The sequence below is a fragment of the Ochotona princeps genome, chromosome 32 (genome assembly GCF_030435755.1).
Source record: "Ochotona princeps isolate mOchPri1 chromosome 32, mOchPri1.hap1, whole genome shotgun sequence".
In the NCBI taxonomy this organism is placed as follows: Eukaryota; Metazoa; Chordata; class Mammalia; order Lagomorpha; family Ochotonidae; genus Ochotona; species Ochotona princeps.
In genome coordinates, this window is record NC_080863.1 from 5,189,238 (window position 1) to 5,713,962 (window position 524,725).

At 45.2% G+C, this 524,725-nt stretch overlaps 2 protein-coding genes and 2 long non-coding RNA genes across 12 annotated transcripts; 3 read left to right on the forward strand and 1 right to left on the reverse strand.

Moving 5' to 3' along the window:
- Positions 1-42,055: 42,055 nt before the first annotated feature.
- On the forward strand, positions 42,056-57,239 carry LOC105942154 (uncharacterized). Its single transcript, XR_009244457.1, has 3 exons — positions 42,056-42,135; positions 42,708-42,804; positions 57,129-57,239. It is a non-coding gene; the product is annotated as an uncharacterized LOC105942154 (long non-coding RNA).
- Positions 57,240-66,455: 9,216 nt separating this feature from the next.
- PSD3 (pleckstrin and Sec7 domain containing 3) lies at positions 66,456-408,485 on the reverse strand. Of its 8 annotated transcripts, XM_058657452.1 has the most exons (16): positions 407,672-408,485; positions 312,049-312,157; positions 283,364-284,447; positions 280,370-280,765; positions 239,443-239,634; positions 239,263-239,343; positions 237,996-238,108; positions 235,784-235,842; positions 226,707-226,796; positions 147,214-147,257; positions 137,019-137,212; positions 116,537-116,607; positions 93,736-93,893; positions 91,922-92,066; positions 82,885-83,028; positions 66,456-66,750 (listed from the first exon to the last, which is right to left on the reverse strand). In XM_058657452.1, exons 1-16 carry the CDS (start codon positions 408,425-408,427, stop codon positions 66,535-66,537), a joined length of 3,852 nt encoding a protein of 1,283 aa, XP_058513435.1. In that variant the 5' UTR covers positions 408,428-408,485; the 3' UTR covers positions 66,456-66,534. The 8 variants fall into 8 exon arrangements, 7 of the variants coding, with proteins under 7 accessions (XP_058513435.1, XP_058513430.1, XP_058513433.1 ...); XM_058657447.1 differs by lacking the exons at positions 280,370-280,765; positions 283,364-284,447; positions 312,049-312,157; positions 407,672-408,485 and adding an exon at positions 270,969-271,257; XM_058657450.1 differs by lacking the exons at positions 280,370-280,765; positions 283,364-284,447; positions 312,049-312,157; positions 407,672-408,485 and adding an exon at positions 256,751-256,769.
- A 78,763-nt stretch (positions 408,486-487,248) lies between these two features.
- LOC131478395 (uncharacterized) lies at positions 487,249-492,213 on the forward strand. 2 transcript variants are annotated; one of them, XR_009244454.1, is made up of 3 exons: positions 487,249-487,541; positions 488,479-488,605; positions 492,151-492,213. It is a non-coding gene; the product is annotated as an uncharacterized LOC131478395 (long non-coding RNA). The 2 variants fall into 2 exon arrangements; XR_009244455.1 differs by having other exon boundaries at positions 492,071-492,187.
- An 18-nt stretch (positions 492,214-492,231) lies between these two features.
- Positions 492,232-519,472, forward strand: SH2D4A (SH2 domain containing 4A). The gene is made up of 9 exons (XM_058657437.1): positions 492,232-492,532; positions 502,865-503,024; positions 504,300-504,462; positions 508,880-508,960; positions 511,849-511,960; positions 514,243-514,432; positions 516,794-516,924; positions 518,589-518,815; positions 519,243-519,472. Exons 1-9 carry the CDS (start codon positions 492,352-492,354, stop codon positions 519,333-519,335), a joined length of 1,338 nt encoding a protein of 445 aa, XP_058513420.1. The 5' UTR covers positions 492,232-492,351; the 3' UTR covers positions 519,336-519,472.
- The last annotated feature ends 5,253 nt before the right edge of the window (positions 519,473-524,725 follow it).

Consider the following 524,725-nt stretch of genomic DNA (forward strand, 5'->3'; position numbering starts at 1 on the left):
TTTCATATTGGAGTGTCTGAGTGCAAGCCTGGTCCTTCTGCCCTGCTCCCATGTCTCTGGTGACATACCCAAAGGCAGCAGGTGATAGAGGTAGTAGGTCCCTGTCACTCACAAAGCTGACCTGCACTGAGGTCCAAGTTCCTGGTGGCAGCCTAGCCCAGCTGTGCTCTGCGCCTCTGAAGAGCGAGCCAGGTGGGAGCGCTGGCTTCTTGCATGTGTCTTTTGTATACATGTGTGTCTGTCTCGCTTCCTCTCATAAAAATAAACAAATGGAAATTCTAAAGTACAAAATAGTTATCAATAATAAAGGTTTCCCATCAGAAGATCCCAGGGTCAAATAACTTCCTTGCTGATATTTTTTTAAAATTTAAGAATTAGTAACAGTTCTTCTAAAATGACACCCAATTTTTTAGGAGAAAGGAGATGGTGAATTCAACACCAACACCCGGATGTCAATATCACACAAGGACACACACACACACACACACACGTTAAAAATAAACAGACAAACAATAAACAAGTGATAGCCTAATATTCCTGAGCAGTACATTTGTAAGGATCCTCAACAAAATATTCCCAAACCAAGTTCAATCATCCAAAAAGAATGCTTTTTGGGGGGTATTTTTGCCATAATCCAGTGATAATCCTTCCAGGGATATAAGAAGGGAACAACGTAGACTTGTCAGCAAACACAAAATGCAGCGTATCAACAGCATTATCAATGTCACACTTGCTCCAGTGGCCCTTAATGCTAGAAATGTGTTCACTGTGTCATATAACTTCAAATGCCTTCACCAAACATGCTATACCCAATGTTTCTCCCCAGTCACAACCTTGGAGCCAGTGCAGAAACCTGGTGTTGGGTGTTCTGTGCCTCACTGCTCTAAAGAGTCTAGTCTGCGTGTCGTACATGTCAGTATGCAGAGGAAGACTTCTGTATAAGCAGTGCCATCAGTCACCCAGTGCTGCAGCAACAAAATCGCCAAAGAAACCTGCGATAGTGATTCCTCTGTTAATTTATTATTTTAAGAGATCATAAAAGCATCCGCATATCAGCAGCAAGAGACCTGCCGTGAATTTGTTTTAGGACCCAAATATATGGCCTTAGTCAAAATCTAAGGAGGCTGCAGCTAATCCGCAAAAACATTTCAGTCCACTTAAAGAGCTCCCATTCCTTAGGGGTGACAAGTCAAATCAGCTGCAAAACTTGCTTGGGTGTGCTTTGCTATTGGCAGAGTCAGGTGCAGACACTGCCCTTCTATCTTTTTTTTAAAGCTCCAACATCGGAGGAGCCAAGGTGTTTGACCAGTCCCAGTGTCTCACTTGGGAAGGAAATTTCAAATTGCACTAAGTCTTAAGAATTTAATATTAGTCAAAAGAAATTGCAGACTTCCATGTTGGAAATGTATTTTCCAAAAATAATAATAGTTATAGTGGTATGTCAATGAGAGTAGTATTTCCAGACCCATAGTGAATCCCAGGGGAAATCTTTTGAGTAGGATCAAGTTGCACCTGAATTATGTCCCATAAGTTGAACTTTTTTTTAAAGAAATGGTTTGTCACATAGGATATTTACTTGAAAAAAAAAAACATTCTGCATTTGAATAAGCAAAATTCTTTCAAGTATGTTTACACGTTGAAGAAACAGAGGGGTTGACACTGTGGAGTAAGAAGTAACATGCCTGTCTGATTCCAGCATCCCAGATAGGACCTCGTTTTAGTCCCAGCTGTTCCACTTTTGATCCAGCTCCCCACTACCTGGGAAAAGCAACAGAAGATGACCCAAGTGAATTAGATTATCTATCTATCTCGCTATCTCTGACCCTCCCTCTCTGTAACTTTGACTTTCAAATAAATAAATCTTGGAAAAGAAATCATAGAGGCCGGTATGGCCTGACAGGTTAAACCTCCACCCATGGCACCTGATTCCTGGTTTTGTCCTGACCCAGCCCCACCCATTGAAGCCACTTGGGAGAGTGAGCCAGCAAATGGAAGCTCTGTCTGAGCACCCTCACCAGGCACTCATCCTCTGTACCTTCACCTAGGATTCCTGGGTTCCAGGACCGTGAACAAATTCATTTCTGTTGTTTGCCACCAAGCCAGTGGTGCTTTGTTAAGGCAGCCTGAGCTACGACAACCCATAGAATCAGTGCTCCTATTTTGCAGATGGGAAGCTGAGCACAAATACTGCATAGTTAAGTCATAAGGCCAGGGTTTGAATCTAAGTCATCCCACCAATTCTAATTCCAGCCCCCACAGTGTGCCGCCATGCATGCTGCAGCGCTACCCAAATGAGCTGGGACATTTCCACAACTCCACTCAAAGCCAAGCAATGCTGTGTGAAAGTGACCCACGGCACCCTACACAATACAACATTGTCTATAAACATGCTGTGGGAAGCACCTATTAACAGGGAGCCACATCCCATCTTTGGCAAAACATGAGGTCCTCGGCCGTAACCATCCTGGCTTTGTTTTCTTGTCACCTTCTCTTTGAGGTGCTTCTACAAGCATCCTCTGAGGCACCCAGGCCTGGTGTTGAACTTAGCTCCCCCTGGTCCTTTCCCCCAGACTGACTATAGACAACTCACAATGCCATTGACCTTTCCAACAATGCTTCTCAATTCAGGAGGACTGCCTCCACGATGACGTTCATAAATGTGGGATGCTCGCTTGGTTGTTACATTCGGAGGAGGGGAGAGAGTGCTACTGATCACCAAAGGGTAGGGACACTTCCAAACATCCCATAATGCCAAAGGTCAACCTCACAATCCAAAATGTTGGTAGTGCCAAGACTGGGAAACTGCTGGGGAAAAAAAAGATGGTACTTGTTAACCGAAACAACGAAGAGCATGTGGAGGAGAGTCTTTTAGGTCCTACATCTTTCTACATCTCTCTAAATGATGCATTGTAGATGAGCATAGCCATGTATATAGATCTCGGTTACACAGTAAGACCCAAGTGCTGTCTAGGTTTATATTTCTTCTGAGTAAATAATTTTTTGAAGAGGGTTCATCTAACTTTACAGAACCCAAAATTCTGGACTGGGTTGGATATTCCTAGTACATGAAGTAAAAAATTTGGTATTTCTTAAAATATCATAGAGCCGTATAATCATTACTTCTATGTCATGTTGTGAAAATATTATCTAATTGCATAGTTATTGGGTACAAAGTGTGTAGAGTTGTGGTGATTATCCAGGTGTTATTTTTTAATTCACTGGATTAAAGAAAACAAATAATATTATTCATCTTCAAGTCTACTGTGAAACTAGCAAGTTGGTATGATCTTAAAGTTTATGCTCTCCAGAAAAGCCTTCACAAGTACTTCAGCTGCAAAACTGTTCCTAGAAATCATTTTTCTATGTTCTGTAGTGAACCATTTATCCCACCGGCACATTCTTCCTGGAACTGTAACAATTGCATAAGGCAGATGAAATTCAAATTTGCAAATCAAGCTTTAGACATTTCTGTTTCCCTACTTTCTGTTGTCACATTTATAACGGAACACCTTTACGGGTCTTGTCTAAAACTCAGTTCTCCATGCGCATGCTCTCGGCCAACTTCTGTTCTTAGTTCAACCTGCCTGCAGTACTCACTCATGATCGGAAATGCCCACGATTGTACTTCTCACCCTTTATCTGTGCGTCAAATCCATCACTGGAGCCTGACCGCTTGGCTTTCACAGGCTGCTCCTGGCATTACTGCTGTGATGGTTCAGCTTAGGTGTCAGTTTGACTGGATGGAGGAATGTCTGGCAACCTAGAAAAGCACTGTTTGGGATGTGCCTGTATTCGTGTTTCCCAACATTAGTATGTGAGTCTGTGGTGAGCCAATGGCCTCTTTGTGCATGCCACTGCTACCTGCCAATCTCCAACAAGTGTCTTCTACTTGTGAAAAAGGAAACCAACCTGCCAAGAACCAGAGGATCGCATCACACAGATCATTCAAAGGAGCATGAAAGGGTGGAATGGAACTGTGAAATCAGGCTGAGGACCGCTAGCCAGCACCAAAGGGCCTTCATGCCTTCCCCGTGCTGTTTCCAATCCCCCAGTCTCGACAGCTGGAAGACCATGCTCCCAAAGCTTTCTTCTCACACAGCGCATGGCACATTCCAGCAGAATTTTAGCACTAGTTCTTTAATCCTCTCCCTTACAGGAGTTCCAAAATCATCTTATGGGAGAATTCAAATATCAGTTAAAATGCCTGCATCCCTGTTGGAGTATTGTAATTAAATTTCCTGTTCCTACTGCAGAATCCTGCTCACCACAAATACAGACCTAGTGGCAGGAGCCTGACAACTTGTCAGTCAAGTACTTGTGTCCCTACCAATGTGGGACACCCGGGTTGAGCTCCCAGCTCCTGGCTTTAGCCTGGTCCAGCCCTGTCCATTTGGAGCATTTATGGAGTGAGTTAGTGCTACAGAAATTTCTCTCTGTCTGCCTTTTGAGCTCTCAAATTTAAAATTGCATCTTATAAAATCATAAAAAATGAGAACTGGAGGCATTTTAATAGCAGAATGTAAATAAACACACATATATGTGTATGTATGTATTTTATGATGTTTTGTGCTTTTCAAATATATCAGCATGTAAAAGGGGATAGATAATAAGAAGGTAACTAGGAGAAGAGCAGGACCAAAGAACCTGACCTTGATTCTGCCCAGCAGCCCCATCCTCCCGTGTACTTCATCTGAGACAATGATACCACACCCAGCGAGACAGACACCAGGATCCTTGGCTTGGCTGTGGATCTTTGGGGCATCATTCTTGTGCTCATTTCTTCCTGAGCATTTCTCAAACGTGTCCCTTCACCACACCTGGCACCCATTAGGCCTTCATTTTTTCTTGCTTGGTCAAATCCAATGATGTCAAGAGGTGGACAAGTAACAATTCACTTTCTGTTGGGCAGATACATAGCAACGAACTCCTTTAAAGCACGGGTTCACACCCACGTGTACTGAGCACCTCGGAGAGTGCCTGGCACAAGGTGCTCAATAAGGAATTTTGTAAGTGAATGGAGACATCATTTCGCCTGAGAAAAAGATGCTTCAATTACCAGAATAATGTGGTGCATTTTGCCAGCAAACATCCGATGTAACAGTCTTTGCTCCATCTAATATACATTCCAACTTAATTCTTTAGCACAGAAATGTGACTGCTTTGCTGTTATCTTCATTCTCGCTTCGACAGGGGTATCCTGCTTTGGTCAGCTTAGACAATTGGTGCAAGGCATTTTTTTAGCCTCTGTTTTGAGCTATTGTTAGTTCTTGCCAGAGATAAGCCAGCCTCTTTCCCAGGCTTGGGCCATCTCTGTCTTATCTCTGTCTGATGAGAATAAAGAAGCATATTTATCCAACTACTTGTGGTCACCAATGGTCTAACCATGAGTGAGTCCACCATTACTGTAAAGCTACCGATTTTGACAGATTAGAGAGAGAAAGTTGGATGCCTACCTTTGAACCAGTGACTGCAGCAACCAAGGAGAGCTGGGTATATGCAGTCTCCCTGTTGTATCAGATAGTGCATTTTCTCAACATATAAACAAGGCTCTGTTGCTCATGTTTTTTTTTAAGATTCATTTGTTTTTATTGCAAAGTCAGGTTTACAGAGAGGAGAGACACAGAGAAAGATATTCCATCTACTGGTTCACTCCCCAAATTGCCACAATTGTTGGAGCCAAGCCAATCTGAAGCCAGGAACCAGGAGTTTCTTCCCAGGTCACCCACATGGGTGCAGGATCCCAAGGCTTTGGGCTGTCCTCTACTGCTTTCCCAGGCCACAGGTATGTGCTGGAAGGGAAGTATAGCAGCCTGGATACAAAGTGGGGCATACAAGGTTAGGACTTTAGCCACTAGGCTACTGCACCAGGTCCAAGGCTCTGTTACTTGTAATCCAAGAGAATCCTGAGAAATTTAACCCTGATTCTCTTATGTTTCCTCAATATCTATCCACATATCTAAAGATCGTTTTTTTTTTTCCTACCTCTGATCAAAAGAAAGCATGCTATTTAAATTTTGTCACAGTGAGCATTTGGAACTTCAAATGCATACCATATAGAGAGAAAAAAGTGAGGCGGGGGAAAGAGGCACATGATATGCCAAAAAGAGAAGACACTGATTGTAAAGTAATTCTCACATGTAAGGACACAGGAAACCAAACCAGTGTGAAAGAAGATCCTGGTTGTTGGGAAAGTTCCTGGAGTTGTTTTCAGTCCACAGTCTTGCCAGATCTCCTAGAAACCTTGGTGCTTTCAAGCAGCCGACCTAAAGTTAGGACAAAGTCTGCACGACCCCGGCTGAGTGAGGGGAACACCAGGATGAAATATCAGTGACTGTCTCATAACATTTGTATCACCTTTTGACCCAGCAGGGTGACTTGTCCATAACTGGGATCCCAGAATCAAGACCAGATTCAATCTCTGAGTTAGACTGACCATCTCTGATCCTGGGAGAGAATTTTATGATGCATAACTGATCAGAACATTTTGCATCCCTTTTGTCTAATTTCCACGTCACAAGGCTATTTCAGCTTCTCTTTGCCTGCCTTTGCCATCCTCCTCCTCCAGTAAAGGAAAATATTTTTATAGGTATGACTCACCCTGACAGATTCATTTAGATAATAGAAGACCTTTCCATTCCACATTTTAAGTGAAGGATAGAAAAAGTGAGGGGGCTCCCTATAGATTTTTATATAGTAACACTTCTTAAATACATTACATCACCAAAGTCATTGCGTAATCAACATTTCATCTCTGATATTCCTTGACTATTTCTCTTCAGAAAGCAATTATTCTAGAACTTAAATGGGGAAAGGCTAGAGAAAGGGAATTAAGGGCTATATGAGAAACAAACTGACATTATTTTAATTTTGAAACCCTCAAATTGCCTGAAAGCTAAACGAGTGACAGGATAGCAGATGTTACTCAGATGGAAGTGAGTGTTGTCCCTGCTGAAACAGGCAGGCAGAACATAGCAAGCCTTGAGTACCGATTCAGGGAGTGGATGCTTCACTTAGTGGATAAATACACACACACACACACACACACACACACACACACACACACACACACACACACACATTGTAGCACCTGGTCTATTTCCCTGCTCCTGCTCCTGCTCCTAACCCCAGATTCCTTATGGTGCAGACCCTGGGAGGCAGCATGGATGGTTTAAATGACTGGGTTCTGCCATCCACGTGGGAGACCTGAGTGTGCTTCTAGCTCACAACTTCAGCCGGATCCAGCCTCATGCACATTCAGGAAGTGAACGAGTGGACAGGGTACCACTCTCAGGTTCTTCTTTTGCTCTCGCCTCCTTTTGACTTCTATCTCTCTGCCTCTCAAATAAATTTATAAACTAACACAACCATTATGGAAAAACCATGTAGAAGTTTCTCAAATAGTACTATATGACTGTCACTCTCATTTCTATGTATGTAACTAAGGGAAATGAAATCAGCATGCTAAAAAGACAGTTATACCCCCAAGTTCATTGTAGCATTATTCGCAGCAGCCAGATTTAGAATCAAATTTACTACGCATCAACAGGATAAAAGATGAAGAAACTATGGTATATATCCACAGTGGAATATTATGCATTCTTTAAAAAATGAATATTAAAGGCAGAGTTACAGTTGAGAATAAGAGAGAGAATTAATTTACTGGCTCATTTACCAGTTGGCTACAATGGACGGAGCTGAGCCTATCTGAAGCCAGGAGCCTGGAGCCTCCATTGGGTCTGCCATGTGGGTGCAGGGGCCCATCCTCTGCTGCTTTCACAGGTGAATTAGCACGGAGCTGGATCAGAAGTGGAACGTCCAGGACATAAAACAGCACCCATATTGGATGCCAGTGCCACTGGCAGCTTAATCCAGGAATGAACTCAGTGCACTACATTGCTCAAACTGCAACCACACCCCAATACCCCACACCCATGAAAAGCCTGGTTGGAAGATGACAGGGCCAATTCTCTTCAGAACAAAGATCAGGAGGAGATGGAATGATCCAGAAACATATAAGGTCCACCTCCCAGGACAATGACTGCCCAGATGCTATTGATCAGCCTTGAGTCTCCAGATTCACCCGGTCAAGCCCTCCTCGTGTCCACCTTGTCTGTGGAGATGGACAAAAAGCCACTGGACCCTCAGGATGCAAGTCCGTAAGGGAGCGACAAGCTGTGATTTATAATTGCTGGAAGTCCATGGAAGGCAAGGACTGGAGCAAAAGAAGGACTAAACCAAGAGACCACAGGGAAGCTGGTGGCTGTGCCGCAGAATAGAAACCCTCCCCACCCACAGAGCAGCCTTCCCTTCAGGGAAACTGCCAAAGAAATGATGCCTATCAAGCCAGACAGGAACCCTCATCAGAGCCAGCCTACCTGGGGAGAGACACATCCTGGAGTCACAGCTTAACTACAAGACTGCCATGAGCTCGCAGCAGCTGGACGGAAGTTAAAAGGTGGCAAAGGGTCACACTGGAAAAGCCTCCTGCTGAATGCTCCTCTTTCCTCCAAACCTAATTCCCTTCCCCTGAAAAGCAGAGTCCCAGAGGTGATCAAAGTTGCTGCTCAGACACATGACCTTGGTGTTTGCATGGGAGACCCCTGCCCTCATCCTTCTGGGATCCGGAAGAAGTCAAGGGCTAGAATGTGGCACCCCCAGCCTTGGTGGCTGCATGAATGCAGTAGTCTGGTGCAGCAGCTTCAGATGGCTGCACAATGGCCAACTGCAGTGACTCCACAGATGGCTGTGCCTCCCGTGACCTTGAGCCTTTCTGGAGCATCGGAAAGCATTGCCCTGAAACCAGCTGTGGACCCAGTTTGCTCCCAGCTCCAAAACCTGGGCTGCCTGTATTGTTTCATCAGTCCCAGGGTCCCTTTCAAGGCCAAAGTCCAACCCTGGGCTCTCTGAAAAGCACAACCTCATCTAGAGAAACTGATAGCAGTAACTCATTTACTGATGAGAGTGTAAATGAACGTAAAGCAGCACAGCCCTTGGGAACTATTCCTTCAGATGTGAGAAATAAGACTCCTTTATCTACTCTTGGTGCATCTCCAAAGGAACTGAAAACAAAATGTTAAGGAGACACCTGCACTCCCATGCTAATGGCAGCATTAGACACAACGGTCAAGGCATAAAATCAAGCTGTGGGGCCCAGTGTGGTAGCCTAGTCCTTGGCTTACATACACCGGGATCCCGTATGGGCCACAGTTAGTGTCTTTACAGCCCCACTTCCCATCCAGCTCCCTGCTTGTGGTGTGGGGAAAGTAGTCAAGGATGGCCCAAAGCCTTGGACTTCTACACCCTCGTGAGAGATCTGGAAGAAGCTCCTGGCTCCTGGCTTTGGACTAGCCCAGCTCTGGCAATTGCAGCCACCTGGGAACTGAATCAGCAGATGGAAGATCTTCCTCTCTGTCTCTCCTCCTTTCTGTATGTCTGACTTCCCAATAAAAATAAGTAAATCATTAAAAAATAAAATAAACCTGGGTATTCATGGACAGTTAAGTGGCCCAAGAAAGTGATGAAATGCTATTCAGTCATTAAAAAAGAATTAAAATGTGTCATTTGTACCAATATGGATAGAATTGGAGGTTACTGGGCTAATTAAAATAAGCCAGGCACAAAAGGACAAATACTATGTGTCCTCCCTCAAATATGGAAGATGAAAGCTGATCTCAAAGAAGCTGAGAGTAGGCTAGAGGTTTCAAGAACATGGGAAGGATGTTGGGGAAGAGAGTTACCTCTCTCACGAGTTACCTCTCTCTCTTACGAAGAAATGGTTGATGTGGGGAGGTGCACCTGGGTAGGAAAATCACTTCCAACTCTCTGTGGCCCTGTAAGAAATGACCAGCAACAACTACATGGACTGTATGGGCTATAGAGAGGATTTTGAATTGTGAACATGAGAATCACATGGGCTGGTGTACCTATGAAATGATGGGTTGCCAATGACCTTATCTGACTGTTAAACACACATGTATATTGAAATGTCATACAGTGCCCCGTTAAACATGTAGAGTTGCTATCAACTAAAAACAAAATAAAAAGGAAAATTACATTGAATACTACTAGAGCTTATGAGTTTTACCTCACCTAATAAAGTATCCAGAAAGTGAGATATCATCAAAGTAAACCAGGAAGTTGGGATATCATCTGAGATCTGCCTCTGGCTTTGTGCTGTGGCCTTGAGTGGAGCATGAGTTTATTATGTCCATAAAAATAAAGCCAATGCCTCGCCTGCACTGTAAAATAAAAGAAAATAATGTATATGAAAGAAGTTTGGGGGATATCAGGTATCTATTGTGAGGTCTACTCTATCAGTCAATGTGGCTAATAACCCGGAAAGCTCCATTCATTTTCAGATTTTTTTTTTTAAATTTTAAAGGCAGAGTTACAGAGAGAGAAAGAGAGAGAAGAAAAGAGAGAAGTACCTTCTGCCTACTGATTCACTCCCCAATTGGCCACGATGGCCAGAGATGGAAGATTTCAAAGCTGGGAGCTTCTACTGGGTCTCCATGTGGTTCCAGGGGGGGTAAGCAGGGATGCCAAGACTTGGATCATCCAGAAGGGATTCCTGTGCTATAGGTAGAAGCTTAGTCTAATAAGCTACAGCCCCAGCCCCCGTTCTTCAGCACTGTCCTGGGAGGGACCAACTCACCTGCTGCCTGCAAGGTGGTGAGGCTGACAGCTAGAGAACCTGAACGCCTGAGCTGAAATCCTCCCTGGCTAGTTAGTTAGCTGCACAACAAGAATTTAAAGCGACTGCAAATTGTGTCGTCTACCTACTGTGATGCAGTCACAGCCAAGCAAAAAGCTCAAAATCAGTAAAACATCTTGTTTGAGAAGTGACTCACGCCTGGGAGAAAAGGAAGGCGCTTACAGACAAGCAAGGGCGTGTTTTGTCTTTAAAGGCGCGAGACGCTCACAAGCAACGCACGGGACCTAGGTTTAGCCATCACTCATGGGAACTGTGGACGCGGCAGGAGTGAGAGCTGCAGCCCGTGAGTAATCGATGCCTTTGGCCTCTGCTTTAAGCCTCATGGGCTTCATAAATCCTCCCAAAATGAGCATCTTGGTGCTTCCTGCGTTTTGCCAATTTATGGTCCTGTTCGCGCATTTTTTTTTTTCTGACAGACTAAGAGGAACCGGGAAGAGTGCCTTTCAAATGTTAGATTTGTGCCTTCTCATCCTAAATACAGTCACGAAGTACAAGCGTTCCGATCATCTAAACGTTCCTCCCACAAGAGAACCAGGTCCAAATCCAAACTTCAGAAAGACGTGAGTGGATTTAAAATGGAAACAATGTGAGACTGCCTGCTTTGCTAACTCGTGTTGTGAAGTTAACTTGGCTTCCAGAAACAGTTTCGGGCTCTGTCATTACTGTTTAAACCTGAGATTCGAAGACGTCCACTTTCAGAAGGAAAAGAATTCATCTTGGATCTCGAGAGGTGAATGTGAACCAGAAGAATGAGAGGCTTCTGCGCTGGCGCTGGTGGGGGAGAGAAGGGTGCTTCCTGTCCCAACCACAGAAGAGACCTGTACAGATATTCACGCAAAGCACCCCCTCCTGCCGTCTGACTGCGGCTTTGTGACTCAGACTGAATTTATTAGTCTGACAAATTGGTTTTTACAGATGCCTTGATCTGAAAACCAAATGTGCTGAGTGACTGCTGGGCTCACAGAGGCCGCACGTCTCGCCGACACACGGGAGACTGCCCTCCACTGTGTCTATTTTTGCAGGTGACACACGGCCTAGAGGGAGCTGCCTGTTCGGGATGCAGTCAGTACAAACACAACCCTTACCAACACGGGGTCTGTTTCAGGAGCTCCCTCGTGGAAGCAGCATGTCCCCGTCTCCTAACCAAAAGCAAGAACCAAGACACATGGCAGCAAGACAGCTGAGAGATAACGGGGTTAGGGCCCAAGGGAGAACCCAGGGCCTGGATTTACGGACCGTGTCGTTCTGTAGCCGTCCTTTCCACTTGCTCGTAAGGTGGGAGAGAAAGTGGAGTGAAGACTCAGGCTCTGAAAGAAGGCACACGTGCAGGATGAAGACTAAAGCTACTAGGCTACCATGCCGGGTCCATAAATGCATTTTTTAAAAAACACAGATTTTCAATCAAGTGTAGCAGAAACAGACAAATGATAAAGGACTCGATCTAGCAAAAGGAAGTAACAACCATAGCACCCGAGTGCATACAGCAAATGCTAGTAGGTCCTGAAGTGAGAGACGGGCTGCAGTACAATCATGGTGGCAGATTGTAACCGTCCAGACACAACATCAGCAAAGGAAAGGCACAGTTCATAGACTTTCCTCTGGAACATTCTCCAGGAAACATCATGTGGTGTGTCAACGTGTAAATCTCAAAAAATGTAAAAGAACAGAAAATGCATCAAGTGTCTTTTCTGACTACATTGCAGTAAAACAAATAAAAATGCAAGTAAGACATGCAATAAAACTAGAAATAAATAACAGAAAGCTTTGGAAACTACACAAAGTCGTAGAAGTTAAATAGCGTACTTCTCAGCAACCAATGAATCAAAGAGGATTCCAAGGGGAAAATTTTTTAAATTATTGAAATGAATGAAAATGGAAGAACAAGATACTCACACCTTTACAGTAAAATAAATACGAAGAAGGAAGTTTATAAAAAATCAATACCTGCATCAAGAAAGTAGGACAATACCAAATAAATAACTTATCAATTATACATCAAAGAACTAGGAAAATGGGAAAAAACCAAACCAAATTATTAGACACCACCAAGGGGACGGCAGTTGCTTAGTGCAAAGTCATAACATTGCCAGCTGTCCCTGTGCCAAGGCCAGCCTGCAGCTGGTAGGCCCAGGCTGCTGAGCAGGAAGTCGCAGCTCGTGCCACTCTGTCCCCAGAGAAAGCATTCCTATCAAAGTAGCAAGAAAGAAGAGACGGAAGAAGTGAAACCCCTTCTTCCTTGACACAGAAGGCTCCGAGCTGGACAAAGGGTTACAGAGCCCAACTCCAAGAACACAAGGTGGGGCCCAAGGATGACGGAATTGGAGCTTAAAGGTGGCACGTTGATCACGGGCAATGCCAGCATCCCCTTAGCCTTCTAATCATTGAACCCCAGTCTTCACATGGACTGCTGGGCTCATGTGTGACACCCAGAGCTGCACATCTCCCCCGCCAGGGTGTTGAGTGTAGCAATGATGCACTATGAAGGTAGCGGCTGTCTGTACCATCTCTCTGCCAAGCTCCCCACCTGTCCTCTGGCTACCCAGCTTATGCTGAATCACTAACGGAGAGTTATTCGTGCAAAGACAATAAGCAGCTGTGCATGTCTCACTGCCAGGGGGCAAGCACACGGTGCAGGTGAACCCTGCCCTGCCGCAGCGAGCGTTACTCAGACATGCTCAACTGAGCGTTCCTTGGGTGACTTCACTCAAGTCCTCAACTCAGCCACGCATCAGCTTCCTGGTACCTGAGCCGGTGCATTTTCACTTTCCTTTAGCTTACCTGAATTGGGACGTGATGCTTTTGTTACTGGCCACAGAAATCTTCCTGTTACAATTTTCTTATTTATTTTTTTAGCCAACAACAGGTATTTTTAAAGCTCTTCAGATGTTTACGATTTTTTGCAGCAATGAAGGGACTCGCCCTCTGAAATGGACAGGTTGTCATCACAGGACGTAGCTCCACATGAGTCGTTACCATCAATGATGGAGTCGCTCAGAAAATACCTACTGAGTGACCCGTATATACTACCTGCTCTGACAAGTGCTGGGTATTGACACATAAGCAAGGCGTGTGCATTCCTTATCTTTCTGGTGCTTATAATGTGGTGGGAGTTGTGAAATGGTGAACAGACAGTAACAGTAACAGGTAAATGTCCTACAGAGAGATTCCTGGGTGCTTGTGATAACAAGAATAGAAGCATACGACCTGGAACTGGGGATGAGGTTGAGCCACACAGATAAAAAATCCCCAGTGATAAGAACATCCAGATTGAGACTGCTTGCTATGTGATCATTTCTCGTCTAAGCTCCTTGTAAACATGAACACAATCCTTAACATCATCCAATGATGTGAACTTATTATTGTACTCACTTTACAGATCAGCCAAGGGGATGGCCTCAGTCACAGAGCTAATAAAGGAATCAAATCATGGCTTGCTTTTAAGATTTATTTTATTATTATTATTGGAGAGTCAGATATACAGAGAGGAGGAGAGACAGAGAGGAAGATCTTCCATCTGCTGATTCAGTTCCCAGGTGGTCACAGTGGCCGGAGCTGAGCCCATCTGGAACCAGGAGCCAGGAGCCTCCTCCAGGTCTCCCACGGGGGTGCAGGGTCCATCCTCTACTGCTTTCGCAGGCCACAGGCAGGGAGCAGGATGGGAAGCGCAGCCACCAGGATTAGAAGCAGCACACATATGGGATTGCAGCGCGTTCAGGGCACAGACTTTAGCCGCTAGACTACCACACCAGGCAAATCATGTTTTAATCTTGGGAAGTCTGAATTCTCAGAGTTCATGCTTGCATTTTTTTTCAGTTTTTAAGGTTATTTATTTATTTATGAGATACATAAAGAGAAGGCCAGGCAAAGAGATCTCAGCAGAAACCCAGTTCTGTGAGCTCACCAACATCCCAGCAGGAAAGTAAAGTAGAGACCAGAGCCAGGAATGAAAACCAGACCCTCCCGTATGGCAGGCAGGCATTTTAACTGGCTTCTTATCAGCTGGGCCCATGCCTGGAATCACGTTCCCATCCTGCCTTCTAGATCTGGGTGAAAGTATTTAAGAATTATTAAAGTTGCAAGAGAAAGCAACATATGCATGACGGCCTGGAGAGGAACAAGAGACACTGACCAAGCAGCTGGGAGGTGGCACAGGACAGCCGTGCAGTCGAGGGATGACAAGGCGGTGAGAGCAGAGGCACAGGTGGATGGCCTTGGGACGGACTTGAGCAGTGTGGACAGAGAGAGGGAAATGTCGTGGCGGTGGTGGCTACCGGACTGTCCACCTCACCCTTCCTCCGGTGCCAGGCAACACAGCATGAACAGTGTCAGTGTCCACTCTGAGGACATCTAGATCCACGCCAGCCCGAGGCAGAGGCCTGTGCAAACAGGCTTCTCTGGGCTCAGGGCACGCCCTCTAGTGCTGAAGCACCACCAGAAAAACCAGCTGCAGAGTTAGCATGTCACCTAGCGTTGAAACAGCGGAAGTGACCACGGACTCGGAGAAAACACGCAGCTGGCGTCGAGTTTGCAAACAGATGCGCACACACACTTACAGTCTGATGACAGAGACTCTAATATGCACACGAAGACATTTCAGTGGGCAGCAGATGACAGTCTAAGCCAACAAGCCGCATCACTTTCAAAGAACTTTGACCTTACCCAGTGGGAAACACACAGTGTAAGACACAAAGAGCCGGATATGCACGTTCTGTTATTACAATACGATGCTTTCAGGAGGCCAAAGCTTCAAGGAAGTGTAGGAAACATTAAACAAGGTATTACAAAACTTAAATAAATGTAATTTTAAAAAGCAGAACTTCCAGAGTTAAAACGTTCAGTTTTTGTTTTATTTTCTTTAAAGATTGCAACAGAAGAGATGAATACAAGAATTTATCAAGCAGAAGAAAGAATCGGTGACTTTGAAGACAGGCTGAGGCAAGGCAAGAAAAAATAATAAAGAGGAAAGATGAAAGCTCTGGAGAACATTATGACAAGGTTGAACCAGCAAACATAAGTTCAGGGCTTCAAGAGCAACTTAAGAATCCCAATTAGGAAACATATTCAAAGGGATAACAAAAAATTTCCCCCACACAGAAATTCACAGATGTCCAAGTTCAGAATGGTCAAATATCAGTAGTCTGATGGACACACAAATCTACTCCAAGACTTGCTATAATCTAGTTCTCAGAAGTTGCAGATGGTCCAAGTATCAAGAACAAAAGAAACAAACATTATCGAAGGGCGTTTGGACCCACCTGACTGCAGAATTTCCTGCATCACTCTAAAGGCCAAGAATGGGGTGAACTGTCCACAGTGCTGAAGAGAAAAACTGCCAACCCCAAAAACACGTCCAGAAAAAGATGCTCACAAGCAAATCTGAGAAAAATCATCACCCTTAGACGATTCACCCAAACCTGCTAAAAAGAGTCTCTAAACAAAGAGAGAGACACCAACCAGTAAGAAGCAAACCTCGTAAGGTGTAAAGCTCCCTGGGAAGATGAACTGTACAAATGTACTCAGAATGTATCTGATAGGGGAAACATTTTGCATAAATCACTTACTCATTGCTGTGAAGACTATAAAACAACTGAAACTAATGCATATGCTAATATGTATTAAAAAATACTAAATATTCAAAATGTGGAGAGGAATGGAGTACAAACATAGTTTTAATTGGTACTTTTCCTGATTTTTTTTATTTTCCTTTCTTTATGAGCAATATTGAGTTGTTATCATTTTGAAAGAGTCCACGGCAGTCAAATCATGTGCTGTGAAAGCTCCGTGGTAACCACAGGCAAAAGTCTGCAATAAACACACACACGATACTAGAAATACTCGCTGACCACGAAGGAAGAGCAAAGCAAGCATGAATTAACCAAATATTAGTGGATTTAAATGGAGAAATTGACTCTAGTACGATAGTAGTAGAGGAGTTTAACACCCCACTAACCTCAATGCACAAATCAATGGAACAGAAGAAAACCAGCAAGGAAATAGCAAACCTCTCCCAGAATATAGAACAAATAGACCGAATTTGTTTCACAGATGCAGATAACATTTTACAGACACAGAATACATTTTTTCGTCACTATATGGTGTCTCTTCCAGGATTGATCTTATTATAGGCCAAACCAAACTTCAGCAATTTTTCTTAAAAAAATAAAATCATATCATACATCTTCTCTGACAATCAAGGCATGAAACTGGAGACCAACAAGCCAAAACACCTCCAGGAGATAGCCAAATACCCGGAGACTGAGCAACCTGCTGCCGAATGAACAATGGGTTATTGAAGAAATCAAAGATGAAATAAAAATCAACTGCTTGAAATGAATGAAGGGATCAATACAACATATCAAAAATTGTGGGACATGATCAAAGCAATGCTAATGGGAAAGTTTATTACAGTTAGTGCCCATGTCAAGAAACTAGAAAGTCATCGGGTAAATAGGCTAACCATATACAGGTTAGAAGCTACAACGTAACAGCAAACCAGTCCCACAGTTAACAGAAAAATAATCAAGATAAGGAGGGAAACAAAGAGGCACAACAAAGAAACTAACCATGTTCCTGGATCAGCAGGCTCACCATCATCCGACTGTCTATATTACCAAAAGTAATATAAAGAGATTCAACAAGATCCCAATCAAAATCCCAACAACATTCTTCTCAGAAATCGAAAAAAATGATACAAAATACATCTGGAAACACAAGAGACCATGAATAGCCAAAGCTTCGCTGAAGAATAAGACCCAAGCTGGAGGAATCACGATTCCAGACCTCAAGACATACTACAGAGCAGTGGTCACCCAAGCAGTGTGTTACTGTTATAGAAACAGAGAAAATCAATAGAACAGAATAGAAATCCTAGAAGGGAGTCCACACATGTCCAGCCAGTTAATCCTTGACAAGACAACTGAAGATAATCCAGGAGAAAACTTGGTCTCTTCAACAAATGCTGTTGGGGTAATTGGGTAGCAGCCTGCGAAAATTAAAAGCAAGACCCCACCTGTGAGCTTATGCAAAAATCAGCTCTAAATGGATCAAGGACCTAAATCTGCACCCAGAAATCATCAGCCATCAAAATATTAGAGAAAAACATAGGAAGCACTCTCTAAGATATAGAAACTGGGAAAGACTTCTTAGAAAAGTCACTAAAAGCACAGGCAGTCAGGGTCCGTCGTGGTAGCCTAGCAGCTGAAGTCCTCACATTGCATGCGCCAGGATCCCATGTGGGCACCAGTTCATGTCCCAACAGCCCCACTTCCCATCCAGCACTCTGCTTGTGGCCTGGGAAAGCAGTAGAGGACGGCCTGAAGTCTTGGGATCCTGTACCCATGTGGGAGACCTGGAAGAGTCTCTGGGCTCCTGACTTTGGATTGGCACAGCTCCAGCCATTGAGGCCACTTGGGGAGTGAATCAACGGATGGAAGATCTTCCTCTGTCTCTCCTCTCTGTATATCTGCCCCTGGAACTGTATCATACATAATATAATTAATCAATCACTTAATTAAAAGAATTAAAATGCATCATGTTGCTGATGGGAGAGTGAACTTGACCAATGAAAAGACTAAGATTCAAGAGGATAATAGTATGCCACATTCCAAGAAACAAAATCACACCCCAACTTTCTGCTCTCAGTCGCCTCTGAACATAGTCATGATTTATTTGCAATACAGTCTGCAAGGCTTTCTTCCTTATTATATCAAGCACACTTAAGGGATTCATGAACTTTAATGAATACGATATTTATCCTTCTACATATCATTCCATTTGACTTTCCCATGTGAAACTAGCAATTTTCTGGAACAAAGAAGGTCCTTGACTGGCATTACTATACAGTGCTCGTAAGCGAAGTTCAGCTTCTCTTCCGTGTCACGGTGCCCTTAAAGTTACTTGGCTCAGTTCTGAGCGCACATTCACCAAGAGTCTTGTGACAGTGGGGTACAAAGCCAAAGAATGACAAGAAATGGAGTCTGGGCCTGAGGAAGGGCTGTGAGTGAAAATTATGTTGACCTGAGCACCCTGACGTCATCCTCAGAAATGTGTCTGATTTCTGTTAAGTGATTTACAAGACAGGGAGGAGGGAGAATTGCCAAAATGGGCACGTTGTCCTTCTGTTCCATTCCAATAGGGATTAGGAAACTTCACATCGTTTTCTAATTAGAGATAATTGCCGTTAACCTAAATCCTTATCCAATTAAAGATAATCGTCCTTAATCTAAAGATTTATTTGTTTTAGTTTATGTCCAAAAATGTAGACAAAATAGCAGAGACAATATGATCAGTCAATAGTTTTCAAAACATTTTCGCTATCTATGTTAATATCCTGTGTAAATACAGATGTAGGGTGATGAAGGTGATATGATTGACTTGGGAGCTGGGGCATCTGGGTTCTGGCCTACTTCTTTCCCCGGTCTGAACTGCACTACTACGACAAACCTATTTTCCTTATGAAGACCAGAGTAGTCTCTTTTCCATGGTTGCAATGAAACGACAGCAGCTGGGTATCTTGCAAAGGCAAGAGGTTTCTTTAGCACACAGCCCTGGATGTTCAGGGTCGGATTCCCCTGCACACACCCACATCACAAGGGGAGCCCATGTAAGGCAAAGAAGGCAAGGCAGGAAAGCAAGACAAGACCGGGTGCCTGGGGAACTGTGCAAATCCCTTCCTAAGAGCTCACCCAAGTCATCCCGCCACTGCACGGAATCTCTTCAAGGCCTCATCTTCACCCAGCATTGCCAGGCTGGTGACCAAGTTTACCCACACTAACCCTTATAAGATAAACCACACCCAAACCAATGCAGGACTTTGCTTGCCTTGGCTCTAGAATGGCTAAATTGCCCTTAATTTTCTGTAATTCATCGTTAATTGGCCTCTCATATAATTTTACCCACATATCAAATGATATTAGATTAAGGACAGTTATGGGCCAGTGCAATGGCTTAGCAAGCTAATCTGCCTGCAACTCCAGCATCCCCTATAGGTGTCCCGGCTGCTTCACGTCTGATCCAGCTCGCTTTTGATGCACCTGGGAAAGCAGCCAAGAATGGTCCATGTGCCTGGGCCCCTGCACTTGCCTTGGGAGACCTTGAGCCCCATCATTGCAGCCATTTTAGGAGTGAACTAGCAGACGGGAGATAACTCTGTCTCTCTCCTCTCTCTTTAAATCTGCCTTTCAAATAAAAATAAATCTTTAGATTAAGGGCATTTACCTTGGGTCTATAAACGTTTGTGTTAGGATTCCAGCTAAGATTCTTCTGTAAGAGGTGGTGTCTAAATCATGTGATGTACAATCTAGTCACAAAATTAAATTAAGATATCTATGTCCAATGATGCCAGAGTTATAAAAAATGTGGGACTGTAGCTTATTCCTGTTTCAGCGTTTATGTTTTGGGCAGATTCCATTTCAAACCCTGCACATTGAGAATCTGTATTTCCATAACTATTTTAGCTTCTTCATAAGGACCGTAACCACTGGCAGGCCTCTTTTGTAACACTTGGAGCAATCTCCCTCTATTTTCCTGGGGGAAGAACTGAATCCGACAAACTTCTCCTAGTGTCCCGTTGGAGACCACGGAATGACCAGGAACCCCTTGTGTACTGCATGCTCTCCCTGCTCACGCTCTCTCCTTACTTCCCTCCCTGTTCTTTTAAAAAAAAAAAAAAAATCTTTCCAGATGAAGCTAGGAACCATCTCCATGGGCTGTTCCTTGGTGGGTTCTTCAGCAGCTACAGCTGCATTGAAACACCTTCGGTGTAAGGAGGGCTGCTTCCACTCAGCTGCACCCAGGATCCTGGGCATATTTTATGAGTTTCCTATATAAAACATAGTAAAAGAAACCTCATAGCCATTGTCAGTCCCTGGCCTGCTTTTGCGGCCCAGTCCAACTCAGAATGTGAGTAGAAAAGAGATGGATGTCTAAACAAGGGCCAGGATGCTACCATGAACACAAGAGATAGGATGCTAGAAGGCCAAGTTCCCAGTAACACTCTTGAATTTTTCACTTTGACCTGTGGTTATAGACAGAATTTACCATTCTCATTAGACCACAAACTCTTAAGTCTATCTTGGTTAAAATTGTGCTCCTAAAGGCCAGTATCAGATTTGGCGCAGTCTTGGGGATGTTCAGCAAATATTTGCTAATGGAACCCCAAAATTACAACACTATATGGAAGAAGTGATGGTCAGAACCCAAGTCTTCCCTCTACTTTGGCATTCTTCTTACCAAACCATATTGTAATTCTGTACTTTCAATTCACCCCACACAGTTTAGGAGAGTTATGGAATATGGTTTCCTTGGAGACTCGAGCTCAACTTCATTATCATTCGAGAAGCAGTATCTTATTAGACTTTCAGGGAGAAAAAGTAAAGAAATGATGGCAGAATGGGTGTGCTCTATTTAGAATATGTTTTGTTTTTAAACTAGCGATTCTTTGCAAGAAATCTAGGAATTCATCCAAGATGTTTAAATGATAGCCTCCTTGAGATTGGAGAATTGGGAAAAGCTCGAAATAAAACGATACTCTTGTGAAGCTGCCCTCTTCCAAAGGAACAAAAGAATGGCTTCTGCCGTGTGGATTTGACAGCCTACCTGGCCTCAAGATCAATGAACTAGGGTTTTTAAACCTCCACCCAGAGAAAATCCCCCAGAAGTTGACTACAGTGATTTCTATGATTGTTCATGACGTCATTATAACAGAATACGTCCATACACAAGGTGCTGACACTGGTTGGAAATTGGGAAAAACCTTCTGTTGGAAATGAAAACCCCTGATTAACTCAGTTACTAAACAAAGTCCAGTGTCGCTGTGTGGGCACTGAGGGGCTGAAGAGCGTGGTTAATTACATTTTCTGCTCTCAAACAACTTGGAGCTTATAGAGAAGGAGGGTGTGTACATGACAAAGGCAATGAACGGTGTGGATCATGGTGAGAGCAAAGCACGCTGTTTGTGCACCAGGGACACCTACAGATAAAACCATTATTGTAAAATGTAAGAGGAAAAGAAGATGGCTGAGGTAGTTGACCAATTTGTTCTGGTTCCTAGTGGCTGAATCTGCCAGTGAGTATTATGAACTTGTCCAGACTGGCCCGCTCCCAGACCTGGCCTACATGTACTCTGGCAGGTATTGTAACCTGGCCTGGTCTGGGTTGCTTCTAGCCTTGATTGCAGCATTTACCTTCAGGAACTGCATTCTTAACAGAGGAGTTTCCCGAGTTCCTCCATCAGGCCTCCTCCCAATGGCAGATATTGTGCACACCAGTGGGGGCTTGGCCCAACTCAACTGTCCTGGTGGAAACAGTGACTTTGTTCAACTGGCCTGCACCCATTCCAGTTCTTACTTTTGGGTGCTACAGCCCAGCCACACCTGGTCTACACCCAGACACAGCTCTCATGTGGTTCAATGAGGGAGATCTAGCCCAGCTCATCCTATACCTACCCTGGCTCTCATGAGCACCAGTGGGCATGGTGCTAGAGTCTAGGCAGTCTGGGACACCCCAGACCCAGTCCACACCTGTGCTGAGGGATGCTACAGTCATGTCCAGCCCAGATCACTGCCTCCATTTCAGCTCTCATGGTCACCAGTGGGAACCACAATCCAGCCCGGGGTAACCTCTAGCTCCCCAATCAAGTGTGTTCCCAGTCACAGATCTTGCACGCTCCAGTGATTGCCCTGACCCAGCTTGGAATAGCCCATCTCTAATCTTTGCCTTTGCCATCAGATGTCGCAGCCTGACATGTTCTGGCCCACCCCCAGTCCCAATTCTCACTGGTGGATGCTGCAACTTGGCCTTGCTCTGTCTGCTTCCATCCCTGACTCATGCATGTCAGTAAGTATGATAGCCTAGCATGGCATGACCCACATTCCAGCCTAGCTTCTGCACCTGCCAGTAGGCTAAGCTTTGCCTGGCACTGCATGCTCTGCCCCTCTCCAGAACCACCCAGACACTTGCCAACAGGTGGAGCTACCTTGCCCGGCCTGATCATTACCCAGGCCTGAACCACATGCTCTCCAGTGGGAGCTATAGCCCACCAGGTGAGTTCCCCAATTTCCCCCACCAGGCCCATTCCAAGACCCAGAACTCACACATGCCAGTAGGTGTTAGACCCTTACCCAGCACAGCCTGACCCCTCCATCCAGGTGTTTTTTGAGCTGGTGGATGTTGCATCCTGCCTGGCTCACACCCTCTTCTTGGGTGTGCCTTAGGCAGCCTGGACCTTCCCAGCATGTTCCTGACCCCAGAATCCATGAGTGTCAGAGGGTTCTGTGCTCATGCCTAGCTCAGCCCATCAGAGTTAAGGTATGCTAAGGGCTGTGCTCCTCGTGCAAATAATAGGCAGTGGAAGCATGCTAAAATGCATTGTCAAGTAATATCTGACACCTTTTATAGGAAAGAACTGATGATGCTATAGATGTGTGCAAGTGTATTTGTTAAATGCGCTTCAGCGCCGAGGAAAACTGGCAGAAGCATGCCAGATTCATCGTGATGGTTTTATTCTTTAAAAAGAAAAAAGTAGAATAACTGGAAGGAAGATAGTTCAAGGTCAATTTCACATGATCCAAATGAACTTCATATTTTATAATCAAAAAATTTCTATGAATTAATTGTGTAATTAAACATCAATTTTTACAAACTGCCCAAAATGTCAAGCCAAGAGCTACAGGTTACTGTAGTCACTCTAGTTGCTACCTATAAGTAAGCGGGGGGGGGGGGGAACAAGGTTCACAGATAACTATTTTTTAATGATGGCAACACTGCAGTATGGTCATATGAAATCTTTATTTTTCTTTAAAATGTTTATGTATTTCTAAGAGAAAAAGGAAGGCGAGAGATTTCATTCACTTTCTTATTTTCCAAATGTCCACCATGATCCCTGGCTGAAGTCAGCGGCGGAAGCTGGGAACTCAGTTCCGGTCTCCCACACGGGAGACAGAGACCCGGTTCCTGGAGTCACTGTCACCACCCGCACCTTGCAGGGTCTGCACCAGCAGCAAGTCAGAAATGGGAGTGGGCCGATTGAAGCTTCATTCAGGAACTCCAAAGTGAGATGCAAGTGTCCTAACCAGAATCTTCTTTTTAAATTTATTTATTTTTATTGGAAAGTCAGATATATAGAAAGGAGGAGAGACAGAGAGGAAGATCTTCCATCTGCTGGCTTACTCTCCAAGTGGCCACAACAGCCAGAGCTGAGCCAATCTGAAGCTAGGAGACAGGAGCGTTATCTGGATCTCCCACGTGGGTGCAGGGTCACAAGGGTTTGGGCCGTCCTCAACTGCTTTCCCAGGCCATAAGCAGGGCGCTGGATGGGAAGTGGAGCAGCTGGGATTAGAACCGGCGCCCATATGGGATCCCGGCATGTGCAAGGCAAGGACTTTAGCCACTAGGCTACCGTGCAGGGCCCCTAACTAGCATTTTAATGGCTAGGACCAACAGCTGTCTCCACGCAGCACTCTTTCAAGGGCTGCAAGAAGTGTGGTCAGAAGGCATTCAACAACCCCCAAGGTCATGGCTGGACCACTCAGGACAACTGCTTTGGGGTGGGGTGGCATTTTCTGTTTTAGCCTGTAAGCCTCATATCTCCCGATGGCGGAGGGGAGATCCAAAGAGGGGAAGGACAGGGCAACACACCAATTGTGTAACCGATCGCCACCAACCTCAAGTCTCAAGATGTTCCTTACCCCACAGTGTGTGTGGATCACAGGCCACGTGATCTGTGAAGTGGACATCCAGGAGTTCGTTGTGGTAGACGTTAAGGTTCAGAGCTGTAACATCTAAAAAGGAGCATGGATATAGGTTTATCAAGAGGATTGCAGCTGGGATAGACAGGGGGCCGTGGACAAGGGCATGGGGCCAAGTCTGTTGTCCTCCCTGTCCTGTGTTGCCATAGCTCCCCACTTTTTTCTTCGGAAATAATCTTCTCCTGTTCTTAAACCAGTTTGGCAAAGGAAACAGACTCCAACCCACAGCCCCAGGTCTTCCCAACTGGAGTTACAGTGAAGAGATTAAGGGGAACCTAAATCAAGTGTGGAACTTTGGGCTGGTGTTGAGAGGAAAGAGGCTCATTTCCCTCAGGTGGCTGGGCTTGCAAGCTGCCATCTCAACCACCAGGTGGTGCAAGAACGCAAAAAGAAGCGGAAGACAGAGGATTGTTGCTGATAATATTATTGAGATTAGCTGTGTCTGAAGTTAGTATTCACCTAGCCTCGTAAGTTACAGAAGTCAACTAGTCCAGGACTACTTTTCATGAATTAATTTAATTTAATTTGGGGTTCTGCAGCTAAGAGAAGAGATGGCTTTGTCAAGATAGCAAGAGTCATTTAAGGGACAAGAACTTGTCCTGCTGGCAATACCCACTCACCAGTTTTGTTCACTCCTGGGAGCCCAAGGTAAAGCTTTCGTTGCAGGTCCAGGCTTAGCTGATCTTGAGTCTAGGCGCCAGTTGATCAGCTTTCGCTTGGAGCGCAGTGGTTACATGAAGGGAAACAGTGACGTCACTCAGCGAAGACAGAAAGGAGAACAGGAAGATGTCCAACAATGGTAAAAGGTTCAAGCAAGGCAAACAGACGCTGAGAAAAATCACTTCACCAGTCGTGGCGAAGAGGGTCTTTGGAAACTTTGAGGGAGTGGGGCTTGGGAGGAGTGAAAGTGTCCAAGAATGGTGGCAATGCCAAAAATAGGGATGACTAAGATGGTGGGGATGGCACCATGGTGGAGCAGGTTAACCCTCTGTCTGTGGCACCTGCATCCCATAAGGGAGCTGGTTTGGATTCCAGCTGCTCCACTGCCCTTTCAGCTCCCTGCCATTGGCCTTGGAAAGTAATGCATGGCCCAGGTACTTGGTCCTCTGTCACCTATGTGGAAGGCCTGGAAGAAGATCTTGGCTCCTGGCTCCTGGTTTCAGATCAACAAAACTCTGCTTATTGGGAGTGAACAGGTGGATGGAACATCTCTCTCTCAAGCTGCATCTTTCATTCTCTCTCTATGACTCTTTCAAATTAGAATCAAATGAGTATTTTAAAAAGAAGATGAGACAAAGACTCAAAGAGAGGTATGAGGAGAAGTGCTTTACTGGAGAGAGGGAGATTTGTGTACATTTCTAGACTGAAGGGCAAAGAAGAGTGGGAGAACTATGGAAACAGGTAGAGCCGGTCTCTATGACGCAAGTCCAGGAAAGGGGCAAGACTCGTCCCCAGACCCGTGTCCCCAAGCCCATGGCAGCAAGAATCCCCTGGAGAGATTGTTAAAAATACACCAGTCCCCATGTGGTTTTTTTTGCCACCCAGTGCTATGGAATCAGGCCGTCGGGCAGGCTGCAACCCAGGCCCTGGCCTGCTATCATGTGCTGCCAGGATGACAAAGTCTTATACAGAGGCTTCGCCTAAATCCATGCCAACGGAGCAGGTGGGGGACATTTAGAAACAAGACTTTGAGATGGTGACACAGATCTCTCAAAAAGAAGCAGACCCAGAAGAGCAAGGCGGCCAGCAGCCCGTGTGGCGCCAGAGGGAAGAACCAGTGGCTTAGAAGAGCCACTAGGTTAAAACCACAGAATCTAAGATGACATACCTGCAGTGTTTTCTGCTGCTCGGGTCTCCTAACGAACAGTGCCGACGAGAAATACGGCTGCTGCAACTGGAAAACAATGTGATAATGGATCGAGTTTGCAAATTTAAAGTTTAAAAGGAAGGAAAATAAAAGTATCAAAACTACCTCAGACAGTGAAACTCACTGAATGTGACGTGAAGCTCAGACAGTTCTCTGAGAATGTGTATTAGTCCTTAAGAGTCTCAATGGCAGTAAATCTTCCTCTGAAGAATCTGTAGTCACTTTATAGTGCAGATTACCAACACCAGTCCCTTCAAAAGCAAAATTCTGGGCTTGTCCAGCAGGATACCCCATTACCTGATAGGAGGTGGGATCAGCAGAGGGGTCACAGAAGGCAAGACTATGACATTGTCTGGCATTTGAGCACCATACTCGGGGCTAGAATGTGTCAGGTATGTGTGGACCAATCCCTGTGCAAACTCTGACTTAGTGCTTGGCAGTAGCTCACTTTGCTCACCGTGCACTGTCGCATTGTGAGTAAGAAGTGGTCTCCTCTGTATCTTCAGCTCCACTCTCCATGATTTCAACATGGAACCCCTTCAAATTACACTGGAAATGTCATAACTGAACAGTTGGAGCATTTTCAAGTTTGTGCCCTTCTACAAGTGGGATGGCATCTCGTGTCATGCTGCTCTGCAGGGCCCGGTATGTGAGTCATTCCTTTGTCCAGCACACCTACTCTGCACCCCCATGTTAGTCACTCAGTAAACACTGTTTTGGTCATTAGAAGGATCATCGCAGCATCGCAGTGTGTTCCAGGAATCCTTACGTAGCAGCCCAACGACATCGCATCCCAGTGCCTGTGTCAGGTGGCTAACTTGAGCTCATCAGGTGGGCACTGTTCTGTCTCACAGCATCTCCAGGAAGAAGACGCATATGGCAAAACAAACATTTTAAAAGAGAGAACAGAGTCATGCAACCTCTATCACAGTATATTGTTGTAACTGTTCAGTTCATGTTGTTACTCTCTTACTGCTTATAAATTAAATTATCTCATAGGTAAATATAAGAAACTACAGCATGGGGAGATTTCTCCGATTTTAGCTTTCAAATGGGGAGATGAGGGGTCTTGAATGTATCCCCTGCGGTGAGACTATGGGGGATCCTTATCCCATGTGCCCCAACTAAAATTCCTGAAGATCTTAGCCTTCTGTAATGTTGATTCTTAGGGGTATCGATTACTGTTTTATTTTCTTTAGGAATAATAAAGTTGCACATTTGTCTCACATTTACTGGACATGTAGTTACTCTCTTCCGTGAAGTTTGTCTCCTGCCTATTTTTTTCCATTAGATTGTCTCCTACTTTTTGCTTTGGAATAAATCTTGAAATACTTTGTACATGAATTCATTGCAAAAATCCTGTCATGCCGTGCCTTGATGTTTCGTTTTCCTCAGGGTGTTGCTTGCTGAAAAGAATGTCAGCATAATAAACGCTGTGCAACGTGCTGGTCTTTTCCTGTAGGCTAAACACTCTGGCTCATGCTGAAGGAAATTTTTGCCCGGCCCCAGGTTAAATTAGATTGTTCCAGAAGAAACTGACGCTGTAAAAAAAAAAATCAAATTACTCATCTTTCTGATTACTGATTCCTTGGCAAGGCATCCTAAGCTGGTGGGTTTAGCCTTAAGCAAATGCCGAAACAGCTGAACTGGTACCACGGCTTAATGTATCAAATAGCACATTAAGCCCAAGGAAGAAATTTCTGTTGAATTTGACATTCAACAATGTGGGTCAAGAAATGAATTTGCTTGTGTTAGGAAAATAGAAAAGACCAAGTAAAAAATAAATTAAAAAAACCCTGTAAGAGGTACTATGTGAGAATTTACTGAGACATGACCCACTGAATCTGAATTTGAGCTAAGGAAGAAAGGAGTCCTTCATGGATCTTTCCCATGGCGTTTGGCTTTCACAGTCAAGTGTGGAACTATGCTATTAAGTCATGGATGTTACCAGTATTTTTTTTTTCCTTCATTGTATTTCTGTCTTCTACAATTGAGGGTATCTTTAACTTCTGATTCCATTTACACATCACATGACAAAGTAATAAATTCCTGGGTCACCACTGATTCTCCTTAAACTCTATAAATTGTCCTATTTTTTTAAGGCACAAAGAATTGCAAAGGTGTCTGATATTACTATTTTTTTCCCTTTGGTAAATTACTATTTTCTGGCTTCCATATTTACAGGATTTTTGACACTGTAATGGAAAAATTGTAGTTACAGTATTACGTATCTGGGGAATTTTTTTTTCACCAGCAACATAGAGTATACTATATAATAAACTATGTTTTCAAAATCTGGGATATGTTCTCCAACTAAGTGTCAAGCCTGAAGAGAAACTGGGAGACAAATGAATTAAGAAATTAAAGTCTGTTTGGACTCAGAGCTGCAACCTCAGGAAACAGATCAGATTTCCAACAGGTTTCAAAGGCAGACCTTGTCATGGAGGTGGCATTGGTTGCTGGTCAAGAGTTGTGACTGCTGGCACAGTAGTTAAAGCCCTCTCCTTCCAAGTGCCAGGATCCCACATGGGCACTGGTACCCTGTACCCCCGTGGGAAACCTGGAAAAAGCTCCTGGCTCTTGACTTCAGACCGGCTCAGTTCTGGCAGTTGCGGCAGCGTGGGGAGTAAACCAGCAAATCGGATCTTTCTGTTTCTCCCTCTCTTAGTGACCGGCTGTGGGGAGGTTTGGACCTGTTGGGCCCTCAGCACAGGCTGGAGGAAGGATTTGTATGTCAAGATCATGTTCGTGGGGGAAGACCTGTGTGAATAAGGGCAGCAGAAATGGAGTTAGAATTGGCACTAGCAATGGTACCAGTCATGAAACAGTTGAGGGATCTGATGGCATTTCCAGCAATCTGTTAAGATTCCTCCCTCAGCAACACTTCTGAGGCAGTTTGATTAAATTCTTATTTTCCCAGGCTATGATAGGGTGGAGGGTGGATGGTTAAAAGGAAAACAAAGGAGCCAGCATTGTGGCACAGTGGGTTAAGCCCATCCCCTGCAACACTAACATCCAAAGTGGATGCCGGTTCTAGTCCCAGCTGCTTCATCTCCTACCCAGCTTCTGGCTAATGTGCCAAGGAAGGTGCTTGGGTCCAGCCACCCACTTGCAGAGCACAGGTGGAGCCTGGAACTCCTGCTTTCCTGTCCCAGTCTGAGCCAAAGTGGCCATTTTGGGGGTCAACCAGTGGAAGGAAGATGTCCATTTCTCCTTCTCTTTATAACTGTGTCTTTTGAATATACAAATAAATCTTTCAAACAATGAAAGAGTAAGTCCCCAGACCCCTTTGTCCAGATGCGGGCTATCTTGTGATTATTTCAGATTATATTTATCATGGACTTCCAAATGGCGTAAGGAGTGGGTGCTGTGACTCAGTCGCTCGGAATGCCTACATTCCATGGGATACAGAGTGTGTGGGATCAAGTCCCAACTCCACTCCTAATCTGCCTCTCTGGGTGGCAGCAAATGACAAACCAAGTACGTAGGTCTCTGCCACCCACATGGGAGGTCCCCATAGTTAGTCACTGGCTCCTGATGGTTCTGGCTCAGCTCCAGTTGTTGTAGGCATTTGATGAATTTTCCAGGGGATAAAGGCTTTCTTTCTCTCTCTCTTCTCCATCTCTCTACGTAACTGACTTTCCCTCTTCCCCTGTCACAGAGAAACAGTGTGAAACACAAGTGGAAGAGCTTGTGACCATTGAAGACTTGAAACAGTTTCTCTGACTTAATCAGTTGGGTTTATAATTGTATTACTACCTTCCAGCAACCCAGAAAGCCAGGGGTGAGCTGTGCAATGGGATACTGGGTCATCGGCACCTGCTACCCATTGATAAACTGCCAGATCAACAAAATATGTGTCTGTTCACTGTGAGGTTCCGAGGGAATTCCCAGGAGAAAGTTACCTTTCTATAAGGATTTTTTTTAACAATTATTTGTTTCAAAGTCAAAACAATGACAGAGAGGGGTAGAAAGCAAATGTTTTATTCACTCCACCAAATGCCTGCCACAGCCAGGGCTTGGCCAGACATAAACCAGGAGCCGGATATTCCATCTGGGTCTCCCATGTGGATGGCAGGAGCTCAGAGCTTTGGTCATCATCTGCTGCCTTGGGAACATTTCCAGGAAGCTGGAGGAGAAACGGAGGCAGAACTGAAACAGACACTTCCAAATAGGATACAGAAGTCCCACCTAATCTACGCGCCATGATGCTGGACCCTCTGGTAGGATTTCACTAACACCATTGCTGGTGGCTCTTTGGCTTCAGAATGCCATGGCTCAGGAGAAAACCAATCCCAATGTATATCAGGAACACACATATCTAACTATAACTCAAAGAGCATTAAATAGATTTTTTTTTTAAATTTTGGTGCCAGGCAGTAAAAGCCACCTGGAAACCAGGTTCTTGACTTCACTGGGAGCAGGGATCCAATACTGAATAGCAGAAGAGCAAACAGCAGCAGGTGTGTTGGACACAGCAGAAGTGTCCAGCCACAGACAGGGTGCTGGCTCAGGGAGGGGGCCCATCTCTGCACTGGGTTTAACACTACAAGTCAGGGAAGGCACATTCTAAGGAACAATTGTGGCTCTCTTGGAAGTAGGTGGTGATTTCCCTTTTTTTACCCCTTTTATTTTTTAAGCTTTGTAGTATAATTTTATGTTATTTTATTCATTGTATTGAAATATAGCATGCACATTAAGATGTCTGTAAGTGTACAGTTAAGTGATATTTTTTGGTCCACTGAGCACTCATAAACAACATCCAAGTTAAAAACAAAATATTACCCGAGAGTCTTTTTATTTTTAACATAGGGAAAGAAAACGTTATTGCCATTTACATGTTATGATTCAGGCAGGTAATATTTATTATAACTAAATGCCACATGATACCACGACCACACGATTTTTATGCTCTCACAAATCTAAAAACAAGTGATCTTGGTGCTTTTGGGTCTGGCTTGTTTCGGTGAATGATCTCGCATTGCATCAATCTTGCTACAAGTATTAGGATTTCGTTTCTTTTTGATGGCTCAGAAACTTCCCAGCGTGTATGTATACCACACTTTCTTTATCCAGTCTTCAGCTGATAAACATCTCGGTTGATTCCATACCTTAGCTGTTGTGTGTTGGGCTGCAGTAAACACTGGAGTCCAGGTAATGCTTTGCTCTGCTGGTTTCACTGCCTTTGGTTAGCTCCCCCACGCGTGGAGTGACGGGACGGTGTGGTGGAGGGGAGTTCTCTGAGGAGTCTGCTTACCACGCCCAGAATGGTTGCATCACCACGCGTGCCTGTAAAAAGGTATTAGGGTATCTTATTTGGCACAACCGCACCACCACCACCACTTGTCTGGTTTTTTTTTCCAATTTTTGGATAATATTTGCTGGTTTTTACCTGCACTTTCCTGATGGCTGGTGATCCTGAACATTTTGTCCTGTTCGCTTAAAAATATGTTTCTATCCTTTATTGGCTTGTTAACTAGGTTGTTTATTTTGCTACTTGAGTTCTTTATGCATTCTGGGTATTGATTCTTGATGCACTGTTCCAAGTATTTTCTCCCATTCTATTGGTTGCTTCTTCCCTTTTATTTTTGCTGTGAGGAAGCACCGAGCTTGTTGTAAACCCATTTGTCTATGTTGCTTTTATTGCCTGTGCCTCTGAGGGCTTACCCAAGAAGCCTTTGCCTAGGTCAATAGCTTGCAGCATTTCCCCTGTGTTTTCCTCCAGATCATTGATCCATTTAAAGCTGATTTTTATAAAGGGTGCAAATGTCTCTACATGGAGATCCAATTGTCTTAACACCATTTGTTGAAGACGCTGTCTTTTCTGCAAAGGATAATTTCCGTTCAGTTGTGAAAACTTGAGCAGTTGGAGGTACATGGGTTAAATTCTGGGACTCCTGTTCTGTCCCATTCATCTGCGTGCCTATTTTTATGCCAGTTTTGCTCCTCTTATGGTCCATGTTTCCTCTCATGAGGGTTGGCAGATGTGTCATTTATCATGCTAATCTATTATAATGAGGGTGTAATGACTTGTAGGTCAGTCTAGGACACGCTTGGCCCCTTAACTGGTATGAACCTGTGCAGGGAAGCTGTGTGTTTCTCCCCAGAGCCAGGAAGAATCAAAGCCTTCTCCTGTAGGTTTTTGATACCAGGCGCTACCCTCAGGTAGTTCAACTGTTCCATCCACCTCCTGTCTCCATGTGACAGGACTTCTCAAATAATTTCAATGTGTTAAATAAACCTATGTGTCGCACCAGCGGATGGCCGGTTTGCCTCCATTAGTTTTCACCAACAGAGTAATGAGCTACAGCTCAGAGAGAGAAAAGTAGGGATAATAAAGCAAAAGTATATTGAAGTGCATCCCAAGGGGGGAACAACCCAGTCAAAGGAGAGTGTGGCACCTTTCTTCTTGGTTTGCAGCCTTTGAGACAGAGGAGAGAGAGGGATCTTCTATCCACTGACTCACTCCCTAATGGCTACAACAGCGAGAGCTGAGCTGGTACAAAGCCAGGAGCCAGGAGCTCCTTCTAGGTCTTTCACACGGGTATAGGGGCCCAAGCATTTGAACCATCTTTGGCTGCTTTCCCAGGATCAAAAATGGAGCTGCCATGGGTACCCTGGGATGCTGGTCCTGAATCTGTCTATTTCTTTCTCTCTTTTCTTCTGTTTTAATGGGAAGCCTATTTAGATAGACTGGAAATCAAAAATTTATGAAAATATATTTGGACATTGGAAGAGCAGGTGTCCAGGTTATGAGACCTGGCAATTTCTTCCCCATTTCTGCCTTTCAAATAACAGTACATTTAATTTTTTTTTTATAAATAAAATAAGGTTTCTTAACCGGACCTGACAAGTGAGACAAATGAAAGTTATCAATTAAGATGGTTCCAAATTGTTTTTACTAATACTAATAGAAAGAAAAATAATAATCGCTACATGCTTTATTTATTTAACAGGTCTGGGAAGTAGACATTTGCATTAGAATTTGAGGTGTAAGGAAACACAATTGTGAACAGTTTTTGCAGTTTGCAGTTTGCTGAAACTCCCACAGCCAGCAAGTCCCAGAGTCCCTGACTCCCACCCCCAGCCCCAGCTCCGAACCCTCGTGTACAAAATGGGGTGTAGAGATTGGCTTTTGTATAAGACTTGCAAATTCTATAAGAACATCAGTTAACATCATGAGCAGGTGGAAAACCACACAGGATGGTGGCAGCCACAGGCCCCAGGGCCTGTATAGTAGCTTCTAGAACACATTGCTCTGCAAATGAAAGCACAAAGACAGACCGCTACCGTCAGGAAACGCTATCAGTCAAACAGATTAAGGCTCAGAAATCATTACTCATGCAGCAGGCTGAGGGTAATCACACATGCCCACGTCCCACCCCAGCACGAGCTTCCAAAATATCTGATCCCAGAAAAGCTGAGCTATCAAATCAATAGATTTACGATCCTGGAAACTACACTTGTCAGAATTGGTAAGCAAGCAAGGAAAGGGGGCAGTGTGATTCCCTAGGAGTCTCCATGACGCTTCCAGAATTCTCATTCATCCTGCCTCTAATCCTAGGCTTCAGGTTCCCAAACCTGACCCCTGTGAGTCTCCCTGGGGGGGGGGGGGCATGGTGGGGGATGTTTTCCTGTTACACCTTCCTCATCACTTTCTTTCCCAGCTGTTTTCTAACTTGCAAAAAGAACAATGCCAGTGGTTATTATTATTTTTTTTTAAGGAAATAATAACCTTTGTTGTTTGTTCAGCATTTGGCAATTAACAGATTTCTTCCACACACATTGCCTGTGGACATGGAAAAATTCCTTTGGACACTACAGAGAACTTGGGACCATGACTTAGACAGGTCATTATATGGCAACAATTGTGTATTTCTGGAAACAAAGACACGTCCGTGACCCTGACACTGTCACTGTTCAGCTGTCGGCCCTTCTTTGCTTACCCTCCCACCCAATAGGTTTCGTTTTCAACAACATCAAATTGGAGAAGACTGAGAGGGTGTCGTTTTAAGATTCCTCCCAGCACAAGGCCTACAAGATCAAAAAGATTAATTTACACCTGACATTTTATTTATTTTTTCCAGAGGACCAACTTTTGTCGAGCTGCACCACAATAATTGGCTCATTTTTGGCATGGAATTATTTCTTAAAGAGAAGCATAAGTCCCGAAAATACACAAAAATAAAGTCCCAAAGGGTCAGATGACCTCAAAGGAGGTTTCTTTTCCCTTTGGATACAAACTTATTGTTTCTACATCCATTCCCAACCTTTAGATGAGCAGAGGCCAAGTTCAGTATGCCAACCAAAAAATAGAATATGTCACAGATGTCAATACCGGGATATCATAAAGTTTTAGAGTGGTGTGGTGGTGAAAAGTATAAATGTTCCTCGCTCATAAAAGCATATGTTGCCACATTCTAAATTCTTGATAATGTTTCTTTAAATCCATCTTTGAAGTCATATCCAGCTGCCTCCCCATCTCTCCCACCACTTACACATGAAAAGCATATGATAGCAACACACTGAACTATTTGCGGCTTCCCAGAAGGTAGCATGTGAAAAATAGGTTCCTTGCTCCAGGTGGTAATTTGGACCAGTAGAATTCCAAGCTATAAATGGCCGGGCTGTGACATCACAGGGGAAGGCTGGTATCCAGGCAACGCGGGCTGGCCATGAGAGTGCCGCCAGTCACAGCAGTACCGGTGTTGGGCCCCAGGTGTCTGGCTGGTGTAGACCCTCCTTCCCATGGGGTGGCTGCCCAGGAAGGGAGTCCGGCCAGTCACAGCCAGCACTGTAATACCTTGCCCTGGCCCGAGTGTGTGGCTCCAAGAACAGCAGCAGCTGAGGTGCCTCCAATCACGTGCTGGGTGGGTTTCCACGGCTTCACCAGCCATGTGCGCTTCCCCAGAGCGAAGAAAGTTCCAGCCCAGAGCTAAAGGAGCTTTAGTACTCTGGTTGGTCGTGTAGCTAGCTGGCTGTACCCAGGTGTGTCTCATGGCAGGTACCGAGCCCTGTTCTCCCTGCTGGGGAGAGGCCCAGGCCGGAAGGAAATGGGGAAAGAGAGGTGGGCGCAGACTGGGGCAGCTGAAGAGCTGGGGCTTACATAAAGCAAGGCTTGCTCCCACTCAAGGTGACAGGTAAGCCAGAGCCCAGCGGCTTGGCGGTCCTCGTCCTCACAGTGACCTCTGACATCCAGGAGCACCTGCTCTGTGCCAGGGCGATTCCAGCCTTTCTCCCATCACCAAGGTCGCACAGGGAATGGTGAGGCTGGACTCCGCCCAGGGGAGCCTACCCTGAGCCTGCTGGGCCCCTCCTGGTGCTGACTCCTCTCAGCGCCCATCACACTGCTGGAGTGGAAGCTGTCAGCTCAGCTTACTACCGAAGGGAGGGTCCAGAGCCTGCTGGGCAAACAAGAGGACTGAATCCAGAAGAGAGCAGGAAAGCCCAGCCTCCTGGGTGGGAGAGGTTCGCACCCAGCATGTTGATGGGAGAAGCCAGCAAGGCTGCTTCGAACAGAGGCAAGCAAATGGTTTCATTGGTTTTCAAAACATGGAATCTTAACAGATGGAAACGTATTCTAGAACCCTGTGACCAAAGAAGCTGCCATGGCCCCCTCTGATCCCTACATACACCTTATAAAGAATTATTAATTGGAGTTGGGGTGAAGTAGCACAGTATTTGGGAGTAGCTCCGGCTTGAGTTCTGGATCCAGCTTCTCATTCCAGCTTCACGTGATTCCCGCTAGGGGGGGCTAACTGAACCTAGTCTAGGCCATTGAATTCCTGCCACCTACCTGGGAGACCTGGACTGAGTTTCTGGCTCTGGACTTTAGCTCTCTTTAGGTCTCAACAACTCAGATGTTTGAGAGTGAATCTGTAGATAAGAGTCTCTCTCTCAAATCAATAAGTATTAATTTCAAATGAATAAATAATGATTTTACCTATTTATGGCATACCAAGGGATGCTATAACTTACTAAGGCAGTGTCTAGTAATTAATGTAGTCATCCAGTTCTCAGTCACCTCCCAAAACTCTGCATGTTTAAAGCCATTCTCATTGGCAACCAATTTCAAACTTCATTGCCAGTTGACACCCAAAGTACACACAGCCCTGGGAGATGGATTAGCAACGAGACTAGTTTTAAATCTGCCAAGATGCTTGAGCCCAGCACCCTGCTAGGACATAGTCCCACTTCTGACTGGCAGTGATGTTTCTGACCACCCACATGTTTAGCACCTGGTTAGTGCCGCTGCTCATGGTGCCTGCACACGTCCACACTCGCTTAGATGGACACACAAGAGCTCACTGTTTGCACAGTAATCATATCTCAAGAAAGTTTAAAAAGTACTAAGTGTCCTTGAGTGAATTAATCATTTTAAGCTTCATTAGCCATCATTGATGACGGCAGAAAAATAATAACGCCTACATCATGGTGCTGTTGGAGAGATTAATTAGGTAATATATGTAGAAGCATTTAGTGTAATACTTTTAGAGATGGCTTTTAATTAGAACTGATGTTGAACTTTGAATGTCATCCTTTGATTTTCTTCCACGGAATGGTTCTAGATAAGATTCCATTGTACCAAGTTTTTGATACCTGCAAGAAACTAAAACTCTGTCACAGATCCCATTCACATTTGTCCTATTCTGATTTTACCGGCAGAAACATGACAAGATGTCCAGTTTGAAGTGGCACCTGGCTGTCACTAAGCACCATGAAGACCTGCAAATACAGGAAATTAAAAGCAACATAGCAACAAGATGATCTGCTTCCAGATTCTGGGAATATAATGTCTACGAACTAATGACAAATCAGAGGCTGGTAAACCTTCCACAGGGTGAGTACCCTAAAATAAAGGTGGGGACACAGTAGAAAGAAAACAGGGTGAGCTGTCTCTCCACAACCTGGGCACTGCATTCACAGGTAGACTGAATGTGGTACCCACTCTTTCACGAGATTCATCTGCATCTTACAGAGACACTGCCACCGAGGGAGGGAAGAAAGGCAGTGGAGAGCTGCCATACCACACCCCAGGAGAGTTGGTCTCTGAACAAAACCCTGAAGGTGAATGGAGAGCCAAGAGTTCAGGAACTCTCCCAGTGCAGCTGCCTGCAAGAGTTGGTCCCTGGGTCAGAACACCAGAGATGCAGAAAGAGGGGCAGGGTGACTGCCCTCAAAAACAGACACCCCAGAGATTTGTTGCACACCAGTGGATTACAACACGGCCTGCAACACTGGCTGTGTCCTCCGGTGGCTCCTCTTCCACCCAGCTCTCTGCTAATGCACCTGCTAGCAGCAGAGCTTGGGTCCTGCACGCGCGTGGGAGAGCCTAAATGGAGTTCCAGCATCTTGACTTTTGCAGTCAGCAAGGAAAGGACCAGTGGGCAGAACAGTTTCTCTCTCGCTCCCCCTCCTTCGTTTCTCTCTCCCCCTCCATTCTGTACTTCTCCCTCTCCCTCTCCTGACTCCTCTTGCCTCTCTCTCTGTAATGCAGCCTTTCCAAATAAATAGAAATGAATATTTTTTTAAAAAGATCTCTGATGTAAAACTACCTTTAGAGATGCCTGTACATATATATTAAAAAGAGGTGAGACACATTTAAATATCCCCAGGTTTCCCAAACATTGCTTTATGCAATGTTTTAAGCGTGTGGTGAATGAATAGTCTTATATAATAAGTTTTTGATTTATTAAAGCTAAAATGCTAAGGATGAAGCATGCCTTCAGGACATGAGTGTATACAGCAGAAAATACCATGAAATATTTAAAACGCAATGGGAGAAACAAACATTTAGTGACCTGTCGACTAAGATGCCCATCCCATGCCCTACCTCGAAATGTCTGGATTCAGTCGTCTGCTCTGGTTCCTGACTTCTTGCCAGTGTACACCCTGGGAGGCAGCGTTGATGGCTCAACTAATTGGGTTTCTGCCACTCCAGTGGGAAGCCCGGTTTGGACCACAGCTCCTGACTGACTTGGCCTAGTGTAGTTATCATGAGCGTATTGGGAATGAGCAAGCAGATAGGAGCACCCCATCTCTCTGTCTTTCAGTATCTCTGCTTCTGAAATTAAAAAAGCGGGGGTTGAGGGGGATGCCGCGGGCATCCGCAGGCTTTCACCCCCAAGTCCTGGCATCCGCAAAGGGCACCAGTTCATATCCTGATTGGTCCACTTTTGATCCCGCTCCCTGTTTGTGGCCTGGGAGAGCGGTGGAAGGTGGTTGAAGCACCTGGGCTCCTGCTCACATGTGGAAGACACAGAAGAAGCTCCGGGCTTCCGCCTTTAGCTTGGCACGGCTTTGACTGTTGAGGCCATTTGGGAGCCAGATCTCTCTTTAAACCTGGCTTTCAAGTGAAAATAAATCTTAAATTTGAATTTAATTCTGTACAAAACTTTATAAGTTCATGCATAGTTTTTCCATAATATACATTTCCCATGAAATTCTGGAAGATGTCTCAAACGCATGAATTTCAAAAAAGATTTTTATAAGATTTATTTACTTGAAAGAGTTACAGACAGATGAAGAGACAGAAAGAAAGAGATCTTCCAGCTGTTAGTTACTCTCCAAATAGCCATGATGGCCAGAGCTGGGCTGGTCCAAAGTTAAGAGCCAAGAGCTTCTTCTGAGTCACCCACACGGGTGCAAAGACCCAAGAAATTGGTCTCTTGCACTACTTTTCCAAGCATAATAGTAGGCAGCTGGATTGAAAATGGAGCAGCTCTGATTCGAACTTGCACCCATGTGAGATGCCAGCACTATACGTGGCAGCCTTACCCACCATGCCACAGCACTGGGCTCAGCTTTCAAAACTGTTGGCGCCAAAATAAGTTAGTGAATCATCAGATGAAAGATCTTGCCCTCTGTCTCTCCTCCTCTCTGTATGTCTGACTTTCCAATGAAAATAAATAAATCTTTAAAAAACGAAAAGAAGGAAAGCAGGTGACGAGAAGACAGTAGCACTCCCACAGCAGGATGCGATTTTCAAAGTGTCTTCATTCTGAAAAGGGTGGATTTTAGTAAATGTGAACTTGATTTTTAAAACCTGCAAACGTCTGACACAGACGGAACGAAGTGACAGAGGGTGACATTGGAGAGTTGGAGCCACGCAGGAGGCAGGAGAGACGGGGCAGCGTCCATCTTTGTCTTGCCCGACGCCAAGGCAGCAGTTGATAGATGACCAACATCTTCCCACCACTCCTCCCTGGCTTGGGCCTCTCTGGACTTTCTGTGTCTCAGCTCCATTGGGAAATAAATCTTTCCTGCTCAGGATGCATCTCTGTAGGAAGGGCCTTTGAAGGCCTGGAAATTCAGGCTTCCACCCACTTTCTCCCCTGCTGAATGTTCCACATTCTTGCCTTTGTGCACTTAGTGAGTTAGGGACTTGCAAAAGCCAGTGTAAAAATGGAATTAAAAGAGAAGTTACAGAGCTGGCACGATACTTCAACTGGCTAACCCTCTACCTTGCAATGTCAACAACCCATAAGGAGACCAGTTCATGTTCTGGCTGTTCTACTTCTGATTTAGCTCACTGCTTCTGCCCTGGAAAGGCAATGGAGGATGGCCCAGAGCCTTGGGAACCTGCACCTCCATTGGGGGACCCTGATGGGGTTTTTGGCTCCTGGTTTCAGATCGGCTCAGCTCTGGCCATTATGGCCATTTGAAGAGTCAACCAGCAGATGTAAGATTTTTCCTTCTGTTCAATCAAAATACATTGATATTTTTAAAAACTTTAAAAGATAAGTTGAGGCAGATCTTTGGTGCAGCTATAAGATGCTACTTGGCCTGTCACATCACATGTCAGGGTCTGGGATCAAGTGCTAGTTTGCCTCTAATCCAGCTGCCACATGATGGCTCAACTTGGACCCTGCTACCCACATGGGAGCCAGATGGGAACTCCAGGCCTCTGGCTGTGGTCTGTCCCAACCCTGGCTGTTACAGGCATTTGAATAATAATGAAAGCTTCTCTCAAATAAATAAAAATGCTCTCTTTGGTGCAAAGAAAAAAAAAACAGTGCGTGCAGTTTTTCCATAATATACCTTTTCCACAGAGTGTAAGTTGGAGGCAGCACTGGGCTGGCTTTCCAGTTTTAGAGAACAATCAATTGACATGGAGAAAAAACAAACAGTTGACTACATGGGAAAGTCCTCTCGCTAAAAGTCCCCACCCAGTTCTGTGCTTGGTCCTTCAGCCACTCAATCTCCTAAATCTACAAATGTCTGGTAAGGCTTAAATGTCCCTCATGCCACAAGCTAAAGGAACAGAGAATGTTTGACGCATTGCAGCCTCTCTTAGTGGTGAGAGAGCACAGATGGGGGCTCCAGTGTTGTCCCCACACCATCCCCTTCAGACAGTAGCAGATGTGACATCCAAAATATTCAATTTTGTACACAACTCAGACCCTGGGAGTCACACAGCATCATCCGTAAACCTCCATCCGGCCGCATTGCTGTTGGTATGTATGGTGTGGGCGTTCAACCTGAGACGCTTAAGACAGCGGCAATTCCCCGTGCGCCCTCACTCCACACCCCCTGCGCTCTGTGCAACAACCAAGCTCATTATTCTCAGCAGGATGATATTAACAAAGCACACCACTGCTAAAATCACAAAGACTCCAAACTCCGGCAGCTGTCAGCTGTCAGGAACCGCAAGCATCTGACACCTGCCCCCTGTTCCTCCAGGGTTTCAGATATTTTAGGAAGAAGGGACCATCCAGGGAGCATTGGTGTCTGTCCATGATCGGCAAGAAAAAGAGCTCTACAAAGTTCCAGGGTTCTAAAAAACTGCCGGGTGACTGGGCAGGCCCCTGGGGAACGTGCTGGAGGACGCCCCTGTCTGTGCAGGCACACGCCCTCTCAGCTCAGCTTCCATAAAACCTGGCTGAGGGCGGGTCTGCCTCCAAGTCTCTGGCCCAGCACTGTGGGCCAGGACTGCCTCTGGGTGTCCTTGCACATCACGGAGGAGACAAAGGGGAAGGAAGGTCACCTCCTGTTCATCTCTAGCCAAGCACTTGTTTCAGCTCCTCTTAGAATTCAAAAGATTCGTAAAAAAAAAAAAAAAAAAGCTCTAATGAAGTTTATGGACATTCTTGGAGTAGCAGTTAAAATGCCCCTAATTCAGAGCAGGGTTCCAGCATGACGTGACTGGCAGTGCTGCCTGCACTCATTGGGAAGTTTCCTGAGAGACTAGGACACAGGAGGGTGGCACCTGTCCTGGCTCTGGTGGATGAACTGAGTAGGAAGGGTTGCTGTCTCACGGGGTGGGGGGTCTGTGATGGCCTGGCCACCACGCAAGCCAAGTCAGGGGGTGGGCCCAGGTGCTGGCTTTGGGATTGGAGGAATTCCAAATGAACTGGAGGTGATGAAAGATCCTGGGGCAGAGGAAGGGCTGAAGCAAGCCAGTGACAGCCCAAGATCAGCTCAGGAAGCCACTGGGAAAGGCCACCTGGGACTCGCCTCCATGAGGGCCTTCCCTGTCCGGATGGTGAAGACACAGTGACTCTGAGAGATCGCCAAGGCAGAAGCCAGGGGACTTGGGAGGCATTAGGGAGCACAAAGGGCAGACAACTTCCATAGGTCTCAAACTGCCTCAGCTTAGAGGGCAGATGACTCAGCAGTAAGAAGGAACAAATGAGAGATACAATAACAAGGATAAAACTCCCACGCCCTTGGGCAGGGGAGAGAGGCCCACCCCTCAAAGCTGCCTAATGTGAGATTCGATTCCTTTCCGGAAAAGGACTTGAGGGACAAGAAACAGGTCCTGAACAAGGGGCCTTGGACCCAGTCAGACCACAAAGAGCACAAGGCAGGTTTGTTTGGGTGTGGCAGGGTATGGGGAGAGAGGGGTTGTTGTGCACCCTGAGTTTGGAACTGGTGATGTGACCATAACCTTGTATTAAAACTCAGATGGCTACGTGCTAGAAAGGGGCATTTTTGCAACCTGAATAGATTTCTATCTTGGATGGCTGGGTGGAAAAATGATGTCATCTGCTGATGCAGACAGGTGGACGCAACTTCTGTTTGGTTGTGTTGCCCGAGAGCTGCAGCTGAACACGTGAGAGCTGGGCACATGGATGGAGCAAAGCTCATGAGTGAGGCCAGGAGCCAAGGCCCCGAGTGGGCTGTGAGCAGCCCTGGGCTCACAGACCTAGACCTAGGAGGGCATGTGTAAGGGGCTAGGCCTCCCCTGCGAGAGATGCTTGCCAGAGTTTGTCTTTCCGATTCATTTCCTGAAAGGCTTCCATCCAATGCCTGTGTATCCTTAAAAGTAATGAGCCTGCATTCAGCTATTAGCATCTTTAAAAGCAAATATCAGGGTGGGTGCTGAGCACAGCTGTGACGAAGCTTGGACGCAGGTCCTGATCTCAACTTCTGATTCCAGCTTCCTGATGCTGTGCACACTGGGAGGACGGCTCAAGGAGATAGGACGCCACAAGACATGTGCAAGACCCGGATGGACTTCCCCGCTCCTGGCACGGGTATGGGCTAACTGTAGATTAAACACTTTGAAAGACAATTGAAAATCCCTGTACAAAGTAAAAACAAATGATCCAGGAGAGTTCATACAGTGAGAAGGAAAAGGCTAATGTAATGCTGACACAGTTAGCAAAGAGGAGCTAAGCTCTTCAACTTCTCGTTATAGTCCCACCTGCACTGCCCAACACCCTCTGGCTAAGCAAGCAGGAGATGGCACACGCCCAGAACCAGCACTGACTGGTGACAGCCCCCATGGCTGCCTGCTGATATACCTGCTTTCATCAGACACTAGGACACTTCCAAGGTTTCCAAACATCAGACGAGGGGAGCAAGACCCCAATCTCTGCCATAGTGAATAGTCAGACCCTGCCCTGACACTAGCCCTTCTGTCTCTAGGTGACAGGAAGTGATGGATCTAACCCTCACTGAGTACCACTGTCTCTTGAGCTTTGCGTGCAAATGAACATCACTCCTCGCTGACCTGGACTTGCATCCCACCCACAAATTCCTTCTTAGGCTGAGAACAAGAACCTGGACCGAGTCCATCCAGGACAGAATAAATTTGGATATTCCTAGGGAAGTTGAGTTAGGATTTGGAGAGGTGCTCTCAGACACAACTGTTGAACCTGTTTCTTCAACGTGTTCACTGTGATGTACAAGAAGACTTTGAATAGTTCATGCAAAGTCAAATTCAAAGAAGGTTGTGTACAAACAACCTTAAAATACGCATTCTCCATGAAATTTGTAAAGGTCCCCCATACATGTGGATTTCAGTTTTGGGTAGTAAAATAGACTTTACTTTTAACTCATCTTTCACCAACTTTTTAAAGTACTCCTGTGTTACTTTTCCATACCTGTGAGAATAGAGCCTCTCAGTGTGGGCGATATGGCACAATGGGTTGAACCAGTATAAGATGTCTGCATCTTGTATAAGGGCACCTTGGACAGAGTATCCCCTTTCAGCTTCCTGCTAATGCCCCCAGAAGGCAGCACGCAATGGCTTAAGCACTGGAGTTTCTGGCTTGCACGTGGCCCAGACCCAGCTCCGTTTCTCTCTAGCCATTTGGGAAGTGAACCAGAAGACGGAAGAACTTGCTGTTTCTCCCTTTTTCCTCCCTCATTTCCTAGTCTGCCTTTCAAAGAAACAAACAGAACTCTTAAAAAAGTATATAAAAGAGAACCACCCCCTTCTCTCACTGGTCCCTCCCCATAGAATATCTGTTGTCTTGTACAGAGACTTCCTTTAACCAGCAGATTGGAAAATTCTGCCAAATATCAAAAGGTGACAGTCAGACTGGTTGACAACCTCAGGAGATTTGTGAGTGACATGAAAACAAGAAGCTTCTAGAACCTGGTGATCCTTCCTGCCACTTCACTCTGTGTGTGTGTGTGTGTGTGTGTGCAGGTTGCCCAGAACCGAGTGCTGATTCTGGATGTCCACCATTTCACAATGCGTATTGTATCTGGATCCCTTTAGAAGCTGTAAGGTGACACCTGTTCTCTGGGGACCACTCAAGGCTCAGGGTGACTGAGAGATTGGCCACATCAGAGGAAAATCAAATTGCCAGGGATACCTTGGCATATCACAGACCAAGGTTCAGCCATGGCTAAACTTTCATGTGCTTTATGCAAGGAAAAATGCAATTTATTTTTTTAAGAGAAAAGGCTGGAGCCAAGTGGGAAAGAAATCAGTGGCCAGGATATGGGTGCTGGGGAAAAGACCAGAGGCTAGGACAAGGCCATAGTCTCACGCCCAGAGAGGGAGAGCTGTCTCCCACCACGGGGGCCCTGACAGGGTTGCACTGGCAACCCTGAACAAGAGGGATGCGTGGGTAGGAGTGTGTTAACTGCTGACGCTCAGGAGCCAACGCTGAGCTCATGAAGGACCCAGTCCTCCCCTTTCCACCTCATTCCTCCCCGTCTCTCCAGCTCATGAAGGACCCAGTCCTCCCCTCTCTGCCTCAGCCCTTCCCATGTGTTACTTAGAAGCACTTTATCCTGGTGACACGCAGCCCTGCGCAGAGCACATCAATCAGACAGCAGCAGCTCTCATTAAGGTCTTGCAGAACTAGAGCGGCATGCTGAAAACTTCAAGATAGGCATGGAGTTTTGTGAGAATGGACTTCATCGGAAGTCAATGCACACTTCTCCAGAAATCACCCAGTGACAGTTGGAGGTTTGCAAAATAGATACTAGACTTCGCGGTCTCGCTATCAATACAGAAGAAAACCGTGTGGCACAGTGGTGCAGAGGGTTAAGCCGCTATCTGCAATGCCAGCAACCCACGTGAACGTCTGATCGTGTCCCCGGCAGCAGCACTTCCCACCCAGCTCCCTGCTGACGCACCTGGTGAACAGAGGCAGGTGGCCCAGGTCCTTCGGTGCTTGCCATCCGCGTGGGAGACCTGGATGGAGGGAGGGCTGGGCTCCTGGCTTTGGCCTGGTCTGGCCTCAGCTGTTGTGGCCATTTGGGGAGTGAATCAGCAAATGGCAAATCTGTTTGTTTCTCATACTCAGTCTGTAACTTTGTTTTCAAATAAGTAAATAAATCACTAAAAGAACAACAACAAGCAGCACAGGTGGGGCAGAGGAGCGGGCAGCCTTGACTGTTGGTCCCAGCCTCCCACGCCAGCTATCTTGAAAGGGAGCACGTGTTTATGTGTGAAGGCACCATCTGCTCTTGCCTTCCCCGCCCCCTCCCTCCCAACCAGAGACCGCTCCACGGTCCACGGTCACCTGCACGGCTGTGGCTCCGAAATCGCTAGGGAGGGAGGGGAGAGTGGGAGAATGGACCTGCCGGGTTGACAGTGTCTGTGTGGAAGCTGCAAGGAGGAAGTTGGGCCCTGGAGGGCCTGGCACGGAGCCCCCTGGAGCCCCAGGCTTAAGGAAGGGAAGCCTGGGCGTGGGAGGAAGCGGGAGAGGCAAGGGGAGGGCTGCAGAAGGGAAGCTGAAGCCGGAGCTCTTCTGGGGTGTAGGTCCTTTGCCAGATTAGAGCCAACCCCTGCTGGCCGCCAGCCGGGAGCTTATTAAAAAGCTGCCACACACGGGCTAGGTTTTCAAGGCTTTCAAATAGGTTCCCAGATGCCACAGCTTAGGACTTCAAGCCGTGGTACAAAGGTGGCTCAAATTGATGGAGGATAAATTCTGTTTCCAAAATACTCGAGTGTTTGAAGGGGGTGGGGAATAGAGCTTTTTATAAGCCCAGCTCTGGAATCAGCTTTTGAAATAAGCCTTTGGAAGGCTGGGTCAGATGAGGAGAGAAGCAGCAGATTCCTCGCGGTTCAGGTTGGCGGAAATCTGTGACAGGGTTCAAAGTCGCAGAGGTGAACTTCGGACACGTATGCTGGCTCACAGGACGAGTGTGCCGGGGGCTGGGGACAGCGCATTCAGTTATGTGTGCATAGAGCGCATGTCAGCACAGCCTCACACACACCCTCACACACAGCCTCACACACACACCCTCACGCACACACCCTCACGCACACACACCCTCACGCACACACCCTCACGCACACACACCCTCACGCACACAGCCTCACGCACACACCCTCACGCACACAGCCTCACGCACACACCCTCACGCACACAGCCTCACACGCACACACCCTCACACACACACCCTCACGCACACACCCTCACGCACACACCCTCACGCACACACCCTCACACACACAGCCTCACACACACACAGCCTCACGCACACAGCCTCACACACACACAGCCTCACGCACACAGCCTCACACACACACACCCTCACGCACACAGCCTCACACACACAGCCTCACACACACACCCTCACGCACACACCCTCACGCACACACACCCTCACACACACAGCCTCACGCACACAGCCTCACGCACACACCCTCACGCACACAGCCTCACACGCACACACCCTCACGCACACAGCCTCACACGCACACACCCTCACGCACACACCCTCACGCACACACCCTCACGCACACAGCCTCACGCACACACCCTCACGCACACAGCCTCACACGCACACACCCTCACACACACACCCTCACGCACACACCCTCACGCACACACCCTCACGCACACACCCTCACACACACAGCCTCACACACACACAGCCTCACGCACACAGCCTCACACACACACAGCCTCACACACACACACCCTCACGCACACAGCCTCACACACACAGCCTCACACACACACCCTCACGCACACACCCTCACGCACACAGCCTCACACGCACACACCCTCATGCACACACCCTCACACACACAGCCTCACACACACACCCTCACGCACACACACCCTCACACACACAGCCTCACGCACACACCCTCACACACATAGCCTCACGCACACAGCCTCACGCACACACCCTCACGCACACAGCCTCACACGCACACACCCTCACACACACACCCTCACACACACACCCTCACACACACACCCTCACGCACACACCCTCACGCACACAGCCTCACACGCACACACCCTCACGCACACACCCTCACGCACACACCCTCACACACACACCCTCACACACACACAGCCTCACGCACACAGCCTCACGCACACACAGCCTCACGCACAGAGCCTCACACACACACACCCTCACACACACAGCCTCACACACACACCCTCACGCACACACACCCTCACACACACAGCCTCACGCACACACCCTCACACACATAGCCTCACGCACACACCCTCACGCACACACCCTCACGCACACAGCCTCACACGCACACACCCTCACACACACACCCTCACACACACACCCTCACACACACACCCTCACGCACACACCCTCACGCACACAGCCTCACACGCACACACCCTCACGCACACACCCTCATGCACACAGCCTCACACGCACACACCCTCATGCACACACCCTCACACACAGAGCCTCACACACACACAGCCTCACACACACACCCTCACACACACACAGCCTCACACATGCACACATTCTGAACAGCTAGCACCTAACTTAACCACACTTGCATCATGCTTATGAGGGGACTTCAAGAGTTCACAGAAAAATGAAATTAAAAGCTAAGTTTTTGTTGCTGGGGAAAAAATCATTCTGAAATTCAGTGATTTTATGTTTTTTTTTTCTGTGAACTTTCTGATATTCTTGCATGTTTTTTATTTAGTGACACCTGGGAATTTTTTAAATTCCCATTGATTTTCCCACTGATCTTTCTTCTACATACTTTTTTTTTTTAGATTTTATTTTCATTGGAAAGGTGGATCCACAGAGAGGAGAGACAGAAAGATCTTCCATCCATTGGTTCACTCCCCAAGTGGCTGCAATGGCTGAAGCTGAGCCAATCTGAAGCCAGGAGCCAGGAGCTTCTTCTGGGTCTCCCATGTGGATGCAGAGTCCCAAGGCACTGGGCCGTCCTCCACTGTTTTCCAGGCCACAGGCAAGGAGCTGGAAGCAGAGCAACCAACCAGGATCAACTGGTGCCTAGACGGGACTCCAGTGCTTGAAGAGGGAGGATTAGCCAAGTGAGCCACTCTGCCCCTCTTCCTCCCTCTCTTCTCATTTATGTGGCTTCCTCCCAGGGCCATGAAAATGGCCTCAGAATGTAGGCAGAAAACATGAAAGGCGCCAAGCCTGGGATCCCAGCCCAGTGCACCATCCTGTGTCTGTTGTCTTGGTGGGATTTTGAAAAACATTTGTTTTCATTCTCAAAAAGGAGTCAGCGTAAGATGTAAACAAGATGATGGGGCCTGTCACAGAAGCAGCCCCTGCTCCCAGCACCAGCCTCCGTCAGGATGAGACTTGGCAGCTGTCCATCAAGAAATAGGATCTTCTCCCTGACCTTGGGTTTGGATTTGACATGCCAGTTCTAACTAAGCCAAGGCCTCAACATAGCTCGTTCTGGGTTCACTGTCTCTCTGTGAACCCTGCTGGGCTGCCCCGTGGACACACATGAGCCAGCCTGCCTTGGGGTTGAGTAAGCTTGTGAAACCTACACGGTGTCAGCCTCTCAGAGCCGACATACACCAGCCAGCTTGCAGACAACCTAGCTGGTGGCTGTTTGCAAATGGCTGAAGGAGATCGGTCAATACCAGAACCCAGCCTGGTAAGCCTCCGGCACATTTCTGATCCTTGAATTGTTCAATAGATGGTTATTATTTTAAACTATTGAGATCCAGGCTACTTGTGCATCAATAGCTAACTGGATCCTATAGCCAACCCAAAAGATTCTATTCAATTCTTCGCCTACAACCCACCCTGCAAATCCCTCAGCTCTGCCGGAGTTACATGACAAGTGAAGAGCAAATACATTTTTCTGAACAGTAACTAAAGTTGCCTCTGTTCGTTTCTGATCGCTGCTCTAGGAAATGACTACAAATGCAGTAGCTTCAAACAGCACATATGTACTTTGTGGTTGCTTTGGAAGACAAGTCTCCCATGGTGGCATTGGCTCATGTAAGGTCCTGGTAGGGCTGGTTCCTTCAGGAACATTGGTAGTCTTTCTGGTGTCGCTGCATTCCCTGGCTTAGGACCCTCTTGTCACCTACTGCCACCTCCACTTCTGTCATCATGTCGCTTCCCTCCTCTCTGAGCTCCTGCCTGCCTCTTGAAATGATTCCATTATCCACACTAGGCCAACCCAGATCATCTGAGCTCATCTTTCCATCTCAAAATCCTAAACCTAGCTACACCTGCAAATTGCCTTTGGCTCTGTAAGAGAATATTCACAGCCCCAGGGATTACAACAAGGAGATCTGCAAGATGTTATCCAGTCTCCCACATCACCTGAGGACTGGAACATGTTGGCCAATTGCTCTCCGAGGCCTGGGGAAGCAGAAAGGTCAAGAGCACTCCCCATTCACAAGTAGAAAGCTGGCCTGAAATGATTTCTGAATGCTCTCCAGTGTGTGCTCTCTCTATCTGTGCCACCACCATTGCTCTGGCATAGGGGTGACGTCAGCCATGGTGGAGGGATGATACTAGAAGCCACATTGCTCATTAGAGGTCAACTTGCCAAAGAACGACTTCGCCATGTCCCCACCCTAAGCGAGTTGCTCTGCCAGGGTATACTGCCTGTCCCAAGGTCTATACCTGAGGCAGTAAGCATTGTTCAGTGGGTGCAACTGGAAAAAAAGTGGAAGTGGAATGGGAGGATTTGGGCCAACTCCAGTCTGGGCATAAGGGTGTTCCAGCAGAAGCCATCAGACCAAATGACCTGTGGTGGAGTCTTCACTTACCATGGCCAAGGGAGCCAGAGAAGGATCATGGTGACAACAGGGAGGGACTGCAAGGAAGGAATCCAGAGAAACAGAGGGAACCTTACAGTGAATAAATAGGAGACGCTGCGTGGTTTGGAGAAGTACATCCTGAAACACCAGCTCAGGCTGAGCGGGAGGCGGAGCCCAGCCCCACCCTCCTGCTGGGCCCCTGCAGGCTCATGTGTCCATCACCGGTCCGACTGCTGGGATGCATCGCTTCTGAAGAAGCATTAATTCTCAGTGGGCAGATGGCAGAATATTAAGACAAGGATTTCCAGCAACGGTCAAGCTGATAGCTTGTCAGAAATTCAATTGGGATGTAAAGCAGGGCTTTTGTGTGTGCTGAGAAGCAGGCATCTAGAGCTTAATTTCAGTTCTCCATGCATCACTGGGGATCCTGAGCCTGTGAGGGAACCAGGGAAATGGGCATTGCTGTGACAGGTCTTGGGGCACCGAGCTCTACAGGGCAAATCTGAAGCAGCAGCAGCCACAGCTCGGAGGGACTGAGCACTGACCGTGGGACGGACTTGTGCTGCCCTAGGGCATTTGCATCTGTAAGTCACGCTGGGCACTATGCTGTCCGGGTGCCTATCCTTAAGGACCTGAGGCAGAGAAACACCCTGGCTCCCAGGAGATAAGAGCGGTAGCCTAAATGGAAACATTCCATGGTTTCTGGAGCCACACAAAGCATGAGGAAGTGCCAGAAACAAAAGGAAACCCCTCGAATCAGTCGCACCCCTCTACCTCACAAAGCAGAATTTGGCCAAGAAGCTACGACTGAGAGAGGACTAGACCAAGAGAGGAAAGCATGTAAATGAAGACACCCAGTAGGGAGCCAAGCAAGCATTTTGCTCCTGCTACTCAAAAAACTCACCCGTTATTGCTGGTGTAGGACGTTCATGACTGCATCTCAGGTCACAGAAAGGGCAGCTGATGTCCGTCCAAAGCCCCTGGAAGATAAAAACACAACATGACAATCAAATACAAATTGTGCATTCCTCACTTGCCTTGAGAGAACGGGGCAGACTCACGTGGCAGCCGGCACCAGCTATCACAGCCTTCCCAGAGCAAAGATTGGGTGACAAGCAAGGCATCCCAAAGTGTTCCAAGCAATTTTGGAATTAAAACAAATTGAAGGTTGTAAAATAAGAGTTGATGAAACTTGGGGGCGGGGATTGAAAACTCATCTCTAAAATTAAGAAGCGCTTACAGGGGTCATGGGGAAATGCTAGTTGAAAATGTAAGGAGTGCTTAGGGGAGGAAGACATATGGCCAGAACAATGAAAATGAAATAAGAAAGAAATACTGGGATTCAATTGTACCACACATACGATTGAAACTATAGAAAATGGCAAAGCAAAGCACTAACATTTAAAGTCAAATCCATGCCGATGTTTTAGAAATAGCAACATATTGAGAGAATCCACTACGTACAAGGAAAAACTGGAGCATGAGAGCCGATCAGCGTAATGTTGAGACTGTTAAGACACAGGGGAACGCCCTTCAGTTCTCAGGATTGAGGGCTGAGCTTCTATGGGTGGGGCAGGAGGTACAGCTGGCTGGCATTCGATTTCCCGACAGCAGAATTCAAAGCTAAACAAAAGTGAAGCAAGATTTTAAAGCACTCGAGAAAACATGAGTCAAGACTTCTAGTTTAGCCAAATTGCCAGGAGGCAGTAAGAAAATGAACAAATCGACAGGGAAAATAATGGATCTTGAGACAGGAGACAGGTCTGAGCCCATAAAATCAGGTGCTGGCGTCAAACCCCATCACATACAGCTTTAGCCGTTTGGCCACATTTCCAACTGCAGCCTCTTAGAAGTGGGCAGCGAGATCAGTGCTTCCAGCAGCTTCTCAGGGACCAAGACCGTTTCCTGGGTTGTACAGGAAGACCCAGGCTTCTGACTCCCAGACCAGCCCTCCAGAGCAAGGCCACCGGATTAGAGAGTATGGCCACTTCCTGCAAAGTCCACAAGACCAGCACTTCTCTATCCCCCTGAGACCAGATCCCAGGCCCATTGCAACAGAAACTGTGCTGGGGGTTAAGCATCAGTCTGTGGGCATTCTCTCTATAAATTCCCTTGTCTGGATCATACTGGAACACTCCTTTGGGTCCCTTTCTGGCTAGCAGGAGTCTATTTCTCAATAAAACGTTCGCTTTAAAGAATTGGCCCTTCTGGAATGCCTGCAGCAAAACTGTCCTTCCAAGACCAGAGCTACGGAAAAAGCTTTGAAAAAGCGAGAACTCACCGTATACAACACTCAGGAGCCCCAGCCAAGCGCTCCGCCCAGACAAGAGCTTCTTCACCTAACCAGGAGATGAACAGGGGCACTGACCAAGGGAGAGGAATATTATGAAACATGTATAGATTCTAACAAAGAAATGACAAAAGCCTAGGAGGAGGCAGTGCAAAGAAGACGTGTAAGGTAAGTTTACTAACTCAGATAACCATGGAGTGAAAAAAAGAACTTAAGGCCAGCAAAATCAGTTAGAATGTGAGAGATTTAAAGTAAGAAAAGGAGAGGGCTGACTTATTTTTCCCATGAAATAATGAGATCAAAACACAACTTTCCAAATGATTCACAAAATACACGGGCCGAATACATTTATCCAGAGAATGAGAGACTCCTTTTTACAAATGTACCCAGCGAGGTTAATGGTCAGAATGCTTAAGGAAATTAATATCACTCCAAAACAAAAAATACATTCAACTGAAGGGGCAGAAGATTCGAAAAGAATCTTCCCCAAAGAAGACACACATGTGGTCAGTAAGCCCATGGAGAGACATATGCTGAACACTGTCCTGAGGAAGACGCAAGCAGGAACTCCAAGGAGATAGGACTTCACATCTCCCAGAATGGCCACGTGCAAGGAGAATGAGAAGATGCAGCGGCAAGCAGACAGAGCACCTGGAAGCCCCACACTTCGTTGGGGGGTACAGACATTGCAGATAACAGTGTGTCAATTGCTTTTAAAGCTAAACATAGAATGACCATATGACCCAGCAATTCCACTTTTAGATCTTGTTGGGGCTTGGAATACAGTTCTCCCCAGCATGGCACTTCAGCGTGTGGAGTCTTTTGAACTGAAGGACATTGGAAGGGCTCTGAAGCAGACTGTCTTCCCGCCCTCCTTTCTCCTGCTGCTTTCCCACCTGCCCCCAAGGCAGGCCAGAAGGACTGCCATTCCTCCTCTCCAGGGTGAGTCAGAGAAACTAGAATCCCTTTGGCTAAAGCTAGCTGTAAAGCCTAGAACCCTTCCTCTTACTTTCCCCTGCCTGGCTGTAGGGAAGCTGCTTATCCAGACACAGGCAGTAAGATCCTATGGAGAGGAGGGAACGCTGCACAGAGAGGCCAAGAACCCAGGCACGTGGGCTCACTGATTTCCCCTCCACCATCTTCCTGTGAGCTCACACCTCTGTGTGCAGTCACACTTCTGCCCTCCTGTTCCATGTTCACTTCATAGGTGCCACATGCCAGACACAGGCACCCACTCTCTTGCCAAGAAAGCCACTTCCTCTCAGATCAGGCACAGGGCATGGATGCCCATTCCAGAGCCAGGAACCTGGAACCTCTTCTGGGTTTCCCATGTGGGTGCAGGTCCAAGGCCTTGGGCTGTCCTTGACTTCCTTCCCAGGGCACAAACAGGGAACTAGATGGGAAGTGGGGCTGCTGGGATTAGAACTGGTGCCCAAAAGGGATCCTGGTGCATTCAAGGTGAGGACTTTAGCTGCTAGGCCACTGTGCCAGGCCCCTGGGTTTGAACTTTGTTCCTTTCCATGGCTGCCGAGCAACAGTGGCCCCACTGCAGGCCTCTCCCCTGGGTGGTTGGCTTCTGCTTTGGTGCTGTTATGAATATCGTTGTTTGCAGCATTCTCTCACATATGTGAGACCCTGTTTGTTTGCAACTATTCTGAGTATACATTACAGGACCAGAGAGGTGTGATACTTTTTGTTGCCCACCCTTCCGATTACCCCAACATCCCATAAGCAAAGATTGGTTCACAAGAGAAAAAGCAAAACATTTTATTTACCCATAGTTTTAACTGATCCAGGTTGAAAATCAAAAGAAAGCTGTATTTCTTGAAAGATTTGTTTTATTTACTTGAAAGGCAGAGTTGAGATAGAACATCAGTCTTCCGTTCACTGGTTCACTCCCCAAATGGCCACTCCAGCTGGAGCTGAGCCACTGCAGAGCCAGGAGCTTCTTCCAGGTCTTCCCACGTGGGTGCAGGGTCCCAAGGCACTTGGGCCATCCTCAGATGCTTCCAGAGAGAGAGAGAGAGATTTGTTTATGATATTCAGGGCTGAACCAAGCTAAAGCCAGGAGCTAAGAACTCGATCTAGGCCTCCCTCCAAAGTGGCAGGGACCCAGCTTACTTCTTTTTAAAGCTCTATTTCACGTGTATTTGAAAGGTAGAGTCAGAGAGAGACATAGGGAAGGACAGATTTTCCATCCTTTGCTTGACTCTCCAAATGGTCACAACGGCCAGAGCTGGGCCAATCTGATTCCAAGAGTCGGGAGCCTCTTCTAGGCCTCCCAGTGCATGCAGGAGTCCCAGGGGTCCAAGCCCTTGGGCCATCCTCCAGGTGCACCAGCTCCTGGCTTCAACCTGGCCCAGCTGCAGCTGTTGTAGGTATTCGGAGAGTAAACCAGCAGTTGGAATGTCTCTGTGTCTGTACTTTGCCTTTACAATTTTTTTTTTTTTTAAATTTAAAGATTTATGTATTTGAAAGGCAGAGCTAGAGAGAAAATCATCCATTTGTTGTTCACTCCCCAAATAGTATAATGGCAAGAGTGGAACAGGTTGCAGTCAGGAGCTCTGAGTTCCATTCTGGTCCCCCAGGTGGGTGCAAGGGCTCAAGCATCCAGGCCATCTTCCACTGCTCCCCCAGGTGCATTAGCAGAGCGCTGGGTGAGAAGTGGAGCAGCCAATTCTTCCACTGGCACCCACACAGCATGCTGGTGCTGCTGGTGCTGTCTTTACCCCTGCACCACAACACTGGCTCTGGCTCTGTCTTTCAAAAATAGATTTTGTAGCAAACAATCCTATGCATGTATTGGGGGAAGCTTTGATACAACTGGGGAGCCCCTAGAGTTGGTAGTTCCTTGGGTCTGGGTACAGTGGAAACATACATTTCTAACAAGCTTTGCTACTTGGAAAGTGCCCTAAAGCTGTGAATGTGCAAAAACTCACCATGAGGTGAAAGTGCAGGCCCTAGCTGTCTTGCTAGGCCTGGCAGAGGGGCCTATGATCCTATTTCCCCCTACAAGGTCCTGGGAAATGTGACAGGTGCCCTCCAGGGGCCTCCAGGTTCCCAGGATGGGTTTTCACTCCTGCCTTCACGCTCAAGTTACAAGCAGGCTCTTCCTCACCTTGCCGTGTTGCGTCACAGCATAAGACAGTCTGCATGGAGCGTGGGCAATGACATCACTCTTTGAGGTGGTTACACGGGGCCACCCTCCTGGTGCATCATCCGCTGCCCACCTCCCACCTGCGGCTCCTGGCCCCCATCTGAACTGCGCTGCTGGCAGCTGAGCTGTCAGGGACCGTCTTGGGGGCACTCACTCTGCCACTCGACTGGTATCTCTTCTCACTCCAGGAACTGACAACCCCTGATGGCTCCAGCACAATTCTCATTTCCCTCCCATTCATTATAATATTTTTTTTAAAAAAAGATTTATTTTTATTTCAAAGGCAGAGTTACAGAGAGAGAAAAAGCGAGGCAGAAAGAGAGAGAGAGAGAGAGAATCTTCCATCTGCTGTGTTCATCCCCCAAATGACCACAATGGCTGGAGCTGGACTGTTAGGAGTTTCTTCGAGATCTTCCACGTGGGTTCGGGGACCTAAGGACACAAGCCATCCTCCACTGCCTTCCCCGGCCATTAGCAGGGAGCTAGATGGGAAGTGGAGCAAGTGGAACTCAATCTGGTGTCCTCTTGGGAGGCTGGCACTGCAAGCGGACGCCACATTGTTGCCCTTCACATAAAATTTAGAACCACTCTTTCCAGGGCAATCATTTGGCCTGGTGATGAAGATGCCCACACCCTACGTTGAAATGCCTAGGTTCAACTCATGGCTCTGGCTCCTGACTCCAGCTGTCATTGCTGGTGTGCGGGAGCACGGATTTGTGGACACACCAGGTGTCAAGCTGTCTCCCTGGGGTTAGCTGTACTGGTGTCAGGGATTGGATTGGATTGATCACACTGACCTCACAGCCCAAGGACCCTGGTCTGTTGGCTGCCACGGAGCTCGCTGGGGGTGAGAGCTGCAGTCTTCCTTCCCAGGTGCTTGCCACTCTGCACAGAGCCATCCTGACCTTGTAGTGTAAGACATGGCACCTTCGTTTATTTCACCTTGTTCATTTGCTCCATCTCCCAACCCGATGAGATTTGTTTCAAATCCTGATTCTGCCACTGAGAATAATCTTTCCTCTCCAGCTTTAGGACAAACCCATTTTTTATGAACTTGTTGTTTGTGGCTTCCATCATGTTATTAACGAAAATATCGAACAGATGGGGTTAAAGGGTGAGCTGTATTGCCGGGTGCCAGCTAAGCTGGGCCATGAGGATGGCGACCTGTAATTAGTGCCACACCAGTGGGCTCTACTCACCACTGTCCTAACAACCAGATCATCTTGCTCCATTTTTGCCGGGACAGATTTCACCAAAGACCACACCAAATCCCTTGCAGAGGCCAGACACCATTGTCCGATGCATTTTTTTTTTCCAGTAACAACTTGGTCTTCCAAAACAGGAAATGAACAGGATCTGATAGGGCTTAGAAACCTCGGTGTGAGGACACATCAGAAACTGACCTCTGGGTGGGCATCTGGCCCAGCAACTGACACCAGGCACACTGGAGGACCTGGGTTTCCCATGCGCCTTTGGTTGCGGACTTGGCTCCACCCAGGCAGAAGCAGGCAGCAGTGGCTCAAGGAATCGGTTTCTCGCCCCCTTATGTGGAAACCTGGCTTGAGTTCTTGGCTCCAGGTTTCACTGACCACTGTGGCCAGTATGAGCATTTGGGGAACTCTTTTCTGCTTGTCTTTTCCCTCTTAAGAGGTGTTTTGATTTTGTTTTTTAAAGTGAAGAGAGAGGGAGAGAAATGGACTCCCTATAATTGCTGCCAGCCTTGTATGCTCACTCCAAAGATGAACGGCAGGCTCCTCTGGCTGCAGCTCCTACAGCTGCCACTTCTGTTTCTATGAGGAAACTTCAGAAGGTGCATAGAAAAGCAGAATTAAAGTAAGTTGACTTTAATGTGGCTTTTGAAGTCCATTTCTTTTCAGAGTATGCATTTCTCATCAGCTTTTTAAGACACAAGCATCTCCAATACATCTCCAATAATCCTTACTACTTACCATTTTGTTTTAATTTTAAAGGGATTTAGTTATTTAAAAGGGACACAGAGAGAGACAGAGAGGGAGACAGACAGGAGAGAAGCAGAGGTCGTCCATCTGATCGAAGCCAGCTGGAGTCCAGGAGCCAGGGGCTTCTTCTGGCTCTCCCACGCAGGTGCAGCGTTCCAAGGCTTTGGGCTGTTCTCGACTGCTTTCCCAGGCCACCGGCAGGGAGCTGGATGGGAAGCGGGACCACCAGGATACAAATTGGTGCCCATATGTGATCCTGGTACATGCAAGATGAAGACCTTAGCCTGTATTTTTCAGTATTAACTACCAGTGTCTCAGCCATCTCTGGAGTGGATCCCATGGCAGCCGCTTAGAGAGTGCCTCAAGGAGATGAGGAATTACTGTGAGCTTCTGACTGTGTCCTGCAAACGCCTTAATTAGACATGTGAGTGCCCTTGGTTTCAGAAATATTAGTTGTGCAACACAGAGACAGGGACCAGAAACGCCAAAATGGCTGAGCAAGGATACTGGGCAGGGAGGGAGGGGCCGGCTTGCTTTGTGTGAGTTTCAGCAGAAAGCAGGTGGTGCCCAAGGGTCTCACTTTAGCATAGGAGGTTGTACCCTCTTAGATTCCACCATTACTTTGTACCATTTCTCTGTCTTCCCCCAGAACCTTGACATTTATTCATTGCCGTGATGGACCCATAAATGTTCACATGATTTCAAATCTGTTGTACCAAAATAAATCTGATTTTCCACAAATTTGAAGTGTCCTCTCTACCAATACATTCATGTAAACGCAAATGCAAAGAAATGAGTCAATGCTAATCATTTAACTTTTCCCATCATTTCAGCCAACTGCCCCACACCGGAGGCTTAGAACCATGTGTAATTGAATGGACAAGAGGCAGATGTTTAACCCAAAGTTTATCAGGAACGTTATGCTGGCGTACAGGGAAGATGGCAGTGGAGAGACAGCTTCCAGACTTGAGCATGGCAGTGTCCTCTCGGCTGCCTCTGCATGGGGTGCTGGGGCTGGCACCTCACTCTGCTTTCTCAGTAGGAGCTACTGCACCTCTTAGCTGCAACATGTACAGGTCGATGGTGCTGCTCACTGCCACCTCCTGGGAGGTGATGTGTGGGTCATACTGGGCTAGGACAGGCAGGTGCACTGGTCGGGGACATTCCTGAAGGTGCCATAAAAAGGGTCTTTTGCAACTAGGGTCTAGGAGCTTCTTGTTCCTGACGAACATGAAGCTGAGTGGAGCAGCTGATGGCTCAGTCTGGCAGCACTGGGGTGGGGACCTCCCCAAGTGTTAACTTTGGAAGCAGAGTCCTGTCCCTGCTGCTGTTCTCACAGCTGCGAGGACCAAATATTTCATCCAGGGGCTTTCAGCTGCCTTTCTATGGTGGGGACAGATGTGGAGCTGCTTTCTTTTAAGGTGTTACTCTAATTGTTTCAGAAAACAAAGAAAAGCAAGCATTCCTTTAAGTGATTCAAATTTGTTGGATTTATTTTCTTCTGGAGTTTGTACATTTACATATACCATATATATTTTTAAATCCTTCACTATTTTGCATGATTTCTATTACATAAAAACCATTTAGATGCAATAAATTTTGCTGTTGTGAAACAGCAAAACACTCCCAACTTATAAAAACACAGGAACAGGTAAAGTCATGAACATTTACACGATAGAGCAATGTACTGTACATATCACAGCTTCTCTACGTATCAGGCGACTGACTTGTCTACAGGTTCAAGTTCAACAACAGTGGAATAGGGGAATATTTATATACAACTATTTGTTAATAAAAATAAAGCAATTGTAAAATGTAAACTTAATTTCCAGAATACTCTTTAAACACTTGAATAGATCCACATAAACCACTGTTCCGCTCGCAAGACAACCACCATCAATGCCTTCGCCATCTTCTAGGAGGTGGTTGACAGTGAGGGGCAGGCTTCCAGGACACGACGCGGTAGCACTTGCTTGCCTAAGAATGCCATTGCCTGCAGCTTGGCCACTTAAAAGGAGTAGCTGCTACTTTGTCACTAATTGTGTTTGCAATTTGCAGGGGACATATGGCACCAGGTCTGCAATGCAACTGAAATGATTGGCAATGAAAACCTTGAGGGTAAAGGAATTTTCCACTCTACCAATGGCTTGGCACCACGGCAGACACACCCCAGGGAATATGTTGCAGGAGTTGAAAGCTTGCTTTACTCAAAAAGACACCAGGGCCACTGTGTTGCACGTGTTAACAATGGGGGTGATTCACTGGGTAGCTTTCTGGTCTGGAAATGGGTCCCTTTAGGTTTTAACCTGAGGTAGAAGAGGATGCCAACTCTCACGGGGGTACTGAGCAGAAGGGCAATGCAGCAAGGTCAATGTGCCTTGCTCCTCCCCACGGAAGTGAAACCGCCTTCACTTCCAGAAATGGGGGTGCCAGGTGAAGTTCACACCCGCTCTTGGCTGGGGCTGGAGACACTGGCTTGTCTCCTGCAAAGGCCTTAATTTCAGTCAGGGAACTTGTGACTTTGTCCCTTGGTCCCCCTCAGTGCCTCAACAGGGTCCAACCGGGGAACAGCTGGGCTCCTAGAGCCATCAGGAGCTGCTCAGTAGGAGCCCAAGTCGGGGAGAAGGCGGAGGGGGGAGCTCCTCTGTGCAGGGGGCACGGGGGCCATTCCCTCAGTGGCCTGGGGCTCAGGGCTCAGAACAGGGAGCCTTAGGCCTGCAGCTGCACAGCCTGCAGACAGTGGGGAAAGGTGGAAGTCCAAGGTGCCCACTGGCAGGACACAACTGGGGAGAGCCCAGCTCTCCTCCCTGCACTGCACCTGCTCCCACGTCCGACCTCACCGTCCACTGCTTGGCACCCTTCTGTGCATCTGCGGCAAGGCCAAGGGCAGCTGCCTCTCCACCTGCACTCCTTTCTCAGGGGAAAGCTGTGCAGAGAACAGAGGCTGTGTCTCCCAGAACATGGTGGACCTGAGAGGGACCTGCTGTTTAGGAACTTTAAGGAGGTCTTCAAGTTGGCAGTGGTCTCAGGAAGGCTGCCCTGTGCTCCCCTTACTCCTTTACTAACAAACGCACAGCATCCCAGGAGAGCTGGCCGTGTCCCCCCTGCCCCCGGAGACTTTCTCCCCCGACCCCCACTCTGGTCCTTAGCTAGAACGGCGTGGCCCTTGTGTCTGAAGGACCTGTGTTTGTATCCTTGCAATATTCACTGGTGCGTGTCTGTATGTGCAGTGTGTGCATACAGGTGAGAGCTGCCACAGGTGGCCCCTGGTCCCCCTGCCCATCCCAGGGAGGGGCAACTGCTCTGGGGACTGCCCTTGGGGTGTGGCCACCCCAGGCAGAAAGCAACCAGCCCATCTGGGTTTCATTTCTCTTGCTCTGATAGCTTTGGAAAAGTACCGTAATGGCATGAGAAATTGACATGCATAAATGTATGCACACTCTGGTGGGGCAGACATGATTAGCCACGTCAAATAGTCACTTGGCTTTAATCGTGACCCCTGTGGTTTTACATCAAAGTACAAACTTTTTATGTGACAAAGGCCCAAAATGAAAGTTTTGGGTACTGCTACTCCTTTTTGCTACGATTTCTGAATCCAATGGCTGCTTTCACAAATCCCAAGGATTCTTAGAAAGGAATATTCTTGCAGAATGAACACCCTGCTGTTCGATAGCACAGCTGGTCCACCACACACTGAGAACCAATTAGGAAATGTGATAGATTTGTAAAAATAGTTTGAGATCATAAACAGAGCTCAAGTGTAACTGCCCCACGCATCGGCCAGGGTTGAAGGTGAGTTCCCGGCCCCAGCGCTCTGCAGTTCTGAGTCACACACACAGACACGAGGGTGGCACCCACCCATTCACTCGGACACACTCAGTCACCGCTTTAGATACACCGAACATGCTGGTTAATAGAAGTTTTAATCTCTAGTTATCTATGTACACTCTATAATATAAGCAGTAAGCTCGAATGCCTAAGGCCGGTGGCACTTCTTTGGGGAGAGGCAGGAGAAAGAGTTCTAAGTATAAAAATATTACATGAAGTCCTAACCTGGTTCTCCAGTCCCTCCGCTGTGACGCTGGCTGACGGTGTGTGCAGCGCTGTGAACCTGGACGCACCACCCGTGCCCGGAGGCCGGGAGCCTCCTCGGTGTCTGTGGTTTTTCTTTAAAGTCATCAGGGTAAGGACGTGGCACCAGGAGAGTGGTTTGCTATACTGTGAGACACATACACACGTAGAGGACACGCCGGGTCCTTGTTTTGCTCTTCGGCTGAATTGTTCCGGGCTAATTACAACAATAAAGAACGTGTGCTTTCCAGCATCACATTTTGTAATAAGCCCCAAGACTGTTAGTTCAACTTGAAGTGCTCTGAATACTAAAGTCGCTAAGACAGAACAAGCCGGGTTTGTGTTTTTCTTTCTTTTTTCTTTTTATATCTCCCAAATTACAATGAGTTACCTCCTTCTTGGTATTGCGCACAGTACATACTTCAATAAATGTGCAAGGTGAGTCCAAGGTCATTCTTTGCCCTGATGATTCTAAGTTCAAAGATGCAATTTTCTGGCGTGAAAATCTTACTAAAAATTTAATCAAAATACCATTTGAATGTTAAGCTTAATAAAACAATACCACTATATAGACTCTCTAACTTTTATACAATCAACCCCATGAAGCTTTTGCTTGCTTTTCATTATCACACTGGTTATTAAGGACAACAATGATTTCACTGTACACGTACCACACAGATGCAAGGTTTACATACTGACACAGGTGCACACAAACTGCTATGCACACACAGACACAACACTGGCAGCTGACAGAAACCCTGACTTTGATGTCTGACCAACAATCTGTAAGAACATTTCCCCACAGCCTGCAATGCAAGACAGAGTGGGAGCCAGAGAGATGGGAGGACGCCTACTGTATACACAACTGCTTGACTTGCAGTATTTCCTTGCCATTGCATTCAAGTCAACTAACTCTCACACAGATTCAAGCAGGTTTCCACTGACATTCTCTCTGTATGCAAGGGGCCAATCGACTGTTATCCTGAACAGAGGGGTGCCTGCGGGACTTTGGACACTGTAGGTCCAAAATGAACAGCTCTGGACTTCAGGCTGCCTCCTAAGGCTGAGAGATGGAAAAGGAACCCGAGAAGCAGCAGCTGCGGCAAGGCACCCCTATGATCTACCATGCCATCATCCCTTGGTGACCTCGGATGCCTTCCGGGTGACTTAAGGTCTAAGGTGTCCCAAGACCAGTGGAGAGCAGCTCAGCGGCCTGGCCAGAAGGCCTTGGAGAGAGGCGGCCCTGCTTCTGTCTTCCTGCTGGAGTCAGCACAGGTGCTGTGGAGCAAGAGTGGATACTTCTGGAACCCAAAGTCTTCTAGATTCTGCTCTGGCAAGGCCTGGGATGCCACGTGGGCTTCTGTTTTACAGTGCCATTCTTACAACTGGAAAAATGCTATTCCTCAATAGAGAAGGGAGGGCCCGCTGCTGAAACTCAGGAAGGTGCTGGGACCTGCCAGTAACTCAACGGAGTCCACGGGAGCTGAATGACAGGGATTCAGACATTCCAAGCTAGGGACCTGCTTCTGGCTTCTGGCAACAGGGCAAGTGCCACAGGAATTCAAATTTCAAGGAAAGGTAGTTAAGCTCCAGAGAGGGTGTGGGTAGAGTGACCATGCAGGGACTTCTTTAAGGTCAATTTGATCCCACAAGTGAATGACCAGGCGAGACAGATGGCGCAGGCCCTGCCTTCCTCAAGGACATCTTCCTGGTACTTTGAAGGCAAGCACAGCAGAATCCTGTTCAAGCCTCACTCTAGTGACAGAGGCCCTTGTTTCTTGCTGCTCCTGCAACTCTTTTCCCCATCTCGGGAGTTCTGAGGTTTTGGCCACAGGGTAAAACATACCCTCACCTGGCCCTGAAACTCTAGCCAGCTTTTCCTCTTTCAGAGCTGACTCCGTGCCCACCACCCTTCCTGCCTCGGACATGCCCCTTGCCTTCTGGGTCAAGGTTACAGCTGGAGAAGGACAGAGGGTCCTGAAAATGAGACAAACAAGGCCATGACTCAAGAAAATGCTGTCCATTCTCTCTACCTGAGAGCAATCAGAGAGGGGCTCCCCTACATAGAAGTATTGCTCCACTTAAACAGAGATAGGTGAAGGATGTGTGTGTGTGTGTGTGTGTGTGTGTTTAAAGTGCATTTGAGAAATGCCTAGACTCTGACAACCAAAGAAAAGACTCTGTCCCGAGCAGAGATCTCTTGCAGGCGAGGTGGGGGCACACCCCACAGCACACACAGATTTTCAACCTGGGTCTCTTCTATGACTGACTTGGCAATGAGACAATGACCAGGGTATTTTGATGACTACTAAGATTTTTTTTGAAACTACAAGTTCATGTTAAATGTATTTATCTGTGTGATGAGAAATAATGGCTTGCCGTGCAGGAAGGAATTCCAGAGTGCCGGGCACTGAGGTAGGGGTGAGGCTCAGGCAGGAGACAGGGAAGGAGTGAAAAGTTCCTGCGAGGGAGGGGGAGGCAGCACACTCCCCTGTCCCGCGAACCGGGCCAGACTGCGGGGAGCCTGTGCCGGGAGAGAGCCGCCACCTCTTCTCATGAGATGGCAGAAACGACCGCAGAAGGAAACACGCCGGGCATGGCCTGGACTCCGTCCGCAGTCCACTTGGGGAGTGCTTTCTTTGGATGATCACCCTCCCAGGGTGCCAGAGAAGAAGTGTTCCCAGCTCATTCCCCACAGACAGACAGCATCGTGCCAGGGCACCCTGGGGTGCCGACTCACCAAGGAACCCTCCTGAGGTTGCTTTCCAAGCTAAAGTGCGTGAGGTGGCATTCTGCAGCTCCAACAGTGCCCTCCTCAGCCAACTCCGAGGAGCACTGGCCTTTCCGGAAGTGCCTGGAGCGGACACTGGTGAGTTCTGGAGCAGGAACACACTCCGGCAATGCTGATGCCAACTCAGTGCTTCAACATGACCCCGCATGGCAGCCACCACTGTAGCAAGGTACCGTTCCGTGTGGACTAGAGACGCTCACTAAACATACACATTCCACATACACAGACACACGCCATGGGCCAACACATTCAAGCCAGTCAGGGTTGTTCATTTTTTCTGCAGTTACTCAAGTTCCTACAGGACATGGTCTAGGTACCCCTCTCTGCTCACCTACTTATTTATGCAGAAAACAAACACACTGATAATTCAGGTTTTGGGCAGAAAGACAACTTGCATGTGGAAACCCTGGATTCATGAAGAAACTAGATAAATGTGTCAGGAACACAGAGTAACTGCCCTGTTTCCTGTTCTGAAACATAAATTGATTCATTGCCTCAATGTAAGAGAGAGAGAGAGGGGTGCAGTTTCCTGAAAGTATGACAGGAGGCAAGCTAGCAACTACAGTTTAAGGGGACGTTAGTCTTCCCTGGGCACTGGAAAACATGGAAGTGGACATGGGCGAAGGAAACAAGCACTGGTCAATCGTCCTACACATCAAGCCAGCACAACATCATCATGATCATCATCTACCACTAGGAACGACCCCAGGGTCACAGCAGGCTTTCCTGAGCTCGCTGTACCCACTCTCTGTTCAGAGCAGCCCAACCTTTGGTCATCGTACCGTCCACTAATACACTGAGTAGAACAAGAGGACATTCCTATGGGAGGAGAAAATATTCACTATGGCTCACTGCTTCTAACTTCGGGGCTTACAGCATTTCAAGATTTGGGAATTGAAGTCTGAAGTCACAGTGGGTTCAACTTTTCCTTCTCTTCCACTTGTAGGAGGAATGCTCTGTTGATCAACTTGAATTTGGAAGGGACTGTCACTTGGCACAAACTGTGACCGTAACACTAACAGATCTATCTGAAGTATTTGTTTGATGAAAGCTCAGTAGTAGCAAAATGACGTGGCTACACAAGAGAAGGAAATCAACGTCGAACCACGGAGCTTCATGTAAGCTGCCAGATTTCCGTTCCCCAGCCCCAATGCAGAGCAATGCTTCCAGATTTGTCGCAAAGAATGAAGATCCCTTGCTTAAACAACCTTAGCTCCTTTTCCCCTCCTTATTTTGTCACATAACTTATGAGAAATGGGGTGGCTCCACTTTTCTGCACGAGTTTGTTGGGAAGGAAGACCCTAATATTCTTACAGCCAGGAGATAACCCGGGCCTAATATATACATACATGTAGAGTAAAAAAGAACCGATCCTGCATGGGAGGGTACCAGCAACAGAGCTGAGTGTGGACTCTTAGTCTACCCCCGTGGGAGTGAGGTAACAAATGGATGCACACCGAACACCTGTCGCCTGCTGCAGTTCCCTAAGGACCCGCTACTGGCACCGCGCCACAAAGAACAAAACCCCTGGGTACCAGCCCTCTGCCTTCGCTGGCAAGGCGACGCCGCTCCTTCTGTCCCCAGCTCAGCTCAAATGGAATCCACGCTCGAAACAAGCCAGCATGGGTTCCTCAGTTCTCCAGCCCTGTGACTCAAGCCTCCCTCCTTGCTCCTGGCAGAGCAGGAATGCCGCAACTGCGCGAGGGTGCACACAGAGCCGCACGCGCCTGGGTTCTCCGGCATCCACAAGCCGTACGTGAGCACCCGCAGTGCTCAGTTCCACCTCTGTGACCGGGCAAGAGTTCACATATAAAGGCTTATATCAACTCTGGCTAGAATTTACTAAACTACCAGGTTTGTCCAGTTAAGTGTTTCACAATGGATGAAGTGTTTTTTTTTTTTTTAACCTTTGAAAAAAATAAAGTAGAACAGCTCGTTTGAGAATACATAAGACAACTGAGCAGAGTGCAAATGAGAGAAAATCGGAGGAGAAGGAATACAGAATTAACTGGGAAATCAAGATCCCCTCCCCCTCACAAAAAGGTGCATTAGTTATCAAGTTCAAAAAAATCGTCAAAGCAAATAAATCAAGAGCAAAGACAACCTGTACAGAAACTAACAAAAATATACAATAGAAAAAGTTACTAATGCACCATTTAGTCACAGACTTTTTTTTTGTAATATATTCATGGATTACCCGAAAGATCTTGAAAAACCCTATGTTGCTCCATGACCAGCACTTCCTGGCCGCAGACGAACTCTAAGTGACTTTCTGCTTAATGGTGGTTGTCTCGGGCCGGTGATCCTTCCTCTCGGACACGTTGCGCTTGACTTTGGCAGTGATTGGCGAGGAATCCGGGTTCAGCGAGGGACTTGAATGCGACTTCTTCAGCGCCGCGGCCTCGCTTTCGTTTTTGCACAGCAGCTCCTTGCCTCCCTCCTTGAGGATGCTCACGTAGATTTCATACCGAGTTTTCTGGGGGCAAAGTCAGAGAAGCACGGCCGTCAGCGCACTGTTCACAGCGGCACAGGGTGACACTACACAACTCAATGTTGCCTTGAGACCGCAACATGCCCGCTCACCCACCAGCCTCACGCACTGCCTGGATGCGCAGGGGCACATGGGAGGCAGCAGCCACAAGAGACTGGCTGATTTACATATTCAGATTAAAAACACGCCAGGTGAGCCTCCCAGTTCTCATTTGTCTGGATTCTGATGGAATTCCAGCAATGGAACTGCGTGCACACCTAGGCCTCACTCACCCACTCACGTCTCCACACTCCTGTGACTGCACGCCTCACACGTGGTGTCTGCGCTCCAGTGCCCTGCACGACAACATCTGCTAGAACCCACTCTGGTTTCTCTGCACTGCTTTTCTCCTGGAGTTGGTCACGTCTCAGACTACTGTGAACAACACAACGTTTGTAGTACCTTCAGATGATTTCTAATGCTTCTGTCACGCAGTGCCATTTCTTCTATCATCCAGTATTTACTGAATACCCGCTCTGTTTTAAGGGGCCCCTTTCAAGGGGCTTTGTTTCAAGAGCGCTCTTTTTCCAAAAAATGTTGAGAACATCAGACATTGTTTTTGTTTCTGAGTCACCATAGAGAACTATTGTGTACACATACTGAAACTTCTAAAAGGATCTCAGATTCTTGATTCCATACATGTCAGTCAAAATAGCTCTTTCACTAAGCTGTCTCAACACACGAAGAGCCTACAGAAGGACCAGAGCGCTCCACTTCCAATCAAAGGAAGTCATGTCTTATACATTGTCACAGCACACAGCCACATTCTATCAGGATTATATATCTTTTAGAGCATTTTCAAGCCACCAGGGCGTTGTCTGTAGCATAGTTTTAAATCAGGAGTTGTATGGTGCATTCTTTTTGAGCTGTCTTGCAACAGTTGAGCCAAGCTGCAGCTAGCTGGCCAGTGAATCTGCTCCAGGCTTGCTCGGTATCCACGTTCAGGTGCTGGCCTTCGACTGCTGCTGCGGACAGGAACTGAGTGCCCAAACCCTGACTGCGAGTCTTCCACAAAACAGCCATGCACAACTGGTGACATTTTATCCTTTATCCCAATCTCACAGAGAAGCCCTGGGATTGGAACCTGCTTAATCTGACCCCAGGACCCATGCTCTAAAGCCACACTTCCTCTCTGGCTGGGAACATGCACAAATGGATGCCTATTTTAGGATCACCTCTGACAAGCACTATTGGTGGGCTAATCAAAAACCACTATGTGATGTCCCTCCCACGACAAAAAAAAATGACAGAGGACCCAAGACCCTCCTGGCCACAGGACTGGACCTATGGTAGAAGCAGTCTACCAAGGAGTTTATGGGAAGGGCAGTTTGCTTTATGATAAGAAGGTTCTAGAACAGAGGTCACCATGCCAGCTTCTCACTCTTATTTCCTCCATGACATGGACATGATTTTAAAGCTGCTGCCCAATGATATAAGCCAGTGGGCAGGAAGACAGGAAATAACATGCTGGGCCTGCAAAAAAGCGAAAGAAAATAAGACCCCAAATGCGTGGGTTGTCGATCACACTGCGAGCCACAGGAAGACCCAGGATTCCCAGCTACTTCCGGAGTTTTGCTAAATGACAGTAATAAGAATCTTGATAGGTTAGACCCTGTTTACCAGATATCATTATCTGTAGCTTAAAAGCCTTATTCATGGGAGACACACTCCAATTTTAATAAAGCAACAAAGTTAAACAAGGCATCTGCAAAATACCATCTGAGAAAGTCACACGAGAGATTAAAAAGGACAGCTGCTAATAAAAAAAAAAAGCCACTTTATGCCTATATGCGCTGTGAAACCTGCAGACCGAACTGGATTATCTCCACAGCACATACTGATCTTAAATCCTATTCATTCTAAGACACTCTTACTTAATCTGCAAGACTAACATGCACATTAAACTGCTCCTTAGCTGGTATTGTGGCATGGCACGCTAAGCGACCACCTCCAGCGCCCGCATCCCAGATGGGTGCTGGTTTGCGTGTGGGCTGCTCCACTGCTCATCTTGTTCCCTGCTGCTGCACCTGGGAAGGCAGAAGACGACATCCCAGGTACACGGACTCCTGCCGTCTATGCGAGAGACCCAGAGGAAGCTCCTGGCTTCCTGGTCATGTGGCCATCTGCGAAAAGAAGCAGGATGCTGAAGATCTCTCCCTGCTTATCTCTTTGTAACTAAAATAATCACACACAAAAAACTCCCACAACAATCCCAATAAGAACAAGGTTTAGTAAAATGACAGATAGGCAGTTTAAAAATAGCCCCAGAAAGCCACCATAAGGCATTCTGTTCGTGCAGCTACAGCATTTTTTTTTTAAACAAGGAAAGGAGCATGAAGGACAAGCCTGTGACTTGAATGACGACAAAAAGAAAAATTGTGACAGGGTCAGTTTTCTACTGGCTTTGAAGAACTAATACCGCTGGGAAAATTCACCTGAAAAGTACGTGATAGAAAAGCATCTCACCCACTCATCCTGTGGCTCCAAGCTGCGAAGTGGCTGCTCCAATGAAATGACATCAGCATGCCAATCCACAAACAAAAGGCAGGGCACAGGGGATGGCACTGCATGAATCACCAGATCCACAGAAAAGACAAAGAGAAAAGGGGCTGGAGGGAGGGAGGGAGAGAATAAGGGTTGCTCTTGTTCAGGGAAGTAAAGGGGGAAAAACCCCTCTAAGTTTAGGAACTTGCGACTGGTTGTGCTCCACTTCCAAGTTCAAAAGGCATACACAGAAACAAGCCACGCCACAAAACCCAGCAAGAGCACTTTGGTTTTCATCATTTTCTGGGTCTACCTTTCACTGGATCCCAATCAGATACGCTTCGTCAAAACAATTTAGGATAACATACTTGGTCAGATAAGCTCTATTTCCTTCAGCTATGTCCTTCCAGCATTACAGACTCACTCAGATGCATAAATCCTTTTTTTTAAACAAGAGTTTGATTTGAAAGGCAGATTTACACACACACACATGGACAGAGAGAGAGAGAGAGAAAGAGAGACCTTCCATCCACTCGCTCATTCCACAAATGGCTGCAATGGCCAGAGCTGAGCTGATCTGAAACCAGAAACCAAGAGATTTTTTCTGGGTGTCCTACATGAATGCAAGGGTCCAAGGCTACTGCTACTCTCCCAGCCCATAAGCAAGGATCTGGGTCAAAAGTAGAGCAACCGAAACCAGAACCAGCACCCACACGGAATGCTGGTGCTTGCAGGCAGAGGATCGGCTTGTTGAGCCACTGTGCTTGCCCCTCCACCACCCCCAAATCACCCTGATACAAAACTTCCTATGCAGAGGTTCCAGGATCTCTGCAGACAGAATTCTCTCCAAGTAAAGAAAAACATTGTGAAGCATACCATGAAAAAAAATACAACGATCATACTTTTACAAGTCCTGTCTTCACTAATGTTTCAGTTTATTCTCTTTTGAGAGTTGCAGAAAGTCCTATTATTTTTTTCCTAAATACATAGCCACATCTTTGGGACAGTGATTTTTCCTTACCATTCAAAGAAGGAGAAGCAGAGCGAGAGAGAGAGCGAGAGAGAGAGCGAGGGAGGGAGAGAGGGAGAGAGGGAGAGAGGGAGAGAGGGAGAGAGAGAGAGAGAGAGAGAGAGAGAGAGAGAAAGAGGCAGAGAGAATGAGGATCTTTCAGCTACTGGTTAATTCCCCGAATGGCCTTGATGGTCAGGACTCAGGAACCTGGAGCTTCCCCCAGGTCTCCCATGTGGGTGCAGGGGCCCAAGGACTGGGATCTTCCTCTACTGCTTTTCCAGGAGCGCTAGCATGGAGGTGGATGGGAAGTGTAGCATCCAGGACTCAAACTGGCACTGGCATGCTGGCATTACGGGTGGCAGCTTTACCTGCTGTAACACTGGCCTCTGTGAATCCCTTTTTAAATGTGTCATACAGCACCTAAGAAGCTGAGAACTTGATGTTCAACATCAGGGAGGGACACACATGGAAACAAGAAAGCCAGCGTCCTTCAGACAACTGATCGGACGTCAGTGTGATTGCACACCCCTGATGGCGACCCTGAGGAGTCAGCAGCCACCTGCTTGTAATTGTCCTAAGTCAGGTAAGCAATGTTTATGCTCCTTCAACAGTCAAGTTTTCTTTTATTTGCAGCCAAAAGTATTTTTAATAAAATGTCAATGTTCAGGTTTGTCTCAACCATAAAAAAAAAAAAAACAACTGAGTTCCACATAGCCCTCCTATCCTGATTTTATTTAGGTAAAAACGATCCATTAATTAACCTTTGATGGGCTATAGCTCCATTAAGGTTTTCTGTAAATAATCAACAAATTATTCTGTATGTTACTTTGCTACAGGCTATCCTGCAGTTACATAATCAATAGGAAATCAATGGTTATTTCATTATTCCCAGTGATAATTCTGTATCTCATGCTTGATCTAAGAACAGGAGCACAGGCTTCTCAGTTCATCCCTAAAGCAACAGGTAGGGTATCTATTGGTCTCCAAGAAGTTCTACGGGAAAGAAAATTTATTGTCGGTAACTTTCTCTATTACAGTACTGAGGCAAAAAGGTAGAGATATTTCTTAAATTACGAAGAAGGAAATTTGACAATAAAAACTTGTCTCGATTCTTCTCTAACATGCCACAATTCTATTTTACCAGTGATTTCTATGCCTGCAGATGATACGAGGGTATTTGTTTTTAAAAAAAAGCCATTTGTAGTTTCACAGCACATGTTTTAAGACCACTTGAATTCAGAATTGCACTGTTCTTCCTGCCTGCACTACTTCCGGTCTGGACCCAGCATAGTCACCCGGAGCCTGGGTTATTGCTACAGCCGCCTGACCGCCCCTGCATCCCTCGCTGCTCTCAACGTGCCCGTTTCTGAAGGGACAGGTCTGCTAGCTCACATCCAGAAAGCCCCAACGGGCCTAGAAAACCGTCCCCCACTGCAGGTGCCTCCTTCTCCAGCCTGAGGAGTTTACACCTTCCCCCTGGGCTCACATATGCTGTGAACCTAACTTGGGGAGACCGTTGGCACTTGTTATTCACACTTCCCTAAAATCTACTTTCCCAGAAACCCTCAGGGAGCTTTTCTTCCTCTCTGTTTTTTCCAGGTCTTTCCTCTGAGGCCTCTGGTCACTGAAATTCAAACCCTAAACCCAACTTTACAGCTTTACTGTCCTTAACACTGACTGTTCTCTTCCCCTTCCCCTGAGGACTAGACGCATCCTCTGATGGCAAGGGCTTTGCAGTTAGTTTATTAATGTGTTCCCAGCACATACTGAATGGCAAATATGAAAAACACAAAATTCCCCATACCTGGAAGAAAACATTTTTAGCCTATATTTCATACATTCAGACCGTGGCACATTCTGGAGAAAGAAAAACAGACAAGGTTGTAGATAGCGGATGCCCGATGAGTCACAAATTTGGGAATCTGCAGGGCCACACCTTTGCCTTTCATGTTCCACCTTTCCAGGGTTTTCTACAAACACACCAAGTCTGACCTGGCCAGTGTCAGAGCTGAGCCACGCCCTCTTAAGTCCTCTTGACCTTGGCTGACAAGACACAGGCCGCGCAAATCCTGCACAGTGCGCTGAGGTAAAGACCGGCTGGCTAAGAGCTGGGGTACGCTCACTCTATCATGAGAAAGGTGGCAGCCACCCCATCTCCGAGGTTCCCCAAACCTGAGCTCCACCCACAGGGCAGCAGTCACAGAGGTAAGTGAGGAATCGGCCCCTGTGTGTGAACTCTGGGCGACCAGGTCTCCTTTGGACGTGAGGGAAGCCTCTCACGTTTCTAGCCAAGAAAAGTCATCAGAAAGACAAAGCTTTGTCTAGGACTGCTTGGATCTGCATTCTGCTCATCCTCCCGTGTAACTGAGCCCTGGATACACACTGCCGTATCAGCACACAGTGTCACCCTCATCAATACTGACCCGGGAGGGACTCTGCTGCTGTCATGAAATCAACAGTCAGCGGAGAGTTCTTATGGCAGAAAAGCGAAGACAGATCTAAGCACTAGATGGTAGATTTAATAACTAGATGGTAGAAAAGGGAAGACAAAACAAAAAGATGTTTAACATCTGTTCATGCTATAAAACAATCATGAGTTAGCACGGCCTCAGGATACAATGAGATGAGGTGCTTACAATGAGTCCATGAGAAGGAGAGTCATGTGGCCAGGTAGCTGCCATTAACCATACCACTAAACAGGAAGAGTGGTCTCATTTATTCTCCTCAATCATCACCCTTTAATCAGTCTTTATTACACAGCCCCTTTTAGCCATGTGACCTTCATTAAGACGGGCAGAGAGATGTGGAGAAAAAACAAGGGGTGCTACCTTTCATTCTGTCATTAAAGACCTGGCCTTGGTCTCTGCAGATTTATTCTCTGGCCATTTCTCCACAAGTTCCTAGCTACTTGCTCAGCTTCCTGCCTCAGGAAATGCCCACCAGCAGAAACAAATCTCTCACAGTCTAACATAACTCACTGCTTGGTATGGAATTCTCACCAAGTTCAAAGGCAGCGGTTACTCTCTGTCAATGAGCCTCTGAGTCCTGCTTCCCTGGATGTGATCCACTAAGTGAGCTCTCTTTCCTTGACTTGATTTCAATTGGTTAATCCTCTCCATTCAAGTGCCAGGATCTCCTATGGGCACTGGTTCATGTCCTGGCTGTTCTTTTTCCCATCCAGTTCCCTGCCCTAAGCCCTAAGCGTAGCCTTAAGCCTTGGCACCCTGAACCCACTTTGGAGAGCTGGAGGAAGATCCTAGCTCCTAGCTTCAGACTGGTTCAGCTCTGGCTGTAGCAGCTACTTTGTAAATGAGCCACAGATGGAAGATCTTTCTCTATGTCTCTCCTATATCTGCTTTTTAATGCAAAAACATAAATGTATTTTTTTTAATCTGCTATTCTCATCCAGAGGCTGAGTTAAGCCTTGTGCTGCTAATTTCCAGCCAGTTGGACCCCACACAAGTTACGGTTCCACACTACACTTATTAAGTTGATGCTCAATTAAATGTACACACACTTCTCAAATTGGTAGAAAGCATTCCCTTTCACTGGCACAAGGTTTGCCAGTGAGGAATGGCCAGCACCGTGTCCAAGGCTGTGTAAGTGCTGCTTGGGTTGCATGCTGAATGCTTGCTGGGGGGAAAAAAGGCTCAACTATCGATATTCTTTGAGAAGGAGTTTAATCACATCCTCAGGTAAAGCTACATGTATCTGAATGAGCAGCTGCTTTTCTCCTGAGTCCGGCATACCACTCTGCATTTCATTTAATGGGAGAGTGCTGCCTCCTTTCGACCTCTGATACGTGAACATGCTAACCTGAAGGAAGACAGCGCTGAATTCTAACTTACTCCTGCTATTTGCATGCAGCCCTCTGCGCTCTAGCAATCAACTCCTGAATGCATTTCCTCCTGACATTTAGTTTCCTCACGCAGGCAGAGTAAAAGGCCATCTTAAGAGGAAATGAACAGAAAATCAATAATGCCATGCACATGGCAAAACACATTCTGCTTCTAAATCTCCATGCTGGAAAACAAATAAGCCGAAATACAAAGCACACAGAACAAAACACTTGTGAAGTGACTGCTTATTCTGGACGACTCAACTCTGCTTTCTATTCTACGGACAGACAGACAGAACCACTGAGCAGCACCAAGTCCCTTGACCACGTGTTCAACTACACCACCTGCTAACTTAACAAAGCAGCTGCAAGTATGGCTCTTACATGAACGCTCTGCTGGAAATCACGATTCTCAAAAAGAAAACTTGAGGGTCTTTCTCTATGCCATTCCTGTACCAGGTGTCAGCACATGGCCTAAATACGGAGAATGTCATATACCTTCAGTGTGTACAGTTTGCACTGGCGGCTTTCTGTGCCAACCTAACACGTGTCAATTCTGTTCTTTTCATTCGGCCTCCCCACCCTGGGTGCTCTGACTACGCTGGTGTGCAAAGAATCTCAAGTTTGGCCTTGAGTGAGAATGTTGATCATAGCTTAACATAAAATTAACTCAAAAAGAAAACTCACTCTGATTAATGAGATTAGAATTTGCTGTCCAGCAAAATGGAGAACCAAAATGTCCTTTGAAACAAATGATGTAAAAGCTAAGCTTCTATTTACCCAGGATAAGTAATTTGAGCTAAGGGAACACCACTTCCTTGATAAATGCTACAATTAGCTCTTACGAGAACAAAGCTTGCCTTTCGCTAGATTTTCACATGTTGCCCTTTTCCCCAAATAAAAATGTGACTTGTTACAGTAATATTTTTGATGCAGGCCATGCTGTAATCTTTTTTATCTGTGTTTTATTTATGCTGCTGACTGCAACAGAAGTCCCTGACGTCATCTAAGGCATCCTTCCGAGGTATGGTCCTGCACTTGGCACAGGCACGCAGCTCCCAAAGGGCCAATGCCCGTCTTCCAGGGCCAGTCCGCTCAGGCAATACTTCAAGTGTGATCTGAGGAGCTGTCTGCTCCAAGCCACTTTCAATGCTGCTCTCCCCAGACACTTCATTCCCAACACTCTGCTATTCCTTTTGGACTTGAAGCACTGTTAGAAGTTCTGAATTCCCCATTCAAATGATCCTACACACAGCGAGTGCCATCAGCAACTCGCTCACCATGTGACATGAGCATGTCCTGTTGAATCACCTTCCAATGGGAGGTTTCCACTCGGAGCAATCACACCTAGTCTAAGACATGAGTTCCCGCCAGGCTTCAGGTTCCATAGGGAGAGAATGAGGGAGTGGCGCCACTTTTTGCTGGCGTCTCAGAGTAGGGCAGAGCTATTCAGAAGCAAGACATTGGGGAGACAACACACTCTTAATCAGAGAGGTAAGAGGGAATCGGACATTACAGGACGGGGGCTGATGGGAAACAGCATGACCAACCATGATGCAGATTACACACGAGAGGCCAGACCTAGCAGTCCACGTAGCCTGCCTACTCCTCAGAGGTGCGGGCCATGTCCGAAGTCCACACAAGTGGAAAAGCTGCTGAAGCTCCCGTGCAAAGTCCTTCACTGACTGGAGCCTCCCAGTGAAAAGCAAACATCTTCTGACTTGCTTATGATTTTCATCCTGCATGTACAGACCAAACTTTCTGACACCATTTGCTCAAATATTTATGACCTAATGGTAAGTCTGTGAATAATGTTGGATGTACAAAGAACTTCAATAGCCTGTTTCCAAAAAATTTATCTCCTCGCCTCAGGTGAAGAATCTAAGAAAACAAGTTTTTAAATACCTTCTGTGAAACACATATTTGTCTAGAAAATAGTCGGAAGGAATCTATTGTAGAAGACAGGGTCCAGTACTCTGCATAGAAACAAAAAAAGCATAGCACTACTCTCTTTCATCTGACTCCAGCGTTGCAGATAAGCATTTAGCAGCCGGTCAGTAAACTTGCAGGCTGACAGTACACAAGTTGTACCCACACTGTGAAGATACAGGCACCCGTTTTCTTAGTCCATTCACCCACTGAGGGACACCCAGGGGATTGTGCGCCTTGGCTGCTGTGACTCATCCTGCAGTGAACTTGGGACACAGGTACCTCTTTACAGTAGTGACTGAGATACATCCTAAGGAGTAGGGGTGCTGGATAAACTGGCTTCTTTCCTCTCTGTGCGTTGCCTTTTCTCTCAGTCGAATGCTCCCTTTGTTGTACAGACCAAACTTTTTCATATGATGTCGTCCCACTTGTTTAATTTTTCTTTTGTTTGCCTGTGTTTTGGCAATCACTGCCAAGCCCGACGGAGCTTTCCTCCACTTGTTTTTCTGGTAACTTTACGGTTTCAATCTTTACATTCAACCACTTTGAGTTGATTTTTTACATCAAAATCCAGTTTTAGTATTTATTTTTTATATAGAGATCCAGTTTTCGTAAAGACTTTTAATTGAAGAGATGTCTTTTTCCTATTATATCTTCTTGGCACATTTGTTGAAAGTAACTTGACCATATATTCATAAGCTTATTTCTGGACTTTTTTTCTATTTCTTTGTTCTGTTTTAGTATTAGTACTATGCTGTTTTGATTACTACAGCTTTATAGTATATTTTGAAATCAGCAAGTATGATGCTTCCAGCGTTGCTATTTTACTCTAGATCTATTTGGCTATTCAAGTTTTCTTCTGGTTTCACATGAATTTTAGGATACAGAAACAATTGATCTTTGTGTTTATTTTGTATCTTTGGATTTTAATGAATTGATTTAAATGGATCTGTGGTATATATGAGTTCACAGATTCTACTTCACATTGCTGTTGATATTCTCTATTGAATTTTTAAAATTTTTAAATTGAATTATATTTTCCAGTTCCAGAGTCCTGTTTGAGTCTTTTTAATGATTTGCTTATTGAATTATCTGTTTTGTCCTCATACTGATTTTCTGATTCCACTGGGTTCTTTATCTGTGTTAATCGGTGACTCACTGAGCTTCCCTAAAACGGCTATTTGGAATACAAATTTATGCAATTCATACATCTGTAGTCCATCTGCTACTTGATTAGTTTGTAGTCTTGTCCGAGGTGAGTTTTTCTAAATGCACGCCTCTGCAAAGGGGTGGCTATGGAGAGGTCCTAATTCATCATCTCAGGCTATAACCACTCTACTTACCGGCTTCTCCTAGCTTTTAAATGTAGCTACTAGAAAAACTTAAAACTGAAAGTGTGTAGTTCACCACGTATTTCTACTGGACAGTGGTGGCCTCTACCTGCTAATATCTCTAAACTGAGATATTCTTGTTCTAGAGTTAATATTCTTGGGTATGTCTGTGAGTCCTAATCTGATAAACATCTTTGCTTCAATGCTCATTTTCTCCTCAAAAACAGAGCCAAAAGGGATCTTAGCAGTTAGTTCACCAATACTGTGTCATCTTTATAGCCAGGAAAATGAGGCCTTGGAAGGACAACTGGGTGTCAAGCACATCAAAAATATGCCAGGATTCTGCTTGCAGTCTGGTTCTTTCCCTACTTCAACTCTGAGCATATCTGTCTTTTTCCTGCATACCCCAAGTGAGTCACCCTCCCTGGAGTAGGCATTCCAGGACAATGGTAAATCAAGAGGTGACTCAGGGAATCATTTCAAGACACACTTATCCTCAGGTGTGGCACTAGTCCTCTAGAACCATCTATTTGAAACATGGCCCAAGGAGTCCTGCTGCTAGCCTTCTCTTTCCTTACTAACGGACAGACTGAAATTCTAATGTAGCACACAGGGTGGAACAAGTATAGTCCACAATAATGTACTCTGTGAAAAACTGGACAAAAGGCTCTAGACATGAAGAAATAAGAATGCTATTTTCCTGATATGGTCAGCTTATGCTGTGCATGTGTGCTGAAATATTACATTGTACCCAGAAAGATGTATCAGTAGCACATGTTAACATTCAAAAATAAATGATTTTGATTAAACCCATGCAGTTGCAGCCCTGTGATAAATCTGGGTGTAGGGAGGTGGAATTTGGTGATCCTTAGTGATCCTTCATCATATAATGCAAAATGTAATTCCAAATGACAGTGCAAGGATTATGTCTTATTAACTAGACTGCACATCTATTGATGTTAGGTGTCCAGTTTTTGTTTTATAATATTTAACATCTCATTAAAAAAATCTCTTAAACCTATGTTACTAAAACTCTATCAACATCTTAAACGTCTCAGGTTTAGAAGTGTAATCACTTCTGTGATGTTTTCTATCAAGGAGACAGTATTTAATTCCAAGCTAAACTCGGTTACTAAGGCTGACACACTTCTCATCTCCTTTTAGAAAATGCATGAAATTTCTCCTTTGCCTTCACTACAGACAGCGAGGCAGAATTAGTCTCTTTGTACTTTTATTATCCAGGCCACTTATAATTCAGCTGGCACTGTACTGATATAGGCCCATCGTACTGCTCCTGTGAAAGCAAAAGGAATTGCAATACGTCCTGTGATGTGAAAATTAGTGATCCGATGTCAACAAATTAAAAAAAAATGTAAGGGAAAAACTGTGACCACACTCAGAAAATTTGCTCAAAAAGAAACAAAGGCATGTGCCGCCTAATGAGTTTTGATCAATGACAGACCACATCTATGCAGGTGGTCCCATGAGATTGTTTCACCTAGTGACATCTTAGTTTGTGTAACTACATTCTGCGGTCATCGCACAGTGGTGACTGACGAATGATACATTTCTCAGAACATATCTACAATGTTAAGCTATACATGATTGTATATCAAAGCAGCTACGCACCCACCCAACAAACCACAAATACCCAGCAGCAAGACAGAAGGCTTATGACAGAAATTGAACTATTCCTCCAAAATGACACTAATCCTTTGATGACGGCACAGCCCATGTATCTTCATTGCTTCCTAACAGGCCAAACCTCTCAATACTACTACATTGCATATTTCGTTTCCAGCATAGGAACTTTGGGAAATATGTTCAAACCACAGCATTCTGTTCTTGGTCCTGAAAATTCGTGCTCTCCTCACAATGCAAGATACGTTAATTCTATCTCAACACAAGTGTTCCTGGACTTACAACAGGGTGATAGCCTAGTAAAGCATCACCTTGAAAAGGCATTAAACATAGTTGGAACTACTGACCAGCAAGATTCAGCAACAAAGCGGACTGCAGTGACCGTCACTGCCTCTTACAGTTGGAGGGCTAACAGAGGCCGCATTTGCTGCTCCTGCCCAAGTGTTGTAAGAGAACTGTGCTATGTGTTCATGTTGCTATCCTGAGAAAATACCAAGATTCAAGATGTGTTTTCTACTGATGGTTTTCACACTATCACAAAGCTGAAAACTTGTGAAGTCCAATCATCTAAGTCTACTTGTCTCATGAATCAAGAATAAAGATGAAGTTATGTAGGCTCATAACAGTCTGACTACTCCAGTGTTGAAAACTCAATCCCCAATGGAGTAGTCAGACTGTTATGAGCCTACATAACTTCATCTTTATTCTTGATTCATGTCCCCTCAGAGACAAAAACTTGAGGCAGATGTATAAATACAGTGAACAAATGGGAGCAGGATTTGTTTGAGGGCAAGTACACCTGCATTCATGTGAGAGAACTGGCCAATCTGTGTGGTGAGACACCTGTCGTGAGTGAGCCAGAGCTGCCTTAGAAGACAGAGGCAGGGAGGAGGCCAGAGAATATTTAAGCATGGTTCAGGAGCCAAGAGCAAAAGAAAGGCCCCCTCCCATGCAATCATCATCTTTTATGAGTTGGGGGTGGTGCCCTAATTGAATATATGAATGGGATAGAGTACATCATATGTGAGGATTTCATGGCGCCTCCATATGGAGAGTTTAACTTCCACATAGCCATGATGTCATCTCCAGCTTCCTGGATGAGACAAAAGTATATCATGGGAAAGTGGCTGTGCTAGATTGACAGGTAAGAAGGTGGAGTTAAAATTCAAGGCCAGCAGAAATTCCACCTCACCTTTCCCTACCTAATATTCCTGTCTAGTTCCCCTATAGCAAACGCTAAGAGGTAAGTCAATGTTCAGGAATACTCAAAGCATATGTGCCTGGCTGTGGTGCATATTATTGGGTTTATAGTTTTGGGCCAACAAAAACAAAGCTGTAAGATGTGATAAAGTAGGAGGGGTAGGACACAGCCTGTCTATACTACATGCATTGAAATTCAAATTAGAACACAATCAACAATGCATTGGAAAAGAAAAAGTTGACATTAGTTCTGTGAAAACTCACTGAACATTGTATCGACCAGTTTTCAAGCTGACTCTTAAGGAACCCTGGGACTCCATGATTCTTCTGACCTTCAGTAGCTATTAATTAGTAAACCCCTCACAGCCCAATCTCATTTAATAGGTTTGGGCTGCTGCACCTCCTTCTCCTTAGTCAGGTCTTGATTAACAAAAGGATCAGCTGCTTAACCTTCAGGAAACATCTTAGTGTGCATGAAAAGTATCTTAGACAAATTAGCACCTCCACTTTTAATTGCCGTTTCTTTTAAAGCTAAAGAAACAGAGCCCAAATGTTGGGGCAAAATACTGTGTTACTAAGGGAATTTCTTCAACGGTGCTGCCTCTCAGAGAGGCCAGGTGCTGCCCAAGTTTTTATATCTGACACAAACCTCCCATGTACCCCTCACATCAGATGCATTTCCTGATATTTCCAGAAGCATGGAGCACAACTTTAGCATTTTCGAGAATCAGATAAAGCAGTTTGCTGCCATGATAAAGGCAAATATTTTTCTAGCAGGTTAAGAAGAAATCTTGCTCTCCCTAAAATATTTTTTAGTAAGTCCTGACCCTGCAGACTTATCAGGATTTCTAAGTACTTCCTGTCAGTAAAGCTGTAACGGGCTGCAGAAGCGTGGAAGTGTCTATGACTTTTGGCTCAATATGTAGAACAGTTTGTAATCAGAGTAGGCTGGAAATATAAACAACTAGAACACATCAAGTCGGGAACACCCCCTGTGTCATTATTAACAGACTACTTTTCTGCCCAAATAAAAGTGTTTTTCCCTGCTGAGACTCCTGAAAACGAGTAAGCAATAGCTGATGATCTGCAGCAATGGGTGAGAGCGAACTCGGGCTTAGGACTCTCCTTTGGTGCCAACAGGTTTTGCGGTCCCTCTTCCTGTCCTGCCAGCTCCACCTGAGGCTCCTGCTGAGCTGCACACTGCTTGCTGACTCCTTCTCACCTGCCTACCTGGGTTTTTTTTTTTCTAACCCTGTACAGAGATAAATGACTTTCTCCATGTTATCCTTTATTCACAATCACGCGGTCACCCCTCGCTCGGGGGATGAGCCACCTGCTCAGGGATGCTGCAGAGGAAACAAAGGCTCTATTCTACAAGCAGTGACAGAGAGCTTGGGGTGGCTGCAGTCACAGCACACTGGACTCTGAAGGACACTACCACCTCAATTTTTTTAAACTTCAGTTGGTGGAAAAATCATGATTATTATTTTGACAAAAAAAGGTTTTTTTCACATAGTGTGGCTCATGTCTACCTCCCTAGCAGACACAGGCTAATGTTCTTTGACAAACAGCCCAACACACTTGACAGATTAGCATAGGAATTTGATACTAATGAGTGCCAGGCCTTGGAATGTAATCTTCTAGCTCTTTGGGGAGATATTTAGATGGAAGCAATGCTTAAGCCTCATAAAAGCTTCACGCCAGGAAATGAAAATGCCTATTTGTGCTGAGTTGTATTTTCAGTAAAGGGGCAACACACTAGACTCAAACACAGAGGGTTTGAGTCTGCAATGGCAACCTTCAGTGGCAACCTTGCCAAGGTCTTTGTGGCCATCCTCGCCCCCAAAGGACAGGCTCTTCCCTTTCAGAATCAAGAGCCCCAAGCGTGGTGCTGAGAGGCAGAAGCAGGTGTTGGAAAATTTAATTAGCGTGTGTGGAACAAAAGGGCTCCTGGCTTGAAGCTACCGCAGAAGTGTGAAGAAGAATGATTGTTGAGAATTCCCATTTCCCAGGGTTGAGGCAGCCTGGGGAAAGACAGGTACTTCGTTTGCTGATGTTTTCCTCTGAAATATTTTTCCAAGTCTTTTTTTTTTTGGTCAGGCTTTCACAGTTTTTGTTAACAAAAATTGTACCTTTACCAAAAGCAGTATTTTTCTTGGTATAGTCATCTGCCCACCGCGAACTCGTTGCTTGACCATGAGGCAAACTAGTTCCTGGGTCCACAGGGCAGGTATCACCTTTTGAAGCTCGAATGCTACAGGAAAGGGCAGGGGCAAAAGCAGATACTTTGCCTTCCCCTGTAGCGTGTGGCCTCTGCAGTCTAGATGGACTGGTCCTCTGCTAGGAGGGACACAGAAGGCAGCTGCCCACCCCGGCGTGTCCTTCTACTGTTCTCTTCCACCCTTGTAGCAGGCACACACACACCATTCCAACCAAATAGGCCATCTGATTCTAAATGCATAAATGGACAGCCATTCTCTTACATCTGGCAGTTATATAGAACCATGCATTCAAGGGGTCACAGTAAACTAGACTAAGCTGGGAACTCCCAAGTCAGAGGAAGAGCCCACGTGTGGGCACCACACTTTGAAGAATTATTAACAGGTGTCTGCCTCTCAGACAAATCACAAAAATGTCTAACATACCTCAAACTCCAGATAGTGGTCTTTCAGTTTGTATTCATCTACTTCCTTGGCTTTGACCTTCTTGTCAGGGGGGAAGGAGCGATGCTCGGCCAGCTCGGTGGTAATCTGCTTCAGCTTGCTTTCATGGGATTTTAACTGCTCCTCCTGCAGGAAATTATTAGTCATTTAGTGCCTCAAATACAACAATAAGTGCTGAGTGATTTCAAAATCTTTTGTTTTTTAAAAATATTATTAATATAAAAAGAACAGATTTTGTGCATTCCATAGGCACGGTTCTAAGTGGATACCCACACTTGATCTCTTCTGAGGAGTGTGTTTAATTCATTACAATGAATGCCGTACACTGCTGCCATATCGCCCCACATTTTTCACACCAGCTCTTGCATATTCCTTTTGAGGACGGCAAACAGGGCTGACCTCCCTAACCAGCGGAGCTGTGACTGAGCTGGACCAGGAGTCGTAAGAGATGACCTTGACAGGCAAGCCACCAGCGCAACAGCTGAGCTCTGAGCCAGGGAGCCATGCAGCCTGGCCTTTTCCTTTCCTGCTCATTCAGCAACGCTGCCAGTTTCTCTAGCTTGTGAATGAAATGTCTCCACACGCATATCCTCCACTTTTAAATTGTGTATTTTCTTCTCTTGTTAAAGAGAGAGGCAGGGAAACATACCACGTGAATAAGCTTACATTCTGTGATGTCTGCTTTACACTTAAACACACCGTGAGACCGAATTTGGTTCAGCCCACACCTGTAACAGCTAGAGCCTGGCTGAACGGAAGAGCTGGGAACTGCATCCAGGTCTCTCACTGGGTGGCAGGGACCCAACCCTGAGCCTTCACTGCTGTCTCCCAGGTCTGTATGAGAAGAAGCTGAAGTGAGGAGCCACAGGTGAGCACCCATCCCAAGCACTCAAACCCCGGCTGCCTAATAATACTACCAAAAATAATGCTTTCAAAGCCATTTGAACATCTTCTAAAAATGCCTCTGTGTCTGCTGTTTCCCTCCAAGGTGGCAAAGGGTTTTCACTTCTTTCAACCCTTAAATGACCCCAAAAAGTCTTCCAGCTAAAATGTACCTGCTGAGTGATGTTTACATTAACTATCATGGACACTCAGCACCAAATGTATCAGGACTGACCATATGCACCGTGTTTCTATTCTAGGGGCACGGTATCTATCATGTTAGCTAGCTAAAAAGGTATTTCACCAAATTCCAGCAATACCAACAAAATATCCTGAGGGCTGTGGTGGGGATGAGGGTCTTTGGATCACAGGTGCCAGACAGAAAGGAAAAGTTCCAGGTCTCTGGAGCATAATGGAGTGTCCACGGCTGAGCAACCCATTAGAGATTTTGTGAAGAACTAGAGAGGTCTTGAATGTTCTAAACAGAGTAGTACAAATGATGTAGAAATCTCAACTCCTATGATTTGATAATCACACATTCAATATGTTACTAATTCGTCACTGTGGACTCCATAAATATCTGCAGTTAAACTAATAAAAATAATTTAAAATGCTGCTTGACAGATTCTTGATACAAAGACACTGTAATTCTCTTGCAGTCCTAAGACTATGATGGCTAACTATTCCATTTTTGCATTCAAATCATCCAAGTTCTTAAACATTATTAGCAAAAAGTAAATGGAAGAAGACAGCTACAGAAGAACGGATAGACTGGGGGATTTTTTTTTTTTTGTATTTTGTATATATTATTTTGGAGCACCACCACAATTTCAGAATATAAAAACTATATTACAGAATAATGGAAATAGTTTAAAAGACTATCAGAATGATCAAGGCATTAATGATAACAATTATATAGCATCATTACAATTTTCTTAAAAATAAAAGATCAAGAAGTTATGAGTCATGTATAGTAGCAGTCTTTGGGAACTTTAATAATGACAAGCATTTTAAGCATCAAGAGAGGAAAAATCCCATGTTTAAAACCATCAGTGTACAACAATAAAAACTAAACAACAGAGGACCCGAGTGGAAAAATGAACAAGAGATGGCAGGAACATGCAGACTGAAGGAAAGCTGTTAGTCTTTAATGATCAATTTTAGCAAACCAAAACATGCAGAGGTCCCAGACAAGCAGAGAAAAAACAAGCAAAGCCACACAAAATCCTATTTGAGATTTAAAAATGGATTTACACCTTCAAAGCTACAATGTGTACACCAATAATGCTGAAAGTCAGTGAAAATGTGTTAGAGGTAGCTTTCTTTTTGTCTATTATTTCCTCCCAAGGAGACTTCAAATCACACTATGGACTGCACAGGTCCCCCCCCACCCTAATACTCTTCTGAAGCCCTAAACTAAGCACAGGTGCACCTGAAGGTGGGGTCTCTGAGGAAGTCATCATTGCTAATGCTGCAGCTCTCATCCTGGACAGGTGCCCTGAGACAGCATGATTTCTGTGTGCTATTAACAAGCAAAGCCTTGGACAGGACCCAACACACGGGTGGCTGTGACAACCCCAGGGAAGAACCTTCAACAAACATTCAATTCTGCCATGCTTGAATCCTGGACAGCCAGATTCTAAAACTGCGAGAAAACGCCTGATATTTTAGCCACATATCCTGTGGCATTTCGTTATGACAGCCTGACCTGAGTCGACATCAATAGTTCTGAACCTCTTTTAAAATCATTTTCCTTTGTGTATTTACATAAGCTACTTCATAGAATGTTTTGATGAAAGATGTTTGCTGACTGGAATACTTTGAAATATAAAAGCATGATTTTTCTTTTTTAAAAGCAACATGGTTCAGCTACTGAAAAAATCATGTTGAATGGTATATAAAAACATTCTTGTACTTTGTATCCAGTTTGGAAAATGCCATAAATGTAAGTTTAAACTCCCTGCGTATACTTCATTTCATGTTTTTCATGTGCTATGTCACAGCACACGACCAACAAAATATACATGCATGTCCTATAGTTTGCATACCCCATATAAAAACTACTGAAAGCTTTTTTTGTTGTCTTACAGATCTGACTGTTGCAATGTTAGGGAGTGATTTAGGTTGTTCTTCTATGAAGAAACTAGTCCAACAAATGCTGCCACGCAATGCATGACGCTTCTCTGCCCTCGTGCAGGGTCAAGGACACAATCACGAAATAAAGCACTTCAAAAATCCCATTGTTCTGCAATATGTCCATTTTGACCAGTCACAAAAATGCCAACATAAAAATGGCTTTTGTGGGCACAGATATGCTGGCCACCTAAGTTGTTCCTATGTTAGAACCCCATGATAAAGCGGATTCAGACTTTTTTTTTTGACAAAATCTAATTGCATAAATGTAGAAGAGAGGCAATATCTATAGACACGTATCACATACTAGACTAAGGAATAAGAAATCTGAAAATGGACAAGAAAAAAGACAAAGTTGGAAGCTCACATACTTTCCCTTTTATCTTTGCTCTTATATTTCTTTAGGGATGTACACATATATGAGGTGACTTCAAAATATTTTGATGCAAAAAAAATACTTGGGAGTCTAAGCATGAAAGTATTCTACAAATAGCTGGTGATGGGCTGGGACTGTTGCCACATGGGCAGCCCAGAGCAGAGCATCAGTTGGAGTCCTAGGTGCTACGCTTTTATCAAGCTCTCTGCTCGGGTGCTTGGAAAAGCAGGCAGATGATGGTCCAAACACCTGGATCCCTGCCCTCCCCCCCCCCACCCCTTGGGAGATCTCACAGAGTCCCAGGCTCTTGGCCTTGGTTGGCCCTGCCTGGGTCACTGTGGGCTTTTGGGGTGAAGAAGCAGACAGAAGATAATGTTTTTGTCTTTCTCCTTCCTGCCACACGGTCGCCTCCCCCACCTTCAATGAACTAAATCAACCAACCAATCGCTTTTTTTAAAGTTAATAGGAAATGCATATTATGGGAGTAAAGGTTTGGTTTTCAAAAACAGTTTGACCAAAATGAATTTACTTTAAATTTTTCCACAATTATTTTGAAATATCTTCATATAAACTTTGTCTCATTTAGTGCTTACCAGCTCTTTGAGGGAAAAACCAAACCAAACCAAACCAAACATCACTTTTCCCATTCTTTCAAATCCTCCAGCATCCAGAACAATGTTAACAGAGAAGATGGTGTGTAGCAGTTTTGGTTGATAGGTTTTTGCCTGCTCAACATTAACAGCTTGTATAAGCTCACAGCAAAAGCCATCAATCCTGTCCTTATGATACACACAACGCCTGAATGGCACCATGATGCGCAGGATCAGTAAACAGCTGAAGAGCAGACCAACACTGGAGCCTCATCAAAGCCAGTGGGCTGTAAGTTAGAACAAACAATATGTGTCCCTGAGTTATTTTGGAAGAGGCTACTCCAGAAAGCAGCACCAGAAAGATTCCATCTTACTGATTCATGGCTAGGACTTTTGAATACAATGTTTACTCAGCTTAGGTGTAATAACTTGGACATGGCTTCATGTTTTACCGTGTACTGCATAGTCACGTGCCTAACACAGACCTTTAAGAAATACATATAAAATATATCTTCTCTGGAGAGGTACGGTCACCAGGTAAGGCTTGGGGCTGCATCTCACAGCTACTGAAGGGTGAGTGACGCAGGGAGAATCGTCTTTTAATCAGCAGGATGCAATGGAAGGAGGCAAGATTAGAAGAACAGACACCTGGTTGCAGACGTCATGTGGTTCCATAGTTATCCAAACTGGGGTGTATTTGCCTACCAGGAAGATGATCAATTAAGGAGATTTTAAAAACATTAGTAATGAGAATTCTTACATAAAAAAAATACCCTTGCATCCAGTATCTAGTCCCAGATACACAAATTCACTTAGGAGCTCTAAATGTTTTTAAATAAATTTTAAATAAATTATTCAGTCACTGAGAACAATTTTAGATACTTAAAATCTTAGCACTATGAAATGTTAGTTTACTTGATAGCAATATTGGCGGTGACAGTAGGACGTGTTATTTTATTTTTAAGAGAAATATGTGAAAATGTTCAAATGTTTCATGTTGAAAAGGACCAAAAAAGTTAGGTGACCTGCAATTTAGACACTACGGGAAAAGTCTGAAGTAAAGAACATGGATAAGGACATGAAAGGTACTTAGAGTTGAAAATGATGGGTCTTTGTAACAGGAAGCGTGAAACCAGGTAGATACAGTTTGAGGACAAACTGAAAAGTGGCTTCTTTCTCTGAAATCCCACAGCTCCCAGCATTCCCCTCGCTTGCCTGCTCTCAGCACCTGCCTTTGGTCAAGTCACAGCGTGCGGGTGAGAGCTGCTTCAGTGTGCAAAGCAAATACAAGGCATCCTTGGTTTCTGATCGGTGTTCACCGTTAAGACATGCCTCCCCCAACCCCCCGCCTTGTTATCCATGGATACAAAGTGTTAAAACGACTGGAACTGAAAGAAAAATAGGAGGAGAGGGGCAACTGTCCAGAGAAGGCGAGTGCTGCATGTCCAGTTAATGCACAGCCCTCAGCCTCCAGTCACCTGCTGTGTATCAGACAAAGAAACACTAAACAGCCTGGCCTAGATTGGGAAGTATACATTTTAAACAAGTCCCAGTTTTTTTTTTTTTTTTTTTAATTTAAAGGCAGAGTTACAGAGAAGGAGACAAACACACCAAGAAGTCTTCCATCCTCTCGTTCATTCCCCAAGTGACTGCAACGACCGATGGGGACTGGACCAGACCAAAGCCGGGAGTTTCTTCCAGCTCTCCTATGTGCGTGCAGAGGCCCAAGCAATTGGACCATCCTCTGCTGCTTTCCCAGGCACATTAACAACGAGCTGAATGGGAAGCGGAGCAGCCTCAACTCGAACCAGCACCCATGAGACACCAGTACTACAGGTGGAAGCTTCATCCATAATGTCACAATGCTGAGTCCCTCCTGATGCATTTTTTAAATTGAAAAAGCATGACTTTCATGAGAACACAGGGAGATCCTGAGTAGATACTCAAAGACCTGTGAGATTCTATGCTCCCAGAAGGAGGAAACAAACTGGAATTCTCAAACTGGTGTCTCCACCCTCAACAGAAGAAAAAATGTGCTCTGGCAACACTGCCAGGAAAACAACCGCGGAAGGTGACTCCTCCCACACAGCGGAATTGTTCAGGAAGAGCCATGCTGCACTGACAATATTCCATGCTAATAATTAAGCTAATATGTTTTGGATAGAAGACAAGAATAAATTAAAGGAAAGCTCACAAATGACAGGGTGATGAACAACATGTCTTAGAAGTACCAAACAATCTTTTAATTGAATGTTAAATTTCTTCTCAGCACTGTTTATCTCCCCCCACCACCACCACCAGCAGGGTACACACATTGATACACATGCATGTTGTACATTGAAATTGTTCAAGAGGTTGTGGCAATTAGGGAGTTACTTCCAGGTAAGAGGATCAGCTGTAGAGACTGAGCTAAAGTAGCAACTAGCAACAGGGAATAGAGAGTGCAGGGCCACGTGGGGTGCATTTTGACCCCAGTGGAAACTGGGCAATGTCTGAAGACATTTTTGGCTGTTACATGTTGGGGGATGCTATTGGTATCTTGAAGGTAGAAGTTTGGGATATTGTCAAGCAATCAATAATTCACAGGAGGGCCCCCAACAATAAAAAAAATTACCCAGGTCAAAAGGCCAATGGGGCAGAGGTTGAGAACAGCTGGGCCCCCGAGAAGCCAGGCACACACGGCAGGATCAGCTGCTGCAGGTGCACCGGGCCCCAGCACAGACATCTCCAAGAGCTTGTAGCTGAAGCGAGGCTTCCCACCCGTTTGTGCCAAACTGTGGGCAAACTAACCTTTCTCTTCCTCCTTATAACTGATTCTTTAACACCCGCTTGGTTTTCATATATTTGTTGCCAAATAGTTCTATTAACTCTCAAAGGAAAAATATCCTTTTTCTTTTTAGTGAATGCAAATTATGATCTGGGCAAAGAAATGACACAGAGTTAGTGATAGGGAACAAAAACCCTTAAATATTCTAGAACCACCTCCTCAGTTTCCAGATGGAAAACAGTGCTCCAAAGGCTTGGTGACTTCATGGGAGTGGGGGTAGGAGAAATTACATTACTGCTTTCCAAAGAAGGGAATTCCTGCAACGTGTGGCCATCTTGACTACATGACTACATGCAGGATGTATCTTGTCGTTATCATTCTCATATTTAAAATTATGAAGTCTTCACTTTGATTACAGTGTATATGCTGTTTAAGCAAGTCTGTGGATTTTATGTTCAAAGAGAAATATTATTCAAAAATATATACCTGACTTCTTGCTCCAGTACAAGATATTTGCCTAAAACTAGAGATTCTGCCTTGATAAAGGTGCTTGCTTGCTTGTTCTCTCGGTTAAGATGAACAAATACAGGAATGTGTACATATTTTCAAGCCCCCATGACTTACGAGTGTACTTAAACTAGGACAGTAAGGGCATTTTTCATAACATCAAGTAAATACTGCCGCAGATTCTACAGTGAGGGAAGAACCAAGACAAGCTCCCATGTGGGTTTCTCAAGATGGCATGCCAAGGAACACCTGCTTCAGTGCAAGCCCCCTTTTCCCTGGCCTCTTTCATGGATGCGACTGAGAGAAAGACCTAGAAACATGACAGTGATGGGAACATCCAGTGTGCAGTGGACTGGATCAAATTCCATATCTGATGCTTCTTAGAGCCACTTTTGAAGCTATTTTATGTTTCTAGCTCAGTTTCTTCCTCCTCTTGGTTTACGTAATGTGGTTTACTGACAAGCACATTCCTGTTTATGGTAACTGCCCACATTTAACGTAGGATTATGTATTTGCCTTGAGAGCTAACGCTTGCGTTGGGCAGATGGTGGGGCTGAGCAATACATCTTCTGGCCATCAATGACAGCCTTCCCTTTCTCTCAAAGCACTGTAGCCATGGTTTTGGGAAATAAAAGGCCATTCTGTCCTGCAGGATAAGCTGGATTTATTCTTACGTGATTTTTGGTAGTATGTGAACTGTACAGTCATAGCAACACATACATGGTGAGCATCCGACACATGTTCATAGTAAGGATGAATTTCAAAATGAACAGCAAAAGAATCTTTCTCTTCTTTTGACAAGTGTTCTTGATTTTTTTGTAATTTATATGGTCTTGGTCACATTCCTTTCCTCACTGCCTTCCACTCCCTCTTTGACGGACCCTTTGTCTTCCAGAAATTCAGCAAAATAACAAACACAAGTGGAAGGAGGGGGAGTCCTGAGACAAATGCTCTGGGCCTTTCCGAAACCTTGGGGTGGGTGAGTCTCCGAGGAAGGTGATACTGGAGACATGAAGGCTTGAGAACTCTTCAGACAGGAATGCTTCACATGCGTTATCATGGCAACACTGGAGGAATCTGGATCGTTACCCAGAATGCTGCCGGCATCGTTGAAAACAAATGAAAGGAAAATACTCGTCAAGAAAACTACCGTGTGTCTCCAGCATATTGAGTACTCTGGGAGCCCACAGCTACCTGAAATGAGCAAAGGAAAAGGAAGAGGAAAAAGAAGGAAGCCAGAGAAACAGGCACCCGGATTCACCTGAGGGAAGGGCCTGCTCCACCTGGACAAGCCCGCAGTGTCAGAGCCAACAGAGAAGACCCAGAGCTGCTGGAACCTAAGGTGGATTAAGTATAAGCAAAATAAAGGACTCTGGACTGGACCAAAACAAAAACAAATGTGATTTCTGCTTCCATCACCTTAACACAACCACTCATCAAAGTCATTCCATGAGCTCTCTCCCTGTCAGAGATTTTTTTCTATGAAGTCTTGATTTTACCTGACTTTCCTCTTTTCTCAGCATGATATTTAATCTAGCCTTTGTTTTTTTAACCTTTTTTTAAAATGGTGTTTGAAGACAAGAAGAACCAGGCAAGCATGATTGATTAAATCATAATTTGATATGAATTTTGGAAACTAAATCAAAGAAAGTGTTCTACCAACTATGACTAGTACACTACATTTTGTTCCATTTATCCTCCAGATCTGGGTAATATTTACAAAGCACTTTTCTTCAAGGCTAAAGTACTATGGAAATGACTTACCTGAGTCAATTTTGTGGTAGTGGCAGGCAGAAGCGGGCGGCTAAACTTCTTCTGAGAGCCAATGGCTGCTGGAAATGGGGGTGCAGAAAATACAGCTGCCACACAATTAATTTTGCTGATCCAGCCCTGCATTTCCTCCGGACTCCTATGAGAAACAGGTACATTTACATCAGTGAAATCTGTGCCTGAGCGCACCGCACAAGGCTCACTTCTCGCTACTGATGTAAAATGGTACATAAAATTATTCTTCTTGGTACAACTAATCCCTGACAAAGACTTCCTGGGGGATTGCAATTCTGAGTAGTCACTGCCATGGAGGTCCATTTTCTGCTGAGTGACAGACAAAATACACATATTACATGATTCCATGCAGTATGATTCCATGATATGAGATGGCAGTTTCTCATCCCTGGATACTGGGAGGTTTGGAAACTCATGAGTGGTTTCCCCCTTTGTCTCTCCCCTTCACCCAGAAACAGCAAGAAGAAATAGCAAAATTGGAAACCAAGAGTTCACCTAGTTTTCCCTAAACCTCAATCCTTCCCACCCTGATCAACCACGTAATTATTATAAAACAGTATCAGCCGATCTCGATTCTTCATAAGCTCCTCTTGGAGAAGCCCCAGCAGCCACCCAGCTGCACCCTCAGGCCCCTCTCATCTCACCTCTCCAGCTCTGTTATTTCAACTCATTGATTTCCGAAGTGATTGGGATTTCTCAGCTATTAAGTCTTGTATTTCAGATTGAAAAATAAAACATCGGGGGGGGAGGGCAGGATGGATCTGAAGGACACTGTATACTCAACAGCTGAATTACACAGTCCATGTCTGGGTCTCCATGGGGCGTCCATTGTCCTATTTCTACAATCTGAACCACATGAGCTTCTTTCCTTGTAACTTCCGCCTCGCCTGATGTCAGTGAGTGCACGCATTCCCAGCCCAGTGTCTATGAGTGAGCAGGCCATTCTTGTTCACAGTTGTCTGAATTTGTTATGATCCACAAACTCAGACATCTGAGTTCACCATCACCTGTGTGTCAGCTGCGGCCAGCTGGTGGGGCCGGATTGATGGCAATTTTGAAGGCAGCTCAAGTCATGAATCACTACCATTGTCTGCTACAGACACAGACGGTACACTTGACACTTCTTACAATTCCTATCCCAAAGTCTTGGTTCTGAAAATCCCGTATCTCGCTTCCCAAATGCAGAATTCTGCATACGCAATATCCAGCTTCTGACCCTTTTTCGAACGGCAGTCCGTCCCATTTCCTTGCTTGGTATAATCGTGTTTCTCATCTGGTACCATCACAGACTGAGCTTGGAAATTCACATGTACAGTTTCCCTGTGCCAGCCACCGTGTGCACTATTTCAGGCACTGATCTAATCTTCACCAGAGGCCTGTGGGATAAATGCTGCTGCTCATCAGCCACGCTGCTGCTCACCAGCCATGCGCCAACCAAGGTTCAAAGTGGAAAAAGATGAGGCTACGGTGACTGGAATCTAGGCCAACTTCACTCGGGTTGCAACAGAACCTTTCTATGGATGTAGAAGGGCACAGTGTTTGGACAACGGCAAGGGGTTGACTGAAGTCGCACAGCCCCTCTGCAGCAGGAAGCAACGCGGGACTCAGGCTTTCCCATCTTTTATCTAGTCTTCTGAGCTGCCTGTATCTCTAACCAGTTTGTGATTTGACTCTGATTCAAAAACTGTCCCTTGCAGAGAGCCTGATTCTAGTCTTTCATAAAAGTAGTGCAGTGCTAAGCAAAGAGGAACCAGCCCTTGCCACCCACCCACACACACTCCAACACAACGTACTGGGTTTGAAAAAGCAAGACCCTCCAGTCGGCGGTTTTAAGCTTAAACACGTTGGGCTTCTTCTCGTAGTCTGTGGCCTTGGACGCCAGTGCATGGTGCACACTGACGGCGTTTTTCAGGTCCTCCTCAGACAGGGCCTTCTCTGGCTTGTATTCATCCTGTGGAGGGATGCAGAGAAGACAAGGGATAAGCCAAACGACAGTAGGTTTCCCATGTGGTAGCAGTTGGGCCATCATCCGCTGCTGGGTTTCAGGGGACACACTCTCGGGCAAAGAAGCTGGCAACAGAAGCAGAGCCAGGAACCAGACCCAGGCACTCCTCTATGGGATACGGACATGCCAAGTAGCACTGTCTCCACTGTACCAAACACCCACTTGTGAACTTGAGTTTTCATTCTTTGAGTCTCTTTATTCATTGAGATTTAATTGTGTGTTTTTTTAAATGAAGACATAATACCTCTAGTAAATATGTATGTATTTCACCTAATTAGAAATAATATTTTGTATTTCATCTGAGTTTAGTGTGTGTTTACTCTGGAACATTTGGTATGCTCAGAAAAAAAAATAGTCATCTTCTTGCTCACCTGCTTTTAAATTCATTTTTTGTCCATTTTAACGTTTCTTTGCTCATCCCTAATCTCATGTATCTTTCCCTTTCTCCAACAGGTACTGAATTGGATACAGAACTCATAGCAACAATCCTTCTCATTGGTTTCCTGTAATTCTACCATCTTCTGGCCTCTAGTTTAAGAGAAGTCTAGTTGGAGTCTTTTTTTTCTCGTCTCCTGCTGTGTCAATCTCATGGAAGTTTCTCATTATCTTCACAATTTAAGAATATGCCTTAATCTTCTCATCTACTCATTCTGAAAGTAAAAATCCCGCACAGAATCTTCCTTAAGATGCTCGTTCTCTGGGCAGGTGTGATGAACACGGTGCTGCAGGGTGATACTGTCACACACTTAAGGTCTCCAGCTTTGCACAAATCAAGAGCCAGACCACAGGTCTTGTACAAATGTATAATAATCTCTAGTTTGCATTACGCCTGATAACTACAACTGGATAGATGCTTTTGATGAAACTATGTTTAAATGATTAGCTTTTATTTTCATTATCTCTGTTCCCTCAGGTTCCTTAAACTTTCATTTCCTCAGCTGAGAAGTGGTGACAATACTTGGCCTCATAGAATCACAGACTTCAGAAAAACAAGACAATTTAAAAAAATCTCTCAGTAATGTCCACAGCTGATAAATTCTTAATGATGTCTTGCTTGTTTGCATAAAGCCTGATCTTGTTTTCTACAAGATTAAAATTCTAAATATCAAATATTCCGTCTACATATTCTAAAAATAAATACATTTTATGACTTCCCTCATCTTGATTCCTCCAGGACCACTGGAATCCTGCTTTTCCCAATCAATGTCTGCCAACCTTTTGAATGATGTTTCATTGCTGGTTACCTTTGTTCTGCATTTGAAGCCATTATCTATCATCTCATTGCTTCTCTACAGTGTATAATCATCCTCAGGGTCTCTATCAGCATCGTAAGGCAACGGCTCCCCATGAACACTGCTTTCTCCTCCAGTCCCTCTTTCTTTTCTTCCACATCTGATAAGCTAACGGTCTTTGGTAACTGTTTTCTGATATTCATTTCCATTTCTTCTTAAACCCACTGCAGTCTGAAGTCTGAATCTATACTTCAATGAAACTGCTCTATCAAAGGTCAGCAAAATACAACGGCTTTCGATTCTCATCTTACGGCACCTAAAGAAGTCTCTACTAATCCTGAAATTTTCCATTAGCTTCTTGTGACCCTCGTGATTTCTCTCCTACCACCCTGATCATTGTTTTCTTCTTCCTCAGTCTGTACATGTCCGTCGGGCCACTGGAAGTGTTTCCTTTCTCATTGAGTCAGTGTGGGGCTGGTAACCACTCTCATAGTTTACTTTTACCACCCCCAACCCGTCCTGGCTATGGTGAAGTTTAACTAGAGGTGAATAAGAAAGACAGAAAAAAATTAGTTGCTGCTGGTATTGAATGACTTAGATTGTCATACTTGGAGCCACTACACTGTTGCAAAGTATTCTAATATTTTTATGAACCATTAAACTTACAGGATGACAGTCTTATCATAGTGTAAAGATGCAAAAAAAAAAAAAAGGTTAAAGGCATTATTGCTTATAGTCCTGAGCAAAAGTCAACACAATTGCCACAGTGGGAGAACAGTAGTATGGCCTTCAGAGAACTCTGCTCCAGGGTGGCCTCCTCAACTCTTAAACTATCTAGCCAGTTGCCCTCAAGTGGGAAGCAAAGGGCTGCAAATGACAGAACTGGAAGATAGGGTCTCTCCGACGCAGACTAAAGACTCAGACTTTTAAGTCTAACCAGCTTCTACATCACTGCTGCTATTACTATCACTTTCATTTTTAAAAAAAGACCAAGGAAAAACCTTAAAACATGTTCAATATTTCAAATTCCTACTAGAAAATGAAGTTTCACATTCAGAAAAAGAAAAACCCAGGGTTGACAACTGGGTTAAACAAAAAAACACTTTACACTATGGGGTTCATTCTGACATCTTTCTTTTTCGCTACTTCAATTAGAGGGTGGTATTTTAAATGACAGAATTAAAGAGGAAAAAAATTAAGGAATCAATTACTGTAATCAAGCCATTTCAAGCCCGTGAGTATTTGCTGTACAAACTAAATGTGAAGCAGAGAACAAGATAAATCCAATCAAGACATTTCGTGTAAGAGAAAGTGCTCTGTGACATCAATTACTATCCATTTTCTCAAACAAATGAAAGGTGAAAATGATGCTGAAAACCATGTTATTCTCCCCTCTGCTCCTTCTCCTCTACCTCTTTTTAGCTGCTATGACTCAGGGAACAACGGTGCCCTAAGTACCAAGAACGTGATATCATGGCGCTGTGCTTTTCATTTCATTTCAAGCACAGAATGGAAGGCTTAATTTATCTTTCCTAAAAAGTTTGCTAATTAGACCTCCTGCGAAGCTGAATCCTAAAGCAAAAATCACCTACACATGCACAATTTATATGAGATTGGGAAATCTGTACTCAGGTGAAAAACATTCTGATTGGAACGTGACCAATGTTCAACTGGAACTCAGCAACACCAGTTAAAAACACAGATTTCAACTTTCAAAATGATATTTACCTCACATCTAATTAAGTAGATACAACTGCTACATGCAATTAAAATAACTCAAAGTTCAAATGGTCTTGATTTACAGAATACTGGGAATAAAACCGTGAACATATTGTTTCCTGGAGTTACAATAATAAAATACCAACAATTAAAAGCATTTTTCACATTTGATAATAATTTTTTATTTTAAATATTTCTAATAGTTTGTAAAACTATCTCTTTACACACACACACATTTAACACAGAAAGTGTTAAGTTTCCACAAATCTAAAACATAGGAATCACAGCAAGCCAAATGAAAACCCATTTAATGCATTACTCAACTAAGCCTATATTTGAAAAATCATTTACTCACAGAATTTTAAAGCTAAAAGGAGATTGGAGCATTGTTTAATTCCTTCATGCTGTATAAAGTCAGAAAAGTATGCAACTATTAAAAAGCACAATTAAGAGAATTGGCAAAGGCGAAAGGACTGGGTTACACTATCTGTTCAACGACATGTGTTTATTTCCTTTGAGGCTACAGTGATCCCCAGGGCCTGGACTGGCAACAGCCCTGCTGTGGTCAGCCTTAAAAGGGGCACTTTCAGACATGGGAGGAGTTGCGGTACTTTCTCCAAAAGGCCTCAGACTTTAGCAAGGCATGGGGAAACCACCAGAATAAATAGGACAAGTGGACTGAGAAATTAGCATAGACCTTTTCAATTATTATGCAGTGGCATGGGAACGGGGTTGGACAGCGATCGAGGACACCTGTAAGGAGCAAGCATCACAACCTCATGAGGCAGTCACAACCTGCAGTCCCAGCATCCCATGCAGAACCTGGCTGCTCCACTTCCAACCCAGCTTCCTGCTAAGGCTTTGGGAAAAGCAGCGGAAATGGCCCAAGCATTGGGGCCTCCGTATCCACAGCAGAGAACTTGAAGGAGTTCAGGCTCCTGATTACAACCTGGATCAACTCCATCTGTTACTGCCATTTGGGGAGCAAACAAGTGGATGGAGGACTGATGATATCTCTCTCTCTGATTTTCAAGTAAGCAAGTAAGTAAGCAAACATTCATAAAACAACAGAAAAGGACCCCTGAAAAAAGAATATGGGATTCCTGGACTCAGTACCTGAACATATCTTAAAGGATTTTTTATTTGTTTTGTTTTGCTTTGACTTTTGAATAGGAAAAAAAAAACCTTAGCACCTGCTCTAACACATTTCTTCCATTCTTTTTTGTAATTCAAAGATCAAGGCTGTTACTGGTGAGAGGTTTTCTTTCTCAGCTCAGGGCTTCATCAACATTCTGATAAAGGCCAGGCTGTGTCGCTGTTGGTGACAACTCTGCTGACGTCTGCTCGTCACCCAGCTACTCCCTTAGCTCTGAGTCTCTGAGGGTCACAGGAGTGTTTGATTGCTTCCGTCTCCAATGATTGATGTGGGTGTAGGGTTTGTTGAAGGAAAGGATGGGGAAGAGAAGAGGGAAGAAAAAAGGAAAGAAATGAAGGAAAGGAAGTAAGGGAAGCAAGCAGGAAGGGAAAGTAGTTGGCGAAAGTGCTTCCCGAGTCCAGAGTGGCCCACAGGAACAGGTCTCAGACCAGGACCTACAGCATGCTTTAATGGCTGCAAACCAGCTATACATCACTGCCCCAAATCCTGGCAATTCAGTTTGCTTGGCATGTAAACTTCAGCCATGTTAAAAAAAAAGTCCTCCAGCACATAGCCTCAATGTCTGAAATCCCAGAATCCAGGTGCATTTTGCACCAGAATGTCTCTTTATGAACACAGTTTTACATGCTTATATCCTAAATGTCCATCACATTTAGTAGCTGGCCGGTGCCATTTACCTAAATTGTGTCTGCAGGAAAACACGTTGGCCATTAGCCTCTGAAGGCTTCAAAGCCTAGTTAACGTCTCCCTTGTTTTTAGACTGCTGATTTTGAATTATGAATTAATAATTCAATTGCAAAGCAGAGACAGACAGAGAGATACTTCATCCAGTGGCATACTCCCCAAATGCCTGGAACAGCCAGAGATTGGCCAGGGCAAAAACAGAAGCCAGGAACTCAATCCAGGTTTTCCACACGGGTGGCAGGAATCCAAGTATTGGAACTATTGGTGCCTCCTGGTATGCAAGAAGTACGCAAGCCCAAGCAGTCTGGTACAGGATTCATGTATCTTAACCGCGCAAACACCTGTCCAAACTTTCTTCTAAGCACTCTCCCTGGTTCTAAGGAATGGTGAAAGGCTCCCGAGAGCCTTTTCAAAGTGTGAAAGATAGCAAGGCACAGTGCCGGCAGTTTTACAAAAGGAGGTTAAATGCCCCAGCACACAGCAAACCAAGATGGGCCTGTTGAGGAGACTAGGCCAGGGATCCAGCTGCTGTGGTACTTGGCACGTGAGCGCACTCTAGCTGTTATCAGGGCCTTCCCCTGATGTTACCTACAGATGTACAAATTCTGAAAAATCCCGTTTCTGGTGGATTCTGAAAAGCCCAGCTGGAACAAACTTTTCTTGTGAGTGATCTAAGGAGTGAAGAGGAAATTTATAATGAACTGATTTTTTTTTTTTTTTTTTGCTTTTTAATGACAGAGTGGAGGCAGATTTTACTCACTGGAACAAAATGTTTTCTAGGTTCTAAAGCTGCAAGATGTTAAGGATTCTTGAGCGGTCGGTCTGCGAATACAGTAATCAAGCTCTAAGTCATCTGCTGCCCTGCTCTAACCAGCCACTCACACCCATCACTCTCACCCACTGACAGTCACCCTTAAAAAGCTTTTCTTTAGAGAAGCTCACTTTGTCAGAAACAGACCTGTAACAAGAACCCTGACACAAATCTTAGGAAAATCCTTTAGCGACAGAGGAGGAAATTGGCAGGAAGAGACATAAAGCCCATGACAGAATCGGAGAGAAATCTGAAGCCATGTGATAGCAAAGGCTTGTCTCGGCACTTGACCAAGGGATGACTCACTCACTGCCTGCCCACAAAATGGATACGAGGTTAATATCCCAATGTCAAAAATCAGCAAGGGCAGACATGGTTTCAGCCACTGTCTGGGATGGCAATGTTCTGTGTTGATGGGGTGAGCTGAGTCCTGGCTCCACTGATGCTGTTCCAGCTCCCTGCTAATGTATCCTGAGAGTGCCTGGGTTCATGCTCCCTGGATGGAAGACCTGGATGGAATGCCAGGGTCCTGGCTTCGGCTTGACCCAGCCCTAGCAGTTGTGAGCACTGAATGGAAGATACTGTCTCCCCCATACCTCCTTTCTCAACCACCCTGCATTTCAAGTAGGTGAAAACAAACTTTTTTAAACAAATGGTAAGTCAACAGGACCAGTAAGAATTTAATCATTGTTAGCATCTCTTATAAATGCTTCAAGCTTATATGAACTGAGTACTACGTTAAAATGCTAACAGTAAACTCCTCTCCTATGAATACTTTATATCCCAAGATTGATAATAAACTAACACTGGGGTATATACTTTTTTACTTGAGCTTCCTGGGCCCAAGTGCCTTAGAAGTTCTAGAAAAAGCGAGGATGAGAGTATGCTCTTATTTGGCTTTTAATGCAGATAAAGCTGCCGACACCCATCATGTCTTATGGGATCTGACCATTACAGTCACTGGGTTGCTGCTGTTCTATTGCAGGCCCAGCCATAGGGAATTTGAGAAACTGGAATCCGTTACTCATCCATACTTAGTTCATGTCCCCTATTTTTCCCAACTCTTATCCACTCACTGCCTTGTATCATGGTAAGTGGAGCTTCCTCACAAGGTGATGTTAAAAGCTCACTGGTCACTCCCTGTCCCACACTGGTCTCTGCACCACATGACCCAGCTCTTCCAGGAGGAGATGCTCCTGCTCACTTCACATGAGCTCCTAGACAAGATCTGTAAGTGGGTCTGTGCAGTTACTCTTCGCTGGAAAGTTAGAGGTCAATGTGAGTGAGTAACGTCCAGATAGCCAGGAAGGGAACGAGGTGAATGGTATGAGGAAGATTGCGTGCAACCCAGAAATAAAACTCCGGATAATGTCAGCAGCTGTCCAGGGGGATGGATAAAAGATAGGGACTTATTCTACTTTAGGGGAACATCAATCACAGGAAGGGAGATTCAGCAGATAGACGCTGGGGATCTGTTATTGGCCAAAGTCACCGAAAAGGGGAGAAGAGAACAGGCAGAATGGAAGAAAGACTGAAGGAAAAGCAGGTCCATGCTCCATACTGGAATGTGTGGAGAGCTAACAGCTAGTGAGTCCAGCCCAGGAGGACTCTGGGAAGCGCCAGGTGATGGCTAAGGCAGTTGGTTCTTGCCATCGACACAGGAGTCTTGAGTTTCTGGTTCCTGGCTTCAGTCTAGACCCCCAGCCCAGGCCATTGCAAACAATAAGGGAATGAGCCAACACACAAGAGCTTTATCTTCTCTGCTCTAATTTTCTGTCTCTCAAATGAACAAGAACTTGATAGAGTCCTAATATAATAGCTGATTTCATTGTTGATTTCTTTCTCACACCATGGCCCTCTTTACCAAAACAGTAGTTTGTTAACCACAGTTCAGCTGAGAATGAATACTTGAGCCATGTTTAAGTACCAGTCTGAGAGTCAGAAAATGGTAGGGGTGTTGAGATCTCCTGATTTCTTGGATCAGCACAAAGAACCCCCTCCTCCCCCCCAAAACAGTTCTGTATTAGCAAATCTCTGCTTACTTGCTCTAATTATAGGAGATTATTAGAGACAGTCCATATGCCAGCGAAAAACTGCCTAGAGCAGCAAAAAAGTAACCCTCATCAGTCCTTACAAAGCAGGAGGTTACAGAGAAAGGCAGGGAGTGACTGCACACTTGCTGTGTATTAGTGAAAAGCACTGAGTTTGAGGACATAAAAGTTAGAGACTCCCTCTGCAATAGTTTAAGTTTCCAGTAATTAGAAATTCACTAGAATATTAATGTTTATCTTAGAATAACCAAATGGGGGAAAAACTACCTTGGCTATTACTATCACCTTCATAATACTGAGTTGATCAACCAATTTTTGAGCCTCGGTTTTTCAGTGAAAGAATGGGAAGAGAGCTGGCTCTCTCTCAAATTAATACACACACATGCAAAGATAAAGAAAGGTGTTTGGCCTAGTGTTAAAACATTGGTATCGCCCGTCAGAGTGCCTGGGTTTAATTCCTGACTTCAGCGCCTGATCCTTGCTTTCTGCCAATACAATCCCTTGGTGACAGCAGGTGAGGGCTCAAGTGACCCTGCTAATAAGAAGCAAATTGAGTTCTTGTCTCCTGGTTCTCTGGTCCCAGCCCAGGCCTGGTTACTATAGGCATTTGGGGACTAATACAGTGCATGGGAGCTTGTCTTTGTGTCTCTTAAAAGATAAACACACACACACTGCATTGGAAAGACAGTAACAGAAAGCAAGAGAGACAAAGATAGGAAGAGATTTTTCCACCTGCTGGTTCACTCCCCAAATGGCCCACCGCAGTTACAGCTGGGTCAGGATAAAGCCAGCAGCTGAGGATTTCATTGGATGTTGTCTCTCAGAGGTCCCCAGATGGGCTATCTTCTGCTACTCTCCAAGCTGCATCACTAGAGAGCTGGTCTGGAAGCAGAGCAGCGTATACTTGGACCAGGGCTCTGATGTGGGATGCTGGTATTGGAGGCAATTACTTGATCCATTGCATCACAATGCCTAAATCAATTATCCATCCTTCCATGCTTCTGCAACAGTATTTGAGCCTACTCACGTTATTAAAACAGAGGAAGACTGTTCAACAGCCTCTCACTAAGGCAGGGACTCCTGTTACGGTCACTCATCTCAGGCCTCTTGCCACATGGGACAAGGATTGCATTTTCTATAGCTTGTTTCTCCATAGAAGGGATGAGCCAAGTCAGAGAATACGTAAGTCTCCAGTGTGGGAGGGTACTGGGGGATTGGCAGTACGAGGAAGAAAGAGGACTATGTTTCATTTCTCCTAACTAGGAGCCGAGCATGTCAGAATTCATGTCACGTGATAACTCATGTCCATGGGAAAGAGGAAGAAGGCCAACTGTCATTTGTGTCTACACAGTATCTCTAACTCCAGGACACGAGGCCTTCTGCCCTGAATTAGTTCTAGCAGAGTTTATGGAAGCATCTATTTCTGACTTACATCTTCAACAATTATCCTTCAGTAAAGCTGAGGGAAAAGGAATAGGCTGTTTTTGCACAGCTCGGACGTCTGGCTGAACCATCTCTTAGTCATGTCATTACATAGACTATTGCAGAAATGTGAAAAGTTGGGAAATAAATAGTCTCAATCATCTACCTTATTCCTAATGAAACTATCAAAAATAAAACATGAGGAAAATGTTCTTTCTTAAAGGAATCATCAACAAGGGGACCGATATCTGCTATTAAACTATTACATAGCAGGTGCTTTTTGCTTATACTAAAATTTTTTTGACAGAGAGAAAGAGAGAAAGGGAGAGATATTTGATTTTCTTCCACTGGGTTACTCCTCAAATGATTGCAATGGCTGGAGGTAGGCAGATCTGAAGTCATTAACTTCTTTCAGGTTTCCCACATGGGTATAGGGGTCCAGGGCCTTAGGCCATCTTCTGCTGTTTTCCTAGGCCATTGACAGGGAACTGAATCACAAGTGCAGCCACTGGGAGAGGAACAGGTGCCGATATGGGATGCCAGTGCCACAGCTGGAGGATTTGCCTGCTACACCACTGTGCCAGCCCCTCTATTAATTTTTGACATCAATCATGCAACATTCCCATTGTGCAGATGAAAAGAGTCTCAGGGAGGATAATGAAGCGATCCAAACCAGGAATTATTTGATATTTGACAAGGTTTGTCTACTTCAATAGTCTTAGCATTTACAAATGCTCCAAGAGACAGGCTTAAAAAAAGGACGAAAATCCTCACTTTGACAAAGCATTGAGGCTCATGGTGTGCGTGCATTCAGAATGCTGTGCCTTAGGGGGCTAATAACATGCAGTGTGGTTTATAAACGTAATAGCGTATGGACTGGCTGTGGCCCCATTACACAGAAGGTGGTCAAGTCAGTGAGCCTTTGAGAAACTGGATGAACAAGTCCTGGCCTAGGGCAAAGGTGCACCTTTTCCATCACTTCTCACCCAAACACTCTTGACTTACGAGGGTTAACCTCACAGTGATCCGCCCAACAAGATAAAAATAGCCTGAGCTGAAAATGCATTCGATACATCGGATCTGCCAAACATCATAACAGAATGACATAATATTGGCTCTCTACATATCTGTTTCCACATCTGATTCAGCTGTGGTAAGAAACTATTTCTTCAGAAATTCCAGATGGTTCCAAAAGGCAAAATCTTGATTTTGCCAAGCACCAAGCGCTGTGCTAAATTAATACAAGATAAACGGATGGGTAGGCACACCTTGTACCACCTCCCTTGGTCTCTTCTCCCACATGCGCGGAGGGACCTAAGCACTGTTTGTTCATTGTGCACCTTGCTTCTGTCCTATGCAGTTACGCTCGTCATGGTTCGAGCATTAGTCTTCTTGTTACGAGTCCCTAAACAATACAATACAACATCCACTGCACAGCATGTTCATCGTGATAGGAATTATGCACAGGTTCTTGAAAAGATTCATGGAAAAGTGTAATTAAAAGGTAAGTTTGTGATGAAGATTTCTTGTATGCATGCATTTTACATTTCTTTTGCACCAAAACAAATTTATCTGTTGCTTCCATTTTGCATAGGAATGAAATGGTAGGGAAGGATGCAAGCACGTTACCTGCAAAGTACTCAATCATGACATAAATGTTTTGAACATCTGCAGATGTGGTAACCAGTTGGGTTCTGAACTAGTCCCCTGCAGACACAGTGGATGGCTATACCTGGTCCAGTGCAGGCTGCTTTCCCCAACTGCAGACTGCTTAGCTGCAGCTTCCTGCTGCTGCTCAGCGCTGCAGACGACCACACTACATACTGCCAGTGTGAGCAAGGGTCAACATCTGAAGGACAAATGCTAACGGATCTGTATTGTTCTCACACGATCATAAAACAGAAAAGTCATGTCCAAGCACTGTGCACTGGGAAACATCAATTGTGAAGAATTGGCTGAAGATCAGGAAATGAAGGATATGACCGTATCTCAACTTCTCCTGAATCCCAGGAGTGTTAATCCTGGCATCCAGCTCCAACGTGCCTGCCTTGCTTAGCATCTGCTGTGAGAGGGCTGCTTGGCATGAAGTCATCAAAACCCTTAAAGTGTCTGGGTGCCAGTGGGCATAATAGTGACCTCAGACACACACAGAGCATGAAGTTTCTTCAAGGGAATAAACTGGGTAGTTCATTACATTATCACAGCATCTCTTACACATCTGTTATTGGAAACAACCATTCATCATCTTTTTACTGCTTGCTACCTCATATCCACCTTGTAAGATAAATGCAAAAAGCTGTTTTGCCATCCTTGAATATGCCACATTCTCTCAAATCTGTTATCTGCCCGTGCTCTGGCTAAACTGCTTTCTCTTGTCCTGCCTGTGTGGAAAACTCTTGCTCATTCGTTGGGCATCAGTTAAGGTGTGTTCCTTCCTTAGGGATGCTCAAGTTACCTATTTTTCCTTCCTCTTTGTGAGCTCTGCCTAAGAAGGGCCATGTTTCTGTCACGTATGAGCACGGAATTTTCAATCGTAACTGATACATAATGAGTTCTAACCAGCCACTGGAGGATGCAAAACATAGAACTGTATTAACCCCAGATCACCTTGCAACCACACATCATGTCTCGTCATCAAGTGCTGACAAACCAAGCTTCCAGCAGGGATGGCAATTCACATAGGGCATTAGCAGCCCTCTGTAGGATACAGACACCATTGGCATACTCTTCAACCAGATTCCCAGAGGAGTTAGATACTGTGATCTGATCCCAGAGGCCACTCTGAGCAGAGATCTGCTCACAGCAGACAGCAGCCTGTAATCTTCCATGGACTCATTAGCACGTCCATGTGCACGTGCCTAGAGTCTTCATCTCTGAAGACTCCTCCCCCCCCATTTTACAAATCAAAAAACTGATTTAAAAAATCACATACATACAGCCATACAATCTGTGGCCTGTTAAGGCCTGTAGTGACAGAGGAATCACAGTCTCTGGGAATTTGCTCCATACTTCTGATTATTAGTTGAGGTTTCATAGATTTGAGAGACTAACATGAACAACACTAGTAAGACTAGAGAGTCTATAAAACATGGCCATGTTTTTTTTGTTTTAAGTAGATACTTCCAGCCCCGCTGTGGCTCTTAGCAATTCCAACCAGACGGCAACGATATCCAAGTGCTCTACTTTTCACTTTCCTACACAAATTTGTAATTCCCTTTGTGCCAGGTTTTTATAAAGGGAATTTCACCCAACATTCCCCAAGTGCACATTTGTCACTCCATGGGCACCATAATGTGGAGAAGCAATCTTTTGCAAGTCTAATCCAAACTGATGCCGATGCTTAGAAAATTACAATTTTGTTCTCCTGTCAATATTCAGCCCCCCCCTCTTCTACATCTGCATACCTCAAGCCCATAACAATATACTTGTCAGAGAGAAGACAAGGAGTTAGAAACACAAGAGCTCTTTTCTCTCCCAGGCTCATCTTCAGAGGGAGTGGGCAGAAATCTTGTGGCTAGGTATTCAAAGAAATGACAGCTGTGCCCCTTACAGAGATTTTCTTTTTTTTTAACAGAAAATGAAAAAGTGAGCCAAGAGAATAGAGTTTATGCTGGGGAAACAGCTGTGCTATGAGCAATCTCATTTCAAAGGGCCATTTCCTACAGAAACATAGCTAGCTGAAAGGACCAGTGTGGGCCCAGTTTGCTGATCTGTGTGGGCCAGAGGACTTGACTTATAAATTAGAAGCTGTGCCAACTCCATAGGAAAACCAAGGCAACACAAAATATCAGGCCAGCTAAAGTGTGGACAGTTTCTGAGTATCAACAAACATCTCTATGGATTTGGGTGACTCCCTAGGCAGGCAAGTGTGTGTGTGTGTGTGTATATATATATATATAGATATATATAGATATATATAAAACCAAACAAACCTTCACTCTTAATAATGTATATATAATACCAAAATAACAATAAAACATATTTAGGAAGAAACTTCAAAAAATTCAGGATAAAAAAATATAAAACATGAGCTTTATTTCTCAACATAAGCTGCATCAAGCTTGACCTTTTCATAAATGATAGTAAGCCTTTTGGTCCATTCCTGAGAACTGAGGGCCCAGGGAATCTAAGGATGTCAATGTAGTCTTTTAATAGTATTAACTGAAGAAAAAAGACAGCTATCTGTAAAATGCTGATGTTGGCAGGGGACACTGTCTTCCAAAACTACCTGTAAAGCATCACTGGTTTCATCATTTCTTTCACCCAAACTTTAGTTTGCACCCTTTTCAGGTTTAGAAGAATTTGTGTTACTCAATTGTGGTTGGTTCTTTTTGGATAGAAGTCTTATGCTCTAAACTTGATCATGTTCAGACATGCTCTAACAAGTTAGTATGAATTTGTTTTTATGAAAAAAAAAACCCATTCATAGTTTTGCTAGTGTATTTTTTTTAATGAACTCTCTAAAGGTCTCTTGCATTTGTTCCCAATAATTCCATCCCCACTCTAGCAGTTTATTATCTCAGTGGCACAAGAATCCATGTATCACAGCGGAGGCAGGGCCAGGATAAACCTGGGAACTGGATCCAGGTATCCTCCAGGGCCGGTTCCAGCCACCCGAGCCAGCATCGTTATATGGAGCAGACGCTGTGAGGACAGCCGTCACTAACTGTGGAAGCGAATCAAAGTTGGCACAGTCTCTCTATACTTTCTTTGGAAAGGATTCTGATTAAGTCCCACCCTATGATTCATGACACTCCCAGGACTCTATAATAAGGGAAAAAACAGATCCTTGCATAAATACATACATATGTACTGCCATTTATAACTGTGAGAAATTAAAACAGGGTATCTCAAAGTGAGGTAAAGGCTAAAATATAGTAATTTTATCAAATGGAAAATACTGCAACCATTTAAAAAGGCTTTCATTAATCACAAAACGGGGAAACGTGAAAATTTAATAATGTATCATTCAATATTTACCACGTATCACATGAACCAAAAAAAAAAAAAAACAACATACCAAAAGCTTTTAAAAAGTTTTGATGAGAAAATGTTTACAATACACTATACCTAATAAAGTATACTTAAGGAATAAGATGCCAAAACCATTTTATGAGTCCCAACAGATTTTAAGTTTCCCCCCACCCCTTGGGAGTGACATTAACAAGTCAGCAGAATACCAAGTCCCAGCTCTCATTTCTCCAAAGAAATACTGAGCTAAAAAAAGATTATTTGGGCAAAAACACTTAGGAAGAGAATACTGGGATCCAGTTAAAGAGATTGTGGTACCCTGAGGGAGCACAAAGAAATTCACACAGAAACGGGTGACAAGAGCCACTTTAGGAATACAGGTGATATTATTCGCTCAAGGCTGGCACATCCTACTACCACAGAACAATGTCCCAGGCCACGATTTCTCCTTCAGCGAAATGCAGAGTGCAACAGGCCTCCAAAAGCTCTGGCTTCCCAGAGGGCTCTCTGAGCAAATGAGTTTATCTTGGCTCCCTCCCTGCACTATTGAAACCCAGCATAGTCTGAATGTCCAGGGACTGCAGAGAACAATAGAAAGTGGTGGGCGGCTTGCTGGAGCTGGCACGGGGCTGGCTGCCATTGGGAGAAAGGCACTCAAATGTCTCTCCCGGGGGTGGAAGCAGGCAGAAACATACAAGGAACTCTTCAGAAGGACCCAAGGGGCGCGTTTCTGTCTCTCTTTATTCAGCACACTCACAAAACTGGCGCAGCTTGCAGGCCCAGGGGCCAGAGAAACAAGACAGAGGAACGAGGCCTGCTGTGGATCTTCCAGCTAGGCACGATCGGGAAGGGAAGCACAGCTCTCTCTCTCAGGAGGAGCGGGAGGAACAGAATGTGTATCCAGCATCGCAGCTTTCTGGAGGGCGGTCTTGGCCCTCAGGAACTGGCACCTGACTTGCCTGACATGTTGTGGCTGGGAGCCGGCATACTGGATGCAAGCAGGTAACAGAGGCTGTTGGTATTATGAATTCTTGAAAGTAAAAATGACAAGTCCGAAGAATTGAGAAAGTGCATGTACAGGCTCAGAGGGAGTTGGGTCGCTTCATTAAGATTTCAGGGTCCCAAGAATCTCTACTCCAAGTAAGGAGATCCATCATTTGTACCAAGGCAGTAAACAGAGAAGCGGTCATTTCTTTAAATGTACAGATGTCAATATAAATTCTGACACAGAGAAGGACCTGTCTGGTCGCATATCACATTAATCCTCCACCTCTGGTTCGGCATCCCAGATGGGTGCCGGTTTGTGTTCCAACTGCTCCACTTCCGATCCAGCTCTCTGGTTATGGCCTGGGAAAGCAGAGCAGGATGGCTCAAGTCTTGGGCCCCTAAACTCATGTGGGAGTCCTCGGCTCCGGCCATTGTAGTCATTTGGAGAATAGACCAGTGGAGGGAAGATCTCTCTCTCTCTCTGCAAAAAATGCCTTGCACATAAAAAGTAGTAAATCTTAAAAAGAAAGAGAGAGAGAGAAAGAGAGAAGGGAAATATTCAATGGAATAAATTTCCAGAAATCAACCTTGAATAAATGGAGGTGTATGAATCACCTGACAAATAATTTACAACAACTAGAAAGATACTCACCAGACTATCAACAAAAAGAGACAAAAATATTTTTAAAAATTAAGGATCTACAAGGATTTTCTATGGTAAATAAAATAACTAAATCCCAAATATTCAGATGAGGGAACAGCATTAATCCAGCAAAAGAAAGTATTAGCAAAATTAAAGACAAGTCTTTTTTATTGATAAAGTCTGAAATGAGGAAGAAAAATAAGCCTAAAGCACCAGTGAAACACTACCCAATGAACCAACATATGTATTATCAAAATCCAAGAAGAAGAGACAGACAAGGTCCAGAAATCTTAAAGGAATCATAATGGAAAAATTCCTAAATCTGGGAAGGAAATGGATTAACAATGAAACTCATAAAGTTCAATGCATTTCAACTAGGAAGAACACAAAGAAGTATCAAGACTTACACTAATGAAATTATGAAAAATCAATGAAAAGAATATTGAAGGTAAGAAGAGAAACTCCCATGAGCCCACCAGTGGATAGCTCAGCAGAAACAACCTAAGACTGAGACTTTAAGCACTGTGATAACGTGCTTAGACACAATTTTTTAAATCCTACATTGACAGGAGTATTATATTCAGCATAATTATCTTCAAAAATGAAAGATGAATAAAAACTTCAAGATTCACATTATCATTTGATCTGTTTTTGAGAAATGCACGTGAATTAAATTATGATGCAGAAATTAAAAGGCAAAAGTATGAAAATACTTATAATGGTAAAAATATATCAATGAAACACAATATAACAAGATGTAATTTGTGACATTAAATAATGCATGTCTATACAGGAGAAGTAAAAGTATAGTTTTGTTCACGGAAGTTGTTATCAGCTTAAAATAGCACTACAGATGCTATATATAACATCTCCATAGTAACCACAAGAAAACCAGAGAAGACACACAGAAGGAAATGAGAATCAAATTCAGACACCATTAAAAAAAATCGATGAGATGCAAAGAGTTCTCAATAGAGGAAAGTGAAAGGAAAAGGTAAAATTATGAACAAAATGGCAATAGTAAGTTCCTCCCAATCAATACCTCTTTAAATGTAAATGCATGCATTCAACTCTACAAAAAAAAGACACCAAATGGCTGATTTTTTTTAAAAGACTCAACCACGTGCTGTCTTCAAGAGAGTAGAAAACACATAGCCTGAAAGCACATGATGGGAAAGAAAGTCTATGTAAATAGCAATCAAAAGATATCGAATTCATAGACCAGACGAAATAGGATTCAAGGAAAAAAATTGTCAAGAGATGAAGAAGGGTCCTGTGTTGGGGCACACCTGGATAAGCTACTGTATGTGATGCCAGCATCCTGTCCTGGCACACGCTTCGGGACAGATCATCAAATAAATCATAATAAACCATAATAAATTTAAGGAAAGGAAAATCACAGCAAGCATATATTCCAACTATATTGCAAATCTGTGGAAATGAACACACTTTGTTCAATCATCGATAGGCTGAACAAGAAATCAGAATGGAAACTGGAACATACTTTGAATCCAATACAAAAGGACACATGGCGTATCACAATTTCTGGGATGCAGCAAAAGCAGGTACCACTGGGGGAAACTTATAGCAATCAATATGTACGCTAGAAAAGAGGGATGAGCATTTCGTTTGGCTGTGAAGATGCCCTCATTCTGCATCAGAGGACCTGGCTTCCATGTCAGGCTTCACCTTCTAATTCTAGTTTCCTACTAATTTCCTACCACTTGGAAGGCAAGTGGTGACAGCTCGGGCAGCTAGAGCCATGCTACCCACGTGGGAGGCCAGGATCAGACTCCCAGTTCCCAGTTTTGGCCTGGCCCACACTCATCCTTTGCAGACATCTGTGGAAGTGAAACAGTGAGTTAGTGCTCTCTCTTTCTCCCTTCTCCCTAACTTCTTGCCTCCCTCCTTTCCTCCTCTAATAAGAAAGAAAAAGTATTCAAAAAAAATAAGACATTATCTAACCTGATTTTATTCCTAAATGGTCTAAAAACGAGGACCTAATTTTAATGGCAGCAGACGAAGGAAGGACTTTGAGTAGAAAAGAAATTAAATAGGGAATAGAAAACCAATAAGCACCAAACTAATAACTTGTTTTTCTCACAGGATCAACAAATTTACAAAACCTTAGCTTGACTGAAAAATATGGAACACTCAAATAAAATGAGAAATGAAACAGAAGACATGAGAACAGATGCCGCAGAAATTCAAATTCCTCTAAGAACCTACACACTGGATAACTCGGAAGAAACGGATAAGTTACTAGAAACACAATAATCCTGAATCACAGGATGCAGTCATGGAGAATAAAGAAAATCTAAATAGACTTAGAACTAGGATGGATATCGAGTCAGTAACGAAAAATCTAAAGACAAGCCTTGTACCAGATGGCTTCATGAGTGAATTCCACAGCACAATTAAAGAATTAATACCAATCTGTCCCCAATTCTTCCAAAAAGTTAAAAGGAAGAAATCTCTCCAAACTCATTTTTATAAGGTCAGCATGACACTGCTACCAAAGCCAGAAAGAAATGTGTTCTCTCACATCGCTGATGAACACAGATGTGAAAATCCTAAACCAAATACTACAGAACACAATACAGCACAAAGATTGCACATTATGGATAAGTGAGATTTATAACAAAGTACAAAAACTAACCAAACTGATACATTACAGAAGAAAGGATAGAGCCACACAGACATCTCAACAGATACAGGGCACAGCTGAAAAAATTCAACAGCCTTTCATGAAAAACCAGATAGAAATTAAAAATTGGTTGACATGATCTTGGAGTGAACTTAGACAGAAAACTGAAAGATTACATAGAGGGGGAAAAAAAAGCTTGTTAAAGAAAAAATTTATTAAAGTTGAAGTAAACAAAAATCCATGTATAACATTTAGCTGCATTTTATATAAACGGAAATCAATACCACCACTTATAATAATACACAGAGTATTAAAATACCTAATATATTTGAATGGATATTTCTGAAAGCAGTGTATACTGGCAATTACAAAATAGCACAAAAGATAAAAAACACGCACATATGAAAAGATAGTCAATATTCGGGAAGAAGTACTATTGTAAAAATGTCCATACCACTCAAAGCCACCTACAAGCCCAACTGTAATCCTAACAACATCCCAACGGCATGTTTTTCAGAAATTGAAAAATAAAATGATACAATTCAGAGGATCACAAAGTATCCTGAGCTGCTAAAGCAATCTTAAGATGAACAAAGGGTTCACATTCTAATTTCAAAACATACTACAAAGTCAGGGTCGAGAGAGAGTGGTACAAGCTGATGAAACAGGACACTGAATACAGCAAAAAAAATTACCATGCAAACATAGTGAAGTGACCAACAAGGATGGCAATACCTCACGATAAGGAAAACAGCCCTTTCAGCAAATGGTGTGAGAAAAACTGCCTACCCACATCAAAATGATGAAAATGGACTGCTCAAGAAGACCCAGGGTCATGAATTTCATAGATGAAAATACAGGGGTAAATCTTCATAGTACCGAACCTGCAAAGTATTTCTGAATGGAGTCCAGAAAAGCACAGGAAACAAAAAGTTAAGCACACAAGGAGAATCACATTAAACTAAGAAGTGGCTACACGGAAAACATAACTGAAAAGTCAGCAGATTTCTGACATGGTAACCTAGGGAACAGAACATATTCACAAAATTCATATTCATTCACCTGATAAGAGGTTTGATACTCAAAATATACAAGTGACACCTACAACTCAATAGCTATAAACAAGACACAGCAAACCCAACCCATTTTAAGAATGAGTCAAGAACCAGAAGAGACGTTTCTTCAAGGAAGACATACAACTGAAAAACAGGCATAAGAAAAGGTTCTCATTTAGGAAAATGCAAATGAGCTATGATTGATAACAGGATAAACACACATGTGCACACACACACACACACTTTTTCCTTCATTTCTTAGCACACTGCTTTCCTAAACCCTGAAATCTCTAGATGATAAGAAATCCCCGGTGCCTGGTATTCTGGAATGCCTTCATATTCTCAGGATAGAGCTTGGAAGCCAGCAAGACCAAGGTATTATTACAAGGCTGACATTTTTAGCCTCAACCCCAACGTCTCTCTGAAGGATGGGAGGACAGAAGCTGAGGGTGGAGTTGACCCCCATGGTCAATGATCTCACCAACAAAGGCTGTACAACGCAGCCTTCATAAAACACGCAAAGGACTGTGTTAGGACGAACGTCTGCAGAGTTGAACAGATGGAGTTTCCCAGAGCGTGGTGACATCACAATGCCCTTCCCAGATTTCCTCCTCACACTGCAAACTCAAAAACCTGTCACAGTTCCCTAGTCCTTTCCTCAAAGTTCTCTGCTTTTGATGGACCGATCAATTCTAACTTTCTGGCTTTTAACATTTTTAAGATTTTTTTTTCCTTGGAGGGATGTTTAGGTCACAGTGGTGCAAGCGGAGAAGGAATACACAGCAGAGAAATCCAAGTTCAGTTATAGCTGGGTCAGGTTAAAACATCAGAGCCCTTTCAGAAGGCAGGGGTTCATTCAAGAAGGAAATCTGGAATTAATTTGCACTTTGTGATGCTGGCCGGATTCCAACCCCTCCCGTCAACTTGTTTCCACACATCAGCTTTCTCCTGCCTATCCTACTTAACCCACAATACTTCTAGTAGACTGCCAGTCTGGGAGGCCAACCTGAGTCCTGTCTCCAGCTTCCAATGCTGGCCGGCAAATAAAGCCTCTCTTCTCCAAGGGGTCAGAGCGGGTTTTTTGTGCGCATCAGGTAGTGAGCCTGTGTCATTTGGCACAAGTGCTGGGCCCAGAGATGCCATGGAAGCCCTGTGCCACCCTTTCCTGTTTTTGATAGAGCTCTTTATAATACATGGCCAACTGTAAAACTGTGTCCCTCAGTTGTGAGCCACTCAAGCAGCAAATTAAACCTATGGAAGGGGCTGTGGAAAACCCTGGTTTATATCTGGTTTATATCAAAAGTGTACAAAACCACCCATGACTTGCAATTGGTATCTGAAGAGACGCATGGAGACCAGAAGCTGTCTCCAGGAAGACAGTGCCAGAATGGACTGGCATGAGAGGACACTGGCCTTGTGCCCACTGGAGCATCCAGCACCAAGCTTAGTGTTCAGTCTAGAGAGTCAGTGAAAAGTGGGGGACATTCTTTGGAGCTTTCTGAACAGCGAATGAAAGCAAAAATTAGATGCTACTCTATATCTGGCAGGGTGGCTATGGTGAAAAAATAAATGAAGAAGAAGGGGACAAGATGGGGAGGGGCAGAGGAAGGTAAAACTGAGAGTGGAGGAAAAGATAGGAAGGAACAAAGGTTGGTTACTGGCTTGGTGAGGACATGGGGAAATTGGAACGCTAGGTACTGTTGGCACATAAAAATTGCAGTTCTTTTGGAGAACAGAATGAAAGTTCCTCAAAAAACAAAACAAAACAAGCAAAACAAAACAACAAAAACCCTAAAATTAGGGGCTGGCACTGTGACTTAGTGGGTTTAGTTGTTAGCATTATGTTTGTGCTCATTTGAATCCTGTTTGTTTCATTTCCAATCCAGCCACCTGGTGATGCGCCTGGGAGAGCAGCAGAACATGGCCAAGCTCTTGGCCCCCTGCACCCACGTGGGGGACCCAAATGAAACTGTTGGTTCCTGGCTTTGCCCTGGCCCAGTCCCACAGAGTGAACCAAGTGATGGAAGATCTCTTTCACTGCCTCTTCCCTCTCTCTGTAATCTTTCAAACAGATATCTCTTACATAAAAATAACAATAAACCCCACATCAAAACTACCATCTAATCCAGCAAAGCTGTTTCTGGGCATTTATCCAAAAGAAATAAAATTAGGAACTCAAGGAAGTATTTGTACTTCAATGTTCACTGTTACTCATAGTAACCATGAGGTGAAAACTACTTGTCTACCAATAAGTGAACAGAAATGGGGTGTACACACATTTAATGTAATACTGTTCAGCATTAAACAGGAAGGGAACTCTGGCAGAATCTACAAGGCCCAACTTTGGAGGACATTATGCTAAGTGGAAAGGTAGGAATATTGCCAATCAACGCATAAAGCTTCAGTAATACAAGACAAAACAGTGTGTGCTTACAGTTAACAACACTCTACTGTATATCTCAAAATACAAGACAGATGGTTTCATCACAATTAATGAAAGTATTGTCCCAGCAGACACCATAAAGAGCAGGGTTACTACTGCCTTGCTTCCTGTTAGCCGTGCCTCAGTGCCTGCCTCGTCACAGGTGGAGCTGGAAGCACACAGACCCCTGGAAGTGGTTTCCTGTTCCTGTTAACATTTTCTAGTCAACACGCTGAGCTCGGGAGATGAGGCTTCTCCTAGGGACTAGCTGCTGTAAGCTGGAGTCTAAACAGATTCTCAGATTTTGAGACTCGGAGAAAGATGATAATCTGGTCAAATGATTTGATTTGGAATAGTACACCTCTGCACTGTTAAGACCAAGTGCTTCAAAACTAGAATGAAAGGGCAAGTCCAGTTTTAAATAGGATCAAAACCGTAACAGGAAAACGATAACACAGAAATGGAGACTGAAGTTAATGTAAGGTATAAACATGTACTGAACCAGGTAGTGCTGCATCGGGACCTGCACGGACACATCAGATCCAGCTTAATATTGAACATTCTTAGAAAACAGCCCATTTAGTCCTCTGATCATGTGCTTATGTGTGTTGCTTACCTAAAGATCATCTTCCCACCAACTCCTCAACCCCCCCAAAATCAAAAACATTTTAGATCTCAATTAAATGAAAAGTTCTGGGCATTTAATGTAGTTTTTCTGTACAAAGTGAATTGTTCCTTTGGGTGTCCTGTTTATCAGTTCATAGTTTTATAGATTTTCTTATGTTTTACCTTTTGAAGGTAAAGAACTGTCCCCTTCAGTACAGCATAAAAGGTTTTCCATCCTCGTTTTCCTCTTGGAGCTAGAAAGGGGGGGAAAACAAATGTTTATTTGACGGCATTTGAAAAAGAGAAGCTAAATGATCCATATAGTGAGTATATATCAACAGTCCTGGTTTTCTGGGTTCCAAATAAAAACTAAAATTATCTTGAAAAATACCGTGCATCCGTCAGTCTTTAAAAACACACTCTACCTCACCATCATCCTGCCATCCGGCTGCTGTTACTCTTCTGACATAATGGAAGCACAGAAGTCACCTGCTGCTGATTATTATTTATTTGCTTTTATTTGAAAGAGATTTAGAGAGAAGGGGAGGCAGAAAGATCTTCCATCTGCTGGTTCACTCCCAAGTGGTACAACTGTTGGGGCCGTGCCAATCCAAAGTCAGAAGCCAGGATCTTGTCCCAGGTCTCTCATGAAGGTGTAGGGCCCCAATGCCTTGGGCCATCCGTCCTCTGCTGCTTTCCCAGGCCATGAACAGGGAGCTGGATGGGAAGTGGAGCAGCTGGGACATGAACTGGAGCCCATGTGGGATGCCAGAGCTTGCAGGTAGAGGATCAGTTTGTTGAACCTTTGCTCCAGTCCCACAACTTTACTATTACTCGTGTGGCAATCTTGCTTTTCTGTTGCAGAACTTGACAAAATGCAGTTTTTTTTTTTCTTTCTCGCTAGACTGAGTAACTTGAGAGGTTTCCTTGGCCTTGTAATGCACAGAACATATCCAAGGCAGACTTCAGGTGCTCTCACACGATTTCTCCACATTAATTCATGTTTGTCAGAGGTTTTTACATTCCTTTCACTTACATTTTTTGGAATAGGAAAGGTCTTCACAAAAAGTTCAGGAATGGATGTATTATGAAAATTCTCTGAAACGGTTTCAAAATTTTTTGCTTAAAAGTAATTTAATTCCCTTTGTGAATTTCTGAAATTCCCCTTGCATATTCCCTACATAAATTGTTATAAACAATCCTAGAATGAAAAGAGATTAATAATTTTTGTTACTATTTATCACTTTTTAATAAAACTGAAACATGTAACTGGAAAATGTTATCACAGGAATGTCATTTTTTTCAATGTGTCTGTCCACCATTTATTCACACTCCTTAGCAAGCATTTGGCTGTCTTCAGGCCATCTTTAACTTGGATGCTTGATTAAATTAAGGGATACAGGATTCTTCTGTGCATCCTTTAAATCTTTTGATTGAACGCTCATAAGATTCTTAGGCTTGGAACCAGGCGAATAGCCCATTATAGTGCATAGGTATTCCTGCCAATACCACACTGAGATAACCACCTGGCAAGAAAGGATTCAAACATCCGCCCTGCAGGTTTCCAGAGGAAATAAAAAATACCTTCCCTTCTGTTTCCACTAGGTGAAATTTAAAAGTGCAAACCCAAAAACTCCTGACTACACAAACATACACACCGGGAAAAAAAAAAGCATACAATCACTTCCTTTATAATGGAAAAAAGTGACTAACATGGAGAGATACAGATAGCAAACCTAAAAAATATTTTCCACAGAGCTCTACATATCTTCGATGCTGACACTGCGCACATAGAAGTGACCCTGGCCTCTGGGAGTTGCTATGGACTGAGCAAGCAGTACAGGCTCAGATACAGCGTGGTCTGGAGGAGGCCCCCAACAGGAGAGCAGACCACCAAGTCTGCTTGGAAATCGCATGAGTTCAACCCTCATGACAAGCTACTACATCTCTCAGGACTCCACCTTCTCTGCTCAAAACCCCAGGTCATTTGTATAACTTAAGGAACAGCACTAGCTAATGCTGGAAGGAAATTTCAAGAATACTCTTTCATTTTCTATAGGAGGAACACAGGTCTTGGGGTTTTAAGGTTTTCCCATAAGCCCTCAGGATAGCTTGTGGCATCTTAAGATCCCTTCAGGTCAAAGATTTACAGATCTTTTTTCTGCCTTTGAAGTCGGAATGCATGAATCTATGTACATGTTCACAACAATTTTAAGAGCTCTTCGTGACTTTCACACTAAGCCTATTAGACAAAGAGTGCTCCAAGTGAAATGGAATCTTAAACACCGGAGCCCAGGAGCATTAACCCTCCCCCTGCACCCTCTACTTTTCCATTCTCTGCAGAAGTGCAACAGTTTTAGGTCAATCACAATTTAGTTAACACATTAATGGAGCAACCCTTAATATTCCCAATAAGATAACTTAGCAGCTGGGGCTAGACAGAACGTAGCCAATGTGCCATGCAAGTAACTGTTCATATCACAATACCAAGAAAAGGTACAATAATGACCGCATTTTACAAATGAGACGGTGTGGGTGCAGACAAGTGGAATTTAGGGGTAGGAGGGAGGACCACTAAGCCCTGGAGTGGGTCAGAATGGGTCTCTGACTTTAGAACCACACTTCTGCTGTAGCACTGGCAAATCCATCATCAACTACCAAGAGCACTGGTCCTCATGATGACTGAATGACCGAAAATGAATACACAGCACTTGTTCTTGTTATGTGCATATGGCTGAGTAAAGAATTCTAATGAGAGTTTTCGATGGGAGGACTTGCTGGAAAGCCAGTGTACCTGACTGACACGGCGCCCTCAGGCAGGCCGGGAGTCGGCATGTAAAGCAAGATATCTACTCCAAGAAGGCATTTATTGAGCTTGACCAAGAGACAGCATTCTGTATGCTGGTCCACGTTTTCACGGTTTTAAATAAGCACACTTCAAGGTCAAGGACAATTCCTTCACCTCATATGTAAGACCCTGGACTATGCCAATTATAATCATCTAACTTGAGCCCTAGATGACAACAGTGTCTACGATGCTTCTTCTTTGAGAGACACAGAAAGTTGCCATCTGCTCATTCACTCCCCATATGCCTAACACGGTGCCAGGCTGAAGCTGACAGTTGGGAACTCAGTTCAACTCTTCTGCTTACACGGGAGAACCCAGACACTTGAGTTCTCACTGGCTGCCTCCCACGGCAGCCACAGCAGGAACCTGGAACCAGGGAAGATTCAAGACACAAATCCAGGCAAAGAGGATGTGGGTATCTTGACCACTAGGCTAAACACTTGCCCTTATTTGTTTTTTTGCAAATACTATTGAAATAGACACAGATTGCCAGTGTCCATATATTTAAAGATTTAAATTTTTTTCTTAATTGGAAAGGCAGATTTACATAGAAGAGAGAAAGAAAAATCTTCCATCCATTGGTTCACTCCCCGATCCAAAGCCAGGAGCCAGGAGCTTCTTTCAGGTCTCCCATGTGGGTGCAGGGTCCCAAGGCTTTTGGGCCATCCTCTACTACTTTCCCAAGCCATGAACAGGGAGCTGGATGGCAAGTGGAGCAGTGGGGATCCGAACCAGCGTCCATATGGGATCTCCATGTATGCAAGGTGAGCATTTAGCCACTAGGCTATCATGCTGGAACCCATTTAAAGATTTTCAGTATTAGTTGAAAGTCAGGGCTGCTATTTCTGTGAGGTGAGACTGGAGGGGACTGCCAAGCCCAGTACTTTGTCTAATCTCACTGAAGCCCTGCTCACAGCTACAGACCTCAGGATAAAGGCACAAGCCAGGTCTGCTCCTTCAGGTATCTCCTGTCCCACTCTTCTAGGGGATACCAATGTCAATTTCACTAACGATTGCTTCTGTGTTGTTGTCTTAGTGGTGGCTGCTGTTCCCTGAGCACAGACTATGTCAGGAAAGCGCCAGGAGTCAACATGGCTCAGCCGAAGTTCATCACGCTGTGAGGGAACCAAGGCTATGATGCCACAGACGGGGACTCTGCGATCTCCCTGCGATCACAGTACTTGGCGATCCACAGTACTAGGTCCCTTCCCTCTGGTTTGTTCACAGGGAGAGGTAGACCCAGTGATGGACATTGTTATGTTTTGGATAACTCTGAAGTGCAGGGGTGACATTCAAACTGAGCAGGGAGGACCCTGATCCACTAGGAAAACACTATCCCTGACAGACTGGAGGCACATCAACGTTAAACGTTTTCTACAACTCTCTGCACTCAGTGAATATCCACCATGGCTTGGGAGCTGCTTCCCGACTACTGTGGGTTAATAAAAGAAACAAAGGGGTAAGCGTGGTGGCACAGCTGCCTAATCCTCCATCCAGTGGCGCTTGTGTCTCCTATGGATGCCAGCTCTTGTCTTGTCTGCTCTACTTCCAATGTAACTCCCTGTGTGTGACCTAGGAAAGCAGTGGAGGAAGGCCAAAGCTTTGGGCCTTTATATTCCACTCGGGAAACCCAGAAGAAGCTGTTGGTTCCCAGTAGTGTATCAGCTCAGCTCTGGCTATTGTGGCCATTTGGGGAGTGAACCAGTGGATGAAAGAGAAAGTCTCTGTCTCTTGTTCTCTCTGTAAAATCTGATCTTCAAATAAAAATAAATTAATATTGAAAATTTAACAAAGTCAAAAATTTCCTGCAACTGTCATTTTAGACGATGTCCATATACAGAGAAAATCTCAGAAGTGGATGATATTGGGATTATTACTCCATGTTCCATGTTACAAGTCAGTTCTCACCTATACTACACAGTTCAACAAGTCCACTTGGACATACGATGCACATTTCAAAGAATGAAATGCGTATTTGGGGATGAAAAGACAGGCTTCCATTCTTACTCCAAAAAGAAGGCAGGAAATCTCCCGAAGCAAGAAAATATTCAAAGAGCAATGATGACTATATGCCAGACACGAAAGTTATTGATTTTATAATCCACCAGGAGGTATAAGCTTCATGCAGAAGTTTATACTTGCATACTCAAGCCGCACCCCCACCAACTTTAATTTTTTCTCAGATGAAGTGAGAACAGATTGTGTTTGAGATCTTAGCGTTCCTATTTTTCTACCTTATTCTAAGAGCAGAGTAGTTTTGCCTGCATCAAAATTTTATTCTGTTTTCACTTGGGATCCCCTGATCGCTTCTTTCTCCTTTTCCTCAAATTCCTATCATAAAGACGTCATATGCGGAGAAAGATACAGCAGGCACTTTGTGCACTTTTGTCATTCAGTATCTTCCTTTCCTGCTGCTGCACCATAAACATTCTACTGCTCCCCACAAAAACACAAAACACATTTTCCCCTCACCAGAGCAGAGGCTGGTAAGCCATATATGCAGATGAACGCGAAGGAAGAACCATGGCCTGAAGCCAGCAGTGCAGGCCCTGATGGCAGACCAAAAACCAGGGGACATGCAGGCCTGGGAAACGCCCACTGTGAAACAGCATGTTTCCTTAGATTGTAACACAGCAGTCTCCATGAATGAATTAACAATAGCAACAACAACAACAAAAAATCAGCACTTTGCTGACCCTGGGAACAAAGAAGTGCTCTACTCAAGTTTTGCTATCCCCATACAACATGGACACATCTACCAGATCTATAAAAGGCACAAAGTATTTTAAAGAATTTCTTCCTTCTTTATTTGAGAGGAGAGAGCTTCCACCGCCCCCCTCCCCCCAGCTTACTACACAAATGTATGCAACAGCTAGAGCTGGGGCAGCCTGAAGTCAAGTGCAAGTAATTGAGTCCACGGCTCCCACCTGCTTGTCAGGAACCCAGTGACTTGAGAGTTCGTATCTGCAGGCAACTAGAATCAGGAGCTACAGCCAGATTTGGAATCAAACCCAGGTACTCAGCTATGCGACACAGGCAGCCTAGCAGGCTCACACCTGCCCCCTCAGGACATTTTTAAATTGTCTTGATTCCCTAGTGATGGAATCTGAAAACTGGGCAAAATTCTAGAGTTACTGATCCTGCAGGATGATGAAATGTGTGCCCTCGCTGAGAAGCAATGTCTTAAGGGCTAGGATCTCATATGGGTGCCAGTTCATGTTCCAGCTGCTCCACTTCCCTTCCAGCTCCCTGCTTGTGCAATGGAAAAGCAACAGAGGGTGGGCCAGGGCCTTGGGACCCTGCACCTGCGTGGGAGACCAGGGCCTTGGGACCCTGCACCTGCGTGGGAGACCAGGAAGCACCTCCTGGTTTCAGCTCAGCTCAGCTCTGGATGTTGCAGCTACTCGGGAAGTGAACCAGTGGACGGAGGATCTGTCTCTCCTCTGTAAATCTGCCTTTCCAATAAAAACTCGTTAGTTAGAATAAAAATTAATGACACTTAACATGAAAAGCTGGATAAACTAAACGCCAGTGTGGAACTAGCCTAAGACTTACTCAAAGTGAATTTCAGGGAGTATACCATAGAGGAAGTTGTTAATTCTGTTTACAAGTATTATAGTTTCGAAGCTGAAAGTTTAATTCTATCATTTCATAGTCCAATACTTTATCTTAAATACCATCACTAAGATTTTTCCCTGGGGGCAGAAAGTAATTTACATACTTGTTTGGTCAGAATAATTTCAATCACAAATTAAGCTGCACATAGCCTGAAAAGAATTTTAAATCTATATAGGAGCCTACTTTCACAATTCTTTAGTAAAGAATACACAATTTAAAACCTGTCACCTGGAGTCAGAGCTGCGGCACTGCAGCTTAAGCTGTGGCACGTAATGCCAGCATTCTATGTCACAGTGCTGGCTCAGGTCTCAGGTGCTCCACTGCGGATCCATTTCCCTGAAATAGCTGGAGAAGGTCTAAGTGCCCATGTGGGACACACAGAAAGAGTGCCCAGGTCCTGGGCTTCTGGCTTTGGCTGGGTCAGCCTTGGCCATTTTGGACATTTGGGGAGTAAATTAGCTGAGAGAAGATCTCTTTCCCTCCGTTACCCTCTCTGTGTGTCTGTTGCGGTGACTTTTACATAAAATAAGTCTTCAAAAAAGAAGTTACAGAACATTGTAAATGAGGGTTTGGTTTTAAGCTAGATTTTGAAAAAAACCCAAAGTTTTAATTAGACTTTAACCTTCTCCGTCGTGAATTTGCAGAACAAAACTGAACTGAAATTATGGCAGTCACATAACACTGCAAATCACCACTGACCTTGATCTAGACAAAAGTGAACATTCTGTGTCAGAATCAGGTTTGAAATCAACCTTACATGAATGACCTTGGTCAACACACACATAGCCAATTCCATGTTTCCCTCCCCTCCTCACACAATCTGAACCGACAGCACCTAATTCAGGGGCTAGTCTGAAACTTGGGACACTTGAGTCACTTCACAAATGCAAAGCCTTTAATTGCATGCATGTGTGCATGCATGGGCATGTATACATTTCATAAATTAAAGCTACTGTGTGGGAAAGAAGATGTATCCAATTTTCATGCTAAAATATGAAAGTTTTTACTTTATTCAAGGATTTAGATTTTTCTCTGGTAAAGACCAACATTTCAGAATCCCTTCCCTCGTGTTTACTGGCACATTTTTTACAGGAGGCAGTACTTGGCACACATCACCCTCAACAGCTCACTTTCTGATGTAGTTTTGGCTTCCATTTGGCCCCAATACCTGTCTTAACGTTGGGGAAACCAAATATCTAGACAGGAGAAGTAAGGAAGTACCAGGAGAAGGTACAAAGGCTGATGGGGAATTGTCCCAACCCCTGATGCCTTGGATAAGACTTATGAAGACCCTGTTATCTGCAGTACAATGATTGCAAAGTCAACTTCTCACTAAAGATTAATTCACTAAATTAAGTGAACAGAAAAGGGCCAGGCTGGCTCTGTGGAACCATGAATTGCAAGAATCAGAACACATTTTTCATCTTTGAGGCTAAGAGCCCACTACAAAACTGGAACAGTTTTCAGGAATGTCAGGTCCTGATCCAAATAATGACTGATCTACTCACAGATCTCACCTAGGCTGGGGCCACTCTGCCATCACGGCCTCTTCAGACTAACATACCAGTCTCCTATCATTGACCAAGCAAAGGAAGGCCATGCCTACACCGTGGACTAGCCACAGACCCACAGAGGAGTTGACAGCACATTGTTTAACCCTCACTTTCTGAGATGCACAGCCCTGACTTCTTTGGGAAATCCAGGAACTGAATGATTGCTTCATGACTCCTTCCTCCAAGTACTGCAAATAAATTACTTTATTCCATCACCCGAGAGTAAGTAATTGATTTGCTGCATATTAGGCAAGCAGATCTATTTTGGGGGACTCTAGCAAAACCTCCAAACCAGCTGTAGGGGTATTCCATAATTTCATTCAAAAAGAAGATAAAGAGGAAGAGAGGGAGAAAGGGAGAGAGAACATCTTCCATCTTTTGGTTCAGTCCTAAAATGCCTACATTGGCCAGGCTTGCAACTCAACCCAGGTCCCTCACATGGGTGGCAGAGACCCAAGAACATAAGCCATCATTTGCTGCCTCCCAGAGAGCACAGTAACAAGGAGCCAGGAGCTGATATCCAAAGTGGAGCTGGTACCCAAGCTGAGACACTGTGATACTAGCTGCAGGTATATGTTTAATGACTTATTTATTTTAAAGGAAAGGGGTCAGAAAGCCAGGGAGGGTGGAGGGAGATAAATAGGAGGCAGGACAAAGATCTTCATTCTCTGTTTTATTCCCAAAATGGCTGCAATAGCCAGCTCCGGGCCAGGCTAAGGCCAGAAGCCAGAACCATATCTGGGTATTCCTTGTGGATGGCAAGGGCCTAACAAATTGGGCCATTTTTCTGCTGCCTTCCTAGGCGTGCAAGCAGCAGGCTGGATGGGAAGCAAAGCAGCTAGGATTTGAACTGGCGCTCTGATATGGGATGCTGGTGTCAAAAGAAGCAGCTCAGCCTGCTACGCCACAATACTAGCCAAGTGGCATCCTGTGCGCCTGCATCAAACCAGTCCCTGACAGAGACAATTTCACCGCATACTAAGCTACAAACATGTTTAGACCTAATGTATAAATGAATTATCCTTTGCCCATTGGGGACGGATTTACTAGTAGCCATTCCCAAATGTCGAGGGAGTATTTCAATGGTTGGTGTTATTGTTGGCGTAGAGGGCCGAACACAAGAACAGGCATCCTTAGTCAACAATTACAGCAGAAGTGCGTGGGAGGCAGCAAACACTAAGAGGACCTTGAATATACGTCTTTTCAGGAAAACAGAAACCCTGGAATCACAGAAATATATTTTTAGGTCTTAACAAACTGAGCCTCACATATTCTTAAAATACTCCTCTGTCCTCGTGACTTGCCTGTCACTTTGGTCAAACCTCTCACCCAGGGTTCTCCTCTAAGCCCACCTCTGCGGCACCATTCCTTCACACGTCCTGTTCTCTCCCCTCAGCTGAGCTCTGCTCTTAGCATCACTTAACCCCCAGACGAACCAACAAATACGCATTACTAAACTCCCTGGTTTTCAGTGGAACCTCCCAACAAACGCTGAGATGTGTCTGTGTCCTCAGCCCCAGGAGAAAGAAAACTGGATATTGTAAATAGGCAAGTGAATGGCATTACTGACTAGCATTTTAGAGAATTTATGAGAGTGTTCCTCTGTCATTGAAGTGAAGCTGGCTAGAAAACATGGGCTGTATATTGGGAAAAGTGGAGGTAGGATAAAATTTTTGGTATAGACAATTCTGCTGAGAAGATGTTGGATATGGAAATGAGATACTAGAAGGCATGAAATGGAGTTCCTCCTCCACAGTGCCTTTGATGCACACATTAGACATGATCAGGTTCCAGTCTCCCAGCCTCTACCTCCTCCATTAGCTCGAAACTTCCTTAGCTTACTTTTAATAAAATTAATTCAATAAATTGAGAGTGTGCAGCTAGCCCTGCAGGGTCCCTGAACACAAGACGGATGAGGCCACTTATTGTCATTATAGAAGATATTTGATGTTCCATTTTATCTTGAGGATTTTCCAGGAACTCTGGGTCTCATGCAAGAAGTAACAGCTGTCTAACTAAAGTCTCCTGCTTCCTGCTTATTAAAGTACCCATGGGCCCGGTGCAGTAGCCTAGCAGCTAAAGTCCTCACATTGCATGTGCCAGGATACTATATGGGTGTCGGTTCTAATCCCGGCAGCCCCGCTTCCCATCCAGCTCCCTGCTTGTGGCCTGGAAAAGCAGTCAAGGATGGCCCAAAGCCTTGAGACTCTGCACCCACGTGGGAGACCCGGAAGAGGCTCTGGGCTCCTGGCTTCGGATTGGCGCAGCTCCAGCCATTGCAGCTGCTTGGGGAGTGAATCAACAGACAGAAGCTCTTCCTCTCTGTATAGCTGACTTTCCAATAAAAGCAAAATAAATCTTTTAAAGTACCCACAAGAATGTGATTTGGTGGAGCTGATATTGTGGCAAAATTGTGAGTAGAGCTGCTACCTGCAACTCTAACATTCCTATCTTGATGGCTTCACTTCAGATCCAGCCCCATTCATGGCCTGGGAAAGCAACCGGAAGTGGTTACAGTGTTTCAGCCCCTGCTACCCACACTTGGGTAGACCCAGATGAACTTCTGGCTGCTGGATTTGGCCTGGCTAAGCCATGGCCATCATGGCCATTTGGGGAGTGAACCAGCGGACGGAAGGTCTTGTCTCTCTCCCACATTCCGCCTGATAGATTTCTAAAATTAGTAACAACGTAGTTTCTTCCACCAGTTAAAGAAGGCCATGTACATACATCTCTCAGCCCCAAATTCAATTTGTATGAAGCTTTAATTGTACTTTTTCAAGGAGCCTGGGAATTAAGCAATAACTACCTGACCTTGTTCTGTGTTTTGCCACAAACATTTCATTTCTTGCCCTTATGTCAATATCCATGCGAGAAGCCAGACAAGCAGGCTCAGACTTAGGGACTTCGACAACAAACACCCAGCCTTGGAAGGAGCGACCTGCTTGACAGATTACTATGGATTATCACAAGGAAACAAATCACATCTTAGAAATCTTATGAATGAATCTGACTTTTAAAAATGTGATTTTAATAACTACCTCAAAAAGCTGTGCACTGCAATGTTGTCAATGTCAATAACTTCAATTATGTCAAAGACATGAATACTGAATGCTAAAAAAACCCCAAGCACAGTGATGATTCTTTACAGAATTTCTTGAGCAATGCAGAAGTCACTATGAAACATTTAAAGTGCGACTTTCCAAGTAAGATCAAGGTTAAACCATTGCAGTGCAGGGAAGTGCTGAGTCAGACAAGCAGGTTTACCATGAAACCAGGCTTCCTCAACTCTGCAAGCGCCCGATGACCCAGAGCCCAAGACCCTGCTGAGTTGGTACTTCCACAAATAGCAACTCAACTGAGCCATGGCAAATGGGAGATGGCTCCAGGCCCAGGGGCACCTTTAAAAGGCCTCTGGGTAAAAATAATCCCAAGAGGCCGAGTAAGAGCAGTGAAAGACAGAATGTTGTCCCGTGAAAGTGACGGCAGCCTGACTGCTCATCTCCAAATTTAGGATTTTCAGCTCCAGCCTGGGAAACGTGGTTCTTGACTCCAGCCCTGGGGCCAGGCTCTGCCCTAACACACACAGCGGCCGGCAGGCAGTTCACTGCAACACAACACATCTGAAATGATGTCTTGTAGGTTTAACTAGATTTCCCAACTCAAGTCAAGCTGCTTCTGTGGACCTGACTTCTCTTGGGTATTCGGTGTCCTAAGTCTTATTCCCGTCTTACGGAGTTAGCCCTGTGCCAGATGTTCTTACACTAAACGTGTACAGGCCTCTTCCTTGTTATTACTCCTTAACCAGAACAGTATAGTAACTCTTGACAGAGTATTGGGTATTCCAAGTTATCTACAGGTAATTTAAAGTATTTGGAATGTGTGTAGGTTTTACACAAATCGTGCATCATTTTAGATAAGAGATTTGAGGATCCTTGCATTTGGCATTAAATGTTAGACACCAAGGCACATCTATAATGCAAGAGTCATTAACAGAATGTTTAAAGCAAATGGGAAGTAACTACCATCTTATAATCAGTATTTTTCAACTAATGCAGACTATTTTTTCTATTTGTCATTTTGAAAACTTTTTGTATTTTTAGACATACTATAAAATATTCAATTATATGAGTGTTTTAATTTTTAGAATTTATTCTTTTTAAACTTTTATGGCAAACGCACATATACAGTGAGATGGAGACAAGAGAGAAAGATCTTCCATCCACTGGGGAGTGAACCAGGTCACCCTTATTCAGTAATGGCCACGATTCACAGGAGTGGTAATGTGTGCAATTGGAATATACTAAAGAGCAGCCATGAAGTGCCTCCTTAATTAAGTGAAAATGGAGTTGAGCAAAGAAAAAAATTATATGAGAAGGCTGCTAAGAATGAAGCCATTGGTGTAAGGGTAAGAAAGAAAAAGCAATGTGTGCTAATTTTCATGGTCACACATTGTACTGTGTGAGAGCCACAGTTCATGGACAGCACTTAGTGAAGACGGAAGGGCCCTGGGATGCAAGGTTCAGTACCACCCACACCCTCAGGCATCCTCCGGGAGTGCTCAGACATTCCCTAAAGGTGACAGAAGACTTCCCAAATGCATTTGTTTAATTTTGAATTTTCATCAGATTAGTGGGGAATTTGATGCACTTAATAATTGTGACAGACACAAAACTTATTATTTCTCATAAATATTAACTAAACCTAAAAGGTAAAGCAGAATGAGCCAGTGACAAAATTAAAAGTTTTAAAATCAGATACTACAGCGAAAACTGTGCCTTTCTGTTTCAGAAGGAAATGTGTCAGATTCAGAACATGGATGTTCTGGGGAACTGAAAGATTGGCAGTTTCTATCCTGTTGTTCCTTGTCAAAAGCACTCTTCTAAGAATAGTGGGTGGCACTTCTAAGCAACTTCAGTGCAAGAGAAAGGTACATTTAAAATCAAAGACATACACTATCAAAATGGAACTTAAAAACCCTGGCACTGGGGCTGCCTTGGTGTCAGTCAGGCTAATCCTCCACCCTGTCGCTGGCATCCCATATGGGCTCTGGTTGGGTTTGCTTCTGGCTGTCCCACTTCTGATCCATCTCTCTGCTAAGGCAATTGGGAGGGCAGCAAAGGACGGTTCAACTCCTTGCGCCTCTGCACCTCCATAGCAAACCTGTTAGAAGCTCCTGGCTTCACACAGCCCAAGCTCTAGCCATCATGGCCATTTGGGGAGAGAACCAGTGGATGGAATACCTCGCTGTCTCTCCTTTTTGCATAAAATCTGCCTTTCAAATAAAAATAAATCAATATTAAAAACAAACCCCAAACCATAGTTTTGAACTCTCAGTGGGAAACCATGAGGGGACTTTCTCCATGTAAAACCAGATACGGATCCACTGAAACCAGAAGGTCTAACGACATCTACTACCTGACACTTTCCGCGTATGCCCCTCCGTGCGGCTTTTAACCTTGTCTGCACACTGCACAGTGCTGTGTTCTAGAGCTGCTGCCACAAAGCAGGCAAATAAGGGGAGGGAAAAACCTCAGCCCAGTTTTTAAAAATAGTTGCTTTGCCTCCACTTAAGGAGTCTTTCTCTAACTGGAGAAGACGACTGTCTAATGGAGAATAGACCCATTCCATTTTTATGATCACTTAATTATAGTGTCGCTGTTCCCAATGTTACACAATAGCAAGGAATTCCGCCCGCATTGCCATTATAAACTATTTTCAGCATGTGTGACTCAGGCTGACATCCACTCTCTCAAATTTGACATGTGAGACTAAATTCCCTGTGCAGTGAGAGACCCTCTGAAACCTTCTCAAACAGCTAGCCAGCATGTCTCACACGTAAACCTTTGGAAACAAGATTAAAAATAGGCACCACAAAAGTTGTCACATTTTTACACAGCAATTTGTATCTTAGTATTTGAATTAGAAAGTTAGGGAAACGACTGAAGACTCTATATGGGAACTACAATGGGATTCAAATACCTTAAAGTTATTTCAGCACTACGCATCTTAGCCTCTGCACTTACTCCTTCCCAGCGTCTCCAGCCAGATGTTCCAAAAGAACCTTTATTTTTTTTTAACATGTGAGCAATTTTCCTGACAGTTAATTATCATCACCCCCATAAACAATGTTCTTCTACCACAGCGATGTAATACATTGTGAACAATCTCTGCTGATCTTCTACTGTGACACGGCAGATATAACAGACATAACGCCCTCTCTAGCCTCCCAATACTGCTGTCTGCATTTTCACTGATTATGTCTGATAACATACTTGACTTTTCTTTTTGGTAAAGATCTCCCCCTCAACACAGACACAGTTTAAACATTCCTGAAGAATAAAAATTTCTAATTAAAATGAACAACTTGCTGTTTTGACACTGAATCTCACATTGTGAGGCAATTACTACAATCCAGCCAATGATCACAGCTTATGGAGTTGCCATTTTCTCATGTTACAGTAAATAACAGCCCACATTTTCAGAGTGCCTTTCTGCTCCCTCTATCTGAGGAGCAGAGGGACAGTCTGTGACCTTCCATTCCCTTCTTAGCTTTCACCTCTCAAGGTCTTTCATCTGGACTCTGACAAGGTCATGTTGAACAACATTTACTTTCAACTGTACCACGCGAAGTCTTTCACATTTCTGAATGGGAGCCACCAAAATTCTGTGATTATGGTAAAATCTTGAACATTACTTGGCAATCACAGACTTTCCTTCTTGGTACTAGTTTTTGTTTCTTGCTTTTCTAGTTGCCATCTTTCTTCTGTATATTGCAAAAGAGATACCTCCCGTTTCTTGGATTTTTCATGCCATAGCTATTTCACTGGACATTAAAAATGATTTGAAACACTTATGAGAGAAAATGGTTATCAAGAATAATAGAGCAAGTACAATGTATCACCACCTAACCTAAAAAATAAATTATTGATACAGCTAGACAGCCAGCTATTCCTGATTATACATTTTTCCACGCCCCACCCTTGCCAGGGGTAGCGCTCAATCCAGATCTATTTCTGCACAGGAATATACTAACCTTACTATAAACAATATCATGCATCCTTTAGAACATTATATGTATGTATTCTTCTGCACCTAGCTTTCTTTTTCATTCAATGTTACCATTTTTGAGATTCATCCATGTTAACACCCAGAATTCTATTTCTTTGACTTTCACTATCACATAGTTTCCCACTAACAGGCACTGAGACTATTCGGTGCTACCACGATGTTGCTGTGAATATGTCTCCTCTGCAACACTACACATTTTTATACATATGGATGATAGGAGTTCAAAAAGTTAACCGAAAACGCAATTAAAAGAATGAGTTTATGTTGAAGATTTTTTGTCATCACAGCTAGAAAACTACACGAGTCTCAAGTTTTCATTGTCGCACCAAAACAAACTCATCATCTAATTTTATTTTCCCCACAAGGTTTTTAAGTGCCCTTGTATATACCTTTGATGGCTTAACCGAGACACAAGAATAAGCATTTTCAACTTCATGGATTCTTGTTAACTATTTTCCAAAGTGGTGGTACCACTAATCCACACGTGGGATGAGAGGCCATCTTTCCCAACATTCAGCATTCTGTTAAATTTTGGCCAAGGTAAGGTAACATGTGAAATGGCATTTCACTGTGTGTTTAACATGACCCTCTCCAAGGTATATATATGATAGTCAAACTCTCAAAAGGTAAGGAGAAGGTGAAAAGCCTACAGATAGTGAGAGAAAAGCTCAAGTCAAACATAAAGGAAAAGCCATTCGATTAATAGCGGACTCCTTGGCAGAAAACTACTGGCCAAATAGAACGGGATGATCTATTCCAGGTCTTGGAAGAAACAAATCTGTGGTCAAGAATACTGAATCTGTTAGTCAAAAAAATTGTATCAAAAATATTGTATCCAGCAAAGCTATCTTTTAGAAGTTGAAGAGAAATAAAATATTTTCTAAAGAAGCAAAACCAAAAATAATTCCCCATCACCGGAGAACGTGTACAGAACAATTCTGAAGGGAGTATTATGCATCCTATGCTACTGCTCCAAGAATCCTAACAAGACTCACGAAAAGGCATATGGTAATGCAAACAGATACGCAAAAAACAAAGAGAAGACAATCCCAACCTTAGGGTAACGGAAAGCTACAAAATCACAACAAATAATGACAGGCGGGAAAGAAACAGACCAGGTAAATCAATCAATAAGTAATCCAGAACATACATGGATAAAATGACCCACACTCAAAAGATAAGTTAGCTGAATAGCTATAAAACCAAGACCCAAATAGACACAAAAAAATTCACTTCATAGGTGGGGTCAAATATAAACTAAAAGGGTAGGGTTGAATAGAAGATGTACCAGGGAAATTTAAAATGATAACAAAATAGATAATGCACATATCAAACACTTCAAATCAAAAACTGCTATACAAGACAAAACACAGAGTTGAATCACACATACTACAGAGCGAATGGGTTTGAGACATCATCCAGCATCTACAGACACACAATCTTCTCATCAGCACATGGAACATTTCCTAGGACAGACCATGTATCAGGCCACAAACTGAGTCTCAGTAAAATTATACCATGGATTTTTCCAGGATCACAAAGGAATAAGACTAGAAATCAACAACAGAAAATTTATAAACACATGGGAACCAAACAATACGCTCCGGAATGACCAACAATCCTTCCTAAATTATTTCCAAGAATTGAAGAGAGAAGTCTTCCAAATGCATTCTATGTGCCCAACCCTTGAGAGCAAGTGATAAAACAACACAACAGAAAGAGAAAGCCATGGGCCAACAAACTTGATGAACACAGGTGCAAGAATTCCCAAAAAGCCAGTAAATTGAACCCAACAGCAAAAAATCATTCACCAGCATCAACTGGGATTCATTCCAGAAATGTAAGAATGGGAAAACACACACACAAATGAATAAATATGATATACCACATCAACAAAATAAAGGACAGTAATCATACGATCATGCCAATAGATGAAGAAAAAGCATTTGATAACATTAAATGCCTCTTCGTGGTAAAAAGTCTGGTATAGTCCAAGGACTATACCTCAATATAATAAAATAATGCTCGTTTTCACCACTTTGAACATAGTACTGCAAGTTCTACTTAGAGCAATTAGGAAAGAGAAAGAAATGAAAGGACTGTGAGGCACAGTTGAGGAAGTCAGATGGTTACTGTGTGAAGGTGGCATGGTCTTACATTTAAAACCACAAAGACTCCATCAAGACACTGTTAGAGACTATAAGCAAAGTTACAAGATACAAAATGAATGTATAAAGTTCTGCATTGTTGTTGTAGGCCAGTAATTAATCACCTGAAAGAAAATAAGAAAAGCAATCCTAGTTCAAATAGCTCCAAAAATAGTACATTGGCATAAGGTTAACTTCAGTCTAAATGGTAAAATGTCTACTCTAAATCACTGATGAAAACAACTGAATATGCAGAAATGGAATGATATCCCATAATCATGCATTAAAACAGCCAATATCATTCAAATGTGCATACTGCCCAAAATAACTTAGATTCAATACAATTCCTATCAAAACTGCAATGACATTTTTCATGAAACCAGAAAAAAAAAATCACTGGTGTGAGACTACAAGAGACCTTGAGTGGACACAAGCATCTTGAGCAAAAAGAATAAAGAGGAGACATCACACTATCTCACCTTAAATTATATTCTAAAGTAAGAGTAATTAAAATAGCATGGTACTACCATGAAAAGAGCTTATGGAACAAAAGTTCTCTGTAAATAGACACAATGCATTTAAAGCTAAGATACAATGGAAAAACGATAGTCTTTTAAAAAAACAGTGTGGGGAAAATTGGATAACCACATGAAGAACAACAAAAGTAAAATTCTCATCACCATTAAAAAAATTCAAAAGAATTAAATAGCAACAGTTGAGATTCAAATCCTTGCAACTATTAGAGAAAACATAGGAAAAGAATTTCAGGATATTAGAATGGACAAGGAATTTCTAAATCAGACCCCAAAGGGGTAAGAAATAAAAGCACAAAATAAACAAATGAAATTTCATCTAAAGAACAGAGAAAACCTAGAGATTGGGAGAGAATATTTGCAAGATAAACAAAAAACTCCTTGATAAGGGATTAATACACAGAACATTCGTGGCCTTGGAAATATATACATCAAATAACACCTTTAAAAATGCTCCCTTTTTATCTAAACACATTTCTCAAAGGAAGACATTGCAATGGTCAACAAGTACAAGGAATGAAGTTTCACATCACTAGTCAACTGGGCAATTCTAATCAAACCCACAGTGAGGCGTTCCTTCCCTCCAGCAACCCTGGCTTTTATCAAGAAGACAAAAGAGAGTAAGAGTTGGCAAAGATGCAGAGAAGAGGACATTTTTGTACACTCTAGGGGAAACTACAAATTAGCATTTTCTTTGTGGAAGACAGCATGGAGGTTGCTGCTACAACAGAGCTCTCCTATGACCGTGCAGTCTGATTGCTGGATTATTGCCAAGGGAAACGAGATCCACCTGTGGACGAGACAGCTGCGTTCCCGTGTCGACCCCAGCACTAGTCACAACAGCTTGCAAATGAAAACTCAAGTGTCTGTTCACTTAAGATGCACGAATGAAGAAAACGTCTACGTTTCATATACATTCAGCCACAGAAAGATGAACTCTTGTTATTTTCCTCAATATGGATGGCAGTGGAGGTCATGATGTTAAGCAAAACAAGCCAAACCCAGCAAGATGAATATCATATGATCTAACCTGTATGTGAAGTCAAAAAAAAAAGAAAAATAGATGAGCTCATAGAAGTTAGAAACATAATGGGGACTGGATCCAAAGTTGTGGTACTGTGGGTTAAGCTGCCATTTGCAACGTGACATCCCTACTAAGAGAATCACTTCAACTTCCGGAAGCTCTATTTCTGATCCAACTTCCTGATAACGTGTCTGGGAAAACACTGGGAAATTGTCCAAAGTATTTGGGCCCCTTAGGGGAGACCTGGAGGAAGTTCTGGGCTACTGAGTTTTGGCTTGGACCAGCCCTGTCTGTAGTGACCATTCAGAGAATCAACTAGTGAATGGAAGATTTGTATCTGTGTCTTTCCTTCTGTCTGTCTGTAGCTCTGTCCTTTAAATAATGAACAGAAAGTTTGTAATATATCAAATAGTGTTCCCAGAGGCTGAGAAGGGAAGAGGGAACGCAGGCTTAAGGAAAAGTTGGTAGAAGGGTACTAGCTTGTAAACTACACAGGAGGCCTGAGGTTCCCAAACAGCAGGGTGAGTGTAGACAATGGTTCTGTGTTGTGTTTTTTTTTTTTAACCTGGAAGACAGTAGGATGCTTGCTTTCCGTCTAAAGTCACATTAAATGCTTGAAAGGGATGTTATGTTTACACTGACTATCAGAGTTAACAAAACACCACCAAGTACTTCATAACAAAGCTTCTCTAGATGAGAGTCTAGAGATGGACTTTCTGAAATGAGCTTATCTTTAAAGGGGAAAAAATATGAAAGAATGAATTACAGTAATTCATAAATAACGATAATAATTAAATGTGTCCTCAGAGTGGATTTTAAAAATTGCCAGACAATGGTCTCTTCTACCTAATCAGCACTTCATAAGAAAATAATCTTCCCATAGAACTTTGACTAAAATCTTAATTGATTAAAAAATTCTAGCACAGTGCTTGTTCTGTCTGAGAGTTCACTCCCCAAGTGGCCACAATGGCCAGTGCTGAGCCAATCTGAAGCCAAGAGCCAGGAGCCTCTTCTGGATCTCCCACACAGGTGCAGGGTCCCAAGGCCTTGAGTGGCCCTCAACTGCTTTTCCAGACCACAAGCAGGGAGCTGGATGGGACGAGGAGCAGTTGGGACATGAACCAGCATCCACATGGGATCCCGGCGCATGGAAGGTGAGGACTTTAACTCTCAGGCTACCGCACCAGACCCAACCCACAAATTTTGAGCATACATACCAGGTACCTTAGCTTGTTCAATCCCATAGAATTACTGTTTTACACTCTGCAAAGATTATTCTAATCATACAAACATACTCCATTCCTCTCAAACTTCAATCATCATCTTTCAGAAGGAATCATTTTGTTTCTCAGAGCAACCAGGGGCTGTCCTTCAAATCCTGAATATTTCAATACTTTGCTCCCCACACCCTATCTGTGCATCGTATTTAACATCACACATTGCACGCATGCCGGGGACCTTACACTATCATTCACCCGTGTGCTATAAATGTGCTTTTCTAAATCCCCTGTAATGTAAGTACCATGAACACACGGACCCTGTTCCTTCTGTTAACTGTTGGTGTCTTTGGAGCCTAGGACACAGTAGGTATTCAATATTATTTGCTCAAGTCATGGATAAATAAGTCTGTTAGAGATTGAAAATGAATAGCTTGGAATTCTCTCCCATTTCCAAAGTTCTGTAATTCTGCTTAGAGAAGACTCAGGGTCACAATAGATTTCTGATTCAGGGTTAGAAGCTTTATCAAACTCCAACAGCAGTTTTCTCCATGAGGTAACAGTTTCCTCTACTCCTGACATTATGTCAAATAACTTCACTTTAAATTTTGAGTATAAAGATGAAATAAAATAAACAATGATAAAAGTGATGCTTACTCTTCTTCCCATCCATATCTGCGTGGATTTTCCGAGCCAAGAACCCGCTCTTGTACACAGACGCATTGGGGTCATGAGGAATGTCCAGAAACGGGTTGGTGGTGCTGCCAATGCGGCTGATGGTTTTGGGATGCGTCCCATTGGCCTTCTCATCACTGCCTTCTGAGGGAGACTTTTTTTTCTCTTCATCATCTCTGAGAGAAAAACAAAAAGACTGAGTCCCACACATCCCATAATACTTCAGTTTTTATTCTAAAAGCCTATGTATCGTGACAGGAGCCACTGTGCTAACAGCCACCATTTGTTTACTGTCCCTATGAATCCTATACTGTAAATAACTTGCCAAGGCCACAGATCTAGTAATTAAAGGAGACAATGAAGGTATGATCATGAAATCTACAATGCCTCCCACTGTAATACCTTCACACTCCTTTCCAAACAAGGGAGTTGAATGTTGGTGGGCAGGGAGCATGACTGTAAGGTTTATATTTCTGCAGACACTAGCATAGCAATTGGTCAAAAAATAAAAAAAAAAAAAGTAATTTATGACACAGAGCTGAATGAGCAACGCTGACCTATGTCTCCCAAATAGCAGCCTAATCTCTAATATGAAAACCCAAGGTAAACCTACTGCTGTATGAGGAGGAGAATGGCAAACTCCTAGCTCTGGCATCTCACATGCTCCTCCCCAACCACAGTCAACCTGAGCAGCACCCGACTAGCCACCGAGGCGATCCCTAACTGCCAAGCTCCCTCTTCTGAATCCTTGTTCCTTCAAGCACAACCGATTTAATTCTGCGATGATCATGTACGTTAAGCATGGGGACAGCATAAAATAAATGACCGTGCTCAGCAGAGACGAAGGAAGAACTGAGATGTTTGCAAGATCAAAATATTGCTGATCAAAGTATAATGAAATCACTTAACTTCGCTCAGATGTTTTAATTTCCTGAATGGCTTCTAGTTTCACTGTTGATTAAACCTTGAAACTACTGTGCCAAATATTTTTTACATGAGCTACAAAATTAATAATTATCAAAATGTTTGATGAGGACAGTGACTGGAGAAGAACAGTCTCCAGTTGCATTCAAAAAGTTTCTAAATTAGCTGATACTTAAGAGCTTCAATTAGTGAAAAGTTTATTCCACCAACTAACTTCTCTAGCATCTGCAACAGCCGAAACTGTGCCCAGAGAGGTCAAGCTAGGCTCCCCTGACAGGTGGCAGGGACCTAACTACTTGAGCCAGCACCTGCTGTCTCCCGTGGTTTGCATCAGCGAGAAGTTGGAACTGGAAGCAGTGTGTGAACTCAAACCCACACACTCCAAAATGGGATGCAGAGGCCCAACTGGTGTCCTAAAGACATGGTCCAAATTCTCACCTCTCCGCTGATCATTTATAACTGGAAGTTGCATGAAAACAAATGTAAACATTTACATTTCACTTTTATTTTGGAATTTCGATTTTATGCTGGAATCATTTTATACTTGTAAAGAGAAGACAATTTCCCTATGCTCAGATTTCATTAAAATTTTCAGAATAAAAAGGCTAATAATAATACAATACTCTGAATTAAGTTGCAGAAGTCAGTCTTTGTCATTATCCCTTTTTCTCATTGAGGGAACGTATTAATGCTACTGATGAAAGTAAAAAAAGAAAAGGAAAAAGAAAAAATAGAATAGTCCATGTTCATGGATTCAAAGAATTACTGTAGATAACATGTTCATAACACTTCGAGCACAGTAAAGAGGCAATGCAGTCCCTACCAAAATTTTATGTCATTTTTTATGGGAATAGGAAAAAAGTTTCAAAATTCCTATGTAACCAGAGATGACCTGGAAAAGAAAAAAAAATCTAGAACTCATTACCTTATTTCAAAACTGCATTATCCATAGGGACTCATTGAAGATTTGTTCTACAAGCATGTTATAGGAAATAGTGTACTTTAATCATAAACCCTATGTATATCTTCCCATATACTTTAAATCTTCTCTGTATCACTTACCATTTTAATGCAATGTAAATATTATGTAAATATTACCTATACTATACCATTTAGGGAATAATGGCAAGACAAGAATTCTGTACGTATTTTTGCACAGATGTAATATTTCTTTTGATGGTTTTGGTTCTCAATTTAGATTCATGGGTATAATCCACAGATTTGGAAGACTGGCAGTTTATTATGGATACAATGAAAGACTTGAAATCATAAAGCTACCAGAATGAAAGAGGGGATGTTCTACAACACTGGCCTGGGTAATAACAGGCACCGTTTTAAACTCGGTTTGTTTTTTTTTTTTTTATCAGATTCGTACCTTTATTGGAAGAAATAAACCAAACAAAACCCCAATATCTGTAGTTGATAATGTAGCATTTTCCTTATAAATATCTGTTGTGTATCGGTGGTGGGCTTTGTGGCACAGTGGGCACTTGCTATGGGAAATGGGTTTGCATAAGAGCTGCTCCACCTCAGATCCAGCTTCCTGATAATGCTCCTGAAAATTAACAGAAGATGGCCCAGGTACTGGGCTCACATAACCAACCGGGGTGGAGTTCCTGGAGCCCAGCCTGGTCTTGTTCCATCCCCAGCTGCTTGCAGCCATTAGGAGAATGAAAGAGGGTATACAAGACTGACCCATCTCCTCCTCCCGCCCTGCGTAACTGCCTTTCAGACAGGTAATTAAAATCTTTAAATATGCCACTTAGTAGTACTTATAAGCTATGTCAGAGAGAAAGGTGGGATAGATCGAACAAACTCACAAGTTAAAAATCATGGGTTGTGCATTCCAGTAACAGTCAGCTTTAGCATTCTGTTTACTTCTGCGTTTTGGATGATTATATTGTGGAAATCTGGACTCATACAGCTGCCACAATTATTTTTTCATTCTAAATAGCTTATTTGTGAACTCAGGGTATCCCGAGTATCAATAAAAATTATTCTTAGGTGAATACCAGAAACCAATATGCTAATCTGTAAATGTATAAAGAGCATATGCAACAAATTTTGCATTTTCAAGTTGAAAGCAATTTAAAATACGTATTTACAGATTATTGTAAGCAAAGTGGTTATTATCAGCATAGTGATTAACATGCCTGTTGGAATTCCCACTTCACACATGGAAGTGTCTGGGCTCCAGTCCCAGCACTCCCTGCTATTGTGCACTCTGGCAGGTAGCAGATGACAAGCTGAAGTGTTGGGTCTCTGCAACCCACATGGGAGATTGAGTCCCTGATTCCTGGGAGTTTGGGGAGTGAATAAGCCAATGGGAGCTTTGTTTCTCTGAGATGATCATTTACACAGCCAATTCTTGCAGAATTAAGAAGTATTATGAAGAACTCTACAGTTCAGCACTGCAGAATTGGAACCAAAAGTTCCTACCACTTAATCCAATTAATCAATTTCTGAAAATCAGATGTTATGGGTATACTACGCTGTGAGACTCTAGCCTCTACTATTAAAAAGGAGAGAAGAATGTAACAGTATGCTACATGTGAATCACAAATTCCTAAAATGTAACTAGAGCACTATCAAAATACCTACATTGCATGATAACAAAGTGCTTAACATAATCGTAATTTTAAAAAGATTTATTTGAAATGTAGAGTTAGAGACAGAAACAGATGAGAATAGATGAGAAGAGACATCTGATAGGAAGCTTGAATCAGATGCGGAGCAAGAACTGGAACTCTGGAACACAAGACACTCCATCATGGGACAGTGATGCCTTCAGCACTGTACTACACACCCACCCCACCCCACCCCCATGGTTGCTTGTCTTAAATTGGCAGTCTCACCCTGGTTTCCTCCTAGAGCATCCGATGCTAGGTTGTTCTTTTGGCTACAATCTCTTGCTATTAGGCACTCAGAAGCCTACAATCCACGGCCAGGGAAGAACACTCAACAGGCCCCATACTTTCCCTTTCTTCTCAAGGGAGATCAGGAATTGAGCTGCTTCCTTTAGGTCATGATACAGTGAGTTAGGGAGGGGAAGCATTACGAGTGCTGTGAAATTCACTACTGTTTCAATTGAAGACCTCTTGTTTATTATTGCATAAGTTTGTTCAACTGCTGAAAATTGCTCACTGCTTTTTCTTTTTAAGTTGGATCAAGTTTTTGCACTGGTCTCTGTTGCCCTTGCTGTTTCATGGTAATGCTATATCCTAACTCTGAACAGGTGCAAACGGAAGCAGTGTGGAGATTTGGGGAGAACAGCATCTGCAAGCAAGGAGCCTCTGAGTCTCCAGAAACATGGAACGAATACTCCCTCCCAGCCCACAGAAGGAACCAACTCCACTGATTCACCTTTGGGCTTGCTGCTGCCGGGAGTGTGAACTCATCCACACGTGCTTTTTAAGCCATCCAGTTTGTGCCATCTTGTTCCAACAGCCACCAGAAGCTTATATACCCCTATGTTACTGCTACTTTACCACTTCACACGTCTGAGTTTTAAAGAGGTGTACCATAAAGAGGGAAAAAAATCAAGATGTCTGGTTCCGAGCATCTGCTTCCTAACAAACTCCACTGTAGGCCAGAGTAAGCAAAGGCAATGTCTCCAGGTTTTGGTGTCCTCGACTCCAGATTTTAAAAGTAGGTCCAGGTCAGTAAATACAAACCATGCCAACTCTGCCAGGACCAGAGCACTCAAGAGCAGACAAATCTCTGAAACCCCAAGTCATTTTCAAGAAAACATTTCTCAAAATACACTTGGTTTCTTAAATCTCTTTCCGCTCTGGTGTGGCACAGAAGATGGCACATCTCTGAAGATGCAGATAAAGGCATAAACACATCAAAACACCAGGTAATCTCACATGTCTCCTAACCCTAAACGGAAACATATGCTGGTAAGTCTACACCCAAAGCTGTGACAAAGAACTTCTTCCCTTGGACCCAGGACATGTACTCCATGTCGTACTGTGCAAACCTCTAAAATAAAACTGAGCACATTCTTAGGTCTGGAGAGAGCAGCTTCCACTCTTGCCTGTCAATGTAGGGAACAGAAGTGTCTGGCCCCACTGATCCAACCTGGTGCGTCTCCAAAGCAAAGCAAATTCTATCACTGTTCTCAGAAAAAGCACTAGCCCTTCTGACACACCTGGTCAGGACAGGGCAGTCTTCTGCTCTTTGGTTCTGGATTTTTAGCTCATAATCAAGTTAGGCTGGGTAAATTCAACAGGCCTAGTGGTACATAACTTTCCAAGGATCAGCCTGTGTACACACTTGGACACTCAACTCGACTTGCGCCAGCACCCTGTTCTGTGTACAAGGTATCCAGGATATTAAAGGTTATGAGATATGAGTCAGGCAGCAGACTCTGGCTTGAACAGATACAATCCACTTATTCACGAATAATATATTTTAAGGATCACAGCAGTGTAGGATCACAGAAGGTAGAAAAGGCGAAAATGTTGAATTACAAGCACCAGAAACCTTCTGCTGACTGGAACATGGTGATGGTGTGGTGGTATGAAAACAACTGGGTAAATTCAGAAAGAGCCTTAGAACTGTCTATTTAAATAGGTGAATTTTACATTATACAAATTCTACCTTAATAAAACTTTAAGTAAGCATGATGGTGGAATGCAGGAACAGAACACTAAGTTGGAAAAATAAATGTATGAAAAAATGTGCTGACTTATTATGGTGTTTCTAGTATATCACATTGTATTGTGCCAAGAGGCAGGATGAGTTTTAAATGGATCTTTGTCACTTACCAAAAATAAAAGCATGCAGCTAAATTTTAGAATCGACTGAAAATATGAAAATTTGCTAAAAATATCCTATTTTGGCACATGCATCTTAAAAGTTAAACCAAGATTACGCTTTTATTAAAAATGTTAAGCTGTGCCTCTAGCCCTTTTATATATAAATGTATCTTGCGAGGATGATGTGGGCTAGTGAACTGGCTTTCCAAATTAAAGACGTGACTGAATGTACAATTAATGTAGTATGCTTCCCAAATGAAGAAAAACTTAACGGCAGGTCTCAAGATGGTTTAAAAACAGTTTTGAGGAGCATTAGGGTCAAGCTGGAGTGTTTCCAAAAGATTTATTAATTTATTACAAAGGCGATGTGACAATGACAGAGATAAAAAAGACAGGGGAAAGGGGGAAGAGAAAGAAGCAAAAGAGAAAGAGCAAGACAGCGAGACAGTGAGGAGTGTGCATCCATTTTTAGGTTTACTCCCCAGGCTGAAACCAGGAACCTGGTATTTCATCTAGTCTATCACCCACTGCCTTCCCAGGCACAGCATCAGGAAGCTGTATCAGAAGCCAAAGAGCCAAGACTCCTGGGCATTCTGACATGGGATGCTGGGGTTGCAGGTAGCGGCGTAGTCCACCATATTGCGACATACTAATGGGTAAACACAGATAGTACCTTGGTTAAACTTTTCTCACCTTTTAAATATATACATGTGAGCCCTGCATAGTAACCTAGTGTCTAAAGCCCTTGCCTGCATGTGCTGGGATTCCATATCAGCATCGGTTTGTATCCCGGCTACTCCACTCCCCTTCCAGCTCCCAACTAGTGGCCTGGGAAAGCAGTCGAGGATGGCCCAAAGCCTTGAGGCTCTGCACTCACACAGGAGACATGGAAGAGGTTCCTTGCTCTTGGATCAGGACACAGTGTGTACATACTGAAGTATCACAATGCAGTCCTTCAACTGTACATAGAATAAATTGCACATGTTTATCAAAAAATAGAGGTATTTTTTTGGATGGACAATTATCTTCCATTTACCTCCATCAAGTAAAACACAATAGTCTAACAATTTTATATATCTAGATTTACTATGTCATTCAGAACATATTATAGTTACCCAAAATACAGAAATAAAATAATCATAAGATAAAAATACTTCCAGTAAGCACCCTTTTCTTTAAGAGAAAAGTTCAAATGCAAAATATATATGTGACTTCAAATTTTAGTGCTGCAGTATTCTAACGCTGGCAAATAAAGTCAAGAATTATCACAAGGAGAAAGTTATTTAAAACACTCAAATGGTGGGACAGGTGGTTTCACAAGAAGTATACAAGTCATTTCCTAGAGATCACAGAAGAAAGACTCTGGGACTACAAAACTGGTTACCAAACCCAGCTGCTATTATTGCTAAATGTCTGCACAGACTCGATTAGGCCCTACACTCTTCCTCCTGCTCTTGAGCTCCTACATCCTTCACTTTAATGATTCCAAGTCAATTCTTCACTAAAGGTCAACACCCTAAATGAAAGATGTCCACAGGACTCAGGAGGCCCTACCACTCAGGTCACAAGATTCAGAACCACACGCTCACCTCCGGAGTTAACATCCTGATGTTAGACACTGTTTTGAGAGGCTTCACAGCAACTGCAGTAACTATATCTATCTATAGTTCAGATATACTGGAACCCACTTCGCCGTTACTGCATTTTCAGAACAAGGTTCCCCATCATTGACCAAAGGAAAGCCACATGTACCGGTGATCAGAGAGACCCATACATGAGCTGCTTACTGTGTGTGAACTCCAGCTTTATTCTGGAAGATTTCATATCCTTAATCCATTTGGGGAATCTGGAAATTGAACATTAACTGCCTGATTCCTTACTCTGTATACTGCAAAGTTAACTTCCTCTATGGGCCAGCTGTGTGTAAGGTGAGTGATTCCAGGGTTTTTTTTTTGGGGGGGGGGTGGGTAGGAGGAAGGAGGTTTTTAAACCGTTATCAACTGTGGATCTAGATCCTTGAATTGGATAAAGAATTAAAGTGTCTGTAATAAAATAATTAGTTGCCCTGTTGCCTCTCCTAGTGTTCCTCTAATACACACAGACACACATGCTCACACAGTCACAGAGAGTGCTATTCATAATGATGAAGAATTATGAAGAAATCCTTGTGAAGTTTTCTTAGGAATTTCAGCAAGTTAGTTAATAAACAGGGAGGGGTTTCCCCCTGGAAAAACCAGCCAGAATTAAAGTTCACAGAAAGGGAAGGTAAAGAAGGCAGGCAAGGAAATGCTGGCATTTAAAACCATGTTCTCTAATACCCAGGGCCATGACAATAGGACCAGGAAAGATCCTAGTCCACACCCCAACCCCGCCCCCTTAACCAGGATCACTCAGCCTGTGAGGGCAGGCAGGAAGTCCTTTCACTTGAAGCGAAGGTTTTAACACTACTCTGGTTACAGATTCAGCTGTAGGTGATGGAAAGCTGTGAAAGGTTTATGCAAAGAACAAACAAGCAAAAGGTTAAGCAAGGCCAATGCGCCTGTGACCCAGAGAAGGTGGGAAGCCAGCAGGGGACGCTGCAGGTCATTAGCCTAGGGGAAGGAGTGTTTGCAAGGCCTCAGTGCTTTTGCGCAACAGTACAAGTGTAGAGAGCTGAAGGTCCTTAAGGAGGCAAGTGAGACCCACATTGGCTCCCTTTGTAAGGACATGGATCCTCCCTGTGACCTCATGCCAAACAGACACCAGCTACACATTCGAACACATCCTGGCAGTGAACACAGCAGGCCACACACCTGGGGAACAAGCAAACAGCCAGCATGAGAGGAGCAATTTCATTCTCCAATGCAACATTTTGTTCTTCTCTTCTCCCCATTACTGACAGCTCTGAATGTAAGCCTTTTTTTTTTTTTTCCGCTAAGGAGTCAAACGGTTTCTAAGTGTGTAGAAGAGACAGGATAACAATTATGTACTGTCGCTGTTTCCACTTTCATCTGTGAGTTCCTAATGTAAGTGTGGGGGACCAAAAAAACAGTAATGCAAATCAATAAGCTTCAGCAGCTCACCTTTTTTTTACCAATTGCGCCAATGTTAGCATTTGGACTATCTGAAAAACAGATCTGACACTCATTTAAAAATGCATTTGCTGAAAGGCAAATACTCCATGATGGACACCTTGGTTGGTTGAAAATATTGGCTATTGGGAACAGTTCTGATATAAACCTGGTGGGGTAGGTATCTCTCTGATAACAACGTCATCATGACTTGGGGGTATTTTAGTAGTGGGATTGCTGGATCATAGGGCAAGTTGATTTTTTGCTTTTTAAGAAATCTCCGTACGGTTTTCCATAGTGGTTGCACTAACTCACAATCCCACCAACAGTGCGTGTCAGAGTGTTCCCGTTTGTGTTTGGGATTTCCGCCATGCTGACAAGAGTAAAAATTGTGGTTTTGATGCACCTTTCCCCGATGGCTAATGGTGTTCAGCAGTTTTCATATTTTTATAAGCATTTCATCTCTATTAATTTTCTATAAAATGCATATTCTGAATAGGGTTGCATATGCCTTTCAGTAAGATTCTAAGTATACATCATTCACACAATTGTTCTAGGTAAATAAAGAAAATTCTTTGAATTTTACATCATGCATTCTGAGCACACAGGATTTTCCCTGAAATGGCATTCTGTCCTTAGAAGAAGCACATGGCACATATAACAAGACAGACACAATATTAAATACAGATAACATCTTGCATGCAGATGCTCTATTAAGAACTTGAAATTCGACTCCCTAATGTAGAGAACAATCTATGCCCCTACAGTCATGAAAACAGCATAACTAATCATGATGACATCTTACTCATTCCAGTGTGTTTTCTATGAATATAGCCAATTACTAAACTCATACTGTGGCTTCCATAGTTAGGGCTAATTTACCTGTAATGTTATTTCCCACAAAAACTATATCCTACTGTCCAACAGACCCAACAAACACGACAGACTATTCCACTAAAAGACTGACAATTACAATGGCATTGTATCATTCGTAAAAACCCTTGGAAGGCTCAAACAATAATTCATTCTATCATTTCTCAGGTTTATCAGCCACAGAACATTGTTTCTCTCTGTACTTACGTTGACAGTATCCTAGAACTATTGGTACTATGGGAAACAGGACTATTAAACCCTGATCAAATAATTTACAATGTGTTTGGAATATATGTAATTTTACCAGCAGACTTTCTCTCAAATGCAACTTTAAATACATATTAATTAATTGCCTACAGATTCCACAACCTGATGAAAAGACAGAATAGAGAGACATTGGACAAAACACAGGATAATCTGGGTTTACGTAAGTTTCGTACAGAGTAGGTAAAATGTCTACTGGCAATGCATATTGAATCCTTCTGTGACATCACCAAGGCATAAAGGAAGGCAGTAGGAAGAGAATAAGTAGTTCATTTTTAAGAAGCTGATATCAAGCATACTTACACGGCCCATTCAAGCTTCTCATTCTTGATTGAATTGTACAGAGCCTGTAAGGAGAAAAAAGACCAAATTATTATTCTTATTCTGCTTTCCATTCTCTGTTGAACAAAGAACCAAACTCAAGCCAACTGAATGAGTCAGCAGCAACTCCTTCACAGCCTGATTGTCTTAGCAAGCCGGGCCTGAAGATCTCCATCAGTGGCCTTGCTGGCTCCAGAAAGGTAGGGCAGATGAAGCTAAGTTGACCAGTGTTTTACGAAACAGAGACTTTAAATTAATGGAATAAATATTGTTTTCATGACAAATTAATCAATAAAATACATGACAGGAGACTGAAGGAAGATATGGAGAAACATTTGAGAAGTTTTAAAGTTTTCACGCCAGTAAGTTAAACAGACTTCACTGTTGTAACATCACAGTGCGGCAGGGCAGTTAAGTAACATACTGGTGTGTGCTGGAGGTAGCAAAGATGGAAAGCTTGAGGGCCTTGCTAAGAACGGGCATGGCCATCTAGGATGGCTGCCTTCATTCTGACACTACACATAAAGTAGCTGTAATCAAGTTGTACTACAATAGCTCCCCAACTCCACACCTCTCTTTCTTTGAATAAGCCATCACAAAGAAAACACAAATGCATTTCTAAAATACAAAGTGCACAACAGCCAATGACATTGAACAAAAGAGTATCTACAGGTCTCTAACAACCTATGAACGGTATTGAAGCGTTCTTCCTCCAAGCAGGACTTGGAGCTGCCAGGGGGCTCAAGGTGTAGCCTTTATTTCCTTTGAGAGGAAAAAGGAGGGTCAGTTATCTACCAGCCCCTCACCACTACAGGAGGAAAGGCAGGTGAAGGAAACACAGCTGACAGAGGCTTACCTCCCCACCTTCCCATCCTCTGTAGAACATTCTGCCCAAATGTCCACACTTGTGTAAGTCCACACTTGTGTAAACAGACTGTTAACCAACAGCTAATTCCCTTTCCAGCAGAGCACATCCAAATTTAGTCTGAACGCATTGAAGTTACAGATTATATGTTATTTAAGAGTCACTATGTGATTGATTCTGTAGCCATGATCTTGAGATACCATGGGGAGTGTTCCAGGGTGGCTGTCGTTGTTAATTTAACTGACTGAATAATTATGGTAGGTAATACACATTAGGATACTTTTCCTTCTTACTGGGAAATGGAAAGGGATGTGCCCTTAAACAGAAATGATAGAACAATAAATTAACATAAAGGATAAATGGAGGCACCAAGACCATGCTACAATTGGATCCTCTTTTTGAAAGTGAAAATTTATTGAAGTGCCACAACAACCTGTGATACAGTTCATCTCTCTTCAAGCTGAACACTCTTGGAAGCACAAAGACAGTAGAAATCTAACTCAAGATTCTGGAGATGCTGCTGGATAAATGCCTTTTAAATGGATTCTATTACTTGGATGAGCCATTGTGAACCCAACAAGTAATACTGCAATTGAGAGGACAGGGATCATTTAAGGTTCTTTATGTACCAGCAAACTCAACATTGCCCAGAGTAATTCACAGTGCAGCAAAGAAAAAAATCTCTTCATGAAAGTAGGCCATTGAGAATGATATCCAAAGGCCTAATTTTTTTGAATATGTTCAATTCTCCCAAATAATTTTTCATTTTCTTTTGCCCTTGAGAATAACTTTTAAAAACTGTAGTTTTAAAATTTAAAACCTTACTACTTCCTCAGCAAGATATATTTCATAACAAATATGTAAAACTACCTTGTCAACTGCAACAGATATGTCATTTCATAGGTTACGATTCTGAGTATATAATACAAAATGCCAAATGCAAAAGTTGGATATTATCCCCTGTGTTTTTTCAATGATAACATTACAAAGAAATGATTCATTGTAGTGTCTTATGATTCATTTGCTGCCTTAGTGAAGGAAGACAATGTATCCATCGCATATACCTTCACACACTAAGCTTTTATTCACTGAACCCAAATAAAACCTTAATTCCCTTGATTTAACTCCAGTCCAACATTCATCACACCTTTCCATGTAGGGTTGGACACCAGAGCCTCTGAGCTTGTCTACTGCGCTGGCTGCACACCACAACTTTCATCTGCTCTACCATTTCAACTTTGTTCCACTGTTACATCCAAGCAGATAGGACATGGGGCCAACAGCATAGTAGCAGATGAGGCCTCCACCTGTGGTACTGTCATACAGTTTGAGTGCCAGTGTGAGATCCCCATGGCTCCACTTCCAATCCAGATCCCTGCTAATATAACTAAGTAGCAGCAGATGGCCCAAGTTCTTGGGCTCCTGCACCCAAGTAGGGGACCAAGCTAAAGCTCCTGGCTCACAGATTTGGACAAGTACAGCTTTCTCTGTTGTGGCCATTTGGGGAGAGAGCCAGTGGATGGATGGAAGATCTCTCTGTAACTCCTCTCTGTACCTTTCAAATAAATTAATCCTAAAAGGAGAGGATATTTGTTATTTCTCCACATAAATTTGATAAGGTAAGATTCATGCTAACTTCAACTGTTTAATACCTAATTTTTTTTTTAAAAGATTTACTTTTATTGGAAAGACAGATCATCTATGGAGAGAAGCTCTTCTGTCTGCTGGTTCAGTTCCCAAATGGCCACAATGGCCAAAGCTGTGCCAGATCAAAACCGGGAGTCAAGAGCTTCTTCTAGGTCTGTCATGAAGGTGCAGGGTCCAAAACTTTGACCATCCTCCACTGCTTTTCCAAGCCAGAAACAAGGAGTTGGATGGTGTAGTTTAGGTACATTCTGGTCCTGTAGAATAATCCAGCTGGTTAGAAGAAACAGAAACCTGGCAAGAAGGTAGAGGCATTTATTTGGGGGTGCAAGAGGGGAGGGTGCTGTGGGCACCCCTGACCTAACTACTTCTGGGTCTCCCAGCCTCTCCCGTCTGCACATGACTCTCACAGTATTACCAGGAAGGCTTCCCAGCACCACAGTCTAATGCCAGTAAGTAGTCAGCATCTCAGACTTCAGAGGGGCTTTTATTCCCAAGATTTTTAACTTTCTTGCCATTTTTTTTTTCCTAAAAATGTAACTACACTGGCATATTCTCTTTTCTCCTTGCTAATGGTAAGGGAACAAACAAAACAATTTCAAAGTTAACAAATGTTTCCTACATAGATGAGAAAAATGAGGCTCTATATGAATTCATTTTTCTCAAGGTCCAATAACTTTTGCACAACCTTGTACTCCAAAGTGCCATGTTTCATGTTTAATATTAACTATAATTAAACTTTCCAGCATTGTATATGCCCAGCTTTAGCAAAGGCTCCTGTGAGAAGACAATAGGGCTGTTGTCTCTTAAAATGCTGGCAATGCAATGTGAGGGTACTTGAAAACGTTCATGGAAAATAGAACAGAAGAATGTTTTAGGACAAAAAGTTTTTGAAATCTATGCAGATGAGTATTTAATTTTTAAAAGATGTGCTTTAAACAAAAGTACTTATCATTAGGCCACTTGCCAGAGACATCTTTGTTGGTGAGAACGAGTTGGTTGCTCTGATCCTACACTCTCAGTCCACTTACGACTGATGGTACTTGCCATGCAGATAGCTAAAACTGGAGGTGTGGTTTATGGTTCAGGAAAGTAACCTTCACAGAATGCTTCAGTTTGGAGACATGGAGGTTCCCGTGTAGCAAGCTTTGCCCCCCAATGTGGTGGTATTGAAAGCTGGTGGAGTCTTTAACAAAGAGGGCCTAATGAAACGGTATGGCTCTTGAGAAGATGAGCCATAGTTCTTGAAGGACCCTGATTTGTTCCCACCAAGAGTGAGTAACAAAGAGCGAGCAAGGCTGGCCCCTCCCTCCATCAGGCTTTCTGTTTGGCAAAGCAGTATCTCCCTTTCCAGATGCTTCCACAATGATGCCATCTGCTATTCTGTGAGGACTTTCACTATAGACCAAAATCAATGGAGCCAACCGATTTTGGACTTTGAACCTTCAACACTGTGGCTAAGCAAACCTCTCATTAAGAAAGCATTCAGCTGCAGGTAGTTATCTATAGCAATAGGAGATGAACTAATAATATATATATAGCTACAGATAAGTTGCTACGTGTAGCCCTAGGAGGGCAGGGTTTATAGTTTAACACTATCATAAAAGGCTCTCTATCATGCTGTGGCCATGGACTGGTAGTTGAAGTGAAGCAGAAGAAGACTTAAATGGATGACAGCAGTCAAATAAATACATACACATATGGAAGGCTAAATACAAATCTCCCAAGTGATTTCCAGGTCCCAACTTCCAGAAATCTCGAATTTTATCTTGTATGGCAAAAGTTTAAGATATAATTAATGCAAAAACCTTGAGATGAGGAGCATCTTCAGTGGCCTCGTAAGGCGGAAGGACGTGAACGAAGGCTGGAGAAGAGAAGACGACATGAAATTGGAATTCTGGCTCAGACCAGAAGTTGGAAGAAACAAGGAATAGATTCTCTAAACCTTCCAGAGGGCATATGGTCCTGTTAACATCTGGATTTCAGATTCCTGCCTCTCCCTGAATTAAGAGAATGCCCACTGTACAAAGGGACCAATTTTGCAGTAATTTGTCATTGTAGCCATAGGAAACAAACAGACTAGGGTATAAGCAGATAAATGAACAAATACTGAGCATTTAGCCATTCATAGGTGAATTCTTTGAGATATTTCTAGGATCTACTCCCAGGTTAAGCAGCTTTTTAATCAGTGTTTCCATCTGAAGGGTGACTAAAATGTCTGAGTGAACGTGTTCATTGGAGCTGTGCACATGTATTTCAAAGTTTCCATCTGCGACTGATACAGCTTCGGTTGGAAACCTCTGCCCTGTGACTATGGATCTTTTTACTACCTGCGATTTCTGCAGCTGAATCCAGGAGCTGTAGAACAATACTATCCATATATTTCCACTGACATTGAATAGGACAGAAGGGCTTTTCACATTGGAAGATCATAATTTTTAAGAATGAGAAATTAAACTGCTTATATTTCAGAGATCAAGACATTTGGGGTCTAAATTTAAACCACCGTTCCTGATCAAAGACTTCTTCCCTGAGAAAATACGATTTTATTTGAGGCTTAGCACTGTCACTGACAACCCACACATGGCTGTCTGAATCTTTCCCCCATTACCATGCATTGTATAATCATGAATCCCTCTCTCTCCCTCCAGAAGCATATTGTATGCAGCCAGTGAGATCCATGTATTGCAATCCAACCATCTCTAATCTCCTCTGGACATTTTCTCCCCTATGGTCTGAAGAGTGTGGGGGACAACCCAGGTTTCACTTGTACTGACAGTGATGACACAGGAATTTGCACGTAGAAAGCATGGCAACACCATTAATAATCATGGCTTCCTTTCAAATGCAATGCTGGCTCATGCAGATATTTAAATCAGGCAGAATTTTAAGTATAGGATTAAATATGTAGCACTCTGGCAGCGTTATCAGTATATTTGAGAAAGACATTGGTTAAAAATTAATGATAAAATGCATTAATGGATGAATGTCAGATCTGCTGGAGAAAACTCAAAATTCCTCCAAGTAATGTCCCTGAGTTTCATTTCCTTATGCTCTGAACTTGCTTTATCCTGGTTAAAGAAGTGTCTCCAAAACCAGTGCGTGATCGTCTCTTTGCTGACTGCTGCCACCCCAGGAGGTTTCCTCAGCTGTGCAGTGACCCACGGACGGGGTGATGGCTGTGCACAAGACTACTGTCAGGCAGAAGCGGGAAAGGAGAAACGGACCGACACCCTAACAACAAGACTGTTCACAGACAGGACCCTTGTAGGGAGGAGGACATACTCAAGACAGATTTCTGAAAACGGTCTCCTTTTAAACGTCCTGTGCAAGGTATTTTTATACCTGGAACAAACATGTGGCACAATGCTGCATGTATTTTCCTCAGAGGAAACTTAAATAGAAAACACATCCAATACCAGGAGAGAAGACTTAGATGGAGTTGAATGTGGCTGCTGTAACTGAGTCATCCATGTCGACAGTTTCATCTTCATATATAATGTGAGAAGGATGCAGAAGATTACCGTTTGTGATCCCCTCCTCAATCACTAATCTGATTTTTATTGGAAACCACATTAGAAATCACCCAAACTCCAAAACTAATTTCCCCCTAATCTGTTCCTTTTCTCTGTGTTCCCCACCCAATGGCTTACCTTGGTTATTAATTAGCCACAACACTCTACCCAAATCCCAAGCACGCCACTTAAGGTTTAATAAACACATATTTTGAAACTGTGCAAAAATGAGCATGGAAGACGTCGAGGGAGAAGGAGGCTAGACTGAGCTGAGAGATGTTTAAGGGGACTACAATGTACTACAAAGTACTACAATGAGAGGAGCAGTTAACAAAGACAGAACTTGTCTGAGATCAAGAGGATGTTGAATACAAGGCCTGGATCTGTGAGGAAAAAAAATAACTTTCCTCCTGTTTCCACTAAGGAGGACCAACACTTACCACCAGAAACAATCATCAACATCACAGATGTCAACTGGTTCAGATTAGAAAACTAACTGACAAGTTAAACTTGAGTAAACTATGTGACGGACACTAAAACCGGGCGCTTCTTCCAAGTTTTCCACATGGGTTCAGGCGCCCAAGCACTCGAGCTCTGTTCCACAGCTTTCCCAGATGCCTTAGCAGGGTGCCAGATTAGAAGGGTAACAGTCCAGACTCACACATGAGATGCCAGCACTGCAGGTGTAGCCTTAGCATGCTGTATTGTAGCATCAGCCCCAGAACGCACCTTCTTGTAATTGTATAATATATAACACTGTAAGTATTAGTGCAGTACATTTTGTAACTAGCATATCATAATTGTGTCAGATACATTAATAGTGGAAACTCTTAGAACAGTATATAGCTCTTAAAACATGTTTCTTTCATTCATACATTCAGTTAACAAACATTTACTGACTCCTATAACCTGTCAGATGTTACAAAGGCACAACAGACACTTAGAATACAGTATTGAGCCATAATTCAGATTTTACTGGTATAGATAAACATTTTTTAAAGTAAACCGATGCCAAGAATTCTGGTCTTTACTGCTGGACTATCAAGTAATTGTATGTCTAAAGTAAGGCAGCTCAAAAATGTTTTAGATCAAACATTTAAAGAAAACCATTCTGTAATGAAAATGTTAAGACATTTAAGTGATAAGGAGTCAAATACTGAGTAATGAAGACAATGGGACACAGAGGTGGAACCTGCTGGGGCTCAACTGAGTCGGGTGGGTGTAAGACCCAAGGCTGAAGTGGTGGAGCATGGTGAGTCTAAGGTGAGGTGCAGTATGGTGGCCCAGATAAAGTGTAGGAGGGCAAGCTGACTAGAAGGTCTCAAGCAGCTTTGATATCAGAAAACACGAGTTTATACTGTGTATGCTTGGCAGAGAGCAGATGCTATATAGCAAGCGAGTGGCAGAAATACCACTCTAAATTAGTTGCAGGGGTTGCTAGGGAATGCCCAAACCTTGGTCAGCTTCCCTGATGACAAAGTTTGATATTAGGATGATAGAAGAAAATTAAATTTTTAAAAAATATTTATTTGAAGGACAGCTACAGAGAGAAAAGGAGGAAGAGTGAGAGATCTCCATCTGCTGGTTTACTCCCCAAATAGCTGCAATGGGAGAGCTGAGCTAATCTGAAGCCGGGAGCCAGAGATTTCTACAAGGTCTCATGTGGGTGCAGGGGCCCAAGAACCTGAGCCATCCTCCACTGTCTTCCCAGGCCACAAGCAGGGAGCTGGATTGGAAGTGGAGTAGCTAGGACATGAACCGGTGCTCATACAGGATGCCAGAGGCACAGGTGGAAGCTAGCTTAGTCTACTAGGCAGTGGTGCTGGCCTGGAACCTAAACTTTTAAAAAGAGCAGAGTTATTGTAACTAGGCAGTTATTACTTAATTCTCAGGCTCTGCAAAGGCCTAGAGGTAAAGATCCTTACAGATTAAGCACGGGGCTGAAAACTGCAGGTCCACCTGCTGTCCAAGTTCCCGGTTGGTCAATGGTGCTCAGAACCTTCTTTCATTGCATTCAAGGAACTGTTTAGGGGCCCGGTTTCAAGACCTTGTTCAGCTAAAAACCTGACTAGATCAACCAAAGTGCACACGCGGTCATGCTTCTGTTTCCTGTTAGGGCCTGGAATGCCATGTACATCTTCTTGCCTACATCAAGGACTCTTTGTTGAAGGAGGAGACAGGTGCCTCAGTAAGGATGATATTGAACACCAGGATTATGACAGGAGAGACAAGAACTATAGGAAAGGGAACTGCGGATTGGAACATTGCAGGTCTGGATGAATTAGGTAAGATTCCAAAACTTCACTGCTATCAGAGGGAGCATTGCTTGACGCAGGCTGTCAGTTGCCAGGTCAAGTGCAGGATGCCCAGTTTATTTCTGGACTCAAGAGAATGACTTCTGTAGCATAAACATGTCCCCTGATTTTGCATAAAGACATGTGCTGCTAAAAATTATTCATTAACTGAAATTTGAAAATGTTTGTAAGTTTTAATTCCAGTAACCCTTCTCCAGTTATAAAAAAAATCTTGACCCCAGGGTATGTGTGCATGTGTGTAATCAATATATATATGTGAATCTTTATAATATGTATATAAACAAATATGTATAGTGTCTTTCTAAACTAATTTCTACTCATGGCTTCTTTCCTCAAATGGATTTGCCATTTTGCATCACAAATCTTCCCCAGAAGACAACAGGCACCCCAGATATCAGAGAGAAACCGCATGTATTTTACAAAGTACCCTCACCTTTCCTCAACTTGGTGTAGACAGGAAGAACAAGTGGGTAAAAGCACCATGTGGGTATGATTAAATGAGAAAATCCTGGAGCCTGAGAGCAAGAGAAGAAGCTGTGTAACTAGTCCTAGCAATGAGCAAACTCATCCTTGCAAAGCAAAGCAGTCCAGGGTGAACTCCCCGAGGACTCTTCAGAGCACGCAAACCTTTCTGACTTGTTAGCAACACAATTCCAGATTCCCTGGGCTGCCCACAGTCTCCCGATTCTCATATCCTTCGGAATTACAACTGATGTATCAGAAATCTATCTAGATTGGGATAGACAATTCATACCACAATAGGACCACAATCAGTGTTTTCAAAGAAGATTCTAGATTGCACTTGCTATGTAACCTGTTGTTAGGAAGTCAGAATTGTTGTCAAATAACAGACATGTATTACAATAAAGGACACTTTCACAGTTTGAGACATCAATAGAACAAATGTCCAGTGACATAGTAAATTATATGCAGCATTTTAAATAAGAAAAAACAAGCCATTTAATGGTTATGGAAATGAATGAATTTAATGTGCACAAATTAAAAAATGTTCTCTGGGTAATAAGATGAGTTCTTTAATAAATGTCTTGCAAAGACAATCCCTGGAAGACTTTGACATTTAGAGAGAATGCCAGCCTGGCATTTGTCCCCTGTCGTTTCCATGCATAAGACAAAGCAATGATGACAAACCAAATGTAAACACATTTTATCCACAAAACAATCAGCACAGTCAAAGAATCTAATCCAGTGGCTTTCAAATCTTTTCAAATCTCATACACTGGAAATTTTTCAAGAGAAATTTTGGAGAACTACACAGGATCACCAGTTTTTCATTTTGCTAAGAGAAGAAATGTATTCAAGACACCGAACATGAATGATCACCATGAGTCTAAGAAACTAAGCAGCGTGGACATTCCTAAGATCAAGAACATCTTCAAGGAAGCAAAACAGAACCAAGGTTTCCCTAGCATTTCCCCATAGCTGGGAAACAGTGCAAGCAGCCACCAGCAGAACCTGGCCTAATCTTCTATCTGCTAAAGGATAGTCTTAGCAAAGATATATATTTTTCCCCTTTTTAAAACAAGTGTCTATATTTGGCATGTGCTAAACAACATTAATTTACACAAATATTTATATCACTGGAGCTCATTCAACTTTCACCTGTATCTTTGTTTTCTATTTTCCTACTTGTTCATTTAAAATACGCTTCAAGGAAATTCCTATCTAAGATTATACATTCAAAACCTGATTTAAAAAGTGTATAAAAGCCTAACAACCTCTTAGTTTCATCTGATTCAAGTCCAGATGGAACATTTTTCAACTTCTTGGTTCTTTGTTTTGTTTTGGTATGAGCTGTTGACTTTCAATTGTAGATCAGAAAACAGCATTTAGATTTTGTATCTTATACACCTCACTCTCTCTCCTTTTGAACTGCATTGCAGATACAATCTGGAGGTGAACTCATTTTCAGTGGTGGGTTAGTTACTACCCACCTCTAAATGTAACAGTTAAAGTCATGTGGTGAACTATGCTACAATTCCATCTTCGTAAACTTTTCAGTCTTCCCTGGAGTGAGTCATCACTGCCTTCTGTCATGGCTGCTAAGCTTAGTTTTCTAGGATTCCATCTCTCACCCATCTCCACTCTCTCCAACAAGACAGAGTTCTCTCTCTGTGGTCAATACTTCTGATGCTTCTGTCAGGCATGTCTGAAACCCTCCATGCTCTCTGTGGAATTATTTTTTGACACCAAGCTTTCTGTTACCTCTTTTTCTAAAGTATTTTTTTTTATTACTTAGTTTCATTGGAAAGGCAGATTTACAGAGAGCCGAGACAGAAAGATCTTCCATCCACTTGTTCACAACCAGGGCCAAGCTGAAGCCAGGAGCTTCTGAGTCTCCCAGATGGATACAGGGACCCAAGCACTTGACCATTCACCATAATTTTTCCAGGCACATTAGCAGGGAGTAGGCTTGGAAGTAGGGTAGTCAAGACTTAAATCAACGCCAACATCAGATGTAAGCAGAGGCTTAACCTATTAAGCAACAATGCCTGCTCACACCCCTGTTATTTGCAATGTGGGGATCCCTCTGCCATGTTCAACTGTGCAACCTTTCCCAAGTCCTAAGTCTCCTGGTACAAGTTACCAAAGAGGAGAAGAAAACGCTGAGACACTTGGTTACACCGAGTAAAGGAGGATATCTACAGTGTCAATTTCAGAGGTACTAAGGACCCTCAGAGTTAACCATGGCCCCTTACATCCTGGGCCCTTGCTGCATCCTATAGAGCAAAATCAGTCTCCCGCTTTCCCTGCACAGTAGGTCTGCAATAGCAGGGGCTTTATTTTTCTCTGGGGTGCTAAGATAGGGAGGTTTTTCCATCTTGCAAATTTTGTTGACACCTTGAGGGCATCCTCTTTCACTCTCTGTGCTATGCAGGGTCTAGGCTTGGCGATGGTCATTTCAGTGAAGTATATGTGGGTACAGAGATAGAAATACATTGTTACCTTAAATTCTAATTTCAACAGTTTTTTGTTCTTGGTGGTGATGTAACAACATCACTCAATCACACAGTAAGAGTTCATGGCAGGGGGTGGTTAAGGCATACAGAAATAATAATAAAAGTATACTGCAAAGCCTTTCTATTTTACCTATGCTTAAGATGTGTAGTGAGGAAGAGACCCATTACAAATCTATAGAACTTGATCCTTTGTGCCGCCAAGGGCCAGTAACGAGAAGTGTCTTTCTCCAAGTACTTTCTTATACTGTGGCTGCATTCCTCATTGGGCGTGGTGCAGAACCCCCATCTTGGGGTTTATTGATATGGAGAGAGTGCAGAAGAAAATGGTTGCGAAACACACACTCAGTAGGGATTCACTTCTGGTCATGAGCTGCTACAGCTCCTGACCTAGTGAAGTCCTACTGCCTGCTGCCCACACTTTGGCATGCCTTGGCGCATTGCTGAGCTTTAGAGCTGTAATTGATTCCACTAAATTACACCAGAATGCAAGAAGGTACGACTGTCTGGGAGCGACACAGTCACACTGGATCTGAACCTGACAACAAGGGGTATCCGGATGCATGCGGTGAACAGGGCAGAGCTTCTTGTTCTCAACTTTAACTACAGGTGACAGTCCACAGCCCAGCAGGAGAGGACAGAGCCTGGGAAGGGAGTGTTTTGACCAGAACTTCCACGTAAGTTTTGACACAAGGCATTCTGATAACTCTACCTTTGAGACCAGATTTCATTACATCAACGGATCTGCGTATCCAAAAGTAGACAATACAAGTAACAGTGAAAATATGATTGGTTTTAAAGGACTTTTTAAAAAAGAAAATAAAAGGATCTTTCAGGATACTTTATATCTCCTCGTGGATTCCACACCATTCTGGATAAGAACACACACAAAAATTAAATGGTCTCCTGTTGGACTCTGAGTAATATCTCTAACATTGGACTGCACTAAACGAAAGGCAAGGGGGAGCCAGTGTGGGAGATCTGCTCAATCTGCTCTTTCCACAGGAGAGCTCCTGAAGGCCCAATCGCAGCTTATCCTGGAGCTGAGATACTCTGTTCTCCCTTAGCTCACGGTCAAATTCCACACAACTCCCCTTTGCCTTCCTGTGATTGTGGCAAGGGTGTCACAGCAACTAGGGACAGCTATGGAGTGACACGACGGTACTGTGTTGAAATTCAGGGTCACCTTCACCTGAAAGGTGAGTTCAAAAGAAACAGCTGGGGCCCAGTGCGGTAGTCTAGTGGCTAAATCCTCACCTTGCAAGCCTCAGGATGCCACATGGGCACTGGTTTGTGTCCTGGCTACTCTAATTCCCATCCAGCTCCCTGCTTACGATCTGGGAAAGCAATAGAGGATGGTCCAAAGTCTTGGGACCCTGCACCTGCGTGGGATACCCAGAAGAAGCTCCTGGCTCCTGGCTTCGGATCAGCTCAGGTCTAGCTGTTGTGGCCACTTGGGGAGTGAAGCAGTGGACGGCAGATCTTTGCGCTTCTCCTCTCTGGACATCTGCCTATCCAATAAAACCAATAAATTTTAAAGACAAGGAAAGACATGAAAGAAACTGCTGAGCAAGACACAATAGGATACCGGTAGTTGAACTAGGGACATTCAAATCAAGCCAGCACTTTGCTCAAGAGCAAATGGGTAAATAAACAGGACAATAAAAATCTGCCTTTAATTACATTCAATGGTCAAGAGTCACTCTGTCAGGAACGTAGTTTATTCAATATTTATTCCTAGAGAATTATTGATACAACCTTTAAAAAAAGATGCGAGTTTACATGAAAGTACCAGCAGGATCTGAGAAATTCAGAGAAACTAGATGGGGAGCAAGGAGCAGACAGAGGGATTCAGCGGATCAGGGAGTCTCAAGCAGCCAACCTCACAGGTAAAGTCAGTGTCCCTTTGTTAGCTTTTGTATCTTAAAAATAAAACCAATGGGAGCGAAAGTCTCTGAGACCAGGCTGCCTCAAGTCTTCCGGGGCGAGGGAGGGAAGAATAGCTATTACAATGATGAAATCTACAGAACTGCCTTCTAGAAGGAGCCAAAGCTCTTTGGAAGAGCTCCATTGGGTAGTCATCACAGTAATCATTAGAGTGTGTCACTTTGGCAGAAACACACCTGCAGGAAAAGCTGAACTTCTTGAAACTTCGTGGAACATGAGCAGCACAGCAGGAGAGCAGAACCAAGATGGGAAGAAGCAGCGAAGCAGCGATCTGGGCATCAAACTAGCTCTGCATTGCCCCATGCACCTTGTGAAAGATGCCTCCTGCCTAATGCTCTCACGTGCCAAGGTTCTCAGTAGTGTGAGAGCTGCTCTTGACAGTATAGCCTGATAGTTCTGTCTCTGAAAGGATCCAGCCAAAGGAAATTCTCCTTCCATTTTGAATAAACAAAGATTTGCAGAAACATGTCCGAAACTGTAACTACGGGTTTTCTTCAAAGCACAGGAGATGCACTTGTCAAAGCTGGGCAGACAGGGCTGAGCGCTTCGACCAGCATCTCCTTCCCAGGCTCCAGCCCCAGTGTCTAAAACAATCAGCCTCCCACTCAGACTTCAGGTTGCCAAAGGCCGTGGTGGCCACTGTGTCCAGATCTGACTCTCACGGAGCGAAACTCGATGATTAGCATTCCCCTAACAATACTCAAGAACCAGGGAGCAGAGCCTGGGCAGCGTGGAGAGAATAGAGTTTGATGGTGCCTTTCCACTTGATTGCAGTGTATTTTAAAAGCAATGAATTCAACACTCCCAAAGCAGTGTTTTGGAGGAAAGCATTTGCATTTTCCTTGAACATATTTAAGGATAACATCTTCCAGTACAGAAAGAGATTAATTTGAAATACATTCAAACTCACCTTCCCTGGTCCTCCCTCAGTCATTAGGTTCCTTTCACAGAGGAAATCACCCACCAGCCACGGCAGGATTTCTAAAATTAACATGGCTGAGAACAAAGACATCATTTTGTCAACTCCTGGATTTTACAGAGGACTGTGAGGGAGGGAAGGTGACTCGCCTAGGAGCACGCTGCTACTCAACGAACAAAATCCAGGCTGGACGGACAGGATATAGTACGCCGGCCAAGAAAGCAAACGGCCCAAGTTTTCACCATGCACCACCCAAAGTAAGTTTCAGTGGAAGTTTTTAAAATGTCACTGTCACAAAAATTCACTGCTTTGCACTGTTAAATAACAAACAGTTCCATGGAATACACATGATTATCATTTAGGGAATCCTTGGGTCGATCTCTGGCCTTATAGTTTAAGACAACTTCTACAATTCAACTGGGAATACAATAGTCATTTCCACCACCTAAAGAAAAACGTAATTTTTGTCCTACATTTCAGTGAATTTTGCTGTTTGGCAAGAGATGGGTAAGGAAAAAGAAAGTGGATCATCAACATGATGCTTTACAGAATTACATTTGAAACCTTCCTTTCTCAAGTTAAAAACTATACAACATCAAAAAATTTTTTTCTGAGATGTAACTAGATTCAGACGAAGAATGTAGAAATGGTTGGCAGAACTGAGGCTGAAATCAACATGCTCCTAATGTGCACTCTACATTCTGGAGCATTCTGCTTTTAAGAAACTGATTCCAAAATGCTGCTTCTGTCACAGGCAGGGAAGCAGCTGGCCCTAACAGCAGGGAGATGCGCACTGCCCCCTCATGGCCAAGAGCCTGGCTACTAACTCCTCCAATATCAGGTATTTAAGGATTTCGAGTCAGAATAAAGCTCTTTAGGAATAAATGCTCGTCTCTATAAAATGCACAAACATTCTACCAAAATATATCAACATTTAGGTCCTGACCACCTTATCTGTTTTATGATTTTATAAGCATCATCATTTGGAAAACGCAAAGCCACACTTTCTCCAGAACGGGACTTAACATTATTGCAAGAAAAAAAAAGTACACACAAAGAATCAGGTTTTAAAGAAAATAACATGTAAATCCTATCTTTCAGCAGGTTAAGAAATATTTTTTATGCAATATCAATCCAGGCAAGAAACGATCAGAAAATTCTAGTTTCTGAATCTAAGATGTTTAAACCAGTGAGGTTTTTTTTTTTATGGTTTCACTAAACTCAGAAGCAAAGAGTATCCGATTGTTTCAAAGTTCTTTAATTTTGGCTTAAAATGCGAACAAAAATGAGTACATCAGAAAAGTGAGGAATCATAATATTTATATAAACCATTATGTGTTCAATAGGCAATAAAACAGACAAAAGTTAGAAACATCAGAAATGGAAGTTTCAAGAAATACCAAAATATTATAATCCCAACTCTGAACTGTAGAAACAGTGAGCTCGAGAGAAAGGAAGAATTAAATCCTCAAGGATACCATAAGTTAATGGTATCTACTTTTTTTTTCCCTTACAGGGAGGACATGGGGTATGTGGGGGAGTAGAAGGAAGAGAAGACGGAACCAGGTTAGGTATGCTGTATTTTGGATGAAGAGTCAGATATACAAAAGAGCTATTTATATGATTAGCAGGAAGAAACACGAAGTTGATTTTAACAGCTAAAAATGTACTACTAGATATAAATCAAGTGAATAATAATTCTGCTTATGAATGCTTGGAGTAAAATGTACACACGGTGGATAAAAATACATGGTAACATGTGCTAATATTTGTCTAACATAATCCAATCCAGTAGCTAAGGCTACAAACCTGTAATGTAATTCAGTGCACTTCATTTAGAAGACAAAAATGGCCACTGAGTGAGTGATTAGATTCAATCCATCTGATTTTAGGATTCGCATGGTTCTTTAAACTACCTTCTTCTGGCCTTCAACTTTAAAAAAGACTAACAATCCTAAAAATTAGTGGGCATTTGGATACATCCTAGCATACATTTCTTTTAAACTTAGGATACCATATAGCCTTCAAAAATAAAAATTTTTGAAAATGACTGTAATTGTCAAAAAGTTCCTTGTGATGGCCTGTTGATTACAATTGCATAGGAATCTTATTTATTGTGGATATTTGGGAAAACATTTGCACCATTTCTCCCCAATAGTGCATAGATCCATACTAGGTGAAGAGTACCTGTACCGTATGACAGACAGTAGTCAGAAATCATTCACTGGGTACTCATGCAGATTTCAATATTACCTATTATAATACTGGGGATACCCAACTAATATCACAATGCTTAAATTATCATTGGGATGAGGATGATGGGACCGTGACAGAGTTAAGGATGACTTCTTGGTTTTCTCATAACCTCTGGCTGCACACATGAGATCAGATAAACCCAAAGCAGAGAGCTTCCTGTTGCTCTGTGCAAAAGCTGATTCTATACCCATGTCGAGAGTCACACACACGCCTACACACACAGATTGGACAGGTCTGCCTCAGCAGTGGTCACAGGTTCAGCAGAATGCAACACATCCCATATTCAAGGGCAGTGAAGATACATGTTTTTCCCAAAGCTACAGCTTTGAAAAGAAAAATATGAGGACAAGCCACAACTGCAGACTAATTAGCAGTCAATTTGTTCATGACCAAAGGGTTTGGGTTTCACTGTGGTGTGGAGGGACACCACGTATTTTTTAGTCACACGAGGAGATTTTGCAACCTCCCCCTGTCCTGCCATATTTTGAGGGGAATCTGTTATCAGCAAAGTCTCGCAGTCATGCAATGTCATAGAAGGAAGGGAGGGGCTGCGAGGGAGCAGACGTGGTGGTGGTGGGTGGGGGGTGCTGATGCTGCTCTCACATTCAGGGAAGAAGACTGACAGCATACGGAGACCCCCAGCCAAAGCTTCCCCCGCAGGCAGGGAAGGCTGCGAGTCTCCATTGTCATCTACCTCTCCGGCCTCGGAGCTCTGGAATCCCATGATTCGATTATTCCATTTTTAAACCTGTGGAGTGGGAGTGCTTCTGAGTAGCCTGTTCACACAGATGGCAGTGGGAAGAGTCTCAAGAATATGTTGTATGTAGTAAATGCCCACTTCGCTACAGAATAACTCCCTTCACAGTTCACAGGAACCAAGATATCATCTTACAGACAGCCACACAAACACGATGTGCTCGGCAGCCGCACATACATGTGTCGAACATCAAAGAGCAATTCTCCCCTAATGACACATACCTGAGGCTAAAAACTCTTCAACGCGGACCACAGCTAATTGTACATCAGTCCCACAGGCTGAGGAACAGTGGGAGACCAGGGGAGGGAAGGCAAAAGGAATTAACTGCAAGATAAAATGATGGACACTGGATTCCTGCTATGCTCAAAATACATTTTGCTGAATAAAAGAAATCACTTCAAGGCAACCTTTCTGAGACTAAAAACAATAGCAATGTGCCGACCATCAGTTCCCTAGACATCTTATTCTGAGCATTGTTTCAGCTCTGCTTCCCCACACCCGCTCTTTACAACCCCGAGCCACATCGCAGATCCTAGCGCAGAGTTCCACCAGCATCCCTGTCGCTAGATCGTGCCTGATCATCTTCGAGCCATTTTACACTCCTTGCTACTTTCTCAGTCTGTCATTCTACATCAGGCACACGGGCTAAGACAGCGGAGATGCTCGCATACAACTGGCAAGAGGGTGAGCAGGTGGGGGTGGTTTCTTTACCTTGGTTTCCTTAGCAGAAAACTCTGAGGAGTTGGAAATTTTCATGGACTTGGACCGGTGGGACTGCCGCCGGATAGAATCCTCCCGGGAGTATTTCACGGACCCCGAGGTCCTCACGCGCACCTTGCTGGTACTCTGAATGCTGTTCACACCGATCATCTCGCAGGTCAGCTGGGGAGGGGGCTCGGAGAAACGCAAAGGCACTTTGCAGCCGTGACGAGGCTCTGGCACTGCAGGGACTCCAGCAGGTTGTGCCGGAGCAGCTTCAGAGCGGGCGCCGTGATCCGCCTCAGCTTAAGAAGCACCAGGCTGCCTCCCCCAGCATCTTCAACTACCCTGTTTGCAGCGAGCCTGATTGTTCCAGGCTCGCTCACGTCACAGGCAGCAAAGAGGGAAAAAAAAATGCAATCCCACCCCTGCTACTCGGCTCTCCTTGCCACACACACACACACACACACACACACACACACACACGAGAGAGAGAGAGAGAGAGAGAGAGAGAGAGAGAGAGAGAGAGAGAGAGAAACACAAATTCACACACTGGAACAAATGGCAATTGACCAGCAAGCAATTCATTAACATTCTAAAGAGCAATACTATGTCTCCAGAACGTTGTGCAGTAAGCTCAGTCAGTCAGGTCAATAGCAAAACAGAGATAATGGCAAATGAAAAGTCTCAAGTAGTCTGCAGGGCACTGTGTGGGGCAGGAAGGCAGCTCAACTCCCCGAAGAGTGAGAAAAACACGGACGGGTGTCAAAAAGCTCAGCTGCAGGCTAGTGAAAGGACAGGAGTCACAAAGCCATCTCGGCAATCAATGATCGCCCTTTCTTTCCTGTTTCAGGTTACACACCCTTCCATGGCCATTGAAATGGTATACTCATGCAGACTCCAAAGCTTATTGGGACCTGAGACCACCCACTATGGCTAGAAGTCTGAACAGGAATTGGTTGCAGAATAGACATGTTCTGTTACATTCCCACCAACACGAGAAGTTCAGAAAAAATAACTGCGGAGTTAGCAATGGTAACTTTAAACATGGCTCGGACTGAGAGCAGCAAAGCCAACTCAGATGAGCAAGAAGCCAGAAGCTTTTCCAAGAGCTGCACATGCTGTCCATATACACAGCAGCATGCGGTCTCCCAAGTTGGAATTTTACATGCAAGAGTGTTAGAAAATGAGATTATGGCTCCTGATACAGCATTCTTGACTGCACGTCAGCTTATTTTCCAGAAAAAGGAGATTTTGGTGCTAACATAAATAAAACTGAAAAATTTGTACCTGGCAAGCTCTAAGAAAGATCAAAGTGGCGAACTGTATCTGTCTTAGAATTATGTACATTCTGTGACCAGACCCCTCTAAATCAAGCACATGGACCTTCGTAGGCAAATACCTCCACTGAAAAAGCTTGAGGCAGAGTCCAAAAAGGAACTGACACACACAGAGCCAAAGTAAACATTCTAAACGTTCTTCATGACAGGAGACCCTCCCTCAGTGTGGTCATAAAAAAACAGCACAACCTTTGCATAGTTGCCAGTCACCACTGTGAGCAGTTAGAAGGTATCCTTCCACATGAGCAGAAATGGGCCAGCTATACTTCAAGGCTGCCCAACCATAATCACTTCTCATACTGTGACTTCAAACCACTGCCGACAGCCTGAGATCTAGGACTTCACAAGATAGTCACAGGTTATCTCGTTTTAGCTTTCAACTTCACAGTCCTGGGAGGTGAGCTGATAGGCCACTGCAACCCCTCTGTATAGATGGGGAGAACAGGGCAGAGGTGGCGTGGCACCAGTGGCTGATGTGAAGTGGTAAAGCACACTGCCTCCTGCCCACAGCAGCTGGTGAGTTCTCCTGCCCCTCCCTTTCTGCCAACCAGGGACAGGAGTTTCCTGTCTGGTCAAATATTCTGTATTTCAGGAAACAACTCGGTCACTCATGGAAGGCAGAGAGCCACTGAAATGCCACTAGTGGTTCAAGGAGTCACAAGGAAAACAAGACCACAAAACACCAGGGTGGAGGTGTTGAGCAGCTGCCAGGACCCTCTGCACTTTGGGCCCCTGGGTGCTCCAGCCTCATCTTACTTATTTGGACTGAATACCCACCACTGCCCAACACTAGCCTCTCTTCACTCAAGGTCAGTGCACTGGACTGGAGCATCCACTCAAGCTACCCCCTTTTTCAAGCTTTCTTGAGGGAGCTTGGTCACCCCTACCTGCGTGCAACTTAACTGTTCGCACACAGCTGGCTTCTCATTGGTCAGTACTCACCCCCAAACAAACCTGTTTTTTAGAGACCTCCTTTGAACACCCTTCCTACAACAGCCCCCCTCGGCAGTCACCGTCCTCCATCCATGTCCACAGGCCTTGTTCTTGGGGCATGTGGCCATGGATTGAATGATGCGCATCTCCCAGCCCACAGCAGTGTTGTGTGAAAAGTGGACAGGAGCTCAGTGAAGATCTAGTAAATGCACAGACTACTCAAAATACATGAATAAGACAGACATTTCCCTTCATCAGATTCCCTTGTCTCTGAGCTTACATGAACATTAAGCAGTCTTTGTTGTTGAAAAATTTAAACAGAAATCAATGCATTTGTCCTAGCTATACAAAAGAGCATGTACTGAAACTTAGGGTTTCTTCTGTATCATGTGCCTGCACCCTCCTATTTATCTTCTCACAACATCCACCTACACTGTATGCATGCATCTGTATGAGTTCTACCCACTGTCTTATCAGCTATGTACGAATGACGGAAGCATGATACATACTTTTGTTGTTTCATGAGTCTTTTAAAGATGTATTTACTGATTTGAAAGGCCAAGATGGACAGACACAAACACACACAGACCAAGGGACAGGGAGAGACAGACAGAAAAATCTTCCATCTACTGGTTTACTGCCCCAAAAGCTGCAACAGGCAGAGCTGGACCAAGCTGAATCCAGACACATGAGACTCTAGCCAGGTCTCCCACATGGATGGCAAGGGCCCTAGTACGCTTTGAGCCATCGTCCACTGCTTTTTCCAGGCACATTAGCATGGAGCTTGATCATAAGCGGAGCTGCCAGGACTCACCTGGAACTCATCTGGGATGCTGGAGTGGCAGGTAGTGGCTTAACCCTTCATGCCACAATGCTGGCTCCTGGAATGATCTTAATGATAAAAGAAAAATCAGAAAATTCCCATCTAGGGAGTGAACCAGTATAGGAAAGATTTCTGTTTCCCCATTATTCTCTAACTCTGCTTTTCAAATAAAATACTTAAAAAAATACTTCATTATATGTGTCCATATATAAAGGACTTCTGACTGGACATTTGAAGTCTGAATGAAATAATAATACAATGCCTGTACCTAAATACACATCTCAAACAGTAGTTCAGGAGTTTTCCTGTCCTCCTCTGTTCATTTCCTATTCCCCTCAGTCACTGATAGTCGTAAACATAGAGCTCACAAATAGATTCAGGCAGAAATAATCCCTTCCCAGACCCACCGGCTAGCCTGCCTTGCGCCTCCTGGCCCGAGGGCTAAGGGTTCCTAGACACCAGACAGCAGGCACTATCTTATGACAGGCCTCCTGCAGAGTCACAGCTGTTGAAAAATATGAAACAACTTCGCATACAAGCTTTTGCAAAAAATGAAGGTGACTTCCACATGAAATCAAACGTAGGAGACTTTATGAGGCACTCATGAACCTGAAGGGTGAGAATGGGTACTTTGACTCCTAAAGTTTTCTGATTGTGACCTCTATTGACCACTCAGCCCTGGAAGGCATATCAAGTGTTCCAGTTAAATAGTTATCAGAAAATCCTCTTGGGGCCAGTGCTGTGGCATACCAGGCAGAGCCACTGTCTACAACCCTGGCGTATCAAATGGGTGCAGGTGCATGTACCAAATGCTCTACTTTTGATCCAGCCTCCTATGAATGGATCCAGAAAGGCAGTGCAAGATGGCCCAAGTGCTCTGGAAGTGCCTGGAAAAAGCTCCTGGCTATTGGCTTTTTGACTTGCGTCTGGCCTGGCTGGCACAGCCTTGGGGTATAAACCAGCACATGAAAGATTTCCTTCCCTGTGTAACTTTGACTTTCAAATCAATAAATCAATCTTTTTTTAAATCAATCTTTCTACAATTTAGGGGACTGAATTCAATTTAAAATCCCTTTATTGTATGTACTTGAAAAGATACATAAGGAGACTTCACAAGTTTATGGTAAATGAAATTCAAGGATAGTCTCTTCTAATTGATTCAAAAAACTTCCAGTTCAGTATGTTTGAGAAGAATGCAGAAGGTTCAGAAAAATGCATATTGTGAAAAAATATCCAGATTTGGATTTGCTTTACCAACAAAATCAGCCGAACTTATAGGTTTATCGCCTATTATTTTACATTTACTTATTTTATATGTGAGGCAGACACACAGAAAGAGGCACACAGAGACCAACAAAAAGATCTTCCATCTGCTGGCTCATTCCCCAAAATGCACCCAAGAGCTAGGGCAGGACCAGTTGAATCTGGCAACTGGTCTGTCATTCAGGTCTCCCACATGGATGGCCAGGACCCAACTGTGATTCTCAAGTTCAACATTGGCAGAAAGGTGGAGTAAGAACAAGAACCCAGGTGCTTGGATGTGTGTTGTGGGTAGGACAGCCAGCGCTTGCATTGCTAAACTAAATGCTTGCCCACTTACTTGCTTTGTAATTCCATTTTCCCACAAACACTTTGAGATCCTCTTGTGCAATATTGATATCAGGTGCCTAGCCTGGAGCAGCTACCATTTAGTCAGGTCCCAGATAGTGTTTGGAGACAACAGCAAAGTCAGGATTACAATGGTGAGCACTTTTAGAGCAGCAGTAAACTAAAAGGGCTCCAATGAGACAGCCAGGAGAACAGCGACGGTATCCAGGCAGATGCTTCCTTCTTGTCTATGAAAATGTCATGTAGCCATTAGCAGAAGAAACTGAAGAATGTGTTATGAACTCCGGAGAAAAGCCAAGGAGTTGTGAATGACAAATACTAACTGTCTGGAGACATAATTAATACAGTAGCATGATGGACAAGGAGGGGTAGAGAGGTTCGAGGTGTCAGGAAGAACCCAGCTTCAGTTTATTTTCAGATCAAAATGTCAGTTGTACCATTCACTCAACTAAAAAGTCTCTCAAGGTTTTCTATGGATTCTGTGGACTGCCTGTGCAGTGCTCAGGTAGAGGAAACAGTGCCAGCCTGAATGCTGGAGTGCAGGTGCAGCCTGAGGAATGCCAGCTACGATGGTCCTGGGGTCCAACATCTTCCACAGGCTGGGTGTCATGCGTTCCTGGGCCGTGCTCATTTTCACTGGGTGAACTGGAAGGACTCTCAGGAATGATCACCTCCAGCCCGTTTACGAGGGTTGGAAACATGAAGAGATGTGTCCAGGATCTTGTCATGGTACTCAATTTCCAATACAGATGCTTCTTTGTTTTTATTCTTTCGTTATTTGTTTCTGGAAAGAGAGACACTCCACTAACACATGCCTTTCCAGGCTGCATTAAAGCTTGAAACGGTTACCTTGAAAGAAAATCCAATGCCAGAGATCTGACTCCACTGGGAGACAGCTCAGCTACACACCTAACAGGTCTCGGGAAGGAGACCCGAGATCCCAGCGGGACCAACAGCTCCAGGGCTCATCCCAGCCTCCAGAAGTATGTTGGCCTCCTGTCCTTCATGTGGCAGGAGTGAGGTGTGGGCCCTCACATTCTTCCAGACTGATCCCTTCCAAACAGTAACAGGACCACCCAGTCAGTGAATCTTCTGGAGAACAACGTCTCCCATGGGCACCGAGAACACTCAGCAACACAACAAAACACACAACTGAAAAATCTCATTGCCTCAACTCTTTCCTCAAAGCTCCTTGCCTTGCATTTTAACAATGGGTCTGGTTATGGCATTCTCTTTTTCAATTTTCAATTTTCTTAGGCAGGGGGCTTACGAGAATGTCACACTGGCTCAAAGCCACCACAGAGACAAGAACTGCAAGTCCCACAACGAGGGCCTGTGCAGCACTAGAAACCAAACTCCAATTTACACTTGGACGTACCAGAGTCTCTTTAGAAGCAGGTTGTAAGGAAATCTAGGCTGACTTCCATGTTATAAAAACTTCACCATAAACGAACAGCCTGATTGAATCCCTGCAACCACTGTTGCCTAGTTAGCATTTCCTTTTTAGCCCATAACCCCTACTCCCCAAGTGGAGTAGGCAGATTTAAGTCTTTCCTGGTGCCTCTGTGAGTTAGCCAAACTGAGCTGTTCTCAACGACTGTATCACACACAGGGGAAGGCCCGTCATGGGCAGGAGTACTTTAGGAAAAGCAGCACAGTTAGATACAAATTACTCCCTCTTCACTTCTTCCAGGCTCTCCCAGCTGATACGTCTTCCACATGCGGACCCATCTGGAAGCCCATCAGATGGCGGCATCCTTAGACCCCAGCACTAGAATCCAGACCCACAACACACAGGTGGTCTAGCCACATGAGCCGGAAACATGCCTAACATCTGTATCGAGGGGCTGCCCATACTCTGTTGCCACAAGCCACTAATCCACCACGTTAGCACATCCTTACTTTCCTAACTGGGTCAATCATTTTGTCCCAAAATAGATGCTCAGCCTACAAGACCTGGTTAGCTCTCTGGGCCCTTAGTCTTCAAATCCAGAGCACTGGGCACATTTCACATATGCTTGCCTTTGCTCCCCTAAAGTTGTGCCCCCAAGGAGTAGGTCTGGTCTAACAGGGGGTTGCAGATTTCCTTGGTTTAAAGGGCATCACCTAGACTATAGACCAAACCATCTTTTCTGAATAGTGATCATTTATAGTAACTGGCAGGTGGACCTAGGAGGACATATTAATTACCTCACCAAGCAGCCCTCAATCCTGCCTGGAGCATCACATGCTTCTAGTTCCATCTGCTCCTCAAACATACAAAGCAACAGGATGGGGGATAGATCTTTAAATAGAACCTTCTTACATTTAAAATTAAATAACATTCTTGAGGGGGGGGGGGAACACTCTGTAAGAGTGAAACAGCTCCAAGTTGGGGAAAAAAAATCATTTTTTCTTCATGAACTGAACCCATCATGTAAGATGCTTTAGCCCAGAGTTATGGGTTAGAAAGCATTAGAGAATGTAGAAGGGCAACTGTGAAACTGGCACTGACAGTTCAGCTCTCTGCAAACCCCAGGAAAGCAAACTCGGTGCCTCATCGGGGAGATGCTAGGTCGCAGGTAGACAGGAAGCCCAGCCTGTATATGTTCTTACTGTGTCACAAGAAACTTCTCTTCATTCTACCCCCTATACAAAATGCAAAGAGAAATTTCAGAGAATCAAAAGCTACTCTTTCAAGTGAAAAAAAAGTAATTGTTTATGGGTTGGCAGGTGCTGAGAAAAGACTGTTCCAAGAGTTAATCCAATAACCCTGTTCATAACTATTTTTTATAACGTCTAGTACCAATTCAGCAACTATGTCCCATGTGCCTAATACATGGAAGACATAAGATAAACAAGGGAAAAAGAAGTCTGAGATTCAGGCTTCTGTGGGGATGCACCCCAAATGCCAACTATTCTCTGAGCAAGAAACAGTATCAGTCAAAGTTAAGGTCTAGGATGGGCACTGACCCAGTGGTCCTGATGCCGGTTGGGATACCTTTATCCTATACTAGACTGAGTTTGAGTACTAGGTCAACTTCTAATACGAGTTTCCTACTAATGCCTACCTTGGAGGCAACCAGTAATGGTCCAAATCCTTGGGTTCTTGTCACCTGCAAGAGACTAGGATTGAATTCCTGGCTCTGGCTATGGCCTGGTCCAGTCTAGGCTGTTGTTGGCCTTTGGGCATTAGAGGCTGATATCCTCATCTCCCTCTTTCCCTCCCTAGCCACTTCCTCTACATGTCTGCATCTCAAACAGAATTTTCAAAAGTTACCAGCTCTACTTGCATTTCTTTCTGGAAAGACCACGTTGAATTGCCACTTATTGCTGCATTACTTCCATTTAATCAGAAAGTCCTTTGAAATTACCAATTTTTTTCTAAATTTTTATTAGCTTGCTTGGTAATTTGGATACCTTCATTTTTTTATCAGTCCTTAATAAATTTGATTTCAACAAAATGGTTACCATTTGGTACTATGTAAGAGTAACTATATGCTCTATAGCGAAAAATAAATGTTAGTCTGTCCAACATTTTAATTTTCCTCATTCATTATATCAGCCACTAGGAATAGACTAATAAGGAAAACTAGACAAATTCCCACTCCCTTTAAGCTTTCAATGAGATAGAAATTAATCAAATAATTAATGAATAATCAAGTAATAGCACAAATGAATGTAAGAACGCTATGAAGAAGCCACTGCCTCTGGAAGTCTCTAACTAGATTCTAACCTCACTGGGCCTAAGGGAATCTGGGAAGAAAATGAAACAACAATGCTTTAGATGAGTTCTGAAGCACGAACAAGAAAAAAAGAGAGGAAAACACTGGTACTGAGGCCTGGGGGAAGTCTAGAGAGACCAAGAAGGACAGGGAGCTTTGGGGTGTGTTGTTACTGTTCCTGAGCAGCATCAAGCAAGTAGCAGGCCAATTTGATGGGAATTCTGTGTGAGCCCTCTTTCCCCATAGCTGTGGTGATCACTAGGCTATTTTAACACCTTACACCTCAGCCTTCTGAAATGCTGGCACTTACACAGACAACAAATCAGCTCGGTCCCACACTGATGTGTGGAGCTGATGTGGTCAGGGTGCTCTGGTCATAAAAAGCGTGCCTACGGCAAGTTAACAAGCAGTGACAATCATAGGGAAATGACAGCACCAGTGGTCATACTAGTCACAACGCCAAAAAAAAAATGTCACTGTGCAGGGCACTTTGTGTATCTAAACTGATTCTTGGTTTTCATTCTCAAAAGCACGGTAAATCAAATTGCCTATACTATGCTACAAATGGATGTTATTTCAATTCTCATCAATAAGATCTCCCTGGAATTCATATGTACAAAGGATAATGCCAAAAGTTGAGAAACAACTTTAATATCAAACGTGTGCCCTGAGGTTTTAAAAGTTCATTTCTAGGTGTAACATTGGAGGGGTGAGCTCATCCTCAGGTAAGCTTTGGAGCCGATTCAGCAGCCAGAACTATTCTGAAACAGGTACAGGTCAGGCTGTATCTATCACAGGGCATGCAGCGATTGAATTCTCAGAGCAAAACTATTAAAGGACAGAGGATACATAGCTGTTTGAAATGTATTTCTCCAAGTTGCTGGCTGTATTTACTGCTACCCTTAGCTGAATTCTGAGCATCTGTAGGGTTTCAATGGGACCAGATCAACTTGAAACAGGAAGCCTTAAACAACTACACATACAGATCTACTATTTAACACTTCCTGCCTTGTCCAAATGTCAACACTGCTGAGTTTATTACTATGACGTTCCCATGGGTAGGCAGCACTTACGGTGGTAGGAAAGTACAACATACATGAGCAAAACAGAGTTGCAGTCACACTTTTGGGGAAGTTATTCAAGTTCTCTACATTTTACTGAAAAACCAGGAGAAACATGCTGAACTGACATCTGCTCATTTCAGTCTACTTATTAAAATAACTTTCTGCCTTCGAGGAAACCCCGTTGTGTGCTAGGGCAGACATGCGGAAATGTTCTGTCCTTTGAAGCCATGTGACCTAAGTTTGACCATCCAATGTCCCCAAAGGGATGTAAAGACTGAATCAGTGGCAGGGCACTCCTGTGCAGCTATGATGGCATCCTGTGCTGTAAGCTCTCTGGCTTTCTTACCATAATTCTCAAAATCACCCTCCCCACTCTTTATGATCTGGTTGTCTTCCAATAGATTCCCCTTACATGCAAGTTACCAAAGAGTTGCTCCTTTGCTGCTTTTGCTTTTTGTTAGACATTTTAGCTACGAATGTCATGGCGGCATGGTGGACTAGAAGCAGAGATGAAGCACTTGACATAGCATCTCACATGTAGGTGGCATTTGTGAGAGTGGAGAGTTCATGTCGGACTCTGCTCTCCAAGATGTGTGAGTTTAGGTGCTGAAAATAATATTGTTCAGGTTTCATCAAATCATAAAATTAGAGGTTTATTTTTGTGACAAAGGTTAGGAAGATACTGGGGTCTACATAATTCTGAGTATCCAAATCAAAACCAGTCAACAGTAAAACCTTCTTGTTCCTGGTGACTTACACATCTACCCATCATTTCTCCTTGACCCCCAATCCTCATGCCAATGTACCCCATGTGCTGCCACCACCTCAACCAGGCTCTGCAGAAAACTGCCAAAGAACACACGGATCACATCCTTCACTTGTAACTTGGGCAGCCAGCTAAAATTACTCTGATGAAAATGTTTTCCCAAAGCAGTGTTCTCTGAGGATTCTCGGGATTGACCAAGGTCGCAGTGGAAGAAAATCATGTCATCCAAAAACAAGACAAAAACCCTAATAGTGTTAAATAGTACATGTTTAATAACATTTCTACATAAGAAGTTATCAATAAAAATCAAAGGTGAAAACAGAAACAGACAATCTAACACAAATGGCCCTGAAACGTGACAAGAGTTAGGCTATGTAATTCTGGAATTCTCTAGCGATAATAACCACCCCTCCTCTTGGCACAAAGGAGTATCTGCTTTACAAGGAACAGGCATGACAAACAGTTGATGAAAGCTAACATTACAGTGATCACCACTGTAGAAGGCTTGGTGAAGACAGTCTAAATTAAATCTTAGTATTTCTTAGAGGAGACTGCAGACACAATAGTCTTCTATACCTGAGAATCCCCAAGTCAGCCTTACACAGAAAGGAGAATGCAAACATGAGCTAGCAGGGTAATAGCAACCTTTATGTACCCTGTCATGTTATAAACAGAATTGGGCAGCACATCAAATAGAGATATCCCTCCATGTCTATGGGGAATTAGTTCCAGGACCTGTCTTGGAAATCGCAATCTGCGAATGCTTAAATCCTTTCTATGAAATGGCACAGTAGTTGTTAATAACCTATGTGCATTCTCCTGTACATCTTGAATCATCTCTAGATTATTTGTAAGATCCAACATAATATAAATGACAAATAAGTGTTTGCTACATCGTACTATTTACAGAGCAGGCACATGGAAAAAAATCTATATATGCTTAGCATTATGACACAATATCCACTTTCACCCCGGTTCCCGGCAAAGACTGGATATTTGGTTGCATCCATGGGTTTGGAGAGTCGAATGTATTTCAAAACAACCTATTAGAATTATTCCATGCACAATGGAAAACCCCTGAGGGATTTCCTAAAACTGTGGCTAATTTTTGTCTATTTCTTCTTAGGGGGAATATTATACGATAACTGACACTTACTACACAGAACAGTGTTTAGTCCAGCAGTTTAGCCTAACTTAGCCTAGAGGTTAAGCCACCAGATGTTGGACTTCTCATATTACATGCCAGAGAACCTGAGTTTATGTTCTGTCTTGTTTCTCAATTACAGCTTCCTGCTAAAAGTAGTTGTGGCCGTGATACCTCTGCTGGTTTCAATCAAGCTCAGCCCTGGTTGTTACAGGTTTTAGGGAGTGAATCAACAGATTCACTCTGTTGAATCAACACAATCAACAGATTCTCTTTGCCTGCCTACCTGCCTTTCACTGCCTCTCAATAAAACAAAAACAAAACCAAAAACAATACAAGGGGTCAGCATAGTGATGAAATAGGTTAAGCCTCCATCTCAATGCCAAATCTAATACAGATACTGATTCACATCTGGACTGTTTTACTTCCCATCCGGCTGCTACTAATGCACCTAGGAAAGCAGAAGATGGCCCAAGCACTTGGGTCACTGGGGTCCAGTCTCAAATTCTTTGCATTTCCCTGGAACACACATTTTAGGAAATAACTTGACATTTTCTTGTAAAGATGAATTTCCTACCCAATGACCATATAACCACTTTTTTTTTAAGTACTATATCCTAGGAGATCCCTTACATTCAAGCTCCAGAGGATGTTATACAATGTCACTGTTTGTGACAAGAAAGAACAAGAAACAATCCAAATGATTAATAAAGTGATAATCATTTTATAAAGCCAGATTACTAAGAAAATCTCTGGTTGGATAAAGTGCTGTGCTGCTCTGTGAAGAAGACACCTAGCCTGCCCTATGGGCCCTCTCTGAAGTGGCTGGAGGCGTAGCAGCTGTCTGGTGTGGGGTCACTGTCCTGGTGTCGCAGGAAGATGCAGTGTCTGCCATGCTTGTACTCTAGCACCCGTGCAGGACAACCCTCAGGGGCGGCCACCTGGACTTCAAAGCTAGGCCTGTCAGGACTGCACCATGGGCCAGCTCTCTCCTCAACCCAGTCTGCCCCTATGCCCCATCTCCCCAGACCAACTCAGTCCATTTCCTAGGGGATCTTGTGTGTGCCAGCTGCATCTTACACTTGGGACAAACATTTCAGTTTTGGAGAAAGCACACACATGCCCCCTAAAGCCACTGCAGGAGAATGGACCCTAGGTTCCACACTGAATCCACCAAGATCCCAAAGACAGTCCCTCCTGTCACTCTGTGTGACACATTTAACAAAGCTTGCATGCTCCATCTGCCCAGAAACAAGGAAAAGGACTTTTCTTTTTAAAGTCTTTAATGCCTTTTTCCCAGCAGATTATAACAATATAACACAGTCACTCATCTTAGCTACAATGACCTTATCAGCTTGTAAACACAAATGAGAAACACTGAAGTTTTATTGGGTCAATTCTAAGAAATGGGTCTCCATAATAGTCATTCTCTCTAGGATAAGTGGGCCTGTGAGCCTTTAAACCATACCATTATTAGTCCTGTAGAACATGTGTTTATGTATATGTATATTTATATATAGCCAAATTACAACTTAAGATTCCTAAATTTAAGATACATCACCCCAAAATGTTGCAATTTCAACATGCAGTCAACCCAAAACAATTTGTAAACTACATTGCCCTTATTTTCTGCACTAGTCTGAGATCTAGTATGTATTTTATACCCACAAATGTTCTCCATTTCAGCTGCCCACAGCTGGTAAGACGTGTAAAAGTGTCCCTCAGATATGCAGCCTCTATGCTACTCTGGTCTCCTCCACACCTCCTTATCTATGAGACTATCTCATCTCTTTGGATCCTCCATCATAATCAACGTGGTAAAGTTTGATTAACAAATTGTTTTCTGAAACGCAACCAAAGGCCCACTTCATTGTCTGAAAGAAGTTCGGCCATTATTTCTGTAGCACGGTAAACTGGGTAATGGCCAATGTCCCAAACCCCAGACCAGTAGGTGTGGGTATTACATGTAAGTATACTGCTGAGACTAAAGGGACTTGGCAGAAATGGTGAATCACCCCGCACAACAGAATCCAAGGGTGCTTATAAAAGAGGGAGGAGAGTCTGAATGGGAAGAGACAAAAGGACCCAAGGAAAGGTTAGCAACCAATTTGAAGATAACACGATGCTGGCTTCCAAGATGAAGAAAGGGCCAAGGGCCAAGAAAGGCAACATCTTATGAAGCTGCAAGAGGCTCTTCTAGAATCTCCAGGAGGAACAGAACACTGCCAACCCACTTAGGGCTTCGAAGCTTCGGAGCTGTAAGCTAATATATTTATGTTTGCTATGGTACCTTGGTACTGTGGCAACAGAAAACTGATATATCGATCTATCAGACAGACACAAGGGGTTTTTGGAAAGTTCACGTGAAACCCACAACACAAAAAAATTTACACAAATGATTTTCAAAATCATTTTGTGCCAAAATTATTTAATTCTATTTTTCCACAGAATTTTTGAAGCTCTCTTATAGGAGGAAGGCTGTCCATTTGGCTTCTTTGTCAGAAGTATAGTGCCAGGAAACTAATCTCTTAATGGGCAATGAGCTTTTGGATCAGACCCCAAAAGCACAGAGAAATGGAATTTCACCTGACTTAAGAGAAAAACAAAAATATTTGCAAATTATAGATCTGACAAGGAATTAATATCTAGGATATACAAGGAACTCAAATAACACAATAGCAAATAAAAGCCAAAATAATCCAATTTATAATGAGCAGCATAGCTAGACAAATGTTTCTTAAAGGAAGATACACAGGGCCTGGTGCAGTTGCCTAGCTGCTAAAACCCTCTCCTTGCACGTGCGGGGATCCCAAGTGGGCGTCAGTTCTAATTCCGGCAACTCTGCTTCCCATCCAGCTCCCTGCTTGGAAAAGCAGTTGAGGATGACCCAGAGCCTTGGGACCCTGCACTCGCGTGGAAGACCTGGAAGAAGCTCCTGGCTCCTGGCTTTGGATTGGTTCAGCTCCAGCCTTTGTGGCTGCTTGGGGAGTCAATCAGCAGATGGAAGATCTTCCTCTGTCTCTCCTCCTCTCTATATTTCCAACTTTGCAATGAAAACAAATAAAATCTTTAATGTCAAAACAAACAAGCCACTCAAGAAATGGGCACGGGAAATGGGCAAACACTTCACAAAAGAACAAACCCAAATGGCAAATAAACATGAAAAAATGCTCAAGTTCCCTGGCAATAAGGGAAATCCAAATTAAAACATCAATGAGGTACCACCTAAAGCCACTAAGACTGGCCCACATGAATAAAAGCACCAACAACACTTGTTGGTGAGGTTGCGGGGAAAAGGGAACCCTACTCCACTGCTGGTGGGGCTGCAGGCTAGTACAGCCTCTATGGAAATCAGTATGGAGAACATTCAAACAACTCAAATTCAACATACTGTATGATCCAGCAATAGCACTCCCAGGAATATATCCAGAACAATTGTTTTATGAGAAACCAACATGCACTCCTATGCTCATAGCAGCACAATCAGTAATTGCAAAAACATGGAAGCAGCCAAAATGCCCATCAACAGAGGATTGGATAAGAAAGCTATGGTTCATCTACTCCATGGAATACTACTCAGCTATTAAAAAAAACAAATTGCAGTTCTTTGTGGCCAAATGGGCCAAGCTGGAAACCATAATGCTAAGGGAAATGAGCCAATCCCAAAAGGTTAAATACCACGTTTGCCTTAATTTAAGATGGTATGATGTTATGTATAACATGTTATGTTATGTATGTTATATGTTGTGTATAAACTAAAACTGAAATGTCAATGAGGTGGTCACAGAAGGTGGTTAAGAACTCGCATTTACTTTTAACATATTGGTTACTCATTACTATGTCAATTAATTCCATAATGATGTAAATTTTTGCTGATGGTATGTTGGAGCTTTCAATTGACTGGGATGATACTCTGCTGGCTCTGTCTTCAGACCAGAGAGGGTATACCGTTGAGTATACCGTGTAAGAAGGTATACCGTATAAGAAGGGTATACTGTATAAGAGGGTATACTGTATAAGAAGCCATTGAACTTGACTGGACAATAAGATGCTGGACTCTATGTTTGGTATATGCTTGCAGTGGGGGAATCTCAACTGAACTTGAACTGTGGTTATGCAACAAGTTGGAGGAATCCACCATAGTGGGAGGGTTTGGGGAGGGGTTGGGAGAATCCAAGTACCTATGAAACTGTCACATAATACAATGTAATTAATGAATAAAAATTAATTAATTAATTTAAAAAATCGTTTTAAAATTAAAATATATATAATAAAATTAATATTCTTTTTCATTAAGATTATTAATTTTAATGTTAGTTCTTAGAGTACAGTTATTATACAGGATGGGGTTCAATGAAACAGCACTGGCTTTTTCTAGAAAATATGTACCAATATTGACCTTTGGAATCACCACTGAAGTACAGTCTTTGTTCATATCAACCCATCTAAGAACATCTGAAGACCTGGAGAAGAAACTTACTCAAGGAGGCTCCTCAGGAAACAGGACAAGAGGGCAACCTGACACCTTTTTGCCAACCCACATTCCTCCCTGCTCTGCACAGCATGTGGCTATTTCTAAGAACATCCACATGCTGCGGGGGGAGGGGGGGCGCCCAGCACAGCAACATGAGGGCAGAGAAGACCTGCCATGTCTGGGCCCAGCTGCAATGCCCCCACCACACCCGGCCACACTTTTTCCCTTTTTTTCCAGGTCAGTTAAGAGACATGAAAAGTTCCCTGAGAGGACAGAGACTCCGAGCAGCAAGAGGTTGCCAAGTTTCTGCACAGAAGCAAGCCATCTGCTCACCAGGACAGTACACAAGGAGAAACTCCCACTGTACCTGAGCCATTAAAGAAGTTAGTAACTTAACATGGCAAGTTAAAGACCTATGCTGGCACACATGGTGACAATGTGAAGAAAAAGGACCCGGTTTCTTCTTCAATGGATTACAATTCATAATGTGTGCTGAAAAAAATGCAGATTTAGACCGAGTTGGCCAAATACCACAAAAGAGAATCCATCTGTAAAGTATTTTCTGAAGTGTCTATAGTTCCTGGTAAATACTTCAGGTAGCAAATAGATTACTGGTAATACAAGGTGGTATAAAAATTTAAGGAAGTCAAATTATGTTAACAATTAAACTTTTAGATACACAAGGCTAGAGAATAGGACTGTGATAAAACTGGCAGAATTAGCATGAGTGTAGCATGATTACATCCATGACTTAAATAGGCCATGAAGCTTAATAATAATTTGTTTAAGACCTGAAATGCAAAGCCAGGAAGAGAAGCCAAGCCACTGGACGTCTGACTCCCAGACCTACGGGTCTCACTGCACCACAGCAGGGATGAGCACACCCAGCCTCCCTTCCGTCTTTCATTTGGCCCATCCTTTGTTTCCTCTGTCTGGATCTGGGGAAACAGTGGCTCACCAGCAGAACCTCTGAGTGACACTGGACCAGGTACCACCAGCCTAGACAACTTCGGCAGAGCCAGTTCTCCAGGCCTCACTTTACCATTCTGTACTGAAGTTGCAATCTCTATGGACCTTGGCAGTTTAATTCTGCAGTATCAGAAGTCAATATTTTATCCTAAACATTAAGATTTCCCCTGATCACAGAAATGATTATGTATTGATGTTGCATTCGGCTTGCTACAAATTATAAATCCACACAGTAACCTGTTCTCACATGTCACTTTGTAAAGGCTGCACAATATAAAACCCATCCTGTGGGGCCAGCACAGCTGTTAGATGCCAGCATCCCCCATCAGAGCAAAGGTTCATGTCCCAGCTGCTCTGTTTCTGATCAGGTTCAAGGAGACAGGGAATGGGAGCCACCCTCCCAAGAAGTGTCCTTCCCAGCCCATGTCAAGAGCCGGGTAAGTATCCTTCCCTTGTCTAGTGCTAGGACTTTAGAGAAGGCTCCACTTTTGGTGGCGATTCCCTCCCTCTAGGGATCCTTTCTTCCTGATGGATCCACTGCCTGTGGATCACGCCAGAGGGTTCAACAAAGTGAGCTGCACACAGCTCAGCTGGCTCTGCAGGTAACTGAGTTCCCCTGCCTTGGCCTGTCCCGCCTGGTGTGGACAGCTGCTAACGAGGCACTCACATGATGGTCCAAATGAAATAACACTCCTTCAGTCCGCCATTGTCACCATGATTGGGTTCCCGAAGGAAATGAGCCTTCACTTTTCAAGCAAAATTATAAAACAAATTTCTAAGAAGTCAAACAACTAAAATTGTACCTTTTCTTTTTTGGCTGGAGTAAGTAACCACCCATAGAAAATGGACCCTTCATATTGAGAATTCACTGGGAAATGGAATTCTTAGTTAACAATAAATACATTCAAATGGCTCCCACAGAAGCCTGGGTGACTAACACAATGAATGCTATTTCTGAGAGTTGCCAACCTTTAGGGTTTCTCTTCATAAAAAGCAAAATGTCATGAGTATGTTTCTAATGAGAATATGTAATACAAACCTTGAAAGTTAGTAATCAAACCTGGAATTTGAAAATTATGTGAACAGAAATGAAGCAATGCAATCTCAAAGGTATCATTTTCAAAATTTGGCTTAAAGTATGTTGACAATGAGTTTCATGCGAATCAAAACTGCATTTAACCCTGAAAACACTGCAATGTCATGGATTTGCTCCTAATATTGTGGCACTGATTTTAAAGAGCAATTGAATCAAAGAAAAAAAAAGAACTTCCTGACAGATAAGATCAGAACAAAAATGATGAAAAGGCACGAAGCAAAGCAAAGCATAATGTACCAAAATGCTGCTTCCCGGCTGAAAACAGACACAGTTTCTGTCCTCTCTTCAAACACTAGTACTTCTAAGACCATCTGGCCTAAAAGGTAAGAAAAATGACACAACTTCATGCAACAATGGCTTTAGTGCCACTGAAATAAAGATCTGTTTTCTTCCACACACCTCTTCTGACTAGACTCAGTGGAGAATTTTCCTCTACAAGGGACCAACTTCTGGGGGTGGGGGGCAGTTCAACAGTGCAAAGTGTACACATGCATTTAAGGAGGGCGCTGAGATGCTCTCTGCCTTGAGCCCCCACCCAGTCCCGCTGACTCACTAACAGAGTCCTGGGGAGCCCCACAGCTCTGCTGTCTCCATCCAGCCTCCACCTTCCGTAATGTTGTTGCCCTGCTTAAGATTCAAAAATGAGAGTAACAGCAGAACCTTCAGAAAACTGAAAGACAAAACAGAAAAGTATGGCAAGTTGTTTGGCTGACAAGGATTAAAAAGTTCTTAAACTATAAAGACTTTGATCAGTTACAAATAGTAAACAGGCAAAATAAAACTAAAATTTCCAATAAACATAAGTCAAAAATGGTACTAAACTGAATCAGATCCTAATCTCACCTGTCAAATTGACCCCAAAATGGTACAGATCAGCTTTTCTGATGATAGTTTTAAATACAAACAAAAGGCACTAAGACTACATTTTCATCCTTTGACTCAACAATGCCTAATTGTTCAACATGATTAAGCAAGCACTTGGCTTGGAATGGCATTTTTGCAAAACGTCAGAGCTGCCATTATGGCAGAGTGGGTACCACTTGGGACACCAGCAAACCATCTGGGTGCTGGTGCCTGTGCCAGCTGCTCGGCTTTCAATCTAGCACCCTAATAAAAGCCTAGGACAAGTAGCGTAAGATGGCACGAGGGCTGGGTCTCTGCATATCAAGTGGGGGACCTGGATGAAACTCCTACTTAGGTCAGGCTCAGTCCTAGCATTGTAGCTGCCTGGGGAGTGAAACAGCGGATAAATGGAAGGTGTATTTCTCTCTGACTGACACACTCCCTCTAACTCTTTCAAAAAAATCTTTAAAACAAAAAGTGAAATTAAAGAAAATGTTCTCTAATAGGGTCCTGGTAAATAACTTACATCAGGAATATAGTGCAAGCATCAAAATTCTGCACACACACAAACTCGTAGAGATGTTCTAGATATACTAATTCGAGTAAAGCATACCACAACTAATGATGAATTGCAAAGTCTTAGCCCAACATATGCTATTTCAATTACTTTTGTTTGGGGAGGGAATGTATTTTGACTATGAAAGGAACCGAGTTTAAAATTTAGGATCAAGAAACTAGACATAACTTGCTGTACTACAAAGGTATGGCTTGAGGGATGAGTATAATTGTGACGAAGACCCATGAACCAGCTTCCTAAAGTTTACTAATTTACTTGATTTGTTTTTGAAAGGCGTAACAACAGTGAGAGAAAACTTCTACATGTTGGTTCATTTCCTAAATGCTGAAAACAGTCAGGGCTGGGTCAGGCTGAAGCCATCTGGGTCTCCCATGTGGATGAGTGGGACTCAGTCCCCCAGAGATCACACACTGCCTTCCAGGGTGCATATGAACAGGAAGCTGGGATGGATGTGAAGCAGGACTTAATCCCAGGCACTCAGGCCTTGCAGGTGTCCCAAGCAGTAGCTTAGCTTGCTCAGCCACAATGCCTGCCTGGATTACTGTTTTCATATTTATTAACTTACTGTTTTTTTTCTCACAAATAGCTTGACCCTGTCATCCCCAGATATTCCAACAGAATAATTCCTGCTCCATTCAAGCTGACCACCATTTTGTAGCGTGCTTTGGCTGATGGACTGTGAACACATAGGCCCCACAGTGCCAATGTTCCCACAGAAGCTCTGAACGCACTGTGTGGTTAGGTTCTGTCTTTCCCAATCACCTCTCTACCGCAAGAACGGACTCTGTCTACTTCAAGATCGGTCTCCCACCCAAGAAACAAAGGACGGGAGAGCTCCCGCTGCCTTTTCAGTCATGACCAGGCGACTGTAGGAGAAGCAAATACCTGTTTTCAGCCACTGAAATATTGGGTTCTCTATTAGCAGAAAGAGCTATTACAAATACACAACGTTATTTCACAAATAGTATGAAAAAAATTTGTTTTGCTCATCTGCAGTTTCTGATTTCTTTTATAGCTGTACATTATACCAATAACAATGGTTCAACAGAAAAAAAACGAAACAGGGTGGCTCAGCAAGATAAAAGTCATCAATCCTAACTTCACTGAATATAGTATCTAAAGAAACACTGATTGCCCGCTATTTGTCAGTCAAAGAACAGCTAAGGAGCACTGGCAGTGCCCAGCAGGCACCGTCCAAGGGAGAAACAGCCTTAGCCAATGGGCTGTAATGCATTTTTGGTTCAATTGGCAATCCCCTGGCATGGAGATGGATACAGATTCTGTAACTAAAGAATTCCAATGGTCCAAATGGCAAACGCATCACTACTGGAAATGACAATGTCAAGCCGCCTTAGCTCAAGGACATTAACAAGCATTTCTCCTAACTCCTTTTGCACTGATGCCAAATGCTTGTGCAGTTTCCTGAGTACTATATGGTTTCACAAAGGTTCTGCCTATTGGGAAAGAATGTGTCAATTAAATCCGCTTTACGTAAGCTAACAAATTGCCATTTATCATCTACTTTTAGAAATGAGAGAACGGGGAAGGAAGTTACAAGGATTTCAGGATTCCCCATATTGTAATCTATACCGTCCAACCCTGTACTCCATATCTTCGATGTCATACCCCAATGTTTACTCCATTCCAGCTGCCACTCCATTCAGATGCACATTTTATTCTAATTTTTCTCGTTTTGCTTTCTATTGCCCAGATGCCTCTCTGCTTAAACCCTGCAGTCCATCAAAGAACACCTTCCTCCCTTTTCCAGAAGATGTGCCCCTGAACCCATGGCGACAATCACCCTGGTTTGCACTCATGTGCCTAGTATGAGTTACTAGTATGAGACTCCATGAACCCCTCTTCTCTGCTCTCCACAGCAGAACACTTGTGGAACTGACGCCAGGCCAAAGGAATCAGGTAGTTTGAAGGCAGAGCTTATCCTATCTACATCGGTAAAATAGAGGTCAGGGATCGACAGACAGCAGCCCCCCACAGCACACATGTTACTGCTGCCAGGTAGATCCTTGAGTGATTTTAATGAATTACTTCAAATGAAAACAAAAAGCCCACAACCAGGAGATGGGTATTACCATGGTTGCCAGGCTCAGGATGAAACCAGGCTCAGAAGAATAATATTCCCGAAGTCAGAAGTAGGACAACTGAGGCTAAAGAGTTCACGTTGACTGCCTCCTGCTAATACTTAGCTCACTATAGAAGCATTAAGGTACTTTCAAAAAGCTTGTGGAAAATGGAATCGGAGCATTATTTTTGGTACAGATGTGTTTTGAAATCCTAGACCACTGCTCTGGAGTCTGGGACACACCCCACTTATTAGGAATACTGGTTGTTGACCAAATTCCCATACAGTCTTCAGTATCTATTTCACCCTTCAGGCAGCAGTTGAAAAGTCAGAATTGGCACACAATTTACTTAGTGAACAGTTCAAGAGACCCGACACTGTACTAAGCATTATTCTGGGCAGAGAGGAGTACATTGGTAAAAACACAAAGCATCTACCCTCCCAGAACCCAGTGCTGGGCAGGGAGCCAGTTGAAAAATGAATAATCAAAATAAAATATTTTCCATGTTCCAGATCACTTCAAGTGCTACAAAGAAAATGGACAGGGTAACAGAGCATCATGTTCTGGTGCTGTGGGTGGGTGGTGTGGTTCGGGGAGGGCAGGCACGGCCCAAGCATTGGCCAGGAACATGTATAGCCAACAGAACCTACTTAACTGGCTTAAGAAAATGATTGATCAGGTATTAAACAACTTTCAGATGACCGAAAAGGCTAAATGTCCACAAAACAATTCACCAAGCCCTCCTCCGTGTCCTCACCCCTCGAGGTCATGCTCACATTCCCCGCACATGTGACACAGTGCATCTGCAGACTGAACCCAAAAGGCACAAGGAAGCTGCCACAGTGAAATGGATGCCTCCATGTCAACCCACACCCGAGTCACAATGAATGAGGAGCCAAGGAAGTGAAGAGAGCTGCAGGTGAGTGAGGCAACAGGAAGGCTGAGAGCAGGAAACTTGGTTCTCCCTCCTGGCAGGAAGAAAACTAGCCCGGCTGAAGCCTGGGCAGCAAAAGAGACACTAGTGAAAGATGAGGCCAGGAGCAGAGGCAGAAGCCACATCATGGGAGCCTCGCAAGCCTTAGTAAGAAATCCTTGTTTTCCTATGTATGGAAGTTAGTTCTGAACAACACAATGTGATTAGCCTTTGTGGTAGACCATCCCAGGTCCACAAACTCATCCGCAGCTTTCATCTAATTCAGCAATTAACTAATCTTCTCTGGCAGGACAATACTGTAAATTCAAAGAAAGGCCTAGAAGGTAGTATTTCTAATTTGAGTCTGTTGCAGGAACAGTATGTGAACATGGCTATCTCCACACTCTACAGGGCCAAGGGTGCACAAAGGCACTGGCCCAGCCTGGGAAACACGTCCCAAGACCCAGCAGCTGATTCACAATGTGGCTTTTCCTTAAAACACAAAAACAAAAACAACAACAAAACAAACAAAAACCAGACTGGACCTAGAAAATCTGAGATTCTTCATCAAAGTGAAAAAAGATATTGTTAGCAACAAAATGTGAAAATTGGCAGGCAGAACCAAGATTTTTGTAATTTCTTTGTTCAATATACAATTCAAAACACACACACAAAAGACCACCACAGTAAATCACATTAATTTTTCAGATAGTAAGCAATTCATTCTAAGACTCCATTTGCAGTGTGCCCACCTTCCCAAAGGAGTGACGCAGCCATTTAAAGGAAACGTTAGTGTTATAAACGTTGCAGCATGGGAGTGGGGAGGATTTGCCACAAACATGTACCTAGCTTAGAATTGTTGTGCGTCTGGCAGCAGCACCTGTTCCTGGTGTAACAGCACTCCTAACAAGTGTGTCTGAATAAGTGTGGTCTGAACATATTAATTTGCTTTTCTTTTATAATGTTTTAAACTTTTAAGATTGTTCTAAGAAAACATTAAGCAAATGGCAGAAGATAAACAGATATAAAAATATTGTTTGGAGGCCAACACTACGGCATAGTGGATTATACCACTTGTTGTTAGCATCCTATATGGTGGCCAATCCAAGTCCTTGCTGCTCCTGTTTAAACCTAGCTAATGTGCCTGGGGAAGCCACAAAAGACAGCCCAGGTATCTGCTTCCCTGCACTCACATGGGAGACCAAGAAGTAGCTCCAGGCTTCCTGGCATCAGCCTGGCCAAGCCATACCTGTTGTGGCCATTTAGGAAGTGATCCAGTGGATTGAAGACCTCTCTGTCTCTCTGTAACTGACTTTCAAATAAACACAAACAAAAATCCCAAGCATATTTCTTTGTATCTTATGTAGTTTTACTGTAGGATTAATCATTTTTACCTTTCCAAAGAAGCTACAATCTTGGCTCCCTGCTTGTGGCTGGAGAACAGTGGAGGATGGCTCCTTAGGACCCTGCATCCACATGGGATACAGGCTCCTGGCTCTGGCTTTGATTGGCTCTGCTCTGGCCATTGTGGCTATTTGGGAAGTGAACCAGCATATGAAAGATCCCACTTGCTGACTCTCCTTCTCTCTGTAAATTTGCCTTTACAATAAAAGTAACTTTTAGACAACTGTTTATCTGAAAGGTAGAAAGATGCATGTATTCTATCTCCTGGTTCATACCTCAAATGTTTGGATAGCCAGGGTTAGACCAGGCTGAAGCGAAGCACTGGCGAGATCCAACTCCCTGATCTATTCCCTACTGGTGTGTGTATTAGCAGGAAGCTGCAGTGAGGAGCAGAGCGAGGACTTGAATTCAGATGTGCAATGCGGATGTCCCCACTGGCATCTTCACTGCCAGGCCAGACACCATTCCCTCGGCTGTGTTCTTCACCAGAAGACTTTCTAGAAACCTAAAACACCCAAAAGGATGAAGTAAAACCTGGAAACTTTAGAAGACAGATGGCACAGGAGAAATAAGAGAAGAAAGCAAAAATTCAGAGACAGGACTTTGATAGGAAAGGGGTCTAGTTAAGCAAAAAAGGACCACGACGACTACAACTAAAGGATGCAGTTGGAAGGGTAGGGTTTTGCAGAAAGTCCCAGGCAATGTGCAAAAACAGGTACCACAAAACTCCAGGCTCTCCCTAGGCTGTTCCAGTAGCTGTAATCCTGTCAAGCAGCTGATGGAGTAAAGGCCTGAGGAAGTCGAGAGATGACAGAATTAGCTTAGCCCAGAGCAAGAAGCTAAAAGGAGGAGCTAAGATGGAGATGGACAACTTGGTATTTGTGGTTTTGGACAACTAAGCAGCCTGATTCTGAAGCACACTACTGCATGGTGGCTCCTGGGTGAGTTTCAGGAAACCTCCTGGGAGGGTGCATGCGCTCCGTTTAAGACATCCAAGTAAAACACCTGGGGGTGCAACACTTACAGTGTTACCCAGACTTGATTTTTGACCTTGACTTGCTAAATTTTCAAAATCTGAAACTAAATTTCCATCTTGAACAGACTACCTAGAATTTTAATTTATCTTTATTATGTGCCTCAAGTCATGCTGGCTTACAATATTCACACTCATCTAACACTGTTAAAAAAAATACATGCTACAGCATTGCACTTTCAGGAAGATTTAAGAGGTCGTTTATGAAGTGGGCATATGGCCTAATGGCTAGACACTGCTTTGGTCACCTGCATCCCGTATCTGTGTGATGCTCCAGCTTCCTGCTAATGCAGACCCCACAGCAAGAAACTGTCCACATGGACCTGAAATGAATCTGCTGGCTGTAGATTTTGGGAGAGTAAATCAGGAGATGGGATCTGCCTCTCAAAGAAAAAAAAAAGAAAATTTTTTTTAAGCCATTATTAAAATTAGCTAAGTAAACATCCTTATCTGCCTCTGCACAAGCCAAGCAGTCCATACCTAAAAGCTTTCAGGTCAACGAATTTTCTAACTAGCCAGGATAGTCCATGTATGGACATAAAGCTGACAAAGCTTAATCTGCTTGTTCTGGTTCACATTACTTTTAATCCTAAAAACACCTACAGTTACTATTCAAAGATTAGTCTCATGGCACCCAAGTGCATCCTTTAAACAACAGTTCACATATTCTGTTTTGTAGAAGATTTTTAGGCAGTATTTTGCATAGTATGAAGCATGCAAATACAATGGATTAGATAATAGATAACAGAAATTATAACACTTATTGCTAGTGATAAAGGTATTACCTGTTTCACACTGAAACACATGAAAGTAAATACATGTAAGTTTTCTTTCCCTCAAACCCTAAAAGTATGAACTAGAAGACTTAAACCAATGATGACTGCCCCATTCCGATCCACCTTAAGGACCACTTCCTCATTGGGCAGATGGAGAGTTAACAGGTGCATGGCAAATTTGCAGAAGGACTCCTTGCAACCAGAGAGGCAGGTCATACACTCCAAAAACAAATAAATAAATAAAATAAAGTGTAAAAGGTCTTGCTTTGCATAGAAAAACATAACCATATTTTATTGACTGGAGCACTGATGCTCATGGGCACACTCCCATGTCCCCACCAACAGGAACCACCAGATGTTTCCTGGATTACACATTTTGGCACAAATGCATTCTGCGAGCCCTTAAGGAGGCTCTGTGGAGTGAGAACATATTTTAATAAAACAGCTGGGAAAACAGCACAATTTTCTTGAGTCAAAGACAAGCAATGTAAGAAATGAAACTTTAAAACAAAGCATCCAATTCTCAACAGTATCCAGGCTTTCATATAGCAATTAACAATTGGGAAGAATTAGAAAATCCTGAAGGATTATAAAACATTTATAGGAAAAAGTGACCAAAAAATGAAATATTCAGGAATAGTTCACTTTTTAATTTTACTGAATCTCCCAGTAAAATTTAAAGAACCCAGTTTTTAGTACAAAACTGTCCTTCTGCCTGGCCACCCCCACAGTGTTGGCTCTGCAGATGGAGGACAAAGCTCAACTATAGGGATGCTATGGCTCAACACATTTTATACATACCCGTGTACACACACACACACATACACAGCAGCCCAAGTCATTAAGCAACAAAGGTTAAAAGATCACACTCAAAAACAGTGAATCATCACTTGCCATATCTTAATTTTTCTTACTGTCCATTTCTCCCAAATCCCAGATTTGGAAGAAATCAAAATAATCCCACCTTGAAAGAAAGCATGATGATAGAAACAGTCACCATTCATTATGAAGAGACAAGTCTCATGGGGAAAAAAGTTGAATTCCAAATAGTCTACCAGTTTTGCTAGAAATCAGAAATCTTCCCAGGAGAGCTCACTAGAGTCAAAGCCCTTCTCACTTTAAGAGCCATTGATTCAAGTCACTGTCACCTTGGCCAAAGGATACGTCTTAAAACTTGCACTAGAAAAACAGCTGCGTTCAATTTGTGATGTGATTTTATCAAGGGATCTTAATGGTTTCTTAGGAAGGATCAATTATTTCTCAACATAATCTGCCAAAGTTCTACTAGAGGATTCCCAAACCGGGGAGGGCTTGATGTCACTTAATGACCAATTTTGATATGGCTACACAGACTCACGTGGAATAGCTATGTACTAAGTCAGGGTGGGGACACTTCTCTACTAAGGGCCACTTGGATATTTATAATATCATTCACAAGCCATAGAAAATCATCAGCTTAAACGTTTTGAGCTCCGTGTGTGGTTGCCTTGGTAGCTTCCTATCATACAATTCTGCAGGCCTTACGCAGCCCACAGGCCAGAGGCTCCCGATTCACGCCCTGGATAAATAAGGCCAAAAACTTTGAAGATCTAGGATCACTGTGTTTACCCTATGTTTTGCCAAGTTCTGAAGCATTTCAGAACCATAAAAAATTTGGAATTTAAGAAGTTTGGCATTTAGTAAGAAAATACCATGTTGATAATTTTGTGAGGAGGGTGAAGCTATACAAAGTTAGGTAGCCTGTCTGTTACCTTGACTCTTGTTTGGTATCTGGACATCTGACCCAGAAATCACTTTAAATAAAATAGGTAAATGTCTTTGGAAACTGTGCGGCATTTTGACAGAGCATGAAGGAGGGGCTTAACTGACTAGAGTAACTATTTACTAAATGGTTCTTTGGAAACAGACTCCTCACGCGTCTTCATCTAATGAAATCCAGCCCAGAGAAAATTACAATCAGTATTTAATCTGTTGGTGTGTAAAATATACCTCAATCAAAAGACAGCTTTTTTGAAAGCTTATAAGTCAACCAATGGCTACACACATGTTGTTCTGAGGAGACAACCATTTTAACTAGGTCACAAATAGATATGCCATGCAATTTAAAGTGTGATGACTAACAATGCATTTTAAAACAGAAACCAATTTAGTGTGCAGACACAGAGACTGTCACTTTTGAGGCTACCCCTCCCTCAGAGTAAGTGATGTTTGAACTCCCCTTCCTCCTAGCTGCATTGAACTTAAATGTCTACTAGATCAGTGGGTGGAAGATCAAAGAACATTTTAAAAATTTTAACATTACTACCCACGAGGATGTGGGAGTAATATGTCAGTGGGACTAGAATGTATGTGACAGGGTCTCAGAGATTCCCTAACTCGACAAGGAGAAGGTTTTTCCCTCTTTTAAAGACGCAACACTCACCCTATTTTGCCTGATCTACTTTTTAGAGGTAACAGATACAATAAAAGAGTTAAATCAGAATCTAAAAATATACATGTTCCTCTATGTTCTGTTCCAGTCAAAACCACCAATCACATCCCATCATCTAAGACTTCTCTTACCTGGATGGCCTTGTAAAAGGATTCCCTTCAGCTCAGTACATGTGCTTCGTGCTAAGAATAAACTTAACACTGTAAATCAATGGGCAATTATTAGGGCTGGCCTTATGGAAGCAAGTTAAGCTGCCACCAGTATTGTCCTCATCCATGAGTACTGGTTCAAATCCCAGCTCTCTCAGTTCTTTTTAAGTTCTTTTTCTTCTTACTTATTTTACTTGGAAGGTCAGAGTTACAGAGAGAATAGGAGATGAGATGACAGACAGATCTTCTATATGCTGCTTCACACATCGAATGCCTGCAACAGCCCAGGCTCGGACACAGGAACTTCTTCCAGGTCTCCCACATAGGGGCAGGGACCCGAGAAATTGGGCCATCTTTTACTGCTTTTCCAGGCCTTAAGTAGCAAGCTGAATCAGATGTGGAACAGCCTGAACATAAACCAAAACTCATGGGGATGCTGGCATTGGCAGGCAGACAATTAGCCTGTTTCCCATAGTGTTAGCCCCATCTATTCCACTTCTGATCCAGGTCCCACTGAAGCATCTGGAAAAGTAGCAGATGATGGCCCAAAGGCTTGGGCCTCTGCCACCCACATAGGGGAACCAGAGGGAATCCTGGCTCCTGCATTCAATCTGATCCAGCAATGGCTGTTGTGGCCATTTGGGGAGTGAACCAGCAGATGGAAGGTCATTTTCTCTGTAGCTTTTGCTGCTAACTCAGCCTTTCAACCAAACCTTTTTTAAAAAGACAGATATTTATTCTCTCTACTCCCTTCATTGCCATCCTCTAGGAGCTCAAAAGGGAATAAATGTATAAAATACAATCAGTGGGTAAAGATGTCAATCCCCTGAGCCTCACAGTGAATGCCAATTACAGAGTGTCTTACACCTTTTGCTACTTGTTTCGTAAGTTAATAGATCTGTTTCTTTGTAGTCTAATCTTATGGGCAAACCCCATAATTCATACTTCTAAAATGCGCTCAATAACACTAGCATGCAAATGGACACATGGGCACTTGAGGGGAAAAAAATCACATTTCACCGAATTAACACAGTTCATTCATCTCTCAGGGGTGACCCACAGTGTTACTTCCTTTGGCTGCCTGTGAACCAGCAGCAAGTTAAAGACAGATGGCTGTGGATTATAGCAGTGCTGCAGCTCCTCTGAAAAGACCAGATAAAATCACCAACACCACGGCGCTGTGCCTCACCTTCCCAGAAAGCTCAGTGCCAGTGCCACTTGGGCATCAGCTGTCATGCACATTCCTCAAACATGCATTTATGGAGGTGATTTTTATCCCCCAGTTTTGGATTCTGTCATCCAGTGCACCTACTGATTTTATAGCAAGTCATTACGAAGATCCTTGAGCATCTACGTTAGTGCAATCCAAGTTGGTTTCACAGGCATTATTCCTACCACAGATTGATTAAATGTTCATGAAGGACCAATGTCCTAAAAGCAGTCCAGGAAGACCTCTGACAGAATGTAGGAAAGAAACAAAAAGCCTGTTCCTTCAACATCTCTGGAGCCATCTCTCCCAGCACTGTGCAGACTAACAGTCAGGACTGGCATCGCATCATTTACAGAGTAACCGACTCCGTAAGTATAAACGTAGTGAAGTAGAATAGCCCTACCGAAACAAGTGACACAGGAGAGCCAAGGACTGAAAATGAACAAATACATTTTAAGAATGTATTTCTCTTCTATTTTGGTTTTCTAGAGAATAGTTCATTTCCCCGTACACTGTCACTCCCAAGGTAGTTCACGGAATCTGGCGTGCCCCTCAGCACAGCCATGGAAGCTCCCTGTTGCACAGGAAGTACTGAGGCACAGTACAAGCCCTGTGAGCACAGGGAGAGGTCTGCACATAGCATATATACATTGACATAAAGAACTGATCTGGGGAGGAGTTTGTGCTAACAGACATACGAAGAACGGGAAGTTAAACAGAAGACCGAACTACGAGTGTAGGGTTAGAATCCTGAGCAGGAAAGAAGGAGGCATCAGGCTAAGGAGGGGGGCATGCCAAGCCTAATGCAGGATCCACCCATGAAAAAGGCCAAATGAGACAACAACACTGCAGAGGTGCTAATGTTAGAAATCTCTATGATTCTTCCGCTGGCAGGGACAGGGAAGGGCAGTAGGGAAATGATGTGGGCGAGTAATGGTTAACGTGGAAACGGTAAATGTTGCCTAACCAATGAGCTTACGAATGAACAGAGGAACGAATCAATGCATGAATCAGACAGAGAGGAAAGATATTACTAGCATAGCCAATGAATAGGACGAGCCCCTAGACATGAGAGAGAGAGTGAATGGGCAAAGAATTTCCCCAAGAGAGACAGGTATACAGAAAGCTCTGGAAGGGACAGGTGGACCTAGGCAGTCACCAGCTCAGGCCAAACACTTAACAGAATTGGATTCTACCATGCTGGATACCATTGTGCAAATGTAATTTCCTAGTTTTTCTCTGTTAAACAGCCTTCCATCCGGCTTTCACTGAAGCAACTGTGCTCTATTTATTGGCTTACAATCATATTTCATCGTAACCCAGGCCTGCACTAAGCCTCCCTCCCAAACTACCCTAGTTTTACTTGTCCTTTAAGGTCTATTAAACATTTCTAGAATTCTTGCTTCTTTAGGAAATTTAGAAAACAATAACCTTTCTGTTTTATTTTTGAGGAGACAATCTATAAACAGACTTTGTTTATATTCTGGAAAGTAGAAACATACAAGGGAAGAGAACTAAGTAGAACCCAGAGCTTGGCACAAATATTACAAGTTTCCTTGTAGAAACTTCCTTGTCAGAAGAAATACGAAAAACAACTGATTCAAATGCACTTTTGGTCCTACAGAGGTTAAAATCTCTTCAGGCAGGTTAACTTGGGACTTTCAGAACCTCCGCAAACAATGAAGCTAGGGGTTGCATTTTTTTTCTACCACTTCCTACCTTATGTTCTGTCTTTGCCTCTAAGGGACACCCGCCTGTCCTTTCCAGAGCTCCCAGCACTCTGTCAGTATAGTTCTTTGTCCACTCATTTCTTCTTATGTCCTGGGGCTCATGCCACTAAGTAGTTAATACCCCAAAGTCAAAGACAGCCAGGGAGAGAAAGAACAGTAGCTTCACAGACAGGGACCTCTTCCCACTCTTTTTCCGTTTTTTTTTCTTCTTTCAATGAATCCTTCTATCATACACTACAGAAAATGGAAAATGTGTCCAAGGTTATTGCCTAAGAACACTGGTACAACTCCGGACAGACCCTAATGCTGAGATATTGGGCAACTCTGAAAGAAACAAGTTATAAAAGGGAAGAAGGGAGATGCAAAATTAGTGCCACCAATGGCAATGATGCACAGCAAAAGGAAAAAGAAAGAAATGCCAAGCTGTAGCCAGGCAATGCAATGTAAAACCATTGCTTCATGTCCCACCCACTTCCACGCCCACTGAGAGTGCTGTTCTTGGGGACGGAAAAACAGCTTGAGGTAGCAACAGAAGAATCCATGCCAAGCTATGCTTATCTCTGAGCCAAGACGCTAACCTCACGGTTCATGGACAATAGCGAAAGAAGACAATATGAGTGGGGAGGGGTGGGATGGGGGTGCGATGATGAATACAGTTCTCTGCTTACTTCCAGAAACCCAGAAAGGCGGTGCTGTGCCAAGGCTGTTGAAAACCCCGTGAATCACTGGCCCCTAATTTCCTTCATGTGTTTGCTGGAGAGCAGCCTACACTGACATCGACGAGCTAGAGAGATACTGCCAAGGAATAAGCAGTTGGAGACATTAAGTTACTGAACTTTAATAAAACAACAGCTTCGAATTTAAACAGAAAAGTCTTTTTTTCTTCCACACAGAGAGAAAAGGAACATTCTGGTTAAAAGATCCACTGTAGCTCCTTGGTTTTGTCTCGTGTGATTTAATCAGTTGACATGAAGCTGATCATAAAAATTACATCAAACCCTAAATATAAAATTTAAATGGACCACTGGTTTATTTCGCCATAGCACCTTCCAGTCCCTTGACCAGTCACAAAAGACCTGCAAACACTGATCTATGGAGCTAACCTCTCATATGGGTGTTCATTAGCACAGGAACTCCAGGTTCCACTGCATCTTAGAACCCTGGGAGCCTGCTTCCAGTGAACCTAAACCAGATGAAATTTCAGGTTCAACTTACACCAAGTATCTTCACTACGCCCAAATCCAAACACTGCCCCATCTTTTCCAGGCTCCCACTGCTTGCCTGAACTGTTGATTCACAGTGGAAATTCATCTTCCTCCTTCATCCTTTATCCTGGAAAATTTTTTTTTCTGGAGAGTATATAATGTTGAACTTGAGAGAGAGAGGGAGAGAGAGAGGCAAGCCTGACACATAAAATCTGCCTTCTCTTTTTCTTCACCTGTCCTGGCACCACCTCGTCCCAAGCAGGCTATCACTACCCCTATTTTGGCAATCTTTTTTACTGTCAGTTTCTGCATACCAATTATAGACAAAGTCTCCTTTGCTCAGAAGCTATATATAATTCCTCATTAGCCACCTACTCCCTTAAGTAAAATTATACTCTTAAGGGAAACCAATTCCGCAACATATCCCACTCATGAAGTTGGCCTTTTCATTGCCCTACCAGACTATGAAGCCAACATCTACTTACATCTGACCCATTTTATTTATTTGGTCCTTGGTGGTATGCAAATTCCATGAGGGCGGTGATTTTTGACTGTTAAGCCTTTAGTACCTAGAATTATTTGTGAAACACAGTGGACTCAGGAAAAGATTTGACACATGAGTAAAGCAATTACTGTGAGAAAAAGATGAAGGAAAGAGTGAGTGTCAAACTCCCTCCATGATAAAGGGAAGTATTTTCTAGGAATTATATTTATGAATTACATGAAATTTGTTCTTTCTATTGTTTTCTTTTTAAAATCTATTTATTATCATTTTATGATACAGTTCCATAGGCTCCTGGGATTAAACATTTAAAAAAAAAACTTGTTCCAAAGGAGTTCATCATTAAAGGTTAAGATCAAGTTCCCACAAATCGCTGCTTCACCGATTTGTCCCTTTTCTGATTCATCTGCACCATTCAAGGTAGCACTTACATATTTATGTAAGGATTCACGAAACAGTTGGGTTTTCCTGTGCTCTGTTGGGCACTGCCAATTCACTAGGGGACAACGGCACTGGGCTCTGCCTTCTCCACACTGACAGTCTAGAATGAGATTGAATAGCCAAGTACCAACCACAGACACACACACAATGGACGTCTCACCCTGGCATTTACTATAAGCAGGGTTTCTCAAAGCAAGCGACATCTCAGGGACACACAGAGGCTAACTAGAAATCAACCAGATACAAAACAGGAGGGCATGTTGAAGGCAGAGGGAACAGTGTGCCTGAACACAGAGGCAACGCCGGAGTGTGTTTTGGGCTTGGAAGCTTAGTAGGCCTGTGACAAAACGGGCAGGACAGAGATGCAGAGACAGGAGTTGGCAAAGACTAGAGCTGGAAGGGCCATGAAACCATGTGAACAAGTGTAGAGGACAAAATCTGAAAGAAGTGAGGCAATGCACATGATGACTGGCATGACTCATCTACGCCACAGTATACACACAGCTTTTAAAAGCTGTACATGATGAACATATATAATTCTGTATTAATAAAAGGTAATTATTTTAGGAAAAAGCATAAACTGTTAAAATGAATATGAAAGGGAAGCTAGGAAGGAGCTGGAAGAGGCTAGAAAGGAAAACCAGAAGCCTTCCATGGCAGTTCTGTTGCAGACGATAAATTCCTTGTGGGAAATGGAAAATCTGATACTATACTTTCTCTTATATCCCAACATACTTATTGGAAAGATATGGCAAAAATAAGTTGAAACCTTTGATATTTCCTGGAAATAGACTGGAAGCCATCTTAAAAACAGTAAAACTGAAGAGACTAATAAACAGTTTTAAATAGAAAGGAGCTCAAAGACATGAATGTTGATTCCTTTTATTTTTCCCTTCTGAACTTCAGCCTTCGGTTCCTATCAGTCCATACACAACAATGAGTTTCAGGCAATGGTCGTACCTGGGTGAGCCAGCGCTCACCCAAACTTGTAAGAGTATTTAACAGTTCATGGAAAACTGTAATGAAAAGTTTATTTTTGGGCAAAAGAAGGTTGAAAACCATGGATACTTTCTTCATAACACATTTTTCATGAACTCTGTAAATGCTACTCAGACATGGATTTCAGCTTTTTGGGGGACAGAGCACTACAGTAAAATTGCCTTTTAATTTGGTTCCCTGATTCTTTTCGGAGCACATCATACTTCAAGACGAAACAGGCTATATCTGAACTAATGCACTACTCCTAAGAACATGCCATTACCTTAAAAACTGACAGGGCCTGGCATGATAACCTATTGGCTAAAGTCCTGGCCATGCATGCCTAGGATCACAGATGGGCATATCCCACTGCTACACATTGCTTCCAGCTCCCTGCTTGTGGCTGGGAAAGCAGTCGAGGACAGCCCAATGCCTGGGACTCTGTACACACATGGGAAATCTGGAAGAAGCTCTTGGCTCCTGACTTTGGATCAGCGTAGCTCTGGCCATTGTAGTCACTTGGAGTGAATCAGCAAACAGACAAACAACTATCTACTAATATGGGAAATTTCTTTCCAGTGGAGAAGGCTTAAGTGTCCTCTAATATAAACACACATACATACACATGCCACATAATATTTACACAAAGACCTAACTTTGATCTCTTCATTGTCTGAAGGAAATGTGTGAATACTAATGAAACCACCAGATTTGATAGCTGAACTAGCAGCAACTAAACAACGGAGGGTTTGAGTGGCCCCAAGGAGCCAGCAGACACTCCAAATGAAGGAACACATTCCCTGAGTTCTCACATACGCATTCAAAAGCCCCTCTTGCACACCCATCTGCTCCTTACTGTGCAGCACAGAATGACTGCCACCCTACTCATGGGACCACTCTACCCAGGAGACTACCTGGAGCAGCGTCGACCTCAGTTGTTCAACCATGTGTGTGTCTCCCAATACTTACACATTTACAATGGGAACCCCTGCCTTGGAAGTTAAGAGTGTGCGGCAGGAATTCATAACATAATTGAAAGACAAGTACACACATCTGATATATATGAAAACAACGAGCAAACAAAAAGCATCTTCGTAGTAAGGTTTTGCAAGATGGAAATGAACAAATGCCTAAGGCTCAAAATTACTTTTAAATGAAACTAAGGAAATAAAATTTCCTCCTAACAACCATTCCTCTGAGCTTTCTAGAAAATCCATTCTCCCATTTTACCCTCCCTCTCCCAACACAACTCCCAATTCTTCCCCCCAGGTAAACACTCCACTGACTACTGAATTCTAGGAGTCTGGTTAGTAAGTAGTGACAGAAAGAAAGGGACTCAACAATCAAATCACTAAGTTAAGTGTGGTGAGATTAGATTCTCTAACCGCTTCTTTTATGCATCTAACAACTTAAAATGCACTGCTCTAGAGCAGATGTGGTCTCAGGAATTCCTAAAGTCAACTGTCTCAGATAGTTTGAAGAAACAAATTGCTAGGCAGAAAGATAACAGCAAAAACAATAAATCTTTAAGCACGGAAAACTGACAAGAAAATGAGAAAAATACTACGTTGAGCTTTCAAAGGAAATATACTGCACGAGCTGCCCTCAGACAAGCATTCATTCCACTCAGGAAATTAAAAGCTGTACTTTTAAAAAGGGTTTCAGATCCTTCCAGAAAACTTGAAACTAAATAACTACCTTCCATGCTTTTTTCTAGGAACAGTTACAATTTGTACAAAAGCTGACACTGCAAACTCCACTGACTGTTTCAGCCTTTATTTCTTCAATCCAGGCCCTTCTGTTTTCTAAAACAAAAAGTGTTAGGCCAAGAATGACAGAGGTAGGGAGAGAGAGAGATCATCAACACACTGGTTTACTCCCCAAATAGCTGCAATGGCCAAGGGCAGGGCCTGGTCAAAGCCAGGAGCCTGGCACTACATTTGCATCTCCCACGTGGGTGGTAGTGGCCTCAGCACCCAAATCAACTTCTGTGGTTGCCCTAGGTGCATTAGGGGAGCAGTGGGTCCAGAAACAGAGTAGTCATGATCCAATCTGAGTCTGATAATGCAGAACACAGGGATGCAGGTGCCAGGAAATATGCTTTAGAGAAAATGTTTTCCTTGTATTTGAGTTTCCACTTTTGAAATGGGGGGTAATTTTTTTTTCTTTTTCCTCGTTTGTGTGGCCCAGGGCCATGTCACGAGCCACATTCTGAAAGTGAGAACAACTGAAAATCTGGGAAAGAACACACATCCTGCCCAGGAAGAGAAGCAGGTAAAGATGCTAACATTTCTACAAAACTGTACCCCAGCAACAGATCCTTAGGCATCACAGGCCACAAAACTACTTGGACAACTGGGGGTCAGATATGTAAAAGAAGATTTACACAAGAGAAATCCTGTCTCAGTCATCTGTTTCTTTGTACCAAGCTAGCCCAAAAGCCAGTGGCTTAAAATAATCCTCTTTGTATCCCCTTGAGATTCTTTGCATGTGCAGTGTGGGGCAGAACTCTGAGGACAGCCTGTTTCAGCACCACAGGCTGTTGGCTAACAGGTGCAGCACCTTTGTTCCCAGACACCCTGTAAAAAGATGTGTACAACTAAAAAAATATATAAAGTGTTGGGGGTAGGGAATCAATATTTAATGGGACATGCAACTTTATTTTAGCCATAATTGTATTTATTATTTTAACAGACTGCTCAATTTCAATTTTATTTTTTCATGTGAGAAGCAGAGAAATAGGGAGAAGCACAGAGAGTGAGAAAGAGACCTGCAACTAGCCGACACTTGGTTTACTCCCAGAATGACCACAGTGGCAGAAGCAGAGCAAGGCTGGAGCCATGAGCTGTGAACTCAAGCAAGTCCTACACCTGGGTGGCCAGGGCCCAGTCAACATGGGTCATCCCAGTTGACTCCCAGAGTCAGGAATCACAAAGAAGGCTGAGAGCTGAATCCAGGTACGGCAGTGAGCGACACTTCCCCACTAGACCGGGGATCCACCCTAGGGTTATCATTTTAAAAGGTCTGTCTTTCTAGAAGTAGGCCTTGGAACACTCCTGGCGGAGAAATGGGATTGACCAGAGGGGCAGCAGTGCAGTCGAGCAGGTGGGCAGGCATTTCCCCCTTTCCTGTGCCCAAATGTAAGCATGCAGCAGGCCAGCCTCTTTGGAAATCCCCACCCCGTAGGAACTGGGCAGCAGGTGAGTTAACACAAAAAGCAGAGACCTGAATGTGTTGATTCCGAGTCCCCAGGCAGCAGCCCAGCTAAGCCCAGACACATTTCACTGCAGAACAGGAGGCCTATCCCTATCACGGACTGCGAACAAATGTGCTGGGTCTGTGGGGACTTCACTTGCTTCCTGGTTCTTCATCGTCATTCCTCCCCACTCTCCTTAATAGGAACCAAAAGAAAAAGAAGGAAAAAGAGAAAAAGGCAGTATCTTTCTGCCAGCTATAGATGCTAATCCTCAAATAGATACCCCAGCGGTATCTGCAATTCAGCTGGAAACCTTTGAAGCCTGCAAGTCATTTAGGACCAAAATGAGAAAATTCAAGTCCAATTATGGGGAAGTGAGAAAGAAAAGGCACAGAAACATCTTTCAAAATTCAGTCCACATAGAGGGCGAAGAAGGACCACCTAGGCAGCCAAAAACCATAGATAAAAGAAATTAGGGCAATGCTTTCTTTTTCCTCTTTTAAATGGAGACAATATGGTAAGCTGCCACTTACGTAGTCTGGCTCAAATATTAACGTCTGTAACATAGAAAGCACTGGAAGAATTCAGTTCCTGCTACTCATGGGTATGGACCAACACTGGTACCATGTCAAAGGCAAAAGTGGAAACATCAACAAGCCTGGAGGCAGACAAAGCAGATTGGGAACCTGGCTCTGAATTGGTACAACCCTGAATAAATTGTATCCTCTTCAACACCTGAGGTTCTACATCTGTAAGTTCATAGATAACAATGTCTTTAATCAAAGAGGTATACCATCAAGTTTCAAGAAGACAAGTAGTTTATACGTCTCCAAAACAGCACTAATACATGTAAATTGTATGATTCTGACCCTTTATTCACATCGAAGTCCTCAAGTAAAAATCAATACTTTGGGGCCTGGTATGGTAGCCGAGCAGCTCAAGACCTTGCCTTGCATGTGCTGGGATCCCATTTGGGCACCGGTTCTGATTCCAGGGGTCCTGCTTCCCATCCAGCTCCCTGCTTGTGGCCTGGGAAAGCAGTTGAGGACGGCCCAAAGCATTAGGACCCTGCCCTGGTGTGGGAGATCTGGAAGAGCCTTTGGGCTCTTGGCTTTGGATTGGCTCAGCTCCGTCCATTGCAGCCACTTGAGGAGTGAGTCAGCAGATGGAAGATCTTCCTCTTTGTGTCTCCTCCTCTCTGTATATCTGCCTTTCAATAAAAATAAACCTTTCAAAAAATCCATAATTTTTAATCACAAAAACATGAATTTGTAGTCAAAAGATGATACGTTTAGGTCAGAATTTGCTTCCTACTAGCAAAATAGTCTTGGGCAAGTCCTTTCTCCCTAAATCCTAGCTTCTTCCCTTCACTGATGTTCTTAGCAAAGCTAAGGAGAACCGATTAGAGTACTAACAATAAAGAGTTAGGAAGGAAACAGCTGCACACTATGAAGTAGTCGGATCCACAACTGTGAGCATGAAAACCAACGAAAACCAAAGCTCATCACAATTTCTCATTCTGGTGATTCATGAGGTATTCAATAATTTATCTTAAAACTGGGATCAGAGCCCGGCGTGATAGCAGTGCTCACCTTGAACACACCGGGACTCCATATGGGTGCCGGTTCTGGTCCCGGCAGCTCCACTTCCCATCCAGCTCCCTGCCTGTGGCCAGGGAGGGCAATTGAGGACAGCCCAGAGCACTGGGACCCTGCACCCGCACGGGAGACCTGGAAAGAAGCTCCTGGCTCCTGGTTCCTGGCTCCTGGCTCCGGATAGGTGCTGCACTGGCCATTGTGGCCGCTTGGGGAGTGAATCATTGGACGAAGATCTTCCTCTCTGCATCTCCTCTGTGTATCTGCCTTTCTAATAAAAATAAATCTTTTTGAAAAACTGGAATCAGAGCTTCCAGAGAACAGCAATAGCTCTGCAAGAGATTTCTATATTATGAAAGCCATGGCCCTCCTCTCCTAGGAAAACTTTAAGTTCTGCTGGTGAAAGGACCGTCAACATCAGATCCCTGGATCTAAGTCGGGCTCCTCTTTCTAATCTGGAAACCTATAATTAAGAGGGAATACTGGCACGAATGCCTGGGCACACCCAGCTGAAATGATGGCCCTGTGAGTTGAGTGCAGAACAATACAGCGAGCTGGCAAAGGACTGCCAGCAAACAGACTCGCTGCCCCCAGGCCAGGATGAAGATCAAATAGAAAATGTTTTATTTCCAGCCTTTACACTTTACATTCTGTATCAGCCCATAAACAAATCCAAAGCTAATATAATCAGATGGAGGGTGGCTTTAATAAGCATCATTTTTCTCTGCAGCATGTCTATTCCCCTGTAGCATGGTTTTACCAGCAATCTTAAATATATATGCTTTACTCTAAGAGCTAAACCTTTAAGAATAAATCAGGCAAGAACTAAGAAATGATATGCAGGAAAAAGTTTAGATCAATACAAATTTCTCAGCCTGTAAAACCACATTGCAAAGGATCACTGCATAGCAGCAAAAGCTCTTGAAGTGTCTTTCTAGTGGTATATAGCCACACTTTGCGTCAATCAAGGAAACACTCATTTAAATAAAATAATGTTTAGAAAATGTATTTGACAAATGGAACAACAATTGTCTGGCAGATTTCATTAAAAGTCTACTTTAAAAGATAAATAACGATAATTTATAATTAGCATATAAATTGTTTTTATGGAAAGCAGCTTCTCAAGTAACACAGAATGCAATTACAGCAAACTTGAACACATCTCCTATAGCCTAGCCTGCTTATTTAAACTCCAGCATAAACTTTATGCTCTTCATAGAACTTGCATAATCATCTTGCTTCCACAGTCCTAAACCAGGGGTCATGTATTTCCTGACTCACAGCGCTGCTGCAAACCCCAGGGTTCCAGAACTCCATGAAATAGCCCCAATTCAGATACATACTCCAGACTGCCAGGCGCTGAATAAGTGAATATGCTTTTATGTCTACTGTAAGATGCAGGAAATTGGTTCACAATATGTAACTAAAGCGGTTTAACAAAAAAATCAGCAAAACAGAAAAGGATTAGCTCCACGTACAAATTCAGTAATGGCATTTGTGATTTGGAATAAGATACATGGGAAATTCCAAGTTTTACTATTCTAGAGATATAGAGTCTTCCAAAAAGAGTTTGTGGAAAATACATTATGAAAATGCTATGCAAAGATTTCAAACAGATTTCCAAAAAAACACTTGTTTTAAATTCAATTTCCATGAAGTTTTTGAGGTGCCCTTGTAAACAGAAGGGGATAAAGCTTTTATTTGAAGATATTCTACTAAAATCTATTGATATAAATATGCCACCATTAATTAGAATAACAAGAGCTTGAAGCTATTAAATGCTTAGCAATATGAACACTGGTGGCCAATACTGTGGCACAGTATATTAAGCTGCTGCTAGAACACCAATATCCCACACAGGCGCCAGTTCATATCCCAGCTGCTACAGCTCTGACCCAGGTCCTGTTCACGTACCTCGAGAAGCAATGCAAGGTGGTCCAAGTTCCTGGGGCCCTGTATCGATGTGCAGGTCCTGAACAAAAGCTCTTGGCTTTGACCTGGCCCCACCTTGGCCTTTGCTGCCATCTGGGGAATGAACATGTAACTAGAGGATCCCTGTGTCGGGGAGTGCGGTGGAGGAGGAATTCTCCCTGATCTCTATGTAACTCTCTCTTTCAAATAAATAGATGAATCAATCTTACTATCAAACAAGTTGAGAAAGAGTCTACTGAAACACCAGAGGACAATAGCTCTGGAGAAAGCTGCCCCACCATGTTCAATAAACATTTCAGCTCTGCCACTGACTGTCAAGTCAGAGGTAAGATAGTTGACAGCTCCATGATTTTTTTTTTATGCCAAAAATAAAGATACAAGAGACAAGGACTGGCCTAGCAGTGAACACATCCATGTCTCAAGCAGCGTAGGAGTGCCTGGGTCCAGCTGTAACCCCACTCCAGATTCTTGTCTTTGCCAACAGCATGAGATGACTCAGGCAGCTAAGTCTCCCTGCCACCAGAAGGAAGACAGATAGTTCCTGGTGTCTGGCTGCAGGCTGACGTAGCCCCAGGTGTTGCAAGTCATTTGGATTGTAAACCAGTGGGTGAGGGCTCTGTCTCCCTCTTGCTGCCTCCAAGACAAACAGTTGGATACACAGACAGTTCTTCAAAAAAAACTTTAGGTATTAATGGCGCCCATGTCATATCACAGGAATCAAAGCTGGGAACATATCTGGACACTGGAAAAAAATGACTGGTATAGAATAAGAATTCAAAACTGCTGGTGAGCTTTACGTCTACTATTATCAGTGGATGAAGTCCCTACTAAAGTAGCAACTGTAAGTAAAAATTATGTATTAAAACCCAGGATTTCATTATCCCTTTGCTCAGTAGCTTAAGACAGGAATATCATCAAAAACTCCTGTTTTTCTCTCTAATCAACAAGGGAACTGTGTTCACTCTGGAGAACAGGCTCTGTAGAGACAAGACAGGTAGCCTGTCCCCAGGCCGGAACAGCCAGAAAGTTAAAGATACAGAAATGGTGTCATGAACAAAAGAAAAACTCTGGGAAGGTTTGGCCTTGAGGGTGAGTCATCACAGTGGTCTTCCAATATCAGAATGGCAATCCAATAAAGAAGGAATCGGGTAACCAGGTGAAGACAGAAGGCTGTTTCTCTAAAGGTGAATTTGATAATCCAGCAAAACCTTGCAAGATTCTAAGCTTTCTGATAAAGAAGAGTGTATTCCCAACATGGATGCTAACACATAATCAAGACAGGAAGCAGGGCAGCCTGGGCCGAGGGTGAGCACATTGGACCATGTGAAACAAGGATCCCCTTGCAAGCACAGAACAGCGGAACTTGAAAAAGACCAAGGTGTTTGTTTCTGTGGCTTAGGTGACAATCAGTATCTAGGAAATAAAAGATCAATAAAAAAATCGATTTCATGTCAAATCAATTAAAATCAGGACTTATCAGGAGTGGACATTACGCAGTGTTTTTATGCTGGCTTCTTGATTCTCCTGTGTGGTTTTCAATACAATTGGGAATCCCCACCTTAGTTCAAAGATAAGGAAATTAGGACACCTATTATCAGGAAATGATAAACTACAAATAGAATCTGGTTCTTGATGCTATACTATGTTTGATACGCTAAATAATTCTTAAGAACTAAATAATAGGGTTTGGCACATTAGCCTAGTGGCTGAAGTCCTCGCCTTGCATGAGCTAGGATCCCATATGGACACTGGTTCTAATCCCGGCAGCCTTGCTTCCAATCTGGATCCCTCCTGTGGTCTTAGAAAGCAGTCGAGGATGGCCCAAAGCCTTGGGACCCTGGAAGAGACCTGGAAGAGGCTTTGGGCTCCTGGCTTCAGATCGGCTTAGCTCCAGCTGTTGTGGTAGCTTGGTGAGTGAATCAACAGATGGAACCTCTTCCTCTGTCTCCTTTCTGTATATCTGACTTTCCAATAATAAATAAGTCTCTTAAATGAACTAAATGATATACAGGTGTAAATCAAGTTTCATATTCCACTTACTAGGAAAAATCTATGGTTATTTTTTTCCTAGGGCACAGAATGTTCCCTAGTCTATTTTCGCTTTCTAATTTTATACTCATGATGTCACTGAACTTCAGTAGAAAAGACCCACAACACTGATGCTGTACCATGGGGCTGCTTCCCACTGTGATTCTGACCTACTTGAGCCTGACTCCTATTGTTTGATTCAAACAGATTCCTTCTACTCAACTGGTGACCAAGAAAAATTGCTTAAGTTTTTTTGCTACTTTGAGTTGAGATGATTTAAAACTACCTTTGCTTGACTTTAAAAGCCTTAACTGTATAAAGAATAGAAATTTACAATGCCATTAAGTTAAACAACATGTTATTAGATATGACTGTCTCCATTACACAGCTACTATACATCCCCTTAAATGAAAAGTCACAATGCAAAATCACCAACAAAAATCAGCAAAAACTATATCGCATGGGTTTTGTTTTCTGTTAGTTTCATCTCTTCAAAACTTTCTTCTGCTTAAATCATTCAATGACTTGTAGATCATACAGTAGCATCATTTTCTGCAAGAAGATTCTTGATTTTCATTTCTTCAGCCACGCGTTAGTCATTTAGTAGCATGTTACTTAACTTCATGGCGTTAATTTCTTTTTTCTCCCTGATGTTAATTTTGTTTTGTGGCTTTTCATTTAAGGGGATGTACAGTAGCTGTGAAATGGAGACTACATCCAGATGTCAGGATGCAATGTAGTATGCATTTCTACTTCCAAAGACGGATTTACAATGAAACTGTTCACTATTTCTTGACAATAGGATGCTGGACTCTCTGCCATTGTCCATGTCCGCAGTGATGGACATATGACTGTGTATGAAGAACTATATGTTAGTAATGATATAGAGGAACTAGGTGGGGGAGAGGGAATTGGGGAGGGGATAAGGGAAATGCCGGGAGCCTATGGAACTGCATCATAAAACGATAATATGTTAAATAAAATAAAATTTCACATTTGCTGCTCCAGCAAGGGAACGACTAAATAAATAAATAAATAAGTGCCTTAACTGGTGTAAGACCAACAGAAGTGCAATGGAATGGGAAATCAAGAAATCTGAATACTTAAATCAGGGGTCAAAGCAAGTCCAGAGATGAATACCAATTCCTTGACTCAGTGTTAGTATCACAAACTATTAGCATGACTTTCTGGCAATCGGCATCACATGTCATTTCCAATGAAAGGTGTCCTGTGTTCAGGAACACAGTGTTCAGGAAATGCACCTTCACTCCCTCAGTCCATCTTTCCTTATTCACACTAAGCAGTCATCTCTTCTGATAACTCATTTCCTCATTTATTAAATGAGAGAGCTCATCAAGATCGTTAAGGGTAGCTGCCAACACCAGTGTTCTGTGGTCAGAGCACAACCCACACTGCACAGGTGAGCCGGCCTGATCTGTGACATTTCCACAGTACACAGTTGCATTTGCCATCTGAGGAGGAGCACACACATTGCATGTCAAATTTCCAATGTACTAATGATGATTAAGAACATGACTTCCCAGCTTGACATGCTAGCCTAGTGGCAAAAGTCCTCGCATTGCATGCACCAGGATTCCATATGACTGCCAGTTCGTGTCCCAGCTGCTCCACTTTCCATCCAGCTTCCTGCTTATGCATTGGGAAAGCAGTCGAAGATGGCCCAAAGGCTTAGGACCCTGCACCTGCATGGGAGACCTGAAAGAAGCTCCTGGCTCCTGGCTTCAGATTGGTGCAGCTCCAGCCATCGTGACCACTTGGGCAGGGAATCAGCAGATTGAAGATCTTTTTCCCTGGCTCTACTCCTCTCTGTATCTGACTTTCCAATAAAAAATAAATCTTGAAGAACATGACTTCCATCACAGGATAGCCCATAACACAAGAATGTATAAGTGAGAGAAACTGTCATCTTACCCTGAGCTCCAAAATCAAGACCTGCATGTACCGCTTCCTCAGAGACCTGAAGATCACAAGGGTTAGCCCTAAAAATTGTACTTTTAATGGATGGTTCATTGTCTCCAAATGCTATTTTCAGTCTTTTTGGATTGCTAAAAAGCAGGTAAGTACATTTGCTTTAATGATGTCAAAACATGGATTGTTCCCCTCCCCAGGTAGTCTATAAAAATCAGTCTTAAAAATTATGTTATACGTAAGAATTGTTTTAACCTTTAAAAGTAACCTGGGGCCAGCACGATGGTTCATTGACTAAACCCTCACCTTCTAAGTGTCAGGAACCCACATGCACACCAGTTCATGTTCCATCTGCTCTGCTACATATCCAGTTCCCTGCTTCTGGCCGGGGAAAGCAGTCAAGGATGGCCCAAAGCCTGGGGACCCTGCACCCGAATGGGAGACCTGGTGGAGGCTCCTGGCTTCAGATTGGCTCAGCTCCAGTTATTATGGCCATTTGGGGAGTGAACCAGCAGATGAAGATCTTTCTCTCTGCTTTTGTTTCTTCCTGTTAATCTGATCCATCTTTCTAATAAAATTAGATCTTTTTAAGAGTAATCTTAAGTATCACAGACTGTTCAGAACAACTTGAACTGAAAACTGATTTCTCCCAGTGATTTCATTAGAATGTATGTGGCTTAGGAATTATTTTGGAAGACACATATTGGAAAACCAGGGAAAATTAAGATTGATGAAAACTAGATAATACCTTCAATAGATAAAGAGTATTAACCAATCAAACAATTGTTTGGAAATTCTTCCCAGTTATGATCAACAGTATAGAGAGACAAGACCCTACCAGCAGAAATTCAAACTTTAAACAACAAATCTTTACAGATGAAAGAATAAGATAAAAGGGAAATTACGGGTGGTTCCCAGGTTTAATTATCAGTTATAGACTGTTGAAATATCAAGACTATTTAAAGAAACAAAGTGCTGGGTAAACCTGCAAAAACATCAAGTGTAAGTACAATGCATTCGTTTGAACTTCACAGTGAACCATAAAATATCCTAAAACATCTGTGCTATTATAGGGTTGGAAATAAAGGACAGGAATTTCTACTTTAAAATGTATAGTTTAGCTTCCATTTTTCAGGTGTTAAATCAACAAATAAGAGATCCATTTTACAAATATAGTATCTTCCACCATGAATAAGAATAGTCACAGAATTCCCATTATCCTGTTATTGGTAGCCAAAGATATGAACCAAGCAGACTTTAAATGTTTGTACTATAAATTGAAATTGTTTAATGTATTCACAAAGTCACTGCAGACAACGCAGAAGAATTAAATCAACACATCCGTCACTTCAAGTTCTTATTTTTGTGGTGATTCTATTTGACATTTACTCAGTCTTTTGGCTGAGATCAAGTATAGTATGTGCTCTGACCTATTTAAACCAAATATTTTTAAAGAATATTAAGAAACTATGAAAATAACATTACCAGCTAGCTTTAGAGCATTAAGCTCTTTTCAAAAGAAACTTTAAGATCTTACAGATAACATAACATCCAATCTGGGATAACCGACAGTTTGGTAAATTTGTTCACGGGAAGGCTGCTGGGACAACACTGCAAGGTGTAAGAAAGAGATCACCAGGAGGTTGAAGAGGAGAAGAGGCAGGCCTGGCTCGGGAGCAGTTCTTGGCCCACCTCAACAGCTGCTGTCCAGGGAACTGCTCTGAACAACTCCACAGCCACATAGCCGAGTCTGCCTTTCTGCCTGCCATTCCCCGCGCTCATATCTGGACTGCACAGGTGGACACTGACATGCGCTCCATGTGGGCAGCTCCTGCTGCGCTAGCTCAGCCTGGATCGCCTCCACAATGTTTCCACCAGCACAGTGCTTTGGCAACCTACCCGCTCCCTCCTCACAACATGACCTCAGCCCCACCTTCACTTCCCACTTCACTTCCCTCTCTCAATTCTGACAGCATGTAGTGACCTTCTCAAGTTGCAGAGACGCCTTGGTGTATCATTTGCATAATTCTCAAGCAGAATACATCTGGTCCACAAATCATGGCGCTCTAGCTACAGCAGGGGGAATCTGAGCAAGCTGGCCTAAAATCTCCATCTTGCTTTGAGCATGGCCCTGAAGCGTAACAGCAGTAGGTGAGGAAACTCCTTGAATGCATACACTACAGCTGTGCTATTTACCCAAGTGCTGCCACGTCACGGCACCAGCTACATCTTCAGGACCTTCAGAGGTGTGCTGCGGAACTCAGGCCTAGGGTGAGACAGCCCTCTGCATCGGCAGCAGCTCGCATTTGGGAATGCCTTTCCCATTTACTTTAAGCTCTCCAGAAGCTGTAGAGCCACGATAAGAGCTTGAATACACTTTACCTAATTTTATTGCAAAAGGAAAAAGCCCTGCCATCCAGCTATAGATGAAATTGCGACTGTTGCAAACAGAAGAAAAAAGCAGGTGAAGCCTGAAGAAAAGGCAGAACTTAAATAGGACCTCAGTGATTTAAAAATAGTAATTCAACCAGTACTATATATTTAAACAGAAGGAGTCAGGAGAAACAGGATGGACAATGTGTAAGACCATTACCAAGAGTCAAATGAGGAAAACAAGGCTTTGAACATTTTACTTTTCCCCTTTGTAATTTATGGTGATTCCAATTTGAAAGAATGATAATAGATATAAAGAAGGATCACAAATGCAAGAACAGAAGAGAATTTTATCTTTTATTCTCATTTCGTGGAAAGGTCTACCTTTTTCTTTGCAACATATTTACTTCTGTTTGATATTTCCTCACACGATCATGCTGTGGTCCTTTTAGAAATTCAAAGTTCAGACAAACCCATAAGGACTTATGGGCCTAAGCTTTGCTGAAAAGAACTGTATTTCCTTAAATCAGAGTTCCCCAGCACTGTGCAGAACTTGAGAACATCAGGGAGGCAGCCATGAAAAAACAAATCCCAAATCTTGATTAATGCAAGAAAACCTAACGTTACGTCCACAGTGTAATTGTTTTCTGAAAATACGTTCGTTATATGTATGCACACATGTATGTACACCTATTCTTTGAAACTGCATATGTGAGAACCAAAAGAAGCTCCTGGCTTCAGATCAGCTCAGCTCCAGCCACTTGAGAGTGAATCAGAGCACAGGAGATCTTTGCCTCTCCTCTCTAAATCTGCCTTTCAAATGAAAAAAAAAATCTTAATATGCCACAGATTTGCCTAGGTCTTTTCATGCAAAATACTTTACTGTACGTACTTTTTACTTTCTGTAAAATACTTTTCTGTAGATACTTGTAGCCATACTGACATGACTTACTAGAAATCGAGAACCCTAGAGGGATTCTTACAGTAAGCTTTTAATTATGTGCCGCAAACAACAAAAATCTAACCAAAAAACTCAAAGAAAATTCTTAAGTAGTTTTTATAAATTTAAGAAATCAGTTTTCCTTTGAGGGCAGGGGCAGGAAATCCAGACACACACACACACACACACACACACACACACGGCAGTGGACATGCAAAGATGCACATCCTTTAGCGTCAGGAACAGCATGGAAATAGGGGACAATAACAGGACGCTTCCAGAGGGACATAGCAACTTGGGAGAGTGAAGATGAATTGACAAGCAGTCCCGGTAACTTAGTATGGAGGTACAGAGCTTGAATCCGAACACCAGCTCAGCTGGCAGCAGGAACGATCCAAGAGCGAAGACCGGTGGAGAGAGCCGGGTTCTGACACAAGCGCTAAGCCAACAAATTACTGAACCGTTTACGCTGTCAGACTGACTTAAGAGTGCAGAATGCCACACCAGGACAAAGCTATGCCTCTTCACAAACAAGCTAAAAGTACATAAGGGGCTTCACTGGGTGGCCTGTGATCACATTTGAATACTAACTAAGGAATGGAACAATGGGGAGAAAAAACAGTAGTAAGAGACAGACAAAAAGCTTTGAAAAGATCATGGAATCTTTAAAATACACTTCAAAATACGTATTATCAAAGGGAAATGAAAGCTGCTGATCTCCAGTAAAAGACCCTTTGGCTTGGAACCATGTATCTTCCCTTTGCCATCCTGTTTCTCCTCCTGCTCTCATACAAATGCTAGCTAGAAGGTCAAGCAAGAACAAGTATCAACAGTGATATTCCAGGTATTCTTAAAAGATCAGTAGGAAATAGTCTATGGTTTTTTGTTTTTTTTTTTGGTACAGATGCATGCCTTTCAAAACAGGTACAAATGATCTATTTTGAGAACTTCTACATGGAACCGGTAAAGGAGGAGGAAGGCAAGTGGTACAGAGTAATCCCAACAAAAGCGGGGTCTTCTTTATGTAGAATTGCTATAAATACCAGTTACACCATGGCTGCAATCTTTAGATAGTAGGGAGATTCCACACAACCACAGCCTCTTGCCCACAGGCTGTGATGGGACAGACATCATCTGCCAAGAGCGAAATACCAAGTGCGCTGGAAGAGGGCAGAGAGGTCAGGTCTGGGGTATGTGATCAAGTGAGAGCGGCAGATTTTCATAGGTTACCATCTCTGGTTTAAGCCTGCAGATTTGAAGTCTTAAAATGTTTTGACATGTGGAAACAGCTTTTCAGACTTTTTATATCTGATTCTGTTTGGTTTGTAACAACCAAAGCAAAGAGGATACAAAAACAAGATCACACAACAGAACCGTCCTACCCCTTTTTCAAATAGTGTTTGTGCACTCTGAATGTTCACAAACCTTCTGACATACCTCTTGTTTTTCTACCCTGATCTAAAAATAAACCTGGCCTCTGCTCCAGTGGCCTGAATAGCTCGGTGTGAACAATGGACACATACGGAGTGTATTCATGGAATAAGGACTTTCCTCACCCAACACTGGTATCGGAATCTCTTCTGGCTTCACAACACTCCTCTGAGCCACCTTTCAAAGATGGCTCCAGATGTCCTGCAGCTGGATGGCAAGTCTTCATTCTGAACGCCCATAGCGTGGTATAATTCTGCAGTGTATGCCGATTTCCCCCTCAACATTCCTGCCACCTCATCAATGACATCCTACGGTCATCTGGTCACTGCTGAGTGGGGCCCTGGAAGCCTGAACTGAAATCACTAATCAGCTGGCTTTTTAGAACAGAAGGATTGCATTTGTGATCATGCAAGCAGGCCCGGTGACGTCAGAAAAGCCCCTCGAAGCAGAAGAAGAAGGCAGAAACTTCACTAAGTAGATACACCGGCAAGGAGGCCAGAGAAGAGGTGGGGGTGAGCAGGCCGGACAGCGACGCAGAGGGAGCTGACCCAAGCCCAGTGACTGGTGGCTCTCAAGATGAAGACAGCCACAATCTTGTCCTGACCTCAGTGCTGGGAAAACCCAGAGTGGAAGAACCAGCACCATCACTACAACCTTCTGACATACCTAGGTAGTGTCAGGCTACTGACTGTGGGCATTTAGTACAACACCAACAGAAAACTAATGCGGTCTCCTTTATATTTTATCCAACTAATTAACGGTTCAAATCTCAGTGGGCAGACTCACCTCAGGGGCTTTTTAAAAATACAGGCTCCATTCCAAGAGTTGTGAAATGGGAGGACAAAAGGAGAAACGGGAGGACAGCAGGGAGAAGACACACACGGTTTGTATCTCAAGTCATCTTTCCCTCTCTGTGCACAAACACTGGCAAAACCCACGCTATGGATGGAAAACCCTGTCATGTGAGCATTCAATCCCAGACTTACACTAATGTCACCAACAGTGTGGAACTGGATCCCTCTTTGGTGTTTGCAGGGAGGACCTCTAAAAAGCAATTCTCTTAGGACATTAGGGTGACACCCCCATGGCTAAATCCTGGTGGTTTTAGAAGATGAGATCACAGAGACAGACATGCACAGTCCACATCTGTGCTGCCTTGGGACTTTACCAGCATAAACACCAACACGAGATGAGGTCCCTAGACCTCCAAAGTACGAGCCAAAATACAAAACAGAACAAAACACCTCTTCTCTCCATAAGTGCTGTGCCTCAGGTATCTATAGCAATGAAAGCAGCCTAATACACCCCAAACAGTTTCTACCCGTCACCCCCAGGAGATTCCCAACCTTACATCCTGAGTAAATTACTACTGCAAATTTCTCCCCACCATGTGTTAACTCTGCCTATCCTAGAACTTGGAGTAAGGAGAGCCTCCACTATATGTATATCAGCAATCCAGCCCCTTTTATTAAGATGTACCTGAAAGGAGAGAGAAAGACAATCTTCCACACAATGGTTCACACACTAAATGTCTGCAACAGTCAGGGCTGGGTCACGTCAAAGCCAGGACCAAGAATTTCATCCAGGTCTCTCACATGAGTGCAGTAGCTCAAGGACTTGGGGCAGCTTTCACTGCATTTCCAGGCACATTGGCATGGTTGCTGAATGGGGAGTGGGCCAGCTGGGAGTTGAAGCATTTGAGAGATCTGCTTTGCAAGTAAAAACCATTATACTACGATATCAGCTCCTCGGCCATGCCTTTCCATTGCTGAAGAATACATACTTTGTTCACCGCCTGAGCGTACTATAGCTTGCCTGGTCACTTGCCTGTTGACGGACATTTGGATTGTTTTTCAGTCTGGGGTTATGAAAATAAAGCTGCTAGGTTTAACTTGTAACAAATGCTTTTGTTTCTTAAACTACTAGATCTAGAAAAAAATATGCTAAACTCCATGTGGAAATACAAGAGATCCTGATGAGCTAAGGCAAGAGTGAAACAACAAAACCAAAACGCTGAAGGTATCTTAACAGTCTGGATGTACCATAGAGCAGTTATTAGCCTGTTAGAGGGGAAAATACTTCCATGGGGCAGACTAGAAATCCCAGAAATGAGTCTACACATCTAGAGCCAACTAAAATCAATCCAAGAGGAATATACAGTCTTATCAAATGATGCTGGGAAAATTCAATCTGTGTACAGAACTAGGAAACAAGACGGCTGCGTTACATAGTATACAATCCACTAAAAGTAGATCAAGAATCAAAGATACGGAACCAACCTGGATGTCCACAAGCGGGCTACATAAAGAAAATATGATGTATATACATGATGGATTACTGCTCAGCAACAAAAGGGATATGCTTGGAAATGGGTACTGTTAGGGAAATAAGCCAGTCTCAAAAACACAAATGTTTTCTTATATTTTGCAGTTAATATAGAGCACACTAAAAACCACAGCCATCAAATGGTCAATTTGGACTATGACTCATATTTAGCTTGTGTTTATGCTACAGTTGAAATATGGTCTTGTGGTCTTTTAGTCTTTACTTACTGAAAATTATGATTAGTGGCTAAATAAGCATGTAAATATAGTAGATTAAAATTCTGTCTGTGCAGTAACTGTTGGAGAGGAAAGGGAGAGGTATGGGGGAGGAGAAGCAGAGGAATGAGGGCAGTCTGTTTATAAGAAATTTTTTAAAATACTCATAAAAGGGGGGCAGGGAGGCTGGCATTATGGTGTGGCACACAAAAACAATACTTGTGATGCGGGCATCTCATGGGTGCCAGATTGGGTTCAGTTGCTCCAGTTACAATCCCACTCCCTGTCCACGGTTTGGAAGAAGCACAATTGATGGCCTAAGTGCTTGGGCTCCTGTCAGCCATAGGGGAGACACCCATGAAACGCCTGCCTCCTGACTTCAGCCTGGCTCAGCCCTGGCCACTGAGGCCATCCGAAGAGTGAACCAAAGGATAGAGGAAAAGACCAAAGATCATCTAACACTGACTTTCAAATAGATCTTACATTTTTTAAAGAAATCAAACTGTCACACAGTAGATGCGTGCGTTTTTTTGCCATTCCCTAAATAATATAAGCTAAGAACTATCTGACATTATGTTGTATCAGACACTGCTACTCATTTACAGAGGCTATGCATAGATTCCATGCAAATATACCTTTTTATATAAGGGACCTGAGCTTCTGGAAATGCTGAAGAATTCTGCAATCCATTCTCCTTGGATACAGAGGAATGACTACACACCTACACACTTCCTTGTAAGCTCTAAATTGTGTTTTTTGATATTTCTTGAAAATATCCAAAAACACTGTCCATGAGAAGTGTGAGGGAAGGGCAAATGTTAAAATAACAAAAACAGAAAAGGATATAAAAATCCTAAAGTAATGACAAACACCCAGCATCCTCAGGGAATAGAATTCAAGAAAGCTTATAGTAGAGAAATGAATTATTCTGCTGGTGAAGTATGCCAAATTCTTTAAATGCTGAAATCTTCATAAAGCTGCCTTGTTGCTAGTCGTTTCTGATCTATTTCATACTCCATATCCTTAAACTAAGTAGACCCGATGTGACATCACTGATGACTCATGAAACACATCATTCCTTTGCTGTGCCGTCATGTGTTCTCCAAAGCCTCCGACTACACAGGTTGGCTTACGTCCCCCCCCACACACACACAATTCCAACAGCAACATTTGCAGACCTAATTCCCTCACAGGCTCATTTTCTCTTAAAACCACCTACCTTGACACCATCTAACATAACAGGACCCCCTTTCAACTGTGTCCTTCTATTTCATGGCCAACCTGGGAAAACAGCCCATGTTACATTGATTTTGCTTTAGAAAAAGATAAATTGGGTGCGTTTTCCTTCAAGACAGCTCAGAGATGCCCAGTGACATGAGCCCAGCACAGTGCCCAGCTTTCAGCAGTTTTTGTATCCTGGTCTCCAGTAGCCATGACTGGAGGGCCAACAACTTATGAGATAATAGGGAAGGCGATTTACCAAAACAATAAACAACAAAACTATCAGGCAAAACTTGTGGCTATTATTAAGAACAGGCTATCAAGGAGGGTCTGAGTAAATGTCAGAGGCTCTGTAGCATTCCTTTATTTTGTCTGTTCAACATTTCCTATTTATAATTGGTTTGCTCGTTTTCATTTTTATGAGACTGTTTTCCATATAACTCTGCATAATGAATCGTCACTACAACCAGACCACCACTGGCTTTCCTCTAGATGATGATTTGTACGTAGGGTTGCAAATGCCTTGAAATGAGAATCTGTTGCTCCACATCCTCCATGAGCACAGGGGACAGCATGTGTCCTGGGGTTGTGGTCTCCTTAGCAGAAACGCATCACTCTAAGAAAACCGAAAGTCCCTTCTGGTGTTTCACACACATACTCACACATACATGATGGTTTAAATTCACAAGGTGAGCAGTTGCATTCATGGAACTATTGCATGTGTATGCTGGAGCGATAGGAGCACCAACCCTGATCTCCATATCATGATGCTTTCCAAAGATATCAAATATACACACTCAGAATTCTACAGCACTTCTGCAGGATTAAATCCCAGTCTACCTGGGTACCCTTCTCATATGTCATCACAGCACCCTTACTCCTTACTATTACCTACACTCACTTTGTCTTCCCCCTTTTTTTGGAGGGGCGAGGAAGGAATGGAGAATAGAGTTAAAACTCTACCTTTCAAGTAGCATCTGTTCTGTCCAAACGTTCTTTTTGGTGGATTGTTTAAGCCTGACCATGATTTGCAGATCTTTAGCCACTTCCAAGTACGACTTTCATCATTGTCATCATTTCTTATTCAGAGTCTGAGTTGCATCAAAGGCAGCATGATTATCCTGCCCATGCAGAGCACGTGAAGGGACGCAATCACAGGCTCCCAGGCCTCCATGGAGGAGCAGAAACGCACGGGGATTCTCGCACCATGTAACTCAGCTTGATTTACTTCACTGAAAAGGGACAGCAACTGTCCTTATTCTAAGCCAGAGACTTTCAAGCTCTTCTCATGCAAGCCTCTCCCGCTAACACCAGCATCAGCATCCAGGACCTGTCCTCCAGGGATACTGTTGCTACCAGGGTTCCTTTGACCACCTCCAGGCGAGAGCTCACCCTCTCCGGGTGACAGCTGATGCTCGTTTTATTTCTTTTTTAGCAACACTTACAAATACCACTCAAAAACTCCTGTGTTCAACAGTATCCTCCAAATATAACTTAGATCAAATGTTTGAGAATTCACTTCAGGCTTTTTTATTAATTAGAAGTTCAGACTTTTTTGGTTCAGATTCATCCTTGTGTCTTCATCATCGATAGCTCTTCGGCAATCACCTTTTGAGAAAGCTGCTGCAAACAATTCCTTCCGCCCTTCCTTCCTTTCCCGTCTTCCTTCTTCGGTCCGAGACAGAGCCACTCAGCGGTGCTTTGCTCCTCAGATGCTTCCGATGGCACAAGGGCTGGGCCAGGGTCAAAGCCAGGAAGTAGGGACACACTTCAGGGAATCCACCCACGTGGGCAATGATCATTTTAGGGGCCACATGAGCAGGAATCTGCAGCCAGAATCAGGGTTCAAACTCAAGGATCACATTTGAAGCAGGAGGGAGGTCTCCCAGGAGTGATTTACCTCTGGGCCAAACGCCCCTGAGGCGATTTCTTGGATTTAATCTGAACAGTGACTAGTTTGCTATTGAGAACACACAATTACGGTAAAACTTCGGTGATGTGATTTGAGCTTATAAGGGGGAAAAAATGATGCTAAGGAACATGTCCAGCCCTTTAAAATGATCCTCAAAGATCATCTTACGAAGGTGTTCAACTTCTGAAAGGCACCGAATTACATTTGTGAGCCAGAAAGGAAATTTGAGCAAATACGGCTAGCCTAGGTGGTGACTCCTGACAGGATGAGGGTGGGAATGGACATTTGTGAGCTCCAGAAACTGAACTGAAACCTGTAACTTATGGGCGCAAGCCAAATGTCTGAACTGGCAAAGTGAAATGATCCCCTCAAGGTTCCGTCACTAGTCAGCAGGAGCACTGGCCCAGGGCCCAGAGACTTCAACAACAGTCGTTAAGAACTAGTGTTTCTAGATAGACGGGCACGATATTAACCATCACATGTCACCTTAATTCTCACACACACTCTTGGAGCAAGGTGTTACTGCCCCATTCATACATGAGAAGGAAAGTTGCCGGTCCAGGCAACAACATCGACACTGCTGTCTAGACTGGACATCGTTGCAAGCCATCACGACATTCAGTATGACAATCGAACTAATACCAGCTGAGAAGAATTTAGGTTTTTCTACTTTGTGTTTCTCTTCTCCTCCAAGCAGGTAACATCACAAGACAGAAAAGGATGGGGGCAACCTGGGAAAACAGTCTAGCCAGAAAGACTCTAATGATAAGCTCAAAGTAACTCTGCATTTGGCACTACTGCCCTCAGTATTGTCACTAGCCCAGCCACTCCATTCCCCATGTCATGACTGCAACGACAGGGTCTATCCTTGTCTACTGCTGCAGCTTTTAATTCTTCAAAATTATCCCACTGTCTTAACACACCATTAAGATACACTGAGCTGTTAAACATGAGATTCCGTATTCTGAAAAAAAATGACCAAGAATAGTAACATTTCATTCAGTTAATTTGTATATGCTGCCCCAACCTCTGGCTAAAATGGAACAACTGCCCAATTTGCCTCTTTAGGGCTTTTGTTGGTTTGTTTGGTTGTAAACCCCCAAGCAGCTGTAAGAAATAAGATTCCTTGTACCATTCACTCAGTTTCCCCCAGTGGTAACACCTGCTAAAACCAGAGTCAATATCCCAAACCAGAATGTTGATACTTGGTAGCACTTGGAACATCACTGTTCCCTGGTTGGACACATACTTCCGCTTTCAGTCCAGCTTCCTGCTAATGCCTACCCTGGACCCCGGGCATCCATGTAAGTGACCCAGGCTGAGCTCCAGGCTCATGACTTTGCATTGTTCCAGCCCAAATGCTGCATGCTTCTGGGAAGTTAAAGAGGGCTTTGAATTTACTTGCTTTCTTTCTCTCCCCCAAATAAAACAAAAAATCAAAACTTAGTAACTTGAGTCAAATCTGACCTCCTTTGATTATCTTAGTAATCACTGATAATCATGGAAGCAAAAATGAAAGAGCTAAACATGGGTGTGATGAAAAAGAGAAGACCACCTCATATTTCAAGGTCAGCCTTTCAGTGAGAAATACAGAGAAGTACGACAATTGTCAGTTTTAAATTCTCAATGTTCTCCTGGGCTGAAAGGGTCAAGTTAGAAGGGCAGTCGGACCTCAGGAACTGAGCCAGCTGACTTTACTACCCAATTTAGGAGAATCCTTAGAGCTCTGTCTGTCATTTTGTTCTTTCGGTGTATGAACTTAAAAAAAAAAATGCTGAGCTCGAAATCTTGAAAGGCCAATTGATTTTTCTGCTGCTGTTTATCCCTATATAGGGCTATAACTGATTAAAATGCCCAATGGTTGTGAACCTGCACTGCACAATTTTATGTTTCTTAATTATGTTTCTTCCTCATCCGACAAGATGTATTAATCTTTACTAAAGTGTATCTTCCTTGTTGACTTCTGATTCTGTTTAAACACTGCCTTTTGGGTAATTTCGCCATTATTTTCAAAGATTGTTTTCTTAAGAATACCAAATGAGAAAATTACACGTGAAATATTACAAAATGCTTTCAGCCAACTAGACATGTGAAATGATAGATGCAGCTAGTCCATGTATTCTTGGCAACTTTCAAAAGAATCCTGTCTAAATGCTGTCTTTTGAGAAAACAGGGGAAAATACACATTCAAGTAAGAATTTATTGGGATGCAAGCCCCTAGAAATATAGCCTTTTAATTCACTCTGACTTTATATTACATTAAATGGATGACACATGAATCCTGGTGGGTCAGGAATACTGATTTTCATCCTTAACTGTGAATCCTGCCAACATATTTTGCCATTCACTAAAAATCTAAAAAAAACCAATTCTTGGTCTTAAGAGACCTGCAAGCTAATTTCAAAATGAACAAATCTTCAAGTGCAACACAATCAAGAATTTCCCAAAAACTAAATTCCAAGGAATTTTCTAAAGTGAAACATCTAATAACTTCTAAGAGTATCCCTCATTGGCCCAAGATTTATCCATCTAGTCTTTCCTTACAGAGACATTGCTTTGTAACTAGGACTATTCTTAAAGTTGAGTGTGTAGTTAGCAAGCAGTACTTTTAAAACACTCAATATATTCAGCTTTGGATTTTAATTACCTACACTGGAAATATTCAGAAAGGCTTCAGGTTTTGAGTTTTGCTTTACTTTTTTGTCTTCAGCAGTAAGATAAGCATCTTTAAATTAAAAATTGGTTTTTTCCTATTTTCCCTTGGCACATGCTAAATTCAATTGCTGCTCAAAAACAAATTTAAGATCTGTGATTAACTTAAAAATATTGAGACCTGCACTGCATATCAAATGTCCAGTGGCCATGGAAATGAAAACAATATTCTCGGGAGCTCCTGTCCTGTTTTTCTGTCCAAATATTCAGTCTGAATGCCTCCTGAAAAAAATACATTGTGTATCCAAAGGCTGGCCTGTTACCCTGTGTAGTCCAATACCATTTTTCTCTTATTTCCTACTGTTTCTCTCCCTCATCCTAACAATATTTTGAAAAGGCCGTAGGTCTCTGTGCCCTTCCATATACGTTACAGAAACAGACTCATCAACAACTAGGCCTGGCAATGGAAAACAAATTGGACTGAAGACAAATACAGCTTACTGCTGCTTCTTATGAAACAAAATAAAATTTTAGGAACAGGGAGGCAAAGGAGAAAGGATTTTGGGCATAAGGTGCACACAAGGAAAAATAGTGCACAAATAAAGACTGCACATATTCTGGGGTATAATGAAATTTCTGATCATATGTATATTTTGTTGAAATCAAGGTTTTGGCATAGCCATCATCTACTTATTTTTTAATGGTGAGAACATGTACAATCTACTGTCATGATTTTTTTGAGTTATTTATTTGATAGTCTGAATTATGGGAGGTGAAAGGGAGTAACATACATCAAGTCTATATTCTGACTCGCCTCCCAAAAGGCCACAATGACCAGAACTGAACCGCTCCAAAGCCAAGATCCTGGACACTTCTAGTAATTTATCTCATCAAGGAATCCAGAGATCATTAACGTAAGAGAAAGGAGAAAGGTAAGAGAATGAGAAAGAAAACAAAGAAAGCAAAAGGAGCAACAGAGGGAGACGTGGGGAAGCTGGAGAGGAGGAGGAAGAAAGAAATGAAAGAAAGGCATATAAAGAAAGCCTTCCTTGTTAAGATTTGCAGTGAAAACCATTTCTACTGAAACAAAGAACTCTCATCTTGCTCAAGTGATTGAGGCTTGCAAAACGTAATCAGTATTCTACTTGACAATTTCCATGCTAACACTGTCACTTCCATTGCTGTTCCACAGTAGACAAAGAATAGAATATATATTCCCCCTTAAGCTTACAAACATAATCCCAATTGCACAACCACAACAAATCTGGCAAATTCTTGGCAAAGGAAATTAAAGAACATGTTTACCAAGGTGAGCAGTAGCACTGGCCCATACATTAACTACTCTTGGTTTCCAGTGGCTCCATCAAACAAGTTCTAACTCTACCCAATAATACACCCAAAACCATGCATTTGCCATCAGCCTACTAGCAGCATCTAAGAGATTCTTTCCATGAACTTCTTGGAGACTCCATTGTTTTCTGTGTTACTGCCGCTGGACTAAGACCTGCTAGCACTACATTAGCTTTAATGGAGTGTACAGAATTTTTAAAATAAATGTGTTTATGGGTTTGAAAGGCAGACAAAAATAGATCTCCCATTTACTGCTTCTCTCCTCAGATACCCACCATGGCTGGAACTGAGCCAGGCTGAAGCTGACAAGGAAGTCCCCCTTAGGATAGAAAGAACCCACTAATGTGAGCCATCACTGCTGTCCATTGAAGTCTGCAACAGCAAGAACCAGAACAGTGACACCATTAAATCACACTGTAACTTAGGATATACCATTGAGGGCTCAGCACAGTGGCCTAGCAGCCAGATCCCGTGTGGGTGTTGGCTCATGCCCCAGCTGCTCCACTTCCCATCCAGCCAGCTCCATGCTTGTTTGCTTCGGAAAGCAGTCGAGGACAGCCCAAAGCCGTGGGACCCTGTACCCATTTGGGAGACCTGGAAGAAGCTCCCGGCTCCCAGCTTTGGACTGGCTCATCTCCAGCTGCTGCAGCCACTTGGGAAGTCAATCACTGGATGGATGATCTTTGTCTCTCCTCTGTAAATCCGCCTTTCCAATAAATAATTTTTTGAAAGAATATGCCATTGCAATCTAGATCTTATATTCCATTTAATGTAGTGTTTGAGCTGCACAAACTAGGTTTGTGCTGAATTCGAATACATATATACTGTAAAAAATGGAAAGTGATACTAAATGATAGTATGAAATTCTAAGTATTACTGACTCAATTCCATTTTGCTAAAAAAATTTCATTACAAAAATCAGTAGAAAAGTAACTTGATTTTCTTACATAAAGTCAGGAGTTCCCAGGGCTGGCTTGTGGCAAAGGGAGTTAAGATACCACCTGCAACACCCACATCCCCTACGGGTGATGATTTGTGTCCTGGCTCCTCTATTTCTGATCCAGCTCCATGCTGATGGCTTATAAAAAGCAGCAGAACATTGCCCCAGTGCTTGGGTCCCTGCTACCTGCAAAGGACAGCAGGATGAAGCCAGGAGACCTGGCTCCTGGTTCCTGGCTGCTGTCTGGCTCACCCTTAACTGTTGCAGCTACTTGGTAAGTAAACTAGCAGATGGAAGACCTCTCTGGGTTGCTCCCACTGTCTTTCATATGACTAAATAACCCGTGGGGGAAAAACAGTCACAATATTTCTCAGGGCTGGTATTGTGGTACAGGAGGCCAAGCCACTGCCTGCGATACTGGCATCCTACAACAGCCCTGATTAAAAGGCCTGGCGGCTCCACTTCTGATCCAGCTCCCTGCTAACACACCTGGGAAAGCAGTGAAAGATGGTCAGCGTGCCTCGACCCCTGTCACTCACGTGGGAGACACAGATAAAGAGCCTGGCTCTCGGCTTCAGCTTGGCCATTCTAAGACACTGCAGCCAGTTGGAGAGTGAACCAGTGCATGAAAGATCTGACTTCCAAATAAATATTTTTAGAAGGGAATTCTCTACCCCTGAAACTATTAAATACAAAATTGCTACAGTCTACACTAAAATATGTGGAAGCCACAGGCTCAACATATGCATCTAAGATATTAATATTCATTATTTTGTATTTGATTAAACACACATCTCATTATAATGCTGGTTGAATGTATGAATTCCAAAGCTGATTTTGCTGTCGCTTTGAAAATAATCTGGTAATGGGGAAAAACAAGCTGATTGGGGATACAAATAATGCAAATACCCTGCAGTGACTTGAAATTTAATTCCATCTATTTTCAGTGGCAACCTGAACGGCTCTATCACTAGGGACTGAATCCACTCAAAACTGCTTCCATTACGGCGCATCTGTTTCTTTGTTTCCACAGCAAATCCACCTTTGCAAATTTCTGAAGCTCTGATGATGTGCTCACAATTAAACAAAAACTGCCCACTCTTTACATCACCACATATTTCAAAGCTATTCCATATTTCAGGATCGTTGGTTACAAGCAGTACTTTCAGGAACTATTCTAGCCAGAGACTATTGCAGCTTATAAAGAATCAAGGACAGGGCCCAGTAGAAACATCACCATCCTAACAAAGCAAAGAACAAAGCAGTGATCCGTACCGTACCTTGGCTTGAGAAGTGAGCAGCCAATATAAACACACAGATACTTTAAAAGTTAAAAAGTTCACTGCTTACTTTCAGCAGGTCCTTGGAGAAGTCAGCACCCTCGTTTACCCCTTGGAGATTGGCAATGAACTCTTGGCAGGTCATCTTCTTTCCAATGTTCTGCAAAAGAGGCAAGCCACACATGATAATGGACGTTTGTAGAACTGGGATTGATTCTGAAATATGTAATGAGTGGATCTGGTTTTTGAAACTGCATACATACCTATGTGTGTACAGATGTTTACATGCATAAAACTACCTCAGTGCCTAAGAAGTCAGCCTATCAGTGCTTTCAAAAGCATCATTAGATACAAGCAGCAAAATCATGCCCAACTCACATTTTAACCCAGGGAAAAATCCTTTGAAAAATCTATACATACATAAAATGATGAAGTTCCTTTAAGTAAAAATGACATTGGAGCTGAGCTGATAACCTCCTTATTATGTTCATTTCCTTCATATTATCAGGAACTGCAAAGGATCTGAGATGTACCCTACTGTCAAGTTCACACATTGGCCTGCCACCACCTTATGCCTGCTAACACAGTCAACAGTCCTGGGTGAAAGACATAGGCATTTATTGAAATAATGTGGGATCAGTGTTACTTGCTCTGAACTCCAATTCCCACAGCACAACCTGAATATGGACAAATGCCACTTGCATGTGCAGCGAATATCTTATATCCTGGAAGCTTGAGGATTTTGTCCTACAAGAACTTTCAGCTCCTAGCTCTGAAGACATCGGCTCTGTCATTCTGACCACTGCCTTGCTGTTACTGCATCTTTCAAAGGCTCTCACCGTAAACTTGAACAGACTACAGTCAAGGCAATCAAACCTTCTATTTGCAAAGTGCACTGAAAAAGTAAAGTTTGTTACAGAAGTATCTCCCAGCACTTTTTCAAGCTGATTTAAGGATAAAGGGTTTAACCAAAGCAAATCATGCTAACAAACCATGTGATCAAAAATCTGTTACCCATCTCCCGAAAGCTATACATGCGTGGACTAAAAACTAGTCAAATTGTTAGATTCATCTCTTATGCCAGCTGCAGACTGGCATGATTCAACAGCTGTGAAGAATTCTGAGGTTCACCTTGGATACCCAGAGAGCTGTGTCACCAATACAGGAGGACATGGAATACATAAAAGCACACAGGATCAATGGCAAGATGTAGTTTGGGTGACTACAAAGTGAGCCTACACATGATATTCTTACCAATAAATGTATACACTCAGAGGTTATTTTATGAATCCACGAAACAAAGAATAACATGCAATGGTAGCATTAAAAATACACTCCTTGGATAGCCAGGCATGGGAAGCTTTAAGGAAACATGTATCGAGAGCCTCAATCTCAAAACTCAGACGGCGCCTTTGTGTTAGAGTTGTTTCAACCCTTTCATAGCTACATTTCCAAACAAATGTATCCCATCCATGCTGTCCTTTACAGTGACAATGCTAAAGCTTTTAATTAAAAATCTTGCCTCTTGATCAGAGGCTGGATGAATAGTTTGACAATGAGGAATGGTTTAGCAAGTAAAGTGGATGTTTCCCTTAAACTGAATAAATGTAAAATTCCAAAAGGCCAATGAAAACAGTGTAAGATTTACTTATTTTCCTCTGTCAAACTGTTCTTCCAGTATCTTTCATCCATTGATTTATTCCCCAAATGGACACAACAGCTAGGACTGGGCTAGACCAGAACCATAAGCCTAGAGCATCTTCAGGGAGGCAGGGGCCCAAGTAGTTAGGACTTCTGCTTTTTCAAACACTTCAGAGGCTGCTGGATCAAAGACAGAACAGTCGAGACTTGAACTGGTGCTCACATGGGATGCTGCCATTCCAGGCAAAAGAAGTGCCTCTGAGCGCCAAATCATTGTAACTATTTTAAAATGTAGCTTTATTCCAATTTAACCTACACAGTACTGGCCCCTTTTAACTATAGGATTCAAGTGATTTTCGTGTTAACACATTGTATAATCATGCTCACTATTAAGTCCTAGAGCATTTTTATCAGCCCTAAAGGAAACCCATGAACATTTAGTACTCATTCCCCAAATCTCTCCCTCTATCACCACTAGCCATCACCTAGCAACCACTAAATCTGCATCTTACATGGATTTGTATAGTCAGGATATTTCACATAAATGGAATCACATAAGATTATCCTTTGATGGCTGACTGTTTTATTTAGTGTAACATCTTCAGGGTCTACCCATGTTATAGGCATAAACTGGTTCTTAATTTTTTTATTGCAAAGTACCATTTCACCACATAGACCGCTTTTTGTTTGTCCATTCATAAACTGAGCGACATTTGGGCTAGTTCCACTTTGGGGCTATTATGAATAATGCAGCTATAAATATTCATGTACAAGTTTTTGTGTGGAGTGCTTTCATTGCACTGAAGTATATGCTTAGGAGTGGGCTTGCTGAGCCCAATGGTAACTCTGTGCTTATTCATTTGAGGGCTGTTTTCCAAACTGGTTGTATAATTTTACATTCCCACATGCAGTCTCAAGTTTTTAGTTTTGCCACATTTTTCAACCAACATTTACCATCTCTCCTTTTGATTTTAGCCATTCTTATGCTACAATGCATATGAACTGGTAATACCTAGTGCCTGATGCCCAGCAACTTCAAGTTCTTGGGAGCCATATGCTTATCTTCGGAGAAAGTCTTAAAATTCTATTCCTTTTTATTACTCAGGTTTTCTATTTTTATTGTTCATGTGTAAGCTTTTCTATATTTTCTGGAAATGTTAGCCCTAGTTACCACACTCGCCAGTGGGAGTTGCAACCCATCAGAGAGGTGCTCAGTTTCCCTACTAGGCTCACTCCCAGTCTGGGGCCTTGCATTCTCCAAGTTCTAGAGTCTGTCTTGAGACGATTTGCCTCCAGTCCCAGCACTTGTCAGCTGGTGCTCCAGCAAAGCCCAACCAGCCTGCACTTACTCTGGCTATGTGTATGTAGGCTGATGTGGAGGATAGACCCTGTACTGGTAAGTACACACAGGAGTCAGGTTTCAGATCATTTCACAAGGGCAAATGGGTGCTGGTTCATGACCCAGCTGCTGCACTTCCCATCCAGCTCCCTGCCTAATAAACAGCAGAGGATGGCCCAGGTCCTTAAGTACCTGCACCCATATGGAAGACCAGAAAGAAGCTCCTGGCTCTTGCCTCCATATTGGCTCAGCCCTGGACTTTGTGGCCATTTGGAGAGTGAAATTGGCAGATGGAAGATCTATATCTCTGTCTCTCCTTCTCTTTGCGAATCTGCATCTCCATTAAGAATAAATCTTAGAGCCTGGACCCGGCAGGATGGCGCCGTGGCTAAGTCCTCACCTGCACACACCAGGATCCCATGTGGGTGCTCAAGAAACTGATTTTACTTCTACTTTTCTATAAATTTTTAAGAATACGTTTGTATTTACACCTCCCCTGATGTTAGCTTTTACACCAACAACAAAGAATAAAAGTAAGATAAAGTCTTTATCCTCAAGAAGCATGCTTTGGAAGGTCTGGATTTTGTCTATCATACCATCATTGTTGTTAATTATATTCATGTCATTTTTAAAAACTCTTCTGGAAAACACTGCCCGCTGAGTAAAGCTAGCTCGTAACTGCCTTTGTAGTTTAGGGATTCCTAGGCACACAGGGAATCTTATACATTGTCACGGTTCTATTTTCTTCCCAAACAGATTCATAACTTATGACAGAAGAAGGCCTACTCTGACAATGCTAACCAACTGCATGTCAAGGAGATGCTTCCAGAATACTTCCTCACATACTGTACTCCTTCCCATTCGATCAGTAAGCAGAGCTCAGCCTCCTAATGAAGCCAGGGGCATGGAGATGCTCCCTTGAAAGCGGTGCTGCGTCTGTCACATCTTAGATGCAGTAGCATCTGAATATGCATCTCTGGATCAGTATGTCTGAAGTTAGGAGACATTTTAGTCAGACTTGAATACATGCAAAATGAGAGCTCTACAGGAAAGAGCTGTATTTGAAACCCCAAATTTCAGAAAGGTCCATATTTTGAACAGTTAGCTAATAACATTCCATCATGAGAAATTAACTCAAGAGTTGAATCCCCCTATCCTGGGGTCACATCCTAAGAAATTCAAGTCTAGTGTCTAAATTGATTACACTGCCATTTTCAACGTTGCCTCCGTTTTTGTCAATTAAAGATACATTAAGTATCTTTTGCAGGGAAATTTATTGATGGGCTAAAAAATAGGCTATGTATTTTTTTAAATAGTCACATATAGGATTTTAAGAGATTAACTTCTTATTTATCCAATTATGTTTGGGGAATGGAATACCCAAACTGTGGGTTTCATCTACTAAGGATAAGAGTTTAAATTCTGAAATTCAAAGAAGGTCCAGAAGGCAAGTATCTGAGGTCCTGCTATCTGTTACAACTATTCAGCACTATTATCTTGATTAGATATTCATTAGAATAATACTAATTTAGAGGTTACAGACAGGGAAGATGCTCCCAATGCTGGACATTGTTTTGAGTGTAGGGTCTGGAAGCCTTGTGGACAAACATGCGTTCACAGAACATAAAGCTCTCATCACCCATTAGCAAAATCTGGCTTCCCACACCTTGGGTTATTAGGTAAGTCCTCCCACACAGCCATCCCACCTCCTCCAACATGCTACAGTCACTGGTGAAAAGCACTACTGATATCATGACTGCTTCAGTTGTGTGGCTCTTCTCAATACTCCAATTTGGCTTCTGTTCTGTAAGCTCAAGTATCGAATGTGTCGGATTGTGTCGTGCTGCCCTCAGGTGTCCATTTTTCTATATGCATGATTAGCAGGCAAAGTAGGAATCCTAGAGCATTTTCAGACTAGGAAATTTTAAAGGTGGTCTTAAACTGTGATCAAAATCCACAGCTCATTTCAAGACGTCAGCCATTAAGGGACATCTGAAAGGCCTTGAGGACATTTTCCTCTTCTCCGGGAACACACTGCCATTGAAAAACACCCTGGGCTCAGGAGAGAGGGCAAGAAAACCACAAAGCAACTGCAAACAGCATCCCAGCATAGGCTTCCCAGAGTCTAGTGTAGGACTCTGACTTAGGTGCCCATAAAGTCAGACCTTAAAGAAAAACCTACTGATGCATTCAATGTATTTAAGAATAACAGAACTCCTATTTACCAGGATGCTCTCCATCTAGGGCTGGGTCCGGCCAAAGCCAGAGGGAGAATCCAACCAGTCTCCCACATGGATGGCAAGAACCCAGCTGCCTGAGCCTTCAAGCTGGGATTCAAGCCCAGGCACTCCAATACAGAATGGAGGATATCTCAACCAGTATCTTAACTACTAGGCCAAACACCTCAAAGATGGATGAATCTCTTATACTTTGGTACATTTGCCAAACTGTTGCCAGGTGCTTGGATGGGGCTGAAGCCAGGACTGGGAATGACATACAGGTATCCCACAAGAATGGCAAGGACCCGGATACCTGAGTCATTATCCGTTCCCTCCCAAGCTCTGGGTTCATCAGCAGGAAACTGCAGTCAGGGACAGAGCCAGGACTTGAACCTGGGCAGCCGGACAAGGATGCAGGCATCCCAACAGCTAAGCCAAACGCCCACTCCTGAACCTGCACATTGCTCCTTGGTCTCCTTTCTCCCCTACTAGCATGGTGTACTAGCTATAGTTTTATCCCTATAAAAATATATAACCCGTTGCCAATAAAACCAGTAAGCCCAGACATAGAACACCTGCAGGAGGCCCAATCAGACAGAAGGACCACACTGTTGCCTTCCACACCCACGGCACCTGCAGGCTGGCTCCTGCCAATTCTGCAGCACAGAGGAATGGTGGATGAACCAAACACCACTAAAAATCTCTAGCTACAATTTTAAATGTTAAGTTTTGTCACAAAATTTGGACTCAAAGCAACACCTCTGATCATTATCTGACCTCCACCAGCCACTGACTGGTATGTCCCTTCCCAGTGAAGCTGCCCCACCGTCCAAACGCAACCTCGTCCTACACATACAACTGCCCGACACTTGAGCGGGCAGCCCAAGTGAGAAGCTCCTGCTTGCTACCGTGCTTTATTAACTGTCTTCAGCCCCGGGGTAGTGGGGGGGGGGGGGGGGCTGGAGGAAATCCTGCCAAGCTGAATCTTAAGTGTGGGACAAGGGTGAGATGACAAGCAATAGCAAACACAAAACACGAAAATCGGCTCAGAAAAGCAACCTGTTTGAATTTGCTCTAACATCTGAATTCCTCTTAGGCATACCATGTCCAGTAATACAGGAGTTCAAATGGAGATATCGCTACCTTTCATTATGTACTCCAAGTAACATTCAGTATAACTTATTTCCAACATTACAAAAGACAGATGAACTATTCCTAATATTTATATATGCATCAATTTATGTCACATATTTTGAAAATGAAGACATTCTTTTAAAGAGGGATTATTTAGCAATTAGCCATGTGAACGAATTTAAACATTTATATCATCTAAGAGAACACTCACAGGAAAGGAAAAATGAGTAGATACTAAGACAATACTGAGCCATATTTTTTAAAAGCAGGTGCTGAAGAGCATCCATGAATATTGTCTATACATCCGGTTGCTGTTTCTCCAGTCTAATAACTGAGCTGGAACCACAATCCAATGTGAAGTTAGGACCACCTCTGCACTGCTGTTCCCTCAGAGCAGTTCAGTTATCTGCTCTTCAGCTAAACCTGACTCATGGCAACCAGCCCAGCAACACTCTCAGAGGTTAAGTTTGACTGCCAGGAAACATCTCATTCATTCCTGACTCCTTACCCAGCAACACAGGACTCAGAATAGAATAGGCACACCATAAAGTATTTGTTGAATGTGAGAACACATTCGAAAAAGAAAGCTCAAAAGGCATCCCAACATTAAACTAAAAAATATTATGGCGTTAGTATACATCCCATTATTTGGTTAGTAACAAAACGAGCAGGCCAAGGACATCATTCCTCAGAATCAAGGCAAGATTCACCAATGTCAATGCAAAGAAGTTAGTCTCCCTAGTAACTCAACCCTCTCCACTCAGGCAGCATGGGCCCGAAGTCTTAGGTCATGCTAATGTACTGTTATCATGACACAGGAAAGGGAGAAAGAAAAGATGGTTTATTTATGCCCCACCAGAGGGTTATTCTGGCAACCGACCAAGTGATGGGTGGTGACGGCCTGTTGCAGTAAGGCCCAGGGAGAAGGTGAAGGGGGCGAGGCATTCAAACGGATTCACTCTATGTTCCGAAGGATCCCGCTTCCTACGAGCCATGCTGCATGAACCACAAACCAGGCAATCAGGATGCAAGCTGCATTCAGAATTACGGATAAAAACTTACCACCTAGGAGGAGAGTTAGCTTTTACCATGAATCCCATTAAGAAAGATAAAAGAGACACCTTGTCAGATGATTAGTTCTGATGGATGCTGTATATTCAGACTTGTAAGAATGCATTGTGAACAAGGATACAGGAAACTAATGGGTAACACCCCAGTGAGATGCAATCCTAAAAATATAGGAATGATTTCGAACAAAACCGAAATGACTGATCACCAAGAACATGAACCTGAAGACAGAAGAGCAGTTATTGCTAACTACCCCTTATAACCCAAAGTTTTGTTGCTAGGATCACACTGTCTTGGCACAACTCTCAAGAACACACTGAAATGTTCATTTTTAGCCATATAAAGCAGGCGTGAGGAGCCATTTTTTCTGCATGCACAGTTTGGATATGTCAAACAACAACCTGGATATTCGTCTGCCATCCATTTCCTGACTGTTATGTTTCACCTCAGCACAGCCACAGCGTAGGGGACCTCCTGCGGCCTCTGGGCCAGATGTTGCCCACCCTTGAACCATCTTTCACAGCCGCCCAGAAGCAGCATTCAAGGCTCACACTCTGGGAATCGCTGTCTTCACATCCTTTTACAGGCCTATGAACCAAGAGTGAGCCCACAAAGATGTATAGCCTTTGTGCAGTCAAGGCACGTGCGCCAGCCATGCCGACAGGTCACTCCACATTCACCTCAAAGGGCAATTCCTGTTGAATGTTCGAGATTATGTAAAAATTATGCTTGTATCACTTCCTCTCCTCAGTTTGCTAATGAAGGAACTCTTCCTGTCCCCTGCTGGTCCTGTGGAATCGCCCCCACACAGCTCCCCTGTACCCCTCCTTAAAGAGGAATGTGGAATTCGAAGTAATAGAATTACGAAGCCTTTCAGAATAAAACAAATACGTTTCAGTTGCTTCAACGTAATTTTTAAAATTGTAATCATAATGCATTACAGGATAATACACTGTTTAAAGAAATTTTTCTTTAAAATGGACTTGGTTACAATATGAACTTGGTTTTTTTAGGATGGAACCAAGCTCTGCTTTCCTGAAAAAGTCTAGAAAAGATGTATACCCAAATGTTGATTCTTTTTATTTCTGAATTACGTAATAAAGAGTAACAAAAAAAAAAAATACATGGACTTGGGACTATGAAATAGTCTTTATAAGTATAGGTTGAGCTACATTTAAAATATTTTCGCTTTCTCTGGTATAAAGAGTTTCAGTAAGTGCCAAAATTAGGCTCATGTGAAAGGTAAAATTTTATTCATAATAAGTTTAACCCATTCATTCTCTATTTTAAATAAAAGATGTGAAGGTAATTGGATAATTTCAACCAGTAAAAATTGAGCTGAGCCGAGTAGTAAGGGAAAGACTGAGTTCTTAGATTTACTACCGTATTCAGGGAAAACAGAATTAGTAAGTTCAGATCTCACAAGCATACTCTTTCTTCACTGTATCAACCTTAAGATCTAAAAAACCACTCCTCCCCCTGAAATAGAAGCTTTATCTGCCACCTCGTGGACAACAAAGATACTACAACATAACTACAGGAGCAATCCAGACACTACACTCCATGCAAGCATGTGAATGCATAGAGGGTATTTCTTTTCAAAAGTTCACCTTTATCTGGTTGCTATGGGAGCCATGCAACTCATGACAGAAGGGGAGATGTAGATAAACATGCACGGACAGAAAAGCAAAACTATGCCCAAGATGTTCTGACTTCCAAAAGCTAAATTTAGCAAGCTACACTTACGTGGCCATGAAGATCCGTGTTAAGCAGCATCATCGCACAGGTTAGACAGTGGACTCCATCTAAAGAAAGACGGGGGGACAGAAACCTTCATTCACCATCCTCTGCTGGACTTCCTCACGCCACTGCAGCACCGCAACACTGCACTAGGCACCATTCACCAGGTTTGCCTGGAATTCTACACAATAGTCAGCGTGCAGAGTGGACCCTACTGCGGATGAGCTGTTAGACCTCTAGAAGCCAGCTGGACACTACCTGGAGCGCTTAGAACGGTGACCTTTGGCATGACAAACCCAGTCCCAGAGCGTTACTTTCAAGAATGACTAAAGGGACTACAGAAGGGCCAGGCACAACCACAAAATTACTGGGAAAACTGACAAGCCTCCAAAATACGATTCTGCCCACAGACGTATGAATGGAAAGATTTTAACAAACTTATACATAAAAATGCATTTGAAGATAAATACATCTAGAAAGAATATGTCATGTTTTAAAAAGTTATTTCTCAGTAGTGAGATAATTTAATTTTTTCGAATGGGGTATAAAAAGGAAAATCATTTAATATTGTGCAGTTGTTTACTTTGTGGTAGAAATAACTGTGGAAGAATTGTGGCCAAAAAGAGATTAGATCTACTTTTCTATTAGATTTTCTATTAGATCTGCTTCTCTAGCTATAAATATACTAATGTGAATACTCTTATTGCAATTTATTAAATAGAAATATTTTAGCTGACTGGCTTTGTTTATGACATAATAGGTCAGATCAAAGTAAAATAGTAATTAACCTGTAAAGATTGAAGAATTAGGGAGAACGTATTTCCAAACCACATGGATCATTTCACACTTTAATGTTTCCTTTTACAAAGTAATAGAAAAAGCATAAGAAGTTAAACTTCTCATTTCTGGACATGAAATTACTGCCCCCACCTACTAACTCTCAATTTGAATAGAGAAGAGCAGTTTCGGAGTCAGTAAAAAACTTGACAAGTTTTGCCAAATCAGCCAAAAGGCCTAATTACTGAATTCATATATGAAGAGAATAGATTTAAAAATATGCCTTTCAGTATGGGAGGTGTTTCCTGATAGCAACGTCTCTAAGCAGACCTACAAGAAGCCTAAAAGTACTTTTATTCCAGCTCGTTTTATCGCCAACTCTGAACGAATTCCTGAAAACATTTGTAGAGCTCAGCAGCCAGCTCCCAAACATCCTTAACCGAGTATATAAATGCATATTCATTATTTTAGCAGGGAATGTGAACAAGAGCTTAAATTTGCAGAATACTATAAAAACACATGAATTCTTTCATTGTCTACTCCATGCTTAAGGGAACAGAAGCTGCGCATGCACGGACTGGTGCCTACGTCATCCATTCCTAGGTAGGAACACGACCTTCATGAGCAGATGGTGAACTGACCGTAGGTACGGCCTCGAAGGTACAGCAGACATAGGCAGAAACAAGCACTACAGCCGATAGCAACTGATACTATGATTGCACTGTATTCACAAAATAACTGTTCTCCTAGCCTCAGTGATGTACTGCAGCATTTCTAAAGTTCGAGAACACGCGTAGTTGCAAGTGAATGTGTTTGGCTTCATACTCTGACAGTTCTGCTTTACTGCACAACTCAAAGGGAGAGAGACCTCTGCACAGAGCAGGTCAACAATACACTGAACAAGCGTGAAGTCAGGGTTCATGAACATCGCGCTTGTCAGTTGGTTGTCAGCGTCATTACGACCAACACTCAACGAGAGATTCCAGTAAGGTGTGCAAACACTGTTGACGCTCACCGCAAAGATCACGCATGCAGGGCACAGAGCAGAGATGCAAGAAGAAATGAGAAAAATCCGCATTTCGTTTATTTCAGTGTATTTTGCACAGAAAATCTCAGAAATAAAGTTGAGTGATTAAAGGGATATATCACATCACAGAACGATAAAACCATACAAATCATAAGATTGAATATCATGGTGCCATTAAATATGATTTTAGATATTTAATGACATGAGACTATGATCAACAGAAAAATGCTGCAATTTCAGTTTGACGTAGAATATTATAAATGTACTAGAAGGAAGTCAAGCAAAATGTTAGCAAGTTATCTGTAGGCAATTAGGAACAGATGATTTTCATGTCCTTATATATACTATCCTATATTTTCACATAAAACTTCATAACAAATAAACATGAAACAAACAAGACTTCCATCACATTACCTTGGGAAGCAATGGCATCCGGATTACAATAAAAATATCTGTTGGAGAAGTGTACTAAAACTCTCTCTCGTTCTTGAGTTTCTCCCGCAAGAGAAAATGCCTTAAAGAAACACCTAGAAAAAGGACGAAGGGGAAAAAAGTGAAATTCTAGAAACTTGCCACAGTTTGACATTTAAAATGCAAGGGTACTACACAGATAAATGGTTGTTCCCCACACCCTCGAAGATGATCACCGAGTAGGTGGCCAGTCCAGATAAACTCAAGAGTGGTTTTGAATTCTCTAACATGTCCATTTGAAGAATGCCAGGGTGCTAACAGGTGAGCCATACTTCACAAAGCATAAGCTAGGTAAGAAATCTCATTATGCCTTAGTGGCAATAGAAGAAAACCAAAGCACACGAGATTCAATGTGTGTTCACCAGGCTAGGCTGCTCTAAAAAGCTATATACAGAAGGATTCTTCCAGCGTTTGTTAGATTATAAACTCCACTAACGCATTATTAAAATTGTAATTTCATTATCTTCTGCATAGCAGATTTCTGCTAATTTCATTTGGATGATTATCACCATTATTCTTGTCGTAAGAGGGAATTGGGAGATAAAACCTTTATATTTTTAAAATTTAATTAATTTTTAAATTTTATGATTCAATTCCATAGGCTCTGGGAATTCCCTTACCAAATCTCCCTCCCCCCACCGATTTCTCCTATACGGTTACAACAGTACAGTCCTTCGTTAGCAGTCGGAAGTCCAGCATTCTCCTGTTTAACTGTATCCTGACATTTTGGGCATTTGAAGCAGCTAAAAATCATAGCTGCAAAGCAGGTTGGGGGATGGAGGACTGAGAAGAGTTTTTCTCAATGGGTATAGATTTTTAATTTTACAAGCTATAATGGAGATGGCTGGTGGTGATGGATGTGCAATATTATCAAATTTAGGATCAATGAACTGCGCTTTAGGAAGAGCCACAAAGGCAAATTTTTATGTCGAGTCTATTTTACTGTCATTAAATTGGGGGGGTTGTGCGGGAGAACGCTCAGACAGGCCATCCAGACATGGGCTTAGACACAAAACAGCATTGCATGTATCATTTTATAAACACACTTTTCGTATTCTCTGTGTCATAGCTATCACCCAATCTGAGGTAAATTCACACAGTAACAGGGGGGTTAAAGAAAACAACCACATTATAGCTGAGCATCGGACGTTTTCCTGTAGGAAGGCATGATTTCTAGAAGCAATGAAGCTAAGGCTAATGTCACTGGTACCTGAGGGACTGGTCCAGCGTCATTCCGGTGAAATCAAAAAACTTCAGATATTCCTCAGCGACGAGCTGGCTAAATTCATTACTGTAGGAGAACAGAACAGCCTGTGTTAGTGCAACCAGACACACACAAACACGTGCAGACATGTGCGCACACACACCCCCGCCTTGGGCCAGGACCTACTTCTTCCCGAGGTGCTTCGCGACGTCCGATCTTTTGAATCTGTCCAGCTGGTAGAGGCGCTTGGCCAACCTTTTGGCCGCTTCCAGGTTGCTGCTGGTACCATTGCTGACGCTTTCTGAGGTCTCCTTTTCCAGGATTTCAGTGCTCCCCATGTTAGAATGAGTCTCTAGGCATGTTTTCACCCCAGGATTGCTGTGAGAAGTGATAAAGAAAATAATTGAAAGGATTTTTCTTGTATGGCAAAAAGGGGAACAACCTGATTAGATAACACGGAGGCTTGTGTAAATAATGACTTCAGAGATGATGTCCTGCTTAAAAAGTCATGAAAATATTTTGATCTTATCTAAAAAATTAGAGAGACGTCTAATCACCTACCTAGGCCTGAGATGAGTGGTTCCCAAACTTTTGGTCTCTGGTGCTTCATAGTATTTAAGGTATTAAGAATTCCAAAAGTTCTTTTTATGGAGGTTAGTATATCTATTGATATTCACCAGACCAGTCATTCAAACAGAAAATTCTAAAACACCAAGTTCAAGAATACATCTGTCACAGCATAGTATGAATGTTACTTTCGTTGAAAGTAACTTTTTCAAAAAATGGTGAAACAGGTGAGTTATTTTCATATTTTATATAACTAAATTCTCAGTCATTTCTACCACATACTGCAAACTTGTATTGCACTGGTTGACATAAGAAAACCTGGCTTCAGACAACTGATTAGAAAAAGGGGTATTTTAATATACGCTGAGTAATTGTGGATGTTTTTTCTTGAAAGACCAAAATAAGACAAGCAGTAGTTTGTTAAAAGGTTAGTTGTAAGATAAAATATAAACTAATGTCAATGACCTTCGCATTCTTACATTAAAATCTGTCCAATAAGTATTGGCCATCTGCAAAATAATGGTTGACCCCTTAATTTTTTAAAGATTTTTATTGGCAAGGCAGATTTAGAGAAAGGAGAGAGAGAAAGATCTTCCATCCTCTGGTTCACTCCTCAAATGCCAAAATGGCTGGGGCTGAACTGATCTGAAGCCAGCAGCCAGGAGCTGCTTCTGGGTCTTCCATGCAGGTGCAGGGTTCCAAGGTCTTGGGCTGTCCTCGACTGCTATCCCAGACAAGCCAGCAACAGGGAGCTGGAAAGGAAGTGGAGCAGCCAAAACACAAACCAGTGCCCCTAGGAGATCCCAACGCTTGCAAGGTGACAATTTAGCCTCTTGGCCGTAGTGCCGGGACCATTTCACTCTTAAAAGCCACATTGTCAGCACTGTCTCTTCAGAAAACGAAGTACTGAGCTTTTGGTGGCAGATACAATTTCTCTAGATTCACATTATTTACCAAATCTCAAACAGTCACTAAGCTATGAATATTGTCAGTTGTTTTCAGTAAAGCAATAGGCACCTATTGCCTATTGCCTATCCCTAGAAACTCCTGTTCAGCAACCTTCTGTCAGTGGACACCCCACAAGCTCCACCTGGAAGGGAGTTATTGATGAGCAGGGGCACCCGAAGCTCAAACGCTGGTTAGGATGCCTGTGTGCCGTGTCATGGTGCCCAAGGCTGATTCCCAACTCCAGCTCCTGGCTAATGCAGTGATGGTTCCAATAACTGGATCCCTAATTCCGACATGGAGGACAAGGGCTCAGTTCCTGGTTCCTGGCTGTGGTCCAGCCCAGTCAAAGGCCTTTGGAGAATGAATCAGCCAATGGCAATAAGTGCTTGCTTTCGTTTTCATTTTTCTGCATTTTGAATAAATTAGGGGAAAAGAGTAGGGGTAAGAAAGACAAGTTATCCCAAGACTGTCTTAGATGTAGCTATATGAAAATTCTATTCAATGCATACATCAACTCATACATACTGAGACCTTGAAGCAAGCTGAGAGTACAAAATACGTCACTGATGTGGGCTCACTTTTGCTTCCACTGATAAAGATGCCATTCATGCTGCTTTTTGAAAAGAAGGTTCAAGTAGACCATAGTCACTGAGCACACCAATGCCAGAAAAGCCATACACCAGAACTGACCTAGACAAATCAGGACGAATAATAAACAAGCCAACGATTTCCGGCAGAAAACACCCACCAATGCGAACAAGCTGCCTCACGAGGGTGGCAAGCCTTTTCCCCAGCCTTCCTCTATAGAGCTGGCAGTCCCAATTTGTTGAAACTTAACCCATCGGAAAACCAAATAATCATCTACAGCATACCTATAAAAGTGAACTCACAGCAGAGGTTACTTTAAAAGGAAATTCAGAATTCTTGTGGAGATGTGAAAAGTGTACTCCACAAGCCACATTAATTACAATCAAGTAGTTTTCACATTAAGAAAAAAATATTCCTGGAGTTGTGATTGCGTGTACTCTATGCAACAGCTATAACGTAGTAAAGAAAGTCAAAAAAAAAGTACTTATTTGATTAAAATGCCTCTTATTGTTCATTTCTCAGGGAAGACACGACACCTGTTTAATCACATGCTATAACAGACACCTGGCTTGACTAAGACCCTCATGAGTGTATTTTTAAACTGTACTGCTCAGAATCGTGCCTACTTCTTGCTTCAATCCACGCACTTGCCTCTTCCTTCTACCGTCTTGCCAGCCCAGTGGATTCTACTTAACTTTCTTCATACCCCCCCCAGAAGAATGCACGCTTAAAATCTATGTGGTCAGACCTCTCGATCTTAAGAGCCTTCAGTAAAAGGAGAACACGCGGGAAAAGGTGAAGATAAATACCTCAGTCCTCTAAGACTCCCTTCTGCTTTTCTCCAGGACTTACGTGGTCACTTGCACAAGACCCGAAATTACTCCACTTAAATAAGAACGCCTGGCGCCAGGACAGCAGTGTAAACTCACCAGCAACACAGACAAGAACCCATCACACCTCCTAGGGCACCCCTGGGCCATTCCTCCCAGAGTCAACTCCTTCCCAGGGTTCTTCACCCCGCAATGCCATTGCCTGCTCTGCGTCTCTGGGTCATCCAAGAAATCCCGATTTGTGAGGTCACGCCATTATGACCTCACATTCTAAGTGGAATGATAGTCAGGGCTGGAAATCTGCTTTCCAGATTTATTTTATATTCCTACTGCTATATTCCCATGGTTTTATTAAGAATTCAGTTGCCTATGATCTCTTGATACTTATACCCTCAAAATACACAAGGAAAGTCCACTCTGTTTTCCCAAGTGATATTCACACTGCTACCATGACTGCCATCATAGGTCCACTTTCCAAAAAGAAAGAAACCCTACAGAAGACAAATTTCCACATCTTGTGGCATGAGGCATAAAGCCCTTCAGAAGCAGACCCCCATTTCCCTTTGTCTCATCTCACGCTTGGGCCCACACAGAGACAAGCGTGCTCCCCCAGCACGGACACAGGCTGTTCCCATGCCACTTTGATCCCCCCTTCACCCACAAGCACCATTCTGCAAACTCTGCCACACTCTACAGAGCCCGAGCAAAATAGCAGCTTTCCCAAGAACCACCCTCCAATTTTCCCTCTCTGGCTTTCGCAGAGTACTGGATAAATGCTTCTATTACAGCACAGCCTTTTAAAACCTCCACCTCTCACCTGCCACTGTGGTAAATTTCACTTTGAATCCACATCATGACAAGGGCAGGCTGAAGTCGCTCCACAGTGCTCTCATGAGAATGCAAGCACGGGGTCGTCCTGGTGACCACATCCTCACTGTCCATGCTCTATCATTAACAGCAAGTGGCACTAACCTTCTCCATCCTTAGGACTCATCCTGCAAAGTCTGGCCTCAAGTGCTTCAGCAGACAGCAGCAGATACACTGGTGCATTTTTAAAACAATTTCTATTTGGGGGTGTGTGGAGGGACTGATTTACTCCATAAATGCCTGAGCCATCACTGACGCTTTCCAAACTTTGCTGTAGTGGGGAGCTGGAGTTAGGAGTGGGAGACAGATTTCAAACCCCAGCAGTGCTATGTGGGAGATGCTTACCTTCATAACCACCACGCCAAACACGCACCCTGTATTTAAGTCTTCACGTTAAAAGGTTAGATTTGGATTTAACCATGGTAGCGAAAATGACACAGCAGCAGAAATAACGAAGTCAAAGCTCTGGCCAGCCCTGCATTTATGTAGTCTATCCTGAGAGCGATGCATAGCAAACAAGTCATCTCTTTTAGCAATACACCGCAGCTAAGGAGCAGAGTAAGGAGAATTCCGACTGATGGGACACCATGTCTCAAGTCACAAGAGGAACCGAAGGACCAGGAGGAGCACCCCGGCCCCCTCGAGCACTGGGTTTACAGACAGGTGCCCGACACCCACAGTCCGGGAGAGGTTCATGATAGAAGGCAGCTGAGCTCTAAGTGTACTGGAAGCCCATTAAATCCTGAAGCATACGCTGCTTTTGAGACAGCAAAGACACCTTACTGGCCATGATTTTATACAGCATTTATTTCCCAGACACTATAAAGCCAGAACATAATCTAACTCTGAAAGCAATGAAACACGGAAAATGACTCCGAACAGCCTCAGCTAGTCCCACTCATTCACCTAACGGAATCTCACACGTTACCCACTGCCTGGATTGGGAAACTGAGGCAAGGCGGTATCTGACTGTTGCAACTGCAGCTCCTAAGCCCTGTATGCTCTCCTGCTGCTCATCTGGCTGGCAGTTGACAGAGTTGAACAGAGGCCAAGTATGATGTGTTTTCCCCAGAAGTGCGGCTTCCCTGCCATACCCCAGGACACCTCCAGTTTTGGAAGTACTGTATGGTTCAAGACCCAGTGGGGCCACTCTGAGCAAGTGTGTTTTCACTCAGCAAAATCGTTAACATGGAAGGATTCTGAGCAGTGGGAGATGTCATTTGCATCTTTGCAGTGTCACTCCAATGTTTCTAAAGTAGACTGCAGGAGAGCAGGCAGGGAGCCTGGAAGGAGCAGCAGCAACACTCCAGGGAGGAACAGCTGTGGTGGGGCAGCAGTACTGTTCCAGGCAGAGTCAAAGAAGGCTTGCCAACCGGTCCTGCTAGGAGGTGCGATTTTAGGCTTGGTAATCGAAAGAGCAGCATGGCCACCAACTAAGACAGGAAAGATCAAACTTGGCACAGGTTGTAAGGAAAGAAGTTGCATTTTAGACATGTCCACTTTGACATGTCCCCTAGCTAACCAAGTAAGGATGAGGGTGGGTGAAGCATTCAAAGACAGGTGTCAAGGGTTCAGTCCACTGGTCCACAGCAGGCCTTGGCATTTTTCCTCTTAAAGGTCCCAGAGGATTTTGTGGTCCAGTCTGAATTTTCAGTCACTCCTGCAAATCACAGAAAACTACCAGGGCTCTTAAGAGAGCACTCAGGCTCGTGTTCTGATAAGACCATTTCTGCATAGGAAAAACCACAGCAGTACGAACTGAGGGCAGAAGCCAACTACAAAAAGCACCAAAATGGTACCATGAAATTCTTGGAGTTTTGGTCCCTCCGTCTGGTGCACATTTTGTAACCGGTTTCATACTTAATGCTAGACAGAAGTTCACAGCCTACTCTTCAAGCCCCCATTGAAAAAGTCATAGAAAATCTCTAACGCCCTTTAAAAATTATTTCTAAGGGAAGCAGTATTTGAAAACTACTGTAAGTACATTTGAGATTATTAGTATCAAAATTTTACTTCTGTATTTTTTAAATAAAGTTTAACTTCCTGGAATTCGATGTGATTATGCTGTAAGATTATGGGCAACTATTCTTCATGAGCAAAATGAGTGAATGCATTTGTTTGAATTATTTGTAACCATTTAAAATCCTTGCTAAACTCAAATGAAAACTCCCTGGGTTTTTCCTTAATGTTACTGAACAATATAGGTTCTCATTTTTTACTCAATTACATGAATTGAAAGAAATTTCAGACAGTTCAAAAAGCAAAGATAATATTTAATAACTATGTCACTTTAAATTCCAAAAGGTTGACCTTTTCCTCCTCAGGCTGCCAACACACAAACAACAAAACTTTGACCTCAAGCAACTTCGGAACATCCATATCCATGGCTTCAAATATTATTTTTATATTGAATCAGAATCAAACGGCATATTTTTCAAAGGACATCACTGCCTCTCCCTCATCCTGCCAACATCTCCTGGAGGAACAAATAACTCCATGCTCTAGAAAATGGCAATGACCAGAAACCCAAAGTTTTTCTTTTCTAAATTCCCAATGCAGGCACAACACACATTAGTGCAAAAGGTTGTTACACAAAGTTCATGGAAAATGTGTATTATGAAAAAAGTTATGCAATAATTTGGGTGTACTCCTAAGGCTCTTTGTTCAAGGCTTGGTCCCCAATTCTTCTGGTAATGATGAATGGGTTAAAGGTGGAGACTTGATCTCGGGATCTAGGAAGCAGGTCTTCTAGCAGGTCTTGAGGTCACAGGGCTCACCCTCAGCAGGTAGGTCTCCCCAGAACAGCTTTTAAAGGAGCCTTACACCTAGCAGCTGGATCCCGGCTACTCAGCTCCTGGCGTGACCCTTCCCTACACATTCCGCCATCCAGCCCTCAATGGACTCCAGATCAGTGGGATCACACGACTGTGTAGACGAACTTCCAAACCCAGGGAAGAAAAGCCTTCATTCCTTCATAAATACTTTGTTACAGTGACAAAAGCTTACTAACACAACCAGGACTAGAATAAAAGAAATTTACACCACATAGACAATCTTTTAATCTGGTTTTCTATGAACTGTTTAAATGTTTTGTACTCAAAGTGCATCAGAAAAAGCAGCTTCACTTTGTTTAAACCTTTGTAAAAAGGTTTTAATTAACCATTTCCTATCTCCTCCTCCCATCCCAAATTTTGCTTAGCTGACAGATCTGTGCAGTAAGATATATCTTGTACCACAGAAATTTGAGAAACAGCCCTGGGATGGTCTAAAGTGATGGAGATCTGAATCCCATCAGCGGCCCAGGTGAAATGACCACTCGATTTCAGAGAACAGAGATGGGAGGCAGTCCCGTCATACATACAGCTTCCTTAAAAGAAAACCCAATGCACAGCCTTGAACAGAAGGCACCCCCTCCCCGTACCAGCACCTCCGAGGATGCCTGGTGGCAGGGCCCAAAAGCCAGTCAGATCCCCAGCAGATCAAGACTTTGAGCACCTTTGATGGATTAAGAAGTGAGTTTACATTGTTGCCAGTCTATTCGTACTTCTCTTCGTCTTCCGTGACTGTTTCCAAAGCGGAACAATTCTGTTACTTCATCAGTAACATAGTCCCCACTCCTCCAAGTGTGTTCCTCCGCCCCACCCAAGCTGGACCAACATACTCTGAAGAGCCATACCAAACTTGGTGCAGTAACTGTTGTGAGAGTCTGATCTGGATGTCCTGGGTGCAGCTATGACCACAGCAGCATCTCCCTAGCCACAGCCTTTGCTTTCTGACCAGCACCACAAAGGCACAGAGCTGAACCACTTAGTTCCCAGCTATCTGCCACAAGAAACCAACATCAGTCATGAGCCCAGAAAACACCCTGTACTCGCGCTTTGTGACTTCCACAGAACACTGACAGTTCAGAATGAAATTCAGACACACATACTACTCTGACCTCACTGAGGTGTTAGCCCCATAGATATTGTCATTCTTCCAAAGGAAGGAAATATGTGCCTGATGACCAAGTTTGAAATGTTACTCATTTGCAACACTAGAATATTACTTGTTTTTTTTCTTAGTGCCTGACTTCAGTTAACACCCAGCCTAGCATACATAACACAAAAACACTAGGAACCCAGCCAATCAGCTCTACGGCAATTGTGTTTAAACTTAACTCTTCTATTTCATTCATGTGGGTTATGGTCTAAGCATCATTCTGATTTTATATAGAAGGACAAAAAAGGAAAAAGCACAGTTAACAATAAATAAACCGAATCACTCATTAGAAAAACACTCAAAAAGCCAAAACAAACCTACCAGGGTGGGACGTCCACTCAGAGGGTACACTCATTCCTTTGAGGTCTGCAGGAAACATAACCCACAACACTGGCAAGATCCTTAACATTCATTTGTAAATTTCCCCTTCAACTGTAGTCAAGTGACCTCACAGTGCTGGTTTCACATCCTGAATTCCTATATGTGGAACCAGGGCCAGTAAAAATCAGTCTTAAACAAGCTTTCCATCAGGTCTCTCCAGTCCTCCCAAAAAAACCTTTGCCCCAGCTACTGAAAATAGAAGGCAGCAGGCACAAGTCAGGCGGCTATAATGGCAAAGGTGTAACCAGCCCCTCCTAAGCCATCACAGGTGCTTGAAGTCCTGTCCTGCTAGGGACCAGCCCGGCTCGCTGCTCCTGCCCAAACAGATCCTCAATCCTGAAACCTGCTGGGGTCACCAACTGCAAGTCACCCAAGAGATGACGTTTTGGCACCTTGTCACAGTGTTGTCACATGCTAGTCACTTCACAGCAACAAAAATGCCTGCAGAAATAACTCCTGCTGTTATCATTTTAAATGTGCCAAAGTTTGGGATGATGTTACCCATGAAGATATCACAACTTGTTCTCTTGTAAATACAAATACTTTTTTATGTTAAACACACACACACACAAATATTTCCTGGTATTTGGGATAAGGGGTGGGAGTATCCAGAAAGGAGTTTAAACTTAATAGAGGGGGAAAAATAAGGCTCTGAGAGGTGGAGTAACTTTCCCAAAGACACAAAGCTACTTATACACACAGCTGGAATTGAAACACAACCGACTTTAATCCTACTGAATTTTCCAGAATAAACAGTTAATTGTCCTCAGAGGGACCTTAAATGAAATAGAAAGGCCAGATGAATAAGAGGAAATAAAATGCATGACTTTGAAGGCTCAGATAGAACAGGCCTCCTCAGGCCGCTGACAAATTCTGTTGCTATTATACCTCAGTGTCCTCACCAGTAAATCATGAGGGCCATAATACTTGCCTTTGAAAGGGTTATTGTGAGGATCAGATAACCTAGTCATTCAAACAGAGCTGGGATATCTAAAATACCCTTTAAGGTTCTGCTTCCAAGAATTGATTTTATAAAATACAGAGTGGGGCCAGAGATCACCCTAACTGCCCAGAATACATTCAGGGACCATCTAGCGATGGCAAAAACACACATACTTCATAGCTTGTGCCACAGGCAGTGAACAGATCTGCAGGGTGTGAAGGCATCAGTGAAGAAAAAGTTGGCTTTGTTCAACCCCCAACATACCACTTGATAGTGGAGAACATAGATTAGGCACTCGGCACAGTATCCATGGCAATGTAGTGCTGCATTCCAGTGTGCCAAGGCAGACAAGAGCATTATTCCTTCACCCAAACCTTTATGACCATAGGACGCAGGAACACATACCTCAAAACAATGTTTCATAAAATTCTAGTGCTCGACTCTGAAAATTAGAGCCCTCCCTCACACGGAGGCAACTTTCTAACGTTCACGTATTTCTCAAATATGTGTTCCTTACTTAGAATCACCTGGAAAATTACTATAAAGCCAACTTTTCCAGCCCCATCTCAGACCTAAAACTTGAGAACCATTTGGTTAGCTATAATCTCAACCATATAGGATATAGGCTAAAACAAATGTAGAGCACTGCTAGACTAGTGGATTGAGAACTGTCAAGTGTCTTTATGAAGAACACTGTAATTCTCAAAGGTCAGAGTCTGTAAAAATAACTGGTGAAAAACACACATCCCGGACACTACAGCTGAGGATTCACAGGCTGTGGAGTGCATGCCCATCTGGGAACCACAATGGTACAACTCCAAGTCCAAGGTCCACTGGTTTTGCTCATTCTCATCATAACCACTTTGTGTTGGGCGTTAAATAAAGGATGTGATTGCTGAAGAAATTGAGTCATGTTTATTCAAAAAAATGAACTAAGGGGGTGTCACGACTCGAAATGAAGATTTAGCTTTAGAAAGGAAACTATGGGGACTGGTGCCATGGCTCAGCAGCCCAGTCCTACACAGGCACCGGCTTGTGTCCCGGTTGTTCCACTTCCAATCCAGCTCCCTACTTATGGCCTGGGAAAGCAGAGAAGTTCCAAGTCCTTGGCGTCCTGCACCCATGGGAGAGCTCTGAGGGGGCTCCAGGTCTCTGGCTTCAGATTAACTCAGTTCTGGCCACTGTGGTCACTAGGGAGTGAATTAGCAAATGGAAGATTTCTTTGTCTCTCCTTCTCTAAAAATCTGTCCAATGAAAATTAAACTTAAGCCAAAGGTAGCAATCACTAGGAGGAGGGGGCCAAAAGAATTCATCCAATACAAAAATGACACCCAAGTCTTGAGGGCGTAAAGCTACGTGATTTAAGCCCAACAAGAAGCCAGCATCACTACACCACAATGGGTAGAAGGAGCAGTGAGAGGGTTGTGGAATATTGAGGCATGAAGTCATGTTTGAGATTTGACTGAGTTAAATGGCACTAGACAGACTGATTACAGGAGATTTATAAGGCCCTGCAAATTGTGGCCGACAAATTAGTTATTACGTAAGTCAAGAGGATGAGAGGGAAGATGGACCATTGCCAAAGCCCAAGTGACAGGAACAAAGGACTTCGTACAAGGTCATTAGCACAAACTGCAAATGTAGTAACCATTTATGTATGGATAAACGAATAGTGTGTTGTGGTGAGGACGACTTCAAAGCCTGTGTCTGGAACTAGGGAGTGAATCACAATACCTTCCACCCACCCTTAACCAAGACTAAGACAGACTGTTCTGGGGAGGAGACTAAGTGTTTTGTTTTGCCTACCCAAATTACTTGGGTCTCATAAACTCCTTAGAATGTAAGATGGTCTATACTTAAAGAAAGACTTAAGGAGATTAGCAAGACATTCTCTAAACTGTATAGTTATAAATTTATAAGCAGACTCCTTATACTACAGAAAAACTCAAAGCATCATTCAGAACCACAGGAGTAATCAAGTTTGAAGGTTTCATGGTAAGCCAGAAATAGACACATTCACTAACCAAAGGGTCTTCAGTCTAACCAAACCACTATTCTGAGTGTAAGTATCTAAGTACCTAAATAACTAAATAAAACTAGAATGAAGTAGAATAGCATCACACTCCTTCAAAACCATTCCGGTGCATACTCAACACAGTGCAGACTCCCTGGCACAGTGCCTGCTACCCCATTCTTAGTGCCTGGATTTGCTCCACCTGGCCAGCAAGTTTCAATCTCACTTTCCCCAGGTACACCGAGCAGCCCCTTTGCTGGTACTAATATTTCTTTAACTTCAAATGCTCTCCCTTCCCAGCATTTAAAAATCTGCTCATTCTTTAGGGATCAAACCAAGCAGCGTTGGGTAACCTACGAAGACCCCTGATTAACATGATTTTATAGTCACATGGCATTTGTTACACCTCTAATAAGAAACTCGCTCATGTCTTGAGACACATGAGATATATAAAGGGATGCTACCGAGTTCAAGGAAAATAGTTATTTTTTAAAAGATGTCCTCAAAGGGTTTGATGAGTAAATTTAAAAAGATATGCCCTCGAAGGGTCTAATAAGCAAAAAGACAAGCAACATTTCCCCCAGAAATCTCAGGATTTCTGACTCCTAAATCTTAGAAATTTTCTGTTGGCTGAAAGCACTGTGAATCGCACGGACTCTTCAAGCCAATGGACCCGGTTACGTCGCATATACCAGTTCTACATGTACTCCTGCTGGAATACATGCAAGTTCCATTTGCTTTTCCCAACTACAAACTCTAAAGGACTGTCTGAACCAGATGCATTCTGGGAGGACCTTCCTTTTCAGCAAGTCTCCTGCACTGAGGCGCTCAGGCATCCCTGTCTGTAGTTTCCTAGGAAGACAAAAAAAAAAAGCACAGTGCAACTTGTTTAAACCGTTTTCTGCCATGCACGGAAGAGAAGCAAAAACTGAACAAGATCAAAGGACACTGACTGTTAGAGCATCAGCTGATGTCATTTGTTGACTTTTGAGCTGTTTGGAAGAGGAGTTAACTGAAGAATTCTGAGCCGAGACAGGGGATGGACAAGAAGACTAAAGCATAACCCCAACTGGCCCTACTGCATTAGCCGTGGTTGTCCTGTGGCTGTACTGTCCCCACTACTCGCGGACATATATGCACAGACACAGCATCTCTTACCTGAAAAGTCAGAAGTCTGACCAACTTTTAGGTTTTCACTTTAAATGTGTTGTTTTGACTTTAATCAAGAATACTCAACCCAAACCTGCTTCCTATTTTAGAGTCCCTAAGTCACAGGTTAGAATCTTTCAGCCTAAGCCAGCTGTGAGGACAGAACATTATCTTGTGACAAAGCTGCTAGGATTTTCACTTATGGAAAGTATCTCCACACTGCTCCTTGGTCTGGCTGCCTCTTGCCCCTCTTTGCTCAGGCTCTGTAAATATGGTCCTCATCATGGGTGGGGTCCTGGAACTTGGCGAGCTGATCTGGCATTTCAGATGCTGTGGAAGTGCTGTGGATACATTATCACAACCCAGAAAAGCAAAGAAAATGAAAGGATAAAAGCATAAAACATAGGGTTACGTTTGCTTTCATGATCAAGGCCACACAGAGTTCATCTATGTATGAAATAAATTCCTCAGAACTCTGGGCTCAACACCAGTTACCAGAAGTCAGACTTATCCTGAAGTTCTACATACATTCAAAACAAAGTTCAACTACAATGTTCTGGGCACAGGCACACATTTCCTTACCCCATCAGTCCTTCCAACTTCCTTCATGCTACTGTTTCTGCTCATTAGCGTGGCTCCCAGCAGTCTCTCCCATTCACTGATAACATGCCAAGTACTATCCTCTACACCCTCTTAACCATTCATTTAGGAAACATTTATGGAGTGACTATGTGTCAGTCACAATGGTCAACAAGGCACAGCTGCCCTTTGCACTGTGGTTTGAGATGGTTTTTAAAAGCAGTCATAACGATGGTAAAGATGCAAGGTGCAACAGGAACATGCAGTAGCAACTAAGACCTCTACAGAATCGAGCATGTGCAGAGAAAGCAACACCGAGACTGATGCCCGAGACCAACCATATTGGGGGTAACCAGGAATGTCCAAGGCAAGAGAACAACATATCTGGAAAAGCAAAAGAAGCACACTGCTAGAACCTTCTGGGATGGAGGTGAGGAGCAGCTGCCGACTGGGAAGGCCCAGGTGGACAGCACCATCCAAGTGTTGGACATCCCATTTGTTCAAGGTCCATTTACTAAATCCCCACAAAAACAGACAAGTGACAATTATTAGAAAATAGTCAGTAACTGAATCCATTACATGCTATCCTAGCAAGAATCATACAGGAGTATTTTCAAAAGTTCATGTGAAAATGGAATTAAAATGTAAGCTTATTCTTGGTACAAGAATAAGGAAATTAGGTGCATATGGGTCCGTCAAACATCTCATAATATAAGAACGTATGGATTTCAAACACTCTTGCACCTATATAAACTTACGTTTTAAACCTATTTGTCCATAAAATTTTCAAATTACTCTTCACATATTACTGGAAAAGATCTCATATGCATTTTTGTAGGTCTTTCTAGAGGGGATGAGCAGTATGATTACAAACAGTGACACCAAGTGAAACCGTCAGGATCCAAGACAAGCCAGTGGAGAAGATCCTTTGGGTCAATATGGCTTTGCCACTACCCTCATCTCCCCATAACTTTTGCAGAACTTGCTAAAACATTTTGATTAGTCAGTGGTCATCACCAGCAAAATACAACAGTGTAAGATATGCATTACATTCCAGTTGTAATTTTCTCATTCTAAAGAAAATGAAAAGAGTGGTAGAAATAAAATAACTACCTTCAGATATTATGACTATATAAGTATATTAAGTAAAAATGTTAGACTAGGGGGTAGGTGTTTAGCTAGCAGTTAAGATGCTGGTTAGGATGCCCCTGACCTACCTAGGAAAATGCCCGAGTTTGATGTCCACTTCTGGCTCCTTTCTCCAGCTTCCTGTGAATGCCATCCCTGGAAGGCAGCAGCAATGACTCAAATAACTCGATCTCTGCCACCCCCCGTGGGAGTCGAAGGTGGAGTTCCAGGTTCCTTACTCTGATTGGGCGCAGCCAAGACTCAGTTGGAGGCATTTGGGGAGTGACCCAGTAGGTATTAAAATTATAAAAACCAGTTTAATAGCTCATGATGGGCCATTCAGAAAACATAGTTCAGAACAATTCCACGAAGAATAACATTTACAAAGCACCTAGGAATAAACCTAAGTACAAAACTTCACTGAGAAATAATTGAGTGCCAAATAAATACTATGTTCCGGAAATAAATATTATAAAGGTATTATTTCTTTCATCAGAAATGCAATAAAACTCAAGAGTCACATAAAATACAAAACCATAAAGGATTAGAAGCAAGCACCAGAGTGTCTAATTTTCCCCATAGAGAGGTATTTTTAACTTTCACAATAGCAGAAATCACGGTTTGACAGATTTTAGCTGAATGGCAATAACACCCTCAAGCAAACTTACAGTGACAGATGTAGAGAAAAATTCCCATGAGGCCAAGGACAACACTATCCACCATACATAAAGGACTTCCGTGTGCCTCCAGGAGAAAAAGGAACATGCCAAAACATGGGCCCAAGGCACGGTGCTCAGCACTCCTCACCATATCCTGGCTACAGAAGCTGCTTCAGTCCCAGCCCCTGGAAATCACTCACCCCAGTGTCTGGTCTCAGCTGACTACAGCAGGAGTGATCAAAGGATAAACTCCATCCAAGAGTTGGCTCCTTCCTACAAATCTGGGATGCAGATATTCATGGCACTTGATAAAGGAAGGGCTGGAGTAAAGGGCGTGGCAAACCAAAGAAAGGTAGCAGGAAAAGTAATGGGAGAAACAACAGGGTGTGCACGGCAGAGCAAAGGGGGCCCTGGAGCTTCTGTACCTGGAAGCTCCGACTACCCATTCTGTGCTTGGATGCAACTCAAAGCACCTGTGACCTCTAGCACCTGTAGGTTCAGTCCATTGCAGTCACATTCCAAGTAAAACATGTAGGCAAGTAGTTCAAAGAAACAGGTCAAAATTAGACACACAGAAAGATGGCATTCGTATAAAAGTTCAGGTCAAGAGCATTTGCATTTGCCAAATCGACAAAGCTAAAAATGGCACACAAGAGGCAAGTGTGTTGCTGAGTCCTGCATCGGAATGCCTGGGTTCCAACAGCCACCTTGGGTACAACTGCACTTCTCTAATGCAGTCTGGGAGGCAGCAGGGCAGTGAATGGCTTCTTGCCATCTACATGAGACACCTGGCCTGGCCCAGGCACACATTTGGGAAATGAAGCAATAGATCAAAGCTCTGTCTGTCCCCTTCCGTCCCTTTCTCCCTGTCGCCCTCTTAAAAATGAAAATACCACCATATGAGAATATACAATAAGGGATGGGAAGAAATACAGGTTTTCATAAACTGGAAGCAAGAGCACAAGCTGAAATGTAAGACCTTCATTTAATAACTCTTAAAGAGGCACATGCCCTAATAGGAAGCAGCAATTATGCTGGTAAGCATGGACTTTAAGGAAGTAATTACTAAGGCACACACACACAAATCACTTCAGGGTGTTCAATGTAGTGCTAATTACAGAAAGATCACAAAAGAAACAATGAGGGCAGTCACTGTGCGGTGACTCAACAGGTGAATCCTTTGTAAAGAAAGGAGGTAGAATTTAGCGAAGGGAGCCAGACAAATATTCACTGAAACGAACCTTTGGAGAGGTGCAGAGAGGGGGTCAGGCCATGGGACACTCTGGGGTAAGAGCTCCAAGAAAGCAGAGCAGAAGCCCAGGACCCAAGGTGGAGCATGGCTCGTGTGCTCACTGACGAGCTAGCATCAGATGCACCTAAAGGCCGAGTGAGCAGAAGCCCAGAAGACACGTGTCAGGAAGTTTGGGACACACAGCAGGTGCAGATCACTTGGTGACCTGCAGCCATATGAAGAACTCGGGCTCATACTCCAGGGGAGAAGAAAAAACTAATCAAATGGATCAAAGACTGAAGTAGGGAGCCCAGCGTGATAGCTCATAGGCTAGCTCCTTGCCCTGCAAGTGCTTGGACCTCATTTAGGAACTGGTTCTTCCATATATCCCAGCTGCTTCAATTCCTATCCTGCTCCCTGCTTGTGGCCTGGGAAAACAGTGGAGGATGGCCCAAAGCCTTGGGACCCTGCACCCATGTGGGAAACCTGGAAGACACTCCTTGGGCTCCTGGCTTCAGATCGACTCAGCTCCAAACATCACAGCCATTTGGGGAATGAACCAGCAGATCTTTCTCTCTGTAAAACCTTCCTTTCCAGTACAAATATATTTTAAAAGCTGAAGTAGGGTACAAGGGCAATACTGTAGAAAACCATGGTGACTTGAACCACAGTGGCATCAGGAGTGCTAAGAGTTCAATCAGGACTATTTTAAAGACAGAGCCGACTACATTGCTGAGGTGTGAATCCCAGAGACATGGTGAGGTCACTCTCATGCATTCCCTACAGTTGTTACATGGACCACCAATGGTATCTATGTCTGTACCATACTTTGAAGAAGTATTGATTTCAAGTAAACTAGAAACAGTATAAAGTCAAATTTCTTTTGGTGTTGGTTGTAAGTATATGAGAAAATCATCCAAATAAAATTTTTCTGGTTTGATCTGTCAGCAAGGCTGCTAACCATACATTCAAACGGAGAGAGAACCAGGAAAGAGGCTTACAAGGAAGGGGTGAGAAGTTACGCTCAGAAACTTGGAACAACCCAAACAGCAACGATTCAGGTAACACATGCAAACGTAACCTTCGTAGCCCAATGGATGGCACACCACATGCAAAATGAAAGATGTGGAAATAAACGGTACATAGGAGATGCGAAATGCTACCGAACCAGCCATGAGCAACCTCTTGGCCACTGACTGGAGCAGAGGCCAGTTGCCTACTGGGTCCTCGATGTCTGTTAACAAGCGTTCAACGTCTGCCAATCTATGACAGCATGTTTTATAAAGTATAGCTTTCCTGTAAATACCATTTAAGTTTTTATTGAGGTAAAATAGATATTGGTATGCACAGTTCAAGAGTTGAAAGCTAAGTACAGTAAAAATCAGAATGGCCTGTAAGAAAATGATCATGCTTTCCTCTTGATTCTAACAGTGTAATTCTCATAGGAAACTGGATGAAAGGAAGGTTTTTAGGTCAAATCATTTAGGCAGATGTTTTATGGCTACCTGGCAAAAGCTATAAATGAACATAGTAAATAAAAGGAGAAACTAAACTCAAAGTCCTCTGGTCAGCTCTAAGACTCCAGTAATTCTCCACCCTGTTTAAGAACAAGGACTGCCTTGCACTAACCTGAATCAGGTCAACTTGCTTTATCCTGGAGACACCGCACCATCCATGAGAAGGACGGCTCCTGGGCAAGGTGATAGCCATTCTGGGAATGAAGTGACAGCTGCTCTGAACACCTGTCATGCAGGTATTATTCAGCTCTCCCATCTCTCCAGGGAAGATGGGATCGTGGATGGCTTTCAGTCACCCCATTTATGATCAAATGGCTGAAGCGGCCACTGCCAGCGTGGAATGATGCAGTGCCATCTGACATGGCTCCATTGGAATTCACCTCACCGCCCTGAGTCGGCTCTCATTTCTACAACAACCTTCTGCCAACAATGTTAGCTTCAGCACTGATGTCACAGAAAGCCATGGCTCCACGATGTGATGAGGAAACACTGGAGGTGAAAAAATGCCCAGAAGTCAACAAGTGAAAGAATCCAGGTTTCCTTGAAAGGAACCTGTCTGACCCTCCCTTCTTCGTTTCTGCTCTCCCAAAGCATTTTTGTAACCAAGGAATGGAAGAGTCCTTAAACAATCCTCTCCCCCCACAAAGCAAAACACAGTAATTGGAGATGGCAAAGTTCTCTTAAGGGACTGCAAACCACAGAGTCCCATCACCGTCTTTGACCTGTTCGAGTTAACCGTATGCCCAAAGGCCGTGCTTTGTGTGTTCCCTAGTCACCCCAGTCCCCGAACATTCCACAAGCCAAAAGCCTGAGGAAACGGGCTCACACAAAACTAACTTGGAAAGAAAGGGCAGGGAGAGGCCCCTGGAAACAAAGTCTCCAAACACCACTTCCTGCACTCAGCTGTCTCCTCCCCAGCCCCTGACCCAAGCTTCTCCCAGATGCCAACATGGGAGTGCACATACCACTGACAGGGTTCTACCTGGTCACTTCAGCCATTTTTCAGCAGTCATAATTCAGAGCTTGGACAGAAAAGACACTCCTAGCCAAATGTACTGAGACAAAAACCCAGCTGAATGTTTCTGAAGAACAATTTGTAAAGCATTAAAAAGGGAACACATCAAAACCAATAAGAACTAAGCTCTCCCTTGAGAAGCCCCATTGCTGAGAAGTTGCCCTGGGTCCCTTTCATTGGCCTTTCTTCACTGGAGCCTCTTCACTCTAGGAGAGGTAAGGGGCCATGACAGGTGCTGGGCAGCACAAAGCCAGCTTGGAGGAGGAAGAGCTGTGCAGTGGGAGGAGGAACTGGGTTTACTCACCCCGAGCGGAGCCAGTTCCCTCAGCAGGCTTCGTCATCAGCAGAGCCCATCACACAGCCCCAGCTGTGTGCGATGTGACCACTCTGGCCAAGCACACACGGCGCTCAGATCTGAAGGGAGTTCTCCTGCCATGGGCTTCCTCGTCCCCCAGGCCACAAGACACGGGTTGGCCGCAGCTCTCCCATGATACTGCGATGACAGAAGCGCCACGCTGTGCCCTCCCTGCCTCCCACAGCCGGTGCAATGGCCTGCCAGATGCAGCAGTTACTTAGCAATGCCTGGTGGTTATCTCACCCACATTGTTCACACGGACAGACAACGCAGGGCCATCCTTCCATAGAAGCTCTTCTCTCCTCCCACACACTGCTCGGTGCCACGTCATAATTCAGATTACTACATGAAAGAACAAAACAGTGGGTCGTGCCCAGGAGGAAGCAGTCCCTCCACCACCTTGCAGGATCCCTCTGATAATCCCTTTGTCTTCTGGGCCTCAAGTAAAATTACTCCACGGCATTTCAAAGGAACTAGAGAATACAGCGGAAAAGCTTCGAGCCGTAGCCCACCTGAGACTCTGCTAACCACATCACTCCAGGCAGCTAAGCCTCATGTGCTCCATTCTTTTTTACTTTTCTATTTTTTATAAGCCATCATTCTGAGGCAGGACAGAGGCAGCAATGTGGGAGAGGAGAGGGGCTTAAAGGAAACTGTCTCCAACATTTCAGTGATTGAACACACTGGCCTCACAGGAAGAACTCGGGACTTGGTGTATACATTCCAACTTTGAACTCAGCCAGACTACCCAATCTAAGACAAACATTTCAGTGGGATCCAGAACAAATCTTGGCTCATCAGATTCAGGAATACCTAGCATGCGTTAATATGCCCACTCGACAGATATGGAAAAGAAAGCACAGCAACCAGGTGCCCAAGTTCGCAGGGGGCAGAAGTCCAGAGCCGGGACGTGCGACCAGGTGCTGTAGCTCCACAGCAGCTCTGACTTGCTGCTTCGTAGGCCTCTGCCGGAGATTACAGGGCAGCAAAGTCACCAACAGAGGCCAGCTGGGGAGCTGGCAGGCTAAATATGAGTAACTCCTCTACATAAATGAGTGAGCAACCAGTAGGACTAGGATATTTCCTTTCTGCTTCTGAAATTCTTCTACAATACATAATGCCTGGAAAATGTTATTAAAAGACTATGTGCCATTTGGAAAGTACTAAACAAAAGCCTAAGTAGGGGATAGAAAGCAGAAGACTTTCATAATTTCAGCTGGGTAAAAGTCAAGTTTAGAACCATAACTTTCTGGTGACTCCAAGACCAGCAGTGCCAACTCATGCCTAAGGGAGTCAGGTAGGCTAGATGCCAAACTGGTTGGCTTAGGGGATCAGCCTGCTTGTTATGACTTGTGAAGTGTGAAGCCCTGTATGCACGCATGCTCGTGGTTAGCACAGAAAAGGAGGGAGAGGAGGGTGTTGGCCTGGGGAGGACAACCCTAAAACAGCAGTGCTGGGGAGGCCCAGGAAGTACATCTCAGCACCTCCCCATACAAACTTCTGACAACACAGTTTTACCTCCAACCAGCTGATAGAACTGTTGTTTGACACCCTTTGTTGCTTTAAAAAGGGTCTGCCATTTAAACACATATGGGAAGAGAATTTTAAGACAGACATAAAGGGATTCCCTTTACCTATCCTGAGCAGCAAGGGCTCTGGGGTCCCCAGGAAGGATGGAGAGAATAACTGTGTTCACTGTTGGAACTGGCTAGTGCTTGAGCCACTCAGGCCATGGGGACCTTGGCCAAGATTGAGTCTGGTGAGGGAGACCTTCATCTACTATTCAGAATGAACCTGTCTCAGGAGGCTGCAGGAAAGGGGGCAGGGGATCTTCTACACAGAAGTCTCTTCTGTCACATGGGTGGGGGAAACCCCAACTGAGTTTGAGAATAACAAACTAGACAATCATGCACTGGGCTGGCAGGGTGACTCAACAGGCTAATCCTCCTGCAAGCACTCACATCTCATATGGGCTTCGGTTCATGTCCCAGTTGCTCTACTTCTGATCCAGAGCACTGCTTATGGCCTGGGGAGCAGGATGGCTCAGGTCTTTGGGGCCCTGTACCCATCAGGGGGACCTCAGGAGAAACTGCTGGCTCTCGTTTCCTGGTTCCTGGCTTTGGATTGCATTGTATTAGATCAGCTTGGCTCAGCTCTGATTGTAGCAGCCATGGGGGAGAGAATCAGCAGATAGAAGATCTGTTTTTCCCGTCTGTAAATCAACCTTTCAAGTGAAAATATAAATCTTCAAAAAAAAAAAAATGAACTGGCAAGCATCCCTGGTCCTTTACATGGTTCAGTTTAAGCCAACTCCATTTCCAAGGAATGCCAGAAACCCAAGAAGAGGGAGGGAGCGAAGATCCGAAGGAGGAGAGCTGCCCTCCGGTCACAGCAGCTGAAAGGCCAACGAGGGTCTTCCTCCACTCTTTTCAGAGCCAAGAATCCAGTAAGACTTCCCATCCCTCTGCAATGCACAGCGCTCCAAGTATCAGAGACGGAGAGCCGATGGGACTGCAGTCTACCACATGAGTAGCACTTCCTTCGCTTCAGTTCAAGATCTTCTCTGTAAACATAAAGGGTACTTTATCTGAATTAAATGTGATTTTATTATCTTCCTAATACATTTGTGGCTCTTACAGATCCACACCTTTAAATCTGAACCACACTTATCCTAAAACACGTGCATTAAAAACACCCCGAGGCTAGAAAAAAAACATAAAACACACTGGGTGTGTGTGCAACTTTAACCAAAACCCCCACTCCACCTTAAAGAGTATAAACTAGTTTTTCTAGAAATAATAAGATCTATTGCTAGAAAAGTTGGAAGCACAAGGACATTAACAGGGAAGTGGCTCACTAATAGGACTCTTCAGTTGTAGAAGAGTCTCATGAGAGAAACAGTGCAAATTCTAGAATAAACTAGTCTGCAGAGCAGGGACTTCGGGTATAAAGAAAATGACATCATCACAGGGCTGGGATCTGAAACAACTGTTCCATACAAAGCTGGTTACAAAGCCCAGTTCATTGCAAGTCAGTAAGAAAGGCTACTGATCTCAGATCGAGCAGTGCAAAGCCACGGATGGCTCCAGGAATGCTTGGTTCACACAGTGGCCTGGATTTTCTGAAATCTTGTTATTTTGACAGAATATAGTTGTAACTCAAGGGTAAGTGAATTCAAAAGGGAAAAAGATTGTGATGTAAAAAATGGGTTATCTTGCATATTAGAATATTTCCTAAAAAAATAGCACAATTTGTTACTTTGGTTTGAGATTATAGAACTCCGGGAAGCTTGGGGCTGGTATATAGATACCATCTCGTACAGCATGAGCAGGGGAGAGACTGGCCCATCAACAGAGTGCTAAAAACTTTTGCACTCTGCCAGAATAGAAAGGTTCCCCTAAGCCTGGGGCAGTTGAACCATCCTGCTAACGTGGTCCTGTGCATCCAGAATGAGCAGCATCAGCAGGGTGGAAGCCCCCTCCTCAGTCACCACTTCCAGAGCTCCAGCACAGCACTCCCAAGCCAGGTGCCCTCCAAACTCAGGGTTCTGAAACCATTGCAAGGATCTGGTTCGTAATAACACATACAGGTGGTGGATGGGAACACATACAGGAGTGCAGGTGGGAGCCCCTGACCCTCACTCCCTCTGCTGCTCAGAAATAAACTTTCATGGATCTCATTACCACATCAATTAGGAAATGGCAGGAGGAGGAAAGTTCAACCAAGCTAGTCACCTAATTTGAGACTTTACAGGAAAGAAAATTGAACCTATCGTGATGAAACACACATAACTAAACTGCTCTGTATCTGTTAACCAGCAGCACTGATGCTAAATGGCATTGGAAGGTCAGCGATGCGAACCTAATGAAAGTACTCATGGGATGGTACATACTGGCATCCTGCAATGCAGAAAGGATGCAATGCAGAAAGTGAGGCAATGTGTCAACTCCAAAGTTACACAAAAATGGAATTCAAAGAAAAGAAACAGATCCTTGGAAGGTCGTTAAGAAGCCTCTTGGGATGCCTGCATCTCGCGCAAAGTGCCTAGGTTCGAGTCCTTGCTCTGCTCTGGATTCCATGCCCTGGGAGGTAGCAGGTGACAGCTTGAGCAGCTGGAATTCTTGGGGCTTGTTGGAGACCTGGACTGAGTTCCCAGCTCCCAGCTTTATCCCACCTAGCCCTGGCATTCCAAGGGATTTGGGGAATATGCCAGCAAATGCATGTGTTCTCATTCATTCACATTCTCTTCCCTCTATCCCTCCATAAATATTAAACAAACAACAACAAAAAAAAATGAAGGACTTTCAGATCCCCTCACCACCAGAAAGCATTCATAAGCCACTCAACTTCTGGGCCCGGCCATTTCAGTGGAGATACAAATATTTAAAATGTCATTATCTGGAAGGCAAAAGTAATTCCCTGGAGAAACATGAAGAGTTTCTTCTAAGCCTCCTTTCCAGGTTCAAGTCCACAGCAGGTCCTTAACCTGAATACCAACAGATATTTAACACAGGCTATGGAGCACTGAATGTGCTTGTGGTTTTTATTAAAGATCATCCTTGTGTATTTTAAGGGATGCCCATTTCCAATACATATACGGCAGCTTAAACCACCACACGAGTTAACTGGCTTATCCCAGAGCCTTTTCTTTGTATCTGGAGCCCACCAGCTTCTCCCAGTTCTTACAGAGCATTACACATCATCTTGATCCAGTCACCCCATTGTGCTACAACACACCATAGTGGATTGTTTAAAGAAACAAACGGAAAAAGGGAGGGTGGAAAAAAAGTTTCTACAGCATCCTGCCAATGGTTCAAGAAAGTTCAATGGCCCCTGTGGAGAAAAGTCAGATGTATTGAGTGGGGGCTGTGCTCCCCAGCAGAGTGCCCAACCCTGCTCTCTTTGATAAACAAATGCCACAATCAGCACAATGACCACAAGGAACACTCATTTTAAAAACACCACATGCCAAGCTGGGCTTACTGCTATGACCACATGAGGTCACCTCTGGCTGATCTTAATTTCCTCACTCCCAACTCCTCTCTAGAAGTCTTAGGAGGTAGGAAATTATTGGCTCTGGAGAGGAAAAAATAAAACAGTCTAAATACTGTCTGCCCAAACCTCATTGTAAAGACGAGAGGGAAGTTCAGAAATGGGTAAGAGCCACACCCAGAGTCACAGAGCCCAGGGCAAGTCCCAGAAAACCCTGGTAGGCTGCCAGCCCCAGGCTGTCATCTTCAGATCCTAAGGAGAACATTTGTCTGCTGAATTTGGGGCATACAACACCCACACCTCAGTCATTCACACTCCAGAACAACGAGGCACTCGGCCTCCTCCATTTCAGCCCTGTGGTCCATCCATCTGCATTTGTGAGACAACTAAGCTAACTGCAAAGATGTACAGAAGACACCCTCCTGGACTTCTGCAGCTGGAATATACCATGTGAATTATTTAATCAAACTTTACCTTGCAGGCGAGTAAACATTCAGCAATTGAGGGCTTACACAAAGACACACCTGAGGCCATGGCGCACCTCTCCCACCTCCCAGTGTTCTTCCCTGACACAGGGCACTGCAGCTGTCTGCTCCCCACAGACCAGCAGACTCGCACTGGCCATAGCAACACACAGCTTTAAGTCCTCGTCCAGTGGCGGCCACTGAGCCCCAGCCAAGTACAACACGGGCTGGAGAAACAAAGCAGGGGAGGTCACAGGTGTGGTGATTAATCAGGAAAAGGGAAAGCTCCATGGCAAGCACAACAACTGAGGATGGAACAGAAAGGGGGAATGGAGGTGGGGTGGAGAACACACAGGGCAAGAAGGCAGTTGAAAAGGGGGAGCATCCTGCCCAGAGGTAGACATGCCCCTTGGGATACTAGCATCCCATATGGGAGTCCCTGGGCTCACACCCCACCCCGTCTCCATTCCAGCTTCCTGCTAAGGCACACTCAGAGGCAATGGAGACGGCTTCAGGCCTCCGACTGGGGATCCCTGGCTCCCAGCTTCAGCCTGGCCCTGGCTATTGCAGTATCTGGAGAGTGCATCAGCAGACAGGAGCATTCTGTCTAGCCTGTCTCTTTGCCTTTCAAATAAATACAATTAATAACTTAAAGACTAAAGCAAGCAGGCAAAAAGATGAGCATGAAAGCCCCAAAGGGAGAGCTGCGAGTCACACAGGCGCAAGGCTCTGCAGAGGCGAAATCCCTAAGACCTGTTACTCTCCCTGCAATGCCACTTTCTCTACAAGGCAGGAGCATGTCAACTTACTAAATTCATTCATTTGGTTAATTAAAACAGACTTATTTGAAAGAATCTTTTCTGTCCGCTATTTCATTCCCCCGATGTCTGACAGCTGGCACCAGGGCAGGTTAAGCCCCAAGGAATGCCACAGGAGTCTCCACGTGGTTAGCCGTGTTCAGACTGTCTCCCAGGGAACACCTGCACAGGACGCTGCAATCAGGTGGAGCTGGGATTCCAAGCACTCCCAAGATGGGATGCGGGCATGCATCTCAATCAGTATCATTAACTGCTGCATCAGATGAGCCAAGTCCGAACACAGCGACAGACAGCCCTCGGATACAGTTTCATAAAGCAGAGTTCAACACAAGTATTTTTTCCACTTTAGCCAGTGGGTGGGATTCAATACTTACACTGGATAGGGCAGCCCAACCCTTGGCTCCCAACCTAGCCGTGTGGATGGTTTCTCAGCCTTTCCCCCAGAGGTAGCCTGGTGGCGGCGTGACCCCGAGACCGCCCAGGAAGCAAATACCGCTGACTCAGGTCATGGTCAGTTCCAACAGGGGGAAAGCTTGCCCAGCCCAGCCGGTCCTGGAACAAGCATCAGTACGGGCTTGTGCTGAAGACACAAGCTCTTCCTGGGACTCTGCATGTTCCCACACTAAGGTACCACAGAATGTCAATGGTAGAGGAATGGAGGACTGGTTTTGCACAATCAAAATTTTCCAGTAAAATATTCTGTCTTAAAACACATTTCGCTTTTGTAAAAAGAGAAGTCACTTTCAAAGGACTGGGTTGTAAGATGTGTAGGGCTGGTCAGCTGAGAACGACCAACACTGCCCCTAGGCTGTTACCAAAAGCACCAAGGAAACTACAGAGAAGGAGGGATACAGTCAAGGGTACTGGGAGATCAAAACACCCCAACCGACCTCCTTAGGATATTTCAGATGGGTACTTTAGTGCCCCCATTTTTAAGCTTTAGAAAATGTGCAGCCATACAATTCTCATGGCAAAAATAACCCACAGTGAATTCAAAGTCGCAGCAAGCATGGGTCACAAGTGATCAGGGTACTAACAGAATACAGTCACTCCACTTTGTGTCACCCACTGCTTAGGCCCAGACTTCACTGAATGCTACATTTGTTGGCCATAACCCCATCTTCACTCCGGATGCAACACTCGCACATCAGTATTTGAACAGATACTTATGGGGCCAGTGTTGTGGGTTAGTAGGTTAAGCCACTACCTGTGACGCTGTCATCTGATGAGGTGCCAGTTCAAGTCCGGGCCTTTCCAATTTGATCCCGTTGCCTGCTAGTGTACCTAAGAGGACAGCAAGAGGTGGACCAAGTACTCGGGTCCCTGCCATGTATGTGGGAGACCCAGATGAAGCCCTTGGCACAGACCCAGTTATTGTGGCCATTTGAGAAGCGAACCAGCAGATGGAAGATCTTTCTCCCTCTGCCTCCCTGTGACTGTCTTTCAATGAATCTTAAAACTTAGGCTTTGACATACTTGGCACAAAACGTACGCATAGTAAGTATCTTTAACTTGGAGCAATAGGATCTCTAGACTTGCTGTAGTTCAAAGCATTCATGGCAAGAACACCTGCAGTACACAGTTGCATGCTTGGACTGCCGAGACACACACACACACACACACACACACACACACGAGTTCCTCTTCTCCACGGCTGCCTTCCACAGTCATGACTCCTGGACTTCTCTACAGGAACTGTTTCAGCGAGACAGATCTCTAACACTCCCTCCCCAACTCCTAAGTCCTTCAGGGAATGTGTTAGATACATGTTCCACCTGCCAGTCACTGCCCTGCTACTAGAGCCAGTTAGCAAGCCACAGAGACACTTGTCACTGTCTTCCTGCTTATCTTGTAGCAGCAAAGTACCGAGGAAACAAATGATTATCATCTTGTCACCTGGAAATACGATCTTGCTCTGGGAAAGCCAGTTTAAAAAATTTAGTCCACGCATGATAGACGTTCTTGATTTAACAGGATTTTAGATCAAGAGCTTGGGGAGGGGGTAGCAGGACAGATGAACAGTGTGGAATGAAGACCACAGTTACAGCAATGTAAACATCCCCCACAGAAAGCTCCCAGGAGGCTCCTGCCCAGTTTGTGAGGGACAAGCGCCTGCAGCCAAAGAATGTTAACTCTCCCATTTCCCATAGAGCATTTCCCTTTGGTCTACCAGCCCCACGACATCCTCTCCAGGTACTCACTGCTCTGGGACTGTGGATCTGAGTCCTAGAAGCCAGGTCAAGGCTGATGAGCTCTCAGAAGTCAGCACGGAATCTCAGTTTGATGTTCACCATCATGACTGGCACTTGTCTCTTTTCAGAGATAAAAGCAGCAGCAGAAATTCCCCAAAGATGATGATCACAGAGGCTGACAGGTAAAGCCACTGCAACATGGGCATTCCAGTTGTGCCAGTTCTCACCCAGATCCCTGACAAAGGCAGAAAAAGTAGAAGATGGCCCAAGTGCTTGGGCCCCTGCCAGCTACATGGAAGACCCAGATGAAGCTGCTGAGTTTGGCTTGGCCCAGCACCGGTTGTTACTGCCATCTAGGGAAGGAACCAGCAGGTGGAGACACTAGCTCAATCTGACTTGTGGTGGTTGTGCAACCCTTTCACTTTGCACAAGAGGAAACTGAGGCACAAAACAGGATGCGATTCTTCCAGCATAGTTAGGCCAACTGATGTCCTCGGGATTTGCCCTGCTGAAAAGCAAGGGTCCAACGAAGGACCAACTGAATCAACAAAAGGCACAGCTTACGTGAGAACATTCTGGCACTGGATTGTCCCCTCCCTTCTAAAGAAAAGCTTCTAGGTCATACTAGAAAAAGGCAAGAACAGACGGGACACTGTCCCATGAGACAGCCTCAACTGTTCCTCCTCCTCCACAGTGAGTCTACCTAAACCAGCTGAGCACACTAAGCAACTCTCCCGTCAACAAGTCACACAAAAACCCTACAGCACTCTAACGATCCAGCACCCTTCCAGGCAACATTTTGTTTCATTCTCAACTATTCATTTTTCAAGGAAAGAAACTTGGGACTACAGAAGTTTGGTCCAAGAACCACAGCTGGTAAACAGCAGGGTTGGAAGCTTAGCCTACGTCTCCCCTCTCCATAATCAGCATACCTTCCCCTGCACTCTCCACCCTGTGTTAATGACAAGAAGCCAAACACAACAGCAGACCAAAGGGCTGATAGAACCACTCCCTCAGGCAGCTAAACAATGACTGAATTCCTTGCTGGAACCCAACACAGACCCTGCATCCTCAGAACTTGGGAACTGTGGATAGGAAAGACTGTGACCACCCCCCACCCCCATTCTCCCTCTGAGAGGACTCAGCCCCGGGCTGTCCCAAGGAGCTCTGGGCTGTTCACATGATCCACCGTGGTAAGGCTGCAGCCAAAGTTGTCAGGGCATTTGGCTCTGGATGACATATGCCAGCTGTGCAGGGCGGTTCCCTTCAAGGAAGCTCCCACACACTCCATCCCCGAGCTGCACAGGGGCCAGCTAATCTAACCAGGACTTGTAAGGCAACTTCAAAGAAGATCCCTGAGAGCTACATGAACTGCACAAGGCTTTGCAAAAACTCGCTGCAAGCTAACGTGGAGGTTCCTTCTGGTGAGCAAAGCTAAGAGAATGTCAAAAGAATTTACCCCTGGCACCGTATTCCTTTCATAATACTCTTCAGAACTAGATCAAACTGGAAGTGCTGTGAAGGATTATAGCTTACACTGGAAAACTAGAAAAGCAAAATGAGAAACATTGGACGACATTAGCTAGTAACAGAAAACTACTTTTAAGGAATTCAACAAGAGCTTTAACCGCACCGATCCAGAGACGAGACTCTGATGACGTCTAACAGTAGAGAGCAGTTTATAAATTGTATGGAAATTGCTCTTAACTGCAAGAGAAGAAAATTTTTGAAGCGCAAGTTGTATTTAGCACTCACTCTGTACTAAGCATTTTCACGTATTTTATCTTAATAAGCATGAAGAAAAGAAAACTGCATCCAAGAAATAGACACTTGGAAAAGCTTCACCGCTTCCTGGGGCGCAAGGCAGAAGGACCACGCTGGAGGCAGAGGAGCCCCGGGCAAGAGGCCATCACTGCAGGGCCTAGGACCACCTGTAGCTGTGAGAAGAGTACACGAGTGATGGGAAGCTCTGGTAACCCTCTTGGGTTTGTGTCTCATGTGGATTAGTTACAGATCACCTGGGAGGTCTAATGAACCCACAACACCATTTTCCATATTCAAAGATGAAACTGACATGCCACTGTTATGAGCACAGAAATGTTTTCACAACCGGATGTCGAGTTTGCACTGATCTACCCATTTATCTTCCAGCCCTCCTTGCCATTCTTCTTTATCCATTTATCTGTTAATTTTTGAAATAATTAGAGACAGAAGGAGAGGGGGAAAAAGGGGGGGGGGTATCTTCCAACCACTGGGTCACTCCCCAAATGGCTCCAACAACCAGAGCTGGACCGGACAGAGGTCAGGAAGCCAGCAGCTTCTTCCTGGTCTCCCACATGGGTATAGGAGTTCAAGCACTTGGGCCACCATCTGCTGCTTTCCCAGGCACATTATCAGTGAGCTGGACTCAAAGCGGAGCAGCCAAAACTTGAACCAGTGCCCATACAGACGTTGGCGCTGCAGCAGAGCCTTACTGCACTGTGCCATGGGGCCAGCCCTGAAGGCTGCATGTGAGAGATAAATGATGGGTGGGAGTAGAGGCACTCCCAGCTTTTCTGGGAACATGCCACAGAGAAGCCCTGCCATGTCCACAGTGTGAGCCAGCCCGCAACTCCACATTCATTGCTACCAGCTTCCAACAGCCAAGTCCTCCCATGTGCCTGATGGCTGAAGCACAATTTATGGGCAGGTGCTGAGGCACAGGAAAGTAAGCCAGCGGTTGGGCTGCCAGCATCTCACATCAGAGGGCCTGTTTACCAGCTGTTCTTGGACATGGAGGGCCAGCTACTCCATGTGCTCTGATCCAGCTTCCTGTTAAGGCACCCGAGAGGCAGTGGATGTAGAACCAAGAGTGTGGCTTCCTGTGCGCTCGCAGGAGACCTAGAGGTAGCTCTGGGCTGCTGTGCAGTCCTGCCCCTCTTGGCTACTGTAGGCATTTGGGGGGGTGGATTAGTAAGTGGAGGATCTTTGTCTTCCTTTCAAAAACATTTTTTTAAAAAGCACAATTTAAACTTAGAAGTAGCCAATGCTTACGAAGCTTTCATTAATGCAGAGGAAATTACTGCCACTGTTTCCCATGCACTAAGCCTTCAGCAGTCTTCACACCCACTACCCCTCATGCTAGGCACTGTTGCAATCTGTACTTCACATACAGAGTCACTGATCTTAGGCAAGTACGGAAGGTCAAACCTTACAAAGCAGAAATAAAGCAACCCAGTGGAGCCATGGTTCCCAGGTACAGACCCAGAGCCAGTGTGTGGCTGCCTCCCACACATTATGCTTCCAACTATTTTCTCTGCCCTTCATTGCTCAAGCTATGAAATATATGTAAATGAAGGAGGCAAATTCATACACTGATGGACTAAAACTGCTAGAAGAATGAACCAGAAGGCTAAGGCAGGAATGCCAAATTAACCAATACACAACACAAAAAAACACACCTGTTATAAGCAGCTCCAGCTCTGGGCCCGGTGGTGTGGCCTAGCAGCTGAAGTCCTCGCCTTAAACACCCCAGGATCCCATATGGGCGCCGGTTTTAATCCCGGCAGCTCCACTTCCCATCCAGCTCCCTGCTTGTAGCCTGGGAAAGCAGTCGAGGACGGCCCAAGGCTTTGGGACCCTGCACCCATGTGGGAGACCCGGAAGAGGTTCCTGGTTCCCGGCTTCAGATCGGCGCAGCACTGGCCGTTGTGGTCACTTGGTGAGTGAATCATCTGACGGAAGATCTTCCCGTCTCTCCTCCTCTGTGTATATCTGACTTTGTAATAAGATAAATCTTTTAAAAAATAAGCAGCTCCAGCTTACTGCTCTGCAAGTTCCTACACCGGGGTTCTCACTGGGTCTTGAATGCTGGAGACTCCTTCCACCGAAGCATGTCAAGGTTTATGCCCCTGGGACGCCGGTGAACTCGCTGGAGCTCTGCCCTTCTCTGTGCTTGGCCAACATCGAAATAGAGATTCCCAGACTGAACTTGGGAGCTGAAATCCCCTGAGCTCCGGAAAAGGACGCCCCTGTCCTTTTTCTAGGTAACTGCTGGCCTTTGAAATTGCAAACTCGACACTGACTTCTTCTAAGACAATCACTGCTCCACACTGCCAGCGCAGCCCACTCCTGTCACAGCCGTGTCCCACTGCACGCAGGAGACTAGGTGGACACCACCAGAGGACTCCAAATGACCAAGCTCCAGCTGCTAGGCTTCTAGTGCTGAGACGAAGTTCCAGAAAGGGTAGCAGAAAGGGCATATTAGGGCTGAGAGCGTCAAACCACGGCTCATCATCAGAAGCTCTACTCCTCTCACCTGTTCAAACACCAGACCCAGGAAAGCACACTCCTCCACTTCCATCATCCCTTCATTGAGAAACAGCATGTGTGAGTATTCACGGCCCAAAGTTTCTCCCTAACTTCTTACAATGCTTTTCATCTGAAACAGTTCTTCAAAATCCAAGGGACCGCTGCCTGGGATCAGACAAAGCTGAAACACGCAATCCCAGTTACCTCCGTCAATGAAGCCTGCCCATCAGTTCGCTCCAAGCCCGAATGGCATTCCCCGTTCCATCTGCTCAGCAAACTTTCATCTTCTGCACAAATCCTCGTCACGCACTTCTAAGGCTGCTTGGCTTGCGAGCACAAACTACACTCCTGCGGGCTCCGCAGGGACAATCTCCCAGAACGCCACCACCACATCCCGCGGGCTGAGGGAACAGCGCTGGGGGAGAAGCTGGACGAGGACCCCCCCTTTTCCAGCCGCCCCTCTCCGCAGGCAGCTTCCCTCCAAGAGACTTGCTTCAAAAGTCCAGACCCAGTGAAGTCACACATGACCTCACAAACAGCCAGCTTAACTCTTTCAAAGCCAGGGGCCAGCCGACAGCAGCAGGAAAAGGCAGCTGCGTTAGTTTATCGGGAGCGGTGGCTGTTTAAAGAGGAAAAAACCTGTGGGTAACACCGTTCAAAAACAAAGTGACCTCAGCATTGCTTTCTCTGATAGCAAAGAAGTGATCTGTAACAGTCCTTCAAACACAATTTTCCCGGTACGACACGGGGGCCCTAAAGAAATGACTGAAACAGCCAACCAGATGGATCCAATTGGCTCAGGGACACACAATTCAGCTCTGGTAAGTTTATGCTTCATCTTCTGACTTCTGTTTTTCTAGTTACATTTCTAGTTTTATTTCTGTTTGTGTGCTGTGGCTGATGCAAAATACTCCTTGCCCTGTTTAGTTCCTGCTGCTGATGACCAGACGTGGACCCATGGACCTGCAGACAGGCTCTCCCAGCTGTCAGAGACGGCAACTGCCCTGCCCACTGCCCTGCCCGGACACCCAGAGTCACCCTCCAGAGTTGGGATCTGAGAGCAGCCACAGCTGCCAGACCTGACCAATGGATGCCAGAGCCTGCATCCCTGCCTCCACAGGGAAAGGAGACTACTTTCCTTACCTCAAGCTCTTCCCGGAAAGCTTTTCCTTAGGCCTTAGGCTCCTTTTGTTATGGTAATCATGAGGATCAGTAGGGAAGAATTGAAAGTTACTTTATAAAGGTAGATGCACCTTTTCAAAATTCACCATTCAAGAATGCCCAAACTCACCAGAGGATGGATCATACTGACCAGGCAGAAATTATATGCATAAATACACACATGAATACCCAGCCTTCACAACTCTAATTGTGCACAAGTTCTATCAGAACATCATTTTGCAAGACTGCTTGAGATAACAAAGATACAAGACACAGCCAAAACACTCATACCCAAAGATGGGAAAGCAGCTTAAAGTAAACGACTTAAATTGAAGCCTTACGAGTCAGTAAGGATGGATTTCACATGTTGAGCAGAGAAATAAAAAGCATTACAACAGGAAACAAGAACACATTTATAAAACCTCAAAAATAACCAACACAGCCCTGCTGAGTGTTGACTGACGCACGCTCAACTAGCAAGGACAAACGCGAACAAGGACTGCCTGGGGAAGGGCTGCCAGGAGACGGAGCAGAGGGCTTCACAGGAGTTTGTGATTCACCTGCTGGTAAGAACACAGGTGTTTAGTAATTCCACTCTCACATGTCTAAAATCTGGAAGAAGTTTGGAAAACTCAAGCGCACGATGGCTGCAATTCTGAATGGAGCGGTCACTCCGAGATGAACAGAGAAGCAAGCAAGGGGTGAGTAACTGCCTCCACGCCCAAGTCCACTCCCCAAAACCACACAGATGCACGAATCTGCACCAGCACGGCTCACTTTATCCGCACAGGCCTTCTCTCCCGCTCCCCACACAGCCACCGCGCAGATCCGCCTCATTCCTCAAATCCCACCTAAGAAAGCAACACCGCCACAAGGACATTCTCCGTGGCTCCCTGAGCCAAGACAGGCCCAGTCTCCGAACTCCCAGGCCCGAGTCCCCTGGCTGCATGCTCCAGGTCCTTGGGGAGTGAGCACAGCGGCCTTCCCAGTAGGCGAAACCTTAACATTCCATCACCATCTTCATTCCACAAAATCGGAGGGCCCAGGATGGCTGGCCACCGAAGCCCAGGGCTAGCACTGGAGAAAGCCGCGGACTTAGCTCTGCATGTAAGTATAACCCTACACAATAAATTCTGAAATGAGTGCCGTCTGTGAACTTCCACGCCTTGGTTTCACAATAACTATTCAACACTCCTTATTTCCTCTATCGTGGTCATTTGTGCTATTACTCTTGGCAAGAAAAACGTCACTTTGCTCACGCTGAGGTGGGGCTGTTAAACGTGGTAATCCTGAACACAGTATGGCAAAACATCATTAAAACTCCTCGCCTTGAAGCCACCTAAGGCTCCCGGAATTACCAGTACACATACTGAGCAGCTTCAGGGCAGCTTAGCCCAGTCCCTGTTTCTGGTGACTTTGGAGAAGTCGTAAAGACAACAGTGTGAGGACTGTTGCTACTGATAGTAATAGCCAGCATCGACGAAGAAGTCAGTAAGTACAGTAAGTTATTACCCATTTTCCCAGGTAAGGAATATGAGGTCAAGAAAGAATTCACTCGAAGTGCAACCAAAGCACTGTGACCCGAGAGCTCTCTTCCCCCCAAACCATACTACTTCCTAGCAAGAAACTCAACTAACTTCTGCATTTCCAAAGACGAGATGGGCCTCCTATGACCATAGCAGAAACAACACAAGTCCTTTCCAGACTCACACCCAATGCGCTTTCACGTACCTCTGAGCAGCGTTCGCCGCATCGCAAGCACAGGTCTGCATCCCCGAGGACAAGGTCTGCGGCCCCAGGAACAGGCCTGCTTTTATTCTACTTCCCATTCCGGTACTAATCAGTTTCCAGTGAGTGCTTCGCACACCTGATGGTAAGTAAGAAACACCTGTAAGGAGTACCTATCTTGGTCTTTAAAGATCATGGTTTGCTTTGATTCAGGAATAAAATCATGGCTGCATCATCCCAACCAATTAGGACAGTATCCACCAGGCAGGTTTTCCTTCATTTATTGCTCTCCTTGTCTTACATTTCCAAGACCCTTCATCACCTGTAGTCTTCTTACTTGATTAAATATTGTCTGCAGGGGGGTGGTGCTAGCGGCTTAATAGGCTAAATCTCAGACTGCGGTGCAGGTTTGAGTACCATTTCCGATGCACCTCCCTGTTTATGACTTGGGAAAGCAGTGGAAGATGCCCCAAGTTCTTGGACGCTGCAGCCACATAAGAGCCACAGAAGAAGCTCCTGGCTGCTGGCTTTAGATCAGCCCCAGCCATTGCGGCCATTTGGGGGAGTGAATCAGTGGGTGGATGGGAACATTCTCTAATTCTGCCTTTCAAGTAAAAAATAAAAGGCCATCTGGGGAGTTAGCCTTGTACTGAGTTCTTTGACCAACACCCGGGAAACACTTCCATACAGATTAAGCCACAAATTAGAAAGCCTCTGGCTGTTTCGAAACTTGCACCCTTTCTTGAAGTCATTACCAATGTATACAAGAGGAGCAAAGCAACAGAGCTCAAGATGCCGAACCAGGGTTATTCAGGGGCGGCAGAACAGACGGCAACAGCCAGAGCTTCAGAGCCCTGCACTGGGGTCCCTGAGGATCCCCACGCCTTCCATCATGAGGCACGCACACAGAGGCTGCCAGTCTGCAGGGTACCTGCACTGCAGACATCTGCAAGCCCCATGGCGGCACCCAGGTGCTCTGCCCAGGAGCCCCTTGTAAGCCACCCTGGCCTCTTGGAGTGTCCTTGCTCCGCACTGGTAACCTCACCTCTACAAGGGGGACTCCATGGTTTCTCCAGTGGCCTCACACTCAACCCTGTGTCCATCCCCAACTCCTGGTGACGGTCCCTTGATCCAGGAGATGTCCCGGCTTGAGGTGGCCCCATGTAGCCTCAGCCCCACAGGAGCAGTGAGGTTGGTCCTCTGTATCTGCCAGCTACACTTTTGTGGATTCAATGTTTGAAAATAAAAATCATGTTTCTGCCAAACGTGTTTCCCCCTTCTCATTGTTCCTTTAAGAACACAGTTTAACCTCGACTGACATGGCATTGCTTTCTTGTACAGAGCGTTAGAAGCTCTCCGGAGACGATCGTAAGCACACAGGAGGATGTGCACAGGCGCAGGTCACGTGTGGCAACTGTTCCATGTTCCACACAGGATTCACCTGGGAGTGCGTGCGGTCCAGGAGGCGCTTCCTGTGCACAGGGCGGAAGCCCGCCTTCACGCCTTCACCAGATCCTCGTGCCTTTTGCTTCACGCCTGGCTTTTCTCAGCAGTTCTCTTCCTGATCCTAAGACAGTTACTCAGATCACTGCCAAACCCACGATGGATTAAAACACATGCTCACAAAGTAGAAGGTAGCAATTTCTTTCCACAAATCGGGAATGCATGGGTAAGCCAAGTTCTATTTTACCATTAAGAGAGCAGAAGTTATAGGAACGGAGGCTGCCTGCCCAAGATGAAACTGGCAGTCACCCTCCACAGGACCCTGCACATGTCGGGAAGGGAGTGATCTCTGAAATAGATGCCTGAGAAGGTGCAGCCTGGAGAGGTGCAGGCAGCTCCGAGGCTGGCGGGGCTGGAGTGCAGGCACAGTACCAGCAGGATGCCCGCTGTCCAAAGCTCTGTGGCATCCAGGGGCACCTGAGTAACTTCACTGGTTCCTCCTTCCTTTACAAGACAGGGATAATAAGTGTTCTTTACAGCTGGAGAGGCTCCCAGGTTTAATGCCTCATTCACCGTGACACACCTGAGGAACCAGGGCGGGTCTGAAACCCAAGCCCTGGAATAACTGGCTGGGAACTTAGCAAAGCCTCAGCCCCTCGTCACTGAACAGGAACTCCTCCTTTGGGTAAAACAGACAAAACCACACCCCAGCAGCACAACTAATCAAGGGAGCTAGGAAGAAGAAACTGGAGAACCTCTATCGCTCCAGCACACATTCTAACCAGCAGAATACAAACACCTGGAGAAATCACCCATGGCATCGGGGCCCTGGGGCCAGGCAAGTCTTCCAGGTTGTCACAGAGCCATAGCACTTCCCTCCGCCACTAGCTAACCGACAGCATTTTACTTCCAGACCTCTATGTTTGCACTCTAAAACACCTTCCATTTTAAAGGGGGCTATTGGGAAAATGCTTGCGATTACACTTCAACAAACTCCTGCGTTCCTGATATTTCAAGAGACACCAGGGAAAGAGAAGCGAGGGAGAAGCGGGGTGGGGGTCTAAACTCCAGGATTGTCCTGGGGCAGAAGGAGAAACCGAGCTGGCAGAGGGAGTAGCAGCAATTCAGGCAATACAAGCTGGGTGGAGCCCCTGCCGCTTACTCTCCCAGGCACACCAGCTGCACTCAGATACAATTCACCCCTCCCGACTCCTGTGGATCCCAACCACCGCCTGAAAGAAAAACTAGCAAGTTGAGATAGAAAATAGAGCCCTTGCCCAAAAAGGGCAAGTTCAGAAAGCAGTTCCACGTGGTTTCCAAAAACCCAGAGAGAAGCAAGCTCCTGCCACATCACTGCATTTACCATCTCTCTCCTCCCTGTCTGAAACCAGGCACCACAGAAATGGACACTGTTCATCTCTGATGACGGGCACCGGGACGACACCTGTGCCTCCCAGTCTGCAGGTCAGAACTTACGGAGTGGAGCTGCGGTCATCGGCTGACAGGCCAGGGAGGCAGAAGCACCCGGACACAAAGGAACCCATTGGAACACGTGTAACTCTAAGTCTCTAATTATCCTTTCTAATTTGGGAGCCATGTGACCGGCCTTCACACAGCACCGCTGAGCTCCTCCTGTCAGCCCCTGTGGCTGGACCACAAAGGGAGGGCGGGATGCTCTCCTGGACTTGTTTCTTACAGTCCTGGGGCTGCATCCCTTGAGTTACTGCTGCCGCCTGCTGACAGCGGCGCCCCGGGAGCCTCAGCCAGCGCATCTGCTGGAAGAAGTGCCTCCAGCGCAGGTTGACCCCGGCATTTTTAAGAGGCTTTTCTATCTTCCAAAGAGTGACCTACTTCCTATCGCAAAGACACTTAATATTTTATGAACAGTGAGACTAGAATTTTTTTTAACGTCCTTCCCAACCTGGTCCTAGAATAGTGCAGATTTATAATATTTTCCCTGACTCTGGGCAGGGGGGAACAAGCAAGAAGGAAAAGCTAACTTCCTCTGGCCACCCAGCGGAGATGGGGAGGTGATCCCAATTTGTCAAAGCGCCACCAGATCCTGGTCACCTCCACCTCTGCAAAGAAGCGATGCAGCGGAACAAGGTCATCTTGCGTCCGCATAAATCACTGTCCAGTACTGCCCCGGAAACAAGCCTTAGTGACCACGCGCAGCAGCGCTGAAGAACACCACTGGGCATGAAATACACGCAGACAACGCCAGAACAAGCACACTTGTGTTTGCCTGAACAATATCCAGTCACGTTCTCGGCTCTATCACAGAGTCACTTGGATACATGAGGTGACGGTCCAGTGTGGTGCCACTCAATGATGGCATGGGCTCTGGGGGGGGCCTGACCTCCTGGGTCCAGGTGCCAGGTGTGCCACCTCCCGTCTGTGCGACCCCAGGTGACTTACCTAGGCGTTCTGGGTCTCAGTGTCCTTTCCTCCTCCTAGCTTGACAGGTGAACCAAGGACCATGTGTTCACCAGACAAATCATACACAGGGGCTCTACGGAACATCAAGCTAAGTTTGATGACTAGTTCACCTTACACACAGCTGACAACCAGCACACAGTAACCTCAAAGCCTCACTGGGGATGGGCTTATCCCCTTGGTCCGTAGCTACCAAGTAGCAGAGCAGCAGAAGCAGGGAGCGCTCCTGAGTGCCACCCTGCCCTGTGCCCTGTGCCTGGCGCAGGGGCCCCAGCCCAGCCCACCACCAGGAGAAGCCAGTGAACTGAGAAGCAATGCTAGACGTGTATGCTAGCGTTACTTATCAGCCTGCCTTGGTAACTGCCACATTGATTCAGCAAAGTCCTTCCTTCAAAAAAAGTCCTTCCTTCAATTCCAGCACCTTGGCCCTTGGTGTTTGACAGTGATGGGTGCAGCCAGCAATCCAGTCTGCCTTTCCTTAATGTCCAATAGCATGGTGGCTGCTCTCTGACCTCTGCAAAGGGAGGCTCTGGTGTGGAAGAAGTTTGAAAAAGCTGCTCACTGATCACTTTAGATATTTCTGGAAATATGTTTACTATTATGCTGCTAGACTACTCCTCAAAGTAAACACACACACATACCACCACCACCACCACACCACTTGCTCTCTGCATTCAGGAACCGAGGGTCTTGCTTGGAAGCAGATGGACTCAGGCACGTGAGAACTCAGTCAAGCAAGAACCGACCTGGGAGACCAGGCATCCCAGAGCGGTGTGTTCCTGGTCGAGGAGTCAGGCAACTTGATTCTGGTCCAGGACCTGTCACTAGAGGCATGTGCCACACTCCTAAACTGGAACACAGATTCTCAGTAAAATGAGGTCAGCTAAGGCGTCCTTCAAGCTGGAGGGCGTCATCCTTCCCCAGCCTGCAACATGACACAACCGTTCTCGGTTGCAGCTTCTTTACTCCTGTCTGCACCCAAAAGGCACAAGAGGACAAAGAAACCCATCCAAGTTCCCCTCGGTGACTTCACAATTTCAGAGGATCATTAGCTGGTCTTAACTTTTTGGTTAGCCCTGATGAAGACAGACATCCCAAAACAAAGCAACCACTTAGTATCTTACGCCAATGCAAAGAACACAAAATGGGACGTCCCTTCCAGCTGGTCTGCCCCACTCGGTGGTGGCACTAGAGGGACAGGGGCAGCCACCGGTCAGGCATCCCCGAGGCAGGGGTTTAGGGAAGCACAGAGCTGGGCAAGAACCTGGATGGGCTCATCTTCGAGACACAAAAGTTTCAGTTTCTATGGTGGAGCCAGATCTTGTCGTTTGACTATGCAGGTGGTACAACTGACAATTGATCTTGAGACTTCCTAAATTTGAGAAGCTAAAATGCAACAGCCCACACCAGAGCTCTCTTACTGACTTAACACTAACAGCTGATGGCCCAAACGATGACAAGTTTCAGTCTAAGCGTGCAAGCTATACATTTCATAAGCCTTTCACCTGTCCCGGCTTGCTGATGGTCACCTGTTGTCTTTATTCACAAATCCTCCCCGTGGCTTTTGCAGCCCCAACTGTCTGAATGATGTTTGGTCTATCACAGAACAGCTGCCACCCATCCTGGAAAGTTGGGCTGGAATTCCAGGGAAATGAACTGCAAGGCAGGGCCATGGCACTTCCCCACAAAACAGAGATGATTGCAAAGGAAAAGGAGTGAAATGACCCCTTCAAATGTGGGAGTCCCCTCCGCCCCAACTCAGGGGCACAGCAGACCTTTCAGGCACCCACGTCTCTCAGGGACGACACCTCCTCCTCAGTCCCGTCAGACACACAGGAAGTCCAACTGGGAGCTTCCAAGCCAAGCATTCTGCTCCCTTAGCTGCAGCCCCTCATTTGTAAAATGGGATGAGACCTGTATTAACCCTTAAAGTCTCACACGGTGCAAAGAAATAAGCCCGTTTCAGAGAGAATATACATCACTTGCCCAAGAATCCAGACCAAGATGCTGTTGCCTTCTGTCCCTGGCACCACTTTGCTAGGATCCTGTAAGGCCAGCAACAACACGTCCTTCTCACACGGACACATCGCCACGGCGTCGGGACGCACCAGACCTGAGCTTGACACTCAATGGAAACGCTTAACACAGACTGCTCCGATAGAGACGTTCACTGGAAACCTCTAAAGTGAATACTGACATTTTTTAAAGGCATTGACTTTTAAAAAAAAAAAAATTCAGCTTTAATGCCCAGAATGACTTAAATACTAGAACAGAGAGAGAGAGAGAAAACGAGTATTTAAAGGTTTGACCAACGTATTAGCTAGGCCATGCCATTGTACAATCCGATTTCTCCTGCACAGTCTGAAAAAACAAAAACACAGCCAGACGAAACAGGACCTCAGAGACCAAGGGCTGATGAGACTTTGGCGACCTTCTGATCCAACACCCTCAAGGTACAAGGAAGGGACCCCTGGCCAAGCCCTGTTGGGCCAGGAGCGGAGCGCAGCTCTCTGTTCCTTTCCCAGCCCCATGGCACTGCCATGAGAGCTGTGTCATCGGCGCCAACACCTACTCAGCACCCACCAGTACCCGTTCTGCTTCCAATTCCCATATGGAATCTAAGAAAGAGCCTGGAATAGAAAGACCACATTTGGCAAATGGCTGGGCTGTAGTCCGCCTGCCCCGAACGCCCAAGCGGCTTTTGACTGACATCCCTTGCTTAGAGCCACGTGAAGTGGCCAAACGCTTTTTCACGATGTAGTTCACACTCAGATTTTCCGAAGACAAAATGCCACCAGAACAACCAGCATGAAGTCGGTGAGAACAAAACCATTTACCTTCGCCAGAAAGCCACCGCTGGGGTGCCATCCAGAGAGCCACAGTCGCTGCTGTCACTCAGTCCGTTGGCGATGCCGCCAGGAGGACCCATCATGATCCCGCCATCTGCGGAGACGCTCAGGACATCCTGGTGTCCTTCTGCAGAGGTCCTTTCCAAAAACTGGCCACCCTCTTTGATGCGCTGCTGTATCATTGGCGTGAGGGGCGTTTCGAAGCTGAAGTAGCTATCGGGCTCTGAGTACAAGGTCTCCAGGGACTCTGCACTGTAGTATAAAGAAGTGTTGTCCAGAATGGTTTCAAACTGGGAGCTGTAGACATCCGTGGAGTCCTCTGTATAGCCAGGCCCGAAAATATCATCGTCTCCTCCCATTGTGTGCTCCTCTTGGTCAAGGATCCTGGAGAATTAAGAGTGGAGAACTTCAATATTATGTTATCCATTTCTTCTTACTTTTTGCCCTTCAGTCCTATAAGAAAAATATAACATTTTGTAGATCTAATTCTTATATTCACTGAGGTGATGTCTTCGTAACATTTGGAAAACATAAAACATACTCAGCTTGAAAAACTCTTAGAATATATGTGCTATGAAACTGTAAACAAAGTTTTAAACTAGAATCCTAGTCTGTGAATATCTCTAGTCCATTAAGTATTTGAATTTTACAAAAATCTCATTTAGGCAACTCTGCTCCAAGAATTCAAATTATTTACTGTTACCATCATTCTTATTTATAAAAGAGGCAAACATGTCATGTGACCTCGCTACAGGAAACTTCCAGTAAAAATACATGAAACTTTTATCAGCCTATTAATAATTTCTGACTAAAGTCACATAATACAATGTAATTACTGAAGTTAAATAATAAATAATTAAAAAAAAAAAGAAAAAAAAGTTAAATCAAACATCCTCAGGAGGATGACTTTATTTGAATCCAGGTCTGCCCCCTGCTGACCACAATGCAGAACTGCAGAAAGATTTCAGATCCAAAATTAGACCACCAATGACTGACTTAAGGGAGAAAAAATAAAAGGCCAAGACATGTATATTGCAAGACTACCCAAAGCCATGAGAACCAGTAACAACTTAAAAGTTAACATACAGGAGCCAGGCACTAATTTTGACGCAAAAACGTGAAGATTTATAAGCATTATCTGTCAGTATTTTGCCCATTGGCAATCCCTATTTCTAAGTGTTACCAGGACTCACATTCAACAGTGCTCTGTGCTTGATAAGCTAGCGAAGGTCTTCTGTAAACCAAACCCTAGTCCGAGTTCTTACTGGCTTCCCACCGCTCAAGGAATGAAACAGAAGGTTCCCACAGAGAGCCACATCCCTGACTCTCCTCTGCTTCCTGCACTCCCAGCCGCACTGGTGGGGTCCCCAGGCTGCTGGGCTTCATCTGTTCAGCTGGGGAACTGGCCGCTCTCCTGTGCACATTCCTGGAGCACTCCCCGCCATCCTCTGGGCCTGGGCCACTGGAAGCCAAGCCTGCATCTCCACTGAGTTACCCTTGCTCAGCCCCCACAGAGGGAGCCTCGTGGCTCCAGTTCCCTTCACAGACCCAGCACTGTCTGTGGCCTGACATCTGTCAGCACGTGGGAGTGCAGCAGGAACCCGCACAGGGACAGTCATCACCCTCCACGTGTGTCCTGAACTTCCCCCTAGGCCCAGCCTCCAGCAGCATCAAGGACACAGGGTCCAATCAAGAAACCCGGGTGGGAGGAAAGGCAGTAGAGGGTGGTGGTGGGCAGAAGTGAGGAATGGACTAAGGATCCAAACCAGAGGCAGGAACACACATCCCAGTGGGAACTGAACCCAGAGCCACAGGCCACGGTGCAGGCGATGCCTGCAGACTCTCCATCCTGAGAGGGTGGGGAGTCCTGCGGTCGGCCTGGAGAGGCATCACTCCTGGTGGCTCGGCTGGCTCAGGAGCAGGCAAGGGGAACGGCCAGGATCCCAGGCTGGGCTAGCCCTGAAGACCAGGACTGGAAATTCAAGGAATCTGATTTTCAAATAGATGACTTTGTCTGGCCTGGGAATAATGTTATAAATATCCAAATGTCCCCTGGCGGGAAGACAAAAAAAAGGGGGTTCCCCACCCCTACAGTAGAAGAAAAGGCTTTTTTTTAATACAAAACCAAAAACAAAATGCCCAGCCATGACACAGATGTTCAACCATATAGACCAATGTGGAGTCTCGAAAACTGATGGAAGAAAAGATGGTTGAAATTCAAAGTATTTCACACAACGAACAACTTCGCCAAAGATAGCAATGTATGGTTAGTCTACAATCACGGGCCTAAGAGGGGGCGTGCCTTCCCTTTATCCAAGTTCTGAGCTGGTAGATTTCAGAAATACAGGGAAAGTTGATAAGATAATATAAGCTGACAAGTTTACTGATAATTCTGGAACTTTCTGGAAGAAGGGATTCATATGTGAGTTCTGTGGAATACTAGAAGTATAGTCAGCTTTGGATGTTCTGAAGATAGCCTTTGAAACCTACAACATTGAGAGGGCTTAAGCCCAGAACCTGTGTGCGTGCAAGAATGCAGGCTATTGCGCAGGTACTGGCGCTGTACCCCAAAGAAACGGCTACATGGGGATACAACGACTGTAGTTAAGATAGGTCAGAGGGTCCCGGGCTTTTCACATTGCTAAGAACACTGTAAGATGCTTTAGTTCCCTTGATGTTGGACAACTTAAAGGCTGTCAAGTACAACCAAATGTCAGAAGAAAATTTACATAGTGTGCAGTTGACAGTCTCTCGCCAGAACGGTCTCTGACCTGTGCCCAAGGGACAACTTTACAACAGCACTTCAGTATCTTGGCAAGTCAGAAGGCCCCTAAGAAGGGCCTTGCTTATGGCAAGCTCTGGTTCACTCTAGGCTAGTCAGGATCCAGTACATCACGCAGCCAGTTGCCCCCAAGCACATAACGGTGGTTTTCTATCCTGGGCACCAGGCAGGGCAGACAGCAGGTGGTACTGGAAGCTCACCTTTCCTTGTCCTCAGGTTCAGGTGCCTTCTCCAGAGGGTGTTTGTTTTCCTTCAGGAAGACTTCATCCTCTTCACTCTCCACAAGGAGCACAGGGGAGAAGGTCCCCGAGCTCGGGGTGCCAGGTCTCTCCGCAGGAGTTCGCCAGGATCCGTTCCATTCACGCTCACTCAGGCCAGCGGAGCTGCGCAGAGCAGCAGACGGGGTGAGACGGCTAGGCCCTTTGGCAAGCGCTCTGCCTTCAAGACATGCTCTCCTTTCCACGGATGTCTCTGAATCAGCAGGGCGCCTGCTCTCTCTCACCTCCCCTGTCCACACAATCTCTACGCCTTGAAATTCCACATGTTTGGTCCGGTCTGGGCGGCCTGTAGAGCCCCCATGATCACGTCTCCCTGGATGCTCTCTCCTGAGATCAGACTTCGGTCCATTTGAAAAAACACCACTGTGGCCAGAACCGTGGGTCCCTGTGGGCTCCCCCAGACAGGGCGCAGAGCAAGCTGGCTCCTGTGCACAGAGAGCCCCCTTCCCCCTACTGTTGCTTGTCAGGGAAATCGCAGCCTGAGTTTCTCCAGTTAACAGGGCAGCCAGGTCTTCCTCGATGTTCAAATAGAAATGTTCTTCGGCTGGAGGAGGTGCACGCGGCGTGCTCTCCTGGCCTGCAGGGAAGGGCTTGCAGGCTCTCTGAGGTCTATGGCTGCCTCTGTCCAGCTCCTTCTCCACCTGCTGGACTGGAGGACTAGAAACCGCATCACTGTCCAGGACCTTTGTAGCCTGTAATGTTTCTGAAACTCTTCTGGCTTCTGTGGCTTTCAGAGCAGAAATCAAAGAGTCAACGGGCTGTAAACTTTGTTCCTTGCGGGGACTTGGAGAAGAGCTCACTCTGACATCTTCTGGTCCGGTAACACTGTCGGGCCCAGCACAGGGGCCAGCAAGTCGCTGGGCACCCTGCTGGCCCCGGGGGCAGCATGGTAGAGATTCTGCATCCAGGGAGGCCTTCAGGCCCTCACCGCCTTCCTCCATGGTCCCATATTCCGGAAATTCATTCGTGACATTCGGTGGGAGTAAAGTGCTTCCTCCACGATCACCTGGGAAGAGAACAGAACAGACACGTGGCTTGTTTTGGACCAGAAGGATCCAGTGTGTGTCAGTAAATATCATACGTGAGACACTCAGGAACACTTACTCGACTCCTTCCTCCCACAACCCTACGACATGTACCTGTCACAGTCTTGCAGGGACCCCTTCTGTCGAGCCCTCTGTGTGTGATCATCACAGAGACAGCAGAGGAAGCTACCTGTAACACGTGCCATGCTCACACTGCCTCTGACGTGGTCTCAGCCATTAACAGGCAGCCACTGTGCCATGCTGTGTGCAAAACAAGACTGAAAGGAGGATGCATATCCCATTCCAAACCGCATTAATTTCCAAAATAGCACCTCAAAGAGTGACATAGGGCCTAACACCAAATAGTCTGACGACCTAGCCAATAATATCTGTGCAGTGCAATCTCTAGGACAGAATCTTAGGGGAAAAATTTAAACAGAGGGGGGGGGAGAGAGAGAGAGAGAGAGAGAGAGAGAGAGAGAGAGATGATGTATTTAAAGTCAGGAAGTATCTTCTTCAGTCAGAAGTCTTCCCTTCACTGTTAGTATATGTGGAAAAATAATGCTTTCCAAACACCCTTCAAGAATGTCAGTGAAGTAAAAATGAAACAGAAAAGTTCATAATTTCAGAAAAATTTCCAGAACCCCCAACTGTACAAAATTATGTTCTCATTTTATTCATTTGTTTGGCAAATAAAAGATACAATGTGCATATACATATATGGTTTCTAGTGTGCGACATGATATTCTGATGTATGCATACGTTTTATAGACTGGCTGAATCAAGAGAACTGACATATTTCCTATATTAGATGTTTATTTTTTTATAATAGAACACTGAAAACCTCCTCTGGCAGCAATTTGCAAGTGTACAATACTCTGGTATTAACTATGAGGACAGTTATCCTGTTATATAGTAGATCTCCTTAATTTATTCCTTGCCTAACTGGAATTCTGTGCCTTTCAACCAACTTTTCCCAAAACCGCACCCCCTATTCCTGACAGCACCATCTATTCTCTTACTACTTTTTCTAAATGCTATCTATTTTTATCTACTTGAAAGAGAGAAAGAGAAAGGGTGGAGTATGCGTGTGCATGGGGGAGGGAGAGAGAGAGAGAGAGAGGGAGAAGATCCTCTGTTTCCTGGTTCACCCTAAAATGTCTTCAACAGCCAGCTGCCAAGAACTCCATCCAGGTCTCCCATAAGGGAGGTAGGGACATAGGGACTTGGGCCATCTTCCGCTGTCCGTCTAGATGCACTAACATAAAGTGGAATCATAAGCCGAGTGCACAAGATTTGAACTGGCATTCTTAACCTACCACGCCACAACATCTGCCCTTTGAACTGGCATTCTTAACCTACCACGCCACAACATCTGCCCTTTGAACTGGCATTCTAAGAGGCCATGTGGTTGGCCCAAGCACCTGGCTTACCACCACACCACAACACACCTTTCCTCCAACTCTGCTATTAGAGATTGAGTTTTCTTTGTTTTTTGGGTTTTGTCTTGCTTTGTTTTGTTTTTTAAGGCTCCACATTTAAGTGACATCACATTCACAAAAGGTCAATGGCATCTAACACAGAATCCTGGTAGAGCAAGGAGAGAAAAACACTACTGAATTAGCAAGTATTCTTACTACAATATATGCAGCATAATGTATCAAATATGCAACATTTTCCTATGAAAATTAATCACTAAGAATTGAAAACGGGGACATTCTGATGGAGCAAAAAACTGAAACTGGAGATCCATGGCTAAGAGCTGAAGTTGTATTTATAGCAGCCAAATATCCAGTCTCCTTCACAACATAGTTTGGCTTTCTTTGTATCAAGAAAATCATCTACTCCAAAAAATACAGCGTGTTCATTTTCACTTTAAGAGGACATTTGCTATTTTTAACTCACCACAGAAGTACAAGCTTCCCATTTAGTACAATATTTGATCAATGTCTGAACATACACTCTGAATTGGCATGAAAGACTTAACTCCAAGGCATGCATCAAATATGGCAATTTGGAAACAGGAGTTAACACACAGTATCCCATATTGTGTTAAAAAATTAATAAACAGTAAAACATCTGAAACTATGTTGTTTCATTTTTTAAAAATTTGAGTGTTTGTAACACTGAATTTGAATCGAGTATTGATGAAATCTAAGCTGTTCTTGTGACAGCAATGTTGGCAATATCTTCACAAGAAATAAGATACAAGGTGGCTGCAAAAAGTTAATGGGAGGGGGGTTCACACTGTCTTTTAATCTCACTTTTCTGTGATTGTTTGAAGCTGTTTCCCAAACCATGCTTAAATCTAAAGAGGAAGCAACCTGCAAACCCTGGGTTTGGAAAGCATCACTGCTACAAACGAGAGACCCTTCGTGCTACGCTGGCATACTGACTAAGCAAGCAAGCAATGCAAGAGGCCTTTCCCATTTTTTCCCTTCTGTGATTCAATGCTTTTTAGAATATTCACAAGTTGTGCAACCCTCACTATTACCTAATCCTAGAACTTCTACATTGCCTGCCCACTGCCCTGTCGGTGCCATCCATCTCCACAGATACGTACATCCCGCACATTTCCTGCAAATGCAATCATACAACATGTGACATTCAATCATGCTTCCTTTACTTAGTGTAGTGTTATCAAGGTTTACTCATCCTATGGCATGTGTGAGAACTGCACTGCATGTCACCAAGTAATCCTTCATTGCTTTTTTTAAGATTTATTTATTTTTATACAAAGTCAGACATATACAGAGAGGAGGAGAGACAGAGAAGAAGATCTTCCATCTGATGAGTCACTCCCCAAGTGAGCGCAACGGCCGGTACTGCGCCGATCCGAAGCCAGGAACCTGGAACCTCCTCCAGGTCTTCCACACGGGTGCAGGAACCCAAGGCTTTGGGCCGTCCTCGACTGCTTTCCCAGGCCACAAGCAGGGAGCTGGATGGGAAGTGGAGCTGCCGGGATTAGAACCGGCATCCATATGGGATCCCGGCGCATTCAGGGTGAGGACTTTAGCCGCTAGGCCATGCCGCTGGGCCCCTAGTACCTTTTTTTTTTTTTTATCTGTTTATCAGTTGATGGATATCAAGGTTGTTTGCACTTCTCAGCTACTAGAAAAGCAGCAGAGCCCAGCCCAAATGTTTAGGCATCTTTACCACGTTTTTAACATCCCTTAAAGAGGGTACATGCCTCGGCTTTGGACAAACACATAGGATGTCTCAAAACAGCAGTTCAGCCACTGGCCACAGCAGTGACGTCAGCTGAAGTGTAGAAGAACACTTGGTCTTCCTCTCGAGAGAGGCCTATGACACTGGCATGCTATATGTGAGTGCCGGCACAAGTCTTGACGCTCCACCTCACCCGTTCCCTGCTCAGGTGCTTGGGAACACGGTGAAGGAAGACCCACACACCCCTGTTCGGAAAGTGGATGAAGCTCCGGGCTCCTGGCTTCATGGCCCAGCTGCAGCCCCAGGCACTATGGCCGTTTGAAGAACGAACCAACCCATGAAGATCTGTCTGTCACCCTCCCTTCCATCTGTGATTCTGCCTCGCTAAACCACCTTAATAACAGCAGGAACAAGAGAAGAAAAATGGAGTGTAAAGCATACCCAAGTGTGTAGAGGGGGTGTATCTTATCTATTTAAGAAGTATTCAGGAGGGCCTGGCGCCGTGGCCTAGCGGCTAAAGTCTTCAACTTGAAAGCGCCGGGATCCCATATGGGTGACAGTTCTAATCCTGGCAGCTTCACTTCCCATCCAGCTCCCTGCTTGTGGCCTGGGAAAGCAGTCAAGGACGGCCCAAAGCCTTGGGACCCTGTACCCATGTGGGAGACCTGGAAAAGGCTCCTGGCTTCGGATCGGCTCAGCACCAGCCGTTGCAGTCACTTGGTGAGTGAATCATTGGACGGAAGATCTTCCTCTCTGTCTCTCCTCCTCTCTGTATATATCTGACTTTGTAATAAAAATAAATAAATCTTAAAAAAAAAGAAGTCTTCAGGAGAAAACATCCTTTCCTATCAGGAATCTGATCTGCTAACAGATTGCTGACAAATTGTTTGCTGTTGTGCAGCAAAGACACTTTTCCTGTGGCAAATTATAACCCCACTGGTTATTTTAAGACCGCTTTTTCTTTTAACTTAATACATTGAGAATGAAATGGGATCCTTTTGAATGTTAACAAGATCAATTTTAGGAGTGATCTGGGTTGTGTATTCAATCGCCATCTGCTTCTGGAACATAGGGAGAGAGCTGTCATGAAATGAAGCGAAACACAGGAAAATTCCTTAAAAATGTACGGAATGAGCATGATCCATAAAAGCAACTACAGAAAGTCCATGGCCTTTCTAACAGGGGCCCTGTCTGAGGGTCAGGGAGTGAACTGACGCCCATTCCCCTTGGGCTGAGAAGCTCCTTGAAAGAAGGTGTTTCAAGAAAAGCAGCACCACCAAAAGGTAGGTATCTGGCACATCTTCTACAGGCTTGAAGCTGAATCTGGAAGCAAATCAAACTGTCCATCATGATTCAGCAAAGACACGCTGGCACTGTGGCCAAAAGCACCATCTCCTCCATCAAGCTTCAGCAATGACATGCTGCGGCCAACAGCACCATCGCCTCCATCAAGCTTCAGTAATGACACGTTGGCACTGTGGCCAACAGCACCATCTCCTCCATCAAGCTTCAGCAATGACACGTTGGCACTGTGGCCAACAGCAGCATCTCCTCCATCAAGCTTCAGCAATGACATGCTGGCGCTGCGGCCAACAGCACCATCTCCTCTAGGCTGCACTGCTCAGAAGAACCACGATGACTGATTCCGTACACACAGCTCTCAGACCATGAACTCCAAAAGTGAGGAATTGTGCTCGTTTTTTTGGCCATTGTATCCCTAGAGTGTACAATGACAGTAACTAGCAAAATGGTATCCCAAGGAACCAAAGAACAAAGAATGCTGTATAACTAACGTGGTATGGATTGTCAGAACTTCAAGACAGAAACAAAAAGGAACATCCTAAACACAAACAAAACAGACATGTCAGTGCCGCTCAAACACTACCCGTTGGCCTCAAAGAACATCTCAGCTAGAATGCTGGAAACGAGAGGCTGGCCCCTCACTGGCAAGCCAGCTCGTTCTTAACACTTCCTCAGCCCAGACTTCTGGTGCACTGTGCCTGTGCTCATCACGAGAGAACAGAGTGGCACGCATCACCAGGGAGTTTACAAGCCAACAACTCCATCTGCACATGCTGTGCTCACAGAGTTCAGGGCAGACCAGGTCAGCCACAGTTCTAGCATTCAGCATGACCCTGATGTGGGCTGTCACCATTGAACATGAATTTCTGAATTGATTACTCTGCTCTCTCAACACTGTGTTGCCTGATATGGCAGCTATATCCACTTCTGGGTATCTAAATTAGTAAAATTGAATAGGTTCCTTGGTGCTTCGTACTGTATGTAGTTGGCTAATGGTTACCAGGCTACACTACCTCAGGCAGTTCAATTTGGAAGTGCTACTCCATAGCCTCCCACTCTGGGTGAGGCTGGGTGAGCAGAGATGGCCCCCATGGGGCTTGTGAGAAACGCAGGCTCTTGGGGACACCACACAGACCTCTCTGACCATCCTACTGACTTCTACATCAAAGTCTTGAGAAAGGTTACTACAGATAGCCACAATAAAGTCATTCGGACTATATTTAAACGACTACCATTTTTTAATTCCAAAAGATAATAACATGTTCTTACATCCTTTTCAGCAGTTGAAACGTCTAACGGATCAAACAAAATGACTAAATTTCCAAGAAAACGCATTCCTGCCGAGGGAGATATTTGCTCATTCTGATCAGGTTCTGCCCTCTAGCAGGCACCTTGGGAACTTTCTGAAGAGAAGAGAACCGCCCCAACTATACATACTCATCTTTTCATGATTTTACAGCTTGCAGTAATGTCCCTCCCCAGTGAATGGCCAATGACCCGACGACCACTCAGGTAAGATCAAAAACTGCTAGAATAGTTAACAATGCAAACTGGCCCACTAAAAAAGCCTACACATTTTATCTGTACATATCCTCAAGGCAACAACATTGGAGCTTAAAAGAAAAGGACTGAGGGAAAGGTAAGGTTTTTCAGTTTTTAATAACCCACAGATTTTCCCAGAGGTGTGACATTTAGATCTTGGCTGTATTACTTGTCAAAATGAGGAGGCATGGTCAATAGTTCACAAAATTGGGCATTTGGCCTCCTGGATAAGATGCCATTGTCAGAGTAGTTGAGTCCCAGCCTTGTTCCCAAATGCAGTTATTATATAATGATACCCTGGGAGCCAGCAGTGATGGCGAGGTAGTTGGATCTCTGCTACACGTGTAGAAAGTCTGGATTGACTTTGGCCTGGTCTAGCCCCAGCTATTGTGGACACTGGGATGTGAACCAGAGAATAGCATGAGAACTATGTCTCTCTAGTTCTCTCTCTCTCAAAAAAAAAAGTGAACTAAGTATATGTAATGTATTTTCTATTAGTAGAGTTCCACACATTTTCAATCCTTTATGGACCATGAGTAACGCAGTCTCTAGAAACCTATTTTACCTCCTTTCCAACTTTATTGTTTATACATGCAATAACACTCTTGGTATTCTCTTTCATAATGGGTATCCATTAGCAACACATCAAAACATAATTTCAGGTAGACAACTACATATTCTTGAATTGTTTTGGCTCTGGACAATTTAGAAAAAGGAAAAAATCAGACCCAAAGATGGGGGAAACGATCATTTTGTACACTGTCCAGTAAAAGACTGGAAGAGAAATACTCAATTTACAAACAAATACACAAAGCAAGTCTCACAGAGTTAAAAAAAATTCATCTCAAGTACATTTCACCAAAAGTAACTATACTCCTTAACTCTAACAATGCCCCATATTTTATGTTTAATGATCAATAAATCTCTCCAGTAACACAGTAACGCACAGCTCAAATTCATAATAGAGCAAGAAAAAAGGTGCAATCAGATAACGCAGAAGATAATCAAATCTATTAGACTGAGCAAAAAAGGATACATTCGCAACGATAAAAATAACAAAATGAGTAACGTTTATTGACAAAATGAGTAATCTAACTGCATTCTGGGACACACTCTCCACAGGAGAGTCACATTTTGGGGAGACTCTCCATCAAAGTCAAGGATGCTGTCTACTGACTGGACAGGGACAGCTCTCTAAATCCAAGGATGTTTAAGGTGTTTCTGTGCTGGGAAGGCCAGGGAAAGGCCTGCAGCCCACGACGCAAGCTTTTACACTGTGCATTCCAATAGAGCATGAAGCTTTCATTGGACTCCTTTTCCTAAGTGATGAGTAGGTGCAGCTGTGCTTACTGCAAACTCCATTTCACATTCTAGTAATTCAGGACCCAATTTTCAGTTCTAATCCTTACAGAAACGATCCTGGCTTCCCAGCGCAGGCAGCGGCAGAGGAAGCTCTGGGGGCTGTGGCACCACGCTGCCAGCAGCAGCAGCACACAGGAGGTGAGAGGCGTGAGAGAAGGAACAGCCTGTGCAGTGTAAACCCGGAGCTCCGCAGTGGGCCACAGCACCAGCACTCATCACGGAGAAGGAACGCACTCGGCTCCAGGAGCTGCGTGCAGGCTCACCTCCAGGAGCTGCGTGCAGGCTCACCTCCAGGAGCTGCGTGCAGGCTCACCTTGGGGGTCACTGATGTTTAAAGCTGGCTTTCTTTTCTCACCTGGACTCTCCACTTCTGTGGGTGTCTTCCACCCAACTCATCAATTTTGCGTGTTAACATCCTACTTGGTGGCTCTCCTCTCATTGGAGCATAGCCCCTCCTGTCATTCTATCCATCCTGGTCATCCTGCCCTATGCCTTCCTAAGAATCCACACTTCACAAAATCCAATTTTAATATACCTGTGCCTGCACTGAGTATTTAGTTTTTACATTATTTTTAAAAGTCAACAACAACAACAAAAACTGCTTCTACCAAACTTTTACGTAACTCCAGTCTCCTTCAGGTTAATATGGATATGGTTATATTACAACAAAGTGCTGACTATACAAAACATCTCATGAAATACATTCATACTTAACAGACTGGAATTCATGTTTCTAAATACCATACAAGACTCATACACAATAATTAGAATAATTACAGATGCCAAGCAACGAGGGATCCTAGCCTCCCCAGACAAATGCGAAGGAGCAGCAGGGGGTGAAAACCCCAGCCGGCCAGCCTCGGCTGGACAAGCCTCAGCCCACAGTCGCATGCACCAATTTTCAGGCTCGGGCAGAGACCCACAGTTTTCATTCAGGCTAGAATCTGACATGAACAGTCATTTCAAACATATCTAAAAATGTAAATTTTATCAAATGCTCAAAGTCAGTGAGACAAATAAAACTCCACGTATCACAAAAGTGATGCTTTTACCAGACAGGCAGAACACATGCCTGGGTAGAAACAGACTGCACCTTAGCCTCAACAAGAGCAGTGTTTACAGCTCCTTTGCACTGCTACCTGTGCAGCTAACCCTATTCCCATCTAAGCTGTTCAGACTGAGCCAGGCTCCAGACACGCAGAGGGAAGGCAGCCTGAGCTCTTTAAGACAAACTCCTCCCTCTTCCCACCCAGCGCCACAGCATCCTGTCTTCCTCAAACTACAGGGTAGCCTGCCTCCTTTTCTCTGGCTGTATAACGCATCAGAAACAGCAAGCAGGCATAGGGTGAGAGGATTCTGTGTTCCCAGCAAGGCTGGGGGAAAACAAAGAGGGAAAAAAAATATGAAAGGAAGCAAGATCACCGGTAAGAATAACTGTTCTGCTTTCTGTTTAACCTGAAAATTTTGGAAAATTCCATGTCAGATGCTAAAATAAACATTGCAAGTTCAAGGAAGGCGAGGGACTGGCCAGCGGCATTCAGAGGGCAGGTGGCATCTCTCTGAGGACCAAGGAATTGCAGAATGGGTTGGCATGGGCATCTCTAACAAATGCAGTATGCTAATTCTCTGCCAGGATTCAGCAGAAGCTGCTCTGGCCCCAGGAGTCTCCAACTGGGACAGGCAAAAGACAAGACCACGAAGCAAAAGCAGTCAGTAATACAGATGGACCATTTCAAAGCAGTATTTACAAGAGATATCTTAAATATAAATATATATATTTGCCTGCATAGACCTACAAATAGAGGTTACTCACAGAGATTACTGTAGCTCCAGCAGTTACCCATTGATCATAGAAAATGCCCAGTTCATCAGTTTAACGCTTGAGAAAACTTAGCTAGAAAAGAAGCAAGCTAATGCTAAATACGCTGTTTTAGTCAGCTGGAAGCAAATCAGTTTCAAATTTCCTGGCAGCCCCTCTTGCCCTGCACTGCACACGCTGCTGTCAGTGGAAGCACTTGGAGCGCCCGCTCGGAACCGAGCCGAGCTGGGAGCTGCCGCCTGCCCCTCTCACAAAGGCACAGCAGCCCGTTCTCGCTCGCGCTCCTTCCTCCTGCCTCTGTCGCTCTCTGCCTTGGTAGCTTACCGAAAACAGCCACCGTAGTAGGGCTTTTCTATATATGTGAAAACTACTTCCAAGGAGATAACTGAGATGCCGGGAGTTAGCTTTAAATGTAACCATGTCCCCAGTGCGGCAGCAGGAAGCCCGGCAAAGGCTGGGAGAGGATCGTACCAACCCTCCGTGACATCAGAGGTGGGGCTGTCATCTCAGTATTATGCAGCATTTTCTCTGATGCAGGAACGACACGTGAGAAGCGAGAGGGGAGCTGGGTGGGTTCCCTTCACAGGGATTTCATTCCTGTGTGATTTAAGCGCAAAAAGTCAAGGCAAATACTACTGAAGACCTGCGGTACAATAACACAAATCCCGCTCTGCCGATCCTTATCTAAAAGACACTGTTCATCCAAAGTCATTTCACCGGTGATTGCATGACTGCCCTGGTGACGGCATGAATATTTAATGGATAATTGATGTTCCCTGAGAATGTGGAATGAAGGGGTTGAACAACGTAAACATCTATTTTAAACTATGACAGAGCTCCTTTATCACTAACCTTGGATGTGCACAGTATCGTTCAAGACCATCTCAGTAACAAACACGAGCTGTAAGAATGGATAGTTTCACAGATGAGAAAAGTGAAGCCAAAAGTAGCCCAAGATGAGTAACAGAATCGTCCATGTTTCTTAAATGGCTTGGAAATAGCCATTCAAACATTAAAATAAACACCTTCTACAATCTTAATTTCCCAAACAGTATGAGAAGAATAAGCCAACCATATAAGGAAGTTTAGCTGGTTTTTTTTCCCTACTCATCCCATACATAATTCCTACATGCCAAACAGGTGCTAGAAAAACTTATTAAGGTTAATTTGGGGTGCATAATACTATCAACAGAAGAGAAAATGTCCCCTTATGTGTCCAACACTGGATTAGGCAGTTTTATTTTATGATCTTATCTAGTGGAATAACATCTACTACTCATCTATTTTATAGAGTACTAAAATACAAGGCAGGCATGTGACCTGTCCGGGATCACATGGTGGAAGCTGACACAGCGGGGTCCAGACAGAGCCAACCTAACTCCAAAGTCAACCCTACCCCTAAGCCAGATGCTTCCTCCTGAGGGTCTTCACGCCGAGTGAAGGAAATTCTGGAGGAGAGAGCCACAGCTGGGCACATGCAGGACGCGAGCAGGGATGGTTTGAGAAGCAGAAGTGTCGCTGCTCCCGCGACCTTGGGCCAGCGGCTTAAAATCTTCCAGCTTCAGTTTCCCAAGCTTCAGATGTTTAAATGACACACTGCTGTCGCAGTGTGGTTAGAGCACACCACCTAGGCTACTAATTCAGACTCTGTCACTTCCCAATTAGGACACCTCAAGCAAGTGGCTGAACCTCCTCCATCAACAGTAACAACAGAAGTGGGAATAATGATGGAGCTGTTCTCAAGTTTAAGTAAACCAGGCAAAAGCACTCAGGGTAGCAACTAGGATATAATCAAGACCCAAGATAAATTATCAGTTATTGTAACCATCAGCACATTCAGTGCCATCACGTTGTTTTACCTAAAATTTCCATTTTCCTTGATTATCAAAAACCTCTTCGTGAAGAACTGCTATTTTTTCCAGTTGGATGAAAAAACAGAAAGGACAATTTCTGTTGGCTTTATATGCATATCAACCAATATAAGGGCCACCAACTTCTGATGAGATGCAAGCTGAAACTGTTGTACATTCTTTAAAAAGAGAGAAAAACAGTTAGAAAGGATAGATAGATAGATGGATGGATCAATCGATCGATCCTCCATCCCCGGTTCACTCTTCAAATGGCTACAAGGGGCAGAGCTGGATCAGACCGAAGCCGGCCGTCTGGAACTCCATCCGGGTCTCCCACGTAGGTGCACACGTCCAAGCACTTGGACCACCTTCCACTGTTTTCCCAGGAGGATTGGCAGGGAGCTGGATCAAAAGTAGAACAGCCAGGACGCCAATAACATCTGGCTCTTCTTAAAACAAGTTATCTATTTGTCAGCTACTGATTGCTTCCGGCACTGTCTTCACAAACTTTTTGTAGGACATCAGTGATTTCGCCATAATTCTATTTGAGCTTCATCACCCATTTGATGCTCCAATTCTAGCAGACTTCATTGCTCCAATAGGGGTTTTTTTATTTTTCAAACTGGTATTTTCCTTAGAGCTTCCAACTAGATCCTGTTCACATAGGTTGAAGCATGTTGGTACACCATCTTTTTTTTGGAGCAAAATATTTTGCAGTCTATGCATTATTTTTTATGAATCATATTTCCTGTGAAACTTCTTAAGGCTGTTACTAAGAGGAACATCTCAAATCAGTTCTGTTTTTCCATATTTCAGTGCCTTCAGCTTAGAAAATGACGAACTGCAAATACTAAATTTTCATTTCACATAATTATATATTTCTCCAAAAAATAAATCCTCAAATAAAGTAACACAAACAGACAAGCAGGTTAATTGTTAGTATCAAATTTAATATGAGACTTCAGAATTATAACTTGCTCAAAAATCTCGACAGAGTCAATTGCTGGGAAGTACACTCTATAACATGTAAGCTTGGTCATGTAAAGCTGTAACTTAAAGTCACCAGGAAAACTCTACAATTATCCTGGGACTCTGTCAAAGCCCACTGCTTTCAGTCTGTATGGGTGATCAGGATCCCTCTTAGGACCTGCTCTGCACCACTGACTGTGTAGCGGGCAGAACAGAGACACCACCAGCACTTAGGGGCTCCGATGTTCCAGCGACTGAGCAAGATGCTGTTTATCTTCAGGCTTCCCCTGGCACCTTCTAAGTGACTGGCAGCTTCTGTCCAACTCCCCTCTGAGACGAGAGAAAAGAAAAGTAGAGAAGGTGGCACATTTCAGAGCATGTCCTTAGCCCAGAGATTACATAATGCTTGCCACACAGAACATACCTCAGTGACAGCTTCATTGCATCTCAGAACTTCCCTAAGAAATAGAGTCAAGGATTCCTAAATATAAGGCAAACCTAAACAACTCTTAGGTCATCCATACATTCAATGGAACAAAGACATACTTGCCACATCAAGGGTATAGATGAAAAAATCAAAATGCTTCTTATAATACTTTAGGTTACATCTGTGTGTGTGCGTATGTGTTTGAGAGACAGAAAGATTACACACAACATGAAACAATGAATAAAATGTTTATTTTTATACACTTAACATTTCAGCGAATTATTTCACTCGAGTTTTTCACATGCCATTTGTCCTTAGGATCTTTAATAGTGTTAAAAATCTGATCTTGATACTTACATCTTCAATTCTGTCCAGATTTTTGAGCTATAGCAGCTTTGAAGTGTGTGATGCTGTAACTAGAAATTCGATCCTAATGTGCCATATGCATTCACGGACGTGATCTCCACACTGAAACTACTTACCATATGCACGACCTATAAAAGTCACCTTTTAAAGCTGGTTTACACTGACACCTGACCCCTGCAACTCCAGGATGATTTTCTCAGAAAGAATTACCCCTTCTTTAACCTGCTATTGTCTTCTGCAGGAACATTAAAAACTACAACTGTTTATAGCTGGGAGGACATCTCAAAAAAGTCATGGAATTTAAACGCAAGCTTAATTGGGGCAAGAATCTTAAATCCTTAGCTTTGCTTTCAAGATACTTCTTGTCCATGATCTTTCCAAACAGCGCTCATACTAAGCCAATAGATTTTCTCCCAAGTTCTTTACTCAAAAACAAAACAAAACAAAACAAAACAAAACAAAAAAACAAAAAAAAGAATAGCTCTAATAAGAACTTGAATATGAGGCTAGGCCTTTTCTGATTTTTTTTTTAAAGAAAAATATCATCCTGTTTTAGTCACAGGTAGGGTATTAACTCTTTTTTACATCTGAATACAGAGAAAGTGTAAGCAACCTCGCCAGTACATGATCAGAATACATAGCAAGAAACATCCCTGAGGACAAAGTTGTGGTATTTTGTTTGGTTTTGTCTCGTTTTTAAAGGCATTTGCTTGAGAGCCCACGTGTGAATATGTGGAAGGCTAGAGGAGAACAAACGCTGAACTTGTTTCTCTTATTTTAGCACAGGCTGGGAGACTCAGCTTTTTTTCCATGATGACTGTTGCATTCACTATTTACAATCATACTTAAATTGTTTTCAAGTAATATAAGCCATACAAATATTGTTAAGGAGCATGGAATAGGCCATTAGTAATAAATAACTGCTGAGAGTCTGATTTTTCCAGAATTATCCTAGGTAACTTCTTATATTACAATTAAAAGTGAAATGCAAGCCTCCCATCTAAATAAAATGTCTAGGAAGTGACAGATTGCATTACTCGCTGTGTCGTCGTATCCCCAGTCACTGAGACCCCAGGCAAGCACAGACATCAACGGCAAGGCCAGGCTGGCATGGCAGAAGGTCAAGTCGTACGTAATGGGTTATGAGAATTCTTGCGGTCACTTGGGAGCCTGGCTCCCTCACTCAGGCCTGGAGTCTTCCCAAGATGGCAGTAGAGCAGGCAGAGTCTCTGGCTAAAAGGACTGACCCAAGGGGGTCCTCACAGGGCCAAAGGTAAGTCCAGAAGAAACCCAACCGCCCTGAAAGGAGAAAAACTGGAAAATGACCCAAACAACCTCTCACTGGTCCAGCACTCACCCCTCTGACTGTCCTGGGGCTAAATTAGCACCATAATCTTCTATCCTATAAACCCCTTTTTTCTGCCAGTAAAGAGATCCTCTCCAAGAATTCTGGTATATTCTCAATGAGGCACACATGGGTCTGGACGGTGCGACACCAGATCAGAACAAGTGACCCAGCCGAGGAACACAGCGCGCTCCGGGCAGCCCGTGGGACTTCTCAGGATCTCGTCTCTTGGCTGATGGGTAACCCACTGCCCTCACTGTGACTCTACCTCTGCCACCTGGATGCTGACTGGGTCTGTTGGCTTTCCCCTGTCTGTGAAGAAAGGGCGTAGCACCAAGATTAGTTCTCAGCTTGCAGCCAGCTCACTTAATATTCTTTTTTTTTTTTTTTTAAGTAAGACTGTAGGAGAAATGTCAATCATTCAGCAGACAGACTGGCACGGTAGCAAAAGTACTCCGAATGAGCTACTCCACATGATGCGCTTGACACGGTGCCCAGCTCGTCAGACACACTCGGGGAGAGCTAGCTGGTATGGCACTGCTTCGGTAAGTTGCCTGTGCTCCATGGCTTATCAAGAGAATTTGGAAAGCAACTCTGCTTCTTTATTTCTTTCCTTTTGTATTCACTACAACAAAATTTTATAAGTAATTTTGATTGTCCCTATTCTTTGTCAGCAAACAAGATGCCCATCTCGCATCAGCTGTCGTGAGCCTAAAATGGCAGAGGTCTTGTGAGAGCCACAGCTGCTTTCTGAGCCAAGGCTCTGTGCCACCTCTGGCAATGCCAGCTGTGCAGGCCCGATGGTTTCCCTAAGGCCCAGTCCACTGCATAGTCACCACGGGGAGATGGCATCAGAGATGAAGGGTGACGGGTGGGCATGCTAGGCCATTCAGCTGCAGCAGAATCCATCAGCTGGGTCAGGTGTGTGAGGCAGGGATCTAGAGCTGGGTTAGGCTGACAGAACAAGGGGAGAAAAACAAGCTAACTCTGCATGAGTAGATATGGATTTTATATATACTTCCATAAAATATTATATATATACGGATGGATGGATGCATATATAAAAGCAAGAGTGAAGGCAGTCGAACACAAAGGAAGCCTTCCCAAGCACAGTGAAAGACCTCAAAGGGGCATTCCTCTGTCTCAGCGGTGGACCGTCCTCCTGCCAGCAAAAGACACAAACTGAGCTAAGGGACAGCAGGTGTCACCACGGTCTAGGTGGCTGCCCTGGAGCTACCTGGGGGGACGAGGCGGAGACCAGAAGGACAGTGTGCCTCACACTATCAACAGGAGGAGAGGATCTGAGTTTTGTACGTTGTGTGTGTGTGTGCTTAGGGGGTGGTGGGGAAAGGCTTGACTCTACTTTCCCCCGCAATCCATGGCCGGGACTGGGCCATTACGCACCCAAACCGGCTCACACCAGAACAAAACCCTGGCCCTGAGGAACCCCTGAACTTCATCCTCCTGGGGCCATGGAGTTGGCCTCAGCAATCACGGCACCCTGCTTCCCCCACCCCAAGGAGGAGAAAGGCAGAAAAGCGCAGCATCGATGATCCTGAGTGGCAACTGTTCCCTGTCACACACTCAACATGTCAAAACCGTAGCGCTGTCAACCCCGAGAAACGACCGCCCGTGGAGGATTCCTATTCAGAGGCGTTGTCAACATCTCCTGTCACTTTACCGCCCTCCTTGGGAGCCGTGCGTCTCCCATATCTACACTCGCCGACCCTGTCATTACTCGCTTCAGAGCTCATCCATGCATTTATAAATCCCTGTGCCCACATCATCTCCGGTATGCCACTGCTCCAAACCAGACTCCTCTCACCGCCAACCCACAGCTCCCAGTCACGTGCAGCCATTCTGATTCATCTTCCCAAAACACCCCTAGAACAGCACTGCTCCTGCTTGCCCCACCAAAGGCCTCGCGCCCCGAAACAAAACAAGAGAAATTTAAAATAGATCTCCATGGTAAGGGGCTAAGGCTGTAGTGCTGACACTTAGGGGTCGGCAAATCCTTTCTGTACAGATGGTAAACAGTTTAAGCTATATGGCTCATGGGATCTCTACACCAATATGTAACTGCCCCTGCAGCGAAAACAGCTACTTATAGCAGTAAAGTAAGACAAGGCCATGTTCCACCAAAATGCTGTCTGCAGAGACAAAAGCAGTGAGATTCACCCAAGGGCTGCGGCCCACCAACCTTCAACGACTGAAGCTTGCTTAGCTCAGAGTTAACTCTCTACCTCATTTCCCCATGACTATCGTGATGGTCCTGTGTTTTGTGCTTTTTTCTTTTTAAATTCAACGAACACATATTATTTAAAACTAAGAATGTTGAAAGAAACTAAAATGACTTCAAGTCACATTGAAAAAAAATTAATACAACAGACACAGGGCAACGAAGTAACTTCGAGCCAGGACCAGACGCAGCAGGAAGCAGCCGGCGCATCGGCTGCCAACTGGCCCTGCCTCTGCACTGGCTCACTGTTTGTCCCAGCGACCCCGTCACCCTGAGCCCCTCCAACTGTGACCTACGCCGGTCTCATACCCCAGAGCAAGTCCCACTTACCAAATCACCCTCCTTCAGGTCTCAACCACAATGACCTTTCCAAGCCTCTTATTTTTAAAACATCTAAACTGCCCATTGAGGCCTTCCACTCATAGAATTTCATACTTTTTATCTCACACTTGATGTGTCGTAGACAGCTATCAGAGCGTTCTGAAGTCAAAAGGCGTTATTTTATAACACACAAGACAACCCATGGACACACAGACTTTGTCCCATACTTATCAAGATGACAGCAAGCAGTTTCCTCATAGCAAATAAACAATTGTTCAATACAGAAGGAAGAAACTGAAAGTACAGAGTTGGACCCTTTGATCTCATCTGTATGCAGTGTATCTAGAAAAAAAACGGGACAACATATACAATGAGCCGCACTGAACATCCCTAAGCCACACTGATCCAAACACCCGGAAAGACGTGTGAGAAGTCGGGATTTCAGATTTTTAGGGTCAGAGTTATTCAACTGGTTAAGTTTACGCAAATATTCCAAAATCTGAAAAAAAAAACAATGTGAATGCTGAAATGTTTCTTGTACAAAGTATCCTGGAATTGTAGATAACAGATACGCAACCTGTATATCTGAACTGCTGGAAAGAGGTTCTTTCAGTGCAAGTACCTTGTGAGGTGCTGGTTTAGGGTTAGCAGCTACACTTGCAGGACTAGAAAACTAAAACCCTTGAGACTATTTCTCTGTAACCCAGGTTTCTGAGAAGTCTTTTTCTTTTTTTTTTTTTTTTCTTTTTGTAATTTACTTATTTTTACTGGAAAGGCCAATCAGATTTACGGAGAGGAGAGACAGAAAGATCTTCCGTCTGCTGGCTCACTGTCGAAATGGCTGCAACAGCCAGAACTGCACCGATCCAAAGCCAGGAGCCAGCAGCTTCTTCTCAGTCTTCCACACACGTGCAGCGTCCCAAGGCTATGGGCCATCCACTCCTGCTTTCCCAGACCGTAAACTGGACGGGAAGTGGAGCAGCTGGGACACTAGTGGGAACACACGCATATGGGATTCCAGCAAGGCACCGGGCCTGAGAAATCATCTCCTTTAAGAAACACCTCTTTGAGAAAGATCTGAAATAACTCATGATGGGCTGTGGTTAAGATGTCGGCATCTTGTATTTAAAGGCTTAGATTCAGTACCCTACACTCCACTCCTGACTCCAGATTCCTGCTACTGTGGGCAATGAAAGGCAGTGGGGACAGTTCAAGTGATGGACTGAGTTCCTGGCAGGACTGAAAGCCACTGTGAGCATCAGGAGAGTAACCTGGCCGGTAAGAATCTCTCTCTCTCTCTCTCTCTCTCCCTCTCTCTCTCACTTTCCCTTTCTCTACGCCACCCTCCTTGATCCCCGTCTCGCCACCTCTGCCTTCTAAATTATAGATACGTACATAGACACGTAGACAATTTTGTATTTTAATTGTTATTATTATTTTCAATGATACAGTTTTGAAAGTATAAGGATTCGGGCCCAACACGGTAGCCTAGTGGCTAAAGTCCTTGCCTTGCATGTGCTGGGATCCCATACGGACACCAGTATCCCGGATGCTCCACTTCCCATCCAGCTCCCTGCTTGTGGCCTGGGAAAGCAATAGAGGAAGCCCCAAAGCCTCGGGACCCTTTTTCTGCATGGGAGGCCCAGAGGAGGCTGCTGGCTCCTGGCTTTGCATCAGTTCAACTTCAGCCATTGTGGTCACGTGCGCAGTGAACCAGGGGGTAGCATATCTTCTCTCTGTCTCTACTTCTCTCTGTCAATCTGACTTTCCAACAAAAATAAATAATTCTTAAAAAAAAAAAAAAGGTATAAGGATTCCTCCCCAACCTCCTCCCACCACCATTTTCTCCCATGTTATTACAGTATCAAAGGACCTCACACAAGCTACACATGGCTCTGATCATCTAATTTTCCTGTGAATTCGTGCATTCCGAGAGATTTCAGTGCACTAAAAAGCTGTGGCAGTATTTTTTATTTTCATATTTACTGTAACATTGCAATTAGAAGGTATCAGAGACCAGAAGGTATCACCAAAGACCTTAAGATTTCCATCTCAATCCACTGCTTGCTTGAACCAATGTTCTCCTATTGCAACAGCTTACTCATCAGTAATATTATATTCTAAAACGATGTGTGCTTTGAAAAATAAGCATGAGCTGTAAAACCTGCTTAAAATTCAGTGACAAAAATAATGAGTTCCTAAAATAAATACCAACACAAGTACTTATCCTTGAATACAATAGATAAAACTAATTAATATTAATGGTACAGAGTTGCAGAATTTACTTTCATTAAATATTTCTAAAAGAGACATCAAATATATTAAATATGTTGCTACATAGGATTTAACTTCTATATCTTTTCACTCAGCATACAAGGAGTTCCAGCTTTCACTAAAATTTACAGAGGGCCCAGCCCGGTGGGCTAGCGGCTATAGTCTTTGCCTTGAATGTGCCGGGATCCCATATGGGCACCAGTTCTAACCCCGGTGGCCCCGATGCCTATTCAGCTCCCTGCTGGTGGCCTGGGAAAGCAGGGGAGGACAGCCCACTTTGGACTCTGCACCTGCACGGGAGACTCAGAAGCAGCTCCTGGCTCCTGGCTTCTGGCTCAGCTCCAGCACTTGTGGCCATTTGGGGAGTAAACCTGTGGACAGAAGACCTTTTTTTCTGCCTCTCCTTCTCTCTGTAGCTCTGATCTATCTTTCCAAGAAAAATAAATTTTTAACAATTGTTTGTGCCATAACAACTCCAAATCTTTATTTCATAACATCGTGAGACTGATATAATAAACCTATATATACACACCTGGAATTTTTTATAAACCTCCATATTAATTAAGCAGAAAGAGCAAATGAATATTTACTGGTCTTCAAATCTGAAAAAATTCTGCTGGCCAAACAATCAGCACCTGACATTTTAAGAACTGATAACAAACCGTGTTACAGACTCCGGCCACTAGGTGGGAGTGTTGTCTAACCATACATAGCACAGAGTTAGAATTCCTTCCTAAGCTTTCAGGGAAAAAAATACATAAATGTGTAAATACAAACATATAGATATATTCTTGGAAGGAAAATCTGGAAATCTTCCATTAGACATCTGTAACTAGATTCAAATTACATCATAAAAATGGTGCACTTCTCAACCACTATACAGGTCCAGCTGACCTAAGCCTTCGGACAAGACCCAGAGCCAGGCAAACCCGTGTAGTCCCAGGCTGCGAGCCAGTCCAGCAAGACCACCCTCGGGGCTGCCCTAGCAGCCCTAGGCACAAAGCCAGCTGCCAAACATTCAGACTCCAGGCCTGTGCTGGCACCTGGCTGACCTGCACGGACTCTGGCCTTTACCAACGCAGGCTCCAGGCCCAGCCCACAGGACACAGTGGACTCGGGCACCAGGCTAGCCGACCTGAAGTCTCTGGCAACAAACTCAGCAATGCTTCATCCTACAATTCTCCCACAAAGCTCTGCCTTTCAAAAGCCGTGTGTGAGGTCTAGAATGGGTCCCTACCTCCGCAAACATGGAGACGTCAGTGCAAATGACAAACGCAATGGGGTATTGCCTCACGCTTGCTAGCATGCGTATTACCAATGAGGCAAGGCACGGGAGAGGATGCAGAGTCAGTGGGGACTCTGTGCACTACTGGGGGAAGTGTTCACTAGTGCAACCACAAATATCGGTATGGCACTTCCTCCAGCAATGAAAAATACAGTCATCATGTGACCTGGAAATACCACTTCCGAGCATACTGCCCTCCAAATGCAATTAGCAATCTAAGAAATTCCCAGGTCTTTCCCTTTTCTGTTCCTTTTCAGACTCCAGTAACTGTGCCTAAGCCTTCCAGCAGGATGACTGTCGGCGCCATCCGACACCACGACCTGCCTCCCCTGAGAAGCCAACAGACTGGATTTCTGAGTCACCTACCAGGTCAGGATTCTTGCAGTGAGGTTCTAGAACTTGAACCTTCAGGAAGCTCGCATACATCCCAGCTGTCACCAGATCCAGGCTGACAAGGTGGGGCACAACTAAGGACAATCGGAACCCCAGAAACTGTCACCTGTAGCCTAAAGCAGCTGCTTACTGACCCGGCACACAATACAAGAGTATCATTTTCTAAGTGTGCAGGAAGCAACGAAGACTTATAGAGTTCCCAGAACTTCCTAGCAACCTGTTGTATGGTTCAGCTTCAGACTGGTCAAGCTCCAGTCCAGGTCCAGCTCCAGCCAGTTCCATTCATTAAGGCCATTTGGGGAGAGAGCCAGTGGATGGAAGATCTCCCTCGTATCTGTCTCTGTAACTCTGTCTTTTGAATAAATAGATAATTTTTAATATCTTCTTTAAAAATTTTATATGACCACCTTTACTATCCTTAAGTAAAATTCAGTAACATAATTGATTTTAAATTCAAAACAACCGATATGATGTCGTAAACAAAGAGAAAGGGAACGATTTGTATTGCTTGCAGCAGCATGCAGAATGCTCCAGAAGCATGTCTTGAACGTGGACGAGAAGGCAGGAAGGCTACACCAGTGACTCCACCTCCTGGCCCTGCCTTCTAGCATGTGATATTCTCAAATGAGAAAACATTGGTGTCAGCTCTGATTTACACAGCTGTACTTAAAATCATGCAAGATTATTTTGTTTACACAGTACATCCTAAGCTCAGATAATGAGAAAAGTTCATGGATAAGGCATACTATGCAAAGACTAAGCCTGGGGTCAGGTGTGGTAGCCTAGCGACTAAAGCCTTCACCTTGCACACACTGGGCTCCCATTTGGACGCTGGCTCATGTCCCACCATCCCGCTTCCCATCATGTCTCATTAAATGAGAAACTTTCTGCATAACTGTTTCAAAGCTAATCTAAACTGCTTCTTTAATGAGCAAACGCTGTGTTCTTAATGACACTGTATCTTAATTTCAGAGCCATCATCTCACTCACTTGACTGATACTCAATTGGCAGTGGTTACTAAGCCCCCTTAGCTTTGAGCATCAGCAAATTTTATCAAACCATAGCTTCAATGTATTAAAGTATTCCACAATGAATTGCTTTATGAATAGTATTAAAGTGTTTTATAAATAGCCCAAGTAATTTTCTTTTTAAATACGTTGGTTCTGGAGCTTTTATATATCATAAGCAATACCTGGGACACTGTTTGAACATTTAGAAATGCTCCTTTGGAATTTCCTGCCAATGGATTCTAATTGCATAATCCTAAGGCAAGAGGAGACCAAGAGGCTTTATTTTTAAAAAGGTCTAAGGGGACCGTCCAGTCATGTGGGAGCTGAGATGGACACCATTCGGATGGGGAAGATGACTTCCTGAAGCAGTCTGACAAGTGCGTGAAAGCCTTTGAGAAGCTCTGGGCATTGTCTTCTCAGGAACTCGCCTGTGGACGCCACTGGTTACAGAACATGACCGTGAGCATCGCCAACCAGAAAGCGTGCATAAAGTTTACACTGCACATGACTCAAAGTGGAGGCCCGAGGCCTATGTGACCAAAGCGTCAGGAGCTAACTGAAGGAGGAAGGCAGGCCAGGCGGGAGGCCACAGGAGTGGGGCGTGGGGCACCTGTGCTCTAAAGAGGAGCACACACACGCAAAAGCTGACTCTGTTTAAAATCTACCATTTTTTTTAAAAAAGAAGCTCAGTGTTCAATAAAATATCGGCTGAACAAACAAATCATGAAAGATGCCAGTATGCGAAGTTGGCTTTACAAACATAAAAAGCAAAAGATACCACTTTGTCAAAAATAAAAAAGCAAACTTTCAGATTTTCGGAGTTTATTCAATGAACAGTGAAGGGAGACAAAAGCATTATTTGCGGGTATCATGTAGTTGACAATAAAGCATTTGCGTTCTGGGATTCTGCAATATCCGAACAACCTAAGTTTACCCTAAAATACGCCAACAGTTAACCTGGAAGTTGATGAGAGCCAGTTTTCCAACACGGACTTTGAAAGGAAGTCACAGGGAGCCAGAGTGGCAGCACGGCACATCAAGGCACAGCCTATGAGGCTGGCATCTTGTCAGAGTATCATTCAAGTCCGGCTGCTCCAGTTCTGATCTAGCTCTCTGCCAATGTCCCTGCAAACCAGTAAAATGTAGTCCGAGAACGTACATCTCTGCTACCCACCTGAGAAACCGGGAAGAGCTCCAGGCTCTCAGTTTTGGCCATCGTGGCCAAATGGGGAGTGAACCAGTAAATGGAAGAAATCTAAATTGATCTTTCTGGTATGAATTATGGGTTGTCAAATTTTATGCTCCCACAATGTTGGCTTTCTTTCATGTTTATTGTATTGTCAATCTGAAGTCACTTTAGTATTTGGAATAATAATTTAAACTTTAATTTTACCATAATTAAATATCCTTATTATTTGGATATAGGAAGCAGCAGGTCTACTGCCAGGTAAACCAGGCATCAAAACAACAATTTACCATAAAACTTAAGAAACTCTGGCTGAATCCAGATGTTTGTCACCCCTCTTAAAGATCCAGATTTCTGGGCCTGATGTGGTATTCTAGTGGCTAACGTCCTCACCTTGCATGTGCCAGGATCCCATATGGGATCCTGCTTATGGCCTGGGAAATCAGTGAAGGACGGCCCAAAGCCTTGGGACCCTGCACCCACGTGGGAAACCTGGAAGAAGCTCCAGGCTTCTGGCTTTGGATCGGCACAGCTCCCACTATTGTGGCCGCTTGGGGAATGAATCAATGGATGAAAGATCTTCTTCTCTGTCTCTCCTCTCTGTATATCTGCCTTTCCAATAAAAGTAAATAAATCTTTTTTAAAAATTACAAATGGCTAACAAGCACATGAAACCCTCTAGCCTCAACTGCATGAGGTACAGCTGAGTATGTCTGAGATCAAAGATGTGACCAACAGAGACGGGATGCTCCAATGAAGTTCCAAAGGGACGCAAGCACACTCCCCAGGAGATCCCCTTTCTGCTCCGCAGCCTTTCAACAGCTGCCTAAAAAACGCAACAAAGACTACGATTCTGAAAAATAGAAAAGAGTATACTAAGCAGACAGTAGGAATAAGCTTCACAACACGCCCTCCAAAGCGATTTCTGCAACAATCGCAGCTCGCTCTCTGTATGAAACACCAGCCAGTTCCAACGAGCTGATTGAGGCCACACAGCAACAGCGTTTAGCTCAGTCTGCAGATATGTGTCCAACAGGGAACAGGCTGGAAGTGCTGACTTATCATTACCAAAAGCCCTAACCGAAGAGCAAGTTTAAAATCACCTCCTGGCCTACTTGGCCAAAACAGGGTCTGTGGGAACCTGAAATAATTGAGAACATCTGGTCCAGTCAGTAAAGACCATGGAACGGCGAGTAAGTCTAACATCCACTGGATGTCACACTAGAAAATCTTTTTTCTATCTTCCATAATCCAGTGTGGGAAGGAAACAGAAGGGAAAGCAGAGAGCAAACTAAATAAAACGTGCCAAGGATTCAACATTTTCTGAAGGATCAACCCTAAAGCCATAGGCCAAATTGTATCTGCGGTGGAGACAAGAAAATAACTCAATAGCAGACCTTAGAATTGGCGGGCTTGTCATTTCTTCCTTTATGTATTCATGGTTTTCCATTCTGAGCCATATTCTCCCTAAAGCGATGACTCTTGGCTTTCCCAAGTCCTGCAGGCAGCGTGAAGTTGCACGGCTGCCGTTTTCCATTCTGCTCTCCAGGAATTCTGCGTTTGTGGAGCTTCTTCTACCCATATCACTGAGAAGCTCTTCTTTAAAATGAGTGTTTTTAGTATCCGTTTATTTTTAATGTTACTTATTAATGATGGCATTTTTATGTATTTACTTATTTGAGATAGACCGAAAGAGAGAAATAGTTCCCATCTTCCGAGTCACACCACACAAATGTCCACAACAATAGGGTTGGGCCAGATCAACACTGGAACTGGGGCTCAACCCAGGCTGCTCATGTGGGTGCCAAGAGCACCCAGAATGTGAATTAGCAGAAAGCCAGAGCCAGGTGCAGCTGGGACTTGAACCTGGGTGCTCCGGCATGGGATGCAGGCACCCAGGGGACGTATTTTTGTTATCTGGAAATTTTAGCAGGAGGCTTCCAAGTACCAAAATTCTCCATACACAGTCTCTATCTAACCTTAAAGCATTTGGCTTCCCTGCAGCCCCCACTCGTCCCTTGCCTTTTCCAACAGATCAGGTCAGGGGAATGAGGAGATGAGGTTCTAACTACTTCTTTCCTTCTTCCCTTAGTGAACAGGATTCTGCTGGCCTCGCTCCCTCAGTACCCCTCGACGCTGGCTCCGGATGCCGTTCCAACAAGACACCTTCCACAGCAAGAATCTTAAAGCGAGTAGCATCAGATGACTCTGCAGTCTTTCTAACAGGAGAGTTTGAGCATGGAGTAGGCAGCACAAAACATCAAATGCATGGTTCAGCACCGAGAAAAAGAAATGATAAGCTGAAGCCTGCCAAGCGTTTGGTCAAGGTAATCCACTCCCTTGAGTCTCAGTTTCCTCATTCACAACGGCAAAGATCATTTCTAATACTTCTTCCAACTCAAACACGACAATTGTGCCAGTGTGGTTACATAAGCTGGCTTCCTCAACAGCTACACACGAGCTGGGTTGCACATGCCCAGCACCAGGTTAGCTACTTCCAATCTCAGTTGAGCTCCACAGTGTAACTCTGTGAAGCAGTTGCTCCCATGATGCCTATTTTACAGATGAAGAGATAATGAAGCGATTTGCCCACATGGCTTCATGACGATTAGGCTGGGACCTGGATACTGCTGCTGCCTCTAGCCTCAGGCCTTCAGTTAACTGAGGGAAAGGAAGCCACTCCATGGCAGTGACGGGCAATGACTGACAGTCTCCAAGCCTCAGAACAGAGGGGCAGGCACGTGGCATAGCAGCCTGATCCCCCTTGGGAGCATCCACATCCCACATCACAATACCTGGTTCAAATACTAGTTGCTCTACCTTCCCATCCAGCTTCCTGATAACGTCAACTGCAGGAAACAGCAGGCAATAGCTCGGGACCTGGGCCCCTGCTACCCACAGGGTGGACTCCGAATGACTCCAGTCTGGCCCAGCCTGGCTGTTGTGGGCACTTGGGCAGTGAACATATAAACACAACATCCTTTTCTCTCTCTGTGCCTGCCTCTCCTTCTTTTCCCCACCCCACCCAGGGGCCTTTTCCTCTCTCTCTCTCTCCCTGTCTCCCTCCCTAGCGAATAAAATGAAAGTGAATAAAAAGTGAATAAACAGAAAGTTCAAGTTCTTGGACCCTTGCACCCACATGGGAGACCTGGAAGAAGCTCATGGCTCCCACCTTCGAACAGACCCAGCTCTGGCTGTTAGGGCCATTTGGAAAGTGATCAAAGGATGGAAGACCTCTCTCTCTCTCTCTCTCTCTCTCTCTCTCTCTCTCTCTCTAACTCTTACTTTCAAGCCAAACAATCAATAAAGTAGAAAAAAATTAACTTGAATAAAGATTCCCTAATTACTGAAGTATCTGATAAATATTTTGACAGTAAAGGAAATTATTAAATAGCCATATATATAATCGCCCTCCTGACATACCTGAGTACTAACGCTTTTGTATGATCCCTTCTAACATCTGAAAAGCTACATTTGGCTTTTCGATCCAGCATCAGCTCTGCTGGGTCAGACACCTTGTCCCCGTGCAACAGAGATGAGTGTCAGACAATGGGAGAGTTGAGGGAAGGCGGGCCAGCCTGTGGATTTGAGCCTCAAAGGTCAGGGGTAGGAAGATGAGGATGACAATGACGACCGTGATAACAGCAAAGAGTTCCCTGGCAACAATCATGATGTCCTTAAACATAACTCATTTATTTCTCAAAACAACCCCAAGAGCTGTGTCACTATAATCTCATTTTATAGGCAAGAAAACTAAAGTGGGGTGACTCGCACAGTCACCTAGCTAATAAATTCCAAGGCCATGGTTCAAACCCAGGAGGCCTGGCTCTACACCCAGGATCTTAACCATATACAACTGCTCCTTCCTATGTACCTCCCAAGATCTGTTAATAGCAGTTTTCCACAGAAACAGGCAAAAACACTGAAATGCTATAAAGCTGTTTATATTTTTGTTCTGTACCTCCTTCTAGGAAAAAGCCTTCGAAATATAATGTCCTCAAGAGGCGGAGAATATTTCTGAGTGAGGCAGCCCGAAGCAAAAATTCTGTGACCAAAACAGTCTCAGATTTCTCATCAGTAAGTTGGTGACAATGTTACCAATTTGAAGCATTGTGGTGGGGGATTAAATGAGATGGTACGGGCAAAGAATTTAGCATAGTATCCGGCTCATCATAAGTAATCAAGAAACCTAGTCAATATTATTACTGCTAGTAGTACTAGTAATAGTTCTTCTATTTACTCTAAATTTACCTGTTTCAAAGTAAAGGATGTTACATGTTAACCCAGAACACCAGAACTGAACAGATGAATTAGAACAATCCATTTTCAAACAAAAGCCATGATCATCTCCAAAATCATACTTCAGCATCTACAGATCATTGCAGAGGTGTATTCTAAAAGCAGGCACTAAAAACAATGGGTATGTGCAGTCCTAGCAAATGAGGCGGCCATACAAGAATTAGTCCATTCCTGGAGTTTTCAAATACCAGGAGCTGAGAATTCTTCAAACCAAAGACACATCACTTGAATCACCAAAAAACAGTTGCCTGTACTACATCCAACAATTCCTGAATTTTACATCTTGGGAAGGTTAATCTGATGAATAACAAGAGCAAAGGGAGTTTCACAGAGGTAAGAAAGAAGAAAAGACTCAGAAATAAGTAGCACTTCCCATCTTCTACCCAAACCAGAGCGGGCGGGAGAGGTACTGAAAACCACTTACTAGTGTCTGGAGTTTTCTCTTCAGATCGGCCAAATAAAAATTCATATTTGGCCTTGGCAACACTCTGGGAATGTGCTGATGCATTGTTAACCCAAAGAAATGTCTCTGCCTGCAAAATGAGAACAAAACAAAGGCATCAGTGAAAACACATCCTAGAACAAACTCTTCCATAAGGGAATGAGTAAGCAGTTAAGACATATGTACCTGGCTGGATGCTCTACAACCCACTTGAATGAAATAAAAAAGCCTAACCCCAAATACAGAATTCAAAATTATCACTGTGTGGTTACAATTACAGGAAAAAAAAAAAAAAAGATAAACATGAACATCTATAGGAGAAAAAGGAAAAAAATAGTAACCTGGCTTGATGAGGGGCAGGATTATGTTAGATATTTTTAAATTAATGAATGTTACTTTTAAACACATCACTACCCATCGTCTGTCACAAGACTACTCCTCTGGGCCTGGCGGCGTGGCCTAGCGGCTAAAGTCCTCGCCTTGAACGCGCCGGGATCCCATTTGGGCACCGGTTCTAATCCTGGCAGCTCCACTTCCCATCCAGCTCCCTGCTTGTGGCCTGGGAAAGCAGTCGAGGACGGCCCAAAGCTTTGGTACCCTGCACCCACGTGGGAGACCTGGAAGAGGTTCCTGGTTCCCAGCTTTGGATCGGCGCGCACCGGCCCGTTGTGGCTCACTTGGGGAGTGAATCATCGGACGGAAGATCTTCCTCTCTGTCTCTCCTCCTCTCTGTATATCTGACTTTGTAATAAAAAATAAATAAATAAATCTTTAAAAAAAAAAAAGAACTAGGAGGATATGTTTAAAAAAAAAACAAAAACAAGACTACTCCTCTGTGTTCCGTCAGAGAACACCACACAGAAAGTCTTCCTCCACAGCAAATCCCCTTTACAGACACAGGAACACCACTCAGCCAAACAGGGCAGGCACTCGAACTGCCAAGTGTTCTATTGATACTGCTTGTCCCAAAGTTAGCATTCCTACCAGTGTCCTTTGTGATTCCTGAAAGTCCTTGTTTGAAAGAAAAGTTACAAAAGTGACGGGAACATGGCTCAGAACCACCTCCCCACCTGCTAAAAAAAAATGCCAAAAAACAAGAGTGTCTCCTTTCTATAGCCTGGGATGGATTACGGATAAGTAACAAGGAAGACCTTTAAAACACAAAGCTATTTAACCGAGACCAGTCACACATTCTTCCTCCTGTTTAACTCAAACAGGAAGCAGGATCCTAGCTGCACTAGTTTTCTCTCCTCAAATTATGACACATCTTCTTGCATCATATCTGAGTAGCAACTGACCAGTTACCTTGGGGAAAAGCAGTAGGATAACTACTCCAGCAACCAAGGAATTATTTTAAAGAGGAAAATGTTACGATTTCTGTTCCCTCCTTTGGAGCAGAAATAACTGACAATAGTGGAAAGGCCCCATCCTAACTATTACCCTGCTAAAGTCAGGTATAAGGGCAGCCTTCCTTTTGCCCTTCAATGCCACCATCAAAGACCTGGCACGCACAACTTGGTGATGGTAATTTCCTAAAACAGCTCTTACAAGCACTTTATTTAAGGGTCATTATACAGTGTATCATTCTGAAAAAAGCTCACACGCCTCTTGGTGCCATGTGCTTAGTTCATCACAGCTTAATTATCCTTTTCCCCAACAGAGAGGGAATATCAATTCTTTTCTGTATTTGGGGAGATTCAGGCTGGTATAAAAGGAACTCAGACAAGGATTCCCACGACAGATGCCCTAATTTAGGGAGAGTGGTTAGGGAAGGCTCCATAAGGATCTAATATTTGTAGAACTGAGAAGGATAAACCGGGGGGAAAGCAGTGTCCAACAAAGCAGAGCGAGGACCACACAGATGGCCGTGAAGAATGGAAAGGCCAGTGTACTCCCAGCACTGAGGAAGGGAGGCCTGTGTGACCACAGAAGAGGCGGCCAAGGGCAGAGGAGGAGCACTACTCAGCAAAAAGAGAAAAGCCTGACAAAGGTGTGCGGCTGTAGCAAACGCTCCAATGAAGGACTTAACCTCACATTCACAGATAGCCACTGAAGGATTTTAAACAACATAGTAATTCATTCACGCTGCAGAAAATTACTCTTACACTTTTCTTTAAGATTTATTTGAAAGAGAGTTACAGAGAGAAGGAGACAGAGAGAGAGAGAGAAAGAGAGGACAGAGAGAGATCTGCTGGTTCACTCTCCAGATGGCTGTTACAGCCATAGTTGAGCTGATCTGTAGCCAGGAGCCAGGATCTCCTTTTGGGTCTCTTACATGGATGCAGGATCCCAAGGCTTTGGGCCATCCTCTATTGCTTTCCCAGGTGCATTACCAGGGAGCTGGATTGGAAGTGGAACAGCTTGGACTTGAACTGGAGCCCACATAGAATGCCAGCGCCAAAGGTGAAACTTAACCTATTAGATCATGGTGCTGGCCCCTCATTTATACTTCTAAAAGATCATATGGTTTGTGTGACAGATAAAGCTACTGCCTGCAATCCTGCATCCCATATAAGTGCTGCTTTGTGTCCAGGATGCTCTGCTTCCTGGTTGCTGGCTTTGCCTGGTCCATGGCAAACTGTTCCGATTATCCAGAAAATGAACCAGCATCAAAGGAAGGTTCTCTCTCTCTCTCTCTCTCTCTCTCTCTCTCTCTCTCTCTCTCTCTCTCCTTTCTCTCTATATCTCCTTTTCCCTCCCTGCCTGCCTCTGCTCCTTCTCCCTCTCTTCTCCTCTCCCCACACATAATTCTGACTTTCAAAACCAATAAGTAAGTCTCTAAAAGAGAAAGCATATGAGTGCTATAAGAAAAACACACTGGCATGAGCCCAGATAACTCAGATACCTGTTAGGAACACCAAATCAGAGTGTATGGAAGCCCAGAGTACAGAATAAAGTTTGAAAGATAATAGGTGCTCACACATAAGAACATTCTTTAAATGGCTGCTTTACATGAAATGATCCACTCTGATAAAGCACCCACCATACAAAGCATTAAATACATCACACCACTTCAGTAAATGAAACCAAGTCTATTCTGCTCCCAATGATCAGTCCCAAAGCTGTGGCCTCCACTGATGCATGAGAGTCACATAGCAAGGCGTAAAAATCTGTACCCATGTCCATAATTTCTCTGGGTCTTCGAGAAATCTTATTTGAAATAATCAGTTTTATGGAAAACCCATATCATCTAATAAAACATACTCTTTTGCTTTACCAGTAATTTTTAAGAGCATAAATCTCATTAACAAGCATGGAATATGAAGTAACATTAGCAAGATTTAAGACCCAGACGTAAACCAGCTTTGATAGAACCAATTCATCCCACATGTGGTCTTTGGACTTGGGCTTCTCTTGCTGTGAGACCATACCATTTAAATTTAACTCAACTCAGTTTATCTTCTAAGACTCTAAAGAGCTACGAAGCTTTGTGCTTTGGACCCACCTTTACAGATACGTCATTAAGGAGCTAGAACAAATCTATTCCGTGTAATAGAATCGCAAGGACACAATCGCCAGCTCTTACCCCATAACAGAAGTCGTGAGGCCATCGCTAAACAGATGGCACAAATAAAATCTCAACCTTATATCTGGAATATCTTTCCACATTTACAACTTACATTACCCCACTAGCAACACATTGCTGCTTATAATTGCCGCTTTGAGACATAGGAGAAACACTACTGGTGTAAAATCATTCTTTTATAAGTCTAGCTAAGGGTTGGACACTCAGCCGAGCTGTTAAGGCACCACCGAACTTGCCAGCCAATCACACTCAAGAACCTGAGTTCCAAGTTCAGCTCTAGCTCCTGATGTCAGGTTCCTGCAAAATCCTAGGAGTCGGTAGTGATGGCTCCAGTGACTGCATTCCTGCCACCCACATCAAAGACCTGAATTGAATCCCCAGTTCCTAGCTCAGGCCTGGCCATGACTGGGTTCCAGGCACTGTGAACATGTGGGAAGTGAAGCAATGGGAGGGAATTCCCTGTCCGTGTCCCTCTCCCTCTGTGTCTTCGTCTGCCGTGTGTGTGTGTGTGTGCGTGTGTGTGCGTGCGTGTGTGTGTGTATTTCTTGGTTTTAACCTTAATTCTCTAGCTACTGAAAAGAAAAAAAAGAGGACAAACAGAAGTAAAAATTAATTTTCAGTTGATTTAGAAAAAGAAGGCTGAGGAAAGGATCAGCTGGGAGAATAGCTTCCTGGCTCTTTCCATTGCAGTAAGATGTTCAGAGGATCTGGAAGCCCCCAGGGGAGCATTATCGAGCACTGGGTCAGAAAAATAAATAAATAAAAGCTAAATTCAAGACTAAAAGTAGCATAACACAAAGTCACTCAAAACTGACACTTGGTTCTGCATGATTCTATCTATTCCTGTCACAGAGACCAACCCCACAGAAACAGGGCACCACACATACCAACTCAAGTATGAGCAAAGGCTCAAATGTTGTGAAAGGCAATGGTTAGGTGTTAAGGGCTAAACTGTATACCCTCAAAATTTCTTTGGTACAAGTCCTAAACTCCAGTTCCTCCAATGTAACTATATCTGGAAATAGAACAGAAAATAGAATGCTCACCTTCCTGATCAGTAAAGGGAATGGCCAGCACCCCTTTACTAAAAACCAGGTTAGCAGGGAAAAATCAGTAAAGATTTGTTTGATCAGCTTTACATGCCAAAGGAGCGTTCGGGAACAAAGACTCGAAGGCACATAGTGAACAACTCATTTCTACATTTAGATTCAATGAGGCATAGAGAGATACAGGGAAATGTCACAGGACAAGAACTAATCTAACACGTCAGATTGAGCGAAAATCAAGCCAGACCGATCCATACTCTCCTTGACCTCCCTTTCTATGGATTTGTGAATTTTTTTAAAGATTTATTTATTTATTATTGGAAAGGCAGATATACAAAGAGAAGGAGAGGCAGAGAGGAAGATCTTCCATCTGCTGGTTCGCTCCCCACGTTACTGCAATAGCCGGAGCTGAGCCGATCCGAAGCCAAGAGTCTCTTACAGGTCTCTCATTTGCATGCAGGGTCCCAAGGCTTTGCGCCATCCTCACTGCTTTTCCAGGCCACAAGCAGGGAGCTGGATGGGAAGTGAAGGAGCCAGGATATGAACTGGTGCCCATATGGAATCCCAGCGGTTACAATGTGAGGATTTAGCCACTAGACGGCCATAATGGGCCAGGATTTGGGGGTCTTATGATCCAATATCAGACAAGGTTGGATCAGAAAATATTTTATGAAGGATGATTAAAGTACTGTTTTGGACCTTTATGCTTGGCATTGGTGAAAAGGGGGTAGAGAGGTCTAGCTTCTGGGACCTACTTTGGCAAAGAGACATTCTGGTTTCCATGAGTTACCTTGAGACAGACAGAGAAACAGCAAGAGACAGCAGTACCGGAACATGTCAAAGAGAAACCCTGCACCTGAAGTTGCTCCTTGAGGAGTGCTTAAAGAGGTAACTGGGTCTTAGCCCAATATGACTGCTGTCCTCATAAAAAGATGTCATTTTTTTTTTAAAAAAAAAAGAAGATATCATTTTCAAAATATTTATTTATTTATTTATTTGAAAGTCAGAGTTACAGAGAGAGAGAGGAAGAGGCACAGAGCAAGAGATCTTTCATCCACTGGTTCTCCCCCAAGAGGGTTGCAACAGACAGCACTGGACTAGCCTAAAACCAAGAATGAGGAGTTTCTTCTGGGTCGCCCCTGTGGGTAACAGCAGTCCAAGCACTTGCGCCATCTTGTGTGGGTTTACCCATTACTAGAGAGGTAGGGTGGAAATGGAGCAGCTGGAACGGGAGCTGGTGCCCATATGTAATGCCAGTGTTGCAGGTGGCAGCTGTACTCACCATTCCACAATGCTACCTCTTAGAAGAAGACATTATGACAGAGACAAACACAAAGATGTGAAGACGCAGGAAGAGGTGACATTTGTAAGTCAAGGAGAGAGAAGAAAACAATTCTTTGACCAACTGGTCTCAGATTTCTAGTCTCCATAACTGAGAAAATCAATTTCTGTTGTTCCTTACTACTCAGTTGTGTGTAGTACTTCATAACAGCGGCTAACAAACTAATCTATGATAAAAGGGAAATTGTCTAGGGTGACATGTACCTAAGTCCTGCCTGTTCCCTTTTCATGGATGGGAGGATATGCCCCTGGATCAACCCACAGAGGCAGGAAAGTGGATTTTGGAATAGATGCTGGATCAATGCATTCTGGCCCAAACCAACATGATTCCGAGAAGGGGCGGCTGGTAAGACCAACCCAGGAAAGCTCAGCAGAATGTACTGTCACTCCTGCAGCCCCATCACCTCTTTCCAACTGTGATTCAGATTCTGCGTCAAGTTTCTGGGTAAAGGAGGCATGATACAAAAACTACACATCCACATCTGCTCTTCTGCAAAACCATTAAAAAGCACAGGAAGGAGATTTTCTAATAAAAGCATAAACCAGCATTAAGAGGACATCTGTGAAGTAAAAGACCAAGAGATAACTGACTTAGTAGATGCCAGGGAAATCTAAGGAAGACCAAAAGAAAATTCCATGCACACGGCGAATCCTCCAAGGCCAAGGAAAGGGGGGGGGGAGATCTTGTAAACTCCTGAAGTGGAGGAAGGGGATTGCTCCCCAGGAATAGTCCCTAGGAGTGAGATCCCCAGGGCCCCATTTCCACTTCCCTGGTGAGAGAAAAGGGCAGAGTTGTGTTAATAGGAGAGATTTTTCAAAGGGCATCTCCAGCTTGGGGGACACGAGACAATTTGAAGCTGAGTGTATCAAAGTGGAAACTGAGATCTGTATGCTGGATGTTAGGATGCTTCGAATTCTCCTGCCAGCCAATAGAACACCTGCACCTTACACAGGGCCTGCGGGCAGACCTTAAGTGCTTTCTCCAAGGAATGTGACCAGCCCAGGAGGAAAAGACACAAAGAATGAAGCAAGGAGTCCACTAGTAGACACTCAACCAGATCCTCCATCCAGAAAGATCGGAGCTTCCCACGGGCATTCAAAACACAACACCATGTTCCATTTCATTCCTTATCTCTTGTGGTTGGGGCAGTTTTGGAAAATGCACAGCACTAATTGTGCAGAACCTTCTTCGCCTTGGGCACACCCCATGTCTTCATGATTCAATGCACCTCTGACAGGAATGTCATGGCAGTGATGCAGTCCTCTCTTGGCATTCTGTCAAGTGACACATTTTTTCAATCTGTCCTGCTACTAAGCATACATAAACTTTATCTGCTCTGATGTGCCAGGCTTTCCACTATCCACTTAGAACAGCTTTTTTTTTCTTTCTCTCTCTCTGCACTTCCTATGCTGTAGAAACATAACTGGAAACCATGTGTATATCCTGCTCCTATCACATTTTCATCATACAGATTTATTGTTATCAGTATGAAAAGAACTTACTACTTTTTAAATGGATTATAATCCAATACTTTCAGTATTTATTTCAATGTGGCCATTGCCCACTTTGGGGCGGCAGCAGCCTCTTTCAGCTGGCTTCTGTGTCGTTTTCTGATATTTCTTACATAATTCTCCAAGCACTTTTTTATTTTCTAGTGCAATAGGATATTCCAAATTTCTCTTGTATTTTCCATCTACCCTAACAAAAGCTATTTCATTATCAACAACAAAAATATGCCCAATTCTTTTCAATGAAGAACATTATTTACATCTGTACCTGAACAATGTGTTAGTCATTGCTACAAGGGGTGGGGAGTAAGCTTCTCGTAGGTTAGTTCAGGGGCCGGAGCTGGGAAATTTCAGACAGAAAAACAGAGAAAACACACACAAACACACACACGAAGACACTGCAGAGGCTGAATAAAGGCCTCTGCAAGATGTCTACACCCTAATCCCTGGGCTTTGTTGAGCATTTCCTGAATGGCACAGACAATGAAGACACACAAAGGTCTGAAATAAATTCTTAACAATGGAGGACCACCCGATTTGCCCAAATCAGCACTAAATACAATATGTCTTTTCAAGAGGAAAGCAAAGGGAGACTCAAGTGTGAAGGAAATCTTGTGACAAAGGAACAAAAAATCTTGGAAGATGGAGTGAGGGCCCAGAAGACAAGGGGTGCAGTTCTAGAGACTCAAACGCCAAGGAAACAGGCTCTAGACTCCCCAGAGGAGTCTAGAATACAGAGGAATACAGAGGAAATACACATACCAAGGCACACTTTCTACCTGCATGTATTTCTGCATCCACCAATTTAATTAAAGAGCCGTGAGTTCACACTCATAGTCTCCATGAATGTCCTACTGTTGCTTTCAAATAAAAATGAATCATTAATGAAATAACTATATTATCATGAAATATAATGAAATAACTGTATGGAACTCTAACTTTACGGAACTCAATATTCTATGTACACTGTTCCTTGTCAGTGCAGTTCATTCAAATAGACTTTGATTCTCCACTGGAATTAAGACTCCACCAAAATTAAGAAATTTCTATTACTGAAAAACAAGCCATCCATCCTTCATGTATCTGGCAACATGCATGATTTTTCCTTCAAAAAATACCCGACATATGCCTGCACATCAACAAGTGGAAAAAAAAACTGGTGCTTGGCAGAAGGGGGTGGCTACATATTCCCTTAGAACCAGCCCCTATTTCCTTGACAGGCTGATTGGACAGATATCCCCACAGCCAATAACACCAGTCAGGAAAACTGGCACAGAAACTGTCTCAGGAACAGGGTAAAGCCAAAAACAGTCAGTAGACAAATGATGTAACTGAGAAGGCAAACCTTTAATCCACGAAGGTTACAACAGCATGGAAGCCAAAGGGTAAAACAGGAAATCTTCTCAAGGCCACAAAGAAAACAGAGCAGAAAGCAAGACTCAGTTCCTTGTCCAGTGCTCATCCAGCCCTCTGCCAGCTTGTGTGTGTAACCGTGTGATCACAGAAGACGAGAGCTAGATTCATGGCCCTTTTTTAAAGCACCCAGAGGGTCCATTTTCATTTTCCCACCAGCTGCTGTCTACACACTTCACCCATTTCTTGAAAGCACCCTCCCCTGGGAAAAAAGGCAAATGGGGCACAACTGCTGCTCTTGGGACCAGCTGCCTACTGGGGACTGCCACAGTCACCACCTGGCTCCATTTGACAAGCATATGGAATTGGGGGGACTGCTCTGAAGGCAACAAACTCTAAACAAGTCGTCTTTGCATAACCTTCATCGTGGACCCATTATAGTTGTCCTCTGACCAAAAAGGCAGAGTGCAAGACCTCTCCTAGGAACTGTGCCTTACTCTGAGCTGCGCTGTGAGTTCATAGCACATTAGGACTTTCACAAATTCAGATGGCTGCTTTATTTGGTGAATGCAAATATGGAGTAGGAAGCCGGGAGTTAGAAATCTGTGTTAAGACACACAGCGGTCAGGTTTTCCTAACCCACATAGCTCCTTCATTCATACTCCAAGGAACTGAGGAACTGGAGAGCTTCAAAGAGAGAAATTAAAAGAAAGTTAACAACTGCACATTATTAGTCCACAGTATCTCCTCCTCTGCCTTTCCCATCATTTGACTAGAGGTAGCATGACAAGCAAGAGAGCCGTCTTTAGCACAGAGACAGACCCAACAGGCCAGTTCTCCTTGTGCCACCTCTGGTTTTCCTGCCCAACTGCTGCCCATTCTTGTCTTCCTAGGGCTCTGAACAAAAGCATGCTTCTGACAATGTTTAAAATCCATAAATGAAGCAGACATGATCACAATTCACATTTTCCAAATAAAAAAAAATCACATGGCTAGGCCTCGGAACGGCCTCTTCTCACTTGCTACAGGCTTCAGGTTCTTCACCAGGAGACGGGTTCTCCACGCACGGGGAGCAGCTCAGGCTCCAAGACGGGTCATATGAGGAGAAGGGGACGAGCCACAGGCAACCTCAGCCCAGTATGATCAGCATCTCCCTGAGGGAACCCACCACTCGGAATAGACAGCATTTTCAGGAATGCTCCTCTGGGGATTCACACACCAAAAAGGGAAAAAGGAAGGTGAGGTACTGAGAGCCATCAAAACGAAAGCAAGCACCATGCAAGGCAGAAAGAGGATACCAGCTCACAGCATGTGCTAGAACACCTTATAAGCTCAGCAACATCAAAAGAGCTTTGGAGCCTTGGTAGAAATCCCATGAAGAAGTTAACATCAACGAAAACTGAGTTATCACCCTGATTTACCTAAATGTGCTTTTAAAGATTTATTTACTTTTATTGGAAAGTCAGATATACAGAGAGGAGAGACAGAGAGGAAGATCCTCTGTCCGCTCATTCACTCCCCAAGTAGCTGCAATGGCCAGAGCTGAGTCGATGCAAAGCGAGGAGTCGGGAGCTTCCTCCGGGTCTCCCTAAAGTTGTCTATGGCACACTGACAATCAGAAAGGTGCTAAATGTGGAGTCCAGTTGGGAACTGGGAGGACAGTTTTCTCCCCTTAGCTGGCCAGCCCTGCAGTTCCTTTTCTTTGCAAAGTGCCCAGGTGGTACCTGTGCTGTTGTATCAGCCTGGCCTGGGCCTTACAAGTTAGACATACTAACGAGTCTCCCTGACTAAAGTAAAAACACATTTACAATTTCCTTCTCTTAGAAGATAAGTAAGTGACAAAATAAATATTCTTTTCCACTTGGTCTGACTCATTTGCTCAAACTGCATTTATGGAGGGGAGGGCGAAATATAAACATCCTTGAACTCATAAAATCGTGACGTGACGTGAGCAATCCGAAACAGTCCATGAAATCTGAGGAATAATCATCACACTAGTTAGGAAAATCTGTACATGCTATCTACATTTCACTAAAGCAAAATTGTCTCCCAGGACGTGTCCCTCTGGAGAAACATCAAATGATTGTGATTAAGTAACTCAGAAGGATCAAGGCACCGACAGGCAAGCATTTGGTTCTGCCTGCCAGATCTAAGTCCTGAGCAGATGTTACAAGTGCTCGCTGCCTGACAGTGAACAGATGCCACTAGGCAGAGATGTGCATGAGCTGGGCTCAGTGCGTCTGTGGGGAACTTCTATAGACACAGAAAAAAGGGGACATCAACGAGAAGAGGAAGCCCCGGAAAGTTAAGCTGACCGCAAGTTCTTAAGTCTGCTCTCATAGAACACAAAGTCTGTTTTTAAACATAAAAGGAGTAGATTTCACATTTTTCATGATTCAGACTTAGAAGCATAGGGGCCCCCTTATTATTCCCAAATTACTACAATAGCATATTCATTGGCTTCACAGTAACAAGTGTAACATTCCAATATATAAAGACACCATGACAAAGAGGGTAGAAGAAAAAGGAAAAAAAAAATGGAAATCCTACTCGTACTCAGGGGTACAGACGCAGGTAACTCCCAGTGTGCTAATCTCACTTATAGAGATTACGTTTTCTGTGCTCTGTGTATTAGTTGTTACAGATCAGAGAGAACATATGATATCTGGAGACTGGCTTATTTCACTAAGCATAATGGTTTCCAACTGGATCCATTTAATTGCAAGATGGGATTTTACTCTTTTTATGGCTGGGTACTATTCCATGTTGTGTGTGTGTGTTTTATTTATCTCCATAATGGTTACACTAGTTTACATTCTGATCCACAGTGGATTGGGGTATCTTTATTTCGCACATTCTCTCCAGCTTTTGTCACTTTCTGACTTCTGTATGACAGCCAATCGCACCGGAGTGAAATGGAACCTCATTGCTATCCATAGTCTTAATGACTGTAATCAACAATGCTTCATTTTAATTCAAGATGATGCAGGAAAAATCATTCATATATATGAGAGCTTAATACTCCTGGCTCATTGCTAGTAGAGTCACATTTTCATAATGTCCAGACAAGGCAAGCTACATACTAGTCACGGGGCTCTCCTCTGCTCAATCTTTAGTGCCTCTTCTCTGGGGCTGACTTGACAGGTAATCAACAGATACAAGGACAATAGACAGACCAATAAAATGACTTGGAGTTTGATTTGAGAGGATTTCTATTAAGTGCAGTCAGCCTCCTCAGATTACCTGTAATACGAAAAATTCCCATGATAAATTTTCAGCTTTAGTATTTTGGTCTGTAGTAGTGAATAATAAAAAACACAAACTATTCGGTGTATGACAAAATGAACCAACTTCTCTGAAATTAACTGCTTCCATAGCATGGGAAAAGTAAATTAATTCTTATCTGTTTTTTCAGAGATTCTCTATAGTTTCCCATTTAGCATACTGATACACACATCTTTAAAAAAAAACTGTTTAATATTTTACGTGAAAGGCAAGCTAAATGGAGAAAGAGACAGCGACCCAGAGCTCCCTGAGCAGTGGTTCACTCCTCCCAATGTCTGTAGCAGCTGAGACGGCAGAGCCAACCCAGCTCTGCCACATGAGTGGCAGACACACTTGTGTGAGCAGCCATCCCCATCGCCCCAGCTCTGCATCAGCAGGAGGTACGGAATGGGACATAGGTGTCTTTGTGGGTGTCCAAACAGGTACGGCAAAGGCCTGCTCCTAAATAAAGTTTCTGTGGCAAGCATATCTGAAAACCACTCTCTCAGAGACTATGAAATATAGAACTTATCCTGCCATTAATTAGATATTCCAAGCTGTACAAAATATTCCAACCAAGCCACTAATTCCTGTTGTCTAACTGAGGCTTTATACCTTGCAATGCCCACCCCAAGCCTCTGGTATCCACCATTCTACTCTACTTCCATGAATTTTATTGTCTTGTGCAAGTGAAAATATAGGGTGTTTATCTTTCTCTGCCTGGCTTGCTTCACTTTATATTATCATTTGGTTAAGCATAAATATACATCTCAAAAATTTTTTGAAATTCATGTACACTAGGAGTCTTCAAAAAGTGCCTTGGAGTGTGTGTGATGAGAATACTACGCATGGATTTTAAAACTTCTTGCAACAAAATAAGTGAACATTTAATTCCACTTTCCAAAATCTTATTGAAATGGCATTGAACCACTACATATTGTCCAAAAAATTTAGTAAGTTTTTTTCTAAATAAATAATTCTTTCAGGATTTTCAGGATTTTGAGGTCTAATTAGCCAATCACACCTTTTGAAGTCGTTCTCTGGTAGCCTGACGATTCTTCAGCCTCATCCACACCAGCAAGGGACACACAAGTTTCCATGCTGTGACCCAAACTTAAGAAAGATAAGGGGCCAGCGTTGTTGCAAAGCGGGCTGAGCCTGGGCCTGCAGCACCAGGATCCCATCGGGGGATTGGTTCAAGTCCTGGATGCTCCATTTCAGATTCAGCTTCCTGCTGAATTTGGGAGTTCAGGTCTGAAAGACTGGCCTCTCTGTTGTGTCAATTCCTGTAATAATAAAATCTGGCTAAGTCAGGTTGACAGCTTACATCAGTTCATGAACAAAAACTACTGATCTGAATCCGATGACAGATGCCTAAATGTGCCTTAGAGAACTGAGAACAAAACACCTGCTGAACTGGAGCAAATTAATTAAGATCCTGAGGCAGTGCACAGTATCATTAGAGTAGCAACTTCATTCTCCGAAACTAATGACCCAGCAAACACATCCTGGGCCTCAGCAGCAGAGTTTCAGAGCAGCCAAGGTGTGCATGTTTCAAAGGCCATGTGGTTAAATATGGTACACCTTATGCTGCCCAACCCCTCAACCCTTCAGGCACCTACATATGGACAATTTTGGGAACTTTATTTGCCAACTCTTGTAAGACTCCAAAAACAGAAGGGTAACAGCAAGCAGGCATTACATAAAATTAAGAATGACAACCAATCACAAGTCCAATAATAAAAACAAAGAACAAATGACAGCAAAGATAAATACAAGTTTGCACTGTGAGTAAATATTTGTGACACATATTTAAATAGTTAAGACACTACAAATTCCAACAGAACACTGCGAAAGATACAAACCTAACAGAAAAACAATTTGAAGAAAGGAAATACAAATTAAAAAAAAAAAATACATACTCAATAATGGTCAACCTTCACCCATAACACTGGAAAAGATAGCAAAGTTTTGCAAAATTAAATGTTAAAAGCTATAACTTATAAATCAATTAGAGTACAAATTAATAGTTTTTGATGAAGATTTATGATATCAAAAAGGTAAAAAGTGATCTCTTATTAGCTAGTATCATGTTTACCTCATCTGAAATAAAGATACTTATCCGTGTGTGTATAGATACACACATGTATATACACACATACTCAAATCTGCAGATTCATTTTACTTTCAGTAATACATGTATGTCTTACTCTCTTGACTATATTATAGTTTATGGTAGGATTTCAACATAATTTATTAATTCATCAACTGTTTATATTATAAATAATGTTATAATGATCAACTTTCTCTAATTTTTAAAAATGTATTTGAAAGGCAGAAGAGGCACAGAGAAAGAGAGAAAGAAATTGATTTTCCATCCACTGGTTTACTCCCTGGCCACAGCAGGCAGGGCTGGACTGGGCTACAGGCCAAAGCCAGGAACCAGGAACTCCATGCAGGCCTCCCGTGGAGATGCCAGGAGCTCAACCAGCCGAGCCATCGTCTGCTGCTTCCCAAGCTCATTAGCAGAGAGCTGGATCAGAAGTGGAATGTCTAGGACTGTAGTATGGGATGTGGGCACCCCAAGCAGCGGTTCAACCCACTGTAGCACAATGCTCGTCCCATTTAACAGACCCTTTTGGTTATTAGTTTGGGAGAAACTTCAGAAAGTAGAGTCGAAAGCAAGAGAAACGCCTATTTAACACTCTTGACACAGGTTGCTGAGACATTACCCAGAGAGGATATAATGGGAAGGGGCAGGGAACAAGCTTTTCATCATGTGGGAATCCCTAGGCAAGCCACAGCTGTAAGCATATTTTAAACACCCGAGAACACAGGAAAGAAATGACGGAAATCACTTGAAAAAAGGACATTTCTGAGAACACTTAGCTGAGGCAAGGCATGGCCCAGGGGATTGCAGAGCACACTGGGAATGCCGGCTCCTGCAGCATTTATCACCGCAACACGCCTAGCCTCAAGAACGGACGGACACAAGGGAAGAAGGCTGACTACACACCCTGAGAAGAGTCCAACTTAGGAAAACACGGTCAAAAGTAAGAACAGCCTAAACAGGGTCCCAATGCCCAACAGCTAATTTCCTGTCACTCCTTCATTGTCTGTCCCTTTCAGGCCTGGCCTTCTGTTAACACAAGGAAGAACATGGCTGACTCCAAACACAGAGGCCCAGCAAGTGGTGAGGTGGTAGCTCAGCTTCTTCCTCCCAAACCACTCATCTCAAGGTCACTCCTCATCCCACTGCAATCTCCCACTTGAAAGTGGCAGCCAGGCTCCAGGGCACAGCACAAGTCTCACCTCTGGCCCTAAAACCACTCCATCCTAGATGACATTTATCACATGACCCATTGCCTGGAATGTCAACAGAACTTACTGTCTGTGCTATCTTCGGTTTCAACATCTACAATGTCTCCCATATTAATAGTCCATTAAGATCAAACAAGTGGGCCCAGCGGCGTGGCCTAGTGGCTAAAGTCCTCGCCCTGAACGCGCCGGGATCCCATATGGGCGCCAGTTCTAACCCAACAGCCCTGCTTCCCATCCAGCTCCCTGCTTGTGGCCTGGGAAAGCAGTCGAGGATGGCCAAAGCCTTGGGTTCCTGCACGCATGTGGGAGACCTGGAGGAGGTTCCTGGCTTCAGATCGGCGCAGCACTGGCAGTTGTGGTCACTTGAAGAGTGCACCATTGGATGCAAGATCTTCCTCTCTGTCCTTCCTCCTCTATGTATATCTGCCTTTCCAGTAAAAATAAAATAAATCTTTAAAAAAAAAAAAGATCAGACAAGTAAGTCCTTGAGCCTGGGAAGCGCACACACACACACACACACACACACACACACACACTGCCTCTTTCTGTGTGTCTCTCTCTCCCTCTTTATCTCTCTGAATTCATTGCTTTCTAATTTTTATTGGTCTTCATCTACTTGAAAAGCAGAGACAGAGATCTCCAAACACCCATAGTGATCAAGGCTGAACCAGGTCAAAGCCAGAAGCCTAGAACTCCATCTGGGTCTCCCATGTGGTTACAAGGGGTCCAAACACTGCAGCCAACACCTGCTGCCTCCTGGGCTGCAAATCCCAGGGAGCCGGGTCAGAAGCAGAGTGCCTGGGACCTTAACTAGCACTCACATACGGGACACAGATGCCCTGCAGACTGCCTTAACCTGTTGAGCAGCAACACCCACCCCCTCTCCCAGTTCTAATTACTTAGATGCATGCCCTGAGAAAAAGAACAACAATCATCTACTGATTTTGAATAGTTATACATGTGGATTATGGTCTTCCGCAGGTAAGCAGGAGTCCTAATTAAAACGATATCAAATATGTGTTTTCATTAATAATCAGTAACATATCTGATTAGACTACAAGCCACAAAGAAACAAAAGAACAAGCCGATGTAGATATGACTCGGAAGAGAGTTCTCTGAATCTCAGAGGAGTAAATTCCAGCAGGAACCATAAAATTATGGGAATCTGTCCAACAAAGAACTGGAGAAAAACCAATTCTGAAAACGGGGAAATGCATCATACACCTCCGGCTGCTGGGGAGTACAGGCTGACACGAAGCAGCTGCTTAGTGACACTGCTCATAAGAAGGGACCCACCCAAAAAGAGGAGGGAAGACAGTGATACATGGCTTCTAAATATAATCAATGAAAACGCTATTAGAACGCTAAATCTAATTGAAGGAATAATGGAGATGAGCTGAAAATCAGACTTAGGGCTGTGGCTGAGAAGTATAAAACATCTGAGAAAGTATATTCAACCTAGGAGTTAAGATACTGATTAAGATGCCTCCATGTCACAACACAAGACCTGAATTCTTAGCTCCGGCTACCAATCTGAGTATCTTTTTGAAGTAGACCCTGGCAGGAAGAAGGTGGGTGATAGCTCAGAGCTGGGTTCCTGCCACCTGTGTGGGAGACCCAGCCTGAGCTCCTAGCTGCTGTTGAATCAGTCTGGTCCGTTTGGGGAGTCATCAAGCTAATGAGAGTTTATATCTGTCTTTTTTCCAAAACAAAACAAAAACAATTATTCTGGAATAAATACACTCCTAAAATCTAGAAAAGATAAAATTGCAATGTCCATGAAAAACAGAGAAACTCAGCAACCTTTTTAGCTGCATCTTTAGGAGAAGCTCCCTGAGAATAAGCATTGTTAATGAAACAACGGAAGAAACAATACTATCCTTTTTTAATTAGTCAACTCAATACCTAGGAGCTCACAGTTACTAACACAGCAGGGACATCAGCGGAGAGCATACAGAAGGTTACAGTCTAGCACATCTAAAGACAAAACAGACAAATCAAGATAAATCTACAAATACATACACACACATATATACTACACAGATACAAATATTCCTCTAAGGAGGCTTTACAGTTACCATAAAGGTTTTTACCCATCCAGAATCAAATACCACAGTAGCTCAGACACACTAAGGAAGCCATCCCCACGTCTCAGTCAGCAGCCCGAGTCCTTTGTCCTTCAAGCACAACACTCACTCTCCTCAGCACCACGAAGCGATGACTGCCTGCTTTCCTGCTGAAACCACAGCACATCTATAACCCTGGCTTTCGTTTGGCAGAAATGGCGCATTTAAAATGCAGACATGTCCATAGGACTCTCAAAACCTTGTCATCAAATGCCTGGAATCCTCAGAAGGCCATGCACCTTTCTTCATCACACATGCGCTCTATGAACTTTCTCAAGCTGCCAATATAGACACACAGAAACGGTGTGACCTACAGAAAGGGGGGATAATGTTTTGGGGGTGGTAAGGAGTGCAAAACTGCTGCAAATGACCCTCCTGTGTTCTCCTTTACACGGGTAATCTGCCCCCAAGAGGACGGCCGCCTGCTGGTGCGCAGGAGGGAACAGTATCTTGGGAGGAAGACAGCACCTTGGGATGGTTCCTACCTATATTGGCCTGTACTCACAGGGAAAATAGCTCAACTAAAATGTTTTAAGAAACATAGTGCTCTCATTCTAATACTATTAAAACCGCAGAAAACTAGTACTTCAGCACTTAAAACCTGGAGCACTTGATTTAGTTCTAAGACTCTGGAACGATCCACAGAATAAACAGTGGTGACTTCCTGCCGACTCATGAGCCAGTCTTGACTCCTTTGTGGCAAGGCTTCCGGGATCCCTAATGCTTGGCACATTCTCGGTGGACTAAACTGGCTACTTTTCCACAAGGCACAAAAGATTCCATGTCTACAACTATTCGTCAGTCATTCAGAGCCAGCAACCTACATTTTCCAAGCAAAGCCATCCCTCCTGCATATCCTAAAGCTCACAGAGATCCTAACAAAAACAAGGTGACACAGATTCCATTGTGGACTAGATATATGAGAAATTACAATTATTTATGTTGCTTTTAGATGAGATTTTTTAACAATTTATTTCTTTTTATTGGAAAGGCAGATACACAGAGATGAGGAGAGATAGAAAGATCTCGCATCCAATGATTCACTCCCCAAGTAACTGCAACGGCTGGGGCTGAGTTGATCCAAAGCCAGGAGCCAGGAGCTTCTTCCACGTCTCCCAGGTGTGTGCAGGGTGCCAAGGCTTTGGGCTGTCCTCTACTGCTTTCCCAGACCACAAGCATGGAGCTAGATGAGAAGTGGGGTTGCTGGGAGTAGAACCAGTGCCTGAATGGTATCCCAGTGTGCACAAGGTGAGGACTTGAGCCACTAGGTTACTGTGCTGGGCCCCAGATTTTTTCACTTCTACATCCCTGAAATGCTTTCAAAGCAGTAGTCCTGGAATGTTTTCGAAAACTGTAAAATGTTTAAAACATTACTGAGACACAGTTTGCATGACTAACTTATTCTTCATTGAGCTTGTACTCATCAAAAGGTTCATTCATGTTCAAAGCTATTTTTAAATGTGCCTAACTCATGTTTAGAACATATTAACAATTGAGCATTATATTTCAGTGAAATTTTTAAGAGTTTGGAATTATATTTCTTCCCTTCCTATTTCCCCCTGGATCTGCCATCCTGAATATCAACATTATTTTAAACTTTGCTGTTTTCTAGTACACTGGCCTCATTCATTGGCCATCCAGAAACAGTCTTTCTGAACACTCCGGCTTCTGACTTTTAAAAGCAGCTATGCAAGTCAGGCCTCAATTACCAAAATATGTACCCGTACAGCATGCCAAAGCCCAAAGGAAGTGTCCCCGCCTGAGATGAGGGGGACAGCTGCCCATTGAGAGCTAGTTGTACTCAACAGGGACCAGCAATCCCCCCGGACCATTCATAAAAGAACCCCTGGCTGTGCTAGCAAGGCTTTGTTCTCCCTCCGGAGGACTGGCAGCCAGCCACACATCCTCTGCTGAAAATGTACATACAGTCAGGTTGCCAAGATGAAAATTTACCACTTAAGTGGGGCACAGGGCTTAAAATACATTCTAAAAAAAATTATAGCCTAGAGTTATTGAAGATGCTGATTTCCAAGAAATAGCACTGAGGCTACAAAGCACTGTAAGTAGTCTCCAGAAAAAAAGTGTCCAATGCAGGATGCAGGCTGTTGGGCTTGCAGGATTCCAGAGATGGATGGTGAGATAAACCAGGAGAAGCCAGCAGGCCCACTCTTCATTCTGACATATGGATATTACCAGTCCCACTTGATGGACCTCAAGTTTAACATAGCACTTGACTGTACTGTTTAGAACAACAAGTGAAGAAAATAAATGTGAGTTTAACACCAGAGCAAAAGGCAGGCCTGAGGTAAACGCCATACAACATTTAGGGTTTTCCATGTCCATTTCTTCCAGTGAGCTTAAACAAATCACAAAGCTAGCACGCTCTCAATGACTCTTACGGTAATTGACAAGAGAAGTAGGCAGCAAGTATTTCAACCTGCCTTTTTAAGGCAAGGAAGAAACGTGCTGTATAACCCACCTCAGGATGGCAGCTGGCACTCTGGGGTCAGGCAATTACTTTGATTTTAGTAAATAACTCAATACAGAATTGGGCTTTTAACATTTTTATTTTTTAAATATTTATTTACTTGAAAAGCAGAGCGACAGAGAAAGAGAAAGGGAAAAATCTACCATCCACTGGCTCACTGGCTGAAGCCAGGAGCCAGGCACTCCATCCTGGTCTCCCACGTAGGTGACAGGAACCCAGGAAACTGAACCATCATTTGCTGCCTCCCAGCCATATTAGCAGGATCCCAAATCCCAGGTCTGCGTAGCCAAGACCACAGCCAGGCATTCCAATCTGAGATGTGGGTACCCCTAGCCAGCCCCACGATGCGCTATCTCAAAGGTAGTGCCTTTAACTAAGACAACATGTACTCCTTTTTTTTTTTTTTTAAAGATGTATTTACTTCTATTTGAAAACGTAGATTTACAAGCAGAGAGGGAAAGACGGAGAGACAGCGATTTTCCATCTATGGCTCACACCCCATGCTTGCCACCGTGCTTCTCCAGCAGGGCTCTGCTGAGATCCCCAGGTCCACAGAGGCATGCCAAAGGGCAGCACAAAGTCTGTGGATCTTGGGGCTCAGTCTGAAGGGATGTTCAGTTCAAGTCTGGATTTTATACAAAAATATATGTTTCAAACAAATGCAAGATTGACATGAAACGTTTATAATGAGCCATGAAGGAAATGATACCCTTGGGTAGACTGCTTCGGGAGCTGCCCACAGGGAGGGTGGGGAAGAGCGGGAAGTAATGTGAGCTGTATTTGCCATTAGGGCCATTCAGGAGAAATGTTGGAGAAACCCTGAAAAGAAACACACACACACACACACACACAACCAAGAACCCTAAAAGGAAAAAGTATTGCACTCTATTTGCCCAGGACAAGCCAAGCTGCTCAGGCAGGGGGAACACATCTTTCCATAAAGCCCTCCCCTTGCTTGTCTGCACAGGAGCTCAAAGATCTCCCAGGACACTAGGCCACTTCGGCTATTCTGTAAGAAGGCATCTCATAGGCAGGGGAATGCAGGGAAGTGCTGGATCCACATTCAGCTGAGCAACATCAAAAATCACCTCTCTGTTCATTTAGTTGTCCACTGTCTGGACAGACCTGGCTCACCCTACGGAAGCTCTTCAACCAGGAGCCGATCCACAGGCACCTGTCTCCTCTCAAGGATGGTGTTCTCTTTCTTATTCCAACTGGGAAGCCAGTCAATAAGAGACAGGCAAATGAGTACACAGGTTGGTAGGAGTGACTCTTTTCCGGTTACCAAGAGCATCCACTGACTGTCAAAGAAGTCACACGATCAAGTTAGCAATCAGAGGCAGAGGGACACAGAGCAGCCTACAGATAAACGTGTTGAAAACCAGCTGGCTGGGTAGGCACAGGCTTCCCCCAGTACTTCCTCCCAAATACTCAATATCAGAGTTAGATATCAGGAGTCCATTCAGATATTCCATAAATCACTTCCAACATCCTAGAGTTTGACAAGAGACTAGCGAATAATCTAAATCTAAGCCAAAGTTAAACCGGTACTCATACCGTTAGGATCTCCCCGAGCAATGAGAGGCATGGGAGATAATCGCTTGAGCTCCTTAGAATAGCTCTAAATCTGTGAAATGAGGCAGGGTACAGAAATGCACGCCCATGTTCCTATTGGTTCTCTGTTGTTTTGGGGGCCCCAGCCCCTCGCAGAAGGAGATGAACACACTGAGAGGAAACAAGGGCAGTCTGCACACCCACACAAAACAGACACCTCCACAGGAGGCCCCTGACCTCACCTAGGCGCAGGTGACCCTTCTATTCACCTCCAGCTCTGCCAGTCAGGACACTGTGACACTGCTTTTAGAAGTCCGTAAACTTAACAAGAAAACTTTAGACTTTATTTTAAAAACTGAACTTGCTCACCGAAATGAACTGTCTTCATTCAGACACCTTAGGAAGCCACACAAGTTATTTCAAGAAACTCTAAGCAAACCACTTGGAATTCCTATTTGGAAATAAACTCAGAATCTGACACAAGATAGATGTCTTTAAAGACACACCTTGCTTCAGACTAAAGAACTTGTTTGCTTGCTAGCCACCTGCCTTACAGGGCAAACTTTAAGAAAGGTGTGGCCTGAATCTAAAAGAAAATCCATTCACAAAAAAGTAGGTTAAAATCTATTCACAAAAAAATGTAGGTTTGCCACCATCGAATATTCTTTAAAATTGCAATGCAAATAGAAGGGGGAAAGCTCCAATAATGTATTAACTTATTGGAGCATTTCAGAAATAAGAGTGCATATCTTTCCCAACTGTCTACCCAGAAAAGGATAATAAATTATGAAAGCTTTAAGTGATGCAATTTAATTACGTGACAAGCACTTCCTGAACCAGGGTGGGGGCATTCAGAATGCCTTCCAGAATGACTGATTGCACTGGGAGCCACTAATAGCTATGAGACGCTGTGAAGGTTCATTCTTTATGTCAACTTGACTGGATGAAGGAATACTTGGAAACCTGGAAGAGCTCTACTTTGGGTGTGTCTGTGAGGGTACTTTGCAAAAAGAAAGGGTTGGGAGAGAAAACCTGGCCTGGACATAGATGGGCACCATCAGTGGACAAGTGAACAGAATAATCCAGAAAGCCAGTTGGTCTCTTAGTCTGAGAACTAGGATGTGACTAGACTCCTGCCTGGGATTTGAGCTTGTAGCCTTACACCAGTGGTCTCCTTGCTGGTACTTCATTTTCTGCCTCAAACTAAGAGTGACACACTTACTTTCCTTGGTTCCAAAGCACTAGATCGGAATCCAGTCACCAGGGTCCGATGCAATGGCTCAGTGGCTAAATCCTCACCTTGAAAGTGCTGGGATCCCAGAAGGGCACCAGGATCCAGATGCGTACCTGTTTGTGTCTCGGCTGCCCCACTTCCCATCCGGCTCCCTCCTTATGCCCTAGGAAAGCAGTAGAGGATGGCCCAAAGCTTTCGGACCCTGCACCCACATGGAAAACCCAGAAGAAGCTCCTGGCTCCTGGCTTCACAAATTCCCCAGCTAGCATAATCACCTGGGCTAATTTCCCTAACAAATCACCCTGCATAGATCTGCATACAGATTTCACGCAGATTCTGTCTCTATAGAATCCTAAAACTGCTAACCAGCAGAGTCACACATATTTTAAAAAATTCCCTCTCCCCACTCAGTCATAAAAAATTAAATCCTATTACAATAAAATGCATGCAACAGAAAATCATTATACTTAGTGAAATAAGCCAGATCCAAAAAGACAAATATCATTTCATTAGTTGTAACTAATACAGAGATTCAGAAAAAAAAAAAAAAAACTTTAATGAAAATAGAGCTAACCTGATGTCCTGTGATTTGACTGTTGTCTATAACCCTCGTCTGTAACTCTGCGGAAAAGATTATAAGTCTGTTATCTGACGTGCTCTTTGTGAAGGGCACCCTGAGCCTGTGATTTTTACAAAACCTGCAGGTATGTGCTCACAGGCAATGAAAAGACACGAAGCCGCTGAAGTCTGCCTGCCTTTGATGCTGCCAGGCATGTCTCTGCATCTCTTCCTTACACCTCGGCAGCCCCTCCTAAGGAGTCCTTCTCAACCTTCATCTCAGTCTCCTTCCTCTCCATTGCCATCTGTCTCCTTCTCCACCTCCTTCTCTCCACTCCAACCAGTTAGCGCTCCAAGGAGCTGTCCCCTGCTTCCAAATTCCCTTGGGTCCTCTTCTGCTCCACAACAGATGCCAACCGCAGCTGCCCATCCTCAGCTACCCATCCCTCTCTCGCCCCTTCATGGAGATGGCTGGTGCATAGGGTACTGTTAATAGAAACACCACATTCTGTTTCTGATCGGAAAGGTACCTAGATACTACAATACAGAGCCTACCCAAAACACCAAGGAATTTTAAATACCATATTCACTCTTACAACCTCACCAATCAATATGTTTTGCTACTATTTCGACTTCCATTACACCCAAACGGGCTGCCAACACAGTCTGTGCTGACTCCCCACACGCACAGCACCCTAACCAGTACCATGCGGAGTTGACCCAGTTCCTCCCAAGGACTCCAAGTGGAATTACCAATCTGATTCTACTGATCAACAACAGATGGTCCATTTGTTAACCTACATATTACAGAGAACAGAGCATATTGCCTTTAAGGTGCTAAGGTAGGATACAATTCATGAAGTCACAAAAAATCTGATGAAATCCCTGTGAGTTTAATAAGCTGTCACAGAGCTCCTCCTTAAATATAACAACTTAGACACAGAGTTGGAGGTGGGGAGCCTACACACATATTCCATTTGCCAGGCATCCCCAGATATCAGAAAGAAGCTCTAAAAATTAGAAGGCAAGCCGTGGACTCCTCAAAAGGACCTCATAAAAACTATAACCAGGATGTTTAATAGTGAGAAGAGCATTAAAAACCCAAGAGCTGAAAAGAGATGAGGCTAAATACCAGCTACTTGTTTCTGCATTTGAGGGGGCCAGAACAAAAACCCTGCCCCTAAACCCATCAGGCTTTATTTCAAGTTCAACAGGGAAAAACACTGGGTAAGAGGCTTGTCCACACACTAAGTTCTGCGGAGGCCATGGAAGTCAGGGACACTGCAAGTCTGAGTGCACCCATCTCTCCGGAAACCACTCCTTCCATCCCCAAACTTAAGCTTCAATATTCCCTTCCTGATCCCTTTGGGTCGACTACCAAGGATAAACAAGACTTGAGTTTGAGAGCCATCCCTAACATGGACTCCATGGTTAGTCTTAACACAGTAGGTAAGTTGATCTCCTTTTTCCTGGAGACAAGAGCAATGTATCTGGTTTAATGAGAACATGTAGGACCTTTACTCCCTTCCTATCGTGGGAATCAAGGCCAAACTTCACAGCTGCTCAGGACACAGCCTCTCGTTTGCTCAACAGGATCTATCATCCTCACTCACAAATCGCCCTCCGCAATCCCTCTAAACGAAAGAAAGGGTGTCATCAATTGAAGGATTTTCTTGGGCAAGCTCCAGAGATGCCCAGCTTTCAAAACGGCCACTCTCCTTCCGTCTCACTGATTCTAAAGACTTCCAACATGGTGATGATAAAATCCTGGCTCTATTCCTGAGTCCCTTTCCCAACATCTCTGATGCATCTTACAGACAAAAGGTCGCCCAAGATGAAGGGCTCCTCTTTGAAAGGCTGGGCCATTGTCACTATAGACTTTGTTAGGAGCGTGGAGTCATCTACCACCAGGCACAAGCCGACAACAGGCAGACCTTAGTGCTGCTACGCCAGCAGAGTCCTGTAAAAGTAAATATACACACACATTCAAACACAACTACTGTATCATACACATCTTTCATGACCCCATTTGGCAACAAAGAGGGTATACCACCACTCAGGGCTTTCCTCTCATCAATGGCATGCTCATTCTAAAACTACTCCAGCCAGCACCTCAACAATCAACAGCCACTTTCTCCTGCAGGGGACATCAAAGAAAGAACTTTTATTGCCCTGAAACAAACAAGGAAGCAAAATACCAGGCTGCCCAAACCTGCTTTCAGTCATCTTCCGCACTGAGCGCTCTCTCTTTAACCTCCCCAGGAGGAAAGGTCACTTGCCCCTTCAGTGCTATCGGATAACACTTCCACAACAGGGGGCCTCTGACCTGCTCACCACAATCAATTCCACAACCTCCACAATCAATTTTAAGTATGAAAGGGACCCTTAATCCCCCTACTTTCTCATCAATTACGCTTATCTCTTCCATGACTTTCTGTTATCATTCAATCCAGTCCCATTTGCAAAAAAAAAAAAAAAAGAAGCAGCAGCAGCAGCTTCTCTCCAGGACCATCTCACACCCAAGTCCTTCCCCTTCCAGAGGGCCAGGGGACAAATTCCTGGGTAGAACTAGCTCCTGATTCCAGCCCATGTGGACCCTGGGAGGCTACAATAAGGGCTTAAATATAAAATATAAAAATGTAGGTGGTTCCTACCACCTACATACGAAACTAGGCTTGAGTTCCTGGCTCCTTACTTCAGCCTCAGCTCAGCCCTGGCACACCTATGAGTTCGGAGGGAATATGAGAGTGGATGAGATGTTTCTCTCTCTCTCTCTCTCTCTCACTCTCTCTCTCTCTCTCTGTATCTCTGCCTACTAAATATTTTTTAAAAGAGTACACTAGTCCCACTGGATTACAGTCCATTTTACAGACTTCATTTTACCTTCATTACCTCCCTGAAGTGCCTATCTGCAAATACAGTCATTGCACTGGGGACCTGACCCTCAACACATGAATTTTAGGGGATACAATTTAATTTAGAACCTTAAATATGAAAGAACTATGTCTGAAAACGTCAGCCTATTCCATACTGCTCTAGAGACCAAAATTAGAAACAGGAGGAAAGAAACTAGGCTACACGAAGTCTTGGCTTCTTCCAATTCTTTGTTGTGCAATTACAGGATGAGTTACCGGGCACACCACAGAACGTCAAGCCAAGCCAGTGCTTTCCTGAAAGGTAGGCACTACAAGGGAAACCAATTAGCACTTCTGTCTACTAATTGCACTGGCTCTTGTCCAGAGTCGCAGTGTTATGAAGCACAGGATCCCAGGTAGTCACACTTGGAAACCCCAACCAGTTTCCAACCATGACTGACCAGCCTACCTCATGACTGAGAAAATAGCCTCATTCACCAATAGAAAAATCTCTGGAAGAAAACTAACAGACTAACAACCATGTTGCCACCAATATTTCTTGTTCTCCCTAGGTACCAGCTATTTCGATGCATGGTCAAGTTCAACCTTCGCTGCAAGCCAGGAAGTAGTTATTATGCACAAGGCAGAGATGAGGAAGCAGGCTCAGGACAGGCTCAAAATCACGAAGGGACTAAAGCCAGGATGCTAACCAAAGTGTGAGTTGTTTCAGGTGCAAATATTTTATGTGGACTGCAATCACTCATTCTGGGCTCTCATTCGGCTCAGGTCCCAGGGTCTGATGGACTTCAAAATCTCCTGGTATGGACCAAGTCTCTAGGGGGACTGAACAGAATGCAAGCCTTGTCTCGCAGAGAAGAGAAGCAAGGAGAGTGAATCCTAGGAAACAACACCAGACCACTGGCCACTAAGTCCTGTGCAGTCAGGAAAACACTGATGGAGCCCAAGAGGTACTGGGACCGCAGAGGGCAGTAAGGGACAGGAAAATCCACACAGCTGAATCCTAGATGTAACAGGAGCAGACTGAACAAATTCCTAATGTTCAACATTCCAAGTGAAAGGAAAGGGATGAAGAGCAAAGGAAAAGAGGCCAGAGGACACAATCTCAGAACCATTGGTCAGCCGGCAGGGTTCAACCTAGTATGAAGTGGTCTGCAAACCACTACACCCAGCGTTTCCTGGGGTCTTGACTGTGGTTGGGAATTTCCTTGCTTTTCACTGGAGGAAAGGGTGGGCTGAAGTGCTAAACTGCAAGTCACAGAGCGAAAGAAAAGAAAACTACAGTCTTTTCCCTTGACTGCAGAGAGAGCAGCTACCACATATTGTTGCCATGGCATTGGGAAACAGACAAAGCAACCTGCAAGTACCAGGTTAAGAGGAAAACAGCAGAGAGAAGCCAAGGGGAGAGCAGAGGGGGCCACGTGGCAGGCAGGAATAAACGCTTCCCAGAGTGATAAGCGCTGGAGGAGGAAGATGTCCGGTTTGAATGGACAAGGTCTTAGCCTACTCTCCCCCTATTTTCTATGTCCCTGACATGTCAATACTTAACAGAAAAGGCAGCAGAAAAACAAAAAATTAGAAAATAACAAGTTTTTAAAGTGCTCTGTATCAAATCCGAACGTTTCTGATGTTTTCTGACACCACTAGCCATTTTCTGCAATTTTCAGCTTTTCTGCCAAGATTTCAACCGGTTGACTGACCACCCCATACAAACATGTCTTCTTAAACAAGATCTAGTCCAGGCATGGAAGGTATCCCAGAGCAATGCAAGGAAGGAAGTGTGGGCATGTCATGTCTGGAAGGAGATGGTTTCCAGCCTACTTCATCATTTCCAACCATGCAACTCTGATAAACCATCGGCCAGACCTGAGCTGCTTCTCCTTTATCTGTAAGATGAAAGCATAAAGTACAAAGGCTGGCTTATAACAGTCAGCTAGCACATACTCATTCCTTTCCTAAACACTCCCATTATCATCACTTTGATTCTAGCACCATTAGTGTTGGGAAGGGAAGGCTGTTCATTCCAACGTTAGATAACTGAAATTACAGAATGGAACAAATTGCACAGAAGGCCAAATCTTCTTTAAAACATGAGCAGACAGTACACAAAAAGAAATACTAACTACAAATACACATAGAGAAAATACCTGAATCTTAACTGATAATTAAAGAAATACACACTGGTCATTTTTCTGTAAGAACAGCTTTGGTTACTGCAATAAAGATACTCTCTCATACCCTGCTGGTCAGTGTACTTATATTCCAGGGAGAAATTTAAAATAAATCAAAGCCTTAAAATGACAGTTCCTTCTATCCACCATTCATATTTTTAAAGACATTTCCTAAGAAAATAGTAAGTATACATTCTGGACAAAGTTATATCATTCAAATATATCTCAATATATTTGCATTTAAAAGAAAATATTGAGGCTGATGTGGTGCAGTGAGTTACACTGCCACCTGTAATGCCAGCATCCTGTAAGTGCCAGTTCAAGTCCTAGCTATGCCACCTCTGATCCAGTTCCCTGATCATGCTCCTGGCAAAACAGGGAAAGAGGGACCAAATGTTGGATCACCACCAGCCACATGAAGAACCAGATGGCATTTGGGCTCCTGCCTTCAATCTGGCTCAGCCCCAGCCAGGGAGGCCATTTGGAGAATGAACCAGCAGATATAAGACCTCTTCCTCCATCTCTTCTTCTAACTCTGCTTAGCAAATAGATAAACAGTTTTAAAATGCACTCATTAAAAATGCCTATGTCAGGAAAATATTTGCGAAGGATATGAGAACACAAAGGTTAATTTTCTTATTTTAAAGAACTCATAAAATCATAGATAGATACACAGTAGATAAACAGATAGATACATGCCATAAAATATGAACAAGGACAGTGACTTCTACAAGTCTGGCTGCAAAATGGCTTGAACACCATCTCCAAAGTCACAATGATATTAATTGAGATTCTGATCATAGTAAGAGGTGGGATCTTCAAGAAGTAATGTGTTCTTAAGAGTCTTGCCCTCATGAACGGATTCAAACTTTCACACTGGAGTGTGTTAGTTATGGCTGGGGTGAGATCCCGACAGAATGAGTTTGGTTCAGTTTCATGTCTCACAAATGCTTGCCCCACTTCCTGTCATGTGACGATGTCACAGCCTGAAAACTCTTGCCAGATGCTAGCTAACACAGTGCCTCTGGAAACGTGAGTCAAATAGACATTTATCATTCATAAACCATCCAGTCTGTGAGTTTTTGTCATAGCAGCAGAAAACAGACCAAGACAAGTGGTTCGTAGGAAAAGTTCAATCTTCTCATTATTATTTTTTAAAAGATTATTTATTTTTTATCGGAAAGACAGATTTATAGAGAGAAGGTTTACTGTTCAAATGACCACAATGGCCACAGCTGAGCCAATCAGAAGCTAGGAGCTTCTTCCAGGGTTCCCACACAGGTGCAGGGTCCCAAGGCTTTGGGCCATCCTTCGCTGCTTTCCCAGGTCATAAGCAGGGATCTAGATGGGAGGTAGAGCAGCTGGGACATGAACTGGTGTCTATATGGAATGCTGGCTCTTGAAGGTGGAGGATTAACCAGTTGAGCCATCATGTCAGCCCCAACCTTCTCAATTACTAAACAAACACAAACCGAGGTACAACTTGTAACACTTGTGACACCAGGGCCTGGCAAAGGTATTCAGAAGCAAGCACTCAGTTCTGCGATAGGAATGTATGCAGTCATTACTGATTCTTACCAACAACAACAGCACCTCTTCCAGATCCAGCACAATTCCTGGCCCCTTGAAGCTGGGCACACTGGGTAGATGGGAACAGTTAACACATACACTCCAGAATCAGCTGTCTGGGTTCAAACCCTAAAGGTCAGTACTTACTACACGACACAGAAGAACAGATCAACTTCTCCAGGCCACAGCTTCTTCACGTATAAAATAACTATTATCTACTACGCAGGGATGCTTTGAGGACTAAATAAACTTTCAGTCAGTATAGCATGTAGCACGTGGTATTATTAAACAGGAATAATTTCTCTTACAATGCAATGTACACTGTTGTATGCATTTACCTGTAGTAACAGACCCTATTCCTCAATAAACTTTACCATTAGAACAGAGTAATAAAGTGACAGCGTGTGTCGCTGCAAATATCTAGAAACAATCACAAGGTCCATCAGCAGGGAACAGGAAAATCAAATCTGGGTGCACAAAGATGTCTTCGTGGCTGTCAGAGAATGAGGCAGCTCTGTGCATGCTGATAGAGAAGCCTTTCCAGGCTTACTATTAAATCTTTTCATTAGATTTAAAAATGCGGATAATGCCTTTTGTGAAAGCAGAGAGAGATGAATGAATTGATGCTAAAACCGTCATAATGCAGTGTTGGTTAGTTTTTGACGTCTAGCAGTACGCAGCACGGTGAAGAAACGGGCTCTCGGTGCCAAGTGTTTGGAAGTGGTTCAGCTTCCATTTTTGATGCCTGCATCCTGTATCAGCTTGCCAGTTATGTCCTGGCTCCACGTACAATTCCAGCTTTCCGGTACTGAGGACCCTGGGAGGTGGCAGAGACTGGATCAAGGGCTGCTTTGGTACTGCCACCCATAAGCAGATCTGGCTTGAGTCCCAGGCCCTTCACTCCAGCCTGGCTTAGCCGTGGGAAGTGAAGCATCAAATGGGAGATCTCCCTTTCTCTCTCTGTCCCTCTGTCTTTCAAACGAAGGTAAACCTTAAGTAGACTTTGCAGCCAGACTTATACAGGTCACTTCTTACTGGTTCTAGGACCCTGGGAAGGTATTTAATCACTTAGCCCCAGTATTCTCATCTGCAAAACAAGACTAATAATAGCACCTACTTCTTAAATTCCTGTGAGGATTAAAGGAGCTAATACATACAACAGTCCTTAATACTCAGTAAGCAACTAGTTCATGTTACTTGCTTTGCTGCTAACCATGTTAATATATCAACACGGGTTGTGAGACAATGAATATCTTGCTTTCTTTACTCATTTATATTTTAAACATTTATCAACAGACAATTGTTTTCATTTGAAATCCAAAACTGTATTGGTTGACACAAGCAATGCCAAGTAAGAAATAGTAACACAAAACAGCATTTTCAAGGGCATTGTGACATAAAGGGTTAGACTGTCACCTGTGGCACTAGCAACCCATCGAGCACTGGTTTGTGTCCCAGCTGCTGCACTTCCAATCAAGTTGGAAAGCAGTGAAAGATAACCCAAATGGGTGGGTCCCTGGACCCACCTGGTAAACCCAAAGGAAGCTCTTGGCCCCTCACTTTGTCCTGGCCCAGACCTAGTCACTGTGGCCTTGTGGGGAGTAAACCAGCAGATGGAAGACCTCTCAACTTTTCTCTCTCTCTCTCTAACTCTACCTTTCAAATAAATAAAATCAAGTATTTTTAAAACAGTACATATTATTTATAGAGTATGATCGCATTTTACTAAACTATAACTGATGTTATGAGAATCAGTGTATATAGAAGAATTTGGATATGCCAATCAAAATATCTGGTTTCTCTGAAAGAAGAAATGTCATGCATTTATATTTTCTTTCTGGTTACTCTAATTTTCTCTTTTTTTTCTAAACTGACACACATATTACTTGTATGACAAAATTTAACTATCACAATTCAGTATTTCCAGTCATAGAAGCTAAAAAGGAAGGAGCTGAGAGAAGTTTCCAACATCATAACCAGAGATGGATCTTAGAGTAAAAACAAGTGAACACACATTTTCCTGAGGACGGTAAGTTTGATGTCAATACACCAACCAGTAACCAAGCGCTTGCAGCGGCAGCTCATTCCGCCGCCCTCCCCTGGGTCGAGCTCCAGCTGATGTCGGGAAGTGAGCTGGACTGAAGTTCCAGAGACAGTGACAGGGACCAGAGCAGCCAACAAAGCTCAGAGCTGAAGCACAGGGTGCCACGGGCAAGGTTAAAGGCAGCGCTGCTGGCCCACACATTGTTGTCCGAACACCTGTTTCACAGCAACAAATCCATTACAGACCCTGAGAGAGCTGGGAAGGCAGAACTAGAACTTTCAGAAACAGTTTTTGGAAATTACTTTGCATTGAGACGTCCCTTAAAGAGTCCTGGATACACAAGGAGGGTCACGGGATGTGATTCGCAGAAAGGATCATGAGAAATGGTTCTGAGGAAATCCTTTCACCAAGATGTGAAAACCTTGCAAACAGATAAACCATCACCCACACAAAATTCAATATGCCTCTTGTGTCCTCAACATGTCTCCACACTCCAGACAGTGATGTCTGCTGAGTGGAACGAACTGGAGCCAAGACCCAGAGGCAGCCTTCTCCTGGCAGGCAAATGAGAGTGTCAGGTAGAGGGGATGCTGTCTTGCCACACTGCCAGGCACCACACATTCAATCACTGCCTTCCTGGGACCTCTCCGCAGGGGGAGGCATCAGGCTGACCTGACCAGCTCCACCATCTCAATCTGCTGCTCTCAACCTCTCTCACTCTTCTCCCACACTAAGGCAAGAGGCCACAACCACAGAGGAATCAGACAGCAACAAGCAGTTCAGACACAAAGCAAGCAAGCCACTCTGGGATTCCACATCCCTGGGCTCCTTCCAAGGCTGGCTGCATGACCTCAGTCTAGCCCTGTCACTGCAGGCACGCCTCCTCTCCCATCTGGAGGATTAATGAGTAAGAAGAGATTTTTGAGATCCCCTTCCTGCTGTAAAAACCTGCGATTCCACACCAGCTAAACATGAGCACTAAACAGAAACACCAGGCTACCAGCAGGGTGATTTTACCGTGCTTCTTGTTAACTGCTTCTCAAATGTTGACTGCCAAGAAGTATACCCAGCTAGACCCTGGGCCCATGTTTCATGAGTAAAAGTAGAATATCTTCCTTTTCCATGGGCTCAGTAATTCTTCTTGTTCATAACCAGCAGCTCCAACATAAAGTCAATTGAGTTTTACCTGAGGCCACCCACAGTTACACTTAACGAGAGAACTTTCAAAACTTTAATACCATCAATATCACTTTTCACTCTAAAAAAATAAATTGTTATTTTGTTACAGTCTGCTCACATCAAATATTCTCTTACAGAAAAACACATTGTCTTATTTTACTACTAGCATTTTTTACACCTTATGTATGAGTGAAGTATTCATGATACAAGTTATGCTCTTCTACCTGTAAAATGTACTTATGCAAAAGTAAGTTATTAAATCCTTTGCTGCATAAAGAAGTGAGTTTTGCTTGACAAATCCTCAGAGCTCTAAGAGCTGAAACATTTGCAGATATCAGATCTAAACTTAATGACTTAAGCAAATACTATAGAGGTACCTATGTTTTAGCAGATAGCAATAGAAGAGTCAAAAGTTTAACAGTTTCCCTGATTGCAAGTTTCCCATCCCATATGGAAATAGAGGTGTGTACAGAGGTACACACAGGATAAACACAATGAAGGGCTTACTGCATGCCAGAGCCTACAATACACACAAAGAATTAGAGCAGGACTCCACCTCGGCTGTCGAGAAGCTCATCCCAGCAGCACTTCCACCGCATCCTTTCACGGGAGGCCCAATCCCTCTCTGGAAACATGATGGACTTCAGGGTATGGGGAGGGAGGGAGGGAGGAAATGGGATAAATAATCTCATAGTCATCTCTTGTCGCTTCAAGTGATACTCTCGAACTCAGATGAAAGTAGGGATTGTGTTTATTGGTTGGTTGGGTTTTTCTTTTATTTATTTATTGTATGTATTTGAGAGGCAGAAAGCGAAACAGTAATCTTCCCTCCACAGAATCACTCCCCTCAAATGAGCACACTGGCTGTGGCTGAATCAGGCAGAAGCAAGAGTCAGGAACAATTCAGGTCTCCCACAGGCATAGCAGGGATCTAACTGAGCTGCAGTTTCCTAGGGTGCACATTAGCAGGAAGCAGCAGGTGGACCCCAAACTCAAACTCCACTATGATATCCCAGGCACTATCTAAACCACTTTGTTGGAGCTTGTGTCATGGTGTAGCAGCTTAAGTCATCATTTCTACATGGGCACTGATTTAAGTCCTAGCTATTCTACTTCCATCCCAGTTCCCCATGAATGCACCTGGAAAAGTAGCAGAAGATTGCCCAAGTCCTGCGATAGGTAGGGAGCTAGCTAGCTTAGAGCCACCAGTTGGAAAGCCATACTTCCCCGACTTATTACAACCCTATCCACCCACCTGTCAGTGAAATGATTTCTTCCCAGGGGTTACCTCGCCTAACCTGGAGCATGAGAGGCAGTATCATGTAGGCACACCTTTGTGAATCATTTAAGACCTCATGCTGATGAGGAGCTTGCCCCCTTTTAACATGTGCACTCTTCATCCAGCAGTGCAGTGCTGCTGCAAGCAGAAAAATGGTTGTACTACCAACTCACAAGGTCAAACGACACGAACCTGAAGTTACACAATTACACTCTATGCCCTTACAGTTATCTACAGCATTCTTTCTTTTTTTCCCCCAAGGTTTATTTATTCCAAAGTCACAGAGAGAGAACAGAAAAATCTTCCATCTGCTGATTCACTCCCCAAACACCCCCAGCAGCTAGGCGGGGCCAGGTTCAAGTCAGGTGCCAGGAGCTTCTTCCTGGTCTCCCACCTGGGTGCTGAGGCTCCAGCACTTAGGCCATCTTCCACTGCTTTCAGAGACACATTAGCAGGGAGCTGGATGGAAAATGGAGCAGCCTGGACTTGAACTGGCACCCAAATGAGAAACTGCCACTGCCAACTGTGCCATACCCTATGCGACACAGTACCAGCTCCCAGCACTCTCAGTGTTAGGTTTTAAAGCAAATTCCTCTATGAAATGTAGTTGAAAGCTTCAAAGTACCAGGAAAGCAGACTGACTATACAGAAATTTGTTTTCTCGAAAAAAAAAAAGTTTTGCAAAATGAGCTCCATCTGCATTAACTACAACTGAGTGTATACACAAAATACAAAACAAGTTCCTAACCATTAACTTGCTCATTCTTTCAACAAATATTTACACAGCACCTACCATGAACCAAGCACCAGGCTGGCAGTTGGGGCAATAACATTAATGAAAACAAAGTCCTTTCACTGCTAGTTGTCTTGGAATCCCTTACAGCCAACAGTGTCTCACAACAGGAACGTATACACACACACACACACACACACACAGAGTACTCATGAAAAACTTAAAGGTATAAACATGACCAGATGCACAGCAAAGTTGCTCTAGATAGCATTATGGTACTGTGCATTTCTTTCCTGAAATAAAACAAAAGTCTAGACAAGATAGAATTTCAGAGGTTTTCACTGTAAACAAATGTAGAATGCTTGAAAGTATGTTTCCTTTGACTGGACATCACACAATGTGTATGTATATAAGAAAACATCACCCACTATCCTGTAAACATGTACACCTTCACGTCCATCAATAGTTTTCAGCATAAACAGACCAGTTCCTGGCAAAGCAGCTTGCACAGTGACTGAATCACTCTGGCTCTTTGCAAAGACGCCTCAGCGTGCGCCTGTGAAGTCTGCTGCTCTCCCATGGTGAAGCGGGAGATGGGACTAGGAGCAAACTGCACAGACACGCCTGCCTCTCTGAGTGCAGGAACAAAACTGCAACAGTTGAGAATCAAGCAAAGAAAACCCCTAGCTGGGAAAACAAACGCTTCTAAGCCTCCCAAAGTGTAAAAGCTGCTTTTCATCAATCAAATAAATCAGGAAAGCCAACATTTCTGGGCCGGTACCCTCGGGCCCACCAAGGCCCTTACCTAATTAATCTCATCATCATTCCTACTCCCCATGGCTGTGGTTGCCTAATTACCCAACTCTAAATATTCACCCAAACCCCTTCCAAGCCCCTCGGCAGCTCTACTTGCAGACACACTGCTTAATATTAGTAACACCTGCACAAGTCAAAAATGCATACAGATTGGAGGAAGTGGAAGAGCACCCAAAGCGTGGGAGCAATTATTGCTTAGAAAATTTTTTTAAGTATTTATTCATTTATTTTTGTTGGAAAAGCAGATATAAAGAGAGAAGGAGACACAGAGAGAAAAATCTTCCATCTTCTGGTCCACTCCCCAAAATACCGCCACGGACAGAGATGAGTCTGAAGCCACAAGTCAGGAATCTCTTTGCGGTCTCCCACCCACGTGCAGGGGCCACAGGCAAGGAGCTGGATGAGAAGCGGAACAGCCAGGACACTAACTGGAGCCCAAATGGGATGCCAGCATTTGCAGATGGAAGATTAGCCAGTTGAGCCATCACACTGGCCCTAACTATTGCTTGGAAATTTTTAACTAGAATTAAAAGTTCTAAAATTCACTTAGAATTATGCCACTCAGAGTTAGGAGAGTAACCCTGGTTTCTAACACTGCTTTCTATCATCGTTTTAAAATCTATAGCAATGGGAAAATCAGATGTCCTTCCCCAGAAAGTGAATGCTTACCATGTTGGCATGAGGGCTGTAAAACCCAGTAGTGTTGCCTGGGTTGATAAATTCTGTGACTGTCACAGCATTCTACATCAACCACCCACATGGGGAGGACACCATGTGAGGGGGTTGATGTTGGGCAGGCGTTTTTGCTGTTGTTGTTTTGTTTTGTTTTCCTTTTTCAGACAGCCACTATTGAATTCCTCCTGTTTCAAAAAAATTATCTTAGGAGAAATCCAAAGCATGGATAGCAATAACCAAGGATGCGAAAACGTAATGTCCAGGGCAGGGCCAGGCGTGGGGTAGGCAGCCCACAGGCACAAGCAGGCACCAATGACCTGGGCTGGACCTACTGGCTGCTTCTGCTTCCACTCATTCCAGGAGTGCTTCAGAGGGAGCTTTTTGGTGAAAGCGAAAACAAAGAGGCCAGCAGGAACTGAAAGGATCAAAGAAGAAACACAAATTGCAGGGGAAACAAAACAAATAATCACACAAAAAAAGAATTGCCGGGGGGTGGGGGAGACAACAGGTTAGACACCTTAAGGGATTCCTGACCATCCCAGCTCTATCCAAACATCATCTAGGGCAAATTTCTTCGAGATCAGATGACATTTTCTAATTTTTTAAAAAAAGTTTTTATTTATTTTTGTTGGAAAGTCAGATACACAGAGAGGAGAGACATCTGCTGATTTACTTCCCAAGTGGCTGCAATGACTGGAGCTGAGTCAATCCAAGACCAGGAGCCAGGAGTTTCTTCCAGGTCTCCCACACAGGTGCAGGGTCCCAAGGCTTTGGGCCGTCCTCCACTGCCTTCTAGGGCTACAATCAGGGAGCTGGAAGGGAAACAGAGCAGCTGGGATACAAACCTCTGCCCACATGGTAACGCAGCGCACGCAAGTCAATCCGTGTCACGCCCTGATGACATTTTCTATGCTCATGGTACCTTCTTCTTACTTAATAAGCCATTTAAAACAAATGTAACAACCAACCGACAAATATCCTAATGGGCATGATATGGTCTTACTCCTTAAGGCCTTGGTGTGGCGTTTAAGATCAGCTAACTGCCTTGGTTCTACATCCATCAAGCCAAGTGCCTGTGGCATATCCCAGCTCTCTCTGCTAAGCACTTGGCACCAAGAAACAGCCGGGCACTGCTTCATCTGTGCTCTCCAGAAGTTTATTCTGGAGGCGGAAGGAGCAGAGGAACATGAAACACAATCTAAAGATTCTCAATAAATGCCAACTCTATGAACTCCATTCAAGCAAGAAATCTATGCCATTCTTCCCTTCTCACAGCCTTCATCTCAGTCTGGTGGTCCACCAAGTACAGCTCGTTTCTTTTCCTACTTACCTCTATTGCAAGTGCCCCCAGCCTAGTCCAAACCTTCCAGCCTCATCTACAAAACAGTCCTAATTCCTCTTCCCACTTCACTTCTTGTCCTCTCAAAACCACTCACGACACTCCTCCACCAAACGTCATCTGTTTAAATAAGGTTAAAAACTACTGTAACCCCTTCAATAACTTCAGCTTTTCACCAGGTAAAATCCAAGCACCCTTCTCTCCCACCCCAAGGTCCTGCATGACCTGACCTGGGCTTGCCTTCCACTTCCACTCCTTCCATTCCTCCATCCCGACCCCCTCTTTCTTCCGAGGCTCAGTCCTTTGCCCTTGTTTCAGCTCTTCCACGTGCAGTCTTTCCTGCCCTTGGCCTCAGAGCTGGCTATGCCTCTAGCTGGCATATGCTTCCCCTGGCCAGCCCCGTTTCATCTGCCTCAGACATCTGCTGTTTCTGTTTACCCAGCACTCGTTCTTCTGGCAAGGGAACATTTCTTTCCTTCTTCAAATCCTCTCTTCCTCACTCTCCATGTGGTGGAAACCGGCAACTATCCCTCAACCCCAACCAAGACCATTTCTGTGAGAATGAGACGCAGGCCTAGCCAAGATTTGCCATCTCCTTGGCTACAGGGATGAACATCAAACCAAGCTTATCATATCAGAATGAATTCTCATCACTTCTCTGGGAGTGCTGTGAACACACCTGCTGTGGAACCAGACGATAGGCCATGGCTCTGAACACCAAGCAGAGGCTATGTAGCAGGAAAAGAAAAAAAAAAAAGGTTTAGCCACAAGGTCTATGCATTTCTCATTCACTCCATGTGTGCGTGTGTGTGTGTGTGTGTGTGTGTGTGTGTGTGTGAACCAGTAAGCATCTCAAGTGCATCAGGATCAGGTGGATGAAGGCACAGGATAAAAAACCAAGCCTACAAATTTGGCTCTGCCACTTGCTACCTTAAGATTTTGACTCAGTGAGTGAATAAACTTGGTTTTTAGTTCTTCATCTGAACAAAAACAGTCTCTCTCTCTCTCTCTCTTTTTCTGTTTCCTCACCTCCCTTACTCTGTCATTTTGCATTTCAAATAAATAAATCTTTAAAAATAAAAATGAACTGCAAAATCCAAGGAAAGGTTGCACCTCTTCATGAACACCTAAGCCACAAGTCTGCCCCACACCTACCCTTTTTGTAGCTATGATTCCCAAGATTACTCTGTTCATTAATACAGCCAGGAAAAGGAATGCTGAAGTGGTACATTACCACAGCAACACAAGGATCCCAGCTATGGCAGTCGGCAGCTATTTGAAAGCTGATGAGTGGAGGAAACAAAATGTTATTTCCAAAGACAACTCAACTGCCTACATGGTCCCTCAGCCTTCTCTCATTCATCCAGGTAAACACTAGGACCTGACACCTCAGCCCCAGGAGAGCTGACATGCAGAGCTACAAAAAACCAGGGCACCACAAACAGAGATTTTTAAGGTCCAACTCAGTTTTACAAAAGTTCCTCCTTGGTGTCATTCAGAGGTTTATCAAGTCAAATTGTAACGCTGACTCTGCCATAGATACGATACGACTGAAAGTCTGACTGGATTTACAGGGCTAAAATTACACAAACAAGAGAGTCATAAAGGGTTGTGATGATTCTCTGCGAAGACAAAGATCCTAGGTGACAGAGTGCACACACACACTTCTAACAGCCAGGGAGACCTCCACAAGCACACTAGCTTCCTGGTGTCCTCAGGCTGAGCTTAATCGTGACCTTCAGGCCGGATGCTTTCTGCCTCCTTTGACAACCAAACCTCCAGAATTGCTCCCAAATTGATAATGCATGTGGAATGAGATGGATAACTCTAGAATTTGCCAAGTTGTGACACCGTCAAAAGTTAATGACATTTAGAAGGATTAATTCATAACATGAGAAACAGTGGTAAGACAGAAGTGTTATTTTAAGTTTTGTTTCCATGTCAAGACTTTTAAACAAAGGCATTTAAGACACTTTGAGCTCTAAATCAGAAATGAAGGCTCTGAATTAGCAAGCTCAATCTATCTTCAAAATAACTTTTACTCGTCCTCACAATTCCTTGCCTAAATTGCTGTAATTATAGCTATGTTTTCACTGAATATTTACAAAGAGCCAAACACTGGACTGGGCATGTCATAAACAGTGTCTCCTGTTAATCATTTTATTTTCCAAAAACCTTGTAAAACCAAGGAAAAATGAAACTTGGAAAAATTCATAAATTTGCCCAAAACCAGAAGATCAAAAAAAGTTAGGATTCAAACTCAAGTCTGTTAAATCCCATTCTTAAGTTCTGTTCTGTTTAAATGCAGTGTGTACTAGAATATCATTAAGAGTGGTACACCTTTAGAAAAAGGTTCAGGCCTTACTGCAAGCATTCTTACACAGCTAACAAGGATCAAATCTCAAACTAGAGTTAACTCCAACTAGGTGATGCAGTGCAAGCCTCCGCTTGGGAAGCCCACAGCCCCTACGGGTGTGTGCAGGATGCAAGCTTCCCTCCTGCCCAGCTTCTAGTTAACACATCTGTGAAGCAGTTTATAATGGTCTGGGTACTGGAGGGAGTAGAGCTGGATAGAATTCCTGGCTCCTGGCTTCCGTCTGGCCCAGCTCTATCACGGACATTCAAGGGATGAATCCATGAAGATACCTTTCTGTCTCTCACTCTTTTCTCTGTCACTTTAAAACAATTAAATAACAATCATATTTTTTTAATTAGGGGTGGGGAATGTCCATCCTGTTAGCCATACAAGGGCCACATGGCAACCGCACATGAGAGTCAAAGTTCAATCAACTGACAGCATGCTAAATCTTAAGCTAATAATTTTGAATGGCCTATAAATGTTACACATATCCAATGGCCTTTGGCAGAAAAAAAGGTTCTCCACCCTTACACTATGTCAAGATAAATAGGAATACAGCTTGCTGAAAACCCCAGAGAATCCTTTTAAATTGCCAGTTGAGAGTTCAAAGGAAAAAAAGCAAACCTCATCATCTTCTGCTCAGAATGATCTGCTGCTTCCCAGATCAGGGTAAAACCCACTAATCCTCCAACTGCGTTTGCGAAGTGTCTCACAAGAGCCTCTCGACCCTTGCTGGCTGAGCAGGAAAATCGTTCTAGGTGCCACCTTCACCTTTTCTTTCTGTTTTCACTGCAGCAATGCCAATGCTTCCAGGCAAACACAATACTGTGGCATAAATAGTTGGAAAAAAAAAAACCAGAAAACCTATCTTTAGGAAAATCACTGAACTTCAAGTTCAGGTATGATAACCCAACAGAACTCAACTGTGTCTTTGTTGGTACAAAAGAAGCATCAAGGGACCGATGTAGTGGCACAACATGCCAACCTTCCACCTGCAGCACTGGCACCCCATATGGACACCAGGTCCTGCCCCTGCTGCTCTACTTCCTGATCTGGCTCCCTGGCTCCCTGTGTATGGACTGGGAAAGCAGCAGAGGATGACTCATGTCCTTGTGCCTCTGCACCCACATGGGAAACCAAGAAGTTCCTGGCTTCATACTGGCTCAGCTCCTACTACTGCAGACACCGTGGAGTGAACCAGCAGGTGGAAGATTCTCTGTCTCTCTCTTTCTGCAGGTAATTATTTCATTCAAATAAAAATAGAATAGATCTTTTTTAAATAAATAAATCAAACTTCGCTCTGGAGAAGCTTTAAAACATTTTTTAAATGTGCTATAAGGATTCAGTCTATGTCTTCAGACAGCAGACTTCAGCAAAAAAAATCGATAAATCAATAAAATAACCCCAAAACCAAAAAAACCACCATAAAAGTCCTGAAGTCAAAATCCAAGTACTTGTGTAGCTGGTTGTTCATTTTCTCTACCTTTCTTTCCATTTCCTCGGTGAGGGGGCCAGCACTGTCCCAGCTGCTCCAGTTTCAATCCAACTCCCTGCTAAGGCACTTGGCAAAGTAGCAGAAGATGTCCCAAGTACTGGGACCCCTGCTGCCGACATGGGAGACCCAGAGGGAGCTCCTGGCTCCTAGATTCAGCTCCTCAGATTGGCCTAGCTCTGGCCATTGCAACCCCTTGGGGACTAAATTTGCAGGTGGAAGATCTCTTTGTCTTCTCCCTCTCTAACTTTTGCCATTCAAAGAAATTAAATCTTTGTCCAAACAATGAGATTAGACTCTACGATTACTGAAGTCATTCTTTACTGTGACATTCTATTATTAAATCACAAATTCCAACCTCGTTTACAAAATATTCAGTAACTATGGGCACTACAATACAAAAAGAATCTGATTTAGAAACACAATTTACTATAGAATCACAAACTCCAAGGCAGGAAAAATTCAGTTTCCTTCATTTGTACCCTTGGACAATTCATCCTATGGTCAGTTCTGTGTCCTTGTGTATTTCAAATCCTCCAAATGCAACAATTTAATCTAGAATTTCCAATTAGTAACCTAGTCTCTGTGCCAACAATTGAGAGGTGTTACTTTAATAAAACATATCACTATTTCACTGGGATTGAAGAGTCTTGCCTTCCCAAATAAGCTGTGAATTCTAGCAGTCAAGACTGCAAGGTTGGGGACAGAAACAGCGTTCAGGTTCGATTTAAACTACCAACCAATGAGAAAGCAGAATTAATGACACTAGGAGCAAGTGTCATAGCACAACAGGTGCAAGTTCCAGCTGTTACACGATGACCCAGCTCCCTGCTACCGTGCTAGAGAAGGCAGCTCAAGATGGCCCACAGCCTTGAGTCCTTGGCACCCATGTAACAGACCAGAATGGAGTTTCTGGGTCCGGATTGTGGCCATCTCAATCAGGCTGAGGTAGTTGTTTGGGGACTGAATCAGAGGATGGAAATTTGGGAGTGTGTGTGTGTGTGTCTACCTGCCTGTCTACCTCTGTCTCCATTACTCTGCTTTTCAAATGAATAAGTAAGCAAGTTTTTTTTTGAACTTAACATTAATGGCAAGCAGACTGCAATTCATTTAAAAAGCGAATTTATACTCAAGTATTAGGGATAAATGGATTATATCAATCAAACAGTAGCATGTTCTGCAGCTTAACAGTGCCACCTGCCAATCACACAATGTAAGGACGAAGTGAATGTGAGTACGCTCAGGAAGTGGCCTGGCACACAGTGAACGCAGTGGGCTCTACAATGAGCCTGCCCAGAATTCACATGCACTGTTCACTCACTTCGGATCTCAGTGTAGATTACTTAACTTTCCTGGTCTTGGGCTCCCCATCTGTAAGAAGTGAGTCCCGATGGTACCCACCTAAAAGGAGCCTCAGAAGTCAACTGACAGTGGATGTTAAATAACTGGCATGGTGCCTGTCAGTTTTTACCTGTTATAACCGCTTATGCACGAGTGCCCTCAGGACGTAAGCTATCTTACATAGTGTGACTAAAATGAATTTTCTAAAAGTCCCAGTTGTTTTGAACTTATTTAGGCCCTTACTTCATTAGCTGATGTCAACCAAAATCTTCCTCTTCTTTGCACACTTGTAACAATCTTTCATACTCACATCTATTTTTGGGTAGACCTTAAGATTAATGTATGAAACTCCAGCCTAATTGTAATATTTCAGTAAGCATAAATATCATCATGATAGCAAATCATATGCTGACATTCACAAGAATCATGAAATAAAGGAAGAAACAAAACTGTTTGTTACAGCTGCACCTGTTCTGCAGAGAAAACTGAGCTCTCCAATACAGCAGCCACAAGGCGCAACTTAGCACCTGAAAAATGACAGGTGTGTTGTGAGCACAGGATACATGCCAGAATGCAAAAACTTATATTTAAGAAAGAATACAAACTGCCTCATTAATCATTTTATGCTAATTACATAGAGATAATTTTTTTATATATGAAGTTAAATACTTTCACTTTTTTCTTACTTTTTAAATGTTAAGTACTAGAAAATCAAAATTACATATGTAACCCATCATGTTTCTATTGGACAGCACCCACACAGACAATCCTTAAAAATAAGCCTCATGAAAATTAAATTTAGGATGACACATCTGATCGAAAGTGTAACAAAAACTAAATGTAGAACTTACACGAAATTTTAGAATTGATATATAATTAAATTCAAACTCTTCCCCAACAGTTACCACCCCCAAATTCTTTCATAAGTACTTCTTCCAATGTAGAGCCACCTGATGAGCTAATAAAACATTTGTTGAATTTAAACAATCTACTTGAGTTTTCATAGGTTGACTCAATTTGCTTATAGGAGAGGATGTTGAAATGTCTGACACCCCCTCCATGAACAAAGCCAACAGAGCCCAACAAGGAACAAAGCTCAGCCTTAGCAAACAGGCCTGCAGAACTGTAAAAAGCTGAGCCCACTTGTACTGAGCCTGAGTCCCTTGCCTGTTGCCCCAAAGCTCACCTGAAGATGCTCAGAAGCTCAGAAAATGGCCTGGAAATCTATTGACCAGTGACAGGGAGTGTATGTGCTTAAATGACACTCATAATATGGTCTTCCTTATAGACACACAAATGAGTGTCCTCAAGTCTCTTCAAGAACCCAGTCACTTAAGAAAACACCTGAGTGCGGACAGCCTTTTGGTAGACATTAGTAAGAATTCAGCAGATGGATACTCTCCCTCCAGGAGAGGAGAGAGGAAGTGGGGGAGCTAAGCCCCAAAGCACCTGGTGCACCCTGAGAGTGCACAGCAGCGACACTGGCATCACCTGGGAACTTGGAATGCAGATCTTAGGCCCCATCCCAGACAAAAGAAAGACCCGGAACCTTCATTTCAGCAATGTCCCCACATGGTTTTCACAGCGGCATCTGGGAAGCAGCCGCTCACCCACATACGATCCAGACTCTGCATCTGCTGCCCCATGGCTGCCAAGAGACACGGTGCCTCAAGTGTGGAATGCACACCGCGAATGCATTTGGTTGGCTGAATATAAATTCTTTGAGAATGGGCTCCCCCACATGCTTAGAGAGTGCTGGGAGATCTATACCATCAGGTACTGAAAGTGTGTGGTTCCATGTGTAGCCCTGCGGAACCAGGCACTGCTTCAGGCTGGGTAAGATGAGCAGAAACTATCCAGACCAAAAACAAAATCACATATTTAAAGACCCAGGCAAAAGAGAAGCTTCTGAATATTTGTTTGGTATGAAAAAGTACCCATTTTTCATGATAAAAAAAAAAACTACTAACAAAAGCAGTATTTACGATAGCAAACTATGATTTTTGGCTGTTTTTTACTTAACCCAAAGTTCTTTGGAATGGCAATTGTTACATTAGGAATCATTCATTTTTGCTCTTGACTGTCATTTCTGTAGATACGGAAAAATGCTAATTTCCCCGTTTTAGAACATCTCTTGAGCCCATCTCTTCAACTCACTTATCAACCTATTTTTACAGTACAAGTCTTTGGAACGGGTATCTTCATTTGCTATTTCCATTTTTCTCTTTCCACTCTCTTTCCAGTCTTCACTGATCAGTCTGTGAGCCCTACTACCAATGCTGCCATTACTAGGCTCACCAATAACCTGTCCTTGACTAAAGTCTTGGGTCATCTCTCACTCAACCCTCAGGTGAACTGCCTGATCTCTCAGGAGCAACTGCACCTCCTCAGCATCCGTCTGGTCCCTTGGCTCCGAAGATGCCACAGGTGCAGGCTCCCCTTCCGCCCTGGCTTCTTCTTGGAGTTCTCCTTTGTGAGCCCTCTAATCTCACTGTGGAAGGAACCCCTTTTCTTGGTTCTGAATCTCATCTCTTTCCCACTAATAACGTAATTTCATCCAGACTGCATATTGTGGCAACTCTTGAATATCCATCTGTATCCTAGATCCCTCTTGTACAATCCAGACAGATATAGCCAACTGTCAAAGATGTCTCCAAAACCAAACTGATTTTTTTCCCTAAAAACCAGCTTCATCCCATCTCAGTGAAAGCCACACCATTCTTCAAACTTCACAGACTAATACTTTGCAAGGCACAAATTTCTTTCATTCACACACTCCCTTCAAAACACACCATTCTGATGCAAGCCACCTTGGTTGCTACAACCACCTCCAAACTGGTCACCTGCTTTGGCCCTTCCTCACTTGAGTTTAGCGTGGGACATGGCCCTTGGCATGTGCTTTAAAACCATAATGCAGATCATGTCACACCTAAAGTCCTTGCCACAGCACACAGGACTAGGGATGATGTGCAGTCTCCTCTATGCCCACCCAACCCCAGGCACACTGGTTCCCTGGTTCCTGGGTGGCAGCAGTAACAGCTCTGCCTCCACAGCTTCCACTCACTGTTTCCTGTGCCACCTTCTTCAGACCATTTATCACAGATGACCTCGGAGAGCCCACCCCTCTTGACTCCACTGATAGCCACAGAGCAACCCACTCCCAACCTCCCTCCTCCGCTTGATTTTTCCCCGGAAGACTTCATGACATGCATATATTCAACACATACACACAGACACGCACAGTTGGTCTTCCCTCGCAAAAGCAAGAAATTCTGTCTTTGTTGATTTTCTGGATTGCTGTACCCTTTACTCTAAAGAAACATTTGTTGAATGAATATAATAATGAAGAAAAAGTGATACAGATAGAGAGCTACAAATGATCTATTACAGGAATTCTTTTTTTAAAAAGCTGACTTTCAAATGGGTTGTTCTATGCCTATACATACTCAGGCATAGAAAAGCAAAGCTGTTCCAATTTGATCAACCGCATACGAAATCTACCATGGTAAAGAAAGGCTCTCTACACAGATACTCCACAACACTGCAGGGGTGTTTGGTTTTCTCAAAACCCTGGGTATTGCTTCACCAGAGCAGGAGTCACACTGCAAGATCTTCCCTGCAAGCAGGTGAAGAGAAGCCAGTATCATGGACTTTGATTTCTTCCGACAAAAAAGAAACAATGATGAAGAGTCCAAAGTACCCCATGTTTTAATGATGTATAAAACCTGGGTGTAACCCTTTTTCAGTGAACTTTCGCACTTAAGGACAAGACAGAGGAAAAGCATTCTTGCTGGGTTACACTCCGGTAATGCACTCGGCTCTGTAGATGGGCACTGTGAGTCATATACTTATAAACCGCATTTCAGAAGCACTTAAGACTATCTCCCAGGTAAAAGGAAAGGAAAACAACTTCAGCAAACATTTAGATGCAGAAATAAATTATTCAGGAGTGGCTAACTGTGCACACAACAAAGGTGATGGGAGGCAGATAACAGCTAAAAGCAATTCTCAAAAGAATGGAAAGCACATCTTATTTTCTTTACGTTAAACATTATTTCTCATATTCTATATCAAGTTTGTTTCTGAAGTTTTATATATACTAGAGTGTATTTGTGTGTGTGATCATTACCAGCCACCAACTCCAGAAGGAACAGTTACCCTATAAAACATGCAGGTTGACACCCATCACGACCCGATGTTCACAGCTGGAAAGGAAGACTGGCAAGCTTAGGACATTCACCCCCATCACAGAGGTGGTGCTTATCCAAACCAGCTTGATTCGCTCCCAAATGGTTTTATGCTGGTTGTATTTCTTACTGGAATCACAGAATTCAAATATTATGTAAAGGAACAAAATAGAGGTATAATAACAGTTATTTCACCATGAAAGATAGAGTGTTTTATAAGAAAAACAATCAATGACCAAAAGAACTCTACTGACAAAAGCTTTTTTAGTAAACTATTTTTAGTAAATAGAAGGCAAAATAAAACTTTACAAGATATTTATAAAATGATGCACATATATAAAATAGGACTTGAAAAAGTTTGTGGAAAATGAGTATAATAAAAAAAACATGCATGGATTTCCAAAAATTGCACATCAAAATAAACCTCTAATTTCATTTGTTCACAAACATTTTGGAATCCCCTCATGTATTACCCAGGCTAAGAAAGCAATTACCATTATCTAACTCCTCTGTGAGTCACATTAATACACAGTGCTTTTATAAAATAAACATCATCTTCTTACATACTAAACACAGATATATTTTCATTACTTTTCCAAAATTTAAACTTTAATTTCTCTAAGTCTAGCAAGTTCTTTTAGTTTTTTTAAAGTTATATTTGTTTTAATTTGAAAGGCAGATTTACAGAGAGCAGGAGAGACAGGGAGAAAAATATTTCATCCACTGGTTCATTCCTGTTGGCCAGGGCTGAGCCAATCCAAAGCCAAGATCCAAGAGATTCTTTCAGGTCTCCCACGCAGGTGCATGGTCCCAAGGCTCTGAGCCATTCTCTGCCGCTCTCCCAGGCCACAAGCAGGGAGCTAGCTGGAAGAAGGCAGTTGGAACACAAATCAGTGCCCATATGGGGTCCTGGTGCATGCAAGATGAGGATTTAGCCTCTGGAGCATCGTGCCAGGCTCCAGCAAGTTGTTTTAACTATAAGCTACATATCTTTATGTGAGCTTCAGTTTATAATACTATGCTGAGTCTTATTGGATTTTTTTCCCAAAAAAAAGGACCTGCAACAGAAAAAAATCCATCAGTTGACATTCTATTAATAAGCCATATCAAGAAAAAAAGAAATACATCAAGAATGAAAATCAAAGGAATGAAACAGACCCTGGAGACTTTTACATCACCCCAGACAAACATCATGCCTTTATCTGCCTCTACCAGAAGCTTCTGCCAACAGGCAAACAGCAGGATGGGGAAACTCAGAGGAGCATTCCTTTTCTCTTTCATGCCCTAGGTTATCATTTTCAAGAGAGCTATCAGGAAAGCAGCCATTAATGTTGACTGCAAAGCGGGGGGAAAATCATGCTTTCCCCAAAACAGGAGAGACAGAGCAAGACTCCACAGTGAAGCCAAGAGCAAAATATGACAAGGCAAGAAATCCTGCTGACTCTGAAAATTATACTCCACTGAGTCAGCACGATGGGTCCGTACACTGCCTCCATCCCTGAGTCCTGGGGAGGGTTACTGCACTGAGCTGATACGCATTTCACACTCTCTCTGCACCTTTCCTGAGTGACTGCTACGTGCCCAAGTGTCTCACAAAGTACCAGAATTTTCCACTTATAGGCAATGACAATAGAAGGTAAACATAGCAGCACTGTTTAGTACATGCATGACCTGAAGGGCAATAATTCCACCTCCCCATACAGAGGGCAAGGCACAACACCCAGCTCACCTTCACCCACCATCTACTCGCTGTCTGTCACGTACAGATCAAAGCTCTTTCCAACCATGACGTGTTAATGAGGTGTGCCACCAAGGAATGAAACAGTGATGAATGGAGACCTTAAAAGAAAACTTGCCCAAAGTGACACAGCCAGATAGATAATGACACAGCCAGAATGCAAATCAGAATGCAATTCAGGGCCATACTCTAACCACTGCCTCTTGGTAAAATAGAATATCCTTTAAGAGGATATACAGAGGCTCATTTTGAAGTATACCAGGTTAAGCCACGGCCTACAATCCAACATCCTACATGGATGCTGGTTCAAGTTCCTATTGCTCCACTTCCAACCCAGCTCCCTGCTAACACACCCACCTGAGAGACCAGGGAGAAGCTTCTGGCTCTTGGCTTAGGCTCAGCCCAGCCTCTGTTACTGTGAACATTTGGTGAGTTAGTGAATGGAAGCGCGCTCTCTCTCTCTATTTCAAATCAATGAAATACATCTTTACGCAAATAAGAAGAGAATATATACAAATGAGTTGCCCCTGCCCACTTCACCTTAACCAAAATCTTCAGGAGAGCATAATCAGCCTCATAGACAAGCCAAGTGTAAAGATTATACAAGCTTTTTTTTTTTTCACACTCTTTTCTTCCTTTTGAGTTTCAGAGAGATGTTTAGCTCTGGGATGCCTCCAGGGCTGGGGCATTGGTAAGAAAACATGAACATGTCTTAAAGAGAAGGAAAAGAAAGTGATGGCAACCTTACAACTCAAAAACACTGGCAGCCGAAATTGTTGTAAACTGCCTCTACCATCCAATGCGGGCAGGCAATGTGGGCTGCCTCACCCCAAGATCAAATCAGTGCTACAGCACGTCAAGAGGACAGACTGGCTCAATCATCCCCCGGTAGTCTCCCTCAGTAAGGGAGAGGTATGGCAGAGAATTAAGTTCCAGAAGCAAACATTAGCAGGTCATTATTATACCCAAGTCAGATCAGAGTTTTCCAAACATTCTAAATCCTAGGAGGTACTTAGAAATCCCTCCATTCATCAGTCTTCCGAGGGCGCAAGAAATCTAAAATCAGCTGATTCTTTTAGACAGTTTCGGAAAGCGCCATTTAGATCCAAAAAGTCCAAGATGGGTATTCTGGATAGGGGCTCTTCGTCCTTCTAAGCAGTTCTCTGTTTAATCTCTGAGAAGATCACCATTTCGGTACATAAATGTCCCTGGAGAATGGCTTCCAGCTGTCCTTGCTGAACCCCTAAGGCTCTCGGGGGTTTGTAGAGCTTTCCTGTCCACTCCAGCAGCTCAGGCAAAGATTAAATTCTTTCTTGAACCAGAAACAAGAAGGACAATATTTGCTACACACACATAAACATCATCATCTTACTCAACATGTTGTGGACTAACTTTAAGGCTTTAGCCCTCACGCGTGAAATCAGAATGAGAGAAAAACCTATTTTGTTTCATACAACAAATTGAAATTCAAGCAGTTTCTCCTACCATGCATTTTCATTAACTTTTAAAAGACGTGAGGGGTCTAAGATTGTGTTGTTTCATGCTTTGTTTAAAATAATAATTTTTTTTTAAAATACCCTCACTTTTTTTTTTCAAAAGGCAGGAAAATTATAAGACAACTCACAGAGCGGCAGTTGCCCCCTGAACCTTTTTTTTCTTTTTCTTTCTTTAACTGTAATTAACTATGAAAAGATTGTCAACAACAACACAATAAAATAGATTATAAAAAAAAAAAAGACAACTCACAGAATGGCAAAAGATGCGTATGTGAAAAGCATTCCTTTAATAAGAGGCATGTGTTTAGAAAATAGAATCTTTACAATGTAATAAAAAATGCACAAACAACCTGACTTACAAATGGTGTATTATGGGCTCTGAATCTGGGTAGAAAGTCTCCAAGGAAGATACACCGAAGGACAACAAACACATAAAGATAGTCAGCATCATTGGTCACTAAGGATACGCAAACCAGTGAGAAACCAACCCACACACACGGATAAAGGCAGCAAATAAGAAGCGTTTGGTGAGGATGTGGAGAAACGGGAACTCTCCATCACCGCTGAGGGGATAGTGAAATGGAACAGCCTCTGTGAGAAAGATGCCACTTGCCTTAAGCATCAGAGTTACTATAACCCAGCAACTGCACTCCTAGATAAGTATACCACCACACAAACATGTATTACTAATGTTCATAGCAGCATTAGTTCTAACAGCCAAAAAAGTAGAAGAAAAAAAAAACCCATCAACTAGGAGTGGATGGCTGACTCAGCAATAAAAAGGAATGTAGTAACAGCAATGCACTCCAGTGTGTGTGATGAAGGCCGGGAAATCCAAGGTTGAGGGACCACCTGTGGTCAGGACTTTCCTGCCGGTGGGAAATCTCCATAATCCAGAAGTGACTTAGGGCACCTGATGCCAAGAGAGACATATTCAAGAGATTGAGCCAAAGTGGCTCTTACAACCAGCTCATTGTTGAGATATCCCATTAATCTAGAAATGAATCACTTCATTCATGAGTATAGAGTCCTCGTGATCAAATGACCTCCTAAAGGTCCCACCTCTTAATATCTCATAATAGGAATTAAATTTCCCATGTTTGAGTTTTAGCAGTGACATCCAAACCATAGTATTACCCAGTATTTGGTGAACAAATGATGTCTGTACTTTGAGATACTGGCCATGGAAACAAGTTGCGTTTTTGCGTTTTTGTGCTTTGTTTTCCTTTACAAGCATCAGCACATAGGACACCCACCTCTCAGACGCCCTGCAGACACTAGAGGTGAACCTGTGCAGACGTAAACACCTGCCCACAGGGCGGTGCAAGCTAAGACAGCACAGGTTTCAGATCCAAGACAGCCTGCTGCTTCCCCCAACAGGCACTGCTTTGAGCTTACAGGGACAACGATGGAAGGTCAGGCAGGTGCTCCGGGAGATCACAGAGGCTGCTGCCAACTTCTCAGCATTTTTCCAAATACATTGCTAGAAAAGCTGCAACCCTCAAGGCAGCAGGTATGTAATTGCATCCTCATGTGGCTTGCTCTTACACCTAGATTTCTCCTTTCCCAGTGTCCTGTGACTCAGTCTCTGCTGGGGCTATCAAATAACTTCCTGGAGAGTTAAGAGTTTAAAAAAAAAAAAAAACTAAATTCAAAACAGCATGTCAATTTTTAAATGCAGAGAAAAACAGTTCCGCTGGACCTTAGCCAATCGTTTCCTTGAGACCAAACAACAGAAACTACAGCTGCTTTTTCCCATTCTCTATTTCTCCCCTCCACAGACCAAACAGCCACAGGAACAAAGCCACTCCATCGCTATAACTCACTTTCTCTTAGCAAAGGGCAGGGAACAGAAGGCCAGAGAAACGGGAGCAGCTGCTGCCTGATCTTCCTATGAATGCCCTCGGCTCATTCCCCATCTTCTTCATTATTGTCTCAGACCCCTTTTTGCAACCATCACTAAGCCCCAGCTCAAATGATGACAAGGAAAGCAGCCTTCTCTGTGTAGAAACGTCTAGAGCACATCTGGGACGTGATGTAATCAGAAATAAAAACACGTGAGCCTTACAGTCAATGTTAAAGTGTTAAGCTCTTTTATTTTGCGTTGTCAATAATAGTTTACTCCTTCATGGACCTCCTCGCATGTGGTACTAAAGTAATCCTGTTAGATATCACACATGTGTTTTTGTTTTTTTGTTGTCGATGACACAATTTCCATCTCTTGTGCCAATCCTGGTCCCATTCCTTAAGCCAACAAATATATAAAATAATAGCTGCTGATGAATTAGTCATCCAACTTGCAGATTCCAAAACCCAAAGAAACTAAACTCTTGGAGCCAAAAAGTTCAGTTTCTACGACATGCAATGCTAACCTGGAGGACACAAGAGCATGATAGCATGAAAACTGAACTGGGGAGTAAAAATCTTAGCTCTGCAACTTACTAGCCGAGCAGTACTGAATCAATTATTTAACCTCACTTGGCTTCAGAATGGAGATAATGACTATACTGACCTCATGGGTTGTCATGGGGACGAGCAGGGGGAATTTGTGTAAGAACTCAGTAAAAATCAGCTAGGACGGTAACAGCGCATCACGCCTGAATCACATTACTTAAAGTAAGCATATTGCCACAGTCAGAACTCTGGATGAAACTTAAAAGGAAATACTGCATGTCAGATGACCCCCATGAAAAACACTACATGGGAATAGAAACAAAGCATCCCCCTTTGGGTCAAAGTGTTGATTATTCCTCTCACCCTAAATCCCTGACTCTAAGAGGAATCTTCTGAAAATGCCAATCAACTAGCACAAATTATTGATTCAGTGACTGACAATCAGAGAAGAGGGAGTGGTTTGCACAGATGTTTGCTCTTATTAAGCAAACCTCCCCCCCCCCCGTCCACCACTCCCCACCCAGGAATGAGAGGTCTGCCCTGGTCAAAAGCTGGCCTTCAAATAAAGGAAGGGACCATGAGGGTCACCAATAGACAAACGGCTCTATGACCAACCGCTGTGTCCTGGAGTACTAGCAATGTCCAGGAAATCCCGGCCCACTGTGTACCAACAGGGCCCTAAGTCTGTTGACCTTCTGGGTACAACGAAAGATCTCTGCTAGGGTAGAACAAACAAGAACGGTAGAAACATGTGTTATTTTTATGTAAATAAGATAGCATGAGCAAAGGTTCATTATCAACCTCGTGAGTTAGACCTTCTAGTGGGAGGTGCAAAAGTTTGGTAATTTGAAGAGTCACAGTAGCTCCACACTGCAAATGCTCCCGCTTCCCCACTGGAGACTGCAACAGCCACCACAACTAACACTCCTACTCCACTGGGTGCTGGGGAAAGGCTGGGACACAGGGAAAAAGTAGTATTTTTTTTCTTGGAAACTTTTTTAAATAAAATAATGCAACCATAATTCTTTGTAGTGGCACATCTGAGTCTGCCCATGCCATTACAACTAGCAAAGGTTGGCAAGACCCGGGTGACTTGGAACAAATGATATGCATAATTGCCTTTGGATCCTGGAATTCCCTAAAGGAAAGTGAGGCTGATTTAACTGTGAATGGAAAGGTTGTATCTAAGGCGCAAATATCTCCACTCTTACCGCAGGGAAACCAAGGACCTACATACTGACCCCGAACTCTCGGCCAGCAGTTCCTAAGCATGAGGAATGGCAGTTCTAGGTTAGACTTAGACTCCACAAGACTGATTCACACAAAAGGAACAGACTCTGGTCACATCATTTCTCACCTCCATTGTGTCTATACTCTTACCTAAAACTCAGGAAGGCTACCCTCCATTACTCATCTCCTCATCCAAACCACATCCAAAGATGCCTATTTTCATGACGGCCCCATGACAATACCCCAGCGGGTGCTGACGCCAAAGCACACACACATTGTCATGTTCACACAGGTTTTGCCTCAGCCACTTCTTCAACCTGAGATTAACACACTACCAGACAAGTGTCTGAGCGTGTGAATAACACAGGGCATCTCTCCAGAATTTCCACTGAGGATTTATCAAAAGATGGAAAACGCATCTGGGTAAAGGGGAGAAGCTGCACTGCCTCTTTCTGTGGGGCATCCCTTCCCCCCACAGCTCTCCAAACAGCCAGGCAACCCCTCCCCAGCGTGGTCACCTGTACTGGCTCTCCACCCTGCAGAAGAGCAAGCTCGCCAGCCAACCCCGGGGCTGACTCCAACCGATGAACAGGAGCTTCTGTGGCCAGAATCCCACTCGACAATTTTCCGGGGCTCCCTGCGCCCTACACCTGGACCCACTCTAGGGTGGTTCTGGAACCAGCAGGATCCCGCCGTCGGGGGACAGGAGCTCAGGGAAGTGAAATTGCGGCGCCCCACTGCACTGCCTTGTCTGCCCACTCTACACCTGGACGAGTCAACCCGCAATACTCAACCTGTGCCAACCCGTTTTCGAAAGGAAAAAATAAATTAAAAAATAATAAATAAATAAATAAAACTTCATAACATCATTTGCCAAAACGTGCGGTTGCAATCAGCCAAGACGGTTAAATGTCCATCAAACGGGAGGAGTTGGAAGCTGACGGGGAACACTACACCCCATAACCTCCCATCTCTGTGTGTGTTTTTGTTTCATGCTTCCTCCTGACAGAAACGCGACAGTCCACGCTGGCCGGGCAGGACAAGCAGAGATCCACCTCCAGGGCTCTCTGCCTCTCGGCGCGCGAAGGCACAGCGAGCGCTCGGGGCTTGGCTGGATTAAAACATTTCACCCCCAACATTCAAAAAGTTGGCCCTTGAGCGTACACACACACACACAGACACAAAGAAACCCAGCGCCGACAGGACAAGTTACCAGGACCCGACGCGAAGGCACACACAGGAGCCGATCGGAGAGGACAGAGCCGCGAGCGACAAAGCCCGGGAGCCCGAGCGGCCGCGCGCCCCGCACGCCCCCCTCGCGTCCCCGAGCCTCACCGCGGCGCTCCTTCCTTCCATCTCCCATGGCCCGCGCCGGATCGGCCGCCAGGGCTGCGGGCGCCTCTCGCGCCCTTTGTGGGACTCGCGGGCACCGCGGGGAGGCGGCCGAGGAGCCCCGGCGGCGACGGCGCGGACAGGCGCGCACCCTGGCGGAGGCGGCCGAGGCCTTCCCTGGCGGCAACGCCAAAGCGCGGGCGGAGGCGGCCCAGGCGGAGGCGGCCCAGGCGGCGGCCGCCACAGACCGGGGGCGGGACCGCAGGCGGAGGGGCGGCGCCCGGGCACGGGGCGGGGAGGAGCGAGGGGACGCCCCGGCTCCTGGCCGCACCTCCGGCGTCCGAGCTCCGGCCGGCCAGCGGAAACCTGCCTGTTGCTTTGTCTCCTTCCCCCGTCAGAGCTGTCCCACCCTGAGAAAAGCAAGAGGCGCTCTCCACGATCTTTCCTCTCGCGAGGTGGGCCCCCCGGCCCGCCCATCCCGGGGTCCCGGCCCTCGGTCCTGTCAGGAGGCCTCTCCGTCCTCCCGGGAGGAGGGACTCCCCGGCGCACCGAGGCGAGCGCGGCTGCCCTGCCAACAAAGTGGAGGGACGAAAGAGATGCGGTCCCTTCAAGGCTGCGTTTTCGATCTGAAACGCCAGAGAAGCATATCTTTTACATTTTCTTGGTTTGATCCGTGCCGCAGAGGAAAGGACCAGAAAGGAGCGCCTCTCTGGCTAAGAGAGGTGCGGGGGTCTCCCCAGCGAAAACCACCCTGGTTTACCTGTGGGCGTGTTCCAAGGAGGAGCGCTCCGCCTCGGGGCTCCACGACGACCGACCGGGATGGAGCCCACGTCGTGTCCCAGCTTTATTGTCACCAATAGGTTTTAAGGGGTCAAAGGGAGGGGAGGACTACCGAGCCGGGACTGGAGCATCCAGTCCCCGGACACACGGAGAGCCATGCCTAGAGGTGAGCGCGTCTTGTTGCCAGATTTGCCGAGCAGGAAAGGCTCAAGGCCGCGCAAGCCCTTTCCTAGCTGCCCCTTCCACACCCTCTGTCGGCCAGCTGGCACCCCAAGGAGGAAGCTAGAGGGAGTGGTTTATGCAAATCCACTCCAACTTTGAAGGACCGCTGCGATCCTGCTGGAGGCAGCTGTGCAGGACTTAAACACTCCAGTTCCTGTAGTTCTCGTGGGTGATCGACGTACAACCATTGCCAGCAGTTTCTTGTGGTCTGGTGATTTTTGTGGGTAAGAGTCAAAGAATAAAGCTAAGTCTGGGGTATGGTGTGATGGCTCAATTGGCTGATCCTCCCTCTGCAGCGCCAGCAGTGCCTAGCTGCTCCACTTCCCATCCAGCTCCCTGCTTGTGATCTGGTAAAGCACCAGAGGATGGGCCAAGTGCTTGGGCCCCTGCACCCGCGTGGGAGACTCACAAGAGGCTCCTGACTTCTGGCTTTGGATGGGCTCAACTCTGTCCATCGTGACCATCTGGGAAGTGAACCTCTCTGCAAATCTGCCTTTCCAATAAAAATTTTAAAACTAAGTATAAACTATAATTGTACGGGGGGGGGGGGGGGGAATATGTCCCTGTGATGGTCTTTACCTGGAAGGTTAATCCACTTACCAACCCAGACAGGCAGGGTGGACCTATGGTTGTGTGAGCTTGCTGATTAAGGAAGCTAGGAACTCAAAAGTATAACCTGGGAGCCAATACTGTGGCCCTCAGGTTAAGCCTTTGAGCCACCAGCACTCCCTGTGCCCACCACAGGTGTCTGCTGCCCTGCTTCCCTGGGCCCTGGGCAGCACGGGTGATGGCTCCAGTAGTTTGCTGCCCTGCCACCCACGAAGCTGACTGGGATGGACTTCAAGGCTCCAGACTTCTGCCTGGTCCATTCCCTGCCATTATAGCCATTTGGGGAGTGAACCACTAGAGGGAAGCTATCTCTCTCACTCTTTTTCTCACTCTACACCTCAAGTAAATAAAAGCTGTCAGAAAAGTTTCTATGCCACAGTACCAGCCCCATACAAAATTATTCAGAAAGTAGTGTTGTGCCATGGCAGATAAAACTCCTTTCTGTGACACCACCAGATTCTTGTCCCCGATGCTCCACTTCCAATCCAGCCCCCTGCCAACAGCCTGCAAAGAAGCAGAAGATGACCCAAGTGCTTGGGTCCCTGCACCCATGTGGGAGACCCAGGTAGAGCTCCTGGCTCTTGGCTCTTGGCTTAGCCTGGCCGAGGACTGGTCACTGCAGATACTTGAAGGGTGTACTAGGCATTGAAATCCCTCTCCTTTGTCTCTCTCTCACACCGTGTGTGTGTCTCCCTTCTCTCTGTAACCCTTTCAAAATAAATCAGTGAAGCTTTAAAAATAAATGGAATCCAGCAAAGATAGCTTGAACCTCTGTTTTCTCAATTAGAAAGTGGATAATGCCACACAGAATCTTAAATTTACAGTTTCGTAGTGCGCATTCAATAAAGGGACATTTCCAAAATTCAGTTTCACGTGTGTTTTCTGTTTTCATTGCAAAAGGAATTTTTCCCCCCTCCCTGAATCCAAAGTGTTTTCAAGTCAAGCTCCCATCTGAAATGCTCTGTGTCCCAGGTCAGAGTGTCTGGGATTGATTTCCACTTTCATCCCCCATCCAGCATCCCGTCAGTGTTCAAGAGAGGCCCGTATGCAAGGGTTCCTGCGTGAGACTAGGATGCACTTACTGGCTCCTGGCTTAGCCTGCTGTTCCTGTCTTTTGCTGGGATTTGTGGAATGAAATAGTATATGGAAGATTTTTTCTCTCTCTTTCTCTCTCTCATATAAATTTGAAATATGTTTTAACAAATTGGTACAATGGCTCCATTAGTTCCTCTCTGCCTGCAGGTGTCAGGATTCCATATGGGTGCTGGTTTATGTTCCAGACTCCTAACTGTGGTCTTGCCCAGCCCTGGGGAGTAAGTCAGTGTATGGAAGATCTCTCTGGGTCAACTTTCTCTGCCACTTCACCTTCCTATAAACAGAAGAGTAAATTTAAGATAACTAAATAAAAAATGTTGAATTCCTTCTGGGGAGTGGATTAGTACAATCTCTTATTGCCGGGCTGTTCCCTTGCACTTGAGAAGTTCCTTGGTAAGTCTTGGGTTTGGGCCTGGTACAATAGCTCAATTGGCTAATGCTCCCCTTGCAAGCACCGGGATCCCAGATGGGTGTCGGTTTGTGTCCCAGCTGCCTCAATTCCCATCTAGCTCTCTGCTTGTGGCCTGGGACAGCCATAAAGAATGACCCAAAGCCTTGGGGCCCTGCACCCATGTGGGAAACCCAGAAGAGGCTCCTGTCTCCTGTCTCATGGCTCCTGGCTCCTGGCTTCAGCTCAGCTCCAACCATCCATTGTAGCTACTCGGGAAATGAACAGATGCAAGATCTTTCGCTCTGTCTCTCCTTCTCTCTGTAAGTCTGCCTTTCCAATAAGAGAAATAAATCTTTTAAATAAGTAAATAAATATATCTTGGGTTTATTGTTGTATGTTAACCTCTTATCAATTTCTATTACAAGTGGGTCAAAGAATTTCAGATCAGTAACATTACCACTACTAAATTGATGAGGCACCAAGCAAATTAAATAGATGTTGACTTTCCATTTACCAGTATGCATTTTGCATGCAAGTATGTCCAGGCTTTTTAAAATGCTGAAAATATGGTAAGAATACCTATTTCTGCTACACTACTCCCCAGAGATCCTAGGAATGCAGTTCGAATGATCACACTTCTGTTTCAAATCAGTGTCAAAAGACACAACCTGCACTTTGGTAAAAAAAAAAAAAATAATAATAATAATAATAATAATAAAAGGAGGAAGGAGGCAGCCAGAGTTGAGCTCACTGCTGAAATAGATATTAGCCGATAAATGTCCATCTATATCACATTCCTCTGAGATATTGCCATCAACCCTAATGTATGTTACCTGGAAAGATGAAGTATACAGTAGGCAAAGCATGAGACACTGGATGTCAAAAAAAGAAGCAAAAAGGAAAGGGAAATTCTTGCCTGATTCATGCATATGGTTAAGCCTGACTATTCTGAAGGTCATTGGAAAGTCCAGAGTAGGGAATACCTGGCTGTTCATCAGCACAAAAGGGAATACTTACTGAGAATGAAACTGGAGTCTCAAGCACAAATCTGTACAATCTAAAATCCCATAAACATCGCCAAAATACAATGATAACTTGTCCTTGGATGCTTTGGCTATTTATGCCATGTTTGGAATGATTTTTTTAATAGCTTTATTGAGCCACAACTCACATAGCACAGAACTCATCCTTGTAAAATGTAAAGTTGCAGGATTTTATTTTTAGCAGATTCAGAGCTGTGTAACTATCATCAGAATTAATTTTGAAAAATTTTCATGATTCCTAAAAGAAATCTTACACCCATTATCAGTTCCCAGCTCCTGATAAACGGTAATCTACATTTTGTCTACAGATATGCCCATAACTGGAACATGAATTTCATATAAATCAAACCATAAAATACTTAATCTTGGTGCTGATAATATGTTATGGCCTATTGCCATGCCAGCTTCCATATTGACACGCTAGTTTTATGAGTCCCAGCTGCTCTGCTTCCCAACCAGAATCCGGCTAATGCGCTGGGAAAGGCAACAGAAAACGGCCCAGGTATTTGGGCCACTAACACCCACGTAGGAGATCAGGATAGAGTTCTGAACTCCTGGCTCTTGCAACCATCTGGAGAGTGAACCAGGAGGCAAAAGATGACTATCTCTGCCTCTCCCCCTCGTTGCTGCTCTTCCTTGCAAATAAGTAAATAAATCTTTTAAAAAAAACGAAATTATTTTTACTGGAAAGGTAGGTAAAGACAGAAGGAGAGACAGAAAGATCTTCCATTTGCTGGTTCACTCCCCAAGTGGCTACAATAGCCAGAGCTGAGCCAATCTTAAACCAGGAGCCAAGAGCTTCTTCCAGGTCTCCCAAGTAGATGCAGGGACCCAACGCCTCATAAAATCCTGTACTGCCTTCCAGGTCACTAGCAGGGAGCTGGATGGGAAAGGGAGCAGCTATGACATGAACAGGTGCCTGTCTGGGATCCCAGTGCATGTAAGGCAAAGATTTAGGCACTAAGCCATCGCTCCAGGCCCATAAATATAGCTTTTTAAATAAAATAAAATATGCAGTATTTTGTGGCAAACCTCTTTCACTTTGAATATTCCACTTAGGTTTTAGCATATACAAAATATCATTCCTTTTTGTTGCTTTTGTAGTCCTAACTGGAGTAAAATCTGCAGGTCGTAATTGTAGCTCCTTTAACTAACTTAGCTTTCAAACTGCTTTTTTCACAGTGGCAGCAACATTGGATGCTCCAGCAATGTCTAAAGGTCCTAATTTCCCCACATCCCTCACCAGCACTGGTGAGCCTGTTTTGGTTATAGCCATCCTCATACAATGTTGTTGGAACATCAGTTTCTATACGCAGAAGAGAAAGATAACCTAGTCTTTCCCATTTATTTCAATTTCTAATTTTTAATCATTAATATTCTGAAAAGTTTCAGCATCACATTTATTATTGTTAACAACATATGCATTTCAGGTACATCGCCAAATTTTAGAGGACCTCTCAAAATTCCTTGATACATGAATACAGCACAAGAGAACCTTCTAAAATCATGCAAATCTTTTATTTGGGTTGTCTTCCATTTGTTACAATTCATCAAATATAATGAATCTGTGTTGTGTATGTCTCATATAAATCTCAGTTTATTAAAGAGAACAAAACAAGGATGTTGAATTAACGAAACACTCACACAGGCCATGCACTGTTTACAGACTGAAACCCAGAGGGAAGTCAATGAGTCGTCCTGTGTACTGCTGTGACAACAGACATGCAGTGGCTGTACACCTGCACGAAAAGGGGACAGATAAACCTGAAGCGGAGGATGGAGAACCACTTGGATTTTATTCGGAAGTTAGATATGTTGGTCCAAGACTAAAACAAAACAAAACAAAATGTTCTTTCTTGAACCAAATGATTCTGATATCTAACACTGGATGCCCCAGATTGTCCTTTTAAGGATTTAGTAACCAATCAATATAGGGTAGAAGAGACATTCAAGGGTGACTCAACAACAACAACAACAACAAAAATGGAGTGGCATGAGCTGAACTGAGGAATGCTACAGACGAGACAGGACTGGGGATGCAGGGAGCAGGTCCTCTTTGGGGGGCCTCTTATTGCAGGGGCTACCTTTTAGAGAACCCACATAAGTATAGAGCAAATTGCTGAAGTTATGAAACCAGAAGCCAGGGGAGAAGTAGGTGCTGGAGCCATGACCTTGGAGGTCAGAGTAGATGACAGTATTTATATCTACAAAAGTCGATGAGATAACGCAGAAGTAAATGGTAACAAGGTGAGGGTAACTGCCTCCAAGAAGCTGGGGAGACACTTAAGGGCAGGCAGAGGTGCCTGACTGAGCAGTCTGTGAAGCAGCAGGAAAGCAAACCAATGGGACCTGATGATATCCTCTCAGATTATTTTTGCATGAAGTATTTTCCTCTCTAAAATTTTCAGTTAGCAGTTTCTGTATCCTGCCCCATCCCTGTATTCTGCAATTATCATTTCTTTTTTTTTTCAACACATGCCAAGAAGGGCCCAGTGCTACCACAACGTGATCTTTCCAGGAAGGGGTTGGGAGCAACACCATTTGGAAGTAGGGGATGCAAAAGGAGCAACCGCATCCAGGCAGAAAACTGACCTGGGTACACCCTGAACTGCTTCTTAAGAAGAATGGAATGTAGTCCCGTGTAGCGAGAGTGATAGTAAGCCCTTTCTCACAAGCTATTTTTATGCCTGACCAAAGACAGACTGAGTTAATTCGTTTCCAAGGCAATGGGAATGAACTAATATTTTATCTTTTTGTTACTCAAGAAACTATCAACCGCAGCTTCTTGGGATTGTAAACAGAAAATTTAATGAAATCCAAATACATATCAGAATCAGGATGCTGAATAAGTTCAACTCCTGGTTGGCCAAAATCGGCTTCCATGATCCTTTTCCTCAGTGGGAGAAGCTATCCCACTGCATTTGGATGGAAACTCAGCTCACTTGTAGGTCCAGGAGACAATGTCAAGTCAGTTAGTAAACTACTCAGTTCTGAGACCAAGCTTGACTTGGCATTACATTTTCTGCCTGCTTCAGCTGGAATTGCACAGTGGGAAGGCGACAGTGTGTGAGGTCCTCTGCTCCTGCTCCCCGGTCTCAGGAGCCCAAGGGACACCCCTTCTTTCTGCTTCCCTGCTGCCCCGCTCACATTATTGACAGACCTCCAAGGAGACAGACTTCCCCAGATCAATTCTCCCACAGATAACCCACATCCGCTCCACAAGCTATGCTGATATGCACCTCCCCCTGGACAACTCCGGGGGTGCTGCCTGATCCCAGGCACTCGGCAGAGGCTCCCCCAGGTACTATCTCCAAAGCCGTTCCCACTTCCTCAGTCAATCCCACAATCACTCCGATGTCCTGTGCTTTGTTTCACACTGCCACTCCGGTGGGGCCTGAGACAGAGAGCTCCATTCCATCATCTTACAGATCTTAACTTGAGAGAGTTGTAACACTTTATTGCTCATTGCAAACATGTGCACACAGGACTTAAGGAATCACTTCCATTGTAAATTCAAATTCCTGAAGGTGATGATCCTGCAAGATTCTTAGCCTTCAGGGCAGATAGTGCAGGAAAATGACTCCACATCTACAATTAGCCCAGTGTCCCCGTGACCACATGGTGGACACTGGGGCTCTTCACCTTCCCCATTCCTCACACCTGAGTAACCCAGTTCCATAGCTCCTAGCTCCAGGTGGCTGTTTACATATAAATAAATGAAAAGAAAATTCAGTTAAAATACCAGTTTTTCAGTTTTACTAGCCATATACCCAGTGTCCAGAAGCCACAGGTGGCTAAAGGCTGCTATGTTTAGGCAGCACAAAGTCTGTATATTTCTCTTGCCACAGGGATTTCTGTTGGACAGCAGTACCTCACACACTGGCACACAGGAAATGCTGAGCAAGTAACAGATGAAGTTGGGTTCTGAAAGGAACCTGCGATAACAGTGGTTTATTTTGCCAAGAATGGGAAAGCATTCCTGTACAGCAGAGACACCCCGAATGACGGTGGTTCAACGGAGCGTTTGTCAATTTTTCGAAAGTGATGTACGTTCAACTAGAAACCAGGCATCAAGATTCGAACTGGAATATTTCCCTGGATTTAGCAACATGCGGTCTGGTCCTCTTCAGACATGCTCAGCATCAGCCCTGAGAGCAGGAGAGGAAGAACACGCATCTCTCTGCCGCACTCTGCGTTGCTGTTGGGTTGTGTAGGCGGATTAAGTGCAGTTTTGACTTAACAAAACTTCCTGCCTCTGGAGAGTACTGGGAGGAGCATCCATGCCGTGTGATGACTTGACCAGCACACACCAAGTGTGTCCCGGCGCATGGCTGCAGCTGCCCTGCATCGTCAGGCTGCAGAGCTACCCGCACCTCCAGCTCCGCCAGAAGATGCTTTCCTAGCCAAACGATTCCCGACCGCATCCAAGAGCAAAGTACTTATTTATCCTCCAATAACAAAAAGTCCCTACTCCCCTCTGAAAAAAAAATCATATTTTTTTTCAGAATTATTCAAGGAATGAAAACAAATGGTTCCACAAGCAATCTCTTATCAAAGGGGGATTCCACTAGAAAACTTTTTCTTTTTTTTTTTCTGGTTTTTTTTTTTTTTTTTTTTTTTTTTGGTTAAAGCAAGCGTTTAACTGTCAATTTCTTTTCCCAGGGTAGAAATGACCTATGGAAATTACCTAGGCCTATGGGTACTCATATTGTGAAAATACCTGGGAATGGCCCCAAGAGCATGGCACAGCAACTGCTCTGAGCTGTGGGACCAAGGGAGACAACCACAACCCTCCCAGAGGCCTCCAGGTCACTGAATCAGAGTCAGGAGACTGAGTGCCCGGCTTGCTATCTGCCTATCTGTCTGTGCTAGAATAAAAAATATTTCCGGTCTGTGACCTGTCAGGGGTCTGGAGAGAAAGTTATAAACAAACTCTCTAGAAATGAGATTTGACTGGGCCAGTGCCATGGCGTAGTAAGCTAAGCCTCAGCCGGTAGCACCGGCAGGCCACATGGGCACAGGTTCGTGTCCAGACTGCTGCAATTCCCATTCAGCTCCCTGCTTGTGACCTGGGAAAACAGCAGAGGAGGGCTCAAGTCCTTGGGCCCCTGCACTCATGTGGGAGAGCTGGAAGAAGCTGTAGGCTCCTGGTTTCCAGGAGAACCTTGTCCTGTGTACCTCCTCCAAGTGGCTGATCCTGATGCGTGTCCCTTCCAGGAAGTCAATAAACAGAAGTGCCTTCCTGAGTTCTGAGAGTCACTCACCCAAATCAGGAAACCTGAGAAGGGGTCATGGGAGTCTCCAGTCCAGGCCCGGTTGGTTAGCAGGGATAGCAGCCTCATGAAACTGAGCCCCAGAACTCGGGGGGTCTGACCCTAACTGCAGGCAATAGCATCAGTGGTGCACTGGACTGAAGGGGTACCCTGTTGTCCACAGAGAACTTGCACATCAAAGCAATCCAGACAAGAAATCTGTCACTACCACTTCTGAGAGCCATTTTGGTAGTGGAAAATGTACATGAATAAAATGGCTTTTTCCTTAGGAACCCCCTGCCTTCTTCCAAACATTGTGCAATGCTATAAAGAGCCACAGTGGAAATAATACCATGTGTTCACCAAACCATTTCAATTTCCTCCTGGGCACAAAGGAAGTCTATGTTTCCTATCCCAGATGTGCCTAAGTGGAGCTTTATTATTAGCTCTGGAAAACAAAATATCTCCAGAATGAATACACAGTTGGTGCTTGAGCAATTTTGGGGTTGGGATGCCAACCTCTGTACAGTGGAAAACCCATGTGTGACTTCTGATTCCTTCCATTAGCAAAAGAAGGTGACTTTAAATGATGACCAAGGTACTGCAGGTACTGTAACCAATGTATTACAGTTATAATTTAAACAGTTGACCCTTAAGGAGCAGATGTTGTGACAAGGTGAGTAAAGATACTGCTTGCAATGCTGGCATTACCTGTGGGCACTAGCTCATATCCCTACTGTAGCATTTCTAATCTAGTTTCCTGTTAAAGGCCCGGGAAAGCAGTGGAAGATGATTCAAGTGTTTGGGCCCCTGCCACCCATACGGGAGTCACAGAAGAACCTCAAGGCTCCTAGCTTCAGCCTGGCCCACCACTGGCTCTCACAACCATCTGGAGCATGAACCAGCAGATAGAAGTTATCCCTCTTTGTCTCTCCTTCTCTCTGCATCTATTTCCAACAAATAAATGAAGTTTTGAACAATGTAGGATTGACTGGCTTAGACTTCCTCACACATGCTTTTTTTTAAAATTAAGATTTCTGGGACCGGTGCAATGCCATAGTGGCTACTGTCCTCACCTTGAGCTTGCTGGGATCCCATATGGGCACCGGTTCTAATCCCGGCAGCTTCACTTCCCGTCCAACTCCCTGCTTGTGGCCTGGGAAGGCAGTCGAGCATAGCCAAAGCCTTGGGACCTTGCACCCGTATGGGAGACCCAGAAGAAGTTCCTGGCTCCTGGCCTCGGATTGGCTCAGCTCCAGCCGTTGCGGTCACCTGGGGAGTGAATCATCGGATGGAAGATCTTCCTCTCTGTCTCTCCTCCTCTGTATATCTGACTTTGCAATAAAAATAAATACATCTTTTTTTAAAAAATTAAGATTTGCAATAGCTTGAACAAAGCTGCATAGCCTAGAACTACTGAAAAATTAAGAATAAGTTGTGTATATCATGAATGCATAAAATGTACATAAACAATGTTTTACCACTTACTACTACAAAATATGCATATATTTATGATAGGAAGTTGAAGTTTATCAAAAGTTACATGCACACAAATAGTTGAATGACAAGAAAACAAAGGTAAAGATGCACTAGGAAATCCTGTTATGGGATGAGACAAGGGGCAGGAGGTGGGGTTGGAGGAGTAGCGTTGGGGTACAATTAACTGCAGCATGCACCATGCTACTGCGAGGATTTCATTCCAAGGTTGCAGTTTTCGCTCAAGGGCTGAAGAATCTGCCGAGAATGCCCTTGGTCTCCATGGAAGCAGCCGTCTTTCCAATAAACAGCATTTTGAAACAAAAAAGTGATCTCTTGCGTTTCTTGCCCATCTTCACCAGGCATATGGAACATACCAAACATGTGCTAATGGAGGGTTATTTGCCTTCAGCGCATTTTCAGGCTGACAGCAGGCTATTGCTCAGTAAGTCTGGGGGAAGTCAAGAGTCAGATGTGGAATTCTGGCTGTGTGGAGGTCAGTGCCTCTCACTCTCCTCAAAGCCAGGCAGCTGAGATCTCTAACAAAGTCTCTGTGATCTTTTCTTCCTTCCCCTTCTTTCCCTTTCACTTGGTGCGTGATTGTGGTCATTCCTACGTGGTCCCACGGAGCAGATCTGTGTTACAGATCAGGTAGGCAGCCAGGCCTATAGAAGGGACCAAGTCTGGACTGAGATCCAAGCTTTTTGACCCCATAGCATTCCCTCTGCAACAACTACAGCCTGGGGTCTTCGTGTCGCACCGACGCGCACGTGTCCACCCTGGTCAGCGTTAATGGTAGCATGTACAACTTGCATCTCATTTTGTTGGAAACACCCAAAGAATTATTAAAGAACTTCCCAAACTGTTAACATTAAGAAAGAGGACTAGTTCAATACTTTAAAGATTGTCATTTGGTGAAAATGTCACATAAATGTCACCACCAACGAAAAGAAAAATAACAAAGCGGGGACCTTGCTTCAAATTCATTTTGTCAGGAATAAAAAAAGCAACTCGGTGACTTTTTAAGGCACAGAAAGAGAATACATCTGACATTTTCTGTGAAATGAGACTGATACTCCCTCCATTTTAGTTTTGGTTTGCCTTTGCTCTGGAAGGAGCTCATACCAGACCCACCGGTTCACATTGCTTGAGCTGTTCCAGTACTTCAAATAAATGACAGATTCCAAGATGGCCTGTCTGTGAAGTGATAATTTGTTATTCCTTTTTGCAACTTACTTATCCTTCAGAGCTTAATTCTCAGACTCCTTCTCTAAACTTATTCTTGTATTGGAAAGAGCTACGTAGATGCAAGGCTCGCAGGTCAACACCTGGACATCTTGGAACCTCTCTCTTGCCTTCTCTGCCTTGTCTGTCCTGTCTCCCCGTGGACTGCTCCCTGTGTGGTCACCTGCCTCTTGCCCCATTCCTTATTTCATGTGGCCTAAGCTCCCTCCCAGCCTTGCTTCAAGTTGTCCTGTTGGCTCCTCGTTACGCTTCACCAAGCACTGTGGTGACAAACAGCACTCCCAGGAACGAAGTCTCCAAGGCGCTCTGGGTGGCCCTGATACTGCGGTCCCACAAACATATCTCTAACTGCAAGGTTGTAGTAGTTCCTGTGCAGAAGCTTGAAAGTTGATGGAGCCAGCAAAGTGGTGGTCTCAGGCTACTCCTCCACCTGTGGTGTCGGCATCCCCTTTGGAATCCGGATAGAGTCCTGGATGTTCCGTTCCCAATCTAGCTCCCTGCTAATGAGCTGGGTAAGCAGCAGAGAATGGTCCAAGGCCTTGGGACTCCGTTATCCACATGAGAGATCCAAAAGAAGCTCCTGGATCCCAGCTTTGGATGGGCCCAGCTCGAACCACTGTGGCCGTTTAGGAAATGAACCAGCAGATGAAAGATCTCTCTTTTCTCTCTCTTCCCTCCCTCTCTCCTTGTATTTCTGTAACTCTGACTTTCAAGTTAAATCAAAGTCACTCATCACCCAGTGCAATGAAAGAAAAATAAATACAAATGAGAAAAGTATGAGCAGAATGCCATGCAGCTCATGGCCTACTTCACAAGGTACAGCTAAATATTTAGAGAAATGTGACTGTAGATGGAAAGCATTCTGGATACCAAGGAAAACAACCTGTAATTCTAGAACACAATGAGTCACAGCTAGAACACAAAGAGGCGGTTGAAAAAAATAATAATCTACATGTGAAAAAAAGACATAAGAGCTCAAGGAGGAAAACTTGGAGTGATGGGATAGTCAAAAGTGGTGGCTTGTGCTTCCCAGAGTTAGGGTTACTGCAGGGCAAAAGTGGGAGAGGAATGTGCTCCGTATGACATCATCTATCCAATAACATTCGCAGTGCCCCCCCAAGGGCCAGGTATCACAGCACAGCAGGAATCAGGGTGGACAACGGTGGAAGCTTAAACAGATGTCCTTTCCCCTCCCCTGCACAACTCAGACAATCACACGGACCTGGAAACGCTCTATTTCAACCTCACTCTTGCAGCTGGAAGCCCTTTTACAACATTTGTAAGTATTGGCCATCCAGTTTCTGGTTTATCACTTGCAGGAACAGAGAAGTAAGTCATGCCCTACAAATCAGCTCTGCCATGCACTGTAAGCACAAACACACAGCTAATGAAGAGTCAAACACTCGGCTTACCAGGAACTAGGAGTTGACTTTATTGTTCAACCTGTTGCATTAATTGCGGTAAATATCGCACAGCCCTGGGGCCTGCAGTGTGGAATAGTGAGTTAAGCTACTGCCTGCAAGGTCAGTATCGCAAACTGTTCAAGGGTTCAAGTCCCAGCTGCCCCATTTCTGATCCACTTCCTTGCTAATATGTCTGGAAAAGCAGAGGAGACTGGCCCAAGTGCTTGAGTTCCTGCACCCATGTGGGAGATCCGGAATAAGCTCCTGGCTTCTGCCTGGCTAAGCCACAGCCTTGATGCTCTCTTTCTCTCCTGCCCCCTCTGTAACTCAGCCTCTCAAACACTGACTAATAAACAGAACAACACATTGCTGCCAATGCACCAGGACTGGGTCTCAAGCCAGCTGGGTAACCAGGCCTGTGGAAGGGACCGTGTCTGGATTTAGATCCAGGCTTTTTGACTTAACAGATAATTCACAAGCAAACGCTCTTGCTCCTTTGTAGCACTTGCATGTGCCCCCTGGGCCGGGCCCCACGTAAGCCACAACTCCCAGTCCTCTTCCACAACAGCAAACCTCCATTCACTCAGAGAACAGCGGCTGTGTCACCTCCCTACTCTTTCTCCGTAACTGCTTCCCCTGGTGGCCCAAACAATAAGAGGTCCTTCCGTCGATTCAGCGGCAAACATTTTTAAGGCCTTTTTCCTTCTGCTGATTCGTCCCTCGAGCTAGGTGCCCAGGAGCAAGCACAATAGCTAAAGTACAAACAGAGCAACAATGACAGATGGCACTTTCATGTTCAGCTATTAGATTCAGCAGAGAGAATCTTTTATGGGTAACAAACAAAAAAAATGATCAGTATAAATATTTGATACCACATGCATCCATGTGTGCTTGCAAATCTTTTATGGATAACATAGTAATTATTATTCTAAGCACATTATAGTGCTACATAATAATGACTTATTACACAAACTGAATTATGTTTCAAGAGCTAGGAGCAAATTTGATGGATGCAAATGTTGCTGTGTAGCTCTATTTACTACCATGGCAACCAATTAAGATAAGTCGGCTTAATTAACTGTTGGTAAAGCACCAAGTTGATGAAAACTGCTATTAATAGCTACGCAGTGCATAGTATTCATGCTGGTGTCATTATCATAAATAACAAAGAGTTTATGGTCAGAGCAGACCAATTCATTTATCACTAATAGCAATAATATGCTCTGAATCAGGCGGAAGATTTAAAAACAATTTTATCGCCTTTTTCCTTTTAAATAACAAATTGTCTTATAGATTCAGGCAGATCATTGATGAGTGTAGTGATAACCAACTTTTTTTTTCTTTTTTTTAAAGATTTACTTTATTTTTATTACAAAGTCAGATATACTGAGAGGAGGAGAGACAGAGAGGAAGTGGAGCTGCCGGGATTAGAACCAGCGGCCATATGGGATCAAGGCGAGGACCTTAGCCACTAGGCCACACCGCCGAGCCCAACCAACTTTTTTTTTTTTAAAGATTTGTTTATTTCTATTGGAAAGTCAGATTTACAGAGAGAAGGAGAGACAACGAGAAAAATTTTCCATCCACTGGCTCCAATAGCTGGAACTGAGCCGAACCGAAACCAGGAGCCAGGAGCTTCTCCAGGGTCTCCCATGTGGGTGCAGGATCCCAAGGCTTTGGGCCGTCCTCGACTGCTTTCCAGGCCACAAGCAGGGAGTAGAAAGGGAAGTGCAGCAGCAGAGATCAGAACTGGGGCCCATATGGGATCTTGCCAAATGCAAGGTTAGGATTTTAGCCACTAGGCTACTGTGCACGCCCCAATAACCAATGTCTAAGAAAAAAAAGGAATGCCGGGCAATATTGATAGAGCATCAAAGATGCTAATTAAGAAACCCAAATTCCAAACCTGAGTGCCTGGTTTCAAGTCCAGCCTCAAGCTGATTCCAGCTGTCCACCCATGCAGGTCCGGGATGGGTACAATGATGACCCAGGTCAATGGACTCCTGCAGTCTACACAGCCGACCTGGATTAGGTTCCTAAATCCAGATTTTGGTCTGGCCTAACTCTGGCCATGGTGGGCATCTGGGGAACGAACTAGAGCATGGGGACTCTATCTCTGCCTCTCAAATAATAAAACAAACAAACAAACAAATAAATACCTTGGAGGCACTTGGATGTAGTTTTAAGAGCTGTGGGGATATCTTAAGGGATTGTGAACCTAAGAATTACTTGACCTGAGTACATTGTTAGAATATCATTTATTGCAGTGTAGAAAAAGACTGTGGATGCAGGGCAGCCCAAGAGCGACAGCAGGAAGACCTGCTAAGAATTAGAATCTATTACAATCTGCCAGGAAAGAGATTACCGCAGCTTGGACCAGCACAGTACAAGGGCCAAATGATGGGTTTATTCAGTAAGTGAACTTGGGATGCGATGTATCCTTTGTCAGAAGAACTTCTGGAAAAGAGTGGGAATCAGGGACATTGTCTACATTGTACTTGGCCCACGTGGAGTCTACACTTTGATTCCTTAAACAGCTTCAGATTTGAGCACAGTTTAGGTAGAACACTCCCTTCCTCCTTTTTATGGCCCACTGCCTCCTGTAAGCCAGAAGCAAAACAGGAAATGGCATTAACTCAGAGAAAGACATGCTAATGGAGACTGGCTTCATTAATCAGAGCTGGTTTAGATGATTATCTTATTGATCTCACGTGACCCTAGTATGGTAAGGCACGCTGTATGAATTTTATATACATGGAGTCAGAATTGTTTGGAAGCCTTAATGTTCAGGGTAAAAGAGCATAAATTGGTGAACATTGGAAGACAGAAAACCATAAGCTATTAAATTCTTAAAAAATCTAAATGATTCTGTGTTATTTGAGTGGAATTTAGTGCAAAGATACAATATTTTTTCATAAGCCAGCTCATTTTGCAAAGCTATAACTTCTGGAAGTGCAATCCTACCTCTTGAAATTACCTGGGTCACACGAAAAGACAGGGAAAGTTTAAATTCCATATATATCAGATAAGCTAATTGCACTAAATTCTTCAGCTTTAAAAGATGGACAAGGGCCCGGAGCAATAGCCTGAGGGCTAAGGTCCTCACCTTGACCGGGCCAGGATCCCATATGAGCACCAATTGTAATCCCAGCAGCTCTGCTTCCCATCCAGATCCCTGCTTGTGGCCTGGGAAAGCAGTTGAGGATGACCCAAAGCCTGGGAAAGTAATCAAGACCAGCCGAAAGCTTTGGAACCCTGCATTTGCATGGGAGGCGTGGAGGAGGCTCCGGGCTCCTGGCTTCAGATTGGCTCAGCTCCAGCCGTTGAGGCCACTTGGATGGAGGATCTTCCTCTCTGTCTCTCCTTCTTTATGTAAATCTGCCTTTCCAATAAAAATCAATAAAATCTTTTTTAAAAAAAGATAGACAAAAGTTAAGATCCACCCAATCTGTTCTAGACAACAGGATTGCTCTGATCTGATCTTGCCCATAAAAGTGTTTTGCTTATTTTATAAACAAATCAACCTTGGTTGCTAATATTATCTTGAAATTGAAATCTCATAGAGAAATAAAGGAAAATATTTTTTTAAAAGACAGACAAAAGAGACAATCAGAACTACATTTTAAAAGTTACTTCATATACTTTAACCTAATCATAATTCAGAACTTGACATGAATTCCATTATCAGGGAAATTTTAGGAAAAAATTCTCATTAAGACTACATTTTGCTTAAAAATTATGTTTTGTATGCTTCAACCTGGGAATATTCACCATTTGAACCTGACATAAAATCTGTCATCAGAGAAACTTTCAGAACTTCTGCTCATTAAAATTGTCTTATGTGTATGTTTCTGTGAGAACCAAACAAAACTGATGGCAAACAGCTGAATGAACATGTGGCCTTTACAATGTTGTACAATAAAAAAGAAGAAATATGTTGAGTCTCACACTGAACACACACAATTTTGTCTTTGCATATTTTTTAAGGATTTATTATTTATTTGAGTTACAGAGAGAGAGATGGAAGAACCTCCATTTGCTAATTCAGTCCCCAAATGATCAGAATGGCCAAAGCTGGGCTGGTCCAAACAGTAAAAAGCCTTTTCTGGATCTTCCACAGAGGCCTAGGGCCCAAGGCCTTGGTCACCCTCTGCTTTCCCAGGTCATTGCAGGGAGCTGGATGGGAAGTAGAGCAACCGGGATCACGTTAGAGCCCCTGTGAGATGCTGGCGTCACAAGTGGCGACTTTATCCACTATGCCACAGCACTGGCCCTGTGTTTTTGTTTTGTCTAAGGATATCAAACTTCACAATGGTTCCCCAGGTAACCCAACTTCTAGAACCACATTATATCCAATCTCCCCTTTACACGCTTAGCGGTGACTTCTGTGTGAGTAGTACTACAAGAAAACCCAGGCATACACTCAAAACCAAAGCGCCACAAGAAGGCTGAAGTATGTCAAGTAAAGAAAATCAGATGGAACAGCATAGAATTACTGACTGAAACATCAACAACATTGTGTTCTGGGAGAGCTGGCCTTTAGTAAAATGGTTAGGAGGCCCACATCCCACATCAGAGGGTCTGCATGTGATTCCCAGCTCTGGCTCCTGACACCTGGCTTCCTACCTTCATGCAGATCTTGAGACACAGTGCTGGTGGCCCACGGAAGTGGCTTCTGCCTCCACTGTGGGAGACCTGAGTGTTCCTGACTCCTGGCTCTGACCTCACCTCAGTCACTGTGACTGAGAAGTTAAACAAAAGATGGATAGATGGGAGTCTCTCTTTCTGTCTCTGCTTTTCAAATTTACTCAAATAAATCTTCAACTTTCTGTTAGAAAAGCAGGTTGTCTTTAAAGTTGATTATGTCTGGACAGAAAGAAAAAAAAACCCGGTATATAAACAACAACAACAACTCAAATCACCTCATAAGAGTGCTTCCTTTCATGGGTCAGTGAAACATGAGCTAATTTGTGGTGATTTCAAGGTAGTATCATAAATCCATAATAAGGCTCTTGGAAATACTTGGATATCTTCATTTCATCCATGATAGCTGGGTGTCCTGCCAAAATCTTAATTCCCTTTTTAAAAATTTGAATTAAGTGTCTATGAGAGAATCATAGTTCCTAAAAAGAGAGTACAACCTTATAAGAGACGATTAATGGCTCTCATCTGCAGTCAAATACAACTTCCATCTGGGTAAGATAACATATATATGTGTGTGTGTAAAATGAAATCAGTGAGCCGGCCAACACTGCAAGTAGAGAGCAGAAGCCCTGCCAAAGGAAACAGTCCTTGCTTTGTCCTTCCCCATTCCCAACAGTCCAGTTCTTACCCGCAGCAAACCTGACGTTTCAGAAATACTAAAACTCTTTCAAAAAATAGGTAGGACAGAAACAAGTAGAATTCATGGAAAGCTCCAAGCCTTGGAGCAAATGAGCCGGCAGACCGGTTCCATTTGCAGCCTCAGACTGCACTTATTGACTATCAGATGGTGAAAATTCATCTGGAATTATGCCATACAAACAGCTTTTGAGCAGGTTTAGTGGGAATTCAGGGTCAGGAACCTTTGTACACGCTGTAACATTCAGCCAAACAGAGCTCACAGACAACCATCTCTTCCATTTGTGTGTTGTGGGGCCCAGGGACTGTATAGAACAGCTGCCAATATCCTCAAAGGACCTAATAATTCCTAGCATGGAAGGAAATGAGTAGGTTGGGATCCTTTAGGGTTACAGTGGGAGGGGGTGGAGGAGGGGAGGGATATTCCATGATCACATAATGTGTCGAAATGTTCAATTAGGTTTTACTAGGACCTGAATGTTTGTCCCTCCAAACTCATGCCAAAATGTAATTACCTATTTGACTGTATCGGAAGATGGGGTCCAAAAGAGGTGATTACACTGTGAAAACACCATCCTCACGGGTGGGATTCATTTTGTTAAACAGCTTTTGGCAGTGAACTGTCTCTTTTTTTTAATTTTTAATTTTTTTATTATTGATTACATTGCATTATGTGACACAGTTTTATAGGCACTGGGATTTCCCCCCCACTCCCCGCCATGGTGGATTCCTCCACCTTGTTGCATTACCACATGAACTGTCTCTTTTGCCCTTCCACCTTCCACCATGTGCTGATGCAGCAAGAAGGCCCTTGCTAGATGCTGGCTGTTGCATCTTGGGTTTGCCAGCCTCCAGTTCTGTGAACCAACAACCATTTATTCATCACAAATTACCCAGTAGTGATATTTTGTTTTTAGGAGAAAACAGACTCAGGAAGGACTTATCTGCATTTTGGATATTTTTTTCCCTGTAAGACTCAACTTTTTTTGTTTCTTGCTCAACGTGCTGCTAGGCAACAATTCCAGTCTTAGGACCAGAGGAGCTGCCCCTGGGTATCTGGCCTCAAGATTGTGCCTGCACCTGCTGTACAGAGCCACCTGCTTTCAGAGGCAAGTCGGCTGCTGGGCTCCGTGGGCGAGCTCCACAAGTCTGCTTTTTATTTGCATGGTTCTTCCATTTGGCTCCTTGATATCAGTTTTGTAGACTGTCCTTTATCTGTTATAGCTTTTACGCAGACCCTCATTACCTCACAATAGAATTATCACATCAGTTTCCTCACTAATTTTCTTCTCCTTCCAAATATATACCACTCACTAACTCCAGTCTCTACCTTTGGTTGCTCCATTTCTGATCATGGTATCTCCCCTGCCAGGTAAGTATGGTGGCTCCATTTCTCTTCCCTGACTCAGTCTGTTGCAGAGTTAAGAGCCTGGAGCCTTGGAGCATGGCACAGAATTCCAATTGGGGTTCTTCTTAAATTAGTGTGAGCAAGTTGTTCCACCCTCAAATCCAATTCCTAATGTGCAAATATGTTAATCCTCACATAGTTATTGGATAAATAGGATTATATCCATTATCTCCAAAGAACACCTTTATAGTACCTCATATTTGGTTGATTATGGATGTAAATCATCTTGAAATCCTTTTCATTATATTTGCTGTTCTTTTCCAAATCACTCCATACTCTTCAAGATCCAGGACTTAATTTCTGTGGGGCTACTCCGGTGAGGACAAGGATATAAAAAGCATAACAAGTGGATCCAGTGCAATGGCTCAAGGGCTAAACCCTCACTTTCCAAGCACCAGGATCCCATATGGGTGCTAGTTCGTTTCCTGGCAGTCCCACTTCCCATCCAGCTCCCTGCTTGTGGGCCTGGGAAAGCAGTGGAGGATGGCCTAAGGACTTTGGATACTGCACCTATGTGGGAGACCTAGAAGCAGCTCCTGGATCCTACCTTCGGATAGGCTCAGCTCTGGTTATTATGGCTACTTGGGGAGTGAAGCAGCAAATGAAAGATCTTTCTCTATCTCCTTCTCTCTCTGTAGATCTGTCTCTTCAATAAAAACAAGTAAATTTAAATAAGTATAATAAGTAAAATAAAACATAAAAATAACTGTAAGATTGAAAGAACTATGAAAATACCATGAGAATTGCTCTTTGCTATAGTAAATGCCGCAGACAAGATTATTCCAGGGCGAGCGGGAGTTTTTGGAGAGATAAGAAGGATGCCTGGTCAGATGTTAAGCTTAGGCACGTGCCAGAGAGAATGTAAGAACTTAAAAAAAAGGAGGTCCAAACTGTGCAAAGCCTTGAATGACAATTTAAGGAGTTTGGACTTTATTTCTTATAGACTGTTAGGATGAGAAGTTATGAAACTAAGAGACTCATAACACAACAGGGAGTACACTAAATGACTGGCTATTCCTTTCACATATTTCATGTTTTGCTACAGAACTGGAGAACAGTGTCAGGGCTCTCTGGCATACAGTCAGGGATTCTTTCTTGGACAAACAGCAGCATGGAGCACTTGAAAACAGCTGTGTTTGGGGGCCAAGGCCATGGCACAGCAAGTTAGCCACAGCCTGCCATGCCAGGCACTCACTCCACTTCTAATCCAGCTCCCTGCTAATGTTCATGGGAAAGCAGTGGAAGATGGCTCGAGTTTATGGGCCCCGGAACTCCATGGCAGGGCCAGGAAAGACTGCAGTCTCCTGGCTTTGGCCCGGCCGAAGCCCAGTCACTAAGGCCATTTATGGAGTGAACCAGTGGATGGAAGATGTGTCTGTCTCTGCTTCCCTGTCTGTAACTCAGCCTTCCAAATAAGTAAATACTTCTGGTCACTTGGGGACAAAGTGGACAGAAGGTCTCTCTGTCTCTCCTTCTCTCTGTAAATTCAATCTACTTTTCTAATTAAAAAAAAATCTTAAAAAAAAAAAAAAAGAAGAAGAAGAATCTAGGGTGTCTTCAGCCTTGTTTGGGCCAGGGCCTCTCGGCAGATGACGTTACTATGGTGACAACATCTTACACTGATGATGGCATCACAGTGGCAATGGCATCACAACAACGGTGCTGGTCACATCACAATGGAGATGACATCCCAAGGGCAATGTCATTACAATGGCAGGGCACATGCAGAGGTAACGACATTATGAAACAGGAAGCCAGGGAAACTCACTGCTCTTTTTATGGCAACCTACTCTTGAGGGAACTAACTGAGGTCCCATGAGAGCGACATTATCCCTGCTGAGGACAGCTCACACACCGACCTAATTACACCACACTGAGCTCCGCCTCTTAAAACTTCCATACCTCTTCCTTACCACACAAGGACCAGGATGCCATCATATGAACCCTTGGAAGACAAACCACATGCATATCACAGCATTGTTGGTGTGTCTACTAGATGGTCATCAAGGACAACTGCAGTTAATACCACCAAGGAGAATTGAAGTTAATTTCAAGTTCAGACTGGATAAGACAAGTATTACTGAGAGTGCCCAAAAGGAGACAGAGAAAAAGCATTCTACAGAACAAGGATGAAGTAAGCACATCTTGTGCTGTTATACTAGATGGAGATCCTTATTTATCTTAGCATTGATGAATTTCCTTTCTTGGCATCTGAAAGAGGTCAGGTTCAACAATAGGTTATGTTTCTCCTTCTTGCTCCGTCGAGGCCCTTTGCCCCTTTTCATGTCCTTCCACCTCTTGAAAAGCCCAAGTTTATAACACAAGATAAAACCTTTTCTTCCAGATTTGACACAATGCTAGTTTACCAACTAAAGTGCCAGGTACTAATCCTTTTAGCAAAAGCCGATGAAGTTTTGTAACAGCTGGCAAAGGAAGTTCCAAAGAAACATCCTGGAAGTTTCTGCATGGTATTTAAAGATCTATTTATTTTTATTTGAAAACAAGGTTTTTACAAAGATCAAGAAATGGCTCACTCCCCATAAAGCTGATATGGCCAGAGCTAGGCTGGTCTGAAGAACCAGGAGCCTCTTCTGGGTCTCCCATCTGGGTGCAGGCGCCCAAGAACTTGGACAATCCTCCGCTGCTTTCCCAGGCCATAAGCAGCTGGGACATGGACCAACGTTCATATGGGATGCCGGTGCCACAGGCAGAGGATTAACTTACTGTGCCACTGTGCTGGCCCCTTCTAAATGGTATTTCTTACCAAAACTAACTCTGATCCAGGTCACGGCAAGTGTAATGTTTGATGAGCCCTCTGATGAAAGAAAAAAACATTAAGTTAGTTGTGTCAAGGACACAGTTTTCAAGCGTGGGTCACAAGTGAACCTGTCTTGGAAACAGAGTGGCCTTTACCCATCTAATTCTTGGGGATGTAGGAGTTAACATCTCACAGCTGGCAGCTCAGGGAGCAGCAGGTGCCAGCAATTACATTTGTCAGTGTATCCTCTGCGCGCCTGGCACTTCCTTGGGGCTCCCTGCCAGCAGGCCTCTTACTTCTGTGCATGTGTGGACATAAATCTCTTTGCAGGAAGCAAGAACTGAGCGAGGTGCTTGCGTGGGCAAGGTACTTAAGAGCTTAGGCAGATTCGCTAATGAGGAAAGGCGCTGCTGATGGGCAAGGCCATTTCTAACCGCAGTTCTTTGTGTTCTGGGGCAGTCCCGAGGTGGCCTCCATGGTGCTGCACCAGGACTGGCACACTGTGTAGCATTCACTCGGAGCAAGAGATTTGAGACGCTAGTGGGATAATGAAATCCCACCCTGAAGGGTTCACGCCCTGGGATAAGCATCCCTTGTCTTCCTGCAACCTTCCTCCTTGGATGTAAACCTCTGGGAGTGAGGCGTGTACACAGACACATGGACAGAGGAGAGAGTAGCAAAGAGGAGCTAGGGAATGCAAATGAGGGCAGGAACTACAACCTCTGCTTCTTTCACTGCACTGCTGGCCCGGAAGCTATCTGTTACCACCCCTGGCATAACCTCTGGGACAAGGTGTGCACTGGGTGCTGACTGATGTAAGTTCACAAAGCGCAGACTTAGCTCTGTCTTCTCTAAGAACAGAAGCACATGAGAACACTCAGAGGGGCCTGTGCTCCGGGCAGCAGCGGCCAAGCAGGTCACACTACCCTGACCCGATCCTGGTCCAAAGCTTCTGCTGTCGTGCAGTGTCCACTCACAGCCATGTTTGTCCACTGAATACTTTCTAGATGGATTTTTTTTTTTTTTTTTTTTTTGAGAAAATGAAGTAGCAGGCCGGGCGCAATGGCTCACTGGCTAAATCCTTGCCTTGCACCCATACTGGTCCCGGTTCATTTCCAGCTGCCCCACTTCCCTTCCAGCTCCCTGCTTGTGGCCCGGGAAAGCAGTACAGGATAGCCCAAAGCCTTGGGACCTTGCACCTGCGTGGGAGACCCAGAAGAAGATTCTGGCTCCTGGCTTTGGATCAGCTCAGCTCTGGCCATTGCTGCTACTGGGTACTGAACCAGCAGATGGAAAATTTTTCTGTCTCCCTTAACTCGGTAAATCTGCCTTTCCAATAAAAATAACAAACAAGATTTAAAAAGAAAGAAAAGAAAAGCAATTGAAGCGACTTGCAGATTCACTTTTTCTGCTGGCTTCCACAGCAGTGCCTGTCTGCCACCTGGGCTTGTCCAAACCTAAGAACAAACAGGATGTGTGTCCAGAGACTTCCAGAGCCCAGGGCTTCCAATTCATTCTCTTGAAACCGCTGCCAGAGGTGGTGGCCAGAGTGAGGCCATGCCTGATGGATGCCTCAGGGACTGAAGTGAACCAGAGTGCCAGAGAGCCTGTGGGGACAACACAGCCAACTTCCTTCCAAGAGACCTACCTGGCTCCACCCTCTCCTGCAGGCCTCAGAAAGCCTGGCAGACCTGTCGCCTGGCAGACCTGTCGCCTGGCAGGCAAGAAAGAACAGCTGAAGCATTTTTATGGGATTCTTTTAGGAGGGCTGGATGTACTTTGTTCCCCCATTTAAAAACTCATGCCTTTGGAAGTCAGATTCCTGGAGAAATGGTTTATAGCCTTGAACTTGGTTAAAAAAAAAAAAAGATGGAGAGAGGGCTTGCAAAGATATGTCCATAAATAGAGAAAGGCGTTCAAGTGCTTAATTAATACTTTCTGTACTCCAAGCAATTTAGTTGTCAAGGGGTTAGGAGGGGATTTGAAAAGGCTTTTGGCAAAATCGAATTAAAACGTAAGCTTGGTTTGGTGCAAGATTGCTGAAATCCATGGATTGAAAAGGTCTGCAAAAAGAAAAATCTTCATGGAAAAATGCTTATGTGCATATTACAAAAACACTACATATGACATACTTGAGTTTCAATTCTTTTTTCAATTTTATTTTCCAAAGCATAAAACCAGAGCGACTAGGTTGGGATTCCATCCCTGCCACTTATTAGGTTAACCTGCTAAGTGACTAAACCGTTAATAAAACAACCATGACAGAGGAAAGAACTGAGCATTTAAAATTCCCAGCTCCAGCCAGCCCCTAACAGAACGTCCAAGTCCTGAGGGAGACAGAGCCCCCCGGAAACAGAGCACTTCTGTTCAGACAAGCCGGTGAACTCCTGAGGGAAGCTGCCTTAATTCTCAAATCAGGAGCTCATTACTGATAATGTAGGTCAAGGAGGCCATGGCAGCCTGGCGGAGTCAGTCTTTATACATGGCAATCTGCAAATTAAAGGGGAAAAAAAAGTGTTCTGGCTTAAATGGCTCTGCACTCCTGGGACTTGCAAGTGTGCCTTTTTGAGAAAGAAAGAAAAGAAAGAAGCCAGCCACAAAAACGCAGTGAGGTCCGTAATCTGCACCCATCAGCCACATCCCCACCTGTCAGAAAAATCACAGCTAGTGAAGTGTAAGCAGCCTGGGGTCAGACGCGAGGGCTGCCGACCAACCCTGGGCTGCCAGCCAGCAGCGAGCGTCTCTGCGCAGCCACAGGTGGGAGCTCAAACTCTCGCCAAAAAGCCAGTTTGTCCACATCTCGGGGGGGTTCAAAAGACCTGACCTTAGGACCTGTGACCTCTGACTCCCAAGTCCAGTTTTCTTTCAAGTTCCACCAGAGTTGAACCAAACCTTCCCGTGCAGCTCCCACACGGGTGCTTGCTTACTTGCCCGTCTGCTCCGTGCTGTGCTTGCTCACCCAGCCAGTCACTGTCCCTGGTCAGCACACACCACAGTTCACACTTAATTGTGCCATAAGAACCTGTCATCTTAGGTTCTCCGCAGACTCCACCAGGCAGGACCTTGTCCATCGCTGCCCACTAGGGTGCCTCCAGCACTCTCTCTATAAAGCCACTCAGAGATTTTCCAAATGGACGCACAGATGAATGAATGAATGTGTTTGCATGCATTTTGCTTGATGTATTCTGCTGCTGCGATGGGGACGATTGGCTCAGGGACGGCATGGGAAATAAAGCCCCCGTCGGAATAACTGCTACTTTCTGTGAAGGTCTGCAGAGCTGCTAGTCACTGCGGCGGGTTGACTCAAGATACAGTCAGATGGATGGCCTCGGTCGGACCGCAGGCAGGGGTCATATTTCATTCATTATTATAGCCGCTGTACCCAGCACAGTGAAGAAAAACTCACACGGTTGTTAGAGGAGGAAAAAACCTCAGTGCTAAGGAAAAAAAAAAAAAAAAAAGACAGGCTCCAAGAATGAGATCCCACCGCTGCTAAAGACACTTCGATTTTTAGGAGACGCATTAACTCCCGGCAGCCATAGGAAGATCTCCGCATGCGATGCTGCAGCACAGTTAGGACAGATGCACACACACACAACGCTCGAGCCATTGTTGTGGCACAGTGGGGTAAGCTGTTGCTAATAATGTCAGCTACTATAGCACTTGCAATCTAGCTTTCTGGTGATGTACCTCAGGAGGCGGTAGGTGCTGACCCAAGAAGTTGGGCCACCCACACAGAAGACATGGAAGGAATTCCTCCCCTGGCCCAGCTCTGGCTGTTGCAGTTCTTTAGAGAATGAAACAGTGGATGGGACAGCTCTCTCTCCCTTTCTCTTGTTCTATCTCTGTTGCTCTGCCTTTTAAATCTTTTTTTTTTTTTTTTTTTTTTTTTTTTTTTTTTTTTTTTTACGATTTACTTGTTTTTATTTGACAGGCAGAATTAAAGAAAGAGAGAGAAGGAGAGACACAAAGAAATCTACCCATATGCATTAACTCCCCAAATGTCCACAAGGCCCCAGGACCGTCTAAAGCCAGAAGTTTCTCCTGGATCCCCCACACGGATGTTGGGGGTCCAAGTACTTGGGCCATTTTCCACCACTTTTCCAGGTGTATTAGCAGGATCAGAAGTGGAGCAACCAGGACTCAACACTATGTTTGTTATAGATATTTATGACACTGTATACCTTGTGGCTAGGGGGAAAAATGCTAGAAATGTCTCGTGCGTGCCCTAACATGCTTGCATGTCATTCCCTGACTGTGGGGAATTAAGCGCTGGTAGGCGGGCAGCGTGTGGGGCCTGGTCCCAGAACCTGCAAGCAGAGGAGTGTCTAGAGGCAATGAATTCCCCCTGCAGACCTTCTTGGTCTCTCTTCTTGGTTTGCACGAGCAATAAATCCTACTTGTATTAACCAGTGAGATTCAAGGGTTGCCACAGTGCAGTTTAGCCTAACTGAACTGTAGGCTCCTATATGACACAGTGACACATTTACTCCCCAGCTAACCTGTAGTATGATATTTGTCATGAATCCACATCACAAGCCCTGGGCAAAGGGATGAAGCCACATTTTCCCATCTGAAGATAATGAAGCAAAGGAAAAAAAGATTTGGAAAGGGCAAATGTATTTGGTGCCCTGACTACAGCACAAAACCAAGCTGCACAATTAGGAGTGGTCCCCTGAAATCCCAACCCAGCTGAATTTACACCTCCTTCTGTGACCTGTGACTCCAGAGATTGAATCTTCCCTGTGGTTCCTTTTCCTGTATTCAGATTACATGAAGCTGGGCTACAGAGCCAAGTCCACCAAAGGTCGACACGGAATTCAAGGTAAGGACCGACATCTAGCCGTGCTGATGCACACGGCAGGACAGCACACATTCACTTGCTCGTCTGCTTCTTAACATTGCCCTCCTCACGCAAGATGCACGCAGAAGTCGGGTAATTCTGTTATCTTGAAGATCTGGGTGTGTTTCCTCCCTGATATTAAATAATAGGCCCCTTGTTGCTGTCTTTGAAGCTTAATCTCATTTACATGTGATCATTTACAGTAACTTCCTCACAGGATAACTTCCTTCCCTTTCGTGTCTTTTAAATACAGGCAGACAAAGCTCTCTTCTTGCAGTGCAAGATCTGTAACACAGACTCCGTTGCCTCTGGGCCCGTTCGTTGTGTTGAAGCTTTGAAAAGCAATGTACCCTGCCTATACCCTTCTGGGCCAAGGGAGGCAGGCTCTGGCTGTCTGTTTCAGATTCACTCTATACTGTGTTGAGAATTGTCCTCTCAGTAGAATAGAAATCAGGATTTGGACACCTTGAACCATCGTAAGGTAAACAGATGGCTCCTGATGGGAGAGGAGAACAAATTTCACATATAAGATCTTGGACACAGGAAAGTGTCAGGTGTCTGAGATGCCTCTGTTGATTGCTGCTCCTCTGGCCATGCCGTCTATGTTCATTTGAAGGCTTTAAGACCTTGGTGCAGCTTCTCCAAATCCATTTGGCGATCGTCGTGGCTAAAATACTGAAACACTACATACCAACTGTAAATAATGACTCTCCTGAGCCACTCTTGCCCTAACGCTCCTCTGTCCTGCTAAACATCTGCTTCCCTCAGCAATCAAAGCTAACAGCTCCTGCAGCTGCAGGCATCCAGAGGTCTACGGTCTGGTTGCGCCCAGATTTGTGCTTTAAATCCTCAGTGTCTGCGCTTGACTTCTGTAAACACTCACATTGCTTTGCTGTCTGAGCTCCACGGGTTCTAGAGCACCATGGCTTTGTCCTAAGTCACTGCTCTTTTCCTTCTAGATTTTCTGAGTGAAGCCACCTATGTGTGTGAATTCCTGGACTCCTCCCAGATGCTGCTGGGTCCTCAACTTCTCCTTCCCCAGAGGTCTAGGCTCCAGACCCACCGTGACGTTTCTACTTAGATCCATCACAAGCACTTCTGACTTCACACCTGCTAAAGGGGCCTAAGGCATCTATCTCCCTTTCAGGGACATGCCAACTTCAGTGCCTTCAGACTGTCTCATAATCCAGTTGGTCAAATTTCCTTTCATCCTCACTCAACTTTACCCATTTCCTTTGCATGTCCTGTCAATTCTAGCTCCACAAGATACCTCATATTCACTCTGCTGAGTCATTGGACCACCTCCAAAGTACATTTCCTGTTTTACATCCAGTCTGCTTTCCACTCAGTGGTCAGAGAAATCTAAAAATATATATCCCATTATAGCACTCCATGTCCACAGCTCTTCAATGACTTCCCGTAGTCACTGGACAAACCAAATACCGAAGTAATAGCTGAAGAAGTCCCAATGTGCTATTTTCTTCTGCCTGAATCCCATCACATTGGCCTTTTCTTGATTCCTTCAATTTACCAAGCCTGTCCCGACTCAGACACTCCGGACCTCACTCTCTCATTCTGATTAAAGTTTTTGCATCCCTCAGGTTTTGGTGCAGATGCAACTGCTCAGAGAGCTCTTTCCAAATGCCCAAGTAAATGATGCTCCCTCCCTCCCACTCACCCTTGTTACCCACAATTCTATACTTGCTTCAATTTGTAAATCTAATTTTTGTTTGCTTGGTTGTTTTACTTGTGATCTTTTTTCCTCCTTAGACAATAGGCTACAAGATTGGAACCATATCTCTTTTATTCACCATTGCACACCAAAGGCCTGGTGTGCCCCAAAGAGACCTTCACTGAATTCCCAGCCAAACGAGCTCCTCTGAATCTCACCAGCCATTGAACAATCTGTCTAATAGTGATGATGCTTTTCTACAAAAAGGTCTTCAAGGCAGCTGGCGCCTGGTGTACTAGGTTAAGCCTCTGCCCGCATCCCATATGGGTGCCAGTTTTGGGAAAGGCAGAGCCACAGAGAGAAGGAGAGATATAGAGAAAGATCCTCCATGTGCTGGTACATTTCCCAAGTGGCACAACAGCTGGAGCTGAGCTAATCCAAAGCCAGGAGCCCCATCCAGGCTTCCCACATGGGTGCAGGGTCCCAAGGCTTTTGGGCCATCCTCTGTTGCTCTCCCAATTCTCAAGCAAGGGCCTGGATGGGAAGCAGAGTAGCCAGGATAGGAACCAGTGCCCACATGGGACCCCAGCAGTTGCAAGGTGAGGATTTAGTTAGTAGGCCACTGTGCCCCACGGGCCCCAATCAATGGACAGATTTTACAGACAGAAAATCAGCAGATACATCAGGACTGTACCACAGAGCAAATGGCTCTGACAGGCATTCAGAAAACTTTTCATTCAACAGCTATAGAAGGCACATTCTCTTCATCAGCACATGGAACATTTTCCAGGATAGAACATATATTAGGACATAAATCAAATCTCAGTAAAACGCTTTAAATGATGGGGCAGATGTTGTAGCACAGTAGGTTAAATCACTGTCTACAAGGCTGACATCTCATGTCCCAGCTACTTCACTTTTTAATAGACTCTCTGGCTACTGCACGTAGGATAGCAATGAAAGGTTACCTGACTCCTTCTGCCCCTGCACACACGTGGGAAAACCAGATGGAGTTTTACTCTCTTGGGTTTGGTCTGGTGCAGATCTGTCCATTACAGCCAAATGGAGAATGAGCCTGCTGATGGAAGAGCGCTCTCTCTCTCTCTTCCTCTCTTTTGCTCTGCCTTTCAAATAAATAAATAAAACTGTTGAAAAATTTGAAATAATATCATGTATCTTCTCATAATAAAAAAAAACAAAATAAGGAATCAACAAGAACAACAAAAATTCAAATTTGTTTTAAAGATTCATTTATCTATTATTTGAAAGGCAGGGGTTACAAAGAGAAGGAAAGAGAGAGAGAGAGACAGAGAGAGACAGAGAGAGACTGATATTCCAATCATTGGTTCACTTTGCCAATAGCTGCAATGGCTGGAGCCGAGCCAATCTGAATCTAGGAGCTTCTTCCAGGTCTCCCACATGTACTCAGGGGTCAAAGACTTGGGCCATCCTCTGCTGCTTTTCTCAGGCAATTAGTAGGGAGCCAGATTAGAAGTGCAGCAAGTAGGACATAAACCATCACCCATAAGAGATGCTGGTATTGTAGGAAGCAGCTAGTTACCTATTTTGCCACAATGCTGTCCCTCATTTTGTTGTTTTTAAGTTGCTTTTACTAAAGCATAACTTGTATGCAACAAAAAACCCCTTTTGATGTATAGGTTAAATCCTCTGACGAATGCCTACAGTCACCACCATGATGAATATGTGGCCAGAATCTATTACTGCAAAAGTCACTATTCAATTTTAGTGAATAATGTCATTGTCATGTCACTGTTGTAGAACTCAATGCACTTCACATTATTTTGTATGGTATCAGATAGAAACAATATTCCCTACATTTCTGTCAGTGAAGATACAGCCATTGGAGTGTAAATACTTCTCCTTGTGCATATTTCATATATGAACAAAGGAAATAGCGGGAAAAGCACTTGAATAGCTACTTCACCATCAGGATAGTCATTGGGGAAGGCCAAGCTAGAACCAGGGTGAGATTCCTCTACACATTTATTTGAAAGGAACAAATTGAACAAAAAATAGTGGAAATATCCAATAGTGGCATGGATATAGAAAGATGGGATCTCTATTGCTGGTGGCAGTGTAAGTGGAGGGAGGGACGTGCTCTGGAAAACACTTGGGCAATTTCTTGCACAGTTAATGTATACTCCCATTCATCCCAGCACAATCCCCCTCCTGAAGATTTTCCCTGGAGAAATAAAAACTCATGTTGGGACAAAATCTGCACACTGGCACTTACAACAGCTCAACCACTTGGAGCCAACCGCCATGTCCTTGAACGGCTGAATGGATAAACAGACTGATATATCCGCCAATGGAATCAGCAAGAAAAGGGACTTACTGTGGATAGCTGCGATAAGTTGGGTGAATCTCAAATTAACTGAGGTTTCCATACTGTAGGCTTTCTTTTTTTTTTTTTTTTTTTTTTTACAACGTTCTCCAAGAGGACAAACTACTGGGATGAGGACCAGATGTGTAATTTTGCCTGGGGAGATGGGTGGGAAAGGATGGAAGTGTTTGGGAGTGAAGTTAACGCTTCTGTTTCCTGATTGCGGTGGAGGTTACACAGACTAATAACCATTCATTTACATGTAATATGTTTTGATATACAGCATAATACGCATGTAGTTTTGCTCTATAATAAAATACACCTTTATTTTATATATCTATTCAAATGCATAGAACTAAACACACATATATCTATTTTATTTGGTGATAACTTTTTTAAAAAAGAATTGTGTCCTCTACCAAGCAGGCTAGTTCAACTGCTGCCCATATACTGCCTTTCCTTCTCCCTGCATTAGGATGATGGAGCCCACTGCAGAAAAAGTGCCCTGGAGTTTGGAAATGCTCTGGGAACGAGCGGATCCTGCCACCTCCCTATCTAGATGTCGGTTACGCGACTAGCTCATTGGCACCTAGACCAGGAGGGGAAGCACACCTACTGGTGGAAGTGGCTCAATGGAAGGAGAGAGGTGACGATAGTGCCAGCCATGGAACATAGGCAAGCGTCGGGGGGCTTTCTGGGACCCAAATGAAGCTAACTCAGGGCTTGGGGCCAACAGCCTGCTCCTGTGCTCCCCTGGCAAGGTAGAGTTGCCTAGGTTGAAAAGCAAACAATCCATGTGGGTGCTCTGAGCCACAGTTTGACCTCTGATGGTTTTTCTGTGCAGGATAGCTGGGTTGAGGCCAAATGTAGCCCATGAAAAATCCTGCCTGCCCCCCAATCTCCTTTTTAGCAGAGATCATGAAAAACAGAATGACCAAAGTCTCGTTCATGGCCACATTTCTCTCCACCCAAACAGCACCTGGTTATGGCTAAGTCTGCACTCCGTGTGAGGGCCAGCAGAGGAGCCATCCTGCCTAGTATCTCAGTTCATTTCCTACCTGTGTGGGAATAGCCAGATGGCTGCTTCTGCCCCAAGGGAAACACTGGGAGCTCCTAAGAGGGGAGAGAAAGCAGGGCACACCTGTCTACCATTCCTGCTTTGCAGGAGGGTGGCCACAATGGCTCCTACGGAAAAACAAACAAACAAAACAAACAAAAAAAGAACCTAGCCTGAGCAAGAGGGTACATGATTTCAAATTTCAGGAAAGCCCAAAGTGGAAGCCAGGGTTGGATAGAACCAAGATGCTCTAGCAGATAAGGTTAGAGACCTCCTCCCCCTTCGCCAGTGCCTAGAGGGAGAGATTGTGAAACCAAAGTTTATGGTCTCTTAACAAATGGCCCATCTGCGCTCTCTTGACATTAAGAAGGGCTCAGGAGTGAATCAGGGCCATAACAAAAGCAAGGAGGAAGGAAAGCAGCAGAGTCTCATCAGAAGTTCACGGCCTTTTAGATTGCTATCTTCTTTCCCAGCCTCTGGATCCCTCAGCTCTTTCTGGCAGCCTCCTCTGCAGGCACCTGGCCAACTCTGTTTCCTATCACCATGGGAACATCTGGCTCTGTGCTGTGCCCAGGGCTGCATCCCTAACCATGGGATAGGGCAAGAACGTGAGGACTAGCAGGTTTGCATGGGAGGGCGGGGAAAGTGTCCCCTAATCTGAGTCACCTTCAGGTGCTTCTCTCTAAATCCAGTTCCCATTGTCCTTGACAGTGCAAAGCACAACCTTTAGGTTCTGTTACTCTATTTGCACAGCTCCAAGTCTCTGAAAAGCCAAGTTTTACCGAGATGGGATTTGTCTCTTACATGAATAGCATCAGCAGAAGAAATGGAGGACATCGTGAAAGTTGGGAATTTAAACAGTAGGTGATTTTGGATGACTCCAGGAAAATTAAGATACTTTAGAACTGAGCTGAGTTTCCCAGAGGCATTTTGAGAAACATTCATATAGAGATTCTGCTGTCAATAGCTGCTATTTATAAAGACACCTACATCCCCACATCCCATTTTGGAGTGTCTGGCTTTGAGTTCTGTCTCTGCTCCCAATTCCAGCTTCTTGCTAATACACACCACCAGCAGCAGCAGGTGAGGACTCAGGCACTCGCGTCCCCACCACCCAGGGAGGAGATCTGGGTGGGATTCCAGCTCGTGACTCTCACCTGGCACAGTCTGTGTGTGCATTTTTTAACTAGTGGTGGAAGTTGTCTGTCTCTCTGTCTTGAAAACAAACAGAAAATACAAAGAAAAATAAGAAAGTTGATACATTGAAACAGCCAGTGGTGCCCCTCCTGGGAGGCATGAAGTTTGAGACAGGTCAGTGGCTCTGACGGAGCCCATCTTGGTTATCTAGCTGCCTTTCTTGGCAAAACAACAAAAAGCTCCTTGTTGAAACCCTTGGCTTCTAACCTACCCTGACAGTCCCTTTCTTTGGCCGCTTTCAATCAGGCAGAAAACATAGTGGGGCACATTCTTTAGCCAAGGTTTCCTCCTGGCCTTGGCACGCTCCACAGGCATCAACCAGGTGCTTGCCTCTGCCAATGGCATTGGTCATGCCTCGTTTAGCCTCACCCCTGCCCCTTTTCCTGTAACCATACAGAAATTCCCAAAAGAAATAAGTGAAACCACAGTTGGCAAACTCCTTAAAAACCGACAGCCATGCATACGTGCACACACCAAGCTCACACCCCACAGGTGGAAAACAAACAGAAGAGTGAAAGTCAACTAGTGAATCAAGTGCCGGACAGAAAATATGGGGGAAATTAAAAAAGAAAAAAAAGGGGGGGGGGCCTTGCTAATAATTTAATCACTGGCGACCATCAAAAGCATAGTACAATTAACAAAGTGACTCAACCCACAAACAGGTTAGTTTGGAAATCAGAATAAAGATGGTAGAAAAGCAATAGTACAGGCAGTTTTAAGGAAAAGTTTACTTACTAAAAATATTGAAGATGAAAAAAACATCATCATGGACTTTCTAAAATGGATGGAGAGAAAACAGGCATTTGATTTTCTTCAAATTGAGAACATTTGTTTTTTAGGTTGTCTAGGCACGGAGCAGAGCTGTTTCTTTGGAAGAGTCACAGAGTCCATGCAGAAAAGTAGGTCACGCAGCCCTGCCCAACAGAAATATCACTGTCATTGCTTAAGAGCTCCTGGAATGTCAGCCTGAACCGCAAGAGACATGTATGTCCAGCAAAGTGCCTACATGCCAAGCGCAGAGGCTGACACTGAATTCCACTGTATTGATGTGTCATAATGCCAGCCACCTCCTGGTTGGCTGGTCACTAGTGTGGCATGGAAGACCTCTGGACTGGGAGCCTCACCATCCTCGCCTGGGTGCACAGAGCTTCCCACGGCTGGCCCCTCCCTGTCCATCAGCCTCTCTGCTCTTTTAGCACTTCCCAAGCCCTTGTCAGGCTCTGAAGTCATCTTCACGTCCTGTTCACTTACGTATCCCCCCACTGTCCGCTAGGGAGCATGCAGGTCCTTCTGAAAATTCATGGACAACCAAATCAAAATACGATGCTGGTGCTCACAGGGCAGGATACTGGGGGGAAGGAGGTGCTGGTGAGAAGGAAAAGGGGCTGAACACAGGGTGGGAGTGAGGAATCACCCTGCTGTTTTAGTCATCCCTGATTCTCTAAATTATGTGCTATGTATAATGTCAAAGGAAATAGGAAGGTAGTCACTATTAACTGCACTTTCTCCAAAATGTTATTTCTAACAATTTTTCTTTAAAGGAAATGCCAAGTCCGATTTTCCATTAGATTCCTTTCCCTCCCTACTTTTTGCCTGCCTTCCTTCTCTCTTCTCTTCCCTGCCTCTCCTCCTCTTTCCCTTTCAGGATTGGAAGTATGTAGCTAATCATGTGTTCCTTTCAGCTTGGCCAGCCGGAAAGCACAGAACCAACTCTGACTTTGAACCTGTGCTAAGTCTGTAGATTCTTACGGCTGATGCCTTTGGGCTTTCTTCCTCCCTCCTTTCTACCTTTCCTTCTCTCTTCCTATTTCTTCTTCTTTTTTTCAATCATTATTATTTTTATTGCAAAGGTATATCCACAAAGAGAAGGAGGGGCAGACTGAAAAATCTTCCATCCACTGGTTCACTCCCCAAGTGGCCACAACAGCCAGAGCTGAGCCGATCTGAAGCCAGGAGCCAGAGGCTTCTTCTGCATCACCCACGTGGGTGCAGGTTGCTTTCTTAAAAGTTGTAAATCATTCATCAGAAAGGAGAAATACAAAGATGGACTCTTCTAGAATGCTGTCTGGTGAGTAATGCTCTTGCTAAACATAGGACGCGTCATGGAGGTCAGTCTTGGGAAGTGTGGTGTGTGTGTCCCAGAGGGGGTAGCTGACCATTTCCAGGGGGCCTACGGAGACCAGAGGAAGTCATTGTTTGATCTGCAGAAGGGGATTTTGCTCAACCAGAAATCAGTCGGAGAAGCAAGCAGTTTCCCGATCCCCTGCAGTAGGGATTTGCTCCCGCTGCAGGAAGGACACTGAACCCCTCAGGTTCCCAGACCTAAGAGAGGTCGTCCCACTGTGCTGGTGACCTCACAGTGATGTCACTCGGTCACATCCACAAGCTGCAGAGGCAAGTCGAGGTGAAACTACTCCAGTCTCTCACTTCCCTCTCATTCTTTTTTTCTGGATTCCTAGTTAGCATGGGACACTGGACTGACCTGGGAGAGTGCCAGAGAGAAGCCAGCTTTGCTCAGGGAGTGGTTGGTGGCCACGTACATGGCTGGGGAGATGGCAGAACCAGAGCTGAGATTTCACAGTTTCAATGCCAGTGCCAATTTAAAGAAAAACGTTCTCCCAGAGCCTTAATGCATTTTCCAGAACTCAGACATTGGTTTCATTTCAAGGAATAACAATCTAAGACAGAGTTAAGACAGTTCTCTCCGATCTGTTAGGGCGTTGGACTAACGAAGGGCCTCCTGTTAAGTCCTGGTCTGTCTTCTTGGTCTCCTTCTATCCTCTGAAGCCTCGGCCCTCCCAGTAAAGGGCAACTCCGTTGATGGATTGCAGGGACTAATGTGAGAGAGGAAGGAAAGCCAAAACAGAGAGGGAACATTTCTGGGAAATTTAAAGCTTTCAGTGAAAACTGTGTTTTCACAGAGCGTTTGAGGGAAAATTGTTTTTAGAAAATATATATTCCCTACTCATTTTCTAATGTCATTCACACCCCCCAAATCACTGCTGTTTGAAGACATAAAATATACAAGTTATGAAGACACAGTATCGATTATTTTCATATGTGGATGTGTCTTAAAGCAATTATAGACAAAGTTTTCCTGCCTCTTTTGAGTTGTGCCTGGCAACCTTGTGTTTCAGTCTTTTGCCCCCAGTTCAAATCAGACGTGCACAGTACCTTGGGTTCCCACAGAGGGGCAGCAGAACAAGGGGTCCTCAAGCTGGCATGGGCAAGCTCTGGCTTCAGACGCTGGCAGGGTAGCCGCCGGGACAACGGAGCCTCAAGACAGCCCTTCCCTGCTTCTACAGGTGGGACACTAGACCTCATGTTCCCCAGGAACCTTACCCCATTCCCCTCCTCCAGCAGGGAGGTGAGGAGTGCCATCTGGACCATGAGGCCCCAGGAAATGTCCAATTATCCTCCAAGGAAGTTTTGCCCACAGAAAAGACAATGCGAGAAAGCTGAGCCGCGTTGGGAGGTTGACTAGAGTGCTGGTCCAAGGTCTTTTTTTGTTTGTTAAGGATCTACTTATCAATGTGAAAGGCAGAATTGGACAGAGAAAGAGGTCTTCCATTCATTGCTTCATTTTCCAAATATTCAAGGTTGAGTCAGCCGTAATATTCAAAGCTGGGTCAGGCCAAAGGCAGGAGACTGGAACTCCATCCAGGTCTCCCAGGTGGGAGGCAGGGACTCAAGCTCTTGGATCATCATTTTCTGCCTCCCAGGATGCCCATCAGCAGGAGCTGAATTGGAAGCAAAGCAGCTTGACTCAAACCAGGCATTCTGATAGAGGTAGTAGGCGTCTCCAGGGTTGTCTGAGCTGTGCTACCTGATGCCTGCCTCCGGGGTAATGTTTCCAACAGCTTTTTGATACTCTGACTATTAAATTCCAAAATCATGTGAGTGTTGGTTGGTTCCCATAAAGTGATCTTTCAAATCTGTTGGGCATCTTAAATTTCCCAGGGCTGGACACATGGATCAACTCTCTTTAAGATTTCATTTCTTTCCCTGAATCCCACCACTGAGCAGGGGCCACCTGGTTAACTATAGCCACAGGGACATGTGGATGAGAGAGGGAGCTAATTTCCCAGCTGCATCCCATCCTCCCAGCAGGTGGAGATGGAACATCTGACAGGGAAGTCCAAGACTATTTCCTCAAGTTGGCCCTGGAGTCCCACTATACACTCACACCCCTAACTTCACAACCTCCCTGTGTCTAATTTGCGTCCCATTGGTCTTGCTTCTCCTATTCCCCTGACCACACAAACCAAGAGGCCCCTTCACTGGCCCCACACAAATCCATAAACACAAAGCAAGTGACATCATCAGGGTTTTCCAGACGGGACCCTGGGACTCAGGAGCACAGAGTTTGCTCAAGGTTAAGACTTGGACTTGGGACTTCTAGCGATTCAGCCAGGATTCCTGTGATGTTCTAGAAGGACACTTGCAGAAAGCATAAATAAGGTGGACAAGACAGAGACCCACATACTTAAGACAAATCCTATAGCACGGCTCAGTAGTGGCACAGATTTGTATCCCAAAGCAGGGTGGCGAGAGGGGGTTTTAAGTCACCAGATCATCATTTATCTACACACAACCACTGTGCAACACCCCCCTGCCCTCCCTGCCCCTCCAGACCAGGCTCTGACACTTGGGTTAAGTCACTGTAGGAAATGAGAGTTATAAGCATCAAGATGGAATGTAAACTGTATCCTACAGAAGTGTGTTTGCCTCTCTTATCCCAAGAGTTCCCCTCTGGAGAGAATTCAGCCTTATCCTCGCTCCCCAATTCTTAACCATGGCTATGCAGTCCTTCCCAGACTCCCCCACCAGGAGAAGAGGCCAGGGCAGCAGAGGGGCAGCCGGAGAAGTCAGAGGAGGGACTGAGGCACAGCACCTGCCTGGAGCAATATCACCTCCCAGCTTGAGGAAGGCTCCTTCCTGACAACTGTGAACGCCATCCAGTTCTCCTGTGGCTTCTCCAAGGGTCCCCTCCGTACTGACCTTCAGTAAGAAGCCCTCTTCTGTCCCAGCTAACCCAGCACACCGGTTCATTGTCCCCACACACGCAGAGGGCAGCAGGATTTCCACGGTCCTGAGGAATGCAGACAAAGCCTAATCTTCAATTCTGGCTGCCAGATTGAGAGCAGGTGGAGAGGGTGGGCTTTGGGCGCCGGCAGGTTGAGAGTGGACTGCGCTTGACACAGGTGTGGAGCCAGCTGTGGGCAAGAGACCTGGGCACCACACATGCTGCTTCAGCCCTTCTCTGTGCAGTCAGGGATGTAGCCCCTGGAAAGCCTGGCATTCCCAGACAACAGTGAGGACACAGCTGAGGCCCAAGGCTGGGCTGACGTTCTGGGAGCTTCCATGACACCCAAGTGACATCCCTGTCATCCCCAATGTCCATTCTGCAAACAGGCTTTGCTCTTGTCCTTGTGGCTTGGAAGAAAGGGAAGAATTGTTTTCCCCTCCTGATCACCCCTCAGTCTCTGGAAGTTGGAAATATGAACCAATGACTGGCTCTGAAGATTAATGGGGTGGGAAGAAATATCTAGCATAATGGGTACGCACCACCCAGGCCCCACAAGTGCCCATGGGAAGCCTGGGGCCCTCTCTCTGGTTCTCCCCTATGAAGCACACACTTCCTTCCCCAGCTGTGCTTCTGTCTTTGGCAAAAATCCTGAGAGACAGCACTGCATGTCTCCTTCCCTAAGAAATATTGCTGAGGGACAAGGAAGGTGCAGAGTGCAGAGCTTGCCTGCAAGATGACAGCGTCCACCATGGTGTAGCCCATCTAAGACAGGGGACACCCAGACACATATTCCCCCCCAACCTATGTCTCCACTCCAACTTCCTGGCAGGCAGTGCAAGTGTTGGGGGCAGTCAAACACAACACAGGTTCTTACCTTGAGAGGCAGTGCGGCAGGTGGAGCTGGGCAGCACTGGCTGGTCAGCACTGTGGGGCAGTACCTATAGAGCTGGGCTCTCGTCGCCAGTCCTGGGGGTCCCAGGCCCATGTCACAGGGCTCTGGGAGTAGCCGACAGGTCGCAGTAGTTCTCATCAGAGTAACTTTCTTGTCTGTCCCGACAGTATGGGACACGGTGGCTAGTGGAGCAGAGCATCTCGGAATGTCTCTGGACCCACAGTCCACGCCCCACGGCTCAGGGAGAGAAAGGCCCGGGTAGTGTCTCCCGCTCTTGGAGCAATCGCTGTTTCCATGGCTCATGACGGGAGCTGGCCTAGGAGGTCTGTATGGCAGAGGCTGGAACCTGCTGAGTTTCCTGAAGGCGGGGGTCTGGCAGGGCCTGCCCCATGTGGATGCATGCACACCAGCCCTCCTCCCATCCAGCCCCTGGAACTTGGCTTCTGTCTCCTTCTCCTCCCTGGCCACACAGCTGCTGAGAGCGGCTGGTTCCTCTGGGCTGGGGCTTTCCTTGTGCAGCAGGCTCCACGGAGCGACAGCCAAGCCCTGCGTGCGCCTGAGCTCCCAGCCTGCCAAGAAGCCTATCCTGGGACTGGGAGAAATGCGTCCCTCCTCCAGACCTCCTGGGGCTGCAGCGGCTGGAGCCTGGGCGGGGAGAGCTGGAGCAGGGGGGCCCTGCAGCTGGATGGAGAGGAAGGAAGTTTTCATGTGCTGCAGCGGCCCAGGCTGTTCTGCCATTTCCTCCACGGGGGGCAGGGCTGGTCCTTACCAGGGTCCAGTTCCAAACCTCAGAGCCCCAGGCGGGCGGGTGGTGGTGGTAGCGGCGGCAGCAGCTGTGGGCAGAGGTGACTGGGCCCCATGGTACCAGCGCAGCCTGAGGAAGCAGAAGACAGACCTTCAGCAGCTGGAGGGAATCTGGAGACAATCCTGGCTGGGGAATTGGACTCTACCCTCATTTCCCAGAACCACACAAACAGGTTGGTGGGGGCTCCTGGGCCGTGAGCCTGGCCCTGGCACCTGGTATATCGCATGGGGGCTCCCTGCCTCTTATCTGAAATGGAAAGGCCCCTGGGCTGCCTGTTTAATGCTGCTCTCCGTCTTAGTGGTGCTGAGTGTCTTCACCATCCAGCGTGGACGTGAGCAATGCTGTTGACACTCAGATGCCTCTTGATTCTAGAATCCAAACCAAGACGTTCCGGAAAACGCATCCACTGACATGCCACAAAGTCTCTTCAAAGGAGCAACTTCGATGTGTTAGTGAACTTCTCAAAACCTTGCAGCTGTTCAGGGGCTCTGCCAGAGTTGTCTCCCAGCCCCATGTGCTCCCTCCCAAGATGCCAGTGCTGCCCATGGCCTGGCACTAACAGGTCTCATCTGTCAGGGAAGCGGGCGGCGTAGGCGTAGGTGAGGACGCAGCCAGGGCATCTCAGCAGCCTGCAGCACTGTGGGAAACAACCTTCTCTATTCCTGACAAATGACCCAGACTGTGGTGCTTTGTCACAGCACCCCTCCCCGCCCCCGATGGGCAAAGCACTGGGCGTCGCTAAAAAGTCAGTCAAGGCAGAAAAGGGAAGAAAGGAAGAAAGAATCAATAGAAGCAACATTCTCCAGGTAATAAGTAAGACTGGAAGTGGTTTTTTGTTGTTTTGTTTTTGTCTTGTTTGTTTGCTTGCTTTTAAAGAATACTTAAATTTTGTATCCTGTTACCCTACCAAATTCTCCTGAGTTCCAGAAGTCTCTTGATAGAGTCCTTTGGTTCTCCTATGTAGAGAATAATGTCCAAACAGGGATATTTCACTTTCTCAGTTTCAATTTGAATTCCTTTAATTTGTTTCTTTTGCCTAATAGCTCTGGCGAGAACTCTCAATACTATACTGAATAGCAGTGGGGAAGGTGGACATCCTTGTCTAGTTGCAAATCTTAGTGGAAAACCTTCCAGTCTTTCCCCATTTAGTATGAGGCTGGCATTGGGTTTTTCGTGCATTGCTTTGATTGTTCTATGCCTGTCTTGCTTCAGGTTTTCAGCATGAAGTGGTGTTGGATTTTATCAAATGCCTTCTCTGCATCTATTGAGATGATCATATGGTTTTTATTTATCATTTGTTGATGTGGTATATCACGTTTATTGCTTTACGAATGTTCAACCATCCCTGCATGCCAAGGATGAATCCACCTGGCCTGGGTAAATGATCTGCCTAATGTGCTGTTGGATCCTGTTGGCTAGTAGTTTGTTGAAGATTTTTGCATCTATGTTCATCAGGGATATTGGTTTGTAGTTTCTCTCTCTCTCTCTCTCTCTCTCTCTCTTTTCTATTGTATCTCTATCTGGCTTTGGTAGTAAGGTAATAACTGCCTTCAAAGAAAGAGTTTGGAAGAACTGCCTCCTTTTTTGTTTGGAGTAGCCTATGCAGAACTGGGGCATGTTCTTCTTCAAATATTTGGTAGGATTCAGCAGTGAAGCCATCTGGTCCAGGACTTTTCTTGGTTGGAAGGGATTTAATTATTGCATTAATCTGTTGCTCAGCTTCCTATCCGGCTCCCCGTTAGTGCACCTGGGAAGGCAGTGGAAGACCGTTGAAGTACTTGGATCCCTGCCAGGTGCATGCGAGACCCACGTGGAGTTCCAGGTTCCTGACATCTACCTGGCCCAACCTCAACTATCCAAACCATTCAGGGAGTGAATCAGTGGATGCAAGAGCTCTTTCCCGTCGTCCCCCTCCTCCAACTCTCCCTTTCAAATGGATAAAATCAGTGTTGTCAAAATCAAGCATAGTTGCAGCTTCTTAACTTAGGAGAACAATAGCAATGGTAATTCCTTTAAAAAAAAAAAAAAAAAAAAAGAGCTCCTTTCCTTCTAGCAAAATCGTCATGGAAAATACAACAGAAGAAACCACAGAAAAGAGGAGAGATGTGGATCACCTGGAAAGTGATGGAGCAGCTGGCATTCAGAGCATTTCAATGGACGCCACCGTCCTCATCCTGCACAAGAGCCCATCTGAGTCTTGCTGACCGTGTTCCTGAGGGGAAGAGCGGGCAGGAATGAGGACCTGTGAGAGCAGCTGACTGGGCAGGAGCTGGAAGGTCATCCCCTGAGACACAGCGGGCTGGAGGCACATCATTCACACACAGCCTACCAGGGTCTTTCCAAGTGCTGATGAAAAGTGGAATTAAAAGAAAAAAATTCAGGGCTGACATTGTGGTGCAGTGGATTAAAGCTTCTAGCTGTGACGCTAGCATCCCATTTACGCCCTGGTTTGAGTTCCAGCTGTTCCATTTCAGATCCAGCTCCCTGACAGTGCACCCAGGAAAGTAGCAAAAGATGGCCCAAGTGCTTGGCTGTCCACACCCATGTGACCTGGTTGGAGTTCTAGACCTTCCCTGGCCCTAGTCCTTGCAACCAATAGGAAGTGAACTAGTGGACTGAAGATCTCTCTCTCTCTCTCCCACTTCCTTCTCCCTTTCTTTCTCTCTTCCCTTCTCTCTCCTGGAAACTCTGCCTTTCAAATAAATGAATAAATCTTTTTTTTTAAGATTCACTTATTTTTATTTCAAAGTCAGATATACATAGAGGAGGAGAGACAGAGAGGAAGATCTCCCGTCTGGTGACTCATTTCCCAAGAAGTGACCGCTACAACCAGAGCTGAGCCAATCTGAAGCCAGGAGCCAGGAGCTTCCTCCGGGTCTCCCACGCGGGTGCAGGATCCCAAAGCCTTGGGCCATCCTCAACTGCCCTCGCAGGCCACAAGCAGAGAGCTGGATGGGAAGCGGGGCTGCCAGGATTAGAACTAACACCTGTATAGGATCCTAGTGTGTTTAAGGCAAGCACTTTAGCTGCTAGGCCACTGCGCTGGGCCCTAAATCTTTTTCTTTTAAGGAAGGTTTTCAAAGTCTATGAGGGATAGTCAAAGTTTTCATGGGAATTTATATTATGAAAAACCTGCATGGATTTCAATTTTTTTCACCAAAGGAAACTGAACCTTTCATGCATTTCCTAGTGGAAAAGTTCTTGCTCCTCCTTCTAGATTTTTCCCCATTCCCTTGTAGCAGCAGTGCCCCTGGAATATTTGTTGGCCATGGCCCTGGCTGCCCACCTGTCGCCAAAGATCTCAGGACGGTTGACTGGGGTACTATCTTGGCTTTCCCTTTGAGAAATTGTCACAGTTTTTTCACCCAAGACTCTGGAGGCCCTGCCCCCAGCTTCAGACAGTTGATGAAGGACTCCTCCCTTTGCAACGCATCCAAAGCTGTTAGCCCAAGCTGGGAACACTCTAATCCTTTCTATTATAAAAATTGCATACAAGTATAATTACACATTGATCTGATTGCACTAATTTTCTTGAAAAATGTTATATGACTGACATCTTGTCTTCATTATGTAGTGTTTGCACTCTCCCATAAAAAGAAACTTAAGCTTGAGTGTTGCAGTCACTCAACAAGTACTACTTTGTTGACTGATGAACTGGAAGTCATGAAAGGAGTTACAGCTTTTTATAAAACAGGGATTGGCTGGTGCTATGTAGCAGGTCTAACGGGTTAAGCTGCTGCCTGTGATACCACATGACTCCTAGTTCAAACCCTGGCTGTTCCCCTTCTGGTCCAGCACCCTGCCAGTGCTCCTGGAAAGGCAGTGGAAAATGGTTCATGTTCTTAAACCCTTGCACCCATGAGGGAGACCTGGAAGAAGTTTCTGGCTCCTGACTTCAGCCTGGCCATTGTAGCCGTTTCGGGAGTGAACCAGGGGGTTGAGACTCACTCTCTCTCACTCATGCACACATGCACATACTTTCTCTATAATTCTGCTTCTCAAATGAAAAAATAAATCTCATTAAAAAAAGAACCAATCTGGGAGGTAACATTCGGTCTTAGCTTCTAAAGATGTCAGACATTGCAAGGGTACTTAAAAAGTTTGTAGAAAATGGAATTAAAAGACAGATTTATTTTCATGCACCAGACTTTGAAATCCTTTCACTGGTTTCCCCATCATCATCTGCATGTTTAAAGACCCTTCCTAAGCAGGTGGGTTTATTCACCCCAGTTCATTCCAGAGTAAGCATAATCCTATGACCTAGGTAGCATTATTTCCATTTTGCAGGCTGGGGATTTGAGGCTCAGGGAAGAATAATAATGTCAAACACTTTTTTTTAGATCACATCTGTCCCAGATAGGCAAGGCATTTGCAGAGCTGCCAGATGAATAATTTCACTTGACTTCCTTCCAACAGGAAGTACAAACTTCCACTTTCTGGGGCAGGTGTTCAGCCCAGCCGTTAAGATGTCACCCCCCACCCCCGCAAGGAATGGCCACAACTCACGTGAGAAGGTCTAGATTTGAGTCCTGCCTCTTCTCTGCGTTCTGGCTCCCTGCTAATAAGCACCCTGGCAGACGGCAGACAATGACTCAAGTACTTTAAACTCTGTTGCTCACAGGGGCAGCCTGCACTGAATTCCTGGCTCTCAACTTTCACTTTACTCAGTACCAGCATTTGGGCATTTGGACAGTGAACCAGCTAATGGGAGATCTCTGTCTCTTTGTCTTTATTTTAAAAATGAGCAGGACTTGTTTTTAAATCCAACTTCTAAACAAACAAAGACCCTAGAATATCAGGAGCAAGCATTTGTGCTAGTATGTGGGTTAGATTCCAAGCTCTGATTCTTGATTCCAACTTCCTGCCCGTGTGGACTCTGGGAGTCAGTGGTGACAACTTCAGTGATTGTCACCCAGGTCAGAAACCCGGATTGATTGCCTGGCCTGGCCCAGTCCCAGGCACTGTGGGCATCTTAAGAGCTAATCAGTGGATGTGTGTGTGCAGGGGGGTGTTCAGAATAAATAATAACATAAAATAATGAAATAGTGTACCAAAGAAGTCATGGTTGTGTGTCCAACACACTTCTCCCCCGGCTTACTCCCTCTTCCCCCGTCCTAGCTTCCCTCCCTCCCTTGGTTTTCTCACTCCTTTCCTCCCTGCTGTCCTTTCCTCCCTCCCTTCCTCCCTTCCTTTTTTCTTTCCTCCCTTCCTCCAACCCTCCCTCACCTCCTTCCTTCCTGCATTCTCTCCCCTCCCTCCCTCCCTTCCTTCCATGATGTACCCACAGAGGCAGCCCCAGCCTGATACATCAGTTTTGGTTGTGTGAGCTGGAGCAGGAAACATGTGAGGAAGTGGTGGATACCACTTGGTCATGGGCAGGGAGGTCTAACTTGGATCATCTAAGATTCTTCCTTGGGAACCCCTTAAGTACTGGTGGAGCGCACCTTTGGGGGTTGGGGTTCTCTGTGGGAACTTGGGTAAGTGCCACAGGAGCATGGATACTTCTGACAGATGAATAGCACAGTGCCTGGGCACATGCCCTCTGATGCCACCCACGTTTCTGTCAGTCCTGGCTCCACTACATGTTTGTGTGACTTTGGGTAAACAACCTTTCTAGAGGCCTTTTCTTCTTCTCCATATGTATCCCACAGGGAGTGGGTGAGGGGATTGCCAAAAGTTGACGAAAAACTGGAAGTAAAGGATGTTTATTTTGGTGCAAATATTTTTGACCCTTCAGTCAAGCGGTCGTCAATAGGTTCATGGATAAAGCGCAGTCTGGGAAAACTATGCAGTTTTCAAAAGGTTTTGTAACAGAATATGTTTATTTTAAAATTTAAAAATAAATAAATATATTTGAGAGTTTGAGAAACAGATGGGGAGGGAGAGAATGCGCCCCCTGCTGGCCCAGTGGTTAAGCGCAGGCAATGGCTGGGGCTCAGCAGGGCCTAAGCTAGGGCCAAAGCCAAGAACCGGGAACTGTTCAGGTCTCCCACGTGGTGTCTGGAACCTAATCACCTGAGCCATCACCGTTATACCCAAGAGTTACCTTAGCAGGAAGCTGGGATCAGAAAACAGAGTGAGGAGTTGAACCCCGGTACTCCAACGTGGGATGTGACTGCCCTTACTTGCGTTTTAACAACTGGGCCAAATGCTACCTTTAACCTTGTATTTTCGGTACATTTTTCCATGAACACTTTGAAGCACCCTGATATATAAAGACCTTGCTTAACATAACAGGTTCTTGCTAAATGTTAGCTGGTCATACAGTCTCAGTAAATGTTGGTTACTCTTAGAATTTATGCCCACATACCATTGAGGCCTTCAGAAAACTGGCTCACACAACAGAGCGAGTTGAGCTGTTCCATAAAATATGTAATTTTTTGTACCTGCAATGGGTAATCAAGGGCCTGTTTTCATGCTTCCTGTCTAATGAGTAGGCAGCTGAGAACCGAGGAATTAATGTGGGACGTGGGAGAGTCGGCAATGGGTTTGGGGTGAGGAGACAAGGGTTTGGCTTCCGCAGCAACTGTTCATTAGTGATGACTCACTGAGATGTACTTACCTGTAATACAGCGAAATGGGCCTGCCACTCCCACCTGACAGGGCTGTTTTGCAGGGCAATTTGGAAACTCTATGTAGGAGCACTTGGTAAACACCAAGATGAGGCACTCATTAGGCCCTTTGGCTGTACTGGATGCTTCCATACTATTGTTTTTTGGTTTTTTTTTATTTATTATTTTTACTTCATTAATTACATTGTATTATGTGACACAGTTACATAGGTACTTGGGTTCTCCATACTATTGTTAACACTGAATAGATCTAAATTAAATCTGATTTCTCTGAAGACTCAAGTTTTCTTGCTCTGAGAGGATTCTAAAGTAACTTCCTCATTTCCCACCACCACTCTAAGATGTACAAAACATGAAGGTAAATGGCACATGACCTAAACTGTACCTAACTTCTGCAAATAATTTCTTCTCATGACTGTGAAAGAGGAAAAAGAACATTCTAGAAGCCTAACAAGGATGGAAAGGGGAAAGAACTCCAAGCAGCCATGCTTGGCTGTTAACTGGGAAGCACTCTAGAGTCTGGTACCCGATTTGGCTATGATCTACTGAACACTTCCAATGCGAAGGTTAGAAAAGTCGAAAAGGCAGTCCTGTTCCGCGGGAAGGTTTGCTTGTGGAAGATGAGCTGTACTTGCGCGTTAAGACAGAGGAGAGGCAGGCAGAGGTGGCACTGGGGTCTAGGGTTGGGCAGAGCTTGGGAGAAGTGAAGTCTGAAGGACAAAAGAAGAGAGGGCAAGGCAAGGGCATGGAGAGGGCCTGGCCTGGGAGAGACAGAGCAACACAAGAGTGAGCACTGTTTCCACTCATGTCTACCACGTAAAGAATGTTCCAGAATGTTCCATATACCTCCTAGACATGTACCTTCCCAATTAGTTATAGCTGAGTTTCCTCCACTATGGGGGGAACCTTTTCATAATACTGAACTGATGTAAGAGCTCCTCCCGAATCAATGTTTGCTATTGCAAAATGCCACAGACGGGATGATGATTCTTTTACATGGTTTTGGGAAGCTGGTGAGTCCAAAATTACTTTAATTTTACTTCCAGAATTCCTGGCTTGTGAGGGATTGTGCTACAGTTTGAACATGATTTGGCTCCTGACGTTGTACAGATAGTTTAAACCCCACAGTCATAAACTGATTGTGCTAAGCGGAGGAGGGCCTCATCGGTGAACATGCCCTCAGCAAGCAGCTCCTGGGAGAAGGGGACAATGGCAGAAGGTTGTTACATAAGCTCAAGTCAGGACTAGCTGCTGTCCTTGCTCCCTGGCTCTGTTACTGTAATCAACCAGCCCCACCAACATGTCCAATTGATCTTACACTTGAACCTGCAAAGCTGTGAGCTGAAAAAAACTCTTTCCCTTCACAAAGTTTATTGCATCAGGCATTTCACCATAGTGATGGAAAGCTCGCTAACCCAGCCTGCCTTCCCAGAGACGGCCATCCTGCCATTCTAACTGCAAGGGGGTGAGGAGTCCCTCCTGCTCTTTGTAAGGGAACTAACCCTGGGTTGGCATTGTAGTGCAGCAGGTTAAGCCACCTCCTGAGAAACCAGCATCCTCCATGGGCACTGGTTTAAGTTCTGGCTGTTGTACTTCTCATCCAGCTCCCTGGTAAAGCATCTGGAAAAGCACTGGAAGATGGACCAAGTGCTTCCCTGCTACCACTGGGAAGACCAGAATGGAGTTCCAGGTTCCTGGCTTCGGCTCAGCCGAATGGACTTAACCAGCCTCTTTCTCTGTAACTCTACCTTTCAGATCATAAATCCTAAGGGGGTGGGGAAAGAGCAGGACCACTAATCCCACCCCCAGGGCTTGGCCCGCCTAGCCTCACCACCTCCACTGCTACCACCTGGGGTAAGGATTTCACCATTTCACAAGTATCAGTTCTTATCCTCAGAGCAAGGTGAGGGTTCAAATTTCTGTCTCAGACATCAACACCAAAGCCTGCAGAGGGCAAACTGTTTGCCCAAAGGGATGTAGCAATTAAGTGGACATAGACTCCTGTCTTCCAAAGTCTCAGCTCTTTCTAGAATACCCTTGACCTCCTCATTAGTATATTTAAAAGCAAATGTATCCGTGTGTCTGTGTTGGAGGGGGAGGTGTTAAAAAGAAAACTCGGGTAGGCCATTTAACCTTAAGGTTAAGATGCTCATTAAGATGCCTGCATCCCAGATGAGGGAGCTCCAGGAGACAGCTGGCTCGGGGTCCTTGTCTTCCCTCAAGAAAAGAATGTCAGATATGACACACACACACACTGGCCAAGTTCAGTGAGTAGACATATCAGACGGCCAGCCCCGAGAAGAACTGAGAGCCTCATCTGAGTTTAGAATGGAGTTTTCATGAATTTTTATCACACACCTTTTTCCTGGGATATTGGTAGATGGAGGGTCTTTGGGATGTGGAATTAACAGAATTCCTTCAAGGGCTTTAGCAACAGAGTGTTATTGGATCTAGGAGTCTTCTCTGTGTAGGGTGGGCAAGAATTCCCTCAGCTGCCCCCAAGGGAGGGCCAGGACCCCCCTAACAACGTTAGTGAACATGCACAGAGCTCTGATGTGTAAGGACTTGTCAGCTGCCACAGCGTGCTGCCACACTTGGTCCCTCAGGCAATCACACCCAAATTCCCAGCTTGGTCCTTCAGCCCCATGCCCACCCACACACAAGGGCTGATGTCTACCTGGCTGCTTACTGCAGTATCCAGGACTGACAGCGAGCTTCACTGCCACCATCAGCTTCCTGCTAGCGCAGACCTGGGAGGCAACAGGCCTTCCAGTATCTGAGTCCCTGTCGCCTGTGTGTGAGACTCACTTTTAGTTCCTCTAAGTGGGCTGTGACCCAGCCCGTCTCAGTTGCTTTGGGCATCTAAGCAAGTCCATCAGCACACAGGAACTCTCTCTCTTTCCAGCACTGAAGACAAGTGCCTCCACATCAAGTGTTTCTGAATTGATTTCCTGGTGACCGAGTTTGTCTCTGAAGCAATCCCAGCTCACATGCTCAGGAGACAGCACCGAGGTAGATATTCCCCTAGCGATGGCTATTTATGGAAGGACCAGATGGGGAAGCCTGGGGAACATTCTTGCTAGAAAGTCTTCAGACTCCATGCTGTTTCTGTCTTCTCTCACCTTGCATCCTCAACACACACACACACACACACACACACACATCACACCCACGGGCACTGGAACATCCCCAGTAGTTCTTTGTATTCTGAGTCACACAGGACCTGCACTGGCCACAGATCACACAGGCACCTTGCTTTAGAAGTCACAGGGGAATCTAGAATGGACAAGTGTACAGTGGAGTTTCTGTTGGGTGCTCAGACAGCCACTCCTCTCACTCTTTGTTTCTGAATCCCTTTCTGGGGACACTGAGGAAGTACTGGGCATTTGATACAGGAGTGCTGGCAGCTAGACCTCAGAATGGGGACTCTGTTTCCCAAAGGGGGCTGGATGTGGGGTGAGCAGTGGTCCCAGCAGGAGTGAGAGTGAGTGAGAGTGGGTGTTGGTGCAGGTAGCGACCAGATGTACATCGCAACAACTCTAGGTTGCCCTCGGGGCAACCTTGTTCATGCTGTTGGGAGCTAACTGGGAGCTGATAATCAGGCTCCGAAAACCCTGGGGGAGACCACAGGAATCACATCCATGTTCTTAGTAGTTGGAGGAGATGAGGCCACAGTGATGGCTGCCAGCTTCTCAACTCCTCCCTTGAGCAAGCCCTTCCATTTGCTTTTCAAGTGAATCCAAAACATCCCACAGGGAGCAAGACACCTGCCCAAGGTTGCCACCTGCCCAAGGTGTTGGTGACTCTAGGGTAGACACAGAAGTGGGGCTACTCTACTGAAAGCCCCTAAGTGCCACCTGTCCCCCCAGCCTTCATGTCCCTCCTCCCCCTGCTCACCCAGCTCCAGCCAATTAGCAGGCTCTGCCTAAGCTCCAGACCACCTCCTGTCTGCGCCTTGCATCTCCATAGCTCATATCCACTGGCTCATTCCCCTAAAGCCCAACCAGGGTCTCCCATATGGGTGGCAGAGACCCATCCATTTAGACCTTCACCTGCTGACTGTGCTAACAGGGAGCCTGCATCAGAAATGGAGCTGGGACTTGAATCCCATGTGGGAACTGGTTCGTGTCCCAGCTGCTCCATTTCCAATGTAGCTCCCTGCATGTGGTTTGGGAAAGCAGCAATGCCTTAGGCCTCTGCACTCACATGGCAAACCTCAAAGAAGCTCCTGGTTTTGGCCTGGCCATTATGGTCACTTGGGGGGTGAAGCAGTAGGTAGGAGATAATTCATTTTGTCCTTCAAATAAATAAAAATAATTGAACATGGGCCTGGTACAGTAGCCTAGTGGCTAAAGTTCTCGCCTTGTATGCACCAAGGTCCTATATGGGCACCAGTTCATATCCCAGTTGCTCCACGTCCCATCCAGCAACTTGCCTGTGGCCTGGGAAAGCAATAGAGGACAGTTCAAAGCCTTGGGATACTGCTCCCACGTGGGAAACCTGGAAGAAGCTCCTGGCTCCTGGCTTTGGCTCAGCTCAGCTCCAGCCATTGTGGCCATGTGGGGAGTGAACCAGTGGATGGAAGATCTCTTTCTGCCTCTTTTTCACTCTGTATAAATCTGCCTTTCAAATAGAGATCAATAATTTTTTAAAAAAATATCATAATGCCACTTAGCCTATCATCCATCCCTCACATCTCCCCTCCTAATTTTCTCACTTTCATTTCTTTTTATAATAACTTACTTTCCATTACTTTATAATGACAACCCTAATCCTCCACTACATGAAGATTTCAATGAATAGTAAGTAGAAAATCCACTGCTCCTCAGGAATATAAATCAGGATTTTAAAGAACATTCAAATCTCAGAATGTCACTTTTATTCACTGCATTACATCTTTTGACTATATACACCCATGTGGGAGACCTGGAAGAAGCTTCTGGCTCCTGGCTTTGGATCGACTCAGCTCTGGCTGTTGTGACCACCTGGGCAGCGAACCAGCTGATGCAGGATCTCTTGCTTTCTGTCTCTACCTTTCAAATTGAAAACAAACAAACCCCAAAACAAACCTTTTTTTAACACAGAAAAAAATACAGTCAACATGAAGTCAAAGTGTTTGCAAAGCCAAGTTACACCTTCGCAGCTCCTTGCTATTACAGATATTTTTATCTAAAAGACACGGACGAGTGTGTGTGCACACCCTTGACTATGCTTGCTGTCTGTTTGCTTGACCTTTAGTAATAGGGAAAACAAAACAAAATTAAAAAAAAAAACAGTTAATGCTCTTTCAAAAATCCAACCAAGCAGAAAATTGGGACCCACAGTGGCTGCAGGAAGAGACTGCGCACGGGGTAGAACCGAGTTCAGCCTGTCATGGATGACCCCATCCTTTGTCACTGCAGAAGAGGGGCCCATGGGTTGGTGTTGGCCGTGTCCAAGTCAGGGGAGCAGATGGGAGGGAAAGCAGTTCAAGGTGTGCTTGAAAAGAAGCTCCGCGCTGTTTTGAGTCTGTGTTTGTTGCTGAGTCACAGACCCTCTGTCTGGCCAACAAGAGGGAGCCCCTGGTCTGGGCCACTTCCTGGAGGGGTGGGGGCGGTGAGCTTAGGCAAGTCGCTGGGTCTCCCTCACCCTGCTTCTTTTACCTACACAGCGATGCAGAACCGCAGCCAGACCTCCAAGAGAGAAGATGAAGAAATGCGCTTTAGGGAACAGATATTGGGAAGGACAAGCATGTTGCTTTTCTGAATGGGATGGCTCAAGGTTACCAGCTCCCCCTGACAAACGCGCTCTACTGGGCGATTCTGAGGGTAATCTGGAGGATACTTAGGAATTCGGTGGTTCAGGAGGAGACAGAGTCTGGGTTGGGCTTCTGCAAAACATGCATACCAAGAGCCCTGAGGCTCGAGGTTGGCAGGGCAGGCTGGAGCGTGCAGACTGGGGGCCCCCGGGGGGTGGGGCTCAGTCCTGCTGAACACAGGATTTGAGGCAGGCAGGGGCAGGAGCCCAAGGCTGGAGGGCATGCAATGGCTTCTAAAGTCTCTGGAATTTTAGAACAAAGTTTCAGTTGTCATATCCAGTGAAATTTCAATAAACATGAGTTTGAAAGCATTTCTTTGGTCACGTGACTCTGCAAGAAGGAAAGGTGGCTGTGAGACCTTGGCCACAGCAGCTTTTGCAGGACTCTTTTTTTTCTCTTCTTTCTTATACTCCCACTGCTCAGGGATTCCATTGTTTTCAATTCACCCGTCATGACCATGAGGAAGCATCCCTGGACTCATAGTGTGACTTTTTGCAAATATAGTTTCTGTGTTCTCCAGCAACACCCTTCCAGATGTCTCCATATGTGTGCCCCTGCTTGTAACACTCCAGTGCAAAGGCTGGGGTCCAGGTCAAAAGCAGATCTACTTCCCCTGCTCTTGCACTTGCTAGTCCTTTCTGGAGTGACCACCACCACTTGCGTCTGAGGCCCCTTTTCTGAGGCTGTGGACTTAGCAGGAGGGAGGGGTCTTCTGCTGCCTGATGAGGGGCTCTCCTGGGCCACTTGTCGCCCGATGCCTCTCACTCCCAGTGCGCAACATGGCAGTGATCTATAACCTGTCCCATCATGATGCCATTGCTGTAGCCTGTCTTGTCTCTTTTCCTACAATTATTGTGTTTCCTGCCTCTTTACTGAACTGCTAGCTCAAGTTATACCACTCCAGAGATGAACAGAACACCTCTTTCCTAACAATTAAAACAGACACTTGCTCCTGCCTTTCCTTTCTCTGTAGTTTTATCTCTCTTTCCAACTCTCCGTCTTCCCCCACCCCCGTTCTGTAGTTTCCCTGAGTTTCCACAATGCCAGGGGTAACGCAGCAGGTGGAAATCGAGGCAGCCTCTTATCCATAAATCCAAAAAGCAAGTGACAAAGGCACTGTCCTTGAAGTGGACATCACTGCCATAGAACAACAGCCTTTGCTAGAAGGAGGCTCTTAGCTTCGATCCAGTTCACATCTTTTCTTCTGCACTGCTCGTCTCCAGTGGCGTTTACAATCAAGCGTTTCTTCCTGTTTTCCGAGCACTTTCGGCAGAATTGGTTTCTGTGTGTCTCGGAAACCTGTACAGCTGCTTTGGACATTCACAAAGTTTACAGCGACTTTGCTCACTTTCTCCAGGCATTCTTTCAATCCAGATGGTTGGAAGCGTCTGGACTCAGGCCTGTGGAGCTGGCACACACATGGCCTCAGGAACGAGAGGGCCTCTTCCCCAGACCTGATACGATCTGCTTTGGAGTGCGGGGTGGTGTGTGTGTGTGTGTGTGTGTGTGTGTGAGTGTGTGGTGGGGGATGTTTGTGTTTAAAATAACCAGCTAAATATGGGAGTCATTTTCCAATTACTGTGGAAAGATTGACCTCCGAGCCCCAAACCATAAATATTTTCTGGCGGATGGACATTCACGCATTCTGAGATAAGCTTGGGTATTCATGCAAAAGTTATGATCACTTGGATGCGATAAGCCCAAGGCTGAATGACATGATTAGCTCAAAGACTGGTCATTCCTAACAAAGACAATAATTACCATGGCATCACCGCTGTGTTCTGATGCCCATCAGTGAAACGTTAGCTGATTTCATCAAACTGCCCGAGTCTTGGAGGATCTTAGTTACAACCCAGCTCTCTCCTCACAAGCAATGACCTTCTCTTGTTTGTTTATTTGGATTTCTTTCTTTTTTTCTTCTTCTTCTTTTTTGGCCTCATGCCCTGCATGCCTCCACTTCATAATCTAGACTGTCATTGTGCCCTCTTGACCCAGCAGGGAAGTGGATGAATAATGAATGGAAGGATTGGTGCCAAGCTCACAGCTTCGGCACACAGGCCTTGGGCTGAGTTCCTACCTCTGGGCAACAGAGAAAGGAGAGAGGAGAAAAGGGGATGGGGGGGGTCACAGCATTGGAAGTCTTCCGGAAGTCACATTAGGGACTGTGCTGAGTAATGAGAGTGGATAATTTATGCATGTAGTGAATCTTCCGTCAATACTATTACTACTGTTGCTGTTGTTGCTTTGTGGTGTTTGTGGACACGACTACCCCCATCTTGTGGCTCTGTCCGAATGTGCATGGCCCCTACCCTAACTCCCATGATCCGAAGCACTCAGCTTTCCCTGTCTTCTTCAAGAACAAGAAAAGAGACGGAGAAATCAAATGGCGAGAAGGTGGTGCCATGTGCCAATGTCCAAGAAGAGGGGCCATCTGAATCGGCAGGCCGACTGAACAGCCTGATGTTCAAGAACGAGAGATTTGGGACAGCGCGTGTGCATGGAATACAGCTACTCCCTGACTATGGAAGAAGTCAGCTGAGAAAGCTATCTCAGAAGTTTAAAGATGAAGGGTTCAAGACATGTACAGTGAGTGTTTACTGCAAACGGTCGATAATAAACTTATTAAAATTCACCACTAGAACGGCTGTGTAGGAAATATATGTGAAATATCAAAGGTTCCAACATATTGAACAATAGAGTTACTATGAAATTATATTATGCAAACCACCCCAAAAGCCTGCCATATGATTCTAACAGGAAATATGCAAAATTAAAAGTTCAAAGCTTATCACAAACCCAGCAAGATAAGATATGGAAGCTCGGGTCAAAGCAGAATAGAACTGACACAAATGAGAATAATCGTGGTAAGGATGAGGGGTTGGTTTTTCTTTTCTTTGCTCGGTGAGTTACATAATGTAACTTTGCTTAAATTAGTATCTTTCTTCATTTTTTCTCTTCTTTTACTCCAACTTTTTGGTGTTTTTGTGTTTTATATCTAATAGATGTAGCAGGAATTTTCCTCTTTCAATTTTTAAGCTGACAGTACTTGGGGTCAACTCTGCCTTTGTATATATTTAGTCCTGTTAAAACATCACACTTTTAAATTTCTCCTCGTCCTACTTTCTCGATGTCTCTTCAGTGCCCATACTTGCCTCAAAAAAAAAAAAAAGGAAAAAGAAAAAAGCAAGATACCTAGTGATTTATTTTTCTTATCCTCTTATTTTTTCCTCTGGTTTGGAAGCAAGGTGTTTTTTCCCCTTGGATTTACCGATATTTCTATGTGATTTTCCTTGGGATATGAGTAAAGGAAGCCCCAGTGTAATCAGTCCCTTGACCTTATCTCAAAAGTACAAAGTCCTTGGGAAACTACAGCACAGTTCCGCCACATCATTTGTTCATCACAGACAACGTCTCCTCCAAGGTACTTGCTCACTCCCCTCACACTTCAGGCTGCCTTTCTGCTAATGTCTTCCTGTGTCGTGCAGTAGATCCCGCAGGTCTCCAGGCCTTTTGTTGTCTCCAATGACCACCATCTCACATTCCTCCTGGAACAGGTTTCTGAGCCTCAGCCATCTGTTGGTGGCACTATTCCTCATTCCCCGCACCCGCCCCTCCCTCCTTACTTTTTTTGCTTCTTTTTGTGTGTTTACTTGTCATAACTGTGGGTGCTCTACCATTTTTCTGCCTTCCAGACTCTGTCTTTGCAGTTTTGCTGTGATGAACCTATGCATAATTTGATTTTCATTTATCCTGTGGCAATTCCACCAGGAATTGGTTTTTTTATTACTCAGTTCTCGTCTGCTCTTTGTTCTTGTTCTTCTCCCTGCCTGCCATGCCTTTCATAGTCCCATATTTTCTCTCTACATTCTTCTGTGGTATGTTATTCATTCCCTCTTCAGTTGCCATTAACCTGCTATGAAACCTATCCATTGAATTTTTCTTTCAGTGATTATATTTCAATTTTCGAAACTTCTGTGAGGCTCCCTGCTAAATCTGTCACTTTGGTTCTTGATCAAGTTTTTGATACCATTTCTTATATTCTATAAATGTGTCATGCTTAATAATTCTGTCTCCTTTAATAATTTAAAAATCTGAAATTCTTAGGGAAGTTTCCAACTATTTATTTCTGTTCTCTCTGTCATGAGCATGTGTTTTTTGGTGTTTTTTCTGTTTGCTTGCTTTTTTAGTGATTTTTGATGGTAAAATATAACCTATTTTTTTAAAGATTTCTCTTATTATTTGAAAGAGTTACAGAGAGAAGGAGAAACAGAGAGAAAGGTTTTCCAACACCTGGTTTACTCCCCAAATGGCCACAATGGCTGGAGCTCGGCCAATCTGAAGCCAGGAGCCAGGAGCTTCTTCTGGGGCTCCCACATGGCCTGGGAAAGAAAAGGCTCCTGACATCAGATTGGCTCAGTTTGGCTTTTGCAGCCATTTGGGGAGTGAAACAGTGGATAGAAGATCTTTTGATCTCTCCTTGCTCAGTAGCCATCAGCTACCTGGGGCTCTTAAGTACTGTGGGTGTGCCCAATGCAAACCAAGATGTTCTCCAAGAACACAATCCACACTGTGCTTCAAAGACATCATATGAAAAAATAATGAGAAGATAAATATTGCTTTATGTTAATGTTTGAAATATATTATTAAAATCACCTACTTTTAAAAAAAGATTTATTTATTTTTATTGGAAAGTCAGATATATAGAGAGGAGGAGATCCCGACCCATGCAAGGCGAGGACTTCAACCACTAGGCTACTGCGCTTGTTGGGGCGTTTCCAAAGACAAACGTGGCTCACCTCCTGTTTCTCTGTGGCTGTTAGACAGCCCTGTTCTGAGCAGCTGCAGTCAATCTTCCCGGCCAAGATTCAGGCATCACTTCCTTCACTGAATGGGACCAAAAAGCAGCATTTTCTGTCCAAACTCAAAAGTTGGTACATAGCCAAAAGATGAGGGTTTTTTTTCCACTTTGGCTACATTTGCTTTGCTTGTGCATAGTGTTAGCTCTTTACCCAAAATAAAGCTTTGTGGAGTTCATTCACATTCATAATCCTGTATAACTTGGACAGGAGGCAGAGTGCTTAGTGGGGGAGAGAAAGGAAAAAGACAGCGGTTCTTCATTCACAAACTCCACCAGAAGATGCCGTTGTTTTTAATCATGCTTTTCATAGTGGCTGACAGGTGGGGGTGAATGATCAGGGGGATAGAGGCCATGGGATAAATACTTGGATGTTCCCTGGGACTCAGCAAGGGCCCCATTCATCACATCACCTTCTTGGCAGTGCCTCCAGTAAAGACCGAAGGTCAAATTCACCTCCTGCAAGGTCACGCTAACTGGGCACTGCTGTCCACTGTTCAAGAACACTGGTCAAGGGATGAAAAAGGCACTGAGAAAGCCCCCACAAGCCCACAGGGGACACCGGGGAGACCCCTACCCAGTTCAAGAAAGGATTTTCTTGTGCAGGAGGAAGAGAGTAGGATTTGTCACGATTTACCACCAGGTTATCGTCCTTCACCCACAATTCACAAAAGCTGTGAGAAGCAAAGGCTGTTTTCTGAATTCCAGAGGCAAACCTGGTTTGAAATGACATGAGGCTATTTTCAATCTCTTTCGAGAAATTCAGGGGATGGGTGAATGAAATTAAACAAACAAAAAAAGTTTATCTGGGGCAAAGAAGTTTGAAATTCATGTATTTGCAGGGCCATGAAAAGATTCATGGAAAACATATATTACGGGGGAAAAAAAAACAACACAAAGATTTCAACATTTTTGGCACTAAAATAAAGTTTTCCTTACATTTTTCTTTGAGCTTTTTGAAGTAATATATTACTTCCATGAACTATAAATATTTTAGAAGTAACACACCTGACCCCATGTGTGTTTTCCCACCTCCGTCTAACTGCTGCCCCTGCTCCCAACCTTTGGGAGTGCAAGCAAGACTCCCCGGGATGCCAGAGCTCGGAAGCAAGGTAAACTACTGAGAGCTCCGTCACTCCACAAAGCCACCCTTCCCTTCTGCTTCCTGCACGCAACCCTGCTCCAGACAGGAGGTGACTCGGTGGCTGGTGTGACCGTTACGGGGTATGTTCATGTTCACTGGGGTAATGAGTACTGCCTGTCCATCACACTGTTTCTTTAATACCACTTGTACTCATCATCTTCCTTTAGTGAAAGCATTTAGCAATTACAGTTTCCTTGCTGGCAACTTTCCTTGGTAACCCACCACTTGTCGACCACGCCAGATGGATGCTGAGCATTTGCTAGCGTTTGCTGCCCTTTGGGTTGAATTTCATCTTGCATGACAGAACATGAGAAAACTCATCAAATGGATATATATATATTTTTTTTTCTTGTCTCCTCTCCCCCAAAACATAATACACTCATTTCTCTCCTTGGGAGTGACCTCAACATGTAGCTCCATAGATAGCTTACAATGTACCGTGCTGTATTCACACACCTGTCGAGTTCTTCTCTGCTTTGCAGTGTCACTGCCTGAGCGGACCATAATGAGCTACATAACCCACAAGCCACAGCTTACATACACACCTGGCACACCACACCGAATTTCTACCTACTGGTCTTGGTGGCACCCCTCCTGGCTTCTGCCAGTGCAGGTGACCTCAGGATACCAGGGGACCCCCCCCAAGGAAGTGGATGCTGACATTCTGCTTTGTTCTCTGCATGGAAGCTCCTTGGAGGGACCCCTTACTACCCTCCTGTCTCAGTGGGTCTGACCCCAGCAACTCAGCTGGGAGGGACTTTGAGAAAAGACTCACCAGCCAAACCCAGCTCCCGCCCCACACCGACAAGATGGACACCATCTTGCACCATCTGCTGTAATTAATTTGTTTAATATGTTTTTGTTTCAATTCTTCTCTCTCTCTCTTGGGATTCTGTTTTTGCCATGAGTTCAGATGAGCTCAGGTTTCATGGGATCCCCCATCCTAAGGCAGCGCCCATGACAAAGACGATCCATGGAGAAATAGGTTATGAGTCTGTGATAGCTGGTGCCCTTGCTTTTCTTCTTGGTCCCCTCCTTCCTAAGAGCATCACATGAGCAGATGAACCCCCCTCTCTATGGCCCTTCAACGGTTCTGTGTGCCGACTGTGCCCCTTCAGCCTGCAGAGGTACATTCTCAAGCCCCGGGCAGGTCAGCATTGTGGGGAATAGCAGCGACTCACTCAGGCCCCATTCTGCTTGTTGGAGGGTTCCACTCAACCTGGAAAGAAAGCCTTCCCTGTGTTTTGGGTTGTCTGTTTTCAGGATTGCACTAAAGCTGCACAGAATAATTTCCAGGTGATCCTTTTTTTTTTTTCCTTTTTGCCTTGGTTGGGATATAATTCACATAAGCTACAAAATCACTATTTTGAATGGTTTCCATTACACTCATGAGGCTGCGTAACTGTCACCCAAACAGGAACCCCCACCTTAGTCAGCACACACTTTCACGGTTCTCTTTGCCATTCCTGGCATCCACTAATAATTGACCAGAGTAGTGTGACTAGATAGTGTGAAAATGAGAGGCATGGGTTAGGCTGGTGTTTAGAAAGGCAGTCACTGAAGGAGCTGACCATTTACTGGCTAGGAGCCCTGACGGCCACAGAGCCTGAATGGGAAAGCTGCTCTGCTTGCCCCCTCATGTGTGGATTTCAGAGCTTTGCCCAGAAAGAAAACAATCTTCATTCCACATTCTTTGACATTCCTCTGTGGGTCTAAACCTTATACATGTGCAAACCAAGATCACCCTTATCATTGACTTGGTGCTTTGCCTCTAAAATAGTTGGCACTTCTTCCCAAAGCAACACTGAAAAACTAATACTGGGTTAAAAAACATAACCATGGGAGGGTGAAAAGGGCGCGGTGGTGAGAACCTACCACCCTGAGCCCTCCTCCCGTCCCGGAGCAGCGCATCCTCCGTGGCCCCAGATGGGCCCTGCTGCCTCGCCAGGCCTCACTTCTGCACCAGACCGACTTACCGGCAGTGAACCATTCTGCAAGGGGACCTGAAAGAGCTCGTGGGAAAGTGGAATTAAAAGAGGATTTTTATTTTAGTGTAAATCATTAGTTTTTCTAAGTATACATTTATATGTGGATTTCAAATTTCCTGGCAGCAGTCTTGACTTTTAATTCTCTTATGAGCTTTTTCAAAGTACCTGGCTATTCTTCATTTCTATGAAAGGCTTGCAGCACTACGACCCAGATTTTAGAAAGCTGAATTTGCTTGGGTGGTCCTTTAGTTAGGGTTGGTATTCCATTAAATCCTTCAGTGAAGTAAGGCAGTGAATGGTAACAACTCCAAGATCCCTGAGATTGAAGTCTTGTTTGAAATGGGCTTCTTAAATAACAAAAATCTAAGTAGTCTGAATGTGTACTGTGGGAATTTTATTTTATCTGCTTAAAGTTGTTACTTAATTTAAATGTAAAATTCTTCATGAATAAATCAATAGCAGTAAAATTTAAACAGTCTGAGAAAGAATGTCCTAAAAAGCATTTAAACAGGAAATTGATTTTTTTTTTTTTTTGTGGCTCTGGGTTCTCATAGTGAAGATATATCAAGTGATATTTCTCAAAGTTTCTTCAAAATACTCAGTGGAACCTGGATTTTAGTGGCTGCCATTGAAAAATTCAGCTCATCTTTATCGTTATATTCATGAGAGTTTGTTTATGTTTAATTTGCACACTCTAATTCAGCGAATCCATGAACAAAATGTTTTGGAGCAGACTTTAAAAGTTGCCTTTAGTTCCATCATATTCTATTAGAATCCTCTGCTAATGAACTATACACGCGCTGGGTTTGAGTGTCTTCTTTGCATGGGATGTTGACGTCTGGTCTCCATTGTAAGGAATTAAAAGGTGGGCCCAGGTAAGTCCACTGAGGGAGGACTCCATTGCTGGGTAAGGGAGTGGAGTCATTGGTCACCCTGAGAGTGGGTTCCCCACCAAAGCAGCTTCTCTGGCTACTTGTTCAAGCTCCCTCATACTCTGTATAGCATTGTTTGTTTGAAGTTTTTTGGTTGTTTTTTTTTTTTTTTTTTGAGCCCTATATTTAGCAAAATTCTGTGCAGCAGCCAACCACCAAAACTGTAAACTTTTCCCCAATGCAACGCGATCTCAGTGAATCTGCCAGCACAGCCGTCTGCATGGGAAGAGGGAGAGGTCAGGCCACTGCTTGTGCTGAGCCATCTCTGCTGGAATGCATAGCATCTCCTCCAAGTGGAAAATCACTCGAACTGGCTCCTTTCACGAGCTAGCACTTTCCTGAGTGAGACAGCCGTGGACCATTGTAACCAACAAGCCGGGTTGACCTGAGCTGAACTGCTACGCATGTTTCCTTCAGCGCTGTCGTCTGCTGCCTGTGTTTTAAGTAGACAGAAACATTCTTAATCCGTCTGCACAGAAAAGAGTCAGTTTAGCCACAATAGGCTTGAATCAAAACACCCACTGATGGGAGGGAGAAAAAAGGTAATTCTAAAGACCTTAGTTATCAAGTTGGGTGTCCAGAAGTTTCACGAAGCAAAAGTGGAATCAGTGGGTGTGATAGTTGGGAAAGACCTGCATGTCATGAAGGGCGGGGTCCCCTTGTCTCTAGGACAAGGACTTGCTTGAGCCTCACTGGAAATTGTTGGTTCCACTTGTTGGAGAGACCAGAAGCACTGTCCTTAAATCCATTGCTGTAATAGACTGTGTTAAGAATCCTTCAGAAAGTTCATTTAAAAATGGAAGCAAAAGGCGCCAGTGCTGTGGCATAGTACGGGAAGCCTCCGACTTTGCTACTAACATCCCACACATATAAGCACCAGTTCGAGTCCTGGTTACTCCACTTTTGATCCAGCTCTGTGCTAACGTACTTGGGAAAGCAGTACACCCATGTTGGAGGCCCCAAAGAAGCTCCTGGTTCCTGGTTTTGCACTGGCGAGCTCTGGCCATTGAGTCCATCTGGGGAATGAACCAGAGGATGGAAGATCTCTCTTCCTCCGTCTCCCTCTCTCTGTGTAATCTGCTATTCAAATTAATATTTAAAAATAATCGCTTCTCAGCCTTTTGGCTAAGATCAAGTGTAAAGTAAATAAAAATATCTTGAAAAGTGAAAGATAAGTATATTTTGGTACCAAAAATATTTGAAATCCCTAGCTGAATCTATTGTTTCATAATATACTTTTGGTGAATTTTTTAAGTACTCTGGGCTACAAAATTTCAGGGCTTTTGGCACCATTTTCCCATGAGCTTTGGGAAGTGTCATCATTTTGTAACCTTCTGGGCACTCAATAGCCACCCTAAAAGTGGATTGGAAAAAAATTGGAGGATGTATTTTCCCATTATTTTGATTTCATAAAAATGCAGGTAAGCAAAGTCAAATTGAGACTATCTAAGCAGCATGAATCATTTCACCAAGGCCTTGAGTCTGAAGTTAGCTTGTTTGCAGCTGGTTGTGATAAAGGTGCACTCAGTCTCCTCTCTTTGTAAACATATTTTTTAAACAAAGTGAAGCGTGTGAGTAGGGATGTTTTAGCAGAACCTTTGGGGAGGAAATTCCACGTCTCCACAGCAAGTCTTCAGTATGGAGGAAAAACAGGCATGTGGATTTTTTCTTTTGAGCTAAGATATTTCTGCCTGAAACTGAGGCAGAGCTAAATAACATGGAAAACCCATAGGATTTTATTTTCTGAAATGGGATGAACTAGAACAGTTATCTAAAGAAGCAAGACATCTGGGCAGGGACCCAAGCAGCTGGCTTTCTAACACAGATGGCCTGGTTGGGACTGGCGCTCCCCTTCCTGTGCGTACTGTCAGACTGCTCTGGGTACAGACCCAGGCATCCAGAAACGGAACTCTCTGTGTGTCCCTATAATGAAAGCTCAGTTCTGTCTTAAACCCCCGTTCTTGCTGAAGGTAGAAAATGTAGTCACTTCCTAGTACAACCTTCACTGCCAAGAGTTCCCAGCCCTCTGGGACTTCCCCTGCCCCCCTCTTCCTCTTCCGAAAGGCTGATGTGAATTCCAGAGACAGTCTAGCCTTCTGCCGCAGCCTGCCTGCCTGGCTTCTGCAGGCACCCCTGCAGTCTAAATTTAGAACAGCTTCAATACAGCCCCCACCCCCTGTGAATACTCTCTCCCCCATCCTGTGCAGCTACTAATCCGCTTTCCACCTTTATAGATTTGCCTCTTCTGGCCATTTCACAGAAGCAAGACCGAAACACAAGATTGTCTTTTGTGACTTGCTTCCTCCATAGAGTATTACGTTTGCAAGACACAAGCAGGTTGTAACACAAAGCAGCGCTTGACCAACGTTTTCTGAGGCTGCGTAATACCTGCCATTTCTTCCTCTTCGTGTTTATCCATTCATCAGCTGGGTTTGAACATGCGGGTTGCGTTTACTTTGGGGTTCTCCTACATAACGGTGCTATGAACAAGATTGCATGGGGATGTTTTAATCTCCATACCTCCTGGATATCAAGTGGGACGTGCAGATCACCTCCTAACTGCCCTGTTTTCTGTTCTCCTCGGTGATACACAGGGTCCACGGTCACTCCACCTGCTTGCCAACATCTGTCATTAGCCATCCTTGCTGTCATAGCTGTGCTATCGGATCCCATGGTTTTGATCTGCATGTCCCGCACAGCTCGTGTTGAATTTCTTTCCTTGAGCTTACGCACTGGCCAGGTGGAACATTCTGGTCACAGGCTTTGCTCATATTTAGTTAGGTTCTTCATTATTGAGTCATACAAATTCTTTTCTATGTCTGTGTCCTGGATACCAACCCCTCATCAGATAAGTGATCCATCAGGACGGTCTCCCTTTTCTGTGGATTAGTTTTCTTTCTTGATGGCAAAAATCATTCACCTTTGCTCTTAAGCCTCTCAGCTGCTTCAACTCTAGCAGTATGCTGGAACCAGGGTTACAGAAACCGTGTGCCCAGAGTTTGGCTTCTCTGTCCAGTTTGTCTGCGTGGAGGAATTAACTCTGACTCTGCCTCTACTCCTGAAGAGGTACACGGTGACCACACGTTGTTCCAATGCCTGTGACAGTGGACCAGGAGCCAGCTCAGCTGTGGCCTGCATTAGCAGCTCTTACGGCAACATCCGCCCTTTCTTAGATGGAACTCTGGCTGCCCCAACAGGCGGAGGCTGCCAGAGCCTTTCTGTTGGAAGTGGCAACACACCTGCTAGCTGTCCTCTGGGTCGCATTAATGTGACAATTCGTTCTATGTTATGTTAAGACTTATTAGCGGCTCATGCACAGTCCGAGATAATTTAACCCCCGAAGGTCAGCAGGCCCTGAACTCGCTGTGTGGATTTTAAATCAAGTGTGTCCCAGAGCTTGGCCACAGGAACCAGAGAAAGCTTCATTATTCTCAACTAATGTTCCATGACTGTATCTAGGAGTTTTTAGGCCTCCAATCTAAAACCTGAAGACATAAAGCAATCTAATTGAAAATGCTAAACCCATAAATCTCCAAGCACACACATGCCTGGATAAGCCTGAAATTGCCTGAGATCCCTCTGCCTGCCATCTGCGAGAGGGCTTTGTTGTCTCAGGCAAGCTTTCAGTTAGCTGGTGGAAGCATGCCCAGGGCCACGACAGATCTGATGTGCTGTCACTCACTATTGAGAGTAAGCCAAAACACAGAGGGGTCAGGAGCCAGTCTGCCAGGGTTTGCCGAGGTCTGCCGAGGACAGAGTTATCAATACCAGCGTCTATGCAAAGAGCCTGACTTCACAGGCTGGAGATGAAGCTGTCATCGACAGGGTCTCCTGGAACATGCAGAGATGAATTTTCATGAGCCACTTCAGTGAGGAAGTGAGGGGTGCAGAGGCAGTGCAGAGGAAGTATAACTGCAGCCCCAATGCGAACCTGCAGAGGCTTCAACCAACCCCCCAGGGGAGCTGAGGATGAAGGTCCTGAACGAGTCCAGGGGCCTCTTGCCTTGGAATTGCCCAGCTGCTAGATATGGGCTGTCCTAGAGGTTGGGGCTTGGCCTTGGATGGAGCAGCAGTAGGGCAGTTCCTAGGGAGACTTCATTGTAAACCTGGGAGTTAACATTTGGTGACGGCAGGTTCCAATGGGTGCCTTGATCTACAAAAGATAGTTGGGTCATATACCACACTGGGGGGAGGATGATACAAGAGTCCCTCAAGGGCTGCTTGGACCCACCCGATGTCCCAGGTGTCCACTCAAGGGCAGACCAGCCTGGTCAAGAGAGTAAGGTTCCAACATTGGCTCCTAAGCATTCCATGCATCTCCTATGCTGGGTTGTCAGACTGGGGGCCAACACTGTCGCAAGAGAGCTACGAGCAGGATACCCAGAATGGAGGGCAGGATTGAGGATAGCCGGTAACACAGAAGAGCCACACCTGGGCAAGCATGCCCTGCTGCAGGGCAGGACAGCTACGCACGCAGGCCCACAGCAGTCCCCAGTGGCAGAGCTGGGCTGAAGGCAGGCAATCAGCGCTCCAGACCATGCGCTTAACTGCCACACTGTGTGTGTGTCCAGGTACAGATTCACAGTGGGAACCACTAGGGATATTAGCTTGGGGGTGGGGCAGGGAAGACAGGGGGATCCCAAAAGACACAGGGACCAGGCATGCAAGGTGGGATCATACAGCCATCTGCTGAGTGTGCAAAACGGGAGTGTGTGAGGCCTGTCAGAATATTCTCTTATGAGGATCACTGCTGTTGCTACAGGACAACTGGACACCCAACACCTCTTTCTTCTGTCCAAGCATTTGAACTTTCCAAGCCCTCTGCCTGTTGGCAGAACTTGCTAACATTCTTACTGACCAGAACAACACTGTACTGACCACACGGGGCCGACCCTGAGTGTGTTGTAGAACGTGCTTTGCTGGCATTTTACTGGGCATGCTGGAACCTAATGGCCAAAGTGAGGTTGCAGGGCTCTCGGTCCCCTGAAACGCTTTTCTAACCTTGGTGTTGGAATGATCTTATGGTGCTGGCTGCCGTTCAGACCCTCTGATGTCATCTGAGGCCTTGGTTATCGAATTTGGCCCCTTTCAAAGGCCAGACTGAACAAATGCCTGGCTTGGCACCTAGCGCTCTGGCGGAGACCTTCAGAGGAAGAGGCTGGGTAGGGAATAGAGCAAATGGAGCTCATCGCTGCCACAGGGACTTCTCCCCTAGGAATGGAAGATCTAACGTGGAAACAGGCAGTCAGAAGACAGACAGAACAGGGCCTGTCGGGACACGGTGCGGGTTCCACGCAGTACACGTGTCCTCAAGCTGTCATCTAAGCCGATTAGGAACAGCTGGAAAATCTGAACGCTTAGAATTACCCCTCCCAGATGACACAGAGGGAAAGAATGTCTGCAGAGATGTAACCATGAGCTGCCATCCCAGCTCGCTTCAGACAGGAATCGCTGGCATTCATTAGACGAGAAGCCGCCCATGTCTGCCCTCTGTAGGGCTCACATCATACCATCCCCTTCTTCTAAAAAACCAACAGGCACCTTGCAAAACAGACCCCAGTCGGCATGCCTGTATGGTATCACCCGGGTTTTGAAGAGGTATTCCTATCAATGCAAGATCAATCCATCAAAGATGACTCTTTTCACTAAGTAAGTCATGGGCAGATGGAATTTTCTCTGGAGAGATGGAAGAGGTGCCTGGAGTGGAGCTGACCCTCATCCTGCACCTGCCCCCTGCTCTTATGCTGCCAGGAACTTTACAATACAACTGAGACTGTTGGGGCTCTGCAGACCTTTCTCTGTTGTCCTGGCTTTTCTGAAGTTGCTCAAGGTCCCCGTAAGTAATTGATTCTCTCTTTCCTTGCTGAAGAGTGTGCTGAGTTCCATCCAGGTGGTGCAACCACAAAAAGGGATGTTGAGGACCACCCTGTGGATCAGACCCTGCTGACGCACATGGGACAGGCAGAATGCGAAACCAGTGTGCTTTAAGTTTTCCAGATTTGAGTTTTGTTTATGATTGCAATGGGATCCAGCATATGCTAAGTCAAAGCAATTAGACTCTCTTGGCACGATATGTCTTTTTCTATCTCTTAAGTAAATGACTACATTACATTGTTTCTGCAGTTTAAAACAGCATCAAGGTGGGGTAGACTTTTGGCCTAGCAATGAAGACACTCACATGTCATACACAAGTACCCAGGTTCAAGTCCTGGCTCTGGTTCCTGGCTCTGGCTTTCCTGCTAATGCAGGCCCCGGGCGGCAGTAGATGCTGACTCAAATAGTCGGGTTCCTGTCGCCTACCTCAGAGACCCGGGTTGAATTCCTGGCTCCTGGCTTGCCTGGCTCCGGCCCCCAGCATGATGGGATCCATATCCTTGCAGACAACCTATCGCTGTAGATCAGCTAATCTCCTGATGCTCCACCCTTCACTGGAAAACTCCTGGGCATCCTGCAATCGTTTCCTGAATAGTATTAATAAGGAAAATGCTTCAACTGCTCAGACACTGAAGTGCTTTGGAGGAGACAATCAGCCTTATTTCACATCTGTAAATAAGCAGATTTCACATTTTCCATGATAGAGATGGAGAAGCACAAAGGGTTCTCCTCCCCACTCCTCTTGTCCTGTCTTCTCCTCACTTATCTCCCCCTAGATTATTAATGGACATGTTCACTCGCTTCACAGTAAGATATCTTTACTATATGAAAGATATCATAAGCTGTCCTAAAGACAGCATGGGTAATAGAGCAAAAAGAAGAAAAAAATAGACACGGGTTGTAATGAGCCAGGATTAACCAGGTATTCATCTCACTCATGGAGAGCATGGATTTTTGTACTCTGTGTATTACTTGTCATAGATCAGAGAGAACACACAACATCTGTCTTTTGGGGACTGGATTATTTCATTAAGCACGATGGTTTCCAGCTTGGAGGCTGTCGGTTCAGGCTCTGATTCATCTCCCAGGTCTTCGGTCTCTCTTCTGTACGCTCATTTTCCAACATAAAGAGTTGCCCCCAGAACAGAAGAGGAAAGATGAGACCCCAGAATGTCAGAGGAGTTATATTGCTCTGTACCTGGCCAGGATCAACAGCACAGCGTTATTATTATTATTATTATTATTATTATTATTATTATTATTATTACTAATATTAAAGAAATCTGGATTTCCAGGCAAAGCCAGATTTGAGGCCATGCTTACTTTGGTATGGCAGTGACAACTGTGTTTCCAATTTTTGAGCTCGCTGGTACTTTCAGTGAGAAACCATTCTCCCGGAACGGGCTGTCAGGCCAGGGTCCAGCATGGCACACGCAGACTCCTGAATCATGCTCAGAATTCACCTGATTCTGCGTCCACTCTCTACAGCGAGATGCTCCGGCACCGCCCCTGCAAATGCAGGATACGACCCTGACCTGCGCCTAGCCGAGGCTCCAGGAGCCTGCCCCACTGGCGCACCCTTGTGGGCATTCAATGACGCTACTGATTTCTCGGGGCTCCTCTTTGCTGAGCTGTAGGCTGCCCCCCAGCGGCCTGAGACCTTTGTGCAGGATGCGACCTCGGACAGCCTGTGTGGCTTAGTTACTGGGTGACCAGTTGTCACTAATGTCCCCCACGTGGCCATCCTTTGTAATTTGCATAACTTGGGGGGGGGGAAGGAGACTCCTCAAGGGACTTAAGAGAGGGTTCAGTCCCAGCGTTAGCCTCAGGTGGTCTGCCTTTGGGGAGCATTTAGCTCACTGCTCACCCACACCCCTGCAGTAAGGTTGGATCAACTTGATAATGGGCAGACCTGTTTAATAGTGTTTATGTCCGTTATTTTAAAAAGCCTATTTCTGATCCAGCTCCCTGCTTGTGGCCTGCGAAAGTAACAGAGGACAGCGCAAGTCCTTGGGATCCTGCGTGGGAGGCCTGGAAGAGACTCTCGGTTCCTGTCTTTGGACTGGCTCAGCTCGGGCTGTCGTGGCCCTCTGCGGAGTGAGGCAGTGGATGGGAGATCTTTATCTTGTCTCCTCTATGGAAATCTGTCTTTCCAATAAAAATAAAATAATAAATCTTCAAGAAAAAAAAAAAGCCCAAGGTGGAATAGGTACTAAAAGTATACTGAATGCCAGAACTTGTATCAGTTGATGGCCACTAACGACATATACAGATCAAACACTTCACACATGAGGGTGGCCGGTGAGGGTGGGCATTGAGCCAGCAGTTGTCACTAGGACACCTGGAATCAAGCGCTCGCCCCACTCCCACCCATATGCACCGAGACAGGCACCAGATGGAAACTCAGGCAGCTGGGTCCCTGCCGCCCAGGTGAGAGACCCGGATTCATCGCTCCCTCCTGGATTCATCGCTCCCTGTCTCTCAGGTGCTATTTCAACATATTTTTAAAACCCCAAAATGCGGCCAGTGAAAACTGATGTGCCTGAGGCAAAATACACATTGAATTTCCAAGATTTTGTAAAAAAAAAAAATTAATGTTCATATATTTATTGATCACATCAAATCTCACACAAAAATTCATTTCAACTATTTCTTTTTTTTTTTTTTTTTGGTTCTAATGTGAACACTAGAAAACCTGGGTGTGGCTCCAATTGCATTTCTAAAGAGCTAAAAAGGAAACACACCACTGTTGCAGAAGTGGGGTCTGCTAAGGCAGCACTTTCTTGGAAGAGATCAGGAAACTGGATTCCACATTGTCTGCATAGTTGCATGCTACCTTCCGTGTTCACTGCTCCAAACAGCTGTGCAGCCATGGGATGGCCACTTGCTTCAAGTCAGCGAATGAAGTTGCACATAGATGGCTTTCAACTGGCAGAAATCACACACAGACTGTGTAGTTAGGCAGAATAATCACTCGTGGATGGGTATTTGTCACATCCAATTTAGAACTCACAGCGATGGAGCAGTCCCGATTCACACGTTCGTCACTCTAACTCATTTGGTATACGTTTTCCAGTGACTTTGGCTGCCACGCTATAAACTGTTGTCTTATTTTATAAAATGAGGAAGCCACTTCCTTACAGAATTCAAAAATGAACCAAACGCAGCAAGTAGTTCAGTGAATCCTTGAAATTGCTATAGTTAGCCGAAAATCTGAACTTATTTTTCTCTCTGTCGTTATTCAACATTTCAAACTCAAGAGACAATTTTGAGGGCTGGCATTGTGGCACATGGAGTTAAATCATTACCAACAGCACTGATATTTCATATAAGTGTTGTCCATTTCCTGAATGCTCCAGCTCCCTGCCAATGTTCCCGGGAAACATCAAAGTATGGCCCAGCTGGTTGGGTCCCTGCACCCATGTGGGAGACACAGATGAAGTTCTTGGCCTGGCTCAGACCTGATCAAGTCGTGGCTGTTGTGGCCATTTGGGGAATGAATCCGCGGATGGAACATCTCTAATTCTACTTTTCAAACAAATATATAAATCTTTAAACAATAAAAAGATAATTGTGAAAATTACATGATCAATGTAAATCAATCACACATAATGAAATACACTTGGGAAAATATTTACTAGAAAGCAGGTGCTATAAAAGTGAGAGCTACTGTTATTATCACTTCAAGAGTATTAAGGAATATTGAGGGCCTGGTACGATAGCCTAGCGGTTAAAGTCCTCACCTTGCATGCACCCGGATTCCATACAGGTGTCGGTTCGTATTCTGGCAGCCCCGCTTTCCATCCAGCTCCCTGCCTGTGGCCTGGGAAAGCAGTTGAGGACGGCCCAAAGCCTTGAGACCCTGCACCCGCATGGGAGACCCGAAAGAAGCTCCTGGTTTTGCATCCTCGGTTCAGCTTTGGCCGTTGCAGCCACTTGGGGAGTGAATCAATGGCCAGAAGATTTTCCTCTCTGTATCTCCTCCTCTCTGTATATTTGACTTTGCAATAAAAGTAAATATTTTTTTTTCTAAATAAAGGAATATTGATTGTCTGCTTTGAGAGTTGGCCTTTTTCTCTGCCTAAGACATTTGTGAGTTTCCTTTTTCCAAAGAAGTCATTTGAAAGCCAAAACGTAGATATTAAACCCCTTATTTAAAAGTAAGCAGGGTTTGTGATTAACCAGAATTTCCTGTTAGAACTTCAGATATGTGCACATGCGTAAGACAGAGCAAACTTGAAAGCCTAGCAGGTAACACAGAAGGACCTGACGTTAGCTGCCATTTCTCAACCACAACTGCTGAAAACTATGCTGCCAGCTTTTTAAAAAATATCTATTTATTTATTCGTTACCCCCCTTTTTTCAAAGAGAGACCAAAAAAGAGAGAGAGGAGAGATGGTAAATCTCCCACCTGCCGGAAATGCCTACAATGTGCAGAGCAGGAACCAGACTGAAGCCAGGACTCAAAAACTCAGTCCAGTGTTCCCAGAGGGATGGCCGGGACCCAAGCACCTGCAGCACCTGCTGCCCCCCGGAGTACACATTAGTAGGAAGCTGGAATTGGAAGTGCAGTGAGGGCCCGAGCTGGCACTCTGACGCGGGATGCAGGCGTCCCAAGGGGGCATCGTACCTGCTGCACCAAATGCTTGCCCCGTCACTAGAACCTGCTGTGGCTCCATCTGCAACAGCATTGTTCACACACCTGTGAACTCCCTGCAAAGCCCCGTAAGTCACAGTCAACCATTTTGTCAGTGTTCCAAAAGTTAAAATTCCATTTAAAAATTATCAAATATTGCAATATGTTGCCATACTGTGCCAGGTTTCTCAACTGTATTTCAAGAAACGTGTTTTAAAAAAAAATACAAAGACATGGAATTGACAAAAAAAATAAGTTTATTTGGGTTCTAGAGCTTTGTTATCATTCACCTTTCCCACAAACTTTTTTGAAGATTCCTCATTGTCTAACAACTTTGGGATTTTACCCCATAAAGTGAGCCAGGACATCAGCAGGTGGTTTGCTTCTTAGCTTTTCACTGAAGTGAGTGGACAGACTGTGGGCTTTCCAGGAGCAGGATGCACCTGTGTAACCAACACCCTGATAGAGACAGAAAACTGCAAACACTCCCACTCCAGTATGATATACAGGAAATCCAGAGCTTTAAAGAGAATTCTATTGGCAGAAACAATATTGACTGAGCAAAGAGTAGAAACACAAAATAAAGCAAGCCTTCAGACACGGAAATGTCTACAGCCAGGCAGCAGTGTGGGAAGACCACTCGGCAGCAAACGTGAGCCAAGGTTCCAAGGAGTGGAATAACACAAGTGACAGAGGCAGGATAGCAGAGAACCAGTCCTGGGAAGGATCCTGACTCATTTCCAGGTTGCCACAAACCAGTGACATCCATGCTCCTCCTGCCTTTATGAATGAAGGCATCTCTAGCTGATACTCTCCGCTGTCCCACCCACTACAGGTGTAGCCTTGGAGGGTCCATAAGCAGAGAGCAGTGTTACTCAAGGAGCTCACGTGAACAGCTACACTTTGACAGGCCTCCACTACATCTAAACTTGACTTAGACATCTTGAGCCTGGACCTCCAGCCTGAGCCTGGTGCCATAAGGCATGATTCCTGGAGGGCTTTGAGAAACAGGACGAACACATTTTGCCTATGGGAAGATGTCAATTTTTGTTGCTGGACAAGGAACTACAACCATATCTGTTTTCCAAATATGGCCATAATATTTTTGACCCTGTATGATCCGCTAGAACCTTGCCGTTCTCCCACTGAGTGGCGGAGTCTGTGTGCCCTCCCTTTGGACTTGAGTGGAACGTGCCGGCTGCCTCTAAAAGAGTGTGGTGGAGGATGCCTTCCAAGGCTCGGTCCCTGTGGGCAGTGCGGTTTCCTCTGATTCTCGCTTGGAACACTAGCCTTTGGAGCTCTATGGCAGACACCAGACGTCAATGAGGAGAGGCCACGTGAAGAGAGGAATGGGTCGTCCACGCTCCAGCACACGGCAGGTCCCACTGCAACCACAGAGGAACTGCAAGGCAGAGCTATATCCCCAAAGTCCTGCCCTGACAAAGCCATTCGAAACACCAGACAGCAGGTTCTACCGTGAGCACCTACGTCTGGATGTTGTCTGGGAGGTAGCAACAGACACGTGGAGCAGACACTGACCCTTGCTCACAAAACAGAAAAAAAATCCAATTAACCAGTGAATTTAACCTCACAATAAAACCTGGGAATGGTCCCTGAAAAGTACTCAAATCTCAGAGATTAAATCTGGAATTCAAAGAGATATTGGCTAATTAAACACATAATAGCTGTCTTTAAAAGCTATGTGATTTCCTGATGCTTTCATTTTCAATAATGAGACATAATGCCTGAATTATCTAGGCAACATTTATTTAATTGATATGAGGCTTTAATTGTTCCCATAAAATGAAGCTAGGGCTTTAAAAAGTTGTGTCAGTATTAATGAAAATACTAAGAAGAATGATGCCACAAAGCAAAACACACTCTAGGAATACAATTGGCGTTCTCAGATCTTTATCAGCCGTTTGAAGTTTTGCTCTGAATAAAAATGTCTTAAGACACCATTCCATGGAAATTATCCTGTGAGTCAAAACAATGTTCCTCCAAAGCATACTTCACCAAGGAAAGCTGTGTTTTCAAAACCCTCATCTCTGCATTTGATATTGCCAAGGGCCAAACAACAGCCACTGGAAATGATTTTCAACGAGTGCTTTCTGTCGTGTTAAAAATAGCTCCAAACCCTTGACTTGAGTGAAGTCGTGACCCATAATGAAATCAGGAGTTGTATCTGCTAGAGCAGCTAAGCCTACCCATGAGCATGCACACTGAGACAAGGAGGTGAAGCTGCTGCTTCTAGATGATACAAACGGCTGCTGGCCACCCCTGGGGAGTCAGTCAGTATGCTCTTCCTCTGCAAGCTGGAGGAATGTTAGCTCCAAATATCATTTCTGCTGATTTAGTGGGTGTTTCCCATACCTCTTCAGCGGTTTTTATTTGTTTTGTTTTGTTTTACTTTTTATCTTAGATGATGCCTATGTAGTTGATCAGAGTGGGAAGGATTGAGGTTAGGGAAAAATGAGTGTGATTCTTGTTTCCAGAATTTCTATTTTTTTTTTTTCTGTATCTGGGAGGAGGCGGGGGGCTAGGAGAACACCACCCCAGCACCTGTGGATGGCGAACAGCCACTCAATATCAACCCAGGTTCCTGATGCTGCCCAGGCGATTTTGATAGTTCTGAAACGTTGTTGTTCAAAGATGAGGGAACACTTCTGATGTTCTTAGAGCCTCCATTTGCCCAGGTATTTGCTACCATCATTGCGCTGGGATGTTGTCCAATTTGTTCTGTTCTCCTTCCTCTGCTATGAACAGATGTTTTGTGCAGGCCCCAGTGGGCTGCCTTGTCCTCTATGGAGATCTGGACCAGTCACCCACTACTCCATCTTTTCCACTCAGGAGGACCAGGTTCTCGCAGGCAGGACAACGACTGAGCCACGCAACTCAGACCCCACCAGACCCCCTGCCCCAGGACACACAGATCCAGCACCCACCACTCCCAGGCTAGCATGGCTCGCCTCACCTCAGCATCGATGCTAGGTCAGTAGCATCAAGGTTGCCTCTGAGTTTTTCAGGAGCACATTGCTGACATGTATAAATGACAGTCTGACGGGAGAGGGGTTGGCCTTCCATGGAAGCACAGAGACCTCAGGAGTCCTGGGAGACAGGCTCTACACACTCCACGAGACAAAAGGAAAGGGCATTTGAGTCTCATATTTTTACTGTTTCCAATTTTCTTTTTCATTCACTTGTTATCAGCTCTATGCTTTGCTCTGATACATCGCTCTTCAACACTCAAGATGCTATCACACAAAAGGGTTAAAAGGCACATTTCTACTCCATTAGCAAAACAAAAACAAAACCAGAACCAGTCCCTAAACAGTTGTGTAGAAGCGCAAAGCTCACAGACCAGGGTAAGGAAGCCTGATGCCAGGCCGCCTGGAGGGCCTGCTGGAGGATTGTGGCATGGATTTACAGTCAGGCGTGGTGTGAGTGTGGATGAAGCGTGCTCGGTTGTCTGGGTGGAACAGCAGAGTCCCGAGAGGGTTGAAGCAGATTTCCGCATTCGTTGAGTGAGAAGGAGGACGACAACGGGGTAGACGCATGAAAGTGGTGGCAGCAGTTGGCCACGGAATTTTAATCAGATGGGAAGAGATGACAGCATGAAAGGAACAGAGAACGCATGAAAAAAACAACCCTATGGCAATGAAGGAATCTCTGAAGCCAGAAGATTCTTAGAATTAAGGCATTAGCCCTCACTGTCACTGCTTGGCTGAGACTAAGCTGATCACAGCGTTTTCACCATCCCAGCCGGCCCTCAGTTATCCACAAAGTCCCTTCTCTCCCTCTCTCCACACACAGACACCCTTTGTAAAGTGCAGATCCTGGACGGCACCTTTCTCTCAGGAATATCCTGGGGCACAGGGAGAACCTGGCTGCCAGCAGCCGCGATTCAGAGGCTTGCCTATCCTGCACTTTCAAGTGCTTTCCCTTCAAGTATCCCACTTTCAATCTTCAAGCCAGCAATTCTGCATCAAATCACAGGCAGTTCTCAGTTTGTCTGAGGCAAACTGATCTTCCTCTCTGTCTCTCCTCTCTGTATATCTGCCTTTCCAATAAAAGTAAATAAATCTTAAAATAATAAAGTCACAGAAGTCATCACATTTTTTCTCCTATGAACATAGAACCTATCATGAGGTTGTATGCAATTGAAATGTTTGATCTGAACACTTATGAACTTATCCATTTTGCGAGGTCACAGGTGCGTTTAGGGGAACATTCTAGCAATTCCTCAGCGATTGTATGGTACAGCAACTAGTCATCAGATGCATGGAGGAATAGGCATCTCACTGACATTAACTGCAGTTAATCCCCATTTAGGGAACTCTTGCTTACAGAGCCAGGGCAGGGCCATACAAAATGTAGTTTAGTGGGTTCAGTTACAAAAATAAAGCAAATTTTTAGAGACAGGAAAAAAATGCTAGTGTAAAATCCATGCTTTAAAGTTCACCCGTGTAGCTTGCCTTTGGCAAGGCCTGGGCATTTAAGTCTAATATTTTTATTGTTTCCAACTTTATTTTTCATTCACTTGTTATCAGCTCTATGCTTTGCTCTGATACATCGCTCTTCAACACTCAAGATGCTACTGAACGAAAGGGTTAAAAGGCACATTTCTACTCCATTAGCAAAACAAAACAACAAAAACAAACCAGAACCAGGTCCTAATGACTCACAACAGATCTACATTTTTGAAATAACAAAAATCACCCCCTCATTGCATGTTTGTGAGAAGTTTGCATATACAAATAGACAAGAGCTCAGGGTATATTAAAAGGGAAGTATGCTTCGTGGATCGGCAACCTGCCCTTGTCCTCCAATACCACTCCGGCCATTTGACTCATGAGATTTAGATGGCAAAGCAAAACAACAACAACAACAACAAAAACCACGTTTTTTTCTTCTTCTTGCAAAGGAAAACAGGTGCCCCAAAGAGCCAGGCATGGTGTCCCCCAAGAACCTCTCCCACCAGGAGATACGTTTTAGTTTTACACAATCGTGACTCTACAAAGGATGGACTTTCTTGAAGGGCCCAAACATTGTGATCATTTGGCTTCAGGGGCAAGTGGGAGTCTTCCACACTGACTTACCAGACTGGCATCGGTAGGCACCTGCAGAGGCTCCTCTTTGATCCTGAGGCTGTCTCTAAAACTTCAAAGTGTCCAAGTACCTTCAGTGAAGTGGTCTGACTCGTACTCAGTGGACTCCACAACCGAGCAGGGGACATTCCCAACCCCTTCTTTTCTTCTTCATCTTCCTCTCTCCTACACTGGAGGGCATGCATGAAGAACACAGGCTCTGCCTCCTTTGTCAAGGGGACGGTGTAAAATCAACATGCAATGGAGCAGGCCAGGAATTATCCACTACACAGAATTGAGCAGGTTCATCAAAGACACAGAGTTGAGCCTGTTACATAACTTTCTGTGTCTGGATATGTGCAGGAGAGAGGAGGACAGCTTTTCATTGTTGAGGCCATGCAGGTGCAGGAAGGAACACTTCCGCTAGCCAGTCAGAAAGGACAGATTCTAAAAGGAGCGAGGGCGGCGGTGGGGGGCGGTAATCGGACTCTGAGAGTCTGCCAGTTAACTCGGGAAATGCACCGTTAGCTGAAGTTAGAGAAACAGTGGCCTCGGATGAGAACACAGACGTCACAGTGATTACACACAGTGTGCTAACTCAGTCTATGCGGACAGTCAGTGTCACACACAGGACAAGAGGACTGAGCAGCCAAGCTGTCTTATCATGGCTAGAACTGAGGTCACAAAGAGCCTATTCTGACATCATCATCTTTCCTCCCCGCCTTCTGGCAAGGTTTACCTTCCTCCTCCTGGAGAGCTGAGAGGCACACACACAGGCTAATGAGGTTCATCTTTGTTTTCCACCTGCTTCTGACTTCCTCTATGGGGAGACACAACCAGAGGCTCCCCCGTTGACTCTTACATCCTACATTGAAGCAGGACCCTTTACACCTGGGAGGAATCCTCTCCCCCTCCGCCCCCCACCAGGGAGCACTTTCACCTGCCTGCTACATGAAACACGGGCCAGGGACTCAGGTTCTTCCAGCACTCCCTGTGGTTGCTTATCTTCTTCTCTGCCATTTTTACAAATGCAAGCCGAGCCCAGACAATTACTAACAAGGCAATCTTCAAGAAAAGAAGCCAGGGCCTGGCGCCATGAGTTCGTGTTCCAGCTGCTCCACTTCCCATCCAGCTCCCTGCTTGTGGCCTGGGAAAGCAGTCAAGGAAGGCCCAAAGCCTTGGGACCCTGCACCCACATGGGAGGCCCAGAAGAAGCTCCAGGCTCTTGGCTTCAGATCAGCTGTTGTAGCCGTTTGGGGAGTGAGTGAACCAGTGGGTGGAAGATCTTTCTGTCCTTCCTTTTCTTTTTAAATCTCTTCCCAATAAAATAAACACATAAATCTAATGGAAGAAAGAAACGCAGCAAGAGGCCAAGAGCCTGCATCTTGACCCAAGCTGGTCTCGACTGGGGTTTCAGGTCATTTTGGTTGGGCTCCGTGCAGTAACATGCAGAGCAGACACTGTGCACACCAGCAAACCCAAAGCAAATTGTAGGGAGGACAGATTACTGACACAGGAGCAGGTGTTGGTGGGAAAATACCAAAAACAGGAGAGTAAAACTAAGAGCTAATCAAAGGGGAAATTGAGAGCAAGGCTTCATTCACCCCTTGCAAGTGCTGAGAGCGAGTGTGGGTAACACGGTGTTCGACAGGGAGCTCTAAGTCAGACGGCGTTTTCCACCCCATGTTCCTTCAGGCTTACTAAGCCACAAAACAGCCGCTGTTCTAAATCCACACCAGGATGCTAAGATCACCAACTATTCTATTTTTTTTTCCTTATTTTCCTCAGTGGCACATGTGTGGACCTATTTCCCAGAAACGTTTTACTCAGTTATGAACAAATTCATTGGAAATCCTCCGTAGGTGGAGATTTCTTAAGATCCCTGGCTGGCCGATTGTCACTTATGCCTGAACACACATTCATGAAAACATCTCACCGTCCTAATGGACAAGGACTTGATGCTAGTGTAGCCAAATGAAATAGTTTACACAAGCAAGCACTGTCTGCAACGGTGACATAACAGCATTCCCAGCTACTTCCGGAGTTGCTCTGTTATTTATCTGAGCTGTAAATAGTCCCAAAGGTCATCTATGTCCCCAGCAAGTGCTCCGACTTCCTTCAGTCAAGGCACAGGGTGGGACCTCAGCTCAACTACTACCACATCCGAACCTCTGCACTTCTGTTCTTTTCCCTGGTTGCCAAATTTCCAAGTCCACTCCACCCAACTCGTCTTTTCTCAAACAGAAAGATGCTTCTATAGCTTTGAAACAGAGAGACACAACACAGCTAGAGATTTTAAACAGCAGTAGCTGATCTCATTTTTTATTTTTTCTTAAGTATGTTCTCATTCTATAGGTTCACTGTACAGAAAAACAGAAATTATGAAAATGATCATTGCAAACCAACCAAATCACCACCAGCCAGAGAAAACCGCTGTTAACTTTTCCCCTTCAAAGATCCACATCTTAGTAGTACTGGACAGTATAATGTCATGTTTTCCCCATCTACCATGATATTATGAGGGTTAATGGCCCCATGTCCTTCAAGTATGGTTTTCATTTCTGCATAATTCAATGTGTTGAATTCTTACCCCCCTGTAGAACATTTAGATATTTCCCAGGTTTTCATTGTTTGAAGTCATCTTCTTAATATCAGCTTTTTCCACCATGTTTCTTGCCAGATGTTCACTAAAGAGCATGGTGCAAGCTGTTCTTCTTCATTAAGGGAACAATTAAACATCCAATAGTTCTATACCCTCAGTGGGTGTCATGCCTCCTCCCAAGGTGACAACTGATACCATGTCCTGCCCCCATTTTCTGCACAGATATGGGGCCCAGCGGCACTCTATGTCTAGCTGATGGCCACAGATCTAGTTATTCCAAATTCAGAATGCTTGGATTTATTTTTACTTTCTTTGTCTCTCAAGCTCACTCTATTCTTTTTATTGGTCATTTTTATAAATCCATTTGGTTCTGTTTTACATAAACTCCTTCCAAAAGCCACTTGGTTAGCCCCTAACACTTGCCTGTACCAGCTCCACAAACACATGGCTATCACATTGGTTTCCCTCAATGCCACGACCCAGTCCAAAAATGGCATTGGTTTTTTTTAAAGGACCCTTGCTGGAATGCAAGCGTCTTGTCTGCTCTCAGCCTCTTTCGTTCTACCCTGTCTTATTTGTTCCCAGTTCCTGGTTCCTTGCTTCTCCTACGTTATCCACCCCATTTCAAACACGCCTTTGTTTCAAAGTCCTCTGAAGTTCCATTCAAGACTCATTCATCTCAGGAAATTGAATGAGCTCCCCATTGTATTGAAATTGTTCAACTCAACCCACTTCACCACTTTTATTGGGGCCTTAGGCATAAATGGTTCCACCAAACCTGTCTCTGCACACACAGGTAAGATTCATTATGCTATGCTAACACCTACCCTATCAAACTCCAGAAATCTGGAAAGGGGTGACTATATGCCACAAGTGCTGGTAAACTGCTGAGGGATGTACAAAGGAGAAAAGCATTTTGTTCATTACGTCTGCCCTGTCACTCTGAACCATTTCAATGTCCAGGTCTGTGCCACGTGAAGAGCACTGTTCTACATCCTGTCCCAGTGCATTTCCTCAGTGCCTCACGCATGTTTGTTATTAGTAAGTGCCCTCATATGGTATCTCAAATTACTTCTATAACCCGCAGAGCATAATACTACGCAGCGCCTAATGATGGTTAGTCTAACCTAGGTAAGTCCTACGTGTTGACGTCCGGATGGAGTCACTTTGGCGTTTAGCTATTACCAGAAGAACTGGTGAGGCCAGTTTTTCTTTTTCCTTTCTTTCTCTTTTAAGATTTATTTATTTTTATTGCAAAGTCAGATATACAGAGAGAAGGAGAGACAGAGAAGAAGATCTTCAATCCGTTGATTCACATCCCAAGTGGCCGCGACGGCCTTAAATGAGCTGATCCGAAGCCAGGAGCCCCGAGACTATTTCAGGCCTCCCACATGGGTGTAGCGTCCCAAGGCTTTGGGCCGTCCTTGATTGCTTTCCCAGATCACAAGCAGGGAGCTGGATGGAAAGCGGGGCCGCGATCAGGGTGAGGACTTTAGCCACTAGGCTACCACTCCAGGCCCAAGACCAGTTTTTCAAAAGTCTTCTGGAAGAACCTTAAACCTTTAGGAGTTCTAGAAGAGTGTGATGAGGAGTAGGGTGCACCTCACGGTATCTGTGAAAGTAGACTCTCAGTCCTCCTCCCAAAGGACCTTTACCATGGTCCTCGACAGGTGTTTTCACTGAGCAGATGCAAGACAGTGCACAACCGCTCTGTAGTAACAGGAAGAGCTCTGGTTATCTCTCTCTGAAAGGTCTGACTAACTAATCAGTTGTTCAAGACAAGCTGCTTATCAATTAATTTGTTTCACCTGCAACTCCATTTCTGTTTTGATTCTCTAATTACTAGTCCTAAAGGACAGAATCCTTTTATAGGTGTATCCCTTAAAAACAAAAAAACAAGGAAGTTGTTGGATTATGGCCAGGCTAGTGAGAAGAGCCCAAGCTTTGAGTCAGGCAGAGCTTGTGAGGGTTACAGCTGGAGCTCTGTGTTCAGAACGGGGCTCGGCTGAGGATCAAGTTGGGATCCAGCTCAGGGTTAGTGTGTATGCAAGAGTCAGTATACGCTTTAGACGTGGAGCAAGAGTCAAGGTGAGGGTCAGGTTCACTCCTGGGCACACAGAACACTTTTGCAACAACAAGATATTCGTCAAAATTTCATTCTGTGTAGTTAAAAGAAGATAGGATTTTCACATTTTTGCCCATTTCTTGGGAACCAGTATACACATAGGAGATGAAGAATTTCAACATCAATACCTACAAAGCTTTTCTGAGTGTATCAACATTTTTAAAAGCACTATTACCGAAAAGGCAAGTAACATCTTTAATGCCATTGCCGACATCCGGAAGGTCAACCTGGCAGACGTCCCAGCTCCCAACACAAAAGCCATCACCACCAAAAGCCGTGACCAGAAACGCACTCACACTTGACCTGGACAACGATGACACTGAATCTGAAGCACCAGTGATTACTCAAGTACCACCAACAGCAAGCACAGCAGGTTTAGTCAATTAACATTGCCAAATTTTCAGAAGTTTCTCCAAAGTGCATTTGTATATGGCTCAGCCCTTTCTCTCAAACTACAAACCCAAGGATGTCCGGTGACTGAATGGCTTCCCCACAGGGCACCTGATTTCCAACAGGTGCAAATCCAAACCCACCGTCTCCCCAGCCAGCAACCAGAGACCTTGCCAATCCCTTCTTCTCTTTCTTGCTGTTACTGGAACCACCACTGACCAAGTGCCACAAGCCGGCTCCTTCTTCCTCATCCCCCAAAGCCCACCCTGTTGTGAGAGCAATCTCAACCTCTTCATCCCCACGCCTCTGCTCTCAAGCGAATCTTTATTTTCTCTTGGCTCAGCCATTGAACACAACCTTGAATTCGTTTCCTGCCTTCAAACTCTTCTTCGTCCCTTGTCCCATGCGGTTACCAGAATGTGACATCTTTGTTACCTCATCCACCAGTGGAACACCTCCCAACCTGTCTTGGATTCCATTTTAGAGGTTTGTTTGTTTGTTTTTTCTTTTGAACAGAAGTTTTCTTAGTCTTCTGTTCCCAACCATCCTCCATCCTCCCTGCGTTCCCCCACTTTAGGGTGCACTTACCCCACTTTCTCACACTTGCTTCCCCTGGGCGGTTGATGACCTTCTCACAGCTGAGATTGTCTCCTTTGTCCCTGTGCCCGCCCCCCGCCGACCAGGGCACAGTGCCCAGGGGGTAGTGAGCGCTCACAGACTATGCTGCAGAAAGCAGCTCCCAGGACTAAGTAACTCTCGCTGATTCTCTTTATATATGAGTATGTCCGGTCCCAAAATAAAACTTCTGTGTAAGGTTTCTTTAAAAAGCACAGCCGGCATCTTAACAGGAAGTTACGGATTAATAAACAGCTGACGGAACAAACCCAAGCACTCCCGGTGAATCACCAGTAGACCCTTGCACGAACTGTGCTGCGAGTCAAAGATGGGCCAAAACACCGTTCATCACGGGCAGGAGATTTTACAAGGTGCAGGAAAGCTCGGGAGATGGTGGCCTCCTCTGCCCCACCAGCCCGGATCGTGACGTACAGCCAGGCCATCCCAAAAATGGACTTGGGAAGCTACAGGGCTACAAATGCAAAATGACTAACAAATCAGAGGACACGGACTGTCCACCACGTTCCACCTCACCGCTTGTGAACACACACAGTGGTATCCGCCTAACCTCGAAGTGATTGCAGATGCAGGATCTGCTTTACTGAAATCATTGGCCGCCTGCACTGCAGTAGAGCCAGGGTTGGGGCAGAGGGCTTCACAAGTTTAACCCCAAGAGCTGAAGGCCCAAGAGGCCCAGGCTCGGGCTCAGGCTGAGGGCAGTGCCGATACAACATGGAGTGGAGCACCTTGTCTGGTTACAGCCACTCCGAGAACGCCCACTGACAAGGAGGCCCAAAGGGTTGGCTGCTGGGAGACCCACAACCACATCGCTGCCAGACCCCAGGTAACTCACCTGGGACTCCCCCGCCCCCACATAGCCACATGAGCAAGAGTTTGTCACTCATGACAGACAGCTGGCTTGCTTTCAATCCCTTCTGTGCAAGAAGTAACAAACTATAGCTCCCAAAGACTCATGTGGGGCTAGTAAAGCAAAGTCTAATAAAAACACTTTCCACAGGGAAAAACGGGCCAGTAGAGACAGCAGGTGGTACTCTTTCAGCCTCCAGGCTTGAGGGTGTGACCAGAGGCTCAGGACTGGCGATCAGGATGGGCATCTGGGCATCGGGGCCTTGTGACTACACATGAGACTGGACGGCTTGGGTTGAGCTCCCGTTTTACCAGGATATTTTCACAAGTTCAACCCCCAAGTCGGCGGGTCCCAGTAGCCAGCAGGGTCCTCGGTTTCGCTGTGATTATCTGCCTCCCGGGCATGACTACAGGCCTCTGCAACCGCCATGCCCCTTCTCCACACAGCCAGTAAAGCACAAGCAGCGACGGCCGCCTCCCCCAGGACACCTCGGCTGTTTCCGCTCTCACCTCGGTGGTCTTCGGCAACTCCCATCCTGGTGTCTTGGGTCTGGCGAGCGTGGCGGCTGTCGACCTTGCACCCCGAGGAAGGCCTCTCCTGGTGAGGACAGGAGCAGGTAGGTTCACCTCTGAGGGAGCAGGCAGCGGCAGGTCAAGGGCAAAGCGTCCGGCCGCCGCGGGGAGCAGCTCAGGGTTCGGGGCGCGCTGGCGCCGCGGTGCGGGCGGCCGTGACTTTGGGGCGCGCTGACCGAGGGGCCGCGGGCCGAGCCGAGCGCCAGGAGGCCTAGGAGGCCGCGGGGACCCCTCTCCGGGGCGGCCCGGATCCCGGAGCCTGGTGAGAGGAGCCCGTGGGAGCGGAGGGAGGCCCGGAACGGAGCGAGGGTCACGGTGACCGCGGCCGGGCGGGCGAGCGAGCGTGGAGGGTCTGTGAGTGACCGGTGCTGCAGCGGGGGCCTGGGGTGGCGTCCCTGGGCCTCACAGGGTACAGACCAGGGACCGGGCGGCTCCTGAGGGACGCCCAGGAGCCGGGGGGCCCATGCTGGTGCACACAGAGCACCCCCGAGTGGGTTGGCAAGGACGTGGCCTTCCGCGGCTGCCCTCACAGCGCGCCCTTCTCGTTGTCATGACTGCAATGGCGGCTGTCCCCCGGAAACCGGCTGTTGGCGCTTCCGTTTTCTTTGGCCTAATCGAAAAGCAAGTGATGCAGGACAGTAGCTTAGTGAGACAAGCAGATACTTGCGAATCTCTGGGAAATGCAACCGTCTCGGGCTGGGATAAACGTGAACTCATCGGCATCTGGCTCAGAGAAGCGGTGACTGTTGCAGTAGGCCAGGCATACGTTACTGAGACTCACTGTGACGCCATCTTCCCCCCAGAATCCTTTGGGAAGACCTTTCTGACCGTCGTAGCCATTGTTCTTGCTGTGGTAGTATAAATTTTTTTTTTTCAGGTGTTACATACCCTTCCTGAGAGACTGACAATTAAATAGAATGTATTTTGTGGGCATTTTTAAATTGTTAGCGTTTAAAAACAGAGAAGGGAAGGAAGGGAGAGGGGGGGAAGGAAGAAAAGGAAGGGTGGGCTGGTATATTACGAAAGAGTGTGGAAAGTCTGTGAGTGGAGCTCAAAATGTCCCTGGAAAGTAGAACTGAACAAGCTTTATTTTGCAGCACAGAAAGTTTTAAATCCATGCATAACATTTTGGGGAGGTACACATTTTTTATGAGCTTTTTGAAGACCCCTGAGGTATCGTTACCTCAAGGAGAAAGTCCGTGACCACCCTCAAGCCACCTGCTGGGGATGCCTGCTTATTTGCTGAGAGCCCCACCGAACTCCTAAGCTATCGTAACCTGAATAAAGAGGGCATATCCAGAAAGCTCACAGAGACAAATGGCTGAAATGTTCTCTGAAGGGTTATTGCACCAATACCTTTTGTTCAAACTACAGGCTCATTTCTCTTAAGAATTTTAAAATTTATTTGTATAAAGGAAACAGACTCCATGTATTTCGTACCTACAGTGTTAAGACCCTAACGATCTATGTATCCCTGACTCCTACAGAAAGGCCTTTAAATGTAGCAGATTGGAGTGGGTGTCGTGCTAACACCAGCATCCCACAGGAAGGCCAGTTTGACTGTTAAGACAATATTTCCTTTCATTTTAACCTCAGGAACATTGGAAGCATTTCTTTGTAGATCATCTGTATGGCTTCAGCAGGCTTTTTTTTATTGTATCAATTTGATTTTTGATAATATTTACATATTTGATTAGTGTGTGAAGGGTCAAGGGCTAGACCATTGTTTTCACATTCTGTTTTTTCCTGCCTGTATCTGGGAGGAGGGGAGAGATAAGGGGAGAAGCCCCACCCAGCCTCCCACCCATTCCAGCGTCCCCACTGTGGCGCATGCTCTGACCGGCCTGCTCAAGTAGTTTTGATAGTTCAACAGTTCTGAATTGTTGCCAATCTTGCCATCCCAATCATGATGAAATCTCTCCAGAATCCACTGGCTGACACAATCCACCTTAGAGTCTCTGTTTGCCCAGATATTCAATGCCAACATGTGGCTGGGGTAGTTGATCGACTTGTTCTGTCCTTCATCCTCTGTTATGGTACCAAGTGTCCTCTGCAGGCTCCAGTGTATTGCCATATATTCTATGTGCACCTGAATATTCAGCAGGTTCTTAATGTTCTCATTTGTTGCTTTTCATGGTAATACATTTAAAGCAATCAGTGATTGTAAAAAACAATCAAGTTGAGCTTCTAGTTCAATATTTTGGAGAACTGTTAACTCTCAGCTTTCATGCAGTGGAATATACTTTCTTTTTAAAGATCTATTTATTTTTATTTGAAAGGCAGAAATACAGAGAAAGAAGGAGAGAGAGAAAGATCTTTCATCCATTGGTTCACTCCCTAATTGGGCACAGCATCCAGAACTAGACCAATCCAAAGCCAGGAGCTTCTTCCAGGTCTCCCAAGTGGGTGCAGGGGCCCAAAGACTTGAGCCATCTTCAGTTGCTTTCCCAAGCCATAAGCAGGGAGCTGGTTTGTAAGTGGACCAATGGGATTCAAACCAGGTCTATATGAGATGCCAGCACAACAGGCAGAGGCTTACCCTACTATGTCATGGCACTTGCCCCAGAATGTTTTTGTATATGAAGAATTTAAATCCATTTTTTTGTACAATAATGTTTGCTACTGATTATTTGATTTCCAACGAAATTATTGATGCACAAAAAATCTCTCACAATCTTTGCTTAATGTCAGGGCTGGTAACATTCTGAAAAAAAGAGAATCATGCTCCTTGATTTTTAAAAAATTCTTAAATTTTCTTTTTAATATTGTTTCCATAGTTGAGAGGGATGCATGGCCATGTGACCTCTGATTAGGGTAGGGAAGGTCAGGTACCAAGGAAGGTAGGTAGGACAAATGTTTCTGGCTTTTTTTTTTTTTTTTTTTCTGTTTTTTTCCTCCTCTGTGTCAGCAGGAGAGGAGGGGATGGGTCCACTCCTTGCAGTCAAAGTATAGGTAGGGGACAGTGATTTGATGCCACTTTAGAGATACTGATGTGGGGAAGACTTCTGAGGATATTGTTGGAGTGGTTTTGGTAGTTCTGAGAACTCATTGATTTCATTGCTCCAGGGATGAAAACATCTTTCCAAGGTCTATTGGTTGATGAAGTCCATGTTAGTGCATCCACAGACCCAGGAACACGCTGCAAAGGTTGGCCAGGAGAATTGTCTGATCTGTGGTGCTTTCTATTCTCTGATGAGGCAGTTGATGTCCCCGGCTGGCCTAGAGGAGCTGGCCGTCATGTCCCCCATGTGCATCTGGACATGTTGCACACCACAGAAGCATCAGTTGTTGAGGAAGCCCAGTTCTGGTACATGCAGCCCAAGGTCAGACCACACATCCTGTGCTGCAGCCTGGCCCAGCTCCCCAAGTGTCAGGTGGGTTCCTGTCAGGTGGGCTCTGTGGTCCAGCCTGGCTTGGCCAGTCTGCACTCCTGGCTCTCTGTATAAGTCAGCGGGTAATGATGCAGTCCGGTAGAGGCGAGCCCACAAGTCCCCTACAGCATCTGCATCCAGATCCAATACTCACATTCCAATGTGTGCTGCAACCCAGTGTGACATGGCCCAAGCCCTGCTCCGACACTCGTGGGCAGGTACTGCAGCCCAGCTCAGCCATGGCAAGGCCCCCTGGGATTAGCTTTTGTGTGTATCATTGGGCAGCAGGTGATGCAGTGTAGCCCGGACCAGGTCTCCCATGTGGGTGAATGCCTTGGGCTGACCAAGACGTGCCCTGTGGTTTCTCCCCCACTAAACCACTCTGTCTCAGCTCCCATGCCTACCTGCGAGTGCAGCGACCTGGTCCGTTGACGATCCCAGAAGTTATTCCTTCCTTGTCACACACACCCTCAGCCGCTCCCACTCTAATATGTCCCCGGATACCCTTCCTGGAGGCAGGGGTGGGAGGTGCCAGCCCAGAGTTGCCTACCTTCTCCAATTCTCTTTAAAAAAAAAAATAAAGCAATCATGCTGGCGTGCCGGTAGGTCTAGTTAACACAAATTAGGCATTCATAAGGCCCAGAATGCCCTCCAGCTATTGGCTGCTCTTCTCCCAGTAGTGTAACACTTGGCCTAGACAGTTACTTCCGGCTGGTGAATGCTCCTTGATTTTCCTCCTTGTGACCAAGCGAATTGTAACAGGCTGCCCTTCAGTGAGAGAGGAGGGGCTTCCGGCTCGGACTCTGTAGCTATCACTGTTTTGCTTCTTTCTGGACAGTCTCCAGTCTATTACCAGGGAGCCGAAGAACTGGCAAGCATCACTTCAACGCACAGTAGCCCAGTGTTTGTCGTCAGGGTTAGGACAAGAGGAAAGTAGAGCCCAGAAATGGCCTGTCCACAGCCCTGTGGAGCCAGGATGTCAACCTGCTATGTAGTCTGAGATCGTGTGTCGGCTCCCTCTCCTTACCTGCCAGGGATGGCTGTCAGATCTCCGGCGGCCTGGCAGTGGCTCCAAGGAGCAGGAAGAATCAGAGGTGCTGAAAGAAGACCCTAGATAAACACACACAGTGATGACAATCTTCACAGTCACAGACACAGGGGCTGGGGCTCATGCAGTGGCTCAGCAGACTAATTCTCTACCTGCAAGAGTTAGCATCTCACAAGGGTGCTGGTTCATGTCCCGGCAGCTCCAGTTCTGGTCCAGCTCTCTGCTAGTGTTCTGAGAGAGCAATGGAGGACGGCCCAAAGCCTTGGGATCCTGTGACCACATGGGAGACCCAGAAGAAGTTTCTGGCTCCTGGCTTGGTATCAGCTCAGCTCTGGCAGCCATTTTGGGAGTGAACCAGTGGATGGCAACAGACTTGGGGTGTTGGGGAGAGGTGTCAGATTTCCAGGCCTTGTCTCACAAATCGTCGTCCTTTCCCTGGACTCATCGCCTCCAATCTCCTTGGGGAAGCTCTACTGGTTGGCAATGGCTGAACTTGCTGGTGTCGTTCTCAACATACTGTGGTCAAACTTGAGTCATCAGGGTCAGAGCTTCAGAAAGTTCACTCCGGAAACACTGACCCGAGTCCAGTTCCTACACACAGAGCTTATGGAATTCTTCTGGTGCCAAGCAGAGTTCCACAGCCCTGGTTGCTCAAACTTAGGCTTCCAGTCAGCACTACTGCCAGGTAGTATGAGTGGCATCAAGCAGTGAGTCCAGTTCCATAGCAACCAGACCATGGCAGGGTGAGTTTTGGTCTTGACCCCTGCTAAGCTGGTCCCTGTGGGCTCTGGGTGTGATCTAGCATTGTGGCATTGGTGGCCACAAGTCTAGGTGTTGTTTGGCCCACCCCAGCTGGAGGAGGAGGCATGTAGTGATGGACACTTTGCCAACTGCCCTCTTCCCAATGCACCCGCTGCAGGTGAGTGGTAGATCTGAGCCGAAAGCTTATGGCAGGACTGGAATAGTGACAAATCACCAACACTGGAACTATACAAACCTTGACTCGGGGCGCCATCTAGTGTTGAAGTGGCAAAGTAGCCGTGAGGGAAGTGAAATGATCAAGAACCCTCTAATGTGATGTCCTATGCACCAAGCATCAGGAATTTCCAAGAAAACACGGTCTCATCTAAAGAACAACATGAGGTGACAGAAACCAACTGTCTTAGAAATTGAGAGCACAAAGAGATGGTAACAGGAACCTTGGCAAGTCTAGCAAAAGATAAGAGCTCTCCAGTGTCAGACAGAGTAAGATCCAGCCCAGCCAAGGCTACCCCAAGACAGAGTGTCATTGGGTTTCCCAAGGTTAAAGATAAAGGGAGGTTTTCAAAACTGCCAGAGGAACCACACACACACACACACACACACATCCACATTCCTCCAACTACAGACGCCTCAGCAGAAGTTTTACAGCTGTGACACTCACAGAATTGAGGGAACACATTTTCGGCCAGGAGTCCTGTACCCAACAGAGGGGAGAGATGACAACATTCCTAGACAAACAAAAGCTGGGAGCCAGGTGGTGCAGGCAAAGCAGTTCTGAGAGGAGAGTTTGTCCTGATAAACAGCTGCATCAAAAAAGCTGAAATGAACACAGAACTTGCTGTTACATCTGGAGGAACTACAAAAACAGGAACAAATCAAACCAAAAATGCATAGAAGGAAAAAAATTGTGAAACTCAGAACACGCATAGCTTCATGATAAAATAATAAAAACAAAAAAGTCAATGGAATGAAGAGCTAACTCTGAAAAAAAAACCACACAAACTCTTAGACTAAGCACAAAAGAGAAAATTTAAACACATGAAATCAGAGATGAAAAGGGAGAGATTATAACGGAAATCACAGAAATAAAACAGATTGTTACTGTGGGGGCTGGTGCCACGGCACGGCATGCTAAGCTTCCGCCTGTGGCATTGGCATCTTATATGTATGCCAGTTCATATCCTGGCTGCTACACTTCTGATCCAGCTCCCTGCTTATGGTCTGGAAAAAAGTGAGGATATTTCAGGTCCTCGGGCCCCTGCGTCCATGTGAGCCAGCACCAACAGGTAAGAGAAAGAAAGTGGATTGAAACTGGAAAAGAGGAAGTCAAACCGTCACTGCTTGAAGATGATGTAATCTCATGTACAGAAAATCCTACAAACTCCACCAAAAAAAAAAAAAAAGAAAAGAAAACAATTAGAATTGATAAACAAATTCACACAGACTCACTTTCTTCTGCGCACTTGTGGGTTTCAATACCCCATTATTCCAGTCATATTCTGTCTGTAATCCCCCACCCTATTGCTCTGACCTCATTTATTATTTATTTCTTGTGCACATCTTGTAAACTACAAATCTGCCCTCGTGATCTGCATGGTGTTGGTGAAGGTCTGGTCTGCACTGCCAAGATGGCATCTTGTGTGTGTCCTTGAATGACATCAGCCACCAAAGGCAGAATTCGAAATTCAAGCAGTATAGACCTCAGTAGAAATATCCCTGGTATGATAAGCTCTGAGAGACAAGGGGGTTTCAAATAGTTGATAGGGAAAAATGGAATTAAAAGGTAACATGTGAGCCAGTGTTGTCATGCAACCAGTTAGTCTGCCACGTACTGACCCCTCTACTACCACTCTGCCAGTAACTCCTCCTGGAGCACAGTTTGAGTCGTGGTTGCCCCGCTTCCAATGCAGCTCCCTGTTAATGCTCCTGGGGAAGCAAGCCCAAGCTCTTGAGCCCCTGTGTCCATGTAGAGACCCAGAAGAAGCTCCTGGCTGCTGAGGCCACTTGGGGAGCAAACCCAAGGATGAAAGATCTCTCTCCGGCTCCCCCCACCCATAACTCAGCCTTTCAGAAATATAAATAAATGTTTAAAGAAAAAAAAAACATTTATCCCACAAAAGGCTTGAATCTAGAATACTTCAAGAATGCATAAATCAACCACGAAAAGAAAGTAACCCAAACTGAAAACATGGGAAAAGGAATTGAGCATGACTCCACTTTACACAGTCTCTGGGTAGCCAGTGACACATGGTGAGGCCGCCTGTCTCATCAGCCTCAAGGAAGTGAGACATGGCACCACCAGAAGGCAAGCACTCCACATCCACTGTTACGGCTGAAACCGAAAAGACTAGCCAAAATATTTGAGGCGGGGGAAGAGCCAACTGAGCACTCCCACCTTGTCCCACTGGCAAGGACAGCGAGGTTGGCCACTCGGGAAAACTAGCAGTTTTTGTAAAGTCAAATAGACTCCTCTTACAACCCAGACATTCTATCTCCGGGAATTTATTCCACGGAAATGGGAACATGTCTAAAGAAGGGCTGGTACAAGACTGCCCACAGAAGCTTCATTCAGCACAGCCACTAGGTAACAACAGTGCCAGCAGCCACCGGACGGCAAACTGCAGAGTGAATTGTTTGGAACATAATGATAAAACAATAGGCTTCTTATAGTCGTAGTAATACGTCTGAATGCTGAAAAACAGAACGCTGAGAAACATACACCGGAGAGCCTGTCTACATGATTCCATTGGCAAAATCATCAAAAATCACCACATGCACTAGATATCAGGATAGCAGTTGCCTAGAAGGAAAGCAGGTTGACTTGAAGGAGGCTTGGGGGACCTTCTGGGATACGGGCATATCCAAGGGAGTCCAAAGGCATCAATGCTCTCCCGGTTACACACTTACAATCTGTGCCTGTCTGTCTTATATTTTACCATCAGTACCAACACACCGAAGGCAACAGTCTTACAAATAAGGATACTAGTCACAGCTCTTGCTTCACTTTTTTGGAACAACTTCTGTGAGATAGGAAATAAGCACGTAGTGAAAATTGGTTCAATTCACCGGTCATTATGCGATAAAGCATACCAGAACTCAGTGACTTAAGCGAACACACATTGAGGCCAGCGTTGTGGAACAGTGGGCTAAACCTCCACTTGCAAAGCCAGCATCTGATATCAGAGTGATAGTTTGTGTCCCAGCTACCCTGTTTCTAGTGCCTTCCTCCGGGAAGGCAAATGAAAATGGCCCAAGTGCTTGGGCGTGTGCCATGAGGGTGGGAGACCTGGAGGAGTTCTTGGTTCCTGGCTTAGATCTGTCTGTTTCAGTCATTTGAAGAGGCAATCAACATACGGAAGATTCTCTCTCTCTCTCTCTCTCTCTCTCTCCCCCACTCTGCCTTTGAAATAAATTGATAGAGAATACAGCAAGCTGCCATTCACTGACTCATGCTCCAGATGGCTGGAGCCGCTGGGGTTGTGCCAGGCTGAAGCCAGGAGCCAGCAGCTTAACCCAGGGCTCTCTGCGGAGGTGGGGCAGGACCCCAAGCGCCTGGGCCATCCCTGCTGCTTCCAAGGTATCCGAACAGCTGCACTAGCTTTTAAGTGCCTGCCCCGATTTTGTAACACTTCAGATTTTCCTGCTGACTATATTTAAGTTTGTGACTGTATCTAAAATGCCTTCCTCACCCTTTCTGTTCTCAGAGCCCACTCTGCCCCCAGCACGGCCCCCGTGTCTGTGATCTCAGAGCCCACTCCGCCCCCGCATGGCCCCCGTGTCTGTGATCTCAGAGCCCACTCCGCCCCCGCACGGCCCCCGTGTCTGTGATCTCAGAGCCCACTCCGCCCCCCAGCATGGCCCCCGTGTCTGTGATCTCCGATTTTCCAATGAACTTAATCACCCTCTGTGCCACGTTGGTGCCTGGGCTTCACATGCTTCTTAGGTGAGAGGCCACGAAGCTAGCTTATGTAGGTGCTGGACCCCAGCATTGACCACCACAAAACCACCTGCCAGCACTTGTCAAAACAGCGAATCCGCATGAGAAGCCCCATTCCTTGGCTTTGAGCAAAGGGTTCTGGAGGATTCTGATGTGCCATTGGCTGAGTGCAGGGGCCAGCTCTGGTGCTGAGGGACATGGCCTTGACCAGGGCACAAGGACACTGTGGACGTCACAGCTGAGCTGCCATGGATCTAGATTAAACAGTAGCCCCCACCACCCCCGCTGACCTTGGACAAGATCCTTTCGCTTCCGGGGGAAGTGAAAGTTGAGATTCTCTCCCAACGCCTACTTGTTCCTAATCCAGCTGTGCAACACCTGTGCCTTGTAGGGAGGTGTGCCTTCGGCCAGGGTGGGCCTTCTGCAGGGTTAGGTGCCATTGCCTTTCACGCCTTGTCTCAGAGCCATCCTCAACCTTTCCTGTCTGGGAAGAAAGGATTCTGTCCTCGCATGTATTCCACAGGCAATGGTCCACCCACCCTTGCCTGGAATGGCTGTGTTTTCCAAGAGGACCTTGTTGGCACTGAAGAAATAAGTTAAACATTTGCTCGGTTAACCCATGAGGAGGTGGAGGGGTGGTTGTGAGATCTACTCCTTGAATGACCTGAGGATAAGGGACATTTCACTTGCTCCCTTATCTTGCAGCAATAACTGATTCATTCAGAAATTCAGGCTACTCTGTGAGTCAGAATGCCTCTCCCAGGCAGGTCCAAGTTCAAGGGAGAGAAAGTCACCGATGTCTACAGGGCCCGGAGCTAGAGTGGCGGGCTCAGAAGGCTTGGGGTGTGTGTAGGGGAGGAGCCCTGGAGGAGCAGAACTGTGGAGACTGACAGGATTTCACAAGGGGACCCCTTCAGCAGCAGGGGGCTGTTGTGGGTCTCAGCAGAAGCCCTGGGGTGGCGTGGGAGGGAGCCAGCAGCTGTCCAGAGGCCGGCCGGCTTGTCAGGAGAGCCTTTCCTCTGGCTCCTCCTTTAACAAGCTTCTGTGGAACTGCTCCTGTGGCTGTCAGTGTGTTGCTTGCTCCCGCTGTGAGCAGACTTAAATCATTAAACAATTAGTGATCGGAGTGAGATTCATTTGCTAGTCCTAGGACTATAAAAGGGAAGACCTTCCCAGGAGGTCCATATTTTAGGGAGAGGACAGTGTCGCCCTGCTGCTGGAGAAAGCCATGATCTTGGCCAGCGAGTTTCTCCAGCTCAGCCTGTTGCTGCAGAGGGCATGTGGGGAAGTGGCCAGTTCAGGGCAGGCATCCCAGTGGAGTGGTAGATGAGTCTATGGGTTTCAGTCCATTTCTGCAGCCTGGCCCATTTTACAGATGGACCAACTGATCTAGGAGCATGAAAGCACACAGGAATCTGGCCTAATTCTGTCACACGAGCTGGAGGGCAGGGAGTGGTACAAGGGGCCTTGGCCACACTCTCTTGGTGCAGAAGTTGGCATCAGCGTCGTCCATGGCACAAATGCCCAGATCCTGCCCACACTCAGCCAACCAGAAAATGCCGGAGCGGGATCAGAGCGGGTCTTCCTGTTTTCAGCTCCGAGGGTGAATCTGATGGAAGTCACTGCGTGTGCATAGGCTCTTCATTTCACTTCAGCGGTGTGACTTCCTGGGTGCCTAGCTCGGGCTGCCTGCACCAGCCAGCCCAGCCTCTGGTAACACAGCTTATCTGAAGCCAACATTCGGGGCTTCCCCAGGGCTAGTCACAGTGTAAACAGTGGCTAATCTGGCCTGCCTTCTTTGGATTGCGGGTTATAGCCACCACATTTCCCGCACAGCGTCAGTGGACGCCTTGTCGCTTCGCAGAAGGACCCATGGACAGCACGGGGTGTTGTCTTCCTGGGCCTGCAGCCCACAGCACACCTCAGAGGACTTGCATGGGATCCTGAAGCCTCGGATGCCCTCCAGTGCCACCTGCTGGAACAGCACTGCGTTTCCGGCAACCTTAGTGAATGGAATGCTGTTGGCCCAGGCTGGAAAGTTAAAGAGACACCCATGAAAATGCCACAGTCCCTCAGTCACCCAATTCGCACCCATATATTGGAGATAAAGGCGGGTACGGATACACAGTGGCATCTAGGGAGAGGGGTGGGGGCTGCAGGGAGGAAGGAGAGCTCAGTGATTGCATGGGGGCCCAGAATGTCTTCCGCATTCCGTGCTCTGCACATGCAGCCACGGGATGCCTAAAAGTCGCAACAATGATGTTATACAGGACACATGTGTCCACTAGATAGCAAGGTGTTGGAACCCGGGGGCCATGTTATATTATTATTGTTAGTAGCAGTATATGATATGTGACAATAGACGCCAAGCCCATCCAAAACACACTCACCTTAACCAGTCTTCCCTAAGAGTCACAAGGCAGTGCTGCAGCCACAGAACTCGTCCAGCTAGAAGCTAGAGTGCCAGGCTGGGAAGAGGGCGAGAACAAGGCAGCGAGTGTTTCAAAAGGCGTGGCCTGTCCTCCCCCTGAGAAAACGTGCATCTCACACTATGCCGGAAGCTGTCAGGAAAGCATGGGAGACCTGCATGTTTCCATCTGCAGTCCTGCAGCAGTGTGAGCTGGTGTGGGTCCTCAGGTCAGGAGCCACCTCCAGCCGTCCTCCCCTCCCACCCCGTCACCCACGGAGACAGTGACTTGCCAACATCAGGGCTAAATCACAGAGCACGGGAGGCACAGGCATAGCCGCACATGCTAACCTGGCTTAGAAAGCTACCCTGGGCTCCTCATTTCACAGGTAGGAAAGTCACTCTCCCTGTTTATTCAGCAGTGTGTTTCCTAAGTACAGTAACAGTGGTAGAATTACTTTCCCCCGGGGCCCATAATGCCTTGAGAACAGTGGCTGGGGAGGAAGAATGTAGAAACGTTTCCCAGGGAAAGATGTGGGGCTGGCTCTTCGATACAGCCCAGGTAGCTCCAGAATCTTCCATTAGCTATTTGGAGTTTCCAGGGGCAGATGTTTGGGACAGCAGTTAGGACATTACACGGGACACCTGCCTTCCAACTTGGGAATGCCCAAGTTAGTCCCAGCTCTGCTTCCCATTCCAATTTTCTGCTAATGTCTACCCTGGGGAGAGGGGACATCAGGTGCTGCCTGGGTCCCTGCCAACCATGTGGCAAACCAGGCAGGACTGAGTCTCTCAAGAGCCCAGGCAACAGTGGGGTGAACCAGAGCATGGGCTACCCCTGCATGTCTGTCATCTCTGTCTCTGTCTCACCTGCGGAGAAGTAAAATACACTCAATTGTGAAGAAGAATCAGAAGCCAGGAGGTTTATCTTTATTTTTTAAGAATTACTTATTTTTTATTGGAAAGGCAGATTTGCAGAGGAGAGACAGAGAGGTAGGTCTTGCATTTACTGGTTTTCTCCTCCAAATGGCCACAACAGCCAGATGTTGGCCAATCTGAAGCCAGGAGCCAGGCACCTCTTCAAGGTCTCCCACATGGGGTCAGGGTCCCAAAGACTTAGGCAATCCTCCACTGCTTTCTCAGGCCACAAGCAGGGAGCTGAATGGGAAGTGGAGCATCTGGGACTCAAACCAGCACCAATACGGCATGTCAGTGCCGCAAGCAGAAGTCTTAATGTGTTGTGCCAAGGTGTCAGCCCCTGAGGTTTTTCTTAACAGTCCCTCATCTGTGCTGGCCCCCAGCCTCACAGCCTGAGCCCTTCATTTGCTAGAGGGAAATGGAACCTTCCCTGGTTCATAGCATCCTGAAGAGCATAAGATGCTTTGATCCTTGCTTTAGCAATCTTATCTGGAAGAAAAAAAAAAAAAGACAGGCCATGGAAAACAACTGGGAAGTTTTGAATCAACATGTAGTTGTGTTTATCTTCTTTCTCTGCCATACTCCCAAGTCATAGTGTGAAGGAGAAGAGCTTTCAAATCAGGGGGTCTTAGGTTCCCGTCCCAGTTCTGCCCACCCCGCCCCCCTTGCAGGGCTCTTGCCCTTATCAAAAATGCCATATTCTTGGGGCCAGCATTGTTAACACTGGATTACCTGTGTCACTGGCATCCTATATGAGTACCAGTTCAAGGCCCATCTACTCCACTTCCTATCCAGATCCCTGCTGACACACCTGGGAAAGCAGTGAAAGATGGCCCAGGGGAGACTGGATGGAGGCTCCAGCACCTAGCTGCAGCCTGACACAGCCATTTTGAAAAAAAAAAATGGAAAATTGTGTGTGTGTGTGTGTGTGTGTGTGTGTGTTTCCTCTTCTGTCTCTCTAGCTCTGACTGGACTCTGGCTTTTAAATAAATAAATCTTCTTTAAAAAAAAAAAACACCAATTCTCTGTGTTCGCAGTGCCTCACTGCTTTATTTTTCAAAACCATGAAAACTCCTGGTGGTTTCTTGGAGAATGATAGAATTGAAGGATTCACATCCGGTTTGTTTGTCTCTAAACCTCTTGTGCTGTCTTTGGAATCGACCACTTACATGCAAGCCTACGTTGACTGTCAGGGTTGTAGAGACAGACATCATGCCTTCTTGAAGCTCAAAGTGCTCTAAGCCATTATGAACTTAACTCCTGTGTGAAGGGATCAACAGGGTTACCAGATAAAACGCACCTGTCTGAGCCAGTTTGTCGTTACTGCAGCAAAATACCTGAGACGAGCTATGTATGAAGAAGGGGAGGCTTGCTCACAGCTTGGGAGGTTAATAAGCCAAAGGCAGGTTGTCTCATTTCTCTGGTGTCTGATGAGGGTGGAGGGTGACAGAATGCATGCAGACAAATCACATGGCAAGCCAGGCAGGAGAGGGGTGATGGCTGGGCCTGACACAGGCTTTCCTGACTGGCCTCCTCTTCTGGGAATGATCAACTGAGAGCTCCCCCCTAGTGACCTGAAGACTGTCCACTAGGCACACTGCCCAGACGTCCTCACCAGACCAAGCCTCCAGCTTGTCAGTGCCGTTATCCGCAACTTTAGGGCTTAACAGTCTTTGAGGAGCTGGGCAGCTGAATCATGTGCGAGCTGGCACAATAGGGCATGGGTTACATTTCAATTCTGAGGAAACAACTTTTTTTTCCCATCATAAATATCTTCCAAATTGTCATGAGATAAAAGTTTTATCCTAAAAAGTTGTTCATTATTGACATGAAATTCAAATACAACTGGGCATCCTGTATTTTACTTTAATAAAACTGGGAGAGCACTAAATCTAATTTCCAGATAGAATACAAGGCCTGTTGAAATGTAAGAAACAGACAAGTGCTCATTGGAAGCTTTTAGAGCTATTATAATTCAATAGAAACCATGATGATTGTTTGGAACTCAGCTCACCAAGAGCTTGCTTTTGCCAGGACTTGGAACTGCTCTGCCTGCTGACAAGCTGATTGTGTCTACTGCCCTGCCCTGGGTTCGCCTCCAACCATGTGTCTTCAACATCTGACATTTACAGGGTGTCTACAATTTGGGAAACATACTCTCATATCCCTTTTCTAATCTGATTCTTGTAACAGTCTTTTTGGGCAGGCAGATGTGGTGAAAGTCATTATGAAAATGAGCGAAGTAATGAGACTGAGCCATTCCAAGCCATGTATATCCCACAAGGCAGAGCTGGGACAGCAACCCTGCCCTCCCACCGCTTAATCCCTATTCTTTCTCCCTGGACACAGGTGTTCAGCTTTGGTGCTGGTTTTGCCATAAGCTGCCCTGAGCTAAGTCCCTTCACTCTTCTCGCCCCCATTGGTTTTTTGGCAGGTGGAAACACAGAGCTAGAGAAAAGAGAGAGAGAGAAACAGAAAGCGACAGACAGAGAGGGCTTCCATTTAGTGGTTTATCCCCCAAAGGCCTGCTGTAGCCAGGTGGAAGAAAAGAGCCAAGAATTCCTTCGGGCCTTCCACATGTGTGCTGGGAACACAATCACGTGAACCTTCACCTCTGCCTGCCAAGGACCTGCATTGGTGCAAAACTAGCGAGGACTTCAACCCAGCCACTCCAATGCACTGCAGCCCGAACGCTTGGCCTGGGATATTTTTCAAGATTTATTAATGTATTTGAAAGAGTGCAGAGAAGAGTTGGGGAAAGGAAAGAGACAGGAAGGGAAAGAGAGGGGAGGAGGGAGAGAGAAAAGGAGAGAGAGAGAGAGAGAGAATCTTCCATTGCTGTATCTTCCCGTGTCTCCCTTGTGAGTAGCAGGAGGACATATCTATGGCCTCCCCAGGATACTAGCAGGAGACTATACTGAAGCACAGAATGGCCAGGACTCAAACCGGGTACCCTGATACGGAATGCAGGCACCCCAGGGGGCAGCTTAACGCACTGTGCCACAATGCCCACAATATGGTTCATTTTTGTTTAAATCTACACACGAGGTTAGACTAGGTGGTTTTCAGATTGCCTTTCAGCTCTGAGGTTCTCTGGCCTTTGCAAAGTGATGAGTTGCTCTGTGGGCAGAGCAGGCTGGGCTGGGCAGAGGTGGAGACAGGTGAGAAGCACATAAAAGGCAAGAGGAAAAAGGCCGGTGGTGCCAAGGTGCCTTCTGGTTGGCAGCACCTAATAAACAGGAGGATATTTTAGCAAGTTTGCGGAACTAGCATGAAAAGGTAAGTTGCCTCAAAAAAAAGGCTGGTGGAAGGGAGTGAGACTTTGTTCATTTATTGTAAAGGCAGAGTGACAGAGGGAGGGAGACACTCAGAGAAAGAGATCTTCCATCTGTTGGTTCAGTCCCCAACTGGTCACAAAGGCTGGGGCTGGGTCAGGCCAAAACCAGCAGCCGGGAACTCCACCCAGGCCATCTGCTGCAGCTTTCTCAAGTGCTTTACCAGGGAACTGGATTGGAAGCAGAGCAGCCAGGACTTGAACCAATGCTTTGCATGGGATGCTGGTATTGCAAGCGGTGGATCAACCCCTCACTCATTAGATTGGCCCCAAGATAAGTTAATGTTGGTGCACAACATTTAAAATCCTTAACTAGTTCTTTCATACAAGCATGTTCGTGACCTTTTCTAAGTACCCTTATATGTATAAACAGCAACAGATGGGAAAACATGGTTAGCTCTTATTGCAAGACAGAACAAAACAGCCTGTAATTTTTTCCATCCAGTTTAATTTAGAGATTTAATACAATCCCCGAGCTGGCAGGGGCATTGTGAAGTGGACTCTCTTGTGTCACTGGTGGTTTTAGAGATCAATAGAGCCCTTTGGAAAGCCAGTTGGCAATGTGTATAAAGGACCATAAAATATTAAAGCCCTTTGGCCCATAATCTCACCTCAGGGAACCAGTCCTAAAGAAATAACCAATGATATAAGGAAAACCGAAGCGCACTGCAGCACATGTAATGATGAAAAATTGGAAGCAATTTAAATGCTAAGAAATGGAGAATGGTTACAGAAAATCCTAGAAGGAATATTATGCTGATATTAAAATTGTTGTACAGGAAATAATGGGAAGGAACAAAGCACCACCCAGAGTCTATTGTTAACTGGTAAAAAGCCGAGAAGCAAATGTTTTTAAAAATTGCACTTTATGAGCTAAAATAAAATAGCAGGTGACGTTCCCTCCTTTCCACAGACTGTGCAATTTTCCCGTGACAATAAAGCAAACATAAAAATAGATCATAACGGAGTTCACTTTCTAGAACTCCTCTAAGCACATCCCAGTGAAATGCAAGCCTTGGGCAAAGTCATGTTCACCTGGTGGCTTTGACCTTCCATGCAGACGCACTGCCCAGGATGAGTGTAAATAAAACCCCACCTCCTCCTGTGTTAGTGCATTTTAGGACCTTCCTCTGACACTGGGAAGCCTTACAGTGTTTCAGTGCTTGGCATTCCCTGGCACTACATCCAATATTCTCTGCGTTTTTACTGGATTAGATCAAAGTTGAGATGGATTAAATCTGATACTTTTCTCAATAGATATCTAGGAATGAAATGATTCGTAGCAGACTATGACGTGTGGTTTCCATTTTCTGGTATATCATTTTCAGTCTGCTTCCTGGAGCATTTCCACACTCTCTGTGAGAAATGGTCCACTCTACGGAATTATTTGGAAACCAAGTCAGGAACTCTAGTGAACAGAGAACCAAGAGTGAACCCCATAAGTGAGACTATGCCATGCCTTACGATGCTTAAATGCACAAGATGGCATGATATGAAGAATAACAGCTTGACAATGGTGTCCACATCCTAACTCAAGAACTTGTGATTATCTTATATTACATGGCAAAGGAGAATTGGCGTGATAGTTGCAACTGACATTGCCAACCAGCTGATCTGGTGATGGGGACAAAAGCCTGGATTGTCCCAAGGGGCCCATGTAGCAAAGGCATGCTTGAATGTGAAAGAGCGACCTAGTGGAAGAGCCAGCATCTTAGCGGTGGGAGAAGGACTGAACCAGCCATGGAAGGCACTGAAGATGGAGGGAATTTTCACCCAGAAAGCAGGGAGGGCAGCCTTACAATTCTGGACAATGAAACCTGATGCTCCACACTAACCCCACATGTGGAATGCAGCCCAGATAAAATTTTCATTTTAGCTCATTGAGACCCATTTTGGAGATTAGACCTCCAAACTGTAAGATAATAATTGTATGTTGCCTTAAACCACTAAGTGTGCAGTAATTTGTTAACAGCAGCACTAAGAAACCAGTGCAGATGGAAGCGAGCTCTGTTGTCTAGGTGACACTTCCATATAGCGATTTATACGGGTTGCTACTTACTATGTAATTTTTAAAAGTTCCTTCCTTGTCGGTCTTCTCACAAGCGGTGAGAATACACCAGGGAAGAAAACTGGAAGCTACGTCAATTAAAGACTGACAAGAATCTTATCAAATCCTTAATGACAGAAGAAAAATGGGGGCAAGTCTGACTTTGTCTCCTGAGTATTGTTTCTTGAGACTCCCAAATACCTCCTGTTTGGAAAAGAAATGTGAATAAAAAAAGTTTTTTTTAAATACCTGTGCAGGGCAGGTGTTTGGCTCAGTCGTTAAGACACCAGCTGAGTACCAGGCCTGTCATCTAGCTTCAGGTGCTGAGTCCCAGGTCCCAGCTAATGTTCAGCCTGGGAACAACAGGTGGGTGGGATCCCTGCCACCCATATGGGGAACTCAGGTGGAGTTCCATGTTCCTGTGGCAGGAATCGGCAGATGGAAGATCTCTGTCTTTCACTCTCTGACTTTCAAATAAATAAATAGAATTTCAAAAACAAAAAAGAGAAGCTACTTAATCCTTAAAAAATGTCTTTGTAAATGTCTTATTTCTTGGGGAAATCAAATCAAAATCAATGACAGTTTAAAGATGCTCCAAATGGCCACTGTGAGAAGCAGACCGGGCCCTGCAGGGCTGACCTCCAGACTGGGGACAGGCAAAGGCAGGGCTGGCCCCTGCTTCTCAGCCTGGCGATGGGGTGGGAACTGTGCTCACAGGCCCCAAGGAGAGGACATTGTGAGACAGAGCCCAGGAAGCAGAGGAGGAGAGTGGCGTCTTTAGTCCTCTCTCTGGGACCATGGACGCACTATCCGCCAGATCAGTGGGTGTTTCCAGGAACCGTCTCAGATTCCTTTTGCAACAAGATAGCCATCATCATAAATAAAACAGCCCCGCTAAATAAATCAACAACAACAAAAGCAATCTCCTTTGCGTCCAGCTCTGTGGAAGGCATTCCGGGGGCAGGAAACTGGGTCAGGTAAGGGACTCCCCAACACCAGCAGGACAGCTGGTAAGGGGAACTTGAAGAGGAAAAGGAACGGTAGGGCTAGAGAGAGAGAGAGCCAGCCAAGGGAGGGCAGGCTGCTCTCTGTACCCAGAGCGTTTGACACCTAACTGCGCCACCCTTTGCAATGAGCTCTGACTCCTAGCTTCCCATTCTAGTTAAGGGATACCAGGAAAGCCCCTCCTGGCTCAAGTACAAATGAATGGATCTTGTTCCCTGTGATGTCTCAGAGTGCAGATCTGACACCAGGCTGTCACTTGAAGGACAACAGGCAAATCAGAGCACAGCCCCCTCCCAGGGGCTTCCACAAGCTGGGCATCGCAGCGACCCTGTCAGCCTCAGACCCACACCTGTCGATCTCGGCCCAGGAGGCTGCCATGTGCAGCCTCAATTGTTGTCATGGCTGACTGTGGCTTCGCTCCTGGGTGAGAGTTGAAACATATCTGAAGTTATTCAGAATTTCCGCACTTGGGTGATGAAGTCAGAGATGATTCCTGAAAGGCAGGAACTGGGTTTTTATCACTATGCAGATACGCTAACGTTGCTTCATTCTCCTGTCAGACTGCGAAGCTGTGTTCTCTTTTCCAATAAATCACATGACACTGATTGTTTCTTTTTTTTCCCCAGCAAATTGAAAACCAAACGGGAATTGGTGTATCAATCAATGAGTAGTTATTGGGATTCAACTGAAAGTGAAGCAATATGCTAACTAATATAAGTTAAGGCATACATGAGTGCCTGAGAGCGTTCACAGAATTCCGGAAGAAGAAAGTACAGACTTCAAAAGTTTTTATACTAAAATAAATGTACCCACATTGAATTTTCTATTTTATCTTATTATTTATTTTTATTTGAAAGGCAGATTTACAGAGAGAGAGATTGAGAGATTGTCCATCTGCTAGTTCACTCTCCAAATGGCCACAAGGGCCTCTGGTCTGAAGCTTGGAACTAGAGGCTTCTTCTGGGTCTCCCACTTGGGTGGCAGGGTCCCAAGGACCTGAGCTATCCTCCTCTGCATTCCCAGGCCATTAGCAAGGTGCTAGATCACAGTGCATCAGCTGGGATATGAACCAGCACCATTATGCGATGCCAGCACCACAGGCAGAGGCTAAACCTACTTACACTATGGTGCCAGCCCCTCTACCTTTTAACTCCATTCGAATGACAAGACTCTGCTTTCCAAATGCTTGGAACATTGTCTGTCTGTCTGTCTGTCTGTCTATCTATCTATCTATCTACCTATCTATCTTTATTTAATTTGAGAAACAAAATGCTCCCATTTAATTGGTTCATTTTGTAAATAACTCCAATAGCCAGGGGTGGGTCAGGCAGTCCAAAACTGAGGAGCAAGAATTCCATCTGGGTCTTCCCCGTTGGGTGGCAGGATTCCAACCTCCTTGGCCTCCCAAGGTGCGTATTAGAGGGAAGCTGGAGTCAGGAGCAAGAGGTGGGGATGGAACCCAGATAAAGCCATCCAGTGTAGCACTCATCACAAAGGTAAATTTACTCAATGTCAAGGTGAGTGGTGCTTGTGTTTGGTCTTTCAGGGTCAGAAACACTTTCAGTAGCTGCAGTGTGTTGGTGTCAGCAGCACAGGCTTACACCCCACATGCACAGTTCAGTATCTATGTGACCTGGCCCATTTGGGAAGCCCAGCTTCCAGGGCAGCCTTACCAGCCGCCAGTATCCACCTCTGCATTGGCACTGTCCCTTCTTAAGCCCACCCCTCTTGGGCAAAGCTCCTGCTGCCCCTGGTCAGGCCTGGAGGGAAAGCTGCTCCCACACTCTGCACTGTCCACCTTTCTCTGCCTGCTGCAGGCCTCTGTGTCCCTGGCTCCCTTGCCCTCTACCATCCAGTCCAAGGCCAGTGGAGACATCCGCAAAGCACTTGGACAGGAAGGGAAAGAGCCAAGGGGTTTCCACACAAGGCCTGCCATGGGGCCATGCTCTGGCCAAAGCTGTTCCCTGCCACAGCCAAGCTCATGCCAGGCCCGGTGATTGAGAACATTCCTCCCACCCACGAGCCTGGGCGCCGTGCCAGCTTCCTGCTGCCCAAAGTCCAGGATCCTTCACCATCAACAGCCTTAGCCCACACCTTTGTAAATAATCTTTTTATTAAATATTCTTCAATTAACCCTTTAAATGTACTGCCTGTGCTTTTTTTTTTCCGATTTTTGGTTTATTTATTTTATTTGAGAAGAAGAATGTCACAGAGCAAGAGACCGAGATAGGCAGAGCCACTCTGCAATGGCTGCAACCGCTGGGTTGGACCAAAGCCAAGAGCCAGGATCTCAATCCACGTCTCCCATGTGGCGGCAGGGGACTGAAAACTGGAGCCATTGTTGTTGCCCCCAGGGTCTGTATTAGCAGGAAGTTGAGTCAGGAGTGAACTCAGGACTCCAAATTGGGCGCCTCATTGTGGGAGGTGGAAATCCCAGAAAGAGTCTTGTGTCCTGGGCCAAATAGCTGTTTCTTGCTAACTGTGTTCTGCCAGACTCAGACTTATACAGGATCACTGCCATAGATGACTTCAGGACATTTTATTGTCTGTACTTTGAAGATTATTCAACAAACCAACTGTCCTATCAATGAATCTTTGCTTCCTTCCTTCCTTCCTTCCTTCCTTCCTTCCTTCCTTCCTTCCTTCCTTCCTTCTTCCTTCTTTCCTCTCTTTTTCTTTTAAGATGTTATTTATTTGAAATATATAGCCATGCAAGAGAGAGGAACACACACAGCACGTATGTGTGAGAGATTTTGTTGGTTCATTCACCGGATGGTCACAACGGCTGGGGCTGAGCCAGACTGAAGCCAGGAGCCAGGAGCTTCAGACAGATCTCCCATATGGATGGCAGAGGCCCAGACATTTGGGCCACCTCCCATTGCTTTTCCCAGGCAATTAGCATGGAGCTGGATTGAATTGGAAGTAGAACAGCTGGGACATGAACTGGTGTCCAAAGGGATGCCAACATTGTAGGCAGTGGCTTCACGTGCTACTTTACAATGCCAGGCTCTGCCTCCCGACTGATGATTTTGCTGGAGGAGCTCCATCCCTAGAGCTGCTGCTGAAGATGGCAGTTTCCTGGACCTGCATTCTCTGAGAGAGAAGCTCCCAGGCTCACCTGCTGCAGAGCACTTCAAAGGTCACAAATGGGACTGGGAGATGCATCTTTTACTTTACTCAGTTTTCAATCATTTAAAAATGCAAACAGCTACCATGGCCACCCTATTCAATGGTGCAAATCCAGCCACTTAATCTGCATGACACTACCAGCCTGGTAGACAGTGAAATTTTTTTTTCAAATGAGATATCTGACTTCTAGGTCTTTGGTGGAAAATTCACCACAGTCGCAAGGATTGACCATCACATTGTACAGCCAGTTGGGTTGGATGGCTTGCTACGGGGGTAGCACAACAGTGGTTACAAAAGTGCTTCAGATTTGGGGTTCATGTCAGTTAGCTCATACACTATATGTCTTGGGAATGGGACCTGAGTCTAAATACTTAATTCATCATGTGGTTCCTATATGCCTCAAGGAAGTTAGGAAAGCACAGAGACACCAGACAAACAAGTTTCCTGTGCAATGTCAGTTGAAAAGCCAGTTTGACAACTTCATCTGCAGACAGGCAAGGTAGCCTGCAAAGGGCAGGCTCCAGTCAGATGCTCCCATCACCAGTGACTCATGGATATGCTTGTCGAGGCATGACAGGGAAGGCCATTACTCTAGCTGGACAGGATTCTGTGGACACCATGCATACTTCAGGATGGCTACTTGGTTGATTCAAGTTCAAAAGGAATGTGAAACACGGCCAAGGAAAACATGCAGTAGTTAGGGACGTAAGCTTGCAATTCAACAAAACCAGGTCTGGTCCCAAACTCCACTGCTTCTGAAATTGTGTAATATTGCACAAATAATGTTTCTACCTCAGTTCTCTTATCTGCATCATAGAGCTGATAATAGATTTTTTTGTGATGGCTGCTTGAGTTAAAGCACATGAGATAGTGGGTGCCTGGCATACAGCACGTATTCTCTGCAAACTCTTGTGTTATTGGAAACTGTTGGAATCATTTATTTCTTTTCTTTGTCTTCTGCTTTTAAAAAGATTTATTTATTTATTTGTTTGTTTGTTTGTTTATTTATTTATTTATTTATTTATAAACAATTCCATGGCCTAAGCGCCTCCCGGGGCCTGTGCACCTCTCAGGTAAGCCTTTTGGGAGAGCAGGTAGTGAGTAGGACATCGAAGATGAAGTTATCTTCTGTTGCCCAAATCATCTTGGTCTTCCTCTTCGTGATCCTTGCAGAAATCTATTGAAATCCCTGCTAGGTCCATCTGGAGACAGCTACCCTTTTCCCCTGAGCTAAGCATGGGAAGGAGGAAAGCCTTATTTATTTTCATGTTCACATTCTCTTAATAAGCACTACACTTGAGACATGTAAGCACACTTAACACTTTTATTGTGTTTAAATTTTTATTGGCAAATAGAATCCGGACAACTTGTAACTGAGCATACTTCTAACAGCTGAGCTCTACATGAGGGCCGTGCATTTGCATCACGTATCTTGGAGATTTAAGGGACAAGCTAGCAACTACAGTGGACTTCGGCTGTCTAGGAATCAGCAAAAATACTACCTGGGAGACCCACAATCCTGTATCTGAATGCCTGGGCTCCTGTCCTGACATAGCTCCTGCTTCCAGCTTCCTGCTAAGGCACATCCTGGGAGACAGCAGGCAATGAGTTCAATACTGAGGGTCCTTTATCCAGAAGGAGGATGGGGGCAGGGCCTGGATAAAGTTGCTGGCTCGTGGTTTGGGTCTAACCCAGCCCTGGCCATGACAAGTAATCTTATAGAGGGAACCAGGGAATGAAAGCTCTGCCTCTCTCTTGCTCAAATAAATTAAGACAAAAGAATGGTAGTCAAGTGTTGGAATCCCATGAGGACTCTGACACATTCTGTCTCCCACATCATTGACCTTTCATCCACTTCCTCCCTGTAAGGTGGATGTGACCTCATTTGACCTTGGCAAGGTGAGTCATCCTGAGTAACACCTGGCAGACTTCTGTGTCCTCCCAGGTCCTTGCTCCTAGTGAATCTCTGGCACACCACATTCACTGCGACACACTCAATGTTGGCTCAGCCTGTCCTATGTTACTATAACAAAACACCCGAGGCTGGGTACTTTATAAGGTTGGAAGCTCCCAACAGCAGGGTGCCAGACTCCTGGTCAGGGTCCCGGGGCTGTGTCACAGCAAAGCAGAGGAGCTGGGGCTCTTGAAGTTCTTCCACCTCGGCATCACCATGTGGCACTGCACTTCTGACAACCGAACTTTTTGGAGCCAAACCATATCCAAATTGTAGCCAGACGCTGTGGTTAGATTTTAGATTGACCTTCCAGAACTAAACAACAAAAAAGCAAAACACAGTAAAGTGGTTATAGGACCCTTCAGGGCTGCTGAGCTAGAGCCATTCGTTAAGTTCAGACGATTCAGTGTATGATAATGGAGAGGAGGAAGTGGGCAAGTCTTCTCATGGACTGGAAAAACCAGACCCTAGGTGTTTTCAACATCTTCTTCAGACTTTTCACTTTTTTCTCGTGCCTTTCAATTATTTATTTATTTGAAAGGGAGAGGAGGAGTGGGAGATGGAGAGAGAGAGAGAGACAGACAGACAGAACACCCCCATGAGGGCTTCCATCTGCTGGGTCACTCCCTGAATGTCTGCAATGGTCGGGCTAGGCCAGGCTGAAGCCAGGAACTTGGAACCCAGTCCAGATCTACCCACTGCTTGAGCCAACCTTCCTGCCTGCCAGGGTCTGCAAGAACAAAGGGCTACAACCAGGAGTGAACCCGGGCACACATAGACAACACGGGCATCTCACTGGGATCTTAATCACTAGGCCAAATACAACATTGTTTTTTTTTGTTCTTATTTTCTGTTTTACAGTTTTGAGGTACAGGGTCTTTCCACTTTTCCGCTCCCCCTCTACCCATTGTTCTCTGTATTTTACAATGATATAATCTTCCACTGTGGCCTTGACTCCAGTGTTCTGCTCTTTATGTGTGTCATGACATTGTCAGTATAAGCAATGATAGAGTCTAGTATTTGGTTGTCAAGGTATATTTACCAGTTTTTTTGTCGGGGGGAGGTCCTACTTTTATTCAGGAAATACATACTACATTCTTTGATTCCTGGTACTCTGGTCTCCATTACATTATTTGTTTATGGAATGTATGAGATTACAAATATATACTTATTTACATATATCTTTTCGTTTTGTATTTGAGACAAAAGTTGTCTTATATCAGAGAGAACATACGATATTTTGTCCTTTTGGGACTGGCTTATTTCACAGAGCAATATTGGTCTATAGTTGGGAACATTTGTTGCAAATGGTTGAATTTTATTCTTTTTAATGGCTGAGTAGTATTCCATGGAAAGATGTACACAGTTTCTTTATCCAAGCCTCTTTCAGTGAGCATCTAGGTTGTTTCTAAAATGTAATATTCTTCGTGATAAATGTGTGGAGACAGTTTGCTGGCACTTGGAGATTTTAAGCCTCTGCTCTCTGTCACATTTCACTCAGAATCTTCTATCGGTGCTTTGTCTGCTTCCCAAGATCCAGACAGCTGTGGAATGTTGGTCATGTCCTTCCATGTGTCCACTCAAGCCTGGACATGCTTCTGGCCAACCTCACTCTTCTCATTCTACAGTTCCAAAGTGTCCCACGAGCTCTGCCCTGTCTAAGACAATCATGCTTGGCTGCCCAGGACTGTGCTTCACAAACATGGGTGTGTGAATGAACAGCGTCCCTCACTCTCTGGGAGTGCAAGAAGGTGGCTTCTGTCCTCTCAAGAGTCAATGCCCTGATGAAGGACACAACTGCCTGCGGATTGTAGTAGTCCATTGACACCCATGTGGAGAGGCCCTGTGATGGGCATGAGTATGGCATGAGTATCCCAGCGTCCCCCACACCAGGCACAGGCTGACACCTAGTGACAATGCCAGAGGAAGAGGATGGTCACCTTGTACCCACAGTTGCCATGTTCCCAGCAGAAGAGGACAGTAATGCTGTCAGAACTTACAAGGTTACAGAGCAGCAAGGACAGGAGGTCCCTCCCTCCGCGGCTGCCATGGCAGGAGGCGTGAAGGATGCCCTCCCCTCACGGGGCTGAGGGATGCTGTCACAGCCCTCACTGGGAGTGATCAGTTTATCAGGAGCCCCACAGCTTGTAAGTAAAAATAACCCACCAATCCTTTGGTAAAAACCACTTACACGCTTTTAGTTCTAACTTCATGTTTATGCCTGAAAGATTTATCTCGCTGCACCACAAGACATTTTTGTCATCTTCATTATCCTATCACCACTACAGCTGCAGCCTATTGAGAGGGACAGGTTATTAAGCCCGGGAAGGGAAGGAGCCTTTTCATCTGGTGACATTTGCTCAAGATCTGTCTCCCCCAGCATGGAAATGAATCTCTTTTCTCCCAACTCTGCCCAGAGATCCATGAGTAGAGTCGATTGAAGAAATTAAAGAACTTTAATTTTTTCCTTTAAAAAAACCCCAAACATATATTTACCTTTCTGAGCATTGCACAGATGATCCAGCACACATTGTTCAGCAGTAGCTGCGTCAATGGCAGGTGATATTGGTCTGTGTTTTCCATGTTCACAGGGCAGGAGGGAGCTCTGTGAGTCCTGTGTGGCACACTGGCATGGCGGTAGCTCCGGTGGTGGCCGTTAGCTCTTCCTGGTGATTGCCCTCCAGCCTCTGGCCATGGGCCCCAGCCAACGGTTAGACCACAGGACTGAGCAGGTGAAGCCAGGCACGTGATGAGGCCTGCTTTTCTGTCTGCATCTCTAAAGGAATGTTTTTCACCCCACTGCAACATATATTCCACTTGTTGTTCCTAATGATTTCTAATTATTGTAGTTTAACAACCATTTGCTTTTTGAAAGACCGAGTGACAACAACAAAAAGAGAGATGGACACACAGAGAGAGAGAGCATGAACAAGCAAGCCTCCATCTGTTAGTTCACTCTCCAGACTGCTGAACTGGTGGGGTTGGGCCAGGGTCCACATAGGTCCCCTATGCAGGTAGCAGGGACCCAAGCACTTGAGCCATTGTTGGTTGCATGGAGTTAGATCTGAAATAGAGTTGAGTCTGTAATTGTCACTCCCAAATGGGTTGGGGGCATGGCCAGTGCTGGCTTGATCCTCTGCTCTGTAACACTGGCCCAGACAACCTATCTTCTCACCCCTCACCGGCTCTAATGTCAGCCTGAAGCTAGACACATTTTGGATATTTGACTCTCCCTTGGCACAGCCTTCCTTCTTGCATGCCTTCCAACCTTGACTATGCTCTGGTGACACAGGAAGGCCCCTGGGCCGGTGTTGGAGTTCCTGCTTCATTTCAGACACAGGACAGACTTAGCTAGGCCATGCTTCTAACAGCTATGATGCAAGGATGTTTAGAGTGCGTCAGAAATACATACCACATCTCAACCATAGATGATTCAAGGGCAGAGCCACTTGACACACACTGTCAGAATGGAGACAGGACACAAGGCGAGAGATACCATCAAGGCACCAAAACCTCATCCAAGGTTCCTATTGAAAGTCTGTTATTTTATTCATTTTTCAGATATGAATAAAGTGCTTATTGGAGGCTGGGGGCTTCCTTTGGCTGTAATGTTACAGCTAGGAGAGAGGTTAGTGGAGGCACCTTAATGGAGGCATAAAGACCTGTTATAACTTGAGTTCATGTAATAGTGAGTAAGCACTTCACAGAGGGTGTAACAGGCACTGTAGGAGCACTCAGCAGGGGTCTGAAGGAGGAGAAATAGGTCTGGCCAGACTGTGAGCTGAATATTCTAATACAAGAAAGAGTTGGCAGGTGTTTTTTATTTTGCTTTGTGGAACAGAGATGGAGTGGAGAGAAAAGGAAGGATAAGCATTTGAAGCAGAAGAGAAATGCTGTAGGAAGCCAGGAAGCCAGAAATAGCACCCAGGTGCAAGAAACAGATAAATTATTTAGTGTCGTTGAAGCCAAAGGTGTGAGACAGTGTAAAGCGTGGAGTTGGAGAGGACAGGTTCTCGTGTCCGGGACAGAGGACCTCATCTTTACTGTCTCATTGATGGGTTTTGAGAAAAAATCACAGTCATTTGAGTATTTTTAGTATGTCCTTTTTGGGGATTCTGATGAAGATAGAATTGGAAAGGATTGCATGGGAAGAAGGGAACCAAATAGGGAAGAAATCAGCTAGAAAGAGATGAAGAGAGCCCAGATCAACCACAGCAAAGCTGAAAAAGCTGGGAAGAATCTGAGATGCATCCGGCCTCAACATGGATATGGCCTGATGGAAACTGGTGTGGCACAACAGGTAGCAGAGGTGAGGAAGAAGGTGAAACTAACTCTAAACTGGTTGATATAACCAGAACGGAAGCAGAATATGAATTCTGCTTGTGCTGTGTTGAGCTGAAGTTCCAGTGGCATGGTCAGATGGGCCTTTTGGTTTCAAAATTTCAGTCTCAGAGCAGAGGTCAGAAAAAGAGGTACAGCTATAGGAGGCATTGCCATCACATGGATTTGAAAAACACAAGTGGATGTCATCACTCCAACAGAGTTCATAGACATCAGAAAAAGAGGGATTGTGCAAGGAACTCCAACATCTGAAGGGACAATGTTGGGGCATAAAGAGTTAAGCTGCCACCTGCAGGACTGGCATCCCACATGGGTGCCAGTCAAAATCCAAACTGCTTCACTTCCAATTCAGCTTCCTGCTAATGTGTCTGGGAAAGCAGTAAATGATGGCCTAGGTGCTACCTGCATGGGAGAGTTGGAAGAAGTTCCAAGCTTCTAGCTTCAGCTTGGTCCAGCCCTGGCCATTGTAGCGATTCGGGATGTGAACTAGCAAATGAAGATCTGTGTCTCTTTGCGTCTCCCTTTCTCTGTGTAACTCTACTTTTTTGATAAATAAATAGTCTAAAAAAACAAATAAAGGTGAAGTGGAAGATGAACAGATCCTGAGAAGCCACAAGACTAATTAGAAAAGCCAGAAGACCAGGAAAAGGGGCATTCCCAGAAGCTAAAGGAGTTGCGAAGTTTGAGACCTCTCCAGGCTCTTTGTGGGTCAGGGTTAGTACTCATCCAACCCCTTGGATGGCTGCCAGTTTGCAGTAGGACAGGTTCGAGACACTGAGGTGTGCAGCAGAGCCTGGTAGCAGCAGGTGGGTAGGGAACAGTAGCTGAGGAAAAGGAGAGAGGTGATCTAACTAATTATTTCCACAGGTTATCTTGAGAAGCGGATGAGCGAATGGAAGGCATCTCTGGAAGGATGCTTAGGAAAGAAGAAGCTGGAAGATGCTCATTGTTCAAGGGGAGTCCTGGAAATGGAGAAGGACTCAGGATACAGAGAGAAGAGGCAGAGGGAAGCCATGGAAGCAGCAACAGAAAGGGATGGACCAAGCACAGGAACAAAAAAGGTGACCTGTGGGGGCTGGTGATGCCATGATGGGAGAAAAGGAGTCCCGGGCAGTGATGAGGACAAGATGGATGAGAACCCGTGAGAGGTGTGTGTGGGGTGTTTCTAAGGTTGTGGTATCCTGCTGTCTTTTGAACATCACTCCTGCATCTGAAGCGTATCTGGCGTCACAGATCCTGCCTATCCGTGGTAGAAACCAGAATTTGGTCTCCACGTTGCCTGTGCTGCCAGACTGCAGCCCCATAATCTTGCTCCCACCAATCCAAGGTGTCCATGGGACTTGTTGAGTTGAACCAGGGCCAGGTGAGGAGGTAAGTGCAATGCAGATGCCATACTTTGGAGTGGAGTGACGTGGAGACAAGTTCATGGCTTCAGACCCAACAGGGACAGAACTGCCTTCCAGCCCCAAGCATGGTGCTGCTGTAGGCTTGGGTTTTGACAGTGATGCTGACGTCAACAGTCTGGTGACCCTGGCAGGACTGCTGTGACTTCCAAGTTGATTTTCTGGTCCTTCTGGAGATTCCCCTAGCCTACACAGTGTATTTGTGTCAAAGGGTAGTGATGGGTGTCAAAGGGTAATGATGGGTGTGTAAAAAAATCTGTGTTCACCAGAGAGAGAGGCCATGTCCTTTGCTAAAACTGAGAGGCCAGAATCTCAAAGAGGGTGATCATGGTTGGTGGCAGCTGATGAGACCCCTGGGAGAGGAAGTTGACCTGGAGATAAATAAAGAATTCCAGGGAAATGCAGGGATCTGGGGTTGAGAGTCAAGCTGAGGCCAGAGACATGATTGTTTTAGGAGACTTTGTTTGTCTTCAGGGCAAAGAAACCCAGCGAGGTGATCAATGAGGAAATGTGCCAGAAGGTAAGGGTGGCAGTGGGGCTGTCATCGTCCTTCACTTAGTGGGCAGTGACTACACTGAGACGAAGAGAAAGGCTTGAAGAACAACAGCTGGTCTCCAGTCTGCATCATCTAACTTTGTTTAAAGGAGTCCCTGCATTTAAAGTAGACTAAGCTACACCCACACACGAGTCCTTCAGGTATTTGTAGGTGCTCCCTCATGCCCCACTTTTACTTTTTGTACAGCATAAAACCTTCCCTGTTCCTTCAACTGTCCCTTACCTCACTACCTTCTATTCTGGACAAAACTGTACTTGGTTGTAAAGGAGATCGTTGCGAAAGAGAACAAGCAATTCTCTAAAGGCCATCACAGCCTGGGAGAGTGAGGTGTGACTTCAAACTTCTCTTGCGTGACGCCTGAAGCGGCCTCAGGTGAGCCAAGAAATGATGCTGACGTCATTGCCCGTGCAACCCCTCCTCTCCCTCAGTTGACTTGTCCTTGAACAAAGATGTGGTGGTTGATGAAAAGGAGAACGGTGAGGACAGCCATGAAGGTAGGGCATAGCTCAGAGGAAGCTGCAGGGGGTGGGTTCTCATGAACTGCCTTCCTGCACACCAGCTCTTCCACAAGGATGGGTTTTGTTTGGTTGTTTTCACTAGGAACTTTATATATACAACACAGAGCATGTGACTTGCTTAAGGACCTGCTATTCTAACACCCCAGTGACTTCCTGGTTTAAATCAGATAACACAAGTCCAAGTATGCCTAATTTTCTCCCCTGTGATAGCTGGCATCCTTGGAATTCAGACTCACAGGGAAGACAGGGTAGAAATGCTTAATGTCCTGCTCCTGTTCTGGATCCTGTGATTTGTTCAATTATGTCCTTAGGGTTAACGGAAAGTAAAACCCATTAAAATGTGCCTCAGATTCATTTGTAGTTAGTGATAAGTTGAGGTTTGCTTCATGGGAGCGGAAATACAAGGATCATGTAACAGATCACAGTCTCAGAATGCCAGCAGAAGCAGGGTGAATGTAAGTTAATAATAAACAGGAGGGTACGTATTTGGGGACATGATTGATTCAGGGCCACAAGACCTGGTTTGAAGAAATTTCTCTTTGGTGTATCTGTTAGTTAATTTAACCGTAAGCATGACAAAAATAGAGCCGCAAAGAAATCATGATGCGATGAGGGCTGATTCATATTACCGACAAGGAGAGAAAACGACAAATCAAACATTCAAGGCAGGTGTTTGGTGATGAAGATACTGGTTAGGAAGGCTGGGCGCTGAGTTCCATTCTCACCATCATTGGCTGCTGACTCCAGTCTCCTGTTAATGCACTGGTCACGACACATGATTCCTGGCACTCACCTGGGAGACCTGGATGGAACTCCTGGCTCCTGACTTTGGCTCAGCCCAGTCTCAGTCATTGCTGGTCTCTCAGGAGTGAACTGGTGGGGGACAAGAGTAGTCTCTTCCCGTGTCACTCAAATTTAAAATATTAAATAATGTGAACAATCACAAAAGAACATTGTACAAGAAGCCCTCAGATGTAGTTTAAGATAATGCGAAGATAATCTGAGATCTCCTGTCCACAGAGGATGAAGAGGAAGGCCTCACTCTCTAGAATGTGCCACATTCTCTAGAATGGTCTCTGGGAGTCCTGAATTCTAGTCTTTAGTGTTCCCTAAACCAATAATGGAAAGTCGTGCCCTTTCTCACTCTCAGTCCCTACACTTATCAAATAAAGACTCTGGAGGGATGAATTCTAAAAGCTTGGCTCAAGTACTCATAAGATCCCACAAATAAAGCAACTGGAAGAACGAAGTGGGGGCAGGAGAGAGGAAGGGGAGGAAGAGAGATGCCCTTCTAAAAACCAGACAGAGGTTAAGCCTCATTTATGAGTTGTTCACACCCCACACCTACATCCCAGGATACAGGAAAATAAACCGTGACACAATCTCAAGTTTTCCCGGGGTCTGCTATCTGTCCTCGGGAGAGTGCTCAATTACATGGGGCGTAGACTGTTTTACCAGGAAGCCTCCAGGAATTATACCTCCCAAAATCCACACCATTACAGAGGTCCCTGTACACTTGAGACTCGGCTACTGGGCTTGCTTACCCAGTGGGCCATTAGTGCATGAGCTGCACTGGACCTTGTCTTTGGGAAATGCTGCTGCCATCATATGAAGAGGTCAGCCTGGACTCCTTGAGAATGATGAAAGACCACCGGCAGCGAGAGGCCCAGTTGGTCTAGCCTGAGCCGGGTTCCAGCCACCCCTCCTGAGAGAGTCCAGGCAAGATCAGCAGAAAACCAGTTGGCTGATCCACTAACAGCTAGAGAGTTGAGACCATAGAAAGTGTCTGATTAAGACAATGTCCACAAAATCCTAGCACTTTACAAATGTGTGTACCTAGCTCATGGACAACTTCAACAGCCCCTCTGACTCTGCCCATGAACTTCCACCATTTCTTTACCAATAAGAGATAGAAAAAAGGGGAATATCAGCTACTGGGGTTTACCATATGTCAGAGGGGGAAATAATAAAAGTTAATATTAAGATATGTTTGAATGTTTAGATTAGATTTCCTTCCAGAACTGGCCCTGATGGGAAACATAAGACTTCAAAAGAAAATTAAAGACAGAAATGTAGGATCCTGGGACATTATAAAAACAAAAGAACACATAGTATTCATCTTAAAACACGCCAGTTCCTTGAGCCATCCCTGGTGTTAAGCTATTCCGCAACGCTAGTTGATGAGTTCTTAAACTACTAAGTCGTTTAGGCTTGGTTTCCCCAAAATGAACCTATTTAGGCTGTCCAAGGAGACACTGATTCTCTCTGGGCCAGACCAACTTTTGATGAAATCCTTTCCTCAATAGAGGTGCATTTAGGCTGAGGCACTGATACAGACCTGAGTATACTAATACAAAAGTATGCCAAAAAGTTCACAGAAACTGGAATTAGAAGATCTGTCTCCTTTGGCCAAAATAAGTTTGAAATCCACACATAAACAGGTCTTTAAAAAGTTGGTAGCTCAGTGAGCTAATCCTCAGCCTGCAGTGCTGGTGACCAATACAGACCCCAATTCAAGTCCCATATGCCCCATTTCCATTCCAGCTCCCCTCTAATGGGCTGGGTTGAGTTAATTTTTGGATCTCTTTTGCCCACTTCCTCCCTCCTTCACACCTCTAAAAGATATGAGTGTGGATTTGAGATTCCCCAGCAAAGTTCCATAGGCCAAGTTCATTTAAAAAGTCAAATATGTGGGGATGACATTGTGGCTTAGTGTGCCTGAGACACACTGGAGTCACTGGGTGACACAGGAGGTGTAACCTATAGCTTAAGTGTGAGGTGGGTAGAGGCTGAAATTGTAGCATGGGGTGTGAACACATATGAGCCAATGTGTTTAAATATGAGCCAAGTGCCAAACATGGTTCTCAGCTCTTGATGGGTACCATTGTTACCTAACTCTCAGGCACCTTCACTGATGGACCCACTGGTGGGATCTGGAAGGGGGAAGGTGGGGCACAGATGGGTTACCTGCCTTGTGAGAAAACTGTTAAAATGAGTTACGATTAGTGTTAAGGCTAGGGTTAAGGCCATGAATAAGGCCAGAATTAGGGCTAGAGTTAGGGTTGGGATAGTACTGTGGTAAGACTGGGACTAGTGTCCAGGTTAATGTTAGGTTTAGGTTTATGTTTAGGGTTAGAGCTAGGGTTGACACTACAAATAAAGCTATGGTTACAGTCAGAATTAAGGCTAGGGTTATTGTTACAGCTAGGCGAAGCTTAGTGTTAGGTTTAGTGCTGGGAATAAAGCTAACAGTGACTTAGGCTTAGCATGAGGGCTACTGATATTGCTAGGGTTAGGATTGCTATTGTGTTAGGGCTGGGGTTAGGCTCATAGCTATTAATAAGGCTACGATGTTATCGCACAACAGCTTAAAGTACCCAGGGGCTATTCATTCTAATGGCAGTGAGAAATCAACATTGAACAAAAATTGCCGCAATGGGATCCCCTGGAAATGTTGCTAAACCCCTAAGAGGTGCTGTTTCCTGACAACGCCCGAGTTCACTTCTAACCTGTACCTCCAGCCTTGTAGGAGCTGTGCAGTTCAGGTGATGGGGAAATGGGTTCAAACCCAACAGGACAGTTGCCCCTCTAGGATGTGTGGGCCACACCTGTTACTGCCACATCTGTGCCCACACCTACCACAGGGCCCCCATGGAGGCAACAGCTCTGCCTGCATACCGCTCTGGCCCTCCAAGCAGTACCCCCTAACCCCCGTAATTTCCTGGCACCTGCACCACCGGCGATTCACCCAGCTCCCGTCCTTCCGCCTGGGTATTTTTTCGTCCTGAGCTCCTATCGCTGTTGACCTTCTGGCCTTTCTCCTTCTAGACTCCGCAGAGGCTGCACCTCTCCAGACAAGTTTCCGGAGCTGGATTTACACTGGGAAGCGAACAGAAAGAATACAGGAGAGGAGGAGAGCCAGGGGCAGGGCGCGAGGGACTAGGCGGGTGCGCCCCGTCAAGGGCCGCCCTCCCCCCCCTGCAAGCCCCGCGCCCCGAGAAGTCCTGCGGCCAAGTTCCAGGCGCTCTGTCCGGCCGTCCCCAGCGTCTGCGGGCGCGGGTGGGGCGGCGACCGTCAGTCACCGGCCTGTGGGCGCGGCGGCGGGGCGGGAACTGCGCGCTGGCCCGGACTCCAGAGTGTGTGTGTCCCGACAGCCCGCGCCGCTCCGTCCCGGGCCTCCCCGACAAGCCCCTGACGCTCCAGCTCGACCTGGCGGATGCATTTGGGTTGTTCTGCCGGCACGACCAGAACTGTGCACAGGTAGGTGCCGGGGAGGAACGAGGAATCCCGAGTGGGAAAGCGGCCGGAAGAGGGGGGGACAGGACCCGAGGGTGAGACGGTGCACAGGGCCTGGTCCCGGGCCGCCATGCGCCCCCTTGGCCTCTCCGCGCTCCGTGGGCCCAGGTGCTGGGGCCGACCTGGCCACTGCGGCCAGGAGAGCAGCGGTGTTGGGTGTCTGGTGTCCGGTGTCTGACAGAGCCGCCAGCAGAGTTAGCGTCAGCCCCGGGTGCCCGAGTTGGAGGGGACTTCTGAGGGCACTCGGGAGTCCATGTGTCCCATGGTCTGGAGTTTCTGAACTCCCTGGGGGTTTCCAGTATCCGCGCGGGGGCAGGGCCTCAGGGATCTCCTGCGCGCACCTGGTCCCGGGCGCCCTCCAGTGGGGTCTCCACACGGAGCGCCCTGTGGGACCCTTGGCCAGAGAGGGTTAGCGAGCCTCTCCCCAGCTACATGGGACCCCCTGTGTCGGTTTTCTTGGGAGGTTCACCGCCTTCCCAAGGGTATCCCAGAAGCAGCCTGCACCCCGTTTGGGCCCAGCTCCCCCCTTTAATTGCTTGTTGGATAGCAGTGGCTTGGGTCTGCTTTTTGTTGCCGTTTCTGCGTTTGCACCAACTTCCTAAGACCAGGGTGGCCATAGTGGTGGAATTTTGTGGGTTGTTCATGTGTCCAGGGATTTCAGATTTCTGAAGACTGGCAGATGTTTACAGAATTCACCTGCTTGTTGGCGTCTCAGGCTCTGCGCTTTATCCTCCTGGTGAGCCCTGTGCAGGTGGATGAATAAGATGATTCAAGGTCTGAAAGCAGAGCTGGCTGTTTGGAAACAGCCAGAATTCAACCAGTAAGTTAGGTTGTCCACACCATGTAGGCTGGATGGTGAGCTTTTTTTTTTTTTTTTTTTTTTTTGGGTTTGTTTGTTTAGGTCTGAGTCATGAAGTCCTAACGCAGAGCAGTGAGTGGAGAGTTTGGGAAAAGGCAGGTCAAGGTTCCGGGAAGACACGGCTGACCCCGTGACCCTGCAGAAGTCGATTTTGGGAATTAGTAAGAAGGTGTGGGCTTCTGACTTGCTCTTTCTCCTTAGAGAACCAGGTGACCTGAATGAGGGTTTTGTTTTAGGCGATTTCAAGTGGCGGGAAGTTCAGCGTCTCATACAAGGAAAAACCAGTCAGGGGTGGATGGGATCGGTCTTGGCAATGACCATCCAGTCAGGCAGTGAAAGTGGGAAAAACCCTGCTGGGTTGGTTTCTCCTTTCTGTTTCCTCTACCCTGGCTCCCTCTGCCTTTGTAATGTTACACTAGATCGCAGACTGAGCTGGCCCCATTCCCCAGAGGAGAAAACTGAGACCTCAGAAGCAAAGCGGCGTGTGAGAAGCAGGGCTGGGGGCCCCTGCTGGGGTTTCTGCAGGGGCTTTGAAGCCTGGTACAGGGTTGGGAGAAGCCCTTTCAGACCAGGGTGAGCCCAGCAGCTTAACCTCTGCCAGTGCCTTGCCTTGGGCTGGCCTCCTGCTTGGCAAAGCAAATCCCACTGAAATGGAAAGAGTTAAAGCCCTTGCACCCTTCCCACCCATGAAGGGCTGCGCCCGTGTGGCTCCCTGTGTATGTGTGTAAGGACCCATGCGGGGTCTGGTGCCTGATGAGTAAGAAGCAGGTGCATGTCCCCCATCACAGATGCCCGTTGGTGATAGGTGGTTCCCCACTCTGTCCTGAGGCTGGGACATGTTTCCAACTTGCCCTCCTCAGCAACCTCTGCAGTCCGCCAGGCTGCCCCTTCCCCTCCTGGCACCCCCGAGACCTCCCCATCTCAGGCACCTTCAGGGTGACATTCCCTTGCTGCAGGTCTGCTCCCAGAAATGTCACCCCTGATGCTGTCCTCCCAGTGTGCTGTAGTCAACTCACAGACAAGGCTTCTATGTTGTGGGGACCACCAGGAGGTGGACTTGACTGCCGGACTGCCCAGCCTGTGAGCTGTGCTCCAGCTGGCTCTCGGAGAGGGCGTGGATGATGGGCTTGTGGGCAGCTGAAGTGACAGCCTGAAGGGAGCCCAAGGCAGTGCCTGGGACCTTAGACTCTGCTTCAGGAGGACTCAGGTGTGTGTGTGTGTATGTGTGTGTGTGTGTGTAGGGAGAATGGGCAAATACCACCCTTGTGATAGGACTTGGCCCATTCAACAGCAAGAGAAGTAGCAGCCCCAGATCTCTGGGCTGCTGGGCATGTTTGCCTTCCATCACAGGGGATTGACCAATGATAGGACAGTCCCTAGATGGCCAGAGATTGCTGTGTGTGGATTTACAATGTTTTGTTTATTTTTTAAAGAGTTACAGAGAGAAGGAAAGACAGATTTTCCATCTGGTGTTTCATCCCCTAAATGGACATTCACAGTGGGAGCTGAGCCAATCTAAAGCCAGGAGCCAAGAGCCTCTTCCTGGTCCCCCATGTGGATGCAGGAGCCCAAGGACTTGGGCCATCCTCTCGTGCTTTTTTCAGGCCATAAGCAGGGAGCTTGATGGGAAATAGAGCGACTTGGATGGGGACAGGCACCATTTAGGAATGCTAGCACTGCAAATGGAGGCTTAACGTGCAGTGCCACCACACTGGCCTCTGCCATTGTAGCCTCTGTACCACTTGCTCTCCAGCCCTAGGTGAGAGGTGCCCTGGAGGAAGAATCGAATCTCATCTCTATGGCACAAGTCTAGTTGGCTTCCCTGCTTGGAGATGCTGGTTGAGTGAAAGAGTCCAGAAATCATTGCGCTTCTGGTGCCAAGATCCCTGGGGGAGGGGACCAAGCAGTGCAAAGTTAGCCAGGACCCTGGAGGAGCCCAGTGTTGGTGCTTTCTTTTCCCAGTGGGATGCTGGTTGCTATAGTTCTGGAACTTGGCTGTTGCAGATGGTAGGCTGCCATTGGTGAGGATGGAGCTTGCTGCAAGGCAGGTGCTTCCTCCACAGTGAGTGAGGATGTGCCCACAGGTTCTGTCTGCAGGCCCTGACTGTGGAGTCTGCTTCTCTCTTGGGACCGTGTGGGCCAAGAAATCAGAGGTCCATGGGAAAGCTGCTGGGGAACTCACTGGGGACGACAGGACTGCAGAAGCTCTGGCTGGCCTCCCGAATGACCAGAAGAGCTCCTAGGCATTGTGACCATGGTAGGGTTCAGCGAGTAAAGTTTAGGAGTCATTGAACTTAAGCTGGGGCTAGCAGGTTTCATGAAGGGGGCATGGTAAGCACCCAGTTACTGCTCAGCTTTGTAGAGTATGGGTGCCCCTGAAAACTGGGGTGAGATTTCTGCCTGCCATGCTGTATGGGACCTAAAGTCCTTGTTCTCCCACAGAATGGAAATAGGTGTGCCATCGCTCTCTAATTGTAAAATTAGAAAGGCTGGGTAGATTGCGAAGAACCTCAATCCGATGGAAACGTGGAAAGCCTTGGCAGGGCTGCCTCTGAAACCTCTTTGAAATGGCTTTGCATGCCAAGTCCACAGCCTTATTAAAAAGAGATTTATTTATTTTACTGGAAAAGCAGAGTAAGAGAGAGAAGGAGAGACATAAAGAGAGAGAGAGAGAGAGAGATCTTACATCCATTGGTTCATTCGCCAAGTGGCCACAGTGGCTGAGCTGAGTCTAGCTGAATGAAGCCAGGATCCAGGAACTTCTCCTATGAGGTACAGGGGCTCAAGGACTGGAGGAACCCTCTGTTTCTTTTCTCAGGTGTATTGTCAGAGAACTGGATGGGAAGTGGAGCACCCAGAACTAGCACCCTTTGGGATGCTGACACTGCAGGCAGAGGCTTGACCTACTATGACACAGTGCAGGTCCCTCATGGCCTCTTTTACAGTCCCCCGCCCATGCACCTTATTAGTTAAGGGTCCAGTGGCGGGCCCTCAGGACCTCTGCATTTCCAAGTGGGCCAGCTCTGAGGGTGTCTGGGGCAGGTGTGTCCCAACCAGCGACATCCCAGGAGGGGCCGGGGTGTTCTTGGCTGTGTCTGCTGTCTTCACCTGGCCCTTGCAGGTCATCTGGAGATGGCAGTGGGCTGGTAGGAAGCTCCGATGCCTCTTGGTGTTTGTGGAGTGCCCCTCAGGAAGGAACTTGCCAAACAGTCTCACTGTGGTCTCCTTTTTATGCCTTCTTCCTGGGCTCTTGAGTGTGGCTCTGTTTCAGTACAGTTGGGATTGAGTGTGAAATCTCCAACGTGATATTTTCTTAGGAAATAGGTTGTGTGGAAAGAGCCTTTTAATTTCTTTCTATTACCTCTTTTTCCCCTCCTATAATTCTTTTTTCAGCCATACAGTTGGTGGTTTGTCAGGCTCTGAGCCAGTAATATCTCGGCATGGTTGGGAGAAGGGTAAGCCTCTGTGCTTTTTTGAATTTCTTTAACAGTGGCCTGTAAAAGGCTAATGTTTTGTTGTTTTTGTTTTGACGGGATAGTGGCTGCACAGACTCTTACAATTTGCCTGGGTTTTTCTTCTTAATTCCTCCCCACCCTGGACAGTGAAAAGTGATCTTTTTTTGTTTTCTGCCCAGGTTTATCTAGTGGCCTGCCGTTGCCCAGGGTCCACACTGCTTCATGCTGTCTGATTTGGGGCTCTCGTTGCTATCCGCAGGTTTGGCGAGCAGCACTTTCCGTGGGATGTTTGGCGTGAGGTCCAGGAGCCGGCTTGTTGAACGGCGTGTCCCGGCCATCCACAATCTCCGCGGCTGTGTGCGTCTCTGCGAGTCTCAGCAGGCGTAGCCAAGGGTGGGAGCCCGGGTGGAGGCAGACGCTTTGGTTCTCGGTTTTCTAAAAAGACTCCTGGACAGTCAAGATGCTGAAGCAGATCCTAGCGGACATGTACATCGATCCAGACCTGCTGGCGGAACTGAGCGAGGAGCAGAAACAGATCTTGTTCTTCAAGATGCGGGAGGAACAGATCCGGCGCTGGAAAGAGAGGGAAGCGGCACTAGAGAGGAAGGAGGCCTCGCCCGGGACCCCCAGACCCAAGAAAGGTACAGCTTGACAGTGGAGTGGAGGGTGTGGAGTTGGGGTTGCGGGTAGGCAGACTCAGAACATTGCACATTCTCACAGCTGCACCAGCAAGCCAGGCGGGACTGGATTGCATGGGTGGATGCTAATGGTGATTGGCTGCGATATACAACAGGCTCGGCCCCTTCCACAGGGCTGGAAAGCTGGAGGAAAGGGGCCCTTGATGGGCCTGAGCTGGCGGTGGAAGGTTGCTCTGTCTATCCGTTAGCAGAGCACTGAGTTCCTGGGTCAGTTCTGAGTTGCGCGGCTCAGCTGCTTCTTAAAATGTCAAGAACTGCTCTAAAGAGAAACAGCAGCAGGAGTGAGGCGTTCAGAGGCCCTCATGATGCCCCAGGAATCCCTGGCACTTGGAGAGGGTTCTTTGGAGAACATGGGAAAGTGCCAGGCTGTACCCTGGCCCCACTCCCCAAACACACATTCCATCCCGGGTGAATAGTGGAGCTGTCCGCAGGCAACGCGGTTTGCACTCACGGTCACCTACCGGGGTGTTCCACACGGGGTTGTTTTCTGCTTCTTCGTGAGGTCAGGACTCTTGCTTGTAGGCTAGGGCTAGACGGAGTCCGGGGGAAGTCAGCTGGATGATCTTTTGTCTTCCGCGGGTTTTTTTTTTTTCCTGATACTTGCTTTCTGAGTTTGCCTGCTGACGATCAGGAATTTCTTCTATCTTATTCTTGTTATTGTCCGTATCAGCTGTTTATTGGGAACTTGCTGCTGCAGACACCGTGCGATGAGCGTTGGTACATGCTATGCCATCACTGGGAACCGTCTGTGAAGTTCATGGTCATGGTCCAGGCTGACCAGGCTCGTAGATAAGAGAAGTAATGCTGAACGGACCAGGCCACATCGGTAACCCAAGGGCACGCCAAAGGCGCATGGGCTCAGAGAGTTAAAAAGTTTAGAAATCCATGGATTTTGTATCATAACACATTTTCTATGTATTGAGAAAAATATTTTGCTTTTTATACCCCCACTCTTTGGGGACTAAATGAAAAGTGTAAACTCCATTTTCCAGCAGTTTTTTTCAAGCACTCTCAAGGTACCTACCTAGATCTGTTAGGTTTCACAATACTCCACACCATTTTAAAATGGGATTGTTTCTTCAACAAGCAGTCAGTGTTAAGCTGAAGCATAATCCTTTTTATAAAAAAAGTTACTTGAACCAGAGACAGAGCAATTTCTCATCTACTGGTTTATTATTATGATCATTATGGCTAAAGCTGAGTGGTCCAAGCCAGGAGCTTCATCCGAGACTCCCACCTGCGTGCAGGGGCTGAAGGTCTCGAGCCATCCTCGGCTGCTTTCTCACGTAGACCTACCTGGAGGATGCTTCTGGATGCCGGCTGCAGATCGGCTCAGCTTTGGCTTTTGTGACCATTTGGAGAGTGACTGGCAGATGGAAGACCTCTCTGTCTTTTCCACCTCTCTGTTGCTCTGCCTTTTAAATGGTAATTTTAAAAAATGCTTTAATTCTCTTTCATATTTTTCCTAAGATCTATTCATTTGAAAAGTAGAGTGACAGAGAGAAAGAGACAGAGAAAGAGAGATGGGTCTTCCATCTGCTGGTTTACTCCCCAGATGGCCGCAATGGCTAGAACTGGGCCAGACTGGAGCCAGGAGCTTGCTCTATGTCTTCCAGGTCTCCCGTGTGGGTGGCAGGGCCCAAGCAGTTGGTCCATCTTCCGCTGCTTTCCCAGGTGCATAGCAGAGACTAGGGGTTGTAAGCGGAGACTAGAACCACATCCATGTGGGATGCTGAGGCTGCAGACAATGGTTTCAGCTGCTATGGCACAATATTGGACCCGCCTAAGTCTTGCTCTGCCTGTGCAGATACAGCCCAACAGGGTCCAGGGCCCCCACCCCCAACCAGTCCAACACCTGCTTCCTGCCTTGTAAGAATGAGTCTGATGCTTCCTATTCTTATCAGTTCTTCTTCTTCTCTCTCTCTTTTTAAGACATTTATTTTTATTGGAGAGGCAGATTTACAGAGAAAAGGAGAGACAAAGAGAAAGATCCTCCATCTGCTGGTTCACTCCCCAAGTGGCTTCTTCTGGGTGTCACGCGTTTGCAGGTCCCAAAGCTTTGGGCCATTTTCTACTGCTTGGGCCATAAGCAGGGAGTTGGATGGGAAGTGGAGCAGCTGGGGCAGGAACCAGCGCCCATATGGGATCCCGACATGCGCAAGGGAAGGGTTAGCCACCATGTTGGACCGTCTGCAGTTCTTAGCTGGACAGCCTGGGGCTTTGGAGAATGTCGGTTTCCTCATGTGTCGGTCCATTCTCACAGCTTACTGGCCCATCACTTAGATGGTATTTTATCGCCCGTAGGTTTCTTTGTAAACTCACAGGTCACTGTGGTGATTTTGTACAAGGTGGCCCTCAGGCTAGTGGACGGTATGTGTGCCAGGAGCTTGTCACTGTTTGTAATAATCATAAAAACTACAATGCAGGAGGGGGACAGGGGCAGAAGTGTGGATGCAGCTCAGGACCCTGTCAGCTCATTTCTGCTTTCTGGAGGGGGAGAGTGTCAGGGGCTCCTGTGCTTGCCATCTTACTGGAGGCCTCAGGGAGGGTTGGCTGGTGTGGGAGCCACCAAGCTCTACCTGGCTGTTGAGCACGTGGCTAGAGGCTCACCTGGACTGCTACATTTCTGACCTGCCAGGAAGACAGTAGCATGACATTAACACCTATCTCTTCTTTACATGTGGAGATAGTGTTTTGTGTGTTTTGGGTATCAGACATGATTACAATTCATTTCATTAATTCTTTTTGATCGTGAATGGGCTCACTAGCCACGTTATTGTAGCAGCTGTGGCTCACATGCGTTATCCACAGGTGACACTAAGAGTGGCATCAGGCAGCCTTTGTTTTATCTGGTAAGATGTATATATCTGAAAGGCAGAGATAGAGAGAGCTTCCATCTGCTGGTTCATTCCCCAAACTGCTGCAATGGCCAGGGCTGCACTCCCTCTGTGTCTCCCATGTTGGTGCAGGACCCTAAGCTCTTGGGCCATTTTCTGCTGCTTTCCCTGGCACCCTAGCAGAGGACTGGATCGTAAGAGGAGCAGTCTGGCCTCAAACAGGGTGCTCAGAAACGGAATGCTGGCATCCCAAGAGGTACATTTACCTGTTACTGACATCCCAAGAGGTACCTCCACTTGTCACATCCCAACACCAACTCCAGCCAGTGTTTATTCAACTCACCGAGTATCAGATCTGGGCCCAGGTTGCTTATTAATGTCTTAATTTGATAACCACACTCATTCTCTTTCATGAGCACAGTAAGGTGGCAGCATGAATAACTGCTCATGTTTCACAAGTAGGAACAGAAGGACGGCTGAAGGACATTCCCGTGCCCAGGACCAGCAGCTGGGGGTGGAATGATTAGGGCTCAGGCAGAGCTGGATTTGCCTGTCTGTACGATCCCCAAAGCTGGTCCTGGTGACAGAGAAATGGCATGATGAGCTCAGGTGACAGGTAAGGTGTTAGCTCAGGGCTTGTGTGGAGCCTTTGTCCTGTGTCATTCTGCCAGGCAACACAAGTAGAAGCACACCCAAAGGGACGCCCTGCCTGTGCCCAGGCTGGGATCTGGTGGCTGTGCATGGTGCAAGAGGGGCTTGGCTGTGCATGTGTGCACATGTACATGTGTCCTGAAGACAACCTACTCACAAAGACTTCTGGAGCTGGGCTATCATGGCTGCCAAAGCCAGATGGAGGAAGTACCTAGAAAGCCACTTGTGTGTGCCACTTGGGCAGCATCTGCCCTCTCCTCTGGAACTCATTGCTCCCTGAAAGACTGGCAGTGCCCCTCCTGCTGGCTGCAGGCCAGAGAGCACTCCCCCGGCACTGGTGGCTTGCAACTTTGAGATCAGATCTGTGGGGCAGGACTCAGACTTCTTAGAAAACCGAGCAGAAGCATGAGCCCAGCACAGCACACATGGGGTGCTATGTGTGACTGACAAGGCTCACAGCTCCCCAGAGCTCATCCAGGGGTTCACAGCTCCAGGGTTTAGGGTGGGAGCCTGCCTTCCCAGCTTGGGGCAGGACTTTTTCCTCTGATGTTGTGAACAGCCACTCACTGCATTCCCCTTCCCCTTGACTGAGTGTCTCTCTCTCTCTCTCACCTGCATGACCAACCCAGCCTCTCCTCTTAGCTCTGCTCTCAGCACCTCGTTTCTAGGATCCCCAGGAAGCCCAAGAACTTGCTGCAAATCCAGCATCATCAGCCTCACCCCGACTTTCCTCACCACACCCTGACCCTGCCTCTGCTTCCCCAACACCATCAGTCAGTGACATGGCTCTGGGCCTCGTCACTGAAGTTGGGAAACCAGAACCTCCCTAGTGCCTGTGCCACCACCCAAGGACTGGGTCAACAGACCCCACTCCACTTGCTGGACTCCCTGCCCCTGTGGCTGGAGAGGGGCTTGGCATAAGCACTTCTGTTGTCTTGTAACTTGCAAGCAGCGAGCGAGGATGCCTCTTGTTGTGCCTCTTGCTCTTCCACTTGAGGAGGCAGGTTCTGAGCAAACCCTGTGTGGCTCAGCCCCACATCTGTCCTGATGCGCCTGATCTCTGCCTCCCAAATTCTGAGTTTCCTGGTCTGCCTGTGTTTAACCACCTGCTGATTGAGCACAGAGCTCCACCCACTCCTCCCTCCTCTGAACCCTGGATTCAGCCTATGCCCGCCCTGTGGGTGCTGCCCCTCTACAAAGGGCTCTTCAACAGGTTTTTGGAAAAAATGTGTGTGAAGCCGAAACTCTGCACAGCTTGCAATTAGTCTTGCACTGAAAAGAACTTCTGTTTTTAATCCTACGTTTTTAGGAACATTTCAAAATCTTGTACAGTGGACAAAGTGGGGAAAGTTCCAATCATGAGTCACGTCTGGAAGCCCTGGTAGAGGCTGGGGCCCCCACCCCATCCCACCCAGCCCCGTCCTGCTGCTCTCGGCTACCCCAGCATCTCCTTGGGTCACCTGTCTTGCACTCTCCAGAGTATTTCTGTTTGGAACACGCAGGGGAAAGCTGCCCTTTAACAGAGGGTTGTAGTCACACTGTCTGCGTTGGAATTCTGGCCTCAATATCTACTAGCCTTGTGATTGTGGGCCAGTTACTATTACCCTCTTCAAAGGAAGTGCTGATGGCCTGCGGGAGATAGCTGCTCAGAAGGGGTGTGGCTGCTGCTCTGGAATCCCGAGGCTCCTTCCTTTGCCTTCTGGTGTCTAGAGCAGGTGTGGGGAGGGTGTCTGCTAAGAGGGAGGCTGGATTGATAGACAGTACTTGGGAGCCTGGGTAGTAGTTCATGGAGGTAGAGGGAGGTAGAAGTTGAGCAGCCTAGAGACTCTGGTGAGATTCCCATTATGTTCACAACCCAGTCCTCCACATCCGTGGGTGTTGCACCTGCAGATTCAACCAAACGCTAATCAGAGGCATTCATAAAGGGTGTGCGCTGAAAAGCATGACTTAAGCCGCTGCTGGGAGCACCCGCATCCCATTTCACAGTGTCTGTTCAAGTCCTAGAAACTCTGCTTCCAATCCAGCTTCCTGCTGATGCAGAGGATGACCCATGAACTTGGGCATCTGCCACTCAGGTAGGAGACCCAGAGGGAGTTCCTGGGCTTGGGCCAGGCTCAGCCCTGACTGCTGAGGTCATTTGGAGAGTGAACCAGCAGATGGAAAAGGTCCCTCTTTCTCTGTTTTTCCCTCCCTCCGCTACTCCACTTTTCAAATAAATTGGTCCATTCTTTTAACAACTTGAAAGCCATGCATTTATACCCAGCACGTGCAAAACTTTTTTTTTCTTATCCTTCTTAAACAATACAGTATAACTGTTCCTTACATAGCATTGGTATTGTATTAGGTATTATTATGTCATTGAGAGATGACTTGAAGTCTATGGGAGGATTGTGAAGGTCATTTAATACAAGGTAGTTGAGTGTCCCACAAGGGATCCCAGAGCTGGTCCCCTGCTCTGGCCCCACCCTCATTCCGGGGATGTCAGATATGAACTTGACGCAACATCCCAGTACCGTCCTTGGAGAGCATTGGTGTTCTTTTCTGGCTGCTGTCTGCCCAGGCCTTGGGGATCGAGCTTATCATTCTCTCTCTTTCCACCACGCCCCTGGTGCTGTGGTTGTCCTCACAGGAGCCAGGCAGGGTGCAGGAGCTGGCTCTGTGAATGGTAGCATCCGTGCAGGAGGACTCCTGGTGCCCAGCCCTGCGTCTGCATGACTCATCCTCATGGGCACCTGCTACAACTACTGTGCAGCAGCCCGTGAGCAGCAGCAAGCGGTCACTGAGGCCAACAGGGCTGCCACCTATGTCTCGTGTGATTCTTTGCAGCCATGCCTCGGTCCCAGGTTTATGTGTCGTCCCAGATGGGGGACTGTCTGAGACCTGAAGGAACACTTGTCTGCCAGGTGAAGTGCCACTGTGTATCTCTGCCTGGTGTTCTTTGTGCTGTGGCTCATGGGAGGGTGGAGTCACTTGGCTAGGGCACAGAGCATGACGTGTGTGTCTGCGTGTGTCTGTGTGTGCGTAAATGCGCCGCTGACCATAAAGTACAGATCCCATCTGGTTTGAGAACGGGAGAAGGAGGACTCAGTGACTCAATGAAAGTGCTCCCATGAGACCTTGCCATCCTCTGATTAAAGAGCCTGTGTCACTTCAAGGGACAGTCTATAGAAAACCCAGAATGCCTGGGCCATCTTAGCTTGTGAAACCATATTGGGTACATCTCGTGAAGTCAAGACCTTCCTTCCTGAAAGAGGCACCGAGGGTGGCACAGCAGCTGAGACTTCAGGTAGGACTCTCGTGCTCTGGGTCAGAGTGTCTGGCTCAAGTTCAGGTTCCACATCCACTTCCAGTTCCCTGCTAACGCACACTCAGGGAGTTAGCAGGTGACGGCCTAAGTCCTTGGGCTCTCTGCCTCCCTTGTGATGGGCCTGGTTGGAGTTCCTGGCTCCTGGCTTTGTGGCCTGGTTGTGGCAGGTGTTTGAGGAGGGTTGTGTCTCTGTCTTTCAGTTCGCCAAGTGGGACCGTGCACCACTGGGGATGGAGGTGGGTTCTGCACTCTCTTGTTGTACCTTTCCCCTGAGCTGCCTGGAGCACTTCCTGTCTCCCTGCCATACTTGCTGTCCTCTGTGCCTTCTCTGCCCACCATTGCCTTGGCCTGCCCCTCGGCTGCCTCACTCTTGCCTCCTCCCTTGCCCCAGCTGTACTTCCTTCCCATGTCTGCCCTATGAGAGAATTTCAAGAGCTTCATGAGGAAATGGCACTTAAAAATAAATTTAGTGGGTACACAAAAACTTAATCATAGTTTTTCTTAGAATGCATATTTTTCAGTGTTTTAAAAAGATTATTTATTTGTAAGGTAGTGAGAGTGAGAGAGAGAGAGAGAGTGCGCATTTTAATCTGCTGGTTCATTCCCTAAAAGGCTGCAATGGCCAGGGATGGGTGGTCCTGGAGCCAGGAGCCAGGGGCTTCTTCCAAGTCTCCCATGCGGGTGTAGGTTCCTAAGGCCTTGGGCCATCCTCTACTGCTTTCCCAGGCCACAAGCAAGGAGCTGGGTAGGAAGTGGGGCAGCTGGGACATAAACCAGCACCCATTGAGATGCTGGTGCCTGTGGGAGGAGGATTAGCCAGTTGAACCATCACACTAGCCCCCAGAACCTCTCATTTAGCTGTTCCTTTTGCCGTGTTCTTTTTGTCCAATATAAATGTACTTCCTCTCTGTGATCTGACTTCGTGTCTGATTTTGTTCTGTATGTGTTTAGAACTGTCTGTCCCTCAGCTGGATCCTCACAGAAGCTAACAGCAGTCTCCTGTGGCCCTGACGTGTGTCCTCTGGCCTGTTTTTTTTTTAAGTGCTTCTTCACTCACCCTCTTCCAAGGTATCTCACCCTCACCATGGATGAATTGCTGAGTGTCTGCCTCCTGCCCCTGGTGTGCGTTCCTGCGGGTGTTGTCTGCAGCCTGTGTGCACCCTGGGGTTGGGTTAAGGCTGGGGGTATGGGGCCGCCCTGCTGGGCTGCTGGGGCTGCTGGACCTTCTCTTACTCCCCTGACTCCCTGCCTGTTTGTCCTCTAGAATGTCTTTTTCCCACTGCTAGAATCTACCAGGAGGTTGCATGATGGATATCATACAGATATCATGAGATGCCATGGGAGGGTGGAATGAGGGGAGTTGGGTGAGTTGGGTTTCTAAAGTTAACAAAGGAGCACAGAGCTGGCTGGCACTGGGCTCATCCTGTGCCTCCATTGCTGTCCCTCCAGCTTGGTTAAGGCTTGTCTTCCCTGTCATGGCGTAACAGTCTAATCCTCTGCCTACAACAACTGCATCTCATATGGATGCTGAGTCCCAGCTGCTCCACTTTCCATCCAGCTCCCTGCTTACGGCCTGAGAAAGCGATGGAGGATGACCCAAGGTCTTGGGACCCTGCACCTGGCTTCCATCTTGGGACAGGCCCAGCTTTGGATGCTGAGGCCATCTGAGGAATGAATCAGCAGATGGATGCTCCTTCTCTGTCTCTCCTCTTTGTAAATCTGCCTTTAATTTAAAAATAAACAAATATTTAAGAAGAATCTGTCCAAAATGCAGGCTCCACATGTGTTCACAAGGGCTGCAGCCTTCCTGCTTGAATCTGATGCTGTGGCTTCCAGGAGTCCCTACCTCTGCCCTCAGCATAAAAATATTATTTTTTATTTGAAAGACAGACTTACAGAAAGAAGCAGAGAAGGATCTTCCATCAAATGTTTCACACCCCAAGTGGCCACAATGGCTGGTGCTGGGGTTGATCTGAAGCCAGCAGCCAGGAGCTTTGTCCATGTTTCCCATAAAGGTGCAGGGTTCAAGGACTTGAGCCCTTTGCTACTTGCCCAGACCATAAGCAAAGAGCTAGATTGGAAGTGGAACAGTTGGGGCACGAACCAGTGATTATATAGGATACTAGCACTGCAGGTGGAGACTTAGTCTTGTGCCAGGGTGCCAATCCTTGTATAAGGTTTTGAAGGCCAGCCTCTTGCAGGAATGTTTGGGATTGGGGAGGTGGGAACACGTAGGCACACCCACCCTCACCCTGGGGCAGGAAGTGGGCTGCAATACCCTGGACAGACACTCGCTTCCTGAGGACCTTTGGTTTAGTGTGAGGGAGCAAAGCACAACGCAGCTCAGGCAGCACAGCTAGCTCACCCAGTCCGTCTGTAGACCATTACACCTGTAGGCCAGGCCCCTCTGGGCATCTGGGTTGGCAGGGGCTGTCCTCTTGGCCTCCTCCTGGACACCCTGCACCTTCAGCAGGTGTTCAGGGAGTGCTGTGTGGCTGCTGGAAGGCAATAGGAGCTGCCTGCAAGCACAAGGGTTATTTAAGGAGTCCCTGTATCACACTGCCTGGCGGGATTATCTGCCCCCTGGTGGCTGTGAATCTCCCAGGGAGGGGATGTGAGGAGAGAAGTTCACCTGTGCTGACCCCAGAACCTGCTTGGCACCCCCTCCCTCATACTTTGCTCTTCTGCATTTGCGCGTGAGGAGATTGGGTCTTGCAGAGGTCCTGTGAAGGGGTCTAAGTGACACTGCCGGGGTGGCAGGGGCTGGGGTTGGAAGGCAAGGCGGTCCAGCTCTCAGAAGGCTCATTACTCACCTGTGAAGCTGACGGGACACGGCAGACCGCACTCTAAGGTGGTGAGATGCTTGGGGATGCTGTGATGAGCGCTTTCTGCCCGTCACAACTTCCCCAGGCACAAAATGGGCACACACAGAAGCCATGCCCACAGGTCTTTTTAAAAATATATTTATTTTTATTTGAAAGTGAGTTGCAGGATGAACCAGTAAATTTTTCCATCTACTGCTTTACTCCTCAAATGACCGCAATGGCTGGATCTGAGCCCACCCAAAGCGAGGAGCTTCTTCTTGGTCTCCCACATGGGTGCAGGGGCCCAAGGACTCAAGCCATGGGCTCCATTGCTTTCTAAGGCCACAAGCAGGGAGAGGGATGGAAGGTGGAACATTGAGGACATGAACTGGTGTCCGTATGGGATGCCTGTGCTGCAGATAAAGGCTTAACATGCTATGCTACAACACTGTTCCCATGTGTCTTGAGGCAGCTGCGACTGTTGCAGCCACTGCTTGGTGCCAGCGCTGGGCCTCCCACCCATGGGTGCCCCTCCTGCCAGAGCAGTTGGAAGTACATGACCTCCCTAGGCCCTGCAGGGACCTTCCCTCCCCCCTCCCCCATTAGTTCCAGAGACAGGGAGAGAGGGCAGTCTGCACACAGGCTGTTTTCTCAGACTCGTGCTTATGTCTTGCAGAGAACGGCAAATCCGTGCACTGGAGGCTGGGAGCTGACCAGGAGGTGTGGGTGTGGGTTATGGGTGAGCACCCTCTGGACAAGCCCTACGATGTGCTGTGTAATGAGATCGTGGCGGAGAGGGCCCGGAAGCAAGCAGAGCAGGATGCCCAACAGCTCAGGTAGGTGCCCAGGGCACTCTGCAGAGAGATCATTGCTGGGATAGATGGTGCAGTGAGTAGGGACCGGGGGAGGCAGGTGTCGCCAGGGCTCCCTCTCCAAGGTTTCTGCACGCTTTCCCGGACACCCTGCACCCTCGCTAACAAGTCGGCTGCTTCCCCACCCTACCCCAACTGCCCCCAGCTCTGAGCTTGGCAGGTGTGTGTTGCCTGCCCAAAGGGTCAGGGGAGAGCAGGTCCACACAGCAGAGCCCCAGGGGTCTGCGAGGCAAGCTTTGTGTACTGAAAGGTGAACAGAGAACCCGGGCTGCAAAAGAGAACCAGGCCCTTCCACTATGCCTCGCGGCTGGCACGGGCTGTGTATGAAGTGTGCTGTAATTAAGGTATCCGTGGAGGATTAGCCCCGCTCATGCAAGAGGCTTGTGGTTCTTATCCACGGCCGAGGTGAAATAGAAGCTGAACCTGGAAACACAAGGCCAACTTTTCCAAGACGCAAGGTTGGGCAGCAGGGGGAAGTGTGGGCTGTGGCCAGGAGCCCCACCCCAGCCTTGAGTGCCAACAGTACTCTGGGGAGTGTGAGCTGCTCAAGTGTTTTGTGTGTGTGTAGTGGAGGGGGGAGGGATGGAGTTGTGGCCAGGGTACCTCGGATGGCAGCAGAAGGAAGGCTTTCTTCTTAAATTTTTTTTTTAATTAAAAGCCAGAGTTGGGTCAAGCTGAAATGAAAAGCCAGGAGCTTCTTCCAGGTCTCCCATGTGGGTACAGGGGCCCAAGCACTTGGACCTGTCTCTGCAGGGTACTGCATTGCAAGCGGAACAGTGAGGACCTGAACAGGTGCTCCTGTGTGGGATGCTGGTGTGTGTCCCAAACAGCGGCTTAACCTGCTGAGCCACAAGCCAGAACCCAGTGGGGGAGGTTTTTTTTTTTTTAAGATTTATTTATTTTTATTGGAAAGTCAGATATACAGAGAGGAAGATCTTTTGTCCATTGATTCATTCCCCAAGCGGCTGCAACGGCCGGAGCTGCACTGATCTGAAGCCAGGAGCCAGGAGCTTCTTCCAGGTCTCCCACACACGGGTGCAGGGGCCCAAGGCCTTTAGGCCGTTCTTGACTGCTTTCCCAGGCCACAAGCAGAGAGCTGGATGGGAAACAGGGTCACTGGGATTAGAGCCGGCATCCATAAAGGATTCCAGGTGTGCAAGGCGAGGACTTTAGTCACTAGGCTACTGCGCTGGGTCCTTGGAAAGTCTTTTGACACTTTCAAATTTGGTTTATCTTCAGAAAAGAGCCCTTGGAAGCATCTCCCCCAAACACAGGAGGAATGAAGTCACAGCGCTGTGATAGGCCAGACTCAGGTAACAGGGAGGCGTCAACTGTCCCCGGGAACGCAGTCCGGCAGGAATCACGCTCTACACCCTTGGCCACAGAGGACAAGAAAACCCAGGTGAGTGGCATTGGGCTGCCAGGAGCGGACAAGCGACCTCTGCAACTGGTGGAGAGAGCGCGCACACACGCATGCATAAGGTCCCAGGCTTCTGGGGCGGGGTCTCCAGCTGGAGGAAGACAGCCCCAGTTGGCGTCAGGGTCCTGCCGCTCCTGGACGTTTGGGAGGGGGCTTGACTCTGTTAGTACTGCTTGAAAAAAGTGAAGCCTTTTCACCCCTGCCTGAAGGTACGGAGGGAGAACTCTAGGTGGGCATCCTAAGGCATCTTCTCTTGTGATCCGTCTGCTGTGACGGACTCAGCAGCTGTGCCTGCATCAAGGGCCATCCTGAGAACAGGTGGGGACTGTGCATGGCAGCTGGACTGGTGGGTGAATGGCCTTGGCCTGGTGGCCATGGACCTTGAGCGACAAGGACAGGCAGAGCACACCCGGCAGTTCTCCCCCTGTTGCGTGGACTGCCCAGCTCCAAGGCCTCGGGGTTCTCACAGTCGGCCTGGTGTCCCCCCAACACGGTGCTGCTGTGTACCCAGGATGGCTGTGAGTTAGGTGCAGTGTGGAAGAACTGTTCATGGAAAAAATGGAATGGAAAGTGTGAGTTTCTGGGCTGGCGTGGCCATATAGCAGGCCAGTTCTCAACCTATGACATGGGCATCCCGTATGGACATGGCACAGGAAGGCAGTGCAGGATGGCCCAAGTGCTTGGGACCCTGGACCCACATGGGAGACCTGAAAGAAGTGACTGACATCAGACTGGCCAAACTGCAGTCATTGTGGCCATTTGGGCAGTGAGCCAGCAGATGGAAGATCTCTTTCTGTAAGTCTGCCTTTCCAATAAAAATAACTTTAAAAAAAAAAGTAGGTTTCTTCTGGTGCATGCAGTTTTTAATTTTCATATTGTATGGAAAAAAAACATGCCATGAAAGACACTGTATGCATTTCAGTTATGTCCATCAAAATATACTCTAAATGTTTTCCACAGACCTAGAAAAGTTTTAGAAGCTGAGGGCTGTCCAAGTCTACCTTAGTGTGTCTGCAAGCTTAGGGCTGCTGACTTGTATTCTTAGAGAGAGAGAGATATAGAAGTGAGGAAGTTGCACATAGATGCTCATAGATGAACCGTATAATGAAGACTAGCATCTTGGTACCTCACTAGGCATCTTGACTCCCGCATTAAAGGAGGACTCCCAATGAAACAGTTAGATATACCTTGACAATATGACGCTAGATTTTCTGTCTTTGATTATATCTACAGTGCCACGGTGAACTTAAACGGCAGAATGTTAAACTTGTCATTGTTACTAAAGGACTACACTACTGTAATAATATGAAGGGACAGGGGGAGGCAGAAAGGGGAGGGCAAGGTGAAATCTCTAGATCTATAAAAATGCATCATGGAAAATAATAAACATTGAAAAAGAGAGCGCTTATGGAAAACGCGATTTTATTTTGGTGCAGATTATTTTTTTCAAATCCATGTACCGACTTTCACAGTGTGTCTTTCCAGTGAACTTACTGCAGATCCCCTGTTAAGGGTGGATTTTAAAAGCGTTTGCACCAAAGTAAACTTTCCTTTGGATTTGACTTTCCATGTGTGTTTTGAAGTACCCTGGAAGGAAGCAGACAAGTGACTTCAGTGGTGCCCCAAGATTCAGCAGGTGGAAGTAGATTGCAGAGATGGACACGGATACACATCTGTTTTCACTGTGGGGAGCCCTGCAGGGGAGGGGCAAGCTGTAGACACAGAAATGAGGAGCACTTGAGCTCCTGCTAACAGGTCACCTTAGCGCTTTGGAAAAGTATCACTCTGACCCTGGCACCTGCTGTGCATTTTGAACGATATGTTGGCCTCGAGAGTGCTTTATAGGCCATGGTTATGCGGGCAGTAGGGAGCTGCCCCTGTCCCCTGCAGTCTTTGGTATAGGAGTAAGTCAGTCTGTGCCCTGGACCCCAGCCTCGGGTGCCTGCGTCCGAGAGGGACTGCTGCTGGGTGTGGTCAGGCCAACTCCGTCGTCTGCCTCTGGTTGGGCATCTCAGTTGGAGCCACGAACCTGGCTGCTTTTGTATGAAGGCATTCTCTTGGGATGACACTGTTTTTAGTCATTAAACACCACCTGACATATTTCACAGATTTGCAAAGCATGTCACTGTAACTCAGGGGACTTTTTTCATTCAGACCAGGAATGTTCCTGATATTTTAATCCTTCAAAGCAATGGCAAATCTGCATTTATCCTGAGGCACTTCTTTTGGTTGTTTTTGCTTGTTTACAAATGTGTCTTTGTGTGAATGTGGAGCCTCAGAGATCGCAAGGTGTTTGAGACACGAAGAGCAGGTGTCTTGGGAATGACTGCCAAATGACTTGGGTTTGCGTTCAAGCTCTTGTCATTGAGAGCAAATCTTTGAACTTTGGTCTGCTCTGAAACCTAAAGCTCACAAGGACAGGACATCATCATGAATAGGGGCTATTCCTGCAGCGTAGAGGTAGAACTGCCCCTGTGACCCCAACATCCCACAGGGGTGCAGGATCGAGTCCTGGCTGCTCTGCTTCTGCCATAGCTCCCTGCTAATGTATCTGGAAAAGCAGCAGAGGAGTGCTTGGGCCCCCGCCACCTACATGGGAGACCTGGAGGAAGTGCCTGGCTCCTAACTCCGGGTCAACTCAGCTCTGACCCATGGCAGCCATTCGGGGAGTGAACCAGTAGATGGAAGAGCTTTCTTTTTGTCTGTCGCTTAGTAATTCTGCCTTTCAAATAAATAAGCAAATCATTTTTTGAAAGCAAGAATATGAATAGCCCCCAGGGTATTTGGCAAACATGGAAACGGTGAGTGTATCAAGCATGCCAGTAAGAAAAAGAAAGATGTCAGGTGACCTGTAGGACACAACAGATGATAAGCCAGGCTACTACATGCATGGGTGACATGGGTAGTCCTATTGAGGGAGTGATTATAAGGGACAGGCAGTGACGACATTTGAATTGGTGAGGGAAGGGGAAAGATGTCTTACAAGGAAGACAGCCCTGTAGTCTGCACAGTGAAGAGAGCACTCTGAGAGGCCATTGGCTTAATGCTGATTTTGGAAGCATCGAAGAGTTTAGGAGCTTGATGACTGAGCATCGAGGTTCAAGGGCTGCTGACCAAGCCTTGACTCTGACCCTGCTGGTCCAAGTGCAGGTGCTTCTGGCTCTGGGCAGGGAGCTGAGCCTTCAGCGTTCAAGGAGGGCCATTACCTGCTGACACCCAGGTTGCCCATTAGCAGGAAGCTGAAAAGTAGAGTGGAAATGTTACTAGAACCAAGGGGTGCAGGCATCGCAGGGGACACATTAACCATGGCAGGTATCCACAGAGGCTGGATGAACACATAGTAGCCCTGTGGCCAGATGATGGCCCCACAGATCTGATGGCATTGGGCAGGGCCCGGTGAGGGAGTGAACCTATTTGGATATCCCCACACTGCATACCATCTCTTTGAGTGGTCTGGGAGCTGTGAACAGATATGCAGGTAGACCCTCTGCCTCCGTCACAGAGGACATGGTTCAAGCCTGCTGCCACTTCTGAAGCAAAGCTGTCATTTTGCTGACAGCACCCGCAGCAGTCATGGGCGGCAGAAGCATGGCTGCGACACCTGTCAGCTGGCTGTGGGACACTGGGCAAGCTACCCTAGCTGGCAGATTCTGATCTAGATAAGAACTCAGGAAGGAGTCGTTATATACAGAATTGGTGGGTCCTGGGAATGTGGCGCTTGGGCTCTGCACTCAGACCAGGGACAGCGTCATAAGGGCCTGTGTCACTCACTGGTCTGGCCAGAGGAGGTACCTGCTGTGCCTGCTGTGTGATCTGTGCCAGGGGCCTTGGCACATGGCAGGCAAGGAATACCAACAGGGCACTCGGGTCATGCTGAGGGGTGGAGGGGGAGCCAAGTGCTCCTGGGGGAAATTTCTGTGCATGGCAGCATCTTGGACACTGGATGGCACCTTCAGGAAGAGAGGAGGCGACCAGACCTGGCTCCCGGGTATCACACTAGCATTCCCGGCATGCTTCCAAGCCTGGGACAGAACCAGGCATTGGGCAGTGGGTGACAGAGACCAAGGTGTTTATCTGGCCCAAGTCGGGTGAGATGCAGAGAATAATACGTTGAAGGAGGGAAGTAACGCTGATGGCCACAAGTCATCCATCAAGGTTCACCAGGACTGGATGGGGAGCCTGATGCAACAGCAAGTCAGCAGCTCCCGGCTCCTGGCCAGGCTCCCCATGCCTGCTGCCAGTGCTGGAATTAGATCAGGGGATCCAGGTGCCATGGGGCGGGGCAGGAGGGAGGAACAGCTGGAACACACATTAGGAATGTGGGGGCACATGTGACAGATGATCTGAAATTGCATCACAGCTCCCAGTGCTATAAAAATGTGTCTCATTTGATTTTTAGTCATCCTCCAGTTCTACAAGGACTATTCAGCAAATGCTGGCAGATTCTATCAGTCGTATGAAGGCATGTGGATTTCAACAGGTAAAAAAGACTTAACATTCCGTCTACAGGGGCTAAGTGCATCGCTGCCTCTGCTACCGGTTAACAGATGAGCTAATTAGTCTCCCGCAGAAAGGCAATGGGGCGGCAGAACGCAACATCTGTGCGAGCTTCAGCCGTGGCTGTTCATCTCTCCCTCTTTATCTGAAGCCGGGCGTGTACATCTAGAATGTCACGGAAGAAACAGGTGCCCAGATGGAGCTGCGAAGCCCCTTCCCTGGAGGCCTGGGGCAGAGGCTGTATCTTGGCTGCTGCATACTCGAGGGCACTGATGGTAGAAACTGAGTAACGGAGCCCGTGGCACCAATGGTGAACTCCCGTGAAGTCACACGTGTGCTCAGTGCCATTGCAAGCAGGACCCTCTCGTGCCAGCTGTGCCAATCTCCTGGCAGGTGCTCGGGTCTCTTCCAGGGCCACCAGATGCAGGTCCCTCTGCCTCCTCCATCCGGCTAAGCTGTTGTCACCTCACACCTCTCTGGGAACACATTAGGCAGGCATCGGCACTTGGAAGCCACCCTAGGAATGTGGCCTCCCCCCACCCCCAGAAGGTCAGGAAAAACCAAAAGAAGGTTGTGAATGAGAGGGGGCTGACAGAGGCTTGCATTCCTGTGGGACCATCCAGTGCCATCGGTCGGCTGCCTGCCTCCACTTCAAGCAAGGTGTACGTGCTGGAAGAGCTTGCAGTTCTGGGCCTGCAAATTAGCCTGGTGTACTTGCGTCACTGTAGACCCTGAAGGCATTTCACTGATCTAGAAGAGCTGGCCTTCTGCCATCTGACGCAAGCTTGGAGTGGAAGTTGCTGAAGGCAGATCTTGGGTCTACAGTGAACACCGGTCTCCTCAGCTGTACACTCTCATGGCCATCTATTGGACCTTGACGTCATAGGCACTGGCAGAGATGAGTTATCCAGATGTGCTTTAGCACCTGTGGGAGGCCACATGCTTACTATAGAGCCCATGCCATACCATTCTGTATAAAGAACTAGGCCATCTGCCCATGCTGGGGTCTGTGGGCTTTGGAAGGTCAGAAGCAATCGCAGCACAGGCACCTGCGGGCAACTGTACTCACCTTTCTGAAGGTAGTAAGGGTGGGCTGATTTGTAGGGAAGGCATCAGTAACACCCTTGGATCCCAGGACCCTATTTTAATAGAAGATGGTAGAGTGAAAGCAAGGATGTGTGTGCGCGGGCATGCAAGCATGCAAGTGCTTGAGGCACTACTGGGGAAACTGAGACCCGCTTATGAACAAGCAAGATGAAACTCCTGCTCTCCCCTCTTCCAGGGAACTTGTAGTCTGCAGAGGAGACAGATGGACAGGCAAATGGATGCTCATGGATGCAGAGAGGAAAGCTAAGGCAGAGAGAGGAGGTGCCGGGGTGTGGAGGACAGGAGAAGTGAGACTGTAGCTCCCATCTGAGGGAAGGAGCAGAGGGCACAGTGGGCACTGGGGGAGAGAGTGCTGCTGGCAGAGGGTGCAGCAGGTGTGGGGAGCACAGGGGGTGCTCACCACAGCCACGGTCAAGGATGATGGTCGGCTCACAGAGATGTGGGAGGAGCAAGAGTACCATTTCCTCCATTTCTCTGACACAGCAACCCGACCGCGGGTTCCCTGTTTCGGGAGCAGACAGGAGCGAAGGGGCACTTTCTGCGTTGCCTCAACTGCCTCATCATCTGGTTCCGCAGACTGAGCACCTGTTGGCAGTGCGCTTTGCCAGCCTTGGGGTTCCCTCGACCAGGGTCTGGTCTGGGTGTGCCTTCCCTCCCTCCACCAGGTTCCCAACAAAAGTGCTCTTGAAGAGGAAATGATTGGTTTCTGGGTAAAGGATACTAAGGCAAGGTTTTTGAGGATCTCACAATTATCTGGTTTGGGGAGAAAATCCTTGGGGGGACTTGGGACATATTCTTAAGCTTCCCAACTGCTTTGCCAACACAGAGGTGTGTGCCTCTGGAAGGCTTGTGCCTTTTGCCTGCTTTCCTGCTGGATCTGTGTCAGGGACAGGGGACAGGTTCACAGCATGGCGCACTGTTCAGGTGCTGGGATGACATCCCTTTAGCCAAGTCCCCCCAGCATAATTTTCTTAATGATTTTCCGCACGTGGATTCACTGTCAACTTCAGGTCCTGAGTAGCAGCATCTGTAATCATCCTTGCTTGGCTTTCTAACTGCCTGTGTCCTAGTCTGGATCCATGTGTACATGGCAGATGAACTTAACTCAACCCTCATGTCTTTCCTGCATAACCTTGAAGGTTGCTAGCGGCACCTTGGTGTCTTTGAGCCTTGTCAATAAACTTCGGTAAAGGAAGGCCGATTTTTTAAAATGTTATTTACTTACATGAGGATCAGTGAGAGAGATTGAGAGAGTAAGAGTTCCCATTGATTGCTCATTCCCAAAACACCTGCTAAGACTGAGATAAGGGCTTAGTGACAACTGGGAGCAGGCTCTTATCTGCTGGTTTCCTGCTCGAATGCCTGCAACGGTCAGGGCCAACCACAGACAGTGGGGACCTCGCTCCACATCTCCCATGTGGGGCCTGTTACCTGTGGCCATCCTCTCTGCCTACCTGCGGTGGGCATTAGCAGGAAGCTAGAGCCTGGAGCCAGAGGTGGGGAACGAAGCCAGTGTATTGATGGGGAACCTTGGGCACACTTTCAAAGTTCTTTAAGCCTTGTGTTAACTATGGGAGAAAAAAAAATTTTTTCCCGTCATGTACTGAAGGGGGCATGGCCAGAGGGAGGTTCCATTCCTGGCCCAATTGCCAGAGTTAAACAGACATCAAATAGATCTCATTTTCTTCTCCTGGCAGGAAACTTGGCCCACCATGCTCACCTATGTTTGTTTGCTTGTGTGTGTGTTTGTGTGCTTTCCAACAGAAGAAAGAACCCGTGAAGAAACAGGAAGAAGAGGAGGTCAAAGAAGTAGATGAAGAGAGAACCAAGCAGATTTATAAGAACTGGAAGGAAGACTCAGAGTGGCAAGCGTCGTGTGAGTATGGAGGCTGCCCAGCCCCTCGGCCATCTCTCCTGCCTGCAGAATGTTCTGTCCAGGAAGCAGTCAGAGTGGGTCCCATTGTGTCTTAGCACAACATTAGTATCATTTTAAAATTTATGGAGTTATTTTGACAAGCAGAGAGACAGAGACAAAAAAAAAAAAAAACTATCTTACATCTGCTGAATCAGTCCCCCTAGATGGCCACAATGGCCAAGACTGGGCCAGGCCAAAATTAGGGATCAGAAACTCCGTCCAGACATCCCAGAGGGTGCCGGGGCCCAAGCACTTGGGCTGTCCTCCGTCGCTTTCCCTAGATGCCTTAGCAAGGGATGCCTGGGTTGCAGGCTGCAGCTTAATTAGCTGTGCCCCAGTGCCAGTATTTTAACTCTCAATTACTGCTCGATGCTTAGGAGATACTATGGGATGGCAGATTGGCCATCTGTTTGTCTTGGTCCAATCAAAGCGGTGATGTATGTCTATGCTGGAGAGCTTTATAGGAGGGAAATGCATGCTTTGGAAATGGTTAGTAACCTTGGAAAATATTTATAGCCCCAGCTTGGAAAAGAAAATAAGTTCTGTAGTTTGAAAAATGTCACTGTTTACAAAAGGCTATGTATCTGAAGGGAAAGAGCTCAGAAACTTCTAAACATCAGTGTTCTTGGAGAGGTGGGGTTTAACAGTATTTGACTTTTTCTTCTTGTTTCTTTCCTCCTCAATTTTCAGCAATAGACAATTTTAAGTTTTATTTTCTGCTGTCACATAATAATGGTACATATTTGTGAGGTAGAGTGTGATTTTTTTAAAGACTTATTTATTTGAAAGGCAGAGTTAGAGGAAGAGAGAGAGAGATATTGTCCCTCTGCTGATGGACTCCAACCACCCTGAATAGGATGAGGTCAATTGGAAGCCAGAAACCAGGAGCTTCTTCCTGGTCTCCCATGAGGGTGTGGCACTCCAAGAACTTGGACCATCCTCAACTGCTTTCCTAGGCCATAAGGAGGGAGCTGGATTAGAAGTGGAGTAGCTGGGCCTCAAACCTGTGCCCATGTGGGATGCTAGTGGTACGGGTGACGGCTTAACCCTTTATGCCATAAAGTTGGCCCCGAGTGTGATATTTTGATACATGGAATTTTGCCATTAGGATAGCACAGGAATAGAAGGCAGTTTATAGAACAGGAATTCCAGAAAGTTCATAGAAGATGGAATAAAAAGGTTAAGTTTGGGCTGAGCCTTTGGCCTAGCTCTTAAGACACCGTGCCAAGATGCCTACATCCATTTCCAAGGGTGTTGAGATTCATGGTCACCTCTGGCTCCTGTCTCTGTCTAAGGCAGACCCTGGGAGGCAGCAGGTGGCGGCTGCAGGAGACACGTGCCCATCTCCCGCGTGGGAGACCTGCATTGTGTTCTGGCTCCAGGCTTCTACCTTTGCACCACCCTAGCTAGCTACTCTTATAGGCATTTGGAAGCATAAACCAGCTTATTATGTCTCTTTCTCCCTCTATTTTACAAAGTCTGTATTTAGTCTATTATAAAAAGTTTGAAATGGATGCACAGTTGATGTTGTACAAGAGCTGTTGAAGCAGCCTCTGATGAAGTCGCCTCTGAGGCAAGGTGCACCTATGAGGTGGGATATGCTGGTAGAAGTGCAAGCAGAGCCAGATGCCATGGGGTGCTAGGAACATCAAGGTTTGAGAGGGGCTATGGTTTCCACAAGGCTAAGAGCCCGAGGCTGGCTGGTCCTTCCAGGTGGCTGGAGGCTGGGCCCTGAAGTGGCAGTATCATCGACTGCCTGTTCAGAATTCTACACTTGTGTGTGAGCCATGAAGACATATGTCTTTGGAATGGTGCTTCTTGGGGGAAATGAATACACTTGCATGTTCTTCTAATGCAAGATGGCAGAAACCTAACCTAGCAGCCTAACAGGAGCTGCCCATTCCTGCCCACAGAGGGCACATAGACTCTTGGTAATCTCCAGCTGTAGTGCCTGCCTCCGAGTCTGTACCATGTCCCATGAGAGCAGGGACACTAGGTTCACTAGAAGTGGCTCAGATGGCTTTGAGCTATGCCAGCACCTTCTCTGGCCACCTGTGTATTTGTGTCTGCCGAGCCGTGTTCATTAAGGCTGAATGTGGCCTATCTGATCTTGGCTTGGCTTGCTGGGAGCCGCTGTACACACTGGAGCCTGGCCTGTACCCAAGAGAGCAGGTGTTGCTGAATCTGTGTGGGGCTGGAAAGAGAACCCCTTGCCAGAAACCCCAACACCATTTTTCTTGCAGTGCGGAAATCCAAGTTGGCCGATGAGAAGAGGCGCTCTCTGGCCAGACAAGCGCGGGAGGACTACAAGAGGCTCTCTCAGAGAAGCCGGAGTGGGCAGGCGCCACAGAGCCCCGCGAGTGTCCCCCAGAAACCCAAGAGGCCTCCTCTGCCCCCCAAGCCTCAGTTCCTAAGCCCAGCAAAACCACTCAGGTGAGAGAGGCCTGGGGACACACAGAGGGCTCCAGGCAGGTGGATAGCTTGGTCCTCTGTGTGCATGGGTGTGTATGTGTGTGTTTGTAATTGCATTGGAGATCTTCTGTCATCTGGAGGTGTTGTTTCTCATGCTTGGGTGGTGTAGTCATGTCTGTGAACTTGGGACATGCTCCCATGTGAATGAATCTATTAATGTGGTGGTGACAGAGGCCTTTGCCCAGGGTCCTTAGGAAGAAGAATTTGAGAAATGCCCAGAAGAAAGTAGCAGGAAAGCCCCCATTCCCCATATTTCCTGATTATCTGATAATTTTTCTCCCCGGAATAGTCAAAATGTCAAAAAAAAAAATCAAATAGTGCCCTGGGACACAGCAGAGCTGCTTTCAGGCTTGCCTTATAAAGCAGACGTTCTGGTCAGCGAGGCATGGACACACACACACACACACACACACACACAGCATTCCCGCTGCTCTGCTCAGAGCCCACAGTTATTTCAAGGTCTCTAAAGCCAGAGTTGTGGGCACAGACGAAGCACAGAGGGGCACCTGGCTGCCCTTGGTCGTTATCTTGGTTGATGTGACCCAAAGGCTCCACTTGGGGATGGGCACCAGCACTGGGTGACTGTGTTCTGCAGAGGGACCCTGGAGACTGATGACTTGACTTATGAACAACAAAACCAGGAAGCAGTAAGGACACAGGGTGGCCTGCAACATTTTGTTATTTGGTCAGAAAGGTGCCAGGGCCCCCCTGTGCCCACACCTCTGCACCAGCTGACACCTGCCACTCCCCCACTGCCCATGGGTTCTCCCAGGGTAGAATGGGAATCATACTTTCAAGGTGTCTGTTGGCCACCGTATTTGATTGACAGGTCCATGCTGGTGTATGCTGTGCTGAGTTAGCTCATTTTCTAAGCCCAGGTACTGTGGGAAGAGCTTGTTGAGGAGTCAGACTGGTGGGGATGGGTGGGGGGGACCCTCAGCAGTGAGGACCTGGTCAGGGCCAGTTGGAGGCCAGTTCATGGAAAGAGCTGGGGGACAGGCTCCTCTTGTACCTTCAGAGTGCTTGAATTCCAAGGACATTCCAGAGAAAGTATCTGCTCTGGAGGCTGAATGTGGGATTGTGTCCCGTCACTGCGCATGTGTTCAATGTCCAATTCCCATGCAAGTCCTGTACCAAGGCGTGGCTTCCTCCAAGATGCTTGGAAAACCACAGGGGGCCCTTGATAGATGTGCCGATTGCACATGTCCCAGGTCTACCTGTCCATCCGACATACACATCACATGCAACTGGCGGCAGCGCCCACCCTCCTGTAGGGTGCAAAAAAAGCTGTATAAGGGGCTCATGCAGGCTCCTGGCTGCTTTGGAGGGCTGCTCTGCATGAGCAGGCGAGCTGCCCAGGAGGACTGGAAAATGCCACAGTGCCGTCTTTTGTAGTGGGAATTCACTCATGTCCCTGAACTTAGACTCTGCTACTGACTTGCTCTCAGAACGACTCTGTCATCCCAGTCTTCAAAGGATTCTCCCCCTTCCCTGTGCGTTGCTGAGGCTGTCTTTCACAGCAGGACTCAGCCTCTTCCGGGTGTGAGTGAGGAGAAAGCAAGGTGGGGAGATGAAGGAGCGGAGAAAGGAGAGGGCCTTGGCACATCTGCTAACAGGCTAGAGAAGAAATGTATCTTTTAGATTGGATTCCTTTGTGCTTGCAGGTGCATGTTCCCCAGGAAGATCGTACCTGGGGAAGTGCGTTTTACTTGTTAATGCTTGTTTTCTCAAATTTCAATTGGAAGTTCATGGCGCTTCTGTAATTTGCAATAAGATTAAACTTAAGCCTCTGTGTCAGCAAGCCATGTCCCATGCCGGTCACTAACCCTTTGGATGAAGGGGCAAGGGACAGGTTTGTGCCGCTGCCTCTTGCTGCCCTTCAAGAGTTTGTTGCACGTCGGACTGCCGATGGCTCAGCCAGTGGGATGAGATCTGGAATGACATGTCATTTGTCTCTCTCAAGCACCTGTGTGCATGTGCCTACAGACGCATCAGCACACGGATCCTCCAGGAAGTTCATGGGAAGTGACATTGAAAGAGTCATTTTATTTTGCTACAAGTAATTCTTGAAGTCTCTGTCTGCCAGGAATCTTTGAAAAACTCATGAAAGAAAAATACATGCGATGTAAAAAAAAAAATCTAGGCGTGGGGTTTTAGTGCGTTCACACCCAAGTAGCCATACCTTCCAATTGTGTTTTTCTATGAAGTTTTGAAGGAATGTGTGTGTGTGTGTGTGTGTGTGTGTGTGCATTTGAAAGACAGTTTTGTAGCTGATGCTCAGATGAGCTGGCCAGGATTCAGGCACCTGTTTACCAATCCCAGGACTCCAGGAGTGACGAGGATGGCATCCAGCTTTGCCCAGGAGGACATCATCCGCTGGTTTAAGGAGGAGCAGCTGCCCTTCCGAGCAGGCTACCTGAAAACCTCCGACACAGTCGCCCCCTGGTTCCATGGTGAGTTTCAGGGGTGACTCTGGCAGGCACCTGCTAGTCCCTCAAGAAGGCGGGGAGAACCAGAGCTCTCTTGCACAGGTGCTGCCCAACAGGATGCTTTCAGATCCTCTCCACTAGGCAGCTCTTCAAAGGCTGCTAAGCAGGCTGCATGCCCCCTGCTTTTTGAGCAGCTTATACAGACTCTGATACAAACCACAGCACACATAACACACAGGCTCTTGGCCAGCATGCGGACAGCCCTTGTGCAAAAACCGGGCTGTTCAGCAGTACGCTTTCTCCCAAACGGCTGCTCTCTCTGATCCAGCCGCTGTGTCTGCCTTCTCTCCAGGACTACTTCCTTGGTGATTGGGGCCTTGGTGACTGGGCTCCCAGGTCGGGTGGCAAGGCCTCGCTCCTCTCATCCCTGATGGCAGCAGCCTTAGGTTTTGTCACAGCAGGGAACATGCAATTGAAACTGGTGGTGGTTGTTCTTTAAAAGTCCCTGTTCTCCTTGAAAGAGCTACTGAAGGCTCAGAAGGCAGAGTTGGACCAGTAATCTAAGGGACACTTTGGTGAAAGACATTTGACTTGAAAAAATGTTGTATTTACTTGAATATCAGAGTTACAGAGAGAAGGAGAGACAGAACTCTCCCATCTGCTGGTTCACTCCCCAGATGACCTCAATGGCCAGATTGGGCCAGGCTGAAGCCAGGAGCAGGACCCAGGAACTTCATCCTGGTCTCCCACATAGGTACAAGAGCCCAAGCACTTGGGCTATTCTCCACTGCTTTCCCAGATGCGTTAGCAGGGAGCTGGCTTGGATGTGGAATAGCCAGGATTTGAACCAACATCCATGTGGGATTCTGGCACTGTAGGAGGCAGCTTCACTCACCATACCCCAGCCTGGGCCCTGAATTACCTGTTAAAGATATTGCCTTGATCTCCTTATACTTCACATCCCAAATGTTTGAAGTTTCAGATCAGGCCAGGGTTTGGGTAAGGAGCAGAGGTTATGCTGCAAGGCAGGAGAAAGAGGAGATGGAGGGATGGGAATCAAGGGAGACAGAGACTAGCGGCACGAGGGTAGTAAGTTTGAAAGCCTTTGGGGCATTGTTGAGCACATCTCCATTTGGCAGCAGGATGAGTCATTCTGTGGTACTCAGCCTACACTGAAAGTCTGGGAGGGGTTCAGATTCCCCAAGGATGTCTAGACATCAGCCAGCGGGGAGAGAAGCCCCTCTCCTGTCAGATCCCAGACTCGGATCTCTGTATCCACTTGCAGTTTCTAAATGTCCTGCTCTGGGTGCCTGCTGTGCCTGCCACCCCAAGATGCTTGGTTTAGGTGTCATGAAGACTTCCCACAGGCCTGGTACAGGCTGTTACCCTGAATATCCATGGCAGGATCTGTCCTCAGAGGCAGTGGCAATTTCAAGGACATAGGAGTGTTCAGGGTTACAAAAGGTCTGTAGCCTTCTGAGTGTAGGAGCCCAGACATTTGAGCCGTTTTCTGCTGCACCCTGGCAGGCAGCAGGTGATCGCTCAGGCACTCGGTGGGAAGCTGGGATGAACCACAGAATCTGGGCTGGAATCCGGGCACCCTGGTATGGACAGACAGCAGGTATGAGAAGACAGAAGTTCCAGAGGGGGATTAGCTGCCACACCTCCTCTTTCCTTCTCTCCGCCAGGGATTCTCACTCTGCAGAAGGCCAATGAGCTGCTGAGTACCACGGGTGTGCCTGGCACCTTCCTGGTCCGGGTCAGCGAGAAGATCAAAGGCTACGCCCTCTCCTACTTGGCGGAGGACAGCAGCTGCAAGCATTTCCTTATTGACGCCTCGGCTGACTCCTACAGCTTCCTGGGCGTCGACCAGCTGCAGCATGCCACGCTGGCTGACCTGGTGGAGTACCACAAGGTGACACACTCATGCACACACGCACACATCACTCGCAGCCCTTACCCGCTCCACGTGCCTCTCGGGGAGGGGGCGGCCATCACCCAGGTAGTAGGAGACCCTTGCTGTGGAGCTTGGGTGGTGGGGGTGTAGGGGAGGCTGAGGGCGTTGAGTTGCATCCTTAATACAGAGGGCCATCTTACTACTACTCAGAAAGTCCAGGAAGGCTGACCTTGAACTGTGTAGGCATGCTCTGATCACATCTGAGAACTAGGGCCTTGGAGAGGCTGAAGGTGTGTGTGGCGAGGATGACCCTCTCCAACTTCACACAGAGCCCATGCAGCCCTGTGGCCAGCCCCAGATGGAGGTGGGGAGGGGACGTGGTCTTAGCACTCTACACACCTTGCTCACGTGCAGCCCGACCTGCCCTGTGCTTTGTGATCCACAGGAGGAGCCCATAACCTCCCTGGGCAGAGAGCGCCTTCTGTACCCCTGTGGTCAGCAGGACCAGCCGCCGGACTACCAAGAGCTCTTTGAGTGATAGCCTCGTCAGGCCCTCCCTCCTCCTCCTGCTGGAGCCGACAGCACTGGTTGTGCATACGTGTGCAGAGCCAGGATCCTCCTCCCATTCCCACCCCTCCAGGGCCTGCAGCAGAGCCGGTACCTGCCAGTGGGGTTCTCCCCAGAGCCCCTCCCTGATACCCCCTCCACTTCTGTACAGTGCAGGCGCTTGAAGGTCCAGAAAAGTGACTTTCACATCATGGATATAGCCCACAAGGAAAGAGAGAGAGCACCCCCTTGCAGCAAGTACCCTGCAAAGCCGACAGACAACACAGCCTGTGGAATTGAAGGCGCACTTGAGAACTGGGTGGCTTCGTTCTCCCTTGTCTGTGCCAACTTACAGGAAGGTCTGCAGGCCATATTCCTGTACAGTTCTGCACCAGCCTTCATGGATGGCCAGGACGCACCTCCCCTTGTGAGAGAGAAGCCATGAATGTGAAGAGCTAAGAACAGGATATACGAGTTTTCTAAATATTCCTTGTGGCTTGAATTGTGTCCCCACCTTGAATCTACCTCCATGAATGAGGCCTTCTTCGGAGATGGGGTAGGGGAAGGTCTTGGCAAGTGTAGTCAGGTTAAGATTATGCTGGACTGGGTGAAGCCCTACAACCAATACCTGGCATGCTTGCAGGAATATAGTTGGAAATGGACCGTACACACAGAGGGAGGCTGTGGGACCCCAGCGACAAAGGCAGGGTTGACCACAGGTGTCACCCTGGGACAGCGAGCCTTTGCCTGCCACACTGGGAGGTGCTGGAGGGACATGGTGGGTCTCCCTAGAGCCTTGCAAGGAAACCCAGCCCTCCTAGTGTCTTCATATAAGACCCCTGACCTCCAGAACCATGAGGGAATAAATCCCTGACATGTCACTGACCTTCTGTGGCCACGCAGCCCCATTACCCTCCGGGAGGTGGGCTTCACTCTGGCGTGCTGATGTGTGCAGACACAGGAATCCTGTGTCTCTGCCCCCCAGCGGTCACTGCTGTGGGTGCACTGGCTTGTGGTTCACTCCATGTGTCTGCCGTTCTTGGAGCTAGCTGCGTGTGAAGGGAAGCAGAGTGAGACTGCAGCGTGTTCCCGGGCTGCTGGCTGTGAAACACGCAAAGCTGCTGCTAAACGTCCCTGCAGGGCTGTGGGTGTGTACAGGTCCACATGTGTGCCTGTTTGTGCGTGTGTGCCCATGTCTGTGCACACGTATGTGCGTGATTGTCTCCATGTATGTCTATGTGTTCCCATGAGCATGTGTGTGCTTGTGTTCTTTCGTGTGCATGTTCCCATGTCCTTATATGTATTCACATGCCCATGTGTATGTATCCATGTGCCTGAATGTGCATGTCTGTGTGTAACCATGCATGTAGTTGTATGTCTGCATGCATGCGTGCATGTATGAAACCGAGCCTTATTGTGTGCGCACAAGTACACGTGCATGCCCACGTGTGTGTTTGTGTGTGTGTGTTTTAAATGGACAGGCTTTTAAACCACATGTGGTTTCTGTTGTAAAACTTTTGTATGAGTCCTTTTTAAATGATTGATTTATTTTTATTGGAAAGGCAGATTTGCAGAGAAAAGGAGAGACACAGAGAAAGATCCTTCCATGTGATGGTTCACTCCCTAAGTGGCCGCAACAGTCAAAGCTGAGCTGATCCGAAGCCAGGAGCCAGGAGCTTTCTTCCGGGTCTCTCATGTGGGTGCAGGGTCCCAAGACTTTGTGCCATCCTTAACTGCTTTCCCAGGCCACAAGCACGGAACTGGATGGGAAGTGGAGCAGCTGGTACTGAACTGGTGCCCATATGGGGATCCTGGCACATGCAAAGTGAAGATTTAGCCACTGAGCCATCGCGTTGAGCCCTATTCAAGTTCTTTTATTTGTTTCTCTGATTCAGCAGTCTCAACGTTCAGAAATGTTTGTCCCACCTCTTCCTGCTTCTTGGACCACCCCTTTCTCTTTCTGAGCTTCTGCTTTCCACTTCTGAGAAGATGAGGTCTTCGAGTGGGGGTGATCTTCACTATTTGCCCCTTGCAATGAAGCCTTCCAGTTCTCTTACTGGCATGGACAGGAAGTCCGCTGGACTCAGTGATAATCATGAAGACCTGGAAATGTCAGTGCTGCCATCTAGTGTCACAGGTAGAGCCACATCATATGCAATGATGCCAGGTGACCTCCTCCGGCCCAGGAGATGACCCAGCATGAGTGAGTTCCACCCTATGTTACCTGTTACATCGGTTGTCTGCTGTTGGCCGGCAAAGACAGCTGGGAGCTATGCCCGACTGTAGGAAAGGAGGCCTTCACCAGAGAAACACCACAAGCAAGAGGGGTTGAAGAGCTCTGAATTCTCATCCCAGCCTTTGCACAGTCTCCGTCCTGCCTGGGGCTGACTGTACTTAGGGTCCAGGGTGACGGTGTTCTGACCCGGCCCCCTGGTCTCTGCCTAACCACTGGTTCCACCCTATGGCCCCAAGCTACTGTCCAGTCCCAACCCTGAGACTGTGGCTGCCACGGTTCATCTGATGTTCTGCCTGCCCCTCTCTGCATTGTCAGATCCTCACCCGTCCATCAGCACCCCATTAAAGTATCTATTAGGCCCCTGGTTCTGGTCTCCTGCCCCACCCCCTGCTGTGGAGTGCAAGAAAGTATTTGTTCTACGTGTCACCTGTTAAGCAAACCAGCAAGTGTTTCTTAGTGCCAAGCTTTACCCCCCAGAGAGTGGGAAAGCACCAGGACAGTGAGACAGCAAGAGAGAGACTGCTGGGTGTTGACATGGGATGCTAGCATCGTGGGTAGTGGATCAACCCAGTGCTACAACTGGGCCCCCCAAAGCTGACTTCGCTGCAATGTGAAGGACAGGGCTTAATAATGAAATGTAGAGAGAAAACCCTGTGGGTCTGAGTCTTGGTCATATCATCAACCATATGCAGCCACAAAAGAGCAAAGAAGCAACTCAACCCGTGTGAGCTTTGGCATCTTGGGCTGAGCACAGCAGCGAATGAAGCCAACTGGGCTCTGAGGGGTCTCAGGTGCCGCCAGGGGGAAAGTGGCAGGTGCAGGTGCCACAGTGTCGGGATACCTGCATTCCAGGCTTCCTGTCTGTTGTGCCAGCCAGCTGTGCACCTGCTTCCTGGAGTTTCTGCAATGAAACTTCGGGATGAAGTGGAGGAACAGCATTGTAGTGTAGTAGGTGAAGCTACTGCCTGCAATGCTGGCAGCCCATACCAATGCTGGTTGGAGTCCCAGCTGTTCCACTTCCTATACAGCTTCCAGCTAAAGCACATGGGGAAAGCAGCAGAGGATGAACCAAATCCTTGGGCCCCTACCCCCATGTGGGAGACCCGGAAGAAGCTGCTGGCTCCTGGCTTTGGCCTGGCCCAGCTCTGGCCATTGTGGTCATTTGGGGAGTGGACCAGTGGATGGAAGAGCTCTCTCTGTCTCTCCTTGTCACTTTGCCTTTCAAATAATTAAATAAGAGAAGTGAAACTGAAGTGCAGAGGCCCAGGAGTGGTTATGCACCAGCCGCCCTGTACCTCCCAGGTTTATGGCCAGCGGTGCCAGGGCTCCGACGGGGAGCTGTAGCCTGGGGTCTGTCTCTGGCAGCAGTCCAAAGCGTGCTATTGCACGGAGCGGGAAGGGCCAGCAGGTGGGACTCCTGGCATGGATCAAAAGGACTCGAGACTATTGCTGAGAGTCGTGATTTAGACAGAATGCCCATGGGTGGCTCCCAAGGGCTCCCAGCACGCATCCAATACCAGGCAGCTCCCTGCCACCCACCGATTAGCTTCCCCCTTTCACTCAAAGCTGTTTCCCCTGGCAGGGCTCAGTCTTGGCTGTGGCTGCCAAAATCCGTGGGGCCTGTGCCAGAAGGTTGGGGCTTTGGGGATGGGGTGTGGAGGTTTCCAGCACACATGGACTGTCGCTAGAGGTGCCCTTCAGAGTGTCTCTACGTCCGTGTGCCTGATGCCGTGTCCCCATGGCTGGGACTGTGCTCTTTTTCTGTCACCATGGAGATTTAGGGATTGGCCAGCCTCTGCTGGGGACTTCCCCAAACTTGACATCTAATAGACAGAGGTCACTTAGGGAGGCTAGGCACCGCTGGGGAGCTCTAGTTCAGCGGTGCCCCAGGGCAGCCTGGTACAGTGACAGTGATGTGTGCACGCCGTGGCTCTGAGACTTGGCCCATGTGGCTTCTAATTCCATCTGAGCAGCTCTGGGCATGCTGGGAGGGCACTGTCGGGTACATAGGGAACATATCATGAGACTCTAGGAACTGGAATGAAAAGACACCGTTTGTTTTTGAAACCCACACACCATGGCTTCCCTTCCTAACATAGTTTTCCAGAGGTTTTTTGAAGATTCCTGGAATGCATGAGTTACAATATTAAAAAAATTATTTCAAAGGCAGATTTTACAAAGAGAAAGAGAAGGAAAGACAAGATCTTCCATTCTGCTGGTCACTCCCCAAATGACTACAACGGCCGGAGCTGAGCCGATCCTAAGCTGGGAGCCAGGAGTTCTTTTGGGTCTCCCACATGGATGCAGGGGCCCAAGGACTTGAGCCATCCTCCACTACATTCCCAGGCCATAAGCAGCAAAATGACATAAATATTAGTTCTCATTTTTTTTCAGTCCTTCCTTCATATTAACTCATTTCATTTTTACCATAAGGCAGAGGACACCTTGACATTGACACGCTGACAACAAGCATGTCGTGAGGGGAAGAAGTGGAATTTGAATCCAGGTTGTCCGGCTGCACCAGTCATGATGTCATCTCCTGGGCTACCCTGACCCCTGATGTGGTTAGACACAGGGACAGAGGAGCCTCTGATGTGTAGGAAGAGGGCTGGACCCTGGATGACCGGAGGGGAAGCTCAGCGGGAGGTGGCTGGTGTGTCCTCTGGGAATGTGTCCCCTGGAGGCAGGGCACACTGCAGTTGCAAGGCCCCGGAAGGCAGGGAGGCCTGATCGGCAGTCTTTGCCATTGCCACTTGCCTGTGGTGTAAACACCCCTGCTGACTGCATGAGGACTTGTGAAAATTGGCTCAGCAGCACCTGGAAGAACCCAAGCTCTTGAAGGTGAGGGGGGGCAGTGGAAACGCAGGGAACATGGGGCAAGCCAGATGACAAAGTACTCCACAACAGCCTCTCCTAAGTGTAAACCCAAGCCTCCTGCATGGGGTGGTCACCGGGGTGGGGGCGGGGACTCCACTTTGTCTTTTTACATGTTGCACAGGGATGGGGTGAGATGCTCTCTTACGTGTGCTTTAAGGGGCCTGTCTCCTTTGATGAGGCCATCCCACCTAAGCTTTACAAAGGAGTGGTTCAAACCCATGCTCCATCCTCTCCTCTTTCCGGCCCTCAAGGACTTGGGAGACTCAGCT

What these genes read in the sequence shown, in the direction of transcription:
- PSD3 (XM_058657452.1), bottom strand. Translation starts at nt 408,427, where the DNA reads ATGGCAGAACAGCCTGGGCCGCTGCAGCACATGAAAACTTCCTTCCTC. An exon ending in GAGAAGCTTGAATGGGCCGT is followed by an intron (nt 137,213 to 147,213) that starts GTAAGTATGCTT and finishes TTTTTCTCTCAG; the next exon opens with AGATGATGAAGAGAAAAAAA. An exon ending in AGATATGGATGGGAAGAAGA is followed by an intron (nt 116,608 to 137,018) that starts GTAAGCATCACT and finishes CCCCCTTTCTAG; the next exon opens with CTCCAAGAGGAAAACGAGGA.
- SH2D4A (XM_058657437.1), top strand. Translation starts at nt 492,352, where the DNA reads ATGCTGAAGCAGATCCTAGCGGACATGTACATCGATCCAGACCTGCTG. An exon ending in AGCCCAGCAAAACCACTCAG is followed by an intron (nt 514,433 to 516,793) that starts GTGAGAGAGGCC and finishes TACCAATCCCAG; the next exon opens with GACTCCAGGAGTGACGAGGA. An exon ending in ACCTGGTGGAGTACCACAAG is followed by an intron (nt 518,816 to 519,242) that starts GTGACACACTCA and finishes TGTGATCCACAG; the next exon opens with GAGGAGCCCATAACCTCCCT.